Source organism: Equus przewalskii, chromosome 1 (assembly GCF_037783145.1).
Source record: "Equus przewalskii isolate Varuska chromosome 1, EquPr2, whole genome shotgun sequence".
NCBI lineage: Eukaryota > Metazoa > Chordata > Mammalia > Perissodactyla > Equidae > Equus > Equus przewalskii.
In genome coordinates, this window is record NC_091831.1 from 77,211,179 (window position 1) to 77,787,894 (window position 576,716).

The following is a 576,716-nucleotide window of genomic DNA, read 5'->3' on the forward strand; positions in this document are numbered from 1 at the left end:
ATCTTACATAACTATGGACATTTACCAAACTAAGAAACCAACATTGATAATGGTGCTGTTCACTAAACTACAGATCTGGTCTATAGTCATATTTCCTGTTATCCCACTAATCTCTTTTCTGTTCCAGGAGCCAGTCCAGGCCACTACATTGCATTTAGTTATCACGTCTCCTTAGTCTCCTCCAATCCCTGATAGATCCTCAGTCTTTCCTTGTCTTTCATGACCTTGACACTTTTGAAGAGTACTAGTCATAACTATGTCCAGTTGTGGTTTGTCTGGTCTTTTCTCATGATCAGACTGAGGTTATGGGTCTTAAGGAAGGATACTGCAGTGGAGTGCCCTTGTCATCACGTCTCAGCATGACTTACTGCCTCAACCATTTGTTGAAGGCAACGTTTGCTATGTTCTTCTCTGTAAAGTTGCTATTTTTCAGCTTCCACAGTCTGTGTGTTAGGAGTGAGTCACTAAGCCCCGCCTACAATCAAGGGTGGGAAAATAAGCTTCATCTCTTGGGGGGAGGAGTATCAAAGAATTTGGGGGCAACTGTTAAAACTACTACAGTAATTAATAAATATTTTGGGAGAGATGCTTGGAGGCTGTGCCAATATACTGTTTCTCCTGAACGTTTTGCCCACTGATTTTAGCATTCATCAGTGGACATTGCCTGTACCAGTTATTATTGTAGTGTTCCTTTTTTTTTTTAGGAAGATTAGCCCTGAGCTAAATGCTGCCAATCCTCCTCTTTTTTCTGAGGAAGACTGGCCCTGAGCTAACATCCGTGCCCATCTTCCTTTACTTTATATATGGGATGCCTACCACAGCATGGCTTGCCTAGCAGTGCAATGTCGGCACCCGGGATCCAAACCGGCAAACCCCGGGCCGCCGAAGCAGAACGTGTGAATTTAACCACTGCACCACTGTGCCGGCCCTTACTGTAGTGTTCTAGTGGTGATATTCTGTATTTCCCTCGTTTCTTCTACATTCATTACTTGGAATTCTTCTGTGAGGAAGACTTGTCCCTTATTTAGTCATCTGTTTATATCAGTGTGGATGGTTGGCTCTCGTGTCCTTTTGACATGCTTTTTTTTCTGAGCACTTCCTTACTTTCTAGCACTACAGAATGCTCCAGGCTCTTTGGTTTTCTCTACCCCAGTTCTAGAATCAGACATTTCTCCAAGGAGCATTGGTTCCGTTTATTGGAGAATGGCATTAGAAACCAAGATCTGGGTGCTAGATGTGCTTGTTGCTAGTGGGGTATCACTGCAGGCCCTGTCAGGAGGCAGAGCTAGGGAATCTAGGTGTCTTCCAACCCACGTGTATGTATATAAATAGAATGTCTAGCTGTTAACATAAACATCTCTGACACCAATCGAACACCACAGGATTCATTCTAACATTGACCTCTTGCTTATTTTTACCTGCTTTTTTCTGACATAAACCTCGTGCTCATTATTGTGGTTTCAGAATTGCTAAACCATACCCCTGTGAAACTCAGCAATTTGTATAACTCTTTTCCTCTTTAGCCTTACAGTATCCAGTCAGAAGAGCATTTTTCATTTATTGAGGTTAGCCCCCGTCTTACCTACCCCACTGAAAAGTGAGTTTATGTCATATATTTATAATATGGTTAGACTCATTTATGACAATCTGCATTCCAAACTGGAATCCCTCCAAAATTTTGGCTGACCTGATTTTAATGTGCATACCATCAGAGTCACTCTTTGCAGTGTACAGTTTTGTGGGTTTTGACAAGTACATACTCACAGATCCACCCCTGCAGTACCACAGAAAACAGCTTCAGTACCTAAAAATTCCTTTGTGTAACTCCTTCACAGTCAACCACTTCTCCATTCCCAACCACTGATCTGTTCTCTATACTAATTTTGCCTTTTCCACAATCAAATAAATAGCAGCATATAATTTATAGCCTTTTGGGTCCAGTTTCTTTCATGTAGCACAATGTGTATAAGGTTCATCCAAGTTGTTGCCTGAGTCAGAAGTTCACTTCTTCCTATTGCTGAGCCGTATTCCAGTGTATAGACAGACCACAGCTTGTTTATGCATTCCTTTATTTCAGGCATCTGGGTGTTTTCCAGTTTTTGGCAATTATGAATGAAGCTGCTATAAACATTCATATAGGTTTTGTTTTCAGTTTATTTGGTGAACTATGTAGGAATGGGGTTGTTGGGTCATAAGGTAAGCATGTTTATAAGAAACTCCAAACTGTTTTCCAAAGGGGTTTTACCATTTTGCATTCCCACCAGCAGTGGCTGTGAGTTTCTGTTGCTCTGCATCCTCATCAGCACTTGGTACTGTCAACTTTTTTTTAAGCCATTCTAATAGATATGTAGTGATAGATCATCATGGTTTTAATTTGCATTATTCTACTAAGATGGAGCTTCTTTTTATAATATTATTCATAACACTATAAGTAGATATGAGAAAATATCTATTCACATAATTTGCCTACTTTTTAAACTTGGGTGATTTTTAAGTTGTAAGTTCTTTATTCTGGATACAAGTTCTTTATGAGATATGTAATTTGCAAATACTGTCTCCCAGTCTGTAATTTATCTTTTCAGTCTCTTATTGTAGCTTTTACAGAGCAAAAAATTTTAATTTTGATAAAGTCCAACTTAGCATATTTTTTCCTTTTATGGATTGTGCTTTTGATGTTATCTAAAAATTCATTTCCAAACCCCAAATCATGCAGAATTTCTCATTTTCTTGTAGAAGTTTTATAGTTTTATATTTTACATTTAGGTCTAGGATGCATTTTGAGTTGGGTTTTTAATAAGGTATGATGTATACATCCATGTTCATTTTGTGTGTGTGGGTGCATAATTTTTCCAGCACCATTTGTTGCAGATTATTCTTTCTCCATTGAATTGCCTTTGCACCTGTGTCCAAACTCACTTGACTCTATTAGTGTCAGTATATTTGTGGACTCTCTCTTCTGTTCCACTGAACTGTGTGTCTGTCCTTCTGCCAATACTATACTGTTTTGATTACTGTAGCTTTATAGTAAGCCTTGAAATCACGTAATATGAATCCTCCAACTTTATTCTTTTCAGAATTGTTTTAGCTTTTAGGTCCTTTGTCTTTCCCTACAAATTTTAGAATCAGCTTGTCAATAGTGACTATCTACAAAAAATCTTGTTGGAATTTTGATTGGGATTGTGTTGAACCCATAGAACAAACTGGGGAGACTTTTAACAATACCTTAACAATATTTAGTAGTCCAATCCATGAATACAGTATATCTCTCCAATTAATTAGATCTTCTCTGATTTCAAGTGTTTTGTAGTTCTCAGCATATAGCCAATTGCACGTATTGTTAGATTTATACCTAAGTATTCCCTTTATTTTTTATTTTTTTAGTGCTATTGTAAATGGTATATTTAAAAATTTCATTTTAAATTCCAATTATTCATTGCTAGTATACAGGAATATGATTTTCCTTTGTATATTGATTTGTTTCCTGCCACGTAAGATTCACTTATTGGTTCTAGGAGCTTTTTTGTCAATTCTTTGGGATTTTCTACATGGAATAGTAATATTATCTGTGAACAGAGCTAGTTTTATTTCATCCTTCTCAATCTTCTGCTTTCTGTTTCTGTTTTGTCTTAATGAAGTAGCTAGGAACCCAGCACAATGTTGAATAGGAGATGTGAGAGACAACATCTTTACTGTGTTACTGATTTAGGGAAAAAGCATTCATTGTCTCATTATTAAGTATGATATTAACTGTAGGTTTTTTGTAGATGCTCTTTATTATTTTACCTGTATATTTTAAGTTCAAGCTTCTTCCAGTCCTCCTTTTTTGTGCCTGTATAAAAATGCTAAGTCCCAGGACACACAATGACAACCTACTTTTTTCAGTATCTAGTTCGATAATAATATTTGCCTACCACCCATCCTCCACTAAAAGAAAAAAATGTGTTTTTTAATGGGCTTTTTCTTAAAATATAGAATTCTTACAAAATGAAAACTAAGCATATTTCATCCCATTTTATTTCAATTCTTCAGTTTGAATGATGGGATCTTCCGTTTCTTGATCACTTTAATTACTGAGAGTTGTACATATGGAGTAAGTATTGATGTTCACCATGATTCAAACCGCTGTTGGCCCCTAGTCAACGGAGCATTTGTGAATGTCCACAAAGAACAGATTCAACCTTCCTGAAAAGTTCAGGACAGCTTAGGACTCTGCACTTGTTTTTGAAGGCTGGAATTCTCCTGCTTCAAATTTTTCTTTGAATTTTAAGTAGTCTCTTCTTTTATCAAAATATTTTATCTGTGGAGAGAAAAGGGTTTGAAATAAGGGCAAGTTATGCAGCTTACATAAACAAAAGCACAGATTTAAATGTAACAAATGCTTCAATATAAGTTGTATAAGTGGCATAAGTGATTTATATTCTAGAACCACTTTGAATCAATGCATTTGATGTATAAGAGTCTCTAAAGAGGGTGCAGACCAGTGAGTCCTAATCCTCTTTGGGTTACAGCTCCTGTTGAGAACTGGAGTAACCCATGAGTCTTCTCCTTAGGAAACGTACATGTTCTCAGACGTGTGAAACTTGCCTTGCAAGTTCAGACAGTTCTAGAGCTCCCAGGTCCTAAGACTTCATGATTTAAAGACACTATACAAGTTCTTCTTATCAAATGAAAGTTTATTAAATTTTGTAATTCATTAGCTGTGATATTTTTATCAAGTTTATCTCATCTAGAAACATACATTTAAGGAGATAGACACATAGTTAAAAATTATATTTATGAACTATCAGGAAGTAAATTGATGGTAAAACTTCAGTAAATTAAAGACTTCATTTTATTATTTCTATTTATGTCCTCCTCTTGCCATAGAAAATCTGAAGTATCTTAAAGCCCCATACTCTGAAACAGTAAAATCACAGCAGAAAATCAAGGTCAACGCAAAACTGTCACAGTATCTGTATCTGAGCTGCTCTGCAGACAAGGCAAAGGCAGAACACCACACACGTTCACTGTCAGAATAGAAAACACTAGTTCTCTTGTGAAAAGCTTTTCTTAGGATTTAATTCTTAAATTATTCAGAGGAGCCTGAGTAAGTGAAAATTAGAGTAGACCGAGAATATGAAAACCTGCCCTGCCGGGTCTCAAGCTGGAGTGAGACACAGACAAGGCCAGCTGCATAGGGAACACCTCTCCTGAGGACACACCACAGCCATGGGGTGTCCTACCAGACCCCTCTGAGTGCCTACTGCTTCCTTATGAACCAAGAAACCTTATTCTCTGGAATCACAGACTATCAGAAATTTGCTCTTTGAAGTTAGGTCAGTAAGAATGAAACACCCTCCTTTTGCCTGGAGGATCTAAGGCACTTGGACACAGAGAAGCAGCCAGGATTTCCAACCCAGGTGCAGGACTTCAAATGAGGGATTTCTCAACATGACATTCAGCATTTATCTCTGTAGAGAATAGGACCCTGGACCCACTTCTCAGGCCGGAGCTGATGATGACCTGTTTAGACGCAGCCCTGCTTTGCTCTGAGCCTATCAAAGCACCACTTCCCTTCAATTTTACCTAAACTCCACCCTTCCCCCAAATCCTCGGACAACTCCTTTCTTTTGGTTGGTGAGATGCCCACAGTTCCTCTGGAGTGCGGTGTCCCTGGTTACAGCACATTCATAAATCTGACTGTCAGACTACAGACTTCCTCCTGGTTGTCTTAGCTGACTGGGCTGGGGCAGGTGTTATTTATAAAGGATATCAGATGAAGAAGTAGACAATGTCCTTTACATTTTTGTGGCAAATTAACAGATCTTTGCATCTGCTGCCATGTCTCCAACTGCCTAACGGACAATTCTATTTAGAAATCCTCTTGACACTTCAGCCCCAGTTTGTCCAGAACTTAGCTCTTCTCCAAACTTGTTTCTCCTCATCTAGTGCCTGTTTCAATGAGTGCATCACTATCCACCCAAACACTTAGATCTCTTTCACCCTCTTCCTCACTACAGAACAGGCCCTCATCATTTCTCGCTCGGACTGCTGTAATAGGTCTTTAACTGGTTTCTCTACCATTCTTAATCCATCTCTCACACTGCTGCCAAGTATAACCTTTTTGAAACCCAAATCTGATCAAGTCACTTGCTTGTTTAAAGATCTTTCTTGCTTCAAGGTCAACATCTAAACTCCTCGGTAAGACAAACAAGGCCAGTCATGGCTTAATCTCTGCCCATGTCTCTCCTCTCTGAATTTACTACGTTTCTAAAATGCTAGCTGTACAGAGCTCCTCCATTTCCTGAATGTGCTTATTTCATGTGCATCCTGCCTCCATGCCTTTGCATATACCATACTCTGCCTGAAAAGCTCTCCTCCTCAGCCTTCACCTCCTCATTCAATGAACAGTAGAGGATCCTCATATGGTGCACTCTCTAAAAGTCTAATGAATGTCTAAAAAGCTAATGAATCAACAAAGGTTTATTGAGAAGCATTGTGTACATATAACATGAGTGTCCCCTAAGCCATTAAAGGGGATTCAAGATAGTAGTGTGAAGGCCAAAATACTGGAATTTCTGAAACATTTCAAAGGTTTATAGGAAAAAGACAATATCTGAAATTGATATTGGGATCAAATATCTTAGATGTCTGGTTGCTCTATTTGTGGAAGACTTCTGGATGATGCTAGAATGTTAGACCTGATCCCTGCTTCCTAAGTTATGAAACAACAAGAGACTTTAAATAGGACCATTATACAAGTTAGATTGATGAGTGCTATAAAAGATAAGCAAGATGCTAGAGAAGAGTAATTTGTTTTTGTGACAGCTAGCATATTAGTTGTATGGCATATTTATTATGTAACAAATTGTATTTTTAGTGTTTTATGATAGAAGTATCATTGTAAATTTCCATCTGATGGGTTTATTTTTATCTTTATTCTTTGGCTGTGACTTCAGCTAAGTAAAAGAACACAAACTTTCAGATCACAGAGACCTACATTCAAATTCCCTCTCTACTGCTTTACTGGTTAGCTGATCTCGAACAAATTATTTCACCTTTGTGAGCCTTAGTTCCTACTGTGTAAAACAGATACAACAGTACCTCACAAGAGTGAATGAAAATTAAAGCTAATGAACAAAACATCTCACATTCGATGCATTCAAATGATATTTCCATTCTCTCCCCTCCTCTCTACCTCCCTACCTTCTCACACATATCTCTGGAAAAATCTTTAAATTTTTAGTCTATGGCTATTGGGTAAGACTTCAAAAAGGTAATACTTGAGTAGAGAGCACAGGTGAACAGGCAGCAAAGGACTGAGGGAGCAGGCTAAGAAACGGAACTCAATTACCAACTTAGCAGAGTACTGCAGAAGAAAACAGTTTTACACGGGACAGTGGCTATCACTGCCAAATGCTCCAGAAGTCAATTAGAATATTTGGCTATACTACGGACTTCCCTTCTTTGTTGGAGTCATCTATAACTGCAGGTCGCTCTCATTTTCTCCAACAGCACTCATAACTCTTGGGTGATTTTAGTATCCATGTGGTTGACCCTCTAATAACCTGGACTCTCAGTTCCTTGACCTCTCCAATGATCTTGTCTTCCAAACTGTCCTACTCCCAGGAGGAAAACCTAGACCTTGTCCTTACCAACAAATACAGCCCTTCCATAATCCCAATTCTAAGCATCCCATTCTCCAAATACCACCTCTTCACTTGCCGTGTAGGATGCTGATGCCAACAACCCATTGATCCCACCACGTTTGCATTGACAGTCATTCTTCTCATATCCTCACTCATCTCCTTACTCCTGAACTCAAAGCTCTCCAATGGCTTCCTCTATCACTCAGAGTAAAAGTCACCGTCCCTGGCCTCCTATCACCTCTCTGACCCTAACTTCTGCTATTCTCCCCTTGCTGTTTGTTAAACACACTGGGCCTGTCCCCACTGCAGGGCTGCTGTTTGTGTTATCCCGCTTCCCTCCTGAGAACACTCCTTCAGTAATTCCTGCAGTGAAGGTTGGGGCCCTGGCCTCGGAGTGTTGGTGTCTTTCACTGAGGTTGGGAGCACAGAGGAGAGGCCTGCTGGGTACAGGATGGGGAATAGTTCAGTCTTGTAGATGCAGAGGTCAAGGTTGGTCCTTGTGAACAGCTAACTAGAAAGCCTGAGGGGTGCTTCTGGAGTTGGAGAGAAAGCCAGGCTGGAGATGCAAATTTGGGCATCAACACATAAATGATACTTTAAGCCATGGCTATAGACAAGATTGCCTCGGGAGAGTGAGTAGCAGAGAAGGGAACTCTAAAGAGCATTGGCTTAAGAGACACGCAGGAAAGCATTCCAAGAAAGCAGCAGCTGCTGAGATGGAGGAGGAAAATTAGGGGAGTGAATTGTAAAGGGACCCAAGGAGATAGGGCTTTTGTACTGAAATAGACTCGAATCATGACTAAGCTTCTAAAACAACATGAAACATGCAGGCTGTTTTCATGGATCGTGGAGCAGGGAAGAGCATGGGTCTGGACTCAGACCACTGAGCTCAAATCCAGGCTCTGCACTTACGGGTGACTTCACGTCAATGTGCGTGTGTCCTCGTCTGTAAAACTGGGTAACAAAGTTATTGTGAGGAAGAGATGAGATAGATGATGCATTTGAAGTGCTTGGAACATGTCAATAAATGTTAGCTGTGATTAGGACACAGTGACCTGGAGAGAGGGTGAGTCCTCATGGCATGGCACTCAGCCTGTGTAGGAGTAGAAGAGATGTACAATAAACCAGCAACTGGCTGGCTGTAAAAAACCCTTTATGATGCAGACAACAGAAGTTGCCCTGAAGTTAGCGGAGTGGGAAGGTCTATTAGCCACTAGGTTGGATAAAAAGCAGCAGGGGTTTTGGGGAAAGAGAGAGGATAAAAAATAGGACTGAAGTGTGACTTACCAAAGGGGCTAAGACAGTGACTCCCAACTGTGGTTATCCCCAGGATCACCTGTAGAGCCAGAGCCCTTTAAAAGAAGCTTGGGTTCCATTTCCAGAAATTCAGCAGATCTGAGGTGAGGTCTAGGACATAGCTATTTTTTAAAAACTCTTCATATGGTTTTTTTTTTTTTTTCTAAAGATTGGCACCTGGGCTAACAACTGTTGTCAATCTTTTTTTTTTTTCCTGCTTTTTTCTCTCCCCAAACCCCCCCGTACACAGTTGTATATCTTAGTTGCAGGTCCTTGTAGTTGTGGGATGTGGGATGCCGCCTCAACGTGGCCTGACGAGCAGTGCCATGTCCGCGCCCAGCATCCGAACCCTGGGCGGCCGCAGAGGAGCGCGCGAACTTAACCACTCTCAGCCATGGAGCCAGCCGCTCTTCATATGATTCTGACGTGCAGCCTGAGTGAAAAATCATGGCTAAGCTGTCAAAAGACAAGGTCTCATAGTGGCAGAGTTCTCCTGGGAAAATGTAGGAGTGGAACCCGCCAACACTCTGGCCGTGACTTACCTCAAAGGTCTGGCTCTTCGTCTTCATCACCCTCTGCCACCCTCAGAGTCCCAAGTCCTTCCCTGTTCTCAGCCCCACCTTGCTCTCAGTGACATGGGCCAGAGAGCAGAGGGGGAGAAGGGGACGGCAGAGGCAGTAGCGGTTATCAAGGCCTTAAGGGAATCAGGCATGATGTCAGCCCAGACTCCCATGTTTTCTATCTTCTTAAACCAGGAATCACTCTCAATGCGTCTATCTAATGGGAAAACCAGGGATGCATAACATTTTTTGCCTAAATCATTATCTAATCCAATCATAAAGCCCCACGTTTATCAGTTTTCAGTTTAGAGGTCAAGTTAGACATTTGATCTTCATAGTAATCCCGTGAGATGGTTGCATCATGCCAGTTTTACAGACGAAGAGTTCATCGACAGCAGTTTCTATTCACTGCATTCATTCCCAGCTCACTCCTTCAATATGGCCTACACCTTTCTTGTGACCTCCTTCAAGCCACAGGCTCATCTAAAATTTGAGGTTTGAGAGGCTGAAGACCCTAAATCCATGTCATTTCTAAAAGGATCTGTTCTCACACTACTTGTCATACTTTGGAGCAGCATGAAACAGTGAAAAAGCACAGATAAATCCAGGTTGAAATCTCCCATCAGCCAGCTGGGCCTGACTTCGAATTACAGTTCTGCCACTTACCAATACTGAGCAAATTATTCCAATACTCAGCTTCAGCTGCCTCCTCTGGAAATTGAGACCACCACCACTCATCTCAACGGGTACTGATGAAGGAGCGTGGAGCACTTAAGTACGCAGGACCACTGCCTAAGCTCAATGATGCTAGCTCCCTTTCCCAACCCCCTCCCACACTAAGGACAGGCAATACGGAGCACGAACTGTCAGGGAGGCATTTGGGGCAGCTGGTGGCAGAATCCACCATATGAACATTTTCTTCCACTTCCTAAACTCCTTTCTTTATATTTTGGGTATATGTGACTATATGATTTTGGGTGGGCACCTTTATTTCTGTTAGTAGCTCTAGGCCACTGAATTTGCCAACTCTTGCCCAAGATTAAATTTATCCCTTCAGAAGATCCCAGAGAAGTCTACCGATTCAGTAGGTTGGAATTTTTGGATTATTGTTCATATGTTTGTTTTGATTTTCAATGATCTTTAAAGTGTCAGGTGACATTTTCCAAAGGTCTGCCGGATATAAGTACATAAAACAAGCCTGGATCACCAGACAAGGTTTTCTCTGCTGCTCACAGAACTGTTGATGTGACATGCCTTAGACAGCTCTTCACTTCACTGTAAGCTGTGTATTTTAACAGTGAACAGAAACACGTCCAAATGTGACTTACCCACTGTTGGGGACAACTTGATTCAAATGAGCTCCGTAACTTCTTGCATTTAGAAACGTCCTCTGTGTTCTCATCTAAACACTTCCAGTACTCGTCCCGGGCTCCCCAGCAAGCCTGCCTTTCCTTCATAGATGGGGCTGCCATTCCCAGTGGGCTCAAGCTGTTGGCCAAGATAACATTGGACATTAACAAGGAACTTGTAATTTTAGAGAAAGCAAAGCAAGGAAAACACTCTTTCCCTCCAACCCCCTCTTTTTAAAGTTAGTGATGCAACTGAAACTAATCAGTTCTAAATTAACGATGCCATAGGAGCACTCGCTTTTGAAGCTTATCTCCCATACTATGTAATCTGATCCGTCGCTGGGGCGGCAGCGTAGTCTCAGGAAGCCCGCGTTAGAGTTACGACTCTTGCACGTAGTCTGTCACTCAGGGCAGCTCATTTATTCTCTCGAGCCCGTTTCCCCATCGCTAAAACGGCCGTGGCAGTGCCCATTTTATAAGGCTGCTGTTCGAACGAAACTGCGGTACAAATAAACGCACGGGAGCAAAGCTGCCAAGTAGGACGAGGAGCGCTCCCCATTTTGCAGAAGAAGAACCCGAGGTTTGCGGGCACCGCCAGGACCCACCGGCAAGCCGACCTCTCCGCGCGCCCAGAGGCCGGTCCCTTCGGCGCTGGCGGGAGGAAACGGTCACGCAGCCCTACGACCGGGGGAGAAGGGCGCGGTGAGAGTGCTCGTGCACGGGCGCGGGCTTAAGAGGCGGAGAACGCCAGACTCGGAGAACACAACTCACGCGGCGAGCTCCCTGGCCTTGCAATGACCTGTCCGGCCTCCGGTTACTGCTCTGGGGGGCGGGACTTCCGGCTTCGCTCTCCGCCGGTCGGGGTAACTTCCGGGCCCTCGCGGCGAAGGAGGCGGTGCCTGGGGCTGTGCAGGTGCAATTCGAGTAGGATCTGGTCCCTCCTTAGAGCGGCCTGGAGCTTGCTAATTGCTAACGTTCTGGTGCCTGTTTACCCGCCCTTTTTCACAGCTTTGACCAGCGGTGCCCCTTGCGTGAGTGGACATTTCTATGTATGTCTCGCCCGGCGCCGCCCGGAAGGCTCAAGGTGCGAGCCCTTCGGGTCGAGGAGGCGCCTTGTGGGAGTCTGCGCCTGAGGGATGGGGCGGGCGACGCGGGAGAGCGGTGAGGGTCTAACTCCTCGCTCTGAGATTAAAAGAAAAGAACGGAACGGCCCCACGAAGAGGCAGGGGGCGCCCCCGGGACGTGGCAAGTGAGTGACCGAGCTGAGACCCCAGGGCCCTGAGCCCCCTCCCCTGGCTGAGACTTCATCTGGTGCAGCGCCCAGCGTCAGCCCCTTCTCTTCAGCCTGGGCGGCTGTCAGCTGTGGATGGAGAAGGTCCTCTTATTGCCGTTCGGAGACGCCTAGTGAAAGAATAGGAGAGCAGAGTTCCCGTCGGTGAGAGGTGGTAGCTGGCGTGAAAATGTGAGCCCGATGCGAGTTCACAGCTCGGATCTGTGGACGTGCATTGAAATTGGCGGAGGGCAGTGCAGTTGGTCAGGAGAGCGGGGAAAATAAATATTCGTGTTATTGTTTTAATCTCACTTGTGGCTTCTTTACTCCCCAACGCCAAGGCATTTTTAAAAGAGTGAAAAGAGCTGCTGCAGAGGTTTCGAAAGGATGCTATTTTTAATACATAAGTGAGTTAGTATCTCTCAGCAGAATCTTTATTTAAAAGCACGTTTACGATAAAGTTGAGTCAGTTGTCTGGCGTCTGGTTCCCGTCACGGATTCCATCTGCTCCAGCATCTCATCCTGTTGAAGTTCTCAGTGCTTATAAACCTCATAAGCAGTTTACAGCTCTGCACTCAATGCCGGTGTTTGATCTTGTCCACATTCAACAAAGGCGGGTTTTCAAGGTGGCCTTGTGAAGCTAACTCCCACCAAACATATGTTCTACAGTATGGGAAGTATTTCTGTAATAGTTAAGGCATTCTAATAGTGGACTGCTTTAGCTTTACCAGAGCCGCTCATTTCTTTTACACTGTGTCTATCAAGGGCGGCTTATAGAAAGATAGTATTTTTTAAATATGACTGATGAGATATAAAACAGAGGAAAGGAGTCTTGGATTACTTCTGAGTCAAAAAAAGGAATACTTTTTAAATTTAAGTTTATATGTATTTAATGATAAGTATATAAAGTGAAACCTGACAGAATTACAAAGAAAAAAACAGATGGTCATGTTGGGTGATTTTTAACAAGCCTTTCTCAGTGATTGTTAAGATGAGCAAAAGAAAAATCAATGAGGATATAGAAAGTTTGAATAACATGATTTACAAACTTGACCTAATGAATGTACATGGAATAACACAACCAAAATCAGAATGTACGTTTTTTTGAAAGCAAACATGACGCATTACCAAAACTGACCACATCCTTAGCTGTAACGCAACTCTCAACAAATTTTAAAGATTGAAATCACCCAGCACGTTTTTTTTACCAAAATGCAATTAAGCTAGAACTCAATAAAGAACTATAAAAACAAGTCCATATAACCCTTAGTCAGAGTCGTAATGGTAATGAGAAAATATTTTGAGCTGAATAAAATACAATAGCAAGACCTGTGGAATGAAGCTAAAGCAATATTTGGAGGGAAATTGATAGCCTTAAGTAAGTATATTAGAAAAGAGGCTGAAAAGTCTTTAGCTAAACATCCCTTTTCAAGAAGTTAGAAAAAGGAGAGAAAAATTAAAGGAAGTAGAAAGAGGGAAATAATGTTAAGAGCAGAAACTAGTGAAATGGGAAACAAAAGTAGTGGTGTACCAGAGACAACCTGTACTGGCTCAAGAGAGCCAATTGTGCACACCTCTTTCTAACTCCATGGTCAATAACATCAAATTGGTAGCTTGAAATTGCCCATGATAGGCGTATTCACAGACTGGAAATCAGCAAATAAGCTAGTGTTTTGTTGTGTTCAGAGCCAATTCATTATCACCCCACTGCATATAGTAGATTCAAAAAATCCAGAAGTTGATTTTTTTGGAAAAGACTAATAAAATTGACAAATATCTGATAGTATGGAGCAATGAAAGGAGAAATGTACACAACCAATATCAGTAAAGAAAACCATACTTTGGACATCAAAGTTAGAACAACCTATAAACAATTTAATGCAAATAAAATTTAGATGAATGTACAAATTTCAAGAAAAACACAACTAGCTGACTCAAGACGTAAAAAATATGAATAATCCTAAACCATTAAATAATTTGAGTCAGTAGTCAAGAGTCTTCACATGCAAATTCCAGGTGCATGGCTCCACCAGTAAATCCCTCCAAACGTTGAAATAATTCCGTTCTTATTGTATGAGGCTGCCATAACTTTTGTACTAATTACAAAATCCCCAAACCTCTGAAACACCAGACTCTTTAGAACTCATTTGGTGAAAAATGTGACATGAGGCTCTTTATTCATTATTTATTTGTCATTATATATATCACTTATTATTTATATATCACTTAGGTGACTATATATATGTTTTGCTGTAAAAATACCAATATGTTTGATTATAGATGTTGTCAGAGTTCTTGCTGAGAGTATTACATAGTATATGTTGTATGTTCCATAATAGCTTTCCAATATCCAAAAAAGTCTGCATTTCAAAACACATATGGCTCCAAGGATTTCAGATAAATTATGTGAACCTGTATGGAGTAACGTTTTTATGAATTTAAGATTGAGAAGAATTTGTTTTAGCTGTAAAGGAAAAGATCAATAAATTCAACTACATTAAAATTAAGGACTTTTATTTACCAAACAACGCTATAAAGGGAGTGGAAAAGACAAAGCCACAATGTGAGAGAAGTTTGCAAGACTTATAACAAAGAATTAGTACCTAGAATATATAAAGAACAACTACAAATCAATAGACAACATAATTTTTTAAATAGGTAAAAGGCTTAAATAGGCACAGTACCAAAGATGAAATAGAAATGACCAGTGTAAGAAAATATGCACGTCCTTATTAGTAACCACAGAAATGAACATGAAAATCACAATGCAATACTATTAAAAACCCACGTAGACACCCACCCGTCCAAATAATAATTAAAAAGTCTGACATTAACAAATTTTAACAAGGATGAAGCGAAAAGAATCCTCGTACACTGAAGGTAGTATTATGGATACAATCCTTTGAAAACTGTGTGGCATTATCTACTAAAATTGAAGATACACAGTCACTATGACTCAGCAATTCTGTTCTACAGAATCTCTTGTATGTGCATCTTTGTAATAGCTAAAAACAGCATACAACCCAAACTTAGGTCAACAACAGAATGAATAAATTACGGCATAGTCACACTGTGAAATATGATGCAGCAATGAAAAGGAGCAAATTGTAGCCAACCATTTACAATAACATGATGAATCTCAATATTGAGTGAAGGAAGCAAGTCGAACAAAGAATAGACACTGTGTGTTTCCACTTACATAAGGTTCAAAAACTGGTAAAATTCAACTACACTTTAGGATATATACATAAGTAGTAAAACCATTAGGAAAAGAGAAATGGGTTATGATCAGGGAGGGATACACGGGGGGATTCTGAGATGCTGACAATATTCTATTTCTGGACCTGCATGTTTGTTTTATAATTATTCTTTAAATAAACTGTACAAGTATGTCTTAGTCACTCTTCTGGATGAATGATATATGTCACAATTTTTAAACAAAGAAAGAAAATAGAGTAATTGTTTGGCCTGAGAAAGGTTATCTTTAGTACACAGAAAGGTAAAAATAATGGTCATATAGAACATTTATAGTGTGATTACTAAATTGTTAATGGATTTAACGTCTTATGTGCTCTTCTAGGTCCAAAGTTGGTAGTCTTAATGCTAACTGCCACCTGTGCAGCTGGGCAATTCCTACTGGGCAGTGGTGGGCCTAAGGCACAGACAGAGGAAGTATTACCAAAGGGATTCAATGAACTGTAATAATGGTCCAACCCTTACCCCCAAGGAGGTCTGTGGTTCTCCACTTGAGAAACACTGGTTTAGCCAACAGAGTAAAAACATCTAGAAAAGAACTTTTGAGATGTTGATAAGGCAAAAAAAAAGAAAAAAAAAGAAAAAAATTAATGCAGGATAAAAGTTTCAAAAACCAAATTCACCTTATAAAATATTGACTATGGACAAATAAAAGAATGTAGGTGCCATAAGATGATTTCAGATGTGCTGTTTTGACACAAAGGGAGTGAAATCTCCCAGCCTATGTTTGGAGGAGAGAGGAGGCGAAGAGAAGTCAGTGTGAAGAGGTGGAAGACATGTGCTGGCTGTTCCATCCAGAAGAAATTTCCTGTGGGTGTTCTCTAGTCTGATCTAAGTAGAACCCCAAACCACTGGTAGGCAGGGCCAGACAGACCCAGTAGCACTGAAAACGTATGTGTTGTTTTTCTGTTGCTGCCCACAGACTTTTATTTATAATCTGTACTGTTTTACATAGCAGTTATCACAGACACCTACTCAGGGACACAAACAGGAGCAAGTCCTGTGACTTCAGTGTTGCTGCAGAGATCCTTCTGAATTACTTTTCGAGCTCTGCACTGGCTCCTGTCTTTATGCTCCAAGATGCTGTCCTTTTTTTTTCCCTCTTTTCTCTGCGTTCTGTTTTCCTCGGTGAGCTGATTCACTTGCATAGCTTCAGTTATCACTTCCATCAGAAAGACTTGCAGGTCTGTATTTTAGTCCTAAAAGAACCTTTGTGCCAGTTTTCTCTTTGCAGCTCCCTAATGGACGTCTCTACTCGTCTGTCCTTCCATCAAAATCTCATAGCATTCTCTCCAGGAAGCTCCTCTCTCTAAGCTGTTTCTTTTCATCGGTTCTACAACTCCTTTGTCTGCCAGTTAGGAACCCTTGAATCCTCTTCCGTGCTTCTTGCTGTGTGCTTACACAGCCAATCTACTTCATAGACATCAAGCACCTGCCCAGGGCCAGGCCCTGCTCTAGGCCTTAGGGATAGAAAGACAAATAGGGATAGGTCTCGGCCCTTGAGAAGCTCAGTCTAGCAGGGGATGTAGGCCATATTATGCTCTAATAAAGGGTAGTCGGAGCATGACAGAGGTGTGCACCAGCACAGTGGGAACTCGGAGGGGAGCTTGCCCAGAGAAATCAGGAAGGGAAACACAGGCAGCATTAGAGACAGCAGTGTATACGTTCTGGAACCAGACTGGGCTGGAATCCTACCTCCTCCAGGGTCAAGCTGTGTGACCTTGGGCAGCTTACTAAACCTTTGCGCACATTGGTTTCCTCAACTGAGAATGTGGAGGAGAGTAATATCTACATCAGGTTTCTTGTGCAAGTTAAACGAAATAATCCATGCAAAGCACTTAGACCAGTGCCTAGCATACAGAAAGATTTCATTCATTCAACAAATATTTATTGAGAACTTACTATGTGCCAGGCACTGTTTTAAGGACTTGGGAGACGTTAGAGAACAGTGTATGTAGGTGAACATTCCTGCCCTCATGGAACGTGCATTCTAGCAGGGAGACAATAGCCACAAACATAAAAAAATAACTTCTATGTATAGTAGATTAGATAAGTGTTATAGGAAAAAGAACAAGATAAGTGCTAGTTATTAATACTACTATATTTTAGAGATCACTTGATCTTGGACTTAAAGGGAGAGAAATTCTTTAAAGAGAATAATACTATGTTTCATCAAATCTAAGATGCAGTAATTATAATTTTCACCTTTATTTTATGTACCAGTAGGAAAGGAAAAAGCACTGCCAATTAAACTATAGCACAATGCTTTTTTATTACCCAGGATTCCTATCTTAAACTTATTAAAACCTATTTAGACATATTTAGGCATGAAATTTTTTAAATCATGTCACACTTATACATACATAAGAAGGAAAATAAAAGCAGAAACTGATTAAAGTATGCCTAAAACTTCTTATATTTGGAGTTCTAGTCTTAGGATTCAGTCACCAATGTCTTTTTCCATCAATCTTATCATCTATGCCATTAAGCACTTTGAGCCAGTCTTCTTATCTTCTCCCCTCCTCCCCTCCTCTTGTCTTGTCTTTTAGGATGCGCAGAAGAGCTAAAAGCCATTGGTGCTGAGCAGTTCAGCCAACTTTGCAATTAGGTAAGCATCTGTATTCCAGGCACGTTGCTAAACACGCTTACCCTCTCCTCCAGCCCTTCCCTTACTGCTTTGATTCCAAGAGGTTAAGAGTGCCCCCTTCTGATCTCCTAGATTTTCGTCTAGGCAGCTGACACTCTGCAAGTTTGGATGCTTGTCCTTTTGATGTGTAAGCACACACAGGCAGTGATAACTATGTTGTGGTTAGCTTCTGGGCAACACGACTGTTAGACACCATCCTAGTGTCCCACATGTGAAAATGTGGGAACAAAAATGGAGGTGTTAGAGTCAATGAAATACTGCAGTAATAACCACACTATTTTCCTTTTCTGAGTATTTGCTCTTTGTCAGGCACTGGGCTAAACATTTTATACCTACGATCTCATTTACTCTTTAGAACAACCCATTGAGGTAAGCACCCTATTATTCCCATTTTACAGAGCTGCATTATCCAATAGAAATATAAGGTAAGCCACATACGTAGTTTTAAATTTTCTAGTAACTACATTTAAAAAAAGTAAAATAGAAACAGGTGAAATTAATTGTAATAATATATTTCCTTTAACCCAATATATTTAAAATATTATCATTTCATCCTGTAATCAACCTAAAATATTAATATTTCTTTTTTTTCCATACTAAGTCTTCTAAATCCAGTGTGTATTTTAACTTAAAACACATCTTAGTTTGGACTAACACATTTCAAGTGCTCAGTGGCCACATGTGGCTAACAGCGACCATATTGGACAGCACAGTTACAGATGACAGGTTTCGAGAGTTTAAGTTGTCTAAGACACACATTAAGTGTGGGGCAGAGTGGAAACTCCAAGTCAGATCTTAACAAAGGGTTATGCTCTCTAAACTGTACCCTATGGGAGGGAAGAACCTTCTGGACAGAGCAAACAGTAATACAAATATCCAGAGTTGGGGCAGAGCAAGTCTCTTATAAACTGTAAATGACTGACTATGGTTGAAACATAGGCTATGGGATGGGGGTCTGGGGCGGAGGGGATCGTAGGCCTCTGTCACTGGAGCCTACTGTTCCTGGATTGAAAACAGCGCTTAACTCTTTTCTTCTAAATTCTGACCCTTTCATTCACATGTTTAACAGACATCTATTCAGTCCCTACCACCGGTATGGGGCCACTATGGTGATCCAGACAGAGTCCCGGCCTGAAGTTGTTGCCAAGCCCCCCACTCCCTCAGGCCATGTATGATGGATTCTGTGTCGTCCAAGTTCCAGGTCCTTTCCCTCCCATCCATCCTGCCCTACACGGGCAGACGAAGCCTTCGCAAGTGCTGCTTTCATCATGTTCCCCGTTCCTCAAGAACAACAATGAACAGCTATTTGATTTCTCAGTCTTGCTCTCTGGGGTCTCCGTAATCTGACTCCAGCCTTTCCTGACCATGCTGATTCCTCCCTGCTCTCTCAGTCAGGTCCCCTCCTGACCCACGTGTCCACCCACTCATTCCCACATCTATACTAGTTCTTATCTCTGCGTTGCCTTGATGCCCTTCTCCCTGCTCAGCAGCCAAACTCATACACCCTGCCAGACTTAGCCCACCAATATCCTTCCAGAAGACTTCGGTGACAGGAGGCCACGTTCATTTTGTCCTTGCCTAACAGCTTTTGTATTTGTAGGCAGTAAAACATGCTTGTAATTAACCCTGTCCATTTATTTCACATCTGTACGTTTGGTCCCCTCAACTCTATGTAGGGCAGGGGGTTGATAATTATTAATACAGACTACCTTATAACTGCATGTGGAAGACACTTAGGAAACACCTGCATGAAAGACAGGAAACACATGTTGAAACGGAATTGCTTTACTTAATACAGAATCTCTCTCATTTGATCTGCAAACACTTGCAGAGTGTCTTAGGTACCACAGCCTGAAGTAGTGGAAAGCAGAGCTAAGTGAAACCCAGTCCTTGTCTTAGATTTGTGCATGATCTGGTGAGGGGAGTCAGACATGAAAACCAAAAGCCACAATGTAACATATATTAATACTGAGCTATGGGCCAAGCGCTATGAACGTAGAAGACAGAGTAACACATTCTTCCTGGGGGAGCCAGGGACCTTCCCTGAGGAAGTGAACTTTGAGCTCACCTTAAAGGATGAGAGGACGTTTCCCAAATATGATGGGGAAGGAGGCATTTCAGAGACCCACGTGCACAAAGGGACGTGGTACTGTCACGGGGACATATAGGTTGCCTTACTGCTCTTCAAACTCACTAAGCACTTCCCCACTTTAGAGCCTTTGTACTTGCTGGTCCCTGGGGCCCCTCTGCCTGCAATGTTTTCCCCCAACCACCTCTCCTCCTCCAAGTCATTGCTCACCTAGGTCTACCCAAATGTCCCTATTTAAATGGAAACCTGCTCCCACCTCCTTTGATGATCTCAATACCAATTTTGAATATTCCATTCTTTCCCCATTGATTTAAGATGTCAAATTAATCCATGGATGTTTGTAATATTTATAGTCTCTGCTGGGTAAATCAATCCATCTACTATATCTATGTATCTATGTATCTATCTCTCCATATCCATCCATCCATCTATACAGCTAAGCTTGTCTTATTCACTCAAAACCCATACATTTGTTGTTGTTGTTGTTATTATTTGTTGATTACTGAGAGAGGCATATTAAATATGTCACTAAAATTATGTATTTGTTTCTCTTTTTATATTTCTAACAGTTAGAATAGCTCACAGCTATTTGTTAGGATTATATATTCCATCAATATAAAGTCCCTATTTACTCACTTAATATTTCTGGCCTTGAATTTTATTATATTATCTGGTATTAGTATGACCTCATCTACTTTCTTTTTTGTAGCATTTCTTCAGTATATCTTTTCTCAGTCTTTTATTTTCAACCTTTTTTTCTGTCGTTTCATTTTAGTTTTACCTATTATACACAGCGTATAGTGACATTTAAAAAATCTTATCTGAGAATCTTTGTTTTTAAATGGGTGATTGTAACCTATTTTCATTTACAAGGATTACAAATATGTTTCAAATTATTCCAGGCTATCCAAGCCTCTTTCTAGTAATCTGGAGCAAATGGGAGCCCATGTTCCATAGACTTAGTATTTGAAAGTTACGAATCAAGCTAAAATTAATAGGTTCCATTCTTTATCCCGATAAATGTACCTTTGTAATGGCGACATTTAAAAGTATGTTTATAAGTATGATCTTTGTATGACTACAAGTTGCCAAAATGTCAAAGACAGCTGAATTAAATTATTCCATACTGGGTGTCATATTGATGGATGTCTTAGTCTATGCGTGCTGCTGTAACAAGATAGCACAGACTGGGTAGCTTCTAAACTATAAAAATTTTCTCTTGCCATTATGGAGGCTGGCAGTCCGAGATCAGGGTGCCAGCGTGGTCAGATGAGGGTTCCCTTCGGGGTCATAGACTGCTCCTTGTATTGCCACCTGTGGGATCTCTGTTATAAGAGAACTGACGAATCCCATTCGTGAGGGCTCCACCCTCAGAACCTAATCGCCTCCCAAAGGCCCCACGTCCGAAGGGGTTAGAATTTCAACATACGAATTTTAGATGGATACATTCAGACCATAGCAATGGACCCACAATATTTGATTAATTAAATAATTTATACAAAAGTATATATTTATTCTACAAAATGCATTTTTCTTGGCTTCATTTCAGCAAAATTATGATGCTAAATAAAGATTTTCACATAATTTGTGTACAGATCTAAAAGAATTAAAAAGTAAATGTAGCTGTATTCAAAGTACACAAAATTTGAATATACATTCATAAAAAATGTAAATTGAAGTCAATGTAAAGAATTGAAAAATTAAAATTGTTTTTACATACATTCACAGTATGGTTATTCTAAAATATTCAAACTTATCTATTAAAATTTAAAAGGCAAAATAAATGATAACCAATGGCTATGAAACAATAAATCATTATTAAAAGAGAGTTGAATTTTTATTTAATTTTCTGAAAATTTAAATTTTTTTATAAAAAATATAGTGTTTGCAAGTTTAATGTACAAAGTTTATCTGGTTGTCAATTTAACAAGTTGTACCATATTTCATTCATGTTAAATCTAGACCACTATGCATACACCTTTGAATATTATGAATTGCTTAACATTGAAAATATTCTTTATTCACCAAGTGCAACTGTTATGAATATCATACTAATTTGTGAGTATCTTCAGAACCATGAATTGGAACACAAATGGGGGCTTGCCACTCCTGGGAAAAAGGTATTTTGTAATTCAAGAACTGACTGCATTCCTGGTACCTGAGAAGAAGGACTTGACGAGTTAATGTATTTTTTCTCTTACCGAAGTACTTCTGCCATGCAAATCTTCCCTCTACACCGAAGCATCTGCGTGCTGACATCAGCAGTGACACAACACCAAACTTTCGTGATATTGGGATGCAGTCACCATCTGTTTCAAGGACCTAGACCCAGTTATGAGAGCTGATATTTAGAGTTGAGTCCCAGAGCTGAAGGCTGGATCCAGTGACTGAGTAACCTGTTCTTGTTTTATACAATCCTCTGAAAATATTAATCATACCTTATTTTAAAGTCTTATGTTCATTAATTTACTCTTTTTCCTCAGATTGTAGTACTGCTGACTTCTGTGTTTAATAGCTTCATTCATAGTGTTGGTTTTGCTTAAATGCTCGGTGAATCTTGTAGTCTATCTGTTCATACTCATCACTGCTAATTTATGTTTTAGTCAGTATCCTGACTCATTTCATTGAGGGGAATTATAGTTGGGTGGGGTGTGTGGATAGACTGCCTTCTGTGTGTGGGGTCTCTCCCTGGCCCACTTGGAGGGTCTCTTGTGTCATGACTTCCCCTTCGGGAAGTAATCACCGTGTGCCAGAATCAGCTGCATCTTTCCTTTTTCTTCTTCACCTCTACTGGGTTGAGGGGGCCCAGAGTTATCTCATCCTAGTTCTGCTCCCCTCACCATCGCAAACAAATACAGCTCTTCCCAGGCAGGTTAATCCCTTTGGTTAGCAAGCATTCTAGCATTTAACCCTAGGGGCACGTGCCACAACTGCCTGCCTTCGTCCTACCCGGCTGTTTGGATTCGTGAGCGTTGTCAGCGCTGCCCCTTTATGTTTTCATTTTAGTGGGGAGTTTCTCTGGAGCCATGTAGGGGGAAATGGCTCATACTCTTGATAACACTTTCTCCTGTGTATGTTTTAAATGGCAGTTTCATTTGCTTAGTTTCCTTTCCATGAGTAAAATCCCACCTCCTTTCTATCCTCAAGAACTCCTCAACATTCCTGAGCCTCTATTTTCAGGACTTGGGTTGGGAGAGAAAATAGGTACTTCATCTGCCATCTTAATCTAATCTCTTTCCTGACATTTTTTTCCTCCATTTTGAATAAAAGACTTTTTTAAAGAGCAGTTTTAGGTTCACAGCAAAATTGAGAGGAAGGTACAGAGATTTCCCATATGCCCCCTGCCTCCACGCATGCATAGCCTGTTATCAACATCACTAACCAGAGTGGTCTCTTTGTTACAATTGATGAATGTACATTGACACATCATCATCACTCAATGTCCATAGTTTACCTTAGGGTTCACTCTTGGTGTTGGACATTCTATGGGTTTGGACAAATGTTTGATGTGTATCCTTTATTACAGTGTCATCCAGAGTCTTTTCACTGCCCCAACAACAGTGTTCTGCCTATTCGTCTCTCCTCCTCCCCCAACCCCTGGCAACCCCTGATCTTTATACTGCCTTCATAGTTTGCCTTTTCCAGAATGTCATATAGTTGGATCATACAATATGTAGCTTTTTCAAATTGGCTTCTTTCACTTAGTAACATGTATTTAAGTTTCCTCCATGTTTTCATGGCTTGATGGCTCATTTCTTTTTAGCACTGAATAATATTCTAGTGTCTGGATGTAACACAGTTTATTTATTTATTCACCTACTGAAGGACATCTTGGTGCTTCTAACTCTTGGCAATTATGAATAAAGCTGTTATAAACATCCGTGTGCAGGTTTTTGTGTGGACATGAGTTTTCAACTTCTTTGGGAAGAATGGGATTACTGGATCGTATTGTAAAACTATGTTTAGCTTTATAAGAAACTGCCAAACTATGTTCCAAAGTGCCTATACCATTTTGCCTTCCCACCATCAGTGAATGAGAGTTCCTATTGCTCCATATCCTCACTAACGTTTGGTGTTCTCAGTGTTCCAGATTTTGGCCATTCTCATAGGTATACAGTGGTGTCTCATTGTTGTTTTAATTTGCGCTTCCCTGATGACATGTGATGTAGAGCATCTTTTCACATGCCTATTTATCACTATATAACTTCTTTGGCGAGCTGTCTGTGAAGATCTTTGGCCTATTTTTTAATTGTTTTGTTTGTTTTCTTATTGAGTTTTAAGAGTTCTTTGTATATTTTGGATAACAATCCTTTATGAGATGTGTCTTTTGCAAATACTTTTTCTCCCAGTCTGTGGCTTGTCTCCTCATTCTCTTGACACTACTTTTGCAGAGAAGTTTTCAATTTTAGTGATGTCCAAATTATGAATTATTTCTTTCGTAGATCATGCTTTTAGTATTGTATCTAAAAAATCATTACCATACCCAAGGTCATCTAGGTTTTCTCCTGTGTTGTCTTCTAGGAGTTTGACAGTTTTCCATTTTACCTTTAGGTCTATGATGTATTTTGAGTTAATTTTTGGAAAGGTGTAAGATCCGTGTTTAGATTCATGTTTTTGCACGTGGATGTCCAGTTGTTCCTGCACCATTGTGTAAGAGACTATCTTTGCTCCATTGTTTTGCCTTTGATCCTTTGTCAAAGATCAGTTGGCTATATTTATTTCTATAAATAAATCTATTTCTGGGTTCTCGATTCTATTCCATTGATTTGTCTGTTCTTTCACCAATACCACACTGTCTTGATTACTGTAGCTTTACAGCAAGTCTTGAAATCAAGTAGTGTCAGTCCTCCAACTTTGTTCTTCTCCTTCAATATTGGGTTGGCTGTTCTGGGTCTTTTACCTTTCCATATCAACTTTAGAATCATTTTTGTCAATATCTATATCATAACTTGCTGGAATTTTTAATGCAATTAGATTGAATTTATAGATCAAGTTTGGAAGAACTGATGTCTTAATATTGAGTCTTCCTATCTATGAACATGGAATATCTCTACATCTATTTGATTCTTTTATTTTATTCATGTGAGTTTTGTGGTTTTCCTCATATAGATCTTATCCATATTTTGTTAGATTTATGACTGCATATTTCATTTTTGAGAGGTGCTAATGTAAATACTATTGTGTTTTTAATTTCAAATTCCACTTTTTCACCACTGGCTTATAGGAAAGTGATTGCTTTTTGTATATTAACCTTGTATCCTGCAACCTTGCTATAATTCACTTACTAGTTCTAGGAGTTTTTTGTCGATTCTTTTGGATTTTCTGCATAGACGATCATGTCACCTGCAAACAAAGACAGTTTTATGTTTTCCTTCCCAGTCTGGACACCTTTTATTTCTTTTTCTTGTGTTACTGCAATAGCAGAAACTTCCAGTCCTTTGTTGAAAAGGAGTAGTAAGAGGGGACATCCTTGCCTTGTACCTGATCTTAGTGGCAAAGCTTCAAGTTTCTCACCATTAAGTATGATGTTAGCTGTATGGTTTTTGTAGATAGCTTTATCAAGATGAGAAAGTTCCCCTCTATTCCTAGTTTACTGAGTATATTTATCATAAATGGGGGTTGAATTTTGTCAAATATTTTTTTCTGCACCTATTGATGTGATCATATGATCACATGATTTTTCTTTTTTTAGGCTGATTTTTCTTTTCTTTGATGTGATGGATTACATTAATTGATTTTCTAATGCTGAACCAGTCTTGCATATGTGGGATAAATCCTGCTTGGTTGTGATGTATAATCCTTTTCATACATTGTTGGATTCAATTTACTAAGATTTTGTTGAGGATTTTTGCATCTATGTTCATGAGAGGTATATGATTTTGGCATTAGGGTAATGTTGACCTCATAGAATGAGTTAGGGAGTATTCCTTCTGCCTCTACCTTCTGAAAGAGATTGTAGAGCATTGGTATCATTTCCTTCTTAAATTTTTGGTAGAATTCACTAGAGAACCCATCTGAGTCTGTGCTGTTTTGGAAGATTATGATTTATTGATTCAATTTCTTTAATAGGTATAGGCCTATTCAGGGTGTCTAATTCTTCTCTGTGAGTTTTGGCAGATTATGTCTTTCAAGGAATTGATCTATTTCATCTTGGTTATTGAATTTGTGGGCATAGTTATTCATAGTATTCCTTTATTATCTTTGTAATTTCCACAGAATCTGTAGTGATGTGCCCTCTTTTATTTCTGATATTGGTAATTTGTGTCCTCTCTTTTTTCCTTAGTTAGCCTGGCTAGAGGCTTATCAATTTTTTTTTAAGATTTTATTTTTTCTTTTTCCTCCCAAAGCCCCCTGGTACATAGTTGTATATTTTAGTTGTAGGTCCTTCTGGTTGTGGCATGTGGGACGCCGCCTCAACGTGGCCTGATGAGCGGTGCCATGTCTGCACCCAGGATCCGAACCTGTGGGCCACTGCAGCGGAGCGTGAGAACTTAACCACTTGGCCCTGGGGCCACCCTGAGGCTTATCAATTTTATTGATCTTTTTTAAAAACCAGCTTTTGTTTTGTTGATTTTCTCTATTGATTTCTTATTTGTGATTTCATTGATTTCTGTTCAAATTCTGATTATTTTCTTTCTTCTGCTTACTTTGGATTTAATTTGCTTGTCTTTTTCTAGTTTCCTAAGGTGGAAACTTAGATTACTGATTTTGAATCTTTCTCCTTTTCTACTATATGCATGCAATGTTATATTTTCCCTGTAAGTACTGCTTTTCTTGCATCCCACAAATTTTGATAGGTTGTGTTTTCATCTTCATTTAGTTCAAAAATATTTTAAAATTTTCTCTTGAGATTTTTTTTATCCACATGTTATTTAGAAGTATGTTGTTTAATCTCCATGTATTTGGGGATTTTCCAGTTTTTTTTCTGTTGTTGATTTCTAGTCTAATTTCATTGTGGTTCAAGTGCAGAAACTGTATGATTTACATTCCTTTAAATCTGTTAAGGTGTGTTTTATAGCCCAAAATGTGGTCTTTTTTGGTGAATGTTCCACTTGAGCTTGAGAAGAATGTGTGTTCTGCTGTTGTTGGATGAAGTAGTCTATAGATGTCCATTATATCCACTTGATTGAGTTCAATTTTTGTCCTTACTGATTTTCCACCTGTTGGCTTTGTCCATTTCTGAGAGAGGGATGCTCTACTCATGGTGGATCACCAGAACACAAGAATCACTCACACTTACTTAAAAGCAGCAAGAGAAAAACAAGTTGTTACATACAAGGAAACTCCCATAAGAATATCAGCAGATTTTTCAGCAGAAATTTTGAAGACCAGAGGGGAGTGGCATGATATATTCAAAGTGCTGAAAGAAAAGAACTTCCAACCAAGCATACTCTACCCAGCAAAGTTATCATTCAGAATTGAAGGCGAGATACAGGGTTTTCCAGACAAGCAGAACTAAAGGGGTTCATCACCACTAAACTGCCTTCACAAGAAATGCTAAAGGCACTTCTTTAAGCTGAGAAAAAAGGGTGCTAGTCAGTGACAAGAAAATACATGGATGCATAAATCTCACTGGTAAAGGTAAATATATAGTAAAGGTGGTGGATTAATCACTTATAAAACTAGTATGAAGGCTAAAGACAAACATAGTAAAAATAACTGTAATGTAATTACAATAATTAGTTAAGGAAGACACAAGATAAAAAGATGTAAAATGTGACATCAAAAGCATAAAACATGGGAGGTGAGTAAAAATGTAGAACTTTAGAAGGCATTTGAACTTAAGTTGTTATCAACTTAAAATAAACTGTTACAAATGTAAGTCATTATATGTAAGCCTCATGGTAACCAAAAAACCAGATTCTACACAAAAGATAATGAGAAAGGAATCAAAGCATACGTCTAATGAAAGTCATCAAACCACAAAAGAAGAGAGCAAGAGAAGAAGAAAGGAACGGAGGAACAACCAAATAGCCAGAAAACAATTAACAACATGGCAATTAGTACATACCTATCAACAATTACTTTAAATGTAAATGGATTAAATTCTCCAATCAAAAGACACAGAGTGGCTGAATGGATAAAAAAACAAGACCCACCTATACGCTGCCTACAAGAGACTCATTTCAGATGGAAGTACACACACAGACTGAAAACGAAGGAATGGAAAAAGATATTCTATGTGAATGGAAACAAAAAAAAGCTGAGATAGCTTACTTATATTGGACAAAATTGACTTTAAAACAAAGACTGTAATAAGAGACAAAGAAGGACATTACATAATGATAAAGAGGTCAATCAAACAAGAGAATATAATATTTGTAAATATTTCTACACCCAACATAGAAGCACCTAAATATATAAAGCAAATGTTAACAGACGTAAAGGGAGAAATAGAGAGCAATACAATGACAGTAGGGGACTTTAATACTCCACTTATATCAATGGATACGTCATTCAGAAACAAAATCAATTAGGAAACATCAATCTTAACACACTGGGACAGATGGACTTAACAGATATACACAGAACATTCCATCAAAAGCAAAAGTATACAGTTCTTCTCAAGTGCACATGGAACATTCTCCAGAGTAAATCATACGTTAGGCCACAAAACAATTTTAACAAAATTAAGAGGATTCACGTAATATCAAGTATCTTTTCCAACCACAATTGTATGAAACTAGAAATAATTATAAGAATAAAACTGAAAAATTCACGAATATGTGAAGATTAAACAACATGCTACTGAACAATGGGTCAATGAAGAAATTGAAAAAGAAATAAAAAATACCTGAGACAAATGAAAATATAATACCAAAAATTATGGGTTGTATCAAAAGCAGTGCTAAGAGGGAAGTTCATAACAATAAATTCCTACCTCAAGAAATAAGAAAATCTCAAATAACCTAATTTACACCTCAAGGAAATAGAAAAAGAAGAACAAGCAAAGTACAAAGTTAGTAGAAGGAAGAAAATAACAAAGATCAGAGCAGAAATAAACGAAATAGAGACTAAAAAAACAATAGGAAAGATCAATGAAACCCAGAGCTGTTCTTTGAAAAGATAGAGAAAATTGACAAACCTTTAGCTAGACTCACCTAGAAAAAATGAGAGAGGACTCAAATAAATAAAATCAGAAATGAAAGAGGAAATGTTACAATAGATGCCACAGAAATACAAAGGATCATAAGAGATTACTACGAACAATTATAGGTCACCAAATTGGACAACCTAGAAGAAATGGATGAATTCCTGTAAACATACAACCTTCCCAGACTGAATCATGAAAAATAGAAAAACTGAACAGATCAATTACTAGCAAGGAGATTGAATCAGTAATCAAAGTCACCTAATAAATAAAAGTCCAGGGACCAGACAGGTTCATGGGGAATTCTACTAAACATTTAAAGAAGAATTAATACCAATGTTTTTCAAACTCTTCCAAAAAATAGAAGAGGAGAGAACACTTCCAAACTCATTTTATGAGGCCAGCATTACTCTGATACCAAAACCAGACAAGGACATCACAAGAAAATAAAATTACAAGCCAATATTCCTGATGAACATAGATGTAAAAATCATCAACAAAACATTAGCAAACCAAATTCAACAATACATTAAAAGGATCACACACCATGATCAAGTGGAATTTACTCTAGGGACACAAGGATGTTTCAACATCTGCAAATCAATCAATGTGATACACCACGTTAACAAAAAGAAGGATAAAAATCACATGGTCATCTCGATAGATGCAGAAAAAACATTTGACAAAATTCAACATCCATTTATGATAAAAATTCTCAACAGAGTGGATTTAGAGGGAATGCACATCAACATAATAAAGGCCATATATGATAAGCCCACAGTTAACATCATACTCAATGGTGAAAAGCTGAAAGTTTTCCCTCTAAGATTGGGAACAAGACAAGGAAGCCCTTCTCTTGACACTTTTTTTTTTTTCTGAGGAAGATTAGCCCTGAGCTAACTTCTGCCAATCCTCCTCTTTTTGCTGAGGAAGACTGGCCCTGAGCTAACATCTGTGCCCATCTTCCTCTACTTTATATGTGGGACGCCTACCACAGCATGGCTTGCCAAGCAGTGCCATGTCCACACCTGGGATCTGAACCGGCGATCCCCGGGACGCTGAAGCAGAACATGTGGACTTAACCACTGCACCACCAGGCCAACCCCACCACTTTTTATCAACATAGTATTAGAAGTCCTAGCCAGAGCTAATAGGCAAGAAAAATAAGTGAAAGTCATCCAAATTGGAAAGGAAGAAGTAAAACTGTCACTATTTACAGATGACATGATATTATATATAGAAGACCCTAAAGACTCCACCAAAAAACTGTTAGAACTAGTAAATGAATTCAGTAAAGTCACAGGATACAAAATCAATATACAGAAATCTATTGTGTTTCCATACACAAATAACAAACTATCAGAAAGGGAAATTAAGAAAACAAGCCCATTTACAATCGCATCAAAAAGAATAAAATACCTAGGAAAAAAATTCAACCAAGGGGTGGAAGACCTGTACACTAAAAACTAGAAGACATTGATGAAAGAAATTGAAGACAACACAAATTACTGGAAAGATATTCCAGGCTCATGGACTGGAAGAGTTAATATTGTTAAAATGTCCATACTATCCAAAGCAATCTACATATTCAATGCAATCCCGATCAAAATTCCAATGGCGTTTTTCACATAAACACGGTCATGCATCACTTAATGACCAGGATACACTCTGAGAAATGCGTCATTAGGCAATTTCGTCATTGTGTGAACATCATAGGGTGTACTTACACAAACCTAGATGATATAACCTACTATACACCTAGGCTATATGGTACTGTTATAGGACCTCCTTCATATACGTGGCCCATCGTTGACCAAAACATCATTATACAGCTCATGTAGAACAAATAATCCTAAAATTTGTATGGAACCACAAAAGACCCTGAATAGCCAAAGCAATCTTAGGAAAGAAGAACAAATCCGGAGGTATCATGCTGCCTGATTTCAAATTATTTTACAAAACTATAGTAATCAAAACAGTATGATAAGCCACTGGCCCAGTGGCACTGGGGTTAAGTTCACACGTTCCACTTCTCTGTGGCCCAGGGTTCGCCGGTTCGGATCCCGGGTGCGGATGTGGCACCGCTTGGCAAATGCCATGCTGTGGTAGGTGTCCCACGTATAAAGTGGAGGGAGATGGGCATGGATGTTAGCTCAGGGCCAGTCTTCCTCAGCAAAAAGAGCAGGATTGGCAGTAGTTAGCTCAGGGCTAATGTTCCTCAAAAAAAACCCCACAAAAAACAAAAAACAGTATAGTACTGGCATAAAAACAGATACACAGATCAAGGGAATAGAATAGAGTGCCGAGAAATAAACCCACAAATATATGGTCAATTAATTTACAACAAAGGACCCAAGAATATACAAGGAGGAAAGGACAGTCTCTTCAACAAATGGTGTTGGGAAAATTGGACAGCCATGTGTAAAAGAAAGAAACTGGACCACAATCTTACACCATGCATAAAAATTAACTCAAAACGGATTAAAGACTTGAATTTAAGACCTGAAACCATAAAACTTCTAGAAGAAAATACAAGTGATAAGCTCCTTGACATCGGTCTTGGTGATGGTTTTTTGGATTTGGCAACAAAAAGCAAAGACAACAAAAGGAAAAATAATCAAGTGTATGTGCACCCCCATGTTCACTGCAGCATTGTTCACAATAGCTAAGATACGGAAACAACCTAAATGTCCATTGTTGGAGGAATGGATACACAAAATGTGGTGGATATATAAAATATATACAATAAATACAAATATATACAATATGATAATACACAATATATATAATTCCATGTATAATGGAACATTATTCAGCCACAAAAAAGAATGAAATCCTGCCATTGCGACAACATGGATGGAACTTTAGGGCATTATGCTCAGTGAAATCGGTCAAAGAAATATAAATACTGTATGATTTCACTTACATGTGGAATCTAAACCAAAAACACGAGCTCGTAGACACAGAGAAGAGATTGGTGGTTGCCAGAGGTGAGGAGTGAGTGAAATGAGTACAGGGAGTCAAAAGATCCAAATTTCCAGTTATAAAATAAATAAACCATGGGGACGTAATGTACACCCTGGCAACTATACTTAATACTATACTGCATATTTGAAAGTTGCTAAGAGAGTAAATCTTAAAAGTTCTCATCACAAGAAAAAAAGATTCTGTAACTATGTATGGTGATGAATGTTAACTAGACTCATTGTGGTGATCATTTCACAGTATATACAAATATTGAATCATTATGTTAAAAAAAAGGAATCACTCCAAACTGTGCAAGCACATTTGAAGCCTCGCTTACATCAAGCCACTCATTCCATTGGCCAAATAAGACTTGGGGCCAAGCCCAAAGTCAGTGTCATGGGGGAAATATACCTTGCCCCAAGTGGATGGGGGTGGTGAGTGCAATATGCTGAGCAATACGCCAACACATCTCAGTTTTGAGGTGGGAAAGGAGGAAAGAAAGCACTAAAGCATCAATTCTTAACTCACAGAGGGTAGAGGGTTAGACCCACCGTGAAAGAGGACTCGGGGCAGGAGAAGGTCATTTAATGTCACAAGAGGCCTACTCATACTAGGTATGCTCTCTGATTACCTTAAAATGTTGCACAGAAATAAATTTACCCAATACCCACTATTGGATAGAGATACAACTATGACAAAATGAGGCTGTTTTTGTAGCATAAATTGCTCTATTCACAAATGTGGCTTTAAGGAACATTGATAGAGTCAAGATTGCCAAGTGTATACGTCTATCCCCAACCTCTCTCTTACACTCCAAAGCCATGTGTTTAACGGCCTCATAACATCCCCACAAGACAGTACCTCAAACTAATATGTCCAAAACTAAACTCTTGATTTCCCTCTAAATCTATTATTCCCGTACCTTTCCCATCTTAGAAAATGCAACTTTATCCATCGAGCTGCTCAGTCCAAAAACCTTAATGGCAGCAAACAGATTGTTGGCAAATTTAGAGTTTCTTGCACGTTAAGGCAGTATCTACAGCAAGGGATTTCTGAAGATGGCAGGAAAAACTCCTCTGCTAATGGAAGCTTCTTTGAAAACAGGAGAGGGTGAGAGGTGAGGAAAGGGAGGAAGAAAACAGAATTCCATCTTGCACATGGTGGAGGTAAGCTTGAAGGGAAAAAGCACTGGATGCCCTCACCAGACCCCTCCAGCCTGTAACAGCCTTTGATGCTATGATATGAAATATATATTTGCAAAGCTAATGCTCTGTTTAGATGCAGTCCATGCAAACACTGTCTCAATAGGCTACTCTTTGATTCCCGCTTAGAAGAGGCCCCTGTTTGTGAAGATGAAACAGGAAATAAGCTTCTTTCCCATTAAGAGAATGCAAATAATAGACCTTCAGCACTTCTGGGAATTAAATTCTGTGTTATAGAAACCAATGTTGGGGCTGTCCCAGTGGTGCAGCGGTTAAGTTCCCATACTCTGCTTCGGTGGCCAGGGGTTCACCAGTTCGGATCATGGGCACAGACCTACACACCACTTATCAAGCCATGCTGTGGCAGGCATCCCACATATAAAGTAGAGGAAGATGGGCACAGATGTTAGCTCAGGGCCAATCTTCCTCAGCAAAAAGAGGAGAAAGAAAGAAACCAATGTTAATTAAATAGCCAGTTCTAACTCACTGCATACCTTTAAGACCTAACAGTTTGCCTTAAATTTCATTATATACATGGTCATGTGACCTAGACTTTGGTGTTAATTTTGTTCCCAGGCAAGGACATAAATGAGGATATTTTTCAAAAAGAGTTAGTTAGTGAAAGCTTCTTATACCAGCGTAGATGAACGTTGTGAGTTGACCCCTTTCCTATTCTATTTATAGCAGACACAATAGGTGGAAGAGGGAAGCTCACGTTTCATTAAGCCCTATGAATATTTTTCAGTGTTTTACAGTTTATAGAGCACTTTTCACATGTGTTGCCTCATTTGATCCACACAAGAATCCTGTTAGATGCTAATTTAATCTGGCTTTAAAGATGACTTTCCAGAGAGATTAAGCAACTTGCTCAACCTCACAAAGTTGGCACACGGCAGAGTCAAGATGCCAACCCAGGTCTTCAGATTCTATCTCCGCCACCCCACACTGACATTTACCCTGACAGATGGTGGTAGACCTCTGGCCAGGCAGCTTTCCTCAAAGGAACACACTGAGGTGGTCCTCTGTAATCGGAAGGAAAGCAAAAACAACAAAATGTGCTCGGGAGCATCTTCTGGTTTTCCCCTTTTCCAGGAACTTTAAAGAAGAGAGAGGAGAGAAAGTGCCTGCAGAGAGGAGCCTCAGTGAGCAGCGAGTGCCCGGCCCTGTAGGGATCCCAAGGCTCTGTGCTGGGTACCACCAGCTTCAGGACAGAGACGAGAGCAGTGGGGATGGAAGTCCAGTACGGGCCAAGGGGGTGCATTGTCTATAGAGTTTTAAACATGCATCTGTAATAACATATACATATTATGTACTATATGATAATATATGCATAATAACCTGTGTAATGTCAATGAACAAGAGGCATAAACTGTAAGAGAATCAAAAATTTTTATTTGGGGCCTTAGGAATTGCAATTCGGGAGACACAGACTCAAGTGGAAACTCAAATGTGCTCCAAGGAGAACAAAAGAGGCAAGGGTTTATAAAGGCAAAAAGAGAAATTCCAGCCAAGTTGTATAGGTTGTCTTGCAAGACTTGTGGTTGGTGCTGGCAGCAACTGTCACTTCTTGGCTACATGTGACTGGCTGCTAAGGCCATCCCTAAGTCAGGAAGTTCTTATCTATGGGAGTAAGCGTATTTCTTGGAAGCAGGTCAGACTGATGGTGGCGAGGCACAGTTCAAGATCTTACTTTCCACCTGGGTAGAGACGTGGGTAAGCCCCACTTCCCTCATGGCCTCCCAGCTCCATTGTAGGTGCCCTTGGTGTGTGACTCCATTTCGTAATCACCTTCCACAATACACACACACACGTATATGCTTCAAATTAGCACACTTGTATTACTTATTCTTTTGTTTTTAAGGACGATTGGCTCTGAGCTAATGTCTGCTGCCAATCTTTTTGCTTGAGGAAGATTGCCGCTGAGCCAACATCTGTGCCAATCTTCCTCCACTTTATGTGGGGCGCTGCCACAGCATGGCTTGACCAGCGGTGCTAGGTCTGCGCTCGGGATCCAAACCTGTGAAGTGCTGGCTGCCAAAGCAGAGCGTGCAAACTTAACCACTACACCATTGGGCCAGCTGCCTACTTATTTAATAAACATTGTATTCTCCCTGGAATTTAATTCAGAGAACTCCCGGTTATAGTCAGTCTCTGACATACACAGACTCTGCTAGCCTATTCTTCTTGAGTAAGTTTGTATCAGAATTGCTGTCTTTCAACAGAGTTCCTCACCCCAGCCCCTGTGGTCCTGCATAGTCCTACATTTAAAGAAGAGACTTGAACTAAATGATTACATGGTGACTGTAGAGGCAGAGAAACAGATCTTAAGTTACTTCAAGTCTCTCATTCTGTGACTATTTCAACTTCTTGTGTTTAAAATTAAACAGAGGGAAAACTGCCAGGTGCAATATTTTTGTCTGGTAAGTACCAATTTTAGTTTACATATGAGATATTTTACTGATATTTGAATATATTTCATGCTAGAATGTATTCTTTTAATTATTAATTGTCTTAAAAGTGAAGAGGGGATCAAGAAAATAAGATGTTATTTCAGAGATATAATTTAGTAGTTTTTTGGTGTGAACTTTTAGATAGGGTTAATCAGGCGCAAAAATATTTGCAAACAGCCAGATTCAGGCAGAAACAACGGGCAGTAGACAACTACGTTTTAAAATTGCTCCTTGAAGATCTGTGCACAAAATTTGTGGAGAAGGTCAGTAAGTGAGCAACAACATAATGTGAGAAAATTGATATGCGCTTGGAAGAGAAATTCACATTTCAGAGAAGAATGCAAAGAGAAACTACAAAAGCAGCTGGTCAGATATTGCCAGAAGAAATCACAGGGGCGATGTTTGAAAGCCTCGAACATTCTCACCAAGAACTGGGTCCCATTCTAAAGCGATACAATAATGTCAATGTTCAGTATGATTCAGTGATGTTCTCTAATTTTTGCAGAAGAAAACTTTCAGAAGCTTTTACAAGTATAATAAAAATTTATGATAGATTCTCAGATGGAGATAATCTAGTGGAATTCTTTTGACTGCAGAGATATTCGAAAGCTGCTGGAATTGAGCTCCCCAATCCTGAGATAATATGAACAGCACTGCAATTTCCAGAGTTCACTGTGAAATGGGGTTTTTATGAATATCTGCCAAAAATACACTTAAGGCTTTTTCTAAGTATTTATATATCTTCTCTTCATATGAGAAATATTTTAAATAAAATTAATGAGTTTTTAATTAACTGTGATTGAAGATCAATGGACTCATCCGACCATATTGTCTAATGAACATGAACATGTAAAGATAAATTCTGCTTGCTCAAGTTAAAACCTGAAAACGTAAACAGCAATGTTTCATAGTCATTACTGTCCAAGGTCAATATGTAGGAATACATTTGTTTGTTTTTCAAAAAGTATATTTATGTTGTTAAAAACGTTACCCATTCCTTTTTTCCTTTTTTGCGTGTAATATTTATTTTACTTTGATTTTACTGATTATATATATAAAGTTCAATAAAGAAAATGTTCACTGTTTCTTTCCTATTCATTATTATTGTTTCACTTTATAATTATCACTGAAAGTAATTTTGCTATATAGAGGAGGAATGTTTGCAACACGATCAGCTCTGGGTGTAAATATGTTAGGTGTGGCACTGGGTGAGGTGCAGGACTGGAAAGGCATAGATCTGCACATGTGAGAATTAAATGGAAGTCTATCTGCTCAATTGTGTTACCTTGAACCCCATTCTCTAGCCCTGATTCCATAAGGCCAGTATCAGGTGCATATTGCCTATCCCTCGACTACACCTTGGGCAAGACAGTGAAAGATCCCATTGTAGAGAAACCGAGGGGCTCTAGAGAAGAGAATTTGAGGAACTGACATGTGGAGGTTCCTTCAAAAAGCCTAGCTTGCTCCTCGATCAGTGCAGAATGCAGCCCAGCAGTCCGTTGGCTCCACTCACACTAGCCGAATACAAACCAACTCTTCACTGCCTGTCTCCACACACCCAGCCAAGAATTACCCAATCTTTGAGACAGACTTCCAAAGTGAAAAGAGAGACTAGAATAAACAAAGTATAAAGAGCTAGAAGGAAATAGACAACACAGAGAACAGAGGAAAACAACACAAATAACAATTTCTCCCTTCAGAGGGATGAGAGAAAATGTACATCCAAAAAAAGTAGGATAGTTGTTACATATAAAAGGTAACAATCAGGGAATAAGAAAGGATTCTGAGAAACTCAGAACGCGATAAACACTTTTTAAAAGTCAACAGAAAGAGTCTTTACCCACATAACACAAAAGGCATTGACCGAAAAGAAAAAAATAAATAACATGGAATTCACCAAAATTAAAAACTGATTCTCATTAAAAGACATCGATAATAATAAAAGACATCGGAAAGGCAAGCCACAGACTTGGAAAAACATCTGTAGTACATAGGTGTAACAGAGGACTTGTACAAGAATATAAAAAAAGCACTCGTACAAATCACTAAGAAGTAGAGAAAGTATACCATTTTTTTTTAATTGGCAAAAGACTTGAATAGCTACTTTACAAAGAAAGGTGCTACACAAAGGTCTAAAAAAGTACATAAAAAGGAGCTTTCCATGATTAGTCATCAGAAAAAAAAAATGAAACTAAAACTGTAACGAGATACTATTATCCCATCAGAATGGCTAAAATTTAAAAATATTGACAATATCAAGTTTCGATAAAGATGTTAGCCTCTGACACTCTTATTACAAAATGATAAAACTACCTCAGAAAACTTTTAAGCAGTTTCTAATAAGTTAAATATACACCTATTTGTGACCTGGCATTTCACCTCTAGATACACATCAGGGAGAAGTGAATGCATATATCTATAAAAAGGCTTACAAAAGAATGTTCATAGTGGCCTAATTCGTAATAACTAAAAACTGGAAACAACCTACAAGCCCATTAACAATGGAGCAGATAAACATGCTATAGTATATTCATACAATGGAATTTTACTAAGCAATAAAAAAAGAATCAACTACTGACACATGCAACAATGTAAATTTCCTTAAAAAATCATGATGAACAAAAGAAGTCAGACACAAAAAGTACATATTGTATAATTCACTTATATAACAATTGAATAGGCCAAGCTAATCTATGTTGATAGGAGTAAAAATAGTGGTTTTTCTCTTGTGGGAGGAGGTTTTGGTGGGGAAAAGGGCATAAAGCAAATTTCTGGGGGTAATGGATGTGTTTTATATCATGATCTGGGTGATGATCACAGGTAAAGAGTCATTTAGTTGTACATTTATTGTTGTTTTGACTTTAGTATGCGTAAATTATATCTCAATAAAGCACTGCAAGGGACAAATCAACTCGTTTCAGAGCAACCTACTTGTTGGAAACAACCAGAAAAGGCACCAACACAACAAGAAGAGAGAAGAGATGTGCAGAGGGGTAAATCTCACATTTGGCACTTTTTTTCTCAAGGCATTTGCCAGTTTGAAAGCTGTCACTCAAAAGTTGAGAAGATGAGCAGGGCTTGTGACCAATTTTTAGGGCTGGAGGAACAAAAATTAAAATTCAGATTCCATCAATGAGAAGGATTCCTCCTAGAAACTCAGGCTTTCATTTGAGGCCCCAAATGAAAGGTCTACACTCTAGTAATTGGGTAAAAAAACACAAAAACGATCAGTGCTCATCTATTAGTTTCCTGTGGCTGCTGTAACAAATACCACAAACATGGTTTCTTAAAAGAATAGATATTTATTTTCTCAGAGTTCTGGAGGCCACAAGTCCAAAATCAGTATCACTGGGCCAAAATTAAGGTGTCAGCAGGACCACACTCTCTCCCAAGGCTCCAGGGGAGAATTCATTCCTTGCCTCTTCCAGCTTCTGGTAGTTGCCAACATCCCTTAATTTATGGCCACATCACTCCAATCTCTCCATTTGTAGTCACATCGCATCCTTTTTTTCTATGATTGCATTGAGGGCCTACCAGGATAATCTCTCCATCTGAAGATCCTTAACTTAATGACATCTACAAAGTCCTTTTCTGCCTTACAAGGTAACAATCACAGGTCCTGGGGATCAGGATGTGGACATCTTTCGGGACAGGGGTGATGGGTTACTATTCAGCTAACCATATCTCACAAGAATTAAAGTTTAGCCTTGAATAATCTTAATCTCTGATTGGATTAAGGTAACCTGTCCTAGTCTAATTGCTAGACAGAAGCAAAAGTAAGTCCTCTCTGGAGGAAAATAACATCATTCAGAGCTTTAAACTATATCTGTAATTTTTCAAACAAAATATTTGAAATGTCAATCAAAAATAACCAGATATAAAAAAGAATTAGATGAAAATTAAGAAGAGGATATAGACCGTACAAACAGATTCACAGAAGATACAAATTTTGGAGTTACCAGATACAGACTTTAAAATAACTATGATTAGAATATTTAAGAAATTAAATGATAAAGTGGGAATTTTTGGCAATGAAATAGATACTTTAAAGGAGAAACAAACAGAAATACTAAAAGTGAAAAATACTTTCACTAAAATTATATGTTATGAGTATAGTAGATTAGACACAACAGAAGAAAAAATTTAAACTGGAAGATATGTCAGAAGACAAATACTCAGATTAAAGCATGGAAAACAAAAAGATGGAAAATACAGAAACGAGCATGAAAATATATGACACACATTGAAAAGTTTTAACATATGTACAATCAGATCTTGGAAGGAGAGGAAGGAGAGAATGGAATGTGTGCAATATTTAAATAGCTATTGACTGAGAATTTTCCAAAACTAAATACACCAAGCCACAGACTGAGAAAACACTATTAAACCCAAGCACTGTGAACATCAAGCCCAGATTTAAGAATCACTATTAACAACTAAGCACACACTAAAACTAGTGAGAATCAAAGATAAAGAGAAAAATCTTAAGTGCAGACAGAGAGACAAAAAAAGATATTTCATCTTCAAAGGACCAATAATAAGATACACTGTTGGCTTCTTAACAGAAAGAAGACTGAAAAAGTTTATTGTGTAGTGAGAATGGTATCTTCAAAATGATGAGAGGAAAGAACCGGCAACATAGAAATCTATACTTTGCAAAAAATGGCTTCAAAAATTGGGGAGAAATCAATACATCTTACAACAGAAAAGAAGTGAGAGAATTCAAGAGCAACAGACCTCAACTCAAGAAAACACGGGAAGGAGTTCTTCATGCAGAAAGAAAATTAGTCTAGAGAGAAGGATGGAGAGACAGACAAGATATATTGAATATGCCTAATTAAAATGGTAAATCTGTGGGCATACCTAAATAAACATTAATTACATAAAATATTAATTAAAATGTTTTGTTGGGTTTGAAATATATGTAGATACATAAATTATATAACATATTGATAAATCATACATTTAAATATCTTTATATATTTATTAATATATCATTATATATTTAGTGTATATTTATATTTTTGTACATGTTTTTATATAATATATTGAACACATAAATATAGTATGTATATTTAAATAAATACATATTTAAATACATTATATTTAATATTTATTATATTTTGATGTATTTGTATATATTTTATAATATAATATTGTATTTTTTATTACACTGTAAACAATTGTATATTTATTTTATATATATATTTAAATATATATTTTTATAGATATAATTAAAATTTACAACAATAGACCAAAAAGTTAGAGGGAGTTGTATGAAATTAAAGTATTCTAAGGTTTCAGGATTGTCCAGAAAATAGTAAAAGTCTAGGTTATATTAGACTTTAATGAATCAAAGATGAATATTGTTATCTCTAGGGTAAGTGGCTAATAAAAAAAAGGTAAAAGAATGTAACTATACATAATAATGAGGAAATGGCATAAAATCTCTATTAATAAAAAAGAAGACAAAAATAATAGCAACATAGTGTGGGGTTTATAACATATTTAAAAGTAAAACGTATTATAACAATAGCACAAAGACTGTTAGGGAAGAGATGAAAATAGACTATTGTATGCTTCTTATAGTACAAGTGAAGTGGTGTAACATCAGTTAAAGATAGAACGTGATAAATTTAAAATGCATACTATAAACCCTAAGGCAACCACTGTAATTTTTTATAACAGAGATATAGCCAGTAAATCAACAAAGAAGATAAAATTGAATCATGAAAATATTCAATTAATTCAAAATTAGACAGAAAAAGAGGTAAAAATAAAAAAGAACAAACAGGACAAATAAAAACCAAATTTTAAGATGATGGATATAAACCTAACCATATTGATAATCACATAAAGTGTAAATAGCCCAAATATACTCAATTAAAAGACAGAGATTTTCAGATTGGGTTAAAAAAAAAAACCCAACTATACTCTGCCTACAAGAAATGCATTTCAAATAGGCAAGTAGGTTAAAGTGAAAAGACAAAAAAAGATATACTATGGTACACTAATCAAAAGAAAGCTGGAGTGGCTTTATTAATATCAGACAAAATAGATATCAAAGCAAAGAATATTATCACAAATAAAGAAGATCATTTTATAGTGATAAAGGAGTTTATCAATCAAATTAATCAAAAGGATATAATCCTAAACGTTTATGCCCCAATAACTGAGTTTCAAAATACATAAAGCAAAAAATAATAGAACTGCAAAGAGAAATACACTAACACAGAATATAGTCAGAGATTTCAATACCACTCTGTCAATAATTGAGAGAACAAGTAGACAGCAAATCAGCAAAGATGTAGAAGATTTGGACAACACTATCAACCAAATTGACTTGATTGATATTTTTAGAACTTTTCACCCAAGAACAGCAGAATAAACATTCTTCAAGGTGGACATGAAACATTTACTAAGATAGACCATATTCTGAGCTATAAAACAGAATTCAAGCCATTCCACACTTGAATTTAATTAGAAGTCAATAACATAAAGATCTCTGGAGAATCCCTATATATTTGGAAACTAAATAACATATTTCTAAATAACCCATAGATCAAGGAAGGAATCAGAACAGAAATTAAAAGCATTTTAATGGGATGAAAATAAAAAATACAACATATCAAAATTTGAGGGATGTAGCTTAAACATTACTTAGGGAGAAAATTTTAGCACTGAAGGTTTAGCTTAGAAAAGATGACAGATTGAACTCAATGATCATAGCTTCTATTTTAAGAAACTGGGGGGAAAAACAAAAAATTAAACCCAAAATAACAGAATAGGAAAATAATAAAGATCTAAGTGGAAATAAGTAAGATAGAGAACAGAAAAACAATATAGAAAATCTTTGAGAAGGTCAATAAAATTGATAAACCTCTAGCCAGACTGATCAGGAGAAAAGGAAAGATACAAATTACCAACATTAGAAATGAGAAATGTAACATCACTACAGATTTCACAGATATAAAAAAAATGGTAAGAGAATAATATGAACAATTTTCTGTCACAAATTTGACGAGTTAGATGAAATAGACAAATCCCCTGAAGGACACAAAATACAAAACTCACTTAAAAATGAATAGGTAACCTGAATAGCACTTTCTAGTGCTATACCTGAAGAGCACTCTTCCAGAAAATGGAAAAGTAGGAATAATTCCCAACTCATAATGAGGCTAGCATTATCCCAATATCAAGCTAGGCAAAGACATTACAAGAAAAGAACTACAAAACAATATTCCTCAAGAAAGTAGATGCCAAAATTCTAAAGAATATTTTAGCAAATTGAATCCAACAATATTTTTTGTCCACTACAAAATATTTCAATATTTCCCTAGCACCAGTTTCATAATAGTAGGAATAGGATCATCCTTGTCTTGTTTTCTTCTGTCTTTGCATCTTTAAAAGGAAAAAGCAATTTCAAGATCTATCTTTTTTAATTTTAATTTTATTTATTTTAATTAGCTTTTTATTGAGATTGCGATAGTTTACAACCTTGTGAAATTTCAGTTGTACATTATTGTTTGTCAGTCATGTTGTAGGTGCAATCCAACAATATTTTTAAAAGATAATATATCTTGATCAACTGGGGGTTTATCTCAGGAATGCAAGGTTGGTTTAACATTGGGAAAAAAATCAATGTAATTCACTATATTACCAAACGTAAAGAGAAACCATATGATCACTTCAGTAGATACAGAAAAACATTTGAAAAAAACCGACATCTGTTTCTGATAAAAACCTCTCAGAAAAGTAGGAATAGAAGGGATCAACCTAATGAAAGGCATGTACAAGAAACCTACAAGAAACATCACAGTTAATGGTGGAAGACTGAACGCTTTCCACCAAAGATCAAGAACAGTAAGAGGATAACTCTCACCTGATGTCTTACTATTCGACACTGCAATGGAGATTTTAGCCTGCGTCATAAACCAGGAGAAAGAAAAAAACGCAACCAGACTGAAAGAAAGAAGTACAACTGTCTTTACTCTCAGATAACATTATTATCTATGTAGAAAATATGATGGAATCAACAACAAGTGGCACTTCCAATATATATTCTTACCTTCTTCCAAATAATCTTCCTTACAACTTTTTATTAAGCGCCTAGCCACTCAAAATAAAGGCTACACTTTCCAGACTCCTTGTAGCTAGGTATGGCTATATGACTAATTCTTGACCTGTGAGTAAAGGTATGTTTTGTTGACTTCTGAGAACTTTCCTACAAACATAACTGATATGCACCATAAGGCAAACTTGGAGATAGAAAGAATCTGACTGGACCCCTTCCTAGAGTAGAGCTGTCATACCAACAATAGACAGCCTATCTCTGGACATTTGCATAAGAGAGATATATAAACTCCTATCTTGATGAAGGCATGACTTTAGGTCTTTGTTACTTGCAGCTGAAGAAATGGAAAAAATTTGATCATATTTCCCTTAGAGACAAAATTAGTGGATTGGTCCAATAAATCCAACATCCTACCAACAGTTCAAGAAAGAGCGAACAGAGAAAAGGAAGAGGAGGAAATTTCCCAGAGCCAAAGGACACAAGACTCTAGATTGAAAAGGTTCCCCAAATGCCTACCAAAAGGCTTGAAAGAGATTCATATTGAGGTATGTTATTGTGAAATTTCAGAATAACAGAGAAGACACTGGAAGATTCCAGAAAGCTAAATAAAGACTACTTACAAATTATTAGCAATCAGAATGGCTTCATATTTCTCACTAGTGGCATCAGAAGCCAGATGACAATAAGTCAAATGACTTCAAAATTCTGAGGGAAAATTATTTGCAGCTCAGAATTCTAGAGCCAGCTAAACTATCAATCAAAGGTGAGGGCAGGATAAAGACGTTTTCAGATATGCAAGGACCCAGATTCCTCCCATATACTCTTCTGCAAGAAGCTAGGGAATATACCTTCCATGAAAACAAGGAATTAAAACAAGAAAGAAGATGCCACAGGATCCAGGAAAGAGGATTTCTGATACAAAGGGAAATCTCACAATTAGATCTCTGCAGAGAGTAACCAACACATATAGCAGCAGAAGGAAGGAGATTCCAGAAGATAAACACATACACCTGTTAATATGCATACGGCAGAAACGTTGGACCATTTGAGAAAAAAAATTAACGATAGGTAGATAGAAATTCAGAGCCTCAGAAAGGGCTAGTATCAACCCCCACTAAAAAGGAAGGAGAAAAAGGAAAAATATTTGAGTAGTAGATTACTTGGCTCAGTAGCGAACAAGGTTGGTATTACCATAATAATGTAAATACTGACTATTAATTTAACCAAAAGTTGTTTACAAATTAAGTAAGGGGAATGAAGGGAATGTAAGCCGTGATGGGGAGGGAGGTATGCAGAGCGAAGAGAATAATAGCTTCAGGGGTGGATTTTGTGGCCAAGTTGCCTTACTTCAAATCCTAGCTCACTTCTTACTAGCTGTATGATCTTACGTAAGCTACTCAACTTCTGTCCCTGAGTTTCCTCATTTGTAAAATGAGGATAATAATACTACTTATCTCAGTTATTGTAAGGATAGAATGAATATGTGTGCATGTGTATATATATATAAAGTATACAGAAGTATATAAAATGTACTGATAAGAATGCTTGGCACAAAATAAATTACTCAAATATTTATTATGTTATCATATTTTCATTAACATGGTGGAAGTCAATATATATTCCCTAAACTTGATAAGTTAAAAATGCCAGTATAAACATGCTATTTAAAAAGATAGAGATAAGGAAAATAGAAGAGGTGAGGGTAAGGGTAGAGCAGAGGACTGTAGACTTTCGTATAATCCTTTTAGATCTCTTTGATTTAATAAAAAGCGTTGTGCACAGACTACTATGATAAAAGTAAAACTTAGTTCCAAACAAGGTGGCCTTAGTCCCCAAAGCATTCTGCCTATTGGAAGGTCACTGAGTGAGCCTTAATGAGCTCTTCCTGCTATCTTCACGTAATGGCATCCATCTATTTCCCCAACTCACTTCTCCTCCATTAAGTGTAATCATCTTTGCTTACTCGAAGGCCTGTCACTTAAAGCACAGCTAGTTTCCATAGCAAATTGAAGGCCAAACATGAGGGAGAAAACTCCCACCAAGTCAACATGGCCTCTACCCAGAGTCTCATACAAGCTAGTGTCTCCCATTTTCTATAACAGACTTTACTAGCTACGTGATTTTTGGCAAGTCATTCACCTCTCTGTGCTTATTTACTGTGAATTGTAGCAAGTCTGCAGGGAAATCTAGAGTTGACACTGTGGGGACCTGGAATTGGCCACCCCAAGATATGTCTCTTTGGCATCAGGATTATTTGAGGCTCATTGCTTTTGATAAACTGGGACAGGCAAGGAGGCTCTGAGGAATGGAACTTGCCCTTTGTTAGGACACATTTACATTTGTAAGGTAAATCTCTATCTGTAAAAGGCGCCTCCCTCTCTGTACCAGGAAGAAGAAAGGCGATGACCTACTCTCCAAAAACTCTTAATCAATACCAAAGGCAAGGACTTAAAATCTGCATTTTATTGTGCTAGTCTGGTAACCTCCTGTAACTGACTTCCCTCCCCCTCCCAACGTTGGCATCTCCTTAAAGATTAAGCATCTTTCTTTAGGCTGGGAACCGATTGCGGCGCTCATCTGTGACCCCCCCTCCAGCCCGAGGCAACACACCTGCCACCCTGCGGCGCTCACTGAGACAGCAGACCTATCTGCCATTTCCATCAAGCGCTGTGCTGACAGAGCAGCCTCGTGACTATTGTAAAAGGGACTTTTCAATCACATGTGAAACACCCCGTTTGGGGGTATATAACCACTCTGTGCACCCCACTTCTTCGGTGCCCTTTCTTCCTCCGGGAAGAAAGGCCCCGGGCCATGATTCCTCATAAAGCTTTGTTTAACTTTCTCTTGCTATTCTGTCTCATGTGAATTTAATTCGTTCTCCAGCCAGACGAACCCCCATTTGGGGAGAGGACATGTCCTCCTCCCCTACAACACTCTACCCCCTTGTGAACTCGCTTTTAACAAATAGTCATCAAAGCAATGTTAGACAGGCTTTCAGTGAACAGGTGCTCCCTGAACGTCCCCTGAACAGGGAGCAGAACACTGTTCTGAGAACTCTTCCATAACACAGAGAGCATATTCTGAAACAGGCCCCCAGTCCTTCATTACACTCTCTGTCTCATGTACTTTGAAGAAAAATCGTAGGGTGTTAGTCTGGCTATGGACGCATTTACTAATCTCATTGGTAAGAAATTGCTAAGAAAAGTTTTATAACTTAACTCATCACACTTAATTCAAAAATATAACAATTAGAGGGGCTGGCCCCGTGGCCGAGTGGTTAAGTTCGCGCACTCCGCTGCAGGCGGCCCAGTGTTTCATTGGTTCGAATCCTGGGCGCGGACATGGCACTGCTCATCAGACCACGCTGAGGCAGCGTCCCACATGCCACAACTAGAAGGACCCACAACAAAGAGTATACAACTATGTACCGGGAGGCTTTGGGGAGAAAAAGGAAAAAATAAAAAAAAAAAATCTTTAAAAAAAAAATATATATATAACAATTAGAAATTTCTTTCTCTACAATAAAGGTCAAAATACATCTGGGGATTGAAACTCTGGAGGATGGAGGAATGGAGACAGAGGATTAGCTATTACAATTATTTGCATATCTAAAGGTTGTTTTCTGGCAAAACCACCACCACTATTAACAGATATGAGCGTAAAAAGTTAACCATCACCACCAAGAAAGTTTCAACGAGCAATAACTGTTTAGTATTTCCTAGATGATGCTTTCATACTATTAAAATTCAAGATATTTCTTTGACACAGACCCATGCGTTCCCATGGAAACCCACATCATTACTAGACAACTAAGGCCTCAGGCTGGCACTGTTAGATTATTTTAAAATTTTCAGAAAATTCAGATCTACTTAGATAAAAATCATGCTTCTTGGCTAAGTTAAAACTCTATTTCATATTCCCCTCTGCCAGATTTGAAACTTTTCATTTAGCCTCAATAAACACAAACAACAACAGAGTTTCTAATTGATCTTGTGAATTCTACAACTCTATTAGCCAGATAGATACTAAAGGAGTTACAGTTGCCTGAAGGTTTTATGAAGGATCTGTTTGAGAAAATCCATACTTTCTTTGGAGGTTGATTGAAAACCAAGGAATGGAACTGAGATTCAAGCATCTGGAACAGGAAAGAAGTTGCAGTTTAAAGGAATGCACAGTAAATGTCAATAGCCTCATCTCATAGGGTTGGTGAAAGGCTTAAATAAGATAATGAAGGTAAATCATGTGTATTGATATAAGCAATCATTAATATCTGCTATTATTGTTGAGAACTGTGGACTGGATGCTATTATACATGGGTATCATGCTGTTGGATAAGCATAGCCCGGAGAGTTTGAGTAATCATTAACCCGGAGGCAGGTCACTTTTAGGATTATTATTTGGGCTATGACTTTTGTACATTTTGTAGTCAAATTAGAGAAGCATACTCGAAGATGCTTGTCTGACCTACAGGGGGTCTGGGGCCAGAGGAGATAGCTCATAGTTTTAATGACAGACTCAAGATCAACAAGATCTCAACAGACTGGGATGATGGGCTGGAATACACAATATTTAATCATGCTACTTTCCTGTAGTCACTTCTAGTGGCTTTCTATTGCTGACCAACAAATGCCCTGTTGTCTCAGCATGGTACGGAAGACCCTCACCTTGGGACTTAGCCTGTTATCTGATTTTATCTCCTACCCAAACAGCATGTAAAACGTTGATCGGCTTAAACTAGTTTTGCTTCCTTAGAACAGGTTGTTGATTAATCAAACTTTGCTCAATAACAGAGACAGCAATGCACATGTACCAGGCAGGAACCTATAACCCCAGGATGATCCTGGAATGAAGAATCTTCAGAAATGTTGCCACCTGAGTCCTTTATGAAGCAAGAAGCCCTTCAATAAGGAAAATATGGCTTCTAGCTGCTTGATTACCATATGTGGATTGATTTGAGACTTCTGCCCCTAAGTCCTTAAATTTTTCCCTGAACCCTGGATTGGGGAGTCAGATTTGAGAGCCTTGCCTCTTGTCTCCTTGCCAGTCAATGTTGCAATAAAGCCTTTTCTTTGCTGAAAAACTGGTGCCATAGTATTGGCTTCTACGCATGTTGGGCAGTGGACCCTTGCTCACTAACACTACAGATGTCCCTAATACTACAGATTTCCCCTACAGATGTCCATCTCTTTATCTGAGCTATTTCCTGTTCCCACATCTTGCCCCTAACATTCTGCTTCTCTTCCTGCTTTTCCGTTCATCTGAACTACTCTGTCATCCACCTGTTTCCAAAAATCCTATTCATCCTGTTAGGTCCAACTCAAAACGTTATTTCCTTCATGAAGTAATTTCTCATCCCCCCAGATCAAAACAACATAAAGTGTGTACCTGAGTCAACTGAGAGTCAATTGTCTCATGCTGCCTTGTATTAGAGGTTTGGTGACCTCGATCAGCCCTCTTGTTAATTTCTAAGTTTCTCAAAGACAAGAGTTGTTTCAATATGCAGATTCCATTTTAAAAAATATTTAGAGAACAAATAAATGATAAATGTGAAATCTTGTTTGTGTCAAAGATAAAACAATTTCAGGAGAATAGGATGGAATGAACATCTAACTAAATCTTAGGGGTCTAGTTGACCATAAGTAGAATAAATACAAATACTGTAGGCACTAAAAGCTAACACGAATAGGCTACACTGTTCAGATGAGAGAACAACTCTCATGTTATCAGATATGAAGCTCTGATTATTCAATGCTTAGAGAATGCTACAAATTGGGCTTATGATGGTAAGGGGCTTCACCTGTAGGGTGGTGAATTATCATTTACCTTGCCAGTAACAGCACATTCCTCGCTCTGGAACCTGATTAAATCTCTACACATTCTCACACCCATGGGGACTAAGAAGCTTGACTCCTATGTCTCTGGCCACGGCTGGAAAGGGGACACACCAGCCAAAAATGAAAGGGCTCATCTTATGGCGGGAAATCAAAATGCTGGCTGCTGGAAGGGATAGGCTGAGACCCATGAATCAGGATGGAAGCACAAGAGGGGTGACTACTATGGGGGTTAAGCTCAAAATCTGTGGGCCAGGCCAAAAGCCATGAGGGAGGTGGCCACTGGAGGAAGGGGAGGGGCAGCTCTGTCACTGAAGGCTCAGGGTTAACTGGGGGAAGCATCTACGTTTGCACAGTTTCTCTTTTCTGCAATCATTTCTGTTTTTGTGCCACCTCAGTCTTTCTTAAAGTTCTTTTAAAAAGTAAGGTGAGCCCTCTGGTTTCCAGTTCTGCAAGTAACAAGCTTAGAATTCACCATTCCGTCCTAACAACAGATTAAGAGATCAATGACTCTTCTGGGATCTGTAAGAGAGGTAAAGATACAGGGCGAACCACTGCCCCCGAGATTGGAGAGACAGACAGATGAATACAGAGAAAACTTACCACAGCAGAGACAAACGAGCAGAAACTGCCCTGGGAACCAACACCAGGGTAGAAAAACCAGAACTGTAATTGATGGATTCCTGGAGGCTCAGAGTGAATAACTCTGAGAGTTAAAAACTCCATGGGGACCCAGTCATAGAAGGGCCTCCACCAATTGTGGGTTTTACTTCCAGGAGCTTGACCAGGTTTCCACAGTAAATATTGGAAAAACATCCCCTCATGCTTCTGGCAGGAGAAGGGGAAGAGAAACCATTTTGGTTTACACCAGTGCACTCTGGTGTGCTGGGACGCATAGGCTGAGACCCTGAATCGAGATGGAAGCACAAGAGAGGTGCTTCTGTTCTTCTTAACAAGGCCTGTGCTCAGGAGAAACTAGTTAACCAGAGCCTAACCTGCTGGAGTATTATCAGAGTCTAAATGACCTGAGGGAAGGGAAATACCCACCTCTAGTCATCAATAACCTTCCATGTGGGAAAAGAGAAATACCCAACTCCAGCCCATGCTAGCCATCTTCCCCAACCTAAGAGAGGAGAAAAAACTAAGATTCATTTGAGAAGTCTACAGTGCAGAGGCACAGGCACACTAAAAGAGTGAGACCTAATCTTAAGCCTGTAGAGTGGTTCCCCTCCCCCATACTCACCACCACATTGCTAAAGGTGTATTTACAGCAGTTCCTTTTATCTGGTACCTCATGCCTGGCTATCAAGAAAAAATTTACAAGGCATACCAAAAGGAAAAAAACATAACTTGAAGAGACAGAGCAAGCATCAGCACCAGACATGGCAGAAATGTTGGAATTATCAGATTGGGAATTTATAGCAACTATGATTAATATACTAGGGACTCTAATGGGTAAAATAGACAGCCTGAAAGAACAGATGGGCAAGGTAAGCAGAGAGATGGAAGTCCTAAGAAAGAACCAAAAGGAAATGCTTCAGAACACTGTAACAGAAATAAAGAATGCCTTTGATGGGCTGTTAGTAGACTGGACACAGCTGAGGAAAGAATCTCTGAGCTAGAGGACATAGCCAATAGAAACCTCCCAAACTGAAAAGCAATGACAACAAAGACTGAAATAAAACAGAAAAGAATACCCCAGGACTGTGGGATAACTACAGAAGTTGTAACATATGTGTAATGGGAATTCCAGAAGGAGAAGAAAGAGAGAAACGAGTGGAAGAAATACTTGAAACAACAATAACTGAGAATTTCCCCAAATTGATGGCAGACACCAAACCACAGATCCAGGAAGCTCAGAGAACACAAAGCAGGATAAATTAAAAAACAAAACAAAACAAAACAATGACACCTAGGCATAACATTTTCAAACTATAGATAATCAAAGATAAGGGAAAAGATCCTGAAAGAAGCCAGAGGAAAAAAACACCTTACACCTGACTTCTCAGAAACCATGCAAGCAAGAGAAGGAGTGAAACATTTAAAGTGTTGAGAGAAAAAACTCACCAATCTAGAATTCTGTATCCCACAAAATTATCCTTCAAAAATGGAGAAATAAAAAAATATTGAGGAAATCTGTTGCCAGTAGACCTACCTTGCGAGAAATATTAAAAGAAGTTCTTTAGAGAGAAGGAAAAATAAAATAGGTCAGAAACCTGTATCTACATATATAAAGGAAGAGCACTGAAAAAGGAATAAGCAAAGGTAAAATAAAAACTTTTATTTTTCTTATTCCTAATTGATCTAACAAATAACAGTGGGTTCAAAATAATAATAGCAATGATGTATTCAATTATATGTACTTAGGTATACATGTTATGTTTATAAATGTGTCTATATATATATATATCTATGCTTATGCATGCTTATGTATAAATAAAATGAATGACAGCAATGATATAAGGGATGGGGGAGAATTAGGATTATTTTGTTATTATAGGGTACTCATACTACATGTGATGTGGCATAGTGTTATTTGAAAGTACTGTAATTTTTGTAAATGTATATTGCAAACTGTAGGGCAATCACTAAAAAAATTAAAAATAAGTATAACTGATATGCTAAGAAAGGAGAAAAAATGGAATCATATAAAATGCTCAATTACAACCACAAAAGGCAGAGAAAAAGTGGAAGACACAAATAGGAACAAAGAACAAGGGCAGCTTTATCTGTGGAACAGACCTGAATGTCCCCTCTAGGGCAGCCCCACTGTCAGCCTGGACCAAGCCTCAAGTGCAGCAGAGCTGCTCAGCTGAGCCAAGCCTACGTCAGACAAAGTGCAGTCACCAGTGGGCATGAACAAACGCTTGCTGGTTACAAGTCACTGAGTGTGAGGGGGATTATTTTATTTTATTTTACTGAGGTCATAATAGTTTACAACATTGTGAAATTTCAGTTGTGCATTATTTGTCAGTTACCATATAAATGTGCCCTTTACCCCTTATGCCCACCTCCCACCTCCCTTCCCCTCTGGACAACCACCTCTTTGTCCACGTGTTTATCTTCCACATATGAGTGAAATCTTATGGTGTTTGTCTTTCTCTGTCTGGCTTATTTCACTTATAATACTCTCAAGATCCATCCACGTTGTTGTGAATGGGACGATTTTGTCTTTTTTTTATGGCTGGATAGTATTCCATTGTATATATATATACACCATACCTTCTTTATCCACTCGTCAGTTGATGGGCATTTGGGTTGCTTCCACATCTTGGCTATTGTGAACAATGCTTCAATGAACATAGGGGTGCATAAGTCTCTTTGAATTGTTGATGTCAAGTTCTTTGAATAAATACTTAGTAGTGGGATAGCTGGGTCATATACTGTTTCCATTTTAAATTTTTTGAGAAATCTCCATATTGTTTTCCATAGTGGCTGCACCCGTTTGCATTCCCATCAGCATTCCACATCCTCTCCAACATTTGTTATTTTTTGTCTTGGTGATTATAGCCATTCTAACAGGTGTAAGGTGATAGCTCATTGTAGTTTGATTTGATTTCCCTAGTGATTAGTGATGTTGAACACTTTTTCATGTGCCTATTGGCCATCTGTATATCTTCTTTGGGAAAATGTCTGTTCATATCCTCTGCCAATTTTTTGATTGGATTGTTTGTTTTTTTGTTGTTGACTTGTCTGAGTTCTTTATGTATTTTAAAGATTAACCCCTTGTTGGATGTATGATTTGCAAATATTTACTCCAAGTTGGTGGGTTGCTGTTTCATTTTGTTCCTGGTTTCCTTTGCCTTGCAGAAGCTCTTTAGTCTGATGTAGCCCCATTTGTTTTTCTGTTGTTTCCCTTGCCCGAGTGTATGTGGTATTTGAAAAGATGTTTTTAAGGCTAATGTCAAAGAGTGTAGTGCCTATATTTTCTTAAGGGAGTTTTATGGTTTTACATCTTACCTTCAAGTCTTCAATCCATTTTGAGTTAATTTTTATGTGTGGTGTAAGACAATGGTCTACCTTCATTCTTTTGCATGTGGCTGGCCAGTTTTCCTAACATCATTTATTGAAGAGACTTTGCTTTCTCCATTGTATGTTCTTGACTCCTTTGTCAAAGATTAGCTGTCCATAGATGTGTGGTTTTATTTCTGGGCTTTGGATTCTATTCCACTGATCTGTGTGTCTGTTTTTGTACTAGTGCCATGCTATTTTGATTATAGCTCTATAGTATATTTTGAAGTCAGGGATTGTGATGCCTCCAGCTTTGGTCTTTTTTCTTAGGATTGCTTTAGCTATTTGGGGTCTTCTGCGGCCCCATATGAATTTTAGGATTCTTTGTTCTATTTCCATGAAGAATGTCATTGGGTTTCTGATTGGGATTATGCTGAATCCATAGATTGTTTTAGGTAGTATGAACATTTTAACTATGTTTATTCTTCCAACCCATGTGCATGGAATATCATTCCATTTCTTTATGTCATCATCGATTTATTTCAGTAATGTCTTATAGTTTTCATTGTATAGGTCTTTCACCTCCTTGGTTAAATTTATTCCTAGATATTTTATTCTTTTTGTTGTGATTGTAAATGGGATTTTATTCTTGACTTCTCTTTCTGTTAGTTCATTATTAGAGTATAGAAATGCAACTGACTTTTGTAAGTAGATTTTTGTACCTGCCACTTTGCTTTAGTTGTTGATTATTTCTAATAGTTTTCCAATGGATTCTTTAGAGTTTTCTATATATAGAATCATGTTATCTGCAAACAGTGAGAGTTTCACTTCTTCCTTGCCAATTTGGATACTTTTTTCTTTTTTTAAAGATTGACACCTGAGCTAACAGGTGTTGCTAATCTACTTCTTTTCTTCTTCTTCCTCCCAAAGTCCCCCAGTACATAGTTGTATATTCTAGTTGTAGGTCCTTCTGGTTGTGCTATGTGGAACGCATCCTCAGCATGGCTTGCTGAGTGGTGCCATGTCTGCGCCAAGGATCCGCACCTGTGCAACCCTGGCCTGCCAAAGCAGAGTGTGAGAACTTAACCACTTGGCCATGGGGCTGGCCCCCCTGGATACCTTTTATTTCCTTTTTTTGCCTAATTTCTCTGGCCAAAGCCTCCAGTGCCATGTTGAATAAGAGTGGTGAGAGTGGGCACACTTGTCTTGTTCCTGTTCTCAGAGGGATGGCTTTCAATTTTTCCCCATTGAGTGTGATGTTGGCTGTGAGTTTCTCATATATGGCCTTCATTATGTTGAGGTACTTTACTTCTATACCCATTTTATTGAGAGTTTTTCTCATAAATGGGTGTTGGATCTTGTCAGAAGCTTTCTCTACATCTACTGAGATGATCATGAGGTTTTTATTCCTCATTTCGTTAATGTAGTATATCACATTGATTGATATGCGATTGTTGAACCATCCCTGCATCCCTGGTACAAATCCCACTTGATCATGGTGTATGATCTTTTTAATGTATTGCTGTATTTGGTTTTCCAATACTTTGTTGAGGATTTTTGCATCTGTGTTCATCAGTGATATTGGCCTGTAATTTTCCTTCTTTCTGTTGTCCTTGTCTGGCTTTGGGATTAGGGTGATGTTGGCCTCATAGAATGAGTCAGGAAGTGTTCCATCTTCTTCAATTTTTTGGAATAGTTTGAGAAGGATAGGTATTAATCCTTCTTTGAATGTTTGGTAGAATTCTCCTAAGAAGCCATCTGGTCCTGGACTTCTATTTTTGGAAGTTTTTGATTACTGTTTCAATCTCTTTACTTGTGATTGGTCTATTCAGACTTTCTATTTCTTCTTGATTCAGTTTTGGGAGGTCATATGAGTTTAGGAATTCATCCATTTCTTCTAGATTGTCCAATTTGTTGGCATATAGTTTTTCACAGTATTCTCTTACAATCCTTTGCATTTCTGTAATATCTGTTGTAATTTCTCCTCTTTCATTTCTAATTTTACTTATTTGAGTCTTCTCTCTTTTTTTCTTAGTGATTCTGGCTAAGGGTTTGTCAATTTTGTTTATCTTCTCAAAGAACCAGATCTTAGTTTCATTCTTCCACTGTTTTTTTTTGTTTCTATTTCATTTTTATGCTCTAATTTTTATTATTTTCTTCCTTCTGTTGATTTTGGGCTTAGTTTGTTCTTCTTTTTCTGGTTCTGTTAGATGTACTTTAAGATTACTTATTTGAGATTTTTCTTGTTTGTTAAGGTGGGCTTGTATTGCTATGAATTTCCCTCTTAGGTTCACTTTTGCTACATCCCATATCAGTTGGTATGGTGTATTTTCATTTTCACTTATCTCCAAATATTTTTTTATTTCTCCTTTAATTTATTCATTGATCCATTGGTTGTTCAGTAGCATGTTGTTTAGTCTCCACGTATTTGTCACTTTCCCAGCTTTATTCTTGTAGTTGATTTCCAGTTTCATAGCATTATGTTTGGAAAAGATGGTTGATATGATTTCAACGTTCTTAAATTTATTGAGGCTTGCCTTGTTGCCCAACATATGTTCTATTTTGAGAATGTTCCAAGTGCACTTGAGAAGAATGTGTATTCTGGTATTTTTGGATGAAATGTTCTCTATATATCTATTAAGTCCATCTGGTGTAGTTTTTCCTTTAATTCCACTATTTCCTTATTGACTGTCTGGATGATTACTTACTTTGATGTAAGTGGGGTGTTGAAGTCCCCTACTGTTATTGTGTTGCTGTTAATTTCTCCTTTTAGGTCTGTTAATAGTCAGTTTATGTACTTTGGTGCTCCTGTGTTAGGTGCATATATATTTATAAGTGATATGTCCTCTTGGTGGAATGTCCCTTTTATCATTATATACTTCCTCTCTTTGTCTCTCATTGCACTTTTAATCTTGAAGTCTACTTTGTCTGACATAATTATGGCGACCCCTGCTTTCTTTTGCTTGCCATTAGCTTGGAGTATCGTCTTCCATCCCTTCACTTTGAGCCTGTGTTTGTTTTTAGAGCTGAGATGTGTTTCCTGGAGGCAGCATATTGTTGGATCTTGTTTTTTAACCCATCCAGGCACTCTGTGTCTTTTGATTGGTGAATTCAGTCCACTTACATTTAGAGTAATTATTGATATATGAAGGCTTAATGCTGCCATTTTATCACTTGTCTTCTTCTGTATTTCCATTGTTCCTCATCCCATTTGTTTCTAACTGCCAATTCAGTTTGGTGTTTCTCTATGATGGTTTTCTCAGTTTTCTCTTTTTTTATGGTTTGCATCTCTGTTCTGATTTTTTATTTAATGGTTACTGTGAGGTTAATATAAAAGATCTTGTAATTGAGACAGTCCATTTTCTGATAACCTCTTATTTCCTTAGTCTAAGCAGGTTCTATTGCTTTCCTCTTCCCCATCTAAGTTATTGTTGTCACAACTTATTCTGCTTTGTGTCATGAGTTTGTGATTAAAATGAAGTGATTATAGTTACTTTTGATGCTTCCCTTCCCTTTATCTTTAATGTTATAATTATTTGCTAACCTGTTCTGATAGAGAGCTGCAATTTTCTGATTTCGTCTGTTTATCTTCTTGCTCAAGGCTTTGTAAACTCTTTTTATTTCCAGGTATGAGGGCCTTCTTGATCATTTCTCGTAAAAGGGGGTCTTGTGGTGATGAACTCCCTCAGCTTTTGTTTATCTGGGAAAGTTTTTGTCTTGTAGAATTTTGAATGTATCATTCCAATCTCTCCTAGCCCATAAGGTTTCTGCTGAGAAATCTGCTGAAAGCCTGATGGGAGTCCCTTTGTAAGTTGTTTTCTTCTGACTTGCTGCCCTTCATATTTTTTCTTTGTCATTGACTTTCACCAGGTTTACTAATATATGCCTTGGAGAAGGTCTTTTTACATTGATGTAATTAAAAGTTCTATTAGCTTCATTTACATGTAATTCCAGTGCATTCTCCAGGTTTGAGAAGGTCTCAGCTATTATTTCTTTGAACAAGCTCTCTCTTCCTCTTTCTCCCTCTTCTCCCTCTGGAACACCTATAATCCTTATGTTGCATTTCCCAATTGAGTCTGATATTTCTCAGAGAATTTCATTTCATTTTAGTCTTAGTTCTCTCTCCTCCTCCATCTGCAACATTCGTATATTTCTGTCCTTTAAATTACTGATTCTGTCAGCTATGTTGTTTAAGGACTCCAGATTTTTCTTTATCTCATTGATCGTGTTTTTCATCTCCAACACTTCCCATTGGTTTTTTTTTTTTTTTTGTAGTTTCAATCTCCTTTGTGAAGGATTCCCTCTGTTCATTAATTTTATTCTTGAGATATTAAACTGCCTTTTTGAGTTTACTTGTAACTTGTTGAATTTCTTTATGATAGCTATTTTGAATTCTCTGTCATTTAAATTGTAAATTTCTGTAACTTCAAGATTGATTTCTGGGTACTTGTCATTTTCCTTCTGGTCTGGAGTGTTCATATGGCTTTTCAGACTATTTGACAGAATGAATTTGTGCTGTCGCATAGTGGTAGTATCTGGTCACAGATTCCACCTGCCACCACTGCTGAGGGGCAGGAGCTATGTCTTCTGACCCCTCTGGGACCCCTGGCAGATGTGCCTGTCTGTTGGAAGCTGTGCCAACTGGGCTTGCCTGCTTTTGCCTGCTGGCCACTACTGTTTTACACACATACGCGCAGGCACTCTGGCAGGGATCCTCTGTTCTGGCTGACTGGCCAAGCTGGTGTGCCAAGTAGGGGGGCAATTTCTTTTGCATGTGCAATCCCACATGCCTCTGCTCTGCACTCACTCTCTGCCGGCCTGGGCTGCTTGACTTCATGTGGATGCTCCCACGATTGCTTAGCTGCCTTAATGTGTCGTGTTCCCATAGGCTAGGAGGCAATTCTGAGAGCACAAGAGTTCCTGTGGAGTTCCTTTTTCCCCTTCTCCTCTCAGTGTCTTGCACCAGCTGCTGCAAGGTCCTGTGCCCTCATCGCTGCAATTTGAGGAGAGAGAGGAAATCTCCTTACCTCCCTCCACTGCCTCCTGGGTGGGTCCAGCACCCCCACCTTCAGATGTATGGCTGAGTGGATCTTTCAGACACCTATTCTGTTGTGTGAATGTCCTCTGTTGGTTTATGAATGTCCTTTTAGTTGTATCTCAGGGAGAGAGACTAAGGGAAGAGTTTATTCCACCATGATGCTGACATCACTCCAGGAGGTACATTTTTAACGCAGCATTATTGTGGCAATAAGCCTGGCTGCCCTATGTCCCATTTTCTCAGCAGTATATTAGGTGATTTACTGGGAAATCATTGAAATGAATTCTGGTTAAATAAATTAATGGGTTCTATGAGCTCAATGGATGGCTCTTCCCAGAAACTGATTTTGAATTTCAAAAAGACCTTTCTGTGCTATGCCTCAAAAGAATGACTCCATCAGCGGTCATCAGAGTGACCAAGGTGGTAAGCTAATAGCTGTAGACATGTACCCAAAGCAGATCTAAAGAATCTTTTCTACTCCTTATGCAGGGTGGTGCTCAGAAGCCTGGTATTGACTGGACTGAAAGGGCAAGCCAACTGAATCATAGCAAGTGCTACTATTTCTTGTTATTGCTGTAAACTGGAGCTATATTGAATATTGAGTTAAATTATTAAAACCTCAAAAGTTAGGCATTATAGCAAAAGATCATAGATGATGAAGAAGTCATTTTAGTTTCTAGTTTTTAGTATTAAACGTTTAAAGCAATTCCAAGATCATATATGAGAGTGACAGACTAGTTCAGATGAAAGGGTACATATATAGAGTCCTTAATATGCTCATTCATACACACAGAATTTTTAGAATTGATTTCTCATCATAAGTGAAGTATAAAACAACCTGGCAACAACCTAAAAGAGTCTTAGGATTCTCTGTTTGTTGAGTTGTTTGGAAATATGTAGTATTTCCTGCAATCATCTATTATTAATTCTAATGTTAGTAAAATCATCCATATAGTATATACTTCCGAGTTCCCATAAAAGTTAAAAGAGTTTCTATTTTTAGTTTTGACTTTCCTGCTTGCTGACTTTTTATCAGAAATCCCCACTGAACTCTCTCAGCCAGACCTTGGCCTAGGAACTGAAATGCTCTCCTTATTGATTCTTTGCTGCTTGTGTCATTGCTTGCTTGATCGATCTGGTAATGTCTCTGTATTGAAAGGAGCCCACTCTCGATTCCATTAGCCACTTTTATGAGCATGGCAGCCATGTGCAGTCCCAGATGGGATTCTGGGACCAGCCTGCCTCCACCTGACAGTGTGCAAGGCCCCTGGGCTCTGCTCTTTGGAAAGTATTTAGACAGATGCTGGCTGCCTGTTCCCTCCCAGAGTTCTGTTACAGTGCTTTGCGAAGGAGGGAGACCTCCCCAGTGGGATGTTCACCATACGCCCCTTTTAGTCATAGTCAGTTTATGTATCAGTCAGAAAAGGGTGGATATTTGGAAGCATTATTCAAGATTTGGACCCTACCTATTTTTCCAGTCTTATCTTCTTCCATAGATATTGACAGACATACACACATTCTATTTATATATATGTCCATATATGTCTCCATCTGTATCTCCATATGTATCTTATGCACTTGTGCCCCCGAACTCTATATACCATGAATAGTAATCTCAAAGGCCCACAGAGCCCAGGTAAGTAATGCAAAGAGCAAAGGCCAGTGCAAACACACAGCAGATACTTGTGAATGGTCTGGTGAAGAGTGTAGCCACAACTAGGGTTTGCTGATTTTTGCTATGAAATGCAGACCTTACATTGCTGCAAGCTTCTGTCAAGAGAAGTTATTCAAGAGAAATCAGAAATCCATATTTTTATGTGAAATCTCCCAATTTAAAAATGTTGGCTATAATGCCTCTAAAATGCAGTAAATACAAGAAATGTAAATTGGTGCCATCACCATGGGAAACAATGTGGAGGTTCCTCAAGAAATTAGAAATAGGACTAGCATATGATCCAGCAACTCCACTTCTGGATAAATGTCCAAAGAAAACAAAATCACTATCTCAAAGAGATATCTGCATTCACGTGTTCTTGAGGGCATTATGCTAAGTGAAATAAATCAGACAAAGACAAATACTGTATGATATCACTTACACGTGGAATCTAAAAAAGCTGAACTCATAGATACAGAGAACAGACTGGTGGTTGCCAGGGATGGAGGACTGGGGATGGGAAAGACAGGTGAAGGTGGTCAAAAGCTACACACTTCCAGTTATAAGATAAATCCTGGGGATGTAAGTACAGCATGGTGGCTATAGTTAACAATACTGCATTGTATATCTGAAAGTTGACAAGAGAGTAGATCTTAAAAGTTCTCATCACACACACACACAATGCAACTATGTGAGGTGATAGATTTCAACCAAACTTATTGTGTTAATCAATTCACAGTATATACATATTTCAAATCATTATGTTGTATACTTTAAACTGATACAGTGTTATATGTCAATTACATCTCAATAAAACTGGAAAAAATAAACTCCTTTAAATCATATAGGAAAAAATGCAATCAAAACAACCATGTATGTCACCAATGTATATAAAAGACAACTTGCACGTCACCATTTCTCAACTTTTGGCTTCCCATTTCTTACTTTCTCATTTTTGTACAGCTATTTCCTCTGTTTTTAGTCCTCCCCTCCCACTTTATTTCCCTTGAAAATGCCCTCTCACATGGGATCTCGTCTATAAAGTTTTCCTGGTCTCTTTCTTGCTAGGCCGCCAGTCAGTTCTAGCCCCACGTTTATCCTTGTATATATAACCACCATAGTTCTTAGCACGTTCTGTTTTTTTTAAACCTGTCTCCATTCATAGCTCTGGCCCTTAAAAAAATTGTGGTAAAATATATGTAATGTAAAATTTGCAATTTCAACTATTTTTAAGTGTATTATTCAGTGGCATTAATTATGTTCATGCTGTTATGTAACCATTACTACTACCTGTTTCTAAAACTTTTCATCCAAACAAAAACTTGGTACCCACTGAGCAATAACTTCCCATTTCCTCTTCCCCTGGGCCCTGGTAACCACGTCTACTTTCTATCTCTATGACAGAACGTCTGTGGAGTACCTCATATTCTAGGTACATTGCATAAGTGGAGTCATACAGTATTTGTCCTTTTGTGACTGGCTTATTTCACTTACAATGTTTTTAAGATTTATCCATGTTGCAGCATGCTCAGAACTTCATTCCTTTTTAAGGCTGAATAGTATTCCACTGTATGTATATATCATATTTTGTTTATCCATTCATGTTTTAATGGACACTGGGTTACTTCCACCTTTTGGCCATTGCGAATAATATCGCAGTAAACATTGGTGTATGAGTATCTGTTTAAACTCCTGTTTTCAGTTCTTTTGGGTTTATACCTTGGAATGGAACTGCTTGGTCATATGGTAATTCTATGTTTAGCTTTTTGAGGAACTGGGAAATTTTCCATGGCAGCTGTACCATTTTACATTCTCACCAGCAACATATGAGGGTTCCAATTTCTCCACACTCTCACCAACAATTTTTATTTCTGTTTCTTAAAAAAACATATAGGGGCCAGCCTGGTGGTGTAGTGGTTAAGTTCACGTGCTCTGCTTAGGCAGCCCGGGGTTTGTGAGTTTGGATCCTGAGTGCGGACCTACACACTGCTCATCAAGCCATGCTGTGGTGGCGTCCCACATACAAAATGGAGGAAGATTAGCTCACTGACAATCTTTCTCAGGCGAAAGGAGAAAGATTAGCACAGATGTTAGCTCAGGGCCAGTCTTCCTCTGCAGTCACATGATCTTGGGCAAGTGTCTTGAGAAGTACTTAGAGCCATAGGACATTCTGCAGATTGTAAGTTGCTCTCACAAACATACCCGTAACAACCCTGGGGAGCAGGGTTTCAGTGCATTGTATGTACTTTGATTTATCTCAGCAGTTTAAGAAGCAGATGTCCCTCGTTTTGTCTCTGCCCTCAAAATCTTTTCATTCATCTTGTGCTCAGAAGTCCTGGTCAAATGTTTTTAAGTGACCTCTTGGCATCTAAAATTCTAATAACATTTGTCCTGTAGGAGGAAAGATGGCAGAACATGGGTTATTTCTTAACTTCTTGGAAACACCAAGAAAAATACTCTGCAACAGATAAGACCTAGAATTTCATCTTATTAAATGGTCATTAGCAAGAGAGAGAAAAGGATCTGCCAGCGTATTCAGGAAGGTAGTTGAGACTACTAAATAGTAACTTAACACCTGCTCTGAGATTAAAAAAATAAGGAGGAAATTAAATGCTATCAGAAAATATGAGACCATCCAGATAAAAGTAACCTGTAAAAACTTTTGATGCAATAATGCCTTCAGGTGAGCCAGATCTGGGGCAAGTTAAATGTCCAAATGTGCTTTAGACTTTAAATTGGTGCTGATAGTAAGACTTGATTTAAAAAAATTAAGCTTTGGAGAAAAACACCAGGGCCACCGTCAATCGTAATTGCATGCTGTAAGGGTGAAGAAGGTCCCCAGGCTGTAGCTGGATGAGTGTAGGTCTAGTGCCAAATGGTATCATTAAAAAAAAAAATAGTGATTATTATGTAGTGATTAGTTTGCATGGATGATTTATTTGTAAAACGTTAAAAAAAAAAAGAAATAGCCTAATTGGTTGGAAAGATGTGCTACAGAAAATCCCACAGTAAACGTGCCATATGCATGCAGACACACTCACACACAGGGCCCTTGAGGAAATCTAACATCTGGTGCAATAGCTTTCAGCAGGGCTACCTACAAAACAGAGATATTTGCAAAATCTGAGAAAAGTGCTGGATTACCAGCATCCCCTTGAGGCTGCCTGCTGTACACACTCCAGATTATAAAGGAAGGTAGGCCCTAAATGCCATTTTCTCACTCGGGATATGAAGTCAGATAACAGGCAGAGCAAGAGAACAATGGGTGAACAATGACATCTAGTTGGTGTAATTGAGTTTCCAGTTCCCACAAATGGAGGTGCCAGAAAAGGGTGGTCAGGGGATAAAACAATGAAGTCAAACTCTAATCCCTGATAAATACGTAGAAGTGGAAAAAGAACACATACCAAGAGGTTTTCGTTCTTTCTTTCCAAATTTCCCCCTTCTTGGTATGCAGAGACTGGCTGGGGGTTCATCAAACGGATCAATTTCCCGAACTGCGAGCAGAAGTGAGGTGAGCCAGCTCCAGTCTCCTCTCCGGTCTGTCACCACCACCCTGAAGCTGCATGTTGAAGACGAAGGGCTGCACAGAAGGGGTCCGGGTCCGAGTCACTGCTCAGGGGAGAGCTGCCCGATGATCAAGAATATCTGTTTGGACGTGAGCGAGTTTGGGCTATGCCACAGGTGTGTTTGTGCCGGCAGCTCGTGCTCCACATTGCCACTTCCACTCCTCATGCTGCTGCAGGGGGTGAAAACAGGGCCTGCAAGATGGTGGGTTAACTGTTGTCTCTCCCTAGCCTCTGAGATTCCCACAGTGTTGGCATACAACTGAATTCCTGACGAGTTGAACTATTAGGTGGCCAGCTGGTTTTCTATCCCCGATGAGGAATAAACACCCAGGATTCCTGGAATTTCCTTCTGGAGGCCTTTAAGTCTCTCTAATTTTGTTTCTTATGGCAAAGAGCCTCTTCCTTAGGGTGCCTTTCTGTTGCTCTCAGAGAGAAAGAGCCTGGGAGCTCCCTCAAGTCCTTCTCGGAGAGACGGCTGGGCGTGGGGCTCCCTCTGGGCTCCTCTCATGTGTCACAGGCTACGAGGCCAACTGCAGCTATAGCTGGGTTGTGGCTTCATGGGTATTTCTAAATGTTCTCCAGGAAATGTATTCTTTTTTCAACAAGAAAAAATTCACAATTTTTTTGTCATGAGCTAAAATTCACAGTGATACACAGAAAGCAATAGGATATATTGGAGTATATGAAGAAACCATTTGGTTTAAAATTAATTCATCCTGACCTTGTTTTTCCGAAAGGGGCTGACCTGGCCTGTTAAGTATGCATTGGACATCTGCTTTAAACATTCACATGTCCCAAAGCCAAGAATGATGCCCTTAACGACAGGGACGTAGCTTTCCGACCTCCATATCGGCATTTCCTTAAGGATAAGCATCTCTTCCTGGAAACTGAGGATTAATTACCGACCTGCTGTGCTCACCTTGTGACCTCTGACCTGCTGTGCTGTGACTGTTGTAAAAGAGATATTCCTGTGATATGTGATGTCTGCTCTTTGCTTCAAGACGATATATAACCGCTCTGTACACCCCACCTCTTGGGCGTTTTTCCTTATAAATCAAGGATTATGGATTATTTGTGTCGACAATAGTAATTACACTGCAATTACATAAAATTTCATTTCCTATGATTCTACTAACTCAACATTTTTTGGATAATTTAGAGAAGATTTACCTCAGCTGAAGTGTACCACTATTTTAACTCAATAAAAGGATTTTTCTCAAGAATTTGGCAATGCTGAACACATGAAGAAATATGTAAGGGAATATATTATTGTTTAAAATTCCTTTAAAAATATTTTAAGAACTATGAAGAACTTTTAAACCCTCTTTATTTATCACTGTTGTATTTCTTATAAATCATTCTTATCGATTCTTTAAAGCAGTTCCACCAAGAGTCCTGCTACATCATAATGAGCCCAGTTTCAAGAAGTGTCAGGACCAGGAAGGAAAACAAACAAATCCCAAATAAACAAAGCTGTAACTTTTCTTTGAGCATCTCAGTTTTCTCCCACATATTATTCAGATTTCTTGGACTCAAGCAACAGAAATGGCGTCCTGCCATCTTAAACAAAGAATGTATTGGAAGGTTCTTTGGGACTGTGGGAGTCTGAAGGATCTGTCTGGTAATGGGGAGGAGCCATGGATCTCCGTGGTGGGAGGAGGCCAGATCCATGGCAGGGACCTCAGGCGCTGGCTGGTCAGCCCAGCTCTCCTCGGCTATCCTTGGGGTCTGACATCCCTGGTCTCAGAGTTGAAGTCCTGGAGACTGCAGCCCACTGGCTGAGCCCAGATCACACTCTCCTCTCTCCCCCCAGACTGTGGGTGGGTCCCAGATGGAGAATCTGTTCCCTTAGCTTCTGCAACAATAGCAAGGCTCTATTTCCAACAGGGATCAGATGCTACACAGCCAAAGACAAGCCAACAACCCAACAAATGTCCTCTCTACTTGTGAGATTTTGGCAAAGGAATTTTAAATCATTTTTTGAAGCAACCATTTATCTATTCATTAAACTGCTTTGTTAAGACATAATTCACATACCATGAAATTCCCATTTAAAGTGTTCATCGAATTTTAGCATATTTGCAGAATTCCGCAACCACTCCCACATTCTAATTTTAGAATAGATCATTTATTTTAAAATTGAAGATAAAGAACTCCATGTCATGCGTCCTTGGCTAGATTTGCAAACACGCCTGTTCTACAGGGAGGTTAAGTCTCTGACCACGGTTTCCTCTCTCCTGATTCTCTTGATCCTTGTTGGCCCAAGAAAGGCAAGAGCTCAGGGTCCGCACAGGGCGTGTGGTTCCTAGAGACAGCTGTGACTCCGTGTGGCAGACAGCCGGCTGGTCCCATCACGCCCTCTGGCCCCAAATGACCACATTCTGAAGGGGCGGGCTGGAGACTGTGGAGGGCCTTTGCCCCTTCATCAGCACCAGAGGCCCCAGCATCCTCTTTGTACCTCTGTCTTCGCTCTGCTTCACTCCTTAAAGGGATGAACATAGAAAAATCCTTTCATTGCTGTCCAGACTGGTCTCTAGAGGGAGACAATTCCCCAGACAGAGCAGGGGTGGAGACTGTTTCCCAAAGCCACCCCAAGGTTCCATCTGCAGGAACCCCCTTCTGGAATTTTCTGTTCATGCATCCCTTCCAGGTTTGCCAGAGCTCATCCCAGTCCTTGAAACCTGCTTGGGGGTGGGGGGAGGGGTTGTGATTTGTATCTTTCTGGAAAGAAGTCTCTCAAATCTCCCCACCCCCACCCCAACTGATGTTTAGAATGTCCTGAAAAAGAGCATTAAAACTCCTGAGAGTTTTAACCCTTTTATTTCATATACCTCACTCTTCATAGTTTTTTTTATTGTGAAATATACATAACATTCCCATTTTGATGTGTACAGTTCAGTGGTATTAAATACATTCACATTGTTGTGCAAACACCACCACCATCCATCTCTAGAACTTTTTCATGTTATAAAGCTAGAACTCTGTACCCATTACACACTAACTCCTCATTCCCCCCTCCCCAGAGCCCCTGGTAACCACCATTCTATTTTCTGTCTCTATGATTTTGACTCCTCTAGGTACCTTATATAAGCAGAATCATATGTGTCCTTTTGTGTATGGCTTGTTACATTGAGCATAATGTCTTCAAGATTCATCCATGTTGTAGCATGTGTCATAATTTCATTTTTTAAGACTGGATAATATTCCATGGTATGTATGTACCACATTTTGTCTATCCATTCATCTGTTGATGGACACTTGGGTTGCTTCCACCTCTTGGCTATTGTGAATGATGCTCTATGATCAGAGGTGTACAGTATCTCTTTGAGTTTCTGCTTTCAATTCTTTTGGGTCTTCATAGTTTTTTATGCCCAAGGGGAGAATAGGGTAAATCTGCTCTAGCGTAGGGCTTCCCAAATTTTTCATGTTATGGCTTACAAAGGAAAGATTTGTTTGGCTCCCTGCAGCAACTGGAAGGGTTGGGAGCCCAGACAGAGTCGTGGGTGACTGGCCCAGGATCCTGCTGGCCCAGGCTCCACTGTGGGGGCTGAGGGGATCCCCCTCACAGCACACACTGGAACATTGCAAGGAGTTCTGCTCTGAACAGCTAGACTCTCCAGGCCCTGACCCCATGTAGCAAGTGGTGCGTGGTGTGTAGATGCTCTAGCAAGTGGTGGGTGGCGGGATGAGGTGTCCTAAAGAGGCTCATCATCTCCTCTCTGCTCACATCCCCTCTGCGAGAATCTGGCCCTTTGCAGCCACAGAATGAGAGACATTGAACTGCACAGCCTCTGGCCACAGCTGCCTGGAACACATTACTGAAGCTGGGTAAAGCAGATTCTCTGTAGAGCTAGAATTAGGTTAGGACACCCAGGGCAGAAGTTAGGTGTGGGGGCTGAGTTGGAAGACCGTGCTGATTCAGGGACTGAGGCCGCCATTTTGTGGCAGCTATGAGAGACCAGTATAAGCCGAGCTGTGGAACCAGTCTGTAAAGGAAAAGGAGACAGAAGCAACACCCAGGGCTGAGGAGACGGCAGGCACCTGGAGGCAGAAAGAGGACACGAGAAAGGAGGAGGGGAGGGAAACGCTGCCTCAGACTTATTTTCTTCTAGGCCCGGCTGAGCGGTCTGCATTCCACTTTTGTGAAAGTCAAATCTGTCTTCACAATAAGAATTTTCTTCCCCTGAGGGGGGTGGATGGGTTTATAAGCCCTGAAGGTGCAGGAAGGTGGGGCTTGCTGGGGGAACAGCGCAAGGCAAGGAAGAATGCATCTCGTGTAGTGGGAAAGTAACAAAGTGGCCACAGAGACAGCGCTAAATGCTTCTTTTTTAAATAGTTTATTAATCTGGCCAAACAGGTAATGGAAACAGAGAATAATAATTTGCTAAAAAGTTCAGGTCATGAATGCCCTTTCCCCTATGAAACGAAAGACTCCATGGTTACAGAGTGCACCATTGGGTTATGACAACATTTCAAAATAAAGTTTCCATTTCGTATGTAACAATGTAAACTTCAAAAATAGTAAACTCTAGTCCCCTTGTCCCTCTTTACAGATCTATCACAGATAGAATTTTCTGGCAGACCTAAATTGTGTAAGTAAACAGCCTGGTGCTTAAAAGTTTCATAAAAAGGTTTACAGATTCAGTAAATAATTTTTCGGTCTTGGTCATGAAGTAAAAGCAACGAGCAATTCACCACCCCCTGTGGAGCCGACCTGATATGCACACTGCACACCGAGAACCACGTTCCATTATACTGGTCATCAGCTTTGTCATTTTTGTACACACACACACCCATATATATATATAATTTTATTTGTTTCTAAAGATTTCTACGTCTAAATTATAAGACGGCGCCAGTGACTTATAATGTCACCTCGCTTCACAAAGGTAAAGACGAAAATTCTGTAGAAGGCACTGTAATTTCTCTTGCATGATCTTACACAGACACGTGAGAGCAAGCCAGCTGGGCGTGGATTTATCTCCTTTTCTGTTACCCGGCTCAGGCCTGGCCTCTAACTGCCATCCCGAGATTAGCCACAGTCGATGGTGTTTGATGTCCATTACCCTTTCATAGTCCATCCGTCTCTCCGTCCAAATCAACTTACAGTTATCTTTTGGTTCATTGAAATCCCTTAAAATTAAGAGTACAGCTCTGGTATAAAACAAAATATGACCTACCATAGCTGAAAAATAATCACAGTGTGCAATGTAATTTCGGTTGCTAAGATTCAAAACATTTGCCCGGCCTTGTCAAGAACGTGTGACATCCAAAACAATCGAGGCAAGCAGAATTTTCACTTGCTTTACATTCATTTAAAAAGAGCTGAGAGGTTCTTCTTTTCTCTTTCATATTGAATTGGTACCCTTTAGTGAAAGGGCTGATGTGAAAAAGTGCAAGCAAATTGGACATGCCAATAAATACCGTATAACTTACTGCAGATTACCAAAACTGTACAGGTATGTACACCTTACCCAGCTGAGGTTCCCCTGTCGGGAACAGACCTCCAGATCCTTAACAGAGCGGTCACCGTGGAGACCCAGAGAGCGGGCGTCCGTCAGCGGGCGAAGGAAGGGCGGGCCCTCCTGCTCTTGCTCTGAGGTCCCGAGCCCGGGTCCGCGCTGCCCTCAGCCGTCTCCTCCTTCTTCCTCACTTTGAGGCGGGTGAGCAGCTTAATCAACCAGACATCCCACTCCTCCGGCAGGAGCAGAAGGAGGAAGCCCAGGCCGATGATGATGATGGCGATGACCCGGACCCCGTTGAAGACTATCTTACTGGTGTAGTGATCAACCACTGCAGGGGAGAGAGAACTCGGGTTACTGGGCAACAAGCCAGGCCCGGCTCAGGGCGAAGATGCGCGTCCTCGAGATGGGCGGGGCCTCCAGCGTCCCTTTCTGCGGGGACGGGAAGGGGAGAGGTCTCCTCTGACCACTGACTCCTGCTCGCTTTGGTTTTGTTCCAGGTGGCCGGGGCTGTCTCTAGCCAGTCACCCTTCCCTTTATAAAACCTCTCTGGGAAGAGGCCTCGCACTCGTATTTCACTTCCCCACACTGATCTAAGCCCTTAGTGCGAGAGACCAAAGAAAACACGAGGGGCAGTTGGAGAAAGGGACAGACATCAAAGTTTCATCGAGGCCACCTCTGGGTGGCAGGATAATGAAAACATTAGTACTTTCTTTATATTTCTGGTACTGTTTACATTCTCTACAGCAACATATGCTACTTTTACAAATTAAAAGCATTATTTCACAAGACATGCAAATATATGTATATTTTGAAGACCAAACTTGGCCTGGTTCTTTGAAGATGATAAGCATAAATTCTGGTTCTGCCCTAGGGCATCCCACTATTTAATGTTTATAAAGGCCCACCGGGCACAGGGCTCATTCCTGCCTCACATCAGGTGAGGGAAGAAAATGAGCAGCAGGACTCATGTCAGTTAATAAAAACCCAGATCCTCATTCTCTTCTGAGCCAGAAGGTCAAAAGTGTTGTAGATGTTAAGGCTTTTTCCTTCTCTCTTTTTTTTTTTGCTTTCTTTCTCTTTTCTTTTTTTAATTTTTAATTTTTTTTTTTATTTTGAGGAAGATTAGCCCTGAGCTAACATCTACCACCAATCCTCCTCTTTTTGCTGAGGAAGACTGGCCCTGAGCTAACATCTGTGCCCATCTTCCTCTACTTTATATGTGAGATGCCTGCCACAGCATGGTGTGCCCAGTGGTGCCATGTCTACACCCGGGATCCGAGCTGGCGAACCCTGGGTCGCCGAAGAGGAATGTGTGAACTTAACTGCTGGGCCACCAGACCGGCCCCTTCTTTCTCTTTTCTTAACTAAACCAGACAAAGCAAATTTGGAGTCTGCCTTCTAGACAAGAGAGAACCAGATTGCTTTTCTATTATATCATTTTTGGTGAAAAAGAGGGTTTGCTGACTTCAGAGCGTGTGGCTTTAGAAAACGGACTTCCTGGACAGCTGGCCACCAGCTCTCCACATGTAAGGGTTGTTCAGCGGCCCAGTTGGACGCTGGCTCTGTCATTCTCCTCTCGTGTTCCTCCTCTTCCTCTGGCCTCCCCCCTCCCCAGCTCTCACCTGTCTAGAGGGTGGGCGGAGAAGGAGTAAGAAGGATAAAAGTTAAACCTGAAAAAAAACTTTGTTAGTAGCCCTCCTGTGGAATTAAAGTGTCCCTTGTATCCATTCAGAAATACTTTAATTTTTAATATTGGCAAAACATTCTGATAATTCAACGGAAGGGGATAGTCAATTAGCAAGTCACAGGACATGCCCTAGAGACAGACGTCAGGGAGAGTCCAAAGGCCCTCAGTGGCTCCGCTCTGACATGTCCCATAATAGCCCACTCCTCTGCTTCTCTCTTGCAGTAGAGGAGTGAATGGGTTTCCTCCCTCTGACACATTATTACACCTCTTATGTTGCAGGTAAGCGATAAGAGATGATTCTGATTAATCTCTCCAACACCTGGCTGTGTGATACGGTCAAAGTCAGCTTCTATGTAAGAGCTTCCTGAAATATGTCTTCGTGGTAAGAATGCTGTGTGACTATAAAGACTCAATAAGACATAGGGGGAGTAAGTTACTTACTTACTGGTAAGCTATTTTTCAGAAGCCTGCAGCATCTGGAGACTGACAGACTGGACAGCTTTCTACCAGCTCTCCAGGAGCCTGGGGGTTTACTGCTGTTGAAGTGCCATCCCATAGATTATTTCATTTGGTTCTCATATCGACCAAGGTAATGAGGGTCGGTGCAACCTTCACTGTGAGGGGGGACAAGCTAAGGCCCAGGGAGGTGATGAGTTGGGACCACCGTCCTCCAGGTGGGCAGTCCGCTGATGCCCTAGCCAGGCCTCTTTTCACACTGCCACCCTGAGGCCCTTCTAGAAGAGTCGGGGGCCAGGGTAAGGCACATATGGAACCTGTGGGATGGGAGGGGTGAGAAACCAAACCATGGGCAAGGGCTGAGGAAATGGGGCGCTGCACCGCGTCAGAGGCTGCCGTCCTGGGAGGCTCATCCTCCAACGGACCAGAGCGGGAGGGCTCTGGAGATGGCTTCTGAGGAGCTGAGCCAGGGCCGGGCTGAGTGCTCTGGGGAGACATGCTTCACAAACCCTCGCCTGGCTGAGAATTATGCAGGGGGTCAGAGGGGAGGAAGGGGGATTCTGGGGAGAAAATCCAAGATTCATACCAGAATGAGCCGGGAAAAGGAAGGAGATGAGGGGCAGGTGACGACAAGCTTTGGAAGAGCTGCCACCTGAGTGCGTTGGCAGGTACCCAGCGGAAAACAGGCCAGGTGCTGAGGAGCCGGGCAAAGGGCACCCTCTCCTCTGGGGGCGAGGATACTGTTCATGCTTCTTCAGTTTGTCAACACGTCTTCACGTCATACCCGTCAGACCCTGAGCAAATCTCCCCCAGAAAGTCACTTATGAAAATTGAATGTTTTTCCTGCTACATATTTTTCTACATTTACTAGTAATATTAATTATAGTCATCTCTGATCCCCACATCAGTTAGAATCCAGATGGCTTTAGACTTTCTGTATCTTGGTGTGGTAAGTGAAAATCAACCCATTATGGAGAAAATATTGCACATATAACAAACCCACATTTTACCTAAGTGCTTTCTTTCTATACAGGAGGTTAAACATGCATTCTATACCAGGGATGACGAGAATATACGTGAGTATGTGTGCGTGCATGTGTGTATGTGTGCATGTGTGTATGTGTGCATGTGTATTTGCAAGTGTGTGTGCATGTTTGTGTTTGTATGTGTGCATGAATATTTGTGTGTTTGCGGTTTGTGTGCATGTCTGTGTGCATGCATGCATGTTTTTGTATGTGTGCATGTGTATTTGTGTTTGCAAGTGTGTGTGCATGTCTGTGTGTGCGCGTGCGTGTTTATATGTGTGCATGTGTATTTGTGTGTTTGCGAGTGTGTGTGCGTCTGTGTGTGTGTGCATGTTTGTGAGTGTGTGTGTTTGTGTGTGTGCACGTGTGTGCTTACAAGCAGATATAGGAAGCCGTATAAGAAGCCATATACATTTACCTGCATTCACAGGTACACTGAGGACGATTCCAAGAGACATCAGAGTAGGATATGTAACAGCAATTCCAAAATTTAATACAATATTGAATGCTGAAATAAAGAATAAACACACGGGTGTTATTCATGACAGGCCTGGACGCTCAGACTCCAGCTTCTCTGCTGGTGCTGGAGGCAGGAGTGACTGCTGCCCTTTGCTCTGACTCAGTGAACTCGGGGCTCCTGCAAGGGCTCCAGGACTTGGGGAGTAGGGACAAACATCCTGATTACTCAGCTCTCCTCTCTTCCCTGAGCTTTGAAGGAGGGAAAAGAAATTTGGAAAAGGTAACCAGTGAGAAGGCCCCAGAGCAGAGGACTGGAGCCATCCTGCTCATCCTACCGACTCAGCTTTTCTCTGTCGCTGGCAATGGTTCTGGGGTGACCATAAACAGGAGCTGCAGTTTTAGAGGCAACAGGGTGAGGCCCCTCCTTGGTTGCTTCTCTGCTTAAGACCAGCCCTATATTAGGTAATGGTGATGATGATAATAATAATGATAACTGATAATATTTATTGAACATCAACACATATCGGGCAGTGTTCTAAGAGCTTGGCATGCATTAATTTACCAACCCCTTACCAGCCCTATAAGGAATATACTATTACCAGTAGGTAACATATAAAATGCTGGGCTATCGGTTCACTATTCAGAGCAGCAAGGACTGTGGCTACCACTGCAGCGACTGTGGCCCTGGAATTAGAATCCAATGTCTTCATCACCAAGGCTTTCCTTCGTGAAACAGAACGATCTTGGAAAGCACGGGGAACGTAAGGGTAACAATAGACTGTTTTTCTCCTCCCAGCGCGGTTTCCAAAGATGCCCCCGAGCTGCACAGATCCTGCTCCTCAGTCACTGCTCTCTGGGGATCCTGACGGGGTGATCGCCACTTACTCAATAAGAGGACTGAAAATCCACAAAGGTTTCCCCAAGGAATGTCATCGAAAGAGCTCCAGTATTCCACTTTGGTAAAGTAGAGGATGACAGGAATACAGGTGATGAAGAGGATGTTAAACACACCCAAAATGGACAAAAATAAGGCGGCTTCTCCAAACTTAGCGCTGCCCAGGAGGAGCTTGAAGAGAACCTGCCAGAGAGAGAGAGGAGAAGGGGTGAAGGTTCAGACTCCAACTTGCCACTGAAGCGAGTGCACTTGGTAAGGTCGGGGCTGGACCACAGGCCCGACAGCCATATGACAGGTACGTTCTACCCTACCAGGCTGCAGTGACTGTGCTCACTTATGCACACAGCCAAATCTCAGTAACATCACGGTGGACGGTTATGCTCTGGCTACACAGAGAGCATCTTCAGGAACCATGGGTTGTCACACTAGGCTTGATTTGTCTGTGTTGTGTTCATGACACCATATCCCAGCTTCAGAGCATCTGAAGACGAGGAAGCCACCTATTAGAAATATCTGCCGTGATTACACGTGGGACCCCTAAAATTGATCTCTGACCTTGTACAACACAGTTTGCAAACCACTGCCCCTAAGAAAAGGGCTTTGGCTGCACGATATTTTCTATAAATTGAAGGTACAGAGATTATAACACTCAAAGCTCAACCCACCACCCTGGTCCAGAAATGGCATGGCTTTGAGCGGAATGCACCCAACTTTGACTTCTTGCACCTGTTCTTGTTTTACATATTTCAGGTGTGTGAAAGGCCAGAAAGCGAGGGACAAATGCGACTGGACTGGCTGGGAAGCTGAACTTACAGAGGCAGTAGGCCCCAGTCGAGCCCTTGTGTTAAGTGAACTATTGACGGTTACGGAACTGGTGGTCCAGTTTGAATCTCTGCATTGTTGTCTCTCCTACTTTTCCTGCTTGTCCTTTGTCAGCCGTCTCACAGCTCTTTCAGGTCTTTCTGGGCATATGTGCAGAAAGCGTTTAAGGGAAATAAGTCGTTTTCAGTCCTCTACCTACCAGGTCCTTTGGGTAAAGGGATAAAGAGCAGGCAGTGGAGGAGATGGAAATGGAAGTCCAAATCAGAATATTTGTGTTCACTGTAGATTGAATTTCTATATGTTCCCTGCTTCCCATTAGCACAGAGCTAACTGAGTGTAGCAGAGTGTGGCCTTTTAATATTTTCTGCATTTGGAGAGTGGCTTTGGAGTCTCAGAATGGTGCTGAACTATCACGTCCTCTTGGTGAGGTGTGTTTCAGAGAAGGAAGATGGCACGTGTCTCTCTCTGTGGGCAGGGAGGGCAGGGAGCAGAGGAAGGATATCTTAGAAGGCACAGTCATTTCACTTTCCAAAATGATCAAATGCATTACTCACAGAGCTGGGAAAAAAATGCCTTTTCTTATCATTTTCTACACTACTTAATTTTCTCTGTCCTACTGTCTGGATCCACAAAGGGCCAATAAGCTAAAATCTCATTTCTCATTGAATCCTCCAGGTCAGTTTCCCAACTTGGAGACCAAATTTGCATTCTCCACTAGGGACCTAAAGAGAAGGAGAGAGGAAGAAAGGGGAATCCAGAGGAGAGAGCAGCCAGGAGCAGGGATGGAGCAGGGGAGGAAACAGCGAGGGACTCGAGTCAGGGGATAAAAATCGTTTCCTCTAGACCTGCAGTGGGACATGCTTTCCAATGGCTCCCAACATTTTGTCAAAAATATTTTATAATCCCCATCTTAGAGTAGTTGTGCTTTCATTTATTCAGCCTATGGGCAATGCTTGAAATGCACACGGATTCATGCTGGGTACTGGTGGCTGCAGAAAACTCCCGTGATAAAAAGATTTAAATGACAAAGCTGCTCCAGATATTCAAAACTTCATGCCCAATCTGGTGGGAAATTGCCTGAGGAAACAATGAGCCAGCCATTTAGGGACCCTGACCCTTCTCCTGTCCTTGCCCAACAATGAAGTTGCTAATCAGACTCTGTGATCCACTGTTTCCCTCATTTTGTCGCAAATGCTGCAAATGTATGGCCATTGATGCAAAGGTCTAGAAAGCCAAAGCCGAAAGCAGTAGCATGCCTCGGCACTGCAAGTCTCAGTTTGCCTAGTGCACATTGCAAACAACCACTCATCACCATCAAAGGCTGAAGTAATGGGCCAGCCATGCTGGGACCTGCTGCTGTCTCAGAGGAAAGCTCAGAGAGCTTGCTCCCCGTGCACTCACCTTGTAGAGGGCAGACATGGATGCGGAGCCCACCACCAGTGCTATGCCGATGACAGAGTGGCTGTGGAAGCCATCTGCGTAGGTCATCATCACGATCCCAGCGATGGCGAGGATGGCAGCCACAATCTGGATAGAAGGAAGAAGAGGGCGGTCAGGGTAATGGTGGGGAACTGAATGGCCACCTAAGTGCTGATGCAGTAGAAATGTTCACGGGGCTCAATAACATGAGGGGAGAGTGGTGTCTCCTTTCTAGTCCTTCTTTGGAGAACAACAAGCAAAGCCTACTCTCCTGTCTAAATACTGCTCCTGCTTAGAAGCGGACACTTAGCAAAGCTCGGCATGACCAAAGACCCGGAAACAGTCAGAAGCAAGGAGAGGTGCCGTGGCTTAGCGTCCCGTGGTAGTCAGTCACCGTCATTCTTGGACAGCTGAGAGGAGGTGGTCATAATCCCCACCACAGGCACTTTGGTCATGACAACAGTTGGCTGACACCTGGAAATTACCTCCTAGTTCCTTCCCAGCCTTCTGAACGCACCTCACGTGATCTTGCTTTATGTATTTCATCTCAACAGAGAGGGCGCGGTGAAGACCGCAGATCTTGGCCGCATTTCACACTCCAGCACTCCAGAACGTGTGTCACCTGCCAAGCAGGGCTACAGACAGTGTCCCAACCTGGAGGTGCAGTTCCTTTACTTAGCTGCTGCAGAACCCTCCCCCAACGGCCCCCCTGGATCCTGTTCTCGTCTAGATACAGACTTCTCAGGTTGAACGGGAACTCCCGGGGGATGCACACATTTCTGTTGTGCAAGTGAAATCGTCCGAGTCCACAGGAGACACCACTTCCCAGAGCAGAAATGCATTAGAGCGGAGAGTAAGTACAAGTTCTAATGGGAGGTGGTCATGGAGCTACATCAGTACCGTGGGCTGGGAAGCAGGGAGGGGGTGATGTAGGCAGAACACAGGGGAGGGCAGAATGATGGGTGCAATACAGGTTTCAATGGCTGGATTTACTGTGAGTTTTATCCCTCTCATGCATCATTCCAAATTGACCTCAGATATCTATAACAATATCAAATAGCTAACATTTACTGAGGGGTCATGGATAAGTGTTTTCTGTGTATTTTCTCATTGAATCCTCAAAATACATAAATGTTATCATTCATTTCATTTTATAGACATAAAAACTTAGGCTCAGAGAGGGTAACTAACTTGCCCAAAGTCACAGAGCTGCTGTGGCAGAGCAGCGACACAGATTCCAGGTCTGTCCAATTGCAAAGTCAGTGTTTATATATATAAATAGGAAAGTATGAGTCACATAATAAGGCATTGCCAGCCAAACTCTGAGATTTGAACTGAGGTTTCCTTTGTGGTTTAAACAAAATTTTTAGGTTAGTGCAAGTTACTGTGGTTGAATCTCAGAGTTTGTCTGGGTTACAAACTTCTGGTGTATTCCTCAAGCAATGGTTTCATCTAATGATAGATCCATAACACAGAGGCCCTTGAGAGAGCAGGTGATTATCATTTCCTGGAGAAGAGCCAGGCCCTAATTGTCTACTTGTTCCTTCCGGTTTGATAATCCACTTTTAGCCAGTGGCATCATTCTGCATCACGGGGTGCAGACATTTCATATTCAAATGTACTTGTCCTGTATACAACTGTTCATTAAGAAAAGGAAACAGAGACAGCAAGACAATCAGTATAGCCCCCCCCAAGAGAACAAGAAAGGAGCAAGTGAACAAGCAGGCAGGGAGAGGGGATGGCTCCTGCTCCAGGGGACACGCATCATGCAAAGATGCCACTTGGGATGGTTCAGGCTGCCTCAGCATCGGAGGTCAACAGAGAGAAAAATAATTAGAAAAAGAAAGGAGGGAAGAAAATAGCTACATTTCAGATGATTTGGTCCATCTCTAAAGGTGCCTGAGTTTTTCCAAACTTAGGGCTGAAGTTTGAGGAAATGAAGGAGAACAAGGGGTTATTTTTTCCTAAAGACTTAAAGGCAGATTTCCAGCCTCTTCCTCTCTCTTCTCTGTTGAGTAAATAATAAACAGCTAAAAGCTTCTGCCTGTGCTGTGCTGTGCAGTGCGGGGGAGCTGAGGGAAGGGGCTGAGGGGTGAGAAATAGAGAGTGTGGGTGGTCACCGGCCTTCCGGTCAGCATTTGAGGAGCCCAGGGCCCATGAGTTCGTTATGAGAGGCGGCATCAAGGGACAGCGATCCCCTCATTCATGCCTCCAGCTCTTTTCCTCCTGGGGGGTCCCAGCCCCAAGTCATGGGATCGGCCAACCCAGCTGTGGGGCACCTGCTCTCTGGGCATCAGCAGCCCTGCTGGGACACCCCCAGCCCTAAGCCTGGGGCCCGACCAAGGTGCTGGAGGGGAAACTGGCGGCTCTACCCCAATGCAACCCCCCTACAGCGGAGCAGTTGGAACATACCCTACGGGTTTGGGGGGCAGAGCCTGAGAGTCCGTCCTCAAGCCTGAACTCCTTGGAAGGTTCTAGCTCTATCTTTAAAAGTAAGTGTCTATTTTACATTGTACCCCACTACATCTCTGGGTTTCTTGGTTTACACTTGGAAATATTTCCCTGCCTGTTTCCTACACTGAGATGAACTCTCCAGGAAGGCTGGTCATGCTTGGCCTGTGCTTTCCCACGCCCCTCACTTTCCAGATCTGCATGTCCCTGGAGGAGGATGCTGAGTGTGACGACGAAATAAAGACAGGTGAATTCCCCTACTTCCCCGTGCCTCTCCTGTCTCACACTCTCCTGTTGCCCCCTCTCCCCCCGTGTAACCCACTGAACTATCCTAAAACAAGCACTTTGGGATCTAGACTAATGGGTAACAGTGGCCTTGAGACCCAGGGCCGAGAGCCGCCATCTCTACCTTGGCTGGGAAAAATCAGCTGGAGAAAAGGAAGAAACGCAGATGTGGGAGACACTGCGGCCGGCACATTGCCACTTAATCTCTTGCTGGTGGCCTCACCTAGTGTGGTGATCCTATTGTAATCTGTCTGGCCCCGGGGCTCCAGACTCAGTGCCCCAGCAACTCAGTGACATGTCCTGTATCCCTCACGGCCACACTGCTCCTATCCGATGTCAGGCCGAGGGAAGGAGAGCAAAGTGTTGAGCGTGAGGAAGAACGAGGAGGGTGGTGCAGGGCTGGGTGAGTCTGGTCACCTCCCTGCCCAGCGCTCCCCACTCCTGCTAAGAGTGCGATGGGCTGCGTGTCCTCTGCCAGTCAGAGCTGTAATGTGTTGTAGATTTGTACGGTTTGGGCAATTTTGAAGAAGGGAGAGAACAGACTAATTTTTAAATATATTTCCCCCAGCTCTTTCCCTCCCGGCTCCTGGACTGCTCTCATCCCCTCAAAGCAAGAGTTTGGAGGGAATTTAGAGATCCTCCGGTTCATCCCTCTTATTTCGGAGACTGGAAAGGGATGTGGGCTGTGAGCTCCTCTTGCTGTGCTCAGGGGGCAGAGGACAGCCTCCCAAACAGAGGGAGTCAGGGTCAGAGTCGGAGTTCTGTTCAGGGATGGCCCCTGGTGAAACACTGAAAGCATCGTAATTACTGGAAACATCAGCTGCAATCTGACTGAGATGGGGGCTGGTCTGGGAAAAAGGGCAGGATCCCCAGGGATGTTCTGCTGGGGTTTGAGGACCCCCTGGAATGATCTCTTAGCTCGCGTTCTTGCTCCTTCGTCAGTCCCTCCTGGTGTGAAAGCCCTAACTGTAGTGGGCGGTTATTAACAGCCGCTGAACCATCAGAGAACCCCCATCTTCCGTTTCCCTGGAGCTGTGGGCTAGGGATGGTCTCTCTGACCCGGGTGAGTGAGCTTCATCTTTAGGAGGGGCCGTACTTCACGCCCCCTGAGTTCTACTTACTCTCATTCCACCACTGCTTTTGCTACACAAAGCTGCCTCCCTAAATAGTTGCCAGCTTCTGACACTGTCAACAAAAGGACTGGGCTGATCCATGAAATCCCCCTACTTAAAAAGGAATAATAACGACAAGACTGTGAAAGACAATATTTATTGAGTTTTATGTGCCAGACACGCATCATCTTATTTTACTCTCACATCTGTTCTATAAGATGAGCATGAATATTCTGTTTTAAAATGAGGTAAGTAAGGCTCAGAGATGTTAAGTAAGTTGCTCAAGGTTCAACAGCTTCTAAGAGGGAACCACGATCCACATCCTAGTCACTTGACTCTAGACTGGAGCACCCCCTTTTCTGTTAGAAACCTCGAGTCTGGAGAGCCAGGAAACAGATGAAAAGCACATCGAAGCACAGAGTCAGAGGGTGACACAGGGGCCAGCTTGGGCTTCTTTCAACAGCCACCTCTGGTGCCGGAAGTGGCTGGGATGTCCTCAGAATTAGGAGATACATTTGCTTCTTTCTGGTCTATGCGCAGGACTGGGACCTGTTGATGTTTTCCAGGACACAGCCCTTGTGATCTGAGTAATTGTCTTAATAACACAAGTCCTCTGTGCTGTCTGTCCCCAAGCATAATGCTGAGGCTCCATCATGTTCTTTATGTCTGTGTGACTCTCAAGCTTGTATGCTCAGCTGTCCAGGATGGGGAACAGTGTCGGCTCCCTTCAGTCATTGGAAATTACCCAGTGGAAGGTGCTGGATAACCCAGCAGTCAGAGAGAAGTCTAAGAGAACCCATGCACCAGGCAGCTATTATCTTGGGCTTAGATCTCCTCCTGTCTATCAAGGGGGAACTTTCAGTCACTGGCCAGCTGCTGGTCTCTCACAGATTTTCCTGGCTCTCTGAACCCTTGAACACGAGAAGAGGGAAATCCACCACGCCTTAGAGTGGAAAGCTCTCAGGTGACGGGTCATGTACTTCTAAGAGGAGTAGTGATTATCAGAGAGCCCCATGCTGCACGGTGCTTTACAGGTTATAAAATTCCACCACCACCCCGGCTCCTTGGACCTGTGTTTTGGTGCTGGCCTAGAGCCAAAGGCTTCAACACAAAACTCTGTCCCGTCCACAGTGGTCAGCACAGACCAGACGGGTCGAGTGGCCAGGAAGGCTAGACCATATCAGTTCAGGGACGTTGGGGGTACCCTCTTATCCATGTAGAGCAATAAAAAAAAGATCTGGATGTTCCAGATTGTTCTCTATGAGTCTGGGAGGCTTTCCAGTATTTTCACACCTCCTCTTAACCTCAAAAACTTCCTTTTCTCTGTTCAGATGCAGAAGCTTCTTTTCAGTGACTGGGTCTCGCTTGGGATTTGCTTGGGATATCAGAATCAGGCCCAAAAGTCCCACGAATTCCCTTGGCTCTTTGCACCAAAATAAGGTCATGCAGGGCACGCACTCGTGGCGTGGGGCCCCAGGACAGCTGAGTCTGCGGTGTCCAGTCAGGCAGGCCGTTGCACAGATTACTGCCGGAAGTACCTGCATTTCTTGCGGAGAAGCATTAGATCATTTATTTGCTGAAAGCTGTTCTGGGTGGCAGCGCAGGGAGTGAGTTTTTATTCCAAAATTAACACGAAGCCCCAAAACAAATTCTCCCCCTGCTGCAAACTAAAAATACGACCCAGCAGCTGACTCATGTCCCCGCTGCTGTCTGAATAACTGGGTAGGCGTGAATCTGCCGCTGGGGTGATGTCATTGTTCCCAGGGCAGTGAGTGAAGGACACAGTAGAGGGCCTGGGGCTGGCCCCTCACTGGGTGCCAGCATGACTGCTCTCGTGGGACTGCCCATCAGAAGGGCTCTCAGCTTCACGGCCGGCCACATGGTCTGGGGGGCAGGAAGGAGGAAGAGACGCTCTCTGGTGACAAGAGAACTAGCTGCGTGGCTGAATCCTCTTTTTGTCCCTGTTTGTGGAAAGGTGATGATGGGCAGTAGCAGCTCCTGGCCACCAGAGGGAGACAAGCAGAAGCCACCAGGATTCTGTCCACACTATTGTCACCTGTTCCTGTTATTCAGGGCCAGTCCCTTGCTATTTCCACTGACATTTGATAGTGCAGTTATCACATTTCATATGACTGTTATGAAATTTGACTAGATTTTAATGGAATTTACTAAGTCTAGGTTGTAACAACGAGAGGTAATTCAAGGGGTATAATTCACTCCCCGTTCGTCTAGGGTGGGAAGGAAGTAAAACTGTCCCTCCACAGTTTGGATTTAGCGGAAGTGTGTCTGGCCCACTTCAGCTTGTACACGTAGTCCAGACAAGGGGCCTCCCGAGACCACACACCCGTGTGGATGTGAAGGACGCCCTGGCTTTCAGGTACCTCCTAAGCAGAGAGTGGCAGTGTTAGCAGAAAGCTCCAGGCTGCAGGGCACTGCTGCCCATGAGAGAGGGAGTGAGCACGCAGAGAGGGGAGCACATCACCAGCCCCGGGGTGGGGGGGTCCCCGACTGGCACACACTTTAGGGAATGCTTGTTGAAATGCTTGAAATGAAAGGTGCTTTAATGAATGCTTGTATGGTTTGCAAGCAAGAAGGTTTGCAAGGCACACCGAGAACCAGGCCCTCTGCTGGGCTCCTTTTCTGCTGCAGATCAGAAGGAAAGTGGTCAGCAGCTTATGCTTATGGTCCAGCACATGGAGCTAATAAGCAAGCCAATGGGCAGGTTTTGGTGGACATGACTGAGTGAGGGAGGAAGACAGATAATAAGGAACTTACCCTCACTCCCATGAATCTGTCCCTGAGAACGATCCATGAGAGCAAGAACACAAAAGCTTTGTTGCAGCAGAACAACACGGAGACATCCGTAGTGTTTATTTTCTTTATTGCATGTAAGTACAGGTAGTTTGTGAGTGTCCAAAGAACACCAAAGGGTGCTGCCTTGGTAAAAAACACCTTCAAAGTCAAGCCATTGTCTCCAAAAAATCGACAGCACTCCCTAAAACAAGGAAAGAGAGGCAGTGTTATTATATTCTTGGGTTGAGACAGACCATTTTTTTCTTATACCCAGTTTTTGTGTATTTTTTAAGCAAATATAGGAAGGGGTGAAGTCTTTTTATTTATTATTTTCTATAAACATCTTTCTATTAAAGCTCTTCAACCTATTGCTTTAGTCCATTGAAGAAAACGTCGCACAATGATCTGACGTCATGGATTATTCCTTCTGTTCATTTTGGGTTTAGAAGGGATGGCTCTAGACAGAAGGTAATGTTGGGATTATCTGATCTGAAGAAGGCCCAAGGCCATGTTGATGGACTGAGAGATTCTGTCCTTTGCTTAGTAAGAGAAGGAAGCCACTAGCTCTTTTTATTTTTGGGGGGGGGGGTGGTGGTGGTGGAGACTTGAAGAGAACATTGAAACATATTTTTAAAAATCTGCCCCAAACTGAAATTGTCTTTGTTATCAGGCAGGGGCAGTCATTTCTGGGGTGCATCTAAAACATTTTGTCTATGATACAAATGGTGTCACCTATCTATACATTTTCTCCTTGAGGCCGTTCTGAGAGTTTGTTATTCTACCATGAGGAACTTCATGTCCCAACCAGGTTAAAAGACTAGCACAGGAGGAGTGAGCAGATCCGAGGGTTCAGCATCTTAAGAGAGAGTGAGATGAGGAAACACCTGTAGAAGAAAGTTTTTCAATGCCATTCTAGATTCTAGGGGGAAGGACCACTGATATTTAAAAAATGCTGAAGAAAAATAAAGCCAACCATCTATATGCAGAAGAGAGTAGAGGAGGCTGCTGGGGAGAAAGCCTGGAGAGAGCTCTGAGAGGGGCGTGGTCTACAGACAGCCAGCAGCTGCCCTGACTGTCGGGAGCAAAGATCATTGCTCTTCTGGGCTTGACGAGCCACGCTAGGAGACAGATGAGTGAGGGCGTGCTGCTCCCACGGCCGTCACTGTCCAGGCTCACAGACAGGGCCCAGCGTGGCCGATGTACGAGTGAGGAGGACAGGAGTCAGTGAAAGAAAAGGTATAACTAGAATAAGCCAAATACACCAGGGTGGGGGAATAGCTGTGGCCTGTGCCACTTAAAATGCAGCAGTAAAGGAGGAAAATGAAAAACAAGTCAAAGGGGATTTGATGTGATTTAAAATTTAATTTTGTTCTTACCATCATCAATCTAAAATGAAATCTGCCTTTGTTCATTGCTCAACTATGTGGCATATCCATAGAAGAAAGAGAAAACTCATCACCCTTCACTAAACTCGGTCCTATGTTTCTTCTAAACAAACTAGCACCAGGTAACACATCCCAATCACTAAATTTACCATCAAACCAATTCAACTGAATTGATTCCATTTTGGTTTTATAGAGATGAAATTCTCATCTGATAGGTTGATATTCGTTTGCTGTGTAGTTTTCATATAACTGTTCAGCTGCATTTTCTATGAGATTTTCTCAAGCCCCTATTCACAGAAGAGTCTTCTTTCCCCCAGGGATAGTGACCAAGGTTGGCTCCCTTGATTTCTGTGATTATGGGCTATCAAGTGATGCCAGTCCCTTGAGTATGATCAACAGGAAATACAAGTATTCCTTCCTGCCATTAATGTCACTCTATTTTAGCTATATTTAGAGGTTACTCTTCTTAAGGGAACACAATGCAAGTAGGATTTCCAAGTTTCCCCTGAAAGTCAATGGGACACCGTACATCCTCTCTGAGAGTCTGTGTTTGATTCCTCCAAAGTGTGATGGTTATAGAAGTCATGGGGAAGGGGCGGGGTACAGACATGACTGTATATTGATGGCCCAAGTTGCTGACTGGAAGTGGGGAGGGAAGTGGGGATCCATTCTGGAGATGGAAGAGGCAAGATTTCTGGGCCCAGTAGAGCTCTGTTGGCCCTTTGAAGACTAATGGCCTGGGGATTACAGCTCAGGTGGATAGATTTTGGTTTTAATTAGACCAAGTGACTGGCCCCCAAGGCCAGTGATGGTGCTGTTTTAAGACCAAAGACTGTGCACTCATCTTTGTCAGCTGGCTTGTCCATATATACCCTTAATTGCAAGGGGACCCAAGAGAGATGAGGAGTACAAATCCACTTCTTCCAGAGACTTCTTCTTACATACAAAGAATATAGTACAGGAGATGTGTTCTTGACTGATTTCCACGTAACTGACATGATAGTCTAATGCCCTTCATTTCCTGGCAGACTAAAGGCCCCAGTCTGGCAGGTTACTCTCCAGCGTGCTCAAGCCCTTTGCTTCCTACCAATTGAGTCATGTGTTGACTGAGATTTAGATGTGTTTGTTTCCATTCTGCTTGTGCCAGTTGTTCTTGGTTATTTCAACTGGATAATTCAATTAAATATTTCCTAAACCAATGAACTATAAATGAGAAGAGAAAGTTGCGTTTTTCCTATAGAATCTAAGTCGAGAGCTTCAAAGAAGGCTCAATAAAAGCAAGTCACTAAGATATTGCTATTGAATTAGGTGTGAATGAAATACTGTGAAAGACAGGAAAAATGGTAAAAATCTATAAGTTCTGCACTCATACCATTTGACAAATACCTCTGTTCTTGGTACTCTTTAAAGAACCCTGACTGGGATAGCCTGGCTTGGTGGGATTAAGATGGCTTGTCATTTAATTCAAATCAACAAACACTTGTTTGTCTTGTTATAGTCACAGTTCTAAACAAGGTACTGTGACTGATACATAACAAGTAACCAGTCTCGGCTCTTGAGAAGATTATGGTACAATTGGGGAGATAAGACTGATTCCTCAATAGGAAGCAATGCGAGTTTAGATATAATCACCTATTAGGTGTGGAATATAATAACGCCATAGAATTTCTGTTAGTGGAGAGATTTAGACTGATGGGAGAGGTTCTCATAAAAGATATAGATTCTGAATTAAAAAATAATTGGAGACAAATGAAAATGAAAACACAACATACCAACTCTTATGGGATGCAACAAAAGTGGTACTAAAAGGGAAATGAAACTAAGAGCTGGTTCTTTGAGAAGATAAACAAAATTGACAAACCCTTAGCCAGACTCACTAAGAAAAAAAGAGAGAAGGCTCAAATAAGGAAATAAAAGAAATTAAAGTTAAAAAAGAAAGTGGAGAAATTACAATGGATACCACAGAAATACAAAGTATTGTAAGAGAATATTTTGAAAAACTATATGCCAACAAATTGGATAACCTAGAAGAAATGGATACATTCTTAGAATCATACAACCTCCCAAAGGTGAATCAAGAAGAAATAGAGAATCTGAATAGGCCAATCACAAGTAAAGAGATTGAAATAGCAATCAAAAATCTCCCAAAAAACAAAAGTCCAGGACCAGATGACTTCTCTGGAGACTTCTACCAAACATTCAAAAAAATTTAATACCTATCCTTCTCAAACTATTCCGGAAAATTGAAGACAATGGGATGCTTCCTGACTCAATCTGCAAGGCCAACAGTACCCTGATATCAAAACCAGGCAGGGACAACACAAAGAAGGAAAATTACATGCCAATATTGCTGATGAACACAGATGCAAAAATCCTCAACAAAATATTAGCAAATCAAATACAGCAATATATTAAAAAGATCATACACCATGATCAAGTGGGATTTATACCAGAGATGCAGGGATGGTTCAACATTCATAAATCAACCAGCGTGATACACCATATAAACAAAATGAGGAAAGAAATCACATGATCATCTCAATAGATGCAGAAAAAGCATTTGACAAGATCCAATATACATTTATGATAAAGACTCCCAATAAAATGGGTATAGAAAGAAAGTATCTCAACATAATAAACGTGATATATGAGAAACCCACAGCCAACATCATACTCAACGTCAAAAAACTGAAAGTCACTCCTTTGAGAACAGGAACAAGACATGGGTGCTCGCTCTCACAACTCTTATTCAACATAGTGCTGGTGGTTTTGGCCAGAGCAATTAGGCAAGAAAAAGAAATACAAGGTATCCAAACTGGAAAGGAAGAAGTAAAACTTTTGCTGTTTGCAGATGACGTGATTCTATATGTAGAAAACCTTAAAGAATCCACCAAAAAACTACTAGAAATAATCAACAACTATAGGAAAGTTGCAGGGTAGAAAATCATCATACAAAAATCAGTTGCATTTCTATACACTAACAATGAACTAGCAGAAAGAGAAATTAAGAATACAATTCCATTTGCAATTGCAACAAAAAGAACAAAATATCCTGGAATAAATTTAATCAACGAGGTGAAAGACCTATACACTGAAAACTATAAGACATTATTGAAAGAAATCGAAGAAGCCATAAAGAAATGGAACAATATTCCATGCTCATGGAGTCCTAAAATTTACATGGAACAACAGAAGAGCCTGAGTAGCCAAAACAATCCTATGAAAAAAGAACAAGCCTGGAGGCATCACAATCCCTAAATTTAATATACACTACAAAGCTATAGTAGTCAAAATAGCATGGTACTGGCACAAAAACAGACACACAGATCAATGGAACAGTTTGAAAGCCCAGAAATGAACCCACACATCTACAGACAGCTAATATTTGACAAAGGAGCTAAGAACATACGATGGAGAAAGGAAAGTCTCTTCAACAAATGGTGCTGGGAAAACTGGACAGCCACATGCAAAAGAATGAAAGTAGACCATTATCTTACACCATGCACAAAAATGAACTCAAAATGGATTAAAGTCTTGAATGTAAGACATGAAATCATACAACTCCTAAAGTAAATATAGGCAGTATACTCTCCAACATCAGTGTCAGCGATATTTTTTCAAATACCATGTCTATTCAGGCAAGGGAAACAAAAGAAAAAATAAACACTAAATAAACACTAAATAATAATAAAGAAAAAATAAACACTAAATAAACACTAAAAAGCTTCTGCAATGCAAAGGAAACCATCAACAAAATGAAAAGACAACCCACTAACTGGGAGAAAATATTGCAAATCATATATCTGACAGGGGTTAGTTTCCAAAACATGCAAAGAATTCATACAACTAAACAACAAAAAAACCAAAGAACTCAATCAAAAACTGGGCAGAGGAAATGAACAGACATTTTTCCAAAGAAGATATACAGATGTCCAACAGGCACAGGAAAAGGTGTTCAACATCACAAATTATCAGGGAAATGCAAAGCAAAACTACAAATGAGATATCACCTCACTCCCATCAGAATGGTATAATCAACAAGAAAAGAAATAACGAATGTTGGAGAAGATGTGGAGAAAAGAGAACCCTCCTACACTGCTGGTGGGAATGCAAACTGGTGCAGTAACTATGGAAAACAGAATGGAGATTTCTCAAAAAACTAAAAATAGAAATACCATATGACCCAGCTATCCCACTACTGAGTATTTATCCAAAGAACATGAAATCAACAATACAAAGAGATTTATGCACCCCTATGTTCACTGCAGCATTATTCACAATAGCCAAGACATGGAAGCAACCCAAGTGCCCATCAACTGATGAATGGATAAAGAAGATGTGGTGTATATACATAAGTACACACACACACACACACACACACACACACACACACACACACACACAGGAATACTACTCAGCCATAAAAAAGGATGAAATTAGCCCTTTTGCAGAAACATGGATGGACCTTGAGTGTACAATGTTAATTGAAATAAGCCAGACAGTGGAAGACAAACACCATATAATTTCACTCATATGTGGACGATAAACAAACACATGAATAAGGAGAACACATTAGCAGTTAGCCAAGGGGAAGCGGGTGGGGGGGAGGGAGAAAGGGATAATGGGGCACATATGTATGGTGACAGATGAAAACTAGACTACTGGGGGTAAGCAAGATTCATTCTATACAGAAACTGATATATACTAATTTACACCTGAAATTACACAATGTTATAAACCAATATGTCCTCAATAAAATAATTTTTTAAAAAAAGGTGGGTTTGAGCTGAACCTTGAAGGACAGGTAGGATTTATACAGTTGGGGTCAGGGGAGAGAGAATATTCTAGATAAGACAAGAAATTGTATCCATGAAACAAGAACAAATGGCTATAAAAAAGGAAATAATCTTGGAAATGAAATATAGGATAGCCAAATGAAAAAACTCAATAGAAGAGTTGGAATTTAAAGTTAAGATACTCTCCCATGAGAGAGAAAGAGAAAGAGAGAAGGAAAGAAAAGATAAAATTAGAAGGTCAAACCAGAATGTCCAATATTGAACTAAAAGAAACATCAGAAAGAGAAAATGGAAAAAATGAAGCAGGGGGAGATTACAAAAGAAATTATTCAAGAAAATGTTGTAGAACTCTAGGGCATGAATTGTCATAAGGAAAAGGCCTATCAAGTACCAAGCAAACTGAATGAAGAAAAAAAACACAAGGCACATATTTGTCACATAAAGGGACGAAGATAAGAATGAAAAGCTCCCAAGAGAAATAAAACCAAATGGGTTGAAGGGATAGGAAATCATAATAGCACTAGACATCTCAACCAAAAAAATGGAAGCCATACAATAAAGGCCTTAACATTTTTCAAGGAAATGCTTTTCAAGCCAGAATTCTATAACCATCCAACCATCAATCAAATGTGCAGGTAGAATACAGACATTTTCAGTTAGGCAGTACTGGAAAACATTGTCTCCCAAGCCACTGGAGGATAGATTGCATCAACACAGGGTGTAAACCAAGGAAGAGGAAGGCACAGCAGCAGGAGGCAAGGCTCCAACACAGGCAAGAGTGAAACCTCGTTCGAGAGGATGCTCTGCCGTAGACCAGAGAGGCGCAGAGGGTTCTAGGAGGGGAGTCCCCGGGGAAGTCTGTCATCAAGCAAGCACAGGGAAAATATTGATGGATTTTGGAGATGGTGAAACATTTATGAAAAAATAGCAATCATTAATGGAAATCAAGGTAAATGAGACAAAAGAGGCAAATATTACTGGCAGGAGAAATGACAGGTTGTTCACAAAAGGAGACAGAGTTGGTGAGCAAGAATTGCATGCTTATACTAATGAAAACATTATTAACCCAAACTTGGGATAGCATTATACTGGAGGGAACAGAAGCATGGTGGGACAGAAATCAACGGAGGTCTACATTTAAGAAAAACGGAGATAAGAATTTAACTTAGGTAAATTGGCATAAATACCACAAGAACTGGGAGTGGCTGAGAGGGAGCAGGGGTGGAGCAGGAGTTGCTGTTTTTTCATGATAATTCTTTGACTACTGCTCTGCTTTTCCAAAATAAATGCGTGTATTAAAATTGCTCAAAATAAAAATTGTTTAAAAACACACGAGAGAGAGGTCAAGTCACTGTGGTTGAAGGTGACATGTGAGAGCTGAGACAGCCTTGAGGATTGCAGTTTGAAAACCATAGACAGAGAAAAAACTCTACAAGTTGCAGATAAGGATGGTGTAGCCCAGACGGATTAAACGACACAAGTTCAATCAGACATCGGTGAGCCAGCCCCGCAGCTCTGCCCCCTCCTCAAGAACTCTCCCAACGATCCCCTCTCTCTTTTGGATCCTTTCCATCACCATTGAAATATGTCTAAGCCTCGCCAACCTTAAAATACCCCGCAAAGCAAAAGCAGGCATCTCGTCAGCCCCTTTTCCTCTGTCTTGCCCTCTTGCAGAGCCAAACGTTTTCAGAATAGTCACCTGCGCTGATGTCCCCATGACCACCTCTCTCACTCTTCAGCTCACTCTAATCCAGTGGCTGCTCCCACCACCCACCCAAACCTCTAGACTGATGACTAATGACCTTGGAGTTGCAAAATCCAATAGGTACTTTTCCATGTTCATCTTACTCTTGGACGCCTCTGACATTGTTGACTGTTCCTCCTTCAAACACCCTTCTTGACTTCCAACTTAGCACATTCCCCTTGGTTTCCTCCATCCTCTCCACACCCTTCCAAGGCTTCCTCTGCAAGACTTTGGTATTTTCCCAGGGTTCCCTTCTAGTTCCTCCTCTTTTTACCCTGCAGTCACTGAGCAATCTTATCTACTGTCATGGTTTCAAAGCCCAGCTGATGACTCTCCAGTCAAGACACCTCTTCTATCAGATCTGCATCTGCAACCTGGACATCCCAGACACCTCTAATTCAGCCTTCCCAAATGAGCACTTTATCTTCCACTTCAATTCTCAATCATGATATCGCACCACGATTCATATTCCTAACCAGGCTAGATACTTGGGAATCCTTCTTAACTTCTCCTTTTTCTTCTTCACATCTAGTTCATCACCGAGGCCTATAGATTATTTCTCGTAACTATCTTATTCCCATGGTCCCTGTACTGCCTGGCTTAATGCTTCTGTCTCCTCTATCCCCTCTCACTTGGACCACTGCTGCTGGAATCTAATTGAGCTTCTCTCTCCATTGTTGTCTCATCTCCAATTTGATCCATTCCATACTCCAAGATACAGTCAGAGAGGTCCTCCTCTTCGCTCACTTACCCTTAAGATAATGGCCAAACTCCCCACAAGACTCACCAGGTCCTTCCTGACCTGGCCTTCACCCTTCCTTTAGCCTTATCCATCACTCCTACTCTGAATGGAAGCCACCTTGAATCATTTCAGTTCTGTGAATTCAATGCTCTTTCTTCCTCTGCTCTAGATTTCAAAGGATTTTCTGTTTCCTTTTCCTGAAACACGCTTCCTTTTTCCCTCTTCCTTTGTTTAGTTTCTTTCCATCCACTGGGCATCCGCTCATAAATCCTCTTCAGTGAAACGCTCCTGATGTGTGCTCCCCAAATTCCCTGTATTCCTCCTCATACACACAGGACCCTCTACTGTAATTGCACTTCACTATAACTGCGTATTTAATTGACTTCTTCACTAGAACGTAAACTCCATGTGGTCTTTCGACTTTTGCGTCATCTTATATTCTCAGGGTATATACGTTAATATATATGTAACATGTGTTAACAAATTCTCTTTTTTTTTTTTACAGAATGAATGTGCTTATTCCTTTATGGGGGACTACTGATTTTCAAATAATGATGCATAGACCATCAATCTTAAAAATCCCTCCAGGGAGCTTTCGAAAATATGGATTGCATGGATTCAAACCTAGGCATATTCAATCATATTGTCTAGTGAGGGGTCAAGGATTCTGAAGAGAATTGGGCAGTTTATATGAGGGATACCTTCTTAACAACATTCCATAATTCAAAATGTACAAATCTTGATTAGCATTCCCACAGTAGCACCGTATTTCTGTTTGCCAGCTAATGTCAACACCGCCACCTGGCTTACAGTTCACTTGGCCTCCCAGAGTTGATAATGTGATTCATTTAACTTTTAGAATCTCAATGGAGTCACATTATTTGAAATTTTATGCATAAATGAAACATCTGTCATGCTTATATTTTGTTACTGCAAATTTGCATTAAAATGTGACTGCACTGTATTTAAAAACATTTCCAAATGATTCTCAGGTGCAGCTAAGTTTGGATCCAAAATTCATGCTATCTCTCTCTCTTTCACTGTTTTCTTTCTTTTCAAAACATATTTTTAAGTTGTGGTAAAATCCATATAACATAACATTTACCATCTTAGCCATTTTGAAGTGTACAGTTCAGTAGTTTAAGTACATTCATGTTGCTCGGTAACCAATCTCCAGAACTCTTTCATCCTGCAAAACTGAAACTCTGTACTAGTTAAACAACTCCCCAATTCTTCCCTCCCCAGAGCTGACGGCAATTGCCATTCTACTGTCTGTGTCTACGACTTTGACTACTCTAGGTACCCTATCTCAGTGGGATCATACAGTATTTGTCCTTTTGTGATTGGCTTATTTCACTTAGCACAATGTCCTCAAGGTTCATCCATGTTGTGTCATGTGTCAGAATTTCCTTCCTCTTTAAGGCTGAATAATATTTCACTGTATGTACACACCACATTTTGTTTATCCATTCATCTGTTTATGGACACTTGGGCTGCTTCCACCTTGACTATTGTGATAACACTGCTATGAACATGACAAATACCTTTTTGAGACCCATATTTCAATTCTTTGGTATACATACCCAGTAGTGGAATTGCTGGATCATGTGGTAATTCTACTTTTCATTTTTTTTGAGGAAAATGGCTGCACCATTTTACATTCCACCAAAAATATACAAGGGTTCCAATTTCCCCACATCCTGATCAACATTTGTTATTTTCTGTTTTTTAAATTTTTATTTTTTATTGTAGCCATTACAATGGATGTAAGGTGATATCCCGTTGTGGTCATGATTAGTGATTTTGAGCATCTTTTCATGAACTTTCTCCCCATCTGTATATCATCTTTGAAGAAATGTCTATTCAAGTCCTTTGCCCATTTTTCAATTGTTTCTTTTTGTTGTCATTGAGTTGTAGGAGTTCTTTTATATTCTGGCTATTAACTCTTTATCAGATATATGATTTGCAAATATTTTCTCCCATTCCATAGGTTGCCTTTTCACTCTGTTGATTGTGTCCTTTGATACACAAAAGTTTTTAATTTTGATGTAGTCCAATTTATCTGTTATTACTTTTGTTGCCTGTGTGTCTGGTGTCATATCCAAGAAATCATTGCCAAATACAATTCTGTAAAGCTTTCTTCCTTAGTTTTCTTCTAAGATTTTTATAGTATTATCCCTGACATTTGGATCTTTGATCTATTTTGAGTTAATTTTTTCCTATGGTGTAAAGTTAGGATCCAACTTTGCTCACTTGTGTATGGATATTAAGTTTTCTTAGCACTATTTGTTGAAAAGACTGTCCTCTCCCCATTGAATGCTCTTGGCATTTTTGCTGAAAATCATTTGACCATATATATGAGGGTTTATTTCTGGATTTTCTATTCTATTCCATTGGTCTTTATATTCTCTCTTCATGCCATACCACACTTCGTGCCAGTTTTGATTACTGTAGCTTTATAGTAAGTTTTGAAATCAGGAAATGCAAGACTTCCAACTTTGTTCTTCTTTTTCAAGACTGTTTTGGCTATTTGGAGTCCCTTGAGATTCCATATGAATTTTAAGATGGATTTTTCTATTTATGAAAAAAACACTGTTGGGATTTTGATAGGAATTGCATTAAATCTGTAGATTGCTTTGGGTAGTATTGATATCTTATCAATACTAAGTCTTCCAATCCATGAACACTGGATGTCTTTCCATTTCTTTGCGTCTTCTTTAATTTCTTTCAGGAATGTTTTATAGCTTCCCATATACAAGTCTTTCACCTCCTCAGTTAGGTTTATTCCTAAGTATTTTATTCTTTTTGATGATATTGCAAATGGAATTGTTTTATTTTCTTTCTTCTTTAGAAATACTTAAAAAAATTGAAGTATAACATATATTTCCTTAAGTGCAGAAAGATTAGGGTGTATAGTTTAATTTTTACAAGTAAAATCATACATGTAACACCATCTCTATCAAGATAAAGAATATACCAGCACTCCAGAAGCTTCCCCTGTGCCCTCTCCTAGTCATTTCTTATCCCTCTAAATATAATCATTATGGAGAGTTCTGTCTCCATAGTTTAATTTTTCCTTTATAAAGTTGGAATCATACATTATGTACTCTTTGGTGTCTGGTTTCTTTTACTCGATATTATGTCTGAGAGATTTTATCTGTATTGTTGTAGGTAGCAGTAACTCACTTGCTATATAGTATCTAACTTTATGAATATATCACAATTTACCCATTCTCCACAGCTTATGGACATTGAGTGGTTTGGAATATGAATAATGCTGCTATGGACATTCCTGAGTATATCTTTTGATGCACATCTATATGCATTTACGTGGGACATGTACCAAAGAGTGGAAATGCAGGATCAGAGGGTATGTATATGGTTAGCTTTAGAAAATACTGAAATACAGTTTTACAAAGTAGTTTACTAGTTTATACTCCCACCAATCTTTTAATTGAAACTTTAATTTACATTTAATGTAGTTACTCCTATATTTGGGTTTAATTCTGTCACCTTACTATTCCTTTCTATTTGCCACATCTGTTCTTTATTCTTTTTATTTGTCTTCTTTGGCATTATTATGGGTTAATCGAATTAAAAAATGATTCCATCTCTCCAACATCAGCTTGTTAGAAATACATTCTTTTATTATTCTTCCAGTGGTAGATATTACAACATGTATTCTTGACTTATCAGAATATATTTTACTTGATAGTTTTATCACTTCTGGGACAATACAAGGGCCTTATAATGCTTTAATTCCATCTGACACATTTCTTTACCATGTTTTGGGTTTTTATTGCCATGAATTTTTATACTACATATTTTAAAACTCTGTAATGCATTATTACTACTCTTTTAGACAGTCTGTATTCCTTTACATTTTACGACATATTTACTCTTTCTAAAGTTCATCATTCTTGCTTGAGTTGTACTTCCATCTGGGATCATTCCTTCTGCCTCAAGTATCCCTTTAAGTATTTCTTCTCATGTTGGTCTGTTTGCATGAGAATATCCTTATTTTGCCTTCACTATTTAAAGGGTATTTTTACTGGGCTTAGAATTCTAGATTGACGGTCATATTCTTTCAGCCCTTAAGATATCATTCCATTGTCTTCTGGCTTTCAGTTTTTCTGTTGAGAAGTCAATTGTCAGTTCTTAGTTTTGCTCTTTTGATGCCAATGTATCTTCTTTTCCAGCTTCTTTAAAGATTTGTATCAACTTTGGTTTTTAGAAGATTTGCCATGATGTTCATAGGTGTGGTTTTCTTTTATTTTTTTGGCTTGGGATTTGTAAATCTTTTTGAAACTGTAGCTTGATGTCTTTCATCAGTTTTGAGAAATTCTTGGCCAATATACCTCTCCTCTTTATTCCTGAGACTCCAATTATACACATATAGGATCTTTTCACTGTTCCCTATATGTATCTTTTGCTTCTTTTTATATTTCCCATCTATTTTTCAATTTGTGCTTTAATGTAAATATTTGCAATTGACCAACTAAATATTTGCAAAAATATTTTCCATTTTACTAATCCTCTCTATTATTGTGTCTAACCTGTTCTTAAATCCAAGAGTCTTAATTTCTATTATTATGTTTTTCAGTTTTAGGATTTCCATTTGATTATTTTTCACAGATTTTAGTACTCTGGTGAAATACATTCATCTATTTATTCTCTTAAACATAATAATCAGTTATTTTACAGTGTGCATTTGATAATTCCAAAATCTATAACATCTCTGGATTTGTTTCTAATCTTTATTTCTCTTTCTTGAGTTTTGTCATCTGTTCCTGTTTCCTGGTAAGCTTTGTTATTTTTCATTGATGGCAGATTATGTATGAAAAATTGTTGGGCTGTGAATGATGTTATCTTCTTCTAGTGTGGATTTAATTTCTTTCTGCATGAAGATTACCTTGACTAGTTGATGTTGGTCAATTTATGTTTTTTTGCTCTGAAACAGAGAAAATTTCTACTGCCATCAATGGAGGTGGGAATGGGAATATATATTTTCATTGATTAAGTCCAAATGCAGTCTCTGAAGAGGGTGAGGGGGTGGGGTTAAGATGTAGACGGAATATCACTTCTACAGATGCCAAGGCACTCCAGACAACTGCATTCCAAGATGAGAAACCAGACTCTTAACTTGGTTCATGTGCAAGAACTATCCCCAGATACAAATCATTAGGATAGTGCTTGCCGAAACAAAACATGACCAAGATCTCACTTTCTAGAAAAATGACAAAAACGTTGGGCAAACATATGGCCTACTTTTATGCTATCAGGAGGCAGGGGCAACCCAAGCAATTTGGTGCAAACAGCTTAGATAGCTCTGGGAGATAGGGAACATCCCTGGCGCACACAGACTTCTACATTTTGTGGGGACCTCTAGGTCATGAATGACTCAATGCTGGTTTTCAAAGTGCCCACTGTTAAAACCATGGCAATCTGATATGGCTAAGAGGACAAGCAGGACACGCCCAACTGACGGCAGGCAGAGGCCCCCTCCATTAAGCATGGTGTGGTGCCAGGGAGATGGGGCTCAGCTTCAGGGCAAGGAGCTCAGGACAATTTACATATCGGATTGATCAAGATTTCAGAAACTTAAAAAATTTTAATTCATTCTGAAATTCAAAAAAGTTACCTCATCTACTCTAAGTGTGGTCCTTGAACTAAGCCATGTTCATTCATACAAAAATACAGACCACCAGGACAGTGCTTCCTGAAGAAAACATGGACAAGATCTCCCTTTCTAGCTAATTATCAGCGTTTACTTTCAACAAAAAGATTGATCCAAAACCAGCACTGAAGATGCTTCAGCTCCTTGCCAACGCGCTTAAAGGGGACGTCAGTGACCGACGTGACAGACACAGGAGATAGCAAAATAGTAAGAGTGAGGCACTGAGGAAGCTCCCGCGCACCTTTGGGAGCCTTGGGTGTGCCGCCATTTTGTAAGAGTCCAGGACCCTCAAGGGAGGATAGGAGCCCCTTAAATCGAAGATACATGTTGTTTCTCTAAAGTAGGACTTTTGTCTGTCAGTTACTTCTTTTAGCCAAAATGAAGTTCCTGAGGGAAAGAAGCCCTTTTGTCATATTTAGAAAGAAAAACATTGGAGAAGAAAAAAAGAGTTATTAGGGTCTGCAACAAGGGGAGCCAAGCCCTGGGAACAGAAGAGTCTCTCATCGAGAGACTTACAGACAGGCTGGAACCTCGTAAGAACACACAGAAAGGGGAGAGAAGATGCAACCACAGGACAGAAGAACTGGACTGAAACACTGACCTCACCCCCGGGGACGGGAAATGCCAATTAGCAACCTAGTCACGGGGGTTGTGGTTAGAGCTAAGGTAGATCTATGGTCTGACTGTAATGATTGTTTTGCTTTAGTTACTGTTGTTTAACTTCTTCCTTCTAAAACTACATGCATGTGGTAAAAAACTCAGACTACATAAGGGTCCTGAAAATTACCTATCTCCCACTCCCAAGCCCCGTTTCTCCCCCACAGAGTCAATCACCTGGACAGGTTTGTGCCTTCTTCCGGGAAGAGCCTATTCAGATTCAAACGTAAGTGGATAGATCTTTTTTTTTTTTTTAACACACAGATATTTATATATAATTTAATTACACAGTAAATTGATAAGCTTATCCACAGTGTGATTAAGGATGTTAAATAATTCCTTCACCTTTTAAAAGCCCTAATTAAAGAATCCTGGTTAAAGGATGCATACAGGCATTAAGGATGGCCTGGGCCTGTGGTGTGTGCCTGCACCCCAGCCTTCTGGGCAAGAGGAGGAGGAGGCACAGAAAAATATTCAAAGAAGAGAAAAACCCGAGTTCAGGGCCATGAGGAGGCTGCACTTTAATTCCAAGAAGTGATCCAGTTGGATTCCTGCTCTCCACAACGGGCTTTTAAAAATATTAGTTTGGAACATTTTATTTGCTTTCTTAAAGCTATTTTAGGGGCCAGCCCCATGGCTGAGTGGCTAAGTTCGCACACTCCCCTTCGGCAGCCCAGGGTTCCCCGGTTCGGATCCTGGTGTGGACCTACACACTGCTCATCAAGCTGTGCTGTGGCGGCATCCCACATAGAAGAGCTAGAATGATCTACAATTAAGATATACAACTATATAGTGGGTCCTTGTGGAGAAAAAAAAAAGGAGGAAGATTGGCAACAGATGTTAGCTTAGGGTCAATCTTCCTCACCAAAAAGTATACTTTAAAAAACAAAAACCAATTTTAAAAATAGAAAACAATGTCGAAGAAAAATTTGAAAACAGAAAAGAAGTGTTACTCATGACGAAACCATTTCAACACAATCATGATTCTGACATATTTCCATTGGTCTTTCTCCCACACAGATGTGTTTACACAGGTGTAATCAGTGTGTACATGCAAGCCCATATCTTGCTTTTTAACTGATGACGTCTCATAAGAATGTTCCTTTAGTGTCACATTGTTTTCTACTTGCTGACTTGTGTCTCTGCCTGTGTGGAACTGGGGCTGGTGATATGCAGAATGTATAGACATCTGCACAGGTATTCTGCAGAGAATTGGGGCTGGTGGATATATCGTGATAGTCTCAGCTATTCTCCTATTACTGGACACTACAGTACTCCCAATTTTTCCTATTATAATAATAAAAATTATAATAAAAAAGGTGACATATATCTTCATGCTTATCGTTTTCCACAAATTTTAGAATTTTTCCTGAGGAATAACTGCATTCACAGTAGAATGTTGGGGAGTTTATAGATGACCCAACTGCTGTTTATAAAATTCACTGCCAACTCACATTATTAGGGCACATCTGTATAATTAACCATATTATAAAGGAAACAGGTGCCATGGGGAGAATGAGGTTCCAGCCCCCTGGGGTATACTTGGATGCTCATTTTGTGTCCAAGGCGTAGTTCCCCAGACTCCAGCACATATTGATGGATTTTATTGGAAGACAGATGGCAGAATGGCCTAGAAGCACAGCATATTTATAGTCCCATGCCACTTCATAGCTTGATTCAGAGTATCAGTGAGCAGGTTGTAAGGAGGTTGTAAAAGATAGTCACTCCAGCATGAGCAGGAAGGCTGGACTCTAGTAAGTGGTATGTTTTCAACTTTGAGATTCTGAGATTAGACAATAAAACCTTTATAACAGGCAAAAGTCAGATTGGCATCCAGCTACTATTGGGTAGATGTGTATATCCTCTTTTTTTTTTTTTTTTTTTGCATTTGCATTTATTTAGAGCTTGAAGCAAATAAGGAGCAGAGACCAGTTACTAAAGTCATGAATAAGGTTTTTGTTTATTTTGAAAAACTTTAAGACGTCTTTTGGGTATTTTCAAGTAAAATGGTTTTCCCATGTAAGTACCACTGCTCCTAAGTAAGTGAAAGTGTGTCTGCATTTCCCACAGGTACGTTTCAATGTTGCACATCTTCCCTCCCATAGCTGACCCAGGCTTAGCCAAAGTGTCCTTGTACATGCAAATCAAGTTTTAAAAGACTTGTGTAAACAAACAAAGGTTAACTTTTACAGCACAAACAGAAACAAAATACTGAACCCTTTTGTTAGCTTGATTTCCTATACTGCAGGTTTTCTAGGTAACTAGTAGAGTGTTTTGTTAGCAGTGAGTCCAGAAATTATCTGTGTCTGACTAAAATTGCATGCACCTCTCTCTCTCTCTCTCTCTCTCATTCTTGGTCAGTTCTGGAAACATGCCTGAGACATTTACAGACAAAAAAAGATGGGTCTTCTGTGATGTTAGTGGTGTTGTCCTTTCTGGAAAGGGATTCGAGAGAAATGGAGGGCATGCACAGCATACAAAGAATTTTGGGGGCCGGCCCGATGGCGCAGTGGTTAAGTTCGCATGTTCCGCTTCTTGGAGGCCCGGGGTTCGTAGGTTCGGATCCCGGGTGCGGACACGGCACCGCTTGGCAAAAGCCATGCTGTGGTAGTCATCTCACGTATAAAGTAGAGGAAGATGGGCATAGATGTTAGCTCAGGGCCAGTCTTCCTCAGCAAAAAGAGGAGGACTGGCAGTAGTTAGCTCAGGGCTAATCTTCCTCAAAAAAAAAAAAAAAAAGAATTTTGGTCCCTGAGATGTCCCCCCAGGACTAGTCCAGCCTCAACCATGTCTTAGAGAGGGAACATTTAATAAGCACAGATTGCATACATGTCCCACTAACTAGGAATTTCACAGCCTCCTCCACAGGAATCTGTTTTTGTTTGGGGCTCAGCTGGTTATTTTGCATGCACAATCAAACAGCAGAAGTATCTGAAAAGCGCAGAGAGAGGGCCTGCTCCCTGATCGCTGTCCTGTCCACAGGACTCTTGGTTAACCTGCTAATTACAGTGAAGCGATTCTGCATTCCATGCGCAAAGCGGAGATCGAAGCTGCAAAGACAGGGACAACCAACAGCTTCCATTTAGGTATGGAGACTAAAGTGCCAACTGAAGTGGTCTGGCCACTTAGGAAGAAGGATGGCCCACAGAGTTGCAGTGCATTTCCTCCCAATCTGAAACAGCCTCTTGATGTCAGAACCATTCTCCCTGTTCTAGAGAGTTCATTCAGATATCTGCAGCATGGGATACAGCTGCTCTGAGAACCTTTGCTTGTGATAATCCACTTAACCCAGCGAGACTGGACACAGGGTTTTCTGTAGCAGCAAGACGCCACAGGACCATCTGTTGCAATGGGATTTCTCTCCTGTGCAGGCAGGAGATAACAGGCTGGAGATGGGTTCTTAGGAGAGGCGTTAGAGCTGAAATGGAAGCAGTGGCTCAGGAAAGAGTTAACTTTCTGCTTTAATGAAGCACAGTGCCCTGCAAAGCAGAGGGACCCAGCACCGAGCACTCGTTCCACAGGTCCCAGCAAATAACAGCTGCTGGGCTTTTACTTCTCCTTTGCTGCCTTTTCCGCTACTTCCGCTTGAGCAATGAGTCATTTTGAGTTTCACTAAGCTGTCGAGAGTTGAACCAGGAATACATTTTTACAACACATGACCTGACAGCACTTTTATCACAGAGTGGAGAAGGCGTAGCACATCTGTGGATCTTTCCTTGGCCATCTAGAAGAAGTTGGAGTTCAGACTTGGTAAGAATGGTTGGGTGATACAGGATCTGATGGTGCCCACTGGAGTCCCAGAATTGAACCCTACAGCTGTAGCAGATGCCTGCATTTATCTGCTGGCCGGCCTCGCTTTCTTCCCTTTCTGTTCCAGCCTGTTTCCCATCCTTCAGTGGAAAGTTCAAGGCTTGAGGCCTTGGCCTCAGCTAATGACCAGTGTGTTCTCTGCATTTGTCACAGTGAAAGGCAATGGCGTTTTGGTAGCGGTTAGTGGCCAGAAAGGCAATCGTCAAAGCCCAAGCTTTGCAAGGGAGTAACGCAGTGTACAATGAGATATTTCATGCAGCTGTCTCATAGATCCACCCCACAGATATCCAAGAACAGTCTAACGGGATAGTCAAAATATGCTATATGGGTTCCAAAAGACCTTGCCTGACATTAATATCATCTGCTGTCCTTGGCCTTTCTCAGAGAAGCACAAGCAATCTCTTGTCCTAATGACCTGCCTACGAGAGCTGGCTGCAGCAATGCAGAGCTGCTGTCGCAGGGCCCAGCTAGGTGACAGGAGAGCTCAGAGATTGCATCCTGCCTCACTAGGAACCAAGCCATGTCCCCGTACTGGGTTGAACTCAATTCCCTAGGGCCATGCTCCCATGGGCTTCAAAAGTTCAGAGTCACCCCTCCACTGCCATCCCCTTCACACAACCACCAGTCACCCCCTCCTCCAGGGCTTCCTCTTGGGACCTCCAGCTCCCCCAGGTGCCCTGCAAATCTGCCCACATAATACTCTGCACCGCGTTCCCTCACATCTCTGCGGAGTTTTATAATTACTATTTGTATCAATGTCTCTTCCAATCAACCACTGATATCTTTCCAGAAGGAGGAGCTGGTGTCTTAGTCACCTTTGTATCTGCCAGGACCAAAGACAACGTCTGATTCAAAAGTGGTACTCAACAAATATTGGTGAATAAATGAGCAAAACTCAGCTCTTGATATTTAGGCGTATTTTGCCAATGTCGGTCCATTTATTCTTCTAGAAAGTTTAGCAAGTGGATATCCTAAAACTGTGGACTATCCGTGCTGGCAGGGATGTTAGCAACCCAACTTGCTTATTTTGGATGTGGAGAAGCTCAGGGACAGAGGTGATGACTTCTGCCCAGGGTCGGGGAGCTAGTTAGTAGCCTGGCTACGTCTAGGCTAGAGGCTTCTGATTTACTTTCCCAGTCTGTGCATTTATTTTAGTGAAACCTGAGTGGTGGCTGATGCGCCAGGTAAAACAGAATATCGTATCATGAAGAGAGTAGCTGCCCACCGCATCTGCCAGCCAGGACAGAATGAAAAAACAAAGCAGAGCCCGCTACAGTGGTTCCTTTGCCACTTCGGCTCGGCGGCTGTTGAAGGGGCCTGTGTGGGGTGTTGAGCGTAAGGAATCTGCCCCCCGGATTTTGCAGGAATGGGCATGGGACTCAGGGTCTACTCCCTGTGACTAATTAAGCCGATGCGTGGGCAATGCTGTTTGCTATTTTCAGGAGCTGTGTCAAAACTATTTAAAACCATGGGCATAAATTTATCTTTACAAAGAAAAATTCAGGGAAGTTAGCCTGAAGGCTCTCCCTCTGGCTTTATCGACAGATTTCTGCTTTTAAAAATCACCTTCTTTCAAACTGAAGAGATGTAAAGATTTGTGTAATTCTGTCAGATGAATAGGCTGTGTTTTCCTGATCTGAAACCTAGAGAAAAACTAAGATAACACAAACTCAATAGTGGTTGCAAAATCAGGGTTGTTACTAAGGAGAACAATTTTACAAAAGTTGGAATGAAATTCTATTGTATCTCAAGGACAGAAATACTTACACATAGGGTCCATCCCATAATGTGCCATTTTGGATAGAACTGATTTATATTAACTACAACAGCTTTTCAAGGCTGGCACCAGGAGATGGTATGCGGATGTGTGTCCACTTATTTTGAAGGTTTTCCTCTTTGTGTGTCTCTCTCTTTCTCTCTCTCTCTCTCTTGCTCTCCTGCACACACAGAGCCAGAACTGCCTCCACCCAAATGAACAGCTTGGACTTCTTCAGAGTTGGGTGGATTTCCATGGCACACACCAATGGTTCCTTTTCAAAAATAAAATAGATTTGATCTTAGGAACTGACTAAAGTCATATTGCGTGGCCCTGTGCTGTTGACAAGAGACATGCGTTGTTTACTCTCGAAAAGTCACTGGCAATTCCCTGAGATTCAAGGATTCAAAAACAGCTGAGAGAAAGCTGTCCTTGCTTTTGGGTGTTTCTCTAGCTTAGCGAAAACTCCAGGGGACACCTGAGTTCCTACTCTCGCTTCCTCCCATCCTAGACTCAGGCCTCCACCCAAGGGGCTGTTGTTCTCAGGGTCCTGTTTACTCCAGAGCTTCCCAACGCACCTTCCTATTTCCCATTTGTCTGCAAATCCTATTTATAGTTCCTTTCTGTCCACCCAGAGTCTACAAACACCCAGTTCCGTCAGCTCAGGTTGTGAGAGAGGTAATCTACATTATCTAGGAAAGTGGAAGTTTTTAAAGTGGCCCCCATATGCCAGGGCAGAGGTGTCTGGAGGCAGGATCTTGCTCAAGTTCCCCATTTTGGGAACCTGATAACAAGTCTTAGGAGTCTTAAACCTAAAAATGAAATAGCTATATGTCTTGAGGCCTCAGTTTTTTTATCTGTGAAATGCAGGACCAGTTCGAATGACCTCACGGATCCTTGTGCAGTCAATAATCTATGAATAAGTAATTCATATCCTAGCAGCTTCAAAATCTAAAGGTGGAAATAGCTCCCTGGAGCAGAGGCGCAGGCCAAACACCACTGTTCCCGGGGCCCTAGTCTGTGAGCAGCAGGAGGACAGGCCAAGCCTGCACGGCTCCTTCCTCTTTGTTCGCAGGGGCCACCCCAAACAGCAACGAACCTTTACTCTGGGCATATTAAAACCAGAGCAGTGTGGGCCCCAGGCACCATATTGCAAACTTTCAGGGTCCTTTCCCATTTAAGACAGGGCATTTAGGAGTGTCAGCTACCTGTGTCAGGATTTTAACATCTATTCCAGCCTCCCGGAATGCTCCACTAAGCATCACGATTGTTTTCATCATTTCTTGGTAACAGTTCAGGAAGCAGATGATTTAGGGAGCCAAAATCTTCCCTGATCATGTTCTCTACGTGAGACCAGAATCGAGACCCCACCAGTCTGCAGAGGGGTGCAGCTCAGAAGCCAGATGGCTTCCCTGCTGTCCTCAGGCAGACTTGGAAGGAATCAATGGCTTCAACCACTGCTATGCTTGTCGTGGTTCTAAGTGTGCTGAGTGGTCAAAACTCAGCAGAAAAGGCAGCAGACAGGCACTGAGGCAACCTTTACGGGGATGGATGAATCAAGGCCCCACAAATCTCTGCCCGCCTTATCCCGAGACACATAAGCACGAGCCACCAGACCTTCAGCCAAGCTCAGACACATGCAATCTGAGATTGGTGAGTATGCTTTCCCTGGAGCCAAGACACCTGGGTACCGCCCTCTGCCACTTTCTACTTCATGTTCCCCTGTTACTCTCATCCCACCTCAGAGCTGGTGCTCCATTTTTGTCCTCCACACATCAAGGACCTCCACCAGCTTTTTGGTTTTTGCCTTAAAGTATACTTGGAGAGTACCAGGTCCAACTGTAGTCATTTTTACTACCGAGATGCAAGGCCCTGACTGTGGTGAACACAAATTATAGTGGCTTCTCCAATCACAAAAATCCCCTTAGTGGCCAGTTCTGTGCTACGTGCCTCCCCATTATTTTGGGGAACTACTCCTCCTCCTGAGGCACCCCAACGCCCCTCAAGCTCTGGCCGAGGTCCTCATAGTGTGGTCCAGAGACCAGCAGCATCAGCATTGCCCGAGAACTTGTTAGGACAGCGGAATCTCAGGCTCCAACTCAGATCTCCTGCTTGAGATCAGAATATGTATTTTAATGAATTCGCCTGGTTGTCTGTGCAGCATTAGCATTTGAGAAGCTCTCCTCTAATGATCTGGATTGAATGGCAGGTGCTGCCTCTTGCCTTTCTGGCCACAGTGATATATGTGTGTGTGTGTGTGTGTGTGTGTGTAGGATCAGGCACGTGACCCAAACTGGGCTCTACTCTCTCATCCCCAACAGCCATAGTAATCAGCCCTCAGCTTTTTCAAATCTTTGATGGAAAAGACTCTATTCTTCTTTAGTGGCAAATCTGAAGTTTAAGCCACATCTATTGGTGGTCTGTCCCCAATCCCAGTAAGAGAAAATCAGGCCAGGACACAGAGCAGCAGAGTTGAGTGAGACCAAAGGAGGAAGCAAGAGGGGAAGGAATGAGGTTAGTCCTACTAGCTTGAAGTTTCCTGTTCCAGTCCTCCATGTTCTAGAATGTTCTGGCTCATTCCAACCTAAAGCCAGGTGCTCAACTCCTTCATCAAGCCTCTGTAGTATTCTTCCAGTAAATCCCATTTTTTTTTTTTTTTTTTTTTGCCTGTTGATGAGGGTCCCCACCCTTGACATTGGACTCCAGGACATGGGGTAAGTGAAGACATTGCTTCCATTTCAGACTCTCCTGCAAGTGTACAGAGGGCAATCCCTTTCTTGAGACATAGAGGCTGCCCTGCTGTGGGCCCTGTGTTTGCTGGAGTATAATTACAATATGCCTCACTGGGTATATATTTCATGTACGTTTACCTGGGGGTTTGCTGTACTTTTTAATCTGAAGATTTGTATCTTGCACCATTTCTGGAAATCTTTTCTTATTATTCTTTTAAAAATTGCTTCTCCCCATTTTCTGTTTTTGGAGCTCATATTACATGAATGTTGTAGCTTTTTATTTTATTGTTTCTTAACATTCCACTGTCTCTCCTCATTCAATGGCTCTTATCTTTTTTCTCTGTATTTTCCATCTCTTTATGTCTCTATGTTTTATTCTGAGTGATTTCCTCAAAATAATCTTCCAATTCACTAATTCTCTTTTCAGATGTATCTGGTTTACTGTTTAACTCATCAATTTCTAGAACGTTTACATAGTTAGCTTTCAATTTGGTCCCCCATGTACAATGCCCCCTTCTCTTCTTTCTTTGAACATTCTGAACAGACTTTTAATAAACTTTTTTGTTTTCTTCAGTAGTTCCTGGGGTGTGAATTCCACCATTTGTTGCAGTTTGCTAACTTTCTCTCTCATGGTATTTTTTTTTAACTTTGTGATTTGCAGGTTTGACTTTGGGCTCATTTCAAGTGGCAGTTGTTTTCTGTGAAAATATCATGTGTTGTATTATGGAGATGTCCCCATGGGGCAGTTTCACGGTTGCTTCTGCATGGATCCCATGGGTCTCCCTGGACTTGGGCAGCTTTTTTGTTAATTTCTTAGCTCCTGGCTTGGCTCTGCCTGGTTTATGTGAATTTGGCTCCATACCTGCACACAGCATAGGCTTGGGGTCCTAATTTCTAACAGGTAACTTTTTCGTCTCATGTAACAAAGATCTGTGCCACACCCCTGATTTTATAAGCAGGGTTTTTCTAGTCTCCTCTCATAGATGGGAAGGCCCTTCTTGGATTTCCAGCTTTATTTAGAGAGGAATACTCACATTCCAAATCATACATCAGGCTAGTAGGCTCAAACTGGGGCATATAGTTAATTCTGATTTCCTGTGGGTGTTTAATTCTTTGCTACTTCTTAATTTCCGGCACCTGGCCCTGCCCTTTCTTTGATTTCAACAACAGTATGTATTTTCAATAAGCTCCTGTGGATTTTTTATGGTGGAGGTAGGTGGTTCCATGCTGTCATCAGCTTCTTTAAGGCTGTAACTCTTTTTTTTAATAATTATTTCACTGAAGTCATATTGGTTTATAACATTGTGTAATTTCAGGTGTACATTAGTATATATCAGTTTCTGTATAGACTGCATCTTGCTCACCCCTAATAGTCTAGTTTTTATCTATCACCATACCTATGTGTCCCATCCTCCCCCCCTACCCCCTTCCCCTCTGGTAATCACTAATTTGTTCTCCTTCTCCATGGTTTGTCTTCCACACATGAGTGAAATCCTATGGTGTTTGTCTTTCTCTGGCTTATTTTGCTTAACATCATACCCTCAAGGTCCATCCATACTTCTGCAAATGAGATGATTTTGTCTGTTTTTATGGCTGAGTAGTATTCCATTGTATATGTATATATATATATATATATATATATATATATATATACACCACATCTTCTTTATTCATTAATCAGTTGATGGACACTTGGGTTGCTTTCACATCTTGGCTATTGTGAATAATGCTGCAGTGAACATAGGGGTGCATAAATCTCTTTGTATTGTTGATTTCTTGTTCTTTGGAGAAATACCCAGTAGTGGGATAGCTGGATTGTATGGTATTTCTGTTTTTAGTTTTTTGAGAAATCTCCATACTGTTTTCCATAGTGGCTGCACCAGTTTGCATTCCCACCAGCATTGTAGGAGAGTTCCCTTTGCTCCACATCCTCTCCAACGTTTGTTATTTTTTATCTTGTTGATTATAGCCATTCTGACGGGTGTAGGGTGATACCTCATTGTAGTTTTGCTTGGCATTTCCCTGATAATTGGTGATGTTGAACATTTTTTCATGTGCCTATTGGCCATTTGTATATCTTCTTTGGTAAAATGTCTGTTCATATCCTATGCCCATGTTTTGATTGGGTTGTTTGTGTTTTGCTGTTGAGTTCTTTATATATTTTGGAAATTAACCCCTTGCCAGATATATGATTTGCAAATATTTTCTCCCAGTTGGTGGGTTGTCTTTTCGTTTTGTTCATGGTTTCCTTTGCCATAAGCTTTTGTCTGATGTAGGTCCATTTGTTTATTTTTTCTTTTGTTTCCCTTGCATGAGTAGACATGGTATTTGAAAAAATACTGCTAAGACTGATGTCAAAGAGTATATTGCCTATATTTTCTTTTAGGCATATTATGGTTTCAGGTCTTACATTCAAGACTTTAATCCAATTTCAGTTAATTTTTGTGTATGGTGTATTTTCATTCTTTTGCATGTGGCTGTCCAGTTTTCCCAGCACCATTTATTGAAGAGATTTTCCATCTCCATTGTACGTCCTTGGCTCCTCTGTTGAAGATTAGCTGTACAAAGATGCGTGGCTTTATCTCTGGGCTTTCAATTCTGTTCTATTGATCTGTGTGTCTGTTTTTGTGCCAGTACCATGCTGTTTTGATTACTATTGCTTTGTAGTCTATTTTGAATTCAGGTATTGTGATGCCTCCAGCTTTGTTCTTTTTATCAGGATTGTTTTGGTTATTCAGGGTCTTTTGTTGTTCCATATAAATTTTGGGATTCGTTTTTCTATTTCTGAGAAGAATGGCATTGGGATTCTCATATGGATTGCATTGAATCTGTAGATTGCTTTAGATAATTGGACATTTTAACTATTTTTATTTTTCCTATCCATGAGAATGGAATATCTTTCCATTTCTTTATGTTTTCTTTGATTTCATTCAATAATGTCTTATAGTTTTCAGTGTATAGATCTTTCACCTCTTTGGTTAAATTTATTCCTAAACATTTTGTTCTTTTTGTTGTGATTGTAAATGGGATTGTACTCCTGACTTCTCTTTCTGCCAGTTTGTTATTAGGGTGTTGAAATGCAATTGATTATTGTAAGTTGATTTTGTACCCTACAACTTTGCTGTAGTTGTTGCTTATTTCTAATAGTTTTCTCATGGGTTCTTTACGGTTTTCTATATTTAGAATCATGACATCCACAAACAGTGAGAGTTTTACTTCTTCCTTTCCAATTTGGACACTTTTTATTTCTTTTTCTTGCCTAACTTCTCCGGCAAAAACCTTCAGTATTACGTTGAATAAGAGTGGTGAAAGTGGCCACCCTTGTCTTGTTCCTGTTAAAGGGATGGCTTTCAGTTTTTCACCATTAAGTCTGATGTTGGCTGTGGGTTTGTCATATATGGCCTTCACTATGTTGAGGTACTTTCCTTATATATCCATTTTATTGAGAGTTTTTTTTTTTTATCATAGATGGGTGTTGCATCTTGTCAAATGCTTTCTCTGCATCTATTGAGATGACCAGGTGATTTTTATTTCTCATTTTGTTTATGTGGTGTATCACATTGTTTGATTTACAGATGTTGAATCACACCTGCATCCCTGGTATAAATCCCAATTGATCATGGTGTATGATCCTTTTAATGTATTGCTGTATTTGACTTGATAACATTTTGTTGAGGATTTTTGCATCTATGTTCTTTAGTGATACTGCCCTATAATTTTCCTTTTTTGTGTTGTCCTTGTCTGGTTTTGGTATCAGGGTGATGTTGGCCTCATAGAATGAGCTGGGAAGTGTCCCATCTTCTTCAATTTTTCAGAATAGTTTGAGAAGGTATTAAATCTCCTTTGACTGTTTGGTAGAATTCTCCAGAGAAGCCATCTGGTCTTGGACTTTTGTTTTTCGAGAGGTTTTTGATTACTGTTTCAATCTCTTTACTTGTGATTGGTCTACTCAGATTCTTTACTTCTTCTTGTTTTAGGAGCTTGTATGATTCTAAAAATGTGTCCATTTCTTCTAGGTTATGCAAACCTTGGCATATAGTTTTTCATAGTATTCTCTTATAATCCTTTGTATTTCTGTGGTATCTGTTGTAATTTCTCCTCTTTCATTTTAAATTTTATTTATTTGAGCCTTGTGTCTTTTTTTCCTACTGAGTGTGGCTACAGGTTTGTCAATTTTGCTTATCTTTCCAAAGAACTAGCTCTTAGCTTCACTGATCCTTTCTACTGTTTTTGTTTTTTTTTTAGTCTCTATTTCATTTATTTCTCCTCTAATATTATTTCCCTCCTTTTGCTGACTTTGGGCTTTGTTTATTCTTCTTTTTCTTGTTCTGTTAAGTGTAGTTTAAGATTACATATTTGAGATTTTTTTTCTTGTTTGTTCAGGAAGATTGTATTGCTATAAATTTCCCTCTTAGTACTGCTTTTGCTGCATCCCATAAGAGGTGGTATGTTGTGTTTTCATTTTCATTTGTCCCCAGGTATTTTTTGATTTCTCCTTTCATTTCTTCATTGATTCAACGGTTGCTCAGTAGCATGTTGTTTAGCCTCCACATATTTGTGAATTTCCCAGGCTTTTTCTTTCAGTTGATTTCTAGTTTCATAGCATTGTCTTCAGAAACGATGCTTGATAGGATTTCAATCTTCTTAAATTTATTGAGGCTTGCCTGTTTCTCAATATGTGGTCTTTCTTTGAGAACATTCCATGTGCACTTGAGGAGAATGTGTATTCTGCTGGTTTTGGATGAAATGTTGTCTATGTATCTATTATTAGATTTGCTGTTTCATTTAAGGCCACTCTTTCCTGGTTGATTTTCTGTCTGGAAGCTCTATCCATTGATGTAAGTGGGGTGTTGAGGTCCCCTACTATTATTGTGTTGCTGTCAATTTCTCCCCTTATGTCTGTTAATAATTGCTTTATATTGTTTGGTGCTCCTGTATTAGGTGCACATATATTCATAAGAATTATGTTCTCTTGGTGGAATGTCCCTTTTATCATTATATACTGCCCCTCCTTGTCTCTTACTGTCTTTATTTATCTTGAAGTTTGCTTTGTCTCTTATAAGTATGGCAGCACCTGCTTTCTTTTGCTTGCCATTTTCTTGGAGTATCGTCTTCCATCCCTTCACTCTGAGCCTTGTTTGTCTTTAGAGCTGAGATGTGTTTCTTGGAGGCAGCATATTGTTGGGTCTTGTTTTTTAATCCATCTCGCCACTCTGTCTTTTGATTAGAGAATTCAATCCATTTACATTTAGAGTGATTGTTGATATATGAAGGCTTAGTACTGCCATTTTATCTTTTGTTTTCTTATTGTTCTATATTTCCATTATTTCTTTTCTCTTGTATTTCTGACTGCCATTTCAGTTTGGTGGTTTTCTCTTTATCTATGATTCGTGGCTCTGCTTTGATATTTTGTTTAGGGTCACCATGAAGTTTGTATAAAAGATCTCATCAATGAGATCGTCCATTTTCTGATAGCCTGTTATCTCTATTAGCCTAAGCAGACTCCACCCCTTCCGCTTCCCCATCTGAGTTAGTGTTGTGACGAATTATTCCTTTTTGTGTTGAGAATTTGTGACTAAATTGAAGTGTTTATAGTTATTTTTGATGCTTTCCTTCCCTTTATCTTTTATGTCATAATTGTTTGCTAATCTATTCTGATAGAGAGCTGAAAGTTCCTGACTTTTTTCTATTTATCTCCTTGCTCAAAGCTTTGTAAACCTTTATCTTTTTGTTTCAGGTAGGAGGGCTTCCTTCATCGTTTCTTGTAAGGCAAGTCTAGGGGTGATGAATCCCTCGGCTTTTGTTTATCTGGGAAAGCTTTCACTTCTCCATCGTATCTGAAGCATAATTTTGCTTGATAGAGTATTCTTGAAATTCTGAAAGTTTTTGTCTTTCAGTATTTTGAATATATCATTTCCATTCTCTCCTAGCCTGTAAAGTTTCTGCTGAGAAATATGCTGAAAGCCTGATTTGGGTTCCTTTGTAGGCTATTTTATTCTGCCTTGCTGCCCTTAATATTTTTTCTTTGTCATTAACTTTTGACAGTTTTAATATTATACACCTTGAAGAAGGTCTTTTTGCATTGATGTAGTTAGGAGTTCTATTGGCTTCATGTACTTGTAAGTCCAGTTCTTTCCCCAGGTTTGGGAAGTTCTCAGCTCTTATTTCTTTGAACAAGCTCTCTGCTCCTTTCTCCTTCCCTTCTCTCTCTGGAATATCTATAATCCTTATGTTATTTTTCCTGAGTTGGATATTTCTCAAAGAATTTCTTCATTTTTTAAAATCTTAGTTCTCTCTCCTCCTCCACCTGAAGCATTTTTATATTTCTATCTTCTAATTCACTAATTGTGTCCTCCATAAGGTCTGCTCTATTTTTTATCTCATTAATTTTGTTCTTCATATCCAGAATGTCTGTATAGTTTTTCTAAGGGCTTCAATGTCTTTGGTGAAGTATTCCTTCTGTTCATTAATTTTATTCCTGAGTGCAGTGAAGTGTCTTTCTGTGTTTTCTTGTAACTCACTGAGTTTCTTTATGACAACTATTTTGAATTCTCTGTCATTTAGGTTGTAATCTTCCATGACTTCAGGATTGGTTTCTGGAGACTTACCATTTTCCTTCTGCTCTGCAGCGCTACTGTGGTTCTTCATGGTGTTTGGTGAATTGATCCCCTGCTGGTGCACTTGTGGAAGTATCAGGTCACAGATTCCACCTGCCAGTGCTGGGGCAACGGGCAGGAGTTGTGTTTTCTGACCCCATCCTGTGTGCTGGTCATCACGCCAATCAGGCCACTCTGCATTCAAGCAGGCTGGCCACAGCTGCTTGGCAGGTTGAGCTCAGGCAGGCGGGGCCTCTGTGCTTGGTGGGCAGGTCATGGCTTTGTGCTGTGCTGGTGAGTGGGTTATGCTTACTTGGGCAGAGCCTCTGTTCTCAGCCCATGGGTCTAGCTGAGCTTCTGCACTAGGTGGGAGAGGCACTTTCACACAGGTCAGTGCTGTGCTCATGGATGGGTTGACCAAGCTGCTGTGCTTGGTGGGCAGGATGCCTTTGTGTGGGCTGAGCCACCACTGCTCAGTTGGGAGTGTTAGCATAGGCAGGGCAGCCTCGGTAGGTGGGTGCTCCCACGGTGCTTGGCTACTGCTCTGCAAGCTTTCTCATGTGGGCCAGGCTGCCCCTGCCTCCACTCACAGTCACTCTGGCAGTTGTGTGAGGATCTGTGACCTGGATCGCTGCCTCTGGGGAGGGGGCAGAGTCCACTCACCTAGTTCCCCTGTTTCCCAAGGATCCAGTCCACCCATCTTCAGATGTAGAGCTGCATGGATCTCTCAGGCATCCTGTTGTGTTGTGTAGGGAATCCTCTGTTGGTTAATGAATGTCCATTTAGTTGTAACTTAGAGTGTAGAGACAAAGGGAACAGCTCACTCTGCTGTGATGCTGATGTCACTCCAAGCTCTTATGGAATTTTATTCAGTATTTCTATGTGTTGGAGCAGGTTGCAGAGAAAAGAGTTTCTCACGTCAACTTGGTCTGCATATTGCCTGGAAGTTCTGGTGACAAAGGTCCTCCAGGATCCCTGGGAGAGCAGTTGTCTCCTAAGTTGTCTCCTATGGAAGCTTAATATGACAACATCACTGGGCTCAATTAACTAGCTTATCAAGGTTCTGGGAACTACGTCTGACTTACAGATTGTGCTCATGATAGATACACTTTCTCTTCCTCCATTTTTTCTCTGGGTTATTGGAGTATGATGCTTATAATTCTCTGCCAAATGATCAGGGAAGCCGAAGACTTCTGATGACCTCCTGAGATACCAATCCCATTTGAATGGGGCAGCACCACAGCTCCGGTAGCCTGTGGTTCTTTCTTACTGCTTTGATCAGGAGGCAGCACGGGTCAGAGTATAAAACATAATAACTTTTGAGGCCAGAGAGACACAGATTAAACTCGGCTTCACTACATGTCACTTGTGGGGACATAAGCATCTTGTGAAATCTTTGGAATCTTTAATTTCCTCAGCAAGAAAGTGAGCATTTTAATAGGAACCTTAGAGCACCATGGTGGTGGTTGAATGAGATGATATGAGTTAAGCAATTGCCACACTGGCTGATGTGGTAGAAACTCCTCGTATATTATCTTCTCTTCCTTCCCCTTCCTTGCTTTCAAAAACGACAGACTTCAATCTACAAAAAATACTTTGAGGTTTGAGTCTAATCTCTCATGCTGCCCACAGACCAGACAAAATGTCCTTAGCATTTTGTACTAAATCACAGTTCACACAGAGATTAGCATGATGGCATTTCAAAAACTTTTATTAATGGTTGATAAATGCTAAGAGTCATAAGGGTTTTTTTTTGTAAAGTACTAATGTATAATGGTTTATATCTTGAGCATTTACTTAAAGTTCTACCAAATTCTAGATCATATTCAACCACCTCCACTTCCTAATGCTGAGAGCTGTACTACCTTCTTCACTTTCACAGGGGCAGTGCTCACGCTTGGGGGAGGGGGAGTCTATACTGTGGCATAGACCCTGCACTTGAATGTTTGGGTAACATAAAGATTTGTCCTACACCACACTCAACATGGAGGCAACTGTCTTTCAACCCAAAGTCAATGCAAATGAAGGAACTGGAATGTGAGCTTAGAGTCAAAGTGAATGATCCTATTCAGATATTGAAGTCTCACATCCTCGAGCAACAGCTTTCAGTACACTGCAGCAGCCCTTCAGTGATGCTAACGATACAGACAGGCAGCAAAGAAGTGTGGTTAAAGGAACAGGCTCCAGAGCCAGACGGCTTGGGTCCAAATCCTGGGTAGAGTAGTGACTCAGGCCAGCTACTTAATCTCTCTGTGTCTCAATTTCACCATCTATAAAATGGGAATAATAATAATATTCTCCTCATGTGGTTGTTAAATGAATTGCTTTGCATATTAGATTAGTGCCTAGTGCATGGTAAGCATTCAAAAAATGTTAGCTATTATTATTATTATTATTACTGATTGTTTTGGAGGGTTCATAAAGCCCTCCTTAAGAAGGCTCACCAAGCAACATGTCCCAGGACAGCATGGATTTGGGTGTTGGGCAGACCTAGAGTTGAAACTTCCCTCTTCCATTTGTTAGCTGTGTGACTTGTGTGAGTTATTTAACTTCTGTGAATCTGTTTTTTTATGTCCAACATGGGTCTATGGCATAACTTGCAGTTTACTGTGAAGGTAAAGTAAGAGAGTACGTGGGAAAAGGCAGTGTTTGGCTGGTGCTTCCTAAACATTAGTTACTTTTTTTATTGACACAAAACTCACTATTTTTGAGGAAGTCCAGAGCTTTTTGGAGGGCTCTGAGGGAATATTCTCTTTTTATCCTGATTTATGATCCAGCTTCATATAAATACTACATATCGGTCCTAATTCTACCTCTTAAAACCAATCTCATACCTTTTCTATTTAGATAGACGATCAAACATTTGGAGGTGTCTTCTCTCCAGACTGATTACCCCGGTTTCTCTCACATCATGTGGGACTCGACTTCAGGTCTTCTTGCCACCCTCATTGCCACCCAGCCGTGTCTCTCTTAAAATGTGGCCCCACACAACATTACTAGTATAATCTGATCATTAGAAGAAGACAAAACTGTCAATTCCTTAATTCAAATTATTGTACTTTCTTATGTAATCTGGATTAAATAAAAAACTTTGATGGCCTCACCATGCAAATAACTCACGTTAAGGTTATAATCACTTGAAGTCCTTTTCAGCTGTGTGGCTGTTGGGCCGTCCCATCCCCTGCACCCAGCCTGCTCCTGTATTTTGTGGGTCCATGTGGACACTTTACATTTGTTCCTATTAAACGTCTTGTTATATCTGGCTCTGCTTTCTAGCCAGCCAGATCTTATTGGATCCTGATCTTATCATGCAAGACATCATCATCCTGCCTAGATTTTATGTCATTTACAACTTCGACAAATGTAACTTTTATGCTTTTCCCAAAGTTATTGATAAAAATATTGAACAAGACTAGACTGTAGGCTAAGGTCAGTTAGAGGTCCTAAGAAGTCCCCTGAGGTTGACTAGGTAATTGACATGCATCTTTGGGGGCAGCTATTCCAGGCCCTGCCTGTCTTGCTTCCAACCCTTGTTTCTTCACCCAAGTCTCTTATAAGATGAAGTTGAATGGTTTGCAGAAGTTCAGCTATATAGTGTCTACTACATATTCTTGAGCCACCACTCAGGAATCCTCACCAAAAAAGGAAATGGTGCCCAACTGACAAGACAGATCCTTGGAGAATGTGAGTCGCTTCTTAGAGATCACGACTTGTGTTAAAGGCTCCCAAACCGTTCAGCCTAGCATTTTGCCTGGGATCAAATCTGGCGTGCAAGTTGGAATTTGTGGAGTCTTTCTTCTTCCCTTGTCCATCTCTATTCTTCTGCCCTTCTTTCTCCCCAGAGCCCCTCAAAGACCACTAGCTATGAGTCAGTGATCTCACTTGCTAGTTCCATTGATGACTTGGAATGTCACCATTTGGACGAAGTGACCTGGACACGTGCATTTAGAGGAGCCAGGCACTCTCTCACTCCCTCCCCCTCACTCTGGGCCTTAGGTGGCCTCTAATTTTTCCCCTATTCTTTTGAATTCTTTAACACAGGAGACAGAATGACAATTAAAGACTTTCTCCTTCTCTTCTGCATCTTCCTACATTCCCAAAACCACTAGAACAGAGCCAGGCACGCAGAAGCAGCTCAACTGACATTTGTTGGATGTATGAATTATATTTGAAACCAAGCCAACTGTTCCAGTACAAACTCATACAGGGAGGTGAAGAGTTCCGGGTAGACATTTATGTGGGACATCAACAGGAGCGGAGGGAGGAGTGGACATGTGCCATACAGCAAACGCTTGTTTTGTGCACGGATTTAGAAGTCAGACACACCTGGATATGATTTCTGCCCGTATCACTTCCTAGCTGGATAATCTGGGGAAGGTTCATTTTCCTCTCTGAGCCTCAATTTTGTCAACCATAAAATGGGGCTAATAATGCCTATTTTCAAAAGTTATGATCAATATTTCATTAGATACTGTGTCTAAACAGTCCTGATATAGTAAGTGCTCCAAAAGTGGTGTCTGCTGCTGCTAGTGCTCTCAATTATAATCATCATCATCAAAATTAGCATGTCCTTAAACATTCCAGGTATGGAGGTGACCATTCTCATGCTGTAATGCCGGGCGCCACACTTTTGCCACCAGTCAACACGTCTATGGAGAAGGCCTGCACATGATTGCTGGTCAAGAGAGTTGTGAGGACCCATCCTCCAGGCCCGTATTCTCTGTTAGGCTGGATTCTCCTGCCTTCAAAGATTTCTACCCTTTCAAGCATTCTAGAATGCCCGTATTCTCTGTTAGGCTGGATTCTCCTGCCTTCAAAGATTTCTACCCTTTCAAGCATTCTAGAATTCAGCCGTCTTTCAATGGTGGTCCACATTTATGGAATCCATTCAGTCTCACTCTTCTTAGAGTCTGCCTTAGGAACAACTGACCAGTCCAATTTTCTGCAGTGCTATTTTGCATTCCCCAGTATCTTCAATAAAGCATCACATAGACCTAAACTCATGGTTGCTAAGTAGCAGTGAGTTGCACAATTATTTATTCTTAGTTATTTGTGGAGAAAATGACAGTAATTAGGATAAAATACTTGTCCTTTGTGTTTTAAGAATATTTGTTGGGTGAAGCACAGGAGGTGAGTTAGTTTGTTCAAAATAGTTGCTGGAAAATCGAGGTTTGGCTTGTGGTCACATGCTCTTTGATCTGGGCCAGGCTGTTGGGAGATGGAGAGAGTCCCCCACCCGGCAGTGGCCATCAGGCCCCTGGGAAGGCTCTGTTCTTGACCATGGAGAAGAGCTCTCCTCCAAGGTCTAGCTCAGGTCAAGAGCAGGGGTTGGAGGAGACCACCAGGTCCAAGCCCATTTGAATCATAAGTTAAAGGCCAGGAGGGACTGAAGGCTCACATAGGCCTGTTATCAGGCTTGGGGACCAGATGAGCGTTTGAGGCTCTGGTCCCGGCTAGCAATAGGGACTGTGTATCAGTTTGGTGGGTCCTCTGAACATTTATTTATTCCTCTGGAACTGAGCACAGCAGTAACTGTCTGGTGAAGGATTCAGGGCTATTTCCTTCCTGTAGAGCTTGACTAACAGGGGCCTATGTGCATCTCAGCACAACAATGTCAAAAGGTGTTAGAGGGGCCTTCATTCTGCTCAGTAGCTCACTCCACGGGGCTGTGAGGTTAGGATGCTCCTCTCCACTATGTACCAGAGGAAATGTATGCTTCAGAGAATAACTGAGAGCTTAAGCTCAGCCTCAGCCCGGCAGCTACAGCATGCTCCTTGCTCCCGGGCCGGGACTGCAGCTCTGACAGTAATTTGACAGGATGCATAATAGATGAGCAAGTGGTTGGTTGGGCCTTCACAATGCACTATAATCCCGAGACAAAATACACAGAAATCTTCACACGAGCTTGATATGATTGATTCACAGGATCTGACAATGCAGGGCGTCTATTTCCAAGTGAAAGGCTGAGCTATTTCGAAGGTCACCTTGGGAGTGTGGGTTATTTTACCATTTCTCATGGACCCTTTGCCAGTTCTAGAAAAAAACCTGAGGTGCCTACTTTGTTTGCATATACTTATTCCATGATGTGTGTCTAAGGAATCCATTTTCTTGTTGTTCGGAGACTTAAAAAGTCTGTTTTAACACCTCAGTAAATCTCTGGTTTTCCAATGGGGTATCGCAGTTGATGTAGACTGACTTTATGTCCATTCTCTTCTCTGCCAACTGGGAACCAAGAGGAAACATGCCTCAGATCATGCATACTAGTTGGCTCGGGCAGCCATAACAAACTACCACAGGCTGGGGGCTTAGACAACAGAAATTCATTGTGTCACAGTTCTGGAGGCTGGAAGGCCCAGATCAAGGTGTTGGCAGGTTTGGTTTCTTCTGAGGCCTCTGTCCTTGGCTTGTAGATGGCCGTCTTCTCCTTCTGTCCTCACATGATCTTCTCTCTGTGTGTGTCTGTGTCCTAACCTCCTCTTCTTAGTGGTTAGGGCCCACTCTAATGACCTCATTTTAACTTAATCATCTGTTTAAAGGCCCTATCTCCAAATAAAGTCACATTCTGACGTACTAGGAGTTAGAACCTAAACATGAATTTTGGGGGACACAACTGAGCCTGTAACACTCAATGTAAGGACAGAGAAGCCTGGGAAGGCACTCTGCAGTCCCCACCATGACCTCTGCTGACTTTTGCCTCACGGAGGACATTTGGCACTGAAGACAAGTTGCTATGCAGAGTCTGCAGGCACTTCACATTGGTGTCTCAGTGGCCCAGCCCTGCAGACAGAACCTGAGCACTCTAGCTAGGATGAGGATGGTGTAGGGGGTAAGCAAGATAGTGTTGGGGGTCACACATGGGTTCAAATCATGCCCGTGATAACTGACAAGATATTCAACCTGTCTGAGCCTCAGTTCTCCATCTTTAAAAAGGAGATGGTAATGACACTTACCTCCTAGGATGACTGTGCAGGTGAAATGAGATATGCTTAGCACCGTGCTGGCACCTGGCAAGTGCTCATCCCTAGTAACATAAAAGGAAAGGGACTGCCTGTCTTTGGGAGAGTCATCCAAGTCTGTCTAGGGGCCTAGTCCCTCTACTTCCTGTCTGTCCTTAATTCAGCACGCACTACCCAACCATTTACTTGTCCCACCCCACTCCCCTTGGAAAACACACAGTTCTGTTAATACTGTGCTGTGACTTGGTCTCGAGGGCATCCCTCGTTATTCTTCTCTCCATTGGCTTCCCATAAACAGACTGGCAAAGCCTGTTTCAGAGAGAGGGTGAATTCATTCAATGAGGAATCTCAGTAGAAAAGTTAAAACACAGCCATTAGTTATTCGAATTATAGCTCTTTCTCGGTATTGTGAATTTGCTCAGGCATCTGAAAGTAGGTGGTGAACAAGAACTAGTTGAAGATAAAGTGCAGGCTGCGTAGGAGGAAGTCCACTAGTTACTCCAAGTGCTTTGGCGGGCATTCTCATTTTGGGTGAAGCCATGGGCTGAAAACAAGCAGGAACCGTCTCCATTAAGGGTACATTGGATGGAAGCAAATGAGGAAGCTCTGCCCTTGAAATGCTAATAGTTTTCATTCGGCGTTTGTGTCAGGATCAAAGGAGAGAGAAGCAGACCTCTCCAGCCACAGGAACAACAGTGAGCCAGTTAATGAGGCAGGTGCCACTAATGTAGCCACTGTCAAGGGTGATCATTTGTTAAGTGAACAAGGATGAATTGGGTAATGGTGCCTGACATGCCAGCTAATCCAGGAAAGTCTAACTAATGTGCTGTGAAATAAAAACACATTGCTGATTTACATAATGGCACAAAGCCAAGTTCTGATAACACAACTGTAAATGGGACCAATTCACAAATTAGCATTTTTAGTCTTGGTTATTTTAAACTTGAGACAGTCTTTGGCTATATATTTTTTTTCCTGTTCTAGACGGAGCCTGTAAGGGAAGCTGCCTCACTCAGGCCCACTCCACAAACAGCCCACCTATGTCCTGGATGTCTTGTCCACTTCCACTTCTGTGCTGGGCCCTGGCCCTTCACTCTCTCAGGGCCCTTTATTCTCCAACTCCTGCCCTCTGTTGCAGGTCTCTGGGCACTCGACGCCAATGCTGTGCTCTGACCTGCAGACCACGCCTGCCCGCCTGACTCTCAGAACCTCACTCCCTGGCACGGCAGGCCTAGGAGCCATCAGCTTATTGGGGGGGGGGGGGTTGAAAGTTGGAAGCCACATGTTTATCTCCCCTCTGCCTTTCCATCTGTTATTAAAAAACACACGAGTCCAACTGATGCCAGCCCTGATATCAGTTCCCCATAGTAAACCCAGCATATATGAGATTAAAACCAAAGCACTCTTTCCCTACTTACTCCTTGCGTCCCCAGCTCCAGAAACCGATATCTGCCATGGAGACAGACAGCCAAGGGCAACCACCTGGATTCCTTATCATCTCCTCCTCCTTTCTGCAAGCAGCCTCCCAAGGCCGAACACAGGCTGGTGGGAAAGCCCCCACTTCTCCCCCACCCAACTCCACAAGCAGCCACATTCCTCACAAACGGTTAAAACCCCTGCCTCCCATCTTTCGGGAAGATGAGATGAAATGAGACAAATTTGGGGGCTCACTCTTGTCTCCCGGCTGACGTATCTGAAATAAAAACCCTTTCCTTGCCATAAGCCTGGCGTTCCAGTTTTTATTTGGCCCCTCTCGTGCGGTGGGTAAAGAACTCATGTTTGTAGGCACTAACACAACCAAGCCCCACAAAAAGTTCTCCGAGAAAGACTACGAAATGACAACATTCCAGCTTTAGTCTTTCTCTCTCCCAAAGGATGCAGTGTATCCTCCTTGAAGAGTTAATAACTTCTTTCTCAGCCATTCACCTTCTCATTTTGCTTTTGCCTCCCAGAAAACCAATATAAAACCGTAAATCTTATTTGTCGTAATTTCTAGCCACAGGCTACTGCTGTGTCTTTTTGAGGCGTGTCATATTCTCTTGGTTACGATGAAAGAACAAGAGGAATCTCTATGGAAGGTGATATGGGGTAGGATGAAATGGGGGCACCCTTCTTTAGAAAAGAGATTAGCATTTAATAAGACTAGGCTAGAACACAAACCCACTTCCAAAGCTGGTCATTTAGAAGAGTTTTAAAGCAGAAGGCCATGAGCATGGAAACTCTCTTCCCACCTTCTCAGGATGGATGTAAACCTGGCTTTGGGTGGGGGCTGAGAAGGCCCGTGTGTCTGGGTGTAAGGAATACCTCTGCCTGGAGACTCTGGTTATGGCACAAAGTGCTTGCCTCCACATTCAATATCTCATCCCCCTTTGCTTCTCCTCTTCCCCCTCAGAAAATCACAACAGAACAAAACGTGGCTGCTTGGTGAGCTGCCTTCACTCTAAAGCTCCCCAATCAGAAAACAACATCTGAGAAACAGGGATGGAGCAGCCTGCAAAGCACATCGGAATCCCGTGTCCACCTTGCTGATTTCACTGCCCCCAGCCCCTCTCCATGACCATTATCCACAGAGACTGGGAGGACTTCTCCTACAGAGGCCAAGCTCCTGGGAGAGAGGGTCTTTCCTCTTCTGTTTCCTCCTACACCACCCTACCCCACCCCTGCTGCAGTATAGCGACCCACAGTTGGCTATTAAAATGCCGTTGAAACCACTGTGACTTTGAGGGCACCACTATCTGCAAAACAGATAGATTTGAGTTACCATGCGATGCAGGTCAACTTGACTTGGCTAAAAATCTCTTCCAAGCATCCCTAGTTTTATGTCCAAGCTCCTCCTGTGACCAGATCCTACAGAGGGTCTATTCTTCTTGCTGGCTCATCTTTATTGCTATCTACTCAGTACCACATAAGAGGCATTCCTCTTCAATTCCTCTAACCTCAAGAAAGCAGATGGCTTTCTCTTTGGGTACCTGGTCCTGGAAATACAGGGAATACAAATTATTTTCCTATAGCTGTCTGACCTTTGGCTTTATGCTATCTATAGATGTGCCCAAGAAGGCCACAGGAGCTCTTCTGTTAGAGGTGTCCGTGACCTTGCCAGCAATCCTGAATCATTCCTCTGCTCCTCCTCCTCCTCTCACAGACTCTCTGGAACTCTAATCTCTTCTCTGCTGGCATCTGCTCCCTAACTCAGAGAATTCCATCTAGATAGGCCGCCATCTTGTGGCGACTCTCTGCTCTCAGACCCTTTCACCCTTAAGCATCACTGCTCTCAGAGGTCATGTGGGGTGACCAGCCTTTCATTCTGGCCTTTTTCACCTCCCGCAGCCCTGGCTGGAGCTCCACAAGCTCATAGACTCCGCCAGGAGTAGGAAACCACCACTTGAAGGGGAAGGCCATTCTAGTACTGTCCAGCTCCAAGACCAAGACATTCTTCCTTCATCGAGTCTTTGTGTAGCAGCAATGTGGTACTAATAGACACAGCTGACGTTTATGGGGGCCACAGGTCTAAGAAGTGGTGGAGCAGGATTGGAACCCAGGAAATTGGACTCCACTGTCTGCATTCATAACCACCACAAGCAATGTCCAGCCTTCTTGGAGAGTTCTAATTTTGCCCTCTAAAGCAATTTAAAAAATAGCGAAAGTTTGGCCTCCCTTGTACATGATAGTGCCTCAAAATATTCGGAAACACTGACGAGATACCCTTCTCCCAGCCTTTCTCTTCAAGTTAAGCATTTTAAATTCTCCCTCAAGCTGTGCTGTACAATTTGGTAGACACTAGGTATATGTGGCTTTTTACATTTGAATTAACTGAAATGAAATAAAACTAAAAATTCAGTTCCTCAGTCAAACCAGCCGTATTTCAAGTGTGCAATAGTAATGTGTGCCAAGTGGGGGCTTTACTGGACGCCGCAGAGAGACCATCTGCACCATCACAGGAAGTGCTATTGGACAGCACTGCTCCCAGGTCATCCAACTGACAGATTTTCTAGATGGATTACCATTGTGATCATCCTCCTTTGTACGTACTCTTAAGGAATGGAGAATGGATGCCAGCCCACACCGTAAATCTTGTGATCCTAGGGCAGAATTTCAGGTGAATGTGAGCACTGTGTTCTGGACACGTTAGTGTCTACTACACACCAACTGTGGCCCACTCTCTCCGATTCACAGCACAGGTCCCATATGGCCCTGCTAAACACTATGAGCACACCCTTCTAGGTCTGGGGCTTTATCAGAATCACATATTTTGGCTCTAAATATTGAACTTAGTTCCAGGGTGTAATACCTTAGATCAGGGGTTCTGCAAACTATGGCTCATTGCCAAATCCAGCTTGATGCCTGTTTTGAAAATAAAGTCTGATTGACATACAGCCATGCTCATTCATTTATGTATTATTGATGGCTGCATACCCCCTACAATGGCAGAGTTTAGTAGTTGCAACAGAAATTAAAAGTATTCACTATCCGGCCCTTCTCAGAGAAAGTTTGCCAACCCCACCTTAGGTCTCAAGAGCTTTCATTGACTCATTAGACCAATACACTATTATGGGGGAAAATGTGGAGGAGACAGCATCCATCTTTGCAAGAACTGAGGTTCCGCTTGTGCCGAAGACAGTCTGCCAGCGGTGGGACTTCTTTAGCATTCTAATTCCTAACAGAATTCTCACAATCCAGCGCTTTTTTGGTAACAATTCCTAATATATTTAGTTGGGTTAATTATGGTGACTCAGTCAGATTGGACCATTCAACAGCTGAAACCAAGAAGCCTAATTTGGAAATGGGTTGTTTAGATAACATTTTCAAAGTAAGCGATTCCCAGAAATTCTGACTTAGCAAGTCGAAGGGGACCTAGGACCCTGCACTTTAACAAGCTCCCTAAGTGATTCAGATGTAGGAAGACCACTTGTCATATTCTAAGAAACACTCATATTTTTAATTAAATGACAAGCTCCCCCACAGTGGTCCCTTGAAAAGTGGAGGCACCTGTGGGCCTTCCAGGAACACGTGTGCCTGAAGGGGCCTTCCTCTTGCAAATGAAAGCAGGATGGCCACCACTTTTTCAGTTCTCTCTTTTTACCGTGTCACCCCTGGATCCCAGTGACTTTGTCAGCACCTCCAGATTCTGTTGGGAGGGATTCCAGACCCATCTCCTTGGGAAGTAGAGAGGAAGCTACAGCAGCTTGCAGGGAAGGGCAACACCAGAGAACTCTTTGCACCTTAACACCTACCTGGGAGCACATTTTTGCTGGGTGCCTCGGTTTATCCCAGCAGAATGATGGACTAGATGCACCCTGGGTGAACAGCTCTGGGCAGCTGCCGTGTGGGACTCTGGAGCTGGGGAAGCTGGTGGCTGTAGGGGTGGAGGCCACTGAGCCAGGGGAGAAAATACTGGTTGGTGGCTTGAGGAACATGAGGCTGGGGTGAGGAAGAACAAGCAGTTCCCAAGGGAACAGAGAGAGCTGGAGTCAAAAGAATCCTGGTGGGAGATTGGGGGCTGGGTCCCAATTCTGGCCGTGTGGCTGGGGTGATGGCTTAACCTCCTTGGCTTTTATTTCCTCATTATTAAAACCAGGGAACTGGATTAGATATGCTCTCTGAAGTTCCATCCTATGAACGTCTAATAAGTTTGTCCACACGGAGTTCCATAAGTCCTCGTCTTCCTACACCTCATGACGGCTTCCCACTGTAGCTGGAATAAACCTGAGCTTCTGCCCACAGTGGTCAAGGCCTCAGATTGCCCTCACCCCCACCCCTGTGCTCCAGCATGTGGCACTGCTTTTGTCCTTCTAACTTCCAAGCTTGTAACTGCCCCAGAGTCTTATTCAATAACTTGCTTCAGAGGACCCACATCATGTGAAATTGCATGGTTGTATGTACTATAGATGCATGCACATATCTTTATATATGTAATCTACATGTGTATGCATGTACATATGCGCACGTGGATGTGGACTGTGTACGTGCATGTGTGTATGGATGTGTGTGCGCCTAAGCGCACATGTGTGTAGGTCTGCGTTCACTGTCGGCCGCCTTCACGAGAATGAACGCTCGGTGACGGCCGGCGCTTGGTCTGTTTGCTGGGCTATCACCAGAGACTGGAACGTGCTTGGAACATCTGAGACACTCAATCAGTATTCACTGGAAGAATGAATAAGTTATATGTCAACTGTATCTCAATAAAACTGGGGGGAAAAGAACAAATAAGTGATTGACTAAATCAATGAAAAAAAATAAAGCAGAAAAGAAATAAGGGAGGTGTTAAGAATCTCCTTCCATTCTGCACTGGATCAAAGAAGGGATAAGTGATTTGCTCAAGATTATGTAAAAGCCAGCAATAGGTCAGGGGAAAGAAAAACCCCAAATTCGAATTCCTCTGTCTTCCCCTTAAACCATGGTGAGTGGAGCTTACCGAAGCTCGAGGATGCAGGGGTGTTATAAGGCACACTGTGAAATCAGTTACCGCATGGAACATGGGGTTTTATGACAAGAGGTCACTTTTAGGTTCACGCTAAGTGACGTACTCCTTGCCCAGCAGATACTGACAGGGCGCCCGACATTCACATGTGTGCCCCTAATGCTGCAGCTATGCCCCCTAACCTTGACCCTCCTGGCTGCACAGAGTTCTGGCAGCTGGATTTAGTTTTCCCTCCTTGGATTGCGTACGGTGAAGGATTTTGTGACGCCCTCCCTCCCTCCTCTCAGACAGGCTCCTCCTGCTCCTGGTGACGTCAGAGAAGTTGGCATCAAACCGGTAAGAATGGCTCTAGTCTTTCTTCTTTTCCTCTTAAGCAACTGAGAAATTACTATTTTAAGTTACCAGTGTTCAGAGCCCAGCACTGGGGGAGAGAAACACCTGGAAACTGCCCCTGGCAGTTCTGCATGGGTCCCTTTGTGTTTTCCACCTGCCATCACTGTTGATGATAGTAGCAAGGGGCCAGACGTTGGCCTTCGTGGGCACCAAATGTTATTTATAACAAGGATGCCACTATACGCTTGCTGGATTCCACTATCTGTGGTTCTTTTTCCTTTTTTTAAAGCAGATTTTAATGTATATGAATAAATTTTTAACCAAAATATTATGTCCTAGAGTGTGGCCTATTTTGTACACAAACGTTGCTAAGTGGTCTATGATGAGTAAGGGAGGTTCAAAATCACTCTTACCGGTCAGTCTTAACTTTCCTAGACTTGGATGCCTCCAGGAGCTGATTCCTGGCACCCTTGGGCTAGGGGACTTCCCAGACTGTTTGTTTCCCCCATTGCTCCCACTGCTTCAGATGTCATTTTATGAATTTCCCATCATTCACCAAGGCCCCATATGTTCCTTCAAGTCTCTCCCCTACCCCTTCCTACCTTATTCCAGACCCTCACCACTCTGCCTGGATTACTGCAGCAACCCTTCAGAAAGCCTTCCCAGCCAGTCCAGCCTTCACTGTGACCTGTCCCCAAATCCTACACATTTATAGTCTGTATCACATAACTTATGACTCATTCACACCTGTGTCAGGCCTTCTGGGAGTCATGGATAAAGGGCGAGCCATAGGAATCCATCACCGAAACTCTGAGGTCTTGTAAGCAAGAGCCTACGAAAAGGGTAGGAAAAATAAGTAAAGACATAGCTGGAAGTCAAATGTCTGGCTTTGGGAATAATGAGGCAAGTGAAAAATCAATGCACTGATGGAGGAAATTTGTCTACAGAAAAATAGGCAGGGGCAGCTAGAGTGAGCCAATACTGGTAAATCTCTGGAACACAGAGGTATCAGATGATTATGTAATGTCACGTGATTAAATAATGGTTTGAGGACAGAAGAAAGAGGCTGAGGGTAAGCAAGAAAGGCACTGGTAAGTGCTGACCAGACAGTCACTTCAAGGCTTGTGGTCTCAACTCAGCCCCTTCTAGTTAACAAATCCCAGGTGCAGCCATGATCCTATAAGGACTTCAAAGTCCACCTGAAAATTCTGGCACTGTGCTGGCACTGTGCCGTGGCTCACCAGGGGCAGTGTCCCTGCTGTCCCAGCTGGTAGAGAGAAACAGCCAGGCAATCAGGTCCCACAAAGACCAGGAACCATATGGAACCACGCAATGTTTCATTTGGAAAGCAACTCTATACAGGTACATCACCATCATGGACAGGAAAGGAGGGTGGAAAAACACGTGGGATTTAAGAAAGATCTGACATTGCTTTCATGCATCTTTAGAAGGAGCAATAAAGCTTCTCTGATGAAGTCACAGGCCACAGATTCACAGGGGTGGGAGAGATCTTAAGAGCACGGAGGCCAACCCCACATCCATCGCTCGACTTCCTTCCCAACCCATCTGATGGGGGTTGGATGGGCCAATGCTTGCACTCACCCTCACCCCACCCTCCGGCCCACTCTATCTCAGGACAGCTTCATATGTGGGGAAGGACCACGGGTAAAGAGGTCACAGGTAGAACAGCACTCCAACAGAATGTATGCAAAGTGGTGTTGAAGATGTTCTTGATGTGTGACTTCTTAACCTTTCTGATCTTGTAGTCTATGGTGAAAGTGAGTTGTTCTGCTCCTAGAACCCCTTGTGTCTTGTTTCCTGTCTTTGGGAAGTTTCATTGATAGTGATTCACCGCTCTCTTATCATCCTACTTTCCACACTCTGGCAAGCATACACAGTTCTAGAATATTCCATTAGGATTGCCAGCCAATGTTTCTTAAGTACTAAAGAGTTCTATCACTCTCTGCTGGTGGTCCTCACATATTTATTAAGTAGAGCTCAGTCACTGAATTAATTGAAGGTCAGGGCATTATCATTATTCACTGGGATGATGGAATCAGATTGTTTTACCAGGAATATTTTAGTTTTCCTTTGCAAGCAAAGTCTATTAATGCGATGATGGAGCTTGAGACTTAACTCTCTGATGAATGAGACTTTTGCTTTAGGCTAGATTTTATTTTAAATAATATCCATAACAAATAACACTTTAAATTTTATAACATCTTTTCCATTTTCCCTTATGGGTCTCAAAGGACCTCACAAAACGCCTGTAAAATAAAAGATTAAAGAAGGAAGCATTTTTTTCTACTTTGCAAAAGGAAGAAGCTCTGACTCTGAGAAGCTAAGACATTTACTAATAACCCCAGGAATGAATCCATTAATCAACAAGGCCAGACTGTAGATGTTTCCAGTTTCCATACTGATCGTTTTCACAAGATTTCAGTGACAAGCATTTCAAGAACTCTTTTTTTTTACTATCTGAAAAGAATAAAGAATGAGTCATCATACTGTTGGTTCTCTGTACATGGTACAAAACAAGAGTTCCTTTTCTCAGTGCTTGTGTCTGCCCAGGACCTCCTCCCAATAGTAGAGATAAGCCTAGATAGAAATCCTATCCCAGTGGTGACCACTGGAGTCACTCAATGGATTAAATCGACTCATATTTCCCCCGAATCTTTAAATTTACAGCTACTCTCCTACTATTTTAGGAAGCCTATGATTTGGACTTTATCCAATTTTTAATTTTGCAATAAAATTCCACAGGCAATGGTATAAAGAACCCAAGAAGTACACACTTAGGCTACTGCTTACGATAAATCATCCTGCTGTAGGAGCTGTGTTGCTGGAGAGAAGATCCCTTCTTCCCCAGGAATAGGCCATATTTTCCCATTTCACAACCTGCAAGGAATTGGCATTGCTTAATGCTAAACCTTCCATAAGCAGGATGAGGATAACTTTTGAGCAATTTATCAAGCTTCCCTCTTCTGGGCTGCCATGACACCTGGCCCCCATCTTCACAAGACCTTGCATTAGGCAGGCATCACCCCCGTTTGGCCTTGATAGCTGCTACAGAGAACGTCCTTCAAGAACGAAACCTGAAACAAGTGGTTGCCTTTTTCTCTCCGAGAAAGCTCTTCGCTGGCATCAGCTTGGAATGGCTATCCATCACAATCAGCAAGTGTGGGCCAGCACAGGCTCCAGAATGTGCAATGAGCTTTGTGGGCAATTACCAGCTTTCCCATGGACTCTGGAGGGCCAGGGTGAAGTGAATGTCATCTGAACAGCAGGCATTATGGCTTGAAAGCCTCATGCTGCCCTAGATCACCATAGTGCAATGGTGAAGGAAGCCTCAAAATTTTTATTTGTATCACTGGCCATACCTCTCCCACAAACCCTGGCATAGCCCTCAATTTGTAAACAACTTGATAGATTTATTTATTTATTTTTTATCTCTAAGAAGCTGAGATGGCCTATGAACTTAGAATCTCAAGGGATGCCAAATAGCCAAAATAATCTTGGAAAATAACAAAATTGGAGGTCTCACACATTACAAAGGAACAGTAATCAAAACAGTGTGGTACTGGCATAAAGACAGACATATAGAACAATGGAACAGAATAGAAAGCTCAGAAATAAATCCTTGCGTATATGGTCAAATGATTTTCGACAAGGGTGCCAACATCATTCAATGGGGAAATGACAGGCTTTTCAACAAACGGTGTTGGGAAACTACATGCAAAAGAATGAATTTGGATCCTTTCCATACACTATATAGAAAAGTTAACTCAAAATGGATCAAAGACCTAAAAATAAGACCTAACAGTACAACGCAGAGAAGAAAACATAGAGGAAAAGCCTCGGAATATTGTATTTGGCAATGATTTCTTGGATATGACACCAGACACATAGGCAACAAAAGCAAAAATAGAGAAATTGAACTATGTCAAAATTCAAAACTTCTGTGCATCAAAGGACACAATCAACAGAGTGAAAAGGCCACCTAAAGAATGGGAGAAAATATTTGCAAATCGTATTTCTGATAATGGGCTAATGTCCAGAATATATAAAAAAATTCCTGCAAATCAACAGCCACAATGACAAAAAAAAAAAAAAAAAACCCAAATAGCTTGATTAAAAAATGGGCAAAGGATTTGAACTATTTCTCCAAAGATGATATAACAAGCATATGAAAGATGTTCAACATCACTAATCATTAGGTAAATGCAAATCAAAGACATGATGAGATATCCCTTCACACCCACTAGGAGGGATACTATAAAAAAACGCAACGGAAAATAACCATTGTTGATGAGGATGTGGAGAAATTGGAACCCTCTGCACTGTTGGTGGGAATGTAAAATGGTGCAGCCACTATGGAAAACAGTAAGGCAGTTCCTCAAAAATGTAAAAATGGCATAACCGTATGATCCAGCAATTCCATGTATACATTCAAAAGAAATGAAAGCAGGGTCTCACAGAGGTATTTGCACACCCACGTATTTGCACATAGCAGCATTATTCACAATGGCCAAGAGGCAGAAGCCATCCAAGTATCTATTGATGGAAGAATGGATAAGCAAAATGTGATATATATATATATATATATATATATATATATATATATATAACACACACAATCGAATATTAGTCAGCTTTAATAAGGAAGGAAATTCTGACAAAGGATACAACATAGATGAACCTTAAGGACATAAGGTTAGTTATGCATAGGGCTAAGAGGCACAATAAGTGACATGAGAGGCATACTACCAAGGGAAATAAGTCAGTCACACCAATACCGTATGGTTCCATTGGTATGAAATACCTAGAGTAATCAAATACAGAGAAACAGAAAGTAGAATGGTGGTTACCAGAGGCTGGGGGAGGGGTAACGGGAGTTAGTGTTTAATGGGGACAGAGTTTCAGTTTGGGCAGATGAAAAGTTCTGGTGATGGTTGCACAATAGTGTGAAGTACTTAATGCCCTTGAATTGTACAAATAAAAATGGTTAAGATGGTAAACTGTATGCTGTGTCTATTTTACCACAGTTTTAAAAAGCTGAATGCCTGTTCTCTGCCAGGCACTATTCTAGGTTCCGGGATGTGGCAGTGGACAGAGCAAAGTCCCTCCCCTCATCCATCCTGGTAGAGAGAGTAAATAAGCACACCCATCAGTAAAGAGAGTGGACCAGATGCTCCTGAGAGCTACAGAGAAGAGACAGAGTTGGGTGAGGGAGGAAGGGCATGCTGAGCTCGAGGCTCAGGGAAAGCCTCTTTGAGGGGCGACATCTGAGCAGAGACCTGAAGCAAGAGTGGGCTGTGCAGATGCCAGGGGGAGAGACTCTTAGAAAGAGGGAAAACAAAGGGCAGAGACTCGGGGCAGGTACGTCCTTGACAAGTTCAAGATCCAGGAAGGCTGGAGTGTGGGTGGAGCCGAGTAAGCCCAGGAGAGAGAACCAGGGATGAGGTGGGAGAAGGATCAGGCCTCAACCACATGAGAGGCAGACTTTGGCTTTTATTCTGAGTGACGTGGGAGGTCACTGCACGGGTTTGAGTAGAGGAGTGACCGGAGGACTTGTGTTGGGAAGGCTCACCCTGTGCTGTCTTGAGAAAAGACTGCAGGGAGGCAGAGGAAGGAGACGGAGAAGCATTGGGAGGCTAACTCAGAACTCCAGGGGAGAGAGAATCACGTGTTGGTTTGGGGTGGACGTAGTGGGGGTGGTGAGAAGCGGCCAGTTTCCAGACACATTACAGGTGTGCAGTCAACAGGACTCCCTGGTGGGTTGGATAGGGCAGGAGAGAAAGAGAGGCATCAAAAATCAGGCTGAGATTTTATAATAATCTCATAACTTGAGGTAGGGGAAGACTGTGGGAAGAACAGATGGGAGCGGTGATTAAAGGGTTTGATTTTTGACACGTTACATTTGAGATGGCTTTTAGCTATTCAAGGGGAGATGTTGGGTTGGGAGTTGGTTACAGGTGTTGGAATGTCCAGCCTAGGACATACATTTGGGAGTCTCCATCCTGAAGATATGAGACTGGAAGAGCTCCTCCAGTGAGCCAATGTGGATATCGCAGGGGAGAGGACCGAGGATGAGCATGAGGCCCTGGGCTGTTCAGAGGTCAGGGAGGCCGGAGGAACTAGTAAGGCAGTCTGAGAAGGAACAGCCCAGGGTGGAAGCGGGTGACACAGAGAGTGTGGTGTCCCATTAGCCAGGTGAAGACGTGTTTTCAGAAGGGAGGAGAGATCAAGTGATAGGTTAAGTAAGACTAGAACTGAGAATGACCACTGGATTTGGCAACAAATGACTCTGATAAGAGCTTAATTGGTGGTAATAGGGGTTTAAGAGAGAAAGGGAGATGGAGAGTATAGACTACTCTTCAGGTGAGTTTTGCCGTATTCAGAGAGGTGGCACCTGGTCAAGAGTATTTTTTAAATTCTTAGAGTTATCATATTACAATTAGCTGATGGGAATGATTTATGAAGAGGTAACGCTGGTGTGATGTCCGTGAGGAGACAGCAAGCGGAAGGTCCCTAGCATATACCTGGAGGGTGGGCCTGAGATAGGAGCATGGCAAATGGCATTCTGGATAGTAATCCTTTGTCAGTGTTTGCATTGCTAATATTTTCTCCCAAATTATGGTGCCTTTTTATGAAAGGTAGTCTTAACTTTAACGTAGCCAGTCGAGCAACTTCACTTTATGACCCAGGGTGGTCCTTGCGAGCTGTGCAGACCCTGGGTGGGGCACATGTCCCCAGGCTAAGACTGGGTCAAAGGCTTACTGATAGCTCTGGATTTTTGCTTTCACCTCAGTTTTGGTTTCTTCATTTAAAAGGTTTAAAAATGTTTTATCCAGCATCATTTTCAGGTGAAGGTTTTATAGGATCTCAATATTATACTGCCAGAAACTGAACTCATGGCTTCTGTTTTTAAAAAGAAGTTGGAGAGAGAAAGAGTCTCTGATACTCTGATTTGTGAACAGTCGCCTGGCTCCAGGGTATCATGGCAGAGATTCTGGCAGGGACCACAGCTCTCATCCAGCACAAGTAAGCTGGCCAGAGGCTTGGCTTTGAAAGGATGCTTCATCCAGTAGCCATTTCCCAGTGGATCCGGGTGGGTGGCCCTCAAGTTGGACAGTCACCTGGCTGACACAGGGACACTTCCTGAAGGCCATTTCTCTCTGGGCCTTCCTGAAACCCGTTATCTTATGCAAAGAGAGAGTGCCAGTCCTGAGGAACTTCCAGCCTGTAACATTCTACATAAACCCTAAGCATTTTACTTCACCCCTTTTGAAAATAGCATATAGCTGAATTGGAAAAATCTGACTTTAGTCTCTGTGTCTAATAGATCAATTTAATCTCTTTATACATTGACATTTATTGTAATGAGTGGTTTGTTTGAACTGACTTCTACCATCTTATTTTGTGTCTTCTGTGGACCAAGCTTCATGTTTGCTTATTTTTGTTTCTCCTTTCCTAGGTTTCGATGGATTTATTTCCTCTACACAGTTCATGTACATATTATTAATGAGCAGTTATCTTTAAATTTTTAGCATGAAAATTTAATGTTATATTTTTCTTAAAAGTCTAAAGTTAATCAGTATGTCTTGCTTTCTCTTGAATAAGAAAAGGACTTTAGAATATCTAACTTCTCTCTGAAATTCTCACTTTTATTTTGCATGTTATTATAATTCAGCACGTTAGATCCACTTCATTTTGCAGTCAATAATTACTACCAATTTCTTTGTGCCTCATGGGTTCTTTCATCCTATCCTTCTGTGCTGCATTTTTCGTAAATTCTTCAGACTTCCCTTATTTATAGGTTTTTCTTGGTGCTTTTCCAAACCTGTCTTTAAAAAATACATTGTATTGGTTTTCTACTGCTGCTGTAACAAATGAATATAAACATAGAGGCTTAAGTAGCACAAATTCTCTTACAGTTTCGTAGCTCAGAAGTCTTACTCGGCTAAAATTAAGGTGTCTGGAGGGCTGCATCTTTTCTGGAAGTTCTGGGGAAGGACCCATTTGCTTGCTCATTTGGGTTGCTGGCGGAAATCAGTTTCTTGTGTTTGTAGGACTGAGGTTCCCATTTCCCAGCTGGCTGTCAGCTGAGGCTTGTTCCCAGCTTCTAAAGCCGCCCTCCTTCCTTGGGTGTGTCCCTTTCCTTCATCTTCAAAGCCATCAAAGGCAGGTCAAGTCCCTTCGAATCTCTCCTGCCTTTTCTGTCTTCTCATTTCTGACTCATTCCCCACCTTCCTCTTCCACTTTTAAGGACCTTTGTGATTATATTGGACCCACATCCAGGATGTGGATAATCCAAGATGCTCTCCGCATCTCAGGGTTCTTAACATTAATCACATGCGCAAAGTCCCTTTTGCCATGTCATTACTCTGCCTACCACATCTGTTGTTCTTGTTGTATGGGTCATATTTCTTCCTTTATCTCTTTGCTGATGTTAAACATACTTAGGGTGAGATAGCTCTTTCCCTTGCTCAGTTATCTGAAGCTCATGGAGTAGGAGCATCTCCCATCTTCTGCCTTCTTCTCAGAGCAGTGAGCTCATCTTCCTGGAACCGTCTGCCATGGCAGGGAGTTCTGGGTGGTGGAGTTCCTAAAGGGAAGTTTTGCATTTGCCTTTGCCATGGCTCTGCGGTGTTCACAGTTCTGGGTTTTTTTTTTTTTTTAAATGGTTTTGGGTTTTTGCACTGCAGATTTTGACTTTGATTTCTCAACTGAGCATGAAGCAAGCTTGGGTTCTAATTTTTTTGTGGGTGCCTTTTCTTTTAACCCTTCACCCACAGCAGGTGATATTCTTCCATGCCACTTCCCTGGGCCGTTAGCAGTCTTTCTAGTTCCCCAGGAAAGGGCATCTTTATCTCAGCCTGAGCCCCACCTAACTCCTGAGCTTTGCTCATAGCTAATGAGTAGGGAGGAAAGGTGAGGGATAGGATACAGAAAGGGCTGACTTCACGTGCAGGTACCTGCACAGCTGTGCAGGGCCTCAAAATCAGGGGAGTTTCAATGGGTTGATGCTCTGTTGTAACTGTCTTGAAATTCTTAATACTTTTGAACAAGGGGCCCTGTGTTTTCATTTTGCACCAGGCCCAGCAAATTATGCAGATGAATCCCGACCGTAGATCAAGGATGAGGGTAGTGAGGATCATGAAAGGGAGTCAGAGGATGGGAGAGAGGGTCAGGGAAGGAATGACCGATGAGGAGTAAAATGAGGGTGGGTGATTCATCATGTCATACGTTTACTGGAAATAAAAACACAAAAGCAGTGATGGTACACACTGAAGTCGTCAAGTTATCATATAAAAAAAATCCTCTTTGGAATGGACAACCCTATTTTCTCAATAAATAAATTGAAGAGAGAGAAAGAGAGACTATAGACTTATTTAAAAGACTTACAAGGCATATCAATCAGTGACATTCAGCAGACAACTGTAAATTTGAACACTGACTACATATTTGATACTGTTAAGGAATTATTATTAATTATTTTAGGTATGATACTGGTATTATGGTTGTTTTTAATAGAGAGTCCTTATACAGTATGGAAATACTGAAGTATTTATGCATGAAATAATATGACGTCTGGGATTTGTTTCAAAATAATACAGGAGCAAGCAGGGGTAAGGATATAGATGAAACACAACCAGCCACGAATTGATAATTGTTGAAGTTGGATAAATAGCTACATGGAGGGGTCCACTGTACTCTTCTGTATCCTTGTAAATGTTTAAAGTGGTCTATAATAAAAAGTTAAAAAATTTCCTCTGTGCCAAAATCCCTGCCTTTGGGCCACAAGCATCAGGAAAGATAGAACTTACATTCAAATGAATTGTGTAGTGGGAAATGAGGAGCTATATTAAAGGAGCTCAGGTGCTGAAAGCTACGGCCTGCTTAAGGCACTCCTGGGAAGACCCTCCTGGAGATGACGGAGCAGCGGGGCATCTCCCAGTGGAACCCAAGAACACCAGCGAGAACAGACTGAGCAACTGCATCTCCGTTATCAGGCCCTTTTTGCACATTATGAAAGAAGCTGGTTTTCAAACCATTATGATGTATTATTTAGAAACCATATACCAATATCCTGCAGTCATTAAAATGATGGCTACAAAGACTGTAGTGTTACCCAAAAGACACTGCTCAAGGAAAACATCAGGCACCAGATTATATCATCTCAGTTATATCAACATATGCAAATGAGATGTGTAAGGAAACACATCAAAGTGAAAATGATGGCTGAGTCTGAATTATGATTGCTTTTTCCCCCTTTATTCTAGCTTATTATTGTTTGGAATGAAAACAGGCTTTTATAATTCCAAACACAAATTTATTACTTTTTTAACACAAAGCCAAATGTTACACAGTCTATCCAAGGGAGTCTGGCCCTCTGTGGAGAGTGCTCGTTTTGACGTTGGTTCTACATAAACTGCTGGTAGCCTGGCTGCAGGCTCCACCAACACTTGTCTAAAGGCTCCTTGAGATCCACCCCCTGAATTCAAGGTTAAAACTTCTAACCTTCTCTGGAGTCTCTGTTTTCCCTGACACAGAGATAAAGACAATCCCCAGTCATTCCTACCTGAGGCTGCACACAGAAGTCACGTGGAGAGCTGCCTGGTCCCACCCCTGAAGATCCTGCTTTAGTTGTTCTAGGGTGGGGCATCTGGACACTTAAAGCCCCCCTGGTGACTCTAGGGTCAGTCAGGGTTGAGCACAACTGTCCTGCCTTCTGTGGATGGTACTAGTCAATCTCAGGTCTTCCCTGTGTCTAAAGTGTTGCTTCCATCTACGTGCTTCTCAAACTTAAACCTGCATCAGAATCAACCAGACAGCTTGTTAAAACACCAACTGTTGGGCCCCCAAACCAGAGGCTCTGATTCAGTGGGTCCAGGGTGGGGCCTGAGAATCTGCATTCCTAACAAGTTCTCAAGGGGTGCAGATGCTGCTCCTCCAGGGCCCACACTTGGAGACCCACCTGACATTAAATGAAGGCTCAGAACACCGTTGCCTCCTCCCCTGAACAGAGCCCACAACATAGAAGTCAGATAAATTTTACCTAACTTTGCCCAAGAGAGGTGGAACAGAGGGTTTACTTAACATACTAACCATAATCTTAATAAGAAGTAAAATTCTCATTAGAAGTTTCTGTTCTCTTTTGAAATTCTTCCAACTCTTTACTATTCTTCTTCTTTTAAAATTCTTCTTTTCTTTTTCAAGCACTCCCACTCCTCACTCTCGACAGAACCGCAATCTTCCCTAACGGCTAGTCCCGGGCTCCCAGATCTTCCATCTGTGCCTCTTATGTCCCTCCCTTTCTTAGACGGAGCTTACCCAGTCTTGCCCCACCGGCAGCGTCCTGTGCAGTGAGCAGGGTTAACAGGATCAATCATTTGAGTTACTGTACATAGCAACTCTTTTCTTTCACCAGCAATCTTGTGTGTGTGTGTGTTTGATCCCATCAGCAAGGTAACCAAATGCAAAGCCCCATGACCGTGGACACACCTGCTGCAGATATGAACTATAACCCAGAATTGTGACAACCTGGAAATGTAAGCAGCCTGCTCCTGTTCCAAGGCCAAACCCATTAGTCAAATAGCTGTTTGTTTAATGAAAACTCAGCTCTATCTGGTAAGTAAATGTTAGAACACAGTCTTCTTTCCCCAAAGCAGACTGAGTTCTAGTAACCCCGACCTGGTGGTTGGGTGTGGGGAGTGAGAAGAAGGTGGGGACCAGAGCCCATGTCTTGGCACCGCCGAGGGTCTTACCACCTACCCTGAGGCCACAACAAGAACTCTGTTCTGGAAGAAGTACCTGAAGCTGGTGCATGTCACAGCTTACCTGCAGGAAACGGGCTGATGGGATGGGCCAAGAGAGGCTTCATTTGGCACGCTCGGGTCCTGATTCTGCCAAAATCAAATGCCAGGGGACCTCCCGAGGATCGGGAAGGGAAATAATGAGGAGAGCTCCCCTGGAAGGAAGTGGAGCTGTTTCCTTCTGCAAGAAGAGCCAGACCTGAAAGCTGCCTGCCCCCCACCCACCCTCATTTCTAGACTGCCAACCCTGTGCCAGACACTGGGCTAGGACTTTTACATGCACTCTTTACTAATGCATTTATTCTCAAATTATTTCCATAGTCATAACAAACAACCCAGTAAGGTTGGTCTTATCAACCCCATGTCACAGGTGAGTGAACCAAGGCTCAGAAGAATAAATACTTTGCCCCAATACACACTGAGCCAGGACCACAGCAGGTCTGTTCCTGTGCTGGCCCGTTAGAGAATGCCTTGAGAGTTGAGCTTGTGTCTTAGTCATCACTTGCCCTCCAGCACTCAGCACAGAATTTGGCACATTAAGTGCTAAGCAAATATTTGTTGAATATTTACCTAGCCAGGTAATAGTCCTGGCAGGAGCCTTAAAGGCTGGAGAGATGTCAATCTCATGAGGATATAAGGGTCTAGGACTTCTTCCCTGAAAACCCAGATTTGAGCCTCCGACCTGCGGACTACGTGACACTAGTTAAGTTCTTTTATTTTTCTCAGTTTCCCTATCAATGCATATCTTTCAGAGGTGGGGCAGGGTGCAATAGTGTCCCAAACAATAACACCACGATCCTGCTGGCAGGATCAGCATGGGGAGTCCAGGCCTGCCACATTCCTTTTTCCTGCCCAGAAGAGGGTGTGGGAGGCTGGACGGCCTGCCAGCAGCAAGCCCTGGTTGGCATTTTGTTAGTCAAAACTGTACTTAATAAAATTCTTTTCACTTTTAAGAGAAAAAGAATTTCAGTCCATAAACCTTTTCATTTTTCTTGGTTTAGCCTCATGTAGGGAAAAAAAGAAAAGAAAAGAAAAACCCATATTGATGTTTGGATTTCTAACTTCTTCTCTCTAATAGGCACCTTGTTGTGTATACTCGGCAGCTGCAAATGAGGGAGGCAAGCACAGAGAAGTCCAGTCAAGCGTCTTGTTCTTGCTCTTGGATAATTATGATGGAAGGGAAGTGAGGGAGAAATGAGGGACTAACATTTGTGGTGACACGTGCTCACTTGTGAAATGACTTTGCATCTAATCCTCATATTAGCTTTACGACGTTAAGATGATTTGTTTTCCCTTCTCAGTAGGTGAAAAAGACAAGGCTCCACAAGGTTAGGTGAATGGCCCACAGTACTCAGATATTTGAATCCCATATCCCACGCCTGGACGCCGGAATTTTATCCCCCAGCCTAGGCTAGTTAGTCTTCACCATCAAAACCCAAGAAGGAGGATGCTGGAATCAGAGACCAAAACCTCCGTCCAGCAGGCTCTGATTCTGAGCAGAACTCACGTAGCACAAACCTCAAACTCCACAAGACACTTTTATCTAAATTCCAGATGGTTCTCTCTGCACTCACTTCTGAAGTACAAAGGAAAACTTCACGCCTTTGGTCTAAGCTGCTAGATTTTTTTCTTTAAGTGAGAACGTGTTGAAGAACAGAAGGGCAGACTTTTGCTTTTGAGTCCACACAGCAGCCTTCCACAAAGTGTGGAATCCCCTGGGGGCTTGTTATAAATTCAGAGCCCCCGGTCCACAGTCCACTAGTGGCAGAAGGAATCAGAAGGTGTAGCCTCAGAGCCTGGGGATCAGCATTTGAACTGGCTCCCTGGGTGATTCTTCAACACACCAAACTCTGAGAACGGCTGAGACACAGTAACCAGTACTAAAGAGCCTGATGTAGAGAAGAGAGAATATTCAATTATCATGCCAATTAATTTCAAGGAGATGGGTGCTTCAAAAAGATGCAAAGAAAGGTTCATTTTTTTCACAGAGGTTAAACGCTGCCTCCTCCCCCCTTACCTACACTACCCATTGCCTTAGCAAACTTTTTCTTCAGGAGTGGCTCAAAATACTGCAGTTCAATCTCTGCCAAAATTAACTGTCAACGAAAGGGGCCTGAATTAGTATGATTTGGCTATACTGAAGCTGTGAGTTCACTGGCTAAAGGCATCAGCATAGAAACAAAGCTATCACTGACTATAGCCGGCTGACTAATAGATACATAACCACCCAAGAGTAAAAACAGCCCACCTCTGCCAAGACAAGGGTGTCAGCATAAGTCAGGAGGAGCAGCCCTGCCCAGAGGAGCCGGAGCATCTCCAGCTACATCTGGAGAAGCATTCTGAAAGCGCACTTAGCAGCTCAGTTCTGTGTGCTACAGCCCAGATTGAATAAAAACCGTCTTTCATCCTCTCTTATTACTGTTGGTTCCAATTAGTTAATGGGAGGTGGGAAGCGATTAGCTTGTACTGAGCTGCAGCGGTATGCTTTTGTTTAGGGTTTATGCAGGATACTGGAGGAAGAATTAGAATGCACGTGTGACGAGCTCTTTTAAAGCGAAGATTTAACACAACAGCAGGCATCAGAATCTTCCAGGGGGAAGGACTCTTAGAGGTCATCTTGTCCTACAGCAAAATGCTAAAATTCTCCCTTTTCACTTGGAAGGTCTGAAGGCAGCTGTCAGGCTCTCCAAAAGTCTCACTTTGTCCAGGATAAATATTCTCAGTTCTGTCAGTCATTCTTCGAATGAAATGGCTTTCTGTCCCCCCTCTCCTCAATGATCCCATCCTTCCTCTGGACACAATAAGTCATCAAAACCCTTATAAGAGTGTGGAGTTCAGAACAGGACACATTATTCCACATGGTCCTATCAGTGCAGAATGCAGCGTGACTCTTATCTCCACCAGTCAGCATGGCGTACTTTAATTAACCCAGGCAAGAACAACATTACTTCCTGCGGAGCTGTCTGATACCACTGGCTTGCCTTCATCGGGCCACTAAAACCAAGACTTGTCCTGTAAGCACCGGTGCAACAAGCCACAGGTGCAATCTACACTGAACATTTGAAATTAGTATTTTGAACTTAAATAGATACTATATGATAGATAATGTTTGTTAAATCTCGCCTTGCTGGTTTAGGCCGATCATGTCCCTCTTGTCAGTATCTTCTTGAATACCCATAGGGCCATCCACTGTTTGAGCCATTAGTTCAGCTTGGTTTCATTTACGTAGCTGATTTTTAAAATGCATCCTGTTACTCCAAGGCATTCTCACACCTTTAGCACTGCAGTCTCTTCAATTACAAAGTTGCATAGGAAAGCAAAAATCATCCTAATGTGAAATTAGTCCCGAATGAAGCAACTCTAAGGCAATATAAAAGTATTTCCTACTCAAATATCTTTCCCCATGCAACACTAGCATCGATGTCCATCCTTTGATTCAACATCCTTGTCCATCTTCTTTTGCCGAGTCCAAATATAGGGAAATTAGTTGCAAAGTGAATGGCAAATCTTGCCAAAAACCAAAAATGAAACAAACCAGTAATCCATGGCAGTGATGCTAGGGAACAGATCAAGTCATACACAAAGCCACTGACCAATGAGGGTCAGCAGATTTAGAAGATTTAGCAACTAAAGAAGAGACATTTAATAAGGATAATGACTTCAAAGAGAGTTTAAAAGAGAATGGCACAAATATAAAGTATTTAGAGGAGACTTCAAAAAAACTGTTAAAGCTCTTATAAAAATAATACTCTTTAGGATCACGTGGCAAAAGTCAAACATGAAGTGAAGGATGGTATTTTGTGCTATCATACAATTTTGGCATAAAAATTACACTCCAAAGTCACTCACCTCACTTAAAAAAATTAACTTCATTAAGGTATAATTTACACACAATACAATGAAGGTATTTTAAGTTGTAAATATCCATGAGTTTTGATACATTTATACAACCAATATTACTACCACAGTCAAGATACAGAACATTTCCATCACCCCCCAAAAGTTACGTGATTCACTTTTTAGTCACTCTAAGAATTCATTGTTGCATTTATAAAGTGAATTTTAAAAAGGCGTATTTTCATAATTTTTAGTTTTATTTTCAGAGAAGTTTTCAATCAATTATTTTTCCTACTTTTAATTTTGATATTTAAAAAAATAGATTTTATTTTTTAGAGCAGTTTTAAGTTTAGAGAAAAATCCAGCAGAAAGTACAGGAGGTTGCCATATACCCAGCCCCACCCCCACCCCTCCATTATTAAGGTCTTGCATTGGTGATACATTTGTTACAACTGACAAACCAGTATTGATACACTACTATTAACTAAAGTCTATGATTTAAATTAGGATTCACTCTTTGTGTTGTATAGTTTTTGGGGGGAAGTTTTATAAATGTGTAGAGTCATGGACCCACCATCAAGATATCACTGCCTTAAAACTCCCCTGCGCTTCACCTATTTGTCCCCCTCCTCCTGCTCCGCCTCCCCACTGATCACTGATCTGTGTTTTATGGTATCTATAGTTCTGCCTTTTCCAGAATGTCATATAGTTGGAATCACAGTATATAGCCTTTTCAGATTCGTGGTTCTACTGTTGAATTTTTTTCATTCTCTTAACAGTGTCTTTCACAAAGCAGAAGTTTTTAATTAATTATCACATTTGAAAATACACTATATGAACCAAATTATCATGGGCTAACAAAGACTCCTACCACATTTGAACATCTTAGTTACCGCCAAAAGTCCTGAATGGGACAGTTCACAGGTGTTGAATGTTGGATGGCTCCTGATCAACTAAAACATGCTGACAAAGATTTCACGGCTAATTTGCCATTGTTTTATAAATGAACCGTTCTGGCTTCTGGCTATGCCTTTCTTTATTAAGTGCTCACAAACTATTTAATAATTCACTCATGAGTTCTACTATGAGTCCATGCTATGCTTATTTGGTGGACAGTCTTTTTTCCCACCATTTGGAAAACCGAGAAATGATCCTCTAATATCCTTCCTTTTCTTATAACGTCTTTCACTGTCGTGTTTAAAAGCTTCTTCCTTACCCTGGCATGGAATTAACTTGGGCCTGAAGACTTGAAGATACTTAGAGTGGCTAAGTGTACTTCTTTAATCTTAGCTCCTTTCTTGGATTTTAACACCTTCTTAGTAAAGTTTGTGCTTCACTTTCCTTACTCCATTTGAAGATTATCCTTCTTGGATTGGAAAAGATGGTGACACTTCTCCAATGGTTTGGTACCAAAAGGGTGAAACCCAAGCCTGCATCACTAGTGGCCTCTGGAAAGGAGAAGGCGAGGCCTGGCAGAAGCATTCTTGGTTGACTTAGGAGGGCTGGTGCAGCTGGTTGGAGGCTGCAATGAGTTCCAGAATGAGTTTTGAGAACAGGAGAGCATGTGAACACTATTCAAGGATAGAGAAAGTTAGTGTACATTTTGGCTTTGAAGGAGCCAAAAGCAGAAAGGAGACAACCAGCCTATAAGAACACTAGGTCCAACCCACACCTACGGGGAGGAAAACTAAGCTCTACCTCTTGAAGAGAAGAATATCAAAGAATTCTGGTGTATAATTTATTTTTTTACTGAGGTAACATTGGTTTATAACACTGTATAAATTTCAGGTGCACCTTATTATATTTCAGTTTCTCTGTAGATTACATCATGTTCACCATCCAAAGACTAATCGCCATCCGCCACTGCACACATGTTCCTTATCACCCCTTTCACCCTCCTCGCTCCTTCGGGTATATTTTAAAATAACCATGCACCCCATGCTTCCCTGTCTCCACCAGTCCTTTATGTTTTACTCCTGTTTTTTAAAGTAGAAAATCAACTTCTTTTTTTTCAGCTAATTTTTGTTGAGTGAATTTCTTGAGTTACATCAAATAGAATATACCCGGGATGAATCTCTTGGCTATCGTTGTCAGATGAGTTTAACATCCTGGGCATCACATTATCATTACCGGGAAATGAATGTTCTAGACTCTAGTCTGACACACAGAAGATGTGACTGAACTTAAGGTATCAACAGGCTTTGGTGTCTATCTGTAGGGCCCTTCTCTTTGATTGACTGACTGACTAGCCGTTGATATTTCTTTCATTGCTCTAAAATCAGTCATCTGGTGGTTAGAGTAGCTACACAGACTAGCTCACATTGAGGGTAAAGAGACGAGCCCCCTGACAGAAGTAGGCATTCGGACTTGCTTTTTTACTGCCATTCAACATTGACCCAAAAGCCCTGAAGCCAAGCTATAAAACATACAGTGAACATCCTTATATACGCAGGTGTCTGCTGGATAAATTTCTAGAAGCAGAATTGATTGGTTAACGGACATTTAAAACTTGCATAGACATTGTCAACTTGTCCTCCAAAATTATTGTACCAATTCATCCTCCTACCACAGCATATGAGAGTGCCAAATTCTTCTCGCCTTCACTTACACTGGGTATCATCAAACGCTTTGATTTTTGCCATGTAAGACCCACAGCTGTTCCCACCATGCTGGCACACAGAGGAGGGCTAGTATCTGTGAAAACCTTTCAACAAGTGTCAAGTTCATGCAGAATTCGTGATGGTATTCTATTGAATGTATAAGAGTAGAGGATGAGAACTAGGTCAGAAAGGTGGCAGATGGATCAAAAGGGAACGAGAAGTGGCTTTAGCTGACAAGGGCTGTGAGCACCCACACTGTGTACAGCTGAAGAGCATTCCACTGTAAGCCACGGTCCCTTTTTGCTAGTGCCCCACTGATGAATATTTTAGGTTGTTCTAATCTGTAACTAATTACAAACAATGCTGCAATGATACCTTGTTCATACTTCATGATCTGAGCTTACTTGTCCCTCCCCTCATGTAAATTCCGAGAAGCGACTAGGTCAAAGAGGATTCGCATTTGTGATTTTGATACGTACTACTATACAAATTACCCTACGTAAGATTTACTAATTTACACCCCACCAGCAATGTATTAAAGTAATTGTTTCCTCATAGTTTTACCAACATAGCATATTATCAAATCTTCTTTTTATTGATTTACTTGTTAATCTCACAGGTAAAAAAAAAACCTATTTTAATTACCATTTCTCTTATAATGAGTGAGATTAAGCATTTTTTCATACATGTATGAGCCATTTTCTTTTCCTTTCCTATGAATAACCTGTCATATCCTTTGCACATTTTTCTATTGAATTGTTGGTCATTTTTATATTAATTTGTAAAGACTCTATTTATAAGAGAGCTTAACTCTTTGTCTATTACATGAATTGCAAATATTTTCCCCAGTTTGTTAGTTTGTTTCTTTCACTTTGCTTATGGCGATTTTTTTTTTTTTTTTGCCAAGCAGTAGTCTTTAAACTTTTTTTAACGTAGCTTAATTTATAATTTATTAATCTTTTTTTGATGATTTCTAGACTTTGTATCACAGTGAGAAAGGCAATAAGAGAAAGGTAATAAAAAGATTACCTCAGGGGCTGGCCCTATGGCTTAGTGGTTAATTTGGTGCCCTCTGCTTCAGCAGCCCAGGTTCAGTTCTTGGGGGCAAACCTATACCACTTGTCAGCAGGCATGTTGTGGTGGCAACCCACATACAAAATAAAGGAAGACTGGCATAGACGTTAGATCAGGGCATATCTTCCTCAAGCAAAAAGAGGAAGATTGTCAATAGATGTTAGTGAGGCAAATCTTCCTCAGCAAAAAAAAAAAAAAAGAAAGAAAGAAAGAAAAAAAAAGATTACCCCAGGTTTTTATCTAGTCCTCATAAAATTTCAGATTTTACACCTAAACCCCATTTGGAATTTATCTAGGCTTATAGTAGGAGGTATGAGTTAAATTTATTTTTTCCTAGATGACTTCCTGGTTGTCCCAATATCACTTACTAAATAGTTCATCCTTCCTTCACTTATAGGCGATACCACACGGACCATAAACAAAAGTTCTTTATGTATTTAGTTCTCCTCTGGATGTTCTGTTTTGTTTTGATTGGTCTTCTGTCTACACATGTGCCAAGCCCCCACTGCTTAAATTCCTGAGGCTTCCTAGCGTATTTTAACTGCTAGAACAGCTAGTTCCCCTTACTGCTCTTCTTTTCAGGGCTTTCTTGTCTACTTCCTAAAACGAATCTTTTGATACTTTAATCGCGCTCATAAATGAATGTGGGGAGATTGACATTTTTATGTTTGTTGAGTCTCAGGCGAGTTTAAAGTTTTCTTCCTAGAGGTCCCATAAATTTTTATTATGTTTATTACTAGGGATTTCAAATGGTTTTGGTTGAGCTTGCAAATGGGCTCTTTTCTTCCATACAGTTTCTATCTGGTTGTTATTTCCATTATTAGCCTACAGGGCCAAGGGGTCAAACTCAAATGATCTTTTAATTTAAAATCTCTCCATGCCCACCCAACATTTCATGAAGCTCAAGATGATATGGTCACTTTCTCTTGTGTCTATGTAACCTTCATTCACTAAGCTGTTTTTTCCTTATTGGTCAACTAGCCCCATTCCTAGTTATTTCCTTCACCTCTTGAGCAATGAAATTATCCTAAAGAAGGTCAGGGATATATCAGAGGACCAAACTTTAGCTTAATGAGGCATCCAGCAATGGTCAGGACATTGAAATATCCCATTGCTCTCAGGGGTTTCCTGTGGAGTGTGCTGGCACTGCAATCTGTAGTAAGCAGGGCTCATGTCTGGCCTCCCTCTGCTGGGGGACCAGGGCCCAGTTCCCCCTACCCTTCTCTCTGCCTTTGCTTCTGTCCCAACCAAACGCTCTACTCTTTTCTATCGCCAGGCTCACCAATTGCCACATGTTGCATCTCCTTTTAGCTTAGGGTTCCATCCATTACTTCTTCTATTTGAAATAATTATTTAAATATTATCTTGAAAACTGTGCTTCTTAGAATGCTGGGACATGTGTTATCTTCACTAGAAAATGGCCTCTACGATTAACTCTCCTGTTATATGCCACCTGTAAGGTCCCAGTGCTCATCAACACTTCAGAGATTGAGAAGTTCTGCAAGAAAAAACCACACTTCACAAATTGATTTGACAATTACAAATTTGACACAGAAGTCTAATGAACGCTCTGTACCACCCGCGTTCTGTGGAACTCAGTTTGGGGGATGCAGCCTCAAGACAATAAGAACCTAGATCTGCTTGAGTCACTCTGCTGGGGACACCCGGGATATCAATTTTCTGCCTAGGCTGAAGGGTCAAGTTCACCTGTGAACTGTGAACTGGACAGAGCACTCAAATTCAAATTTACCCTCAGGACGACTACATAATTAGCAGGGCCTAGTTTTATTTTCAGTAAAATAAAAATACTGGGTCCTGGCTGGGGGCAGGGCAGTCAACCTCTTCTTCCCACAGGACTGCTGCCCCAACCCATGGTAGATGGGTGACCCCAAGAGATTGCGGCCTCCATGCCAGGATGCACTCGGTACCTGGATGGGTTGGACAAGAGGCCCCCACTGAGACACTGGCCAAATGTGCCACAAGAGGTGAGAACCATAAGGAATCTGTTCAGACCCACAAGGCAAGGGGGAGGCACCCCTCCTGCCTGAGGGGTCCCCAGTGATGTGAGGCAAACACGTGGGCTAGCCTCCCTGCTGGAGGAGAAGGAAAAGGACATGAGGAATTCATTTTTCTCATTTGAAGGGATGGCAGCTTCCATATGGGATGGAAGTGACCATGGCAGTCAGCAATTCCCTGCAGGAATTTGGGAATTTGTGACTTAGACACCAGCTACCGCTTGCTTCCTGGGGCGTGTTTCGTAAGACTCGCTCGCAGCACTAGCAGCTTTCCCCTCCTCCTGGTATAAGTACAAACAAGTGATTCTGTCGGAAGAAAACCAGAATACAGCTCACATGGACCTGCAAGTCCACACTGTAGCTGCACAGGTGATGTTTTCACCTGGCCTTCACACTGAGTGGGGGTCCATGACTCTGGACCGGCAGGCGGTGGGGAAAGACATTTTGTTCACCTAAGCAGCAACAAAGAAAAGAATTTGGTTTATAGGCTGTGAGGTGGTGCTTCTGGTAGGAACAGACTTTCATCCCAGGCCTTAGCATCTGATCAAGAAGAAGAGAAATATGACTGGGAGGAAGATCACTGCCTTCGGAATACAGCCAGGGCAGCTCTTCTTGAACCTTTTATCTATATAGCATTTCCCTGTGTGGCTTTTTTTTAATTAGATGAAAGTACTTCTCTGCTAAAGACCCCCAAACCAAAAACTAGCCAACCAACCAACCAACCCAGTCAACTGACGAACCAAATAACCAACTGACCAAACAACTAACCAAACTAACCAACAATAAAGTTTAAAACCATTGCTACATTTTTCTCTCTCTCTCCTTCTCTCCCTCTCTTTTCTGTTTCAAGCACTCAGCACTCAGTACACCCATGCACCTAGCCTTGGAACTGCTTAGGAGGCCACGCTGGTGCCTGCATGCCACCCCATTTGGTTTCACAACGTGGTTTCCAGCCCCATGAACTGTGCCGGGTCTTGGACTTGGCTGTGGCCTTTGCTCCTTCAAGACCATCACATCCTGCCATGTCCATCGCCTCCCCTGTGCCCTTCCCTGGCTCTGAGGACAGCACCACGGTCTAGCCTCATCCCTCACCTATACCAGCTGACTTGAATGCACATGGCAGCCAACAAAGGCTGCCAGTTCTCAGGGCGCTCCATCCACAGAGCCACAGTAACACTCTCCTCTGCTGTCCCTGCCGCTTCAGGGAGCAATTTCCTCTTCATGCCTTAACTCATCACATGCCTGTTTTTGTCTTATGTGTGGTTTTTATTAATGCTAGATCTTCTGGCAGTTCAGTGCATAAAAGGACGTGACTTGGGTTACAAATTACTGTGTTGTCAGTGGCCTGTAATACTGCAGTCCTTGAACACGATGTGCGTAAAAATAATTTACATCTTTAGAAGGGGAAAAAAATCAGTATGGAAAGAGGTATCAAGGAGTTACCTGGAAAGTAAACACATCATGCTTCTGTTCTCATAATCTGGCAGTTCCAGAGTAGTTTTCCACTCACTGAATCATTTATTATCAGTTCTATTAGCCTTCTCTAGCCAGGTTGATATGATTTTCTGTGCTACTGATAAAGGCCCTGCTTCTCAGAGAAAAGAGATGGCTAAGGCAGTAGCTGAAGTCCAAGGTGGAGCTGGAGCAGACATCTGCTCTAGAGGTCCCCACTGGTGTCTGGATGGGCTTGAAGGCTAGCCAGGCCCACGTCCACCAGCTTCAGGTGAAATCAGCATTCTGACTTCTCCCCCAGGTCAGGATAAAGGCTCCTTGAGGACCTGCTGCTTCCTCGATAGAATCCTCCTCCAGAGCCACGTCTTCTGCCTCCTAAACCCCAACCTTCCAGTGCTGGCCGCCTTTGGTAGCCCAGTAACACCTCTTTCCAACAGAGGCAAGTCCACCACCTCCCCACATGCCACATTTCCTTTCGATGTTGTAACAGATGGTATTTTCTAAACGTGGTAGCAACAATACCTCCCATTTCATGAAGTTTCCCTCCAGAGACCCTGCCACCCTCCAGTTGAAGAGTGGGGTCTATGTCCCCCTTAAAGCTGGGTGGGCCTGTGACTACCTTGACAGGAAGAGGATAGCGGAAATGTCACTGGTGACCTCTGAGGCCAGGTCCTAAAAGGACACCACTGGGGTTCTGAGCCACCATAAGAGTGGTCCCACTACCCTGGGCCACAGGCTGTGAGGAAGCCCAGGCCACCTGAAGAGACCACGTGTAGGGGCTTAGATTGACAGTCCCAGCTGATGTAGCAGGTGACAGCCAGCATCAACCATGAGACATTGAGGAAAGATGCCCCAGATGATTGCAGCCCCCAACTGTTGAGTTACCCATCCAGCAAATGTTCCCACTGGAGGCTCCTGACATCATGGAGCAGAGAAAAGCCATCCCTGATGCCCTGTCAGAGTTCCTGCTCCACAGAGTCCCAAAGTAGAATGAAAGGGGTGTTTGTGCCATCAAGTTTTGGGGTAGCTTGTTAAACAGCAAGAGTAACTGAAATAGATGTAAAAGTCTCAAATCTCACAGCAGATTAAAACGTTTGCAAGACTTTTAAGAACTTAAATGCACAAATCCTCTAAATTCCTCTGTTCTGGGACACAGTCAGGGAATAGTTTTAAGAGAATATGAAACACAAGCCAATATAAACGCCCAACTGAACCTTTATGAGGATGGGTTTTTACTCTGGCTTCGATCAGACAGCGTTAAGGGGCATCTCCTGAGCTGGAGTCTACTAATTTCAAACCTGACTGATTTCTAAAAAATGTCTGATGGTCACACACTTCTTTTCCTAAAAGTGCTTTATAATTAAAGAGCTCTTTCAGAATTGCATCAGTTCATCATCTGGATGGGGGGGGGGCCTCCTGTTGTAAGGACAGTGGGTCACTTCCAGGGCTGCTCCCTTGAGAGTGCCTTCTGAGAGCTGATCTCAGCAAGCTGCTCTGACAGTGAGCATGAGGATGACAATATTGACATTGCCCACGTGACAATTTCTTCTTTCCTTCCCCTCCTTTCCTCCCTTCTTCCAGCAGCCGTTATGTATGTACTCAGTACCAAGCACTGAGCTAGGTGCTGGGGGTATGCAGGTGAGCAAGACAGACACGATCCCTGTCCTTATGTCTAAAGGCTGTCTTTTTTCTGTCCAGATACACTTGAAAATTTTTATTATATTCAGAATACAAATGAAGCGACAGGAAAGATTTTGGGTAGTGAGGATGTCCAAGGGCCTGTGATTGAGGATGCAGGTTTTCAGATGGACTCCAACTCTGTGGGCTGGGTGTAAAGATGGGGACTATATTAATTAGCACCATGCTAGCTGCTGTGTCGAACCCCTAGTTCGGAGGCTTGGCACAACAGAAGTTCAGTTCTGATTCATGTCGTTGGAAGACAGATGGCGTTTCACCACTTGGTGATTCTCCTTCCGTTTGTGGTCTGTCATCCCTTGGAGCCTGGAAATTCTGTGTGTGCAGCCAGCAGAGCAGGAAAGGGGAGGGTGGGAAATGCCCGCCTGCTTCTCATCTGCCTTGGTGGATATGTATCACTTTGGAGAGAAGTCGCTTGGCCCAGTTCCGATGCCGAGGGAGGCCGAGGGATATAGTCCCTGGCTGGACAGCTCCTCCTTGCAACAACCCTTCACTGTGGCAGAAGAAGCAGGGATCTTTGTGGCAGAGTTCCCCATCTCTGCTGCAGGATGATTTCAAAGTCCACTGCAGCGCCAGTGCGCTAAGGAGCACCGGTGGCTTCCTTAGGACTCCTGAGAGCGGGGAGCTTGGCCAAGAGACCTAGCTGGCTCAGTGTCTCCTCTCCAGGGAAGATCTACGAAGCCTCACACGTCCCCAAAGAGGATTCTGCAAAATGCATGTGTACACATGTCCCTCAGTTCACCTTGTCAATTCTCCCTGCTCCCTACATGGGACAAAATATCTTTACCAAGAAACAAGGGCACTCTGTGCTGGGCTTAAACACACCAACTTTCATCCAACTGTAATACAACCAAACACTTAAAAAAATAACCAATAAGCATGTAAAAGACCCAATCCCTCCAACACCATTTCATAATAAAATATTAACAAGCCTGTCCCCACTCTGTTGGTGGAGCATTTAAAGCCTTTCTTTGAAAAAATTCTCTTCCATTTTCCCCCCAGAGAAACGTGGCAAAATAATGCCATATAATGGTTTTAACAATATGTTCGTGCGACAAGGGAGCTTTAGCTTCCAGTGCTTTTCATTTATTTTATGTTATAAATTAATAATGTATGGAAGATTGAGAGTAACTCTTTAGATATAAGTGTCATAAAGTAAGGCACTTGGATAAGAAAAGCGTGAAAGGATCCTGATGTACTCCAAAATGTTACATTAAGTACATAAATCATTCTGTTTTCTCTCTACTTAAAGTAGAAAACAGCCAAGGAGGTAAATGTAATTACTATAATTCTATTTTAAAAGGCCCAGGAAGCACGAGAATAGAATTTGCAAAGATATCAGAAAAGGCAGTTTATTCTGGCCAATCAGATTTTTTATCTTTTGTGACAAACTCAAGTAGCTGATAATGGGGTGTGGCCATCAAGCAAATACGCAGTTTCAATGACTGAGAGCGTTCCAGGACCAGGTCCACTGGCTCTAAGACCCAAGGAACTCACTAACGGCTGGGGTCTCTCTTAGAACTTGATGACCTAGGCTAGGAAACGCATCTGAAGTTTCCCAGGGACCCTCAGCTGGAGAACCCCTCCAACCCGCTTCAGGCCCAGACCTGCAGGGGTTCGGGTGGCGGGGTGGAGGAGAGGGCTGGCCGAGGGTGGCCCAGTCTGCTCTGGCTCCTGCTTGGGGTAGATAAAACTGTTTTGTGAAGGGGGCTGACTCTGAAGCACTCAGCACAGACTCTGGCTATGTAACAGGATTTGGTTTGATTCTACTTTAAAACTGAGGCATAACAATTTTCAGTGTTTCCTTTTCCCATAGGCTCCCAATCCTTCGCTGAGGGAAGCCTATGTTGAATGTAATATGATGAAATTACATACAGAAGATGCAAGAGCCAACAAGTCCCTTTGCTCTGTGGCTCAATTAGAAATGAAACAGCTCAAAGAAACATGGTACGAGCAGTAGGGCTGTTCAGGCAGAGAATGACAATTAAAAACCAATACCACAGTAGTCATCGTTCCAGCAGAGGGGGAGAAGCGACCACCGTTAATTCAGCACCAACCAAAGGCCAAGTCCCAGGCAAGGTGATTTGCATAAAGCACCCCAAATCTTGCAGCCAGCTTGTGGAAATAGGCATTATTGGCCCCATTCTTAACTATGAGAACACTAAAGTGAAAGGAGCACTTACAAATAATTCACCCAAAGTCACGCAGATCCTGAGAGGTGGATCTGAGAAGTTGAACCAGCCTGACTCCAGGGCCTGGGGTCCCTTCCTTCTGCCACATGGCCTCGTTCCTCTCTGTATCCCTGAGGCCTGGCGTGGGTACCATACTAGTATGTATGCACTAGTATGGAGCGGGAATGGGGGCAAGTGCTTTGGAAGCCATTATAATGTCTGTTCCGATGGACAGGGGTGTCCATTCCAATTAAGCTAGGAATTGTGTACAATAAAGGCTAAGGTAGTGCCCATGGAAGAAAAAGAACATGACAACCACGCATCTGCTTTATCATTCTGCACAGTCCCAGCATTTTCCCCATTTTTCTTTTTTAGCTTTCAAAGGAACAAACAGTGTCAAAAGCTTGACAGGACATTGCTTTCTAGACAAATGAATCACCTTGCATTTCCTTCTGGCTTTTAGCTCATGTGCTAGAATGACTTGACAATGGCATATACCACAGGAGTTCTCTGCCCTTTTCCTGTCAAACTTGTCTCAAAGATCACCTCTGCCAAGAAACGCCCCTTCCCCAAAAGCCCAAAATGATGACAGGGCTGATGCTATCCTCTCTGCTGTGGGCCCCACACTGGCTACATGGTTTATCTGAATCTTCATAAGGAGAAAGACTCAGACGTCTGTGGTTGGAACATCCTCCATCATTACCACCACCATCACCATCATCATCACTATCACTATTATCACCATCATCATCATCATCATCACCATCTTCACTATCATCATTACCACCACCATGATCTTACGATTTGTACAAAGCAGGAGCCATGATCTGTATGAGTTTTGGTATTCACATTTAGAGTCAACCAAAGATAGGTAGGAAACCTCTGGACCAAGGGCACTTCAGGGCTTTATATACACTATCACATTTAATTCTGTTCAGCTAGAACACAAGATTTACATAGGAGCTACGAGAGCCCAGAGGATGGGCAACCCCAATTGCAACCCTCAGAGGTAGGATTTGGTCCTCATTTTACAGATAAGGATTGAGGCTTACAGCTTTGGGTGACTGATCCATGGCCATATGGTCAAATAAAGGCAAAGCTGGGTTTCAAACCTGAGCTAATGTCAAGCCCGCATTCTTATTTTATCTCAGTGCCCCACGCTTGGGCTAGTAGCGTTCTTATCCCTGTTGTTCCATACTCCCCAGGCATTGCCTCCATGTTCCTTCCTATGAGGAGAGAATATTGACCCGCTTCTTTCGTGGTAGCATTCCTGGAGAGGTCTGGACTGAAGAGAACAAAGGTCTCGTGCCCCTTCTCTGAGCATGTGTGGCCTCTGACGATTTGGATGAGCTGGATCACAGAATCCTCAAAGTCCCCTTCTGATCTTTTGAGATCTCTACATGGATGATCTTTTTCCTAAATGTGGCGAGATTTTTAAATTTCCATGTGCCTGTGGCTTACTAGTCTTGACTCTATGACTAAGAATCATGTGGAAAGCAAGAAACGGCTCAACATTAGCTGGGTGGGATGGAGGGCAGTCTCTTACTCCTGGTCACATCAGCCATGTGCCCTCTTCCTGCAGCCCATACACACCTGCACCGGCCTCTCTGCACTTCTTGCGTCCCACACACAGGAGCCCTTCTCCATCGTCTGGCTCATACAAATGTTCACTGCTCCTCAAGACCCAGCGGCTGAAGGATCACCCCTCTGGGAAGCCATCTCTCTTGCTCTCCATCATCCATGCCACTGCAACACTGACCTTGCAGGTGTTCACAGGGACCCTGCTGCTGCTGCTTTGTGCTAAAAATGTTACTAAATCTCTCATGGATAAGTCCAGTCGAAGGCATCTTGATTCCCAAAGAGCCATAATCACACAGATATGGCCATTATTTAAATGGCTGCCATTCTTCAAACCCACAAACGTAAGCATTGGATGTGACCTTTTGCAAAATTTCAATGAAACTGCACGGGGAAGCATAACATTGCTGCAGCTGAATCAGACACGCCCTGAAACTTCAAGGTTAAATCGCATAACTTCCTTTAACTGCTGAAACTTCAAAGACAAATCCTTGAATCTGTTCAAGGATTAACAGAGACCTCAGATCACTAGGGGATGAACGTGCCTGAAGCATATGAGAACAGAGGGGATTGGGAGCTAATACTATATTTCCACTTGCCTCAGTAAAGGCTGAAAACCCACTTGTGAAATATTCTGAACTCGTCTATGGGGGTGTCTGGTTGTCCCTGAATTTCACTGAGATGAGGCCAGCAGCTGTGTAACTGAGCTGTGGTGGTGGGGTTGGTGTGTTATCTGAGGGGAAATAAATGAGCTACACTAAGAATACTACAATGATAGGATGGAGGGGAGGACACTGTGGATGGTGGGGACATGGCGTAAATGTACGAGGGCAGTGTCACTATCTGGGGTATGAGGACAATGCTCTGTGCCTCATTTCTCTACTGACATATCCTTGAATATTTCAAATGATATCTTAAATCAGGCAGAGACTATCTAAACGTATGTCAGCTGCCCTCATCTCATTTCTTCCTTTGTTGACACTGGGACCCGTTATGACTTCCTACTTAGACTTGGAGCACTGATTACATGCTATCCTTTGGGTGTACCATACGTCTCCTGCTCAGGTGGCTACATGTGAACATGTGTGTGTGGTGTATGTGCATGTGGTGTGTGTGTGTGTGTGTGTGCAGGGGGGAGGTACTTTGCCTCAGCAGCAAACCTGACCAAAATCTCCTGGCATGAAGCTGTCAGTGCATCATTGCCATTATTTACCACCAAGCAGAAGATACAGGCCAAATTGAAAACTCTGGTTCCCACATATTTTGCCCATTTCTTCTAGACCAATTACAAAAAGAAACAAACAACAACAACAGAAACACCAACTGGGAGGGCTCTGGATGAAGCTTGTTGTTTTTTTGGGTTGATGATTCTTGGAAATAAGACAGGAAATAAGACAGCTACAGATTAGGAGAAAGGGTGAACGCAAAGGGATGTGCTGAGGGTGGCATGTTTCGCTCTGTCCTACCCTCCCCTCCCCTCCCTGGGCTCCCTGAGCTGGTGGCCAGCAAGGGCTCTTGGGTCCCACTGGAGGCCAAGCTGGTCAGGCCTCCTCGCCACTGGACTCCTGTATCCCGGGGCCCAGGGTGGCTTTACCCTTGGGTTATGAACATCTCAAGGGCAGGAACGTGCTTAGAGCTTCTTTTCTGCAGTGCCCCGCAGTCATGGTCAGAGTTGGCAGTCATGAATGCTTACTGTAGGAATGAATGCTTGCAGGAATAAAGAATGAATGAACCAGTGAGTAACCAGGGCTGACCCAGGTGTTTGGGTCTGCATGGGATGGAGAGATGCTGGGGTAACCACAGGCCCCTAGAGACAGACAGGTCCCCAGCCTGACATCAACGCCCTTCACCCAGTATCCCTACCCTCCAGCCTTGCTCCGTCTTTCTCCATAGCACTCAGCACCATTGGACATATTAGATTTTATTTGTTTAATCTTGGTTTCCTCACTAAAAGCAAGCTCCACGAAGGCACAGATTTCCCTTGCTTTGGTCACTGCTGTATCCCCAGCACCTAGACCAGTGCCTGACACATAGAAAACCCTCGACAGATTTTTTGGGATGAATTAAAGAATATCTCTAACCTCCGAGAATGGAGGGTCCTTGCCGCCTTGTTTCCGGTGTGTCCTCCCTCTATAAGGAAGAACTGTTGACGGGAGCAACAGGCCAGAGCATGTCCAGGCAATGAAGCCCATCAGCTTGCGTCCCATGGGAGGCCCGGCAGCGCCAGGAAGGCAGGGACGTGCTGGGCGTCACAGATTAGGGCTGCCTTGGTGGAGCCTTAGCATTCACACGCGCCCCAAAACACATACCAATGTGTCCTGGATGGAAGATTTCTCCCCCATTTACAGAATGCCTGAATTTGGTGACAAAACAACAATTGAAACGCTTTTCACTAACACAAGAGTTTGCTGTAGGTTGAAGAAGAAGTTGACAGTACAAAGAAAGAGACCCGGCTTTGCAATACTTCCAGATTTACACTCAAGGATCTTGCTATTGCTCAGGAACTAGGGGCCCTCCCCCAAAATCAAACAAATAGACAAAAACCCCAAATACCTGAGAGTCATTCTACTTCTGATCCGTAACCAGTTACGTAATGAGCACCTGAATCCTGCTTCTGAAAGCAGCGCTGATTATACCAGTCCTGTATTCAAAAACTTTCCAAGGCTCCCACTGCCTGCAGAGTAGAGCCCTGTCCCTTGATCCAGCCACCAAAGCCCTTTCCATCTGGGCCTCACTCTGATTTTTTAGTCCTAACACCCTCTCTGCCCTGTCCTCGGACCCAAGCTGCAGCCGAGCCAGTCTGCCTGCACTCCCGCCCGCCTCCTCCTTACGTCCCCTGCTGTGTTTTATATGGTCTCTCTCCCACTCGCCTGTGAGCTCCTAAGCTCAGGACATCTGTGTCATCCACACCTGCCCACGTGCCCTGGGCACACAGATATCGAGTAACCGTTCAACCAGACCAACACTCCAGTCTTGCACTCTATTCCCTTCACCACAGAGCTGCGGTAGTGGTCTTTCTAAAGATCCAGACTGATGGCTTCTCTGCTCTGCCCAGGACCCTTCGAAGCCTCCCCCCAACATTCACGCCAGAACTAACCCTCTCTGCATGGCATGGGAGGTTCACTGGGGTCTGCTCCTGCCCGACTCCCTGATCTTCTCTGTCGCCTCACCCCACCTACCTCCTACCCTGAGTCAGCGGCTCCCTCGGGTGCCACGCTCTCTCTGTCCAGCCTCTGTGCTCTTTCCACGCCACTCTGCCTGCCTAGGACTCAGCACCTAGATGACCATCTGCTCATCTTTAAAGGGACTGTTCCGGGCTTACTTCCTCTAAGAAACCTGTCCACTCTGCCCCAGGACCCACACACCTGGGCCTCTCCCCTAAGCTCCCCTGCATATACTCCTACCCCCTTGCTTGGCTATCTGACTCTCTTACAGGGCTGCGGGCTCCTCGAGGACAGGGACCAATCATCATCGCTGGATCCCTAGTGCCTCGCCCAGAGAAGCGGTGCAGTAACCATTTTCAGAATGAACCAACCTCCAGATTGCCATTACTCCACTCAGCTCCTTAGACTCGGAACGCTACAGCTGCAAGGCCCGCTATGGTTCCTGTGTAAGTCTTTGCAGCTACACACACCAGCCGTGTAGGATTTACAATATAAGGCATCAAAACTACCCTTTTCCCTTTCTTGGTTCAGAATGTTTCTCAGCATTTCTGAAACAGAATCAATTGGCTAGCTTACAGGAGGCTGAAACTACAAAAGACAGAGGAAAATATCTGTCACCGCTATATCCTTCACTTTTTTTGGCCGCTGCACATTGGCAGAAGGTCCCAGCATTTGCTTACGAAAAGAGGTCATTACTGGTAGAAATTTCTGGAAGATCTTCTGACAAGATGGCAATGCCTCAGATCTGCTCTGGCCAAGTTCTGCTGGTTGTGGCAGCCTCCGGGATCTGAGAAGCCGTCTTCCTGTCCCAGGGTCAGAGGGGCTGGGAGGTTGTGTGTCGTCACACCTGTCCTCGACAGCCTCTCCAGTGCCATGGGCCAATATGGCCTCTTCCCTGTGGCTCCCCTGGTGCCCAGTGTGCAGGAGTCTCCTGGGAGCTGAGTTCCCATCAGGTCATGCCTGCAGTTTCTGCAGCACCCAGGCAAATCTCTGCTGCCAGAGCCCTCCCTGCATCCTGGGCACTATTATTTCCTCAGGGTGTCCCTGTGGCCAGGTGTCAGCAAGAAAGAGGGAAGACGAGGACAGGGATGTCCATCATCTGGGGGAAGGGAGGAGCTCACTTTACTCCAGAATGTTTTGGGGTGCTTACTGGGGAGACCACAGGCATGAGGTTGAAAACCCAGGACAGTTGGGCTGGGAGGTTTTCACATTCTCACTCGAATTCCTGACAGCAGTGCTGGGTCATGAGAAGCCCTGGTCAGTCCTAGGATGCCCCATGCAGCCAGTGGGGCCACATGCTGATATCTCCAAGGTGTGACCCCACAGGGGTTAGCTCCCCCTTTAAGGTCCATCCTGTAGTTTAAAGAGGCCACCACAAGGCAGCTGATGCACTAGGCATGGGCTGCATCCTTCCATAGAACCCACAGAAGACATACAATACAGTGATGGTGCCTCGCATTTTTATGGCACTTCACACTTTATAGGGCACTTGCAGATATGGTGTCTCATTTGATCACACAACAATCTTTTGGGCAAGTCGGTGCATGTGTCATCACTTTCTGTTTTTGAACAAGCATCTGAGGCTCCCAGAGCTCAGATGACTTGCCCATGAAGCCTTCTGGCCTTGTAAGTGGCAGAGGACCAGGGCTCAAACATCCTTGCGGCCCCAAGCGAGCCCCTTGTCAGTTCCACATGGTACGGTAAGACCTCATTCCTATATTTGGTCAGATAGGCAGTATTTTAAAAAACCTGTAGCTGAGACTCAACAACTCCAGGATCTTTACAGTCAGCGTGCAGCCCGTGGGCCAGCAGTACCAGCATCCCCTGGAAGCTCATTGGGAAAGCAGAATCTCGGATCCACCCAGACCTGCTGAATCAGGTGGGCCCTTCAACAAGGTCCAGGTGACCCACAGAGCGTTGCAGTTTGAGGAGCTCTGTGCCTGGCAATAAGTGCTTTGCTCTATCTGCTTGGGCTGACTTTTCTAGCTTCACATTGGGTAAGTAGCCTAGGTGGGGAGGGCTTGGAGAAAAGAAACTTCCATCTGATTGCTTCCTGCTAACCACAAGCACAGCTGGCTCATCTGTCCAGCTTCCCTCTTTGTGAAACAGCTCTCTACCCTTCTCCTTTTGTCCCCAGCACCCTGTTGAAACACTTTTAGCCAGAGAGACATCTCCGCTGCCAATTCTAGATCTTCTCTCTGCCGTTAATTTTGATGAAAACACAAAAATGGAAGATGTGATTTCAGTTTTCCTTGATTTCCGGGAATCCTAAAGTCTCTCTAAAGAACTCCCAATTTGAGTTGTGACAGAGTTGTGATTTCCTAAGTAAAGTCTGTGATGTTAAAATTTTTCTCTCCCTTTTCGGAGAAAGCCTCTCCCTTCACTCCTCCAGCGGTGTGCATGGCTTAACCTACAAACCCAATAATTGGTTGGTAAGTCAATGGCTCTGCTTAGCTACAGGGCGAGCACAGCTTACAATCAGAAAAATTTTTCTTCAGAGGTGGAGCTAAGTTTTATTACAGAAATTAAGCAAGGTTTTAGCTGGCTTCACTAATCAAGTTATGATTATTCTCCTCTCCCCTCCCCATTGTCCTCCAGTTGACACAGCTGCCACCATAATTCTTTCATGATTCTTCCCAGGTATTTTTATAGGAAGACAATAGGCTGAAATCGAGGTGTTGATGTTTTTCTATGTTTGACTAATCCGCTTCAATGACCCTTCCCTTTTCCCTACCCTGACCTTTTAACCACTACTGAGCTTGGTTCCCTCTGTGTGGTTTCCAGCACAATCACTTACATGGTTCCAGGTTAGCCCTAAGTGACCAGCAGTGCCTGTCCTGTTGTAAGGTAAGCGATGGTCATGTTTAGGACACATGCCCCTTAGGGGAGGCCCTCTTTCAGCCTGCATGGTTGAAGGGGGAAGGGAAAGGGCATTTCATCTTTTCTCCCAGTAATTATCAAGAGAGGGCATATAAGCTCTCAGCCCTTTGTTAGAGGCAGCAGCAGCATGTTCTAGTCCATTTAAAGACAGGCAAACCTCTAACTACAAATTAAATACACTTAGGGCTACTTAACCATGAAATACATCATTTACTGAATATTTGCTTTTCTCTGCAACTAAAAGCAGGCCATTATTTTTCTCTTGCCTTTGGGACAATCTTGGGCCCCATCAAAGTTTCTAAACCGATTGGTTTCAGTCTGCTTTTGGCTGCTGTTCAGAAGAGGTGCATTAAGTGCCTCTTGAGCAATTTCTGGCTTGTCCATGAGCCACTGGTGTAAGTCAACCCTGAGAATGCCCCAGGCCAGGGTTCCAGTTCCGGGCTCCTCGCTCCATGTTCCTGCATGCCTTGTCTCTAGAATTCACTCCCAACCCTTTTCACTCTGGGGATTTGTGAGGCTGGCCCTGTGACTCAGTCCAAGTGCCATCAGAGCGCGTTCCTCTAGCACTAGTGCTCTGATTTACAACTTGGTCTTTTGAAAGAAGCCAGCCCAACTCCCCTCTGAACATTAAAAATTTTGGCACCTCACAGCTCCAACTTTAACTTTCCAGGGACACAACTGTAGATTCCCAGACAGAAATTCTGCTCTGAATCTGGACCTCCATTCCCAACCCTCTTTGCTCCTTGGACCCAATCATGGTTTTAGTTACCTTGTGACTTCTAAGGGCAATTTCAGAACGGGGCTGAAGTTTGAAGCAGGTAGTAAACGGGACCTGGAGATTTTGTGGGGGTGTGTGTTTCGCGGGGTGGGGTGAGGTGGGGAAGAAGGCAGTGGTGATGGTATGAAGAGGCTTCAGCTTTCAAATTTTTTTCCATCTCCGGGACTGACAAAACATAAGTTCCCAGGGCCTACCTGGTTACCTTAGCCAGTACTCTTTCCCGGTTTTTTTTTTCTGAGTAGATCTAATTTGGGCCAGCAGCAAGGCCTAGACACAGCCCATGGGGGGCCTCCACTTCGGGCAACCACGAGAACCAGTGATTGGCCTAGATAAGGGTCAAGGTCAATACCAACAATTTGACCCCTGCGGAGGGCTATGGGGAGCCCTGCTGTATATTGAAGTGGAGGGTTGGGTCAGAATTTCTGGCCTCTTTCTGAAAGGGATATCATACCAAGGGACTCCATATGAGAAAACACGATCCACGAAGTCCAGACCCTGCTTTGACTTTGATAGCACACTGCCAGATATTCAGACCCATGCAATCATGTGAGCAAAGGAGGAAGCGTCTTGGATTGGAAAGTGAATGGGTAACCAATTCTTTGCAGTGAACGTGTATCCTCATGAGGGAAGGTAAGCTACAGGAAGCCACTGAGTCACCTGGCCTGAGGAGGGGTGACAGAGCTAGAGAGTTCTCCCATTTCTACCCTTTTTGGGGACCTACCACAGGCCATCTCTGGAAGATGCTTTCTCTCTGCCTTCTCCAGTTCAAATAAAGGAGCTCCTAGGACTGAGGGGCTGGAGGCCCAGGCAGGAAGCATTCACCACCCTGAGAAAAGAGAGTTCCCATCCTGGCCCCACTGAGACAGCAGGTGAGATGTGACTTCTCACCGCTGTTCCCACTGGCCGTTCCAGTGCCAGACGCCAGGACGGCCCAGCAGCATCAGCGCTTAGGAGAGCAGCCCCAGGGCAGGGCCGGCGGCCGGGAGGCACCTACCTGTATCTCTGCTTCACAGACTGCTTCTCCGCAGACTTGCAGACGTGCCCCGCGTAGTACAACGGAAAGAATAGAAAGTTCCAGTTGGTGGCAAACCACGTGAGAGTGAAAGGCGCATCGAACTTCCTGAAGGTAAGCTTGGCGAGTTGCGTGGAGCCTGCCCAGGAGGAGCACACGCACAGCACCACCGCCACGCCCCAGAAAATCTTCTTGAGCTGTGCCTGGGAGCATCTCCAGCAGCGGCGGCTCCCTCTCCCGCCGGCCTCCGCTCCAGCCGCCGGCGCCTGGGCCTCCGCCGGGCCCGGGGAGTCCCGGGGGCGCTCCTCCCCTGGAGGAAGAGAAGCGCGCGGTTAACCGGGCCTCCAACCCTTCACGTCGCAGCTCGGACCAGGGTGAGGGGCGGGGTCAAGAGGGCACTAGACCCCACTGCCATGGTCAAGGCCAGCCACCTTGGAAGGGGATGCGGAGCGGGGGTAGGGGGCGTGGAGGCAGCTTCCAGAAACAGAACTTAAATAGAAGACAGGTTTCTGCTGGTTTTCTGATCCTTCAGAATCTTGACCCTCAAAGTGTGATCCATGGGCTGGCAGCATCAGCACCGCACCCTACCCCTCCGGGCCCCCCCCCTCCCCCGCAAGCTTGTTGGAAATGCAGAATCTCAGGCCCCACCCCAGAGCCCCAGAATCAGAATCTGCATTTCAACAGGTGACCTGTGTGCCCATCAGCGTTCGGGAAACACTTCTCCTGAAAACACAGAGCGGCTGAAATAGTTTCACTCCAGTTTGTGTCAGCTGACTCGTCCTGCCCTGCTACTGGGTACTGGGCAGTGCTAGGGGCTGGGTCACAGGCCTTGACCTCTAGAAGCTCCCAGTGTATTGACAGCAGCTCCTCCCTGCCTGTTCCTTAAAGGCACATTTGCCGAGATTCTCCTCTTACTTTGCATGTAAAGCAAAAATAGACATTTCCCTCTCATCTCTTTATTGGTTCTGACTGGCTTCCTGCTGATGGCCTTCAGTCTCACTTCGAAGCGCTACTTAAAAACCACAGCCTTGGCAGCTGCTCCTGTGAAAGGGCCCAGACGCTCTGTACTAGAGCCCGCCGTGTGACTTCTGGAAACCAGGCTGCAGCCCAAGGAGCGGCCCTGCAGCAGCGCTGTTCCCACAGACCATGAGAAGGGGGGCAAGGCGTTATTTTCCACTGTTTGGTTTTCATTCATGATTGTGTGCGTGTCAGTCAGCTGGAAATTTCAGCAGAGCTGTAACTCGGGCAGGGTAGAACCGTGGACAGAGGCACATTTCCAGAAGACAGCACACTTGCCTTTTATAGGTTCAGACCGGCACTTCGCTGAATGGGGGCACACAGTGCTAAGCGGTCATCGCCACTATAGGGGTCTAGGAGACGTGTACAAAATGTACTGGGGTCAAATGTACTCTATATATTTCATTTAAGCTTAATAGTAATTCAAGTAGCTTTAGCAACATTAAATCAAGTTTTATATATCATCCTCTCTGAAACATAATAATTTTGAGGCAAAATCTTGATTCAAGGTAGCCTATTATACAGGTGTTAGCTACTCCTATCATTAATTGCCAGGCCTGGCTGCATCTGTTTTAGCCAAAGGTAATCCCAAGCCTTATGTGGCTAGTCAAGGAGAGATAATGTCCTTTACTGGCCCCAATCCTGCTTGACACCATCTATGTTGTGCTTCATTACCTGCTTTATTAATATTTAATCTCCTGCTTCCTCTTACTTTTCACATGTGTATATATCCTGGTCTGAAAGCCCTTGGAAAACCAAATGCTTAACCACACCCTCTGAGCTTCCAACAAGTTGTTTATTTCTGTCCTGGGCTGGGGGGCAGGGAGAAGCAGAGGAGGGCAAAGGCAAGGAGCATCCCCACCTTTTGCATCCTGCCCTCCCACCAGGACATCTTGACTTTTTTCGCAGTGAATCTCCACAATTTGAGGCAAATTCAATTTCAGACAGAAGCATGCACATTTCAGTTTATACTCTTATCACCTGACATTTTGGGTTAGCCTCTGCAACCTTTCATTATTGGGATAATTTTCAAGCAGTATTTGGGGTGAGGGAGATATTTCAACTATCAGCATCACTGTCAAAAACTCAGACTGAAAAAGATAATTATAGAGATGAAAAAAAAGTCCACAAAGAAATAAAATGCAGTTTCAAAGTACCAACTTCCCACTTAAGAATGGACTCTGGAGGAGGTTGAATAAATTTGGGCTTACAGCATGTTTTTTCATTTAGTTTTTCATTATGGAAAATAAAGTTTTAAGACTTAAAGAATTAAGTGGTGACTGATGCTGTGTAGCTGTTACAATGAAAGAGAAAATCACCAAATTATGTAACATTGTATTGTTAAAATGCTCCTAAAGATTTATACTTAAGAGGCTATTCTCTAACTTTGTAACTTCTCTGGATCACTTACTAAGGGAATATTAATAATACACAAGCAAAATAAAGGCATTCAAAACTAAAATCTACACTATTATTTAAAAAGAAGATAGAATAATGTCTCCCAAAGTGTAATGCAGTTAACAAGCATTATAGGAAAAAAGGATTCTGTGATCAGAAAAGTTTGGAAAGCGCTAGGTAGATCAGAGACAGGTTCCTTTGCTGTAGGAATATTCAGGGCTAATGGCCACTCCGAATTTCCAAAAAGCAGCTATAGAATGAGTGCTTCCCATATTATTTAAATGTCACCCCTGTGGTAGGGCTGGTGTCCCTTGGAACACACTTTAGGAAACACTGGAATAGACCCATAAAGAATCGTAAATATCCAAACCTAATTCATTGCAAACTTTCCATTTCACTGTACTGAGCCTCTTATGATAATAATCACTTATCAATTTCATTACCTCTCTCATTCCTAATACTTCTGTTAAACTCGATTGACCTCACATAACCTAAAAATATTCCCTACAAATACTTTATTAAAGTACTGAATAGCATAAATAAAAAGCAATCGATACTAATCTTAACACTCAGAGATATTACTGTTGACATTTTTTGGCATTTTCCCCGTTTTTTTTTTGTCTTTGCACCACACACGCACATGCACGCTTACACAGGAAAAGTGCGATCACATTCTATTTCCATCCAGCATTCATTTAACCTAATGCATAACAGCATAGACTTTATAAACCTCACAGGGCTGCTACCTACAGCATGACATATCCTAGGAGCATTTCAGTTGGCTAGGAAATTGCCATAAGGCATCTGCCCTGTGCCAAGAGCTTTGGGCGGTCAATAAATAAATAAAAAACATGATTACTCTTCTTCAGGAATTTATAGTCTACCTAAGAGTGATAAAATGTACCTATGAAAGAATTACAGAACCATCATGTGCAAAATGGAGAGATTTTGACGGTTAACAGAAATTCTGAAGGGATGGTAGCCAGAGTGGGCTGTGATAATCGTGAAAAGAATCAGAGACGGTGGAAGCTTGGCCTGGGCCTTGAAGATAGAGAAGCAAAGTTCAGGGTCAGGAACACACGTGGTCTGCTGAGGGGCAGTGAGGAAGATGGTAAGATCTAGACCCTCTGCTGTGTTGCCCCCCTGCAACGCCCGATCTTGCTTCGGTCAGACATGGAGCAGGTCAGACGTTCAGCCAGGTTGGCTGAAGTGACTGGAGCAAGTTTGGATGTTAACCCTTCTTTATTAAGGAGGTACATGCCCAACGTCCATACAAACAGATAAAATTAGTTAAAGAGTAAGTATGGAGTGACATAAGAAATCTGAGTAGCAGATGCATTTATTCTCCACTATCTGAAATGCTGCAAATATGACCCTCTCTACACACCATTCTCAGGGTCATTTTCAATGAACTGGTCCAATTTATACTCAGATTTCAGAGGGAAGGAATTACAATGAGGGGGCTAGTATCCCTTCTCAAAAGCCTCTTGAATCTTCAAGTGCAGGAAACTTTTGTTTACTTTCCCTCCCTTCCGAAATTGCAAGTCACGCGATTCCTCTGTCTGATTTCACTCCTTCATTACAGCTGAAAGAGGCAGTGCAGACCGCCTCAAAGAAATCAATGCGGAATCACCCTCACGCTGTTTCCTATCCCAGCTCCTCTGACGCGTATTACATGGCTAGAAATACTATTTATGTCACCCTTGCCCTCTCACTCCAACACACTCTCTCTGCTAACAACTACTCTATGATCTTGCACCTTCCATTCTAACCTTGTGCTTTAGCCAACAGTTCTGGGAGCAAAGCACAGCAGATTACATACTCTGGCTCAATGGTTGTGCTGACAGATGCTGTAACTGTCGAGTCAAGCGTCTCCCTTTGGCTGTGTTGTCTTAAATGCTCTGTTCATGCCATTTAATTCACTCAGAAGCTCCGGGGGACGGGAGGGCTCTTTCCTGTTCTGTTGTCTGAGTTGCTTCCATTGAGCATTTTGGAGAAAGTTGTGTGTATGTGTGTGTATAGGGGGAGTGTTCTCATGTACACGTATGTACTTCATGGCATTGTGAGATGGAACCATCTCACCGTGTGTGTGTGTGAACTTTCACCCTGAGCTCTGTCTCAGAGCCAGGCAACTCAAACCATGCATCAGTCTTCCCACTTACAGAATCAAGCTTGATGCCTGTCTCCTACCAGGGATTTCTAGAACATTCCCACTCTGTGGTCAAGCAGAGCACTACCTAGAAGCAGTGTCTGCTCAGCAGAAGGAAACTCTAGGTCATAATGGGTGAGGTGGAGGTTTAGCTGACAACTCATTCTGGGACCAAGGCAAGTCTTTTGTCTTGTGAACTGTCCACTGCTTTCCCCTAAGAAAATGATGAATTGAGGGCTTTTTATGTTTATGTAGTGAAGATCATTCCTACAATAAGAAAGCAAGAAAAATTGGAAAATCATTCACTCCCAACTTAAAGTTCCCATAAAATGGCTCTTCCAAACTTCCAAGAGAACACAAATGTTTCTTTTTTGAGGTCCCCTGAGAACAGGTGGACCCTCGTTGACTCTCTCTTGAAAAAGTTTTGCACTTAGAAAGTTCCCAAGTCATGTCTTAGGGGTAAAGGACCCAGAGGTGGGATTAAAGACCAACTATTGGCTGGTATGGCCCCAGCCTCTCAAGAGCAAAGGAGATATCATTGCAGAGAGGATGGGAGGAGACACCTGTCAATGACATCTCCATCAACAAGATCTATACAGTTAATTTTTTATAGTTTTTTTGAGGCATCATTTTCATAAACATAAAATTCACCTATTTTAGGAGTACAATTCATGACTGTTCGTAAATTTACAGAACTGTGAAACCATCACCACTATCCAGTCTTAGAACAGTTCCATCACCTCAGAATGAGTCCTCATGCCCATTTGCAGTCACTCTCCATTTCTACCCAACTCCGGGTTACAAATCTGTTTTCTATCTCTACAGATTTGCCTACTCTGGATATCTGACCTCTCTCATTTAGCACAACGTCTTTGACGTTCCTCCATGTTGCAGCATGCGTCATTAGCTCATTCTTTTTATGGCCAGGTTGTATTCCATTGTATGGCTACTGCTTATTTTGTTATCCACTCATCAGTTGGTGGACATGTGTATTGATTCTAGTTTTGGGTTACGGTGAACAATGCTGCTATGAACAATCACATATAAATCTTTGTGTGGATATATTTCCATTTCTCTTGAGGGGGACTAGCTAGGTTTTAAGCTACTCATCCAACAACATTTACTGACACCTACTGTGGGGCACAAGGCAGACACGCCCTTCCCTGAAGAGCTTGCTTAGTCCACGTGGCAGAGCTTAGAGCACCTGCATCTTAGAGGGTTCAGTGGCTCTAACTCCACCAAACAGGACACAGTTGAGAGCTGTTCTGGGAACGAAACCCCCTCCCCCTTTTTTCCTGACAGGGAAAGAGGGCCTGATGAACGATTTCCCATTTGTCGATCACTGATGCATATACCACTTCAGGGCCTGGCAAGTACAATTCATCTCCCAAAAATCTAGTCGGGTTCTGTTTATCTCATCTACTCATTAAACACTTTCCCAGTGAATTTATGTGCGATTGTTTTTTTTTAAGCAGTGGTTTGGAGGAAAGGCAAGAAGAAGCTGTCACATGTTTAAGGCCACCACAGGCCCTGGAGTTCCCAAAGCAATCTTCATTTCACATATCCTGACCCATTATGCCCACCTGCATGGGCCAGACCATCTGTTTGGATTCTTGGACTTGGGGTCAGAAAATACTCCCACTGTTCACACATGACCAAGGCCCCAGCCACACTCCTGACTAGCACTGGTCTCAGGAAAGAACATAATCCACAGATAATTAAAGTTGGATGCTGACCCTGAGTAAAGGAGAAGGAGAGGGCACAGGGAAGTAAAGGGACAAATGACAGTCAAACACCCCATGTCTATGCCACGCGCTCTGCCAGGAGATTTTATATATCTTTTTTAACCTGTCATAATGCTGGTGGTCAGTGTGACTATTCTTGTTTTGCAGACCGGACAGCGGAGGCTCTGGGAGTTACTCCCACAAGGTCACAGATTAGTGACTAGCTGAGATGCAGTTCCAAGCATCTCTCTGACTCCAAAGCATCAACAGGAATGGAGAGCATCCTTGTTCTTCCTTTTGAAAGTCAATTAGGGTCATAGTGCTAAACATCCCAGTCGGAAACGCTGATCACTAAGAGAGACTTGAGGTTTCCAGAAGACAGACCTTGTTTTTAAATTTGGAAAAGCCTGAGTGTGTATGGAACTCTGAACCAAGACTCACCATCCTGAAATGAGGGCTGTTATGACTGAATGTTTGTGAACCCCTGAAATTCATATGCCAAAGCTGTAACCCCCAGTGTGGCTCTATTTGCAGATGGAGTCTCTAAGAAAGTAATTAAAATTAGGTCACAAGGTTGGGGCTCTGATCTGATAGGGTTGGCAGCCTTATAAGAAGAGATGGCAGAAAGCTCATTCTCTCACTCTCTCTGTGTGCACACACGAAGGAAAGGCCATGTGAGGACGTAGCCAGGTGGTGGCCGTCTACAAGCCCAGAAGAGAGTCCTCACCAGAAACCAAATTTGCTGACATCTCGGTCTTGGACTTCCAGCCTCCAGAAAGTGAGAAAATAAATGTCTGTTGTTTAAGTCACCCAGTCGGAGCAGTGTGTAACCTGAGAGTGTTACAGTGGAGAGTGTACTGTGGCTGTGAAGGTATGAGGTAGGGCCTGAGAGCCACCGCTATGCAGGACGTGGTGACAAGTTGTGGATGAGAGTATTTATTCTGATGACCGTTTAGGGGAAGAAACAACTGCACTGCATGACTAGATTAGAAATATTAGGTACTGTCCCCTATTTGTTTGCCTCCTGTGAATTGCTTAAGCCTTGGTTGTGAGGTGATTCTCAGAGGCTGTGTGTAGAGACAGGAGAAAACATGGCGGCAGCAAAGTCATTTTCAAAAACCAAAATTCTTTCCCTGGTGTGGAGACAGAATTGGGAGGTGAATGAAAGCTGCTTTTTTCAGAGCGGAGTGGGGTGGTAGGAGGCTTCTCCGAGGTCCCCCTGAAGCTCCACCCTGCAGCAGTATGAAAGCTGCCCTGGATCGCTTCAATCTGGGCCACTTACTCCACCGTCTCTGAATAGATGTCTGTATTGGCTTTTCCACCCGACTCCACATTTCTTTAGAGGGCCCCACGTAACTCCCAAATTTCCAAAGAACACCACCTCATGCAGTGGATTTAAGACAGTCCTGGAACGTACACAGCCTAAGGCAAACATGACTTGTCAGAAAATGACTGGATATGGGTAAGCTCTAACTAATACCATTTGTGCTTTGGGGGATGGAAGAGTCATGTCTGCGTTGGGAGGGAGCAAGAACCGTGTTTCAATACGTGGTGTGAAAACATTTGAGCTGGAGGGGATCAGTTTTAATCCGCGTGCCCTGCTAGCCCCGGCCTGTGCAGCCTCCTGGAGTCTCACCATTTTCATGGCTGGGCACATCGCACCACTGTATACACAGCGGGTGCTCACTGTTGCAGATCTGGTGATATTTTGGTGCTGCTAATGACCCCCACACAAACAGACAGAAGGGCAGATTCCTCTTTTCTGATGTTTTTCCTTGTCAGATGGTTCCTTCAACTTTTATGTGGACTGGAGCTCAGGCTGTTGGAGCTCAGAGGACAGACAGGGTTTTACCAGAGAGCAGATTATAAGTGGGGCCGGCCCCTCCAGGCAGCTGGTGCCTCTGCGGGTGCCCCGGAGCCTTCTCCCCTGGAGGGGAGCAGGAAAACAGGGCAGTATTTTAACTGATGGCATGGGCCATTACACAATTTACCTTGAAGAACAAAGCACAGTTTTCTAAAATAGACTGCCATTCTCAGCAGAGTCGTTCATCTGTAAGGCAGGACTGCGTTTGCTCAGTCAAGGACCTATGTGGGGTCAGCCTAAGGCCTTAAATGAGTCCTCCCAGGCTTCATCTCCTCCCTGAGGGCAAGCCTTCTGCACCAGTTGAGGGTGACATGGCTGAGCTAATCCCAGGCTGGCAGTAAGGATCTTCTATGAAAACACCTGGGTCAGCTCCAGGCAAAGTTTGGAAGCTGCACACCTTCTCTCTGAGGTCTTTCTATACCTCTATTTGCACCACCTCAACATCTGGGCATCTTGTCTTGAGTCCAGCGGTTTCTTGTTGCTGAAGATTCACAGAGCAAGCTGTCCTCACGTAGCAAGCTGTCCTCACGTAGCTGGGCTGTCCTCCCTCTGCTCAAATCCCAAATCCCACCCCTGAAAGTGATGTGTTTGCTTAACTCCCCCTGCCTGCCCACCGACACACAGAGGCCACATTTCTTATTTGTCCTGGAGCTCATTCCTTCAGAGCTCTGCTCTCTGACTATAGCTAGTGAAGGGTTTTAATCAGATAAACCAATCTCTGCTAATGAGTAAGCTACTTAATAGACTCACACAACGTTTCTGCTGAAAAAAGCCGATGGAAGATCTATCCCAATCCCCTTTCTTTTCAAAAAAGAGAAGCCCAGGCTCCAAGATGTGAGGAGACACGTCCAATATATTCATCAGCTAGTGGGGGAGCAGGAAATGAGAGCTGAGTGTCCTGACCCCACCCAGTGTTCTTCCCTGTACCTGCTTTCCCCAAGTTACCTGACGTCTTAACCAGTGAAAACGTATCACACGCCAAAAAGGCTTTTAAGAATTACATCCCTTCTTGGCTCTCCCAATATAGCTATTCTGAACCCTCTCCCACCTCTGCAAGCCTTCCATCCCTGTCCATCATTTTCAGCAGACGATTCCACTTCCTACTTACAAAGATCAAACTCACCAGCTCAGGTCCTGGGCTTCCCTCCCACGCTCTCCACATTTCTCCAGGTCTTTGCCCATCATCTCTTCCCCAGCTCCTTTCAAGGCTCCCCACCTCTTCTCTCGTCTGTGCTTCCCTCCCATACCCCCTGCCTCCCCCGGGCCATTGCTGCATCAATCCCCTTTCTCTTGGGGCAACCTCAGACCTGTCCTGGAACCAGCCTCCTTCCTCTGGTTTACAGACATGCCTGGATCTCAAAATCTCTCCCCTTCCCCCTAAAGACAGCATAACTTCTCTTACCTCTCTCCCTGCCAAACACCTTGACCGAAGGTCCTGCCCTTGCTCTTCTCCTCCCTCATCAAACACTCACCCTTGCAAAGTGGCTCACAGAGCAGCACCCACTTAAAACCCTTTCTACCAAACCACCCCTCTGGCTGTATCTGATGCCACATCACAGTCCCTCTTTCCTTGGTTTCTTCTTGTCGTTTCCATGATGCCATATGATCTGGGTCCTCTGGTTTAGCCATTCCGACTTCTCTTCTGCCTTGCCTGTCTCCCAAATGTACCTGGCCACTGGGTTTCTGGCCTGTCCATTTGTTCCCACAGAGCCATCTCCCTCTCCCTTGGTTTGTCACTCAGCCCTCACCACCTTTTTCCCCACCTCTTGTCCGCTGCACACCTGCACTTGAAGGCACTGCCAAGGCCTCACACTCAGCTTGTCTGGATTTGACTTCCCCATCCCTCCCTCACAGATGCGTTTCCCCTCCTGCCACTGCAGTGGCTGTGAAGGGCATGGCCATTCCCTGCGCTGTTCAGGCTTAAACTTCAGAGCTGTCTTTGAGGTTCCCTTTCCAGCCCTCCTACTTATACTCTCTCACCACGATCTGTCGATTCCTCCACTGTCCTGTCCCTGTCCTTGGCATGGCTGGCATAGTGGTTAGGATATGGGCACACCATGCAGCAGGTGTCTCACAGAATGAATGCCCCAGTCGCCCTGTACTCGCTTCCTCACCTGTATGGTGGGAATAATGCCAGGAGCCACTGCACAGGGATGTTTGAGCACAGAACCGGGCAACCCAGGTCAGGGGCTCATGGCAAGACCAGAGCAAATGTTCCCAGCACGCTGAGTACCATGAGCTCATGCCCGGCCTGCGGCGATCACTGCCCAACATGGCTCCCTGTCTCCAGAGGATACTTCCAGATGTTTCTCGAAATTTTTTCACTGTGACCTTCAGCGCACACACATACATGCACATGCACACACTGAAACAAAGGCATCACAGATCAACCTTGATGCTTATTGGATGTATACACTTTGGTACTTTTTGAGTCCATCCTAATTTCTTTATTAAAAAATATTTATTGTGGTTGATGAACTAGATTTCCTGACCCATTTGGAACACCACAGCTATAAAGACCGGCTTATTTATTCAGACCTAGATGGCGTCTTTCTCCTCTTCCATGGCGCCCAGTCCTGCCTGTTTCAGTCCTCTCTCCTAAGCCCAGCATTCAGGAGGCCTCCACGTTTGCCCATGGTCAGCCTTAACCTCCACACTTCCCTTCTCCTCTCCCTTCTTTAGACAACTTAAACTCCTGCCCCAGTAAACCACTTGCAAATCTACCCTTTCCTAACTCTGCACCTTTGACTATGGGGCTGCCTTTGCCAGGAATGCCATGTTCTCACCTCCCACTTGTGACAGCAGGGGGCAGAGGGACACCCTCTATCATGGCATCCTGATCATGCTTCCAGGAAGACCAAGGCCAATGAACATGCAGTCATCCCCTGGAGTTTGGAGACAAGACAGATTCTGAGGCCACATCCATGCTCAGCAGGAAAGAGTCTCTTGTCAGATTATACCATCTTGGCAAAGCGGGAGGTAATGGTGGCAAGAGTGCTGCTTAGTGACCATCTGCGTCCCAGCAGAAGTGAGGTCGCCTCCACTGAAACACATCCTTTATTTTACACTCCTTTCATGGAATTTAAAAACAAAATTACATTTCGACACGTAATCATTATTGGTGTGCATTTGTGACATTTTTCATTTGTTTGGAAGCTCCGTTGGGTCAAGGATTATAATTTACTCCTCTTAGCATCCCCAGTCCTACATGGTTCATTCTCTTGAACACATTAGTATGCATTTGATCAACACATGAATGCCTTTTGTGACTGAGGTCTCAGGCCTAGGGCAATGCGACCTGAGAATATTTTTGGGTGTGGGAACCCTTTGGCAGGAGACTTCTCAAGACTCCTCTCAGATTGGGCCAGCAGGGCTGGGTCTCCAAATTCATAATATTGAGCATCCCAGGACGACAGTGGTCTCCAAATTCATAATATTGAGCATCCCAGGACGACAGTCTTGTCCCATTAACAAAAACAAAGCAGCCAGACCTACACTGGGGACAGCTGAGACAGGCCGATTGCCCCGGAGCAGAAGCACTGAGAACGTCAACAGCACTGGACCCTGTGAGCCCCAAGGGGTGGGGGTCCAGACCTCCACGTCATGTTGTGTGGGAGCTTTAGGGAGCAGACACGCACCGAGCACTTACAAAGTGCCAGGAGCAGATGTAATTCTCACTGCTACTCAAACAAAATGCAGTTGCGCAAAGGTTTCACAACATGTTGGAGCCAGGCAGATACGCATGTGAAGCCTGACCCCCTTGCTTTCTAACTGTATGACCTTGCATGAATGGTTGCTCTGAGCCTCCATTTCCCCATCTGTAAACTGGGGTAACACTGCTTACTTTTCCTTTGGGAGAAACAGAGATAAGGTAGGAGTCTCCCCAAGCAAAGTGCCCGCAACAGTGGTAGGCTCATTAACAAATACTATTATTCTCATTATTAGGAGGGATGTATTGTTACCCTCATTTCCACATGAGAGAACTGATGCCCAGAGAGCTTTAACCATTAGCCAGAGTTACTTGGTTCAGCATGAGAGGTGGGCACTTCCTCCTCCTCAGGAAGGCCTCCTCCACAAGAAGGCTTCCTTCTTCTTCAGAAAGGCCTCCTTCCTCCACAGGAAGGCCTCCTCCGCCACAGGAGGCCTCTATCCTCCATGGAAGGCCTCCTTCCTCCTCAGGAAGGCTGCCTCCTCAGGAAGGCCTCCTCAGATTACTTGACTGTCAGTGTCCCTGTGAAACTTTGTTCTTAGCTCTGAACCAGAGCTTACTACCTTTTACTAGATAATTTACCTATCTGTATGTTTCTTTCCCAATAGACTGAAACTTCCTTAAGAGAATGAAGCTAGTGTTATTCATTTTTGCATTTCCAGGGTCTTGTTAACTACAGAAAGGACACAGAGTAGGGTCAAATGAGGTATTTGTTGAGTAAATAAAGTCATCGTGTCCATCTTCCTGTGTTTGAATTCAACCAAGCACTGCATTTTCTATTTTGGTTTTATATGTACCACAAGCTGGTGCCTTCTTGCCTCCTTTTAGAAGACACACTCCACAAGCTAATAAATATTCCTAGCTGGCTGCGTTCCCTCACTGTAGCCTGTCTGCCATCCACACAGAAACAGCCACACTATGGGGACCACCTTGCCCTGTGCATCCAAGGCAAGCGAAATGATTCAGCCCTTCCAAAACAGGCACACGAGATGCAAATGGTTTCAAAAAATAGACTAAAAGCCAAACTGAACAAAAACACCCAGGAAAAAAACCAGGCAGAGAGAAAGAGCTCCATGTAAGCCCAGGCATAGCAAGGGCAGGTTTTATTCGGCCCTGACCTGCAGACTTTCGCTGACACACACCTAGGTATTCTATACAAAAAAGGAACTGGAGACTTTCTGGTGTCACAGGAACTCTCCAGATGCTCCTAGATGCTGTCCTCACACGTGTACCCGTTTAGAGCAGCAAGAAGCTTTGCTGAAGGTGTGAGACGGTCTGTGATTGGAAGCTCGCCAGACATTTATTAAGCATCTACTGTATGCCAGATGCGTGCTGGGGATTGTCACCTACCCTCTCTCACTGCATTCCCAACAGTCTGCTGAGGTAGGTTGTTACTTTGGTTTTACAGTTGAGGAAACTGAGGCTCAGTGCTTAAGATTTATGCAAGTCAAACTGCATAAGGGAATGAGGACAGTCCAGTTCTCAGTTTAATACGCTTCCCGTCAACCACAGTCATTTATGCGCAAATGTTGCTTAAAAGTGGTTTTCTAAGGCTGTCAATGTGAACAGCAGGCTCAAAGCCCCCCGTGGCAGTAGCCCCAAGGGAACGAAGGGACTACGGTATTCCTGTTTTCATTCCTGAAGGCAAACTCCAGGCCTGGCTGGAATGGAGTCCCTGGGCCTGGCACGTCACTCACCGCCTCCCGCAGCACGGCTGAGGTCAGAGCGCCAGCCTGGCAGGCCTCACCATCCATGGCCAGCCTGACTCTGAGTGCGGCTCGGACCTGTCCTGCACAAGGGGGCTGGGGGCTGCCCGAGGGAGACGCCCCGATGCTGGCAGCACAGCCAACCTGCCTCACTTAAAAGGTGACGAGGGGCGACTTGCCATGAGGACCCCGTGAGGGAGCAGACACTTCCAGTCTCCCTAAGGGAAATAAATATCCAACCCTTCCCCTCCCCAATTTGCACACACATCTGGGCAAAGTCCCTGAGAAGGCGTGGAAATGCAACGCCCCCTGGGGGAGGTAGCCCAGGCACTAAATTCACGTGTAGATGTCTGATACCAAGTCTTTCCCAAGACTGGGATGGGGGAATGAGGGAGACAGCTACACCAAGGAAAAAAGTCAACCTCCTAAAGACAGAAAATGACGAGAAATAGGTAAGTAGTTGCATGGTAGTGCAAAAGGATATTCTGAAAAGCATGGATTTGGGCAGACAGCCCCGGATTCCATTCCTGCTTCACCACCCGCTAGCTGTGGGGCTTGGACAAGTCCAGCCACCCTTCTGGGCCTCACAGTTCCCATCTATAGGATGGGGGTAATGGTACCAGGATGGCTCTTGGCAGGCCGCTGTGGATGGGCTGAGTGCGGAGCACACAACTGCCCTGTTGGCCTCCGTCTTGCTCTCACTGTAACCAACAAGCACTCACGAGGGGATACAGGGTCCTCAGAAGCCATCATACAGAGGTCCCAGCTCCAGGCTGCAGTCCCAGGGGCTCAGCAGAAGCTGGGCTCTCTCTCGGAGCCCATGCTCCCTGCCCTGCCTCCCCCCAGCTTGCCCTGGGCTCTGTTAGCTCAGGATAAGTGAGGGCCTGGAGCTGAAGGGGTCTACCTTCCTCTCCCCATCGGCTGGCTGTCCCTTTCCAGCCCTCACCTGGCCAACTTGATCAGCTCTAGGGAGACAGTCATTCCACCTCTGCCTCCGGGGGGTGAGGAGTTAAGGACTCCACTGGTCTCTCTCTGCTCCCCTCTCCCCGACATAGGAAAGCAGGGTCCCTTTTACTCCAGCAGAGTAACAGCTGTGTCTGAGTAAGGCTCGGCTCTCCACGGAGGTTGGTGGGTTCTTTCTCATGGTCTCTGCCTCATGTCCCCTGAGTAGTGGAAAGAACATGTTTGTAGGCTGGTGGTGGCTTTTCTCACCTGCTTGCCCTGACTGTTGCCACAGAGCTGGGTACTTACTTCACTGGTGGGCTGGGGGGTTTCAGAGCCTCAGGGGCGATGTCTCAGCCTGCAGCAGCCCTCTCCTGCCTCCACCAGCTGAGCAACATCTCTGGTCTGCCTGGGAGGAGCAGGATGCTCCAAACACAGGGGGTTCGAGGGTACAGCGTGTGAGGAGGGCACTGGTTCGCGTCTGGACGACTGCCTCCTACCCAGCTAGCAAGTGCCTCAGGACGGGTGGGAAAGGAGCAGAGGCCGCCGCTGCTGCCGCCGCCAGATGTGCTGGGGGCCTCCCGGGAAGGGCTCAGCCCAGTGCTCGCGGCAGCATCGTGGGCAGCCTCGCAGCCCCGCCGCAGCTCAGGGCAGCCCGGGAGCCACCGAGTGGCCACCAGCCGCTGGCAGAGCGGCGCAGCACTGCAGGCGACGCTTCCTGGGAGCACGGAGCCCCCCGGCCAGGCAGCCCCCGCCGCGGTGCAGCGCCCCCGCCTCCGGCCCCCGCCGCCCCCGGGCCGTTACCTTCCACTTTGGTGAGGGTAAGGACCGGACTGTTGCAGGCGCTGAGCGGGGCCACCCGGGCTGAGTGCTTCTTCATGATGAGCCTTCCGCCTGCAGGAGCACCGCCGCCGATCGCCTACATCCTGGGGCCGGCTGGAGCGCGCCTCTCTCGGTTCGGGGGCCTCCTCCGCGGAGGAGCGCGAGCGGTGTCGCTCAGGCCCTGCCTCCCGGGGCTGGGGCTGCCGGTGGGGCTCCTGTCGCCGAGCGGCTCACTGCGGCGGCCGCCCCTCCAAGCACATCTTCCCTGGTCGTGCAGCCACCCGCGACACGCGCGCACAGCCGCCTGCTCGGAGCTTGCTGCAAACTCCAACGTCACGTACAAGTGCACTCCCCGCTCCCACCCCGCCGGCTCACCTGCTCCGCCCCCCGCCCTGGGATGCCCAGCCCCGCAGCCCGAGTCCCCCCCTGAGAGCCTGGTCCTGGCTGCAGCCTCGGGGCTGGACAGCAGCGCTGGCCACCAACTCCCCATCTGCCCTTTAATAAGAGCAGCGCCTGGGGGGAGACCCTGAGAACTCAGCCTCAGTGTCTCCCAAGTTTAAAAAGGCAAGCGTTTGACTTTGTTTTGAGAGGTGACTCCTCCCTGCGCAAAGTCCTGAATTGTTGGATTACAGGATGAGTCAGAAAACAGTAAAGATTCCCACGGCTCGCGTTAACTTCGTTGAAGGAACCTAGGGGCGCATTATCTTGTCTGGCACCAGTGGACAGTTCCTTTTTGGGAAGAAAATGCAAAGTCCACAGAAGCAAAGCAGCCACAAGAAAATAAAGGTTTGAGGCGACTTCTACTCCTGCTCCATCATCCCAGCCCAGAGAATCCAGACTCCCTGGGAAGCAGAGAAAGCTTCATTTCTGCCCAGAGTTTCAGAACTCTCTGCTACAGCAGCAGGTCTGGCCATCGCCTCTGCAGGCACTGGTCTCGCTGCTCCCACTCAGACCCAGCTGTAAGCTACTGGCCAATGATGCTTGTTAAAAAGCAATGACATACCTATTGCATCATTGGCTAGGGCCATCCCTGAGTGACCACTGAGTCCCCAGCAGCGTTTATCCCATGATGGTGCATCATCAAAGGTGCCCTGCCATTGTTCTGCAGGTAGGATGCACAGGGCTTGTGTGGCCCCAGAAGCCGAAGGGCCTTATGGGCATCTCATTCACACATGCCCAGCCATCAGTTTTGGTCCCAGTCTCCATCGGGAATCTGAAGGTTCAGTGGTGATTTAAGGTGGGTTTTGTTGTTATCGTTAAGTCCTTACCCAGAGTTTCAGAACCTCCCACTCTACCTCGTTTCCTGTCTCTAAGATGATATTCTACTGTACGATGTCATTCTTGTCCCTAAGAAGAGTAACTCAGTGGAGGGGTGGAGGCAGAGCAATATGATTTTCCTAGCTTGGCACCTGCCAGCTGGTTCTGGTGATATCGACTGCATACTCCCAGGACTCTGGCAGAAGTGGTTCCTGGAAGTTACTCTTGTAGGGTTCTTGTTATTACTTGCCCTCCTGAACAGCCATGATGAATATAATGACCCCTAGGTCTCCAAAAAGCCGGGGCTTTTCAGGGTTGCTTCCTCATTGCTATATCCAAGAAAAGGTTTTTAGGGTCTCTGCAGAGCACTCCAGCGGAAGCCTCCACACCATATACCTCTCACAAGGAACTTGTCCCAAGACCCCTAGAGATGACACAAGTCACTAAGATGACACCATTCCCTTCTTTGTAAAAATTCAGCACAAAGAAGCTTAAAGCAAAAGAATCTCCTATTATATATTAAAGATGGCCTTTTTATCAAAACACAATGTTCCTATGTTTTGTTTCGTCAGTTAACATTTATTATATCCACAATAACTAAAACAAATATCACATAACAACAGTACCCATTTTTTGAGCACTATGTGTCAAGTACTGTGAGAAGTGTTTTACATAAATCATTTCATTTTCTACTCACAAAAGTTCTGTAAGATTGCTTTTACTTTGTTTTACAGATGGGGAAATAGGCTAAGAGAGCTTAAATAAAATGTCCCAGGTTATAGAGGGAGTAACTGGCTGAGCAGGCATTTAAATCCAAGCCTGAATGAATCAAAAGCCTACGCTTAGAACTGTTATGCTGTTCTCTTATATTATAAGTGTAAAATGCAAAAATTCCACATAACTATTCCAGTTCAGGTGGGAGATACTAGTCAAGTAATCCATAATCTATTTCCTTTCATCTGGATGTGGCTTTGATAGATTTCATCACACTCGTGTACCCCTTGGAGGACCTGAGCTCTGCTGGGGTCTCCCCTAGCACTTCAACATTTAGTGTATGTGCTGCTAAAGTGAACAACCTTTGCCCTTCAAATTGGCCTGTCCACACTCATCCTACTAGGTAGATCACAACAAAAGTGCCCAATAAATATTTGTCTGGTTTTTAGACATCTACTTCCTATTTATTGCAATGTTATATACAAGTCAAATAGATAATTAAATACGGCTGAATACCCTTGTCATTAACTTCACTCATTGAATAACTGTAACCTAAACACTGATACTCCAGGACCTTTGCCATCTGAGGGTCATCACCTCCTCATGTCTGCCAACCTTTGCTTGTCAAAGAGGAGGTACTAATAGTCTTCTCAACTTCCTCCCCTTAATTTTAAGTACTGAGTGCTGTTTCCTTTCTCTATACTCAACTCCATCAGCCTTGTGTTTCCACCAAAAAACCTTACACCCCCAAACCGCCCCCCCCCCCCACCCGCCCGAGCTTCCTATACTACTCCTTTTTAATTCGGAGTTCCTGCTGCTCGACCCTACAAGGACTGCTACTCCTCAGTTCTCACCTGTGTTGGGAATGGGTGTGGTCGGGATGCAATTTACAAACTCACATAGATAAATTATTCTAGAAAGTTAACTGTGTTCTGGTGTGTGCACACACCAGTATTTTGAGAATTCCAACAACTGAAAACTCTATGCTGGAGTTAGGTTATAATGACCTAACGAGAGGACACCTAGAAAGTCACGCAAGCTCCCTGCTTAAAAACCCAAATCTTAAATTAAACACACACACACAAAGGTGCTAACAGTTCTTTCAATAAAGAGAGAGACATGGTCCCCGAAGTATCAATGGGAACAACACGGTATGAATAATACTCAGGCAAGTGGTTCGGTCATTTGACCTCTGACGCCTGTTCGTCTTTGGAGAGTATTACTGTGAGCTAATAATTGAAGAATGTCATTGGGCATCTACCTGTCTTAAATTTAGCATTACAGGAATTTATCGGAAAGGGGAACTGGGGTGACTTTTCTCAGGTCATATTCATTAAGAGATCTTCCTTGTCGTCTTCTAAAATTGTATGGTACAATGGTTTGCTCATCAAAGCCAAGCATTTCCTTAGCTCTATAGGAGATGGCATCTGTTCTGAGAGAAGCCTGTTCTTTGTCACTAACCCCACTCTCTTCTGCTTTTCTCTTTTCAGTGATGAGGCTGGGGAGGTGGGATATTTAATGGCAATGTGTGGCAGTCTGGTATGGTGGGCTCATAAAGAGCAGGTGGGTTTTGTGTTCTTAGGATTACAGTCCAAACATTGAAGGCAGTTCACTGAAGAGATACAGGAGTAACAAGTCTTTGATGCAGAACTTACATACCATGAGCATGAGTTTTACACGCCCTGACCTGCTCCCAGCAGCCTCCCTGCTTACCCTCCGCTTCCCACTTGCAAACCAGAGAAAAGAAGTGAAAGAGAAGTCCCAGATAAGAAAGGAGATGAAACAACCAGTTCCTCCTACCACCGAGTGGCTATATTTAAATTGCAACACACTGGTGGGGGCCCAGCTATGGCCGTTTAGGAAGAGAACAGCAGACAAGCCGGGGTGAATCATCAGGAAGGGGGTAGCTAGGTAGGACCTGGCTGATTCTTCAAATTCTGCAGGCTTACCACTTTTTTTTTCTGGTACTGGTCTCCCAGCTCTGGGCTTATATTCAGGCTTCAGTCTTTCTAAATAACTTGTGTTGCCCAAACAACCTGTTCTGGCCTTCCCAGACTGACTCATACTTCCGCCATCCATGGTGGTCACTGGCCTATTCTTTCCTCTCTTCTAGCAGATGAATATCTACAGCCCCACTGCACTATTCCAAGAAGGGGTCCAATCCCTATGGTGGGGTCAAGGAATACGTATGATTCTCTTCAGGCCAAGAGAGCATGGAAAATGCCTTGAACAACAGCCAACAGCTTGAATTTGAGCTCCAGCCCTGTCAATAAGGGTGGCCAACCTCGAGCTGTCACTCAGCCTACTCTGGTCTCAGTTTCCTAATGTGGGCACGAGAGAGTTGGACCACATTGGCACTTTTCAAATTGTGTTTCCTAGTCTCTGTGCAAAGCAACTCTCCTTTTATCTGTTGGGATTCCATGTTAGATTTGATTTATAAAAAAGTTGTCACTGTGAAAAGAAAATTTTGAAAACCATTGATTGGATAATCTCCAAGGTTCCATTTGGCTTTAAAATTTGGTGTGTATGAAACTATCTTCCTAGATAAAGCAACTGTCCAAAGACCTTAAAAGACTCTTATCCTCCATGAATGTCTCCAGTTAGTTAAGACTTGCTTCAAGAAGTTTTCTCACTTTTTTGACATAGTCAGAAATACATTTACGTTTGTCAAAATATGTAGAGTTGTATATTAAAAAGGATGAATTTTACTGCTTGTAAATTATGTATCAATTTAAAAATTGGGGAAAATACATTTTACACATACATAACTGATTTGAATATTTAATTTATTAATATTATTATATTATCTATAATATATATTATACATTATATTAATGTTAAATATTAATTTAATTAATCACACATCCTTATCCCATGTGAGCACTGCTATTCTATTCTATTCATTTTGTTCTGTTCTTTCATTGAAAAAAAAATATGCTGATTGCGATCAACTAAGTTGGTTTTATTACGATCCACTCATGGGTCATAATCCATGTGGTTTGAAAAATACGGTTAAAAATCACATTCTTTGTAAGTTATGTGAAGACCTTTACTTCATCTGTTAAAATAAGTAATAAAAATTTAAAAATCCAGCTAAGAGGTTCAATAGTCAGAAAACAGACCACTTCAATTAATTCAGTCTGAAATATCAACACTGTTTCATAGTCCTCCACACTATTAAATAGCGGGAATAACAAATTATTTTTGTGGTTACCAGTGTTTAAAAATAATCACTTAAAGTAGTTCCAGGAACCAGAAATGGAGTTTTAACTAAATAAATCAGTCCGCAGCATTCAGAAGCTTTCAGAGTGGAGCAAGCAGTGGTATTTCCAACAGGAGAGAAAGTCTAATGATTGAAAGAAATTGACTCCCAGGCACTGGGCAGCTCATTCCTCTGACCTGGCAGGAATAACTGATAACCTTTTCAACAACTCCAAGTGGAAGTGCAGGGAAACAAGAACCCCTAGACACAACACTTGGTGGCCTTCCTCATCTTCACAGGTCCCTTTTTTTCCTCTGCAATGTGGACCACCAGGACAAACTCAGCCTCATGAGGCTCCCACTGGGATTTCTCCCCTTTCCCTAGGGAGAAATGTCAAGATTGGGTAACTGCAGGCAGGACTTCAAGAGGCAAGACCACTGGATGTCATGATTGAGCTTCCAGACACATCCCCTCCAGGCACCTCTGTGAGTGCTCCATGATGACTAGACAACAGCTAGACCTGGGATCGTGACAAACAAAAGGAAAGGCACAGAGATGAGAAGGGGATGTCTGATTGCTTTCTTTGTGGATCCCAGTCACAGGCTCATCCCATGCTCAGTGGCAGACACCAGCAGGTGGCCCTCTGCTGCATCAAGCCATGGTGTGGTGGGAGCTGAGGAGGGGCCGCTGCCCTGGGACAGCAGCATGGCCAGGAGGGAGCTCATGAACAGACAGCTGGGGAAAGCTGGGGCTCCCTTTCCTGGGACCTTCAGAGTCCCAGCAAGGTGCCAACACAGATAATATAGAGGGCGTAGAGGAACCACATGGTGTCTACTCCCCAGCAGGTACTCAAGAAATGATCATTTTCTTCCATCTTGGGAAACAGACATGCCCGCTTCCACACATTCCTTCTAACACTGTGACTCAGTATGGAAAAGGGCATTGCTTATAAATGGTTTCAGTTGTGCAAGCTGTTTAATCTCTCCACGGTCAGTCATTGCATCTTTAAAATGGAAATGATAAGAGTAGATACCGTATAGTGTTGTTGCGAAGATTAAGGGAATTAATATATGTAAAGTGCTTATAATAGCACCTGGCAAATAGTAAGCACTCAGAACACATCAGTTATTATTTTCAGTCTCTCCCACTAGGTTCCTTAATGGGGAGGGTCCATCTCTGGTTTGTCGTATCTCCTGTGCCTAATATAGTATATGGCTTATGTAGTAGGTACTCAAGCAAGAAGGAAGGAAGGGAGGGAGGAAGGAGAGAAAAAAGAAAGGAAGGAAGTATATCCACAGGTCCCAGAATTCTAGAGTTTTCTAGAATTATCTCTCCACCCTCCTCCCAGATTATCCCATTCTGCCTGCATGGTAACAGGAGTGACAAAGCCATGCTGGCTGACTCCTTTCTGCTCAGGACTCTGTGCATCTCACTGGCTTCATCTCAGAGCAAGTGTTTTGGAGACCAGGACGCTGGACTCAAGGTGAGGAGAGAGATCCGATGCCATTTAGTTCAGAAATAGCTGCGGCTTGTGTTCCGGATGATTCATCGACCACAGCTGGACTCCTGGCTGATTCCTCTGCTCTTCCTCCTTTGTGCAGTGGCAACTAGAATACTGACCTGTATCAGATCTTCATCAATGCCAGGGGCAGACTCTCTTGGCTGGTGTTTGTTTCCAAGGGTGAATCAAGGGGACTGGCCATGAGACTCAGCTTGAAAAGAAGAAAGATGTGTGGGTTTGGGAAGGAGCCTGCCCTACTCTTTAGTTCCTGGGTGCAGGGTGGGCCAGGACCTGCAGGCAAGGATCACGTTCAGTGAGGATGGAGAGGATTGAAGGTGGGCAGACAGAGACTCAGAAGTCCTGCTCCCTGAGACTAAGATGGCCCTCTGCGCTTCTCTGAAGGCAGCAATCATGTCTGCCTTGCCCTGGGGTTATTTGTACACTTGCTTCAGCTTCCTGCTGACTGTCGAGGCCGGAACATGCCCTCAATAAGCATTGTTGAATGAATGAAAAGTCCCTGGGGCAGAAAGAAGCAGGAACTTACCAGTGGTTTAGGTGGAGGAGAAGCAGATTTAGCAGGTCTGCGGGGGCAGGTTCTGTCCAGATCAGCTTCCCGGACCAGCCCTGCAAACAGCCCCTTCGGGAATCAGGACAGTCCTGCATATTCACCAAAGGAGCTCCAGGCAGCACACACCCCCTCTGTGCAGGTGACCTCTGGGCCCCCTGCTCCTCATGCCGTTGTCCCCAGGCCCCGCTGGCTTTCCTCTCCCAGGAACCTGGCTCTCCTGCTAGATTCTCCGCTTGGGCTGATGGATCTAGGAAATAGCTGGGCTTTCCTGATGCCTGGCCTAGCTCTGCCCTTCCATGACAACAGCAGGAGCCTCCAAGAATCATGGAGACTGTGTCATGCGTTTCCTTGTAGGGGCTTTACTGAGTGTTGCACAGACGTGCCTGAAAACCGCTGAACACACCACCGGCTGCCCGACGTGTTCCCTGTCACAGCAGCTGCTACATGCCCCCTCCCCAGCACGACCCCCTCCCCATCCACAAGGTGCCCTCACCCTCTCCTACCCAGCACTGCTCACACACCCCGAGCTCCAGGCCCACCGTCCTCCTCACCAAGCAGAACCTCCTGGGAACTGTCATGCTGACCGGCCAGAAAGGGAGAACCCCCTGGAATTGCAGTGACTAAAATCCTCCTCCTTGCTAGACTTCCCCCAGGAAGTCTTGGTCCAGGTTTGGTTTGCCCATAAGGGGGAACTTTCCTCTGGATATCGGTGCCCTCTGCTCCCCACTCTAGATAACAGCAGTGGCTTTGACTCTTGGCCAAGTTGCTCTCATTAGAATCCCTCAGCCCTGCCCCAGACTTCTGGCTATTTTCTGCCACTCGGCCTGGCTTCAGAGAAAGGTGGGGCCCTGGTGGAGGCCAGCAAGGCCAGGTTCTCGGAGAAGGAGGGCTCAGAGTGTGACTAGCATACCTGGTGCCAGCAGCTCTGTGGCTTTCTGTCGGAGTGATCAGTTGGCTGGAAGCCTTTGATTGAGCGCTTATTCTGTTCCTGAGGGTGTGCTTCCTGCTCAGTGACAACGAAGGTGCCTTCTGACCAGTGACACCCCATGCATGACATGCTGGGACCGTTACCTCAGAGCACAGCTGACCAAGTCCAATGTACCTCTGTGAACTCACTGGGTGCGAGTAAAAATTTTGCACGCCAGAGACTGCCAAATGACCTCACAGGCCAAAAACTATAAAATACTCTGAAGAAATGATTGTGTCTTCCCAAAAATAAGTGTTGAGAATTGACATTTTTCTCTGCTGTATTTTACAAGATATCTATTGACCTATGCTGGGCACGTGGAGGCATGGGTATTCACAAGAAATTGCAGTAGTCACCAGAGGAGTGGGTGCAGGACAAAGGGAGAGAGAAGTTCCACAATTTTATCAGCTAGGAGGAACACAGCTCATTCTTTTGCAAAAGCAAACAAACCAAAATTCTGCTTAAGACAAAGGCTGAAAGAGGAGGTCCCACAAATACTGGAAAAAAGCAAGAAGAGGCCTGAGGTCTAGGGGTACATCGTGCTCCTGACTGAGGCAGTTAGTCAGGTCTTTCTCCCAAAACGATTGGCTAGTGTAGGGCAAGGGGACCAGCCCCAAGATTTCCCTAATGCTCCACCCAGGTCGGTTTGGAGGGTTAAATGTATGAATGGTTTGTTCCTAAAATTATCTCGCTGATGTCAGAGTATTTCTGTCTTGTGGACTCCAAAACTACCTTCCAACAAATAACTCCTCATCACTTTGACAAAGGTGGGCTTGTCGGGGCTCCAGGGGTGCATCTGAGATGAAGTGTTAGTATCCCGATGACAAATGACCAGCCCGCAGCCCTCACTAGGGAGACAACCAGGCTTGGTTCAGGTTGGCCACAGCACACCAGCACAATAATACTTTTCTAGCTCCATGGGAACCTTTGGAAATTACCTAGTCAAACTTTGTTCTTGGATTTTTGTCAACCCTCACTTTGATTTTAAGATGATTATCCTTGGAAATTTCATGTACTGCTGATGGCAGTAAAAGTTGATATACCCTTTCTGAAAGTTGGCAATATATTTTGAAATTCCTAAGAAGTAATGTTTGTGGCCTCTTACCCACTATTTTTATTTTTAGGAATTTTTCCCAAGAAAGAATCTGATGTGAACAAGGATAAATTACAAAGATGCTCATCCAAGTTCTATTACTAGTAAGCAAAAATGTGGAAACAGGTTAAATGTTCAACAACAAGGAAATGGGAAATAAAGCCTAGTGTTTTTACACAGAAGAGTGTAATGTGGCCAATAAAACAAGTTATTCAATACCACAGGGAAAGAGCTAAAGAGAAAGAATAAGGTGCACAGTTTATACCCAATATGACCTTTACACGTATTACATATTCCCTTCACATCTAGACCATATCATTCATGTATATATAGACACGCATATATATCTATTCAGAAAAAGAGAAATAGGCTACCAATTTTTTCTTCCCATTTTTCCTTAGTGCCACAATAAAAATAGTGATTCATTCACTTCTCCTTGAGACTTCTCTAAAAGAAAATGTTGCCTACTTTTAGAAATTCAGTTCAGTAGAGGATGGGGTTGAGACCATTCTTGATGTTTTTTAAAGGGTCTAAAAATGTGTCTCATAAACAGCTACAAATGCTAGTAAAAACAGGAAAAGTCTTCACGTATGAGTGTATAAAATAATGGTGTGTCTGTCTTTTCTTTTAAAATATTTAGATAACCTCTATTCTTTTATATAAAACTCTTTTAGGTCTGTACTTTTAAAGCCAGTGTCCCTCTGTATTTTTAGAATTGTCTATTATAACATCAAAATTAAATATACAGTCCACTTCCCGTATTTTAAATATTTTGTTTTCTCACATCCTTTTTCTATTCTTGCTGTACAAATTTTCAGAACATGCTAGTAATGAGACAAAGAGAGGGGAGAATGAGAAAAGGCTGACCTCTTCCCGCGTGACTGAAGGAACACAGCGTACCTACAGCTCCTGAGATGGTGACACTCATCAGTCCGGTGGAGCTCTCTGCTGGCACAGCAAGGACCAGTCACCTTGCCTTCCGACTGCTTCTTTAGGATGCTCTGTCTTTGCTCCAATCTCCATGAAGTCTTTCCTAGTCCTCTCCCTCATCTCTTCACTCCTGCTTAAACGGAGTTTTAAACTTTGCCCTAGAGTGTACATGACTGAGAAGGCTATTGTGTCTGTTTTACACAAGAGCCTGCCATCTTCTTGTGTCCTGGCCAGACTCTGTGGTGCTCCCAGGCCCTCACAATGGCAGGTGTCCGAAATACAGAGGGCTCCAGCCCATGAGGGAGGCGTGAGCTCTGGCGTGATGGTGGGAAACAGCCCCACAATGCATTGCTTTCATCCCTTTCAGCACATCAACCATAGTTATCAGCTTCAGGGCACAGGTTAGAAATTATTAGACACAGATTTTATTAATGGATTTGTGTACACCCATTACATATTGTTTATTAATGTAGATACTTCTCAGCATGGATTTATTTGGTCTGATATGTTCTCTCTACTTCCTGAAAGCTCAAAAGGACAAACTGTAACACAATCACTTACCCATCTTCTCTCAGGCTTTCTTTCTGTCCTTGCTACTGTCTAAAACATGCCCCTCTCCATCTACACCTTACCCCCTCTCTTGAGCCCACTTTTTGTAAAACTTATAAGAATAAAAACAAAGAACACACCATCCAAAGAAAACCGTCATGCATGTACACATTCAAGATTCGAATTCCCTGCTCACTGCAGTGAGGACCAAACCCGGTAGCAGATCTGTGTGGAGCCCAGCTTACAGGAAATACTCACAAGAGAAGCTCATCGATTTTTGTTTTAACCTTGACTGTTCATTTAAAGTGAGCAGATATCAAATGCTCTATTGATAGCAGGATTCTAATTTGGAATTAGTAGTAACCTAAAACATCTAAGACATGAAGGATAATTGTAGCTTGAAAACCTGTCTCCAGCATTCTCAGAGTTTAAGGCACACTTGACCCAGGGCTCTTGAAGCATTATTTGATTCAGTAAGGAGATGGGAGAAATACACCTCAAAGCATTCAACTCAACAGTCCTTGGAGCTAATGGAAGCTAACAAATATGTAAACCTAAGGTGTCAGCATAAACTGGAAGAAAAAAAATCACTTTCATTGCAAAATATATATCTATAACCCTGCCCAGAAATGATATAGGTAAACATAAGTCCATCTTCCACCAGATATATTAATTCGTAGAAAACTTCTATATGAATTCGAACAGTAGTGACGGAATCCCACTGGCATCTGGAGTGCATGGGCCCAATCCATGCATATTTACGCACTGTGGTGACAGTTCACTCTTGCTTGCTAGTGACTTGGGGTATGGCTTACAGAGGACACCCTGTGCCCATGCAAGGGGCCCTGGACATTGTCTAAGACATTGTTTGTACTCTCCCAAGTACAAAGGGCTTGGAAAATACCTAATACATCACCTTTAGTTTGGGCCAGGAAGGAGCAAGAAGAAGAGGTCAAGAGAGAAACAAAAAACTACGTCTATTCTGGGAACAGTGAATAGAAACAACCTAAATATACCTCCGGAAGTGCACAGCGGCCAAAATGACGAGGTCTGTCTCACAGCTGACAGCATTTCAGATGGACAGGACCTGTCCGCATTTCAGAGACTCTTTTGGAGGTAAAATAAAGAGGCCGCTCTTTCTTGGACTTCAGTTTTAAACTTTAGACAAGATGCAGGAAACTTATAGTGTCTTCAAAGTGACTCCTTGTTTTTGGAAGGAAGTTGTACCTCTAGGAAAAAAACAAAACAAGAAAACCCCTCAATCTTAAGAAATAAAAGACAATGTGAGTGCTTCCAGCTCCAAGTGGAAGTTTTCTGGGAGATGGAGGATTCACATGGGGAGATGGAAGATGAACTGGGGCATCTGGTAAGGCTCTGAGGCAGTTTTGTCAGAAAGTTGAGCATAGGCAAAATAGCATCATATGCTTCTCATCACATGCTTCTTCACCAAGAGAGTGAAAAGACAACAAATAGAATGGGAGAAAATATGTGCAAATCATCTATCTGATTAAAGATGTATCTAAAATATATAAAGAACTCTGATAACTCAATAATAAAAAGACAAATAACCCAATAAAAATAATAGGTAAAGGTGATTAAAAAGTGAGCCAAAGACCTTATGGATACCTCACCAAAGAAGATATACAGAAGGCAAATAAGCATATGAGGAGATGCTCCACATCATATGTCATCAGGGAAATGCAAACTAAAACAACAATGAGATACCGCTACACATCCATTAGAATGGCCAAAATCTGAAACACTGACAACACCAAATGCTGATGAGGATGTACAGCAACACAAACTCTCGTATACTGCTGGTGGGAATGCAAAATGGTATGACCCTTTGGAAGACAGTTTGGCAGTTTCTTACAAAGCTAAACATACTCTTAATCCAGCAATCACGCTCCTTGGTATTTACCCAAAGGAGCTAAAAACTTAGGTCCCACAAAAACCTGTACATGAACGTTTATAGCAGCTCTATTCATAATTGCCAAAACTTGGAACCAACCAAGACGCCCTTCAGTAGGTGAATGGATAAGTAAACCGTGGTGCATCCAGACAATCAAATATTATTTAGTGCTAAAGTGAAACAAGCTACTAAGCCACGACAAGACTTTGAGGAATCACAAATGCATATACTAAGTGAAATAAGCTGATCTGAAAAGGCTACATACTGTATGATTCCAACTATGTGACATTCTGGAAAAGGCAAAGCTATGGAGACAGTAAAAAGATCAGTGGTTGCCAGAGGTGTGGGGGGGGGGAGGGGCAGAGAGGAATAGGCAGAACACAGAGGATTTTCAGGGCAGCAAAAATACTCTGTATGATATTATGATGAAGGATATATGTCATTATATATTTGTCCAAACTCAGAGAATGTTCAACACCAAGAGTGAACTCTAAGGTAAACTGCGGATTTTGGGTGGTTATGATGTGTCAACATAGGTTCATCCTTGGTAAAAAACGTTCTGATGAGTGATGTTGATAATGGTGGAGGCTATGCTTGTGTGGAGGCAGAGGGTACATGGGAAATCTCTGTACCTTCCTCTCAATTTTTTTCTTTTTTTTTAAAAGATTTTATTTTCCCTTTTTCTCCCCAAAGCCCCCTGGTACACAGTTGTATATTTTTAGTTGTGGCTCCTTGTAGTTGTGGCATGTGGGATGCGGCCTCAGCATGGCCTGATGAGCAGTGCCACATCCACACCCAGGATCCGAACCTGCGAAACCTTGGCCGCCAAATTTGGAGCACAGAAACTTAACCACTCGGCCACGGGGCTGGCCCCCTTCCTCTCAATTTTGATGTAAACCTAAAACTTCTCTAAAACAACAGTCTTTTAAAAAATTTTTTAAAAAATGAGCAGAGGCTCTGAATAGGCATTTCTCCAAAGAAGATATACAAATGGCTAATAAGCACATGAAAAGATGCTCAACATCAAAAGACATCAGGGAAATGCAAATCAAACCACAATGAAATACCACTTCATACCCAGTAGGATGGCTAGAACCAAAAAGTCTGACAATAACAAGTGTTGACAAAGATGTGGAGAAATTGAGAAGAAAACCTCATAAACCGCTGGTAGAATTGTAAAATATGCAGCCACTTTGGAAAACAGTTGGGTAGTTCCTCAAAAGGTTAAGCATAGAGTTATTATCTGACCCAGCAATTCTACCTCTAGGTATATACCCAGGAGAAATAAAAACATATGTCCACACAAAAACTTGTACACAAATGTTTATAGTAGCATTATTCATAACAGCCCCAAATGGAAACACCTCAAATGTAGGTCAACTATTGAACAAATACAGAAAACACAGTATATCTGCAGAATGGAATATCACTCCGCAATAAAAAGGAATGAAGTACTGATGCATGTGATAACAGTGATGAGCCTTGAAAAGATGGGAAGTAAAAGAAGCCAGACATAAAAGACAACATCGTATATCATCCCACTTACATGAAATGTCCAGAATAGGCAAATTTCTAGAGACAGAAAAGTCGATTAGTTGGCATAGTAGAAGAGTTGGGGGTGACTGCTCATGGGTATGAGGTTTCCTTTGGGGTGATAAAAACATCCTAAAATTAAAAGTGAGAGTTGCATAATTCTGTGAATATACTAAAAATATTGAATTGCACATTTTAAGTAGGTGAATTGTGCGGTTTGTGAATTATATCTCAATAAAGCTGTTATTACAAAAACACTCATATTCTTCTTAAAACCTGAGATAAAAGTTTATTCTGAACTATGGTTACAACATATCTACTGGTAGCTATTATTAAATAGTGACTTTTTTAACAAAAATATTAATAGCAGTTTACTGTGTTTGGTGGCATTGCAAAGTGACTTTTAAAATTATATTTTGGTTCCCTTTTTTTGACTGATTTTTCTTAAGCAAGTACGTACTAAAAGTGTTATTATAAAAACAAATAAAAAGAAACTGGCCAGGTTTAAAAAAAGACAAAATACAGTCTTCGAGAGATCAATCTACTACCGTGTATGCCTTAGGCCTTTGGCATTCTTACAGTATTTGTCCTCAGAGCCCATTCAGCTACTATCGATGATTATAATCTACATCTAAGTATTTCAGCTCCTGCCTCTGTGAAATGGGCATGGCTCTATCTTCCTTGCCTGGGGGTGGGCAGGATTGAGTGGGACCCTGTATTAATCAGAACTCCACAGGTGCTGCAATGTGGCCCTGGGGCCAACTGTTCCACTCACAGGCTGGACGAGGCTGCCAGGGGCTGGCCTGGCTGCCCACGTGCCTCTTTCAGCTCTGCCCCTCAGCAAAGTACAAGCCCACATCATGGGACGGCACGGTGCTTACAAAGAGCCAAAATGCAAGACTTAAGTCTAGGAATGTCAAGGGCTGCTGTAGATTTCCAAGAAAAGTTCTCTTTTCAACTCTTATCTTTCCGCTTTTCTATGTACATTTTTCCGAAATGCCAAAATAGGGAAAACAATGCAAAAATAGGGACTCAATCTCCCTTTTCCTACAGTGCATGACTTTCTACAGCATAATTACTTCTTTTTCTTTCTAGAGCCTTAGAAGATCTACCACTTTACAAAGATACCTAGAACTGGCAGTCAATCTCAGCAGGACTCATGCTTTCTACCAACTTCTGCTTTGTCACTAAGCAGGAGGGTTCCCAAGGGAACTCTACATCAAGGCCACTTAGGACAAGGTTATAACGACCAAGCATACAAGAAGCATCTTAAAGTGAGTCTTGTACATATATCTTTTTCAAAATCTTCGAAGCCTACACATGGTGCAGTCCAGACGATTTACCATATAACCCAGGAAGTGGCAAACCAGCTCTCTGAAAATAAAGGCCCGGATCTGCATCATTTTCCAACTGCCGTGGTATAAATACTGATGCTACGGTCCATTTCAAGTTTTCAACATGATGTCACTGAACTTGAAATTGGGAGGAGATGTGTACAATTGTCTCTTGTGAGCTGCGATGAGTCAACTTCAGTAACTGGTAGGTGTGTTTAAGGACACATTAATGACAATAAAATTTTAGACCACCCAGTTCAGCGATTGCAGCACCACAGTCCGAGAATACATCAGTGAGGGGGTTGGTGAATGAACTAAAATGCACCTCTTTAATCTTAACTGCCTATTGTGGTCCTCAGAGCTGGATGCCCAGACTATCTCAGTTATCCATCAGGTGTTAAACCACCCTGGGCCGAACAGATTGGAGCAGACTGGGGAAGCTCAATTCTTTTGACACCTACATCGAAATATACTCTAGTGTCGCTTAAACGTTCTTCCTTTCCAAAGAGACTTTTCATTAAATTCTGCTGACTCTCTCGCATGAACATGTTTTAAACTGTCTTGTCTCTCCTCTGTCTCCACTCTAATTCATTTTCCAATGAGCCTTGGCCTGCACCATGCTAGAGTTTCTTGACTGGTCACTTGGCACCAAGTCCTAGCCTCTCTTCCCCACTCGCTGCCACCAGAGGGGTCTTTCTAAAACATAAGCCCTCCCGGCCCAGGTGTTCCAGTCCCTGCTCATCGCCCACCTGGCTCCTCCCTGCAGACACGCTCATCTTCCTTTAGCACCTCTGCCTGGAATACACTTTCCTTCCTATCTGTCTGTTGCTTTCTACTTCTTTTTTCAATCTCAGCTTAAGTGTCTCTTTTCCTAGGATGCCTCCTCTGGCGCTCAGCCCAGGTCAGGTCACTATCTCACACACACTCCCGGTGGCCAGCCTCAGCCCCTTTCTGTAGCATCTGTCACCCTTTCCCTAGATTGGCAGCGATGCCCGTATTCACTTAGTCTTGGGTCCTCCTGCTCTGAGTAAGCTCCAGCAGGACTGGACTCTGGTTTACAGCCTGATCTTTAGTGCTTGCATGATCCAGGGCACACAGCGGGCCGCTCAAAAGTTGGTCTACGGACTGATGGAAGGCGTTAAGCAAGGAGGGAGGAAGGGCTCTGTAACTTGTTCACTTAAACCCCCTGATTTCTCCCCACCATCGAGAGCAGGAGTTTTCGACTCTGGTTGCTCATTAGATCAATTGAAAATACAGATGCTGAGGCTCCATCTCAGATCAACTAAACAATCTCAGGGGGATGAGGTACACCTGGGAATCTGTATTCCTAAAGAGCGTCCCAGGTGTTCTGCTGCAGAGTGAGGACAGAGAATCACTGACCTAGACGATAGACCTATGTGCCTTAGCAAGGCGTATTAGCTTTCCCCCGATGTCTCCAAACTCTCTCCTCCACCTCAACCTTCCACTGCCCTGTCTTCCAGAACCAGCTTTATAACGTTGTAGATGCTCTTCCTCCCCCTCCCACTCCCTTGGCATGGAAAACGCCTCCTCCTCCTCACTTTTGAAGACCCAGATCAGATGCATCCTCCTCTGAGAAGACATTCCTGATTCTCCAAGGCAGAGCTACTCCATTCTATGCTTCCATCAACACTGCGTGCATGCAGAACTTAGGATGGCATGTGCAGTTCCCAAAGTGTGTTCCTTGGAACACTAGCTACTAGGGTTGGGGGCTATGGGAAATGGGAAATGCTGCACAATACATACCCCCCTTGAAGATCCACAATGTACATTAGCTTATTAAAGGCTCTGAGAAGACCTGCAATAAAAACAAAAAACACAAAACAAAAACCTGCTGAAACTGATTTAACGCACTGTCTCTTCCACTTATTTGATCACAGCCCCCAGCCCAACACTTATGAATACCCCCCAGGAGTTGCTGTAATTATTTGTCTAAAAATATTTCTCTCTGGACTAGTCTCTGGGCTCCTGGAAGACAGGGATCACGACTACTTAGCTTTCCTTCTTTGCTACTTGGCAAACTTTTAGCATTAGCACGCATTTTGAACAAATCGCTGAGTACTTACTTTTCTCCCTCTTGTGACTTTTCTCTGAAAAGCTAAATTATGGGGATTTCTGCCATTTGCTTTTTCAATATGTTTGCTCAGAAGGGAGACGTTGAGTTTCTGCTCCATTCCTACAGAGACCAACTCCACAGCAATTTAGACACTGGAGCACGATCCTTGCCTGCCCCACGCAACTGTCACTAGCATTTTATTTCCCCATCTATCACAGTTTCCTGAACAGTTTCATCATTTAAAAGAAATACATAATCCAGGTAATCAACAGGACGATGAGCAAAATGCCTTCATAGGAACTAATTTCTGACTTGAGCAGAAGGTGCTAGTCAATGTAGCTGGACGCCTATGATAGCTGTTCTAGACACCTCCCTTCTTTTTCATCTGAAATCACTTAGCTGCCAGGTTGATATTCACCAGGTTAACCATCTACTAAAAATCTCTCCAGTGCCCCTGGAGTACAAGTTGGTTTCCATATGCCGACAGATCTTCCTATGTTTATATTTATAGCATATGACAGGTGAGAGGAAGACCTGGCAGGGATTTCTAACAGCTAAATGTTAATTATGACCACAGTTTGTGTAGCTTATCAGAGGAATAAATCTATTTGATCTTGTTAAGAATAAAAATTGTGGGTTTCATTCAGCTGCCTCTGTTTTTCTGGTTGGTCTCTCAACACAACAGATGTGTTATTGCTGCAAACACGCTCACATTACAACCTGATGCTGATTCTTTTAAAATTTCTTTTGCTTCAAATCAACGACCTTGAGTCAAGGTCAATGAGGATTCTGAAGCATCTCTGTAAGGGCTCATCGTACAGGACTGCAGTCCTCTGTGGGGGAGTGACAGAAGGCGTGTGGCTAGATTTTACAGCCCGAGGGTCTGCTCAGCTGTCACCCTCTATCCTGGGGTTCTCCATGAGTGACAGAACTCCCTCCACTTCTCCCTGCACCCACCCCCTCACCCACCCTGGGGTGTGGTAATGGAGGGGTTCCTATTGATCTGTTTGTTCATCGATTCAGCCAATGCTTATTGAGCACCTATTATATTCCAGGCACTGTGCTGGTGGCTGGGGATTGACAAAGATTCCTTCTTGGCCAGACTCTAGCCAGGCTCCTCTGAACCCTCTTCTCAATTAGGCCGCAACCTTGGCCTATAAGGACTTGAACAAAACACTAATGTAGTTTCCAACATCTCAAGGCCACATCCCTGGGACGACCCTACCTCCTCTTAAAGTGCCCGTCTGAGAAATTTCAAGGCTGTCAAAAGAATGGACTGTTGGTTCCAGCCAACATCTGATGACAGACCCGTCACCCAGTCTCTGTGGGAGGGTAGGAGCCAAACTTCAACAAGCACCTGCTAACAAACCCAGATGGGTTTCATATGAACCAACCCCTCTTCTTGTTTTTTGTAATGCTTCACTTCTCTGACTCTACTGGTCCCCCGCCATCCCCCCTCCCTACTCCCTGGTTCTCCTTTTAAAGCACAGAGTCATAGAAAACAGAAATCAGAATGGAGTTCAGCACTTTCCCCTACTGTCAGTCGTCACTGAATAAAATTTGTGTTACTGCTTTAACTCCTGTCTGGCTGTGTTTATCTTTCAGGATGGAGCCAATGCTCTCCTGGGGCTTGTATTTCGGTGGGGAGACAAACAATGAGCAAGTAAATGAAGGAAGTGGCGTGATGTGCGGGTGTCAGGGATAGTCGTCTCTTTTAGAGTGTGAAAACTGAGCTGAAACCTGAAGGAAGGATGAGCCAGGCTTTTAAAGACCTGGCACTTGAACACTCCAGCCAGAGGGGACACAAGAAAGGGAGGCTACTGTCACAAGAGTGAAGCACGCAGGAGGAGCCTTGAGAGACGAGGAAAAGCAGGTGGGAACCCAGCCCACATGGACTGGAGGCCTTGATAAATCTGGATTTTAAAATTTTCCTTTATTTGCTTGGCCAGGGTATTGCTTAGGAGCCAAAAGTGGGAGAAGTCAGGTGGAATAAAGTCAAATTTGAATCAAGAAATTGTAATGTGGGAATTAGATGGAAATAAGGCAAGAGATGAATTTGTAATGTGACACTCAGGATCATGCTGAGGCTGGGAGGGGCTGGAGGAAAGGGGTGCCTGAGACGGTCTATGATGTCTTTGACAAAGACTGCCTTGGAAACTGCTCACAAGAGGCTTGGCCTGGAGAGTGAGGGGCAAAGGAAGCGGCAGACAGAGGAAGGGCTCTGACCACATGTGTCCTCGGTTGCTCCTTCCCATGTCTTCACTTGCTTCCAACATGTGGTTGATCTTCCTTGTGCTTCTCAGAGATGTGTGCAGTTTTAAGAGGCGGGGATGCTGAGCCATTGTAGTACCCCCCGCTCAGAAAGAAGCATCTGAGGAGTGCTCACTGGAAGGCTGGCAGAAAGGATGCTGAAAGTCTGGGGCCAAGAGTGGATCCCAGTATATATGCTCTTTCTAAACATGCAGAAACCTGTTGTGTTTCTAACTGCTCCTCTGTAGAACTGGGCATGGGGTGGGAGAACATAAAAAGAAATAGGGAAATGGGTTAAAAATCACCAGAATTGGAACAATCTGAGACCAGGATGTGCTGGAGGAAACAGGCGAGTCATCTTCTATCACAGGGAGTGTCTGGAGATGTCTAGAGAGCCGCTCACATTGGTGCCCACATCTATTCCCAAGCCCTTATGAAGGGGTCTGGCTGACCCTCTGTGTGCCCAGCAGCTGCTTGTTCTCACTTCCTGTGTCTGGGATCCTCTCTTCTACCCCAGCTGAGTCATTTGTTGACAACCCTATACTTGTGTGGGCAAGTCCAAGTGGTTTTCCGTTTACCTGGGAAGTTGGAAACTTTAGGTCCAGCATCTCATTTAAAACCGGTTGACTCCTTGCTTCTTTCACACAGTGTGGGGTCTGCAGGCAATAGCTGGCGCCCCTGCAGGTGCTGATGGAAGGTGACAACAGTGACAAGAGTCTAGAATCAAGAATCCAAGGACCCACCATCAATTTTCCCTTCCCAATCGGGAAGTTGCTGTGTGTGTCAGGCCAATATCCCTGGAGTTCAGAGCCAGGAGGGCTGGCCACCAAGGTGGGTAGGAAAGCTGGAGGACCTTAAGATGAGGAAGGAGGAATGAGAGAGAAGTAGGATCCCGAGCCAGGCCGGAAAGCAGGGTGAGAGCTCACCAGGAGCCAAAGGAAAAGGGAAGATGCTCACAGCCCTGAGCGCTTCTCAAGTTCCAGGCTCATCACCGGATCTCCTGCCATGGTGTCCCATCAATGCGATAATAATACTGCCCTGCAAGAGTGCTGTGAAGATTAGCTGAGCCGGGCTCCTAAAGCACCTAGCACAGCACTTGAATATAGTGAGTCACTTCTATTGCCGCTGTTATTTAAAATAATTGCTGCTATGATTAGACTCATGACTGGACCCAAGTTGTGTCAACAGAACAGAATATTGGAGAACAGGGCGACGGGGAAGAATCATTATCATCACTAGTGATCCTGATGGGATGTCTACCCTCTACACCTGCCACTTGACACTTTTAAGTCTCAGAGCACTGGTCTCTGGGCAAACAGGTGGGAGATTGGGCCATGGGGAGAATTTAGAAAGACTAGGAGGAGACAGCAAGGCTAGAAGAGGGCACCCTGTTGGTCCCAGTCTCAGAGCAGAGGGGCCATGTCAGCTCTCTGCTGGGGGCTTGCGAAGCATCCACTGAGACTTGGGATCTGTCCCCATGCTGATTCTCTGCTTGCTGGCCATGTCTTAAAAAAACAAATGCTGCTCAGGTCAAAGTTCTCTCAGTATCGACAGCCAACCCCAGGAGCACTTGGCCAACACCATCAAGTGATGACTTAGCACAGAGGGCCCGTCACATGCTTGAGCGATGCTTGAGAGCAGGTCAGGAATAGGAATGCAACGTGCCTGCTTGGTCGATCTGCACCCTGCCCGGTGAACCACACACCAAACACCTGCGGGGAGAATGGGAGGGCACTATGTGATGTGCGGATGGAAAAGAAACAAAATGTTGGGCCTTACAGACTTGAGAGATTAAAACTTCCTGCCCATTAAAGATTCACTTCGGACTGGAAGATCCAAGATGGCGGCATGAGCAGACTTCTTTGTCTCTCTCTTTCGAATCTACAACTAATTGGACATTCATCGCTTGACAAAGGATATCTATATAGCATCTCAGGACATCGGAGAGACCCACACTGCTATACATCAGAAGGCGGATGGACTTCCCTCCGGGAGGAGGTGGAGATAGGTGAAAACTCTCCGACCCCGACCCCCGAACAGCCTAGAGCCTGCGGGCGGCTTTTTTCCAGCGGATGCCCCCAGAACATCACCACACGCCAAGGGCAGGAGGGAGCACACGCCAGAGGAGTGACAGTGGAAACAGGTGAACAGAGCCCTACCTAAGCCCCCTGCAATTACACCTAAGCCCAGAGGGAAGCTCCAGAGTTACACACCAGAGGCGGTGGGGAAAACCCCTACCCGCCATTAGCGGAGAGGTCCCGCCCAGCATCCACAACGCCTGGGGGCCCCCGGAGAGAATCCCAAGCGGCGCACCGGCCCGCCAGCTGCCGCCGCCAGCTCCTCTGACTGGGCTTTTGCCAGGGAGGGGATCGGGACTACCGGAGATCTCCTGGGAGAGCTCCGGGACTGGGTGGAGCTCCAGCGGCTGGCTGAGCGGCCTGGGGGAGAAACTCTAGAGTTCAGTCCCGGCAGCAGACAGAGTCTTTCCCTGCCATTATCAGAGAGGCCCCACCCCACACCCACGGCGCCTGGGGGCCCCAGGAGAGAATCCCAGGCGGCTCACCGGCCCGCCAGCTGCCGCCACTGGCTCCTCTGACCGGGCTTTCACCAGGGAGAGGCTCGGGACTACCAGAGATCTCCTGGGAGAGGTCCGGGGCTGGGTGGAGCTCCAGCGGCTGGCTACATGGCCTGGGGGAGAAACTCTGAAGTCCCGTCTGGGCAGCAGGCAGGGTCTTTGCCTGCCATTATCGGAGAGGCCCCGCCCAGCATCCACAATGCCGGGAGGGTCCCAAAGAGGAGAATCCCAGGCAGGGCAGCAACCGACCAGCTGCCACTGAACTCAAGGTATCCGGCTATCCCCCAGACAGGGCAATGGGCTCCCCGAGATCCTAGGGGAGAGGACTGGGGCTGGGTGGAGTTCCAGCGACCTGGCTCTGTGGCCCAGGGGGAAACTCTACAGTCTCACAGAAGCCTCAGCCATAGCCTCTGCACAGCACTAGTAGAGAGCATCCGTCCGGCAACCACAAGGCTGGAAGACCCTGGGACAAAAGTAGCATAGCTAGGCGAGCTAACCACAGACTGTAGAAAATGCCCATAGCTCTGCTGTGACCCATAGTGGACAAGCGAGATTTTGTGGGCACCAACAGTGACAGAGCTGCAAATATAAGTGATCCTGCCCCCGGCCGCTGGGAAAACCCATAAAACCACTGCAGAACCTATGGAGGGAGCACGTCTAGGTGGTCTGCAACAGTAGGCACCAGCAGTCTGAAGCCCCCCTGTGACGGCCTCCACAGCTGAAGAGGGAACCCACAGGATCACTGTGACTGTGAGGAGGGGCCCAGGCCCAGTTAGCAACAGCTGATAGGGTTCCTGGTTGGAGCAGTATAAACAGCTGTTCCCCCACCACACCAGTAGAAACAAGTGGAAGCAGTAACTAAACTCTATCTCTATGCGGAGGCACAAATCTACACCATCAAGCAATATGAAAAACTATATTAAATCTCCAGAACAGAAGGAAAATGACAAACACACAGAAAACAATCCCAAAGACAATGAAATATACAACCTAAATGATGATGACTTCAAAACAGCCCTCATTAAAAAAAATCAATGAGTTAAAAGAGAATTCAGATAGACAACTCAACGAGTTAAGGAGCTATGTCACAAAAGAGTTTGATACTATAAAGAAGAACAAAACAGAAATACCGGAAATGAAGAACACAATAGAGGAGATTAAGAAAAATCTAGATGCACTGAACAGTAGGGCTGATAATATGGAGGAAAGAATTAGCAATTTGGAAGATAGGAATATAGAAATGCTGCAGGCAGAGGAGGAGAGAGAACTAAGACTAAAAAGAAATGAAGAAACTCTCTGAGAATTATCTGACGCAATTAGGAGATGCAACCTAAGGATTATAGGTATACCAGAGGGAGAAGAGAGGGAGAAGGGGGCAGAAAGCCTGTTCAAAGAAATAATGGCTGAGAACTTCCCAAACCTGGGGAGAGAGATGGAACTTCATGTGACGGAAGCCAATAGATCTCCAAACTTTATCAGTGCAAGTAGACCAACCCCAAGACATATAGTAGTGAAGCTAGCAAAAGTCAACGACAAGGAGAGAATACTAAGGGCAGCCAGGCAGAAGAAATTAACCTACAAAGGAACCCCCATCAGGCTTTCAGCAGATTTCTCAGCAGAAACTTTACAGGCTAGAAGAGAGTGGAATGACATATTCAAAAATCTGAAGGACAAAAACCTGCAGCCAAGAATTCTCTACCCAGTGAAAATATCCTTCAAATACGATGGAGAAATAAAAACTTTCCCAGATAAACAAAAATTAAGGGAGTTCATTGCCACCAAACCTCCTCTTCAAGAAATGCTCAGGAAAAACCTCATTCCTGAAAAATCAAAAAAAGGAAAGGGACTACAAAACCAAGAGCAAAGGAGATAAGTAGAAGGACAACAACGGAGAGTAGTAGCTCTCCATCAGAACAGACTAAACCATGGGATGAGAAACAAAGGAAATTGAAGAGAACCGGAAAACAAGGCATAAAATGCCAGCGGTAGGCCCCCACATTTCAATAATCACTCTAAATGTAAATGGATTGAACTCTCCAATCAAAAGACACAGAGTGGCAGGATGGATCAAAGAACAAGACCCAGCAATATGCTGCCTCCAGGAAACACACCTCAGCCTCAAAGACAAACACAGACTCAGAGTGAAGGGATGGAGAACAATACTCCAAGCTAATAATGAACAAAAGAAAGCAGCTGTCGCTATACTAATATCAGACAAAGTAGACTTCAAAGCAAAACAGATAAAGAAAGACAAAGAGGGACAGTATATAATGATAAAAGGGACTCTCCACCAAGAAGACATAACACTTATAAATATATACGCACCCAAAACAGGAGTACCAAAATTTGTAAAGCAACTCTTAACAGAACTAAAAGAAGACATCAACAACAATACTATAATAGTAGGGGACCTCAACACCACATTAACACCAATGGATAGAACATCCAGACAGAAAATCAACAAGGAAATTATAGAATTAAATGAAAAATTAGACCAGATGGACTTAATAGATATATATATAAACTTCATCCAAAAACAGCAGGCTACACATTCTTCTCAAGTGCGCATGGAACATTCTCAAGAATAGACCATATTTTGGGAAACAAAGCTGGCATCAATAAATACAAGAGAGTTGAAATAATATCAAGCATCTTTTCTGATCACAATGCTATGAAACTAGAAATCAACTACAAGAATAAAGCAGAGAAAGGTGCAAAAATGTGGAGACTAAACAACACGCTTCTGAACAAGCAATGGATTATTGAAGAAATTAAAGAAGAAATCAAATATTATCTGGAGACAAATGAAAATGAGAGCATGTCATACCAAATCATTTGGGATGCAGCAAAAGCAGTCCTAAGAGGGAAATTCATCGCAATACAGGCTCACCTCACAAAACAAGAAAAAGCTCACATAAGCAACCTCAAAGGACACCTAACAGAATTAGAAAAAGAAGAACAAACGAAGCCCAGAGTCAGTAGAAGGAGGGAAATAATAAAAATAAGAGCAGAAATAAACGATATTGAAACTAAAAAGACAGTAGAAAGGATCAATGAAACAAAGAGTTGGTTCTTGGAAAAAATTAATGAAATCGACAAACCCTTGGCCAGACTCACCAAGAAAAGAAGAGAGAAATCTCAAATAAATAAAATTAGGAATGAGAGAGGAGAAATCACAACAGATACCAAAGAAATACAAGGGATCATAAGAGAATACTATGAAAAACTATATGCCAACAAACTGAACAACCTAGAAGAAATGGACAAATTCCTGGACTCTTACAACCTCCCCAAACTGAACCAGGAAGAAATGGAGAATCTGAATAGGCCAATCACAAGTAAAGAAATAGAAACAGTAATCAAAAACCTCCCCCAAAATAAGAGTCCAGGACGGGACGGCTTCTCTGGAGAATTCTACCAAACATTCAAAGAAGATTTAATACCTATCCTTCTCAAACTATTCCAGAAAGTTGAGGAAGATGGAGTACTCCCCAACACATTCTATGAAGCCAACATCACTCTGATCCCCAAACCTGACAAGGACCACACAAAGAAGGAGAACTACAGGCCGATATCACTGATGAACATAGATGCAAAAATCCTCAACAAAATTCTGGCAAACCGAATACAGCAATACATCAAAAAGATTATACACCATGATCAAGTGGGATTTATACCAGGGACACAGGGATGGTTCAACATCTGCAAGTCAATCAACGTGATACACTACATTAACAAATGAGAAACAAAAACCTCATGATCATCTCAATAGATGCAGAGAAGGCATTCGACAAGATCCAACACTCATTTATGATAAAAAACCCTCAATAAAATGGGTATAGAAGGAAAGTACCTCAACATAATAAAGGCCATATATGACAAACCCACAGCCAACATCATATTCAATGGACAAAAACTGAAAGCCATCCCTCTGAGGACAGGAACAAGACAAGGGTGCCCACTTTCACCAATCCTATTCAACAGAGTACTAGAGGTGCTGGCCAGAGCAATTCGGCAGGAAAAAGAAATAAAAGGAATCCAAATAGGCAATGAAGAAGTAAAACTCTCGTTGTTTGCAGATGACATGATCTTACATATAGAAAACCCCAAAGAATCCATAGGAAAGCTATTAGAAACAATCAACAGCTACAGCAAAGTTGCAGGGTATAAAATCAACATACATAAATCAGTAGCATTTCTATACACTAACAATGAGCCAACAGAAAAAGAACTCAAGAACTCAATCCCATTTACAATCACAACAAAAAGAATAAAATACCTTGGGATAAATTTAACCAAGGAAGTGAAAGATTTATACAATGAAAACTACAAGACTTTCTTGAAAGAAATTGACGACGACATAAAGAGATGGAAAGACATTCCATGCACATGGATTGGAAGAATAAACATAGTTAAAATGTCCATACTACCTAAAGCAATCTACAGATTCAACGCTATCCCAATCAGAATCCCAAGGACATTCTTTACAGAAATTGAACAAAGAATCCTAAAATTCATTTGGGGCAGCAAAAGACCATGAATTGCTAAAGAAATCCTGAGTAAGCAAAACAAAGCCGGAGGCATCACAATCCCCGATTTCAAAACATACTACAAAGCTACAGTGATCAAAACAGCATGGTACTGGTACAAAAACAGGTCCACAGATCAATGGAACAGAAGTGAAAGCCCAGAGATAAAACCACACATCTATGGACAGCTAATCTTTGACAAAGGAGCTGAGGGCCTACAATGGAGAAAAGAAAGTCTCTTCAACAAATGGTGCTGGGAAAACTGGACAGCCACATGTAAAAGAATGAAAATCGACCATTCTTTTTCACCATTCACAAAAATAAACTCAAAATGGATCAAAGACTTAAAGATTAGCCCTGAAACAATAAGTCTTCTAGAAGAGAATATAGGCAGTACGCTCTTTGACATCAGTTTCAAAAGAATCTTTTCAGACACTATAACTCCTCAGATGAGGGAAACAACAGAAACAATAAACAAATGGGACTTCATCAGACTAAAGAGTTTCTTCAAAGCAAGGGAAAACAGGATTGAAACAAAAAAACAGCCCACTAATTGGGAAAAAATATTTACAAGCTACTTATCCGACAAAGGATTAATATCCATAATATACAAAGAACTCACACAGCTTAACAACAAAAAAACAAACAACCCGATCAAAAAATGGGCAGAGGACATGAACAGACATTTCTCCAAAGAAGATATAAGTATGGCCAAGAGACACATGAAAAGATGTTCATCATCGCTAATCATCAGGGAAATGCAAATCAAAACTACACTAAGATATCACCTTACACCCGTTAGATTGGCAAAAATATCCAAAACCGAAAGAGACAAATGTTGGAGAGGTTGTGGAGAAAAAGGAACCCTCATACACTGTTGGTGGGAATGCAAACTAGTGCAGCCACTATGGAAAACAGTATGGAGATTTCTCAAAAAGTTAAAAATAGAAATACCCTATGACCCAGCTATCCCACCACTGGGTATCTATCCTAAGAACCTGAAATCAGCAATCCCAAGAATCCCATGCACCCCTATGTTCATCGCAGCATTATGTACAATAGCCAAGATGTGGAACCAACCTAAATGCCCAGAAACTGACGACTGGATAAAGAAGATATGGTATATATACACAATGGAATACTACTCAGCCATAAAAAAGGACCAAATTGTTCCATTCGCATCAACATGGATGGACCTTGAGGGTATTATGTTAAGCGAAATAAGCCAGACAGAGAAAGATGAACTCTATATGACCCCACTTATAGGTGGAAGTTAACATATAGACATGGAGAACCGATAGGTGGTTACCAGGGAAGGGGGGGGTGGGGTGGGGGGAGGGCACAAAGGGGGAAGTGGTGTATCCACAACATTACTAACAATAATGTAAAACTGAAATCTCACAAGGTTGTAATCTATCATAATCTTAATAAAAAAAAAAAGATTCACTTCGCAGCTTGTTTTCTCTATCAGTGCTAAAAATTAAAGTCTTAAGTCTGAGAGGCCTACAGGTTCAGTATATGCTCTATTACAGGAACCACTATGTTTCATAGACTTTACAAAGCACGCAAAATAGCTTGAATTCCTAAAACATCAATCTTACATAGAGGAAGAGCATTTTGCTATGAGACAGAATATTTATTTAATAAGACCATTTACCATGGAAAGTAGAAAAAACCAGTAAATTGAATGATAGCAACAAGGAGTGATCATTATGGTTCCTAAATGACCCAATGACTGATGAGAAATGACATAGCAATATGTGCATTTGGTTTTTAAACACTGTGTTCCATGATGGTTGAAAATGGACTAGCAAAAAGCAATGATCTTAAAAACAACTAGGTCTGTTTTTATAACGTCTAACACAAAGGCTGGAAATGAACCAACATAGATTTGGATTGAAAGTCCTTTTTTGTTGCAGCTGATATCTCTTGTGATATGTCAATGAAAGTAGGTTACTAGATAAATAAAAAGAATAAATTATAAACTGCTCTGCCTGTGCCCAGCACATAGTAGGTATTCAACAAAGGAATGCTGCAAAACAACAGATGAACAGATGGATGGACGGAAGCAAGAGCAGGGCACTCTCACAGCTTTGTGAAGGGGCCCACAATGTGGTGTTTTGCACTTAAATTAGAAGTTTCATGAATATGAGACAAAACGTTCACATGGCCACAATCACCATTATTAAATAATGGACCCCACATTGTATCGATACTCCTTACCTGACTAAAGAGAAACTTTGGGTACAGGTATTGCTGACATAAAGACAGGGGCTATCACTGCCCCAGCCAAGACAGTATTGTTTTTATAAAAGTGATTCTGACTGGCCAGGTGTTTATGAATGTATTTCCACCGAAGACTCATGCCATGCCAAGTCCTGGGTGCCTTAGATTTTCACAAGGACAATAAAATGAGAAGATTTCCATTGGTTGTTTTGTTCTTTTTTTGCTGAGGAAGATTAGCCCTGAGCTAACACCTGTTGCCAATCCTCCTCTTTTATCGCATGAGGAATAGTAGCCCCGAGCTAATACCTATACCAATCTTCCTCTATTTCGCATGTGGGTTGCTGCCTCACCGTGGCTGACAAGTAGTGTAGGTCAGCACCCAGGATCCGAACCTATGAACCCAGGCTACCGAAGCGGAGTGTGTCAAACTACACCACTAGGCTGGCCCTGAGAATCCCATTTTTAAAAAATTAAAACATACCACTTTGAAATATTTATGTATATAAAAAAAGCATGTATTTTCTTAAGAGAATTGTTTCCCTCAGAATCCAGACAAAATCAGGGAAAAGACTGACCAATGTGATTCTATGAAAATAAAAATGTTTGCATTATTTTAAAAACAGCTTCAGTGAAGTAGAAAGTCAAATAAATTGGGAACATTTTGGAAATTATAACTCAAAGGGTTAATATTACTAATATAAAAAAGTTCTAAAAATAGCGAAACAAAAGACCAACAATTTTATAGAGAATGGGCTAGAGATACGACCAGACAGTTCATAGATAAAGAAATGTATATAAGATAAATAATTCCTGGGAATATAATGTACAGCATGGTGACTAAGGTTAATAATATTGTATTGTGTGTTTGAAAGTTGCTAAAAAAGTAGATCTTGAACGTTCTTACCACATACACACAAAAACTGTAACTATGTGCAGTGAGAGATGTTAATAACTAGATGTAAACTTTATTGTGGTGAATATTTCACATCATGTACATATATCAAGTCACACTGTACACCTTAAACTAACACAGTGTTATATGTCAACCATATCTCAATAAAACTGAGGGAGGGCTGGCCCAGTTGCCCAGTGGTTAAGTTCACACATTCCACTTTGGTGGCCCAGGGTTCACCGGTTCAGATCCTGGGTGCGGACATGGCACCGCTTGGCAAGCCATGCTGTGGTAGACATCCCACAGATAAAGTAGAGGAAGATGGGCACAGATGTTAGCTCAGGGCCAGTCTTCCTCAGCAAAAAGAGGATGATTGGCAGCAGATGTTAGCTCAGGGCTAATCTTCCTCAAAAAAAAAAAAAAAACTGAGGGAAAAAAGAAATGCAAATGTCACTTAAGCATAACCTCAAGACAAATGTAAATTAAACTGCATGATTTTTCATTTATCAAACTGACAAAAATCCAGAAGTTTGACAACACACTGCAATTGGCAAGGCTGTAGGGAAACAGATACCAATCACTGCTGGTCGGGATGTAAAAGGACACAACCTATGAGGGGACATTTAGTATCATCCAGCAAAATGATGTATGCACTTACCTTTTGCTCCATTCATCCCAGGAGATATACCAAAAGACATCACACAGAGGACGTGCAGCAGCACTATTTCTTACAGCAAAAGACTGGAAAGAGCACACGTGGTCACCAGCCGGGGATGGAGAGTAAAGCAGGACAGGCTCACAGGACAGGGTCTCAGGCAGCTGAAGAAAGCAAGGAGCGCTTTCAGCGCCTTGACTGGGGCCTCCGAATACTGTCTCCCACTAAACCACACGGGGTTCCTTAGAAAAATGACTGATTCTGAGTCTGAAGCAGTAAATGTGCAAGATAATTCTAGAATATATTGTCATACCAGAAAGAAAGGAAGCTATCAAAGAGTCAGGTCAAAAGGACACAAGATCCCTCTGGCCAAAGAAAGGACAACTGGAGTATCAATAAATGTAATAACTGCAACGGATCTGAATACACCGAATATGTCTGAATCCATGAGTTTATAAAAATACTTGGAAAAAAACTTATTGGTCACCTTTGGAGGATGGAAGCCAACTTATTATTTTTAAAACTGGTTAAAAAAAGGGAAAGAATTAATTTATTTCATCATTCCCATATGAACTGCGCTTTAGGGTTATGAAATAGTTGATCAAAGAAAGCTTCTCTTTACAGAAGCTTTCCGGCGAGTAAAATAAAATAGACTATCACTATTTGCAGCCTCTGATGAATTAATGGATTTAAGCAATTCATTAATGGTTACTAATATATAAATAGATAACCAGACAATATGCATCTTGTTATGGAAATACACAGAGCCAGATATAAATTATTCTGGAAAAAAACAAAAACAAAAAGACAGAGAATTAGACCAGAATCCAAGCCAGCTTTTGTCTAACTACATCTAATTATCACTTTACAGGAAATATAGAGGATAAAGGAATATGTTAAATGACACCACAGAGATGCAATCAGCAAAATTCAGACTGTGGAATGCTCTTAAGACGAAAAAATTCTGCTTTCTTCAACAAATAAATTGCAAGAGGCAAAAAATAAAATGGAGAAAGCATATATAGATTAAAAGACATTTTGGAGACATATCAACTAATTGAAATACATGGATCTTATTTGGATCCTGGTTCAAACAAACTGAAAAAAAGGATTTATGTGATAATTTGGGGAATTTGAACACTGGATAATTTATAATAATGGTATTGTAAGGTTTAAAAAAATAAAGTGCTTATTTTTATTTTTTAGAAATACACACATTTAGAAATAATTCAAAAGAAATGATATGAAGTCTGGAATTTTCTTTAATCTGATGGAAGGGAGAGAATGGGTGGGGGTATAGATGAAACAAGATTGGTTATGAATTGCTAATTGTTGAAGCTGGCTAATGGACACATGGAAGGTCATTGAACTATTCTTTCTACTTTGTAAATGTTGCATTTTCCACAATAAAAAGATAAATAAGGGCCAGCCCTGGTGGCCTAGTGGTGAAATTCAGTGGCCTGGCGTGGACCTACACCACTCATCTGTTAGTGGTCATTCTGTGGCAGTGGGTCACATACAAAAAGAGGAAGACTGGCAACAGATGTTAGCTCAGGAAGAATCTTCCTCAGCAAAAAAAAAAAAAAAGAAAGAAAGAAAGAAAGATAAATAATGTAAAATATTAAGAAGGAATAATAGTCTCCTATGTCTGCCCTTCTTCCTTGCTTGGGTGTGATGATTTTTATTTCTGGAACACTTTACTTCAGGACTCTGTGAATTTCACGGAACTTAAATCAGTTCCTAGATGCCTTTGTGGTAGAAGGTGGCAGATGTAAGAACTAAGGAGGAGAGGTGAATGAAATCCCAGGATTAAGACTTCAAATAGACAGCAACCTGGTGATTCTAAATTCAGTGCCCATGAGCCCTCCTAACCAGGCATTTGAAGTGGAATAAAGGGGTGTGTGCATGCATGTGTGTGTGTGCACGCATTTATGTGTCTTCTAAAGTCCTGTGGGACATGAGCCACTAACGAGGCCCTCTCAGCCAGTGCTGTCAGCTGCACTCACCATGCAGAAGTGATGTCTTTCTTCCTCCTGATGCCCTCCTTCTTTAGGGAGGAATTTAAGAAAACTTGAAGGTCAAGGCAGACATCCCTTGGTCCCTAATTCATTAAGCTCTAAACTTGTGCCCAAGCAAAGGCCACAGGATGCACTGACCCCTAGCCCCTGCAGGCATCTTTGAGAAGACCTAGGGCGAAGAGCCAGCCACCTCCTTTCAGGGAAGTCAGAGAAAGCCCCAGAGTGGTGAAGCAACCGTCTGAGGTCCCACGCAGACGGACTCAGAGCTCCAGACTGTCTCTTCTAAACCACGTGCTCTCATTACTCGCCTTCACTTTCTAGAGGCTGACAGGGGATTAGAAAGATTTTATATGGAAATCCAGTCCAAATAATTCTAGGATAGAGCTATACATACCCTACCACTGAATTACTGAAATTTCCTTCTGCAGGGCGCCTCAGTGACGACCCAAGGTTGCAGAGCTTAGGAAGAGGAGCGAGCCAGGGGAAGAAACATCTTTTTCTTTTGCTATTCATTCTAAGGAAGCATTGTGAATTCCACTGCTGAAGTCAGAGGCCTTTGCAATCAGTCTCAGATAAGTGGCCTGCTTCATTCAGCAGCCCGCCCCTCCACTGCCTTTATTCTCTTCTTTAATTGAACCTGAATTGTGAAGTTATTTTTAACATAACTGATAAAATTCAAGAGAGTTAATGCCATGCCCTCGGGCTCATAAAAAAAACCCTTTTTCCCTTGGATGGGCTTCAATTTGGTGCTGATAAGAAAGCCAGGTATTAGCGAAGGACTATCTGAACATGGGAGTTAAGCCTGCTGTCCCGAGACTTAAGGTTTGATTTTAAAACAATGTCTTTTTTTGCCTTAGTTTTAAAATGCTTTCCAGCTCCCATGTATCAGCTTCACTGAGGTGGAATCAAGAAGAGGGACCTTCAGCCTAATGGGAACATTCTCCAAAATTCTTCTACTCACTATCGTCACCTTAGTTCTATCCTAGCCAGGTCTGAAATCATCACAGCTGAGGCAATTCACAGGCAGTGTTCCAGGGGAGCGAGTGTGGCGCCAGGAGGCTGACCGTGTCACACGGAGCCACCACACACCTCTCTGTGCCTCAGTTTCCATGTCCAGTAAAAGGAGATGGTAGTCCGACCACATGACATTCGGAAAAGGCAAAATTATGGAGACAGTAAAAAGATCAGTGGTTGCCACAGGTTGAGGGGAGGGAGGAAGGAACAGGCAGAACAGAGAGGATTTGAGGGCAGTGAAACTAGTCTGTCTGATACTGTAACGCTGGACACATGTCATTATACATTTGTCCAAATGTCCAAATAGAGTGTATGACACACCAAGAGTGAACACTAATGTAAACTATGGATTTTGGGCGATTAAGACGTGTCAGTGTAGGTTCACCAGTTGTAACAAATGTACCCCTCTGGTGGGGGACGTTGACAGTAGGGGAGGCGGTACATGGGGGGTTGGGGGAGGGAGTATACGAGACCTCTGTACTTTCTGCTCAGTCTGGCTGTGAATCTAAAACTGCTCTGAAAAAATAAAGTCTATTAAAAAAAAAAGATGGCAGAAGCTGCCTGAGCTATCTGATAGGATTGGCATGAAGTTCAAAGAGAGAAATGATACAAATGCTGATTAAAAATAGCCAGATAAATATGTGTAGTATGGTTATTATTAAAAGTCACGATAAGAGGTCCTATTCCGATGGACTGGAGACGTCGGGTGCAGCCCGCCCCTGCCACCTGAGCCTCGGCACTTTGTGTGGTAAGCGCATATCCCAAGCACACAGTAGGGCAACAATTATACCCACTGGGAAACGCACAACCAAGTGAGAACAGCATTTCCCAGGAGGCCACTTGGAGGATGGTACTCTCATTACTAAAACACTATCATGGTTCAAACATTTTTGGAATTCCCTTTTAGAACAAGCTTCCAGAATCCTATTTTTGGAATTCTCACGGTATAGATTTAGTTTGTGGAAAGGGTTAAAAGCTCGATGAATAAAGTATGCCCCAAATGAGGTGGGACTGTTAAGCAATCATGAGCTGATTTTCTTGCTCGGTTGTAAGAAATTAAAGAGAAACATACTTGCAAAGCTGTACCACAGCTTGCACAAGAGAAAACCTGTAGCAAATCACGACCTGCCACAGAAACCGTCTAGGCTCATCTGTTCTCAGGAGCTGGTGAGAAAGTGCTTCCTCCTAAGCACTGTTTGTGTTTTAACCTGAAGCCTTAGAAGCCCAAAATGCAAACCAGCACTCCAAGACCAAGACTCCAAGAATAATTCTCCAAAGACAGAATTCCAGCTGTGGAGCCATTTTCCTGAAGGGAAAGATCCGACTTAGAACCTCTGGAACAGCAGTTATCAGAGTTTAGAGAACAGAACAAGAACCTGGAGAGATTTTTTTAGGTAGTTTCCTGGGCTCCACTTGCAGATGCTCTAACTTAATATGTTTGCGGCGGGGCCCAGGAATGTGCTTTTCTCACAACTGCCCAGGTTGAGCCTGGGTGGTTCTGAAGTAGATGGTTCATGATAGAGAAGGCTGGCCCGCTGGCTCCCTGGGTTCGCCGCTGGTGGGCTATCAGAGTGCACAGTGCAGGGGAGGGAGCAGGGGCTTTGAAGAGTGACTGTCTAAAAGGACTGGCCAATAGGTTCTGATGGGGATGCTGTTCTGAAATCAGGAGCGCCTGAGGGACCAGCTTGTTCCACACATTCACGGCCAAGGGGGGATGTGAGGTCTTCACAGCCTCACACGTGGAACCAGCTTCCTGTGGCCAACTCTCTATACAACATCACACTAAAGATTTCACAGATTTTCTCTTTGTCCTTCCTTGGAAACTGGCTTTTCCATAAACAACTGTAGACTCCAGACACTCTCTGGAGACACAGACCAGCTTCCTCTTCTCTTCAAAAATTAACTACCTTAAAACACTTGAAATCTCTAGTAGTCGGCAAGTGCTGTGAAATTTCTCCCCCTCAGCAAAGGCTGCAAACCTGCCATAGGAAGCAGAAGTGTGTACAAAGTCTTCAAGAGCCTCTTGGTAGCACGTGTCTCACGCAGAACTCCAGCACGCGGCTCAGGAAGGAGATTCATCGATGTCCCAGAAAAGCATCACGCTCCGCCTTCTGATCCCCTCCACCCTCTCTGGCAGAAGGGCTTGGGGTGGTGCAGGTGGGCACTGGGCCGTGGCTCTTGGGAAGCACTATTAAGGTGGGGAGCCTTTGAAGGGGAGGGATGGGGTCAGAGCTGTGCTTGAGAGAGAGGCGCTCGGCAGGGCGTGGAGGGAGGGAGAGACGTGCAGCACTACGGAGGCAAGAGCAAGAGTCCTGTGAGAGGTGTTGACTGTGGACCGTGCCCTGGAATGAAAAGAGGGTGCGGTGTGTGTCTGGGTTTGATCCCTGTGTTCTTGGACTCTTGACCTGGCCCTGAATTGTCCTCCCTTCACGCTGACCTGGCTGTCTTACTGGGGACCTCCTGGCCCTGCTGGTATCTCTGGGCTCTGAGACCTGCTGCCCACCTAGCCATTAGTCCTGTGTCTGTCCTCCACAGATAGCTCAGCTCCTGGCCACGGCCCCCTTGCTGTCTAGAAGCCATAGACAAACCATCCAACCTTGCGTCTGTCCTGCACACACAGCTGAGCTCTTGTCCATGGCCTCTTGCTGTCAAGAAACCACGGACAGCCTTTCAGAGCCAGTGGTGTACCCAGACTTCTTTTCTAGCCAGTTGGTATGAAGCCACTGCTTCTTCTGAGACAGTGGATGAGTTAAATAGGTTTGCAGGGTGTTTCTAACTAACCACTCCTCTGGCTCCAGTCTCTTTTTCTTTACCAAAGGCTGAAGAAATGGTTCTTCTTTCCCAATATGCAGTTGCCCACCAGGAGCAATGTTCTTCACCTTAGCCACACCGGAAAAGCTTTCGCTGTCAAGGAGTGTCGGGCAGGGAAATGAGGCAGAGGAGCTGAGACCCTGGGCCCACAAAGCTGGCAGTCCTGATGGAGACTGAAAGGGAGATGGGAGGAATCTTATTGTCTGAGATGCCAGCAGACTTGTAGGTAGCTGGATTTTACTGCTGCTCACCATTCTATGTGTTTTTGAGGTGTTCTGTGAATTTCAGAGTTTTTCGTAGGCTCAGAAACAGGCATACAGTTTCAGTGTCTTGAGTGGGGATGTCACCATAGTTACCTTGTCCAATAAACTTTTTCATTTGTGTGTCTCTCACTTCAATGCATTATTTTATTAAAATCTCTAATCAAGGAAGCTCTGACTGTATCTATCTTGCAAGAAATCCTCTTCATTTTGATCAAAGAGAACAATCTTTATTAACCATTTTTTTCTCTCACTATGTCCAGAAGAAGTAGGACAATTAATTATGTTTCATTCTTAAATGCCTCTGTCCACTGCCGTTCTTCTAGGCGCCTGTAGGTGGGTGCGGGGAGCGTAGGCGCAGCCCTGCGTGTGCTGCACAAAGCTTTAACCTGTGACTGGCCCTTCGCATGGGGAGGGGACGCCGAGGCCTTCCTCACAGGCCAGAGCTGGTGGCAGTGGCTGCAGCTCTGCCCCAGCTCTGCGAGGAACGGCTTTTGATGTCCTTTTGTCTAAACGGAATGAAGTGAGGAACATGAGTGGCCTGGGTTTGTTCAGTAAAAAACCAGACCAGACAAGAGTCTGTGTCATTTTGTTCTCTTGCTCAGCAGTGCTGTCTGCTCTGCAGACATGAGGTAAGTGCCAAAGATTTCCCAGAGATGCAAAGGGGTGGAGAGAGGGCAGAGGAGGCGGGCAGGGAGGGCCCGGTGCCCACCAGGCCAGTGCCTGCACCACCTCACTGTCCTAGCCCTGGGCAGGAGGCAGGGACGATGACGCTCACTCTGGGGACTTTGAGCTGCCCACCCCGCTCCACTCCTCCATCTGGCATTCCCTCAAGCCTGGCCCATTGTTGGGGTTGAACTGTGTCTCCCAAAAGATACATTGAAGTCTGAACTCTCAGAACCTCAAAATGTGACTTGATTTGGAAATAGAGTCATTGCAGACGTAATTAGTTAAGATAAGGTCCTCCTGGAGTAGGGAGGCCCCTAATTTGATACGACTGGCCTCCTTATAAGAGGAGGAGACAGACACAGGAGGAAGATGGCCAAGTGAAGACAGAAACAGAGATAGGAGTTTCATTGCCAGAAGCCAAGGAATGCCTGGAGCCCCGAACCTGGGAGAGGCAAGGAAGGGCCGCCCTGCAGAGACTCTGGAGAGAGCCCGGCCCTGCCGGCACCTTGATCCCTGACTTCTGGCCTCCACAGCCGTGAGAGAATAAATTTCTCTTGTTTTAAGCCACCAAGTTTGTGGTACTTTTTTACAGCAGCCCAAGCAAACAAATAGATCCATGTTCTGTATTCTACGAATAAAAGTGGGCATAAGGGAAGCTGCGTGTTTTGAGCCTGTGTTTCTCGGAGTGAGCCTGGCAGACCATCCACTTCAAACTCACCTGGAGAACGCATTCAGAACTCAGCATCCTGGGACCCAGCCCTGCTGCACAGAATCGGAATCTCCAAGGGTCCAGGCCTGGAACAGACGTTCATCACCGGCCCTCTGGGGGATGTGCACGTACCTCACTGCAGGTTTGGGACCTCAACTTCCACAGATCCTAAAATTCAGGCTTATCAATTCCCTTGGGGGTAATCTGAGCAGGGTAAATTTGTGTGGGCTAACCAAGCTCACGATGGGTTGGGCTCTAACTCAAAAAGCAAACGAATGTACTAATTTATTACAACGGGGAGCTGATGTACATCAAATGCCAGTGCTGCTGGGCACTCTAGCATCTTTGTAGACATAAAGCACTAACTCATCACAAAATGTTAGGACGAGGCTGAAACTAGAAGCCTCATGTTTTGGATGAAGAAAGAGATTCAGAGAAGTTAACCGAGTTGCCTAAGACCACACAGCTAGAAAGTTGATGGAGCTGCATTTGAACCCGCAGCCTCCCAGCTACCACTGCACTATCTTGCCACTTTGGGGAGCTCACGATGGTGCATCCATCGTTACCCACAGCCTCAGCAGTGGAGACTCTGTCACACTGCTTCCCCTGCCCCAGCTCATCAGTTCCTTCTGAAGCGTAAACACGGAGGTTCCTGACTCGGAAGTCAGTGTAGACCCTGAACCCACCCTGTCAACTGGGAACACGGCAAGAGGGGGCTGTTTCCTCTCTCCCTTCTCTCTCCAAGGAGCACACCTCCATTGTCCTGGGTGGAAGACGCCAGGGCCCACACAGTAGCTGTGGTGTTTTCGGTTGTTTGGGTCACTAAGCAGGGCAGTATTTGTTCTTTCCTGAAGGGTGTGGCCATGGTTACTACAGTCACTGCAGTGCCACGCCCTGTTCTCCATGCTGTGGGTGAAACTGGGTGCTGCGCACGCACCTCCCCTCGCATCAGGAATTTACATGTATCTCAACGTGCATCGTTTCATGTCACCCCACTGGCAAAACCCTCAAAAACAACACTTTTCATCCCAGCGGCAGGGTAGCATCACCAGGGGAGCTCTGAAGAGTCCTCCCCAGACCTCTGGGGCTGGGGCCCGAGCATCAGGCCTCTTCAGCTCCCTAGGAGAGGGCCCTGCGCAGCCGAGTTTGTGAGGCAGGCGTCAGAGTCCCCTGGAGCCTCCTGATTCAGGAGGGCTGGCGCGAGGCCTGGGAATGTGCATTTCCAACATGCCTCCAGGTGCTGCCGATGCTGCCAGCTGGGAACCACACACTGAGAAGCACTGGGTTGGGGAAGAGTGGGCAGAATGAAGAGTCTCACGGCTGTGAGACACTCAACCTATTATTACAGGATGTATGGAAACTTCTCTTAAGTGAGCTAAGCATGAGTTTGCAAATTAAATTTCTTAATTGTATTCTTGGCTTCACCCAATAAGGACCATTTTGGCTTGCCAAGATCCTGAGAGGGCGACTGTCCTCATGGCAGGGCCACATCAAAGTGACTTAGGAGGAAAGGAAATGACGCTTTATTGCAACCGTACGTACTTGCTGTAAACGTGGTTGCTGGAACACTCCGCAAATCGGTGGCCAGGCTTGCTGAGGCTCATGGGCTCCCCTCTGCTGCTCCGCTCTCAGCAGCACCAAATGCCTTCAGCTCTGGGCCTCGGCAGCTTTTGATCTCTCTGTGTTGTGGACTCTGTACCTATAAAGCTGAATTCTGAGGCCTGAGGTCTCCTAGGAGCCAGGACACACTAAGGGTGGCAGTGAGAGGGCAGAGGCACCACAGGGCATCTGAGCTTTTGCTCCTATGCCCAGGAGGAAGATGGACTCCCGGAGGGGACCCACCAGCCTCTTGGGGATGGGAATGGGTACTCCATATCCTGGGTTCTGCCTGCCAGCTGGTGACCTAGACACCACGGAGCCCCCTAAGGACATCTGGCCAAAATGTGTGGTTGAATTCCTGCCTTTGTGCCAGCCACTTGACTTCAGCTCCTACTTGGTAGGCGGCAGGGTGAGGTAGAAATAGCTTTGTTTTGGACGTTAGCTAGACATATTAAGCCCGAGCAACTTCCCTTCCCAGCGAGTGACTGAACCTCTGAGAGCCTCAGCATCCACGTCTGTACTGGGAACAGACCACCTGCCTTGTAAGGCTCTGGTGAGGATTAAATGAGATGGGAACACAGGGCAAGTCCGAGCACAATGCCCAGCACATGGGGCTTCATGTCTGTCTACTGCTACGGTTCTGTCTTTTGACCTGTCCTGGGGTAGGAGGATATATTTATTCATCAGAGTTTTCCTGAGAAACAGAACCAATAGGATGTGTCTGTCTGTCCATCTATCTATCGCTCTATGTATCTATCTATCAATCAATCAGTCGATATTTTAAGGAACTGGCTCATGTAGTTGTGGAGGTTGGCAAGTCCGAAATCGCAGGGCAGGCCAACAGGCTGGAGACCCAGGGAGGAGCTGATGTTGCAGACCAAAGGCAGTCTTTTGGCAGAATTCCCTCTTTCTTTGGGGAGGTCAGGTTTTTTTCTTAAGGCCTCCAGTTGATTGGATGGGCCGACCCACATTATGAAGGATAATCTGGTTTATTTCCAAACTACTGATTTAAATGTTAATCTTATCTAAAAAGCACCCTCACAAGAAAGACTGGTGTTTGACCAAGTATCTGGATACCATGCCCAGTCAAACGGTCACATAAAATTAGCCATCATACAGGCAGAGAGAGGGCAGGACTGGAGCAGATCCAAAAGACTTATAATATCCACTCGGGGAGAATGGGCTTCATCTTCACCGCCGGGCATCTGGGAGCTCTGCATGCGCCCGCTGGACCACAGGGAGGCCGGTGTGGACTCCCAATGGAACAGGTGCGTGGCTGCCTCCTGGGGTAGGACTGTGGGCCCCGCGGTTAACACAGTGCCCAGGGGACAGAAGGATGCCCCTGTTCAGGGCATTACTCTTGGGAAGTCATAGCCAGAAAAACTCAGGGACCCAGCAAAGCTTTCAGGCAGAGGCCAGTGTCCCTTCGGCTGCCCATCACTATATGGTCACAGAGTGTCAGAGCCCAGAGGAACTGATGGGAAAACAGAGGCCCAGGGAGGGAATGGCTTGCTCCAGGTCACGTCTCCAGGTGGCTACGGAGCTGGGGTGAAGGCCCAGGCCTCCTGACTATAGCTCCTACACCAGGCTGCAGACACATCTGAGGAGCTACCAATGACAGCCATGCCTCCTGGGGAAGGGACTCCCCAGGGGGCCTGTCTACAGTGCAGTATGTACTGGCTCTAGCTGGTGATCCAGGATAGACACCTCACCAAAGCCAGGCCAAACCTATTCCCTCTCCTGGAACTGGAACACAGGGACGAGATGCAGAGACCGTGAATCCTTGGGACCAAACTTCGTGAAGGCAGCCGTGCCATGACAGCATGCTACTGGTCATGCGTCACAGGTGTCCTGTCCTCCTCTCCCTAGACAGGCTGTCCAATAATTCTGTGGGTTCCGTGAAATACCTCGGGTCCTCTCATAAGATTTCCTTTATGCTTAAGGCTGCCGGGGCCCCAGCCCCAAACTCTCACCCTGCGTTTCCTGGCAGGCAGTCATCAGAGAATCACAGACTGTGCTCCACATGCCAAGAGCCATTAAGAGCCACTGCTGTAAATAACAGTGACCCTCTGGAAAGCTGTCTTGTCCTGTCCTGTCCACTTGGAACGGCTGTTCACAGAGGCTCGCTGCTGCGTGACAACCAGAATGGTAATAACACTTCCAGGATGGTCTGAGCCCCAGTTCTGTGCCTCGTTAATTACAGGGCTCAAGGACAAACGGCACGGGAGGGTAGTGGAGAGGTGACTGCAGGTGACTGGCTGGGCTGTGTGGGGTGATCTGCTGGTCAGCAGGGATGTGGAGGCCCCCATCCTGTGGACTCCTGGGGGAGCATCCCCAGCCATCACAGGTTCTCTGAGAGGCTCAATGACGTGAAGATGCAGTAAATCTGTAACAGACTTTCAGAGATCTCCTGAAAGTCATATTCCATCCCTAAGGTGCAGGGCCCTGCCTTGGTGGCTTCAGTTCAGCCTGAGTGACATAGAGTTAGCTACATCAGAGGTTCTTGACCCAAAGAACTGAGCAGATCAGGGCAGGGGTTGGTAAACTATGACCCGCTGGCCAATTTGGCCGCCATTTTTTCTACAAGTAGAATTGTATCGGCCACAGCTACACCCACTTGCTTATGTGTTGTCCGTGGCTGCTTTGGGCTACAACGGCAGAGCTGAGTAGTTGTGACAGAGCCTAAAATGGCCCACGAAGCCTAAAATATTACCATCTGGCCCTTTCCAGAAAAAGTGTGCTGACCTCTGGACTAGGGGATTGAACATGGGCCGGGCAGCAGGACAGCCACCTAGGAAACCCTAGGCAAGTCAGCCTCACCCGCCCTGGCTGTCTCATCTGTATACGGATCAATGCTATCTCCCTCACCGAGTTGTGGCGGAGATGCGATTTTCCGGCACAAGGGATGTATTCAATGCTAATTTTTCCCTCTGCTTGCTACAAATGGGGCTTGTGATGACTGCCCTGTCTGCTTCAAAAGGTGGTTCTTCTTTTCCAATAGATGTGAAAGTGCTCTGAAAAGTGCAAGGTATTCTACAGCTGTAAGACCTCACTGCAAACAAGTATTATTCTTGAGATGAGAAGTCTGGAGCCACACACCAGGCTGAATCTAAGGGTCCTATACTGGTTGACATGTCACAGAGAAGCCTGCCTGGCCTGGACGCGGATCTGATGCCCCTTTGCGATTACTTGCTCACTTGCACTCTGACTGGGCCTCCTGGAGGCGCCTGCATCCCCAGGGCTCCAGCCCATGTGAGCTGTGGGGCCTGGGGCATTTCCTTTGCCTCTCTAGTCTGTTTCTCACTTGATGCTGCCTGTACTTCTCTCAGTGAAGTGCTGGGGAAATGTAATGAGATTTAATGACATACGAAGAGCTTCCCATAAGAGGCTCTAAAGCGTTAGCTATTGTTTCCATTGTAATTCTGGTCACAGCTGGAGTGAACAGCTGGGAGGCTGTGAGTGATCTGCGCAGAGGGTCCGAGATGGAGCAAGAGGAAAATGAAGAGAATGCAATGGTATGTGGTTCCTAACCTGGCCCCTGCTATAGGTCCGACCACCGAGAGAGGAGTCATCTCTCCATTTCTGGGTGGAACTCCAAGTGACCTGGAACAATGACAAATGGAGAAGATGCTACGTGGATCCTCACACGCCTTAGGGGTGGCCGACACTAACAAGAAGAGGGAAAAAGCCTTTAACATCCTGCCTCGTTTGGGCATAGAATTCAAGTGGTACCCCAGCAGGTGTTAAGTTTTCCCTGGTGGTCTGGGAATATTTCTTAACCCCACGAAACCACTACTGAAGAACCTCCGACTAAGAAAGGAACTGCAAGATGGAGGATTTCCTTTACAAAAGACCTAAAAATGCGTTGATGTGAGCCAAGAGGCTGTCCTTCATCCCAAACGGTTCCAGAGTCCCTAATTTTAGTGCAATCGACACAACTCTCAGTCTGACCAAGGTCAGAGGGGCTTCCCCAGCCCCCTCCCATCCTGATGAACTTCGAAGGGCACAGAAGCTCAGGAGCTGCAGCCCTGGGGCCACCCATTCCCTGCTTCAGATTCCAGGGCTCCTCCAGCCTGTCTCTGCCAGACGCGCCCCCAGACAGAAGCCCCCGCTTGGGACAGGTACACACAGCTCCACACGGGACAGCTGCTGCCCTCCCTGAGAGGGCAAGAGGCGGTAGTGGAGATGGAATGTTCTATTTTCTCTTTTATTAAAATCAAGGCTTTCTTATGATACTATAAAGATGGACACACGTCCTTACACATTTCTCATAACTCTTGGAATATACACACCAAGAGTGAACCCTAAGACAAACCACTGACTTTGGGTGATAATGTTGGGGCGGGGGGATACGGGAACTCTCTGTACTTTCCTCTTAATTTTGCCGTGAACCTAAAACTGCTCTGAAAAATAAGGTCTATTAAGAAAAATCAAGGCTAGAGATAAGCTGACCATGAAATGAAAAGAGCAAGCTCATCACGGAAGCTGTCCCAGCTGCAGGACGTGGGTACCACAGCTCCTCAGGGCAGAGTTCAGTCAACAGCTCAGACACTGTCTCTTTACAGATAATATGATGGAGATGGAGCTCTGGGTCTTTACTCTTTTTTTAATGAGAAGCCCTCTTCGGAAAGACAGTGCTACTTTTTCTATATGTTATTTTTGTAAAATGAAGAAAATTGTTGCCCCCAAATATCACAGTATTATCTCGCAAAATGTCAATAAAATATCTTTCTCAGTGATGGCTGAACACAATCATCCTTGAGAAAAGTACCAGGAATAATCTCGCGATGTTTCTATGGAGTGTGATGATTAATCACCCTCCCTTACCTGATGTTCCATTCAGATGGGAGGATTCCTCCTTCATCCCTGAAGAAAGGGTGGCCAACTGTGATGGGCCGGCAGGAGGTAGGCAGCCCTGCACCATGCTAAACAAGAAGGAAAAGCAACAGCGAAAAAGCCTTGGCATCTGTATTTCAAGTGTAAGCTGTGTAGCCACGATTCTAATTACTGTGCCTGGGGGGAGTAGAGGTGGTGAAGGGCACACTGCTCAGAGGCAACTCACAAGGCTGGGGAGGAGAGAGAGGGGAGGGAAGGGGGAGAGAGAGACAGAGAAAGAGAGGGAGGGAGGAGGCAGACAGTAACAGAGTCAGGGAGAGAGAGGGAAAAATTTCTAGAGTCAAGATCCGTTCCTTATATTCTTCCCTGCACTCTTTTGAAGGGGAGATTTTTTTTTCTCTTTCTTTTTGAGGAGGAATATTACTTTTATCTTTGAAATTGAGAGGCAGAAGCTGACAGTTCCCAATGAACTCTTTCCCTCCCGGGCATTGGGCAAAGGGAAGAAGTTAAATGACTCTCAGGGAACTGCACAGCCAGAGGGGAGCCCTCTCAGGAGAAAGGCATGGCAGAGCTGGAAGAGAATCGAAGTTTGGTTCACCAGGTGGCTCAGGAGAGAGGGCAAGAACCTTGCCAAATTCAGCTGATGAGTTTCAAAACAAGGCCATCTGTGTGATGGGGCACTGAAACATCTGCTCAGTTCACGTTCTCCTCCCCTCCCTACACAGAAAATTTGCTCTTGGAAATCTATCAAGATGAAAGTGTTTCACACCAAAGGGACGGAGGTGGCTGCCCCAGTCTGCCGTTCTTCGGCGCATTGCGAGCTCGTCCAATTTGTTTTCCTTCCCCTTCTGCCTTGATTGTCAACGCAGTATACGTCACCTCCTCACACGCTCTCCCTCCCCCTCTACCTCAGCACAGTACACCTTGACCTACAGGACCTCTCCTCCTGTCTTTGCCTCAGTCTTCCTTTTCCCCACCCTGCCTGCAATTACTCCCCTGTGCCATCCACACACGGCTTTCATCCACTTTCTCCCCAACATCCAGTGTCTGGCAAATAAGTGTGCTGCATTACCAATGTATGTCGGTAGGCAGAAGAGAAGGAATGTATTAATATCAACATCCAATTACGTGAGGCAATTTGTGATAGAAATACCAAATCCTGCAAGAAAAAAAAAAACTGACGAAAGTTCAAAATGTTGTGAGGCTTTAGAAATAAGACAGTCTTTACGGGCAAAGGCATTAAGCAACCTGCAAGGCAGAGATATATTCCCCAGGGAGGAAAGCTGTCTGTGCAGACAGCCAGGACAGCAGTGGTGGAGAGGCCAACATTTACAGACGCGCAGCGTGGGACCTGCATCACTGTTCCTGTTTACCATTCATGTTCTTAGAGGGTCCGCTTGGGACAGAGTTACTACACTCAGCACCATATAGAAAGCCAAGAGAAGTAGTGTGCTGGACCCCTTGCTATTAGGAAGAATACAGCCAGAGACAGGTCACGTCACACCTCGGGTTCCCCAGGGGAATATGCAGAGGGACCCTCAGGAAAACAGACATGGCTTACTACATAGGGCATTGGCCCTCTATCATCTGCCGTCCTCCCAGCAGGCCACACTGAGCCTTCATAATTCCTTTGACTTTCTTGCTCTGACATCCTCGGTTCCTTTTCCTACGGCCTTAAGGTATCAAGGCTTCAGTGGCCTTGTATTAAGGCCTTAAGTTATCAAGGCTTCAACGGACAAGTAAAGAGAAACCCCAAGTGAAATGGTCTTTTCCCCCAAGGTCTAGGGCAGAAGTGGCCTCAGCTGCTCACTCTGAGCTTCAGTTACCCCAGACTCACTTCAGCTCTGCTGGCCTTTGCGGGGAGGAGTGAGTGAGGAGAGCAGAAGTGTGCCAGGCGAGAGAGGCAAGGAGCCTGGCCCTGTCCTGTCACAGAGGGGAGACAGCCTTGCTCCAAAAATGAAAACCTTCAGGAGGAGGTTGGCCCAGGTTCCACTTATGACCCTCTCCTCTTCCCGTGGAAGATTCCCTTTCTTAGCCCAGAGGCCTCACTGTGTTCCTGGAATCCAGGAAGCCCCCTCCTCTCTTGGGGGTATGGTGAGAGTAGGAGTTGGGACGAATGGGGATGCATAGGAGATGGCACTAAGTTGCCAAGAGAGGGAGGACACGAATCCAGCACGCCCAACTCCCTCACTCCGACGCAACACCCCGCCGGGCTGGCACCCCAGAGCCCATCGCAGGAGAGTGAGGGTTCCAGGGCAGCTGCTGAGTGGGGTTTTCAAAGCTTGTCTCCCAGGAATAGTGAACCTTTGCCCACGAAACAAATCCTGTAAAGAGGCAGGTGTGAGCCCCTGACATCCAGGGACGATTAGACAAGGACGGCAGCAAGGACACAGCGGACAGCATACACACAAGTCCAGGGGGCACCTGGGCACAGGGACCGCTGGAGCGGAGGGGTCAGGCTGCCATTACTCCTAGGCAACAAGCGGGTGGGGCAGAGAGGAAGGACACAGCAAAGCCTGGATTCAGCGGCAGGTCCCCAAAGGAGACACAGGGGTGGGAGGCCGGGGGGTTATGTATAAACCGAGGTGTTCCGTTTGAGGAGAGAGCCCCTGAAGGTCACTGTGAGCTCCCAGGAATGGGCATAACTTGCCAAAATGATGGGAAGCAGGGTCACGCAGGGCTGAGAACTCCCCCGCTGGGGAAAGACAGTCTGGAGTAGAGCCCCAGTCCCCAATTTACCGTCTGTTAGATCTTGGGCAGGTTACTTTGCACTACTATGCCTGATTCTTCATTCGTAAAATGCTACCTGCCTCGAAGGGCTGTTGTGAGTTAATGAATGAAACATACTTAGCCCGGTGGCTGGCACAGAGTAAGCAGTAAAGAAACAACTGAACAAAAGCTGGTAATTCTTCCTGTTGAGTGCAGAACAGATGGTAGAAGTGGAAGATGAGTGCTGAGCACGAGATGACAGCTAAGACGCAGCTGCAGTGTCCGGGGCCGGGGCCAGGGCCACTGTCACTGTGGATGCAGAAATGGGGAGAAGCAAGAAAGGCTGGGGCCAAGAGACGGAGGAATAATCTGGACTCTGACAAAGATAGATGTTGATGCATACACAGAGAAAGAACACCCGTTTTTATATATAATAGATGCATTTCAACCTTGATATACAGGAGATATATGTAACACATAAACTTGGGTTAAAGTTGTATCATAGCTGCAGAGAAAGCAGTGAAACATTTTGGTTAACAAGGAGCTAAGTGCTTCTTGATGTTCTGGATTGGCTGGGGCAAGGGGAGAAGATTTTGGGGATCACTATAAGGGGGGGTGACTGTACGCCCTGGTTTGCCTAGCATGGTTCTGTCTATGCCTATTGTCCTGGGAAATATTAATAGAGTCTCTTTTGCTGCCCCTTGGACCCTGGTTTGAATGACCCCTGTTTACCAACTGTAAGGGGAATGTCTACAGGTGAAGTCCCCATGCTCGCTCAGGGTGGGGATGGAGCCATTGGCTTCATCTTTGGAGCTGGGGTACTGGGCTCCAGAGCTTGTGTTGGTCCTCCTGCAAAAGCTTGGAACAGCCGTGCCCCAGCAACGCCACTCAGCAGTGACCGTGGTCAGGTCTCTCTGACTCTCTTGCAAGAATGGCCCTGGGTCCTTTATGGGTTCTGTGTTTATGCTGGTCTGTCTGCTCCAGCACTGGAGGCAGTGGCAGAGGGGTAGGAGTCATATTTTAAAAATTGTCATGTATGGGCCTGTTATATATTTCCACCCTTAAAGATAATCATGCTTGCTTAATGAGGATCCTGAATTTGCACGGCAATTCTCATTAGTCTATACGGTGTGAGGCTGGGCCCTTGATGGGGAAATATGAGGCTTTATATTTGAATCCAACTCCTTGTTGGTAATGATGATCTTAGAATTCCTGAGACCCATCCAGGTCTAAAATTCTAGGAGAAATCAGCCCACACTCAAAGGGGCTGACAACAGGGTCCTCCCTCAGTGCCTCATGCTCATCTCCACATGGCCCTGTACTGCGGGTGCTGTCAATCTCCCCCCTAGACTGTGAGGGCAGACACGTGACTGACGGAAGGAATGAAGGAATGAATGAACCACAGGCCTGCAAGTTAACCTCTAGAAAGAAAATTCTAGAACTGAACCAAAATTCTGAGGATTAGATTGAAAAGAGGGTAATCAAACGGGTGAGTTTGTAAAGCATATTGGAAATTCCTAAGGTCAAGTTATTTTTATGCTTTTTCCCCTTATAAAGCTTTCTTGTCTTCGTAGCTCTCAGGGTTCTCAAGCGTCTGAAGTACAGCAGTTGTTTCTATTGCTTGTTTTCCTCGGCAGAGTGAAGGTTTTTCTCAGATACTGAGACCTGCAGGAACTGGGGTCAAGTCTCAGCCAGTAGATGTTTGTCTCAAATATTCACACATCTTCCCACAAGCACATTCACATTGTGCGAAGACTCTTTTGCTGAGAAATTACTCTAACTTCTATAATATTCCAGGCGTGAGAGGTCCCATGCAGTCCTGGCGTAAAGCAGAACCGGGATGAACCAGCTGTAAATTTGGTTCCATTCCATTCAAAAATAGTGAAAAATCAGGTTCAACTGGTTAACAAAAAACCCTAAATATCTTTATTTTTCCCTTTTGCATAAAAATATGCAATATTACGGGAAAAAATCCTCTCTCTTCATTAGTTTCCCCATCTGTAAAAAATAAATAAAACAAAGGGAGGGTTCCACTCTAATATCTTATAAAGCGGTGATTACACGTATTCCTTATTCACTGTCCTCAGAACTTTCATCCACCACAGGCAATGCGCTTGAGGAAAAGATGAAGCTAATGAACTTTTGGCAAATTGTATTGAAAGTTTTTTATGTGTGCATGCTTTCTGACAACCAATTCCAGGTCTGGGTGTCTAGGAGCTGATGCTAAGAAAATCACAAATGTGTGCAAATACTAAACCACTTGGAGTGTTTATGACAAAGCTTACTCATTGTCATGAAAAACTAGAAGCAATATAAATAGTCAACAATAAGGTTTATAATTAAATAGATTATGTACATCCATATAAACAAATGTTATATACTGAGTAAAAATACCTAACATAAAATATTCAAGATATACTGTTCACTGAAAAAAAGTAGTTACGAAAGATTATAGAAAATATCACCTCAATTTTTAATGTAATTAAAAATACGAATTCCTGGAAAAATATGGAAAGGATAGACAAATACCATATTGTTGGGGAAGAGGGATCTTATCCCTATTTTCTAAAGTTTTTACAATGAACGTGTATTCGTTTTGTAACAAGGAAAACAATAGGAGCTACTTTCAGGTACTTCTGTTAGTAGCAATAAGTACTCAGGTCAGTGAGAAGAAATAAGATGATTTGTGGAAAAAATAAAGATGCTGCCTCACCCATATTACTTTATCTTGGTCCAAATGTAAGAATCTTGCTTGAAAGCTGGACCACGACTTCTCAGCCCAAGAAACGCGGAAGAGATTAAAGAAATCAAGGTTGGGATTTAGGGAGCAATCACACAATGACTGGCCAAATCAATTCTCAAATGACTGTGAAACAAACGCATTCTCATAACAAGCAAGGTTTAAGAGGCCATTTTACTGTGAGCTAGGGAAAATCATAAAATATTGAGGGGTGACCCCGCAAAATGTCAACAACTGTGTTTCCAGAAATAATTTCCTCTTTTTCATTCCCTCAACAGTATTATTTCTGGTAATGATCAGGTCTGAATGTAAAAAAATATAAAATTAAAAGCTAAGTGCCTCAGGGGCTGGCCCCGTGGCCGAGTGGTTAAGTTCGCGCACTCCGCAGCAGGCGGCCCAGTGTTTCGTTGGTTCGAATCCTGGGCGCGGACATGGCACTGCTCATCAGACCACGCTGAGGCAGCGTCCCACATGCCACAACTAGAAGAACCCACAACGAAGAATACACAACTATGTACCGGGGGGCTTTGGGGAGAAAAAGGAAAAAATCAAAAAAAAAATCAAAAAAAAAAAAAAAGCTAAGTGCCTCATACAGTGTCTGGAGGTGAGCGAGCAGCTGATTTGCATATAGGTGCCAGCCGACGAGGCTCGTGATTCAGAAACCCAAACTACAGGGAAAACACGATGTGCAGAGGAAACAGGGCGCATGGGTGCCATGTCAGGACATCAACGTCAAAATCGAACAGTGAATCTTTCCCAAGAGAAAACAACCATGCTTGCGCTGTGTTTTCAGAATCAGGGTTTTCTCATATATACAATGGAATCAGGTCCTTTCCTTCCTTCTTTCTTTTTTTTTTTTTAATAATGGAAAACTGTCAAGCATATACAAAAGTAGATGATGTCAGAGAGGTAACAGCCAGGTCCTCATGCCCGGTGGGCTATTGTGAGCATTTTGGCTTTATTCCGTACGAGATGGTAGACCCAGGACAGTTGTGAGCAGAGAAGGGACATGACCTGACTCCTGTTTAAAAGGACCACTCTGACCTCTGTGTGGAAAGAAGACTGTAGGAGACAAGAATATAAAAAGAAAAACCACTTTGAAGGCCACTGCAATAATTAGGCATGAGATGATGGTGGCTTGGACCAGGTGGGAGCAGAAGAGAAGATAAAACACGTAGATTTCTCCCTATTATAAGCACTATAACCCTGAACATTTTTTTATAATAGCTGTGTTGAGATATGTCACATACCACATAATTCGCCCACTTAGAGTGTACACTTCAGGGGTTTTTAGCATATTTATAGAGGTGTGTAACCATCACCATGATCAATTTTAGAACACTTTCATAATCCTCCCCCAAAGTCTCTGTACCCTTTAGCAGTCACTCTCTATTTCCCACCAGACTCCCCTCCCCTACGTAATCACTACTCTGCTCTCTGTCTCTATAGATTTGCCTGTTCTAGACATTTCACACAAATGGGATGATACAATATGTGGCTCTTTTGTGACAGACTTCTTTCACTTATCATAAAGTTCTCAAGGCTCATCCAGGTTGTAGACGTAACAGTACTTCATTTCTTTTTATTACAAATAATAGTCCATTGTATGGATATACCACATTTTGTTTTCCCCATAGTTGATGGAGTTTTGGGTGGTTTCTACTTTTTGGCTGTTATGAATAATGCTGCTATGAACATTCATGGACAAGACTATTTAGTGGATATATGTTTTAGTTTACCTCGGATATACACCTAGGAGTCGAATTGCTGGGTCATATGGTGAGTCCATATTTAACTTTTTGTTGAACTGCCAGACTGCTTTACAAAGTGGCTGCACCGTTGTATGTTTCCACCAGCAATGCATGACGGTTACAACTTCTCTTCCGTCTCTTCAATATTATCTGTCTTTTAATCCTGAACATGTTTGTATTCTCCTACTGCACCCTTGATTATCTCTTTAGGGTACTTTCTAGAAGTGGTACTGTTGGGTTAGAATGTGTGTACTTTTTAAAGGCTTCAGGCATATATTACAAAACTATCTTCCAGAGAGGTTGTACCAATTCGTAATTACACAGACAGCACATAGTTTGCAATTTCACAACATTCTCACCCACAACGAGCATTACTATTCTTTTTAATCTTTTCCAATCCGATATGGAAAAAATGCTCTCTCTGTTTCTGTTATATTTCTTTGACTGATTGTTAATTTGAAATATATCTAAACGTGTTCCTTTGGGTTGTTCTTTATTTTTTTTAAAGAACTTTTCATATATGAAGGACAGAAACTTGGGGGTTTTTTTGAGGAAGATTGGCCCTGAGCTAACATCTATTGCTAATCCTTCTCTTTCTGCTTGAGGAAGATTGTCGGTGAGCTAACATCTGTGCCAGTCTTCCCCTATTTTATGTGGGATGCTGCCACAGTGTGGCTTGACGAGTGGTGCTAGGTCTGCACCCGGGATCTGAACCTGTGAACACCAGGCCACTGATGCGGAGTGCACGAACTTAACCACTATGCACTGGACTGGGCCCGACAGAAACTTTCTATTGTATAAGTATAGATAACTTTTCCAATTTGTTGTCTAACTTTTATGTTTCCTTACGGCATTCTTCACCAAACAGAAGTTTAAATTTTTAGATAGACATATTTACTAAAATAATTTTTATCATTTCTACATTTGCTGTCATGCTTAGAAAAGTCTTACCGCCCACAAGAATATATGTGTAAAAATATTTTCTTATAGCAATTTTACATTCTCAAATTCACATTTAAATATTACTCTACTCTAATCCTTTTGTGCTTTTTTTCTATACAGAATGAGTAGAGCTCTAACTTTTTCACCTTTGAATAATCTATCCTTTCCCAACCAATTTTTGAGGCAATTGTTAGCATTTCTTTAATTCTTATACGTTCTTGAAACCCTTTCTTTACTTTCTACTCTTTTCCATAAAACTATGTATATTCAGATGGTACTGCAATACTTTAATTGTTTTACTTTAAAAAAGATATTTTAAAACCTGTTGAGGTGAATATTCCCCTAGTTATTTTGCCCTCTTGAAAGTTTCTGGATTATCTTCTGCTTTCATCATCAAATAAATTTTGATTTTTTTCAAGTTCCTCCCTGAAAAAAACCCAACGATAACTTGTAAATTTAATGCAATTTAAATCCTGCTAGCCCAGGTAAATACAGCCATCTTTATAACATGGAATCTTGCAATGCGAGGATGAGAGAACTTTCTATTTATTCACGTTTTCTTTTATAGTTCTTGGCTGTTTTATTTTATTGTCATAGATCTTACACTCCTCAAGTTTACTTTAAATATTTTATATTTTGTGGCTTATTGAAAAGGACTTTAAAATTAATGTATTTCCTATTGGTTATATTTAGTAGGTAGAAAAGCTATTGATTCTTTTCAAATTTCTTATATAATCAGCTATATTACTAAACTGCTTATTATGCTCATAGATTTTAGTTGATTCTCTTGGGTTTTCCAAGCAGAGCATCATGTCATCTGCAAATGGTAATCTTCCAGCTTCTTTTCCAACGTAGACCTCTTATTTCTGTTGTCTTTCTGCATTGGCCAGAATTTTCAGGACAACATTAAGTAAGGACGGTCACAGTGGGCAGTCTTGCCACTTTTTACTTTAGCAGGGATGGGAATGCCTCGACTGTTTTTCATAAGGTCCAGTGCTGGCCTTAGGTCTGAGGTCCTTACATTTTCACTGTATGGAAGAAGCATCTGTTAACTTCTAGTTTACTGAGAACTGTTTTTGCTAAAATCGAGAATCAATTACTATCATATTGAATGCTTTTTGAGCATCTAACAAGGAAATCATATGGATTTTCATTGTGGGTATATTAATAAAATGATCATAAATAGATTTCCTAATATCACATGATTCTGGCATTTTGGGATTATACCTACTCATTCATGCTACATTATCCTTTTTTTGTTCTTGTTTTTTGAGGAAGATTAGCCCTGAGCTCACATCTGCTGCCAATCCTCGTCATTTTTTTCCTGAGGAAGATTGGCCCTTGTAGCTGCCCCTGACGCAGGAAGGGTTAATAATCACTGGAAAAGGCTTGCCAACAAACTGTGACCCGGAGGTGAGAAGGCCGGTTAGCCAATGACGGGTAAGACCTCCAGGGGTAGGCAACCTAAGACAGGCGGTGGCCGACCGGGGGCACAGATGGAGAAACGATATCAATATCGGGAGCAGGAGGGACCGCTGCCTAAGAGACCTTGCCTGCTCCGAGATAAAAATATACGAGCACAGCAATAACATGATAATATCAAAACAGACGCCGAGGGAGGGCTCCTTGAGAAATCACTAAGAATTCTTGGCATTCGCTAATTACTTCATCCAGAACACCTGTGTATGTCTAACAGATGTAAGCTATGTATATATTGAAACGCTGGTTATAATAAACTAAGAGTGGCCATCAGCCCTCTCCGCATCTATCCTGATGTGTACATTGGATCGCGACACCGACAGCCCTGAACTAACATCCATGCCCATCTTCCTCTACTTTATATGTGGGACGCCTGCCACAGCATGGCTTGATAAGCGGTGTGTAGGTCTACGCCCGGGATCCGAACCGGCGAACCCTGGGCCGCTGCCGCTGAACATGAGAACTTAACCGCTGCACCACCAGGCCGGCCCCACATTATCCTCTTTGATATACTGCTGACTTTGCTTGGCTAATCTTTTGTTTAGACTCTCTTCAGCTATCTCTCTAACAGCCTTGTTTTCGGTCTTCTCTCTCAGGCTAGGTGTGTGCAGATCTGGTGGTGGCACTGGTCCTGCAAGCCCTTCTACAGCCTGCTTCACCATAAGCACCTGGGGGACACAGGGACATTTGGTGGTGGCATTGGTGTGTCTAAAGTAACTGTGTTCTTTCCACTTTCCTGGTCTATTCTAACCCTGTCATTGCCTGACTCATGAGAAGAGCCGTTGGTCTAGAGCCCTGCCGTTTGGAGGACAAAAGAAATGATACTGACTACAATTCAGGGTTGTTTAGCAGCACTTGCCACAGTTAGAACCAAGACATACAAGACCCTGTGTGCCCAGAAAAATTGCTTTGGATGAAGCTGGGATTCTAGACTGCCTTGATCACTCCTAACCTGGAGTCTTCCTGTTTATTACCATCACCTTTCTGGCAGTTATTTACCCGACCATAATTATTGCCAAACTCTGCACAATCAGGCACCTCATTTATGTTTACGCGTTGACTGCCAAACAAGAATGTCAACTCCTCAAAGGGTATGAGATGCTCAACTGAACAAATATAAAATGCAGACATGAGGATCTTTAGTATTTTCTCTGAGCATCTTCCGGAGCCATGCAAGCCCCATAAAGAACACGCTACAGACCAGTTAAAAAAGCTCACAGACCTCTTTGTGTTGCCTTTTCTTTGCCATCGAGTGCCTGTTCGGCTGCAATCTTTATGAACCAGAAGCCTGGGTCCACTCAAGGATCTTGCCTGTCACGCTGAAACTTTAATTGGCAGAATTCAATTGAAGAGAGAAGTGCTTTGTCATCACTGTGAGGACCAGTCTTCCAGCACAGGCGTGGGGACCCCACGATGGGTGTGCAAATGGGGGAGTTCATGCCCCTTTGTCGGCTGTGGACTCTTTTGAGAATTTGATGAAAACTATGCCCCCTGCTGCCTAAAAAGCTGTGCACATGCATACACACACATGAACGGTTTAACAGCCGACCTTAAGAGGTTCATGGACCCCTCTATCGCAGTCATGGAACCTGGTAAGGGGTTTGCCTATCAGGCTGTGCCTCGGATTAATTGCCTGGAGAACTTCTAAAAACATGTAATCTTAGGCCTTACTCTAGAGACACTGAATAAAAGTCTCAGGTGGTGAGATGGTGTGCTCTTAAACCTCCTGGTTCTTATGACAACGCAGGCAGCAGAGTAGCATGCAGGACCAATGCCCCATGGGGCACTCATTAATCCCCAGGGTAGGACCCCTTGCTGTAGATGCTAAAAGGATGGAGGGTAAAACTCATCAGACAGCCCAATTCAGAGAATCACGTAAACTTATCTGTTAGGGTCTTCTGGGGCCTTGAAAGAATCTAAGAAATTTTGCTTAAACAATATGCTGGCATCAAAGACGTGGTTAATCAAATATGTGGATATGGAGAGCTGACCTCTGAAAGTAGACGGGAGAATGTGAGCTAGGAGTTGGCACAGCTATTAATACAAAAAAGGAAAATCCTTTAAAACCTGACAACCAAGAATTGGCTCAGGGGACGGCCCTGTGGCCAAGTGGTTAAGTTCACGTGCTCTGCTTCGGCGGTCCAGGGTTCGGATCCTGAGCGCGGACATGGCACTGCTCATCAGGCCATGCTAAGGCGGCATCCCACATGCCACAACTAGAAGGACCCACAACTAAAATATACAACTATGTACTGGGGGGATTTGGGGAGAAAAAGCGAAAAAAAAAAAAAAAAAAAAAAAAAAGATTGACAACAGTTGTTAGCTCAGGTGCCAATCTTTTAAAAAAAAAAGAATTGGCTCAGTTTAAGAAGGAGATTAACAGTTTTCAAACTCTGTTATTATGAGTGACAGAACGTGCTTCCAATTAAGTAACTCCAGTTGAAATTCCGATCACTTGCCTTGGATGTCCTGAGTGAGTATGTGCTTATGACTGATAAAGCATAGGGGTCAACAAACCCCCTGATTCAGCGTACGAAATAATAATCAAGTGAAGAGCAGTTTTCACTTAGGAGAACAGGGAAGTTTATCAAGACCCTTTAAAGGACCGGGACAGGGAACTAGTCCAGAGAGAAACCTTTAACAGACAATCTGTCCCAAAGTAACATTTCTCCCTGAAATAAAGTCGTCTTAAAACAAAATGAAACAAAAACAAGGAAAAAATTGTACCTATACTTGCTTATTTTGCCCCCTGGTGGATTTCTTTGTCATTACAGCAGGCAGGGGCTCCTGCGTTGGATCAGGGCTCTTAGACAGGCTGAAGGAGGATGCATTAAAACCTTTAGAAACACCAAGCGCTAAAAAGCTTGGGGAGGCATCACATCTGTATGTATCAAAATTTGCTGAGATGAAAATAAGCATAAGCATATCTGACAAAGATCTGATTTTTAAAATTTTAATTACAATGGCTGGACTTTTTGGGGAAAGGAGAACGTCAAACACAAAATTTGTTCTCCTTAAATTAGCTTTTGGTGGCCCGGCATGACCCCTGTGGTCTCTGACAGCATCCTCACTATCTGGTATTACAAGAGAGCCCGGGTTCATCTTGTATATTTCCTGCCCAGACCTGGAATCAGCTATTTCTTCAAAAAGCCCTGGTTTCTGTTAATGACTGAAGGATGCTCATTGCTATTGGGTTGGACACTGAACTCAGAAATATTTGTATGCTGACAGATAGATGGACATATACATAAACTGTCTCATGAGTTCACACTGAGACTTCCAATTCAAATCCAAGACTTCAGGGCTTTTATTGAACTTCCCTTGCTATATCTGATTGCCTTTCTTGCACACTAAGAACGTGGGTTTTCAAAGACTACAGAGGATGATAGACTTAAAACACAGCATGTCATAATTACTCATTTGTTTTATCTTATATTGCACACACAGCAGTCTCTGAATAACAATCTTACTCCTCCCACCTACATGATTACTGAAAACATTAACACACCAAACACTCAACATGAAACGACGGGGCACCTCTGTGTTTCCTGTTGGGGTGCTGTGAGAGACACAGAGGTATTGTAAGTGGTAGTTTGTGCTCAGGAAGCTTATAACTTCGCTCAAGAACAGACACGTGATTCAGATTGTACTGGGCCATCTTCCCTGCCATGCTCAGTGGCACCTCTTCAGAATCTCCATCCCTGGGGCACCACAGTCCATCCTTCGCTGCTCATGGAAGGGAGTGGGAACACCTTTTCTCTGGGTGCTCTCTTGGCTGCCTTAGACAGCTGCTGAACTACTCCCAGAGCCCCCCAGGGCACTGCTCATGTCATCTCGTGACCCCTATAAACAAGAGGTTGCTCCATATCAAATACACAACCTTGATCTTTCAATGAGAGTAACACGTTTGGCCATAAGAAACCACGATGAGGTCAGATATCCAGAATCCACAACATGGTAACTACTTTGGTGACCCACTTGGTGGAGAAACGGTCACATTTAATATGCTGGACCACATTGTGTTTGTAAGAGTTCCAGCCACAGGATCCCACTTAGCAAGGCCTCATACTTTCTTTTTCGAGGCTGGCATAAACATTTTATCAAAGGCACAGGAGCTTGGGCTCACTTCCCAAGACCAAACTCTTCTTCACCATGTCCCCGTGGGCAGTAAATGTTCCTTGTTCCATTAAAAAGGGACTCCTTTCCTGGAGCAAACACCATGCCCATTCTAGCATCTGCCTTTGGACCCAGAAACCTTCCTTCGGACGTTTCACTCACCCCTGCAGCCCTCCCCCTCAGTCTGCAGACAGACAACAGCACCTCTGTGTATTCCTATTGCCCCAGGCTGCTCAGTCCCGTAGGGTGAGCTCCTTCCTTGTTCCTAAACACCATTTCACCAGAACCTCTGGGGCCAAGAGGCAAACTTTTGTCCAAAGGCAAGATTCTGCTGATTAGTTCCCTCAACCACACCCCCCTTTTTTTAAGTGCTATTTGTTGTTCTCTCCCAGCCAGCACTTCATGCCCTAAATGAAGCCCAGAAGAACAGAACTGAAAGTGCTATGTCAATTTTGAGGTCCCCAAGGCCCTTTTAAGCACTCAGAACCATGTAATAGATTGTAATCATTGCTTTACTCTGCTTCTAGTAGTGTGAGTTTATTCTTCTGATAATCTACCCTCTGTCATTCAATAAATATAAACTGAGAGGCTACTATGTGCCAGGTTCGGTAGCAGGCAGTAAGGGACAGAGGGGTGAATGAGACAGATGTGGTCTTTGATGTGGCTTAGCTTACATCTAAAGGGGGCAAAAGATAACTGCAACACAGTGACCTAAGTGCTATGATGGAGAGGAGTGGAAGAGGTTTTGGGAGGCCTCACCCTGGAGCGTGAGGGAGGCCACTGCGAGGCTATGATATTGAGCATACGTCTAAAGGATGAGCAGGTGTTATTGCAGCAAAAGAGCTGGGGCTGGGGGCATGAAGGGGGAGGAAGAGAGGAGTGTTTCAGGCAAAAGGCTTACCATGGCAACAGTCTGGGAATTACTGATTTAGCAAGTGGTCCAATGCGTGGAACTTAGATATAAAGGGGAGTTTCTTCAAAGATGAGCTGGAGTGGTGAACCAAGTGAGGTCCTGAGGACCCTTGTGAACTAATTTGGAATTTATCTAAAAGGCAACATGGAGCCACTGAAGACAAATGAAGGTGAGTGAGTTGCTCATCAAGGAGGGGCCCTTGAGGGGCAGTGCTGGGCCTAGGGCCTGGGTCTCCATCTACACCAGATGGAGCAAGAGCCGTATTAAACATCCCAAAAAGCTTTAGGAAAGACGTCACTCATCAGCTTGTAAAACTTCCTAATTATTTCAAGTTTACTTTTTCATTTATTATAGGTCTTCTTATGGTAATATATCATCCAGCAAAAATGCCAGGGAGGACACCATCTGCATATCAACAAGAAGACGCTGACTATCATTCTGCCAGGCCCATCCTCAGGGACTGCTCTGATAAATGGTCTTTGTTATACCCATGGTAGCTCCATAATTAAACTGCCGCCCTGTGCAGAAGGCCCAGTGATAAATTTAATCGAGTCCAATTAACAGCTGCCACAACCCATGTCATTCTCCTCCGTTTGAAATTTCAAGTCCACCCATCAAGGATTCTAAAGAGGTTTCTGTGCAGTAAATTGTTTTGTCAGCCCAAGGAAATGGCGACTCCTTGGTAACTCCAGGCTTAAATCAAACTGCCTTTGGGCAAAAGTTATCAGGGTAAGCCTGTGAGATAGACAGTGTCAATCTTACCATCCTTATTTTTCAGATAAAGCAAGGAGGCTCAGTAATGGTCCCTGAATCTGAATTAGAGATAATGCAAAGGAGGAATGAATAGCCAACACATCGAACTGTTTCCACTGCTGAATTTTTATGATGAACATCTTGGAGGGCTCATCTATCAGTTCTCAACTTTTGGATGATTTACTGGAGCTGAGATCTAGAAAGGATGGGGAGAAGCATATCAGAGGGGGTAGAGAGCCATTTCCTTATAACTTGCGAGTATTTCTGAGGGAGTATCTCACTATTCTTTTTAATTCATTGAAAAGAGGACAAACTGATATAAAGGGATGATATAAAAACTGTATGTCCTATATTACATGTGTGTCCTATATGACCTTTCCATAGAATACTGCAGAATGCCTTTATTTGGTGTCATGTACCTATCTTTTTGGGATAAATGGTCCTGTTTCAGGAAGAGGAATAACTGCCATCTGCGTTCCATTTGAGCCTTCAACATCTTATACAAGAACCCGAACTGGACCCTGAACTGGAAGAAGTATCAGAGGTTACATATTGCATTTCTCAAAAATTGTCCTAATGTCTAAAGAAGGGAAAAATCTGGAACTACATACAGTTTTATGGTAATAGATTTTAGTCTTGTGACCACAAACTTTTAAACAACTTACAAGAAATGGCCCTTTGGGGAATTATATAGGGTTGATATAGGAATATAAAGAGGCCGTCTGATGCTTGCTGTACGGCATGTGCAGAAGAGTTAACACAGCAGGCCTGCTCAGCTGGCTGGCCCTTGGCTGGCATCTGGGAGCTCCAATTTCAGATGAACCACAAACAATGTGATTTATCGTGAACACCTGCTTTCCTTCTTCGAGTCTTGAATCTTGGTACGAGTGAGGCAGAGGATGCCTACAGGACGAGCCCCAAGAAAAACCCTGGGCACTGAGTCTCTAATGAGCTTCCCTGGTAACGACATTTTACACATGTTGTCGCAACTCGTTGCTCCAGGTCTTAAGCCTGTCTTGTGTGACTCCGTGGAGGGAAAACTTCTGGAAGCTTGTGCCTGGTTGCCTCTAGATTTTGCACCATGTGCCTTTTTCCCTTGCTGATTTTGCTTTCCAACCTTTTGCTGTCATACACCTTAGTCCTAAATATGACTATATGGTGAGTCCTCTTAGCAAATCATGGAATCTCGGGGTGGGCTTTGGGACCCCTGATGTGAGATGCCCAGTTAATTTAATCCTCTCCAAACAAGCTTCTCCAACACCATTCCATATAGTGATGCAGTTCATTTGTTTGTTCATCCATTCATTTCATTCATTCATTCATTCACTTCTGCATGCCTACTAAGTGCCAGATGTTGGGCTAGGTGCAGGCAACACAGCTTTCCCAGACATCTGCAGGGCCTACTCCTCCATGCTAGGTCTCTGCTCAGGTAGAGAGGGCTTCCCTGACCGGCCATCTAAATGGCACTGTCCCAATTCTCTGACTCGGTGGCTCTCATTCTGGTGCCCGTTAGAAAATATCAATGCAGGGCCCACTGTAAGGTTTTAATCCCCTTGTTCGCAGTAGGGATCTGGGCATAATTGTTTTCCAGACCTCTCTGGGGTGGTTTCAGCATGCAGGTAGGGGTGAGGCTGAGGACCACAACTCTACCCCATTATCCTGTTTTATTTTCCTTCATCACACTTAGAGTTACCTGATAAATTATATTTATTATTTAAATTTTTTGCCTATCTTCTCCACTAGAAAGTACACTTCCTAAGAGCAGGAAACTGGCCTGCGTTGTTCACGGCTATATCCTTGGTACGTGGAACAGAACCTGCCACATAACGGACGCTCAGTAAATATTTGTTAATTGAAAGGACAAATTATTCCCTCCAGTACGGCATTCGGAGCTCTCTGTGATACGAAAAAGCCAACTTCTCTTGCTGTTCTCATTCCTTCCTCTCACATATACTCCACAGATTATGGACTACTTTGGTTCCACCTCTTTTTTCATATTCATCAGAGTCTCTCTATCCTGGAACCATCTGAGCACACACCCATGCACCTCCTCCTTGAGAAGGCAGACCCTGTGCATGGGGCCTTGCTCCAAGCAGGTGTTCAGCCCGTGAACTGCACTGAATGTCTTCTGGATCCGTAAAATCAATGACATTTCAGAGTAAGGATAATCGAGCCACTAGATTAAGCCGCTGGTTTTAATTAACCCACTGGATGAAGAGCTCATCAGAAGAGAGGGTTATGGCCACTATCTTATTCCTAACTTGGTTAACGTTAGCGGCATCTAGCACTAACCCCATGTCACACTTCTCTGTTGTTCATCTGCTGTGGGGAACTGGATTATGAAGAGCTGGGGACCCTGCAGCCTTTCCTGTGGCGGAGGGTACTTCCTCAGTTACAGCTCCGGCCCCCAGAGAGTGGAAAACCTTCACCCAGCTCTCCAGATGCCTTTCAACACAAGTCAAAGGAAGGTGCCCTTAGTAATTTAAGTGACATTCACTTCTGTGGGGCTCTTAAAAATTCACATTGTTTTTCTTGTTGTAGAAGGGATTTGGGTTTCCCTTTTTATTCTTTTGAAAAAATATAATGTTACTCCAAATTATTCCAGCTATTTTGGGCCGATCTTTTAATAAATAAGAATGGAAGTTGCCGCAATTATTTGAAAAAACACTCCCTCCAAAAAAAAAATTTAAGGAGAGATAATATTATGTGCAGAGTCAGACTTACTACATTAAAATTCCAGCTTCATTACTTACTAACTTTGGACCCTAGACAAGTTACTTAACCAGTCTGTGCCACAGTTTACTCATCCATGAAACTGGCACAACAATAGTAGCCCCCCTCAGATAGTTACTAGGATCAAGTGGGTAAGTACATGCAAAGCGCTTCAAACAGTGCCCAGCATGGAGTTAGCACTCAATGGTGGTTAGTGTCACTGAAAGTTTAGCGTAAAAATTAAAACATAAAAGCTCTAAAGGAAATATGTGTGGAATACTCATATAATACTGGAATGGGAATGCCCTTTCTAAGTATGATACCAGAGGTTGAAATCATAAACCCCCAGGAATAAAATTCACAGATAAATGCAAAATAAACGAAAATTTTTGCAACATAGGATAAAATTCTTAATATGTAAGGAGCTCCAACATATCAACAATAAAAAAACTAACATCACAGCAAAAAATTTGAAAAATGGATTCATAAATGAAAAAATATGGTCAAAACCATGAAAAGGCTTCAAAAAATATAAATATTTAAATCACAATACATAATGTTTCCTTTATCAAATCAAATTGCAAAGGTCAGATGAAATGTTAATACACAATGTTGTCAAGACTGCACGGGAATGAGAGCGCTCACACACCGCTGGCGGGAATTGCAACCTTTGGATGTCAGCTTGACCATATATGCCAAAAACCGGAAATTTTGCATATTCTTAGATTCAGCAAATCCACTTCCGGAAACTATCATAGGATATATGCCAATGCTCATCACAGCATTGCTTGTAGCAATGAAATATTTTAACCTAAATATATAACAAACGCATATAATTTAAATTAGCAATTTATTAGGCATCAATTACCAATGGTGTTCAAGCAGGATATTCTATAATGTGAGAAAATGTTCAAAACATACTTTTCATTGAATAAAGCAACTGAAAGACAGGGTGTACAATAGCAACCTTTTTTAAAAAAGTCTATGTATGCAGGAAGAAATTCTGGAAAAATAAACAGTGGCCATCTCTGACCAATGAGGTGGTAGGTACATTTTCTCTTTTTGATTGTCTTATTTAAATTTTCGCTGGGCATGAATTAATTTTGTGATAAGCAAAGAGTAACAGCACAGACACACTCAAGAGAGATAAAGAGAGAGACAGACAGAGGCAGCGAGGCAGCAGAATCTGACAGCCTGGGCAATGCTCTCTGACTTCCACCTCGTTAGATGAAGTCAGCGCGTGCTCCAGGCGCTCCAAACCCCCTGCTATTATTTCCCTCCGGCCTCTGTGTTTGGGCAATGTTTGCGATGTTCCCCATCAGCTGCTTCTAGAACTGCACAGCCTCTCCTCCGCCCCACTCCCCCCAGTTTATACATAGTCTAGAATAAACAAAGACTTTGTTTTCACAAGAGAACCTTATTATTATTACTTATTATTTACTGAGCATCAACAGATCTTTATAAAAAGAGACGAGTGATCTGTTCTAAATTAGGCTAACTAATAAATGCCTGGCTCCCGGGAACATAGCCACCTGCCAAATGCTTTCTAGTTTTTGGGTCTATTAAAAGCTGTGCTCTCCAGAGTCCTCTCTCCAATCGGGAGAAAGACACTGGGCGGATGGCACTGTTGAATCTGTTACAGATTCTGGTTTGTAGATGAGCTGCCCCCCAACATGGATGACAGAGTTTGGATCCTTTTTCTCTACAACTGTGAACTTAGACCCACGTGATGAATGACACAGTCTTTTTTTTTTTTAAGATTTTATTTTTCCTTTTTTTCCTCAAAGCCCCCCGGTACATAGTTGTATATTTTTAGTTGTGAGTCCTTCTAGTTGTGGCATGTGGGATGCTGCCTCAGCATGGCCTGATGAGCAGTGCCAGGTCTGCGCCCAGAGTTTGAACCAGTGAAACCCTGGGCCGCTGAGGCTGGAGTGCACAAACTTAACCACTCGGCCATGGGGCCAGCCCCTGAATGACACAGTCTTTAACCCTAGTGCCATCTCTGGTTTACTTCTGACTTTGGCTTAAGTTATTCAGTCACACAGTGTATGTAAATACTCCATGAGGTCACCAAGCAACAGAATAGGTGCTGCTGAGACAGGGTTGGGGAGGAAGGGAGTGGGGTGGGGTGGGAATGGCTCACATACTTGGAGCCAGATATGTGGGGGGAGCAGTAAACAGGCTTTCTGAGACCTTCCATATTTTCCATATGCCATATGTTCTAAATCTTAAACACTTCTTAAGGAGATAATAAGATTTTAATCAACTTTTTATTGAAGTATAACATGCAAATAGAAAAACAACAAATGATATGTGTACATCAAGAAAGTGAAGATCGTCAGGACCCCAGAAATGCCCCTCATGTTTCTAATCTCTCTTCCCTCCTGCCTCCCAAAGTTAACCAATATCCTAACTTCTAACACCACAGATTCGTTTTGCCTCTTTTTGAACTACATAAACATGAAATTGCACAATATGTTTTTGTTTGTGAGATTTTTTCCATGTTCCATTTCACAGTGCTTTTTGCTGGAGAGTATTCCAACACATGAATATGGCACAATTCATTTATCCATTCTACTGTTGCTAAACATCTGGGTTGCTTCCACATTCCAGCTATTACAAGTAACGCCTCTTACACATGGTCCACATGAGCCTAAATTTCCAGCGGATTATTCTTCAGAGTGGAGTTGCTGGGTCATTTGGTAGGAGTATATTCAACTTTAATGAAACTGTCAAACATTTTTTACAAAGTGATTGTATCAATTTACATTCCCATCAGCAGTGTATGGGAGTTCCATTTGCTCCACATCTTTGCCAACACTTGGTATTTAGAATCTTTTGTTGTTGTTGTTATTGAGGGCACATTGTTTTATAACACTACATAAGTTTCAGGTGTGCATCATTATATTTCGATTTCTGTGTAGCTTATATCATGTTCACCACCCTGAGACTAATTACAATCCATCACCACACACATGTGCCTAATCACCCCTTTCATCCTCCTGCCTCCCTACTTCCCCTCTGGTAACCACCAATCCAATTTCTGTCTCCATGTGTTTGTTTGTTGTTGTTTTTACCTTCTACTTATGAGTGAGATCATATGGTATTTGACTTTCTCCCTCTGACTTACTTTGCTTAGCATAATACCATTAAGGTCCATCCATATTGTCACAAATGGCAAGAGTTCATCCTTTTTATGTCTGAGTAGTGTTCCACTGTGTATATATACCACACCTTCTTTATCCATTTGTCCCTTGATGGTCACCCAGGTTGCTTCCAGGTCTTGGCTATTGTGAATAATGCTGCAATGAACATAGGGGTGCATATATCTTTACACATTCGTGCTTTCATGTTCTTTGGATAAACACACAGCAGTGGAATAGCTGGATTCTATGGTATTTATATTCTTAATTTTTTGAGGAATCTCCATACTGTTTTCCATAGTGGCTGCACCAGTTTGCATCCCACCAGCAGTGTGTGAGGCTTCCCTTATCTCCACATCCTCTCCAACACTTGTTATTTCTTGTCTTGTTAATTATAGCAATTCTGACGGGCATCAGGTGATATCTCATTGTAGTTTTGATTTGAATTTCCCTAATAATTAGTGATGTTGAACATATTTTCATGTGCCTGTTAGAAGATCTGTATATCTTCTTTGGAAAAATGTCTGTTCAGATCTTTTGCCCATTTTTTAATTGGGTTGTTAGATTTTTGTGTTGTTGAGAAGTATGAGTTCTTTACATATTTTGGATATTAGCCCTTTATCAGATACATAGTTTGCAAATATCTTCTCCCAAATGTCAGGTTGTCTTTGTTTTGTTGATGGTTTCCTTTGCTGTGCAGAAGCTTTTTAGTTTGATGTAGTTCCATTTGTTTATTTTTTCTATTGTTTCCCTTGCCTGGTCAGACATGGTACTTGAGCTGCTAAGACCAATGTCAAACAGCATACTATCTACGTCTTCCATAAGTTTTATGGTTTTAGGTCTATCTTCAAGTCTTTAATCCATTTTGAGTTAATTTTTGTGTACAGTGTAAGATAGTGGTCTAGTTTCAGTCTTGGGCAAGTGGCTGTCCAGTTTTGCCAATACCATTTATTGAAGAGACTTTCCTTTTTCCATTGTATGTTCTTGGCTCCCTTATTGAAAATTAGCTGTCTACAGATGTGTAGGTTTATTTCTGGGGTTTCAATTCTGCTGCATTGTTCTCTGTGTCTGTTTTTGTACAAATGCTGTTTTGATTACTACAGCTCTGTGCTGTATTTTGAAGTCAGGGATTGTGATGCCTCCAGCTTTGTTCTTTTTTCTCAGCATTGCTTTAGCTATTCGGGGTCTTTTGCCCATATGAATTTTAGGATTCTTCGTTGTATTTCTGTCAACAATGTCATTGTGATTCTGATTGGGATTGCACTGAATCTGTAGAATGCTTTAGGTAGTATGGATATTTTAACTCTATTTACTTTTCCAATCCATGTCCATGGGATATCTTTCTGTTTCTTTATGTCTTCTTAAATTCCTTTCAAGAATGTCTTATAGTTTTCATTGTATAGGTCTTTCACCTCTTTGGTTAAATTTATTCTTAGATATTTTATTTTTTGTTGTGATTATAAATGGGATTGTATTCTTGAGTTTTCTTTCTGATACTGTGTTGTTAGAGTATAAAAATGCAACTAACTTTTGTGAGTTGATTTTGTACCCTGCAACTTTGCTGTGGTTGTTGATTATTTCTAATAGTTTTCAAATGGATTCTTTAGGGTTTTCTATGTGGAAAATCATGTCGTCTGCAAACACTGAGAGTTTCACTTCTTCATTGTCTATTTGAACACCTTTTATTTCTTTTTCTTGCCTAATTGCTCTGGCCAAAACCTCCAGTACTATGTGGAATAACAGTGGCGAGTGTGGGCACCCTTGTCTTCTTCCTGTTCTCAGAGGGATGGCTTTCAGTTTTTCCCCATTGAGTATGATGTTGGCTGTGGGTTTGTCATATATGGCCTTTATTATGTTGAGGTATTTTCCTTCTATACCCATTTTATTGAGTGTTTCCATCATAAATGGATGTTGGATCTTGTCAAATGCTTTCTCTGTGTCTAATGAGATGATCATGTGGTTTTTTATTCCTCATTTTTGTTAATGTGGCATATCACATTGATTGATTTGTACATGTTGAACCATCCTTGTGTCCCTGCTATAAATCCCACTTGATCATGGTGTATGATCTTTTTAATGTATTGCTATATTCGGTTTGCCAATATTTTATTGAGGATTTTTGTATCTATGTTCCTCAGTTATATTGGCCTGTAATTTTCCTTCATTGTGTTGTCCTTGTCTGGCTTTGGTATCAGGGTGATGTTGGCCTTGTAGAGTGTGTGAGGAAGTAATCTGTCTTCCTCAATTTTTTGGAATAGTTTGAGAAGGATAGGTATTAAATCTTCTTTGAATGTTTGGTAGAATTCTCCAGAGAAGCTGTCTGCTCCTGGACTTTTATTTTTGGGGAGGTTTTTGATTACTGTTTCAATCTCTTTATTTGTGATTGGTCTATTCAGATTCTCTATTTCTTCTTGATTCAGTTTGGGAGGCTGTATGAGTCTAAGAATTTATCCATTTCTTCTAGATTGTCCAATTTGTTGGCATACAGTTTTTAATAGTATTATCTGTATTTCTGTGGTATCCATTGTAATTTCTCCTCTTTCATTTCTAATTTTATTTATTTGAGCCTTCTCTCTTTTTTCCTGAGTCTGGCTAAGGGTTTGTCAATTTGTTTATCTTCTTAAGGAACAAGCTCTTAGTTTTATTGATCCTTTCTGCTATTTTTTTTGGTTTCAATTTCATTTATTTCTGCTCTAATTTTTAGTATTTCTCTCCTTCTGCTGACTTTGGGCTTTGTTTATTCTCCTTTTTCTAATTCTGTTCATGTAGTTTAAGATTGCTTATTTGAGACTTTTCTTGTTTGTTAAGGTGGACCCATATTGCTATGAATTTCCCTCTGAGGACCACTTTTGTTGCATCCCATATGAGGTGGGTCGTATATTTTCATTTTCCTTTGTTTCCAGATATTTTTTGATTTCTCCTTTAATTTCTTCAGTGATCCATTGGTTTTTCAATAGCATGTTGTTTACTTTCCACATATTTGTCATCTTCCCAGCTTTTTTCTTGTAGCTGATTTCTAGTTTCATAGCATTATAGTCAGAAAAGATGCTTGATATGATTTTAATCTTCTTAAATTTATTGAGGCTTGCCTTGTTTCCCAACATATGGTCTATCCTTGAGAATGTTTCATGTGCACTTGAGAAGAATGTGCATGCTGCTGTTTGGGGATGGAGTGTTCCGTATACATACATACATATATATATATATATATATATATATATATATATATATATAAGTCCATCTGGTCTGGTTGTTTGTTTAAATCCACTATTTCCTTGTTGACTTTCTTTTTGGATGATCATCCATCAATGTAAGTGGGGTGTTAAGGTCCCCTACTATTTTTGTGTTGTTGTTAATATTTCCTTTTAGGTTTGTTAATAGTTGCTTTATGTACTTTGGTGCATATATATTTATAACTGTATGTCTTCTTGGTAGAGTCTTGATTTTATCATTATATATTGCCCCTCTTTGTCTCTCATTACATGTTTTATCTTGAAGTCTACTTTGTCTAAGTATGGCAATATCTGCTTTATTTGGTTTGCCATTAGCTTGGGGTATTGTCTTCCATCCCTTCACTCTGAACCTTTGTTTGTCTTTAGAGCTGAGATGAGTTTCCTGGAGGCAGCATATCGTTGGGTCTTGTTTTTAAATCCATCCAGCCACTCCCTGTCTTTTGATTGGAGAATTCCATCCATTTACACTTAGAGTGATTATTGATATTTGAGGGCTTAATGCTTCCATTTTATCACTTGTTTTCTGGTTCTTCTGCATTTCCCTTGTTTCTCACCCCATGTTTTTCAGACTACCAATTCAGTTTGGTAATTCTCTATGATGGTTTTCTTAGTTTTCTCTTTATTTATCATTTATGTCTGTGTTCTGATTATTTGTTTTTGGTTACCATGAAGTTTGTATGAAAAATCTCATAGATGAGATAGCCCATTTTCTGATAGCCTCTTATTTCCTATGACTAAGCTGATTCCATCCCTTTCCTCTTCCTCTTATAAGCTATTATTGTCACAAGTTATTCCATCTTGTGTTGGGGGCTTGTGATTAAAATAACAAGATTATATTCATTTTTGATGTTTTCCTTCCCTTTATCTTTAATGTTCTAATTAAGTGTTTGCTAATCTGTTCTGATGGTGACCTGCAACTTTCTGATTTTCTCTGCCTATTTATGTCCTTGTTCAAGGTTTTGTAAAACCTTTCTTTTTTTTCAGGTATGAGGGCCTTCTTGAGGATTTCTTGTAGATGGCAATGGGGAGGTCTAGTGGCGATGAACTCCCTTAGCTTTTGTTTATCTGGTAAGTTTTTATTTCTTCATCATATCTGAAGGACATTTTCACTGGATAGAGTATTCTTGGCTGGAAGTTTTCATCTTTCAGAATTTTGAATATATCATTCCACTCTCTCCTAGCCTATAGGGTTTCTGCTGAGAAATCTGCTGAACATCACACAGGGGTTTCTTTGTAAGTTATTTTCTTCTGCCTTGCTGCCCTTAATATTTTTTCTTTGTCATTGACTTTTGCCAGCTTTACTGCTATATGCCTTGGGGGTCTTTTTACATTGATGTAATTAAGAGTTCTATTGGCTTCTTTCACTTGTATTTCCAGTGCCTTCCCCAGGTTTGGGAAATTCTCACTTATTATCTCTTTGAACAAACTTTCTGCTCCTTTCTCCTTCTCCCCTCCCTCTTGAATACCTATAATCCTTATCATTTCCTTATTGAGGCAGATATTTCTCAGAGAATTTCATTTTTTTTCAGTCTTAGTTGTCTCTCCTCTGCCATCGGAAGCACTTCTATATTTCTGTCCTCTAGACTGCTAATTCTCTCCTCCATAATATCAGTTCTGCTATTCAGGGAGTCTAGATTTTTCTTTATCTCATCCTTTGGGTTTTTCATCTCCAACATTTCTGATTATTTTTTCTTTTAGTTTCAATCTCTCTTTTGTGAAGAAGTTCCTGATTTCATTGAACAGTCTAAGTGCATTTTCTTGTAACTTCTTGAGTTTTCTTCTGACTGCTATTTTGAATTCTCTTTCATTTATATTATAAATTTCTGTGCCTTCGTGATTGATTTCTGGGTGCTTGTCATTTTTCTTTTCATCTCAAGTTTTAATACATTTTTTCATAGTCTTTGATGGCATTAATTTGTGCCTCCACATAGTGATAGTATCTGGTTGCAGATTCCACCTGCTGCCACTGAGTGTGGGTCTAGAACTACGTATTCTGAGCCTACCATGAGCCTGGCTCACTTCTCCATAGTGGCTACTTTTCTATTGTATGTGTGGGCACTTGGCCGACTGGCTGAGCTGGAGTACCAGGTGGGGGAAGGGGGGCATTTTTCTGTCTGTGTGATCCCAGGGACATTCTCACTTTGCCCTTGCTATCTGCTTTTCTGGGGTGTGGCTTGATGAAGACATCCCCCACCACCAATAGCTTAGTTACCTCTATCTGGGGCTTTCTCACAGGCTGTGAGTGAATTTGAAGAGTGAAGGTGTTCCCAAGGAGGCCATCCCTCCCCCATCTCCTCTCATAGCTGTGCACAGTCTGTGGCCTGGGTTGCTGCTGTTCTGGGTGGAGAGGAGATCCACTTACCTCTTTCCACTTCCTCTGGGGCGTCCAGCACCTCCACCTTCAGATGTATGGCTGCGTGCATCTCTTGGACATCTTTGTGTTGTGTGAATGTCCTCTGTTAGCATATGAATGTCCATTTCATTGTATCTTAGGGGAGAGAGTCTAAGGGAAGAGCTCACTCTGCCATAATGCTGATGTTACTCTCAAAAGTCCTCAAGGATTTTGATTGAGATTTCACGACCTCTATGGAGCAATTTTGGGGAACTGACGTGTTTATATTGAGTCTTCCAAAACATAAACATGCTGTATCCTTCCATTTATTTAGGTCTTCTCTCACATCTCTCAGCAATGTTTTGTAGTTTTCATGAAAAAAGTCTTCTCCATCTTTTGTTCATTCTATTTACTCCTATGTATTTGGTGTTTTTCAAATCTACTGCATCACAATTTTCTTTTCAATTATAACCATTCTGATGAAGGTATTAGTATGTCATTTTGGTTTCAATTTATATTTTCCTGATGACAAATGAGAAGGTTGGGTACCTTCTCACATGTATTGACCAATGGGTGTCCTCTTTTGTAAAGTGCTTGTTCACATTTTTTAGGTCATGTAAACATAAATGGTCTGCCTTTTTCTTCTTTATTTGTAGGGATTCTTTATTCTATATTCTGGATACAAGCCCCTTTTAGGGTATGTTGTAAATATCTTCTTCTGCTCTGTAGCTTACCTTTTTACTCTCTTAATGATGTCTTAAAGAGCATCAATGCAAACTAACTACTTATTCTTCTGTTCAGCTACAGACACATGAATATCCTCCTGTGCTGGAGGAAAATGTGTTTGTGTTAAATTCACTTCAATGCAAGATGTCTATTTACTGTATTTTACAGACAATTTCAGAGATTTTTCAAGAGCAACTTTGATATATCTAATTTTTATCTTGCACACTGCCTTTAGAGCCATCCCACAAGTTATGAGTCTACTGAGGTGTCCTAGATTTTGTGATCAAGTGAAAGAGTGTGGGATAGAGCTCTTGTTCGCCAGACACTCAAAATTTAGGTAAGGAAACAGGATATGTCTCTTTATTTCTTCCTCCAAAGCATCAAGGAACTATTGTAATTCCCTGAATGTAACACACCTGTTCCATACTCTTGCCTTTTCTTAAGCTCTTTCCTGTCTGGAACCCCCTTTCCCACTTGACCTCTACTTATCTTTCAAAATTAAGCCCAAATATCAGCTCCTCTTCATGTATTTCCCTCAAGGAATTCAGTTCTTAGCTATGTCTCCAATACTGCCATTGTTCAATTCCAGTTTTTCTCAAACACTCTGATCACTCCACCTTGATTCTTATCTCTCACCCTCTGTCCATGGTTCTGACTTTTGGAGGGGGCATCTTTTAACCCAAGGAATCTAAAGATGTGCTTCTCCCCTGACTAGCCTCCTCCTGAACAACTCATCCCACAATAACTGTGGTTTTCAGGGCTGGAATCTTCCTATCATCCTTAGCTAGGTGATATAGAGATAGCAAAGGGAAGAACATGGCCCTGATGTACATGTGCATCAAACAGTTTGAAATCAAATGAAAACACACCCAGACTCACCAGCTCCCTGAAGGATATGTGTCTTGGACCTTCTGTGTTTCTGAAAATATTTCACTCTTGGCCTTATTAGATTTTACTCTTCTTTCTGGTCTTGATACCAGTTCATTTTTTTCCCGTTTTGGTTATTGCCACTTTGAGGACACAGCCAGTGGGCACTTGCTCTCTGGCTCTTCCAACTCCAGACAACCATCTCTCCCCTGTGAGCCCTCACCCTGGGACCCACTGGGATGCCAAGTCTGCAGGGTGTGCCCTTGTCCTCATGAGGGAGCAATGAACAGATGCTTCTCAAACACATTTTGGAAATCACTGGGAATAACTGAGTCGCCCCATGGTAGGACCTTAGCCAATAGACGTGTGTGTCTGCTTGTGTAGGTATATGTGATATTTAAGCAGGATTTATTTAGACACATCCAGTGCATTCTTAAGCAACATATAATCTTTCCAGATTTACACTAAAAAGGAACTCTGCCATGCTTACAAGTCTCTTCTGCTGTAAATCTGTGTGCAATTTATTTCCTTCAAAAACTATCTAGGGCACCATATTTTTAATACTCTGCTTTTATTATGATAATATCTGTATATTGAAACACCGAAAGGTGGCTTTTAAATCGGCCTATGTATGATATTATCTTATCTTTTAAAAAAAATTTCTTTGTTCTACAATTTTTCTTTTACACAGGAACATCTGCCCCTTCAGCTGTGCCAAAATGATAGGATTACTCAGTATGCTTGAATCATGCTCAGGAGATGGCTTTACATAAAAATATGTCTGAAAGGATCTTGCCATCCAGCAGTTACTGGGGCCCACTGTGAGAGAGGCACTGTATTTGATGTTCATACAGCGAGGAGAGGGTACATCTCTATTTCATCAAGATGTGCACAATGACACAAGAGAGATATTTATAAGAAATTCTGTGAAATAATGCATGAAAAAGTACTTTAAAAACCCTGAAGAGATATGTGAACATAAAACATGGTTATTAAATAGCTTTGAACCACAGAAAGTTATTAAACATTGGTAAGTAAGCACAAAAGATTGTGCTCATTTGGGCATCAGGAAGGTGTCATGGAGGACCTTAAAACATGCGTGAGCAGCAAAAGAAAGGAAGAAATTATTAATGCACACAACTTGGATGATTCTCCAGAGAATTATGCTGAGTGAAAAAAGCCAATCCCAGCAGGCTGCATATTGTTTGATTGCATTAATATAATCATTTTTGAAGTGATAAAATTATAGAAATGGAGAGCAAATTAGTGGTTACCAAGGGTTAGGGAAGGGGATCATGTGGTGGGAGGGAGGTAGATGCACTTATGAAAGGGCAAGAATAGACATCCTTGTGATGGAGTTTTTCTCATTCCATATCTTGACTATGGTGGTAGATTCATCAACCTACATATATGATAAAATGATATAGAACTAAATATACACACATGCTTCTGTGCACACACACACACACATACACGCAGAGTACAAGTCAAACGGGTAGCAACTGATTAGGAGAGTGAATTGCATCAATGTCAATCTTCTGGTAGTGATACTGTATTATAGTTTTGAAAAGTGTTACCAAACTGGGTAAAGGAGACATGGATCTCTCTGTGTTATTTCTTACAACTCCATGTAGGTTTACAATTATTTCAATAAAAAATTCAGTTAAAGCCAAGACAAAAGTGACATCAGCATCACAGCAGAGTCAGTTATTCCCTTTGTCTCTCCCCTCTATGTTACAACAAGTCAGACATCCTTTGACCAACAAATGACTCCCTACACAGCACAACAGGATGCCTAAGAGATCCATGCATCTATACCTCTGAAGATGGGTGGACTAGCCCCACTGCAGGCAGTGGAACTAGGGGAGCAGGCCTCTCCCCCTCCTCCAGTAGTGGCAATCCAAGGCATGGATCCTCACACTGGTACACATGAACAAAGGCTGCAGGGGCAGACATGGCACGTATGACTTAGCCTCTGCCATCCTCAGTGGGTCCAGCATGTATGCCTGTGAACAGAGGCTGCAGAAGCAGAGATGACACACATGGCTTAGCCCCTGAAGTCCCCCTCCACCCAGCAGTGGCAAGTGGCATAAACACCCTGAGAATACAGGACACAGAGCAGAGCCAGTGACCAAGCCACCTCTCCCTCTTCCAGCAGTGGCCTGATCTTTCCAGTGGTGAAGACAGTACACAAAACAGATTTTCCTGGCTGAGGTGGGACACTCTAACCTGAGTTTTCAAAACACACTAGCTTGCCCCAGAGACTAGAGCCTGGATGAATGAGCAGCAACAACCATCTCTCCCTGTTTAGCCTCTGCTCCCACAGTGGTGGCAGGTGGAACCTGTGACCAGAGGCTTCAGAAACCACAGCAGAACTGGTGACCCAGTCCCCTGTGGTGGCACCCCTGACACTGGCTCTACCAGTAGTGGGGGCTGCAAAAAATTTCCTGGGGCCCTGGCAGCAGTGCAGCTAGCACCCCCAGACAACCTGGGTGCAGCAGTACAGGTGGTGCATAGGGCAGCAGCATCCAAACCCATGGAAAGCCTGAAGAGAGTCAGTGAGGGAACATGACACCCAGGTGGCCCCAGAAGCAGCAGAAGTGCTCACAGCCTGGTGACCCAGGTGGCAACACCTGAGACTGCAGTGACATCATAAGCAGCAAGGCACCAGCAACCTCAGAGGCACAAGCAGCACAAGGAGGGCACTGATGATGACTCTAGCAGAGACAGTGGAAGATGAAATGTGCAGGCTCTCAAATACAACCAGAAGCAGCTCAGAACCAAAGTAACCAAGGCCATACCCAAAGAAGAAAGGTGGTTACTACCACAAAAGTGATGGCAGAGGATCAATACATCAAACACTGTGAAGAACTAGAGTAACACAGCAGAACAGAAAGAGAATGACAACTCTCCAGAAACCAAACTTGAAGCCACAGAAGATTAGAATCTAACTGAGAAAGAATTCAAAATAGTTGCAATGAAGGAACTCAATAATTTACAAGAAAACTCAGAAAGACTGTTCAATGAGCTCAGGAATAAAATGAATGAACAGAAGGAGTATTTCACCAAATAGATTGAAACTCTAAAAAAAAAAAAAAATGAACAGAAATTCTGGAGATGAAGAACACAATGGAGATGAAAAATAAAGTAGAAACCTTAAAAATAGAGCAGATCATATGGAAGAGAGAATTAGTGACCTTGAAGATAGAAATCTAGAAGTGAGTCAGGTGGAGGAAGAAAGGGAACTAAGATTTTTTAAAAATGAAGAAATTCTATGAGAAATATCTGACTCAACTAGGAAAAGTAACATAAGTATAATAGGTATCCCAGAAGAAGAGAGGGAGAAAGGAGCAGAGAGATTATTCAAAGAGATAATAGCTGAGAACTTCCCAAACCTGGGTGGGGCAGTGGGGGAACTGAACATACAAGTACATGGTAACTCCTAATTATCTTAAAGCAAAAAGACCTTCTCCAAGACATATAATATTAAAACCGTCAAAAGTCAATGACAAAGAAAGAATATTTAGGGCAGCCAGAGAGAAGAAAATAACTTACAAAGGAAACTCCATCAGAGTTTCAGTGCATTTCTCTGCAGAAACTCTATAGGCTAGGAGAGAACGGAATGATATATTCAAAATACCAAAAGACAAAAACTATCAGCCAAGAATAATCTATCCAGCAAAATTATCCTTCAGATATGAAGGAGAAAGAACGGTTTCACAGATAAACAAAAGCTGAAGGAGTTCATTGCCACTAGACCTGTCTTACAAGAAATCTTGAGAGGAGCCCTCATATCTGAAACAAAAATGCAAAGGTTTACAAAGTTTTGAGCAAGGTGATAAAGAGATAAGCAGAAAATTGCAACTCTATATCAGAATAGGTAAGTAAACACTTAGCTATAACATAAAGGATAAAGGGAAAGAAAGTATCAAAAATAACTATAACCAATTCAATTTGGTCAAAACCTCATAACATAAAAAAGAAAAATTTGTGACAACAGGAACATAGAAGGGAAAGAGGAAAAGGATGTAATCTGCACAGACCAATGGAGATAAGATGCTATCAGCAGGAAAAGGACTGTTTTATCTTCAAGACAGTGTATACAAACCTCATGGTAACCACACAACAAAAATTTAGAGTAGACAACAAAACATAAAAAAAGAAGTAACAGAAAAATATCATAGAAAACCACCAAAATAAAATGGCAGCCAGAAACAAGAAAAAAAATGGAGATACAGGACAACAAGAAAACAAAAGATAAAATGGCAATAGTAAGTCCTCATATATCAATAATCACCATAAACGTAAATGGATTGAATTCACCAGTCAAAAGGCACAGATCGGCTGGACAAATTAAAAAACAAGACCCAACAATATACTGCCTCCAGGAGACCCATCTCAGCTCTAAAGACAAACATATGATCAGAGTGAAGAGATAGAAGATGATGCTCCAAGCAAATGGCAACCAAATGAAAGTGAGTGTAGCCATACTTACATCAGACAAAACAGACTAAAAGACAAAAAAAGGATAACAAGAGACAAAGATGGGCATTATATAATGATAAAAGGGAGATTCCACCAAGAATACATAATGTTTATTAATATATATGTACCTAACTAAGGAGCAAGAAAGTATATAAAGCAATTATTACCAGACCTAAAGGGAGAAAGTGACGCAACACAATCATAGTAGGGGACTTATCACCCCACTTATCAATGGACAGATCATCCAGACAGAAAGATAACAAGGAAATAGTAGCCTTAAATGAAACATTAGACTAGATGGACTTAATAGATATATATAGAACATTCCATCCCAAAACAGGAGAGTCACATTCTCCTCAAGCACACAAGGAACACTCTCAAAGATAGACTATATGTTGGGAAACAAAGCAAGCCTCAATAAATTTAAGACTGAAATCATATTAAGCATCTTTTCTAACTATGAAGGCATGAAACTACAAATCAACTACAAGAACAAAGATGGAAAAGTCACAAGTACATAGAGACTAAACAACATGCTACTGAACAATTATTGGATGAATGAAGAAATCAAAAAATTCCTGGGGACAAATAAAATGAAAATACAACACACCAAAACTTACAGGATGCAGCAAAAGTGGTACTAAGAGTGAAGTTTATAGCAATACAGGCCTACATTAAGAAACAAGAAAAATCTCAAATAAACCAATCCCTAAATGAACTAGAAAAAGAAGAGCAAACAAAGCCCAAAGTTAGTAGAAGGAAGGAAATAATAAAAATCAGAGCAGAAATAAGTGAAGTAGAGACTAAGAAAAACAATAGAAAGGATCAATGAAACTAGCAGGTGCTTCTTTGAGAAGACAAATGAAACTGACAAACCTTTAGCCATACTCACAAAGAAAAAAGAGAGAAGACTCAAATAAATAAAATCAGAAATGAAATAGAAGACATTACAACAGATATCACAGACATACAAAGGATTATAAGAGAATACTATGAAAAGCTATACACCAACAAATTAGATAACCTAGAAGAAATGGATAAATTCTTATACTTATACAGCCTCCCAAAACTGAATCAAGACGAAATAGAGAATCTGAATAGACCAATCACAAGTAAAGAGATTGAAACAGTAATCAAAAACCTCCCAAAAAACAAAAGTCCAGGACCAGATGGCTTCTCTGGTGAATTCCACCAAATATTCAAAGACTTAATACCTATCTTTCTCAAACTCTTCCAAGAAATTGAAGAGGATTGGATGCTTCCTAACTCATTTTATGTGGTTAACATTACCCTGATACCAAAAACAGACAAGGACAACACAAAAAGGGAAAATTACAGGTCAATATCACTGATGAACATAGATACAAAAATCCTCAACGAAATATTAGCAAATAGAATACAAAAATATATTAAAAGGATTACACATCACAGTCAGTTGGGATTTATTCCAGGGATGCAGGAATGGTTCAACATCCACAAATCAATGTGATACACCACATTACCAAAATGAAGAATAAAAATCACATGATCATCTCAATAAATGCAGAGAGAGCATTTGACAATATTCAACATCTATTTATTATAAAAACTGTCAATAAAATGGGTATAGAAAGAAAGTACCTCAACATAATAAAGGCCATATATGACAAATCCACAGCCAAAATCATACTCAATGGTAAAAAACTGACAACTATTCCTTCGAGAACAGGAACAAGGGAAGGATGCCTACTCTTGCCACTCTTATTCAGCATAGTATTACAAGTTTTAGCAAGAGCAATTAGGAAAGAAAAAGAAATAAAAGGCATCCAAATTGGAAAGGAAAAAGTAAAACCGTCACTATTTTCAGATAGCTTAATTCTATATAAAGAAAATCCTAAAGAATCCACCAAAAACCTAATTTGTTAATTAGAAATAATTAAAAATTGCAGGGTACAAAATCAATGTACAAAAATAAGTTGCATTACTATACAATAATAACAAACTAGAAGAAAGAGAAATCAAGAACACAATCCCATTTATAATCACAACAAAAAGAATAAAATACCTAGGAATAAATTTAACCAAGGAGGTGAAAGACCAATACACTGAGAACTATAAGACATTATTGAAAGAAATTGGAGAAGACATAAAGAAATGGAAAGATATTCCATGGTCATTGATTGAGAAAACAAAATAGATAAAATGTCCAATTACCTAAGGCAATCTACAGATTCAAGGCAATCCTCATCAGAATCCCAATGATACTCTTCACTTAAATAGAACAAAGAATCTTAAAATTTATATGGAACAAGAAAAGACCCCATATGCCAGGGAAATCCAGAGAAAAAGGAACAAAGCTGGAGGTATCACACTCCCTGACTTCAAAATATACTACAAACCAATAGTAATCAAAACAGCTTGGTACTGGCAGAAACACAGATCAATAGAACAGAATTGAGAGCCCAGAAATAAAACCACAAATCTATGGACAGCTAATCTTTGACAAAGGAGCCAAGAATATACAATGGAGAAAGGAAAGTCTCCTCAATAAGTCGTGCTGGGATAACTGGACAGCCACATGCAAAAGAATGAAAGTAGACCATTATCTTACACCATGCACAAAAATTAACTCAAAATGGATTAAAGAGTTCACTGTAAAAACTGAAACCATAAAACTCCTAGAAGAAAACAGGCAGTATGCTCTTTGACATTGGTCTTAGCAGTATCTTTTTGAATACCATATCTCCTCAGGCAAGGGAGACAAAAGAAAAAATAAACAAGTGGGACTACATCAGACTAAAAAGCTTCTACACAGCTAAGGAAACTATCAATAAAATGAAAAGACAATCCACCAACTGGGAGAAAATATTTGCAAATCATGTATCCAACAGGGGTTAATTTCCAAAGTATACAAAGAATTCATACAACTCAACAACAACAAAAAAACCACCTGATCAAAAAATGGGCAGAGGATATGAACAGATATTTTTCCAAAGAAGACATACAGATGGCCAACAGGCACATGAAAAGATGTTCAACATCACTAATTATTAGGGAAATGCAAATCGAAACTACAATGAGATGTTGCCTCATCCCTGTTAGATGATTATTATTAAAAATTTAAGCAATAACACATGAGGGAAAGGCTTTGGAGAAAAGGGAACCCTCATACACTGCTGGCGGGAATGCAAACTAGTGCACTCACTATGGAAGACGGTATGGAGATTTCTCAAAAAATTAAAAATAGAACTACCATATGATCCACCTACTCCACTTCTGGTTATTTATCCAAAGAACATGAAATCAACAATTCAAAGGGTTTTATGCATCTCTATGTTCATCACAGCATTATTCACAATAGCCAAGATGTGGAACCAACCCAAGTGCCCATCAACAGATGAATGGATAAAGATGATGTGGTATACATATATACAATGGAATACTACTCAGCCCTAAAAAAGAGCCATTTGCGACAACATTGATGGACTTTGAGGATATTATACTAAGTGAAATAAGTCAGAGAGAGGATGACAAATACCAGATGATTTCTCTCATATGTTGAAGATAAACAAACAAACACATAGGTAAGGATAACAGATTGGTGGTTACCAGAAGGAGGGCTGGCCAAAAGGAGTAAAGGGGCACATATGTACGGATAAAAACCAGACTTTTGGTGATGAATACGCAGTCTATACAGAAGCTAAAATATAGTAATGTACAACTGAAATTTACACAATGTTATATACCAATGTGACCTCAATAAAATAATTAAAACCAAAACACAAAAACAAAAAACCAAAAGGACAAGTAGGACTTTAACAGGTAGAGATGTGCTGGGTGTGGGTGGGGTGGGAGGAGAAGCCTCCAACGTGGAGGATGAGATTGGATTGAGAGGCATGAATCTCAAAGATGTGGTCAGGGAATAGTAATAAAACCAGTCACCACGGCAGAAACAATATTTCCCATTTACTGAGCATCACAGATGCCTGTCAGACATTAACTCATTTAATACCACACGACCCCATGAGGTGGATACTATTGTTATCTTCATTCAACAGCTGACTCACAGGGTCACTCCACCTTCCCAGGATCATGCAGCCAGCAAATGGAAGCACGGGGCTTTGAACTCAGAGCCATATAACTCAGAGACCACACTCAACCACATACTTTATGTCCCGGGAGGAGCTAAGTAGTTCTGAGCAATTACAGTAAGAGGTGCCGTGAGTCATGATGCAAGATGGAAAATGGAACGGTAGGTTGCTGCCAGATCTGAGAAGGCTGTGAGTGTCATGCTAAATAACTTAGATTATAATTTGTGAGCAACAAACATGATGAAGCATCTTTCTGAAGAGAAGAGACACGCTCAGGGTTGTTCTCTAGGAAAATAACTTTGTTGGCATCATGGAAGGTGGATTGGGGACAAGAGAAGACAAGAGATCAGGGTTAGGCACATGGAGGTTCTTACAATCACTGATCAGTCAGTTGCTGAGAAAATCTTGAGTGGCGTGCCAGGCACACACTAGCTGCCTCTGCCTGGGATGGGCTATGTCTTCTTGCCCCATGAACAACAGCCCAGCCATGGGACCTAGTGTGCCCCACCAGGAGGAGGAGTATACTCTTGAGTACATGAAGTCAAGAGCAGTCATCTGATTCGCTTTGCACAATGAAATGTGATGGGGGTCCTGCAATAAAGATGACATGGAACAGAGCTGAAGCCCACCCAAAATGGAGGTGTAGCTTAAGTGAGAAACAAACCTACGTTGTCAGCTGTGAGATTGGGGGTCATTTGTCACTGCAGCATAACCTGGGCAATCTTGACTGATACAAGCAGGATAATACGAGGTGAAAAGAAAGCACCTAGGTGGCCAGGTCAGGTGTGAGGCTATAAAAGGCGAGCAGAGCTAGTCTCATCACTTGACACCATATCCAGGATGTGAGGTAGGGTCTGTGTGGCCACATAAAGGACCCACACTAGATTATTTTCTGAGACATGCCCCCATCCAAATTTCAGTAGAACTGATAGATTATAAAAGACAATGCCCAGAATCTGGCAGGGGCACTACCACTTTGAAAATCACCAGGAGTTCACTTATGAATCAAAACAGAGCTGAGAAGAGACGAGTCATCCAGTACCTGTATGTACATACACATGGTCTCCATCACCAGAATTGTGAATTCTTTCTCTAGAATTCTCCCTCAGCTTTGTTTTCATTACTTTCTCTCTGTATATTGTGCTACAAGGTAATAACTTACTTCAACCTCTAGGGGACAACATGTTCTCAGGTTGTTGGGGAAGGGGAAGAAGAAAGCCCAACTTGACTTCTCTATTTACCTTCAAAGGTGTACAAACATGAGCTGTGAGTGAAGCCTAGCAGGAATAATGGTTAGAAGGCATTTGATTAATAACGACAAATTCTGAGTCTTGGACAAAATGCTGTCCTTTGCTGCCCCACCCAGGAGGACTGGATTGCCTAGAAAGCCTTCAGGAACTGGCTAGCAGCTTGCTGCTCCACAGGAGGCTTCTAGCTCACTGACGCTACATTCTTTGTATCCCCAGTGCCTAGCACAGTGGCTGGTATCCAGTAAGCATTCAAAGTTGTTGGTAAGACCATCAGTAGGAGAACTCCACGCCCTCTATTACACTCCACCTCTGCTGCCGGGCTCTGTCACCAAATACCGGAAGTCAGATTCACAGATGGCTACCTGCAGAGAACACGTCTGAGATATCAGCCTAAAGGGACCATCATTAGTGGGACTCAGCTGGTTGCTTAGTTAACTCAAATCACCAAGGTGAATAAACGAAGAGCTGGGTCTTTGGAACCAAATGCTCTCGTAAATCATAGCTGTAGAAGCTGCACGCCAGGGCGCCGGCAGGCTGACCCCCTTCATCCCAGATTTGGAGGCCCACAGGTTGGCCTTCAAGTTCTTCTCTCACATGATCACTTTTTCCTAACTCCCCTCCACAAATGGAGGGAACATCCCTGCAAGAAGCTCTGGACTAGAAATCAATGCTCGATACTGTGTGTGCTAATAGAACTCTCAAAAAAATGCCCAAGTGGTTCAAAATGTGAGGCCATTTGAAGTCAGATTTTCCAAAATCGTTACTAAAATACTGGTACATCCACTTGTCTGCACTTACAATAGCACCTGTCATCTCTGGTGAGCATGATGTGGGGCATACAGACTTATAAAAGAAGAAGGAAGGTAACCGGTCATACGCAAAGGCTCTCTGACACATCATTTCAGCCTTTCACCAGAGATGAGAGGTAAAGTGCAGACAAATGGGTGTACCCGTATTTTACTAATGATTTTGAATGCTTGTGACTAACCTGCAAAATTCTTAATTACTGCAGGGATAATGTTGAAGTCAATATTAAACTACTTTAATTACTAATACTTCTAATTACTATTAAGCTTCACTAAGCATCTGATATTTCCAGGTTTCTCTTTAAAAATACATTTCATTTGCTCTGCATTAAGAAAACCATGTTTCATCCTCATAATTTATGAAAATAAGATGACCAGAAATGAGGGAAAAAAATCACCGTGCGCCTTTTTTCTTACTGAAGAGCTGTCCACAATGGTTAAGTCTCAAAAGTTTTAGTTTCTAAGTTTTTCTCATATATACTACCCTACGCTTGAACCCAAAGGGAGCAAATACTAGAAATTTGCTTGAAAATTATACTAAGATGCACAAAATAAAACATTTTAAGGCATCTGGTAGAATTTATTAGACTTAGCAAATGCTAAATTTAGTAAATGCTTAAAGGACCCTTGATTATGAACAAAGTTGAGAATTTTGAGTAGAGAAATGCAAACAGACTCAAGTTTCCAGCAGTGAGGTGCTCTGCAGAGAACACGGCTGTGATTCACAAAAGCCGTGGGTCCGTCCCAACTCGGCCTCTCTCTGGCTGAGGGGATGGAGGCCAGCAACTGCCCTGAGCTTCAGGCTCCTCCTCTGCAAAATGAGGCTAATAACGGCCACCAAACCAGGTGCTATCTCTTGTCCTTCTGGGCAATGGTAGCTCCAGATGTGCAGAAGAACTTGGTTGCTTTTGGCAAGAACAGGTTCTTGTCTTCTTGGACTTGAGGCTTGGCTGTATTCGGCAACTGAAGGAGAAACTGCATGCGCACTGGAGGCTCGGAGGAACTCAGGTTCTAGGAGGATTCAAATTTATGTATCAACGTGCTAAGCACAGTTCCTGGATTACAGCAGATGCCCAGCAAATGTTAGCTCATCCACTATTATTAGCATTATTCCCAGAACAAGATAAACTACTACAATTTATATTACAGTGCTGTCAGCACTGATTTCAATACTTTAGCTATGCAGAAGATACCGAGAATTTTCCATTCCATAAGAAATGGGAACCCCAACTTCCATTCAGTAGCAATAAGAACACAAGTTGAGAGCCATTAAGCCTTTCTTGTTGCCTCAATTTCATCTCTAAGAAACACAGAGGGGCCACCTGATGTACCCTGCCAGCTGTGGTCCTCCCTGCCCACTGCTGGAAAAATGGAATTCCAGTATTTGCCAGATTTTGTGAGGGAGAGCGTGAGCCGTCCCCTCCGCTGCCTGCCCCTCCAGCACTCCACACCCAGCTACACTGCGGAAGGCGTCCCAAAGCCACAGGGAGGCTTCCGTTTGGCAAAGCCTTCATGAGTTCAAGGCTGGTACTTCTAACAGCGGCAGCCCACCAGTTACAGGCTAGCCCACGGAAGAAAAAAATTGTTTTGCTCTTCAAATTGTTGACGGCTCTTTTGGGAGGTGGGTGCAAAGGGGGAAAATCTGACTGTGCGTGTTGCTGCCTGATGGAAGCTTATTCCTTATATAATAGGCAACTATGCTATTTTCAGCTTCTCATCTGTTACCTTCCAGTTCTTTTAACTATTCTGTTCATATCCTCACCATTACACTAGCTAGTTTAGGGTGTTTTTTTTTTAGATAAAACAGAGTAGAAAGTTGATCACCTAATATAAGGGTCTAAAGGATTACTTCTACCAGGGGTGCATGGAAGACATTATCTAATGATTACACGAAAGGCTCACATAGGAAGTAACAGAGCTTCGTTCTCCCTTCAGCTCAGCATAGGACAGAGAAAGGACTCACCTCCCTACACCAGACCTTTTGTGTTAATAATGGGAAATTTCTACGCAACCGCTAACCTATCACGCTACTCTCAATATTTCCATAACTAAATTGCAGAAAGAACATACGCCCCACCTCCAGTGACTGAGCTGAGCCATGGGTGTGCTGCAGCTGATGTGTGTGGAGAAAACACGTGCCTTGTCCAAGCAGAAACTTCCAGAGGTGTCGTGAGCTCCTCCCAACTCTTGCTTCTGCCCTCTGCAGCAAAGCCAACTAACACAGTATGATTTAGACAATTCACTCAGACTTCCTCAGCTTCGTTTTTATCCTCTTCCTCTAATGAAGGATGAACAATGTTCATTTCTAATTAAAGTAGAAGCAAAGCTCTATATTAAAAGGGCTCTCAGTCAGAAGAGTTAGTTCTAGTTCTCGCTTCTCCAAGAATCAGTGTGTGACCTTGGGCAAGTCATTTAACCTCCCTGAGTCTGTTTCCTCATTTTTAAAATGAGAATAAGAATTCTTCTGCCGCTTACTTCACATAGCTGCTAAGAGGGTCAAATAGAGCCAGGGTTGGCAATCATTTTCTGTAAAGGGTCAGACAGTAAAAATTTCATGCACTGTGAGTTACATCTGGTCTCTGTCACTGCTTCTTCTCCTTCCTCTTCCTCTCTTTCCCGTCTTCTCCTCCTCCCTCTACCACACTTTAAAACTATAAAACCCATCCTTAGTTTGCTGGTCATACAAAACAGGTCTTGGGCCAAATTTGGGCCTCTAGCCATATTTTGCTGACCTTGGAATTTGAAGTGATCATTAACAGGAAAGGTTGGGATTGGGGTAGCTGAGAGTGGGGTGGAAATCAGGGGATAAACTCATTACGTAAAATGTATGCTCCCAATCCTTTCCGGGTGTCAGAGAAATGTGGGGCAAAGAGTGCATTAGGAAGAGAACAGACCGGGATAACACCGACTCAGGGTGACGTTCGGTTACTTAGCCTCCACGGTGTATTAAAGTTTCTGCATAACGACACACGAAGTGATGGCTATGCATTATTACTATTTTATCTTCTGGAAGACTAGATATTCTTTGAGAAAAATAAAACAAAATAAAACCCACAAAAAATGTCAATAGCAATTTCAACAGAGTTTGGGGATCTCATGTTTTATCATACCCCGGCATAGTGAAATGAACTCCGGGTTTACAGGTGGATTAGAGCTCCTTCTGCTCAGCTCACAGTTTTCTGGGGTTTCTTCTCCACTGTATTGAGATGACACATGCCTGAAACTTTTCAAACAAGAGCCATCTGTGATCCACATCTGAATTTAGCACTCAGAGTTGAAAGTCAGGCCCAGTGTCCTGGGAGCAGGGGTGTGCCCAGCAAAGGGCTACTTATTCCCCACATTTTGAGGAACCCAGAAATCCTAGAGCCTGGAAAACACAGATAGAGCCAGGGAGAAATATTACTGAACCTTCTCTTACTGAATTTGTTTTGCTTTTAGTGACAAGAATAAGGATAGGTATTAGGTAAAAAAGCAATCTACCTTGAGATAATTCCAGTAGTTCCTAGATCTCTGTTACCGAAGACCATTATCCTCCACAAAATGAACCAGGACATCTTGGAGAAACGGCTGATTTCAGGGCTGGGGCTGAGAAAGTCCAAGACAAGCCTAGACTTATTTTTGCAACAGAAAGTAAACAATTGATCAAAAAAAGATTGGAACATGTCCAAAGGACACAAGAGCCAGGTTAAACAATGACTCCACTGGCCAAATTTGGGACAACGTGAGCATCAAAAGAAATAACAATAGGGGCCGGCCTGGTGACATAGTGGTTAAGTTTGCGTGCTCTGCTTTGGTGGCCCAGGGTTCGCAAGTTTGGATCCCGACCATGGACCTGGCACTGCTCATCAAGCCATGCTGCAGCAGCATCCCATCTACAAAGCAGAGGAAGATGGGCATGGATGTTACCTCAGGGCCAATCTTCCTTGGGAAAAAAAAGAGAAAAAATAAATAAGAGTAACAGTCTATAGTCCATATAATAAAATAAGAACTCGTGAACCCATATTGACATAAACAAACAAATAAATGAAGGAGAAGGGCAAACTTTTCCTTAAAGTAGAAAGCCAATCAGTAACTGTAGAGGGAATGTAAAAAAATCACCGTTTGGCAAAGATCTTAGTAACACTTGTTTATGACGTGAATCATCAAAGGATGCTAAAACTAGAGGAAAGACTGATGACAAACAGGATACGAACTTAGTCTCCACGATCTTCCCGAAACATATCTACTAATTACAAAGATAAAAAAAGTAACTGTATACTGGAAAGACCTGTGGACACCACCTTAACCAAGGGACTGAAATTAACATCAGCAGTAAAGACATCATGTGCCTCCTGAGACGATGCACTGAGAAGGATACAACATCACTTCTGTTGTATTTCTGACAAAAATGCATAGCCTCCATCTAGTAATGAGGAAATATCAGTCAACCCAAATTGAGAGACATTCTACAAAATAAATGGCCTCTTCAGAAAAGTCAAGGTCATGAAAAACAGACAGAAGAACTGTTTCAAATCAAAGGACATTAAAGACATAGGACAACTAATGCAATATGTGATCTTAGATTAGATCCTGGACCAGACCAAACACTTTGTTTCCTTCCCTATGAAGGACACGAGTAGGACAGTTGGCAAAATTTGAATACGTATGTAGCTTAGAGAAAAGTATTGCCTCAAGGTTCACTGATGTTGATAAAGGTATTATGGTTCCCTAAGAGAGTGTCCTTGTTTTTAAAAAATACACGAGTATTGAGAGAGAAAGGAAAAGGAGCGTTACATTATATCCATAACTTCTCAAATGGTTCAGAAAGGAGAGAGAATAATAAAGCAAATGTGGTAAATTATTAACATTTGGGGAATCTGATTATATATGGAAATCCTTTTACTATTTTTGTAACTTTTTTCTGTCTCAAATTATCTCAAAATAATTTGACAGGTAAAGTGGGGTTAGTGACTAGATCTTCGGTTTACCTTATTCTCCAGCATTTGGACTTCAGAAGTGGTGGTAATTTAGGGCAACAAATTGGGGTCCTAGGCCCTGAGATAAGGCCAAAAGAGAAGTCAAGGGTAAACACGAGAGAGGAATGGTCCCAGGGAAGTGCTTTGGGTTGGCAATCAGACAGCAGCTGGGACTTTTGGTCCTTGGAGGAGCAGCTCATTATGTAAGTGTCTACAGGGACCAGAGAACAGAGAAAGACATAAATTAAAACCACAAATTCCAAAAGCACCACAAGTTGAGACATCTACATAAGCAGATACATGGGCAGCAGTGGGTAAAACGGACAGAGATATGAACGACTTAAAGGTGGGATGGGTAGTCAGAAACGGAGCTACGAAGTCCTCTAAAAAGGCAGAGAGAAATCTTGCACGTCAAGGCTCTTCCAGGAGTGTCTTACACTCTTCCTTACCAGAGCGGAAACCAACCTGAGCAGTTAGGCAGCCCCACGCAAGAGCAGCAAGACGACTGTGCCTCTCTGAAGGACAGGAAGTCAGAGCAACAGAAGCAGAGCCAGCCCAGTGACCTCACATTGCTCTGCTCACTTTACAGACCTGAAGGACAATTTTCTACCATGTTTTTGTACTAACTCAGTACCTAATCCCCTTTAAAGATCCTTAAAAAAAAAAACCCCAATGCACATCACATCTTAAAATTACGCATTACTAAATACTATTTTGAAACAAAGGAAACATGCTTAAAAGATACTCCTTTAGCACCATCTTGTGTCTGCACATTTATATGATGAAAAATTCCTCTTCCCAATTTCCCCCCAAACATCGAATAAAAGACATCCTTTCTCATTCCAACCAAAAATTTTGCTAAGTTTTAAAATCTTTTGTTCTGAGGCTGAAAATTGAACACATTAAAACAATCAGATCTATATTCTCAGCAAAGAAGGACATTATTTTCAATGCCGAATGTATGTGAACCCTACATACAGTTCTGTCCAAAGCAGAGGAATGAAACCAAACCTTCACAACTCACAAACATTTTAACTATCTTATAGTCATTTGCAATTCTTCCATCAAACTAATAGTCCTCCATTAAACGGGAACTTCTTATAAATCTGTCAGTTTATAATCAAAGATAAATCAGTCATATAGAATATGTAGTTTTATTCACTTCCCTTTCTTCACATTTAAAGGAACAAATAAGCAATCTTTTTTGTTTTTTTAAAAAAGAAGGAATTATAAGCCTTTCACAGAAATTCAAGTGTACATTTTTCAGATCTGTTTTCCTTTCCGAACTTAAAGCAAAAACTCAATATATTTCTATCAGCAATACCTACACATGATATAACCTTCTAAAATACAGTAGAAATCTATTAATGGTATGCAGTAGTGTGCTCAAACCAACTCATGCTGGCTCAGTAGCCCACTGCGCGCATCTCTTCCCAAACACACACTCACCGATGTCACATTGGTAGTCTGAAATCAGCTATGGTGGGAGCAACTTCACTATGGAAATTGACAAATGCTACAAACCAGGGCTCCCTCCTCCCCTCCTGGAGAGCTGGCTGTGAAACATTCAGCAGCACATCACTGCACTGGAGGGTAAGAGAACTCCTGCATCAGTTTTCATGCTTTGGTGAGAAGAATCTTACATGTCACCATGTAGCATGAACTAAAGCCATGGAAAAGAGGAAAATTTCCTCTTAGGGTATCCTATAATAGATAAATGTCTTTAATCTCAATTATACTCTCCAACGCTGTATCTACATGTATCAGCTCCTTTCTTGTCTGTTGTCTTTTCTTAAAATTTCTCGTAAATTAAGAGACCATCAATATTGGCCTGTAGCAAGTATATTAAGAGCTTCTCCCCAAAAACAAATTTCCTGGAAACGCAAGGTGAAGGCAAATGCAAGCCCTTTTGTGGAAGGCTCCATGCTAATTCTTTTGTGTCCTGGGTCTAAGGCCAAGTGCTTATTTTGATGACTATGGCAATTTAGTCCGTGGTTGGATGGAGAGGATGGATGCGAGAATCATGAGAGGTTCATAAGACTTGTGCTTCCCTCAGTAACCTTAAGTATGACAGAGAGAGTTTTTCCTGGAACCAGCCATGAAGAAGGCAAGTTCTAAACTTCTCTGAAAGACTGGGTGGAATTCCCAAATGTAACATGGGACTAGTCGTTTGAGATTTCTTTTGGGAATAGGGGGTAGAAGATAAATTGTGATACATGACTTTCATGAGAGACAACGGGGAGCAGGGTACCCTGTGCATTGTTTTAATGGTAGGAATAAATTACTGTGTGTCTAGGCACGCATTTAACCAGACAGCCAGGGCCAGGACGGGAGACGGCTGGAGGGGCCGCAGAAAGGATGGCCAGCGTTTAACTCACCCTGCTCCACCCCAAGGATGAGCTATTCCCACGCCCTCAATTCCCCCAGAATCCTGACGAGGATTCCACAGATATGAAGGGACAAGGTCAGCCTCTCCTTAAATGTCTCACTATGTCCTCAAAGCCCCATCTCATTGTTTCCTCTATTTGTAAAGAGACTTTTTTTTTCCCTTTGGAGTCATTCCTCGCTGTCTCCATTTCTCAGCTCTGAGGCCTTGGTCTGGGAGAGCTCTTCCTGAGATGCTGCTGTGAGAAGCGTGTCCTGGCACCTGGGAGGGACGGGGGCTTCAGCGCCTTCTGGAGCCAGCAGAGGGAGCACGGGTCTCGTGCATGGCTGCTCTGTAGCTCAGCAGACAGAAGCCTTCAGAAAACCGAAGCCTTGTCATCAGCAGATTCAAGCAAGCCCATGTGAACACAGAGGAGGGGCTAAACTCCAAAAGTTAAATCCACTTCTATTAAAAAAATAGTGGTTTTCTTTCCTCTGATTATAAAAGAAATATGTAACTTATTTTCTACCTTACTTGTCTGTTTCTCAAGTTGGCTATAATAATGTTTAAGTGCACATTATCCAGAGATAACCACTATTAACATAATTGAGTTTGAACTAGATTTTCCCCAGAATTATAAAAATGAGTCTTTCCATCTTTTCAAACTTTGATTTAAGGAGTTACATAATTCTCTTATATGAATATAACTTAATGAACTAGATCGGTATCCTATTTAGACTGTTTAAAATTTTTGTTAATATTAGTAAAAGATTGTTCTGTATTCAGGACGATTTTCTCAGGACAAATTGCTAGCAGTAGATTTCCACATTCAAAGATGGATGATCTATATGGATAAAAGCTCTTCGAATGTACATTTCCACCAGCTGTGGATGAAATTGCCTGTGTCATAGTACCCTAGCCAGCATTTTTACTCTAATTGTGTTATTTGTCAAAAAATTGTGTAGGGTTATTGTATTTTGCATTCTTTTGATTACCAGAAAGATGAAATTTATTGTGTATTTTTATGCATTAATTATATATTCAAACACAAGTTCATCTATCTGTCCATTCATCCAGCAAATACTTACCTACTATGTATAAGACTTTGTGCTAAAACCTAACACATTATCCTGAACTAAAACCTCCACAGCTCCTGCCCCAAGGCAGCCCCTCTTTCTGGCTCCGCCATTCCTGTTAGTGCCCCGTCAGCTGACCTGAGCACTCAGTGTGGTTGTCATTGCCTTTTTCAAGCCACTGCCATATTCTATGAAATTCACCTTGGACCTGTCATCCTCCTCTTTCTATTCCCATGGCCATCAACTTTTGTCCAGGCATCCACGAGATCATACAAGGATTATGGGATCTAAAATGATATCCAACTATGTATCCTATCTAGAAGGCATATGCTAGAATATTCTTTTTCCTCTACTCAGAAATTGCCCCCTTTTCTCTACTTTTGATACCGACCCTGATATCAGTTTCCCTATATTAAACCCAGCATATATGGGGTTAAAACCAAAACACTCATTCCTTGCTTACTCTCCGGCTTCCTGGCTCCAGAATCCACTATCCTCCATGGAGACAGACACTATTGAGGACAAACACCTGGATTCATTATCTCCTCCTTGCAAAGAGAAACAGCCTGGTGGGAAAGCTGCTGACCAGCAAGGGCACGGGCTCCCTCCTCTCTGCAAGTAGTCTCAAGGCCAAAGACAGGCTGGTGGGAAAGTAATGACCAGCAAGGCCATATGCTCCCTCTCCCCTACCTAAAACCCCAAATAAAAACTCTTCCTTTTAGCTTTTCAGGGAGTTTGGAATTTCAGCGTTAGCTGCCCTCTCTCCTTGCTCAGCGCTATGCAAAAATAAAATTCCTACTTTCTTCCACCACCCCCGGTGTCAAAGATTGGCTTGCTGCGCAGCAGGTGAGTGAACTCATTTCACGTTCAATATCACTTCCTCCTCAAATTCCCTAACCTGAGGCTCCAAGGCCTTCAACATCTGGAACCACCTTACCCTTCCCGTCTTATTTCTATTCCTTTCCCAGTCATGCCACATGCCTGCCAACCTGATCCAGTTGCTGTTCTCTGAACACTGCTAAGTTTTACGGGGGGTTGGGGGGAGGGCACAACTACAGTCTCTGGCCATACTGTCTCTCCACAGCTCTGCCTACTGAGTCCACATCCCTCTTCAAAGCCCAGCTCGAAGACCTCCTTCATTAGGAAGTTATCCCTGGTCCCGTGGGGCAGATGCCTCCTGACTTTAGAGCCCAGGTAGTGTCCAGAGTGCCCAGAGCAGTGTCCACCCTCCTCAAGGCTCTCTCTTCCTCATCTTCCTCCTCTCTGTGCCACCAGCAAGAGGCCAACAGTGACTGGCTCACTTTTGTATCCTGAAGCTTAGAAGAGTCCTGGCACACAGCTGTCTCTCCAGAAACATTTATTAGAATGAAGAATGAACGAGGAAACATACAGAAAGATAAAGATGCTAGCAGCCACGTGGAGAGGTCAGTCTGTGCCCTGTAAGACAGAAACCAACTGCAGAGAGAAACAGCAATGAGAGGTGGAAGGGGGACCCCAAGGAATGCGCAAGCCCATTCCCAAGGGTCCCTGAGGCCCAGCTGTATGCACACGCATCAGCGGCATGGAGACGAGCTGCACCTGCTTCCATGTTCTTTGATGCGCCACTTCTCTGAGGCTGTCATTTCCAGAAGATGTCAAAGGGTGACAGAGGTTTAACCTGTGAGCTCTAAAGCAAAACTTCCAGAAAGGACATCTATATTCTGTATATTCTGCATTCCTAGGCACTCTCTAAAATTCCCTCCTGCCCTAAGGCTCCACAGAAAGAGATCCTTAACAGGGAGCATCACTTTCTTTCACAAGCCCCTGGGCAATGGGAGAACTTGATCCTGGCCTCAAGCCAAAGCCCTGACTCACTCCTACTGCAAGTAGTGTTCACACAAAGAAGACTGTCACAGCACTTCCCCTTCTGGAAAGCAAAGCACTTCAGTGTGTGCACTGCGTACTGCCCAGCAGTCAGAGCAGAGTAAGCAGGGAATTCTTCCCCCTGAGATTTCTGACAGGCATTTCAAACCCTTCTTGAGTGAGAAGCTCTGCTAGGTCACCTGCTACCCGAAATAAAGTCCATAAACAATAAGAATGACTGTGTCCACACATCTAGCAACTGCTATGGCAATCACTTGTGGGAGATTGCTACCTGGGCTATGAAAGAGAGAGACCTTCAGAGAAATCGAAAAATCAAAAAGCACTGTTACAAAGAGCCACCCAGGGGGCTCACTAGGTTTTTTTCTTTGTTAACAACAACAAAAAAGCAATTGATTTTTCTCGACATAAACACGTGAAATTGTATTGGAAATGATCAATACTTTTAATTAAAGATTAGGAATAACTTTTCAGCAGTTTATTTCAGTGAATGATAGCGAATGACCAGTCTTTTTTCTTAGGGGGCTTCTGATTATCACACTCATCATTCATACCTGGAGGGCAAGAAAGAGAATTACAGACACTGCTGATTGCAAAGAGTGCTGTCAGGCGAGTGTGCAAATAAGCAAGTCAGATTTTCCAAACACTGTACATAGGGAAAGGAAAGGAAGTTGCTCAGTCTAGTCTTATGTATTTATATTTTGTCCTCTGACTGCTTCCATGAATCAAAGAATGGAAGAGAAATCGTTTTCTTGCTTATCTACTACGTGCCAGGGTCTGTGTAAGCTGCCTGCTTATGCATTCTCATTTCATTTGTAAAATCTGTTGTATAACTAGAGAAACTGAGGCTCAGAGAATTAAATAAATTGATGGAGGCCATACAGTTAGAAATGCCCAGAGCTAGGGTTTGACTCTAGGTCTGTATAAATAGAAGGGCTGTGTTCTTTCTCCTCTTCTGTGCTCCACTCACAGTCATACACATGACACAGAATAAATTAAGATGCTCTCCACAGTAGGTAACATACTTGATGTGGAAGACTGGATTATTGGTCCCAATTCTTCACTTCTCACTCCTTGTAGCTTGTAACTTTGCAGTACCCTCCTCACTGTGGGTGGAGTATACTTCTCAGACTCATTAAAATGGTTGGGTTTGGCCACTGACTTGCTTTGCCATAAGAACATGCCTAGGGCGGTCCCTGGTCCAAGGAACATAACCGGTGAATGGAGCCAAGTGGAACTTAACCCACAGCCCAGAGCCAAGCCCAGAGACTTGTAGCTTGAAGAGGAGGTGCTCAGCCAGGCTCAGCGCAGATCTGCCAACCTGCAACCCCATGAGTGTGAGAATAGTGTTTCTGTTGTCGTGAGACACTGAGATTTTGAGGTTGTTTGTTAGATAACATTATTGTGGTAATATTAACCAATGGAACTGATTAGAAGCGGCTTAAACCATTTCACGTGACAGGAAGTACAGAGCTCAGTAGTTCCAGCGTTGGTCTGGTGGATCCATGATGTTACCAAAGACGAATATTCTTTTCCATTCTGCACTTGGCTGTCCTCAGTACCTCAGCAATGTTTCCCCTTATGGGAGCCCAGTGGCTGCAATAGATCCATGCACTGTGTCTTCAAATGACAGAATTTCAAGGAGAAAGGAAAGGGGTGGGTGGTGTGGACAGAATTGTGCTCTCTCCCTCAATGTGACTGTATTTGGAGATAAGACCTTTAAGGAAGTAATTAAGGTTAAATGAGGCCATGAGAGTGGGGCCCTAACCTGACAGGACTAGCGTCCTCATAAGAAGAGGAAGAGACACCACAGCTCTCTCTCCTTCTGAGAGTTGGCACAAGCACAGAGGAAAAGCCATGTGAGGACACAGAGAGGTTACCATCTGCAAGCTGAGGAGAGACGCCTCTCCAGAAGCCAACCCTGCTCATACCTTGATCCTGGGCTTCCAGCCTCCAGAATCATGAGAAAATAAATGTCTCTTATTTAAGCCACACAGTGTGTGGTATCTTGTTATGGCAGCCTCAGCAGACTAAGACAGTACAGTAGAGCAGGCTTCTTTTATATCGTTCTTTCATCACAAAATCCCCAGCAGACTCCTACCCCAGGCCCTTGTCACAGAACTTGTCACATGACCACTGTAGACCAATCACTGGCAAAGGAGAATGGGATTGCTGTGACCGCCTTAGACTAATCATGATGAGTTATCTAGGACTGGGAACACTGCCTCACAAACCAATTTAGGGTATGTATCCTTCAGAATGAGCTACCGTAGTCACAAATTCCAGTGTCTTACAACAACAAAGGTTATTTCATACTCATGTGGTATGTCTACAACAGATTGGCCTCAGCTCTGCTCCAGTTTCTTTGCTCTGACACCCAGGACGACAAAACACCTCTAACTGGAACACAGCTGATCTCATGGTTGAGGGAATAGAGAACAAGATGAACCACAAGCTGGCGCTATGGCTTCTGGCTGGAAGTGACATGCATAATCTCCATTCCTATTCCATTAGCCAGGGCAAATCTCATGGCCAGTCCTGATGGCAATGGGGCAAGGAGGACAATCCTCTCTCAGGGAAAGGAAGCCGATCTTTGCGAACAATAACACAATCTATCAGTTTGCCTTCCTGGTCACAAATATTCCTTTCTCTTCCTACATGCAGAACACCCTCACCCCTCCTCAAGAGACAGCCCCAAAATCTCATTCACTCACTCTCCAGCTCAAAGAGCAGGAGTCTCTGAGTGGTGCCTAGTAGTCTCTTCCAGAAGTGCATATATATCTCTTCTTTATTGGGAAACCATCTCTCACCCCCCACACACCTCAAATCTAATACACAGTGGTAAACATGTGCTGGGAGAAGGATAACATCAATTGGAATCCCTATTTGGAAAAGAAAAGAACTGGATACACAGAATAACTGCTGACCCATAGTGATTCTGAAATCCCACTGAGCAGATGTGCCAGGCAACCCCTGCCCTGGGGACAGAAGGTCTTGATGAAGCCCTGATCTTACATCTTGGGAGCAGTTCCCCAGTATTGTTCTTTTTGGCCACCGACTCCATCCTCCGAGAAGTCCTTTTTTTCCCATTATCTTCCTTGGCCAAATCTGAAAAGAGCATTGGATGATACACCCACTTCAGAAACTGTGCCTCAGCCTGCTTCCTACCCATAAAAGATTGGGGCCCAAGGGTTGTCTTTTTTTCACAGATTTATTGAGATATAATTGACATATAACATTGGGTAAGTTGAAGGTGTACAATGTGTTAAATTGATACACTTATATATTGCAATATGATTACTACTGCAGTGTAAGCTAACACCTCCATCATGTCACGTAACGATTTCTTTTTTGTGGTGAAAACATTTAAGATCTACTCTCTCAGCAGCTTTCAAGTACTTGGCACAGTATTGTTATCTATAATCACAATGCTGTGCGTTAGATCCTCAGAACTTATTCATCTTCTAACCGGAAGTATGTATTCTTCATCAACATCTCCTCAATTCCCCCAGCCGCCTAGTCCCTGGTAACCATCATCCTACTCTGTTTCTATGAGTTTGGCTTTTTTAGAGTCCACATGGAAGTGATATCATACAATATTTGTCTTACTCTATCTGACTTATTTCACTTAGCATAATGCCCTCAAGGTTGATCTCTGTTTTCTTGAATGGCAGGATTTCCTTCTTTCTCATGGCTGAATAGTATTCCATTGTATATATGTACCATATCTTCTTTATCCATTAATCCATTGGTGAACACTCAGGTTGTTTTCATGTCTTGCTACTGTGAATAATGCTGCAATAAACATGGGAGTGCAGATAGCTCTTCAATATCCTGTTTTCATTTCCTTTGGACATATACCCTGAAGTGAATTACTGGATCATATGGTAGTTTTTAAATTTTTTGAGGAACCTCCATACTGTCTTCCATAGTGGCTGCACCAATTTACATTTCCACCAGCAGCATGCAAGGGTTTCCTTTTCTCCACATTCTTGACAACATTTCTTATCTCTTGTCATTTTTATAGTAGCCATTCTAACAGGTGTGAGGTGATATCTCACTGTGATTTGGGTTTGCATTTCTCTGATGACTAGTGATACCTAGCATCTTTTCATGTACCTGTTGGCCATCTGTATGCCTTCTTCAGAAAAATGTCTATTCAGTTTCTCTGTCCATTTTTTAAACAGATTATTTTCTTATTGAGTTATATGAGTTCTTTATATATTTTGGATACTAACCCCTTATCAGATATATGGTTTGCAAAAATTTTCTTCCATTTTGTAGGCTGCCTTTTCATTTTGTTGATTGTTTCTTTTGCTCTGCAGAAGTTCTTTAGTTTGACGTAATTCCACTTACTTATTTTTGCCATTGTTGCTTGTGCTTTTCTGCCAAAAAATTGTTGCCAAGACCGATGTTAAAGAGCTTTTCTCCGATGTTTTCTTCCAGGAGTTTTATGGTTTCAGGGCTTACATTTAAGTCTTTAATCCATTTCAAGTTAATTTTTGTGAGAGGTGTAAGATAGAGATCCAATTTCATCTTTCTGCATGTTGCTGTCCAGTTTTCCCTAAATCATTTATTGAAGAGGCTATCCTTTCCCCATCAGGTATTCTTGGCTCTCTTGTCATATCAGTTGGCCATATATGCATGGGTTTATCTCTGGGATCTTGATACCATTCCATTGGCCTGTTTCTATATTTACGCCAATACCATACTGTTTTGACTACTAGAGCTTTGTAGTATAGTTTGAAATCAGGAAGTGTGATGCCTCCAGCTTTGTTCTTCTTTCTCAGGATTGCTTTAGCAATTCAGAGATTTTTGTAGTTCTATACAAATTTTAGGATGGCTTTTTCTGCTCCTGAGAAAAATGCCATTGGGATTCTGGTAGGGATTGCACTCAGTCTATAGATGGCTTTAGGTAGTATGGATATTTTAACAATATTCATTCTTCTGATCTATGAACATGGAATATCTTTCCATTTATTTGTGGTGTCTTTCTTTCATCAAGGTCTTGTAGTTTTCAGAGCACATATTTTTTACATCATTGGTTAAATTTATTCCTAAATATTTTATTGTTTTTGATACTATTGTGAATGCTATTGTTTTTATTTCTTTTTCAGATGTTTCACTGTTAGAATATAGAAACACACCTCATTTCTATATGTTGATTTTATATCCTGCAACTTCACTGAATTCATTGATTAGTTCCAACAGTTTTGGGTTGAGTCTTTAGGACTTTGTATATATAAGATCATATCATTTGCAAGTAAAGACAATTTTACTCCTTCCTTTCTGATTCAAATGCCTTTTATATCTTTGTCTTGCCTGACTGCTCTGACTAGGACTTCCAGGACTATGTTGAATAAAAGCGGTGAGAGTGGCACTTTTGTCTTGTTCCATCTCAGAGGAAAAGCGTTCAACCTTTCACGGTTGAGTAGATGTTATCTGAAGGCTTGTCGTATATAGCCTTTATCATGTTGAGATACGTCCCGTCTAAACTCAGTTTGTTAAGAGTTTTTATCATAAAAGGACATTATATTTTGTCAAATGCTTTTTCTGCATCTGTTGAGAGGATCATGTGATTTTCACCTTTCATTCTATTAATGTGATGTATCACATTTATTGATTTGTGTATATTGAACCATTCTTACTTCTTAGGGATAAATCTCACTTGGTCATGGTGTAGGATCTTTTTAATGGGCTGTTGAATTTGGTTTGCTAATATTTTGTTGAGAATTTTTGTGTCTATATTCATCAGCAATATTCATCTATAGTTTCCTTTTCTTGTAGTGTCCTTAACTGGCTTTGGTATCAGGGTAATGCTGGCCTCATAAATAAGTTTGGGAGTATTTCCTCCTTTTCAATTTTTGGAAGAGTTTGAGAAAGACTAGTGTTAATTTTTCTTTAAATGTTTGGTAGAATTCACCAATGAAATCATCTGGTCTGGGGCTTTTCTTTGTTAGGAGGTTTTTGATCATTGATTCAATCTCCTTACCCATTATTGATCTGTTTATATTTTCTATTTCTTCATGATTCAGTCTGGGTATATTGTATGTTTCTAGTAATTTATCTATTTCATTTAGGTTATCCAGTTTGTTGGCACATAATTGTTCATAGTAGTCTCTTATGATCCTATGTATTTCCGTAGTTCAGTTGTAATGTCTCCGCTTTCATTTCTGATTATTTATTTGAGTTTCTATTCTTCTTTATTAGTCTAGCTAAAGGTTTGTCAGGTTTGCTTATCTTTTCAAAAAGGCAGCTCTTAGTTTCATTGATCTTTTCTATTGTTTTTATGGTCTCTATTTCATTGATTTCTGCTCTGATCTTTGTTATTTCCTTCCTTCTGCTAATTTTGGGATCAGATTGTTCTTTTTCTAGTTCCTTGAGGTGTAAAGTTAGGTTGTCTATTTGAGATCTTTTTTCTTAATATAGGCATTTACGACTATAAACTTCCCTCTGAGAACCTCTTTTGCAGCATTCCATAGGTTTTGGTATGTTGTGTCTGCATTTTCATTTATTTTGAGATACTTTTTGATTTCCTCTTTGATCCATTGGTTATTCAAGAGTGTGTTGTTAAATTTCCACATATTTCTAGAATTTCCCCCTTTCCTCTTGTTGTCGATTTCTAGTTTCATACCATTGTGGTCAGAAAAGATACTTGGTATGATTTCAGTCTTCTTAAATTTGCTAAGACATGTTTTGTGGCCTAACACATGATCTACCTTGAAGAATGTTCCATTTGCACTTTAAAAAGCATCTGTATTCTAACGCTGTTGGATGGAATGTCCTATATATGTCTGTTAGGTCCATTTAGCCTAAAGTATGGTTCAAGTCCAATGGTTCCTTGCTGATATTCTGTCTGGATGATCTATTGATGGCTGAAATTGGGGTATTGAAGTCCTCTACTATTATTGTATGGTCGTCTAGTTCTCCCTTCAGATCTGTTAGTATTTGTTTAATATATTTATGTGCTCTGATACTGGATGTGTATATATTTACAATTGTTACATCTTCTTGATGAATTGACCCTTTTATCATTATATAATGACCTTCTTTGTCTCTTGTTACTGTTTTTAGCTTAAAGTCTATTTTGTCTGATATAAGTATAGCACTGCTGCCCTCTTTTGGTTTCCACTTGCATAGTGTGTTTTTTCCCATCCCTTCACTTTGAGCCTGTATAGTGTCTCCTTAAAGCTGAAGCGAGTCTATTGTAGGCAGCATATATTTGGGTCTTGTTTTTTTTAATCTATCCAGCCACTCTGTGATTTTTTTTTTTTTGAGGAAGATTAGCCCTGAGCTAACTACTGCCAGTCCTCCTCTTTTTGCTGAGGAAGCCTGGCCCTGAGCTGACATCTGTGCCCATCTTCCTCTGCTTTATATGTGGGACACCTACCACAGCATGGCATGCTAAGTGGTGCCATGTCCACACTCAGGATCCGAACTGGAGAACCCCAGGCCTCCGAGAAGCGGAACGTGCGCACTTAAACACTGTGACACTGGGCCAGCCCCTGTGATTTTTGATTAGAGAATTCAATCTGTTTACATTTAAAATAATTATTGATATGTAAGGACTTACTATTGCCATCTTATTAATTGTTTTCTGGCTGTTTTGTAGTTTCTTTCTTTCTTTTTTACTTTCTCGCTGCATTTCTTTGTGAATTGGTGATTTTCTATGCTGATATGCTCTGATTCTCTTGTCTTTCTATTTTGTGAATTTACTGTAGGTATTTGCTTTGTGGTTACCATGAGACTTACATAAAACATCTTATACATATCACAGTTTATGTTGTGATGACAGCAACTTAACTTTGCATACAAAAAATCTACCCTTTTACTCTCCCTTTTATGTTTTTATTGTCAAAATGTGTCTCTTTTTTATTGTGTATTCATTAACAAATTATAGCAGCTATAGTTATTTTTGATACTCTTGTTCTTTAACCTTTATACTATAGTTAAGTGGTCAACATACCATCATATTGCAGTATTAGTTTTCTGAGTTTGACTACATACTTGACTTTACTAGTTTGTTATATATTTTCATATGTTTTCATGTTACTAGTTAGCATCCTTTCAGTTCAGCTTGAGGATCTCTTTTCAGCATTTCTTGTAAGGCATGTCTAGTGGTAATGAATTCCTTCAGCTTTTGTTTTCTGGGAAAGATGTGATTTCTCCTTCATTCCTGAAGGATAACTTTCCCAGCTAGAGTATTCTTGGCAGATTTTTTTTCTTTCAGCACTTTGACTATATCCTCCTACCCTATCCTGGCATATAAGGTTTCAGCTGAAAAATCCACTGGTAGCCCAATGGGGATTCCTTTGTAGGTTACAATCTTTTTTCTCTGGCTGTCTTTAGGAATCTTTGTCGTTGATTTTCGACACTTTCATTTTACTGTGTCTTGGAGAAATTGTTTTGGATTGAAATAATAGGGTGATCTATTAGCTTCATGAACTTGGGTGTCCAAATCTCTCAGAAGTTCGTGAAGTTCTCAGCCATTATTTTTTTAAATAAGCTTTCTGCCCCCTTCTCTCTCTCTTCTCCTTCTGGAATGATTTGGACTTTTTTTTTTTTATGATGCCCTAGAGATCACACAGGCTTCCTTCACTCTTTCTCATTATTTTTTCTCCTCTGACTGAATTATTTGAAATTTCCTATCCTCTCTCTCATTGATTCTTTTTTCTCTTTGCTCTATTCTGCTATTGATGCTTTCTATTGCATTTTTCATTTCATTCACTGAACTCTTCAGCTCCAGAATTTGTTTGGTTCTTTCTTATGATTTCTATTTCTTTGCTAAATTTTCTCATTTTTATCATGTATTGTTTTCCTTATTTCATTGTATTGCCTTTCTGTGTTTTCTTGTAGCTCATTGAGTTTCCTTAAAACAGCTATTTTGAATTCTTTATTGGGTAAATAATAGGTCTCAATTTCTTTGGGTGTGGATACTGGAAGATTATTGGGATCTTTCAGTGATGTCACATTTCCTTGATTTTTCACGTTCTTCGCAGTTTTTGGTGCTGTTTTCACATTTGAAGTAGCAGCCACCTCCTTCAATTTTTACTAACTGCCTTCAAAGTAAAAATACTGTTTGTCAGTCTTGCTATAGATTTGGAGGCTTTCTCAGACCTTGTATGGATATACTCGCTTCACACTACTTGCTCTCTTGTGGCAGAATTCTTAAGCTTGGGTGTCTTCTCTGATCCTGCAACACACCAGGCCAGCTGTTTATAGCTTTCCTTTTGTTTTCCTGAAGGTAACACTACAGCTCATGTTTGTGCTTTCTCTCTTGATAGCAGACCTTGGCCTGCTTTCTGCATGTGCTCCCTGTCACCAGACCTTACTCTTGCTACTGCCCTTGGGAGCTCACACAGGAAGCCAGCCACAGAGTAGAGGCATGTGTGGTTTGGGCATAAGCGTGCTGGGGATGCCCATTGTCCAGTTGAAGGGATCTATGGGTGAGATTTTCCCCACAGTTCATGACTAGACTTCCTGATGGAGTCCAGAATGCTGTCAGCAGAAACCACGTCCCTTTAACGCTCTTCAGGAATCTTATTTGCTGCTCTGCCAATCTGCTCCTTCTCTCCACTTATGGAGCTCCCAATTTAACATTCTGGATGCTGCAAGAGATAAAAATGAGTCTCTTTGGCAGTGTCCTGCATAGCTGGAAAAGCTGGTGTTGGCTCACCAGCTTTCCCTTCTCCCCACAGGAGAAATCATGGGGGATATCATGGACCGTCTCATTTAGCCTTTAAGATATGCTGCCTTGGGCGAGAGGTGATGCCCGCAAAGTTGAGCTGTTCCTCTTACCCACTCCAATGTGTCCAAACTTATTTCTTTTCTCCAATGGGGTGCTGGAACTTCTTCTCTGGAAACCTGGACTTCCATAAAGGCTCTGTTGTCCATAAGTGACTGCTCCAGTCAGTGTCCTGTAGGAACTCCTGGACCACAGCCAAGAGGGGCTGGAACCACTTCACAGTCTCCTGTAGGTTCCACAGCTGGTCCTAAAGGCCATCTGCCTACTACCTGATGCACCGGTGGGCAAGACTCCTCTTGGTTCCTTGGTCTGTGGTGCTGGGTCCCACAACTCCCATGAGGCACTACTGTTAATGGATGAATGCTGAATTTTTCTTATTGAAAGTGGCGACAGCCCAAGGGATGTCTTAGGTTGCCATCATGCTTACATCACCTGCTACCCAAAGGTTATTTTAAATCTTGAATGACACAATCTCCTTTTATCCAAGCTGGTGGTTCATTTAGCAGTATCACTCTCTCAAAATTTCATCATATTTGTACCAATTTGACTCCAGTCAGCCAGTGCCAGTGACCGTGCCTACATTTTTTGAGATATATCATCTTTCTAGACTTAACTAAATGTAACTTGAGCCTACCCTTGGTACACCACACCTTTAGTCTCTTTTACTTAGACCATTTTTCCCGAAGGAAATATTTGCTAGGGGTCATCTTAATGAATTTAGGTCATTATGGCCAGATCATTGATATGGGCCTCAGCACAAGGTAGACTTTTTAATTGGCTGTTGTCATTTGAAAGGCCCACTCAGTTTGACCTTTTATCTTTTGCATCATTTAATTGTGCAAGTTCCTGAATTTCCACATACTCTCTATTCCCTTTCAATTCTTTTTGCAGACAGAGTAGTTCTTTCTTTTCTCATAATTTCTTTCTTATACCTTGCTAACTACATCCAAGAGCAATCAAATCTTGCTGCAAACATTCTATTTTCCCACCTTTTTGTCTAAAGTTACAGACACATTAGGGACATTATCTGCCCTCCAAGTGATCTCAGCTGACAGTTTTAACTAATTTTTCACCAGCGTATGACACAAGTTGACATCCTTCCAGCCTCTGATAATGTTCCCTCTTTGTCCATTTCCCAGAACCGAAGCCAATGCTGTCCATGTTCAGTATCGATTATGGAGGATAGGTAAGGTTACCACCAATTTAAGTGGCTAACGAAAACAATGTTCTATTTTATCGCTCACATCATCTGTTTGTGGTGGGTCAGCTGTGACTTCGCTCCATGTTTATTTCATTCTGGGACCTAGGCTGATAGAATGTCTCTATTTGGAATGCTGCTAATCTCGTGGCTGAGGGATGGATGACATGCAGGTGTTTAATGCTTCTGCTCAGAAGTGGCATACCTCACTTCCACTCACATTTCATTGGCCAGACCAAGTCCATGGCTAAGCTGACATCAATAAGTGAGGAAGTATAATCCTTTCCCAAGGAAAGACAATGCATGTTTGTAAACAATCATGCAGCCTAATGCAGGGTATTTCTGTTCACGAAGAAGAGGGAACAGCTGTCAGGTAGGACAAGCAGCATCTGTCCCAGATAAGATGGTCTAGTCTAGATAGAGAACTGAACTCGGTATTTCAGCTTGGATTTGAATAATTAGAAGAGCTGTTACTAAAAGTCCCCACAGTGTGAAGTCTGCCACTGCAGTGTTCGATATCCCATGTTGTACCTACATACCTGTGGCCATGCCCAAGCCTGATGATGCTTATGAGTTACTGTCACAGAGGCCCACCACTCAGAAGGCAGGGTCCTTGAGAACTTTTGCTTATGCACAGCTCTGAAGACCAGGTTCCTCTAGGATGCTCGGCCTCTGAGGGTGGCCTTGATGGCCAGATGTAGCTATGATTGGAGGCAGATGCTCAGATACAAAGCATTTCTCTTAATAATGAAACAGAATCGCCAAGGCAACATCAGGGAAGCATTGGGAGAGGGTGGGGGCAAGGAATAATCAAGGCAAATAAATGCACATCCTTTCATTAGTCACCTTTCCATGGAGAGGCAGGCTGAACCTTAACTCACTGCTGTCTCTCTCATGGATAGACCAGAAGGCTGTGTTCCAAATTTTGCCCACAAAGCTGCATTCTTTTTTGCCTTCTCCACCAACTTCCCTCTATTTATAGTGAATCTAATCTTACATGTATATTTTGTGATTTTTTTTCTAAAACACTTGAATGTCTGCATAGAGTGACATATAACTTTGCAGCATGTCGATTTGATAGGCAGATAATACTGACGTCAGTGAATTTTCCCATGCTCTGTCCTGTTCACTTTTACTTCTCTCCCATTTGTTTGGCTTCTCTTTCCGTTACAAGCACATAAATGAGCTTGTTTGGCCATCTGTGTGCGTTTCCTGCCAAATACTTTTTCAGAAGTTCAGACTTGAGCGGCTGTGGTTTGGAATCCTTGCGCGGAAAGCCAACAGCTGCCTGGGCAGCTCGACTCTTGAGCTTGTCTGGTGGGGTCCTCAACTGCAGAAGGACTAAGAGGAAACTGGCGGGAACTGAAGTTATGTCACAGGCAGCAGTCACAGATTGGATGACATTTGGGGTTTCTGAGGCTGTTCCCTCCAGTTTGAGTCTCACCTCCTGGGCAATGAAACATGTCAGAGCACAGGCACACACTCCTTCATCTTTTATCCACCATGGGGAGGAAATAACATTCACAATTTACAAACCAAGAAAGCACTGGTGCTGAAAGGTTAGATCTTGCACAAAACTGGCTCTCCTGGACATGGCTTTGATCTTCTCCCTTACTCAGACAATGCTGGACCCTTTCTCGAATCTTGCTTTTCTGTCCTCCCCTAAACCAGGAATCAGGATTAAAAAACAAACAGCAACAAAAAGCCCTCCCCCACAAACCTTATCCAGATATGAATCTGGTCTGAGATCCTGTTCTCATGTTTTCAAGAGTGCAATGCCAGATCTCGCTTTATAACTCAAACCTTTATCACTCAGAGCGTCCCTTTTCTGAAGAGGACCCAGCAAATGGAAGATATGAGGCTCCTCTCTTTCTCCCATGTGGTACCATCAGTACTGATACTTTCTGAAGGGCTATAAGCCAAATCCAGAAACTTCCACAGCAGTTACGTGTGGCATAGCAGCCCCGTGCTCCTCCTGTTGAAAGTAGTGTGGGAGTCAGAGGCATTCTCCTCTCCATTGAGCAGAATGGGTCTCCTCCAGTCTATGCTTTAGCTTTCGTGAATCTGAAGCAGAAAATGCGTTTGGCCTGTTTTACGTTTATCTGGCTACTGCTACAGCAAAACTCAAATGCTTTGCCCACGTTTAATCGATTCTTAAGGATGACGAGTCTGTTTTAGCTTATCTCGTAGACATTATTTGACCTGTGGGCCTTCCACTCCATTTTCTGTCCTAACGATGTGGAAAGAGAACATTCATGACTTGTTTGCTTCCCTCACCAACCATTGTGTCTGAGAATTCGTCGGCACAAAAAGATCTGGAGGAATGCTATATGGATCTCTCTGGGCTCAGGAAGATAATCAATATTTATTGAGCACTTGTGTACCAAGAACCATTCTAAACATATATTTTCTTACTTAATCCTCACAAAACCCATAGAAACTCAGAGTAGCTTTGCTAAGAACAGAACATATTTGCTAACTTCTTAAAATTAACTTTAATTTGTATTAGACTAAATACGGACATCATTACAGGGAGAGTGGCATGATAGTGACATCAGCCAGGTGGAGGTTCTATTATTCCCTCCTTCTTATTCCAGTTCTCAGGCGTGTCTAGGCCAAGACCATGATGCCATGTTTCTTGTTAAACACAATCAACAGAAAGTATTCATTGAATAAGAATATCTGCTGAGTGAGAAAGGGAGCCTGTCTGTCCACATGAGCTCACAGTATGTATGGAAGGCAGGCACAACTACCTAATGAACGACCACTGCAGTGGGTGCTGGAAAGCACAGCGACTGAGACCATCCCACGGGGTACTGACTGCTTCAGCGGCTCAGGGGTGCCTTCTCTGAGACCTGCAGGATGAGGAGGAGGTAGTTAATTTGGGATAGAAAGGTTAGGCTGGAAAGCATTTCCAGCAGAAGGGAAAGCATGGGTGGAGACCATCTGGTGTGAAGGAGCTCATATTCCAGGGACTAGAAGAAGACCTGAGTGGTTGAAGAGTAGTTGGCGAAATGAAGAGGGATGCGAGAGGAGGCTGATGAGGTAGGTCACACCAAAGAACAGCTCCAGAAAGCACTCTGAGGCTATGTAATGAAGGGCACGAACAACAGAGTGGCTTAGCTGGAATCCCTGCCCCGTCCCGGCACAGCTCTTTCCGGCAGAGTTACATGCTCTGTAGAAGGAAATACACACATAATCCAACTCCTGCATAAGGTACCAATTTTTGGCTCCACAGGGAGACCATGCCTGAGTTCACTGCCTTAAGCCTAGATAGAAGGAGTTCCTCCTTCCCTTTCTTCCTTCTTGTCTCCCTCCCAGAGAGCAGAAATGTGCGTCTGGGGATCCACACTTTTCATCTATTTATTTCCAAATTACATCGCCAAATTATTCCAGGACTGTTTAGATTCATTATAACAACAAACAGATTTAGGGAAGATTCTGTACATTTCCTTGGACAATACATAGAGGAATTGACCAAAATCTCCCAGGGATTCTAAAGGAGGATACTCACCAAGCCTTTTTGATTATCTGTCTACAAGGCAACACCAGCTTCCTGGCCACCTTTCTACTTTTTATAGTGGGTTTCACCCAAAAATATCACTTGAGGAACAGCATAGAGATAGTGAAAGGGTGATATGGGTGCGTATATATAATAATATCCATTATAACTGTTACTGGAGATACTGCAGCAGAGACTGAGGGACCATTTCTTAGGGATGCTGGTTCTTTCTAGAATGGTTTTCTTCAGAATCTTGACCCAAAGGTGGTTTTCGTTTAGGGGAACCAGAGGCATGATGGTGATGATGATGATATTCACTTATTTTCATTTTCTTTCTCTTCTTTTGAGTGTTATTTACCTGTCATGTTTTATGAACACCTAATTTACATTACCTAATTATGAACAAGACCTAATTTACATTTACTTGATTAAGAACTAAGGTTCACACACCTACTCATTCAGAATTGGGTGTTAATGTCCTACTTCTGCTGTGTATTATAGAAAGCAATTGTTATTTAAAGCTCATCGACACTCCAAGCACCTCCTTTGACTGTTAACAGAATTATATGATACTCTGTGAGTGAACTTAGCAAATATTTCTTTAAAAAAATTTTCTTTTTCTCCCCAAAGCCCCAGTACCTACTTGTATATCCTAGTTGTAGGTCATTCTAGTTCTTTATGTGGGGTGCTGCCACAGCAAGTCTTGATGAGTGCTGTGTAGGTCCATGCCCAGGATCTGAACCAGTGAACCCTGGGCCACCAAAGCAGAGCACACGAACGTAACCAATAGGCCACATGGCCAGCCCCAGTACAGATTTCTAAATCAGGCCTGTGAGAAAAACTCACATCAACTCAGAGGTGCAGAATGTTTCCATTTTACATTCTGCAATCTTTCGTTCTTCCCTGTCAGTTCCTTCCCCATTAGGTCATCCCACAGTTAGTGAACAGCAGCTTTGTTCCATACACTGTGCAGGGTGACTCCCATCTGAAGAAGGGACATTTGTGGAGGTAGCCATGTTGGAAAAGAATGCAATTCTGTGCTCTCATTGTATTGCTCTTTGAATCAAGGTACAGTGAAAGCATCTTGGCAAAACTGCTTCAAAGTATGAGTGGTATTTTTAGGTGTCTCAAAGTTTGTCTCAAGAAGAGCCAAACCTTGTCACTGCAAACATTATTACAGTTGCTCTTTGTGGCTTCCCAAAAACCAGTGTTAAGTATACTATGGCACACTCAGTTTTAGCCAGTAGCAGACTTAGACCTCAATTACCGTGTATATGATAAGATTTCTGCCTTCTCTGGTAATATGATTTCCCTCTAAAACAGAAAGTATGAATGGACTATGATGATGACAGCAGTAATTTGTCTCCACTCCTACTGCTGTTGCTTCTATGCAGCTGCTACTACTATCACCACCGCCTCCATCACCATCACCTCCACCACCACCTTCACCTATACCACCACCACCATTGTCATCACCATCACCACTATCAAACCATCACCACCACCCCATCAAACCAGCACTGCCACCACCACCACCACCACCATCACCACTTCACCTACATCACCACCACTACCACTACCACCTATACCACCACCACGACCACTACCACTACGTATACTACCATCACCTCCATCATCATCACCATCACCACTATCAAACCATCACCACCACCACCTTACCTACCCTACCACCACTACCACTACCACCACCACCATCACCAACACCACCACTATGAAACCATCACCACAATCACTACCTTCACCTCCACCACCACCATCATCACCACTTCACCTACCTCACCACCACTACCACCACCTATACCATGATCACCTCCATCATCATCACCATCAGCACTATCAAACCATCGCCACCACCACACCACACTTACCTACACTGCCACTACCACCACCACCACCGCCATCACCACCACCACTATCAAACCACCATCTTCACCTCCGCCACCACCTCCAAAACCACCTTCACCTCTATCTCCACCATCATCACAACCACACAACCACCACCACCATCATCATCACACCTCCATTACTACCCTATAACATCACCCCAAGTACCACCATCACCACCACACCACCTCCAGTTGGCAAGTGTCTTGAATGTGTAGGCACTGACTAGTCTCTTTCATCTCTTTTATATATGCAAAATTATCATTCCACCAAATCTGCACTTTCTACAGTGGCCTATATTTGTAAATCAAATCATTGTTCACCAGTCAGACAAACCCAAACCCCGGGAGTTATCCTAGATTCCTTCTTCTCCTTCATTTCTTCCACTTCAAATCCAATTACTCAGTCCTCTCAGTTCTACCTCCTCCTCTCATTTTCCACAGCCAGTGACTTAGTTCAGGTTCCATAACTTATCTCCCAGCCTGAAGAGGCTATTTGTAGTGGGTAGGATGCCATGGGGAAAAAAGGAGAGGGGCTTTGGCTCAAGTCTGAGCACTGACAGTGTGCTCTCTCCTAATTTCTCTGAGCCCAGGTGCTTTCTCTATAGAATGGGTACAGTGAGACCTGTGGTTCTTGGTTGTTGTTAGGATTGGATGAGGCAATGTTGTATTTAAAGTGCTTAGTACAAGGTAGGTGCTCAATGAATGGAAGAGGTCGTTTCTATCACTGTAACGTTAGATAACTGAAGGAGCTTTGTAATCAGGCTCCCTGCCTCCACCAGGCTTAGCACTTCCAGCTCCATCTACCACACCATGTGGGAACACCCTCTGTAAAGCAGAGAATTGAATCACTTTACATCCCATCATAAAACCCTTCAATGATGCCTATACTTCCAGACTCTGCCTCCGGTGCCCACCAGCCTCTCCAGTCTTGCTTCCCACCACTGCCCCTTGCTTCCCACCAGCCACAAAGAACATTTTGTTGTCCCTCAAACATCCCCAAAATAAATATATTTGTGTTCTGGCTGTGGAGAGAGTCAAACCTATCACAATAGATATGGCGCCATCCCCTCGGTAATTCCACGTGTCACAAAGAGCTGGCTGAGTAAAGACCGACAATGAAATGAACAGAGATGAGGCGCCTTCCGTAGTATGACCAGAGCTATGATCTTAGCTTTCTAATGAATCCCTCTCCGAATGGAGCTTTACAACTGGTTGTCCATCTGTAGTACAGCCGAGGCAGGGACTGGCTGCTTCCCCGGGTGAGGGGAAACATGTTATGGGAAAATAGATGAAGGCATTTTGCTAACATTTTCTGATTCCTTAAGAGACAAGTGAGTTCAGGAAAAACCTGCAGATACTCTGAGTTGTGGAGGGAACATTGGGGAGAAGAAAGGAAATATTTACAGAACACATGGAGTGTCAAAATGTTAGAAAGAAGAAAAGGCGGCGAAGACCTGCTTTTGCAAATATAAGCTGCGTGCTTTGCGTCCAGCCAGCCCCGTTTGGGCTAGAAATGATTTTCTTGCTTAGGTGGACACAAACCTATAACAAAGAAGAAATCTAAGCAGAATCTCCCACCTATGTCAGGATGGAATCAGGACTAAACCCACTCCCATTACATAGCATAAAAGTATCACTGATTACGAGTCATAGCTAATACTTCACGAGTATTTATTGCATGTAAACACATTTCTAAGTGCTTTACATAGTTAACGCCTTCAAATCCTCATCACCTCCTGAGGACAGATATTATTGTTATTCCCATTTTGCAGATGAGAAAACGGAAGCACAGAGAAGCTGAACAACCTGCCAAAGCTCCTCCAAGGACTAAGTGGCAGGACTACGACTTGACCTCAGGCTGGTGGGCTCCAGGATGCCATTATCAACTACAACAATCTGCCGCCCTTCACAATACTGAGTCTCATATTTTTACGCATCAAATCATCTCTTATTTAAATAAAATTTGCCTTTCTAAGAAATTCATATAGTCTCCAAATTACTAGTACTGACTCAACAGTGAGTGCCCTTGAACTGCAGAATAACACACGTCAAGTCACATCCCTTCCCTTGACTTAAGACTCCATCAGTCTAACTACCTTTTTACATCTGCTCCCCTTTCACGTCCACGCTTCCCCTTTATCCAGCCTGGACCACATGGCTGGTCGTTATACACATGTTCTTGGATACATTCCCAGCTCTTTCCCTCCCTTGCCCCTCCCTCCTTCTTACTCATGAGGGAAAACCCCAAATCTAGTTAAATGCAACTCATCACACTAGGCATGCCAACTGAGCCACTTTAAGTGAATAACCATTAACTTCCCGTGGGCCCTTGGGATCCAGCAGTCTTACCAGTGTCCTTGGCCTAGACGATTTGCTCCCTCCTTCTCTGGAGGCAGGTTCAGTTTCAATAGTAAAATTAATCAAACACTACGGCAACCCAAAAAAGGCAGGACCACTGACGATTCAGACTTTTCAGGAATGAAGGTTTAAGACATGCCATCCGATAAAGCACCCCAACCAGCCAGATGTCTGGCTGAGGGTAAAGGTAAAACGTGGTGTGTACCGAGAGATGGAGTTGTAATATCAGCTCTGGCCTCAGGACCAGTTACAAAAATAAGGACTGTAGCAGTAAGGAGGCACATTTTCTTCCCTGCCTGTTATGTGTGTATATGGAGACACGTACATGTCCATATGTATAGATATGTGTATGTAGCTAGATGGAGTGAAAGAGCCATTGATCCATCCTACCATTTTAAGCCATCACTTGCTACTCCCACCCCCTTTAGATAAAAATCTACTTCCACAATTGCCACTAGCGCTATCAGAGCCCCCACAAGCCTCCTTGACGCTTTATCACTCCCTACTCCCATGCCGCCATGAAATTCAAAAACAGCTGAGATAGAGAGGGGTTTGGAAATCAGCAGCCCTCAGTCCTCTGGGGCTCAGGGTCAGATCACAGTTCCCCTAAGGATCAGGAAGCGCTGTCCTGGGAAATGAACCATCAACGTCACGCTGTTTCTATGGAAACCACTAACTAACACAGTCAGTCATCAACGGGGAATTGTCTGTAGCACCCAAAACGGCCTCTCTGCTAAGAGGACATCACTCCTCTGATGTGGAGCTGGCTTAAGAAATTGCCATGAGCACATGGTGCTGCTCTCTGAAGCTCAGCTTCCAATCACTGCATGAAGCATGAAGTCAGAGGATTTAAAAAGCAAATCAATTTCCTACCAGTTCCAGCTGGATTCTGAAGTTGAACATCACTTAGCTGGCCTCCTTCCAGAAATGGAGGCAGAGGAGGAACTAGCATAGACTTCTTCATCTGTCTTCAAAATAAGAGGCTCCCAATACTTCTCTCCAAATTGATGTCGTTGGTGGAAACAGACAGAACCAAGTTCTGGGCAACGACTCGGCCCCTAGAGGCGAAGGCAAGTTCATGCTGCAGGAAGTTAGACATGAGACCCTAGCTTGACCAGTTCTCCAGGAAGTCTGACCTGACACCTGGGTGCACAGCGACTGCAGGCCCTGCGCACCAGGAGCTCCGCTGCCCTGCCGCCTGGGTGGTCTGCTATTGGACAGCGCTGTTGAAGAGCAAGCGCTGGCCTTGGCCAACGTGTTTGCATCTGGCAAAAACATCCTGCAGCTGCAGACTCCCCCTCCAACAGTGTTCCAGTTTTTCTTGCCCTTCTCAGCCCATTTGATCATCTTGTCACCATGTGCATGGAGAAAATGTCAAAATGTAGGGTAACTTGTCTCTCTGTTCCTGCCGAGAGCATATTCAAGAGGCTGGTATTTTACATTCTTTCCTTCTAAGCTGGATTGTTGTACCCTTTGAGCTGGCTGGAAGGTGTCCCGGCAGGGCCCGGGGGCTAGAGGTGGAAGAACAGACTTCCCACCATATTCTCAGAGAAGTGAGCAGCTGAGGCCTTCTCCTGGGGTCCCCCTTCAGGGACTTATTCCATGAAGGAGCTGAGAATCCAGGAGTGTTTGCTGCATGTCCAGTGGGACTTTAAGGAGTTTCAGGGGAGAAATTATAGAAAAGAAAGGCTTGGTCTTTGTCCATGAAATGACTAATAATAAGCACAGAAAAATGCTGGAAAATGATCACCTGAAGGTGGGGTGACAGTGCCCGTGAGCTAGTGGGAGAGGAAGTAAGAAGCAGGTCAGGTTATCATTGCTGACACTTTGTAGGACTTTTCTGGTTACAGGGTGTTTTTCTACATACATTATCTCATCAGAATGGAGTGGAAATAAGTAAAGTTACCCTTGAGTAGATAAGCTCAAAACTGGGTCAGATAAAGCTTTTTGCTCTCAAATACACGTTCTGGCAAAGGGACGGTGTCAGGAAGCATGTTGTGAAGAATTACAGATAAATATAAATACAACTGTCCCATGGTCACCTGAGTTGGTCTTTATAGTTTACAGTGGCTGACGTATACATGATCTCATGCTAACTTCACTTAAAACCCCAAGAAACCTTTCACAATCTAGGAACTGAGGCCCAAAGATGTTAAATGAGTTTCCCACAGTTCAAAAACTCTATGGAGCAAGGCCAGGCCAAGACTCCTGACTTTATCCTCAGGGAAGCAACTCACTGCCTGTGGGGATTAGCCCAGGAGCACAAACGGATGAAACCAGGTCCACTGACGCCAGCGAGTGGTGGAGACCCCAGCCACCGAAGAGCACCCATCTTCAGTGACCAATGTTCATTTTTATTTGCAGTGCTTTGTATTCCAAATAAAACAGGTCTGTAGCCCAGACGTCAGGTCAGATCTCTTCACAAAACCATGCTGAGTCTGACATCACGTTCTACAACAACATAGCCCCCTCAGGTGCTCAGAAATGGCAAGAAACTGGGGTGGCGGGAGGTCCTCAACTTTACAATGGTCTGATTTAAGAGAGTTCCAAAGGGGATGGGAGAGAAAAAGGAGGGGCCCGAGAATAACATTCATGTGGCTCAAGACGTAACTTCACTGCTTTATGAAATCTTACTGATGCTTCTGTACAGGAACTTGCAGATAAAGCAAGGCAGAGACACGCTGACAGAAAGGAAATCCTACGAAGGAAGAGAATGCCCTTAGAACTTAAATCTCAAGGAGGAGCTTCCCTCTGGGTGTGTCGCCTCTGCTCCCAGGGAGGCCGTGAGCTCTCTTCTACCAGGCCTGGTTGCCTTCGCACTCCTGAATGGCTGAGCCCTTCACTGCTGTGGGGCCAGGGGATGCAATGAGAGCTCAGGCTTGGCATTAATGGGCCAGGAACCTTGCTTCTCATAACCAACAAAAGACCAATAAAGCTCACCCTTGGGGCAAGCTCAGTGCCAGCAGCCTGGGAGACAGGATGGGCACTAACGCTGCTCAGGGAAATCTAGGGGTCCATACTAAGTGAGGCCAAGTCAACTATATATGGCCCAGTCATCCCACGGAATACTAATCCAACAGTTTTAGATAGACACAGACAGACATGGAATTCTAAGAGTGAGTGGAAAAGCCAGTTATCAAATACTGCATAAGGAAGAATGCCTCCTAAATATAAACACCCCCCATGGTCCCCCCAAGGATCCACATGTTTCTGGATGTACTTAACTGATGTCGATGTATAGAAAAAGGTCTGGAAGACCACAAACAAAATTAATAACAGTGGTTATTCCTGAATAGGAGTAGAGGTTCCATTAATGGAAACAGAGGAAGGGAACTTTTGCTTTTTATTCCGTATACCTTTGTATAGAGGAATCTTTTACAATGCAAACATATTCATGTATTACTTGTGTAATTAGAAAGCAAAACAAACAAACAAACAAAAAGCTAAAGTGAAGCCATTATTGCACATTGACCTTTCCGGTGCCTGAACAACTCTGTGATATGTCAGGAACCCTCGGAAGAAAATTTCTTCTTGCCCCATTGTGCCGTCGCCGTGCGCATCTCTTTCACTCACTCTAAGATGAAGGCTTGTCTACCTGCCTGCTTCTTCGCTGAACCAAGAGGGCGCTGTGGGCAGAGCACAAGTCCTATGCAAACCTTTATGTCCAGCGCAGAGCACACAGTGCCCGGAATCTAGTAATGCTGATTGAATGAATGAATGGCATGAAGCGATGCTAACCCTTAGCCACTCAAAGAAGACTGAGGGAAAGAGGCAGCCGCCTTGTAAGGCCCTCTGTGATTGACGGCACATTGCTAAACCGTCGGACCAGAGTCTTTGTAGTTTAGCAGCTGCTTCATGTCTACGCTCTTCAGACAAGATTATAGCACTCTACCTTTTCCACCTTTCCATGTACTTAAAAATATATATGATCTATAAAGGAAGACATTCTTTCAAAAGGAATTCTCCCAGTTTCCACGGCCTGAGCATGTGGAGTTATTTCGGGCATACCTTTTTATCTCTCATGCTTTCATATCTAGTAAATCAGTGTATCTCCTCTCCTTCCCTTTATTTCCACAGTCTACACTGTGGCCTCCTACTCTCCGCCCACCTGGTGCCAGGGGAGCCAGGATATCGATCTCCGGACGTTGGGAGCACCAGGCCACCCTCTCCAGTGGCAAGTGGCCTCTTCTCCTACCTAGGGTGCCTGCACATGCTCTCATTTTCTATGTCTTCCCAGAGGCAAAAAATGCCAGGAAGCAATGCCCATACTAAGATTTGATCACCCAAGGCCACACCTGACCTCCTAGCAAGGAGCAGAGGAACCTTCTGAAATGCACCAGCCCACTGCCCTCCCCAAACAGGGTGTGACTGGTGTGATGACAACTCAAGGTCTCATCTTGTGTCCCGTTGGCACTCAACACCCATAATCAGACTGCCTGACTGCCCAACACGGTCATTCCTACTCCGTGGGCTCGGCACGTGCTGTCACCCATCAGGAACCCCCTTGCTTCCCTCTCTGTTTCCAGGAAGACTTCCCTAATCACCTCCTTCCATAGTGAGCTCTGCCTTCTCTCAATCCCTTAGCCCACCCTGACTTCCAGGTGAAGCAAACTCAGACGTCTTCAGGGTCTGACCAGGTAACTTAAGTGAAATGGCCAAGATTTACACAAAAGTGGGAAAGTGCATGCCATGCAGGAGACTTCCAAATTCATATTCTTGTAAAATACTGTGCTGATCAATCAAAACACTCTGCCTGAGGGCCACTAGTTTTCCACATGCACAATTACTTAGAATCTTCACAGACCTATAGCATTCCTTCCAGAACTCATTAAGTTCCTTATGAACACAGACTGTCGTACCTAGTTCTTTGCTAATCCCATGAAATACAAAATACTGCAAAGTACAAAATGCTTGCTCAAAAAATACCAAACTGAAAAAATTTTAATGTATGGCTTCTATATTATTATAGAAAATAAATTACAATAATAAATTCTAAAGAAATCTTAGCATAAGTCCAGCCATTCATTCATTCCAAAATGTTTATTGAGTTCCTTCTGTGCACCAGGCACTGTTGTAGGTGCTAGACATACAATGGTAGATAAGAGATAAAGTCCTTGCATTCAGGGAGCTTACCTTCTACTGGGAGGGGGAAAGAAATCACAAAGAAATAAATATAAAATACATAAAAATGAGGAGACAGAGGTGGAGGTGGGACCCCTGAACAATGAATGAAGAAAGGCCATGTAACTCCCTGGGACAGGCAAAGTCCAGGCAGAAGGACAAATGTGTGTAAAGGCCTTGAGACCGGAGTGACCTCAGGCATGTCCCCGGTCACCAGGGAAGCCCCGTGGTTGTAACCGAGTGGGCAGGGGAGAGCAGAGGGAGATGAGGTGGAGAGGTGGACGAGGGCCAGATCACAGGTAAGGGCTGCAGACTTGCTTCTAGGTGGGTTGAGAAGCCATTGGAGGGTTTTTAACAGAAGAATGATACAATTTCGTTTATACTTTGAAAGGCTCATCAAAGCTGCTGTTTGATAAACAGCATGAAGCATGGCACAGCAGCAGGGTCCTACGGTAAAGACAAGAATCCCTGATGCCAGCCTGGCTTGTTCACTAACTAGCTGGGTGACATTGGAAAGGACACTTGACTCTGGGCAACCCTATGCCTCTCTCTAAGTACAAAGGAGTGACCTGGATTGCTGACCGTCAGGTAATCTCAGCTCCAACATTCTGAATCTGGGTACTGAGCACTTAGTCATTTCTGACAGGTACGTCACCAGCTAAAGCAAGTGTTTAATCATTGTCACAGATGGCTAGGCTGGCATGTGCCATGGGAGACTTCTGGAAGCTCTAAAGATGAGCAAGAAATCCTTATTTTCTATGACTCACTGTTAAAAATGATCCCTCTCCCCACCCCCAGACAACCATGGCACACCTAAAGGCTCGGAGGCAACAGTAGGGGAGGGGAAGTTGGTGGCCAGAAAGACAGGTAGAAAAGGAGAGAAAGTTCCTTTTATTTCTACTTTTGTCAAGCACCTGGCCTGCCCAGAAGTTCAAACACGTCATGTCAGGCTCACAGGTCAGTCTGGAAAAGTTCCCAAAGGACTTGGCATATGAAATGAAATGATCAGATGGAGGGGCAGTTTATTACACCCAGAGAAATCCAATTGCTAATCCTGCCAGGAGTCTATCTCATATTTTGACAATGCTGTGATAATAGGTCAGAAATTACTGCTGAGCAGGAGAAAGCTGCTGAGCACGCAGAGCTAGGGCCATAGCATAAATCTCTAAATGTTGTCCATATAGCCTTTCCACGCTCCAGCAGCTCTAAGTGGTCTCTCCTATAATGTCACCATCCGCCTTAATTGTCATGACATTTAATAAACACCGCTCACCACTCTTCAGCTGAGATAGGTATGTGCAACCTGGGTAAGTCTTTTATTATCTACAAATCCATCCCAGCCAAGAAAACCCAGTGCTCAGGCAATCTGCAATTATTAATCACGTGTAATCAAGCTTATACTGTGTTATGTGAAAGATTTTGAGGGATTGAATGCACAGTAATTATCCCTTTCCTGGAGGTAAGTATGTCTCTCTTTTCAATATTAGCATTCTGTCCAAGTTAAGGAACATTGTTTTCTTTTAAAATGCAGATATGTTTAGCTAACTCCTCTGGTTCACAATCCAGTGATAACTCCCAGTTGGCTATGGACTAAGGTCTAAACTCCTGGGCATGCTTCTCAATGTCCTTCATACTCTCACCCCAACATTCAACCCCCAACTCGTGTCTTCCCAGTCATCAGCACACACTATATGCTTGAATAAACAGGACAGCTTGCCATTTCCGGAACATAGTTCAGGTGTCATGAAAGGTCATCTTCTGACTTTAAGGAGATGGACACAGCATTTAGAGATACATCCAGATCCTGAGTTAGACAAGAGCAATTCCACCGGGGACCAAGATCATTCGTTTGCTCATTCATTCAATCATCCACTTATTTCTCCGATGATTTTACCAGGCACTACACCAGGATGTTGTGATGGAAAGATATGAATGAAAATGAACAAGATACCTCCTGATCTCAAGAAGCTTATACTCTTTTCCATTAAAACATACAAAATTGCTGATATTTGGCTGTTTTTAACCTACAAAACTGGTGTTCCCATGGTTCACTCTAATAGTTATGCTAAACACCAAATACCCCCAAGCGATTTCTCAACTAAGGACCAGAAATTGTCCCTGCTTAGACTCAGACAGCACCTGAAACTCTTCAAAGAGCAGTCAGAATCAAAGTGAGCTTCCAGTGGTTCCCACATCATACACAGACAACCTCCCTATGGGACAGCCCAGACATCATGCTAAAATTGGCATGGGATTTATCAGTACCACAATCACTGACTTTCCTAAGGTATGGGGGAGGGGAGGAGAGCCTCTACTCAAGGGAATGTCATTGACAGGGGTCTAAGGTTTATGACCTTTATAATCTTCCAATAAAAGCAAATCTCTAAAGTGTGAGGACATTGAGGATTGGATACAAGATGGCCTGGAAACAAATTACACCTCAAAATTGATTGCCATATACGCCCAAACTCAAGTCAAAATGGTAATATCCCATTCCAATTAAGACCAGAGGGAAATAGGGGACATGGCACAAGGATTGTTGACTGAATACTTATCTCCAAATATGGCTAGTTAAAAATCCCAATAAGACTCAGAAAACAAAAGCCAGTTATTGAAGGCCCAAGTTGATCATAAAGATCAGGGCACAGGGAATTTCTAATTATCATCGGTAGATGGGGAAGTCTCCACAGGTGCCTCCCACTTTTCCATGCAGCTATATCTCATGGACATAGAAGCACCCTTCTGTCAAAGACTTATGTGGGGAAGCCAACAATCTCTTTGGACACAGCCTGGGAAAACTTTCAGACTTGGCCACAGAACTGGGGCTCTTCTGCAAAACAGTCAGAAACCTGAGGTACTGGTGTTCTATACTCTGCCCTCTGGACCTCCTGCCATACACATACAGGACTTAGGCTGCTTCTAGAATGTCCACTGCTAATGTGGCCCCTGGGTCCCTTTAAGGGTGAAAATCCCCCAAAACAGATCCAAGGAGATACTCTAATCTGAAGATGCTATGATACGTCCAAACAGTATCAAGGATGACCAAATCCTGGTTAGGCAGTATGTTGTTTCTGAAATCCATTTCCCACATAACTTAGAACACCTGAACAACTGGACTTGAGCGGGCGGGGATGAGGCTGGAAGATTGGGGTTCCATTCAGCCATCATGAGGTTCCCTCTGTTCTCTGCTAATTTTCCTGCCATAAACAAACTGACATGTTGTCTAGAACCTTTCACAACACATAATTTCTCTAGAGTGGTTTCTTTAAAGATATACATATGTCTTAGGGTCATGCACTTTAGGCTGCAAAAGTTAGTCAGTTCCAGGCCTTGAAAAATATGTTGGTTTCCACTGTGTAGACGAGGCTTTTGGAATGAGTTGATTCAGCTCAAGATTCTGTGCCTCATATTCACTTGGCATCCTGCACACAATTGAATGGGATCTGGAGGTAGGCCCAACCACACAGGGACATATAACACCTACGAGACAAAAAATTATTTAGGAGCAACCTGCTCTCCCCCTCTACCCACACTTTTTTTTTTTTTTTTTTTGGCTATTCCTTAGCAATAACTGTGACTAACAATTATAGAAAACTGCTCATTAGCGTGATAATCTATTATTTTAAAATGTTGTGTGTACTAGAAAGCTACTTCACCTCCTGCCTCACAATGCTTTTCCCACTCAAAATGTATACCCACAGCAAGCTTAAGTTGTCAGCATTCTGATGACAAGAATGCAGTGTTTCTGGCACAAAGACTTACATGAATGAGAAATTTCTAGGAAGAAGTCCAAAGCTTATTCAGCCCTTCATAAGAAATGATTGGAAATCTGAAGACGGCCCTGCCTTACAAGCTCTCTGGAACAAAGACAAAGAGGTCACAGTAGACGCTGGGACAGAAAGGAGGGAATCAGTCATGACTCAGGTCCTGTGTGTATAATTCTGTGTTGGCGTGGGATGTACATGGGTGCAGGAGAATGGAATGGTCCAACAGAAAGCAAGCCAGGACAAATGCCAGCAAACAACATACCAATAGACGCCAGAAAACAAACGAAAGAAGTCCAAAGTAGAACAAGTGATAGGAAACATGAGCAAGAAAACAGTCACACCAGGGCCCTGCACCATGATCCAGTCTATCGAGGAGCGCTCTGAGAACTAGTACCCCTGCTCTTTCAAACCCGTGAACCCAGGATAACCACTGGGAAGTCAGCGGCCAGTCTAAGTGCTGCTCAGGACAACAGACTTCTGCCCAAGCTGACACGACCAACATGATCATCAGCATGTCTTTATCTTTTCCTGTAGAATTAAGGAAGAAAAGACAAGGAGGAAAGAGAAAAAAGAAAACTGTCTTATCTCTTCTCCTCCTCCCATCCAACAGGTAATTTGAGTAAAACAAACCCTTAGATAAGCTTCCAAAGGCTGTTTGATTGTTCAGGGTCAGGAAACAAATAAGGGTTAAGAGAGGCCAGTGGGCAGCTCCTTTGGGTGCAAATCTCTACGTAAACTAAGATCACTGGAGCATATTTTACAGAAGATGCCAGTCAACTCCATACACAACCCTTATGTAAATGACACGGCAGCACCTTCCATTGGGAAGTAAAACAAAATCAACGCAAAGCTAAACAACAAGCCAGCACTCCTCTTCACATTGCAGTGTCTCAGTTGGGAATTTCTGTGACACAGACAGTTAGTTTGAGCTCCGGGCAGGCAGTGGGTTGAAATCTTAGAATCAAATGCTGCATGAAGTAGTGGCATTTACAGGGATTCTTACCCATATGTGACACCATTTGATAAACGTCCCAAGAAGTTGCCTAGTTCAAAAAATGACAGAAGAAATGGAGGAAAGAACAAGAACTGCAGAAAAGTGAGCTACGATTTACCAGATTTTATAAGGACCCTGCCAGTAGACATGAATCATTATGTGAATCTGTTTTGTATATTAATATAAAAATCAATTCCTCCCCGGCCTCACAGAGCAAAGATAGGGGGCACTGCTTGGAAGGGGTGCCACGTTACCAGCCTCCCCAAGGGGCCAAGACTGGATGGTGTAGAAGATTTGGTGGTGTGTCCTGTTTTATGTGGACGAGAGTAAGGGCAGAAAGCCTGGTTAAAAAGCATCAAGAAGTAGAAGTGGAGAGAACAGCAATGACGGATTAAAGAATTGGTAACTCCAACCAGAGAGAGGGCTCTGTGTTCATAAATGATAAATAAATGAAAAGCAGTAGGGTATATTGGCATATATGAGGAAGCCATTTGGTTTAAAACTAATTTGGCCTGACCTTGTTTTTCCAAAAGGCCCTGATGTGGCCTGTTGAGCATGCATTGTACATATGCTTTAAACATTTACAGTGTCCAAAGAAAAGAAGGATGCCTTTAAAGACAGGTTTGTAGCTTCTCCTATATTGGCATTTCCTTAATGATAAGCAGCTCTTCCTAGAAACTAAGGATTAATTACCAACGTGCTGTGCTCACCCTGTGACCACTGATCTGTTGCCAACAAAGTAATCTCATGACTATTGTAAAAGAGACATTCCTGTCATATATGATGTCTGTTTTTTATTCCAAGACAGTATATAACCACTCTGTATACCCCACTTCTTTTGTGCCCTTGCTTCCCCGGGGAAGGAAGTCCCCGGGCTATAGTCCTTACACCCGGCTCATAATAAACTCACCCCAATTTTGATTTACAGATTGATTATAGATTCTTTGCATTGACATAATCGAAGGATAGTAACCTTATCATAGTGCCTCCCCACAGCCAACTCAACCCTTTTTACCTCCCCCAGACCCTCCCAAGTCCTGACTCTGGACATGGGAACCAACAGCAGCAGCCTGAGCTTGAGTGGGCTTACAAGTTAGAACTATGAGCTTATGTTCCCACAAAAACACTGTTTTGTAATGATTCGGTTCTCCAATACTATTAGAACTAACTTTCAGTTACCTGAAGATTAAACACACTGTAGGAGTTGCTGGGGACCTAACCTCTCCACCTGTAATACGGTTTCTATGGTACAAATGTATTCTGAATTCCAATCAATCATGTTACAGATGGACAGTTGGTCTGAGGCCATTTGTAAATTGGTCACAGCCTGTAATATTCTGACAAGGGCATGGGTTCATGTAGGGTTTAAGAACTTTTGGGGGAAAGTGGTAAAAAAAGGAATTTGGCTGTGAGGTGCTGGATTGGTAGGTGGGAGGCAAGAGGCTGAGGAAGGGGACCAGTTAGGAGGCTAGTATTAAACATGTGGTAGCAGGAATGGGAAGGAAAGGAATTTTGCAAGAAGTTGCAAGAAAGCCTAGGATTGTATGATTGAGTAATTGTAGGGGGTGGGAAGGACAGACAGGTAGAAGCGTTAAATACTGCTCTGAAGGTCTTTTTCTTTTTTTTGTATTTTTTTATTGAGATAAAATTCACATCACATAAAATTCACCATTTTAAAGCATACAATTCAGTGGTTTGCGTATAGTCACAATGTTGTGCAACCCTCACCATTATTTAACTGGAGAATATTTCCACTGCTCCAATAAGAAACCCTCATACCTGTCAGCAGTCTCCCCCAGTTCCCTTTTCCCCCATCCCCTGGCAACCTCTAACCTATTTTCTTTCTATATGGCTTTTCCTATTCTAGACATTTCATATAAATGGACATTTCATACAGTATGTGGCCTTTTGTGCCTGACTTTCCTTCACTTAGCATGATGTTTTCAGGATTCATCCATATTGAAGCACGTGTCAGTACTCCATTCCTTTTAATGGCTGAATGATATTCCACTGTACGGATATACCATATTTTGTTTCTCCATTCATTGGTTCATGGACATCTGGGCTGTTTCCACTTCTTGGCTATTATGAAGAATGCCACTGTGAACATTTGTGTACAGGTTTTTGTGTGAACATATGTTTTAAATTCTCTTGAGTATCTATATCTATAGATCTAGGAGTGGTCTTGAGGGATCATAAGATAACTCTATATTTAACTTTTTGAGGAACTGACAAATTATTTTCCACAGTGGCTGCACATCTTACCTTTTCACTGGCAGTATACGAAGGTTCCAATTTCTCTACATCCTCACCAACACTTGTTATTTTCTGCACATTAAAAAATTCTATTCTAGCCACCCTAAGCTGGTGTGAAATGGTATCTCATTGCGATTTTGATTTACATTTCTCTAATGATGAATGATGTTGAGCATCTTTTCATGTGCTTATTAGAAATCTGCATGTCTTCTCTGGAGAACTGTCTATTCAAATCCTTTGCCCATTTTTTAATTGGGTTGTCTGTCTTTTTATTGTTGTATTGAGAGAGTTCTTTACATATTCTGGATACTAGACCCTTATCAGATATATGATTTGCAAATATTTTTTCCCATTCTCTAGGTTGTGTTTTCACTTTCTTGATAGTGTCTTTTGACACAGAAAATTTTTAATTTTGATCAAATCCAATTTATCTATTTTTCTTTGGTTGTTTGTGCTCTCGTGTCATATTTAAGAAACCAATCCCTCATCCAAGATCATGAAGATTTACTCCTACATTTCCTTCTAGGAGTTCTATAGTTTTAGCTCCGACATCCAATTTGAGTTAATTCTTATATATGTGTGAGATAGGGATCCAATTTCCTTCTTTTGCATGTGGATATCCATTTGTCCCAGCACCATTTGTAGAAGAGATGTCTTTTCCCTATTGAATGGTCTTGGCCTGCTTATTGAGATTCAGTTGAGCATAGATATTTGGGTTTATTTCTGGATTTTCAATTCGATTCCCTTGCTCTATATGTCTGTCCTGATGCTAGCACCACACTGTCTTGATTACTGTTTATGTAAAGTAAGTTATGAAATTGGGACGTGCGAATCCTCCAATTTTGTTCTTCTTTTTCAAGATGATTTAGGCTACACAGGATCCCCCACATTTCCATATGAATTTTAGGATTAGCTTGTGATTTTTTTTCTGTAAAAAAGGTAGCTGGAATTTAAAGCTCTCGTAAGCCCTTTTTATAGATCATAGCATGGGGAGGAGGAAAGGACAATTACACGAGAATGAAGAGACCTCAGTTCTGACCTGTTAAGTCAGTTATAGCCTCTTTCAGGGGGTCTGTTTTCTTGTGTAAAATAACATTTTGGAACAGATGATTTCTAAGCTCCAGATCTGAAGTTCCATCATTCTAAGAAAAATGTAAATTAATTGGCTATAGAAAAAATGTAAATACCTATTTTGAGAGATAGCCAGAGATAGAACACAGAGTAAGAAAAAGCTTAAGCTAGAGTCCCGAGGAGTGCAAATATTTAATGGTCAGATTGAGAATAATGAGCCTGCAAAGGAATCTGAGGAGTAGCTTCTGGAGAGGTAGGAAGAAAACCAGGTTAAGTGTAGACGGAAGCCAACGGAGGAGACTGTTTCAAAATGGAGGAGAGGGTCAAAGGGTTGAATGTTGCTGAGATTGAGTAAATGAAAAATATCTATGGTTACACTCATCGACACAGAGGTCTCTGACGGTCTTGTTGAGAGCACTTCTGGTGGAGTAATAGGGTCGGAAGTCAGATTGGGCAGGCTGAGGAATGAACAGGAGGTGAAGAATGGAGACAGGGAGTGTGTATAACTATTTTGAGAAACTTGGAGATAAACAGAGGTAGCTGAGGGGGAGTAGGAGGAGAAGTCAAGAAAGGCTTTTGCTTTTTAACATGAGGAAGACTTGAGACCTGTTTAAATGCAGCTAATGAACAGAGCCAAAAGGGAAAAGGCTAAGGACTCAGGAGAGAGAGGGGAAGAAGACCATAAGATGTGCTGACAGAGGGAAGGAGATAGGTTCAAGCCACAGGTGACGGGACTGGCCTTAGATGGCGGACACAGTCCTCTGCAGCAGGCGGAGAGGAGGAAATGGTTGGGGAGGATGCAGGTCGGTTTGTAGATTTAATGGTGGGAAGCTGAAATAATTCCTCTCTGACAGCTTTCACATTCCCGGAGGAGAAGCAGGCAATGTCATCTACTGGGAACAGGGAGAGCTGGAGAAAGGGGAGTTTGGCAAGAAAGTTTGACAGAGAGGCTCTGGAGAGCAGGAGCACCAGCTGCATTCCGAAACCTTGGAAAAGTGCCAGGCAGCACTGAGGACCAAGAGTTTATAGTGTCCCCAATCCACTGCATTGGGAAACTTTCTGCAGCTGCGCCCCGCAGCCTGGGTACAGGCTGTGCGAATCCACGCCCTGGCCAAAGCCGACTGGATCTCTGAAGCGTGTCTGATCAATGGATGGCCAACCTACCAGTCAGCTCGAGTTTTCACACCCATCCTCAGTGAGGCTGTGAGAACTCCCCGCTCTGCATCTCTACCACAGGACTTATCTCTGTCAGACTCTCTCCCCTGGGGCAGCACACTGGGTCACAGAAGAGAACTGCTGAGCTGTGACTTTTTCCCCAAGAAAAATCCTTTGTGTCCCAAACTTTCCTGTCAAAGCTAATGATGCTGTCACCTTGATAATACATTTAAAACATAGGTAGATATTGGTACCACTTGGCAACATATGACATACGATTTCAGAGCTTTTTTATTTTGCTTATCAAAGAAAAAAGTCAAGTAGTAAATTATTGAAATCATTACTTTTTCAATCTTCTTTCAACATCTTCCAGATTCTACCCACTGCCATATGCAATGAACTCTATTTCACCTCCTCCTTACTGCTGTACAACGTGGATAGCATGGTCCTCCCTTCTAACACCCTCAGTGTTCCTCAGTGTGGAATGAGGAACTGAAGGTGCTCCCTTGCATTCTATCTGGAATCTTCTAAAGATAACTATTCTTATCATTCTATCACTTTATCAGCACAGCGTGCTCAGCCCACATGCCATTAACTTGCACTGAAGACATGTCTCTGTGCAAATATTCTCATATTTTTGTATGTGTAATAAAGCATGTGTTCTAAGCACAGGCCCTTGGAGACCACTTCTGAGGCTTTCCCTATATTGAGGTGAAGGCTTTGCACCCATGGGGCAGCCAGTGTTGTTGACTAATTGTTTTCTCAGCAGTTTGTCTGTGTTTCTTGGCTGAGATGTTTCTTTATCCAAGTTTCATTTTTAGCTCATCCTTTTGCCTAAATCATCTGCCTCCATTGTTTTAACACGGAGCATACAACTCAGATTTACATCACTAATTTTTCAATTTCTCTCTCTTCATTTAATTTCCATGTTTTAAATAATCTCTCATCTGTGTGTCTCACTGTCACGTAAAATGAAACTTTTCAAATTGAGTTCATTACCTTCTCCTCGATTCCCACAGCCTCCTCACCACTAGTTTCCTCTAGTCTCAGTGTCAACAAACTCAGGTGTCACAGTCTAAGCCCAGGCTCTTGGTCAACATCCTCATTTGGCTTTTCTTTTTTAGTCTCTGCTCCTCCCCAAGATACCCAGATGTGGTGAGAGAAGTTCTCACCCAGTATCATCTGTATTTCCTTTCTTAGACTCCCACGGTGGCTACCAATTGCCCTTCCCACCACAGGAAACTCTATCACGCACTTGAAATGGCTTCGCCCTAAAAGACTCAGTTCCAAGACTTTTTGCTGTACACTCTCCACTTCCATTAGATAAATGGGCATGGCATCCAATTTTGTACTTCGCTTTCTCCACACTCTCTGAACCTTCTCCATTCCTCCCAAAAGGATCACCTCCTACCTCTGAGAAATCACGAGCCTCGACTCCTTCTAAAATTCTACTTGAGCGCCACTCCTCCCTCACCTGCCTTCTCTGACTAGCCCCACTGCGACTCCAGCGCTGACACTAGTCAACCCACCACCAGCCCCCCATCTTGCCACAAATTTGCACGCTCATAACTCATGTGTGCACATCTGCAGAGGTCAAGCTGTCATGGCTATCATTACAGGGTCTGTCATTTGTGTTTCAAGTATATACAGCTATTTGCCTGGTCCCCTCCCTTACAGGACAAACTCCTCTAGGGCAGCTGCTTCCTCTGGCACTGCTTTTGGAAGTACCCGGAGTTCAATCATTGTGATGAAGTCAGAAGAGAAAAGGCGTGCCCTGTGGGAAGACGTAGATCCAGAAGAGATAATAGGGAACAGCGAAAAAAGAACTGGACTCTCAGGTTACAAGCCACCGACCAGCCACGTGAGCTTGTGATCTTGAACTATGTCATAATGAGAAAGCTGAAGGGGGTGTGGGGGGATTTCTTGTAGAGAGCAGGATGACAACTAACACCTGTGGAGGGAGGGTGATTTTTTTTTCAGACCATGAGACAAGAAGGAAGTTTCTTAAATTACAGCATCAAGGATCATAACAGGAAGACAGCAGAAGGCTAGATGGAGAGTTTTGCTAACCAAGAACTCAGCATGGCTTCTAGGCCAGCCAGACTTAGCAGGAAAAGAAACTAAAGCTTGTACGACAATGTGACCAGACACACTACTGAAGCGTACACTTAAAAATGGTGAAGATGATAAATCTTATGTTATATGTGTATTAGGTGAATTAAACACAATGAGAAGAAGAACAAGAAGAAGAAAGCAAAGAAATAATGTCACCAATGGGATTTTTTTCTGACGCACGCATGATGCAAAAGTAAAGGTGAGGGAAAGAACAAACTATAAGTCCAGTGATTTTTCAGTATTTCCTGGATTTTCATTGTCCTCATCTGTAATACGTCCATCTGAAATAAAAGTGGTGTGTAACACGTATTTATCAGACTAGATGAAATGATTTAAATTGATTTGGTTTATGGACTTTTAGAATAATCTTCCAGTATCTTTAAAGGAACCAGGAGCTAGGAGAAGGGATTATGATCCAAAGGCTGGTTTGTTCAGTCTCAAGCAGCTCTGGCATCCCTTCTTGTCATCATCGCTCTTGTGTTGTGTTTATCCCCCATGCCAGGTGCTTACAGAAGGACTGAGGAAACAGCAGTTGGCTTACCTGCCCCTCTGGGATTTGCATGCTGGTAGGGAAAGTACAAACCCATACACACAAAACAGCTAAGTAAATGGAGCCTCTCGTACCCCTCTATGCCCCAACATGGTCTCTACTGGATTATTGCAAGGGGCCCACCAAGTCTCCTGGTGTCCCCTCTTGTCCTCCCACCACCTGTTTGTTCATATAACAACCCAAGTGATTCGTATAGAACTTAAATTAGTTCACGTCATCCTTCTAATCAAAGCCTTTCAGCATCTTCCCATCTCTCCCCACTGGGCCCAAGTCTTTACCACACACTCTGAGGCCCTGCTCCCTCGAGCCTGTGTCCTGCCACTGTTTCCAGATTCACCCTCCTCAGGCACCCTGGTTTCCTTCTGTGCCTCAAACATTTCAAGCACAGCCTTCTCTCAGGGCATGCACTGGCTTTCCCCTCGGCTGGGACACTTTTCTTTCCAATATCCACAGCCCCAGCCTTTTCTTCAGGTCTCTGCTCAATTACCACCCTATCAGCTCACTTTCCTGACCTCCCTACAAAAAATGGTGAGTCCCACCGCAATTCCACATCCTCCCTATACCACTCAACGTGGTTTTCTTTTTCTCCACAGTATTAAAGGCTGCTTACCATATTGCGTATTTAGTTGTATGTTAGCTTCGCGCCTCTCTCCCTCCACTAATGAGGGCAGGGACTTGCTGTTGTTTGCTGCATTATCTCCATCAGTGTCTGATGCGTGCACAGAAAATATTTCTTGAATGAATTAAGGGCCCAAAGGATGGGTGTGGGCATTCCATATGTAAAGAACTTGTTTATTCTCTGTAGTTTTTTTTGTAATGTTATAATTGACATCGTTTTTATGTTATTGCATGACCAATCATTTCATTGTAACAATTTCATGTGATGGCCACTTGAAAAGAGCCTTTAACGCTCTTCTGAGCCTTCTAGATTTGTGTGTAGAGTTACCGTTGGAACTGCTGGGGCTGGGAAGGACCTGAGAGCTCACCTCCAGTTTGGAAGATGAAGAAAGCGATGTAGATGTTACCTGTCCCTCATGAGGCCCTGCCTCCAGGTCACCGACCTCTCATGACTCTACCAGAGAGTCTGTCTTGTTCTGTACACGGTAGATGGACTGTGCCTTCAGGACATCCTTTCAGAGGAGTTGTCAGCCTCTGCCCTAGGGAGCAGGGCCTCGAGAGCAACAGAGAGGGCCTAGGAATTCATCAACATAACAACAACTTGTGAGCACTCCCTAGGTTGCCAGGTGCTGGTCAGATGCTTTGTTCACTCGAACAAATGTTCACTGAGAATCTATGTGTCAGGCTTGGGACATGGTGTAAAATAAAACAGTCAAAAATCTCTTCCCTCCTGGTACTTATTTTAGAATGTTTTCAGAGACGTTGTTCAGGTCAGGGCTTCATGAGAGTGGAGACCACATTCATCTCTCTCTCTGGTGTCCTGTGTGTGCACAGGTGGACGAACTGTCCTTGAATTACCAAATACATGTATTTCCAAATCCTTGCCATTTCTCTTACCTCTAGTAAGAGCAGAGCATTAATGGGACAAATAGAAATGATCAATGTAATAGATCTGGGTCCATGACTTCCACAATCATGGTTGCAATATGTAATATTTCAGAATATTTAACAAGCATCACGTCTTATGCAAAGCCATGGCTGTGCACTTTTTCATTGAATAGGTAAAGGCTTGGGAGGGAAAAAGCAGAATGCTGTAAAAGATTTACAGCTTCTGAATCAAATACATTAGTACCAGCAATAGAATTTTTGAACCTGGTTTCCTCCCAAACGCTGTACCTCCTACTGGTGTTTCTCATTAAGATGTAATTAGTGGCCATGGACCTCCCTTTCTACTCCTAACATTGTAGACTAGTTGTCTAGGTTATGGGAATTAAAAGACTCTACTGTCTCTAGTCAATAAAGTTTCATTATATTCAAAGGGCACAATTTATGACCCTGGGCAGGAAAATGAATCGGGAGGTTAATGAGAGTGTGGTAGCTCACACTGTGAATGAGACAACTATGACAATGTATCTGAGTGGAAAGAAGTGTTTTTAGAGTCAGATTTATGTGATGACTGAAATTAATTCAACACAGGCAGCTTGACTGTTTTGTGTGCTGTTGCTTACTTCAGGGACTTCTAGACTAATAGGACAATCTTACTAGTGCTAGTATATTTGGAATTTTTTTTTCCAGTCTTGTCTAAATAGCTGTACTCTGAGTTTGCGTTTATCTCTGAAGAAAATTGCAGTTAAGGAGCTTGTTGTGGCCATATGCTTGCTTTTGTCTTTTTGTCAGATACCAACATAGAATTTTCATATTTTCATTTCTGATTGAGTTTCAGTTAGCTAAGGCTCCTAACACTTTTAAGCTCATCTGTCTCCCTTCCAATCTCATAATGAGTCGTTAATTATCCTTAAATGCTTAAACATCCCCAGGACAGCCTTAAAATTTTTATAACGTGAGTAAACCTCACTTAGTTTGAGACCTCTCTGTTACCTGAAACCAAGCCCACAATCTGGCGATAAGCAAAGCCCACCTCTGGCAGCCACACAGGCGGTCAAAGGTCTTGCACTAACACGCAGGTACTTTGCAGGTAAATGACACAGGTCATCAGTATCAGTTGTCTATTGCTGTGTATCAAACTACTCCAAAACGTAGTGGCTTAAAACTACAACAATTTTATTTGCTCATGGTTCTGTGGATTAGCAATTTTGGCTGAACTCAGCCAGGCAGTTCTTCTGCTGGTTCTGCCTAGGATCATGCATGTGCCTGCAGTCCCCTGGCAGCTCAGCTGGGGCTGGATGCTCTAAGATGTCCCCACTCACGTGTCGGGCAGTTGGCACTGGCCATTGGCTGGGCCTCTCTCTCCATGAGATTTCTCATCCTCCATCAGGATAGCCCAAGCTTCTCCACATGGAGGTTTCAGGGTTGTGAGAGAGTGAGAGCAGAAGTTGGAAGGCTTCTTGAGGTCTAGGCTCAAAAGCTGCACGAGGTCACTTTTGTCGTATTAGTCTAAGCAAGTCAGCTGATCAAGTCCAGAGTCAGTGTGAGGAAGGCTGCTCATGGGCACACATGCAGGGGACGTGCAGTGGCCCTGTGGCAAACAAAATGTCAGACCCTCATTCAGAGACTACTGACCAGTGTTTAGAGAAAATTCTAGTAAGATTTTTCTTTGGCTTTGCAGCCCATGGTATACTATTCTAACACAGAAAATTAGAATTGTCGGTGGGCACTGTTTGCTAAAGGTGGGTGTGCTGAGAGTAGCAACAGTAGCCAGATGAAAGCTTCGGAGCAAGAAAAATAAACGGGGCGATCATAAAACCTAAACGGAGATTTCAAGTAGCCTTCAAGTCAGTCGTCATTTGTAATATGTATGTCAAGAAATCACAAGTGCCCTTGCAATATCCTCATATCCTTATAAAAAGAGGCTATAATAAATGCTGATCGCAGTGATAAGCCTTGATAACCAAGTTTTAAGAAAGCAGAATAAAACAGCATATATTTTAAAAGATTTCCATTATCAGTTATTTGTAAAACCTCTGATGCTTTAAGGGGCCAACTTTATTTATACAAAAACTAACTCATCTGGAATTACGCATTCCCTAATGATCTGCATGAATGAGGTACAATAAAACCCCGTGATAACGCAAATCTCAATATAATTTGTGTGTGTGTGAGAAGAGAGAGAGATTGGCGTCTGTTCTCTGCCTCCATGCAGCTCCTCTGTAAAAAGTGCAGCAGGGGCTAAACTCTGTATCTTTGTGGGGAGACAGGCCGGAAGTGAAGATGGAGGACGAGGCCAGGAGCATAATCGAAGGCAACCCTATTTCCATAAGTGGAAGGCCTAGGAAGGTGGAATTTCTGCATCCTCAGTGTTCTCCCATCCCTACCTCTGAGGATCATTGAAAAGATCAGACACCAACAAACATGGAGATTCCTAGACTCGCTGCTTTTGTGTGAGGGCCCAGACAGTGAGCCAGGTGGGACCAAGAAACAGCAAGGAGTCAGTGTGGCTAGGACACAGTGAGCAAGGAGAAAGTGGTACCACGTGAGGCCAGAGAAGAAGGGGTAGGGGCAGCAGACCTGAGGGCCTTGGAGTCTTTGCAGGAGTGGGATGGGAGCCTCAGCAGAGGACGGAACTCACCTGATTTCAGCTGCTATGATGAGAAAAGGCTTGGGAAAGAGGTAGTTAGAGATAAAACTATGGTACCAGCAACTCACAGTGTTTCTCTTTATAAGTCCCTAAAAAAAAAATTGTGGAAACTCCAACCTTTTGGGATTAAATTTTATTTTCCAGCCAGCTACAAGACCCAGTTTCACTGATATTTAAGCCAAAGTGGAATAGTGCCACCAGGTACCAAAATGAAGCCAGAATGGGATGGATTTGGCTCCTGACTCAGAGGACCCCTGACCTCTCACCAAAAGCTTGCTGCTTGGGCTGGGGTCACCTCTGTCATTTCATTGACCTCACAATAATGTGGCCTCATGTTTCATACAACCGAAATTTCTGGACCCCACGTAAGGCAAGGTTTTACTATATTAATTTATTGTTTTAATTTTCATTTTCCTTCACTGGATTTTCTTAAACTGAAGCACACTTAGCAAAACTCTTATTTTTCTAGAGAAATGGCCAGTTTTGGTTATGTTCACGTAGAGCTGCAAAAAATGACTCCTGGGTTAAGGGTAGTCAAGCCAAAACCCAGAAATGCTTTATTTTCAAAAGGTCATAATGTACAACTCTTACACCTTTATGTTAATATTCATACGCTCACCGAAGAAGAACACGGTATTTTTTTTCAGAGTTCATAGCAGACTCATATATAATGAAATATAAATCTTAGTCTAAAAACAACGACGAAAGGAGATATATATATATATATATATAAATATATGTTGATTTTCCATTCTCAAGTTCTCAATCTTCCTAGACCTGAAAACATAAATGTCAAACCAGAAGCCAATTTCCTTAAAAAAAAAAGTTTTATCAGCAGATCTCATATCCCTTCTCACATCTTCCCTTTCCACGCCCATGACTGTGAGCACTTTAATTGTATAAAGAAGTCTCTCACAGACCCTACCAACTGTGCCAATATTCTTCCTTTCATTCTAGGCAATTTCTGTATTTTTCTATCTTCAAGTTACTTGAAGCAACTGGCACTATTTTTCACTGTATTCTTTTTAAGTAATTCTCAAATGAAATACAATAAAGGTTTCAGTGCTTTGACACTGAATCTCCTAATGTCCTACTCTGGCCAGCTTTGTGTCTGCTTCCCACACTGACAGGGATAAACGCACCGTGATCCCTTATTAATACGGGTTACTGTGAGAAGAGAAGGAACTTTGGTAACACACAATCCACGTCCCCAGATACTATAATGCCTAAACTATACAAGATTTACCCCAGGAACCTTCTGGATACAGTTTTCTAAGGCAGTTAAATCAAACTATTTTCATGTTTTAACTTGATTTAACAGCACACATTAAAGTCCTATGGAATTAATTATATAAAATGAACACAATTAGGCACAGCACGACTATTATACAGAAAGACATTACATGTAATTAAGTGTGTCAGGGTGAGCCATAGGTCCCTGAAGGGAGTAGCTGCAGTGTATTAAGTGACACACCTGCAGGAGGAAAACAGCCAGGACTTATAATCTTGGAACAGAATCACAATGATTTCACTGAATCATGGAATAAAATTGCTGTAAAATATCTGAAAGGAAGCTTCTAAAACCTTGCTAAGTAAATGAAAATTAAAATAAGAATACCTTTTTTTGATCTATTTAACTTTACATTAACTCCTGAATAAAGTCCTTCTTATTCTAATATTTGGAGATCCAAAGTCCAACAGTCGATTTCCCAGTCAAAAGTCCCACCTAATAACAGCACCAAAATACATGATGCAGAAACCGGCAGAAATGAGGGGAGACACAGACAACTCAACATTAATAGAGACTTCAATACCCTGCTTTCAACAATGGATAGAAAAACTAGGCATAAGATCAACAAGGAAATAGAAGACTTGAACAACACTAAAAATCAGTTACACCTAACAGACATGTATAGGATACTCCATCCAACAGCAATGGAATATACATTCTTCTCAAGTACACATGAACATCTCCAGGATAGACCACATGATAGGCCATAAAACAAACCTTGATAAAGCTTAAAGTGTTGAAATAATACAAAGTATGTTCTCTAACCACAATGGAATGAGATTAGAAATTAGAGGTCAATAGCAAGAAAAAAAGTTGGGAAACTCACAACTATGTAGAAATTAAACAAAACTCTCTTAAATAACCAGTGAATCAAACAAGCAATCAAAAGGGAAATTAAAAAATACTTTGAGATGAACGAAAATGAAGACACAACTTACAAAAACATGTGGGATGCAGCTAAAGCTCTGCTTAGAGGGAAGTTTATGGTTGTAAATGACTATATGGAGAAAGAAGACAGATATCAAATCAGTAAAACCCAATCTTCCACTATACGACACTGGGAAAAGAAGAACAAACTGAACCTAAAACAAGCAGAATGAAGAAAATAATAAAGATTAGAGTGGAATTTAATGATACAGGCAGTAGGAAACAATAGAGAAAAATCAATGAAACCAAAACACATTTCTTTGAAGAGGCCAACAAAACTGACAAACCTTTAGCTAGATTATCCAAGAAGATAAAGAAAGAAAATTCAAACTAATAGAATCAGAAATGAAAAAAGAGACATTACAACTAACCTTATGGGGGGAAAAAAAGGATTATAAAGGAATACTATGAACCACTGCATGTCAATAAATTAGATAACTTAGATGAAACGGAAAAATTTCTAGAAAGACAAAAACTACTGAAACTAAATGAAGAAGAAACAGACCATCTGAATAGAACTATAATTAATATAGAGATTAAATCAGTAAAAACAAACAAAAACCCCAAAAACTGTGCACTAAGAAAAGCTCAGGTCCAGATGGTTTCACAGCTGAATTCTACTAAACATTTAAAGAAGAATCAATATAATTATTCACAAATTCTTCCAAAAACAGAAGAGGAGGAACACTTCCCAACTCATTCTATGAAGCCAGCATCACCCCGATACCAAAACCAGATAAAGATATCACAAGAAGAAAAACCACAGACCAATAATTCTTGTGAAAATGAGTGCAAAAAGATTCAACAAAATATGAGGAAATGAAGCCCAGCAATATATAAAAAAAGCATCATACACCATTGCCAAGAGGGATTTATCCCAGGAATGCAAGGTTAGTTTAACATCCAAAAGTAATTAATATAATACATCATCTCAACAGAATAAAAAACAAAAACCACATGATCATCTCAATAGATGTAAAAAGAGTTCACAAAATATAACATCTTTTCATGATAAAAGCACTCAGTAAATGAGGAATACAAGGAAACTTCATCACCCTGATAAGGGCATCTGTGAAATCTCAAATAACATCATATTTAAAGTGAAACTGGATGCTTTCCTGCTAAGAACAGGAACAAGACACAGATATCCACTCTCAGCACTCATATTTAACATTGTTCTGGAGGTTCTAGCCATGGCAACTAGGCAAGAAAAGGAAATAAAAAGAATCCAGATTGGGAAGGAAGAGGTAAAACTATCTCTATTTATAGATGATATGAGCTTGTACATAGAAAATCTTAAAAAATCCAGTAAAAAAACCCTAGATAAATAATTTAGATAAATAAATTGAGAGATATTCCATGTTCAAGAATAAGAAAACTCAATATTGCCAACACATTAATGCTTTGCAACATGATTTATAGATTCAATGCAATCCAAATCATAATCACAGCAAGTTATTTTGTGGGTATTGACAAACTGATTCTAAAGTTTATATGGAGAGGCGAAATACCCAGTATAGCAAACACAACAATGAAGGAGAAGAACAAAATTGGAGGACTGACATTACACAACTTCAAGACTTACTATAAAGTTATAGTAATCTAAACAGTACAGGATGGGCAAAAGATTAGATAAATAGATCAAGGGAACAGAATAGAGAGCCCAGAAATAGACTCATATAAACATTATCAACTAATTTTCAATAAAGGAGCAAAAGCAATGAAATGGAGCAAAGATAGGTTTTTCGACTGGACATCCACATGCAGAAAAATTAATCTAGACACAGATCTTACACGCTTCACAAAAATTAACTCAAAATGAATTATATACCTAAATGTGAGCTGAAAAACTAGAAAACTCCAAGAGAACATTGGAGAAAACCTATATTACTTGAGTATGGCAATGAATTTTTAGATACGACACCAAAGGCAAGATCCATGAAAGAAATAATAGATAAGATGGACTTCATTAAAATTAAAAACTTCTCGGGGGCTGGCCCCGTGGCCGAGTGGTTAAGTTCGCGCGCTCCGCTGCAGGCGGCCCAGTGTTTCGTTGGTTCGAATCCTGGGCGCGGACATGGCACTGCTCATCAGACCACGCTGAGGCAGCGTCCCACATGCCACAACTAGAAGGACCCACAACGAAGAATACACAACTATGTACTGGGGGGCTTTGGGGAGAAAAAGGAAAAAAAAAAAAAAAAAAAAATCTTTAAAAAAAAAAAAAAAAAAAAAAAAAAAAAAACTTCTCTGTTAAAACAGTGTCAAGAGAACTAGAAAACAAGCCACAGACTGTTGGAAAATATTTGCAAAAGATACATCTGATAAAGGACTGTTAGCTAAATATAAAAAGAACTCTTAAAACTCAACAATAAGAAAACAAGCAACCTGATTAAAAACTGAAGCAAATACCTTAATAGTCACCAAAGTCAATCTAGTCATCAAAGACGATCTACAGATGGCAAATAAGCATGTGAAAAAGTGCTCCACATCATATGTCATCAGGGAAATGTAAATTAAAACAACAATGAGATACCACTATATCCCTACTAGAATGGCCGAAATCTGGAACTCTGACAACACCAAAGGCTGGTGAGGATGTGGAGCAACAGGAACTCTCATTTATCGCTGATGGGAATACAAAATCTGCTGCAAACCTACAACTTCTCTCAAAAAAATAAACTTGGCAAAAAAAAAAAAAAAAAACCCAAATTATTAGAAGCAATAAATGGGGGCCTGCGCTGTGCTGAGTGGTCAAGTTTGTGTGCTCTGCTTCAGTGGCCCAGAGTTCATGGTTCAGACCCTGGGCATGGACCTACACACCACTGATCAGGCCATGCTGTGGCAGCATCCCACATAAAAGAACTAGAATGACCTACAACTAGGATATACAATTATGTACTGGGGCTTTGGGGAGATAAGAAAAAGTAGAGGAAGATTGGTAACATATGTTAGCTCAGGGCCAATCTTCCTCACCAAACAGCATACTTAAAGAAAGAAAAAGAAAAGAAGTAATAAATGGGTTCAGCAAGCTTGCAGGATACAATATCTCTCTAAAAAAATCAATTTTATTTTTATATACTTGCAATAAACAATCTGAAAATGAAATTAAGATAACAATTCCATTTACAATAGCATAAAAAAGAATAAAATACGTAAGAATAAATTTAACAAAATAAATGCAAAAGTTATACTCTGAAACTACAAAACAATGCTGAAAAAAATTTAAAAAGAGCTAAGAAATATTATTAAGAAACAATATTAAGAAAACTTAATATTGTTAAATGGCAGTGCTCCCAAATTGATCTACATATTCAAAGCAATTTCTATCATAATCCATGCTGACTTCTTTATAGAAAATGACAAACTGATTCTAAAATTCATTTGGAATTGCAAGGGACCCAAATGCTCAAAATAATCTTCAGAAAGAAGAGCAAAACAGGAGGAATCACACTCCTGATTTCAAAGGTCACTACAAAGAAACAGTAATCAAGATACTGTGGTATTGGCACAAGGATAGACATATCGATCAAGGAAACAGAATTGAGAGTCCAGACATTACCAATACACCTATGGTTAACTGATTTCAGCAAGTGTGCCAAAACCACCCAGTGGTGAAAGAATAGTCTTTTCAGTAAGAGGTCTGGGAACAACTGGATGTCCACACAACAAAGAGCAGAGTTGGACCCTTACCTCACACCATACACAAAATTTTAACTCAAAATGGATCAAAGATCTCAATATAAGAGCTAAAACTCCAAAACTTTTTAGGAGAGAAAAATCCTCATAATCTTGGATTTGGCAGATTCTTAGTCATGACATCAAAAACATGAGCAACAAAGGCCAGCCCCATGACCGAGCAGTTGAAGTTCCGTGAGCTCCACTTTGGTGGCCTGGGTTCACAGGTTCAGATCCCAAGTGTGGACATGCTCCACCTGTCAGCCATGCTGTGGAGGCGTCCCATATACAAAGTAGAGGAAGACTGGCATAGACATTAGCTCAGGGCTAATCTTCCTCACACACACACGACACACAAAAACATGAACAACAAAAGAAAACATAGATGAATTAGATGAAACTTGAAAATATTATGCTAAGTGAAAGAAGCCAGTCACAAAACATACATGATTCCATTTACATGAAACTTCCACACAGTCAAATCTGTAGAGACAGACAGTAAATTAGTGGTTGCTTAGTGCTGGGAGAAATGGGGGGTAAAGGGTACAATGGTTTTTTTTTTGAAGTCATGAAAATGTTCTAAAATGGACTGTGGTGATGGCTGCACATATCCGTGAATGGGCTAAAAACCACTGAATTGTACACTTTAAATGGCAAGTTGCACGATGGGTGAAATGTATCTCAAAAAGCTATTTAAAAACTGGTTTCAAGAAATATAATTTCAAAAATAAATTGTGATCAATATGCTCAAAGAGATTTAATAAATAAACTCGGAGAGATTCATATATATTATGTCTGTAAAATAAGAATAGTATGTTATAAAAGAGAAATAATGAACAAAAAAGAAGCTTTAAAAATAAATAAAATGAATCACAAAGTGAAGAATTAATATCTAGAATCTTGAGCAAAACTCAAGAGTTTGCACAAAGAAAAATTAAAAAGACATAAATCAATTTCGGAGATCCAGTTTTGAACTAATAGGAGTCAGAAAGCGAAAGAACAGAGAGATTAGAGAGGAGAAAGAAAAAAAGGAGAACATTTTCCCCGGAGCTAAAGTACATAAGTCTTCAGATTAACAAGCCCACTGAAATCCTAGCACAAAGAATTTAAACAAATAAACAAACAAAACAAAACTCAAAAGGACAAAACCTATGAGTCAACATAGGCTTATAAAATGTCAGGATAAGAATTCTAAGATGCTGAAAAGTTTCCAGAGAGGGAAACAAGTTACTTCAGAGGGAGAAAGATCATTCTGGAATCTAGAGTACTGAGTGACAGAAGAAAAAATGGGCAAATTCAAACTTTGAAGAAAAATTATTTTCTAACTTAAATTTTATATCCCAATATCTGTTAAGGTAAGATCAGAAAAAAGATATTTTTAGACAAGGAAAATCTACCTTGTCTTTCTGGCACCTTAGTCCTGATCTTCTGCAGCTTTGCTTTGATTATCTCTGTGTGGATTTGTTCACTATTTACTGTGCATTCCCAATCTGAGAATTGTTCTGTCTTCAATTCTGAATAATTGTCAGCTATCTTCTTTCAATATTACTCCTCTGTTATTCCATTTATTTTATTCTTCTGGAACTCCTGTTAATTGAATGGTGAATTTTCACCTCTTAATCTCTTCTCCTTGTCTCTTAACTACTATCTCTAGCTTTTAAAAATTGCTTTGTCTTCGTATTGTTTTCCAGGTGAATTCCTCAGTACTGTCTTCACGGTACTGAGCATCGTCAACTGCATCTAGTGTAGAGGTTTCCTCATCTACTGAGTTTCTTTATCTTAGTGACAGCACTTTTCTAAGATGTGTAATTACATATCTACCACTTCTTGTTTTATCTCTCTCTATTTTTTCCCCATAATTTCTTGTGGATTTTGAAATGGAAGTTCTGTCTTCATTTATCTCTGAGGATCTTTAAATTTATTTTAAGTCTTCGTCTTTCTGCTCTAGAAAATTAATTTCATCTGGAGTGAATTCATAGTCTTATTGCTGTCTTGCCATCTATTTTACTATTAGATTTCTCCATCTATTTTGCTGTTTTGATTGGCATGCTAATTTTGAAAGGGAGGGGTCTTTCCTTGTTTGTTTTTTTTTTTTAAATTTTTGTAGTATTTTCATTCGCTCTTCTTTCCTGTATTTTAGTGAGATGTTTTGTGGTTGCTATATCTAGCCCTTTGGCATTTAATCCATAATCAGACCTTGTAATAGCATTCTGGAGTTCCTGCTACATTATAATATTGGGATACATCGGATATAGGACAAAGCCAACGGGTGGCTTGATCCAGCTCCTTGTCGAGTTAAGCATGTGGCTGACCACCCTCCTCCCAGATGCCTACCCCTGCAAGTTCTGACATAGCTCCTGGCTGTAAGTTTACTGCCTTGTTTTTCCTTTCATCAGCAATGGGATTGGGGTGGAACCTCCTCACCTCGGTCTCTGGCTTTTTCCTCCCAGCTTTATTGAGATATAATTGACATCTAACATTGTGTAAGTTTAAGGTCTACAACATATTAATTTGATACACTTATATATTGCAATATGATTACCACCATAGCATTAACTAATACCTCCACCACATTACACAATTACCATTTCTCTTTTGTGGTGAGATTTAAGATTTACTCTCTTAGCAACTTTCAAGTGTTTAACACAGTATTCTTAACTATAATCACAATGCTGTGCATTAGACCCCGGAACTTATTCATCTTACAGCTGGAAGTTTGTACTCATTGATCAACATCCCCCATTTTCCCCACTCCCAGCCCCTAGTAACCACCATTCTACTCTTTGTTTTTACAAGTTCAACTTTTTTAGATTCTACATACAACTGATATCATGTAGTATTTCACCTTCTCTGTCTGACTTATTTCACTTAGCATAATGCTCTCAGGACCCAGCCGTGCTGTGGCAAATGGCAAGATTTCCTTCTTTCTTATGGCTAAACAATATTCCAATTATATGTGTGCACTACATCTTCCTTACTCAGGCTCTGGCTTTAAGCAGTAAGCCTTGCTCTTTTCTTCCATATTGAGCAAAACATTTTCCATCTTCATTACCCCGTGGGAGCCGAGATCCCTGCTCTCAGGGCCTGCACTGGGCTCTAAGCCCTGCACGCCTGTGGCTTCAGTAGCGCTCACCACTTTGCGTTCCCATTCCATTTCTAGAACACAGAGATGTTTAGCATATGTAGAGGCCAATCTTCCCATTTTTATCTAGCTCTTTCAAATTTTAATTACCACTGGCATGATTCTGGAGCAGAGGAATGTTCTGTACAGAGGTCTTAATTTATAAAGGTGACTGAACCAGGACACAGAGAGGTTGAGGCCATTGAAAAAAAAACTTAAATGTCACTCACAGTTCCCCTAGAAACAAGAGGCATGGGTTGCCCAGCAGGGCCCCAGGAAGACATCAGATTTTGGTCAGGAAGCAGAAGCAGGGGTGAGCGATTGGTTTAGGCCAGATCCTATTACTGGGGTTTTTGTGGGAAAGGCAAAGCAGGGCAGAGTAAATAGTTTAGGACTGGCCAGTTGGAAGGATTTCAGAAGGCCTTAAGCTATAGGAGTGGTCCCTAGTTGCCTGGTACCTGGCCGTGGGGTGGTTAAGAATACTGCCCCCTGGTGTTGGCACCTGATAGAGGAGGTATGGCTCTGGATGGCTAGTGTGTGCATCAAGCACATGCTGGGGCCGAGCCCTTTGCTGCCTCTAACACTTGGCTGGCCCAGGGAAGGCCAGTCACTCCCCAGCCAGAAAGATATTTTAAGATGTCAAAACATCATAATATACAGAAAACAGAAAACATGATTAATACAGAAGTGTTTCCAAACATGAATGCACAAATTCACCTTGACTAAAATTCTGCTTCTCGATTAACCAACTTTAGATTGTATCTATTGTTCCCTCAATTTGAAAGATAGCTCTCTTTATAGTTCCCCTTTCCTCCCCTTTTTCCTTTCAATGTTTATATATATATACACACACACACAGCCACACATATATATACTTATATATGTATATTAAATAATGATTTGCTTATTAACTTTAAATAATACACTTAAACTTGAACTTTATCCCAACAGTTTTCAGCACCTCTTGATGTCTTGATTCCTACCCTGTAGGAGGAGGACATTAGAATCCTCCCCCTTTGCTCCCTCTTCCACACCCACCTCTGCCAACTCACACTTCCACTATTACAAGGTCAAGTCTAGTGACATTTATATTCTGACCTGCAAGTACAACCATATCTTTCCAGCTCTGTCTACATATTGACACTAACACCTGAGAATAAATAAAGAGAAAAGCACTGTTGCAGCATTGTAAACATTTCATTCATGGCAGAGAATGTATTTGATACACTTTCCTCCTTGGTGGGGCCCAATGTCACGTGGAAGAACGTGTTTCCAGTTTTAGATCAAAAGAATCTACTTTTTCCTTCCTTCCTTCCATTTTACCTTAATTTATTGCTTAAAATTATGCCCTGTTTAGTTTCTTTCTCATTTGGACCATAACCTTATTATATGGTTTTCTTTTGTGTTTTTCCTAAAGTTTCTCATTTATCTTGCTTTTTCTTATGTTAGTTGCCTTTATCCTGGCTTAAATTTTTCCCCAAACCTTCAGACAAACTTTTTCTGACCAGTCAAAGCCCACACACTTCGGAGATGTCTCAGAGACTTTCACCCGCTTCTTCAATCTAGAATGCTGGGTGGTCCCACCACTCTTTCTCTAGCTGTGTTTCCTCCTCACTTTGCTTGACTGAGTTTCTAAGATTGAGGCGATCGATCTATGAGTCACACACTCAATCTCTTCAAGGACTCTTTCCTGTCACTGAACACTCTGGTCTTTCGATCTTTCTAAGACATTAACAAAAGGTTGTATAGCCACTCCTTTGACTTTTCTCTAACACATGATTTCCTGATAGTGAATCTTAATTGCAGCATCTTTTGCCATCTGTATAGGGTGACAATTTCCAAAATCATCAAGTCATGGTTTAATTTTTTTTTTTAACAGCTCTTCTCTAAACCTCTCTCTCTTTCCTCTCAGGTTTTACTATTAGCAGCAAGAAAAAAAACAGGCTGTACCTTCAGTATTTGCTTGGAAATTTCCTCAGCTAAACATCCAAGTTAATTGCTTAAGAATTCTGCTTTCCACACAACAGCAGGACAAAAGTCTTTCTGCCACCATAAAACAAGCATCTTCTTCCCTCCAGTTTCCAATAACTGTTCCAATAACATGCTCCCTGTTCCTTCTGAGCCCGCACCAGCAGCACCTTTACGTTTATATTTCTACTAACAATCTATTCATGATGACTTCAGGGTTCTTTAAAGGTGGTTTAGATTTTCTCTGCCATATTCCTCACTTCCTTCTTCACTACCAGTATCATTAATATTCATAGCTCTGCTAACAGTCTGTTCAAGGCAATCTAGGCTTTTTCAATCAAGTTCCTCAAAATCCTTCTGATGTGGATTAAGGCTGCCCCAGGTAGAGAAGCCCAAGGTGACCTGGCCTACATGCCAAACTATATGACCGGGTGGATTTTTATGGCATGAATTAGGGCTGCCCCAGGGAGAGAAGCCCTGGGCATCCTCACCTACATGCCGATCTATATGACCAGATTCATATCTAAAGTTATATGACCGCACAATAACCAGACCCCATCTGCACTGAAATCATTTAATGACTTTTTACATCATCTTTTCTTTTTCCAGTAAAAATAAGTCACGTACCCATGCCTTATAAAATTAGCCCTAACCCTCAACTCAGGGCAGCAGCAGGAGCTCTGACTGCCCATGGGTCCTGTCCCCATGCTATTCTATACTATTCTCTAAATAAAAAGAGCACTACTGCCAGATCTTGAGAGTCCAAGAAATCTTTCTTTCGACGACTCGGCTCACCGACCCCGCATCATTTCCACCCTCTTTCTACTGCCAGATTTCAAAGCCATTCCCCATTTTTAGGTGTGCTATAGTAGCACCTTATTTCCAGGTACCAAAATCCGCATTAGTTTTCTGTTGCTGCCAAAATACATTACCACAAGCTTAATGGCTTAAAACACTACAAATTTATTATCTTACAGTTTCGTATGTCAGAGTCCAACAGAGGTCTCCCTGGGCTACAATCTCAAGGTATCAGCAGAGCTGTATTCCTTTCTGGAGCCTCATGGGGAAGAATGTTTCTTTTGCCTTTCCCAGCTTTTAGAAGCCTCTCTCCAGTCCTTGCACGCAGCCTCCTACATTTCAGAAGCAGCAACAGGGTGTCAAGTCCTTCTCACGGTGCTGTCTCTCTCTGACGGGCTGGCAAAGATGCTCCACTTTTACTGATACATGTGCTTAGACTGGCCCCCCGGATGATCCAAAGTAATTTTCCCAACTCAACATCCTTAATCTCAATACCATCTGCAAGGACACTTTTGCCATGTAATGTAAATATCCACAGATTTCAGAGATGAGGCCATGCACATTTGAGTGGCCATTATTCTGCCTCACACATCAAGAATATTTGTTATTCCATTTTTTCCATCTGTTAATTTTTTGCTAAATCTTTTGATATTTTTACTTAATGTAACTTCACCCACTATGCAAGAATGCATAATGTAAATGCATCCTTAGCTTACACTGCGTTCCAAACAATGCAAGAATGTGAAAACAGTTCAACTCGATTCCTCCGTTCACCTGTTTTGCTATTGTCACGTATTTTGCTTCCCACATATATATAAAGAACAAGACGGTCATTACATTCCTTTAAAGCGTTAGCAGTCTTTTATGTCTACCCCTTCTTGTGCTGTGTATTCCTGGTGGCATGTCCACGAGTGGCCGTGATTCCATTTATGATCATTTTCCTTCAGCGTGTTTTGTGTAGCGTGGGTCAGTGCAGAAACATTCTTTCGGTTCCTGTTTGTCTGAGAACATCTTATTTCATCTTCATTTTTGAAAGCTGTTTCTTTGGGTATGGATTCTAGGATAGCAGTTATTTTCCTTTAGGTAGTTTAAAGATGTATTCCATTATCTCTGGCTTCCACAGTTCTTCTGAGAAGCCACTTATATTTCCTATGGCAGATCTCCAGGAGGAAATGTGCTTTTTTTTCTCTGGCCACTTTTAAGATTTTCTCCTTAGATTTTATTTCAGCAGTTTTACTGTAAAGTGCCTGAGTGTTGGGTTTTTAAAAAATTTTTCCTGCTTGCGTTCTCTGAGCTTCTTGATTCTGAGAGTGGATGTCTTGCATCAGATCTGGAAAAATGGTGGTGATTACTTCTTCAAATATTGTTTTTGTCTAGTTCTCTCTCTTTTCTTCTTGTGAAATTCCTAATACACATGGTCCCCAACTTATGATCATTTGAGTTAATGATTTTCCAACTTTACAATGGCACAAAAGTGATATACATTCAGTCATGTAACGCATAACGATGTTTCAGTCAACAATGGACCGCATATACAATGGTGGTCCCATAACATTAGTGCCATCTGGCCTGGTGTGTAGTAGGCTATACCATCTAAGTTTGTGTAACTACACTCTATGATGTTCACACAACAATGAAATCGCCTAACAACACATTTCTCAGAACGTATCCCCATCATCAAGTGACACACGACTGTACTTCAGATTTTGAATTTTGATCTTTTCTCAGGCTAGTGATATGTGGTCAACAATCTCTCATGCTGCTGGGCAGCATCAGCAAGCCACTGCTCCCACTCAGCCACACAATCACAAGTAACAAGCTGGTAAACAACCAACACACTACAACACTTTCCGTACCATACTCAATAAATTTCATGAGATATCCAACACTTTATTATAAAACAGACTTTGTGTTAGATGATTTTTCCCTACTGTAAGCTAATGTAAGTGGGCTGACTACATTTAAGGCAGGCTAGGCTATGATGTTTGGTAACTAGGTGTATTAAATGCATTTTGATTTAACGATACTTTCAATTTACAATGGGTTTATGAGGGCATAACTCTATCATAACTCGAGAAAGATCTATACACATACCTTAGACCTTCCAGCCATGCGCCCCATTTCTCTTCTGTTATTTTTTCATGCCTTTCTCTTTTGTGTTTCATTTTGTATATTTCTATTGTCCAGTCCTTGTGTTGCTCTTGAGTGATCGAGCTCTCTGGTTTCTCTTCCTATAAGGACACTAATCCTATTGGTTCAAGCCCTATGCTTATAACCTCATTTAGCCTTAAATACTCTCTTAGAGGCCTCATCTACAAATTCAACCACACTAGGAGTTAGGGCATCACTATATTAACTTGGGGGGGTGCTACAGAAAGTCCATATCATTCTACCTCTGGCCCCCTAAAATTCATATCCTTCTTGTATGCAACATACATTCATTCCATCCCAATAGCCCCAAACTTCGTAACTCATTCCAGGATCAACACTAAAGGCTAAGTCCAAAGTCTCATCTGAATATCTGAATTAGATACGGGTGAGACTTGAGGTCAAATCATCCTGAGGCAAAATTCCTTAAAAGCTGTGAACAGGTGAAACCAGACAGTTATGCAGTTATGTGCATCCAAAACAGAATGGTAGGACAGGCATAGGAAAGACACTCCCATTCCAGAAGGGAGAAATAGGCAAGAAAGGAGTGACGGATCGCAACAAAGTCTAAGACCTGGCAAGGCAAATTCCATTACATCTTAAGGCTCGAGAATAAGCCTCACTGGCTTTATGCCCCACCTTCTGGAGCTCCTTCAATTTCTCTCTCCTCTCATTTTATTATAAATGATAAGAAGAAACTAAGCCACTCCTTTCACACTTTGCTTAGAAATCTCCTCAGCTAAATATATTAGTTCATTGCTTGCAAATTCTATCTTCCACAAAACACTAGAAAACAATTCAGCCAAATTCATTGCCACTTTATAACAAGGATCACCTTTCTTCTAATTTCTAATAATCTATTCCTCATTTCTATCTGAGACTGCACCAGCATGGCCTGTAATCTCAACATTTCTACCAACATTCTATTTGTGATTATTTACATATTTCCCAAGAAGTTAGAGGCTTTCTCTTCTTCTCCTTCTGAGCCCTCACCAGAATCACCTTTAACATCCACATTTCTATTAAAATTGCCTTCATGGAAATCTAGGTTTTTTCTAACATGCACCTCAAAATTCCTCCAGCCTCTATTCGTTACCCAGTTCCAAAGCCATTTCCACATTTTTAGGTATTTGTTACAGCAGCACCCCATTTCTCAGTACCAAAATCTGCCTTAATCTGGGTTCTCCAAAGAAACAATGCTAATAGGATATATCTACATAAAGAGATTCATCATAAGGAATTGGCTCACACAATTATGGAGGCTGACAAGTCTCAAGATGTACAGTCGGCAAGCTGGAGACCCAGGAGAGCCAACGGTGTGCTTCCAGTCTGGGTCTGCAGACCTGAGAAGCAGGTGAGCCGATGGGGTGGCTCCACACCAAAGGCTGGCAGCCTAGAGACTCAGAAAGAGCTGATGTTTCAGTTCAAGTCCTAAGGGAGAAGAAAGCTGATGTCTTAGTCTGAAGGCTGTTACGAAGGAAGATTCCTCTTACTCGGGAGAGGGTCAGCCTTTTTGTTCTATTCAGGCCTTCCACAGACTGGATGAGGCCACCCACGTTGGCGAGGGCAGTCTGCTTCATTCAGTTTGCCAGTTCACATGTTAGTCTCATGCAGAAACACCCACACAGACACACCCAGAATAACGTTTCACCAAAGTCTGGGCACTGCGTAGCCCAGTCAGGTTGACACATAAAATTAAGCATCACAAGGGACATAGAAGAACTGAATACATGGAGAGACATATCATGTTCATGTACTGGGGGATTCACTGTGATAAATCTGTCGACTATTCCCACAAAATAATCTTAAAAATCAAGTTACGTTTAATCAAAATCTCAACAAGGTTTTCGACAGAACTTGACAAGATGACCCTAAAATTAATATAAAAGAACAATGGGCAAGTATACTTGACATTATTAAGAAGAAGATCAGGAGAGAATTTGACCCATTAGCGAGTGAGACCTATAATAAAGCCAGAGGATTTAAGGGCGTGTGGCACCTGATTACAGGGGATCAGTGGATAAGAAAAGAAACAAACCTATGTATTCATGACGAATTGAAAACTGAGAAAGAAGGCCTTACAGCTAATGGGACTATTTAATAAATGGTGCTGGGAGTATCCATACTGAAAAAAAAAATAACTAGATGTGACTTCACACCATACAAAAGATAAATTTCAGCGATTATAAACTAAATGCAAAAAAGAAATGCTCAACATTTTCAAAATATTTAGAAGAATATCTTTATAATCTCAGGGTTGGGAAGTATTTCTTAGACAAGAAATACATATATATAAACCATAAATAAAAGTATTCATAAATATGAACCTATTCAAATAAAAAAAGACTCTAAACAAAGTACAAATAGAAACCACAGCATGGGAGATTTTGCAATGAGGATAACTGACAAAGGATTTATCCAGACTATATAGAGAACTATAATCAATACAGAAAAGACAACTCCAGGGGCCGGCCCCGTGGCCCAGTGGTTAAGTTCGCGCCCTCCGCTTTGGCAGCCCATGGTTTTACCGGTTCAGGTCCTGGGCGCAGACATGGCACCTCTCATCAAGCCATGTTGAGACAGCATCCCACATGCCACAACTAGAAGGACCCACGACTAAAATATACAACCATGTACTGAGGGGATTTGGGGAGAAAAAAGGAAAAATAAAATCTTTAAAAAAAAAAGACAACTCCATTGAAAAGTAGGCAAACACAATGCAAAGCAATTTGCCAAAGAGGCCATTCGAATGGCCAATAAGCATATGACAATATGGTCACCTTCACTAGAGCTAGAATGTCTGGTTGAGAATCCTGGCTCTTGCATTAAGTAGCTGTGTGATCTTAGGCAAGTTAATTAACCTCTCTATTCTTCAGTTTCTTCACCTGTAAAACAAGGATACTAGTAGTACCTACGTCAGAGGACCTTTGTGAACATTACATGAGTTAATAGACTAAAATCACTTAGCCTAGTGACTAGTATATAGTAAGCCCTCAATAAACACTATCTATTATTATGAGGTTTGAAATACATTAAAAACGTTGACTAAAAAACACAAGTTGTAGAATGATCGATATAATCTTACTCTATTTATGCAAGCTTTATTGTTTATAAATGTATACCTTTGAGGTAAATACAGGAAAACAAACTGTGAGGTTACACACCTTTCAGCATATTGGTGACCTCTCTAGAGAAAGAGGAAATGAGATCTAGAAGGATGACAATGAGCACTTCAACCATCTGTAATAGTAGCAAACACATGTAAAATGCTTGCTCTGTGCCAGGCACTATTTAAATGCTTTACATATGTTGACTCATTTAAATCTCACAGCAACTCTGAAGCACAAAGAGGTTAAGCGAATTGCCCACGGTCACTCAGCAGTAAAGATTTTGCAAGGCAGATAATCCACAAATGGATTTAGTATTCAGAATATACAAAGAATTACAAATCAGGATTTGAACCAAGATAGTCTAGCTCCAGAGTGTGCTAAATCTCTATATGCCTCTCCAACAAATAAATGTCTCATTTATAAAAATATTTGATATTTTTCACCCATATAGCCAACAAAGGATTAGAAATCAGAATTATAAAGAATTCTGACAAATTCAGGGGAAAATAATACCCTAAGTGACAAAAATCTGCAAAGAAAATGTACAGAAAATGCAGAGATGAGGAAACAGAAATGACTAATACATATATTAGTAATCTGGGACACGCAAATGAAAACAATAACGAAATATCATATAATATCCATTAAAATGGCCAAAAATGGAAAGTCTGATGATAACAAGTGTCGGTCTTATGAAACAGCAGGAACTCTGTACATCAGGTGAATGTGTGAATTTGCATGGCCACTTTGAAGAGCAATTTGGTAATATCTAGAAAGGTCAAAGGTATATAATCCTTTCAACAGGACAGTTATTCACCAAGCTCCCTTCATTACAAAATCTACAAGAAGACAAGGACACGTATTTCATTGTAACTTTCTTGGTAAGAGGGAAAAACTAAAAACAGTCCAAATATCTCTCAACAAAAGATCAGGAAAACGATGAAATAGTCATAGGATTATGTACTATACAGTTGCTAACACAAATTAATTTAATAAATATAAAAAGCAATGTTGAGAGAATAGAGCAAATTTTGTCATGATATGTACAAAATGATACAAAGTAAAGCTTGAAAAACAATTAAAATAATTTTATGTAGTTTATGGTTCTATTTATCTACTGATGCCACAAAACAGTAGTTCTCAAAGGGTCCCTAAGACCTTTTGACAGCCTCTGTGACGTCAAAACTATTTTCATAATAATACCTGACATTTTTCCACTCTTATTCCATCATGAGTGTACAAAAGAGTTTTCCATGGACACGTGACATGTGACATCACAAGAATTCAAGGTAGAAGCAGATACGAGAATCCAACTGTCTTTTCTTAAGATGGACATAAAGCATTTTTCAAAATATAAAACAATGTTGCTCTTCTTTTACTTTGTAAAATATAGTTATCTTTCACAAAAATGTTATTTATATTAATGTGTAATGAGTTTATCATTTAAAATGAATTAATAAATTTTTCTAAAATTTCTCAGTCTTTGTTTCAAACTCTGTAAATCTTGATAGTTATAATTCAAATAAAGAACTATATCTTGGTTGTCCTCAGTAAATTTTAAGAATGCAAAAGGATTCTGAGACCAAAATGTTTGAGAACTGCTGGTGTAAGAGCGTCCGTGGGAAAGATGAACTTCAAGTTCAAGGTGCCGGTTACTCTGGGGAGCGGAGAGAGAGAGACAAAGTGACGGGATGGTGGCGGTGGGACACGACTGTGGAGGCTCAAAAGACTGAAGCACGGTAGACAGCAAAACAGAATTCACTAGAGCTGCAGGGTGGTTCTGATGAGGATCAAGGCTGCCCCAGGGAGAGAAGCCCAAGGCATCCGGCCTACGTACCGATCTATATCATCCTCCCGGAAGCATAAGGCGTCCTAACTTAATCCGATCTGATTTCTTATCTAAAGTTATAGGACCACCCGATAACCAGACCCCACCTACACTGCTACCACTTTAATGATTTTTTTCATGATCTTTCCTTTGTTTTGTAAAGAAATAACTCACATACTTATGCCTTATAAATTTAGCTCTAACCCTCAACACATTGCAGCTCTTCCTGCCCAGGGGTCCTGTCCCCATGCTATTCCATGCTGTCCTCTGAATAAAAGAGCACTACTGCCAGACCTTGAGAATCCAAGAAATCTTTCTTTCGACTCCTTGTCTCACCGAGCCTGCATCACTTCCACTGCATTTTTGAAGCTTTTGGTGTATTTAAAATAGTTCATAATAAAAAGAAATAAAATCCTAAGCATATTATTTAGACTGATGGAAGTAGTTACCAGAAACAGTAATGCAAAATTGTGAAGAAGTTTCCAACGGGGTGTGAGACTAGAGGTGGGCGAGGAAGGGCGGAAGACGACTGCTCTTGATCGCAGCGCCTCTTTTGTACCATTTTATTTCTTACGCTGCACACCCACCACACTTTCATAAAAATAGACTATTCAAAAAAAACCAAATAAAGAAAAAAGGAAAAAAATTACATCAACTATGCAGAACATGCAGATGAGAATAAAATCTGGAAGGAAATGAAGTAAAATTCAATAACAATTGTGTTAGGATGCTGCGATTCTGGAAGTTTACTTTTCTTTCACTTCCATATATTCTGTAATGTGGTTGGATTGTTTGTACAATGTAAGATTTTTTTAACATTAGCAATGTATCAAAAAAGACAATTATTTTTTTTTCCTAGGTAAGTAATTGATTACGACTGTTACTGGGATTGCTTCTTTTCTTTTGGTTCTTTTGACTTCAGTAGTTGTCAACCTTTTATACCTTAAAGACTATGAACATAGACAGATGCTTTTTTTATCTTGTAGAAGCCTCTTTTTAGAGATGCAACGAGCTTCATGGGGCAATACAAAATTGGTACCATATAGCCAGACTATGTTGACCAGGACACCATTCCTTTCAGTGTTCTCGTACAACCATGCTAAATCAAATACTAACTTTGATGTAAGTGACTTGATAATGATCCACATCCGAGGTCCAAATGGACTACTTATCATACCCTTTGCTATGTACCATTTCCTCTGACTCAGTCAGAGACAGCTGTTTGCTGGATAAAAGCAGAACCCCTAGGACCATAGAGTCCAGAAATGAGAGAGCAGGATTTGCTGGGCAGCTGGCCTGGCTCTATATTCATGGCCTGACTGAAGCAGTCACAGTGGACACGCATATGCATAAAGGTGATGGCTTGAGTTCAGGGGGGATTGACCAGGACCTCTTCCCCTATGTCATGAGAAGCACAAGGATCAAGGAGGTTCCTGTTTTGCTTTGTCTTTAATGTGGAGCATCTAAAGAATGATTCTCAGGATTGGATATAAACTAAGGGAAGGTAGTTTCATAGAAGCCCCCCAAAAAGTTGGATGCAAAGGTTTTATTTGGGAAAAACTTGAAAGGTCCATTCCTATGCTGTGGCCAAGTTAGACTGGAAAAATAAAGAAAAGAATTTCCATATATGGAATTATAAGTAAAAAACTTTTGAGAAAAAAAAGAACATTTCAGTGGGCAATCAAGGAGTATGTTAATTTCCTAGAACAGTCAAAACAAATCACCACAAACCAGATAGCTTAAAACAGCAGAAATTTATTCTCTCACAACTCAAGAGGTGAGAAGTCCAAAATCCAGGCATCAGCAAGGTTCCTTGCTTCTGGAAGTTTTGAGGGAGATTTATTCCATGCCTCTCTCCTAGCTTCTGCTGTTCCCATAATCCTTGGCATTTCTTGCTTGCAGCTGCATCACTTCAACCTCTGCCTCCTTCTTCATATGGCCTTCTCTGTGTCCTCTCCTCTTCTTACAAGGACTCTAGTCATTGGATATACGGTCCACTCTAAATCTCGAATGATTTCATCTTGAGATCCTTAATTAACTACATCTGCGAAGACCATATTTCCAAATAAGGTGACATTCTGAGATTTCAGGTGGACGTGAATTTTGGTACACTATTCAATCCATTATAAGGGGCTAAGCAAAACAAAGCATTAAAAGCACATGTCCACTGAATCCAGTTCTGGTTGCAAGTAAAGGGCAACTGATTAAAGACATCTAGGCCGTTTGAGAGAACTCTATATTAACAACACTGACCACAGAGGAAGTCATTTAACTCTTCCAAAACAACAACCAAAATGATTTCTGATTTCTTCTGTCTACCCATGATCCATCTATCCAAGGATATACTCATCAATATGATTACTGAACACCTGTATGTTTTTGCATTGTGCTGGGTACTATGTATTTAATATGGCCATGGAGGTTTCACAAGAATCATTAAGCATAGCAGAATATAATCTCATTCACCTTCAGATAAGTTATAATGCTGCTTTGCAAACAGAACTTTTGTTATAAAATGGGCAAGGACCAGAAGAGCATTTCTAAGAACAACTGTAAAATATGCCACAGTTTTGCTACTGTCATTTAGATCTGCCCTATGTATGTGTGTGATAGATGATAGACAGACAGACAGACAGATAGATAGACTAGATGGATAGCTGGATGCATGCTCTCAAATCCCATTTTCTCTTCCTGGTCAAGCAAGAAGATTACGCTGCAGACTTCAGTCTTCTTTGCAGTCAGGCTGAGAGCATGTGACCGCATGCTGGCCAGCGGAATTGTGTGGTCGTGATGTATGTCACTTCTAGGTCTGGCAAAAAATTCCTCCATATTCTTTCCCTTCAGTGCAGATCATGATGGCATGTGCTGAACGTAGTTGCAGTTCACGATGGAAGAAGCAGGGATCCTTGAGGAGCACAGAGAAAGAAACACCCAGTAAAGCCACTGGACTCACATGAGACAGGGATGGGAGTAAAACAAACCTTTAATGTAGTAAGCCATTGAGAATTTGGGGTTATTTACCACAGTAGTAGTGTTATTAACCCTGTGTCGCCCCATTAACTGTAGAAGATTAGCTCTTTGGATAATGACATTGATGAGGCCATTACCAAAGAAGGAGATTCTATCTTACAGAGCTGCTAAGATGAAAGGTAAAGATCGATATAGCCCTATATAGATTGCTCGTACATTTCTACCCATCAAAGGTTATTCGTACCTTAAAAGGTCTTACAGTCAGCCAACTCTCCTGGGGGACAAATGATCAATAACAGTATTCTTCTGTTCACAGCTGCAGACTCTGGTTGAATTAATAACTTCTGAGTGCCTTCTAGGTTGCAGGCCCAGACACCATTTCACTCCATCTTTTTTCAGACGAATCCCAGGACAGAGCGCGTTCCCTAGAATCTTCCACGGATGCCTGAGCCTCCTTAGGTCCTGCTAGCTGCCAACCATTCTGCAACTCTCTCCTGCCCCATCCTCAGGAGGTGGCAAAGATCAAAGGGTCATATGCTGCCTGCCACCCAGGTGAGAGCCGCAGTCATGAGCTCTACAGTCCCACCCACAACAGGCAGCATCTGCCACAGTAAAACCACAGAGCCTTGAAGTCAGAGGCCCCCGTGTTAGTGCAGATGCCTGTGTGTCTACCACACTTCCTTCAGGTAAACTGCCCCTTCCACTGGCACTGCAGTCACATGGCTGTGTCACAACTCTCATCACTGCTCCATACTGGCTGCTCCCTCAGGGGCAATGCCCTCCCCCACTTTCTCACTCAGAATTTCTACTCAACACGGAATACAGCCTGATGTCACCTCCGTGAAGCCTCCCCCAGCTTCCCTGGGAGTGTCAGAGCTTCTTCCTTGGGCTCCCACAGCACTGGGTTCACACCCTGTTTTCACATTTATTAACTTATACTTTCATTTATCTCCTTAAAAGCCCATCTTCCCAACCAGACTGTGAACGCCTCAGGAGCAGGAAATATGCTTTAGTTTCCTCTTCAACAAACTTTAATCTGTGACTTCTAGGAACTCTGCTCTCCAGGTTTTCTCTCTATCACTGGTTGCTCCTGTCTGTCCCCAGGGTCAGTCATCAGGACTCTTCTCTTCTCTCTGTAAACTCACTCTGCAGATGATTCCATCCTACCTAGAGCTTCAAATACCTTCTATAAGCTGATGACTCCAAATTGACATCTCTAACGCAGACCTCTTCCCTGACTGTGGGCACCAATATTCATCATATCCACCCATCTCTGCTTAAATGCCTAGTAGATGTCTCAGGACAAACCTGAACTCCTATCAGCGTCCCTTCCTCACAACTGGCTTCTTCCTTAATCTTCCCCATCTCAGAACTGACACTCTCTTCTTCCCATCTTTCCAGACCAAAAACCTGGCTGTTCTTGATGCCAGGCTTTCACATCCCACTTCCAACCCATGAAAACATCCTGCGGGTGTTACCTTCAATTATGTCCAGCATCTAAGCACTCCTCACCCCTCACTAGTTTGAGCCACTGTCACCTCTTGTTTGGCTTCTTTAACAGCTTCAAAACAGAGCTCCAGAAGGCAAACAGAATGGTCCTAGCAAAACTTGAATCTGATTTTGTCACTTTCCTGCTTAATGCCTCAACGGCTTCCCATCACATTTTGAATAAAACACACAGTCCTTACCTGGCTTACACACCCCTGCAAGACCTGACACAGCTGCCTCTGTGCTCTCACCCCTGCCAATATTGCCAGACACAAGGCTTCCTTCCTACTCTTCAAAGAAGCCAAGCACACTCCCACTCTGAGACTTCTGCACAGACAGAATTTTAAATCTCCATAGAGGGGTGGAAAATAAAGCTGAGGACCCTAAAAAGCAGAGTAAACGTACAAACAGATGGAAAATAGAAGAGAAAGGCAAAGATAATTAGAGGACTGGGGCCAGGCTAGGAAACCCAACATTCAAATAATAGATGTCCCAGAAAAGAAAAATGGAAGGCAAGAAATTATCTGATACAATTCAAGAAAATTTACAAGAACAGAAACAAATGAGTTTCTAAGCACTTAATCTGACGGATGAAAATAAACCCACACCAAGGCATATCATTCTGAAATTACAGAAGATACTACAAGCTTCCGGAGAGGGCAAAAAAGAAAAGCTATGTTCAAAGTATTAGGAAGTAAATTGGCTTCAGATCTCCCAATAGCAGCTTTGGAAGCTAAAAGACACAAGAGCAAGATCTTCAAAATTCTCAAAGATCATTATTGCCAAATCTAGGCAAATTATCAATCAAATATAAAAATAGATTAAAGACATGTTCAGATGCGTGAAGTCTCAAAAATTTACTTCCCATGCAACTTCTCTCTGTATGCTTCTAGAAGATCTGCTCCACCAAAAAAGGGAATAATCCAAGAAAGAGGGAGATATAGGAGGCAGGCATCAGAAGGGAGGGGGGAGACTCCTGAAATGAATGTCAGGATGACAGCTGGGCATTAGGCATAGCGAGCAAACTCTGAGAGAGATTTTTCTAAGAAGATAAAATTGTTGGAATGTTTACGTGTCCTGAATTCTTGAGCAAAGCTTACAAAAAATGGTGGAGGATTTGAAGTTAAATTTATAAGTCACAGAAAAATAAGCAAACAGAAAATATAGTAATTAATTTCAAGAAAACCAAAAGGTTGCTCAGAAAAGGAAAAGCAATCATAATTTACTATAAATTCAAGAGTAAATAAGATTTAATTAATATAAACAGGAATAATAATCTTCAAAAATTATGTTACAAATGATTTGAAGAATGGATGGTTGAGAGGGGTGTTTGGGGACAGCAGGAGCACAGAGACAAAAGACAACTAAATTCTTCATTTTTACAGTAGAAAGTCAATAGATAAGGCCAAAAGCAGAACAATTAGGAAGAATGAAAGCAAGTATGGTATTTAGAAATATGGAATTAAACACCAAAAGTCAGCTAAAAGAACTGAAACAGGTGGCCTTTAGAGATGGGAAAATAGATAGGATGGGCTCAATGGGCTGCTGTTTTGGTCTACAAAGCTTGTAAAACTATTTGACTCATGAGCATTCATCCGTGAAACGAATTTTAAAAAGCAGGAATAGGCAAGTGGCTTATTCTGGGTAGAGCAGAAGTTTCAGTGATAGAAAAGGCAAGGGGTCATTCTGGCAGTTGCTCACTCGGAACTCTTCCAAGTGGCCATTCTACGGCATCAGCAGTCATGCCCTCCTTTACTGATACCCAGCCTGGAAGTGAAAAGGGGGCTCAAGAGGTCCAGAGGAGACCTGGGTTCTCTCTGAGTTCACACATGGGTGGTGACGTCTCTTCTCCAAAGAACCAACAAAACACACAATATGGAGTGAGAACCATGGTCCTCTGAACACAGTAGGTTTTGAAGGAGTACTTGCTGTATGATTGAGAGCATGGATGGGATCCTGTGGGAAAGACCATCTGCACCAAGAAAGTGGGTGGGTTTGTAGGAAGGAGAAAGAGAGGGCGTTTGGAACAAGAGAGGGGGCCAGCACAAGAGGCCATCTGGCTGTGGATCTTTTGGGTGTAAATGGCACAAATTACCAGCAAATTCTTGCACACAACTTTGGCTTTTCTTCTCTCTTCCTGCCTCCATTGACATAAAGGATGGCAACGGACTGGGAAAGTAACACATTGATATAATCTATACCTTTCCATATAGGCAAAAAACTGGCAGAGTAATAAGATTTAGTTTGTCCTGTTCTCCATCGGCACTCAGAACTAAAAACGACACCAACTTCAAAAGCAAAGTCTGTTAAAAGAGTAACTGTTGGAATTCATCTTTTCACTTGGTCTCTCCCAACTTTTCCTCTTATTTATTTATTTATTTATTTCAGTGAGGAAGATTGACTATGATCTAACATCTGTTACCAGTCTTCCTCTTTTTGCCTGAGGAAGATTATTGCTGAGCTAACATCCATGCCAATCTTCCTCTATTTTGTATCTGAGACACCTCCACCACATGGCTTGATGAGCAGTGTGTAGGTCCACGCCTAGGATCTGAACCCATGAATCCCAGGCCGCTGAAGCTTATTTTACTGTCTCCCAGCCTTAGTATGCAAGTTCTGAGTGTGGGAATGTTATCTTTTTCTTCACTGCTAAATAGCCAGTGCTAAAACATGGTAGGTTCCCAAGGAACTTTTGTTAAATGAATGAATAAATGAATAAACAAAATTTCTTTCTCTTTTATCAATTTTATTTCTGAAATATCTCTTACATCTGTTCCTGTCTCTCCATTATCTGTGGCCATTTTAGTTCAGGCCCTCATTTTCTCTTGCTTAGATTAAGAACAGCCTTCTAGGGGCCAGCCTGGTGGCGCAGCAGTTAAGTGCGCATGTTCCGCTTCTCGGTGGCCCGGGGTTCGCCGGTTCGTATCCCGGGTGCGGACATGGCACCGCTTGGTGTAAAGTAGAAGAAGATGGGCACACATGTCAGCTCAGGGCCAGGCTTCCTCAGCAAAAAGAGGAGGACTGGCAGTAGTTAGCTCAGGGCTAATCTTCCTCAAAAAAAAGAAAAGTACAGCCTTCTAGTCTACCTGTCACTAGTCTAATACCCTACACTCCATTCTTCACACCACCACCCAGATGGACTGGAAGATAATATGAACCGTGCTCTGCATAGAACTTTTCCACAGCTCCCCATCATCTATACTGGGTAAGTCTGATGCCCTGAAATTGGTATATAAGGCCCTCCATGATCTGGGCCCACTCTTATTCAGCATCCTCCCTCATCACTTCCCACCTCACTCCCTCTGCTCCAGCTAAATCGAGCTATCTACAGTTCCCCTAATGCTGCACGCTTTTTTTTTTAAAACAAACTTTATTTTATAGTAGTTTTGATTTACAGAAAAGTTGAAAAGATAGTCAGAGGGTTCCCATATATCCTTCACCTAGTTTCTCCAATTATGGCCATCTTACATTACTTTGATACATCTGTCACAACTAATGCATCAGTATTGATACATTATTATTATTAACTAAGATTCATACACTATTTAGGTTTCCTTAGTTTTACCTAATGTCCTTTTTCTGTTCCAGGATCTCCTCCAGGATACCATATGACATTTAGTTGTCATGTCTCCTTCAACTCCTCTTGGCTGTGATAGCTTCTCAGGCTTTCCTAGATTTTGATGACCTGGACAGTTTTGAGAAGTACTGGTCAGGTACCATATAGAACATCCCTCGGTTGGGATCTACCTGATGTTTTTCTCATGATTTTGCTGGGGTTGTGAGTTTGGGGAGGGAAGACCACAGAGGTAAAGTTCCCTTCTCATCACCTGATATCAAGGGCACATGCTACCAACAAGATGTACCACAGTGATGCTGATGCTGAAGACTTGGCTCAGGCAGCGTCTGTCAGTTCCTCCGCTGTAAAGTCACTATTCCACTCCCCTCTCCCCAGTTCTATACTCTCCTCTCTAAAAGGACGTCACTCTGTGCAGCCCTCACTCAAGAGTGAGGAGCTATGCTCCACCTCCTTGAGGTCAGAGTGACTACATAAATTATTTGGGATCCTTCCACAAATTTGTCTCTTCTCCCCATTTATTAATTTATTCAATTATTTATTTATATCAGTATGGACTCATGCACATTTATTTTATACTTCGTTATTATCAAATGCTACTTTATTTATTTCCTTGTTCAAATTGTTCTAACTTTGTCCATTGGAAGCTCTTTCAGTTGGCTCCGGTGCCCCTAAGACATACCCCCATCAATGTTTGCTTTTGAGCACTTCCTTATCCTGGAGTGACAGGCATTCCAGGCTCATTTGCATATTTCAGCCCCAGCCCTACAATCAGCATGTCTCCAAGGAGCCCTGGTTCCTCTTCTTGGAGAAGGTAATAGAAACCAAGACTTGGGCACTGGCTGTGCCCATCGTCTTTTACCTCTGTGCTTCCTCCAGGGGCTGCCTCTCTTGAAACCCCCCTCTTCTCCTCCATTCCTCTTCCTTGCTGAAATAAGTCCTCACTGCCTTCAGAATTCAGCACAGACACCTCCTTTTCCAAGGAAACCTCTCTGACTTCCCTCCAAGGCCGAGTGTTCGGTCCTACTCTGGGGTCCCACAGCCCCTTGTTGCACTGCATTGTCCCAATGTGTTCATTTGTTTGACTCCTTCACTGGACTGAGCTACCTCTGGGCAGGGGCAGTGTTTTCAGCTTCTAAGAGTCAGACACAGAACGGCCCACTACAGGATAATAACTCACTAAAGATTTCTTTTGTTAAATGCATTAATAAATGTGTAACTAAATATCTCATGAGCAAAATCTTTTCATGTTCTCCAATGACCTTTTTGAGAACAGTGAACACCATCATCCCTGGAAGCACAGCTCAAAAATGCCTGAGCTCAGAGCCAGTGGACAAGCTCAATGTAAAGCTCAAGGCTGCGTCCACTGGGGCGCTGCCTTATAGGTGCAAAGTTGGGCACAAAACACACTCTTAGGACATTATAGATCTAAGGCTAGTCACATTCCATGTCACCAGCAACATCTTTCAATTTTTTTTTTAGTAAATAAAAGCTTGAGAAAATGAACATTACCAGTGGCCCTAAGATGGGAGAGACCTAACCACGAATAAAAGCCTGAATGGTGTGCGTGGAAGGGCAAGGCCAATGGTGACAAAAGGGAGGTCCCAGACCCAAAAGATACCCAAAGGCAGCATTAGAGTCTTCAAGATCTTCCCCATAGTTTCAACAGCCTGACAGACATCATGGCCCAATTACAGCAACAAATGTCTGCATCCAGCTGGGCTATATCACCCTGGGTGGCAGGCCTGTTTATCATGCTGGTCCAGAGCGGTAACACGCACTTATGCATGACTTTGATGAACAAATAATGAGGCAATGACCAATCACTCAATAAATCAAGTTGGTAGATAAAATACTTCAAAATATTTCAAAATTTAAAGAAATTCTACTTTTTCATTTCAAAGAAGGGATGATACGTGGGGTTAGGAGTTTTGCATGAGTGATGGGGGTGAGCCTGTCCAGAGGACGATGAACTAATTTCAGAATCCAACAGCAGAATCTCTTCATTCGCCCTGCTGTGTGCTTCCTTCCATGACTCTCCCAACCCAGGAACACATCTGCCCAGAGCATCAGCATGTGTGATGTGCCAGCCTCCGTGGTGACCTTGATGTCCAAAGTCCTGAGGTCACTGTGGATGGGGCAGTGTCTTGTAGGGTCACAAGCTCTATTTCGGCATCAGAAGGTCTGTGTACAAGACCCGTTCTGCCTTGCAGGCCAGGTGGCCTGGTGCATCCCAGGGGCTCCCCAAGCCTCAACTTCCTCACTGCAAAAGGAGAGGCTGAATAGAGTTTCTTTCTAAAATCTAAAATTTCCATGGCTATGCTTTTCCCAGGCTTTCTGAGACCCAGCTACTCATTTACCACAGCAATCTTGCATTTGTAGGATCCTGAAGTAGCAACTGTATGCTCTGGGCCATTTGCTAAATGGTACCTTTAAAGAGTGAACTATGAAATGCCTTTATTCAGCAGGACAAGCCTAGGAACAGTGTGGTAAATTTCCAGGGCTCGGGGAGGAGTGGCCGCTGGAGACCTGTGCTCAGCTTTTGAAGCCATTTCCCAGCCTACAATCTTGGGCTCTTATTCTCTTCAAAAGAAAAAAAATAATAATTCAGTTAAAAAAATTCTGTAGCACTGAAAGAATTGCTGCTAATTAGAATCTTCTAAAACCTAACGTTTCTAGGAGTTACTGAAAGAGAAAGAATAAACTTCTAACGAGTAGTCTGAATTCAAGCAAACTTTTAGCAAGCTAATCTTCCAACAGCCAGTTTAGAATACAGGACAAAGCACAATTTCTAAAGGAGAGAAGGAAAAAAGGGAAGAAGGGAAGGAGGGAGGGGAAAAGGAAAGGAGTAGGTAGCTTACTACCTGAATATCTGATTTTTCATTTCAGGAAGAGCAAGGACTTTATAATAATAGTCTGTCTCTGCCCATGGTTTTATGTAGCTTTCTAAGTACAAAAACAGCACTTTGTTACATGGAAATGGAAATATATTATACTAGAGAGAATTCATTCAAGAATAAATAACTAACTACAGAGGAACATGAAATCTTTGAAAGCTAATAAATAACGAATAGGAATAAAAAAAATTAAAGATTAGGTTAGAATGACTAAAACTACAACACAGTGAAATCCTCCAAGATAACAATGAAGTAAATACTCTCTCAAACTGGGATTTTAAACTTCTCTACAAGAAAGAAAGGATGGAATGGCATGCAAGAGTTGACCCATGAGGCCGCAGGAATGCCCTAGCAACACAGAATCTCATTCTCAACCCTGTCGTCTACCTCGCTCTCACCATGCTAAACATGCATGCTCTTGCTCATGAGCTTCTTGGAGCAGCAGTTATCAGGTCACACTCCAACTCAACTCGCCCTTGAAGGGACCATAAGAATATATCAACTGATTAACGCCTGGCTCTTCACATTTAAAGATTTCAAGTTTGTAATTTTAACCAGCCAACCCAACCCGGACCCTAATGCATAAGACAGCGGAAATGTGTGTTTTTTTCTGAGGGCTGACTGTTCATCGCTTATGCTGAGCTATATATATATATATATATATATATATATATATATTATGCTGAGGTATTGAGTCTGAGGAAGTCTCGTGAGGGAGGGAGTATGACGGTCGTCTGCTTGCCTAGGCTATGGTGCCCAGCTGTTTAGTCAAACACCAGTCTAGATGTTGCTGTGAAGTATTTTTTGGATGTGATTAACATTTAAATCTGTAGACTTTGAGTACAGCAGATTGTCCTCCAGAATGTGGTTGGGTCTCATCCAATCAGTTGAAGGCCTTAATAGAAAGAACACTTACCTCCCCAGAGCAGGAAGGGATTCTGCCAGCAGACGGCCTTTGGACTTGAACTACGCATCTTCTCTGGGTCTCCAGCCTGCCCTGCAGCTTTTGGAATTGCCAGCCTCCCACTATCTCATAAGCCAGTTCCTTAAAATAAATGTCTCTCTCTCCCTCTCTCTCTGTCCTTATATACATATACATATGTGTACATATACATATATACACACACATATACATACATACAAATTCCTATTGGTTTTCTCTGGAGAACGCTAATACAGGGAGTGACCGAGACCTCACCCCCTCAATCTTGTAATTAAAGAGTTTAGAAGACTGCTTCCTTCTTGACATGTGACTATCTTGACCTCTGCCAGAAAAACTGAGAGGTCACCACCTTGCAAAGGCAGCAGGAACTGTCTGAAAGTTTCCTCTTAGACTTGGCTGAAATACGCCCCTCTGCTATTTGGCCCCAATTCCGGACCTGGCAGACGCATGCTGGGCAGATCCTCTGGGCCAAATCAAAGCCCGATTCCACCTGGTCAGGTTGGAACACATGCCAGATGGCAGTTAATTTTGGTCTTCTTTCATTTTCTAATATCTAGCTGCTATTTCTCGAATTATCAATGCAAGTGATGGTGCAGTTGATTCCTCTCCGGAACAACAGCATGTAACCAGTGCAGAAAACCAATGAGGAAATTACATTAGAGAGAAAAAAATAGAAGCTTAAAGATATTTACAGGCAAATTAAAGAGTTCCCCAAATGACACCCTGGACCATATTGCCAAGGTAAGCTCTGTGTCAAGGAAATGTAATTTGAAACGAATTTGGGGAGAGATGCTTGAATTGCTACTTCTTATGAATGATCTTATTAACAAGCACTGGAAGGCAGGTTAGTAGGTTGTGTCTGGAGATCTCTGACCAGATTCGGCTGCTGGCATTTTGTGATATAAATGTTTGTCTAACTTCCCAGTACCCGGTGCTCTTTGCATCCATTCTTACGCTAAGCTGACGCTTGTGCATGGTAAGAAGCGGAAGGAAAGAAAGAAGGGAAGCAAAGAGGAGTACATATGGGTAGGATAGACGTGGGACCGTCAGCAAAGAGAAATCTGGAGAACTCTCTTCCCCTACTGCTTCCTGTTTCTCCTCAGAGCCAGTGAAGGAGGAGGTGGGGCAGAGCTGTGTCCTGGGAGATCAAAATAAGGAGCGCCATAGTAACAGCAAACATTTTCCAGAAATTGTTCTGTCAGGTACAGTTGACCCTCGTTATTCACAGATTCCATACTTGCAAGTTCCCCTCCTTGCTAAAATTTATTTGTAGCTCCTAAATCAATACTCAAAGTGCTTTCACAGTCATTTGCAGACATGCACAGAGAAGTGAAATATTTGAGTACCCAACACTCATGTTCCCAGCCAAGGTCAATCAAAGGCAACAGTGGTCTTGTTGGAGCTTTCATACTATAAGGAAATATCCTTTTGTGCTCTATGTAGTGCCATGTTTTTTGCATTTTTGTGCTTTTTGCTGGTGATTTTGCTGTTTCACATGACCCCCAAGCATAGTCCTGAAATGCTGTCTACTGATCCTAAGGGCAAGAAGGCTGTGATGTGTGTTAGACAAGCTTCGCTCAGACATGAGTTACAGCACTGTTAGCCATGAGCTCAGCGTTCATGAAGCAACAATACATATTTTAAAAGAAGTCTTTAAGTAGAAACTCACATAAATCTGGGTTATCTATTGATCCATTGATGAAAGTGTTGTGACCAGAGGCCGGCAGGAATCTAACCTGTATTTCTCTCAGGAGTGATGCTTCACTACAGTGGTCCCCCCTTATCCATTGGGGGACACGTTCCAAGACCCCTAGTGGATGCCCGAAACCATGGATAGCACCAAATCCTAGATATACTATGTTGTTTCCTACGCATACATACCTATGATAAAGTTTAATTTGTAAATTAGACATGATAACTTCTCTTTGGAATATCTGGATTGCTAGCATCCCTACTCTTGCACTTTGGGCCACATTATTAAGTAAAATAAGGGTGACTTGAACACAAGCACTGCGACACCAGGAGAGTCGGTCTGATAACCGAGATGGCTACTAAGTGACTAACGGGTGAGTAGGGTATACAGAGTGGATACGCTGGACAAAGGGGTGATTCACGTCCTGGGTGGGACAGAGTGGGACAGGGCAAGGTTTCCTCACGCCGCTCAGAATGGTGCACTATTTAAAACTTATAAATTATTTCTGGAATTTTCCATTTAATATTTTCACACTGCTGTTGACCGATGATAACTGAAACTGTAGAAAGTAAAACCATGGATAAGAGGGGACTGCTGTAGTCCCTGACTCAGTGTTTGCAGTGACTTTACAGAGCATAACTGTTACAAATAATGAGAACTGACTGTATTATTTTATTTTTGATTCCTGAGTTTTTCCCACCCCCATCCTGGCCCCTGGTGCTGGGAGGCCAATGGGGCAACAGTTCAGTATTCACTAACTCAGTGCCTGCGGTGACTATGGAGCATGACTATGGCAAATAATGAGAACTGCCTGTGCTCCACAGTTAGTATTTTATATAACCCACATTGGTAACTCTGTAAGATATGGACTATTATTACTAAGGCTTGCGAGTTGAGGAAATGAGGTTTAGTGGGGTGAAATGACTTGCCCAAGGTAATCACAGAGCCACTCATTGTTGGCACCAGGATTCAAACCCAGGTAGTCTGACTCCAGAGCCCATCCGTGTACCCTCTGAGCTATAGCACCTGTCATCCATCCACCTTCCCATTCCTCCTGGGTGGAGTGATGGACATGATGGGGACGAAGGCTGGTGAGCGGCTGCAGTGACACCAGACCAGGGCTTCTTAACTTCTTTGTGCCACAGATTCCTTTGGCAGGCTGGTAAAGCCTGTGGCCTCCTTGGCAGAACAACGTTTTTAATCTCTTAATATAAAGCACTTAGGGTTACAAAAGAAATCAACTTTATTGAAATACATCTATCAGATACTAAAATGTTCTGTGGCATAATAATATATGTGCTTATTTATTAACGCATTCAATAATAAGATCTTGCAGAGGTCCTAATAAGTACTCTAATTGTGAAGTATTGATTAGTGTAACCAATATCTTCAACTACTGTAATGTGATACGAAGATGTTGTTTCTCCTGGTGACAAAGTCACAGTTCCCGTGCATACCCCACTGCGGCGTTTGTAAACACCCAAGTGAAGGAAATGCTAAATTTCAGTTACAGGTTTGCAAAACAGATCCTGTGCTCCATCCTCCCACCAACGCACATTCCTTTCCCTGAGAATTCTTCCCACGCGTGCCTTGGTTAAGGACCCTTGCACCAGCCAGCGTCACGCCTGACTGAGGAGGCTAAGGGGTGGGGGATGCATGTGAAGTTTTTCGGCTTAGGAATCATTGTTTCTATCTTAACTAGTCCATCAGGGGATAGAATGGTTTTAGGCTAGGGTGCTCTCATTCCTCTACTCCTTAATTTACACCGTAGAGTGTGAAAGACTAGAGTGGATTAGGAGTGAGCGGGCTGGGAGGGATTTCCTACCTATTTAACACTTAGGATCTGAGAAGGATTTCCAGAATAACATCAAGTGTTAGCAGGAGGAGAAGCGAGAAGGCCAAAGGTTGCTAAATCCTTCTTTCCTGGATGTGAGGTGAGAAAACCACCTCAGACTATACACACACAATTCGCAGGGATGACTGTGTCTGCAAGCAAACTCTTTAACAAAAAACAAACACCTGTGCCAATGGTCTCGGCTCACTATTGTAACTCCAGGTTCTTACAGATTGCTCACAATGAAGATTGTTTTTGTTGTTGTTGTTTTTAAAGATTTTTTTTCCTTTTTCTCCCCAAAGCCCCCCAGTACCTAGTTGTGTATTTTTAGTTGTGGGTCCTTCTAGTTGTGGCATGTGGGACGCCGCCTCAGCATGGCTTGGTAAGCGGTGCCATGTCTGCGCCCAGGATTCGAACCAGCGAAACGCTGGGCCGCTGAAGCGGAGCGCGCGAACTTAACCACTTGGCCACGGGGCCTGCCCCTGAAGACTGGTTTTTAAAGGGCAGCAATTTTCATGGAGTGCTGACAAATACAAAATTAATATAACTCTTAAAGAGTAACATGGATTCCTCATGTATCTGAACCCCTAACAGTGAAGACTGTTGAGTAAACTGCACAATTCTGGTGTTTGGCTGGATGTCACGATTCAAGAAAGCTGAGGAAGGTGGTCAGGATGTATGTTACACTCCCCTGAGGCCGGGCCGGGGAGTGAGTGCTGAATTCTTGGCCCTGATCAAAAAGGCAGAACAGAATCTTAGATCGGGATAAGCAAATTAAAAGAAAATTCTGGTTTAGAGGAGCCCAGTAGGATTGCATGTCATCTTTCTAGCCGATGTGAGAAGAGTCACGAATTTAATGGAATTACGAGCTCTGCACTTGAGTTAACTCGAACGTGAAATAAATTGATAGCAAGTATCCAAGAAAATTGAATTCCCTGAGCATCTGCAAACACAGAGTTGCCAGTGGCATCTAGCTTGGAAGGCTGGAGTGTTTTGCAAACCACATCTAAAAAGCAGAGGAGAGACAACCTATCTCCATTTCCTACTCAAATGCCTCTCTTTTCTCAAAAAATTAAATCGAACAGTTCTGGTCTGCTTTTGTTCAAGAGATAGGAATTTGGGAGATCATAGAGAAATAGATCCATGTTTAAGTGATTTTTAGCACCACGCAAAACAATGGTGAAGATAAAACTAAAATATATACTTTTAAACTATTTACTTTACGTAAACTGTGTAGGCAAGCGATATGATATCCAAAAAAATGAACTTTTACCTTTTACCTCCATTAAAAAAAGAAAGAGAAAAATGGGAAGCAGTCTGAGAAGTAAATGAAGGTTTTGCTCCTCTCCCAGCCCTCCTTGTCCGTAAGACTGGGAGGAGGAGTCCACCAGGCAGCCTTCCAGGAGTGTGGAGTCACGGTTTGGAGCTGACGGAGCACAGATGTGACAGGAGGTCTCCTGAGGGTGCTGGGTGACAGCCAGCAGCAGTTGCAGAAGCAAGTGCCATCCTCGGGAACACAAACAGGACTGAGCCAGGACAGCACCGCCAGCTACTCCTCCAGGGTATGCTGCACTGGAAACTCTTCCTAAGCAAGCATCTTTGTTTAATTACGAGTAATGTGGGGGCCTGAGCAAGGACAGGAGTAGAGGACAGCAGCAGAGACGAATATACACTTCAACACGGAGCTAGGAAAGGACAGACTTTCCAAAGCCAAGAGAAAAGGGGACTTTACAGCAGTCTTCATAAACAAATGGCTTTAATCCAGAGGATGAAGAGGAGAACAGAAGCAAGAGTGAACAACTTGTACACCCCAGACCAGAGAAGAGCCCACTTCTGGCTGGGAAAAAATGCTCTCTTTTGCTCAGAGCATATCCTAAAGTAGGGGAACACCTCCAGGGAAAACCCAGTTGCTGGGGCTTCATGAACAAGGGCCTGAAACAATACTTTGACTTCAAGACATCAGCTTCTGACAGTGTGTTTCATCCTCCCTGACTGTGACACCTGCAATCCTGCCATCCTCTGCTGGTGGTTCCTGAATGACCACCAGAATAGGACTCTCGGAGGCTGAAAGCTGCTTCTGGGGAAGAACAGAATAGGTGAGTGAGAAGGGGCAAGGAAGAAGAGAAGAAGGAGTGTCCCCAGGCATTTTCCAGTTCAAAAGTGACCACAGAGCCCCCAGGGCAACTCTAGAACTCTGGAATCTGGGATACAGAGAAAATAAATTTATCAATTTTCGTTGTTGTTGTTGTGAGGAAGATTGGCCCTGAGCTAACATCTGTGCCACTCTTCATCTATTTTGTATGTGGGATGCCGCCACCGCATGGCTTGATGAGCGGTATGTAGGTCCACACCCGGGATCCGAACCTACAAAACCCAGGCCCCCAAAGTGTAGCATGTGAACTTAACCATCAGACCATGGGGCCAGCCCCTAAATTTATCAGTTTTTAATTATTAAACCGGATCTTTCCTTAAATACATTTATGTGTTTAGTCCTAATCTGGGAATGGCCCTCGATGCTCCCTGTCCCCAACCTGAATTCCTCATAAAGGCACATGTGAGAAGGTGTGTTACAGGGCAATGCCAGTCCAATGACACATTCCTGGGGAATCTGGGAATGCCCTGTGACAGACTTTAACCGTGTTTATATTTTCACTTTTATGATAATCTTAAAGATGTTAATGAAAATGTATTTGGAGAATCTCAATGGCGACCCATTAACCCCAAATGTCAAAATGCAGCATTTGCCTCTGGGTTTACCATCCTCTGAGTGCCAAGCTGTGCTGCTCCTTCCATAGCTGCTTTAAGTTTGCTAAGAGCAAAAGAACCCAAGCAAGCAAAATACCCAGGTGAAGAGTCATAGCAGCAAAGATTAAATGTCACAACAGCAGCTGCCCATCTCAGTCAGAGTAAAAGCCAAGTCCTTCCCAGCCCTCCTTTCCTCGCCATCAGTTCTCCCTCTCGGACCTCAACTCCCACTCCTCCCTGCTTCATTCTGCTACAGCCACGCTGGCCCTCAGTCAAAACCAAGGACTCTTCCACAGCCGGACTTTGCCGGTGTTCCCTCTGCCTGCAACACGCTTCCCTCAGAACACAGGGCTCCCTCGCCTTCTTCAAAACTTTGCTCAGATATCACCTCCTGGTTTAGTTAAAACTGCAGCCCTCAACCCACCAGCACTTCCATTCACCCTTCCCCTGCTCAATGTTTCCTTTCCATAGCACTGACATTCTAACTATAATATAATTTACTCTTGTTGTTAGGTTTATTGTTTACTCTCTAGAACAGAGGTCAGCAAACTATAGCCCTCCAAGCAAATCTGGCCCCCAACTTGTTATTGCAAACAAAATTTTACTGGAACACGGCCACACTCATTCATTCATCTATGGCTATATCTGTGGCTGTTTTGACACTACAATGGCAGAGCTGAGTAGTTGTGACAGAGAACGTATGGCACACAAAGAAGAAAAGATTTACTCTCTGGACTTTTCCAGAAAAAGTTTGCCAACCCCTGGTCTAGAATATAAATTCTACAAGGACAGGAAATTGATCTGTTCATTGATGTATCCAAAGCACCCATCACATAGTAAGTACTCAATAAATATTTGTAGAAGAAATGAACGACTGGTGTCTTCGAGGTACAAGTGTTTTGCTTTTGTGTATGTTTTGTTTTGGTAGCTTAAGTAGAGAAAAGTGGGAAAAACTGAGTCACCACACCACACACTTCAGATCGCACATGGAAAGCAAACAGCTCTGTGAGTACCTTTTAGGTTTATAAAGATTAAGAAAACACTGGGTATTTATGAAAACCTCTTTCCCCATTCAAAGGGGTCTGTATACCCCTCAAGTCTGAGAAGCACAGGGATAAGGAGCTGGATCTGTGGAACAGGTCAACAAAGATTGCTCTTGGTGACTATGACAGTGGTGAAGACAAATCACAATATCGCCTAGATTTCCAGGAGTCTTCTCATTTGTCCCCTTGTTCCCATAAGTACAGCTGCACTTCTAAGGTTCTGTGTCTTAATGCCTGGTTCACAGAAAATGTTTCCCAGGGGAAAAGAGAGTCTCCAGAAGAGGGAAACTCCTGGTCCCAGTCTCAAGACTGGAGGAGAGAAGGGGCTGGTGCTAGTAGATTCCAACCTCTCCTGTATCTTGAATCCAGGAGAAGAATCAGGAAAATGCTTCAGTTTCATTTCTTCTGAAGTACTGAGGATATGTCTTCAAGTCTCACAGAACCAAGGAATTATTCTAGAACATAGCAGCAGGAAGGAACCACAGATATCGTGTAAACCAACATGTTCATCTCCCAGAAAAAGTGTGGTTCAAAAACTTGCCCAAAGTTAAATTGCCTTTGTGACAGTCAGGCCTAGTGTCCCAAACTTCTGTCTCCTGACCAGCGCTCTGCCTGCGATGCTCCCCCATCTTCTCAGAGGAACCAGAGAGCCTTATTCAGTGACTAGTGCCTCCATCCCACTTTTCTGGCACAGGGCTTTACAGCTTGGGGCTGCAATTCCCATAACTCCAGTTCAAGAAGCAGGCTAGGAGGCCACCTCCTGCCCACTGAGATCTTGCAGTGTCTGGTAGCAGCTTAGCTATGCATCCAAGTTAGCCTACGCCTACAGACAAACATTCATATCACCAAACAGTCACAAAGGGGCTTTTAAAAAAACTCCTATCCGCTTTATAGGTCACCACTGCTGCCATCAGCATTGTCATAGCAGCAGCAGCAGCAGCAGCATCCACTGCTTTAGAGGAGGGTTATTTTCATTTCACCTGATGAATAAATAAGAATTACATCTGCAGGAGGCGGGGAACATCCTCCAGGTACATGGTGATCTATCAGTAAGAAAACTCAGGAGTCAAACAGCTCTGCATCTGACCGACTGCCAGGTCACTGAGGCTCTGTGCACGTCAGGGGTTGGCGTGGAAATCTCTTAAGGGCCCTTCAAATGCCTCCTGGCCTAGGAAATACACCATAGGAGGCAGAACTCCAGAAGACGGTTTCACCATGAGACTAGAATTAAGGAAAAACTTGCTTCATTAGTATTAGTCCTTTTTTGTCTTAGAACATGCTGATGACCTAAGCCTTCACTCCTAGAGATCTGCACAATGTCATATGTGGTTTGAGTCTAGTTTTCACAGAAGCCGAAGTGACTGACCTCTTGAGACTGCACTCCAGGTCTGGAGGAAGCAATGAGCAATTCCAATTTGCCTTTAAACTATTTTTGAAAGTTCCCAAGGATTGTCATTTTTCTGATTTTATTCTTTTAATCAAGACTAAAAAATTTTTTAAGCTGCTGCAAAGGATTCCTTCCTTAAAGTCCTCTTAAATAAATTCCTTTTATCTAAAGATTATTGCTTGTATGATTAATGAATTTCCATCTTAATGCATATTGAACAAGTGGTAAATCTGCAAGTGAGAGAATAATTCAGGAACTATAAGATAGAAAAGTCACTTGAAAATAAGGAAGAAAGGGAGTTATAGTGACTCATGTACTATGGGCATGAAACAGGTGCGTGTATTAGAAAATTACCTGGTTTCTAACCAAGAAAGCTGTTTTCCCTTCGGCAATAAATGGAACCTTTTGGTACTTTGGCAAAGACATTTAGAAAAAAATACATTTCCATTCATTAAGAGCTAAAATTTGTGGGTTTTTTCTTGTCCGTAATTTCTCTCTGTGTATCTTTTTCTTTTCAAAATCAATTTTTAGTTTCACCACTAATACAGAAATCCATTCTCTTTGCTCAAAATTAGACCATCACGATATATTTTGCTCCACACTCAAACCAACTCCCTTTCATTATTCCCAATGATAACTAATATTATGATATTTTGAGCATTATTACCCAACTTTTAAAAATACTTTTACATCCACATGGATATACACATAGAAAATATATTGCATTCTTCTGTGTGTTTTATGACATTTATAGTTACTATCATGTTTCATTCTGCCACATGTTTTTTTAACTGAGAAATATTTTTGAGATATAGACATTTTGAAATGCAGATAGAAAATAGATAAAAAGATAGATCTCAGGTAGTCTTCTGAGTGCTGTTTACTTGTCCATTATAAGCAAATTCTACATTTTATTTATCCATCCTCTACGGATGGACATTAGGCTGTTTCTAAGTTTTTGCTGTTATAATGATATAGAGAACATTCTTATTCATCATATCTATGTGACTCCATGTTTCTACTTCTCTAGAAAAGACATTTAGAAGCTGAGTTTGTAGGTCATAGGGAAAGTTACAGTGTTATTAGGGCCCATTGAATTGCCCTCCCCAGTAGCTGAAGCCATTTCTCCTCCCATCAGTAGTGTGTGAGCTCTCCTTCCCTGACCTCGCCAGCTCTTCGTGCTCTCACACTGTTCAGTTCTTCGATGATCTGATGGATGGGAAATCATACTTCATTAGCGTTTTCATTTGCATTCCCCTAGTTATTAGTGAGACTGAGCATCATTTCAATTATTGACCCATTCTGATGTTCATCTTCTGTGGACTGAATGCTTACACTTCTCCTTTTTCCATTTCTTAGTTTGTCTTTTTATTATTGATGGGTAGGAGTTCTTTACATATTCTTCCATTACACCTTCTCCCAGAATTTAACTGGTTTCATGTTGTCTTTGTGACCCAGAAGTTTTAAATGCTGGTATCATTATTTTTAACAATATTTGCCCTTTATAGCCCTTTTGTGTGTATTTTGTTGAAGGAACTGTCTCTACTCCAAGGTTATGCAGATATCCTTTGACATTTTTTAATTAATAATTTTAATTAATAAATTTAAAGTTTCTTTTTTCATGTTTGGGTCTTTAATTCATGGGATATGTATATTGGTTATGGACGAACTCTAATTTTACTCTGTTTCGTAAGGCTCACCCCTTGGAAAATCCCATTTATTGACTCATCTATTCTTTCCCAACTGTTGGAAAAGCCATCAATCACATACTCTATTTTCTTCCACAGCAAAAAAAGTCTTCTGCTCTTCCACTGGCTGTGGGAGCTATAACCCTCCTGACCTCAGGTTCTAAAGTGAGGAACAGCTGGACTGCATTAAACATTCTCCCTTGAAGCTTAAACAGACTATAAAGGCAAATGTCACAATATTTCATATGCCTTACTTTTCATTCCCCATAAATATTTTATTGTTAAAAATGGAGACTCACCTTGGTTTCTAATACTGTTCTCCAATAAAAGCACCTAGGGCTCCTTGGAGAAATGGCTGACTCTAGGACTAGAGCAGGAAACAACAAAATGCGCCTAGAGCACCTTATAGCACCAGGAAGTAAGGAAATGCTCAAAACAACCACCACAACAAAAATCCCACACACATGATGGAGATAAGTCAAAGTGACACCAGGGGCTAACTGAAAGAGCTCCCAGTGGACAAAGCCAGGACAATTTGAGCAAGCAAATAAATAGTGCTGCATTGTAACCCAAAGTATAAAATAAATATATGAGTCCATACTGACATACATAAATGATTGAATAAATCAATAAATGGGGGAGGAGAGACAATTCTCCCTTGCAGAAGAAATCCAAATGATTTATGTAAATACCCCACCTTCAAGGAGGTGGGGCACAACTCCCCATTCCTTATGCGAGGGCTGCGCACAGTGACATCTTTCTCAAGGACAGTATGGAAATGGGGGAAAAGGGTTACTTTATGGTGGGGAGACCTGATAAACACTCCCTCAGCCAGGTGATCAAGGCCAACATCAACAGTGGTAAGTCACGCTGGCAGCATGTACTCTTGATATGACGTGATGAAAAGGGCCTATGTGGTTTTCCTCTCCAAACCCATAACCCCTAACATGAGAAAAACATCAGACAAATCCCAACCGAGGGACATTCTACAAAATACCTGCTCAGCACTCCTCAAAACTGTCCAGGTCATCAAAAGCAAGGAAAGTCTGAGGAACTGTCATGGCCAAGAGGAGCTAAGGAGACACAACATCTGAAGGTGATGTGGTGTCCTGGATGGGATCCTGGAGAAGAAAAAGGACCTTAGGGAATAACTAAGGAAATGTGAATACAGTACGCACTAATATTAATAATAATGCATCTATATTGGTCCATCAATTGTGACCAAGGTAATGTATGATGTTGATAGTAGGGGAACTGGGTGTGGGGTGTTTGGGAACTCTGTTATACTACACCATTTTCCCGTAAATCTAAAACTATTCTAAAATAAAGAGCTTATTTAAGCAAAATGGAGAGATGTAAGACTATCTTTTCATGCCATGACATCACTGAGAGACAGGCTGAGAATCCCATGGCCAGGAGCACACCTGGTCCCCAGGCAGAGGCTGGCCCTCCTGCAGGACGAGGCGATGTGTGCTTCTCAGCATGTGGAACAAACACATTTACTTGAACCAGTTGGCCACTCTTTCGCCGCTCTTCCAAGCCTTCAGAAATTTAGGACAGCTAGACGATGAGAGCCAGCACGGTAGATGATGGATACACCAAAATAATAACAATCCAGTACTTATTTCCTCCAAGATGGGGGATCAGAAGGTTCATGCAAGAGATTTTAAATACATACAGCAGTATGTAGAGTGTAATGAATCTATAGTTCTGCCATCTTGCTTGCTAAACTGTTTTCTTTTCCACTACATGAGAGAAAGACCTCTTAAACCTTAGGACCTACAAAAAATTGACTACCAACGGTAACCCTGTGCCTACTACATCAGTCATACTCCTGACGGCCTCTGTAAGCCTCAGTTTTCTTGAGCATAAAATAGGAACAGTACCCACCCTGTCTACCTGCCAGGGTGTTTGTGAGGAAACAGAAGGACTATTTAGGTAAAAACTCTTGGATTCTTACAAAGCACAATACAAATGAAAACCTTCAATAGCAGGACTGGCAACAACTATGACAAAAGCCATTCATTTAATATTGGAAATCCAATTTCCAACATTTGAGGCATGAATAAATGAACAGAATGTACTACTGCCTGTTCTATGTTTTCCAGAGCTTATTCAGTAAGTATTGCTTGTTTATCAAGTGGTGTTCGAGAACAGAGATGCCACCTGCATTACTAGCCTTCCCTTCTACATTAAGAAAAATGTTCCCGAACTCACATAAGGTCTTGACATGTCACAAAGCATGATTAAGTCTCTGAAAGTGCAAACACTTTGAGGTTGGCAGATTTCTCCCTTGCTGCTCATCTTGATCCCGCAGGCCAACCGCAGGCAACATCTTCAAAAGAAAGTGGTTTTATCCAGGGCTTTGTCACGTGGCCACACAGATTTTAGGGCCCAACTCGCCAGTCTGGGCTCTATTTTCAAGAAGGGAACTTCTGCAAGGATCGAGTTCTCTGGGCTCCCGTCTCCTGGCTTACGAATTGTTCCTTCTCTTTGTGTCTTCCTAAATGAAAGCATCAGCCCTGGAGGGGAATGTCATCCTCACTGTCAAATAGTAGCAGCCATCCTCCCTTGATGCCAATTACAGCATCAACAGCCGGAGGAAGCAGAGCTCACCGTGAATAAAGAAATTAGCATCCCTGACAAGTCCTCAGCCACTCTGGCCCGTCCCCCACAGGCTCGGACAAAGGTCCAACTTCGAAGCTTCATTTATAAGCTAGATAATGTGCTACTTCACTTTTCCACGATAAAACTCAGAAACAGTTGGATTTTTAAATTTCCATTTGCAGTGAATTCAGACCCTTCTCAGCTTCTGTTCCATTACCATTTTTGGTCACAGAGGGGCACTCAACAGTTGCTTTTGCAGTTTAATCCAGAAATCAATAGCATTCCTCAGACACAGCAATGGCTTACAGAAGCATCTCCTGTTTGATGTGATGGGTGTTCCCACGTCTTTCTTAATAATTGTTTATGACATCAGGATGTCAATAAGTACACTGCCAATTTCAGATAGCCCTGCTAACCAGCAATATGGCTCCTGCCATTGCCTAAAATTGGGAACAAAGGTAGGCTGTTTTCATATTAATAACACACCAAACCTAAATCTAAAGGAAATCAAAGGGAAAGGCAAAGACTTAAATTGCATCTTTACCTTCTGAGTTGGACTGCAATCCTAATTAACTATATATCTGCTTATTAAATCAAGAATAGGAAGCTGTTTTTCACCAAAGAAATGGAAAGCAGCCCATGATCTCTCCTATTTACATACATGGATTTTTTGCTGAGTTAGAACCTCTGCCATTCACTGTGAGCATTCATATTCACTTTTAAATCTTTAAATATCCTAGTTACCTAGAGACGAGAGTTTTTGTGATTAAGAGGATATATTTTGTGCTTTTATAAACAAAGGGCTTTGCTAGGAAAACTGTCACATTGTGTGTGAGTATATAGGGGTTATTCTCATTATAAAAGGACTCTTATTTAAAAGAGGAATCATATCCTAAATGTTGAAATATTTTCATTAATTTATTCATCCATTTCAACTAATCTTTAGCATCTGCCAGTGTCTGGTATAGAGATGCTGTGAGGGACACAGAGAGATAAAGACACTAACCTTGTCTGCGTGGATTTTAAAGTCTGGAAAGGAAAGGTATGTAAATAAAAACACTGTGAGGCAGTACACACACGAATGGAGATAAGAACAGCACAGGAGAAGAGCACAGGAGGTCTCGGGCACCTGCAGGGCAGAGGCAGCCTCTGAGCTGGGTGCTGGCGGACAGGGTCTCAGTAGGCAGGAGTGATGGGAGACGTGGCAGCCTCAGCAGAGCAGACGCTGCAGACAAGAAGCAGAACAAGCCAAGACACAATGCAGGAACACTAAGGCTGTGCTGAGAGGTCAGCAAACTGACTTGCTGAGCTAGAGAGCAGAATCCGCATACGGAATAGCAGAGACAAGCGTTGGGATGGCACCAAGCACCAGTGTAAGGAACCTAGGCTCCGGGCTCTAAGAAGGAAGGAGCTCCTGGAGGGTGAGGTGTAGTGAAAGAACATGATCATAGCTGCTCTGGGGAAAGTGCTCCCGAATTATGCTTAATGGACGGATGGGGGCAGGCGAGAGATGAACACAGGGTGACGAGTCCTGAAATCTTTGAAAAAGAAGGCCAAGAAGAGTAAGAGTGTTCAGAATCTGTGTCATGAATGATCATCCAGAATTGGTGCTAAAATATCCTGCAGTTCACACCCTAAGTCAGTGGGTAAACAGGACTCAGAGTGGAAAAAGTGGAATCACCCCAACTTGTCTAGGAACACAGTTCAGATAAAGGGGGTCCCGTGGGTTGCATCCACCCCCTCTGTCTTCTCTCCCCAGACTTGAGGCCAGGAACTGTAAGGCATACCCAAATCTCTACTGCCTACTATGTGGTAATAATGGAACAATGAGAAGACTGATAGCTGCCATCTTTAGTGAGCACCAGGCTAAAAGGCTTTGCCTAATTATCTTACTTAACTGTATCCATAATCCTAGAAAGCAGACACCACAGGGGCCCATTCTCTAGATGAAGAAACTGTCTGGCACCCAGTAGGCTCATACTTGCTAAATATTTGTTCAATTGCTCATCATTCATAAGTAGCAAAATGGTCATTTAAGGACACCCCAACAAGAAGCACTGTATTTTCCACTATCAGCAGATACTAGGCGTTTCTTTTTCATTTTATTTATTTATTTTTCCAGCTTTACTGAGATATAATTGACAAATAAAAATTGTATATATTTAAGATGTAGAATGTGACATTCTTTTGTATGCATACATTGTGAAATGATTATCACAACCAAGTTAATTACCATTTTCATCATCTCGTATAGTTACCACCTTTTTGTGTGTGTCATGAGAACCCTTAAGACCTACTCTCAGCAAATTTCAAGTATACAATACAGTATTATTAACTATAGTCACCATGCTGTATATCAGATTTCAGAACTTATTTGTCCTGCTGGACTGACACTTTGCACCCTTTGACCAACGTCTCCCCAACCACTCTCTGCTTTTATGAGTTCAATATTTTTAGATTCCACACATAAAAGATACCGTGTAGTATTTGCCTTTCTGTGATTAGATGTTCCTCTAAATCCTGTCTCTAAAACTGTTGGATACAGTAGACACTAGCCATGTGTAGCTATTTAAATTAAAATTAAATGCAACTTAAAATTCAGTTTCTCAGTAAAACTAGCCACATCTTAAGTGCCCAGTAGTCACGTGTGACTCCTGGTTGCGGACCTGGACAGTAAAGATATGGAACACTTTCATCACCGCAGAAAGTTCCTTTAGACAGCACTGCTCTATATTTCCTGGGGAAATACTTTCCTAAGTAGAAAGTCACTGCTCTAGTCAGGCATAGCATCTCCTCCGAAGATTCCTCCACATTCCACCCCAGTTACGTTCCACTATTTCAGCAAATGGCTGTTTTGCATCTGTTCTCCATCAGGTATGAGACTAAGTGTGGGGGACACAAAGCAAAGTCAAACATCATTTTTGCCCTGAAGGAGTTTACAGCCTGGTAGAGGAAGAAGAGCTATATTAATTATAATTAGATGTTTCATATTTGCAACACATATGACAAAACATAGTTATCCAAAATCTACAAGGCACGGGAAACTACTGCAGTGGGAGGATAACTGAATGTGGGGTATTCATAGCACAGAATACTACAGAGCAGCTTAAATGACGGGACCAGAACTACACATGTCAACATGGGTAAATCACAAAGTCAAAATATGGAGGGAAAAATAAGATTGCAAAACAATGTTTATACTGGGATATATTAAAATTTAAAGACAGAATAACAGTATATGTTGTTTATGGATATGCATATCTATCCATAAAGCATTAGTTTTTTAATTAAAAACTGACTTAAAGCAAATATGAGCATGTCAGCAGTTATCCATCCCCAACTCAAACTATTATATTTCTCAAAATAAAAGAAGGAAGTGAAGGAGCACAGAAAAAGAGAAAAGAAAAGAATGTGGATGATGGTGGAAGAAGGAATCGTGCGCACACAGGACAGAAAGGAGGGGGAGCTTCGTGGTGAGGGTAGGAGGATCAAGCAAGGCTTAAAGTGGGGGAGAGGAGACACTAACATGAATCATGAAAGACAAATCAAGTGGCAACAAACAGCAAGACAAAGATTAGAAGTGTGAAGCAGCACGGTGTTCTGGGAAACCCCAAAGCAGTGAGTTGGCCTTGAGGCAAAGCAGAGGTGGGTGTGCTGCAAGCTACCGCAGAGGTAGCTGGCGGCTGAGTCACTGGTGATCTTAAATACTCCCCTACACATCTGGCCCCTTACCCTGTGGGGCCCACTGAAGCATATTAGGCTGTAGGACGGCAGGACAATTACATTAGAGACCGTCCACTGCAGGGTCTGCAAAGGCCACAGAGACAGTGCAGCTCTCTGCCCTTCTGCAGCAATCACACAACTCAGAGTGGAGATGGTTGAAAGTCGGAAAGGAGAGCAGACCAGGCAAGGAAAGCAAAGGTGAAGAGGACTGGAGAATGCGCCCAGTGAATTCTTCAAGGTTCCACTCCAATGTCACTGCACAGCTATCCCTGGAATTAACCTGCAGAGAGCTATGCCAGTTATTGTCTCTCAGCTCCAAATTGAGCTCCTTCACTTGGCTCTGTGACAATGGACAGGATGAATTCATTTAAATATTTCTCTGGTGCAGTGAGCACAAGGTTAAGCTTTCTCAGTAGAGGGTGCTAAGAGACCCCGCAGGAAGAAAGGACTTCTCTCCCTGATTCCAGGGCTGCACTGTTGGTCAGCAGTGTGGCCGTGAGGACATGGAGGGGCGAGGTGCCCTGTCGTCCCAGGCATACCCCAGAACACGAGGTCTGTCTGCAACCTGGTGGCCCTGGCCCAGCCTGGTGATTTCCTTCCTGCAGACCTTTCTGCACAGACCTGCCTGCACCAGTGCCCAGACTTCCTGTGCCTGTCTGCCTCCATCCAGGAGGTCTGTCTCCTGAGGCTCTCCCAGCACACATACTGGGTATTCCCGCCTTCCGCCCAACCTGGTACCTTCACTTCCTCTGCACACCCGTGCAAGCTCTAGCTTGCCTGTGCCCTGGAGGGTTGCTTCTTGCTCGGCCAACGACTGTGGACCACCCCTAGCCCTGGCAAACCAGCAAGCTTCTCTGCCACCAGGGGGCTGCAGCCAAACCTTCTCTGATGAGGTATGCCCTTCAGGCTTGGGGAGGGGATCTCTATCCTAGTTCATCCTTCCTTGGATTCTCCCCCTCAGCCCTCGGGTACCCTGTGCAGTTTTCTTACATCTTACAGTTCCATTTGCATCACAGCTTAATAATTTCTATATTAAACTGCCCTGTTTAAATCCCTGTGTGGTTTCTGTCTCCTGATAGGACCAGACTGATATCGGAGCTTTTAAATTATAGTTCTATGTAACAATTGCTATTTTGATGCCATTTGTCTGCCCACTAGACTGTGAGCCCCTTGAAGGCAGGGACCATCTTTTATTCCAGGAATATAACAAAAGGGAGGGGGGCTGGTGGGTCTCAGATGCCAGTCACAAGAGGCATTGGAAGGACACGGGTCTTGGCAAAAGTCATCCCCATGTAGAAGTCAGGAGAGAGGCTATAAACACGTTCCTCTGCCCTGGCAGCACTTTACCCCGCTATGCCATTATCTGTCTCATCTTCGGATGCAGTGTGCCTCACTCAGCACCTCATTCACAGCAAATGCTTAACAGAACTTTGCAGCAAATGGTCAGAGCGCTTTACATAGGGTGGCATCCCGTCCTTCCTCAGTGGCAAAAATAGAGAATCACAAAAAATGTGCCCTGGTTCTTTATACAACCCCCCAGGCTTCCCTAGGAATGGAATCACTGAGAAGCTAAGTAACCAAACAGAAGTATTGGTCTTATTCTGTGTAAGCCTAACTTTATACAGTGTTCCGTAAGTTTATATGTTAAAATGTACAGCCTTTAAATTTCACTGAACAAAAGAATCCTGAAGCCCCAAAAGTTTAGGCAACAATCACGACCAGGAACAGCAGAACCACAACCCGGGAAGGCAGTGGCGCTTAGACCGGTGAGCCGGGGGTGCAGGGTTGCCCCATACTGGGTCAAACCCCATTCCAAAAGCCTTGTGGTGGCACATGTCTGCACAACCAGCATGAGTGTGGCAGGAGCCCACAAATTCCCCCAAGTCCTTATCTTCCCTGAGGATCTCTCTTGGCTCACCCTTCCTCACTGAATTGACTATCCTTCCAAATTGACACTAGATGGGCTGAGTACTAGAGTGTGCGTGTGTGTGCACGTGTGTGTGTGTGTGTGTGTGTGTGTGTACACATTGATAAAAAGCTCCATCTGCTCAACGATGACAATTAAATGCCCACAGGTGAAGACAATTCGATTTAGTCCGGCTGAAAACTCTGTGCAGGCATTCAGAATGGAGCGCGGGTAAGGAAAACTTCGTTTGCCTTCCTCTTCTCTCAGGCTATGCTATTCCTAAAGCACCCAGAAAGAAATGCCAGAAAAATGTGCAGCAATGGGGGTTTACCAGGAGGCTGCAGATGCTGGACTCAGCGGAGGCACCAGTCCCGTCCGCCAGCGCTGGCCCCTGCATTACAGCCTTGCTCCTTGCTACGGGAGGGATGCAGTCACAGACAAGGCCCGTCCCACGACTCATGGACTTCGGAACCTGGTGACCTCGTGAGCAGAGGGCTGCAGTTCCCTGCTGTTACACATGTGCTGTTTACCAGGGCTCAGCAGGGAAGCTTTATCTTCCCCTTCTCTTCGGTTGTTGGTACCCTGAGACTCGTCAAAGAAAAGCCTCCACCCTCAGGGCATCAGAAAGTATTTAAGAGCAACTCAGATGGTGACTGCCTGGCTGATTTTATCACAGACCAAAGCAGCATCCCCATCAAAGGTCCACAATCAGTCTCAACACAAGTGGCGAATCCAGGCACACTTGACACTTCATTTAAAATAAATGGCCCTCCCATGTATACGCAGGCTGCTGCGCCAGCCAGGCCCGGGTTCATCCAGCTCATCAGGGGCTCCCACCCTCCTGTTCCCACAGCTTTACCGCGCACTGTTACTCCCTGCCTGATTCCCTCGTCTCCTCACCAGATCATTCTCCACTCTTAGAAACACTGGTTGCAAATCCTTACTCCCTGAACCCCTGTATCTCTATATCTGGCTTTGTCCAAGGTGAAAAAAAACGTGTATATGGGTACGTTTTAGATATATTCTTAGTATTGAGTTCTAGACTAATTTTTATCCCATATCACCCATTAATAATGATGATGATAGTGATGATGATAATGGCTAATATTTATTGGGCATTTGCCATGTGGCTGATACTGTGCTAACTAAGCATTTTACACACATTAGCTTGTTTAATCCTCTCAATGACTCTGAGGTAGACCATTCTATTTTTAGAAATATGACATCTGAGGTTTGTAGAGAGTAAGGAATTTGCACAAGAACACACCACTAGAAAGTGAAGGTGCAGGGACTCAGACCCAGGTGAGCTCTCTCCAGAGCCTGCCTTCTTCCCAATAGCGCAGAACATACTTTTATATTTGAGGGATTTTTTTTTTTTTTAAAGATTGACACCTGAGCTAACATCTGTTGCCAATCTTCTTTTTTTCCTTCTTCTTCTTCTTCTCCCCAAAGCCCCCCAATACATAGCTGTATATTCTAATTGTAGGTCCCTCTAGTTGCGGCATGTGAGACACTGCCTCAGCATGGCTGGATGAGCAGTGCTAGATCTGCACCCGGGATCTGAACCAGCGAAATCCGGGGCCGCCGAAGCAGAGCATGCAAACTTAACCACTCAGCCACAGGCCAGCCGCAATTTGGGGGATTTTTTTTTAAGAGTTAGAAGAACCTTAGAAACCACCTCTTCCAAAGTCTTCCATTTTACAGATGAGGAAATTGAGGCCCAGGACACTGCCTTCCCGAGTCACACAGGGGTTAGAGGTTGAACCTGGGCTCCAACCACATCATTTAATTCCCCTAAAGTGCTGGATGGCATTGTGGGAGGAGAAGAAAGAAGGATAAAGAAGCCTGATGAATTCCCTTCGGCTGAGCAGGCTCTTCAAATGAAAGCCAAGAAGGAGAAAGGCAGATCGCTTCCATTCTGGATCCCAAATTAACCAGGGCGCAGTGGTTTCAGAAACCGGCCATGTGCTTCTCCAGGAGGAGTAACTGATACACCACATTCTGCTATATTTGTAGAGAGGCTGAAGAGTGCTGTGGTTAAGAGCTTGCACTCTGGAGTCACAGCAACCTGAGTATAAACCCTTACTCTACTTCTTATGAGGTCTGCCACCTTGGATAACCTTCCTCATTCTCAGTTTTCTCATCTGCAAAGTGGGGATGGTAAGAGTACATGCCTCAAAATGTTCTTAAAAAGTGTCAAAGATCATGCACTTAGCACCATGCCTGGTTCCTAGAAAGGGCTCATAAAAGTCTGTCTATCGTTATTAGCAATATTATTACTACTAACTTCTCCACTGGCTGTCTCTGCATGGTGGTGTGGACAGGGGCTGACACTGTGGCAAGACAAATCCACTGAAAGTAACAAATGTTTCACATCTGTGAGGGACGTGGCCTTTGACTCCACTTCTCAGACTTCACGGTGACAATTAAATACCCTTCCCCCACGGCCACACGGAGGCACAATTACTTTCTATTTGTCACTCTGGTAACCAGGCAACTGACAGTCTTTCACACAATGAAAATGTTCCAAATGCTTCACTCTGAATCACTTTAGCAGGCGGCAGGTCGGGCAGCTGAGTCATCTATGCTTCCTGAGAGGTACAATTAGGGACCACGGGTTTCGGCAGAACCACTAATCATTCCTCAGGTATCAGCTAAGCTGAGAGCAGATGCAGAATCCCCAGTGCAGACGAACTCCACGCTGACTCAGGGCCCAGGAGCAGAGCTGGGCAGGAGGCAATGTGTTGTTGAGAATAAACCCTGGACTAGACTTCAAAAGGCTGGCTCTGCTCTCCACTCTGCCCCAGCTGAGCCGTGCAATCCTAGACAAGTCATTTAACGGTACCTGTAAAATGACGGAATTAGAGTAGAGAACCTCTCAAAGGGCCTCTTAGTCTTAATCTCTATGATTAAGTCAGAATGGCGATTTGCATGGGAAAAATCCATTACAGTCTGCCTTTCAGATTTAGAAGAGATTTTTGATCAATCTACTATAAACAAACCCAGGCCTTAGAGCTAGTGGGCTGGGGCTTCAAAGCAAGTCCTCACAAGGTTAAAGACAGAAGATCTTCAAATTCAACACATTTATTCCTCTTCCAAGGGTGAGTCTGCCTTCTCCCACTGGTCCGGAAAGACTGATCAAGTTGTGCTCACCGAGAGTTATAGAAACACATTTGGTGGGTTTGGTGATATGATCAATTGTACCCTTTGGATTTTCTTTTTCTTTCAGTTGAAGTTTGTTGCAGGCTTTGATGAGCTAAGAGCTCCCCATGTGAATAGCAAATGACGCATCAGACAAGGCACAGGCATGTCAACTGCATTCGAATGACAAAATGTATTAGTGGAAGCTTCTACAGTACAGAGAGCAAGCACCTGCGGGACATGGCTCTCAGGGATTTCCACGGGGCCCTGGAGAAGCCACGCTCTCACTTTCCCTTTCTGTCTTCTCTCCCCTGCCCTCCGTCCCACTCCTGATGCCCTGTTTTCTAAGATGCTCTTGTAATCCGCGGCCCCGCTATGGCATCCACCTAGATGAACTCTTGTAAGAAGAGGTGCATAACTAGGTTGTCAAAATGGGCTCCTAGACCAAATAAACTATTCTTTACTGATTTGACTGTGATGGAGCAAACAATCTTGAGGGAAGTGAGTGAAGGAGCGGTCCCTTCTGCCCTCTGCCCCCAGATCAGTCCTCTCACATTCCTATCCAAAGAGCACCCTGGCCGCCTGTGTCGGGATGGTCACTCACCATCATGCGGCTCAAGTATCCACTTCTGTTCTCCCACCGTCTTTACAAATCCCTTCATTTACTCTCCACAAAATTCCGAGTTCTTATCAGCACAATGGAAGCTTTAGCAATTAGCCATTAAACACTTAAAAGGAAGAGAAGTCATATTTCTTTATGTTGGGAGAATTACCAGGTTTACATTTTTATTTTATTCAACCTGGTTCCAAAAAAAATTTTGAGATACTTCATAAAAATACATAATACAGTAATATAAAATTAAATAAATAAAGGAATTAGGGCAAAGGGAAAATAAATAATAATAATTTTTTTCAAGTAGCTGCAGGCAAGATTCAGTCTTCCAAATGCACTGCAGAAAGGTTCCTGTAGGGTTGTAAAATATAGCTTACATTAGTTGTTGAGCTTCCTGGTAGCCAGAGCAAAGAAGAAAAGTATAATTAGTTAAAAGATTCATAAACTCTATAAGCAAAAAACAAATCAGCACAACTTTTCCTTAAAGATAGTCTATTTATGAGGAGGCTGAATGGTGTGGCAAAGTCCACAGCCTTCTGATGGGAGACAGCAACCCAAGAAGGAAGGAGGAACTGAACACTCCTTGGGTCAGAGTTGGCAACCAGGTTCCAACTCATAAGATCACTATAGTGACTCCCTGGAGATTCTAAGGCCATGACAGGGTTCTGTTCACAAGAAAGCAGGACACAGTAACCCATGAGGGTGCACGCATGAAAGGCAGACTCAATCCAGTGTTTGCCATCTCTCTGTAGGAGATCCACAGAATTTACCACAACTCCGCTTTTGATAAAAGAGGGGCATCAGGGAGTTCCAGATACTAGCTCTGGAAAGGACCTGGAATAGAGATGTTCAGTTTTACCACACACGGGCAAGTCCACATGCCATATCATCATCGCTACAAACCTCATCACCATCATCATTTCATAATTATTAGTAGATGCCAGTTATTGAGCAGTTACTATTTTCTAGGCATTTAATTAAACACTGCAATATCTTGTGCATATATTGTTTTGGTTAAGGAAACAGAAAACTGGATGTTAATTTCCCGATGTTCACATGGCTAATAAGTAGCAGAGTTGAGATTTGAATCCACGTCAGTTTCCTCTAAATCCTTGGCTTTAAGCTCACTTTTTTATTTAGTCTTCATTTTTTATTTAGTTTAAACACCCCTAACACTAAAAATAAAATTTGAGCGTATACTCTCAGTATATGTATATCACTTTTAAAAAAATTATCTACATTAAAGAATGAATACTATGATGTCCATTATAAAACTGATAAAATACACATATTTTATTTTTTAACTTATTTTCATTTTTTATTGAAGTATAATTGACAAACAATATCCTATTAGTCTCAGGTGTATACCATAGTTATTCGATATTTATATACATTACAAAAGGATCACCATGGTAAGTCCAGTCACCATCTGTCACCATACAAAGTTATTACAATATTATTGACTACATTTTCTAAAGGCTGAGAGAGCTGAAGATGAAATAAACTATATTTGAATTTTTTACTTTATTTACTATAAGTAGAATCTTTTACTGTCATTAACATTGTGAATATACCATTATTTTTTTTAAATCTTAGTTTACTACTTTATGACACAGTGATCCAAGATCTGATCACAAGTTAAATTTACTTTGACACTTAGGCACTCACAACCAAAAAACATATTATACAAAGATATGGTGATAAAAATGCAGCATATTTTTGGTCTTATTAAATAATGATATTCACTTTTCAATCTTACCCACCAATTAGGGAAATATTTTGTTACAATCCAGCCAGAAAATTTCTATTTTCCTTGAACTCAGTTGCAAACTAATCGAAAGGTAAGATATTTTTATATTTTTCACAAATGGGCCCAAAACCTACTGAAACTCTTCATTTGGAATATCTTTAAACTGGTTAGAGAATTTGTTTCCAAGGTTGTTTTTTAAAGTATGTAGGTATGAGTTTAATATGCAACACAACGTTTTCAACAAAAATATTTACAGAATACCAGAAACATTTAGAAACATTTAGTTTCAAAATGCTTGCTATAGACCATCAGTTCCATTTTAAAATATATTATTTTCTCACTCATTGTTAAAACATCATCTTTGCCTTAATTAGATAGTGTGTGTTTGTAATATTTGGTCTCAGTCCTTGCTGTCACAGAGAAAGTCACGATTGATAGAGCTTGCCTTTTTGTAAAAGAAAAACACAAACATAGAACATCCTTAAGTTCAACAACCTTCCTAAGTACTTTGTTAGAAGATAACCAGAGAATCTCAGTGTGGAACAAGACGTTTTCAAAGAAATTCTCTATCTCATTAATAAGGTGAAGGAAACATGCTATTTCAGTCTTGTTTTTATAAAATTAGCCAGATCCATAACTTTTAGCACTACCAAAGGGAAAAGGGAATGAATGAGGCCCCAGTGTCCACCTTGCCATGCTGTGGATGGACCTGCCCCACACTCCTCTGTGTACCCTGTGCAATCCATGATCATCTTGGCATTGCATCAAACCAATATCAAGCATGAAGTTTATAATATTAACAGCATTAGTTAAGCTTAAATTCTTTTTACGTTATAGATTAAAAATATAAACGGAAATCTAATATCTCCCTAATGCCAGTGGGTCATCTCCTTCACGCCCTGGGATAGGATTTCCATTCTTGGAGACCACTGCCCCAGACCACCATGTCCTACTGCCTCCCCATCAACCCTACTGCCCTGCTTTGCAATCACCAGGCAAACAGCCAAGTTGAAATTCTCCTTGAAAATTAAGGAGAAACTTTTGATAAGGCTTGGCAGAGTAAACCCATTTTTACCTCAATTTCTCTGGAAATTTCACTGAAATGATAGTAAAGAGATAAAAAGGGCAAAACTCCACAAGGACAGAGAGAATAGGAGAGAAATCCATAACACTCAAGAGAGTCCACATAATTTTAGAAGCAGAAAGAGAGATGGATAAATGACTTAGGAGACCAAAGAAAGCTGAATGCCTGCCTGAGGTGGAGGATGGAGAGAGTGTGTGTAGGGAGGGAAGTAAGCCAGCAAGCAAGTTTGAGTGACATGACCCCTGGAGAGTTCAGTCATTATTAGCACCAGGTGCTTCTGAAGGCAAGGGTGCAGATGGGGTAGAAAACAAAGGAATTGGTAGAAAGTCTGTATAAGACGCAGTTAGACTCCAGAGCATTGTGTAGCCAGGCAAGAACTCCGGGATGCCATGTACAGTGTGCTTAACTGAAAGTGAGGAATTAAATTCAAGTTTACATACCCAATGGTAAGACCCTGTTCGGCCTCCTTCTCCACTCATTTCCCTGAAAAAGTAGCAGCCAGATCCATATTTTTCAGGGAAAGAACTGGATGACTGCTTTCTGGAGAAACTCACTCGAACAAGAGATAGCATTTCCAGTTACTAACAGTTCGGAGTCCTTCAATGAACCACCAGATCCCCAGCCAGTGACCTTAAAGTGCAGCTTGCCATTTGATAAATCCAACCCACTCATTCGGAGCTCCCACATAGCCTTTTTACACCTTTGTCTTAAATATGAATGAAGGCAAAAATCATCAGACATTAGATGAAAAATTCTAACATTAAAGACACAGACCAAATCAAAGCAACAAAGAAAGGAATTTGGAAGAAATAGGACCAATGCAGGGAGCAGAAAAAACCCTTAAAAATGACTTTTATAATTATTAACCTTCGAGACTTTGAGAGATGGGAGGAAACTGAAAGAACAATATAAAAGTGCTCTTTAAAATTAAAATATGATACCAGGAGGAAAGAAATTAATGGAAATGTTAAAAGATAAATTTGGAGAAATCTCCCCAAAAGATAGTCATTTGGAAAATAAGAGATAAAGTGTGAGACAATTACAAGATTCATCCAGGAAATCCCACATCTGAGGAATGGGTAGCCCAAAAAGAGGAAAGCGGGAAAACTGAAGGGGAAGAAATTATCAAAGAAAGACTATTAAAGTATTTCCCAAATGTGAAAGAACACGAGTTTTCAGATTGTAAGATTCCACCAGGTAGCCATCAAAAATAACTTTAAAAGTCTCACAAGCAAGTCATAATATCAGACAAAAGTTACATCCTAAAAGCTTCCAGAGAGAAAAGGGAGATGAAAATGGAAAGATGGGTGGTCAGAAGAGCTTCAGACTTCTCGACAGCAACACTATAATCCAACTGCAATACAATGGAGAATGCCTTCAGCATTCAGAGGGAAAATGGTTTTCTACTTAGAATTCCATAGTTAGCAAATCTTTTAGTCAAGAAGAGGTTCGTAGAAAGGCAGTCTTCATACATACAAGTTCACAAAAATTCCAGCAACCTTACAGGATTTCTCAAGAAGCCACTGAAGGATGAGGTTCAACAAAAGAAGGGAGAAAACAAAGAAAGACAAAAATGAGATCAGGAAACCAGGATCTAATACAGAAGAGAAATAAAGGGAATTCTTGGGAGGAGGATGATGATGATGACAACGATGAAGACAGTGATGACAGCAATGATGATGAAGGAAAATCCCAAGAGGCCTAGAGAGTATCAGTTCAGATTGGAGCAACAGAGGGCTCCAGGAAAAAAGTAAAACAAATAGATGCTCTAGATGTTTGAACGCATAAAGAGGAGATTTTCACATCTGTTGGAGAGTGTGACTTTGCTGATAATATGTACATAAAAAATAAGCACCTGTTAAAGTGATTCAATGATAAACTTCAAGGGAAACAAGTTAAACAAGAAAGGAAATATACCCATATTACCCAAGATGGCTCGGACATACATATATTACAGCCAAGCTAATACAAAGTCTAGATATTGACCGAATATCTAGGGAAGGTAGAGAGTGTATGAGAGTTAATCCTCACTTTCTATATTTGGAAATTAAACAGTCATTTTAAAAACTGGAAAAATATTCAGAATAGAAGTAATTAACAGGAAAAAGATAAGAGCTGAAAGTGGCAGCCTCTCATAAGTGGGAAATTGGGGAAGAGAGAAGTTGGGTAAAACATTATAATCCCCAAAGAACGACTTAAATTTTTAAAAAGATACATGTATTCTTTTGATAAAAATAAAAACCAAATTAAAAGAAAAACAAAAAGAACATTAAGGCCAGAATGAAAGAATAATAGCTCACATATACCGCACATATATTGTGTTTAAAGCACTTTACATAAATTAACTCATTTTCTACCCCCAAAACGCTATTAGATAAGCACTATTATTGTACCAGCCACTTTTAAGCCAGGATACTAAGGTTTAGAGATCCTAAGGAACTTGCTGAAGGTTGCACAGTTAGGAAGCAGTGAAAGCAGAATTTTAACTGCACGGTCTGGCTCCAGAACTGCATCCTTAACCACTGGGTATACTGAAAAGGAAGAGATTTAAAAGGCATACCAAGAACATTTGTCTGATTAAAAGTCCATCCACCCCTGCGAGGAGTTTCTGAAAGGCCGGATCAAGCACCTTCTCAGAGGACAGCTCTGGGTCTGCGCCCACACATGGATTGGTGGGCAGCTGTGGTTCCAATATTCTCTACCTTATATTTTTATATATGAGTTTAGCTTAGAGAATTATCCAACATGACCATTTAAAAAGTCTCCATAAAGCACCCCAGAATGTCTAAAGGGAGGCAGATTGATGAAAGGCTGTGCTGAAAAGATATCCTCCTTAACTTACACGGGGTACCAAGTGATTGTAATAAGAACTAGAGGAGAAGGACCCGTGTGGGTCTCAAGAGAGTCCAAGAATCAAAGTGGAATTTTTCTTAATGGTCACAGAAGTGTTGCACACCCACATGAAATATTAAAAAAAAAAAAAAGACAAATCAATCCTCCATCTTTCTAAGTTTGGAAGTAGCTGACGGATTCTTCCAATACAGATTCGATCATTGTAGGAAGATCAGATAAAAGCAAACACAACTGCATAATTTATGCAATAGTGAACTTGCATAATAGAAAGAATCCCCAGGGAGCACAAATAGCTAGAAATGCATGAAAAGTCTCCTCAGGTCAGTGTTTCTCTGTAAGTCATACTGTGTGCTGTTTGGCAAATGGTATTGTTTCCGAGAGGGAGAGGCTCATCTGGAATCAGAAGACATGATGTACTATGTCATTGAGGGGTCTCATTGATTTCCTAGGAAGGGAGCTTTGATGAATTGACAGTGAACTCTTCTTACCCTTCAAGTTCCATGGAGGGGACCTCACACCAGGAGCATCAGCATCATTAATAGTCTTTCATATGGCATTTTACACTTTTCAAAATATGTGCTGCTCTTCTTACGTTTTCGGACCAAATCAACAGAGAGGGAGCGGTGACATAGATAGGACTGTCCACAGTGTGGTGAGCTGAGGGGCACAAGAGGAAAGAGTCATGTAGCTTTTCAAACCCTCAATGACAGGAAAAAACAATATGTCACTGCCACCAAGGACCCCTGACCCTGATCCTGCTGTAACTTCTCTTGATGACAGCAGAGAGGGGTAAATAGCCCGAGCAAAGGTAGAGGAAGGACAACACAGGGTGCACTGGGGCAACAGTGAGGAGCAAGCCACACTCTTTGAGTAGGGTCACCCTACTTCCTGAACTTTCTGTCATAGTCGTGATTATGCCGTGCCCTGGGTCAGGCCACATGGTCTTATTTCAGTTCAGGAAGCACTAATTCCAAATCTAAAGCCAACCCACACACGCTTAGATATTCCAGTTCCTGGGGGTCTTTTATTTGCTTCTAAAATTTCAACTGAGAGAAATGGGCCTGTATATTGCTTATCACAGTGAAGAAACCAGTGGGGGTTTTCACTTTCATTTGAAGCTACGTATGCTGCATGTAGACTCTCTTCAATTCTGTTGATGAACTGGTTTTGAAAGGAGGTAGTTGGTGAGGATTGCTAGCAAGGGCAGTACGAAGTCAGCAACCTTGGATGTTGTACGTAAATAAGGAGGCAGATAAGAGAGGACAAGCTGGGAGTAATTCTATCTGTAAGAGAAGGGACAAAAGTTAAACAGAGCACATCGAAGTCAAAGTTTTTCAAATGTTATACTCTTGAAGCTTGCTATGCTTCTACAGAGGGAGTGAACAAACAATTAGATTGTAGATGTTTGTTGAAACTACTCAATTTTCAAACATTAAATTTGTATGAGGGATATCATGCATAAATCCAATTCTGTTCTAAATGAAATTATCACCTTACCCCTGTAACAGGACACTTGTTCCCAAGTGCATTTAAGGATTAGGTGATACAAGAAAGAAACAGTACTTCTTTTGGCTTGACTATGCTTCTGCCAAATTTTTTATCTTAATATAACACGTCTTATCATGGCTAAAAATTTGAAATGCACTTTCTGATTGCTGAGCAGTAGAGATAAAGTTGGGGGGGGGGGATTTGATTTCAGAGGTGAAGAAAAACACAGTTCTGTGGTTTCCTTCTTGCTTTTTATGTATTTCCTTACCAGGGAATAAAAATCAGCCTCCAGCAGGAGCAGGGGAAGATGCAAAGCCACCTGGAGGGCTGCAGGAAGCCCCACCCCAGCCCCAGCTGCTCCACTCACACCTGTTCCTGGTCATCACCTGCTCTCTCAGATCTTGGTTCGGCTCCGGGATTGCCCGGTTCCCAGGTCGGGTGAAGACCCTCTCGCCACAATCTGGTCTCTTGGCACCACAGTTCTCCCTCACGGCCCTTCTCGACCACAGCGAAAATCTCTAACAGAGTGAATAGTTGTTAAGGTCCCCCTCCTCACCAGACTCTAAGTGACATTTGTTCATTGCTGAATCACCAGGTCCTGGGTCAGTGCCTCGCACACAGTTCTCAATAAAAATGCATGCGGGTATCTGACAAAGGACTCATATCTAGAATATATAAAGAACTCTCAAATGGAACAGTAAAGAATAATCAAGGAATCCAATTAGAAAATGGACAAAAGAGATGAACATATACTTCATCAAAGAGGATATAAGAATGGCAAATAAGCGTATGAAGAGATGTTCAACATCGTCTGCCATTAGGAAAATGCAAAGTAAAACCATGATGAGGTATTACCACATACCTATTAGAGTATCTTTAAAAAATGGCGACAACATCAAATGCTGATAAGGATGCAAACAAACAAGATCACTCATACCTTGCTGTTGGCAATGTCTGGCAGTTTCTTAATTAAATATACACTTGCCATATAACCCAGCAACTGCATTTCTGAGCATTTATTCCAGACAAGAGAGAAAAATCTGTCCACACAAAAGTCTGTATATGAATGTTCACAGCAGCTTTATTGATAATAGCCCCAAACTGAAAACAACCCAAATGTTCTTGAATGGGTGAATGGTCAAACAACTGTGCTAACAGCCACACCGTGTACTTCTGCTCAGTGAGAAATAGGAGGAAGCATGTAACACACAACAACTTTGCTGGATCTCTGGGGCATTCTGCTAAGTGAAAGAAGCCAATCTCAAAAGGTTATGTACTGTATGATTCCATCTGTATAGCATTCTTGAAATGACAAAATTACAGAGACAGAGAAGAGATCGGTGATCGCCAGGGGTTAGGGATGGCGGGAGGTAGGGGTGAGTATGACTATGAAGGGGTAGCATGAGGGAGACCTTCGTGGCAAAGGGTCAGTTCTGTATCTTGATTGTGGTGGTGGTTACACAATTGTACACACACACAAGAGTACATGTAATAAAACTGGTGAAATGTGAATAAGCACTCTGGATTGTACCCATATCCATTTCCTGGTTGTGATATTGTGCTATAGTCACATATGATGTTATCAGCAGGGGAAACTGGGTGAAGGGAGCATGGGATCTCTGTGCTCCTTCTGCATCTTCCTGTCCCTCTTTAATTATTTCAAAATAAAAAGGTAAAAACAGCCAAGCAGAATGAATGTGGGGAGGAAAGCTTTGGGCACAGAGGGAAAGCAGGGTCACTGGTGAGCAACTGGGGCCTGCATGCAAGGGTGCACAAAAACAGGGCTGTGGAGGACCAGGATGAAGAGGAAAATTAGCAGGGCTGTGGATGGGGACAAGGACACAGGCTTTGTATCAGAATAAGCATGCTCCTAGGGGTTTGCTGAGCTTGGGCTCCACCAGCACAGGCACCCGTACCCGGAGGTGGTCAGAGCCCCAGTGCTCGGGTGGAGGTAAGGTGACCTCACACCTCATTGCATCTCAGCTTACATCCAGGGAAAACCAATTAACAGCTGTAATTATTGTTAGCAAGATCTTTCACACTCAGGAGGGCCCTACGTGGCATGGTAAAATGGACACTCTTAGAGGCGACCCCATCCTGGTTTTCTAGGCATAAACAAACTTGAAAGCTGGACGAGGGTGGGGACATGATGAAGACCCTGGAAAGGAGGGCCTGGAGGGACTCAGGAGATGGCCAGGGGCAGAGTCAGCAGGAGCCTCAGGAGCCACACTGGAGTCTGGGGCAAGGGGAAACTCAGGCATGCTAACTTTCTCTTTACTTAAAGGTTTTTATTTTGTTCATCATGGATTTTTTGGCATTAATTTTGACTTTTTTAAATATTGCATTAAAATATAGTCAGTCTTCATTATTTGCAGATTATGTATTTGTGAATTCATCTACTTACTAAAACTTACTTGTAAATTTCAAAATCAGTACCTGCAGGTTTCATGGTCATTTGTGGCAAAAAATTTGAGTCACTAACATTCACATTCCCAGCTGGGGGAGAACAAGGTGACGTGCCTTCTCCTTTTAGCTCTCACGTCCTTCCTGCCATCTACTTAGTGCCAGATTTTTCACATTTTTGTGCTTTTTTTTTTCTTGGTGATTTTGCTGTTCAACATGGCCCCCAAGCACGGGGCTGAAATGCTGTCCAGTGTTTCTAAGTGCAAGAGGCTGTGACATGCCTTATGGAGAAAATAAATCTGTGAGTTCAATAAGCTTCACGCGGAATAAGTTATAGAGCTGTTGGTTGTGACCTCAGTGTTAATGAATCAGCAATATATTCAACAAGGTGTCTTTAAACAAACACAAACAAAACAAGGTTGTGTACTGACTGACGGACTGACGAAAATGTTGTGACCGGAGGCTCCCAGGAGCCTAACCCTGATTGTCCCTAGGAACAATGGTTCAATAATCACTAATTCAGTGTCCACTGCGACTTTATGGAACATAACTACTGTGAGTAACAAGAATTGACTGTATTATTTATTTTGGTCATCAGCACTAGCCCTGGTGACAGAGGCCCATGGCTTGGGTTTCCCAGACCAAATTTCTCCCAAAATGTTGGAAGTCAACACACGCTCTCCATCATTTCATTCTGCCAAGTAAGGCATTCAAAACACCCACTACTGTCAACAACGACTATATGTTAATAAAAGAAAAAACTTTTAACACCAATAATGTAGCAAGGACAGAATCTCAGAATAAAGGACAGCACTTCTTCAAAACAGACAGGTAACAATTTTACACTGTTTTAAAGGATATGTTTTTAAAGTTTTTAAATGCACGCAAAATAAATTTTTATTTTAGAATATTACTTTGCACATAACTATTTTTCTTGACTTTCTTTTGTCAACTTAAGTATTTAGAGTGAGGCAATGTATATTCTTAAATTTATCTTCAGCCATATCTAAAAGGAGACAAGATAGCAAATGGTTAAAAATACGGATTCTCCAGGCAGACTGCCTGGGTTCAAATCCTCTCTCTGCCACTTTCCAGCTGCATGAGCTTAGGAGGGAGAAAAATTAACTGATCTATGCTCTAGTTTCTTCACTTTTAAAATGGGGGAAATAATAATACCTAGTAGATTTGTCATGAAGATTAAATTTGTTAATGCATAAAAAAATGCTAAGACAATGCTTGGCATAAACAAAGTGCCCAAAGAATGCCAGCTACTATCATTTGATTAAAATAATGCCTATCAGGGGCTGGCCCCGTGGCCGAGTGGTTAAGTTCGTGCGCTCCGCTGCAGGCGGCCCAGTGTTTCGTTGGTTGGAATCCTGGGTGCGGACATGGCACTGCTCATCAGACCACGCTGAGGCAGCGTCCCACATGCCACAACTAGAAGGACCCACAACGAAATATACAACTATGTACCGGGGGGCTTTGGGGAGAAAAATAAAATCTTTAAAAAAAAAATAATAATGCCTATCATTGTTATAGTTGACAGCACAATGTGACGGGAGCTCAGATTTCCAACTTGTTTCAATTCACCACCTAAAATCACAATCAAGATAAAAAAAATTCAGTTTCACATTGGTACGATGATGAAAACACAATTTCGCTCCATTTGGAAATTCTGGCTGAAAGAAGCTGAGAGTCCACTGCCTGCCCTCAGTCTTCAGTCACGTTCCTTGTCTTCTCCCAGGAGGGCCAGAAGGAAAGCCAGTTCTGGCAAGGTAGACTTCTAGAAAACAATGATCCCCAGCACAGTCAACATAGAGTGGTGAAAAGAATCTGCAAGGGAAGCGGGTGGGAACCACGGGGCCTGCAGGGGGCAGCGTGATGTGCAGAAAAGAGACCAGGCCATGCAGTTGGCCCTGGACTCATTCTGCCTCTTAAGGCGGTCCTGGGTTACTCCGGGCCGTCATGCCCACTGTATCACAAGGCTTTTGAGGCCAGGCTGCTCACTCTTGAATCCCTAGAAGTCACCAGAGGGCCTGGCATGTAGTGCACAATAAATATCTGCTGAATTGAGACTCTAATGTTCTCCATAGCCAGCCCTCGCTGGTCCGGCAGTTAAGAGTCAGCGCTCTCATCGCTGTGACCCGGGTTCATTTCCTGGTCGAAACTCACCACGTGTCTGTCTGTCAGTTGTCATGCTGTGGCGGCTGTGTTGCTGTGGTGCTGAGAGCTATGCCACTGGTATTTCAAATACCAGCAAGGTCACCCACAGCAGACAGGTTTCAGTGGAGCTTCCAGACTAAGACAGACTCAGACAGACTCAGAAGAAGGACCTGGCCACCCACTTCTGAAAAAATTGGCCATGAAAACCCTGTGAATAGCAGTGGAGCATGTCTGATATAGTGCCGGAAAGGGAGAGGATGGAGCACAAAGACCGGGCAGGGTCTGCTCTGCTGTACGTGGGGTTGCTAGGAGTCGGAATCAACCTCACAGCGCTAACAACAAAATGCCCTCCACGCTTCTTCCAACCACAAAGTCCTGGCCATCATTTAAGCACACATCAATCCCGTGTTCCTCATGAGGCTCTTGTGAGGGCTAAACAAAATGTGTGTGAAGGCACAGCTGACACAGACAGGAACTCAAATACTCCAGCCCTCCCCCTCCCTGCCAGGAAGCCCAGTTGCGCAATAGAAGGCACAGGTGGTGGGGATCAGGAGGGGAGGTGACAGTTCTGTCTGCTCTGTGAGCCCAACTCAGCCTGACCAGGTGAGCTGAAGTTGATGGTGACAAGACAATTACTGCTGCCACTAGTTTCTTCATCACTCACACTATAGAACAAGATACTGTCCATGAGATTCCTTCAATTTCCACATTACCCTCCCACGTCAGAAGATGCAGCCCATGCAGGACCCATGACCACCCGTCTAGAGGAGCCGCTGGTGCAGGTGCATTACCCCCACAGGCAAAGAGCGAAAGTCTCCGTGTGAACAGCAGCCTCCAAACGCTAAAACGTTACACATGGTGCATCGAGCCAAGCAGCTCCTTTGTTACGTGACCTTGCCCTAGCTCAGCCAATGACAAGATGATGTGTCTAACCACACAGCACAGCGATTTAACATCTGTCCACCTTGGTAAGGTCCCCACAAGACGAACGAGCGAGCCCGCTGCTGTCGCTCGTAGAAGTGAGGGAACAAAGAGAGGCTGCCAGACTCAGGACAAAACGTCCTTTCTCTTCAAATCACGCTGCCTGACAGGCTTGGGCTCTGTGTGGCCTGAATAATTCACCATATGCTTGCTTTTATTATTCCTGTGGGCTTTTATACTCAAATCACTCTTCTAGTCATTTGGGCAAGTTAAAAATCTCCTAATGTGAAGGGAGACTTGAAGTCCATTTGGAATTACTTCCCTCATTTTACAGATGAGAAAACCGAGGCCGAGACGTCAGGCGTCCCGCTGAAGCGCACAGAGGGGAGCAGGATGAGTCAGGACTCAAATTCAAGTCTTCCAGGACCATTTTCTATGATCTTTGCCATGAATCACACCATTTACCTCCTTCAATTCTTAGTAACCACGCAAGACAGATCGGCCTTCTTCCCCTACCTTCTGGAGGAAGTAAACAGAGGTGGTGTTCCATAAACATCACGAATGCCACAGTGAATCATGGACAGGACAAGAAGGCAAGCCCTCAGTCGCTGAGCTGGGTGACGTAAAATAATTTACAAACCCATGCTCGGGAGCACCCGGTCCCCCATGGGGACCCTGAGTGCAGCCACGGTGCCACGTCACTGAGGTTTGTTAGGAAGACTAGTTGTTTACAGAGCCGTTATCTGTTTCATTGCCTTGCTCTTGGGGACAACTTTAGGTAATAACCAGGCTCTTTGAAGACTAATCTATTCTACACACAATCTGTGCAGAAGAGGACCACCAACTGCCCCCCTTACACAGTTCTTTAGGAAGGCTTCTTTGCAAAATAAGAAGGCTGCAGTTTCTGCATTGATAAATGAAGCAGTGGTTCCAAATACAAAAGCTACCTGGGATCTCAGTGGAGATGGAGAGTGGCCAAGAAGGAGTGAAGTGTGTTAGACACCTCTGACCAGCCATCAGACACCCAGTTTTTCTGCTTTGTCCTGGCCCCTTCCTTCTCCACTTCTTGCCTTCCTCGGAGGTTTGTCCTGTTGAGCGGCAGACACTTGCTAGCCTCCGGCCACTGTGATCCACCACCCGTGCCCCCGGAGTCTAGCACATGAGACATCGCAGCTGCCTGCAGAAACAGTTCACTGGACGCGTGGATATCCTACACTATGCCTGACCGCACAGCTGAGAAGGAAACCTCTAGGATGCTACCACTTCTTCTCTCTGAACCTGCATAAAGCACACAGGACAGCCCCTTCTGACTTCCTGTCTACTGAGGTCATCAGAGTCCCTCTCATCTTCAAAGCCAAATGGAAAGCATTCACTGACGGAGCCTAAACATCCTGGCTTGACAATTGCATAGCTCGCCCCGTTCTATAAGATTGTACCCGCATCCAGAGCTTAGAGCAGTGCCTGCAATTCAGTGCGTACTTAATGATGGAGGAACCAAACTGCTATCGAGGCCTGAAGGCACAGGACACGCTTGGTGCTGTAATTTATGCAAGCAATTGGCCAAAAATGCTTCATGAATGATGATGATATCAGTGTGATTTATCAGCACATAGCAACAGTGCCTGAAATATACAGTACAGAGCAGCCCTCAGTAAACAGGATGAATGCAAGCACTTCATCATTGCAGCGGAAAAAGATAATCCAACAGCAGGGCCCTCCTCTGTCAGCTGACAACAAGAACCAGGTGCTCTGTATGTCAGGGGGTGAGAGGGCTCCAGAAGCCTTCAATCTGAGGGCTGTGACCACACAGGTCTGCCTTCACTGTGAATCTTCTCCTCTAAAAACCAAAGCCGCAACTCCGTGGAAACAGGCGTACGGAGGTGGATCAGCTGTTCAACCCTCCAGTCAAGTTACTTGCATGAAACCTACTGTGGGAAGAGAAGAGAACCCTCACAACTGCTTAAGGAAAGTGCCCCAAGAGAAGCGGGCAGTGGGGGAATGGAAGCCCAACTCTCAGACCTGCAGGGTGGGAGGTGGACTGGACACAGCTGGGCTAACCACAGGCTACGTGCAGAGTCAACATGTCACCAGGTGACATCTTAATGTAGCCCCTTTGCCCTCACCAAGGATGCTTCGAGAAAGGTCTCAGAAAGCTGGCTGCTGTATTTGCTGTAAACCCACTGTCAGATCAATTGTCAAAATGTTACCAGTATCACATCAGGACGATAACATCTCTTTAAAATCTAATGCCAACCATAACATGAAATAATGCATAATATTCCATATTACATTAAAAAAATTTTCCAGTGACATAGGAGTAAAAATAAACTCACAATAGGAGATTAATTGAGAAAACAAGAAGTGTATCTTGATAGGTAGTCTGAAGCTTCAAAAGCTGTCAGACACAGCAGAACACTGGTAATTGCTCCGCGTCAGATACATGAGAAATTGCTACTCTGCTCCCTACTTTGTGTTAAATCTGAAATTTTCCATAATAAAAAGTTGAAAAGAAAAGAATGAAAAGTCGTTAAATGCAATAAAATGTTAATTATGTTTAATATTGGGTAGTAAGATTAGTGATGATTTCTATTTTTCCTTATTTATCTTTATAGGCAGTTTCCAATTTTTCTACAAGACTACATTTATAATAAAAAGCCAGGCTACTTAAAAAATTTGTGCCATAAAAATTGAGATGTTCTTGAAGAATAGTTATATTTCCTTCTTCCTCCCCCTCCTGGTCCCTCTCCCTTTCTTCTTCCTTTTTTTTTAGGTAAGAAAAATTATATAACCCAATGTATTTTCTTTTTTGCTCTGGCTCATTTACGGTAATGACATTAGCTCTTACGGTTATCTTATTTCTTTCTCTTTCTCATGACTCTGACGCTTCATCTCTATTAGCTCACACACATATAAAACACACAGAGGCACATCCGTGTCATTTGCTGATGCACACCTCAAACCCTTTTTGGAATGAGATGAACCATACGTGGGGCATAAGCTGGTATACACAAGTAGAAAAAGATGCCATAGTCCCCTCCCCACTAGCAACCTGAAACTCCAAATTGAACACGTGAGCTCGTCAGTGACAGTGCCACCCCCTCCATCCCTCCTGAATCTGCTCTACCTCCCGGTTTGTGCTGCCATCCTGAGCATTGGTGCCTGACCAGCTCGTGATGGTCGGCTTGTTGCTCACCTTTCAACCATCACCCTGGCCATGGCAGCTCAGAAGGAAGAGCCTGGGGTCCTTCTCCTGACACTAGGCTCTTTCTAAGTCCCATTACTCATATCATGTCTCTCACTAAGGGACGGCAATCATGGCCCTTTCTGGCACTACCATTTCCTCATTGGTCAAATGCAGAGAGAGAGAGAAATTTTTGTCTTCATTCCCTCCCAATACACAATTCTCCAAACTCATGGGACTGTGATTGGCAAAGGTTATTTTAGCTTATTAGAGACAGGTATTTCACAGATATTACATAATGAAATTATTTTCACAAGATCCCAGCTCACACAAGCTGGAGGGTTCCATCAGCAAGCACCTTCCACGAAGACAGAGGCACAGGCCACCACAATGCCAGGCATCTAGGATTTTTCAGAAGAGTGCTTTGCCTTTAACATCAAAATGCCTTCTTTTATCTTCTTCATTTATAGAAGCATTTTAACTACCTTTTAAGGCAGTATTTCTCAAAACATGGTCTATGGACCACCTGTATCAGAAGCATGTGGTGCAAATGTTAAAATGCAGATTCCTAGGCCCCAGCCCCGACTTCCTGGCTCCCCGTCTCTGGGAATGGGGCCTGGAAATCTTCGTTTCAGCTTCTCTATAGGTGATGTTCCTCACAGACGTTCAAACCCTCTGCTCTGCAGCCTGGCTCACCCTCCGTGCCTCTGTGACCCTCCACAACGACGCCAGCCCATCTTGCTGTCTTCTGTCTGAATTCTCTGGTGTTTGCACCTTGTAGCACACAGATTAGGATCTGATGACATATACTTCTCTAAGCATTCATCATTTTATATGGTACCTCTCCGCAAATATTTTCATCTCAAAATGATGAAGGCCTACCTCTCTTGTGCACAGTAAATTCCGAAACCCACGCTACCACGCTTATCTAAGAGACAAAATGAACTAAACTTGGCTCCTGAGAAAACTCAATGTCTCTGCTGGATGTTTCATCTATTAAAGTCACCGATACGTGTGTGGAGAGAGTAAAGTCACCACTCAAAAGATACAGAAATTAATTCCAAGAGTCCATGAGCATAAATAAAGAAACAGCAAGTGCTGCCATCGCTCACACACACACACACACACACACACACACACTCTCACATTAGCTTTATTAGAAACCAAACAGAAACATATCCTGCAAAATTACAATCACCTGCCCAAGAGTGGGCTTAGCTTTTTCCTGAAACCCTAACTTTCTAAGAGAACACTTTCATCAGAGAAAGTTTCTACATTGAGCAAACTCACTGAGTCATAAGCAAGGATTTAAGTTTAGCCAGAGGCTCAGAAAAAAATTAAAAATCAGTACGAGGGTGTCCAAGGGATTAAAATGTTTCTTCTGAGTCAACTGTCTAGCCAAGTCTGTAATCAGACTTTTGAAAAATTTTGCACCAGCCATATCATAAAAGGACAGTCTGCACCGTTGTTTTTTTTATTTTAAAAAGGGACAAAAACAAAAACTGCCCCAGCTCTGTCCCCAAGCCAGCATGCCCACGTGCATTTGATCGCATCCTCCTTGCCTAGCCCAGGGAAAGAGGGTGTCCACCTTGCCTCCCCAGCCATGTGGCCACTGTGACCTGGGCTCATCCCTCTTAGCTCTCGTGTTTGTATTACATAACTCATAAGCTTCTCAAGAGACAACAGGGACCACACATTATAGGACTTTGCATCCCCAATTTCTCACAAGAGCCTGGGCTGTAATACCAGAATTATAAATGTCTGGGTATTTCTGAAGGTTCGTCTGCAGTCAGTCAACGCTGGCAGGCCCTGTTCTGCAGTGTCAGACTTGATCCCCACAATGTTCAAGCTGGCAGGATCGGTCGTCCACCTCACATGCACAGACAGTGTCCCCCTCCCTGCCAGATCACCACTCTAGAGGACCCAGAGCATCTGTCACCTCTCCTGAGAACCGCTCAGTTCTCCACAGCACCTTCCCTCAGCTGGAGGTGCATAGACTGTGACCCCAAGTCCCACGGCTCTGCTTCCCAACCCGGGACTCTTACAGACTATCAACTTCAGCACCAAAATATGCTATTATTCTAGACTCTACAGATGACGTGGGGTCACATTTCTCTGATGACTAATGGGCCTGCAGATGTGGCCCCTGAACCACGCAACTGCATTTTAACACAAGGTGGCAATGTCTTTAGGCCCTAAGGCACATTCACTCCTTGCCAGGGACAAAGGTCGTGAGACTCGGACGTGAAGTCATGATGAGACCGAGGTTCCTCTTTCCGTCACAGTGGAGACCAAGGTGGCAGGGGCAGTGCAGGGAGCAGCGGCTCAGAGCACTCTGTGGTTGATTGCAGCTCTGTCCCTTCGTGCCAGGGCTAAACGGCTCCACTGCCTGAATCTGACTTTTCTCATCTCTAAAATAAGGTAGTAAGAGCTAACCATCAGAGTTTAGTGATAATTAAATTACATCATGTATGTAAGTCACTGGGCCATCTCATTCAATAACTCAGCCCACCTAAGTGATGTGTTTGAACAGGGAAATGAGAAGAAAAAATCTTTACTGCTCATCTTGATCCCTCTTCTTACTCTGTTGTGAAGAAGATGACGATGATGATGACGATGATGATGACGATGATGATGATGATGATGACGACCTTGGCGATGATGATAAGCGCTATTTATTGAGCTCACCATGCCGGGCATGTTTGGCTCATTTAGTCCTCTCAACAACCACAGGAGGTTGCTAGTAGTACTATGCACATTTTCAAGATGAAGAAACCGAGGCATAGAGGAAGTCACACAGCTACAGGCGGCAGAGCTGGGACTCAACCCTGACTGTGCCCTTGATCACTACTCTTTACTTTTCATACCCACCTTGGGAAAAGGAGGAAATAAAACAAAATCAAGAGCTCACAATGACTGTTTATAATGAGTCAGGCATTATGTAAAATGCTTTTTAGCATATTATCCAGTTTAATACTCAGACAAGTCCCTTAATGTAGATGGCACAATTCACCTGTGTAATCCTGCGGAAGCTGAGGTAGGATTTGAAGCCAGCAGCCTGATGCCAAAGCTCATGGGCTTAACCACCCCACCACAGTGCCTCCATTTCAAGCACTCAGTCCACATTTAGAGCAGCAATGTTGGCTGGTAATGGCCAAAGAGCTTTCTACACTGCTTCAAATACATATGTCAGCGAGCTGGGAAAGGAGTGACAGCTGCCGGGAGCGCCTCCTACTCAGGGTTACTGCTCCATATCCACTACCGACTCAGGATGAGGCTGTGTGTGGCCAACAGGCCCCAGCCAAGCTCCTGGGGCAGTGGGAACTGTCCCTTCCCATCCAGGTGACAGGCCTGGGTGTAAGAGGAATTGTCGATCCTTTCCAGTACACTCCTGGGCTTCATCTCACCCAGCCAGTGCCCAAGCTCACGAGGCCCGGTCCAAGACTGACTGTGGCCCCCTTTTTTACAACAAGGGAACCAGAAGAAGGGACTGGGACATTTTTTTGATGACTCTACTTATTATCATAGGATTTGACCTGAATAACGATTTTTTCCTCCTCTCTTTTACTGCTGTCACCAGATGTTACACTAGAATTTTTTTTTTTTTGCCAACAGCTCTTGGAAACGGTTCTTCCCCTTTGTAATGATGTTCGGTCTCAGTCAGAAAGAAGCGGGATGTGGTGGTGTGGGAAAGCGGCATCTCTTCTCTCCAGGTACCCAGTCCTTCTCCGCATGGCTGATACGTCTGTAACTGGAGGAGAAGGGGCCGTAGATATCAGCGATATTTGGATGTGCTAAGCAGTCACGTTCTGTGCATAAGCTCCTAGCACCCCGTATCGAGAAGCTGGGCACAGGAAGTGCCCTGGATTTAGACATTCTGCCTCTGAACGAGGGTCTAAACACAAGTGAAGAGGACAGCCACACACATGAAGATAATAACAAAACAACTCTGCATTTTCAGTGTCACTGAGTGAGCCCACCTAAAGATTACTGTGCAAGTTTAGGAATCCAACAGAGCCCCAAATCTGCATTAGCTTGCTGGGGCTTCCATAACAAAATATCACTGAGTGGGTGGCTTAAACAACACAAATTTATTTTCTCTCGGTTCTGAGGTTAGAAGTCTGTGATCCCTAAGACGTCAGAAGGGTTGGCTTCCTCTGAGGCTCTCTCCTTGGCTCGCAGATGGCCGTCTTCTCCCTGTGTGCTCACAGGGTCCTCTCTCTGTGCCTCTATGTGCAAATTTCCTGTTCTTAGAAGCAGACCAGTCACACTGGATAAGGGCCCACTATAACGACATCAATTTAACTTAATCACCTTTTTAAAGACGTCATCTCCAAATACAGTCACATCCTGAGGTACAGGGGGTTAGGACTTCAGCATGTCAATTTTGGGGTCGCAATTCAGCCCAAAACACTCTGCCCTCTGTCTCCCCCAAAATTCATGTCTTTCTCCCATGCAAAACCCATTCAATCCCATCCCAAAAGCCCCCAAAGTCTTAACCCATTCCAGCATCAACTCCAAAATCTCATCTCTATTAGGTATGGGTGAGACTTGAGGCGTGATTCATCCTGAGGCCACAGGAAGTCCCATCTTTCTTTGGGCTGTAGACCTCTGAAGTGGGCAGCTTCTTTGAAAGAGCTCACTGAGCACCCCCACCACTGTTCCCTTTCCCAACACCAACGGAAAGTGGATAGGCATTAACTATGATGTCCACTCAGCAGACAGGAGGAGACAGAGAATCTGTGGTGCACCAACAGATCCCCCGTGTCACTGCAAGGCTGGCCAGACTGTGGCAGGGGTCACCAGCGTCTGCCCATCATCTCCTCTCCTCCTTCCTAACAGGGCCCCCGTGTTGTTGAGTGGTAGGAAACCACTCCACTACAAATATATTTCTAAGCCTCCTTAGAGAGAGGGGGTCCAGTGAGATGTAAGCAGAAGCCACTGGGAGAAGTCCAGGAGAGCTCTGTAAGGGAGTCCACCTCAGTGAGGGGACTGTCACCTTCCTCCTTCCCCGACTCATTCCTCCTGCCTCGAGTGCAGATGCAATGACTGGAGAATAGAAGTCAGCACCAGAGATGGTGGAGGAAGACAGGACGAGCCTATGGCCATCAAGAGTCTGATGATATCACGGTACTACATTACTAGCCCCGAACTGTGTATTTCTGGAACTCACATTAAGCAAGAGAAAAACAGACACCCATCTTTTTAAGTGACTGTTCCAGGCCTCTGTTAACAGAGCTGTTAAAGAGAGTCATGCCTTCCGACACTAGGCCCAAGGCAGTGTGCTGCAGTCTACATTCACACTTAATTAGTTGTGGCTTTTATGTGTCAATTTTTCTTTGAAGAAGCAGGGGAGCGGCACAGAGAGACCTCACACAGTTAATCTTCCTCCCACTGTCAAAGAGAGGGTGTAGGGACACCAGGAGAGAGGACAGGAGGTGGCCACAGACAGGCAGGAAGGGCACCAGGGAGAAGAAAGGAAGGAGGAAGGCAAGCCAGAGAGCAACGCTGAGGTTAGGAGGGCCCGTCTGTGCCAGCCCCTCCAGCCATGCCTCCTGGTGGAAACCATGGCAGCTCTCCACAGGCAGTGTCAATTACAAGGCGTACGTGGCCGCCACAAGGAACTCTCTCTGTTCTAGCGCATTAGAGAGCGGCCCACAGAAAACCAGCCTCCCTCCAACTCCTCTGAATGGCACAGTGTTCACGGAAGGGAAAACATTCCATGAGAAATCTATCAAAACAGGCATGGTAGAGCCACATACAAAGTCATCTGAAGACCGAGTCTAAGTGCACAAAGGCGGGGGCGGGGGGCGGGAATTAGACAACACTTTGTAAGTTCCGTTTGGCTGCAATGTGCCCACTCTGTTTTATGGGTTGACTTGCGTCCCCAAGAAAGATATACTGAGGTCCTAAACCCTATTACTTCAGAATGCGCCTTTATTTGGAAATAGGGTCATTGCATGTAATTAGTCAAGATGAGGTCATACTGGAGAAGAGTGGGCCCCTAATCCAACATGACTCTTGTCCTTATAAGAAGGCAGCCACGTGAAGACACAGACACACAGGCAGGACGCCACGTGAAGAGGAAGGCAGAACCAGAGTGACAGAACAGCAAAGGTTGCTGGCAACCAGCAGAAGCTAGGAGAGAGGCCTGGAACAGATTTGCCCTCAGAGTCTTGAGGAACTAACCCTGCTGACACCTCCAGTCTCCAGACGAACGAGACAATCAGCTTCTGCTATTTGAAGCCACCTAGTTTGTTGCACCGTGTTACGGCAGCCCTATAGGGTGTGAAAACAACAGACCCTATATTTCTAAAACTTTCAATTTGGAGGCAAGATCTTCTTTTTTGTTGCCGAAGTCAAAAAACACAATTTAAAATGAAAACATCAAAGAACTTACTGTTTTCAATAGCAATTAAAGCTATCTCGGGCTTCAGAATAAATAAATGCCTTTCAACACTTCAGAGTGGAAAAATTTATTGAGGCACAGGCTGTCGTTTTTCAGACTAAACTGAATCTGATTTAAAAAGATTCTTTAAATGAAAAGTCACCCTACATGTAATTTCTGGTGTAAAATTTCTTCTCACTGGGTTCCATATTGATCTCAACTCATAAAATGCTATTGTATTGACTGATTAGCATAAACACAATCATTAGAACAAGGTTACCACATTGAATAGAAGTGGCAAAAGAATGCTGAAGTTCAATGTCAAATTTCACATTTCCTTCTGATGCAAACAGAGATTGACGAACAGGTGCCATGAGACCCCCCACCCTGTGTACATTTGATACTCCACTGGTCAGATAATCTATCTAAAATGGAATTCTCATTTAATAAAATAAAAGCAAAACTACATGTGGATGCACAAAATTCCTCACCAATGTTCCTGTTTTCTTTTTTAAAGCCCTCAAAATGGAATGATATTCCTAAAAGAGTGCTTAAAATACATGTCTGGGGCAGGGGCTCCAATTCTCAATTGAAATGCCTCTACAATAGGATTGCCAGATAAAATATACAATGCTGAATTAAATGTGAATTTCAGATCAACAACGAACTTTAGAATAAGTCTGTCTCATGCAATATTTCAAATATAATAAGACATTATTCATTGTTGATCTGAAATTCAAATGTCACTGGGTGTCCTGTATTGTTATTCACTAAATCTAGCAACCCTACTCTGAAAGTAGAGAGGGAAAGCTGAGTCATTGCCATAAGTATGTTCCACAGATGCTCAGGGGCTTTTGATTCAGGAAAAGGCAACGCCAGGACTATGCCAAGCAGAGCTGAAGGTTTGTGGATACTTGTCCATTCAGGGCCAGCATTGATGCTTTTCTCCAAAGAACACAAAGGAACTGAAGAACAATCATGAATTTCCTTTTCTTTTCTATCAAATTCCTATAAAACTATATTTGACCCTTAGCAAAATTAGCTTGTGAGAGGAGGAAGCCTTTCTATGACCTAGGAAATTCTACACTCGTTCTTTGAATAGATGAGTTCTGGTTGTCTTCTAAGAGTCCTGGAGACTGTTTCCCTATTTTAATTATCTTTTTAAAGAATCTTTAGAAATCCTTGGAGTGGCCATTCTTGAGGCTATTTAGCTGGTCAAGAAGTAGAAGTGGGTATCCCCATCCAGATTAAATCTGACTGAGTCCAGATCTATTTCCGTTTATTGAAAACCTTCCCATCTTTCCTGCTGCTGCAGAACAAATTTCCACACACTTAGGGATTTACAACAGCACACGTTTATTGTCCCAGTTTCTGGAGGTTAGGAATCTGGGTGCAGCTTAACAGAGTCCTCTGCTGCACTCAAGGTGCTGGCCAGGGCTGTGTTCTCATCTGGAGGCTTGAGTGGGGAAGAAATCTACTCCTACGCTCACTCAGGTTATTGGAACATGATTTTCACCCTTTAACGAAATGAACGAGTTCAAAGTGGTCCAAGTGTGGTCCAAGGCAGATCCCTCAGCTCACTGGGCTGGAGCCCAGGCTTTACAGATGTAAAAGGGGGCAATTCCACAGAACGTTAGGAGGTTTCAATGGCACAGATGTGTCCAGGGGCCTTTTGAAAAGTTCTCACTGCCATATTTAAACTGAGAGTGGCATTAGTTTGTGTTGAGCTCTTTAGAAATGACAGCTAAATTTCTTCAAGCTGCTCTAAGTGGGAAAACCCCTGATCATAGTAGAGAGTCCAGGTCTGGACCATGGGCCCACAATGGGTATCAGCCAATCTGATAACAGAAGAAACAAGGTTCCAAACCCAGAGTGTCTCCAGCTAACCTGGAGAACAAACTTTAAGTGCAAATGTGGGGTGGCAATCAGGTTTACGGTAAATGACTGACTTACAGCTATGCAGAAAGATGCTCTGACACAGGTCTAGATTGGTCACCAGCATGAGGCAAAATATGACCTTCACTTCCCAAATCTGCAAGCCAGATAGCTTGCAGGTGCCTGTGTTAGCCTGTGAAACTCTGTCCTTACTCCAGCAAGCTTATAGGAGCTGACCTGCACTAAACGGTGTGTTAGTCACTGGCAGGAGGCCCCATCTTCCCACAAGGCTCTCTACACACTGGGGAGAGACTGACCGGGTGAAGTGATTCAGATATGTGAAAGGCATCACCATGAGTGGCCCATCACTTAAGATGTAGAAAGAGAAGTCCTAATGAGACCAGTGCAAGTTCGCAAGAGCAAAAATAGAGATGGCCACAAAGTGCTGGAAAGAGCCATCTGGCTAATGTCTGCCTCTGTGCTCTAGGAGGGATCCACAGCTGTGGATTTAGACAACATCCCCGTCACTTTTGAAAGAGATGGCAGCTACGCACAAAATTCACTGTAGCTCTTCCAAAATGCTAAGCTCTTTTGCTATGCAAGTCACAGCTCTTATTGTTATGAGGCCTGTGCAAGGAGTAGGGATTAATTCATCACTGCCATGCCAAAAAATGCAATATTCCTATCCAGGCCCCTCTTTGTCAAAAGGCTCAAGTATGAAAAGGGATGCACTGTAGAGGTTTGAGAACATCTTGAAAATGTAATGTTTGGGTTCTGTCTGAAATGTTAACCATTCTATCTTCTATTATGAATTATCAGTTTCACCTACTTTAGCAATCAAGGACTGTGTCACCTGTGAAATGTCAAAAGAAGCAACTCCTCAAGGTAGAAATATACAAGAAAATTGCACAGGATAAAGTACTAACATACCAACTCTGACCTTTTGTAGAAATTACCAAAGAGCTTGATTTATTTTACTTTGAACTCTCTCAGTATAAGCCCCTATGAAGACCAAGATGCCCTTCAGCTTAATTTTGCCTGACTAGCAATTAACAGCATTAAGCACAATAGGAGCTCAATAAATGTGACAGGTGTGCCCAAAGATTCATGGACACAAATGTTTAACACAGTGCTAATATATGGGAGAAGAATTAGAAATAAAAAACACTAAATTTCAAGAAATAAGAACATAGATAAGCACATTTTGATACAGGTATATAATGCAGCCATTTAAAATCACATTCTTGAAGAATAGTTAAGGATAAATAGAAATTGCTCTGAATACTATGTTAAAATTTTAAAAACAGATAAGCCCATATTATACAAATTGTAGGCTTTTCCTAGAAAAATATCTGCAAGGATATGCACCAAAATAAAGTGTTAACAATGGTTTTCTGTATGGTGGAAATATAGATGATTTTAATTTTCTGACACATACACTTTTGTATTTAACAAGGTTGCTACAATGATCATATTTACTCTTATAATGAATGAATGAATGAATGAACGAATGCACAACCCCATGAGAATTTCATGAATGATCCCTCTGTGGCCTCATCTCTATGGATTTTGGTTGGAACATGCCAGAAGGTTCTTCTGTCCCCAATACCACCTGCTTCCTTGTCACACCGTTAGCATCACTGCCCTGGGTTAAGACACTATGCCCATTCCAGTTAAAATGCACCTAACCTTCACAGAAAGGTAAGACACTAACACATTAGCATAACAAGCTGGAGAGCTGTCACCTGACAAAGCAGGTCCCTAAGAAAGCTGAGATGAGGACATGTATATCAGAACTTGGGAGGTGAAAGGTCAGGTGTCGTGAAAGATCTCACAGCAGTGCTTCTCAAAGTGTAAACTAGGAATCTTAAAACACAGATTCGAATTCAGTAGGTCTGTCCCGGGTGGGGCCCAAGATTGTGTCTTTCTAACAAGCTCCTAGGTGATGCCCGGGCTGCTGGTCTGAATAGGATACCACGCTGGGTAGGAAGGCACCTAGAGTGAGCTCAGTAAAGCTTGGACAGTCAGGGCGACGTGAAGACACTGGTCCCTGGAATGGGTGTGAATGGGTTGGGAGAGGAAGGCGGTTTCAGAGACAGCAACCAAAATGCAGGTGGGAGATAGTAAAAGGGAGAGACAGAGTTTTAGAAGTCAAATTCCACTTCCTCACAGTTTTTCTCAGATCTACGACTGTTCCAGCATTTAACAAATACTTGTAGGCTATATCTGTTTTCCTTCTGGAGCCTCATTCACTGTTGAGGCAAAATCAGAAACCACTGCCAGCATTTAGTTGCTTTTTGAAGGATTCAATCCAATTTTCTGGGGGATGGAGAACTCAGGGATGGACAGTTAGTCTTCGGAACTGTCCCACCTGCAAGACACGCAGTCTCCTGGAGAAGCATGCACACCTCTCCAGGCGGTTGCTCTGGTCTGGGCGAGGACTTCAGCAGGTGGTGCAGGTGTGTGGAGCCCCCAAGAGACACAGAGCTGACTCTAATAACCTAAGAACCCTGCCCTTGCACAGGAAGCAGTTGTTGCTCCCAGGCGGATGGAGAAAATGAGTTACCCAAGGTCAAGGTCAAAGGAACTTACAGCTTGTCAAGCATTTAGACGTGCCTTTTATGCCACTCTTTCCAAGGGGATGTTAGCAGTGGGTCTCTGTTCTGGCCATTCTTCTAAACCTGTCTTTCCCAGTGAAGCAGAGAGTGAACTAGGACCTGAGGGTGGAGTTTATAAGGAAGGAACTCTGCTAGGGTAATGTAAGAAATGATCTAACATAAGACGGAACGCTAATAACGAGCATCATCCAAAAGCTCAATGGGCTGGGGTGGGAAGAAATGGCTCCTCTCACCGTGGGTATCCAAGTCCAAACTGGGAAGCCATCTGCCAGGCAAGGAGAGAAAGGATTTCTTCCCAGCGAGACACGTGGCCAGATGATCTTTAATGTCCTTTCCAACTCTAAATTCTGTGTTTTAAAGTGACACAGCGTCACCTGCCTGGGGAGAAAAGTGGTCCTTTGTATTGGAGGATAAAGAAAAAAGAGACAGGTGTTTAACTGCCTCGCCCGAAGGCCAAGGAGAAGCTTTCTTACTTTGTCATCTCCTGGCAGGGTCACGGGTGAGGGGAAGCAAGGGCACCTGCTCAGGAAGGCAGTGACGAAAGTATAGGTGTTGACTTAGGTGAAGGAAGGAGAACTGGAGGGCATGTGAACAGCAAAGTACCAACTAGCACATCATGCCAAGACACGCTATACAATCTTATATGAGAACAGGACCCACGCCCAGAAAGACGGGCTGTGATCAAGATTCTGACAGTCTCTTTCAGGTCCCAGATGCAGAGATGACTCTGTAGGAGGCAAGAACGGGATAAGAAAGCATATGTGCACTGGAGAGGAAACATTCTGTGGCAGGTATGTCTATGTCCTGCCACCCACCAAATGCTGCACAAAACGCATGATGCGGTGGACAAGAAACTGCCACGGAAGTTTGGTGATCAGGGTTCTCAACGTCCAGGTCACCCTTGACCAATTAAATCAGAATATGTGGGGTGGACCCAGGCATCAGCATTTGAAACCCCCAGGTGACTTCAAGGCACAGGCACAGCTGAGAAGCATGGATCTAGTCCCAGCCCTACCACCCACTAAAAGTCCTGGTCAAGCCACTCAACCTCTTTGGAAATCATCAGAAACTTAGCACATGAGAAAGATCCATCTCTAAGGTCTCCTCCCGCAACAACAGTTCTATTGTTCCATGAAATTTTTACAGCTTGTAGTTATTTCTACCCATTTAGTCTTAAAACTTGACCGACATTCACAGAACTTACAGGGATCAAAGCACAGAATTCCATTAGTTTCCTAGTGTGACTTGTTCCTGAAAAAAATTATATCTTTTTTCCCCCCGTTTAATAGTGTTTGCTGCTAATCCTCCTTATTCCCACTCTCCAATGAAATGCTCTCCCCTGGGCCTAGAGGAAATGGAAAGGCCATTGGGGAGAGATTTCCATTATGTCTACTTATTGCTTTTTTTTCTTTTCTGCAGCAGCTGCAGTTAAGGGCCAGAAGTCTTTAAGTATTTTGAAATATCTGGCTGTCAAACTATTCAATGCTGGAATTGCAGATAAGACTAAGGCTGCCTTCTTTAAAAAAATACCTACATCGGTGATAAGTAACTTTAATGCATGGCTACTGTATACTACTTTATATCTGGGAATAAATTAGGTGATCAGAAAATAAGAATACGCGTTAGAGTTAGTCACACACGCAAATGCCATTAAAAACTATTTCATCAGCTACTCAAACGTGTATTATTTTATAAAAGTCTCTAGAGATGACTGGCAAATGGAAAGTAAATCATTCTCCTTCAGGAAGCAAAGAGTTTTTTTCCTTATTTTTGCTCATTTCAGAGGTACCTGATCACAGCCATAGTTCAAAAATGAAAAAATAATATAAACAGTGGTCTGAAATGTTTTTCTATTTTCTGCCATGGAAAAAAGGGTAAGGCTTAGGGCAGCAGCTCATGTGTTTGTTTAGTATTCAAAGGTCAAAGGAAAACTTGAGCAAGGTTGAAAGTACTTGCTTGTATTTTTCTTAATTTATATTCTGTAACTTGGAACTAATCTTTAACTCTCTCTGCTCCCAAAATTCTGGCATAACCTTGGATTTAAGTCCTGTGGTATAGCAATCAATTGGTATATTGAAATCGACAGTCTAACAACATTTTGCGCTTATATTTTATAATTTTAAAAATACTTCCTCATGCATTCTCATGTATTATATTCTCTCCCCTCTCTTGACCAAGATTCATAAAATCTTTGAGTTGGAAAGGATCTCAAATGTCACCCGGTTGAACTCGTAGGAGTATGTCCTACGAAAATCCTTATGATGGTCAATGGCCCCTACTGGACCAGGCCTCATGGAATGGGTTCATTCATTCAATTGTTCATTCATCAACAAACACGTACTACATGCCTACTGTGTGTCCAGCAGTCCCCCTTGCTAGCACTAAAGAAACAAGAGGAGAAAGTCATGACCATTTGGAAGATCACAGTCTAGCCAGGGAGAAAGTGGCACCTGAACCAAAACCTATAACAGGGTACATAGAAGAAAATGATCAGACCTACGTTGAGTCAATAAGAGCTATTCAGAGAAGGCTTAGGGACCAGGTAGGATGCATCAGTCAGGAGGATCATTATACACAAAAAATCAGAAACATAAAATAGTACAGAGTCCTTAGTGTGAGGAAGTCAGCAATAGCGACACTATTCCCATTCCTGGCCTGGACTCTCAGAGCCAGCTTCTACTCCCTCCCCTTGGCATACTGGAGTAACCATGTGGAGAAGCGATAAAAAGAGGCCATGCAGAGTGAGAAGTCCTAAAGCTTAGAAAAGAGACCCAGTCTTCTCAGCATCCAAGTTGAGCTTCCAGATGGGTCCAGTCCCAGCCACCACCTGACCACAACCACAGGACAGACCCAAGAACTACCAGCAGAAGAACCACCCAGCCGAGCCCAGTCAACCAAAAAGCCGTGAGTAATAATCAAATGGCTGTCATTTTTATGTCACTAAGTTCTGATGTGGTTTGTTACAAGGCAATGGATAACTGAAACATTCAGAAAACTTCACATGATGTAGTAAGGCTAGAATATTCTAGGTATTCCGAAAGGAGGGAAAGAAATAAAGCCGGAGAGGTGACAGAGACCATAGCCACAGCTGGCAGGACTTGGAACACCAGCTGGTGCCACAGTCATAGCCGGGGGGACTTAGAACACCAGTTGGTGGAATGAAGATGGAGTGGTATCACCTCTTCCAGACACTCCTGTGTTGTGGTTAATTTTCCTTTACCACTCAGCCTCCTTTAATTAGTAAACTAGTCTAGTCTAAAACTCCAATTTCATTTCCAATACAAAACAGTCTCCTCCCACTCAGCAAGATGGACAAGGACTGGATGTCTTGGAGCTGGGATGGGGGCTCTTTTACTCTCCCCCCACCTGCCTTTCTGGGCATCTTGGTCCTCCAGGGCAAGAAGAGGACAGCAGGACAGGGGACCAGGCAAAGGCGTCTTCACTTAACTGGGAGCAGCTGTCATCCATTCCTGGTTAGTCATTATGGCTAAGAGACATGGTCGATGCCCTCCAAGCGCTAACTCTGCTGTGGGGCACCTGGGTGGGTTCCCCAGGGAGCCCCGCAAGCTTCCCCACTACACGGATTCCTGATGGGGAAGTTTAGACTTCTGCTCCACATCTTCCACCCTCCACCTCCCAGGCATTGCACCCACAGCTGCTTGCTGCTGGCGTCCCTCACTGGCAGGCAGTCTCCTTGGTGGTACACTGGCATGACATCTCAAGTCTAGTTCCCTTCCACGGAAAACTCACACATCACCAACCACTCTAATGGCACATGTGGGCTGCCCCCTGCTGCCCTCTCTCTCTGCCCTGCCACATCTTTCCAATTCTCTTTCTCCTGCTCAGATGGCCCGGTGCCCAAGCAGATGTCTACTCTCCTCTTCTGGTAGTGCTACTCTCCCCTCCTTTGGCTTAGGGAGGAAGGAGAGGGAAAGCCTCAGCACAAACAGCGACCCTCCCTCAGGCAATAACAACTGCTCTACAAGGCACACCTGGGCCTCTCCCTGCATAAACTGAAGTGGTAGGTGACTAGAGCAGGGCCAGCCAGGTTGCTTCCTAGTGACATTTGGAGGGGTGCATGTGGAGAGGGCGGGGTGTTCTGGTCCCAATGTTTACTGAATTTCTATAAAATACAGACTCTCATCAATTCCAGGGTAATAATGAAAGTCACACTCAACTTTTAACTTTTAAACAAAGTTTATAGTTTGGGTGGTGAAGAGACATTTTGTGGGATTTTTAAGTAGAGAAGTAACAGGAACGGATGTGCATTTAGAAGGATTCCTTAACATTAATGTGAAGGACTAGAGGGTGGGAGACCAGCTAGAAATGCCCTTTAGTCATACACGTAAGAGACGGTAAGAGCCTGGACCAAGGCAGCGAGAAGGGGCAGGGGGTGGGGATGACATGAAAAGAAGATCACACAGTTCACACACGGCATCATCATTTGTATACTTGTCATCATAACCCCACCCATGTTACAGAGATAGCACCGACCTCAGTTGTCCATCAATTACATGCACAGGCTGTAGGAGGATGAAGCAAGTTCGACTCCCAGCTTCTGGCCTGGGTGACCAGACAGCTGGTGGGGACATTCATCAAATGGGGACATCAAGTGATGCTACAGGGAGAAAGAGCTGTTCCAGAGAAAAAGATAAAAGAAGTCTGTTCTATTGCAGAACAACTCCAATCAATAGAAAGGTCTTCTTGACTTAACTTAAATCTTTCTTCCTGCAACTCAGAATAGTATAGCTGTAGTTAATGATTTCTGCTGCAAATAACAGAAAGCCAGTCAACGCTGGCTGAAACAGATACGGTTGGTTTTCCTCATGTAATAAGCAGACTGGAGATACACGGTCCCAGGCTGAAGCGGCTGTTTATGGATGTCAGCAAAGACCCAGACAGCTTCTGCCTTCCTGGTCTATCATCCCTATCAGGGAGGGAGCTTGCATCCTCATGGTTGCAAAAGGGCTATTGCACTGTGCCTGAATCTCAGCAGGGGTGTGGGGAGGGCGAAGGAAGCAGCCTCTTAGGGAGGCTTCTCCTTCTATTCAGTAAAGGACTCCTTTCCCAGGTACTCTCCTGTGTATTTCATTGCCACCATGGCACACGGCCACCCCCAGCTACAAAGGATGCTCAGAGACTGAATTGCTTGCCAGTATAGCCTCCACGGTACAGGTGGAAGGGAGAGAGGTCAGCCACAAAGGCCCTTCAGTGTTCTGAGGCTCCTTGTAACACCTTCTCCTCGGTGCTCTCTTTCCCCGGCCTAACTTCCGCATGAGGCAGGGCACAGCTTACCATCTGCCCCCTGCTTCCACCCCTTTCCAGTACACTCCATTTTGTCAGAATCTCAGCTTCCTTCTTTAAAAGAGGTTCTAGTTTTGGAGCTGTGTTCAGATGGAGCCTAACACAGCAAAGTGCAATGGGCCTCTGACCTGTCATGACTGTCTGGAGGCACTATCTTCAGTAATGCAGCCTGCGGCTGCCTGAGCTTCCTCAGCAGCCACGGCTTACTGTTGCCTCACATTGCTGGAACTTTTTTCTCTTCTTGGTGTTGCACCTTTCCAATATTCTTCCTGCCTCTCTGATTCGTTCTGATCCAGGTCTTCTTCCTCCTGCCACTCTGTAAATATCATTGCTCCTAAAGGCTCTATCCTTAGAGTCTGATTTTCTCTCCCATTCTATCCCGTGAAACTTCGTGGATTACCTACCACCTGTATTTGTGCAGGTGACACCTCTCCCTCAAGTCTCATTCCTGCTGAGAGACAACTGCCTGCTAGACAGATGCCATCAGCCAAGGCAGCGTGGGGCATGCACCTCCTCCACAGAGATGGCTGTGCCAACAGAGCTATGATGGATGGATGGACAGCCAAGACTCCACTCCTCTGGAATGTGATTTGAAGGATATTTGCAACACCTCACACCGTGTCTCTCCAGTCTATCATTTTAAGGTAATTGTACAGATCCACTACAATTACTTTTGTGTTGACTTTTAAGTTCTCTCTCAGAGGTAATCTTATTTCTCTTTTACCAAAAGTATTAAGCCTCAGCGAAATCCCAGCTATCATTTCACAGTCTCATTTATTCTATGTCTCACTTAGTTTCAAACTTTTAGTCATTAACTCCTCTTCCCCCATCAAATCTAATATACCTTCAAGTATTATTGATTTTTCCTTCTTAATGTTTCCTGTACTTTTTCTTTCCTTGGCAATCCTAACATTGTTAGCTCATTTCAGGCCATTATTGTCTCATACTTGGATGTTACCTCTGGTTTGAGGATTATCTCCCAGACTCTAGTGTTTTCTTATTTTGAACTGATCCTTCACGAAACAACCACAATATTAATCCTCAAGCTTTTTCTTCATTTTGTTTCACTATTCAAAGCCTTTTAATGCTAACCCATCACTCATAGGCTAAAGGTCAAAGCTCTCCATTTGGGAGGACCACTATTTTAGGTAGCATAAAGTCAACATTTTCCAAAAGCAGCAAAAAAGAATGAGGAAAACACTACATTTTTGGCGAAATGAAGAGTTAAAATGCCCAATTCCAAAAACTGCTGGGAAACCTACCCAAATCAATGGCAAATGAACCGGGGAGCATGTGGGAAGAAGAGAAGAATCAGAGCATGGGGATTAAAAAGAGCTGACAAGGCATTTTTCTCAAAGTTGAGAGGCATTTCCTGAGGTGCAAAACCCAAATGCTTCGTGTGCCACAGCAGCAGTGTGGCGTGTGGCAGACGGCGGGCCAGGTGTGACTGCAGGAAGGAAATGAGGCAGGGCCAAAGGAGAAAACACAGGAAGGGGTCTGGAGGCAGGATGCAGTCCATCTGCAGCAACGGTGGGGAAGAGCGATGTTTCACTGTGAAAAACCACACAGCTTAGCCCCATTGGATAGGGAGAAATAAAATCTAAGTGAATTACAACATATATCCCTGGGGCATGATGACTTCCCAGCTATCTGGAACACAGCCCATCGCCACCTCCCCCCCAGCTTCCCACAAATAACTGTGCTAGAAAGTCACCTGCTTCAGTGATAAGTAATCAAAAACGGAGGAAAGGCATAGGAAAACCCAGTGGCAGATAAAGAACAGCTACAGAAAAGCGTTGCCATGGAGCAGACGGAAAATGTTACCATTTTTCCACGCATTTCAAAGAACATAACGAAGTAACAACATCTCTGAAGAAATTACATCTTTGAGATCAGGAAAGAAGTAGAAGAAAAGAACAAAACCATCACAGAAATACATGTAAAACTAAGAAAAACAAGGAAGGATAACTACAGCTGAAAGCACACGTAAGAGAGGGCAGAAAGGAAAAATCCAGCAAAATGGAAAGAAAATACAGGAAGAGTTAATTGGATTAGAGAGAAAATGATAGATGTGAAACACGGCAAAGGAGAGCCAAGATATGTAGATTTGAAGTCCCAGAAGATGAACATGGAAACAAGGGGCAGAGTAAACATTTAAAGATACGTCCGACATGAAGGAAGACCTAAATCTACATGCTGAAAGGTTACAATATGTCTCAGGAGAAACTGACACAAAAGAGTCAACTCTAAGGCATGCTAGGAAAATCAGTTTGAAAGAGGGGAGGAAAAACAGTCAGGCAAAACATATCAAGCCACTTATAACAGAGAAACAAAACTGAGGCTGGCCTCAGACTTCCCCAGAGCAACATTCAATGCTGGAACACAGTGGACCACGACACAGTCCTCAGGGAAAGAAGGGATGACCCAACCCAACTTTGAGTTAAACTCCCATCAGCCCCTCTTGAGGACAATAGTAGAGGACAAACTTCCAACAACAGGGGATGAAAGAACTGGCACAATGACTGGCAGTGAGCCTCAAATTCATTCAACTATATGAGCAGATGAAAACAAACGTGGGGAGTTAAGGAAATGGAACAGATTGCAAATGTCATAGGCCAGGACAATGCAGAAAATGGAAAAATTCCTAATTTAATTCCTAATAATTCCTAAATAAATGAATAGAAGAAAACATAGGCCCATGCTTTTTAAAACATTGAATGAAAGAAGTCTTTCTAATGAACACACAAAACCCAGAAACCAAAAAACAAAAACCAAAAAAGGATGCATAAATTTGACTATTAAAAATTTTCTCTATGGCCAAAGCACCAAAAGATAGTCAAAAGACAAATGACCAACTGAGAAAATTATTAGTGATTTTTATTTGTTTATTCATTTATTTATTTTTTTTAAAGAGTTTATTTTTCCTTTTTCTCCCCAAAGTCCCCTGGTGCACAGTTGCATATTCTTTTAGTTGTGGGTCCTTCTAGTTGTGGCACGTGGGATGCCAGCGCAGCATGGCTTGATGAGTGGTGCCGTGTCCGCACCCAGGATCCGAACCAGCAAAACCCTGGGCCGCCGCAGTGGAGGGCATGAACTTAACCATTTGGCTACGGGGCCGGCCCCAGTAATTTTTATTACAAACGAATAATTTCCTTTTTGTTTCACTTAGCCATTTCTGGGGAAAAAAAAAAAAAAGGTCACAAATCAATGGCTTAAAACAACATGTATTCGCTAGCATTCCCTGAGTTGGCAATTCAGGCTGGGCTCAGCTAAGCAGTTCTTCTGCTGGTCTCCTCTGGGTACACTCATACTGGTGGCTGGAATGGCTGGATGGCCCAGGTTGACCTCACTCACATGTCTGATAGTTGGCAGTACCTTGTAATCTCTCATCCTTGAAGAGGCTAGCTTGACTCCTCTACGTGGCTCTCTCAAAGCAGCAAGGGGCTGAGAGAAGAAGTAAAAGGGGCCTTGCTCAGTAGTCACACAACACCACTTTCTCCACAGCCTATTGGTCAAAGCAAGTCACAAAACCAGCTCCATTTCAAGGCATGGAGAAACAGACTCCACCACTTGTGGGAAGAGCTGCATGGAATCTGGGGGCATTTTTAATCCCATCACACATTTACTGTACTTTTTAATAGTGGCTGTAAATCAATTTTTAAAAAAGACTATCAACTGAAAGAGGAATGAATACAAAGAAAGAACTCACAGAAAAGGAAATTCAAATAGCTCTTAAGCATATGAAAAAAATACTTAAACTCACTCATAAAAGGAGAAATGCAGATTACAAGGGCCCCAAAGCAGTCTGCTTTTCACCAATTAGATTGGCAAAGATCAGTTAGATGGGACCATTTTGATCATGTAATGGGGGAGTACCAATGGATGCAACTTCTATCAAGGACAATTTGGCAATATGTACCAATATTAGAAATGGATATTCTTTAACCAGCAATTTCACTTCTAGGAATACACTTAGAGATCTAAACATGGGCACAGAGCGTGTACTGGCTATTCTTTGCAGCACTGTTTGTGATAACAAAAGACTGGAATCAGTCTAACGGTGCATCAGCAAGGGCTGGTTAAATAGATTATGGTTCTGCTATACAGTAAAATATTATGCAGCTATAAAAATGAATGAGAAGATTACATATGGATGTATGTACCACTGTGTGTGTGTGTGTGTGTGTGTGTGTGCGCGCGCGCACATGAGACACAAACACAATATATCTCTCTGGTAGGATAAATAAGAACCATATAATACTGAAATTACTGTATGCTGTCGTATTCTTTTAGAATTTTGAGCTATGTGAATGTATTACTTACGCAATCAATAAATAGTTTTCCAAGTGCTCAATCTGAAATTCAGAGCCCCCTCCACTCTGCCCACAGATGACCTGCCCAGGGTTACTTCCCCCACTCTCCTTCACACCGCACTCACGTTCATCAGGCTGGTCTAAGCACTGTCCTCTTAACTCACGCAGAATCTGGCTTCTAAGCTTATGCGCATCTTACTCTAACCTGAAATTCCCTCTTCTTTGTCTACCTGAGTCTACTCAGCCTTCCAGATTCATCTTAATGGTCCTTGAAGCTTTCTTTGACCACCTCAGGTGGTGGAGCTCTCTCCTTTACGAACTCCTGAAGTACCGTCTGCTCTATTCTCACACTCATCATTTACAATCAGGTTTTCACTCTGTCCTCCCCATTGGTAATGTCCTCCACTCATACCCGTCTTTGCTCCCCATCTAAACTGTGTCTTCCTTGAGGATATGACGGCATTTATATAACTTGGTTTCTCCATTAAACCTAGCACAGTGTCTTGAATGTAGCAGGACATCAACAAATGTTTCCTAGTTTGAAATTGAGGTCATCCTAGTGTGGTGGGCTAACAATGGCTCCCAAGGATATGTCACTGTCCTACTTCCTGGAACCTATGAATGTCCTCTTTTATACTTAAGTCTCACGGATGTGATTAAATTAAGGATTTTGGGATGAAGAGGTTGTCCTGGATTATCTGCATGAGCCCTACATGTCATCACAAGCGTCCTTATAGAGAGATGGAAGGAGATTAGACACCATGCGGAAGAGGAGAAGGCAATGTGACTGCAGAAGCAGAGACTGGCGTGATGCAGCCACGAGTCAAGGACTGCCAGCAGCCGCCAGAAGCTGGAAGAGGCAAAGAATGCATCTTCCCCTGGAGCCTCCACGGTGAGCACTGCTCTACCGACATCTCGACTTCAGCCCAGGGAAACTAACACTGACCTTCTGGCCTCCAGAATTAGGAGAGAATAAATTTCTGTTGTTTTATACCACCAAGTTTGTGATAATGTGTTATGGCAACCCCAGGAAACTAATACACATAGCAACAAACTGTGGTGCAGTTGAGGGACAACTGTGGGACAGTTAAGGTAATGGAGACAGTTAAGTCAGGTGACTTGCTCCAGGTCACACACCGAATCAGCACAGACAGGATCAGAACCCAGGTCTCCTGACACCCAGTCCACAGGCTTTTCCATGATCCTATTTGCCTCATCACCTCAAACTCTGATGGTATCTAACCCTAGAACCCTATGATGTTTAAAGATTGAAGCAAGGCCAATTTTTCTGATGTGATTGAGCTGTTTCCTCTTGATTGCCAACTCACTAGAAAATAATGACCTTAAAAACCCATATTTTTCTATGCAACCATGCACCACATAATGTTTTGGTCAACAATGGGCCGCAGATATGACAGTGGTCCCATATAGCCTAGATGTGTGTAAGCTATACCAGCTAAGTTTGTGTAAGTCCACTCTATGATGTTTGCACAAAGAAATCACCTAACAATGCATTTCTCAGAACGTATCCCCATCATTAAGCAACACATACTTTGAGAGCTTACTGTTTCTATGAAACAGGGGATCCCAACCATTCACAATGTGGCATTTTCCTGAGAACAGCAACCCTCCTAAAGTCTCTGCTCAGATACCTGGGGCATGCTGCAGCATGCAATACCACATCTTTCATGCTTTAAGCTAATTAATGCATTGTCTTTGAGAATTGTATTCTTTCAAAACCCTGATCTACCATAGCAAGATACACTTGATCTAAGAGACATGGCATTGTATATTGTAGAGGACGAAGAGGCATATGAAAAGCATTTCTCTCCAAAAAATCTGCCCCACTTCCCCTTTCCTCTCCCACCTCACACTGTCCTGGGAGAAAGGTGTCTATTAGAAATCTTTCCCAATTCCTTATTTTTGGTTACCACCATTAGAGCTTGTTACCCTAAAAGCTGGGTTCGTTCAATACATCCTTCAAGTCAGACAATATTCCAGATACTGGAGACAGTGCAAGGAACAAACCAAAGCTTCCATTCTGGGGAGGGAAGACAGACAGCACACAGATAAACAAATAACATTATATAATGTCGAGGGAGTGGAAAGTCCAACGAGGAAACATAACACAAGGCAAAGGGATAGAGCATAATAGGAGATGCTCTTTTGGATAATTTTCAAGAGATGCCTCGCTGTTTTCTGTGACATTTTTGGTTTGAGGTGCCATTTAAGGAAGGAAGGGAGGGAGGGAAACTTTCCTTGACTGATAATTGTTTTCTTCCTTGTTTTCTTTTTTCTCTGTGGAGCTTTCCCTCTGAGAACTGATCAATACAATGAAAACAGATGGCTGTCCTTTGTTCTCAAAAATAGTGATGCTCACAGCCTTTCTCACCTTGTGTGCAGGGGTGCCTGAGGAAGCCAACTGGGGACGAACAGCCTGTTCCCCCCTCAGGTCTGACCAGAGGCTGCCTTTGCTGGTGAGGAACGTCTGTGCCCTTTGCAGGACCCCGGGCCTCTCTGCTGGGGACTGCTGTGTGCCCTGTGGGTGCCTCCCAGTGGATTCCTGCATCTGGGGTGGGGCTGCCCCACCGAGAGCAGTGGCTTGGGTTCCTGGATGTACATTCTCGGTACCAGTTTAATTTAGTGATGCAGCAGATGGTCTAAATATCCAGATGTACTTGTCAACACCCTCCCCCGGCTGCTAGAGACACTAACTAAAGGGCGCAAGGATTCCAAGGTGACAAGCCCCAGTGAGCGCCATCAGAGGACCCCGAGGTTCTCTCCTGGCCTCGCTCTACAGTGCTCTTCTCAAGGGCTCTGCAGGCATCACGGTCCTGGGGGACTTCTCTCTCACCAGCCAGTTCATCCGCCCACCAGCCACAGTGATCTCAGGGTCAAAGGCAGAACCACTTCCCCCTAAATAACCTCTGTCCTTGGGTGATGACAGTTCCTTCAGATCGGCCCTCTTCTGTAACAACATTGCCCCACCTCGCTTACCTGAACAAAAGTCAGTCTCCATTGGTCTTCCTCCGGCCCTGACCACTGCATTCATAGAACACCGTCCCAAAACATCAACGTTTCTAAAGTACCCGCCACACTGATCACCAGCCCCAGGGCCCCCCGCACACCATGGGAAGCCGTGGGAGTTGGTGCCTCACCTTCTCCCGGCTGCTGTGGATGCTCGGGGATCTCACTGAGCCAGCTCAGGGGAGCACGGAGACAGAATAGCGAGGGACCCCACCAGGAGAAAAGGGAGGGAAAATTAAGCCCTTGAGGAAAAGTTAGGGAATCCGAAGGAAGGCAGACACCTGTCCTCCAACGTCTGAATGGGAGATTATGAGAAAACAAGCCCAGCAACCCATGGGTCTACATGACACAATGGGGTGGAGGAAAGAATTTTTGGACAAGAATCTGCACTAACTGCTGATGGAAGGGGCTCTGAGTGGGAGGTTGAGGGCTCCAGCGCTGGTTCCCCTACCAGCTGTGTATCCTCAGGCTGGCACAGCTGGCTTCTCACAGTCCCCCTGGAAGGGGAGAAACAGCCTCCCATCTTAGAAGATGTTTAAGCTGGGGCTGTGCTTGTATTCACGCAAGCATGCCTATCACCACAGCACCTTAACTAACTTTGCGCCTCTTCCTAGCCTCACCTGTAATACTTGGTCTTAAGTTTCTAGCCTTTACAGTTTAACGATTATGGTGCCCATCTGAGCCCTGACTTTGCAAAACACTGACCCCAGATGCAAGCCACAGAGATGAACATGGAAACCAGCCTCCTCTGGGCAGGGTAGGGGGGTCCAAACAGAACCAAAGACTGTACTGGAGGAAAAACAAACTCAGATAATGACCAACCAAGACTTCTCTGTTCAGCTCTCAGCCCTGAGAATAAATCATCTTGCTACTTGTTTGCACTTGTTTTCAAGTGGCAGGTTCTTTATATTCTTGTATTTGTTTACTGCTTCAAGGAGCAGGAACACACACTGTGGGATACTTGTTAAAATTCAGATCATTCTGGCTCCCACAGGAGGCATAGCTAACTAATAAGATACATTTTCATGGAATACATATTTTTTGAGTTAGAATACATTTTTTAAGATTACTTATCAAAAATCAGTAGTTGGTAGATCTCGAGTAGCATTCAGCCCACAGAAGTTTGGAAAATATTTTTTAAAAACTTTAACTAGTTGAAAATATTAAAGTTTAAGAGTTTTTACCCATAAATCCTAATTTTATGCTTCTCTTGCAAATCCCAAGGTCTGGCCATGGTAACAGATGGCAGGAGGCAGTAGTGGCTGTCCCCATTAAAAGGGCATGCCCACTCCAGGTTACCCCAGTCGCCACCATGCCTTACTATGGTCCCCTTACTAAATCTGAGGCCATATTTCAGTTTCTATTTATCCTTGTGCCTCCACTGCTGTTTTTATTAGGATAGGGTTAAGAGCAAAACTGACTATTTCCTGAATCTATGTGTACATCAAAAGTAGTAACACAATGGATACAGAGAGTCTCCAGATTCAATAAAAGTGGGGGAAAAGTGATTATTGGTAGAATTAAAAATTATTCTTGCAGATGATTCACTTTAGTCATTTATTTTGCCTGTTTATCTCAATTACACTTGAATATTTTGCCCCAAATTTAATCCAACTCTTCCATTTCACAGATGGTAAAATTAAGCCAAGAAGAGATGTGACATATCCTAGGTCACACAGTCAGGCAACAGCAGAGCCTGTGTGACTAGTACACAGGCTCTCCTGCTCTATTTCTTCAGTCACTTCAACAGGAACTCGCACTTTCTAATGCACTGCCCATTTTAGCCATCATTTTGGGCACACACAGAGCTGGTTCAGTGGTTACCATTGTCTAATGCACTTTTAGCAACCCTCTCCATAAGTCCCTTAGAACAGTGCTTTCCAAATTCTTAACATCCACTGACTGTTAATGGGTGTTGGCACATGGGCCACTGGTCTTAGGTAAATTGTTTTAAAAGCTTCATCCAAAGATTTTCAGCAAGAAAACACTGTAAATGACAATGAAAACTGATCACAACAATGACAGAAATACTGTTTGCAACTATTCATGAACAATCCGGCTCCAAGACAGACAGCTTGAACCACATTTATCTGGTATCTTTTCTCAATTTTTATTTGTATTATAATCAAAAGTCCAAACTAAATTACAGGCCATTTTGAATATCAAGAAGAGTAGGCTGGCTCTGTTAGATGGTTCTGGGTATTCAAATTGAAGATACATCCTGAATTTTACGGAGAGATGTCTCACTGAAGAAATCTTTGCTTCAAAAGACACCACACCAACAGAACAGCCAGTATCCTTCAACAGCTGAAGTTTGGGAGTTGTGGCACATAGACTCCCACGCCATTCTCTCCTGCACTGGAACGATGTGGTTCCATCCGGTATTTCTTCTGTTGCAGCATTTGTACAGTCATCAATTTCTTACTTCAACTGTTAACGAAAACCAGTGACTGTTGAGAAACAGTCCAACATTCAGCAATCAGATTCTATGCAGCACGGTTTGGTCTCCTTAAGAAATTCTGAAAACCCATCTTCAACATTAAAAGCTATCATATCTTAGGCCCAAAGTGGTACATCCAGGCTATTCAAAATGTTGACTACATTCCCTGAGATATGCAACCTGAGCAATCTATTTGAAATCACAGGAATCTTTTTCCAAGCACTACTGGTGTCATGAAGAAGCATTTGACGCTGTCCTCATTTCAAAAGCCAAACTCAAAGAAACAGAGAGTAGGATGGTGATTGCCAGGAGCAGGGGGTGGGGGAAAAAGGGAGATGTTGGTCAAAGGCTACAGACTTCCAGTTATAAGATGAATGAGGTCGAGATCTAATATTCAGCATGATGACTACAGTTACCAATACTGTATCACATACTCGAAAGTTGCTAAGAGAGTAGATCTTAAATATTCTCCCCACACACAAAAAAGTTGTAATTATGGAGGTGATGGATGTGCTAACTAACCTTATTGTGGAAATCATTTCATAATACCTACGTGTATCATATCCTCCCCTTGTACATCTTAAATTTACACAATGTTATATGTCTATATCTCAATAAAGCTGGGGAAAAAATAAAGTATCATGTCAAAAAGTGGAAGAAAAAAAAAAAACGACTTCTTTCTTTCAATAGCCAGAGAGACACTGCAGAAAAACGGTCTTGTACTTGCTGCCTATTTCTTCTCAAACATCCTCTGAAAAAGAAGTGTATTTATTGTCTATAACGTAACTGACTTAGTAATTTTCATTATTTCCTCCATGCCGAATCACAGTCCGGAGGCACACTGTGGACCACGATCTGTGCTCTGGAAATAAGGCTGCGTGCAGCCTGGCCGTTCAGGGGCGAAGGCTTGTATTGCAGTAGCCATGCGCTTTCTGCTTGCACATTTCACTGGTACTCCATTGGTATTGCCTCTGAGTCAGTTTTTCTGGTCTGCATCAGAGTTTACAACATAAGCCTTAACCAAATGAAAACTCTCTTCTACTTGCATGGATTTTCAATTACGAACAAAACAACAACAAAAACCCACCGAGCCTTTGTCCCTCCTATACCTGTGCAGGTGTACTAATTCAGACTTCGCACATTGGTGGTTTCATCTCAGTCAAAGCAACATACCTCCAAGGACGCACGACCGATAGCAACTGTTCTTCTAATTGTATGCTACTAATATCGTGCAAATTTCAAGTCTCCTTTAACCAAGGAATTTTGCCATAGTTCCTTCTGTTCCCTCTACAATAGTAAAAATATAATTTATCATTAACTTTGCAGTTGGTTTTGCAAGCTTCTCTCAATGGCACAACTCATACCTGTTTCTGCAACAAGGAGGGCACCGAGGATGCTTCCAGAGCTTTGATCTCTGCTCTGCCACTAGCAACAACATTCAACCCTCTCACACGGGAAAAATGTATCCTGTGTTTCTCTGGAAATGGCTGGTTTACGACAGGTCAGTGCACTTTGTTTGAAACTCATAGACACCAGACTCCGGTTGCCTGCCCCAGACTGTGGGTGATAAAAAGAGTCAGCCCTGAGGCTCTGGAACCCCTAAGCTACACTTTCGGGGGTATGAGGCTCAAGTTGTCAGACTCCCTGCTAGATGTGGAAGCCCTGACCCAGAGACTAAAGTGGAAACTGGAAACCACAATGGAAATTAGGAAAGATTTAGAATTGAACGCCAATATAAGCATCACATATCAAAACATGAATGTAATCAGACTGGTACTCAGAGCCTTACATACCTACATTAAAACATAACAGAATTTAGAAATAGAGGAAGCTAGTCTTCAATTCAGCAAGCTAAAAAAAAATACTATGGAGGAAACCCCAAAGAAAAATACAGGAAAAAATAAAAATTGAAACTGAATTAAAAATATATATATTTCTCAATATTTGTAAAGTTTCTCCACAATATACTTGTGCCTAGAGGCGAATGGATTAATTATGCAACAAATTTCAATTTTTAGCTGTTCACTGAGGTTCATCTTTTTGCACTTTTCCTTTCATTTGCTTACGCAAAGTTATCACATTAACAAACATACATGGCCCAGTCCATACAGATTTAGTCTATGTCTACACTGGATTTTTTTATATCAGGAATATAATACTACCCACTGAAACAATGAAAACTTAGTGGAAATAATAACCGGAAAACGACACGTACACATATTGATCAAATCTACTTGCATTTTATTAACTAAACATGATTTGCGTCCTGGCTAACTGAGCTTTAAAGAACAAAATAAATAAGAATTTATTGAGACTACGGAAAAATCACATGGAATCTTTTCAACTTGGGGAAATATCTGTGAACAAGCTTATTTCACTACTTTTCACTCAGAAAACTATCAAATTCCCTTTGAACTACTAATAATTGATGGAGATCTATAGACCACTCTTTGAATCAGTTTATGAGCCAAATGAGATAAAGTCTTTTTGCTTTATAGGCAAGGTTTGTTTCAAATGTCACAGAGCATTATCCATTATAGTTTCTCCTTTTCATCACCAGAATTACCTCAGAATGTTGTTTGTCTATTTTCTAAAACAAAATCTAGCCTCCATTCACTTGCCAAAGGACATTTGGGTTGTTTCCCTCTCTGGGCTGTGGTGAACAACAGCAAATCCTGCCATTTGCGACAACACGGATGAACCCGGAGGACAGTGCGCTAAGTGAAATAAGCCAGTCACAGAAGGTCCAAAACTGAATGATTCCGCTTACATGAGGTATCTAAAATAGTCAAACTCATAGAAGAAGAGAATAGAATGCTGGTTTCCTGGAACCGGGGGAAGAGAGAAACGGGGAGCTGCTGTTCACTGGGTATAAAGCTTCAGTTGCACAAGATGATAAGTTCTGGAGATCTGCTGCACAGCATTGTGCCTAGAGTTAACAAAACTGTAGTGTGCGCTTGAAAATTTAAGAAAGTCGATCTGATGTCAAGCGTTCTTACCACAAAACAGAGGCACAAGAATGATGGTTTCACAGGTCTATGCAGGTGTCCAAACTCATCAAATTGTAGACATCAAATGTGCGCACTTTTTTGTATGTCAACTATACCTCAAAAAAGCTGTCAAGCAAAATCTAGCCTCAAAGGTTAATGATTTACCACCCGGAGGACAATCAAAAGAAAAGTATTCTTCTGATGCCGTTTATAAAGGAAATTCCCCCAAACGGGTTCTAAAAATAGTCTGAGCGATGGCAGCACTGTTGTAACTAGGGATGGCTCTCAACTTGACCACCGTGTAAGTATGACAATCATCTGAGTGTCCTAGTTGCAGTCTAATTGGTTTTTAAAATCCCACAAAGCTTTAATTAATTGATTGATTCCACAAATATGTTGTGAGCAGAGACCATGTGTTAAGCTTGGTTCCAGATGCCTGGAAAATGCGCAGCGTGATGATCCCTGTCTTTCTAAAGGTTCCTCGAACAGGGCTGGTCTAATGGGAGGGATTCACATTAAATAATCACTCAGTGACATTTTATATAGTAGCTTTAAAGGTACCTCTCTTAGCTCTTTCCAGCAAATTTAGTTATGAGCTTTTAAATCTGTACACTTATTGCAGTAACAAAGTTATAATGCAAGATCACAATGGCTCACATAAAATGGGTTTCTAGAAAAAGGTCCTAATGTGCTATGAAGAATAAATGAAATCACAGTAGAATCACAGAGGGGCAGAAACACCATAGTTACAAAAATGAGAGAAAGGCATGCTCACAGGGACTCAGCACCTTAGCTACAACCATATAAGGTGCATGGAAAGAGAACAGTTCGTTTCCCTAACGGTTCCAACTGCCTACGCTCAGCACAAGCACAATGCAGCAGCTAGTCAAAGGATTCTCAGTGGTGGCAATTGGAGAAAAATAATGAAAAACACGTTTATGGCCTGTCCAGTACATGAGGATCTAGGCATCCTCAAGCACAGTTGGTGAAAGTGTTGGAAATCAGTACACGCTTTCTGCAAGGCGTTTTGTAGCAATGGTATCTTATCAGTATTATTAATGTGCATTCCCTTTGACCCAGTAGTGGCACTTCTAAGTATCTGTCTCACCGAATAACCAAAGACAAATCCATCCACAAGATAAATGTGCGAGGATGGTTACTGCAGAAATTGTAATGACAACAATAAAAAACTGGAAACAACCTTAACAGGGAAAGGCTTAAATAAATGACAGTACATTGCAAACACATCTTATGTAGGAGTTAGGTTTGCTTTACTCAAAATTATATCTGATTGCTGTTTCTTCAGATGAGAGTCAAATGAAGGAGTTGGCTGAAGCTTAGGAATCCATCTTTGAAGGGGAGAATCAAGCTCAGTGCAGCAAAGTGCGCAGCCTTTGCAAGTATGTGGGGATGGAGATCCAGCAAAGGAAGAGGAGATGGAGCAGAATGGCAAGAGCCTCAGCAGAACCACTTAAACCACGCTTCATTCCTTTTCTCTGAGTACGCATCTCTGTGTCTCTTTGCCTTTTTCTGTGTCTCCTTTTCTCCAGCTCAAACAGTCAAATGGAAATAAGTTCAGCATTCATTTACTAAGATTTCACTGGCATTGAATGATATCAACAATGCTGTGTGTGTGTGTGCATGTGTGTATTATTAAGTGAAAAATAGCAAGATGCAGAACAATGTGCAAATTATGATCCCATTCTAGTAAAAACACGTGTGAGTGTATACATTCAAGTGGATGCTTGTAATGAAATCACTTAGGCTCACACCAATATATAAACAGTGGTTACCTCTAGGGAGTATTTTCAGAAAGTTGGGCAGGCGTATTTTATGTTGTCTTTTGTGTGCATTGCTTGAATTTAACATAATACTTTGACGATTTCAAAAAAATATTTTAAAAGATGGAAAAAAAAAGAGCCACTGTGACTTTTGACCTCTGTGCTGTTCAGGGTTTCCATAGCTCCCAGGCTCCTTCTTCCTCCCTGAGTTTATCACGCTCTGCCTTGCTTCAGAAAATGTTCAGTCCCGAGAGAGCTTAAGTGAACCATTCTTCTGAAGAGGATTCACACTGATTTCTGTAAGTGGTTCTCCCGCAAGTGAACGCCTAAGTGTCAGGAGCAGAAGTGAGCAATGACTGTGATTACGCACTCTGACATCTCTCAGCTGTGGCGATGACTCTCCTCAACTCTCTGTGACACACACGCTTCATTATTCCATGTTAGGAAGACATTTCTAACACGAGCTGACTTCACCTCTTCTTTGAACAGGGGTTCACAAAGTTCCCAACAGTGCTTAATTATACCAGTGCCCAAGCCAATTAGACACGAAATAGTATTTATTTACTTAGCTTGATGTTCTAAATGAACACTTCTGGATCCTAGTAACTTGAAAGAAATTGAAACATCGTAACAAAGACTAGGAAGAATGGATATATTTTCCATTCCAAATTCTACAGTGGATAATGGAGAGTGGGTGCTCAGAGATCCAATAACCTACTAATAAACCAAAAAGATGCTCTTTATTCCTCATCTTCCTTAACTGCTATGTTGCATTTAATGTTAAGCAGTCCTGCCTTTTTATCACTTTTTCCTTTCCTTGCTTCTGTGACCCTATATTCTTTTATCTGTTCTCCTTTTATCTTTTTGACTCTTTTTTACTTTCCTACACTAGTTTCTTTATATTCTGTATGTCTGTACATCAGTCTGTCCAACCCTCCATCCATTTCTTTAGCGTTTTTTTCCTCATCGACCACACCTTCCTTACATATAATGACCCTTCTGCTGTTTTCTAGCATCCACCCCCTCTATTAATATCCCAAAATCCATTTGGGGGGAAATTCCCACTACATATAATCTTGACAGAAGGCAATATTCTGTACTTGCCTCTCACAGCAGCTTCCAACCACCTAAGTCGGGGCACAAGATTCTTCAACACCCTCTCCTGGTGCAGCCAGAGGAAGATCACCCAGATTCAGCCAATCAGATGCCTGTAAATCTTAAGCAAGTGAAGCAAAGACAGAAGAACCAACTAGAGATCAGACTGATCAGTTGTAGGCCTTCGTCTTAGGTATGAACCTTGCCATGGTCTCTGCTTCCTAGCATTTGGGGCCCCAGCATCATGGCCATTTTTCAGGCCTGGCTATTTGGTCTCTCATAGTTTATCTGAGTCTTTGGTGCTCTTCCAGAAATTACCTTTTTGCATATGATTAACAGATTGGATATCTGTTGCTTGTGACCAAGAACTCCAACTAATCAATGGGCACGATGGCAGTGATTCATGGCTTCCTTTAGCTTTAGTTTAATAACTGTAATCAACCCAAACCTCTCCTGAATTCTGGAAACTACCTCCAACTAATTAACAGATGTTACTACCTGAAGATCACCCAGTTACCCAAGTCAGAAATTTGACCATCATCCTCTCCTCAGCCTTCTCCTGCACTCGCCATATACTATCAATCTCTAAGTCCATCACTTCTACGCCCGTTATCCTCACTTCTATCCCACCACCTGCATCCTCACTGACCTAGCCTTGGTTGTGATCTTTATTTTCTCCTGCCTAGATTATAGCACTTAGCTTCCTAATCAGGCAACGTTTTCAGTCTGGTCTCCAGTCTGTTTCAGAGTGGATTTTCCAAAATGAAAATTTGATCCCATCACATCTCTTCTCCAAACACTTCAAAAGCTCTTCTCTGCCTACATGAGAGAATCTCAGACTTGCTCTTCCAAAACATCAAACAACTACAGTGGGGCACTTTTAATATAAAATAACTGATGTCTTTGAATTCATAGGAGAAGTCAATCTTCCTAATATTGGACAAGCATAAACACAGAGCTATCAGGTAGGCTAGGATTATCTTTACTGCTTACTCGGCAGTGGCAGAGATATACAGACAGACAAGCTTGGGCAATTTTTCTCCTTACTGTTTTTTTTAATCAAAAAGGTATATCACATCTTGAATTTTAACAAAGTGGATATCCTAAACCCTCCACATCCATTTGGTTCGCATTCAGCTACTGTTTGCATCCTGGCTAAAGCCTTTATCAAAGATATCACTTTCTAAATGCCCTTCATCTCATTCTCCAAGACAAAGTCCTCACTCACAGGTGTGGCATGCTAATTCAGTGGAAGGCTTTTTTCTGTATCCTACTATAAGGTAGGGTTCTCTATCTTTTCTCCTTTCTAGGAAACAGGGGAGTGTCTCCTTTTGATGTGGGGGAAGGTATTTGGTGACTAATGTTGTGAAGTGCTGGATTCACCGGAGTAGATGGGAGTAGACATAGAGACTGTTAAGTGCTAATTGGCAGGTATTGTCATCACAAAATGCCGGAGTCTATGAGACAGAGGCACTGGATGGGACTCAAGAAGGGAAGCAGGGAATGCTCCCCAGGCCCCTCGTCTCTCGTTCTGAAATGTGGCTTTTTATGAGGACAGGCGTGGACACTGAGCAAAGATACTATGATTCAGACAGGACAGTAACCTACAAAACCTTACTTAACCAGTAAAGCTTACTCCTTCAAACTAAGCTGGATGTCAATTTGTCTGCTCCCCTTTTACAAACTATTATCAGAAGATAGATAACGTTTCCTAAGACAGTGTCTCTGTCTTCACCAGGCTAAGCTGGGATCCCAAAGAGGCCCCAGCACCAAGGTCGCAGGATTTCAACATGTCGGAATACTTAGCACCTCTCACCCCTTGGCAAGTTGGTAATATCTGCCAACACCACAAACCAATACATAATTGACATTAATTCAAAACTTAGAACCAAGTTCTACTGCTTCTTAGGATGCAGAAAGACTCAAGAGAGCATTATCCAAACAAGAAAGAGCTGAATCATTTACAAAATTACAATATTTATTGAGCCCATCAGAGAGCAGAGGTCACAGACAAACAAGCAAATTGAATTCCAAAGAGTGACAAGAGCCTCCAAATTGAGATGAAACACATCATCTGTTTCACCTTTAGCAGAGCACGGAAGAAAGAAGATGCTTCCATACCAGTGGGTAAGAAGAAAGCAGCTAAATTTTTAATGAGTTCTTAAAGGCAAAGTGTAGACTAGTGTATCAATTCGGAAGAGCTGGACACAAGGGGAGTCTGCACCCACTCACAAGCTCTTTTCCCTGAACCTCCACCAAGCAGCTCACTAGAAGGACTGGGGGCTGGGCAGGGGACAGAAGAGCCTGGCAGGGTAGCATAGGCTGTGGGAGGTGATCAGGGGCTGTCAGGAGACAGGACGAAGCCCGGTCCACTTCCCCAATCCTTCTCTCTACAAAGCACAGGTCTTCAGCCACTGGGCAGCAAAGTCTCCCACCCCAGGGCCAAGGAAAAAAGTCTATGGCTGCTGGGGTAGGAGTAGGAGCAAAGCCAGCTCACTCTGGAGTGAAGTAGGAAATCCTCTTGCCCCCAGGACACAAGCAAAGATCTATTGCTGCTGGGAAAGGTTTAAAAAGGAACCGAAAAAACCCCAAACCCACGTCCATTCCCAGCCAGACTCACTCAACCTCCCGCACTAACGGCCTGACACAAGAAGATGTGTGTCCAACTCTGGGCGTTAACAATATATAATTCAGTCTCTTCTCTTCTTGTGCACACAACATCCAGTATTCAATCAAACGCTACGAGATACACAAAAAAGCAAGAGAAAAACAATCCACTGTCAAGAAATAAAGCAATCAACAGAACCAGATACAGAGACTACCAGACATCAGTTCTATCAGACACAAACTTTAAAATAACTATGATTAAAATGTTGAGGCATCTGACAGAACAGGTAGACAAAAACGCGTAAACAGATGGGAATTTCAGCACAGAGATCTTCCTGGAAGACAGTTCTTTCAGAGGAAGATTAAAATTATCAAGTAAACCTAAAGCTTCCTAGAAGCAGAATGCGATCCCATTTTTCACATGATGCCCATATTGGAATGTCTGAAAGATATCTTGATCATTGCAACAAAATACCAGTGCTAGACACAGCTTGCTTATAAAGGGCAGGAGACAGCTAGATTTTCACCGAAACATCTTTCACCTCTATGGGAAGCTACCTTTGCAGCCGAGTAAAAGCGTATGGCTTTTTTGATCACTTTAAAATTAAGTACGGACAGCTCCCATATAGGTGTCAAAAATAAAGAGCTTACATGCCTGTAATATTCTGTTTCTTGATTTGGATGCAGGAAACACGTGTATATTCATTTTGTAAAAGTTTATCAAACTGTACACTCAGAACTCACACTCACTTCATTATGGCTATTTTATCTCAATGAGAATGGATTTTTAAAACAGTTCATTAAAAGACTTCGGGTAAAAATTTATGTTTTTCTTGTCTAATAGCAGTTTTTTTAAGCAAGTTAAATGCATATGGGTTATATAAGTCAACAGTATAACCTGTTTAGCTGACTAGTTATTATCAGGGAAATTATTTAGATTGGATTACCTGAGTGGATTAGTGAAGACTTCTTTTAGGAATAAGGAACTCAAGTGCACAGAAAAGATCTAGTAGCAAATGTAATGGAAACATAAGCAGCAAAAAAGTCTTGGAAAACGAGGAAGTGGATATAGATGCCTGGGGCATTCACTTTTCTCTAAAACCTTACTTAGGGAAGCTCAAGTGGACAGAGACCCTTTTTAATTTGAATGATAAAATATGCATCCATTTTATAGCCTGGACATATCTGAACCTAAAGGCAAACTCTGAAACCAGATGAATAATCAACATCCTATTCCATCCTTCTCGGTAGCATGTGAAGAATGGTGACCAGCTTATACAATAGTGCTCCAAATGGAATAAAGCACTTCATCCTGAACTCTAGACTATTTGTGCTAATAGAGTCAGAGAAAACAAAGGAGTGAATAGTATCAAAACCAGAGGTGATCTCTATGTGCTTTGGAAATGAAGTCAGACCCCCACCCTACCTGGGACACCATTGTCTTCAGTCCAGCCCTGGCCTGCTTCCGCTCCTCACCTCCTTCTTCCTTCCAGCCCCTGACATGCCCTCCTTCTCCAGTTCTAGAGTCCTCAGATCAGCATGCCTCTTAGTCAACAGGTTCAGGAAGCAAGTCCTCTATTTTACCCATTCTATTAAAAGTATGCTTCTAACTATTGAGTCTACATTGCGTTTAAAAAAAATTTTTTTTAATATTACAAGCTGATAGACTATATTTTTTCAAACAAATTTCCACCTTGCACCTGCAATTTTCTAAAGACCAAAAGCCACAGAGAGAACGGTATCCAAAACGACAGCCAACAATGAGTTGGTTGGATTACTTGGAATTAATCAAAGCACGGAAATTTAAATAAAGAGAAACCCTCAAGCCTTAGTTTTGACTGCTGCTTTCATAAAAACTTGCAATTAACAGGGATAAAGCTTTTAAGGGAACCAATTTGTACTTCACCATCCTTCTATCTCTTTTGTCACATCTTCTGGGGGAAAACTAATAAGTAGTAAAATGATGGCAAGTTATGGTACCTCTGGCATACACAAAGGGTCATACACAAAGTCCTAGTTATTTTCATTATGACCTTAGTGTCCTCGTCATCACTTACATAGCCAAAACCTGCAGTTTTCTTCAAGCACACACTTCTTCAGAACTTCTATTGCAAGAAGGAGCACCTAAATCAGTGAGTTTAATTTGCAAAAAGAGAAGAATGGCAGCATTCCTTTAAAATGGGAAAATGCCATGTACTTCTATTTATAAACATCTAGATGTCCAAAACAAGTGGGACTGTTTAAGAGTGATCCTGCTACTCATGACTTCGATGGAACAACAATGACAATGACAACAAAGGAAGCAGAGTGCTAATTTTAAGTTCTGATTTCCATAGGACCTAGATGGTCACCGTCCTCCACAAACAACCTGATCCACCCAGGGACCAAAGTCTCCTTATGGAGTAGCCCCCTCCACCCAATGACCGCCTTTCTAAAAAAAGAGATTCTTAAATTGAGGTATAACATATATAGCAAAGCACTTGATAAGTTTTTACATGCATACGCACCCTTTTATATACATATACCCTGCAACCCAGACTACCATACAGAATATTTCCACCACCCCAGAAAGAAGGCTCCCTCATGCCCCTTCCCAGTCTGTACACCCTAGGAATGACCACTCTTCTGACCTTCCCCAGCACAGATTAGTTATGCCAAATTTGAACTTTATGTAGATGGAATCATACAGTGTATTGGGATAACATCTTTTGCAAAGCTCACAGGACTCTGAGAACCACATAAAAATACAAGGGTTCTACGAATGGGGGGTTTAATAGTCCTCGTTCCAGCCTTCTAACATCCACAGCTCGCCAAGTGGGAAATTATAAAACCTCTTTGCAGTGAGAAAGAAAATCAAAAGACAAACCATAGTTGGCTTTTGCCTCAAGAAATCAAAGGAAACTCCTGCTGCAATAGCAGAGAGGGATGAAGACCAAAGGCAGCGAGTCCTTCCCAGTCTGACACTTGATAAGCTGCTCCCAGAGATGATGGCAGAACAAAGCACCCTGTCTGGGGATGCAGAAGCTTCCTTCATCAATCACTCTCAAAGGGGAAACTCCCAAAAGCTACTCCTCTCAACAGCCTTTCAAAGATTCTCCATTTCTGTTATCTCTCTCACCTCCAGGAATAGCTCCCTGCCAGATTTCTTTTGTCGGCACCATCTCTGCAGAGCTGCTCACGACTAAGACCCGCTGAGCTTTCAAGTGGCTCGACAGTGGTGCAACTTCTTCTTCAAGGAATTTATGCAAAGCTCTATAATTGTCTTCTGAAAACAACGCAGTGAAAGCCAGTGTTAAGACTCCTGGTTGCCCCTTCTGCTCCTTAAAATGTGTAACCCCAGGACCAGGTGCCCCTGTGGCCCAACAGAAATCCTCATTTCCTTTAAAAGTTGCAATAGAAACCTAAAATGTCATTTCTTGCATTTTTCAAAGCTTTGAAAAGCAAACATGAAATATATCATGTTTTAGTGTTCAACATAATTAATCAAGAAATACTTAGTCAATACATTTTTGATCAATGTACCAAAAGAAATAAGAGAAAACGAGTGGTGGGATAAAAAGGAACTCTTCTATCCACGTGTTTCCCTTTCCAGTAACTTAGTATCAGAAAGCCAAATCGTGGGCTTTGCTGTCTACAAACTGAAGAGGTGGCTCAGATTGGGCTAATTTTCTAGATAGGACACACATTTGTTTAGCCTCTTAAATTTTTTTTTTACCTCTACACTCTCATTTATAGGATAGATTATTTCCTTGAATATTGTACATGAATCTTAGACTCATTAAAATTTTCTGCTGTTGGGGATTCAGGATATAATCTTGCCAAATCCCTTCGTTGAACATAAAAGGTAAGGGATGGCCAGGCTGGATCAACGATGCCCAGTTAGTAAATGGCAGAACAGGACCAGACCTGAGGTACGCCCTAATGCCTGCTTCCGTTTCTTGACCCTTGCGGTAGATTGTATCCTCAGCCTATTCTTTACTCCCCTCTATACAGAAGGCTGAAATCAAGATGTCGGCCAGGGCTGGTTCTCAACCTGAGAAGGATTTGCTTTTTCCATTTGCACGATTGTTGGGCAGCCTCTCAGTTCAGGACTGAGAGCTTCAGGTTTTTGCTGGCTGCTGGCCAGAGGCCACCCTCAACTATTAAAGGCCACCTGCAGGTCTTTGCCATATATGCCTCCCAATACAGCCAACAGTTTCATCAGGGCTGGCAAGGGAGAGAGAAGATCTTACGCGAGTTTGCTGGTAAGATGGAATCTCACATAACATAACATAATCACAGAGATGATAGCCCACCATGAGCCACATTCTATCATTTAGAAGCAAGTCACACGTCCCCCCCACACTCCAGGGGAGGGAATGACTCGAGGGCTGAATACCAGAGGTGGGGATCATCAGAAATCATCTTGGAGTTTGTCCACCACAACACTACAACCCTGAAATTCTACTCTTGGATGTATATCCAACAGAAATGAGCTCTAATATTCGCAGAGACAACTACAGAAATGTTCAGAGCAGCTTTAGAAAGTAGTTGTCTTCTCTCCTCCCTCAGCTTTAGCACCTTCACACACGCTTCTCACGAAACTGTTTGAAATTCAAACCCCACGCCTGCCTTCCACTCAATACCCTTTCTCCGACCTTGTGCATACTTTATTCTGAGACCAATCAATTGTTCCCACTCGCAGCTCAATGAATACTTGCTCTTTAATACACTGTAGCGTTTCTGCTTCCTCTCTTCCACTGTGGATTCCAAAAGGGTCTCCCTTTTTCTTATTCTCTTCCCTATTTTAACAGATCTTCCCTATTTTAACAAGGGTACCCCCATATCTTAAAATATTGCCTCCAATTCTCACGTATTCACCTTGAGGTAAAAATAATCCCTGTGTGCTCTCTTCATTACTCTGTGCCTCATTTCTCTGTTCACAAAGAGTAATAATAATGTCTGTCTAGGGACCCCATGAGCTGAATTCTGCCAAGGGTTCTGAGCTGCTAAAGGTAAATGGAGATTTTGATAGTCTGGCCCACACGCAGGGTGCAGAAGGAGTTCTGGAAGCCTTATGGATTCTTTCCCTCTTGCCCCCAGCGCCATCCTTCCCCGGGTAGCAGTTGATAAAGCAATTTCCTTGGGAGCAGCTCTCAAAAGAAAGTGGCCTTCCCTGTCTGGCCCTGCCCTGATCCTTGGGAGCCAGGAGGAAAGACAGTGCTCAAGCGTAAATGACAGTTGGTCAGGAGAGACGTAAAACATAACAGGAGATGTGACACTAGTATTCCAGAGACTCAGCACTTGAAATGCAATCTGCACCACAGGCCAATGAATCCTTTAAAAACAGCCTCTTTTGCAGACTAAGATGCTATGCTCTCTGTTCACTCTCAGGGTAAGGCAAATCATCCCCAAATACAAGCATATTTTTATTCTATAAAGTACAAAGTTAAACCATTTAGAGAAATGGACCAGAAATCTAAATCCCTGAAAAACAGGTTTTTTCATCAAAAGAATCCTGGAGCCTGACACATGTCCTACAAGGAAAGCAGCATGTCTTTTTTTAAAATTAAAAACCACTTTATTGAAGTATAATTGACATACAAAAAGCTGTACATATTAAACGTATATAACTTGATAAGTTTGGAGATAAGTATACACCCGTGAAACCATCGCCACAATCTATGCCATTAACACATCCAGGTGAGGAGCACGTTTGAGAGACACTGAGGTGGCCAGAGGTAAGGGAGGGAAACTGAGGCAGATGCTACCTTGATGTCTTAGTCAGTTTGGGCTGCTGTCACAGAATGCCACAGACTGGGTGGCTGATAAACAACAGACGTTTATTTCTCACAGTCTGGAGGCCGGAAGTCCGAGATCCGGGTGCCAGCACGGTCGGGTTCTGCTGAGGGCCCTCTTCCAGCTGTGGACAGCCAGCTTCTCGTTGTGTCCTCACACGGAATAAACAGAAGGACCTAGCTCTCTGGCCTCTTCTTATAAGGGCACTAATCCTACCAAGAGGGCTCAACTTCATGACCTACCTTCCTCCCAAAGGCCCCATCTCCTAGGGTCTCAACAGCTGAATTTTGGGGGAATGCAAACATTCAGACCACAACACTTAGGCTCTAATCCTACCTAGAAGATGACACTGAAAGCTGAGTGTGGCTGGAAGCCAGTGCCAATGCTGCCACTGAAGTAAAGGACCTCCACCTTCCCTGAGACAACTTGTCAGAGGTCACACAATTCTCCCTGCTTTTTGGCTAAATTCTGATGCAATAACTCTGAATCAAATATACAGTATTTTCCTTTCAGGCCTGGGCTATGCTGTGCCATTGGCCGCAACAATGACATATTTTATTTTGAAATTGTTCACATTTACAGAAAGATGGGGGAAACAGTCCAAAAAATGCACACATATGTATATTATTTAGAGTCCCTAAATATTAAAATTTTGCCCCATTTTGTTTGTCAATCTATCTATCTATCTATCTATACTTGTTTTTGCTGAACTACTTCAAAGTACATTGCTGGGGCTGGCCCCGTGGCCGAGTGGTTAAGCTCGCACCCTCTGCTTCGGCGGCCCAGGGTTTCGCCAGTTTGAATCCTGGGTGCAGACATGGCACCGCTCATCAAGCCATGCTGAGGCGGCGTCCCACATGCCACAACTAGAAGGACCCACAATTAAAAATACACAACTATGTACCAGGGGGCTTTGGGAGAAAAAGGAAAAATAAAATCTTAAAAAAACAAATAAAAGTACATTGCAGATATAATGACACTTTATCCCTGAATACTTCATTATCTCAAGAATAACCACACTCTCCTCACAGCCACGCTAATATTAAGCCCAAGAAAAACAACAATATTCCATAAAATAATTTAATAAACAGCAGGCATTCAAATTTCTCCAACTGCCTCGAAAATGTCTTTTATATCTGTGTGTGAGACTGTGATTTATAATAAGAAATATATATTTGTTTTTCATCCTGATTTCTGGCACAGAGCTCCTAAAACCCTGAGAATTTCCTAAGTGATAAGAGCAATAAAAGTGAAAGGGGTGTCTTCTGTTGTTCATGATGAGCCCCTTTCAACCACACCTGAGTTTATATTATCGGGGTGATTTTTAGAAAGCCCCGAAGGATGGGGGCTGGTTGCCAGGGGAACCGACTGTGATTAAAGGCTGGAACTTTCAGTCTCCGCCCCGTCCAGACAGGGGAGAAGGACTAGAGATTGAATCAATCACCAATGGCCAATTATTTAATCGATCGCACCTACGTAATGGAGGTTCCATAAAAACTCAAAAAGTGGGGGTTCCAAGAGCTTCCAGGTCCGTGGACACATGGAGGTGCTGGGAGGGTGGCACACCCAGAGAGGGCACAGAAGCTCCCTGCCCCTTCCCACATACCTTGTCCTTTGCACCTTTCCACCGAGCTTTTGAGTTAGATCCTTGCATGATAAACTGACAATCTAGTAAGTAAAGTTTTTTCCTAAATTCTATAAGCCACTCTGGCAAATTAATTGAACTCAAGGAGGGAGCTGTGGGAACCTCCAATTTATAGCCAGTTGGTCAGAAGTACAGATGACAACATGGGCTTGTGATTGGCATCTGAATGGGGGGAGCAGTCTTGCAGGACTGAGCCCTCAGCCTATGCAATCTGACGCTATCTCCAGGTAGATAGTATCAATTGAGTTAAACCATAGGACACCCGGCTGGTGTCACAGAATTGTTTGGTGTGGGAAAACTACCACACCTTTTGTGACCAGCCACGGCAGAAGTGAACTACTATTCAGAGAGTACCGTGTGTAATGTAAAGGAAAATGACAGTGTGTTTTTTCTTTACAGTATGTTTCCGCCAAAGCAACACAGACCCCTCTACAGAGAAAATGAGGCAGTTCCCAGCGCACTGCTGAGGCTTTGGGACAAGAGATCCAGGCCACTAGAAGGTAACTATCATCACCTCCTGGCCTCTTAACAGGTACAGGTGGCAAGGGGACCCCGGCTGCCTCCCCTAAAAGAGCCACATCAACCAGAAAACAAGAGAGGACTCCGCATTGATTCGAGGGACTCTAGGTCACTTGCTGTCCATTAGGGACCATCAGTCCCAAAGACGCACGGCCTTCTCTGGGTGCTCAGACTTCCATGTGCTCAGCACAGAGACAAGCCGGGGGCAAGGAAAGAGGCGAGCAAGACAGGAAGGGAGGGAGTAAGACACAGTCCTCCAACAACACAGCCTTACCCTATATGTCAGCTCAGCCACATTCCTGAGGCTTGGAGTCACCCACACAGGGGAGGTGGCTCCAGGATCAACTAATGCAAGAAAATGCTGAACAGAACTCCAGATTGTACCATTCTCGACATTAAAGAAAGTGACGGTCCCGTTAATCAGGACGTTTTGATTGTTATTAATGTACAAAAGTAAAAATGCCCCTTAGGAACATCATTCCCGTCACACCCATATGAATTAAAAAGTGTTATGACTCTTAAGCTGAACAGCCAAGACAATAGCTTTCAAAGAGCATTTCTATGGACGTGGGAATTTTCTCCTGAAGGAACTGGAGACACTGCACAAACAAGGTGCAGAAGTGCAGGACAGAACGGGCAGTGCAGGAAATCCCAACTCCTCTGACTTCCGGTCCACTCTATTTCTGCCGGGCCCCTAGTTAGAGGACGGAAAATGTCTCAGGTCTCAGCCTGGCTTTCTTCAGAGCTGGAAAGAAACAGAATGCCTGCAGCATAAAACATTAGGGAAGAAATGTGCTGGTTTAGTAGCTTAATCTTATCAAGACAGTCAAAAATCTTTGTTTTTGCATGATTTCATTAAAAGGAAAAAGTGTTTAATGTCTGGGATACATCAAATGAACAAATTAGAATTCTGATTACAGTAAGAGAGCTCAAGTTTCCAAAGGAAGAGAAAAAGAAGTTCCCTGAGGCTCAATAATCTATCCTGTACTAACTAGCTGTCTATGGTGCTCGACAATAAAAAAATTGTGCACAATACTGTTTACACAATACAGACTTTAGGGTAAGGCTGTTCAATGATCATCCAAAAGACCCCAAGGTATCTAGTCATGGAAGCACCAAAAAGAAACACGTGAGATGCTTCTGGGAGATAGCCCCAAGACAAGGCAAGTATGAGACCTGACAGATTGATATGTGTCTGTTTTGTCTCCCCACTACATAATTTTCTAGGAAATAGTAACTATACCATATATTTAGTATATGTTTATATTAGAAGTGAGTATATTTACTGCCCTTTAGAAGCAGTGAACTATTTGACATTTGAATGAATGAATGAGTGACTGGATGGATGGATGGATAGACAGAAGGAGGGATTAATGGATAAATGAATATTCATTCGCAGTACGTTCCACTGTTTGATCTGTTTCCAAACCATTCACAAATGAGCCCCTTCACGAGTAGTGTTTGAAATTTCACACAGCAATTTTCTGAACCCCAGCCTGGCCCACTGGCTTCTCAAGAGGGATCATGGTGGCAGTGGGGTCTAGTTTGAAAGGGTTCCTTCCTCCACCTTCCAGCCACCACATTGAAACTCCTCACTGTATTCTGGGAGAATCACAAGATACAAGTAGGTTACAGACAGAACATACACAGTTACACATGCACCAGTACCAAGATTTCCCAGTGTTTTTACAATAAATTCTAATTGTATAAATTGTATTTACATGTAACTTTGAAAATATACCCATTGCATAAACTCAAATAAACTTATAAAAGAGTTTTATGTTACATATTTAATAAAACAAAATGGTGACAAAGTGAAAGTTTGGATAAAACCTTAAAATCTGCTGTTCTGGGTTACGGCATTTAAATGGTCTTCAAACTATTTCATTGGCCAATTTATTTTAAAAAAATGTACACGGGGCTGGCCCCATGGCCAAGGGGTTAAGTTCACGTGCTCTGCTTCAGTGGCCCAAGGTTCACTGGTTTCGATCCTGTGCGTGGACCTAAGCACCGCTCATCAAGCCATGCTGAGGCTGCATCTCACATAGCATGACCTACAACTAGGATATACAACTGCGTACTGGGGCTTTGAGGAGAAAAAAAAAAACAAGAGGAAGATTGGCAACAGATGTTAACTCAGGGCTTATCTTCCTCACAAACACAAACAAACAAACAAAACCACTGCTGTTCTTTAAAAAAGAAATGTACAGAGGAGGGGAATTCAAGTCCCTCTCAGGTATCTTATGCCAGCGTGATACACTTCTCTTAGTTTACTGTATATCTATTATAGGGTTCTGGTTTGTGATTACCATGAGGTTTGTATATGATAACCTACGTATATAGCAATCTATATTAAGTTGATGGTCTCTTTAGTTTGACCTCTTGCTAAAAGCTCTACTCTTTTATACCCCTCCTCCCACATTTTATGTTTCTGATGTTGTGTTTAACCTCTTTTTTTGTGCTTGTGTATCCAATACCCTCTTACCATGGAAATAGATAATTTTAGTACTTTTGTCTTTTGACCTTCATATTAGCTTCATAGGTGGTTGATCTGCTACCTTTATTGTATATTTGCCTCTACCAGTGATTTTATTGCTTTTTTTAATTGCAATTTTCTTATTCATATTGCAGTCTTTTCTTTTCCACTTAAATAAGCCCCTTTAGTATTTCTTGTAAAGCTGGTTGCTTGGTGATAAAACTCCTTTAGTTTTTGGTTGTCTGGAAAGCTCTTTTTCTCTCCTTACATTCTGAACAATAACCTTGCCAGGTAGAGTATTCTTGTCTGTAGGTTTTTTCCTTTCAGCACTTTAAATATATCGTTCCACTCTCTTCTAGCCTGTAAGGTTTCTGCTGAGAAGTCAGCTGATAGCCTCATGGAGTTTCCTTTGTATGTAACTTGTTGCCTTTCTCTTGCCACTTTTAGGATTCTCTCTTTATCTTTAATTCTTAAGAGTTTACTTATAACATGTCTTGGTGTGGGCCTCTTTGGGTTTTTCTTGTTTGGTGCTCTCTGTGCTTCATGTACCCAAATGTCTGTTTTCTTTCTTGGATTAGAAGCGTTTTCAGCTATTATTTCTTCAAATAGATTCTCCGTCCCTTTGTCTCTCTCTTCTCCTTCTGAGGCACCTATAATATGTTAGTGCACTTGATGTTGTCGCAGAGTTCCGTTAGGCTGTTCTCATTCTTTTTAATTCTTTTTTCTTTTATCTGTCCAGCTTTGGTGATTTCCTCTAGTCTTTCGTCCAGCTCCCTGATCCATTCTTCTGTATCATCTATTCTGCTATTGAGTCCTTGTAGTGAATTTTTCATTTCCAGTATTGTATTCTTCATTTCTGATTGGTTCTTTTTTATACTTTCCAATTCTTTGTTGACATTCTCTCTGAGTTCATCCATTCTTCTCCCAAGATCAGAGGGCGTCCTTATGACTATTTGTTTTAACTCTTTGTCAGGTAGATTGTTTATTTCCGTTTCTTTTAGTTCTTTTTCTGGTGTTTCGTCCTGTTTCTTACTTGGAATGTATTCCTTTGTCTCCTCATTTTGCCTCTTTCTCTGTGCTTATATCTATGTAATAGGTAGGTCAGCTACATCTCCCAAACTTGGAGAAGTGGCCTTATGTAAGAGATGCCTTATGAGGTCCAGCAGTGTGCTTCCTTCTTGTCACCAATTCCAAATGTTCCAGGAGTGTCCCCTCTGGGCTACACGTGTCCTTCGGTTGTGGCAGGGTTGCTCTTGCTGCAGGTGCCCAGGGAGGCTAGGCTGTCCCCCTGGTTGGCTAGTTGTAACACTCAGCTGCATGTGGCTGCTATGGTCCTTTCAGTCACTTTCTTGGGCATGGGGAGTCCCAGCATAGGTGGCCACAAGGTCTAATAGCACATTTCTGGTGGAGTTTTTCTGTTAAGTGAGTAGGCCGCCAGTGTGGCTGGTTGCTAAGCTCAGGGGCTTACAATTGCTGTAGGCCTCTGGCCTGCAAGGCTCTTGTCAGCTTTCTCAGGGTTGCATCTGAGTGAGCTGGCCCAAGGCATGGGAGCACCCAATTGTTTCAGGCTTTGGAAAGTGGAGCCAATTCCCTATGTGGCTGTTTGAGAAGCACAAGTCTGCTGCAGCTGTCAGGCCCAACTGCCCACAGGGCCACACACTCAGTCAACACAATCCTGCCCCATGTGTGCACCCTGGCCCACTGAAGTGGACCCCGTCTCCCCACTGCAGAGGCCCCACACACTCCACCAAGGCGGGCCCACCCCTTGCACACAGCCTGCCCCACAGAGGCAGACCCATGCCCAGTTGAGGAGGTTCCAGGCACCCACCCTGCCTATGCAGGCCCACAAGTTGCCCAAGGGTTTGCTGTTGCATGGGGTCAGTCCCTAGGGCAGCTGCCTGCCCTGGCTGAGCTGGATTAAATTGGTGCTCTCATGGGTGTGGCAGACCCTGGGCTAACAGGCCAGGGGGAAGAACTCCAACGGCGTCTGCCAACGTCTGTGTCAGCACACCTGTGGTAGGTCACAATAATAGCTGCCACCAATGTCTCAGTTCCTGGAGAGGTCGCACCTATCACCAAGATGCACCCGGAGCTTATCTGGTGAATCTCTTTTCACCAAAGGACTGTGCACCTTTCTTTTTGGTGAGTTTAGGTTGCTTTCCAAAATGAGTGAATTTGTGTGTGGGCCCTTTAAGAGCAGACTTTTTTTCCTTTATGTCCAATAGCTTTTCTGGGGGATTCCTTGTTGTAGTTAATAGCCAGCAAAGCCAGATATTAAGACCCTTGCTCAGCTGTGCTGAGTCCAAAAGCTGCTTATTGTGGTAATGCTCCCCTGCTCAGATCCCCCACTCCTCCAGGGAAGCCTGTGCACCCGAGGATTGCTCCTGGCCGGCCGTGAAGCACTGAGGCTCAAAGGTGGCTTTTCCTCTCCAGAAAGGAATTTCTGTTTCTTCCACCTCAGTCAGCACTGTCCCTGTTGTCGGGATTTTATCCAGTTTTTAGTTCTCTCTTAGGGGCACCTGTTCCAAGAGTAGTTGTAAATTCGTTGTGTCTGTGGCAGGAGGTGAGTTCAGAGTCCACCTACACTGCCATCTTGACAGTGGCTCCCACTTCAGACCCTTTTGAATAAAACCTTAAGGACATACCCAAATTTTTATAACTCTCCATTGTTACAAAGTAGATGGTGAAGGATAAAAATAATGTCCTAAAAAAAAAAGAAAAAAAGGGCCAGCCTGGTGGCACAGTTAAGTGCACACATTCTGCTTCGGCAGCCTGGGTTCACCAGTTCAGATCCTGGGTGCGGACATGGCACCACTTGGCAAGCCATGCTGTGGCAGGTGTCCCACGTACAAAGTGGAAGAAGATGGGCAGAGATGTTAGCTCAGGGCCAGTCTTCCTCCGCAAAAAGAGGAGGATTGGCAGAAGATGTTGGCTCAGGGCTGATCTTCCTCAAAAAATAGAAAATAATAATAATTTCCTAATAGATTCTTATCCAGTCACGTACTGCAGAGGATACATAGCAGACTGACAGAGAAAACCTGAATGTCGCGGAAAACATCTGTCAAAACTAGAAAACCGTTCTGAGAAATTACATGGACTATCTCTGTCTCAGGAGTCCAAAATAGCCTCTAGCCTTCTACACTGCAAATCACCTGAGAGGAGCAATTTATTTCCTACAATCTCAAACACTGTCCTAAATTAAGGTTACCTCAAGCTGCATGAGAGAAAAATGTGTGCCCACGTCCTAGGCAATTGTTCAAGGGCTTGTCACCATATTAACCAAAAGAATTTATCAGGCACCTGCTTGTACAAGTCCCTTTCCAGGCTCTGAGATAAGATAAAGAAATGAAACTAGTTTATCACTCTATTGATCAATGGACACTCACCACTGAATTGAACCAAATGGCATCATGTAAAAAAAAATCTGCTTCGTGTCCCTAACAGAGGACAAGTAAATACTTAATCCAGCCTGAGTTACTGGATGTCCACCTCTTTCTGAATCTCTCGGTGACAGAAGCTCCTTCTTTATCTCAGCAGTCAAGAAGTGATTTCTTCTTTCCAATGGAAAATTCTTTGGTTTGTATATCCCTGTTTTGTCCTACATGAGCCTGAGTAGAAGTGGCTCAGAAATCTTATTCAGATAGGCGTCTACAGTAGGATGGAACAATACCCAGCTTCTGCTCACTTATTAGGAAAGGGCTGTGGTATTGCCACAGTGGCATCTCCTGGAGCCTGGAGGAGGAGCTGTGGCAAGACCTTGACCCAGGAGGGAAATAGGACGCAGCATGGAGTCCTGGAAATTGCCAAGGCTCGCTCTGGGCTGCTCTGCACACCTGCCTGACTCTTCTCTCTATGTAGACCAGCTTTCCCTGCCTCTCCATCCACATAGAAGCCAGAACAGCTCCCCCACAGCGTTTCCACTCAAGACCACCCCACACCAGACCACAATCTCCTGGTTTTAATCGCAAATTCTAGGAGGGAAATACTGATTGCGTTGGTGTGGGTCAAGAGTCCACCCCGATCCGATCTAAGGTGCCCAGGAGGAAGATGACGTGATTCTGGCTGCTAAAGTCCCACCCTGACGGCATGGTGCAGGGCAGTTAAGGGGGTCATGGTGAGCTGGGAAGACATTCCCAAAGGTGTCCGCCCCAACTGTTCTCCAAATGAAAAGTCATATGCCTGTTTTCCCTCTCCCTCCTCCAATACTTTAATCTTGCCTGTAGAACACATTTTCAATTACCACTGATCCATTGTCTCTTCTTCCCTGGGCCCTGCTCATTTTTGCATATCATTTTTAAAGTGAGGTTATCAAAACTAGACAAACACTCTTATATGAGACCGGCTGAGGTATAAGCTCTAGGAGTGACAGTGCTTGCCCCTGTTTTGGGCTGAGTTAAGGAGACTGAGCTCAGGAGACTGACCCATGGGAGTTCCATTTCTTGACTGAGAAAGGCAATCAGAAGTGTTTACGCAGGATAATCCTGGAAGACCCCACAGAAATGTAGATGCTTAGCAGCCACTCTGTGTGTGTGTGTGTGTAAGTGGCCTTTCATTAATATATTTAACAACTGTTTACTGATTTAGGTGCCAGAGATAGTGTATGAGCTGGGGACAGATTCATTACAGTTCTAAGTGCGGAGAGCCACACTGAGGGCTGGAGACACAGTCATGAGCCCTGCCTTTACAGAGCTTTTCATTTGTAAGTTTCAGCCACACACTTCAACTGGCCAGGACAATATTATAAGTGACAGCACTGTGGGAGCCTCTGGCAAGGACACCTCACCAGATCTAATACGGTCAGGGAGGTTCCTTGGAAGAAGTGACACTTAGACTGGGACCGGATGAGTAAGGTGACATGCATCAGTGGCCCTCCTGATGACACACATCAGAGGACTAGAGCATAACACACTAGAGTCAGTTTCTGCTCACGGTCCCACTTCGTCTTTTACACTCCGGTGCCACTATGCTCCAGTCAAGCTGAATTACCTTCTAGGAACGGTATGTGCACAGAAATGTGCACATACTGTTCCTCTGCCTGGAACGCAAACCTCACCTCCACCCACTTCCTGCAGCTTATTACTCCTCCAGCTTCGGAACTGCACTCACCACTGTGACAAAGGGCTCTCGAAGCACCCAAGCCAATCTTTATCACACCCTATCATCACTTCAGATTTCACTTTCTCACCCTCTAGTCTGCAAAATTTGAAGGCAAGGTCTGTGTCTCCCACCACTTGTCTCTATATTCAGGCACATAGTAAACGCCCAAAAAGTTTGCTAAATGAATGAAGGCAAATGAAGGAGCATTTATAGATGCCAAGGAAGGGCCGGATGCTGCATATACATTATTTCATTTAATCCGCTTGAGAACCCTGAATAGTAGTTACATTATCCTCCATTTTATAGATAAGAAAACAGAAGCTCACAGAGGTGAGTAACTTGCCAACAGTGATATTGCTACAAAGGTGCAAAGCTGGGATGTGAACGCCACTCCTCCTGATTCCATTTCCTCTGATTCTCCTGACAACATAAAAGAAACTGAGGTTGTCCCCTCTTTCACTGAGGGCTACAATACAAATGAGCATCCTTAGCAACACTCAGAGTTCAATGGCTTATACACATATGGATTAATTCTTCAATGCAACTAACCTGAAATTTTTCCAACTCCTTAAGGAAAGGACCGGCGCTCACTGGGGGTGTGTTTTAGACTAGACACTTCGTAAAGAGACCCAGGAGAGACTCCTAAGGACCAGGAGAAATTTCCTTGCCCAAGACTCTTTTAAAGCTGAGAACTTTGCTTCCCTGGAGATGAGAGCATGGACCATATGCCCTTCACAACCAGATGCAGAGGTTTATAACCCCCTGTCAATGATCTGAGTGTGCGTGGGAGGACTGTGTTTCCTTAAAAAATAGCAGTTTGGCATTTTAACTCTTTCAAATCTCAGAAAACTATTTACTAAATTGTTAGCATGTATTCATATTCAGGAATAAAATCTACTCTCTGAGATATTAGAAAATGTCATGCTCTAAACTCACCTCGCCCCACTCCCACCATGCTCGGACATTTTTTTCTTTTAAAATCTTTTCTATCTAGTATTTCATACGCCAAGCTCCATTCTAGAATAAACTTTTACAACCAAATTATAAATCTCTTACAAGTGGGTCATTTTTGAATTGTTGACCTGACCTTTACTATTTTGGGAGGATCAAAGGGAAGCTGCTCACCATGAATGCAATTACACTATGAGCCACTGTTCCAGTTACCACTGCTAACGACGTCAGCAACCTACGCCCGCAGTGGAGTCTGGAATGGCACAGAGAGTAGAAAGATGGTCTTTCCCCACAAACCCCTTCCCCTCACCTCATGCAAACCCTTTCGAACATGGTAACCCTGGAGAATCCTGAAACATGAGATTTCCTTGTCACCAGGTGAGCTATTCAGTGACCTACATTATCTGACCCTGAACTATAAAACCTCCAAGCAGACAAACTGGGTTATGCTCAGTAATCCACATGCTCCTGGCCGAGGTTCAAGTCCCCAACGGCAGGCTGGAGTGGGCTAGAGATGGGGTGGTCATTTGGGACTAGCACCCTCCACTTAAAACTAAACCCATCAGCATTTTTAAAAAATCATTTTTATCTGAACATCCCAGCACCACCTAGTATTAATAAATCCACTCAAAAGGCAGTTGTACCTCATTTTAAGCAATAAACATGACCCCCTAAAAGCTATTCCTAAAAACTTTCTTTACTAGAGAAATGTTTGTGAGCTCACCCTTTGAAAGCACCCTTTAAGGAAACTTTCTGCGAAGGAAAACACCTCTGCTAAATGTAAACAATGCGTCTATTATCCAGATGCAGGTATTTCTTGACAAGACACACCTGTGTAGTGAGCCTCATTTTCCCCCATCCCTTATCTCTGTAATCTGGCATCTAGTAAATGATCCAAAAAGTTTGCTAAATGAATAAGTGAAAATCAGTGAGCATTTTTCAATGCTCCTTCATCCTGCATAAGGGCCTCCATCTGGGATCTCCAAGATACGCGACTTCCATCATCCCTGTGCCAAAATGCCACCAGTCCCCACTGCGTCAGACGCCTGGGCCTGGCTCTCCACCATATGGCTGACTTATTCCTGATCTCTGCCCCTCCTCCTCCCTTCTACGGCCATCTCCTCCCCAGCGGATGTCTATACCGGAGAGATAAGAAAGCAAAGGGGAAGCAGAAGATATTCCAGCCATTTCTCTTCTGCTGTGGTACAAGGTGGGAGGGGAAAGGAAGTCATTAGATAAACTATGTAAATTGCTATGAATTCTAAAGCACTTCCCACAGGGTATCAATTTACAGGGAGTGAGTGAGGAACCACATAAGCTGCAGGCACAAGAGGCCTGTTCAGAAGGTGGTTTATTCTAACCTGGCCCGCCATGAAAACCTGAGAAGCGGTCTGGGAAGAATGAAGGGAGAGGGTCAGGAATTTGGAAGGCAGGCAGGCCTGCTGGGTTAGCACTACCGGTCAAGAGAAAAAAGTTCAGTTGGAGCATGAATTTGGAGTGAGGCTAAATGAGGGATTCTGATCCAAAGAGACACTGCCAGAAGTCATCTGGCATTGTCTGAAATCATTTTTGATTGTCACATGGGGGGTTGGAAGCGTGCTAGAGGCCAGGGATGCTGTTAAACACCCTAACGCACAGGATAGCCCCTGACAATAAAGAATTATTCAGCACAAATGTCAACAGTTTCTCAACCCTGGGCTAAACCAAAACTTGCCGTCAAGAATTCTGGTCTAGTCTATGGTTCAGAAAGCCAAGGATGGCAGTGACACTTATGATAGAAGAACAAGGAAGGAGTGAAGCAATTCCAAACAAACAGGAAGTCAGCATAAAGACTTAAAATATACAAACCACCACAGAGGTACTCTCCAAGGTTCTCCCCCAGAAGTCAGTATTTCAGGCAGCATCCACTCGCTTATTCAACAATATTTACTGAGCATCTACCATGGGCCACGTGCTTTCTGGGTTCTGGGTACGCTCCCAGCTGGGAATCCAAGGAATGCCTGAGAACACTGCCCAGGAGTTTGGTTCAGAAACATGAATGTTGCTCAAAGGACTTTAGCCACTGAGAAGAGGAGCTCGACCCTTCCTACCTGCTGGCTTATGGTTTAATTTCAGTTGAATGTTCCACACAAACCACCCCTCTCAGACCCAGGGGCCTTTAGGATTCAAGAAAAAAAAAATCCTTACAAAACATCCCTTGTGCACAGTGAAACTTGTTCATCTCACTGACCGGGTTGAGAACACTGAGCAAAGATCATTTCTGCACTGTTCACATTTACCTCGTTTGTCTTAACCGCCCAAAATAAAGTCTAAACATTGAGGATAAGAATGAACAAGTGGTCCAAATAATTTCTGTTGCTACAATGGCAGCTGACTTTTCCCTCTCGAATAGTCTAGAAACTCTCAGTGGCAACTCCTTCAGAGGAGACACAGATAAGTCACTTTGAAAGATGACTGAAAGGTGACATAAGAATGTCAAGCATGAGGCTTGGAGCATCCCATAGCTTGCTCTGGAGCCCATGAGAATACTTCTTTTGTAATCACCATCTCTCCCAGTCTTTTGAGCGTGATTATTAACCGACCAACAAAATAACTGATACTGGCATATGGATAAGCCTCCTTATTATTTTTTTCTACTCGGGTAGAAATGGCAAGCAGCAAAAGTACTCTCTAAAACTTCTTTGGCTATATTAATACAACATTAGCTTCTCTAAATTTAAACTTAAAATCCAATTAATTCATCAAAATGTCAGTTGTCATCTAAAGCATTTCAGTAAAAAGGAAATACCTTAGAATAAAGAGGAATCTTCTCAGGAATGAAGGAGTGAGTAGATGTTATTCATATGATAACGATCACCACAGCCTTGTCTGCTAATATTTACTCCTTCAGTGAAGCCGGAGAGAGAGGATATTTGCAAATACCACCGGTGGTACAAGGGACTCATTTTCCATATGGCCTTTCCCCTGCCTTAATTATAAAGGGTATTTGTACCAAACACAGTCATCTCTGCTGTAAGCTCCCGCTGACCCCCAAAGTCACAAACCTTGGTAACAATTTCTACAAAACACCTGGGGCAGTCACAAGCAGAATTACAAAGACAAAGCTTAGCATGACTTCAGGAGCTAAAGAGACCACTCCAGGAAGGCCATAATTTTTACCACTGTCTTTAGTTATTAAGAAAGCAGAGAACAGAAATAAAAAACAGAAAATTCCTACCATAAATTTAGAAAGCAGAAATAGAAATTGAGTGTCTTATCCTCATCCATAAGAGAAGTGGTTTCCAATGGGTTTTCAGTCTGGTTATTTTATGCCCAGTGCTTTTCAGCTGAAAGGAGAACTTGGTCCCTTGTCTTCCTTCTATGACCCAAAGCCAATTTATCAGCTACAATTTTAGCAGTAGAAGATTTGAGGAGAGACAGATAAGCTTTAAAAGGCTTACACAAAGTTAAATGCAATCACCACAGTCCTTTAAAAACAAGTAAAGGCATGCAAACAAAACATTAAAATCCTATCTTTCTTCCTGAAAATAAAAGTAAGCAGCTAACTGGCAGCATACTGCTGACCTTTGCCTTGGAATCAAGGGTTTTAGGAAACAACTAAAGACAGACATATTTTTAGAGCTGAATACGATTAAATTACAAAAGCCTGATTTTCTTTTCCTAAGGACCAATAAAGTATGTTCCAATTTCAGGCAACGATGGGTAAAACATATCTCAAAATCATTAAGCTGTTAGTCTTCATTACAAATGGAATGAAGCAGTACCCATTTTTTATACTGACGGAGATGGTAAATGGCAATCTCTTTTTGCTATGTCAAACAACAGTGATGGAAGCATCTAATTATGGTTACAGTTACAGCTATCTGGAGTCTGCTGTAGCCAACTTTTCCCTTCCAACGAGACGGAAAGAAATATCCAGCAAATTAGTCCTGGTCACACAGGTAATGTCTGTACAATGGATCACAGCCCTGCCAAAGCCATCCGCTGGGGCCCACTGGCAAAGAAAAGTTTCAGCTGCTCCACCTGGCACCAGCCATTTATGGCTCAGGAACCAAATGCCAGTATCTAGAAGGATCCATATAGAACCTCTGCGCTGAGGGCAGATAAATACCTGGGGCCAGGAGTGAATGAGATCTAAAATGAAGGCCCCAAGAACTGTCCTCCACCATCAGGGCCTGAGAGACACATTGAAGAGTTAAAATCCAGGCCAGCCAAGCCTGCGGTTTCTGACTGAGCCAGCTGAGCCCGACCCGACTTGGGGCGAGTAACACTTTCAGATCCGCAGGGAAGCCACACCGTGCCGGGTACAGAGTTTCCAATGTGTCTCCCACACTGTGACACTTCAAGAGCAAGCAGAAGTGGATAGAGAGGTGTGTGTGGGAGGGGGAGGGGGTGTAAGAGAAGGGATCAGAAATTCCCAAAGGTCCTAGAGAACTCCGTCGCCAAGCCTCTTCCTAAAAGTTGCAAACCTGGGTCTGTATCTGCGGGCAGGGCGGTAAGGGGGGGCGGACGCTTGGCAGCGTGCGCTCCGGCTCCCCGAGGCTGCCGTGACAATGGTAGGGGCGACCGACCGGCGGACGCAGGAAATAAGGCGATGGAGAGGTCTTACTTTTGTAGCTCGCTGCCCAGGGCTGGTAGCCATAGTAGCCGGTGATGCGCAGGATCCGCTCCTCGATGGACGTGAGCCCCACGGGCCCGCTCGTAAGGTCCTCCACCGAGCGCGACCATTTCAGATCCTCCTTAATCGCCTCGTCCACCACCAAGTATTTGAGCTGCCGGAGCTGGGGGCTGATGTCCGACAGTCTCCGGGGGCTGACGTCCGGTGACCTCCTCATGCCACTGAGGGCGCGGGCAGGTGGACGGGGAGAGGGAGCCAGGACAGAGAAGGGGGGATTTCGGTGAAGAGCAGATCCCAGGGCCAGCAAGGGCGCAGCCCGGGCCCTCCAGGGGCAGGTGCCGCCGCAGGGCGGGCGCTTCCCCCTCCCACCGCCTGCCGCCCACCCCAGCTCCCCCGGCAGCCTCGGCGTCGGGTCCCGTCTCCGGTGCCCGCCCTGGGCGCCTCGGGGCAGGGCAGGCTGGGGCAAGCGGCGAGGCAGAGGACGCCTTAAACTTCCCGAGCAGCTCCGCCGCGCGCCGCGCGCCGCGCCTTCCCGAGCCCCAGACTACCCGGTGTCCTGGCAGCAAAAGGGCCATCCCGACGCTCCGGTCACCCGCTCGCCCGCTCGCGCACCCACCCCAGGGTGCTACTCACATGGCGATGCTTTTGCCCCTGGATGCGCCGCCGGGAAACTCTCGGATCCCCATAGGCGACAGCAGAGTGGGGCCGGGAGCTCCCAGACTTGAGGCGGAGGGGCCACGGGCCGAGCTGCCTGCAGCCACCGACCCGGGGGAGTTGGGGCGCTGCCCGCTGAGGGTCCGCGCCGCGCCGGCCGCCCCACGCCGCCTGTGCGCGCCCGCGCCGGCCGTCCCCGAGCTCCACCGCGGCGTGCGGCGCGACGCGGGCGCGGTGGCTCAGCCCGGCTCCAGCCGGTCCGCGCGCTCGCTGCAGCCAGCAGGCAGCAGAAGCAGTGCGGGGCCGCGCCCCTCGCCCGTCGCCGTCGCCGCCGCCCTAGCACACCGCGGACGCGGGAGCCACGGAACCACGGGGAGCGCTGGGAGCCGTGTGCGCTCTCGAGGCACCTGGGCGGGCGCGATGTGCCCGGGCCGGGAGCGCAGGAGCCAGGCGGGGGCGCTGCTGTCTCCTTCCCGCCGCCGGGGCGTGCGCTCGGCTCCGGAGCCGGCACTGGGCGGCCGCGCTCCGCCGGGCAACCTGGGGACTTGGGGCGCTCCTCCTCCCTTCTCATGACCTGTCAGGTCACGGTGCTCCCGGTTCAGTAGTTCGGTTCAGTAACTCACTTCAGTTTCAACGGCTCAATAGCTCGCCATCACTCGCTCCCTAGTCTAAAATAATGAGCAAAACTACGCGGAAAGACAGAAACCTGGTTGCATATCCACAAAAACCATGCTCAGAATGCTAAGTAAATACATGGCATTTGATAGGCAAAGCTGAGGCAGCGGTGACTGACTCATTACGCTGCGGGGGTCGCTCAGTCAGGCCTGGCCCTCAGAGAGCTTGCATTCTTGTTGATGACGCAATTCCTAAGTCAGTTTGGTCGTCTTAGATTCCCAGTATATTTAGCCTCTAATCGTTTTTTTCTATCCGAAAGCCGCTCTTTCCAGAACGTTTAATCACTTTGCATAATGTTATTTTTCTGTTATGAAAAAGTACACATTGTTTCATTGGGGCAAATTTAGAAAATACCCATTTCCAGCCAAAGTGACAACTTTGCATTACAAGTGTATTCCCTTACACTCTTTTTTCCAATACGAAATACATTTTTCACCAAGTCAAAATCAAATTGTACACACTACTTTATGCTTGCTTTTTTATATTAAAATTATATTGTGTCTCAGCAAACTAGGAATGAAGGGTCACTTCCTCAAATTAGTAAAGGAGATCTATGAACACCTACAGCTGACATCACATTTACTGGTAAGAAACTAGTAGAAGCTTCCCCACTAAGATCATGAGCAAAGCGAGGACCTCTCTTCTCACTACTCCTTAATATTGTACTGCAAGTCCTGGCTGATACAATAAGATAAGAAAAAGAAATTAGAAGTATGCCTATTTGGAAGGAAGAAATAATACTGTCTGTGTTAAGAAATGACATGGTCATCTACGTGAAAAACCTCAAAGAAATGACCAAAAATTAATCTGGAACAAATATCGACTATAGCAAGCTTGCAGGATACACGGTTAATGTTCAAAAGTCAATCAACTTCCTATGCACCACCAATGAACGAAGGGAATTTGAAATTTAAAACATAATACCACCTACATTAGCACAAAAAAAGAAACATATAAATATAGCAAAATATGTGCAAGATCCATATGAAGATACAAAACTGATGAAAAAACTCAGAATAAATAATAAAATAAAATAAATAATAAATAAATCTGAATAAACAAATCAAAGATCTAAAGAAATGGAGAGATATTCCATGTTCGCTGGTAGGACGAAGCAATATTGCTGGGAGCCGTGGCTACATCATTTGATCGGCTGTTTGACAGGGTCCAGCCGATTAACGCTGAGGGGTGCAGGGTCGCCCCTTAGTGAAGAATAACCGGCCGGCCCCTCACATAGTTCTGAAACCTGTGCTGCTTCTAATTGCCCTTCATTCCTTTTCCTATCTTAACCTCCAGTTTTCACTCCTTTGGGTGGCTGCTTGGGAGGCACTACCTCCCGGGAAAATTAGATATAGTAAGAGAATGTGACCACCTGCAGGTAACTTTCAAGATATTTTTCAGTTAATTAATGGAGGAGCACACAGTCCCATTTGAGACAATCAGAAAGGAATCCTGCCCAGATAAGATGTCGAATTAGGTTTATGGCCTCCATCTGGTTAATGTTTCCTTCTCCCTCCAGTTCTTTGTCTAAATATACATATGCATCGTCCTTCTAAGTTTGTTGGTTAATTGGTTGATCAAGAAGTATCTATATATTATTCTTGACCTTCTGCTTTCTGTTAAAATGTTATAGAGGTTTTCTCCTAAAAGCAAAAAATAATAAATAATTGATGAGTAGAAGGGCCGAGGGGTGCAAGAATGCCCCTCGGTGAAGGATGGCCGGCCAACACCCCCGATATTTTCTGAATTATATGCATGCTTTCTATCAAGGTTATGTGTATACTTATTTCTCTTTTTTATTCTTGAAGATATATAGTTTAGTTTAGCTTTTCAGCCCTTTACTTTACTAACAATATGATACTTTCTCCGGCAGTGTACTTAAGGGACCGTTAGCCCTACAATCTAAAAGACAAAGGAATGCTTCCACCCCCTAAAGGGTGCGAAAAAGTAAAGATGTTTAACTGCCCGCTGAGAATGCAGATAGCCCTGGGGATAAGACACCCTGGAGTCGCCTTTTGTTCCCATTAACCATCTACACTAATGGCGTAAATGATTGAGGGAGGCAGGGATGGCTCCACCAGGATGTAACCAGACGGGCTGCTGTCCTGTCTGGAGGCCTGGACCTTCTCTCTTTGATTTAACTTTACCATGAATTACAACAGATGCCTAGGTACCTATCTCCTTTAGCTTAGAGACAACAAACACTAGTTAATTGCAGAGAAGACGATCATTAACCTTATGCTCTATAGAATGGAATGCTAATAAATATTCTTGTGCTCGTTTCTTACTTCCTTATCTCTCTGAGAATATTTGTAAAACTATTTCTGTACTAATCCTGAAAAATATATAAACGACACTTGTGCACAGTAAAGTCGGACTTGCTAACACCAACCCAAGTCTCACATCCCCTTTATTTTCCCCCTCCCTCATCGCGCCGACGCCGACCATCCCTCAGGAACCTGGACTCCGCCGGGGCGGGACCCCGGCACAATATTGTTAAGATGTCAGTTCTTCCAACTTGATATATAGATTCAGTGTAATCCCAGTCAAAATCTCAACAAGTTATTTTGTGGATATCAACAAACTGACTCTAGAGTTTATATGGAGTGGCAAAAACCCCAGAATAGCCAAGAAAATATTAGAGAGGAACAAAGTTGGAGGACTGACACTACCCAACTTCAAGACTTAGTATAAAGCTACAGTAAACAATACAGTGTGCTGTTGGTGAAAGAATAGACAGATAGATAAATGGAATGAAATAAAAAGCCTAGAAATAGACTCATACAAATATAGTCAAGTGGTCTTTGACAAAGGAGTAAAGTTGATTCAATGGAGAAAAGATAGTGTTTTCAACAAATGGTGCTGGGACAACTAGACATCCACATGCAAAAAAGTGATCATAGGCCTAAATATAAGATGCAAAACTGTAAAACTCTTAGAAGATAATGCAGGAGACAAGTTAGACAAACTTGGGTTTGTGATGACTTTTTAGAGACAACGTCAAAGGCATGATACATGAAAGAAAATATTGATAAGTTGGACTTTATTAATATTAAAAACTTCTGCTCTGCAAAAGACCCTGTCAAGAGAATGAGATGACAAGCCACAGACTAATGGAAAATATATGCACAAGACATATCTGATAAAGGACTATTATCCAAAATAAGAATGCTTAAAACTCAACAATAAGAAAATGGACAACCCAACTTACAAATTGGCAAAATATCTGAACAGACATGTCACCAAAGATGATATACAGATCACCAATAAGCATATGAAACAATGCTCAATATCATATGTCACTAGGGAATTAGAAATTAAAACAATGAGTGGCATACCACTACACACCTACTAGAATGGATTCAACCAAAACACTGAGAACACCAAATGCTGATGAGGATGTGGAGCAACAGGAACTCTCATTCATTACTGGTGGAAATGCCAAATGGTACAGCCACTTTGGAAGACAGCTGTGTAGTTTCTTGTGAAACCAAATATACTCTTAAGAATCCAGCAATTGCACACTTTGGTATTTGTCTAAATTGAGTTGAAAACTTACATCCACCCAAAAACTTGCACACAAATACTTATAGCAGCTTTATTCGTAATTGCCAAAACATGGAATCAACCAAGATATCCTTCAAAAGGTGAATGGATAAATAAACTGTGGTACATCCGTACAATGATACATTTTTCAGTGGTAAAAATTAGTAAACTATCAAGTCATGAAAAACCATGGAAGAACCTTAAATGTATATTGCAAAGTGAAAGAAGCCAATCTGAAAAGCTATATACTATATGGTTCCAACTATATGATGGTGTGGAAGAGGCAAGCTGTGGAGACAGGAAAACGATCAGTGGTTCTGGGGATTCCTGGTGGGGGTGGTGAGTGATAGGGAGGGTGGTGGATGAGTGAGCACAGGAGATTTTTAGCATAGGATAACTATTCTGGATGATACTGTACTGGTGGATACATGTCATTACACACTTGTCAAAATCCATAGATTGTAAAACACCAAGAGTGAACCTTAATGTAAACTATGGCCTTTGGTTGATAATAATGTGTCAGTGTTGGTTCATTGTTCATAACAAACGTGCCATGCTAATGCAAGATGTCGATACTGGTGGGGAGGTTGTGTGTGTATGTGGGGGTGGGAGGTATTTGCAAACTGTCCGTACTTCTCAATTTTGCTGTGAACCTAAAATTGCTCTAAAAAAAATAAAGTCTCTTAGTTTAAAAAATTATATTATACGGTTTTCCAGTGTCACAACATTCTTCTAAAATGTCTTTTTTACTGGATGTATTATTATTTTTACAGCTGTTATAATTACAAAAGCAGCAAAACAATTGTAAAAAGAAAAGTAACAAGTAATATCTAGGTGTATAAATAAAAAATTAATATCCTCCATAATTGTACATAACTTTTTTTTTGGTGAGGAAGACTGGCCGTGAGCTAACATCTATGCCAGTCTTCCTCCATTTTGTATGTGGGACATCGCCACAGCATGGCTTGATGAGTGGTATAGGTCTGCACCCAGGATCCAAACCCGCGATCCAGGCCGCCAAAGTGGAGCAAGTAAACTTAACCACTACGCCACCAGGCTGGTCCCTCCATAATTGTACATAATTTTTAACCCTTCTTTTGTGAGAGCCTTAGGAAAAAAGGTGATTCTCTCTTTCTCTTTCTGAAAGGTTTCTTCTTAATCCCTTCTTCTGAGACTTTGGGACAAGTCTTCTTTTTCCCTTGTACCAAAAATATCTCCTCTTAAGCCGATCCTGATCTGCCATGAAGAACGCTTCAACTGGTGTCTCTAGAGCATCCTCAGAGGAGAAGCTGACATCAGAATCACTCAAGACAGTTGTTTAAAATGCTGCTTCTGAATCATCACCTCTGAGTACGGGCATGGGAGCTCTCCATTTCATTGAACTTCCCAGGTGGAATCTGTGCACGCTGCTTGAGAACCACTCATGTAAATAATGCCTGAAGTTTTGTGAACTTAGAATCCTCCACCTTGCTTTTACAGATACATTTCCTGAACCCAAAGGAAGGTCAAGGCGTAGCCAGAAGAGGACAGAGGCATCTCCCCATTTAATCACCTTGTTCTGGTTGCTGTAACCCTGGGCAAGGTCTTTAACCTGCCTGAGTCTCAGTTCCCTCTTCCATATGAAGGGATGACCTTGAAAGACTGTTGTGAAGATAACACGAGTTAACACACATAAAGTACTTAGACTAGGGTCTGGCACGTGGCCAGGACCAGTACTTAATAGATATGAGCCATTATTATAAGCAACACAGCTAAAAGTTGAATTCATTTTGCTTTGGGTTTTTTTGACAGCTACCTCAAACTGTGGACTCATACCCAGGTTCGTGCTGCCGAAAATCTCTACAAAATTTTTACACGTGCATTTGCTAAGCCACATCACTGTCCTCTTTTTTCACCTTTTTAAAAATAAATAAATAAATAAATAACATGAGATTTAGAGACAGATAAAATGCCATAAACTGGCTTCTCCACTCACCAGCTAGATAATCTTGGGAAACCTCCAAGTCTCATTTTTTTCACATCACCCTCAAATAGTTATTATAAAATTTGAGTAAGTTCAAGTATATTAAGAATTTAGCACCCTGCCGAGCCTGGGTTTAATGCTCAAGAAATATTAGTGATAACATTTGTTGTCACTTCTATAATGTTTCCACTTGTCAGATGTAGTCATTGTTGTAACACCTTGGGTTGTTTTTGGACAGTGACTTTGTCAGCCATTGCAATCACTGCCCCCACCTTACCACGTGCTGTGGGCACCCCTTTTATCTCCTTACCCCTCAGTGCTCTCACCCTATAAGCAGTCCTCTTTGAATCTTGTTCTGATGTCTGTAACTCACATTAAGTCCTTCATCCCATGCTGTGTGATGCTGCATGTGCATTCCCTCATGGATGCTAGGACCAGCAATCAGGTGTGGTCAGCCAGCGTTATAGCATAAGGGCCACACACAGAGGCAGCCACTACAGGCTGTCCTGTTCCCCAGACATCAGTCAACACCTGAAGCTTTGCTTTTTGGCACAGTGAATATCAGAAGTGTGTTATTATTGGTGAAATTATTTGCTTGTTTAATGGCATGATAAGAGTTAGGAGTGGGCTCCCATGGAGGAATTACAGGAATTCAAGATATTGGATACTGTATTTCAGAGATCCTCTCCACCTTTGCATAAACAGGTTATACAGGATTTGTAACCTTTATCCTTAGAGCTGATATCCAAGTTTTGCCATCCTTTCCCCAGCTAATAGGTATAAGGATTTATACTTGCCCAATAGCATCTATAAGAGTAATGAAATATTGCTCTAAAGAATTATCCTTCTACCTGGAGTAGGTTTTAGATGTGATCGGAATGCTGAAACTTCATGTAGCTTAGAGAACAGGCCATAGAAACTTTTTTCTGCACACATGCTGATAAATGCTGTTTGTTTAATAACTGTGTGCATGTGTGGTGCAATCTAGTGTAACTTGCTTTTATTATAACCTGATAGCTAGGTTATGGGTTACTACTTTTCCATGTACTTATGTAAAAATTTTCCTTGGCTAACACTATGCACCCAAAGAGCCTAACTTATTGGCGTAGATCAGTTTGCAATACATCATTACAAAGCAGTGAATGTAGGAACCACCCCAAGCATAAAAGAGATCCTGATGTAAGTTCTTTCTGGGATATTGCAGAACACCCAGAATCACAAAGAGAATAGTGGAAATATTTTTTAAAAACCCTCTATACTGGTGGTTCTTAAACTTCATAATTTTTCAGAATCACTCCAGATGCTAACAAATTAAAGACTTAAACGCAAGGCCTGAAACCATAAAACTCCTAGAAGAAAACATAGGGGAAAAGCTCCTTGACATGGTTCTTAGCAATGATTTTTTGGATATTACACCTAAAGCACAGCAACAAAATAAAAAATAAACAAGTGGGCATCAAGCTGAAAAGCTTCTGCACAGCAAAAGAAACCATCAACAAAATGAAAAGGCAATCAGAATGGAAGAAAACATTTGCAAATTATGTATCTGAGAGGGCTTATGATCCAAAATATGTAAAGAACTCATACAGCTCAATAGCAAAAAAACAAACAATCCAATTGAAAAATGGGCACAGAACCTGAATAGACATTTTTTTCAAAGAAGATATTCAGTTGGCCAAACAGGTAGATGAACAGGTGCTCAACATCACTAATCATCAGGGAAATGCAAATCAAAACCACAATGAGATATCACTTCACGCCTGTTAGAATTACTACCATCAAAAAGACAAGAGATAGCAAATGCTGGCAAGGATGTGGAGAAAAGAGAACTCTTGTGCTTCTTGGTGGAAATGTAAACTGGTACAGCCACTGTGGAAAACAGTATGGAAGCTTCCCCTAAAATTAAAAGTAGAACTACAATATGACCCAGCAATTCCACTTCTGGCTATATATCTGAAGGAAATGAAATCACAATGTCAAAGAGATATCTGCACCCCCATGTTCATTGCAGCATTATTTACAATAGCTAACACATGGAAACAAACTAAGTGTTCATCAACAGATGAATGAATAAAGAAAATGTTGTGTATATATATACAGTTGAATACTATTCAGCCATTAAAAAGAAGGAAATCCTGTCATTTGCAACAATATGGATGGCCCTTGAGGGCATTATGCTAAGTGAAATAAGTCAGACAGAGAAAGGAAAATCTGTATACCACTGATATGTGAAATCCGAAAAAACAAAACTCAAAGAAAAAAAGATCAGATTGGCGATTGCTAGATGCCAGTGGGGGAGGGGGAATTGGGTGAAGGTGTTCAAAAGGTACAAGCTCCCAGTTATAAGATCAATAAGTTCTGGGGATGTAATGTACAACATGATGACTATAGTTAACACTGATGTGTGGTATATTTGCAAGATGCTAAGACAGTAAATCCTAAAAGTTCTCATCACATGGAAAAAAAATTGTATTTGTAATTATATGAGGTAATGGATGTTAACTAAACTTATTCTGGTAATCATTTCATAATACATATGTATTTCAGTCATTATGTGGCATACCTTAAACTTACACAGTGTTGTATTATATCTATTATATCTAAAAAAACTGGAAGAAAAACATAAAACTCAGGCTTTTATATTCTATTCACAGTGAGGTGTTTTCTCTCCAGTAAGCCTGAGAGCCTGCATTTTCATGAGCGCTCTTGATGAGGCTGATGCAGATGATCAGTGAACTAAATGCCTTAAAGACAGGTATGCCTCAAAACCATGTGGAAGTATTCTAAAAATATTAATTTCCAGACTTCTATACAGACCCCTCAATAAGAAATTCCTTTGTATGTACTGCATACAAATATTTTTCAAAGAGCCTCTCTGGTGATTCTTTAACAAATTAATCATAGTTTTTTTAAAGTCCTGGTTGGTTAGCTCCAGTATTGCAGGTCCTCTACAGATATGTTTCTGTTTTATCTCTTGATTGTCAGTCATATGTTTTTGCTTACGTGCACGTCTGGTAATTTCTATTGTATTCCAGATACTGTGATTTGAAACATTATAGGGCCTCCAGATGATTATATCTCTCATCAGAGAAGTTTTTCCTTCTCCTACGAGGAAGAGAGAATGAAGAATTGATCACCATAATCCAATCAGGGATTAAACTGATTTGGGACTAGGTTGCAATAGTAGTAAAATTCTACATTGATTTGCCCTTTTTCCTTGGGCATAGTCTTCCCAGGCTTTTGATTGAAAGCTTGGCAGGCATTGATCACCTGAGTTCTAAAAGTCTGCAGGAAATCCACCTCTGCCCTTCAGAGGTTCCCAACCCAGGTCTCCAGCCTCCCACCATGCAGTTTTAAGAACTGCTAAATATCTTAAGAGAGAGACTATTGGTGTTCTTTAGACAGGCTCTTTCTCATAGTGGGTCTTTGTTGCTTAATCCTCAAGAGACTCTTAGGGCTCCTTCCACCTTTAGAAGCTTTTGACCTAGCTCCCCAGTTTCCTACGCAAACCTAGAACTCAGCAAGTATTCCACGGGGAAACTTGGGGCTCTTCGAGTCTCCAGTTTGTCCCCCAGCTCTGCTCACTGATTTCACCGATCCTTGGTAGAGGCCCTCTTCCTAGGCCATTTTCAGTCTTCAGCTTGTGGCCAGAATTGGCATATGCCCCAAGGGGGAGAAAAACAGCTGGCAACCATCAGCTCACCTTAGAACAGTTTTGCTTCTCAGGAATATAAATTCACCTAATCATTGTTCCTTCCACAGCTCTCTGATGCCCTTACAAATATTATTTACGTAGCTTTTCAAGTTGTCACAGTGAAAGTGTTGATCTGCCAAGATCAACTTTACTATACCACCTGCTACATCCTACCTGAATGTTGATGTCTTCTTATATGTATTTTTATAGACATTTATTCAATTTTCTTTTTTAAAGTAATCATATACTTCATCAAAGCTAACACATTTATCAAGCTGCCCTCAGAAATTTGCTATGTGAAGGTTTGTTTTCTCTTCTGGCTTCCGTTTGTTTCCTGGGTTAATTTGAAGGAAAGGGGTCAGGGATGGAAATGATCATGCACTGGCTTCATTTTGAGTAGTTAGCATTTTATTCATTTTTGAATGATTTTAGTTCTGAGACTAGGATAACAATAGCAGTGGCCTGTATATCTGCATGCCATGGCAGAAACAACTCTACTCATTGCCTGGATGAGGTTGTGCATTTTTCATTTCCTGCCCATAATAAAATCTCAGTCATTAAGTTTATCAAAATGGGTACCGTGTTGCAAGCCAACCTAGTCAACTGCTACTTCTTAATAAGGAATATGTTCTGCATATGTGTTTCTATAGTTTACCTTTAAAATCAGTAAGTGAAGCTTAACTCATTAACTTTTAATTATTACTTTACTACTAACAAGTTTTTTGACATAGGAATGATGTATTCTTCACAAAAGGTCCATGTACCTTGAAATATTTAGGACATTAAGGCATGTGTCTATTTTACAATTAAGTTAAACATTTATTGAGTGCATACCATGTGTTAGGTTCTGTAACGGAAGCTAGTAATACAGCAAATAAGACAGACATTATTGCCCTTAAAACTCACAGTATAATAAAAAAAACAAACAAATAAGTAACTAAGCAACAATTGCAGTGTAGTGCAATGCGGGCCATGACTGATGTATGCAAACGATTCTATAGAAGCATGTATAAGGGATTTCTGAGTCAGTACTGGGGGAAGAGTGGAGAAGGAGATGGAGCATCAGGAGATGTCAGATAATGCTTCTTAGATTAGATAAAACACAAATTGGTTTTGGAAAATGAATAGAAATTAGCTAGGGGAAGAAGAAGGACGAGGAGGAGAGGGGGAGCGGGGGAGAAGAAGAGGAAGAAGGAGAGGAGGAGGAGGAGGAGGAGAAATAGTTGTTACAGAAGGGAGAAGAAATGGGTAACGGATCCAAAGGCCTGGAGGTGTGAAACAGCAACCTGTTTGGAGGGCACAATGTGAATGGAGAAGCTGTAAGAGTGTAAGTAAGAATGGAGGTATAGACACAGTCAGATCAGAAAAGAATTCCCGGAATACTGAAGCAACATCCTAACTGGTTTCCCCACATCCAGCCCTTTCCACCTCCTTTGCCAACAACCTGTTCAAAGGCCGAATTGACCATGTGACTCTCCTATGTAAAACACTTTCAATGGTATCTCGGTTCTTTCAGCTGGAGACACAGATCCTGAACCTTGCCCCACCCGAGCTGCTTCTTGTCGTGCACTCTGTATCTGCTCTCCTTCCACATCAGCCTCTTAGAGTCCATGGAATGTGCTTGACTTGCTCTTGCCTCCAGGATATGGCACAAGACCCCCTCTCTGCCTGGAAAGCCTTATCCACCTCCTACCTCCATTAACCTTGTCATTTCCTTCAACAGCAACACATCTATTGACTCTCCCTCCAGGAAGCCTTTTCGGACCCTCCCCAAACTGGATTAGGTCCAGCCCATACAACCCTATAGCTGCCTTATAACCCTTATCAGAGCTTTCTTATGGATTAATTTATACGATTCTTTGATTAAAACCTGTCTCCCCACCAGGCTAAAAGTTACATGAGGCAGAGATGGTCTTCTCTCATTGTGACCCTCGTATCCAACGTTATGCCTGGGTAGGTAGGTTCTGCTAAAAGAAGATTTGTTAAATGAATGAGAAAATGGGGAAAATGAAGGACTAAGACTCTAATTGGACAACAAGATATGTGAGAAATGTATCGCACACAATTTGCAAAATGTATTTTCACTTCTTATTTCTGTCAGTTCCCGTTTCTAGGTTAAGACTAGATTATAAGGTTGCCAAAGTGATTGTACAACTAATTCCCTCCCAGTCTCTCTCTTCTGGGGCTCTAACTTTCAGCCTTTCTATAATTCTAATTTTTTAATCCACATAGTATGTGCAGCAAGAAAATGTCTCTGATATTCTGAGTTAGTCTTTTTTTGAATACTGTTTCACTGTTCTCAAAAGTATGCTCCTTTTGTCAGAGAATATGTCCTAATGTTTTGTTCAGAAGATTTAGTCACTGTGATATATGTCTTTGATATGCTTATGGAAGATATATGGGTTACTTTTGATAGATGGATAGATAGATAGATAGATAAGATAATGAATGGATGGGTGGATGGCTAGACAGACAGGCACCCACACATACTGCATTTGTTTTATCTTATCTCAATAAATGGTAACCTTTTTAAATTTAGAGGCCATGTCTTCCATTTCTTTTCTAACTCCTCTAGTATTCAGCAAATGACTAAGTAAACACTGTTATCGGATTAACCAATAGCAGGAAGAGAGAAAAGTAGATTTCTAACGTTGTTCAATGTGCAATAGGAAAGGAGGCCTTTGCTCTGATCCTGCAGACATGTGATCAGACCAGCTAAGACGAATATCCTCAGCCCGAATTATGATATTTTGACAATAGCAAAGACAATGCTATATTCCAAAGTATTCCTCTATATTAGCTACTATCATCTGTGTTTGGCAAGACATTATAAGAAAGAAATGATCTCAAGAAAAAAATGTTGATTTGTAAGAGGAAAAGAAATAAAACAGATACAGTTTAGAAATTTGGAGCCTTGCAGGATTGGGAAAGCCAATTGCTTCTAAATGCCAAAGAGTAATAAATGGGACTTTAAAGCCCCTGAAAAAGGAAGATCAACTGAATCTTCTCAGATTAACATATGTGGTATTCCCAACCCAATAGCCTCAGGGTAGTTGCCATTAAATTGAGAGAGAGAAGGATGTGGATGAGGAAGCAAAGAATTAAGGGAGACATGAAAACTATGTTTAGGAGAGAATTCTCGACATAGTTAATGGTACATAGTACCAACTAGAAGCCAACAGATCAATTTTTAAGACAAAGATAACTCAGAGAAAGTGTTAAGTCCCAACTAAAAATGCGTTTGGCTCTTCAACGCTTCCTACAACCTTTGGGACTAGACTCAAGAACAGGAAACAGACTGCAGAAGCTTCGCAGATCTCAAGAAGAGCATCCTCCTCAACAATGATTCCAGCTGTAGCCAGGGAGGACATATGAAAAGGGTGAACTTCCCCAGGGGCTGAACCCAGGGCCCTGGGGAACAATGGACAAGGAATGCCCTGTTGAAGAGCAGAATCAGCATTTTGCCAAAGAATTTCCCTTACCCCCCAGGTAGGAGCCATTCCAAGGCCTATGCTCCAGGATTTCATCATTGCTATGGACTGACAATTTCTGTGTGTTCCTCATTCTTCACCTTTCTCCAGGAAGTATTTGTTGCTGTTGTCCTGTCCTTATTCCACTATTGTATCTCAAGTTTGTGTAGTGAGCCAGATAACTTGTGTTTTTTAGTCAAAGGTTTGCTTTCAATGGTCACATTTGAATTTAAGGAAGAGGAAAGTTGAAAAATTAACACATCGCTGGAAGATCCTGGATTTTGAGTGCAATGCAGTGACTTGATGGGACTTTGAGTTGTTTTCTTGAGGGAAGGGGTGAGCATATTCTGTACACTCATACGCTGATAAAATGTATACCTGGTCACTATGACAGAGCCGGTGCTTTGCGTTCACCATACCTGTTTCACCTATCCTGTATGCCCTAACCTCGGCATATGGTAAGACTACATATCTCAGCCTCCCTTTAATGGAGGCCATCTGATGCATTCTTCCCAATGAAATGTGGGTAGAAGTTATGTGTGCTACTGCCAGACGTGACCCCTAAAACTTCTTGAGAAATACTTCACACGTGCTCCTTTTGCTTTGGTGCTGGGGAACGATGATGTCACCAGGTAGGAGCCTGGGTCCCTGACTGTCCCCTTGGAGGAGAGCTGTCTTGGAGACCCACCCACCCAGGAACATCCTCTTTGGATGTCTCATGAGCAAAAAGCAAGACTTTAATTATATTAAAATAAAAATAAGCTTTTTATGTGCACTAAGCCACCGACATTTCGGTTTCTTTGTTACGGCAGCATAGAAACATTATCTTGACTTGCTTACCTTGACTGATACAGTGTACTGGCACAAAATTTTGATGATTCTCCTCTCACCTTTTGCTTGGCTGTGTATTTGCTCTTAGCTATATGGTTCCTGTATTTGGCATCTTTGTTTAATCACAGAAAACAGAAAAGGAAAAAATTAGTTGCAGGAGAAATATAACCCACTTGTATCTTTTCAAGATTTTTAGGCACTTTGAGTGACATAAAGCTGAAAGCTTTGCCCTCAAGGAATTGCAAAGTGATAGGAGACAAGACATATACACAAATGATTAAAATAGAAGGTAAAAAGCACGGGGTGCTTACATTAGACACACATAGTTCTGTAAGAATTTAGAGCAGGAAGTGATTACTTCCTGTATTGCGTGTTAAATGCAAATTAAAAAAATCTGAATATGCCCTGCCTTCCATTCCTAATAGATTATTTATCACCTGGACATGCACTTTATCTGCTTCGTAAAATATCCACTTCAGATTTTAAATTCTAGGCTGATTCTTGCCTGCCACCCAGCATATATCATAATTGTCAGCTCCTGTCAGTGTAGGTGGGCTCTGGGAATTAAACCAATTCCAGTTTTAACCAAAACAGATATTAGGAGGGGCAGAAAACCAATTTCAAAAACAAAACTCGCAAACAAATATAAGTTCTGTAAGTATTGTATACTTTGTGACTTTGCCCTCTACACGCACAGGTAATGAGCATAGATGCCTAACAACTGAACACATTTAAGTTTTCTAGGAAGACTTGAGTAGTCAGCTACTCTTACTGCTTCTACAGTGAGAAATCTCTTCCGTGGCATCTCAGGGGGAGAAATCTCATCTCTGCTTAAACCCTCCCAGTGTCCAGGATCTCGTGCCTTCCAAAGAAGCCTTTTCTACTGATGGACAACTCAAAAGCTAGCTCTGTTTTTGTCGATTTAAGCAGAAACATCACTTTCATTTTGAACTCTATTCAACTCGTCTTTTGTTTGTTTTTCTAATAATTCTTCCCTGATTCTCTGAGGAAGGGTTGTTATATGGCGTCAAGAGAAAGAGGTCCCTCCATTAAACTACAGGAAGGAGAGAAGCCACATGCATGGTCCACAGCCTCTCTGCTCAAGAACACGGGGGGCTGACCCATGCCTCCTGCTCTTGGCCTTGCTGGTGTTTTTTGTTTGCTTTGTTATCCAGCTGGTCCTGGAGAATCACATCCCCCCCATCACGATCCCTTGGAGCCATTTCTTTCTCTTCAGTGATGCCGACCCTTCCGTTTGGAGCATTTCCAGTTTCTATCTGCTCAGGCCCACGTGTCCCTCAGGCCCTCGAGAGAGGTCAGGATTTCAGGGGAATTAGTGATAAATGTGCTCCACACAGCACAGTTTTTTTCTCTGTTACACTAGTCCTTTAACCCCTTTGAAATTCTGATGCTCAAAACTGAAATATCTCCCCCAAGGTTGCTGGGGAGCATGTATGAGTGCACAAACACACATACTATAATTTTGAGCATCATTTCAAGAAATTCAGACCTTCTGAAGATGACCTATGATCCTCAAGTTAAGAATGAGAGTCTCACTACAAAACTGAGTGACTGACTCCTTTCATTCAGTTTAAGTATCAAGCATGCACTGAGCAGGGACTCTGGTCAAACACAACATCAGTCATTAGTCAGACATGAATGAAGCACAGCCCTTACACACAAGGACACACCATCTAGGGGGAAAATAGACATACACTTAATTTCAACAGAGCAGTCCCTTATGTGTAGTCATTGGTAAAAAGTGCCAAGAGTGAGACGGGATGGATTGCCACTTAGATGACTCAGTTGTATCCACTGTAGCATACATGACAACGTCCTGCAATAACGAGTCTATTACATTCAGTCTTTCATCGTCATGCCCTTGCCACCCTTCACATGATGAAGTTAATGAGATTTATACATGGTAAGCGCGGAAATGTTGGTGATAAATAGCTATAGAATCTTAGGTGATAATTCCATTAACTTCCAAAATGCATCAATGTCTTCTTAAACAAAAAGGTGCATTATACTAGAGGATTTTAAGATCTAATCTAATTTTCATAAAAGAGTCTACGCAAAGTGATTTGAATCTTGCATTTGTTTTCCGTTTGCTTATTCAAAGTTTCTGGGTAGTTAGGAGTCTCGCAAGAATGTTTGAAGTGTTTTTCACTGGAGAGAGTTTGTCACTGCAGGGGCGCTTGGCTCTATAATTTTTTCACTCTACCAGTTGCAAGAGGGCAGGTAGGCTGTCCAGCTGGCATGGCATGGGAAGGACACTCTTGTTCTTGCACATGTGTGGGTGGATGAAAGCAAAGTCATGCCCAGAGTGAAGAGGTTCTGAGTGTCAGAGTTGGAGAAGAGGGCCATAATGAAGCTTCTGATGAAGAGGACTGAAGGAGGTTTCAGAAGTCAGAATACACAACAATAAGGTCAGAGATTCAAATGACAATGGGTTCAAACAGAAAAGCAGGGGGGTGTTTGGGTAAATAACGGGAATTATGAGCGTTGCCAAGACAAGGTTTTCCTGTGTCCCAGCAGCGAGTTCTCAGTGGGCTGAATCCACTTAAAGGCCAGGGACTGGGTCAGCATAAGCACCCTTCTTTCTCCACATCTGCTTCCACTTCCTTGCTACCATTATTGATGAGTCATCTTCCAGGTACTAGGCTCCCAAGGATATATTTTAATCATGATTTATTTAAAATAGCAATTATAACCAACCCTTGGTGATCCAGAGGAGAAGAAAGAGACAATGTGTGTACAATGGGATTCTCACATTATTTAAACTTTATTTAAACCAACAGTTTTCGTTAACGGTCCATCAAATCATTCAATAGAACTTCTGGTAAATAAGCAAACTGAACATTTTGGATCTTAGCTCTTGTACTCTTCCCTTGTCCATCTGATAGAGACCTGATGTAGTAAAGATTGACCTTTAATAATTTTAACTCATGTGTTTGCATTCCTCTCCTCTATAAACGACTATCTCTGGCCGCCATTCTGCTAGAGTTCTAAGGAAGGAGCAAGGGCTGATGTCACCTTGGGAAGTAGGAGGAGAGTATGCTGTCCAGGAAGTCTTGTCTAAATAGAAAGAAGAGTGGAACTTTCCATCTGGATCGTGGGAGGCTAGAGAGAGACAAGAGTAGACCAAAGAAGTTGAGGGTCAAGCTTTCCATTTCTTCTCAGATTCGAGGCTACCTCTCTAAGGTTGGGGTCAAGCTGCTGTAGAAACTTCCTGGTAAGTATAGGGGACCCCAAGCGCATCTGGGTTGGTGGCATGTTTCCCTGGGCATAAGATAAAAAGGCTGTGGATTTCTAATATAGGAGACGACACGCCTTTGGTACTTCTGGCTGCCAATGAGAATGTAGGTAGAAGTTATGTGTGCTACTTCTAGACGTGGAGGCTACTTCCAGATAAAGGTACGTGAGAGAGAGAGAGAGAATTAGCGCCTTCCTGCCCAATGCTGGCCACAAGCCCTATTGCTGAGAAGACCATGGGATTGGCAGAGTCCTAAGGTCTGCAAGAGGAGGACACTGTGGGTGGGCCTCTCAATGACTAGACGCAAGGCAAGGTCACTGGTCAGTGGCAACGGATGTCATCACACTCCAAAAGGCTAGATGGGGCCAGTTGCACTTCAGAAGATGCTGTTCCCAGCTCACCCCACTATTCTGCAGTGAGACCAGAAGGGATCCAGAGAACCTTGCATCGATCAAGGATACTGTCAACTGTCAACTCTGTCTGAGATAGAGAGTAGTAGAGAAGGAAAAAGTATAGAATTCTGAAACCAATTGTTTTAACCCAAAAGGAGACTGTTTAAACTGAAAAAGACAGGTATATTGTTAATGGGCAGGTTTAAGCTTCCCCACTAACCAGTGAGTTGGAAAGGAGGGGAGATAATAACAAAAGTCAATTTTCTTTGCACAACTGAGGACAGAGTGGAAAATCCATGCCCTGCTCTACTAATCATCAGGGAAAAGGCTGCCAGAGATAGGCAGCCAAGAGGAAGAATAACCAAGATATTGCAGAGGCAGAATAATTAGCTTCTGAATAATTAAGATCTTTTGATAAACAGGGCAACCCATTATCCTTATAGAGAAAAAGACTCATTTCCGGAGGGTAAAAACTTGGCTGTGGTCAATCTCACCTTAACAGCAGAGCTAGTGGCAGAATTCACAGACATTGAGTCCACTCTTTAATCTCACTAAATGTCTTCGCAAACATTAACTGATTTTTATGTAATGTGTCTTTATATCCACGGTCTGGATGGAAAGGCTGAAGATCAGAAACCAACTGACGTGAACTGTGGGAACTGGCACCGGTTAGAATGCAGGAGAGCTCAGCACTGGGTTTGCCTTTCATCCTGGCTTGCGCAGACCCTCAGCTCTGTGGAACCCATACTTGATGGTCTTTCTCAAAGGAGCTTTCTTCTAACAATGACATGGCCTTTGAGTGACTCTTCGGCCATAGAACTGATACTGCAAGCAGTGTCTTATTTTCAGAATTAAGAAAAAGTCAAGGAACTTTGGTTAAGTTGCTTGGAGTTGCACAGAACTGGCAAGAGTAGAATTCATCCTGCCAAGGGGCAGGTGTAGAGGAAGCTGTGCACATCATTTTGTTAGAGAGCAAACATAGAAAGGTGGAGGAGAGGATCAGGTTCCGGAAAGGAAGATAACCTTGAAAAGGGTTTACAGTTAGACCTGTCCCAGAGAATTTTCTTAAAGTTGCTTCACGAGCATCATCCAAGCAGGGTAGCATCTATTCAAAGCCACTGAGGTCCTGTAATTCTTGGCTCTGATTTATGAAAAAGGAAAAGATAAAAGAGAACTGCAAGGAAGGCAACTTAGTCCTCATGTCCGGCTCCCATTGGCTCTAGCTGCTGTAGCACGTCTGAGAATCCTGAGGTCCCAGCTGGATGGAACGTGAGCCCATAGCAGTGCAGCATGTGGCCCTCTTCTTGTGCTTAGGCACTTCACCACAAGGGGAGCTGCTCACTCAGCCACCTCCATTCTCCTGCCATTGCCGCTTGGGCCCACCTGGATCTGGAACATCTAATAATAGCAAAAGGGATTCTTGTTATTCTAGACATTAAAAGGCAAGGAAAAGAAGGATAACTTGAGAATGGCATAACACAGTTAATTTAAGGATATAAATACTCATCAATATATATTTATACCGGTGCAACAAATTAAAATATTATAAGCTATAACCCTGTGTCATGTGTTATCAGGCACTGATGAAACCCTCAGACAAGAGTGTCCAGGGAAATGACCCCTCTCCAGCCTCCTCCTTTTTGTCATCTGGTTCCAGAATCCTTTTCTGCACCCCACTCCAGTCCGTCTTTCCTGCTAATCCCCACCAGCCCACTCTATCTCATCACTCGCGTCATCGCCAACACACTAATTAATTACCAAGATTCCTGGGAGGCTTGGGCACTTGCTAAACGTTTAGACTTTCAGTACTGAGCCTCTGGTTCTTAACCGCATTATTAGATCCTCCTCTCTTTCTTTTCCTATATCTGACCCAGTTCTCTGCAACAAGGCTTTCTCTTTCTCTGTGGGAAGCAATCTAGACGTCCCATTGCTGTCAATGGAAAGAGAGGAGCGTACAACTTGGGGGGCACCTGAAAAAGTGTTCTTCATTACTTAGAGGCCATTTACACCTCATTACAAGATTAAATGTCCCATCCCAGGGCACTGGGACGCTGAGGCTGGATTTCACATACTGCCTCGCTGGGATTTTGCTGTTTCATGCCCACCAAGATGAAAATTGTACAAACATCCTATCTACTTTCTTTCTGCCCATGGTTCTAGAGCCTCAGGTCTGATTTCTCTGCAAAACAGCTGTGACAATGAGAGCATAAATGACCTCAGGCCATATAGAGAGAGGCTATATGCATATATACATTCATTAGATGTGGACATAGATATAAATATAGATGTAGACATAGATATAGACATTTGATACCAAAATAAGTGCTATTTTTCTTCAGTTTCAGCCCCTGGAATTATTCCCTCAATTCAGTCCTACCGCTATTACTCAAAAGATTTCCAGAACTCTGCTTTTAAAATGGTCTGTAGAATTTATAGCACAAACTTTTCAATATCTTTTGCGGTGATAATCTTTATTCATGGAGGGTGGCTTTTGGTTTGGAAAATAGTCAGAAATCATTTAAAGCAAACTCTGGCTAAAATGGGGTTGATTAAACTGAAGTCAACTCAATTTAAGTTTTGTGAGATTTTTTTTTTTTGCCAAATGTTCACTCATTTGGAAAATTGTCAGGAGACAGAAGCAAATCAATGGGCTATGGCACAGTCTTTTTTCTTTGCACAGAATCTCTCGATGCTTCAGTTTTTATGTAATAATTCTGGACTGTTCAATGATCGAGGGTAAAATCTACATAAGTAATGCATTATGTTAAAGAGATAAATCAATATTTAATCATTTAACAATTTTGCCACATATATTTCCCAGAATCTCCAAGACATTGTCATATTTCTATTGTTCATTTATTTTTAGCTATCAGATTGTATTCAAAATAATAAAACAAACCCAAAATCCTCTTGCTTCATCTCTGGGCATTTCCTCAAGAGTTTGACACTTATAAGGAATGGCTCATGCAATTGTAGAGCTGCTAAGTCTAAAATTTGCAGAGCTGATGTTCCAGTTTGAGTCCAAAGGCTGGCAGGCTGAGGAATTCTCCCTTACTAGGGGAAGGGTCAGCCTTTTGTTCTACTCAGGTCTTCAACTGATTGGATGAGGCCCACCCATCTTATGGAGGGCAATCGTTTCTACTCAGTCTACAATTTAAATGTTGAACTCATCCAAAAATACTCTCACAGAAACACTCAGAATAATGTTTAGCCAAATATCTGGGCATCCCATGTCCAGTCAGGTTGACGCATAAATTAACCATAACAACACTCTATCTTCACATTTTCTCACCATTACCCAAAAGAAGGGCAGTCTTTACAGGTATTGTCCCTAGAGAACCGTAGAATGTTCGAGCTTTATATACTTACCTCATGCTACTCATTATTTCGTAGATGGCACTAGAGAAGACCCAAGTTTCTCAGCGATTTAGAAGGAGAACTTAGTTCTAGAAAGAAGTTTTTGAACTCCTAAGACAATATTTTTTCCACAACTCATTCTGGTATACTTTCCATACCATTAACGTTTTCCTGTGTAATGGGGTCTGCATTTTTATTTACTTTTATTGCTTTGAGCATCATTATTAAAGTTCATAGGATGTTTGAACCAATCAAAGTTTTGACATTTGTTACAGTGTAGGAATGAAGACATGTGGTTACTTCAAGCAGCAGTGTCATCAAAGCATCTTTCCAAATGTCTTCAAATCTCTTTGTGCCCATCAAAAACATCCACTTAACATTTTTTATTCCTATGCCTATTTTAACATGCCAGCTGTCCACTTGGCAAGTTGACTTAGATTTGTTCAAAATTTGATGTGAATTCCTTGTTCTGATGAACAGTCACTCATTTGTACCCTGACGTGCAGCAACATGCACTCAAGCTTACCCTAACCAAAAGCACAAACACTGTTGTGCATGCTGAAATTTTCCATCTGAAGTTGGAGACGGAGCATTGAACTGAAAATCAGGAGATGTTGACCCTGAAATGTCACTATAACTAAATAGCTTTGAGACCTTGATCCAGTCATTTTATTTCTTAGAATATCAGTAAAAGGAGTTGAATCTTAAGACATGTATTATTCTTCACATTTGCACAATAGTTTACAAGAAATGCTCATGTATATTTTCTCATTCAACCCTCATACGTTCACTGTGAAGTGGATATTATTTCCTATGCTGTAAAGTCAATGTTTCCATCAGCAGATTTACAGTTAAATGTGGCCATGTCTTTATTATCCTTCCTTGCCTCCTTCTCAAGCCACAAAGGAAAAGTCTGTAGTTACTGCTGATGCAAATGACATAACTATTTAAGGATCCATCCATACATGGTACACACCTGGAAAGGTCCTGATTAGATGTTCATACTGGGTGCAGGAAATGGAGAATACCCATTACTTAGGGCGGACAAAGATGATATCATAACATAAAACTTGCTAACACTTCTTAATTATAGAAAATATGAGCTTTAAACCTGGGGATGTCCCTGGTGGTGGGGAAGGGGATTGGAGCATGGTGTGTAGATTTAAGAATTTAAGGAAAGGAAAACCATAATTTCCCTTCAGAAAGGAGTGGGTATAGGGTAGAGATAACGTTCTCACCCATCTCACATTCCAACATGTTTATCTCCAGCCCAAACTTCTCCAATGGCCATCTTTACATGAGTCTTTAATGGGTATCTCAAGCTTGACATGTCCCTGCAAAAATATCAAACTCCCAAATTTCCTCTGCCACAATAAAACCTACTCTTCCTAGAATCTCTCTCTCTCAAGTAACAGCCACGTCATCCTCCCAGTGGCTCATGCCAAAACCCTGGAAATCATTCGTGAATCCCCTCGTTCCTTCATACCCCACATCCAGACCATCACTGAGTCATATTAGCTCTACTTTCTTATGACTCCTGCTACCACCCCGTCCACTCCGAGCCACTATTGCCTCTTTCCTGGGTTATTACATAATCCCCTAATTACTCTCTCTGATTTCTCTCTGGCCCTCACTCCTTAAGAGTCTGTTCCCAACTCAGCATTCAGAGTAATCCTAGCATAATACTAGTTATTACCTTGCTTGGAACTCTCCAGTGGGTTTTGCCTCACTCAGAGTAAAAACCAAAGACGTAACAATAGCCCCAAAGGCCTCTGCTCTCTCTGATCTTGTTATCTACTCTCCTTAGCTAGGTTCACTGATCTGTAGCTATCCCGGCCTCCTTGCTGCTCTTCAAAAGCTCTGACATCCTCTAAGCACAAGGCTGATTTATATACTTTGTTTAGCCACTGGAATGTAAGCTCCGTGAAAGCAAGGATCTTGTGTATTGTGTTCACTGGCATATCCCAATGTTTCACATCATAGCTGGTACAGGAGAGGCACTTAATAAATATTTACCAAACTAAATAATGGACAGCCCAGCCCCAGACCACGCCCTCACCTCCGGAGGGACAGAAACCTCAATCCTTGCGTGAAAGGCACTTCCATGACTAGAGTCCTCCCAGTGCTCAGAGTTCTGCTCCTGGACCTGGTGTCTTGCCTGCTTTAGCACAAGTCAAGGCTCAGCCACGAATGAATGTTGCTGGGCATCCTATGCATTTAATGAAAATGTAATTAAAAAGGGATTCAGTTGAAAACAGCTTGACACCGGCCTCAGGCACCCACAGAAATGCTTCTTTGTGCTGTGCTGTGTTTCCTTCTTGTATCCGGCCCGTCCCTTGCAAACATTGAACAAAACTGGTGCTTCTTTTCCAAGGCTGCATTCAGATGACAATCTCTTTACCTTCCCGCCACCCCAGACGAATCAAGGAAGATCCCAGTTGAAATCTGACCAAATCCTGCCAGACAATTTATGGAAGAGAAAGTTATTGTGGGCCTTAGTCTAGTACTTGCAATAAAAGCAGTTCCAGCAGGACAACAAAAGCATTGTTCATCTGAAGAGCTCATTTAAATTGGTGCACAGATGTGGACTTAGGTTTCTTCAGTTGTATAGGTTATTGGGAAAGTATTTGAGGGCAGAAAGCTTCCGCTGTGGCCAGAGGCAGGGAGTGGAGTGTGGGCAGGGGAGGGAGACGCCCAGATGCTCTGCCTTTGGTTTAGGAGCACAGGGAGCAGAGGTCGCAGCCTGCTCCCACGTCATCATGCCTTTTACATGTGGTTTGAATGACAGAATGAAAGCAGTGTCCTCCTATGCAGCCAGCATGACTATACACATCGCACCTCCTCACCAGATTTAAACACATTGGCTTGACCAAATTCATTGTTCCAATGATCTATCTTCTATGACTTGGTGATGCTCAGAATGATAACTTCAAGGCAGCAATTAGCCTGAGAAAGGAAGATAATGAAATGATTTCAGCATGATCTCTTTCCTTGGATGAAGATTAGGAAATTCCTTCTTCTCTTTCTTCCTATGGAGATCTCCATGAGAGTGGGGCACCACACAGCTTAATGCTCACTGGTATCTCTTAGGAAAATGCTTCCATTGCACCATGAAAATCCCAAATTTTGTAGTAAGATATTTATGTATATTTTAACACTATAAAACAGGGGTTAAGACAAAAGCAGAGAGTTTAAAGCAGTTCGTGAAATGAGGGAATTGAAATAAATCGAAGAAAATTTAACTGGTATGCAAAAACCTGAACTTTTATTATAGAAAGTCAATTGAATTTTTCATTAAAATATATGTTAATTATTGTGGAATAGTTGATATCTTACTAAATCATATTCTAAGTATTCTGCTTCAGTAAAAAATTTTTGTTTTCCAGAAAATAGTTCTTAAGATTGGATAAAAATGGCAGGCTGAGATACGCACATGGCACCTGTACCATCTGAATTCTTTAAAATGACAAAAGAGATACATAGAAAAAAATCAAAAACCATTAACAGGGGTGATAAAAAAGGAAAGCGTACCGTGAGTAAACCAAAATTACTGAGCATGTTCACAGCTCACACAAAGTTTACTAACCCCAGCAAATCATGTGAGCTCTGCTTCAAATGTATCCAGACTCTGTTCACGTACAACCTCCACCTCTGTCATGAAAATCGAAACCACCATCATTTCCCACCTGCAGTAACCTCATAATTATTTCATGCTTCCACTCTGCCCATTCAGTAGTACCGAATACAGTCAGTTCTCTACACAGACGACCGAATGTTTTAGCTTTTTAAAATTAGATTACGTCATTTCCCTGCTCACTAGCTCCCTTCTGCCCCCATGACTTCCCGTTATGCTCATGTTAACATTTAAACTCTTCACTATGGCTTATAAGCCCTTAATGATCCGACCTCTGGTCACCTTTCCAACATCTCCTACCACCTTCTCCCCCTCCTCTTTGCTCAGATCACACTCATTCTTTTTTTCTTCCTTGAACATACAATGTGATTCCATTAATTAGACCTTGCTAGTTACTCTACTGAGACCACTCTTTGCAGACATGACTTTTCTGAAATGACTCATTCTCAGGTCACTGGGGTCTCTACTTAAATGTCACCTCTTAGGAGAGGTCTTCTCTGACCACCCAAGTAGTAACATCCCTCCCCCAGTCAAAATCTATTTTCCTGCCTTGCTTTATTTCAAGTCACAGCACTTATGAACACCTGAAACTATATTATATGTATTTTACTATATATTTATTTGTGTATTGTCTCTCCATGAGGATGGGGACTTTGTTATAGTCACTGCTCTATCCTAGCACATTATAAAACTACCTGGCACATAGTGTTTAATAAAAACTTGTTTGATGACTAGGAATGAATGAATCATGAGAATGAAAACCCTCATGAAGTTCTAGCTGGATAGAAGAAAGATATCTAATCATTATGTGGTGGTATTTCATAACACTAAAAATAGAGAGAGACTTCTAAAACTTCCAGGAAGAAGAAAACAAGTTACTTTCTTGAAACATACTGTTCACTTTATTTACCAAAAATTAATAGAAAACACAACTCAAACAGGCTTAAGGAATAAAGGGCATGCATTGGTACTTATGAGTAAAGTCCAGTAATGGGATAACTTTCAAGGGCTGGTTTATTTGGTAGCTCAATGATGTCACCAAAGGGCCATTTTCTTTCTATCTCTGTTCTGCTGTACACAGAATTAGTTTTTTTCTAAGACTGGCTTACATACTGACTGCCAGTCTCAGTGGGAGCTACATTCTTCTTTGTTTATAAAAAGAGAGCAAGCTTTTGTTTTAGCACTCTAACCGCGAATCCTGACATTGGTCCTGGTACAATTCGTTAAGACACATGTCTACACCTGGACCAACGAAGGGGCCTTCAGGAATGCATTGTGCTCATTGGCTTAAGCCAATCTAGGACCCTGAGTCTGTGATGGTGCTTAGAATTGGGAGAGAGATCCAGCTTTCTCCAAAGGACATGGCATATGAGGGAAAGAGTTAGATACTCCAAGGAAATGTGGGTGATGTGAAGAAGGGAGGGTAGAAGGATGCTGACAGGCAGTTAATGAGGTATATCACATGTACCACAGAAGGATAACAATCAGATCAACACCTGACTTCGTTGGCAACACTCTGTGACAGGGGAAATTAATTCAGAGATTTGAAGAAAAAGACTGTGAACCTAGAATTCGATAACCAGCTAAATTATTAGTCAAATGCAAATAATGATTAAAAAAAGATGATATCGCATGTGGAAAGAATAAAATTTACTAACCACAAATTCTCTCTGAAAGTTATTGAAAAATGTTCTCTAGCCAAATGAATATTTTCAAGAAAGAGGAAGGTGTGGGATACAAGAAATAGCAATAAACAGCCAAAGTTGAGTCAACATAAATATCACTCATTAGGTAAAAACAAGCTAATCACAATCTGATATTATAGTCACAGATGATATCATAGAAGAATTAGCAGAAGAGAGGGATGAGCTAAGTTAAATCATGGTACAATGTTTCTCTTTTCATATTAGTAGGCAGGATGTGGTTAATGATTTATTTCACTACTGAAAAAACATTATATCTGAATACATGTGCTTAAAAGGGAAGAAGATTAGATATAGAAAACAGATCTTTCAAACTATTTGGAAGGGTGGAGGATATGAAACAATGAAACCACTATTAAATGAAAAACTTCTAAAAGATAAGAAAGGAATAAAAAGGAGATAATAGGTAAGAAAATAGAAATAAATAAAATGAGAAGAGTAAGTTAAAGCATATCAGTAAGGAAAACATATATGAAGAAATTAAATTTTCATATTAAAAACTGGGTTAAAAAGTCAAACAAAGACTAAGTATACCCTATTTATAAGAGATCAAACAAAATCTCAGAGAAAAATCTGTATCAAAGAAAAATCTATAAAGACAGAGTTGTTGAAATACAGGAATGGGGAAAAAAACTATCCCATGAAAAGTGTAAAAGACCAGTATCTATAATAATAAACAAAATGTAATTAACAGAGAGAACGCATTAAATGGGACCAAAAAACTGTTTGAGAGAAGTTTCACTCAATGAAGATGTAAGAGTTATGATCCTGGATCACTGAATAACACAGCATGGAAATACAGCAACAAAAATGGATAGGAATGGAAACCAAACTGGCAAATTTACCATAGTAACAGGAGTTTTTAACTATCTGTCTAAGAAATTGGATTAACGGGGCTAAAAATAAGTAAGGACATAATTCAATTAGCGAGTTCTAATACATACCCACAACCATCAGCTTTAAACATACACACACACACACACATACACACACACTATTTGACTGTGCTTACCTAAAAAACAAAAATTACACAATTTTCTCAAATAACCATGGATCACTAACAAAAACTGCCCATGTATTGACATAAAAATATGACATATTTCAAAAACGAGATAATAGAAGAGATCACACGAGACACATTTTCTGATCATAATATGATAATATAAATTAACAACAAGAGGATAACCAAAAACTATCTACCCCTTGGAAGAATTTTAAATGTTCTTCTAACTCACTCCTGTTTTAAGATAAAAATCAAAACTGAAATTACAATAAAAAATGAGTGATAATGAGAGCACTATATGACAAAACTGGTGTCTAATCCAAAGTGATACACAGAGGAGATTTCCTAGGTATTAGCATTTATTAAAATACAAGATATATTAAGAATAAAGTAACCAAACATATGACTCAAAGAACGAGAGAAAGGACAACAAAAATAAACCAAAGAGTAAAGGGATAGAACCAATAAAGATTAAAAACAAATTAATCAAATAAATAAAATGAACACACAAAGGGGAGAATTAATTGAGAGAACCAAAAGCTGGTTCTCTAAAAGACCAATAAAATAGACAAATTTTTGGCACAACTGATCACGAAAAATAATGTAAAAGGTACAAATAATATTAAGAACAAAAAAGGATACAAAACTAGAGAGAAAGTAAATTAAACTGTTAAGATAATGTTATGTATAAATTTGAAAATTTGGACAAAATAGGTGATTTTCTCAATGTGTATAAATTGGCAAAATTAGACTTAAATGTCAAACACAAAACTATACAACTCCTAGAAGATAACGTAGGAGAAAACATAGACGACGTTGGATGTGGTGATGACTCTTTAGATACAACACCAAAAGCATGACCCATGAAAGAAAGAACTGATATGCTGGACTTCATTAAAATTTAAAACTCTGCTCTGTGAAAGACACTGTCAAAAGGATGAAAAGATAAGCCACAGACTGGGAGAAAAATCTTTGCAAAACACATATCTGATCACAGACTGGTATCCAAAATATACAAAGAACTCTTAAAAGTCAACTATAAGAAAACAAACAATGCAATTAAAAAGTGAGCCAGGGAGCCTGCCCGGTGGTGCAGCAGTTAAGTTCGCACACTGCTTCAGTGGTCCGGGGTTTGCAGGTTCGGATCCCCAGCGCAGACCTACGCACTGATGTCAAGCCATGCTGAGGCAGCATCCCACATATAAAGTAGAGGAAGATGGGCACAGATGTTAGCTCAGGGCCAATCCTCCTCAGTAAAGAAAGAGGAGGATTGGTGGCAGATGTTAGCTCAAGGCTAATCTTCCTCAATAAATAACTAACTGACTAAATAAATAAAAAGTCGGCCAAAGATCTGAAAAGACACCTCACCAAAGAAGTTATACAGATGGCAAACAAGCATATGAAAAGATGCTCCATGTCACATGTCATTAGGTAACTGCGCATTAAAACAGCAATGAGATACCACTATTCAACTACTGGAAGGGCTGTCATCTAGACCACTGGCAACACCAAATGCTAGAGAGGGTGTGGAGGGACTGGAACTCTCATTCCTTGCTGGTGGGAATGTAAAATGGTACAATCGCTTTGGAAGGCAGCTTGGCAGTTTCTTACAAAACTAAATATACTCTCACAATACAACCGCAAATGCTCTCCTTGGTATTTATCCAAAGGAATTGAAAACTTAGCTCCACACAAAAACGTGCAAATGAATGTTTATAGCAGCTTTATTCATAATTGCCAAAACATGGAAACAGCCAAGATGTCCTTCAGTAGAGGGGGGAAGGGATAAGTGGATTGTATAAATAAATAAATACTTACATGTATAAATAAGTCCATCCAGACAATGCCATATTATTCACCACTAAAAAGAAATGAACTATCAAACCATGAAAAGACATGGAGGAAACTTAAGTGCATGATGCTAAGTGAAAAAAGCCAATCTGAAACACCAACTGTATGTCAGACATTCTGTAAAAGGTAAAACTACGGAGACAGCAAAAGGATCATTTGTTGCCAGAGTTTTGGAGTGGCTGGAGGGAGACATGAATAAGTTGAGAACAGGGAATTTTTAGGGCAGTGAAACCATTCTGAATGGTACTGTAATAGTCGATCCATGTCATTATACATTTGACCAGACCTACAGAATGTACAACGCCAAGAGTGAACCCTAATGTAAACGTGGGACCTCAGTTAATAATAAGGTATTGATATTGGCTGGTCAATTGTGAAAAATGTACCACAGGAATGCAAGATGCTAGGTAAGAGGGGGAACTAGGAGAGGAGGGCTGAGGAAGTATATGGAAACCTTCTTCACTCTCTGCTCAATGTTTATGTAAGCCTAAAACTGCTCTAAAACATAAAGTCTATTGATTTTTTAAAAATTAGGTTAATAAGCAGTATAAAACCTAAATTGACTAATTACAAAACGGAAATAAAGAAGATAAGCAAAGAACCATCCCTAAACAAAGTATAAGTCTAAAGAGCTCCAGAGCTGACACACGGCAGCCACGCAGGGGATGTGTGGACGAGTGGGGAGGGTGGAAGGGACACAGTGAGATGGGGGTGGGGAATAGAATACCAAAGCTAGCCCTCACCTCCAGAAGGAGGACACCTTATCCTGGATGGGCTAAGAAAGAACTCCAAATGGCAGTGTAGGACAATGGTGGGAAGCCCTAAGCTCATTCTACCACCCAGTAATGACAGCAAAGCACAAGCAGAAACTTTCAAGGAAGAGATTGACCAATTAGACCAGATAAGAATTAAAAACCTCTTTTGATAAATATACATACACAAATTAAAATACAAAGACAGAGAAAAGTATTTGTCACACCTATAGCAATTGATTTATATAGAATAAACCATTTTCTTTGGTTGCTGGCATGAGTGTAGTAAGAAGGATGCCCCACAGTGGAGAGCGGAAAGTGGCATTAATAGTAGGGATCAAACTCCCTCCAAAAAGAAATTATCCTTATTAAAATAGCTCCAAGGTTTCTCCAAGGTCAGACCTCCCAGTTCTGGCCCACGTCAACCACATCAAATCCATTCTCTTCCCTTTTGCCCAGTCACCTCCAGGAGCTTTTCTTATCTTGGCCCTGGGACAACTTTTATCTTCCCTGCTTGGCCAATCCCCTTGCTTCCATCATCAGATGAGATCCCAAAAAAGTCAGCAAAAAATCACTTTCTTTTACTTGAAGAAACATAAATATCAGGAATAAGTTGGAAAGAGCTGAAAATAAGATTAAAGATAAGAGAGAAAGCCACCAAATGGCTTTTAAACTACAGATCACTTTAATCGTTGCTCTAATGCATCACTTCTAAATATAATGTCGAAAAATCTGCTGTGGTGATGCATTTTTATTAAAAGAAAAGGAGAGAAAAATGGTTGCTTATCTTGATGTCAATCAAACATCCTTAGAGTTTAGGCTTTCTGCTTTAACCCCAGTGAAAGGAACCACTTCATGGGGCAGCTACTGACATGAGTAGTGAACGAACCTCCATTACAGGTTGGGTTCTTGATTCTCAGGTATGGAGACAACAGACATTTGACAATCTAACACAGGGGAAAGGAGAAATTGTAACCCAAGTCATATGATGCTTGGGGTTGTAGTTCAAACAGGCATGGCCATCTTTAAAGAATGTCTGCTTAGAGCCCCATGGGCTGCGACCCTTTCTCCCTGTTAGCTGTGATAGATCTCAGGGCACTTTCTAGAACAAAATGGCGCTGTTCTCCTGGCACAGTGGGGCACCCAATGCCAACTGGCCAAACAAGAGTTTCTCTCGAAGAGGCTTGAATTTGAGAAAACAGTCAGTCTCTGCAGGTAACGGGACTTGCTTGGAAACTGTAGGCTGGACCTCCCTTGCCCATTGTGAGGACACGCAGTGGAAGGAACTGGTCAGCAGGGATGGAACTGTGTGAGGCAGAGATAAGAGAGGGAGAGTGGACAGTTCTCCAGTTCCTAGACTCAGTTTCTCTCCCTGGGAGACTCATTTGCATTTTTACCATTTGCTTCAGTGATATATTCAACCTCTGTGGTGAATTCCTCTTTTCTGCGTAGACTGTCTCCAATTTGTTTAAGGTACTTTGAAACAAAATTCCTAATTAGTAGAATGAGTGTGTGGCCCATCTTGCCAACTCCGTTGTAAGACCTCGAGAGCAGGAAACACGTCATTTTCATTCATTCACTCATTCCTTCAACTGATGTTTATCAAGCACCTATTGTGTACCAAATAGTGGTGCAGGAACTTAGAACACAATAGTGAACTAGCTATTGAAAATGCTTATATCAGGATCTGATGCTCTAGGTAGCATGGTCAGGGAAGGCATCTCTGAACAAAACCAGTAATAAATGCAAAGGCTCTCAGATGGGAAAGTGTTTGGCATTTGAGGACTAGAAGCTGGAGTGGTTTGGGTGGAGTGAGCAAGGAAAAGTGTGGTAGGCAGTGGGAGTGGAAAGCAATTTGGAATTTAGTGTGATGAGAAGCCTCTGGAGGGCTTGGAGAAGCTTCGGGCCATTGTCTGATAATGTTCTAAAATGATCATTCTGCCTGGGTGTAGAGAATTAACTGGAGTGGGAGTGGGCAGGGGGCAAGCAAGATGGAAAAAAGACCAGAGTGGTTGCTCTTGCAGGATCCAGGCGACATAAAGGGGCTCTCACCAAGGCAATAGTGGTGGAGGAAGTGAGAAGTGGGCACATTCAGAATGGGTTCCAAAGATAGAGCTCACAGGATTTGCCATGGGTTAGATGTGACATTTGAGGGAAAAAAAAGAGGATTTGAGAATGGCTCCAAGAATTCTGGCCCAAGTAACTGGCAGAATGCAACTGCCATTTACTGAGACAGGAAAGACGTGGAGAGAAGCAGTTTGCTAAGCAATACGAAGCATTATATTTTTCACTTTGTAATATTAAATTAGACATCCACGTGGAGATGTCAAGGAGGCTGTTGGATACACAAACGGGAGCTCAGAGGAGGCTATATTCAGGGTTATCAGCATGTGAATGGTTTTTACAGTATTGGACTGATCAAGGTCAGCTGGGGAGTGAGTTTAGCTAGAGAAGAGGTGTGAGGTGTGAGTTCCAGGTATTCCAATATGTAGAGTACAGGAAGAGGAGAAGCATCCAAGAAAGCGAACTGAGAAGGACCACACGTGAGGTGGGGGAAAGACCAGGTATGAAATAGGAGAAAATATATAGACTGATCTCTGCCCCCGTCCTAGCACAGAGCTCCTAGAACCCTTGTAAATTCCCAAGCGATAATAGCGTTAGGAGCCATCTTTTGTTCCAATAAGGTGACACCGGGTGGGCTCCTAGATGGTTCCTGGATGGGGAGTGGTCACCACAGGGACCAAGACATGATTAGAAGCTTGGAATTTTCAGTCCTGTTCCCCCTTCTCCAGAGAGGGGAGAGGGGTTGGAAATGGACTTAATAATTCATCATGTCTACGTGAGGAAGCCTCCACGAAATCCTAACAGTACGGGGCTCAGGGAGCTTCCAGATGGTGAACAGGTGGGGGTGTGGGGAAGGTGGCACCTAGAGAGGGCATGGTAGCGCCACACCCCTTCCAACATACTTTGCCCCACGCATCTCTGCCACCTGGGTCTTCATCTGTATCTTCTATCATATCCTTTTATAATGAATCGGTAAACATAAGTGAACTGTTTTCCTGAGTTCTGTCAGTCACTCTAGCAAATTAATTGGACGTGAGGAGGAGGTCATGGTAACCTCTGATTTATAACTGACGGATCAGAAGCACAGGTGACAACCTGGACTTGTGATTGGCATCTGAAGTGAGGGGAGGTCTTTGGGGACTGAGCCCTTAACCTGTGGGATTTGATGCTACCTCCAGGTATAGTGTCAAAATTGAGTTAAACTGTAGGACAGCCAGCTGGTATCACAGAGAATTGCTTGGTATGGGGAAAAACCTCCACCTATTCGGTGACCAAAAGTGTCAAAAGTAAAGTGTTCTGGGTGAGTAGTAAAAGAGATGCATAGTAGGGAAGAACTGGGTTTTTCCCAGACAGAAAGTAGAAAACTGGGTTGTTTTTCTAACTCACCGGGAAAGCACGCATCTTATGTTTTCAAGGGGAGCGAACTCAAGGGTGCCCGTGGGAGCTGGGAGGCTGATGGTGAAGACTAGAGGGTTAGTCTTGGACTTGGCAGTCGGTGCTGGAATGAAAGCCTGACTAGAGGAGGTTAGAGAGAAGCTTGGGGAAAGTGCAAAAGCATGCTAAACTAAACATTGCTGGAGGATACGACTCATACAATTACTATGGAAAGCGAGTGAATGCCGAATACGAAATGCAACAGAGCATTTGTCTGGGATGGGGGAAGCAGGTGGGACGCAGAGTCCCAGAGGGGCGTCAACCGACTGGGAATGTCATATTACTCACGTAGTGTACATGGACGTTCCCTTTCTTGTTATTTTTATATCTTTTTCCCTGTTACCAATAATATAGACAATCTTTTGTACCTAGTCAACTTCTTTAAAAGTAATTAAAAACAAACAAGAGTGAAAGGGAGGCAAACATGGCGTAGTAATATTAGAATCTTAAATTTGACAGCGGGATCACAGATATTTGTTTTATTATGGGGCTTCATAAATCATACATGTGTTGCATCTGTTTTTTTAGCAGGGGAAAATATATCATAACAAAAATGGAGAGAGAGACGGGGAGGTAAATATGTGTAAACCTCAAGTGCAGGGGACTCGAACTTTGATCTAAGAGGCAACAGAGAACTTGGGCAGTGGTTGAAGTTGGATGTGGCTCAGGAGAGACTATTGGACACGCGGCTTTGTTATCAGCATGCTTGCATGTAGGTGGAATGGTCAAGAGAGAAAATGTGATGATATAAGAGAGTGGGGATAGCTTCATGTCAATGTAGGGAGGGGCTGGAGCCCACGGCACATTGTTGCAATTGGCCTTAGCACTGAGCAGAGGCTATTTTCCTCCATCTCAGGACACAAGGGCAAGACGATGGCACAGATGAGGCACACTGAGCAGGTTGGTAGTCCCTCCTCAGCACCCAGGATGGATCTGCACACATTCTGAGGAGTTCTCAGCTGTGGCCGCAAGTCAGAAGAAAATGGAAGCTTCTAAAAAGTGCCTAATGCCTGGACCTCACACCAATTAAATCACAACCCCTAGGAAAGAGGCATCGACATTGGCATTATTTAAAAGCTTCCTAGGAATTTGTAATGTGGATCCAGGCTTGAGAAACAGAGTCACAGCTCTTGAAAATGTATTGAAAGAATAAAACAAGAAAGAAAATTTTGGCAGTCAATGACTCTTTCATATTTTGGGATAGCAAAGCATTTAATAACCTGGACACAGAAATGCTGTTTAGAAAATTGCCTTAGTCTCTGGTTAAGCTCTATCCTGGGATGCTTGTAAATTCTCCTCTCTCTGTCCAGCTTCTACCCTCAAATCTGCTACCCATAAAACCTCGTTAGCATTCCCAGAGCACTTTCTTTAGGCAGAATATTTCACTGTGTGGAAGGGAAACACATCCTATTATACCCACAGGAGGAAAATAAACTTCATGGAAAAGAGAAGCAAATAAGGTTTCGTTGGCAGAATTTGATGGTCAAAGTCAACATAGGCTTAATTTCCTGAGTTTTGCTCAGACGTGGAGCCTCACTCCTCTTTTTTCTCTGCAGGGTCCCTTAAAGACTTTTGTAACATTTACAACTGGAAAATCCTTGCATATGTCTACTGTGATTTTTTATTTTGAAATCTAAGCCCCCAAACACTCTATTCAAGCGGTATCGAATGCTGACCTGGGAGCCCAATATGTAGGTTCCCAGGTTGAAGCAGAGGAAGGGCCGGGAGCTCAGCCCTCTGCGCTCATCTCCTTCCCTCCAGGGCTCTAGAGAGCGTGGTGTGGAAACTTAGGGCCCTAAAGAGAAGCCAGAAAACAGCACAAGCCCCTAATTTGTAGTTGAAGAAATGGGGGCTGAGACAGCTGATGCATCTTATCCAATGACAATTAACCAGTGAGTGACGTGAGCTAGCCGAGCTCCCAGGTCCCAGCCTCGAACCTTCTATGCACCCAGCTGCCTTCCTCCTTCATGGGATCGCTCACACCTCTTTGGCTAGAAGAAAATAGTTTAAAAACTGTGATGAAAAGACTCATCTAGGTCTAATTTATAGCTTACTAAATAAGGGCCTGAAGTTAGGTTTCCAGAGACAGCAAATCAAGATACAGGGTACCTAGTTAAATTTAAATTTTAAAAACCCAGTTAAATTTAAATTTCTAATAAACAATAAATATTTTGTAGTATAAGTATGTCCCTTGCAGAATTTGGGGTAGGTTTTTACTAAAAAAATTATTCCCTGTTTTATCTGAACTTCGAATTTAACTGGGCGTCCAGTGTTTTATCCGGCAACCCTACCTGGAGGTAATCTGGAGAACATTGCTAATGGTATCATATTCTGATTAACTGAGTGAGGGTAAAAATCGTTTCAACATTCCTTTTGTTTTCTTTAGTAAAGAAATTGTTAAGGAGAAACTTCAATAAGCACTGGTCAAGAAAAACTTACACTACTTACAAACAGCAAGGTCATGTATATCAGGGTGGAGAAAGAGAGTTCTGGCTCCTTAAAATGTATTCAACAAATAAAACAACATAGAAAGTTTCCGTAGTGAATGAGTCTGTCACATTTTGGAGTAGCAAAGCATTCAGTCATTCCATTGACCCTAAAAGCTTAAGGTCTTTGCGCCTTCTCAAGGAGGAAAAGTAAATTTTAAAAGTTGTGGGTTTTTTCCAGGATATGGTTCATTCTATTCTTTCTTACTCCAACACTAAAAGGCTGATTCTTCTTTAGATGGTGACTTGCTGTCAGCTTCAAGTTGAAGCTGTTCAAGATTCTTATTTTACCCTCCTAATCCATCAGCCCATGACACTGGCCAGTTAAGAAGAATGGGATTTTAGGCCACAGATTGGAGAAAATGAATCCCCTTTGTTTGGCACTTTGGGAAATTCAAAATGTCTTCAGCATCGTGATAGTATTATCAAGAATTCAGATCCAGTTCACCTTTGCCAAGAGCTAGGAAGATTAATTTTTTATTTACTTTTGTGTCTATGAGGAAGATCTGGCCTTGAGCTAACATCTGTTGCCAATCTTCCTCTGTTTTATGTGGGATGCCTCCACAGCATGGCTTGACCAGCAGTACCAGGTCCCCTCCCAGGACCAAACCTGTGAACCTCAGGCCACCAAAGTGAAGTGTGCAAACTTAACCACTAGTCACCAGGCTGGTCCCCAGAAATTTTTTTAAAAGTCCATTTTGTTTCTGGTCAGATTTAGCCCCATGCACCATAACTTGCCACCTACACATACATCACTCTCTCAGAGTTTGCTGAACCTGGAACCCCCAGGAAAGTATCACAAAAAGGATCTAGAAAGACACCTCTCTAAGAAAGAAAGAAAGGGTGAGAAATTAACCATCCTATTTATAAGATAATGGAGGTCATGCCTACACATGACATGACAACATCCACAGATAACCTCAAACACTACTTACTAGTAGCTTTAACTTGCCCTTTTCCACAATTGTTTTTAAATCAAAGATACAAAAGGGTCATAAAATGAATCCATTTTTACTCTTTCCCTCTTGTCCTTTATCCCCTAGTGTATGAATGGCCAACAATGGTCAGGTCATCAGACGAGGAGATGGTAAAGCAAGAGGCCTGTATAACTCACATCCTTCATGTTTTTTCCTTTAAAAATTAGAGTTGACTGTATGCCTTTAGGGAGGGAAAAAGAGAAAAGAAGATAGAAAGCAGCGTAAGAAGGAAATTACAGAGAAGGAACAGAAAATCTCATTGAGTTGCTACCTTGATTTAAAATATTTAACAGAAAGTGTAGGTGTGTACAAAAGAACTGGCAGAATATTACAATGTGAGCAAGCAAGAAGGTACTCTAGTCCTTCATTTCAGCCCAGGGGGCCCTGACTGCGTGTCAGGCTGGGAGCTGAAGCAAGACAAGCCTCTATGAGCTCCTGCTTAGAACAAACCTGACAGAACAGGCAACAAATCGGCCGTCCTCGGCACCTGACTTCCTGCTCGGAGGCCACTGGGGCTTCGGCAGTACCTGAGCTGGCTTTGCACTGAGTCCTCCTAGGATTCCTTCCATAAGCAGCGCGCAGAGTGAGCCCTAGCACAGCAGAGGTGGTTTCCAGAAAATGGTGCGTCCTTTGACGTGGCGGAGCTAAGGGCACAGGTATGACCCTGTGCCTGGAGCGGTGATTTCCATCCTCAGGGATGAAAGCCCGTAGGGCCTGGTCTTACGTGACACAACCCCAAGCTGCATTCTAGAGTGACACGATGTTATAGCCAGTTAATCCTGAACCACCGTATCAGCAGGCACTCACTGGAGGGATGCTGCTGGCAAATGATGTGCTTGTGTCAGAGACCCACCGGGCCCATCGTGGAGGGAGGTGTGTCGTGTGATCAGTTATTTTCTATACGTTTTCATTGTCTGGATGATTCTTTCTTTGTGTGTCTCTCCCTTTAGACTATCAGCTGATCAGATGCAGGGACCCTGATGTCTGGTATATACTGAGAACCCAGTGAAGGGGAACTCTCTGGGTCCCCTTCTTTAAGATGCCACCTTCCCCAGAGCAGTAGAAGATTCAGGTATCAACATCGATCCTGCACCTGGACATACTTCTGGAAATACCAGGACATAAAGTTCATCCCACTTTGTAGAGATACTGTAGAGAAAGCAATGTTAACAGATGGGAAAAAGATTTTTCAGTCTCCAATAACTTACAAAGGATTCACGCATGGCATGTTTAAGAAACTCATGAAAATAAATAGTGCAAATCAAGAAACCCTTTAAATACTGGCATAGGATATGAATAAGCAATTCATAGAATTGAAAAGCTGAATAGCTAACGAGCATTTAAAGAGGCTAATATTCACTAGAAATTAGAGATGCAGAAATTAAACCAACAATGCAATACCGCTAGACTCAATTTTTTTAAAGGTCGCTAATATCAAGTTCTAGAGACCATCAGAGGACACAGGAATCTGCATTCACTACTGGACAGAATGTAAATGGATACAGCCTTAATAGAGAATAATTATTAGTACATAATGAAGTCAGTCACATACACCACTCTATTTAGCAGTTCCATCCTGGGACATACCTCAAAAATTAGCACACAGCTCCATAAAGATATAGTAGGACATTCTTGACTACATTGGTGATGATGATGGCAGTGAAGAGCAGGTGGTAACCTCCGTGTCTGCTTAGAGGGGTGGATAAGTAAAATGTTGTGTGTATACAATGGAACATTTTGTAGCAGTCAGATAAAATGAAGGCAATGTGGATGGTTTGCAAAAAGAAAGTACAATGAAGAAAAAATGAGAAAGATATATATTTTCTGATATTATTAATATAAATTAAAAACGCTTTTAAATAAGTATTATGTATTTTTCAAGGCTGTACACAAGGACTATATTCAAAATAGTTAAAAATAGATGTGGCATGGACACTAACCCATCAGAATTGGCTCCTTCTGAGACACTGTGCCCATGTGTGCCAACTGTATGTCGAGGCAGACACACATACCAATGAACACCTAAAATGTGTATAGTGAGAACATATGTTAAATGCAGTTGAGTGGGTCTGGCTAAGGAGGGAATGAGAGCTGAACAGGTAATAAAGAAGGAAGTGAGAGCCTTACATGGAATAAGGGGTATAAACAACTCAATTCTGCAAGGTAAGTTCATGAAAAGGAGGAGAAGGTAAACTCTGGGAAGAAGCCAGAATGTAACATTGTTGAATGATATACACACACTATATAGCTTTACTGCCCAATCACTAAACCAAGAATGGAATGGTCGTCAAAAGAAATTGTGTTGATGGAGCCAAGTCAGGGGCGTAGTGGTTAAGTTTGCGGGTTCCACTTCAGCCTCCTGGGGTTTGCGGGTTTGCATCCCAGGCACAGACCTATACACGGCTCATCAAGCCATGCTGTGGTGGTGTCCCACATACAAAACAGAGGAAGATTGGCACAGATGTTCACTCAGGGACGATCCTCCTCAGCAAATAAAAAGAAGAAGAAGAAGAAGAAGAAGAAATTGTGTTGCTCTTCTGGTGCAGGAGCTAAATGTTTCTATAATTGCACCTCTCTAATCCTCATGTGTTCCTCAACTCAAAAATCCATTCATTCATTTCATTGGACAAACGTTTATTGGGTAGTTACCACATGCCAGGAGCTGTTCTAGGCACCGGAGATACAGCAGTGAAACAAGGACAAAGCCCCTGCTGTTGTTGTGGAGCTGATGTTCTAACAGAGTGTCCTGCCACTGCCAGTGTCCTGGTTTAGGGTGAATACCAGAGGGAACATCACCTGGTGCAGGTCTGTGGGGGGGCTTCACCATGCAGTTAGGACTTTGTGACAGTCTCCCCTCCTTGTTCATGGTGAACTCAAACTCCCCAACACCCAATTCAAGAACAGGCTAGGTACACTTGCCCCTCTCAGACATTTGTGAGGGAATCCAAGTGCTTTTGGCCTTTAGTGGTCCATGAACCCCCTTGCCAGTTCCCCCACTCTGGGGCTTCATTGGCCTTTGGCATAGAGGCAACTTCACTTCACGAGCAGCTCCTCTGAGATCAGGTAACCATGGACTCCTGGTCATCAAATGACCTCTTCACTCCCAGGCTCTCGTGGCCCATAGAAACCACATCACCATGCTTAGTCAGGAGAGCCTGTGGACATGGGTAATGAGATCCCCCCTCCCATAACTGGCCTTCCCAGGGACCTCCTCTCACTGCCAATGTGATATCTTCTATCTCAAGGTGGCCCAGTCGGTCTTCCACCAGGCTCCAGGGGGCACAGTGGCCTCTGCCCCACTTAAGCAACCTCTCTGCTTACAGTGACTTGGGCCATCACTTAGTGCCGCCTGGAACTCACAGGGAGAAAGGACACAGGCACACCTGTCCCTCATCCTCACAGCATCCTACAGACAAGTATGTTTGGGCAGATTACAGCTGATGCACTATGGGGCTGTGTTCCAGCAGAGACACACTGGCCTTTGTTGGTTTCCTTTTTATTGGGTAGAAATGAGAGTAACTTTGCACAAGAGAATAAACATCTGTGGTTCAGGCACCAGGCAGTCTGAGCTTAGATACCACCTATTTAGGTGAGGACTAGATAACACCAGCTACTCTGCACTTCGAGATCTTGGACCCCTTGTCCCCTGGGGAGCTGAGTTCATAGGTAGTCCCTCCAACTGAGGGAACAAGTAGCCCCTGGTCCCAGCTTGCTTGTTACCAGGCCATGCAGAGCTAGCTCACTTAGTCATTCACTGGACAGTTCTGCTAGACTCCAAAGAGGGACAGGCAATAAACAAAATAAATAAGAAGGCATACAGTGTGCTAGAAGGTGACAAATGCTATAAGGAAAAGTACATCTTGCTAGGCTGTATAGGTTGCTCCTGAATTTAGTGGGAGGGTGAGGAGCTGGATTCTGTACTTGACTCCTTTAAAATTGTTCTGGTCATGGTAGCCAACAATCTTCTGATCGTCAGTGATGACCTTGACTCTTCAGCCCTTTTATATGTTTTTCTCTCGGCAGCATTCAACACTGTGGAACACTCCCTCCTTCTTTACATTCCCATACCTGTCTCAAATTCATTATCTTTTCCTCATTCTTTCTGTCCTTATTCTACACTTTCTATTCGTCAAAGTCGTCGCCATCCAATTCGGCTCCCAAGCAGAAACTTGGGAGTCATGCTGGACACTCACTTTACTCATCTTCCACAAATGTTTACTGAGTGCCCGCTTTGTGCCAGACAGAGGGCCAGGCTCTGGGTACATATTTGTCAGTAAAGAGACCTAGTCCTTTGCATCATAGAGTTCACAAAGCATCAAGCTGGCCATGAGCATTATGGGAATGCCTTGTAGGAGAACCTATAAAAAACGAATGTTTTCATGAATACTTAAATTATTTTCTAGGTTACTCTGCATTTTAGTCAATAATGATTTAATGCGGGACTTTCGAGCATGTGTCACTGATACTTAATATTCAAAGTATGCACATCTGAATTTTTATGTTATACATTTCATAGTAGTGGTTGTCTGTGAGGAAGTCTGGGGATCAGAAGTACATGGTAAGCTTTGTTCAATACTACACATTTACACATGCGTGTGTGTACACACGTGTCTGTCCAAAGCCATTTTGAAGACTACAAATTTGGGGGAAATTCTGAAGTATCTGGAAAGCCAAGCACACGTTTACTGTTTTCTTATTTATAATTGATCACAATTCTGAACAAAGACAATACTGACTCTGAAACTGCCTCTGTTTTATGATCCAAAGCTTTATCAGTCAATCATGAAATAAAGAGCACTCTAATTGTGAGGATGAAGGAAAGGAGTTTGGAGGGTTTTTTTTTAAATTTAATTTGCATTAAGTTAGTGATACCCTGTATGCCTTTTCAATGTGCCTTTCCTGTTCTGAGTTTCAGGCAGAACTTGAAAAACTACCTGTGAAAATCTCATGACCCTAGGGGACGAACGTTCTTTTCTGCCAGATGTACAACTTATCAATATTTCAATATTTTTTTCAGTAGCTGTCAGCAAAAATCACAAAGAGATATGGACCAGAAGTCAATGAGTTTCACCAATTTATCTCTAGATGACGGCATTTTTAATGAGCACAAACTGGGCAGTAAAACAGTGACATAGACTGCAGAAAACTGCAGTTGCTATTGAAGATAATGAAGAACCAGAAAGAGCAATGGGTTGGTAGGTAAAATCACTTTTGCCCAGTGTTTGAATTCAAGATACAATTTCTCTGCCACTATGGGCTTATTACGTCCAAGCAATTTTAACAGGGCTTTGAACTCAGAGGGAAAGAAATAAGCTAAATCATTTAATTTGAGTCAGTGCCAGGTCAAGTGTAGGTATTAAAACGTTCAATGAGCAAGATAAATGAGAATATTGCCTTTGATGGTCTTTATAAATGATCATAATATGATAGAAGGATGAAAAGCAAGCTTTTAAAATTCATCTCCCAAGGAATCATTTAATATCTGCCAGGAACACCTGGCTTTATTTTCATGACCAGAGTACTAACGTCAGAAGAGAAAGATGTCCAGCTTTGAGTTTTAAAATCTATTTATAAAATGCAGACATAATTTGCACATGATGTAAATTGCTAGATGACTAAAAATTACGGAATGCAAAGCATTACTTAAGATACATAGACAAGAGATCAAGGACAGAGTTCTAACACGTGGCTTGGGGTGGGGTATTTATATTTACAAAGATCTTTTGACTTTTAAAAATCATTTAAAAAGTCATTAAAATCATTACTAACACCCTTTACTCCTCTCCTCCAAATCTCATGACTTTATTTCAATGTGAATTTTTCTAGAGCCTATGAAACTTGTGCTGGACCTTGCTGCACCCGAGCATTCTTTTTTTAATTAAAATGTTTATTTTGAAATAAGTGTAGATTCACTTGCAGTTGTAAAACAATACACAGAGATACCACATAACCTTTATGCAGTTTCCCTAACGGTAGCATCTTACCGAACTATAGCACATTATCGCACCAAGATATTGACATGGGTCCAGTCAAAATACAGAACATTTCCATCAAGACAAGGATCCTTCATGTTGCCCGTTTATAGACACATACACTTCCTTCCTTCCTTCACATCCTCCTTATTCCTCAGCAGCTACAAATCTCTTCTCCATTTCTATAATTTTGTCATTTCATAAATGTTATAAGAATGGAACCATATAGTATATAATCTTCTGGAATTGACCTTTTTTTTTTCACTCAGTAAAATTCTCTGGAGGTTCATCCAGGTGCTCGTGTGTATTGATTGTTCATTATTCTTTATTTCTGAGTAGAATTCCACAAGATGGATGTACTATAGTTCGTTCAAGAGGACACCCATTGAAGGACATCTGGGTTGTTTCCAGTTTTTTGTTATTACAAATTAAACCGCTATAAACATTTGTGTACAGGTTATTATGTGAACATGTCTTCTTTTGTCTGGGATGAATTCCCAGGAAAGCAATTAGCAGGTTGTATACAGTTGCATGTTTTTTAAGAAGCTGTCGAACAGTTTTCCAGAGGGGCTATACCATTTTATGTTCCCACCAACAATGTATGAGGGATCCAGTTTCTCTACATTCTTGCCAACATTTGACATTTTTTCTATTTTTACCCATTTAAGTTGGTGTGTAATCATATCTCATGTGATTTTAACCACAGTTACTGCCAATGGCTAATGAGGTTAAACATCTTTTCATGTGCTTATTTGCCATCTCCTCAGTGAAATATCTTTTTGAGACTTTTGCCCATTTTCTAATTGGATTGTTTGTTTTGGGATTGTTTGATTTTTGAAAGCTCTTTATATATTCTAGATGTAGTGCTTTGTTGAACATAACGGTTTGCAAATATTTTCTCCTAGTCTATAGCCTATCTTTTCATCCTACTAGTAGGATGCTTGAAAAGAATGCGAATTCTGCTGGAGTATTCTATGAACGTCAATCAGGTCCGGTTGGTTGAGTGTGTTATTGAGTTCTTCTATATCCTGGCTGACTTTCTTCTAGCTGTTCTGTCAATTGTTGAGAGAGAGGGGTTGAAGTCCACAAGAATAATTATGGATTTGTCTATTTCTCCTTGCAGTTTCTACCAATTTTCACTTCCCATATTTTGCAGCTTGGTAGTTTGGTGCATACACATTTAGGAATGTTATATTTTCATGGTGGATTGACCCTCTTACCATTTCATAATGACCTCTCTGTCTCTGGTAATTTTCTTTGCTCTGAAGTCGACTTTATATGATATTAGCATAGCCACTCCCGCTTGCCTTGGTTCATGTTTGTGTGATACATCTTTTTCCTGTTCTTTTACTTTCAACTTGCCTGTCCTGAGACGTTTGAAGTGAGTTTCTTATAGATAGCCGATAACTGGGTTATGTTTTCTAAATCCACTCTACCAATCTCTGTCTCCTAATTGGTGTCTTTTTTCATTTAGTTTAAGATCTTACTGGCTCTTGGTATGATGAGAGATTTTCTATTGAAACCCAGACATTTTGTATAATGCTCTGAGACTCTGAATCTTATTTAAACCCCTGTTTTAGCTGTTTTTTTCTGATACCGCTCCAGTAGGGAAAAGGTGTGGTGCCACCTCGTTACTGTGAGCACATGTGAAAACAACAAATTCCACTGCTAGTAGGATTTGTGTATGGGTAAGCCGGGGAGGGGTGGCCGTCTAATTCCATATAGAAGCTACACATTTCAGTTCATATTAGCAATGATATTTATACTGGCAAGTGTGAAATAATTTTACGTCTTCATCTTCTAGAATTACTGAACAGACTTAGAGATGGTCTCCAACAGGGGTCCTGAGACCATCAGATCCAGCATTTTATGGTCACAGTTGGGATTTAAAAATCAGATCAGTTGACTTACTGTTTTTCATTTTTATGAAGCAGAAAACTTTGTCATTTTGATTAGACGTATTACATAATTGTAATTAAAACCATAGCTTAAAATATAGAAAGTAACATTTTCTCAGAAATGCAAGGACAAATTGGAAAGAGAACATGCAAAATTGTTAACATACCACCCTAGTACTCTTTTAGACCTGGGGTAGAGGGCTTCTTGCCCCAGCATCCTCCTCTAAGTGGACCTGCTCTTGTCTTCCACTATTGGGACCTTCCTACCCCTGTCCCTCCAGTCCTGGGTGAAGAGATGAGCTGACCAAGCGGCTTATCTACCTGGAGCCCAGACCTATCGCACTCTGGACTTAGGATCCAGTAATTCCCTGCTTAATTGGTTCCAAGCATATTTTCAGGACCTGTATAGGCCTCTCCCTCAGGTCTGTTCTCCTGAGAGTGGGCTCGACCCTCCAGTGTGTGCATCCCAGGTCTGAGGGGTGGCCAAGGGGAAGCTGCCTGAGAAGTTGTGAAGGACATTTAGACATGTGGAGGGGGTGCCTATATGCCTGTGTGCTTGTGAGTTTCTCTGTGGTGCAGGACAGAGCCACAGGTGGGAAGGGATGGGGGATGGACCTTCCAACATCACCATGTTCCAATGTGGACCTCTGTTTGGGTTCTCCTTGGCCTTTCAAGTCATTAGAAAGGTATATTTGTCCATGCAAAAGAATAAAACATATATATTTGACAGTTGCTTGCTTGATTTGTGACATTTCAAATACTTAGAAGGGTCTGAGTCCTGGGTGGGCCTCGCCTTTGAGCAGTGTACAAGCTTGCATTGTGGTTTGGTCTCAGCTTAAAACATTTAAGGGCAGGCTTTACCGTCATCAGTCTTTGACAACTCTAGTTGAACAAGGGGATGAGAAAATGGAGGATCTGAAATAATTACTAACGCATACTTTCAAATGCTTAGGCTTATAAACCCCGTATATACCTTCTCTAGAGTAATCTTTATAAAACTGTTTAACGCATCCTCCCTTTTATTAATATATATTGGTTGCCTTTCAATGTCTTAAAAGCAGAAAGCAATAGGAAGCTGGCTTTCAGCCTCTTCATAACATGAAAAATGTCTCAAGCCTGCACGTCCAATCCCTCCCCATCAGAGGGAGGCTGGCCGCATTCTCTGTCCCATGGGGCCCAAACAGCTCTCATCTGACACTATGATGTGTGGAGCAGCAGAAGCCTATAAGTCAGACCTAGAGAAGGGAAGACCCGTAAATCAGAGGGACATGTCCAGAGAGAATATGAGAGCAAAGGCTGCAGCAAGAGGGAGACGGCAAAGCCAAGTCCAAGATGGTCTCAGCAGACAGGAAGGGGACAGTGAGAATGACTCTTGGGCCACAAGACATAGCTGTGGCCAAGACTGGGGCTTGGGTCTCCTAGATCCCCTGTGTGAAAGATCTGCATCTATTTTTAAGGGTCCAGGAAGGAGTGGGCAATACATAGACTCTCTTCCCTTGCCTCTAATTTTGTGTGAATGCTGTGCAGTTAGTACAATGCCTAATTCAGCTCTTTCTTTTCAGTTCTGGAATATTTACAGTGACTTAGACCCTTAATAAAATAACCAACATTTGCTGTTTTTACATGTGCCAGGCATCATTCTCAGCACTTACAGATGGCTCTTAAGAAGGTATTTAGGGTCTTTGTAAGCACTCAACCCTCACAACAACTCTATGAAATTGCCATTATTATTATCATCCCCATTTTGAGTTTTTAAAATATCACTGAGGCAGAGGGAAATGAAATAACTTGTCCAAGGTCATGCAACTGATCCATAGCAGAGCTGAGGTTCAAACCCAGGTAGGCTGACTCCAAAGTCTCCTGCTTTTTACGCCGGCATTATACTATCTTCTGATAGGAGCCTCATCTTAGTCACACTCCTGCCTTTAGCTCCAGGTAAATAGGCAGGCACAATAAGTGCTTAGATACTGGCTCATACCCCTCAAAGTGCCCAGAATCTTCTCTGGGAAAAGCTGTTCCAGTGTTCAATAGCACTTTGTTCTGTGGTCACCTTGCTGGATAATTGGGGGATATGACAGCCACCCTGTGAAAGGATCACAAGGGTGAGAGTCTGAGTCCTGGGCCGCGTAGGCCTTTGAATGGCAGTCTTGGAGCTACACTAGACCTTTAACACCTTCTCCTTGAGCCTCTTTCCTCTTGGCCAGGCCAGTACTCTAAAGTGTGTTTGCCCACTTCTCTGGGCTGGGTTAGCTTTCATGAGGAAGTGGCCCCAAACAGCTTCAAGGCTTTTGAGGGCTGGTTACCACCGTGGTTTCAAATCATGGGGTCACCACATATCCATTCATACAAAATCAACCCTTGCTGATAAAATTATGGCACTTTCTGCCCCGTCCTGTAAATCTGACAAATGTGCACTGCTGACTGCATGCGGACTGCTGAACCACGACTTCATCCCGCCATCCGTCTGGGGCCTTAATTAAGCTGCAATGCTCTTTAGGTGGTTGCAGGCGTCAGTCCAGATTTACTGAGAGAGCTTTTGTCTGCGTGAGATGCTCTCACCTGTGAAAGGGTGTAATTCCCTCACCCGTCATGGGCCTGCACCATCTTCACAGGGGCCGAATGTGGCCAGATCTTTCCAGTGTGGCGCGAGGGCCCTCTCCTACCATGACCAGCTGGCTGTCACTGCAGTAGAGGGTGGCAGGCAGCCCAGCTGGCTGCTGCGCCTTGGGAAATGGGGAAGAGGAGGGAGCAGGAGCGGAGGGTAGAGAGGGAGTATTCTGAGACCCTTTCAGAGCTCTAGACCTGCCAGCCCCTCGTGTGTCTACCGGCCTCTCTGCATGCACTTACCCACGAAGCTGCTTCCCTGGCTGTGTCTCTGGTCCACTGCCTTTCCCTGGGCTCCTCGCTTCAGGCCCCTGGCTTTAGGCACTTGGATGGTTACGATGGCCGCCTGACTAATCTCCCCACGTTCAGCCTCTCCTCTTTCCTGTCTGCGTAGCCAAATTAATCTCTCCTGAATAGAGTTTACATGAGGCCATTCTTTAAAAAATATCTTGCCTTTACTTGCATTCGTTCATTCATTCATTTATTCATTAAGACCTATTAAGCACCTATCACGTGTCAGGCACTTTTGTATGTGTTGGGAATACAACAGTAGACTGCAAATGTCCTTGTCCCATGGAGCTTAGCTCCCAGCATGGGGAGAAAGAGAAGGAGCAAATGACTATGCACAGTAATGTCAAGTAGTGACTAGTAAGTACTATGCAGAAAAAACAGATGAGGGGACGTAGGAATGGGAGTGGAAGGGGGCGAAGTAATAAGAGAACACTTTTCCGAGAAGGAAACCAGCAGATAGGCACAAAGGTGACCCTTAAGGATCTCACCTTCTGGTGTTCACACCCTTGAAAAATCCTCTTTCCTTGCGTGTGGGTGGAGCCTGTGACTTGCTTCTAACTACTAAGGGAATGCAGCAAAGGTAATGGGATGGCGCTCCCTTGACTGCGTTACGTTACAGAAGCCTTGGTCTACCTGTCAGTCTTGCACGCTCTCCCTCTCCATCACTGTCCTTGAAGAAGCTGCTAAGAACATTTGTGTGTAAGTCTTCGTATGAATATATGTTTTCATTTCTCTTGGATGGATACCTAAGAACTGCTTGACCACATGATAAATTTACGGTTAAATATTAAGAAACGGCCAAACTGGAGCAACACCATTTTACATTACCACAGTGATGTATGAGAGTTCCAAGTTCTCCACAGCCTAGTCGACACTTATTTTTATTTTATTTTATTTTATTTTATTGTATTTTAGTCATCGTAGTGGGCAGGAAGTGGTTTCTCTTTCTGTTGTTGAGTTTTAAGAGTTTTTTTATACAGTCTGGAAACTAGATCCTTACTAGATAGATGACGCGCAAATATTCCTTCCATTCTGTGGGCTGTTTTTACTTTCTTGATACTGTCCTTTGATGCACAAAGGTTTGTAATTTGCACGAAATCCAATTTATCTACTTTTTTCTTTTGTGGCTTGCGCTTTTGGTATCATTTCTAAAAATCTATTGCCAAATCCAAGGTCATAAAATGTTTACCCTTATGCTTTCTTGTAAGAGTTCTGTGGTTTTAGCCCTTACGTTTGGGTCTTTCATCCATTTTGAGTTGATCTTTGTATATGGCATGAGTTAAGAGACAAACTTTATTCTTTTGTATGTGGATATTCAGTTGTCTGAGCCCTTTGTGGAAAAAGACAGCATATTCTTTCCCCATTGTATGGTCTTGGCACCTTTGTGGAAAATCAATTGACCATAGAGGGATGGGCTTATTTCAGGATTCTCAATTCTGTTACATTGGTCTATATATCTATCCTTGTGCCAGTGCCACACTATCTTAATTATAGTAACTTTATAGCAGGTTTTGAAATTGGGACCTGTGAGTCCTCCAACTTTGTTTGTTTTCAAGATTGTTTTGGCTATTTGGGGTCACTTGCAGTTCCATATGAATTTTAGGATTAGCTTTCACATTTATGCAAAAAAGGCCATGAGGATTTTGGTTGAGATTGCATTGAACCTGTAGATCACATTGGATAGCATGGCCATTCTTAACAATATTGTGTCTTCCAATTCTTGTCTTCCAATTCGGGATGTTTTTCCATTTATTTAGGTCTTACTAATTTCTTCCAAGAATAGTTTGTGGTTTTCAGTGTATAAGTCTTGAACTTCTTGGTTAAATTTACTCCTAAGTATTTTATTCTTTTGATGCTATTGTGAATGGAATTTTTTTCTTAGTTTCGTCTTCAGATTGTTCTTTGCTAAGTGTATAGAAATGCAGGGGATTTTTGTGTGTTGATCTTCTATCTTGCAATTTTGCCAAATTCATGCATTAGCTGTAATAGGTTCTTTGTGGATTCTTTAGGATTTTTTATACATTTTAAATTATTACATTTTTATGATTGATTGATCCCTTTATCATTATGAAATTTTTATCTCTGCTAATACTCCTTTTCTTGAACACTATTTTATTTGATTGTTAATATAGTCATCTCAGATTTCTTCTGGCTGGTACCTGTATGGTATATTTTCTTCCATCTTTTACTTTCCATTTGCCTATGTCCTTATATTTAAAGCACATCTCTTGTAGATAGTATATAGTTGTGTCGTACATTGTTATCCAGCAAATCCAAGGATTTATATTCAATAAATCCTCCTCTTAGTTTGAGTATTTATTCCATTTATGCATAGTGCAATTATCAATATGTTGTGTTTAGGTGTACCATTTTATTATTTTTTTTCCTAGTTTTCCCTCTTTTTTGTCATGCTTTTTTGGGGGATAATCAAGTCCCCTCTAGTTTTCCATTTTATCTCATCTATTAGTATTTTTTTCCATAACTCTTCGTATCATTTTTTATGGCTCTAGTGATTATAATTTTTACCCTTAACTTATCACAGTTCAACTTGAATAATATTAAACCACTTCACATATATTGTAAGAACCTCATGCAAAATTTTTATTTAGCCTCTTCCGTTCTCTGTGCTACTGTTGTCATATATTTTATTTCTGTTTATCTACATATGTGTCCTCCATCACCACTGTTTTCTATTTTAATGGTCGATTGTCTTTGAAAGAAGTTAAGTAAAGGGGAAAAAGCCTTTTACATTCATTCACATATTATTTTCTATATACAGCAATTTTATTCTTCTCTTCGATCTGTTTTCTATCTGAGTTCCCACAAGATAGCGTTTCCCTTTAGTCTGAAGTACTATTTCCTTTCGCATTTGCTCCAACGTGGATCTGGTGGGAAAGACTTCCTTCAGGTTTTGTTTAGAGAATTTTTTATTTCACCTTCATTTTTGCAAAATATTTCCACTGTATATAGAATTTTAGGTTGACCCTTGATTTTGAGCACTCTAAGGATGCCATTCACTCATTTGTTGTCTCTCCCTTTTTGCTTCTGATGAGAATTTTATTTATGAGAATGTGGCTATTATTTTCATCTTTGATCTGTGTATGCAATGTGTGATTTTCCTCTTGATCCTCTTGCTGCTTTTCATAATTCTCCTCATTTCTATCTGTGGAGATTGGGCCCAATGTCAACCATTTGTATCCTTAGACATATTTTTGAATCTGTAAATTACATCTGTTTCAGTGTCGTGGAAAAAGAAATTTGTGTGACTTTTTTTTCTCCTTGTTGCTTTTGTATGGATTACAAGAGGACAAAGGGAAAGATACTACTCAGACAACCGTTTTATCATTATCTATACTTAGTTGAAGACATCCCAAAATATTATTTATAATTTCTTTTTTTCCCCATATTGCTATTTTGTTTAAGGGCGGGCAAGTCATTTACTTGACTTGTGCCTCAATCTTCTTAATATCATTAGAATGAGCATCACCTAAATAAGGTTCAGTGGAGCTGAATGTCTGTAATATTTAAAGTGATGTTGTATAAGTGAATAGAAATTTTACATAGAATTGAAAAATACTTTAGCAATTTTGGTCTGCCTATAGATGGAATGAGTCATTTTATATTCCAGCCTAAACACACCAAATGAGGGAAACGTGAGTAGCCATATGTACTAAATACCAGTCATTATGAATCTCATCTCTCCAGGCCTCAGGCAGGAAGATGTTGCATGCTCTTTATGGGCTAGTTCTCAATCCCTTGTCCACACACGCTTACCCTTTAAGGGTAAAACACAGATGTAATAGATAGCTGTCTGCTTAACTTTGGGCTCTTCCTGAAAAGACCTCATGGCAGCATACCGCCTACAAAAATATAGAAATAAAGCTTTACAAGGCTATGTTTTGCTAAAAATTCTCCACTAGTTTTTCTGTCATATCTGTAATGGTGGCCCATGGGAGAGGGAAACATCATGAGCAGCATGGAGAAATTCAGTCCTTCAGCAGCAACGCTCGTGAATGTGTTTGGAAAGACTGAATCAGACTTTTAGAGTGACAATACACCTAGACCGACTAGAATAGTTCAGAAAGGATTAATTAGGAATAATTTATCATACTTTTAGTACATACGCTATGACTACATTCCTTGCGGGCTGCCAACTCTTCAAAGGTTTTTATGTTGATACAATTTCGGTATTTTTTTCACAACACTTTAATAAATTTATTAAAGATTTTTGATCAGATATTTTTATAGTGTACTTATAGTGAAACATGTTGGCTGTTTCTTCATTGTTTTCTTATGCACAACGTGCATGTTTAATAGTCTTAAAGCTAATTCCCCCAGTTTTATTGTCTTTTCATTTTACGTGTATTTATTTTTCAGTTCTTTGACAGATTAGAGCCATCTTTACAATTCCCAACTTCATTTTAGTAGACTATAAACATTTAAAAAGTTTATAATATGATTCTTAGGTAGAAGTGTTACATGCTCATTTAAAAAACTTACACAGACAAGCATAAAGAATAAAATTAAAATAATATAACTTAAACCTCATGTCCTGTCTTGTTTAAAGAGTTAACATTTTAATCATACATACAATTTTTGAAAAAGTTCCAGTTTACATATTACTTATATATATGGTTTGACATAGCAATTTTTATTTTAATTCTGTTATTAATTTCCATTTCCATTGATAGTCTCTAAAAACCTAATTCTAATGACTGTACAATATTTCATTTTTGCATGTACCTCAGCTTATTGTATAATTTCTCCATTGTGGTATATTCAGTTGGTTCCAGTTTACCCTGTCATAAATATTACAGTTAAAACTTTGCACACAACTCTTTGGCTTCCTCCCTCATATTTTTTTAGGATAGATTGCTAGAAGTGGTATTATTGATCAAAGGTTAGGAACATTTTGAAGGTTCTTAACTTATATTGCCAGATCCTTTTCTGAGAAATTGTCCCAATTTATAGTTCCACCAGCAGTATGATAGAATGCTGCTCTTACTTTATCTCCACCAATATTGAGCATTATGATTTAAATTATCTAAACTTCTAGCAATGTGACAGGCACTGTGTTTTCATTTTGATTTTTTCTGATTAATAGGTTAAACGTTTTTGTTATGTTTATTGACCTTTTGTATTTCTTTGGTGAATTCTTTTTTTTATGGCTTTTTCCCAGTTTTTCTTCTGGAGTATGAATGTTTTTCTTATTGATTTACAAAAGCTTTTTATACATAAAGGAGAGAAATTACTCAAAATTTCTTTGATAGCTTTCAGGATTTTTTTTTCTTGAGATAGAATTGACATATAACATTATATTCGTTTCAGATGTACAATATAATGATTCACTATTTGTATGTATTGTGACATTATCATCACAATAAGTCGAGTTAACATCCATCACCACAGATAGTTATACATTTTTTTCTTCCAATGAGAACTTTTAAGATCCACTCTCTCAGTAACTTTCATATATACAAAACAGTATTCTTAACTATAGTCGCCATGCTGTGCATTACACCCCCAGGGCTTACTTACTTTATAACTGGAAGTTTGTATCTTTTGACCTCATTCCCCTCTTTCAACTAACTCATTTAATGCTTATAAGCAATTTTCAATTAACTTTCTGTTTTTCAGATATATCATCACATAAACTGTAAGAAAATTAAATTTTTCTTCTTTCTTTTCAGAGTTACTCATTTCTATTTCATACACAATTTCACTGGCCAGAACTTCTCAAACAGTATTAAATGATGATGGTCCTAGAAAGTATTTGTAACTCACTCTTGATCTTAATGGAAATGATTCTAGTATTTCACTATTAAATATGATGTTGATGATTGGATTAAGATAAAGATCTTTATCACAGGAAAAATATGTCATAATAGTCCTAATTTTCCAAAAACTTTAAAAAGACCTTGAGTAAGTGTTATACTTTACTCACTTTTAGACTACATTGAGATTACCATATGATGATTTTTTTAATTTAATTTTTTTTCCTGAGGAAGATTAGCCCTGAGCTAACATCTGTGCCAGTCTTCCTCTATTTTATATGTGGGTTGCCACCACAGGATGGCTGATTAGTGGTACAAGGTCTGCCCACATGCCCACAGGATCCAAACCCGTGAACCGGAGTCGCTGAAGTGGAGCATGCTGAACTTAATCATTACCCCTATCATATGATTTTTTGTTGGACCAATTGAAGTGATGACTTAATAGATTACCTAATATTAAACTACCCTTGAATTCTTTTAATGTACTACTGAATTGAATTTCCTAGCATTTTATTTGTGGTCACTCTATCTATATTCATAGCAAAATTTATCTACAGCAGAATTTTCCAAACTGTTTCATGAACACAGTTGCCACAATGGATCCCTGAAATCAAATTAAGCGTGTGAATTCTGTGTGCTGAACCAACCATGGAGACTCAATAGTATACATAACGCATTAGACGTAGTGAAGTCCAACATCAAAAAGGCCAGCAGAGGGGGCCAGCCTGCTGGTGTACTGGTTAAGTTCAGTGAGCTCTGCTTCAGCGGCATGGGTTCATGGGTTCAGATCCTGGGTGTGGAGCTACACCACTCATCAAACCATGCTGTGGTGGCATCCTACATAGAGGAAGATGGGCCCTGATGTTAGCTCACGGCCACTCTTCCTCAAGTAAAATGAGGAGGATTGGCAACAGGCATGAGCTCAGGGCCAATTTTCCACACCAAAAAAAAGGGGGGGCTGGTCCCATGGCTGAGTGGTTAAATTTGCACTCTCTGCTTCAGCAGCCCAGGGTTTTGCCAGTTCGAATCCTGGGCGCAGACATGGCACCACTCATCAAGCCATGCTGAGGCGGCATCCCACATGCCACAACTAGAAAGACCCACAACTAAAAATATACAACTATGTACCAGGGGGCTTTGGGAGAAAAAGGAAAAATAAAATCTTTAAAAAAAAAAAAAAGAAAAAGTAAATTTACTTAGCTATTTCCTCAAATCTTTCATAGATTTTTCTCTGCTTAGGTTTTCAGCTTTATTTTGAGTCAATTTTACTAATTCATATTTTGAAGAGTATATTCATTTCCTTGAAAGTTTTTAATTTATTAGAACAAATAATAAATTCTTAAACATTTTTAATGATCATACTCACAGTTACATCTTATTATTTTTAGTTCTGTTAAATTATCTTTTTCTACAGTTAAAATTAAATTTTTTCTGAAATATTGATTTTTTTACCCAAAGTACCAGTTCCTGAATTTAGTTTTCAATTTGGCTGCTTTTGTTTGCAAATGAATTGATTTCTCATCATACGTTTATTGACAAGGTTTTTTTTTAACTACCATCCTCATGTTTATATTCTTTGCCTGTTATTTTGGAAAGAACGAGTAGTTCACTCATTCTGTCATTATCACTCATTCTTTGCTTTTTACATAATGAAAGCATTTAAGGTTATGAAATTTATCTTTGAGTACAGGCACTGGTTGCATCAAATACAATGGCAATAGCTTGAGTATAAGTGTTAAATTTCAGGATTAACAAAAATGCTCTCTCTTTCTCTATTTTTACAACATTTTGGTGTGTTTATGAGAGAGGTTGCAGAGGGCTCATCAGTTAGATGCCATTTTAAAGTGAAAGTTCTCTGCATTCACAGTTCATATTGCCTGTTCTTTGAATGGTTTTCACAATGGCAAGGACATTGCAGTCATCATTCAGTGTTTCACACTCTCTGAGTGCAGGCTGGTGGAAGAAGTCAACACAAAAGAAATGCAAGGTTTTATTCCCTCAAGAAATTCAGTATCATTAAAAATACCCACAACTACATATTTCACTCATCTACAATATTAAAGACAAGAACAGGGGTCGCCATGCTGAGGTGGCATCCCACCCACATGCCACAACTAGAAGGATCCACAACTAAAATATACAACTATGTACCTGGGGGACTTTGGGGAGAAAAAGGAAAAAAAAAAAGACATGAGCAATGTACTACCAAAGTCTCCAGATAAATCTCAAAATATAATTGTTTTGGTTATTTTTTTTTTTTACATAAAATGAAATCAGCATAGTGTTGCTGTTTTCACAGGCAATTGTGATAATTAGTCTTGCGTGTCAACTTGGCTGGGCCATGGTGCCCAGGTATTTGGTCAAACATTATTCTGGGTGTTTCTGGGAGGGTGTTTCTGGATGAGATTAACATTTAGGTTGGTAGTGGGACTAAAGCAGATTGTCCTCCATCATGGTGAGTAGGCTTTATCCAATCAGTTAAACATTTGAATAGAAGAAAAGACTGACATCCCTGAGCAAGAAGGAATTCTGGCAGCAGGTGGCCTTCTGACTTGAACTAGAGTATCACCTCTTCTTTGGGTCTCCAGCCTGCTGGCCCACCCTGCAAATTTTGGACATGCTAGCATCCACAATCCCATGAGCCAATTCCTTAAAATAAATCTCTTTATTTATCTATCATCTATCAATATCTATATCTATCATCTATCTATAGATATCTATATACTTTATTTCTCTATATCTATTTCTATCAATCAATATCTATATCTATCTACTTTTATCTATCTAGATTATCTATCTATATCTATTTCTATCAATCAATATCTATATCTATCTACTGTTATCTATCTATATCTATCTCTATCATCTCTATCTATCTATCTATCATCTATCTATCTCTCCTATTGGTTCTGTTTTTCTGGAGAACCCTGACTAATACTTACAGAATTTCAGAGCTGAAGGGCACCTTAGAGATCGTCTAGTTCCAGAAGTAAGCATCAAAGGATAATAATAAAGCACACATCAGTGCTTGACACTGTACTGCATCCTGTATAAATCAAGCCACACATATCCAGCTCCTCCCGTCAAGTGATTTAAGCTGTAATGCAGGCAGCACTAAAGTACATAAACAACACCAGGAAAACATAAGAGAACCATGACATTGTCACACAAGTCTAAGTTGATCACTTTCTGCTTTAAAAATACTTAAGTGGTATGTATTTGTTTACAGAAAATAACAAATTCCTTAATAGGAAGTTTAAGCCACTCAGAAATGTAACTGTCATGTAGTTTGCCTGCCTTCCCTCCTGGCCCTTCACTCCTGTGTATCCCTCTGTACTATCCAATGCCCTGGGAGTCCATGTCCAGCCCCAGGTCCTTCCCTTTGTCCCAAATTCCTCTTCATTCTTCATGGCCAAGCTCAGTCTCCCCTTCCCTAAATTATGACGCTGTCCCTGCCACTCTGAAGCAAAGGATGACTGTGCTACTCTGGACGTGAAAAACGGTACAGACAGCGTCGAGATGGCATTCCCCTCTTTGGATTGGGAGCAACCTGAATGACAGACCACATCTCATTCATCTTCCTCCCCTTACTGCACAGCACCAAAGCAGGCTTGATAAGTGTTTATTTAATGAGTGAACAAAGAGAAGCAATACACATAAACAAAATGCTTATATAAGCATTTGACCCTTATTGGCTGCTGTTTTTGTGGTAGTGGTCCTGTTGTTGTTTCCTATGCACCCAATTTGCACAAAATTCGCTTTACTCTCTCATTGCAGAAGGAGAAACCTGGTGATCAATGAAGGTGACAACCCTGCCAGTCATTGGAGGCTGGAGAATACTATTTCACGTAAGAATGCCCCTCTTTCTTGTGAGCAGGCCCAAAATGAAGACGGTGGGTCAAAGTCATCGATTCCCGATCAATAGCTAACAGGATGGGTAGTATTGAAGAGAGCTGGGTTATGTCTTCAGGTGACATGGTAATCTTTGCTGCTTTTGGGTATAGTGGCCTTTTTAACAAAGTAAAAAACAGGCAATGATTCTTGATTTTAATTCAAGTAACAATACATGGGAGGTGAGCTCTACAGAGATTCCTTACAATAAAGGGAGAAGTATGGCCTCATGGACAAGACCTGTCTCCCTTGAATGATTCCCTGAGTCACAAAGGATCAGAGAAGCACAGACAGTAGCGCTATGATCCCAGGCAGAAGCCAGCAGAGCAGTCTATTAGGCCACAGGAATACTGAGCATCTTTGAGAAAGGAATCAAGGTGAAGTGATGGGGATTTCAGAGTAGCAAATGGGAGCTTAGAATGGAATTCTCCTGATGCTTTAACTGTTCCTTTGGGGTATATACACAAGACCAGTAGCAGACCACATGAGTACAGAAAAGGGAAATAATGAAGTAAATGTTGGCCCCCAAGGACGGAGGAGGCAGTGGGCATATTGTTTGTGGGTTTATAGATTGTATGCACCATCACTGGGACTATGAGCTCTTAGATGATCTTGCAAGAGGAGAGGCACCAGACTGTGTGGTACAATGGATTGTCCACATGACTGGGTGGATGCTCGAAATAAGAGAAGCATCATGAAGCATCACAAGGAAGCCAGCTCCTTTAAGCCGCAGGTGCACTGGCAGAAGGGCTATTCTTAAATGAATAAAAGCAACATGAATATTATTTGCAAGAAAGAGAGATTAAATTAAATTCACATCTTTCAGATGGAAGGAATTAGAATAGCCTTGGTTTGAAAAGAAAATTCTAAGGCTGGTGCCACTCCATATTAACTATATGGAGATCCTATTATTCTCTAGTCAATTTTTTCTTCTGTTCTCCACCAAAAAACAAAACAAAACAGAAACCTCAAAGCTTTTGCATTCTCGTCATACATTCATCCCCATTCTCACTCTCAGCAAATTACCTCACCTTCTACTTTAGAGAGAATAGAAGCTATCAAGAAAAAAAAATCATGAACTTCTTACTCCCAAACCAACAATCTTAGCTCCACCTTCTCCTCTGCTTTCCTCCTTGCCTCCTGCCACAGAAGACTCTCGACCTCCGCCAACACTGTCCACCACCTTGATCCTAGACGGCCATCTTGTCGCAGAACAGGTAACAAACATCAGTCCACAGGCTTTCATCTAGGAGAGCCTTTTCCATGAAAAGATGGCTCAGTCTCTGAACTAAACTGAGGAAACACAACTTTGATGGGCAATGAGGGTGTCACTATGAGCCACTGGGATCTTACAAAATCTCTGGATTGACCATATGTTTTATAGAAATGGTGACTGTTATTGTACTATTGTCTCTGGCTTAAAAAGAAATAGGATTTTATTTCACTGACAGGTTATTTTGGAAGAGTAGGTAATTGCTATCATTATTATTTATTATTATTTTGGAAGCAAAGAAAACTTTGCTTTGTGTATGACCGTCTGCGTTTTTTAAACTATCTTCTATATTGTTCCGTCAACTGGGCTTTTGGAAAAGTCCTCTCTGGCTTAGAAATCAAAGATGTTTATTTCTTTCTCTTTCCTGCAGAAAACCACTATCTATATACGTATCTATTCATAAAGGTCAGGACTGACCTCTGATGTTTTTGTTTGGGGGCAATCACAACTCCAAGTTTTTTTCTTCACAGTCCCTGAATAGTCTTTATCCTGGTTTCCTACTCCTGGCTCCTCCTACTTTTCTGGATTTGTGGACATCCACTTGTCCCTTACATGGATGTTTCTCAGGGCACAGTTCTAGTCTTTCTGCTCCGCTTTCTCCACTCTTCTTCACTGTACCCGGACAGAAGCCTTCACTAAGAGATTTCAATGACCATTTCTGTGTACTGACTCCCAAATTTATATTTCCAGCTCAAACCTTTCTCCTGAACCCCACTTAGATGTCTGATAGGCACCTCCAATTCACCACGTCCAAGGTTGTCCTTATCTCCCACTCCCCACCACCTTTGACCACTATTCCCTCAGACGACACCATGATGGCTCAGCTAGAAACCCTCGCTCTCACCCACACCATCCGAACCTCTCTCTACTTGACAATCACTTCTTCACGTGGGAACTTTACTGCGCACAAATTCGGTTTACTTGAATCTATCAACATAGCCTGCTCTTGTGCTCAGATCCAACTACCTTACAAGGATGAGGTAATATTATATTATTTGGTAATCTTTGATGAATGATTCATGCACCGTAGAACAAAATTTTAAGAAACATGTGGCTAATCCTTGAAAGTAAAGAAGACAGGAACAGTGATACTATTAACACTCTCTTTAATATTCCCAAATCGCCAAGCTTTTTCTTGTGGTGTCCTCATACTGACTAAGGGATTCCTTCAGTGAATGTCAAACAAGTCCCTGCTCTGTGCAGGGCAGTGATGGGTGCTGGGGATTCAGAGACACGAGGTAGTCCTGGCCCTCAAGTTGCTCCCAGAGCAAAGGAGGGGAGTGACGGGGATGTCAACACCATTCACCAGGCAGGCCTTTCATACGAGGTATGGGAGCCAACAGGAGCATGGAGCACCGTCACACCAGGGCTGTGTGGCAAACTTCCGGGAGGCAGTGAAATCTAAGATGGGCTTTTAACTTGATCATTTATTCAGTTTGTTTTTCAGTCAGTCATTTATTAAGTGAATCTTCAAATCAATCACTTTGCAATTGAGCTTTAATAGCTATCTGATCAGACTACTCAATCTCTAGCACCAAGAGAATCTTTGCTTTGATTTTTCAAAAACTTGGAATCCCACAGTTTGACATGGAAGGGAGAAGAGGTAGGCCGGATTAAATTAAGAAATAAAGAAGAAATACAGTATGCCCAGCTCGCTGTCTTATTTTCAGGGTGTTGGACTGTTGGGCTAACCTCATGGCAATGGAAAGGAAGACTGGGAGCCACATTTAACATGCTCACGGTCTGCAGATATTTTTCAAATGCTTCTGCCTGGCATTGTGAGCACACAGTGCCCTCTTTCTGAACAAATTACAGAGCAGTTAGAGCCCAAGGGAGAGCTGTGCCCTCTCTACTTTGCTGAGCACTACAGTGGCTCAGAGGCTACCCGGGCCACAATCTGAAAGTGCGGTTCAGACAGGACAGCCCCCTGTCACCCAACATCACCAGCTGTCACCCGGGATGGGGGAGTCAGTGGGAGGGCTTGATCCCACTCCTCAAGCCTCAATCCCACTTTGATTGGTGACACATCAGGTGATGTCAATTGGCGAATAATCCAGCTTAAGCTCTGTGCCTTCAGAAATTTTAGCTCTCTCTGCTGCTGGCTTTAGGGCCAAGTTCTACCTCCAGCTTCTTGCAGCATTGTTGAGGGACTGGATGTACAAATGGATAACGGCCAGACCGTGAACAAAAAATAAAACTCTGCCCCACAACCTGCCCAACCTGCCCGGGAAACCAACCCCTATGTACAATAAACAGCTTAGGCAGCCAGCCTGCTGTAAGTCAGACTTGTAGGAAGTCAGACTGCAGTCTTTAGCGACAATCCAGGGAGCCAAATAACAACTCCTATAACAATCAGCCCCAAATGGCCTGGACTTGATTAACAACTGACAGCATCCTTAATTTTTGCTCCGGCTTCCAACTTAAGACCAAGCAGAGAAAGCCACATATGTTCCCTTATCCACCACATAGGATGCCCCTCTCTTAGCCCACGTGCAGCTTCCCCAGACCAACAGCCTCCAACAGAGCATACCTGGAAGCTTCCTTTTTCCCACTACAAAGCTTTCCCCCTCCTCTGCCTGCTTCTGAGTCTCTGCCAAAACCCAGGTGATAGTGGCGGATGCTCTCGCTGCAACCAGCTCTGAATAAATAGTCTTTGCTTTTCTCCTCTGGCGTGTCTTCCTTTACTCCCACACTGCTGTTCAGACCTATCAACTTTAATCCATAGCCTCAAGCTCTCGGCTCCTGGTTTTCCCTTCTTAGTTCTTTGCTGGGCATGCTCTTGAGAATGAATAATAAAAAGTCAAATTTTTTGAAAGGGGTGAGGTAGGGCAAGATTATTGGTTTGGGATAATTTCTTAGAAATATGAGAAGGCAAAAGTAGCATTCTCACCTTTGGAAAAAAGTTATCATTGTGAGGCATAGGAGCAAGAATAGATATAGATATGGATATGGGGTAGGTACAGGTATAGGTACAGATTTAGGCCTAGATATATATACATTTTATTCTTCTTTTTGGCATAAAGGATGAGGTGGGGGGTGGAATATCCCATTGAGGAGAAAGGGTTTTATCCAGGTTGACAGTAAGTGAATAAAAAAGTACAAAAAAAGGCAAATCAGTAACAGAGAAGTCCAACCATAGAAATAAAATCTTTCCTTGAAAATTGGCCACACATCAGCTGACTTGTGTATTTACAAACTACACGTGCACATGCGCACACATACACACATCCTTTACTTTTTTTCTTCCTTACCCACAGGCAATCCCATGATTCTTTCTAATTGCATCTAAAAATGCAATGAAATGTGAATGCTATCAATCACTTTATCAATACTTGAAATATTCTAGATTAGAATATGGAAAAGGAAGCAAAGACTGACAAAAATTATCTAAATCAATACTCCATTTTTATTCTATTCATAAAGTAGTAATTGTATCCATATGGCGCTAACACTAAAATTCTAGAGAGTCAGGAGGAAGCTTGAAGGCAGCTTACGGTAATACTGAGTTTCTAAATGGGCCATATGGCCTCACCATACTCTTCTCCCCACAGCACCCACCACCCTCAGCAATCTTCCACTCTCTTCCACCTCTGTTATTTGCATCTTAAACATTATGCCTTTTTCAAATTCTTGTCTTGAAATCCGGAAGATTAAGAATTCAGCAGTTACATACCAGGGCAAGGAAGTGTCTATATCCTTCTTAGATGAAATAAACAGGTAATATGTTTAATTTAGAAGGTCCCTTGATGCTGGAATGGACCTAGAAAGAGTTATCAAAAGTCCCTCCTGCAATGTCTCTCCATTTGTCCCTGTACCTGATTGTTTTTGTTTGCCTCCGGTGACGCTGTCAGCTCCAGGAGCAGGTGTGAATGCTCAGCAGTCCCCGTGGAATCCTCTTAATGATCGTCTCCCTGCGCCTGCTGCATGTCAGTCATCCTGTGAGGTGCGGAGATTTCACATCAGGTGTCCCTGTGAGGGAGGCATCTATCCTGAAGCCTGCTTCTTCCTCTTTCCTTAAGAACACGACCTTGCTTTCTTTGAAATACTGATCAAAACACGCCTCCACGAAGATGTCTCGAATGAATCCCAACAGGCCCTTATTAAGGGTCCCTCCAGCACCCAGCTGCACTCAGACTGCCATATGGAACACCACGTTCTCTCAGTTCCTTACCTCAACTCTGGCCTAGCAGCTGTAAACATTGTTCTCATCTCCCGTGTGACATTATCCGTTCCATTTATCAAGGAATGCTGTCTCTGATGCCTCTGTGCCTGTTTACATCCCTGTGGAAAGCAGAATGGAAGGAGTTTGGAGGGTCCCTCTCTCAACCAAAACACTTAATTACACCCTTTGTCCGCAGGAAATGTGCGAGGCAGAAAGCAAGCTGAGAGCTGCTGAGTGCGCCAGTGCTTGGGAAGCTGTCTTTCACGAGTCAGGGAAATGTTATTTCTCAGCAGCTAAACACAGCTGGAGAGACTGAGAGCCCACAGGGAAGAAAAGCTTGGAGCCTTTTTACAAGCCCTCAACTGGGCCTCTGAAGCACAGTTTAACTCAGCGTGACCAGGATAGAAATGCTGATCATTTGCCATCATCCCCCTCTCCCCACCTGGCCTTTCAAAGGAGAGTCAACGGTTTCCCTGCTCACCCCGGGGCTTGTTTTCCCTGATGGTGTCAGAGGTGGAGATACACGCTTGGAGAAAATAAGACAGACCGAATTGGTCCGCAAAAGGAAGGTCCTCAAGCAGATCCCTGATACAAATATCGAATCGTTATGTTGTACACCTGAAACTAACATAATGTTCTATGTCACTTATGTCTCAATTAAAAACACAGATTCCTGGAACAAATAATAATAATAACAACTTGAAGGGGTAGAAGTCTGGGAGAAGGTTGGCCAAAGTCAGAGGGGAGTGAGAAGACAGTAAAACGACTTGGGAATGTCTGGAGGCACAAAACAGTAGAAGTTGGGGACAGTCTTTATAAGTGATACTTGGGGAAAGAGAGATGTCGAAAATGGATTTTCCCTAAGTCTATCCATGTGTTGTATGATGTTAACTCCACCTTACCCTCATGCCTTCCACACGTCCCAAAGAAACTTTCAGAAAAGCCCTACGTTGTTGTTCAGTGCTTTTCTGGTGCTGGACTTTGTGTCTTCTGGATACTGTGCCATCCTGAGACTTCCTTCAAGGCAGGAGCAAAAGGGCCTGTTGGTTTTGTCTGTTTGATGGACTGTCACCAGGAATTGGAGCCTGAGTAGCCAGCCATACCTTGGTTTGAACCCCAACCTAAAACTGAGTCAAGAGAGTAGTATGGGGGACTGGAATTGGCCACCCCAAGATATATCTCTTTGGCATGAGGACTATTTGGGGCTGGTTACTTTTAAAAACTGCAGACAGGAAAGAAACTCTGTTAAGAGACATTTACATTTGTAAAGGAAACCTCCACCTGTAAAGGTGTCTCCCTCTCTGTACCAGGAAGAAGGGGGGATGACCTTATCTCTAGAAATTCTTATCAATGCAGAAGGCAAGGACTTAAATCTGCATAATAACCTTAGCCTTGTTTACTGTGCTTTTCTGGTAACCTCCCATGACTGGCTCCCCTTACGCCCAACATCCTCCTTTGTCTTTAGCTGAAGATGATATTTAAGGTGGTGGCTTCAGCCATTTTGGTGAGTTTCTCAGTTTGCCTGAGCCTCTCCCATGTATACATGTCACAAAGCTTTGTTTAATTTTTTCCTGTTATTCTGTCTCATGTGAATTTAATTCATTTTCCAGCCAGAAGGACCCAGAGTGGGTAGAGGAAATGTCTTCCTCCCCTATAGTAGTTTCACCACAACTGCCAAGGTACTAGACTGGTGGTGTGGGGGCTTGGGGTTACATATTTCATAGGGAGGGGAGAGGTATTTGATTCCCTTTGGGAGCCTTGCCCAGTATCCTGGCTGAGACCTCTGAGCTGCCCTGGTGGTCACAGGAACACGTAAGTTTAGAACCCAAGTAGAAGATTAGACATGGCTGCATCATATCACTGCAGGAGCAATTTGTAGCTGGACTTACTTAAAAAACTTAGACTTCTCTGAAAGCTGTGTGAATTCTAGATACTGAAAGAACTAATTTAGATGAAGATGACAATGCCTGTTCAGAAAACAAGAAGCCAGGGTTGTTTTGTAAACTTAATATATGCTTGTTTTATGTGAAAATTGTTTGGTGATCTTGGATGGGGATGGAATGTGCCATACTTTGTGTTATGGATATTTAGGATTTTAAAAAAGAATTCAACAGCTTCCCACTTAAGTAGTGGCGTTGCTGAGAACAGATTAATTATTTTAAGAGAGGGACAGTTTCCCAAGGTTTCTTTCAAAAGAGGAATTCCATACTCCTAATTTGCTGATGCTGAAGCACGTAAGCCCATTGAGAGAGCTGGCTCTATGCTGGGTGGCATCTACCCCAGCCCCAGCCACAGAGTGACGCGAACGTTTGGGGAAGACAAATGCTTCTGTGAGGAAGAGAACGTGGGGAGAGGGAGAGAAGTCTAAAGTGGATTTCCTGGAAGTCTTGTTGGGAGATGGGCAACATAAACACTATCTTCACTCCTCCCAAAGCGATCTTAGGTAAAGGTTAGTTCTCAGTTATCTTCTCAAGTCTGGTTTGTGTTCCTTCTGGTGCTACACCATAGGGAGCCCAGCCTCAAGGCTGGAGCCAGAAAGCCCAGTTTGATGCCACTTACATACGGCTTATGATATCTAAGAATATCAAACCCATACATTCAAATGTAAAGACAAAGTAAGCTTCTTGTTTGTCACAGAGGTGCTTATGGAGACTACATTTAGATTCAAACATGACAGTAGCCAAAAGACATCTCTTTTTTAATTTTCAAGTTTTGGCATTAAAAGTCTTGTCAAGATGAGGGTCATCCACAAGTTCCCATTGGCAGAGGTGAGACCCGGAGAGGAAACATGCCAGTCCTTGGCCTGACTCCCTTCCATGAGGGTTTCTTCATGAGCGCTGTGGAGAAAGGGGAGCAGGCAGTCAAGGAGTCTTTGTGGGGTGCTTGGTGGAACCAGGGACAAAGGCCAGATGGTCCATACAGGGGCCAGGAAGACTCTCTCCACTTTGGAACATCTCCTTGCAGGCGGCAGTGAATGTGGCCTTGTCTTGACACTGTGAGGGTTTGCCGTTGGTGGTCTCAGAGCACTGGCCCTTGCCTGGTGAGTCAGCACTGCCTCTACGAATGGCCCCCATAGCAGTGTAATGGGACGCGGCTCTCAAGGGTTTCATCCATGTGGGCATCAGCAAGGGGCATGAAGGGAGGCAGCAGTGCAGGTCTCTCTTTAGAGACCTCAAGCAGTGCCTCATGGGACTTTGAGAAAAGAAGGGATGTCTACCGTACGTGAGTAGGGGCAGGATGTATTAAAATTTTAATGAAGAATTTATACATAGGCTGGGGAATCCTGAGGAACCTGGGATCACTCAGACTTAGAAGACATTGTTTGATGTTTAAGTAAATAATGCAACTTGATGTTCTGCTTCCATAAAGATGGCACTATTGATCTGTCATTAGGAGGACATTCACTTTGCATTTTTGTTGCTGTCATTGTTATTAAGTTTTGTGGTGGTTGTTGTCTGCTTGTTGTTGACGTTTTTTAGCAGTGATGATAAATTCTCAGTAAAAGACCCACAATTTCTTATGAATGATGACTTGCACACTGGTAAGGTAAGGACTTGGTGGCTAAGGTAATTGACTAAGATAAGGAATGTGACTAGGGTTAGAAGCTTAGTCTATAACTGAGGACTAGAGAAACAAGAACTGGTCATAAGAGGATAAAGTCTGTTACCTAAGTACTAAGAATAATTTGTACTATTTCATTCCTTAATTTAAGCCTTTTAGTGAGGTTCTACTTGTGTCAAGCTGGTAGGGCCATAAAGATGAACAATATATTGTCTTTGCTTTTGAAGGGGAGCAACTTGAACACAAATGATTTCAATGCAATATTAAAGGAGCTAGAACAGAGCTGCATTTGAGAACACAGGCGTAAAATAATTCTTTGCTGGGGCCGGCCCCGTGGCCAAGCAGTTAAGTTCTCATGCTCCGCTGCAGCAGCCCAGGGTTTCGCTGGTTCGGATCCTGGGCGCGGACATGGTACCGCTCGTCAGGCCACGTTGAGGCCACAACTAGAAGGACCTGCAACTAAGATATACAACTATGTACCAGGGGGGATTTGGGGAGATAAAGCAGAAAACAAAAAAGATTGGCAACAGTTGTTAGCTCAGGTGCCAATCTTTAAAAAAAAAAAATTCTTTGCTTGGGGATCTAGGGAGGTTTCGCAGAGAGAAGGTGACAGCTGAACTGCATTTTGAAGGATAGGTGGAAGATTTCCTTAAGGGGAACAGAAAAAAGGGGAACACTGTGTATGACCTAGCAACTCTCTTAATGCTCCATCTTCAGCTTCACCGTCATATTCTCTCTTTGAAGCAGATAATTAAGACGTGGCTTTAAGACTGAATGATAGTACTAGTTGATCAAGAATATGTCCACATGTGCTTGTGCCAGATGCTTTAGTGAACATGTTAGAAGCACTGACAAGGTTCTTATTCAGGAATTGTACTGATCATATCTTTGGATTTAAAACAATTAAGAATAAAGCTGTATGCATTAAGTCCTCAAATCAGATGGAACAGAAATAAGTTCAGTAGAACTTTAAAGAATCATGAGCTACACTCTACAAGTTATGTTTATTTGTTCCTTTGCAAACATTTAAATTTTCTCTGTTTTCTCTATTATCCATTGCCGTATAGTTATAATATTTTGAAGAGCAAGATTTTTCTTGACAGTTCTATTTGCATTAATGGGAAAATAGTACAATTTTTGCATAGAATGTTCACTTCCTAAGTGATTGATTGACTTCTCGCTTCATCATTTTAGATAACAAATTTCTCCAATTTACATCTCTGTGGTGATGAGAAACCCAATCTATTATCTTCAGCTCTAAGGGAAGGAAAAGCAAGGGCAAAAAACCCAAATGAAACCTCAAAACTGAGTCTCCTCTCTTGAAAGAGACTTTACAAAAAGAATCTCAACCTTTTTTCAGCTGTAAGATCTAGTCATTTCAAGAATGATTTTTAATAAAGAATCCTCTATAGGCAGCAGAGAAAAGGAAGTTAGGCATTAATTTATTAATTACTGAAGGACATCTTGGTTGCTGTCAAGTTTTGGCAATTATGAATACAACTGCTATACACATTTGTGTGCATATTTTTTGCGATGACCTAAGTTTTCAACTCTTGTGGGGAAATACTGAGGAGCACAATTGCTGGATCGTGTATGTTAAGGTTATGCTTAGTTTTGTAAGAAACTGCTAAACTGTCTTCCAATGTGAAGCCTTTCAACAAACTTTCAAGAAGTTTTTAATTTTAATAAAATCCAGCTTATTAATGATTTCTTTCATGTACTGTGTTTTTGGTGTTGTATCTAAAAAGTCATCACCAAACCCAACATCACTGAGATTTTCTCCTATGTTATCTTCTAGGAGTTTTATGGGTTTTCATTTTACATTCAAGTCTGTGATCCACTTGGACTTAATTTTTGGGAACGGTATAGGTCTGTATCTATATTCATTTTTCGCATGTGGATATCCAATTGTTCCAGCACCATTTGCTAAAAAATACTATCCCTTCTCCACTGGAGATCCTATACTCCTTTGTCAAAGATCTTTTGGTTATATTTGTGTGACTCTAGCTTGCTATCCAAGCCTTGAAATCTAGGAGTGTCAGTCTTCCAACTTTGTTCATTTTCTTCAATATTATGCAGGCTATTCTGGATCTTTTGCCTTTCCATATAAACCTCAGAATGAGTTTGTCCATATCTGCAGAATAATTTCCTGGGGTTTTGATTGGAATTGCATTGAATCTATAGATCAAGGTGAGGAAATCTGACATCTTGACTATATTGTGTCTTCCCATCCAAGTATGTGGGATTTCATTTATTTAGCTCTTCTTTGATTTCTTTCATAAGAGTTTTCCTTATATAGATCTATATTTTTTTAGATTTATATCTAAGTATTTCATTTTTTAGTGCTTATGTAAGTAGTATTATGTTTTTAATTTCAAATTCTAATTGCTCATTGTCAGTATATAAGAAAGAATTTGACTTCTGTATATTAATCTTTTATCCTGAAACCTTCCTATAAGCACTTATTGCTTCTTGAAGCCTTTTTGTTAATTCTTTGGGATTTTTTATCTAGACAATCATGTCATCTGTGAGCAAATATAGCTTTATTTTACCTTCCCAATCTATATACCTTTGCTTTCCTTTTCTTGTCTTATTGCCTGAGCAAGGACTTTTTGTATGATATTGAAAAGGAGTGCTGGGAGAGGAAATCTTTGACCAGTTTCTGACCTTAGTGGGAAAGCATCTAGCTCCTCACCATTGACTATGATGTTAACCATAGAGTTTTTTCTGTAGATGTTCTTTATCAATTTGAGGAAGCTTCCCTCTATTCCTAGTCTTCTGAGAGATTTTATGATGAATAGGTGCTGGATTTTGTGAAATGCCTTTTCTGCATCTATTGATATGATAATGTGATTTTTCTTCTTTAGCCTGTTGATGTGATTGATAACATTAATTGCTTTTCAAATGTTGAACTAGCCTTGCATTCCTGGGATAAATTCCACTTGGTCATGTTGTATAACCCTTTCGATAAATTGTTGGATTTGATTTGCTAAGATTTTACTATATTAATATTGAGGATTTTGAATCTACATTCATGAGATATATTGGTCTGTAGTTTTTTTTCCTGTAATGTCTTTGTCTAGTTTTGTCATTAGGCTGGCCTCATAGAGTGAATTGAATTTTTCCTGTGCTTCTATTTTATGGAATAGATTGTAGAGAACTGGTATAATTTCTTCCTTAAGTGTTTGGTAGAATTCATCAGTGAATCCATCTGAGCTTGGTGTTTTCTCTTTTGGAAAGTTATTGATTATTTATTCAATTTATTTAATAGATATAGGCATATTCAGATGATCTAATTATCCTTGTGTGAATTTTAATAGATTGTGCCTTTCAAGGAATTGATCCATTTCATCTACATTATTAAAATTGTAGAATAGAGTTGTTCAGAATGTTCCTTTATTATCCTTTTAATGCACATGGGATCAGTAGCTTTGGCCCACCTTTCATTTTTAAGATTAGTAACTTGTGTCTTCTCCTTTTTTTCTCAGATAAACCTAGTTAGAAGCTGATACATTTTATTGATCTTTTCAAAGACCCAGCTTTTGATTTTGTTGATTTTCTCTCTTGAGTTCCCATTTTCAATCCAACTCTTTCCAAACTGTCCTTAATTCTTATCTTCAACAAAAGAGGTGAAAAGGCAACTTACTTACTTTGATGAAACCACTGTCACTACTTACCCTAATCGCACAGATGCTAGAGTCATGTTAAGACACAATAATTGACAATACAAGGAATGGGGCAATCATAACTGTCAAAAGTACAAACTTTTTCCCCAGTGATCAGGAATCACTTCAGCTCATCCTCAGGTGATTCTCACCCTCTCTTTCTCCCCCTCTCCCAGTGGGTGAAAGTGATGACTAAGCACTCTTTGATATGAGATGCTGTTGGACACTGGGTATTTCAGTGACCTCTGTTTCATGCTTATTGTTTTCCATGCCCAGGTGAAACTCAGCATGCTGAGTCTTCATCATTCACAGTCCAAGACTGGACCATCAGACCTGGGAAGTGGTACTGCTCTGCCAGAGTACCCAGATTCAACTTTTCTAGAATCATGTGGAAGATCGCAGAAAGAAGAGCAGCTCTTCTACTGAGCAGTCAGCAAAGTAACTGTGAGAACATATATGATTTATCTTGCAGGTGTGGGTGTTGGAGGAAGAGATGAGTCTCAAAGAGAGCCAAGCAGTTCTCATTACCAACCAAGTGCTATGTCCCAGATTTCTTACCTAAACTGGAAAACAAAAATCTCAGAGAGCATCTTTGTGAGAGGAATGTTCTCTGGAAGAAGAGAAAAAACTCTAGTAGAACGTGGACTCCCATAGGATGTACACGATCCAGGAAACAGGAATACTAAGGAAATCTGCTGCAAATAATTTAGCAAAGGGGCAAGCAGTCCCTGTTCTCTCAAGAAATATTTGATGATGATGTTGGTGCCTGGAGAAATAAGCTCTGCTTTATCTGAAGCAAGAACTGGAATGGAATGAACTGGCCCCTTCATAGGTTTTTGGCAATACCAGTGGATGTGAGACCGGGAAGATCCCATGGACAGTTCATTCATCACGGCAGCTGCATCATCAGTGTGGGTCCACACAGGAGAGGTGGGGCATGAGACGGCTTTCAAAGATGCTTTGACTATCAGGTTTGCCAGACTGTGGTCCCTTTTGTCTTAGACGCACAGAGCCCGTTTATCAACCACTGCTCTGATCTGAACTTCCGTGGAGGAAAATGACAATGGGCTGCTTCAATAAATATCTGCTCGTGTTCCCCTCCAGGTGATGATTATTGCACTTTTAAGGCAAAAGAGCCTCAGTGCTCAAAATGATAGTTGTTATCCTAACTTACTTCACTGAAACATTCCCCAAAGACGGAAACCATTTCAGTTCTCCTTACATTTTTTTCCTCAAAGACATTCATGAATAAAGATTAAATTCTCTTTTCTCTCAGCTCCCTTAGGAGCTCCAGCCGGCACAGGATCGTCTGCCCTGAGGCAGCTTCTTCTCTCTCAGGGAGACAAATGTTTGTTTTCCCAACCATTATCTATAATTAATCAGCACTTTCATAGATTAATATAATCTTCTGATACCAGATACACTGTATAAGTTTTTTTTAATTACATTTTTTTCTTGGCAATCATAGACTGTTTTTCCTATTTTACAAATGAGAATTAAAGATACTTGGGGGGGAAACAGGAATCCCAAAGGCTGAGAAGAGGCTTAAGACACCTTCAAAATTAGTAGAGGTCAAGGGTTCAAAGAGGCATCACCTGTTGGTTAGGTCCTGCGTGAGGCCCTCTTGTCAATAGTATCTAAGGATTAAATTGAGGAGCATCTGAGCAAGATAGAAAAGGCCAGTGAGAAGCTGTGAGAATTTGAATTCCACATCATTTTCAACCAAAGTTTTCTTCCGCATATCTATAATATCAGGAGCTTTCGACTCATTAGGTTACTGAACCTGTTTTAATAAAGGTGTAATTCACACAGTCTTGTTTTTATGGGAATGTGAATCACTGACATGTAAAAAAATATGTTCTCAGTTTATCCTTGCCCATCAAGATCTGACTGACTTCCTTAAAGTCGTATGGGATAAGGCCAGCCTCAGTCTGGCTGAATTATCCTGCAATTCCAGTTTAGAGGATATGAATTAGTGAAGATTTAGGATGATTTGCAAAAATCGGTGGACTAATAAACTTGTGTTAGTCCCAGTCACAGGGCGATCACATTCCCACTTCTCCAAGCTGCTCCTATGACCACGGAGAGCTCCAGGGACAACAGCAGATCTGCTCCCAGAAACTCGATGCAGTGCCTCAGACCTCTCCCATTCCCATCACTTGTCACCAGCTCCGTAAGAATGATGGCCCTCTCATCACTAGGGCACTAGACTCTTCTTTATACAGCTGACTTCTAAAAAGTCTCTACACTCTTTCCTCTTTTTATTCTCCCCATTCCTTAGTCATTTTTCCCCATAAAATGGGGAAAATAATATTTTCTCCAAGTGTCTGACAAGACTGTTGCAAGGACTAAAGGAGATAATGAAAGTGTGAAGTGGTACACGTGTAAGGGATTCTTTTTGTTGGTCTTTATCTAGCTATGATAGCTGGGAAGTCACGTTTTCCATCCATTGTACCTGCCTTGTTGACAGTGGTGTGCCTGGAAAAACTGTATTTCCAGGAAAAAAGGCCTTGATTTGTAGCTTTTGCTGATTTCCTGGTATAAGTAAGTACTCCAACTGCGGTCGATTTTAAGTTAGTGATATGAAGTGTGCAAGCTGGCGAAATTCCTGAAAATTTTTAGCAATCAGCACTCGAGAGCCATATGAGTCAGCCCTAGCTCACCCCTGGACATGGCCCAGATTGCAGGCTTATGAGCCCCCAACAGTTCTATTGCCAAAATCCCGACCTGTACCAGCTTCCTCATCCCAGAACCACTGTGCTGCCTCCTCTGATAATGACCCTCATGAAGGGCTGCTCCTGTGGACACACCTGTGCCCTGTCTACACCCCTGCTGTGTCTACTATGGCCTGGACGAAGAGGGGTGGGAGGTCAGGAGGAGGTGAACCTTCTCAGCTTGTGCTGCTCACAAGGACACATTGCTAACTAATGAGGAATTTTGAAGCCATATGGTCAACCATTGGTAGCTTGAAATAGGCCATGGTGGTGGAGTATTCACACCAGAGAAATGGGCAAATGCTACAATTCAGAGCTTTTTGGGTTTTTTCCCCCAAGAGAGCCAGTTTCCCAGCACGCCACAGGACTAAGGTCTTCTCTTTCATTCACCGTGGCTGTCAGACATAAGGCTTTAACCTCTAAGAAAAATTGACTGAGGGGAAGGACAATACAAAGACAAGTCTACAATTGCTACAAAGGACCACGGGTTCAGGTCCCCTCTCGGATGGCCCTCCTGCTCTGCGTTCACCTGCCTTCACACGGCTGGTGGAGGCTCACTCTTTCATCGCTGGAAAGTCTCCGAGTATCTGCATGACTTGGATTGCTTGCAAAACCAACTCCAGCTGCCACATAAAGGAGGATTTTTTTCCTTTCCTTTGGTCCAAGACTGGCTTCCTGGGTCCTCATTTCCTAGCACAACAGTGACCTCTTTCCAGAGTGACTGGTGATGTGAAACCATTCCCTTTAGGAAAACTGAACCCATTCCCAAGGGCTGTGGAAGTCTTACTGTTCTAACAAAATAATCGTGCAATAACCAAACCTTGACACATGCCCCCAAGGCAGAAATAGCCTTAGCAGCCCCACTCTGGGTACAGATTGGGCTACACCCAGTTTAATACAATTCTTTTTGAGTCTTTCTTTATTAAAGGTGTGAAAAAGTCTCCTTACCTAGTGTGACCCGATTACGTAGAGCTATTCAAGGCTATTAAACCCATGGCTGTTGTAGTTTTATGATGCCGCAGCAGACAACAAGAGTTTTAACCAGAGTATGAGGTTTGGTGTCAAATGTCACAGGTTCTGAGGAGCCCATGGACCATGGGGAAAGGTGTGGCAAGCACTGATCTGGAGCCAAGAATTGGTTTTCACCATTCCTGGGAGGTAATCCAGCCTCAGAAGACTCACGAATTGCCCCCGTGATGGGATTCTGTGCATCTCCCAACGCCTCTCCACATCACTTGACGTGCAGGTGATTTAAGACACTGCAGCACGTGCTCCTCTGGGAGCAGCCACCACCGATGGTGGCCCTAAGGAGAGATACATGGAAGAGAGATGTGGCAGGAAGGGGCAACAGAACTCTGAGAAGTACTACGTAGGCGTCTTATTCTGGATTTTAATGATTTTGTGGAGCCCCCTCCAAATCTTATTGGCCTTGGGGCTGTGGGCCAGTTTAAATTTGCATAGTTAAAATAAATTCTCCAAAATCATAAACGCTTGTGTTGAAAGAGCACCAGGCACATTTCCCTAATGCAGACAGAGGTATTTTGCAAGTAGCACCTCTCTAACATTCCTTGAGACACAGAGAAGCAAGCTGGGGCAATTATTATTTTCAATTTTTCAGTGTGGAAACTGGTGTCCTGTGAGTTTGGTGTATTGTGGAGGTGGGAGGAATCAGGAATCTTAACTTACTGATCACTCCTTCTAGAACTGCTCACAGTGTTTCCTCCATACCAACCATGGGCCTCATCACCATGCTCTGTCTTGTGACAACGGACCATATTGGGAAGGAAGCCAGAAAGGACTTGCACTTTCTAACGGCAGCAGCAGCCTTTGAAGCTAGCCCATCAGAGCAGGCAGCACGTGGTCATCAGAAAGAGTCTTCCAGCCAACAAAAGGTTCTGGTGGGGGTGGAGCTGGAGGGCTGTGAGGCAGAGTAAAAACTGGCCAGCAGAAACCCTCCATCCCTTCACTGGCCAGGGTGCAAGCATGGCCCTGGTAGGCCACTTCTACAACGTGCCTTTTAGTGTCCTTGTTGGGAAAGCTGTCCAGTAGACGCTCAAAAAAAGTTTTCATCTCTTCGGTAACTAAGCTCTTGCCCAAACCAGGAGCCTGTGTGGCATTCAGAAAGACACGAACTGGAACACCTGCCTTTGGCCTCTCTGTAAGGACTGTGAACCCACAGCTAGGCTGGTGAGTCCTTGTGCATAAGTCACCCTTTCAGTAGGAAAGATCGTCTCTGACTGCTCCCGTACAGGCTCTATTAACTCCTGGCAGGTGCAGGTGGCCTGGGGAAAATGACACCAAAGAAGAGGAGGAAGAAATGTGAATGTAACCATCATCTATTGACTGTACCCTATTTTTGCCAGGCTCTTGTATTGATCACGTCATTCATTCATTCATTCATGCATTTATTCCTTCCACAAATATTCACTGAGTACCTCCTGTGTGTGAGGCCTGGGCTATGTATGGGGCAACTATGGGCGCAGCAGCGCATGGCCCAGAGGAAACTCAGAGAAGTTAGCAGGTTTTGCTGGCATCACCTACTTATGTAAATGGAAGAGCTGGAATGTGGAACAAGGACTGACTAACTTCACAGCCCTCCTCACTCTCTCCGCTGCCTCTCTCTCGGCGAGCACGTCTACTAGAGCTCTTTTCTCCACAGGGAAAGGCAATGAACCAAGCCTGCACGCACCCTATTTGGTAGCGTGCGGGCTGGATGGCGTTTACACGCATCTGGAAGGTGAGAGCTCTGATTGAGAGGGGATGTCTCAGTCCTCTGGACAACATGACCTGTGCAAGCATTTAAACAACTGTATGCTCCATGACATAACTATGGCTCTTTCCTACATATGGAAAAAGAGACATAATTGAGTTAAAAACGCTTTAAGATTATCCCAATACCAACATCCAGAAGAGAAATTACAGGAGCCCATCTTATGGGGGTCAGTAAAACAAGATTTGACAATATAGGGAGCAAACTGAAAGTGATAATTCCTGCCCTGGTCTCTAAGATGGTGGGCTAGATGCCCTCACGGCACCACAGTCAGTGACTTTTGCCCTGTCCTGTGAGAGGTCGTGGGGCAGGGGTGAGGAGGGGTTCAGAGCACAGGGTCTGGCATCAGACAGCCTATATTCAGAAAGCCAAGATCTCCACCCGTGTGACCTTGAGGCTAAACTCTCCACGTTTCGGGTTCACCGTTGTGAGATGGATGACAGTAACAGCACCAGCTCATGGGCCTGTTAACTAAGTCAGTTAAGGCACTGAGTGGAGTGGCTGGGAGACTGTAAGCACTCAATAAATGCTAATACCATTGTTACCCATGTGAGCTTTTGTTCTAATTAGCCCTGTCCTTTCACACGGGCATTTGAATACGAGAGCACTGACACCACCATTCCCAGCGAGTCTTGGAACATAACCGAGTGTGTCTAAAACTTTCTCTTCAACAAAGTGACACCAACCTTTTCCAAAAGGCTTAGACTAAGTTACTAAAGTCACTGCCATCTTCTAAAGCAAAGCTTTTAACAAATCTTATAATACTTTCATATACTTAGAACACCCCAGGCCATGACTGGGCTCTCTCAGTCCCTGGTGTCCCCACTGAGTCCACAGAAAAAACAGCACTCACGTCGGAGGTGAGTGTTGGAGGAGAGAGGAAGCCAGTGGAGAACGAAATGATGATGGTGATGAGTAGTTAGATGAAACGACTCTCACTGTCTACTGTTCCGCCCTAATTTCAGTTCCTGTTTCATAAATGGGCTGAGAGTATGAGAGTCACGAGGCGAGGAAGGGGACATTACTCGAGCATTCAGAACTTATGGAGACAGGTCCCCTCACCTCAATCTCCAAGGTCTTTTTACCTGCCCTGAACTGTCCCAGGTCCAATTTCTCAAAACCCCAGTTGTTGTTATTGGGATTTTTGCTGGATTTTAATGGATGCTTTTTGGTAAATTGGCCATATAGCCCAATGCCTTTGCTCAATTACGTGATTCAGTTTCTTTTTTGTGTGTGTGAGGAAGATTGGCCTTGAGCTAACATCTGTTGCCAATCTTCCTCTTTTTGCTTGAAGAAGATTGTTGCTGAGCTAACATCTGTGCCAATCTTCCTCTACTTATGTGCGATGCTGCCACAGCATGGCTTGACAAGCAGTGTTAGGTCCGTGCCCGGGATCGGAACCTACAAACCCTGGGCCACCAAAGTGGAGCATGTGAACTTAACTGCTATGCCACCAGGCCAGTCCATGATTCAGTTTCTTAGAAAGTACCCTAAAGACTGACCCCAACACAAGGCATTTAAAGAATGACTCAGGACATAAGGAAAACATGGATGTTGGAATATCTATTAGTCAGTGTTCTCCAGAGAAATGGAACGAATAAGATATATAGAGATATAAATATAAGAGGACATTTATTATGGGAATTGGTTCACACCATCACAGAGGCTGAGAATGCCCATCATCTGCTGTTGGAACACTGGAGGCCCAGGGAAGCAGTGGTGCAATTCAGTGGGAATCCAAAGGCCTGAGAACTGAGAGTACTGACTTCTGAGGGCAGGAGAAGTGATGTCTCAGTTCAAGGAGAGAGAATTCACCATTGGTCCGCCTTCTCACTCTCCTTGGGCCCTCAAGGGATTGGTGAGGGCGATCTTTACTCAGTCTGCCCATGCAAACGCTGACCTCTTCCCGAAACACCCTCACAGACACACCCAGAAATGATGTTTTACCAGCTTTCTGGGCATCTCTTAGCCCAGTCAAGTTAACACACAAAATTAGCCCACACACAGGTCATAGGAGCAGTGCTTAAACTCCGCCAAAGGAGGCATGGCTGGCTCAGCCAGCTGTGTAGGGGCAAATGGCTTGGGGAAGAGTTTATTTATTTCCAGACCTCTGCTAAGTAATAAAAGGAGCCAGTAGCACACAGTACATGGAGCTGGATAAATCACACTGCAGTGAGGAGAGCAGAGCCCATAAAGTATGCACCTTACGGTGCAGGGGCTGTGCTGGCCTTGCTGGTTTATTACTGTCTGTGCCAGGGGGCATCGAAGATGCAGGGCTGGGCTACGTTTAAGGCATAGAGATTCTGCTGCATGTGCTGTGAGGAGAAACACGAAACACACTAAGAGCAGAGCTTCAGTGCAGCTCTGAGCGAGCACAGACTTCACTTCTCTGTGCCGATCTGACGCGCACACAGTTTGTAATGCTGAAAATTACAGCTCCCTCCCACCTTGTCACACTTTATTCAAAAGCAGACTATATAAGGATGTTATACTCTACTTTATTCTGGATCAACTGGAAATTCAAATAAAAGGGTATGAATTAAAATTTTGCATTCCTATTTGCATGATGTTCAAAGTGTAACTTTTTTAAAAGTGAAATCGTTTTTTAAAAGATACAAGAAGTAAGTTTAAATGCCAAATTTGACTACTCGTTAATGTTAAATTACGGGGTAAGGGTTTCCTACTATTGTTCCTAAAATTTGAAATAAATGACATTTTAAAACACGCCCACCTCTAACTCTTAAGAAAAACAAAGCGCAAGACTGGTAACTCCTGTCATCTAATTTCTCTGTCGGAACATCCATGTTGTGTTCTGTCAAAGCCACTAGAGGGAGCACAAGCTAATTCGCAGGTCCTGTCCCCAAGGCCCCCGCACCACTGAGGATGCTCCCAGTTAGATTTAGGAGGACGTAACACGCTTCCATTTTGGTATCTATTCTGCAAAAGTACTGAGCGATCTGGAAATGAACTCACTCATAAGACCAGGAGATCAGCATTTCACTCAGAGTGCCCTTTTCTCCTGGAAACTCCTTGTGTACCAAGTGCAGGCAGGAAGATACGGGACTTGATCCTGGTTAAGGAGCTTTACAGAAAGAACATCCAGAAATGCACAGCCTCGAGAAGGCTTCAGCCTGTTTCCAACACTCCTTCCCTGGGCTGGAGAACGGCTGTGAGAGTTCTCTGATGTGAATCCAGGCAAGCCCCCATGGAAAGAGGGGTGGTACAGAAAGGGGTGTGTGTGTGTCTAGGGCAAGAGACAGACTCTCTGATTGTTCAAATTCTTTCCAATGTCTCCCACCAGATCAGGAGCTGGGAAACCTCTCCTGAATCCTAACAGCCAGAAAGAGTTTTTCCACTGAGGGCAGCAGCAAGAAAGCCTTTTTTATTTCATTTTAACGAGGTTCCTGGGAAATACTGTCTACACTCATTTGGTGAAATTGATCAGTAATTTATTTCTCCCAGGAAGAAAACAGAATGTCAAGTTAGATGATCACTTTCTCATCTGTTTTCTGATAAGGAAGATCCTTCTTTAGGCTCAAATTAGACTGCAGAGTACTTTAGAATTCCCCAAAAGGATTTTGATGGCTTAAGAAAGGAGCACAGAAGGTAAAATTTAAGGGCTGCATACGTATTGGAAGGCATTTCTTCATTTAGTCATTATTTATTGAGTTCTCACTCTATGCCGGTTGGGTACCATGCCCTCCAGGAGCAAGTGGACTGATAATTCAATGGTGTAGGAAGTGTTTGGCACATGGGAGCCACTGGATAAGTGTTTATTAAATGAATGAATGAATGAATGAATGAGTGATGAATGAATGTTATGATAGGAGAAAGTACAGGGTACTGAGGAATCATAAAAGAGGGGCACCTAACCCAGATGGGGGTGTGAGGGTGGGGAAAGGAGTCGCTGAGGGGATTTGGAGAAAGCTTCACAGAGAAGGTGAGACCTGAGCTGAGTCCTGAAGGATGGCTGGAAGGCAGGGGGTCAGGGAAGGTGGCAGAGAGGTGGGCACGGGGTGGGGGGCATTCTAGGCAAGGGGAGGAGCCTGCCCAAGGATGCTGAGATATGAAAGAATAAGCACATTGAGAAATTGCAGGTAACTTAGTATGATGAGAACATAGAGTTGAGCAAGAGATTACAAAGGCCTTAAGTATAACAATTAATTTATAGGTAGTTCTGAAATTTGATAAGCATATTCATAATAACTGCTAACAACCAGGCCCAGTACTAAATGCTTTCTGCATATTAACACATTTAGTCCTCACAACAGTATAAGGTAGGTATTATTTCTTATTATCCTCATTTTACAACTAAAGAAACTGAGGGGCAGAGAATTTAAGAAACAAGCACCAAGTCACGTGGATCTAATGTGTTATTAGCAGGTCCTGAAACATATTTCAAGAAACCCAATAACTTGGAAAGACTATATAATAAAGAGACGTTCTTATAGTCTTTCATAAGCCATCCCTTGGAAAGACTTTCAAAGATGAGATGAACGGGCCACTGTTTTGACCAAGCCTGGCTTTATTGGTATTTAGTTGGAGAAAAATGATACGAGTTATTCCAAACAAAAAAGACCTCCACATCTTAGGTTCAACCATTTTCTGGAAATTGAGTCTTAAATCGGAGAGATATAACATTAAATCTGACTCAATATACTTAATTATAACTACTAATAGCCAATTCAAAGGTAATATAACTAAAAATCTTGGAAATTGAAAAAACAGAGTTGGGAAAGAGAGAATTAATATTCAAACTTAGAGGAACTGCTTAATTCTTAGGGAAAGTATATGCCTTAATATAATGGAGAATTAGACCCCAGCTCATACAATTTAAAAAATTAATTTCTAAATAAGTCAATATTTAAGTTAAAAAAATAAAAATATGAAAAAAGTAAATGTAAATATTTATATATTCTTAGAGTAAAGAAAGTGTAGGGGTAAAGATTAATAAAATTAATGAGAAGTAACTAAATTCTCTAGGTTAAAAAAGTGGTCATTTTTCCAAAGAAGACATAGAGATGGCTAACAGGTGCATGCAAAGGTGTTCAACATCACTCATCATCAGGGAAATGCAAATCAAAACCACAATGAGTTATCTCCTCACACCTGTTAGAATGGCTATTATCAAAAAGACAAGAGATAACAAGTGTTGGCGAGGATGTGGAGAGAAGGGAACCTTCGTGCACTGTTGGTGGGAATATAAATTCATGCAGTCACTGTGGGAAACAGTATGGAGGTTCCTCAAAAACTTAAAAGTAGAACTACCATATGATCCAGCAATCCCACCTCTGGGTCTATCCAAAGAAATGAAATCATTACTTTGAAGAGATGTCTGTACTCCCGTGTTCATGGTAACATTATTCACAATAGCCAAGATATGGAAACAACCTAAATGTTTGTTGATGGATGACCCGGTAAAGAACATGTGGTATATATATACACACACAAAGTAATATTATTCAACCTTAAAAAAGAAGGAAATCCTACCATTTGTGACAACATGGATGAGCCTGGAAGGCATTATGCTAAGTGAACTCAGCAAGGCACAGAAGGCAAATACTGCATGATCTCGCTTATATGTGACATTTATATATATGTAAAAGCTGAATTCATAGTAACGAGAGTAGAATGGTGGTCAACAGGGGCTGAGGAAAAGGGAGATGGGAAGTTATTGTTTAATGGGTACAAAGTTTCAATTTTGCGAGATGCAAAGAGTTCTGGAGATGGATGATGGTGATGGTTGCACAACGATATGAATATACTTAATACCACGGAACTGTACATTTAAACATGGTTAAGATCATAAATTTTATGTTATGTATATTTACCACAATAAGAAGAAATTGATCAAACTTTAAATGTATGCAAAAAACTGAGAAAGACCATTTGCAACCTATTTGACAGTTTTACAAATTAATAAGAAAAAGAAAGGTATCCAAATGCAAAAAGAAATGGGGCCCTAACAAGAATAGAGCATTTGTTTAAACAAAAAGTAATATAAGGAATTAATGACCTGAAAAAGTGTTTGAACTCACTAGGAATAAAAGAAGCTCCAGGTGAAATATGATACCCAGTAAAATATTCACTTGAATACATTAGTAGTAAGACAGTAAATTGGTTTTAAGTCTTTGGAGGAAAATTTGGAATATTTAAAATATATGCACTAAAATATGGAAGGACGCAAACTATACCGTCAATATGGATAATCTGGGATAGGGAGAACGGAGAGAAGAGGACTGTTGAGGAAGGGGAGAGAAAATAAGTAAAAAGAAGAAAAAGGCTGAACTGAAATTTGTGTGTGTATGTGTGTGTGTATACATACGTGTGTATGTGTGTATACAAACTTACATGCACATATGCACTTACATACACATTTATCCATGGACATATATACATATACATATACGTGTGTGTGTCAGTGTAGGGGAATGGGCAAGGAGGATTGGAACAGTTGGCTAAAAACTTTGAAAGAATAAACTTTGATTTCTATCTCATATCAAAGACATTTTTAAAAACCCATCTATATCTTTTTGAGCTAATAATTCTATTTCTAAGGAAATACTCAGAAACATAAACAAATACTTATTTGCAAAGATATTTATTTTAGCATTATGTATCCTACTAAAAAAGCAGGCAAAAAATAAATGTACAGCATGATGGCTTACAGTTAAATAAAATATTGTACCTCTAGATGACAGATTACCATGTAGCCACCAAAAAAATCTTGACTTAAAATTATTTAAATCCATGGGGAAATGCTTACTATGCAATTGTTTAAAATAGAGTAAAAAATTCCACATTATATTATCTTAGTTTTAGAAAAAATACCTACACATCAAAATATAAGAAAGAAGAGGGAAGTAAATCTAACAAAATCTTCATAGTAGTTATGTATAAAAGTCAGTTCAAGATTATTTTTGTTTTGTCTATATAATATTCTTTTATCACAAGCCACAGAGGCTGTGTGCTCTTTTTCTAATTTGCAAAGAAAACTGAAGATTAATTATGAAAAAAGAAAATAAAAAGAAATGAAGCAGAGTTCCTTTAGTCTGCAGAGAAAAACTCCCCTGGCTGAGGTTTCTCAGCTTCAAGTCTCCGAGTCCTCACGTCCAGGAACTTTGGGACTAACTTACGTCTTGGACTTCACATGGCCCAGAAGCCCCATTTGTTTCTTCTTGGGGTTAGATAAGTCCAACTCAAATGTCCTCTATTACAAGTGTCTTGGGATTTCTATTAAGGAATGATTTCTCATCTTATTCTTGCCTTTGACTTTACAGAATTTCAGGCTAAGGCTTTGAATCCTCTTGCCCTATTAGTTGTACACGTCATTCCAACTTTCTCTATAAAATGGCATTGCCATTTAAGATTTTTATTTTTGTGTTATGCTCTTTCGAAGTCCCAGAACATTTTGTATAGAAGCAATTAAAAAATGAAGGGTCCGCATTCCCCCTGGGTAATAAATCACTCACAGACCAATGGTTCCTTCGTAATGAGCCCATTGGCTAAGTCATCATCTCAAATTCAGCCTCTCCTCTGTGAAAACTTACCACATCTATGTTATAAACGGCATTGATAATTTATACTGACGTTATTTCTGGAAAAATTTAGAATGGCTTACAATAAAATACATGGGTATTTATTTATTTATACACACACACATACACACACACTAAATAGAACACACATTCTCAATGGGGTGCTATCACCAAGGGAATGAAAACTGGTTCTTGCGGGGGGGTGGATAAAACATTTTAGATGTTGTAATATCCATGGCCCTCCAAAGCTCGACTCTACCCAAAAAAAACTTATTCTTTAATATTTAATTTATTTCATTATATGGAAATTAAGTGACATTAATAAAGATGTAATTAAATTTAAGTTTAGTGTGATTTTTCTCTTTAGTGGGGGCAATAATAGAAAAAGGTTGAGAAATACTGCAATAGAATGATAACATGAGAAGAGAAAAATGGCGGCTAGATGAGACAGGTGGTGATAAAGTAGCAGCCATAACAGTCAGTCAGTGGGACAGTAAAAATGCAGGGTGGCTGTCACGGGTGGGAGTAGAATGCTGCAGTCCCGGCCTGGAGTTCTGTCTTATTATTGGTCCACATACAAACACGTTCCTCCCCGATTACCTGCCCACGACATCCGCTTGCTGTTCTGCCTCTATAGCGTTTCAGCCATTAATTACATGGAAGTGTGAATACCAAGCTGTGAGATATTAATCAAGCTGTGCTCACAGGACAGTAGCCCTCACGTACAAACCTTCTCACAGTATTGCCCCAGATCAAAGTATGTTGGGGAGCATCTCTTCTGTCACTGCCAGTTTGTCAACACATTCACATCTTGAGCGACTCTCTTAATAATGGAACTGCCTTCTTGGCAACACTGCCCACAGAACTATCACACATTCTGTCTCCAAGGAGCCCTTCCTGACCTGACCCCTCCACTCACCCTATTTTCTGACCATAGCAGACGACGTGGCGTCCCCAAACCCAGCCTGCACACAACTGCACCCACACCTGTGTTCTGTCTTCCCTTTTATTTTTCCAACACATCCTCTTCCTCATCACTCTCTGATGAAATTCTACCCAATCTCTGAGAGCCAACTCAAATGTCACCTCTTGTGGGAATCCTTACTCACCACCGTGACCCAGTCACCAATTTGCAATTAATCTGTTTCCTGTGCCCCTCTAGCTCCATCGTAGCACCGATCACATTCTGCTCACCTCGGCCTTGTGTCAGTACAGCGCTCCCTCTCGCTTATTCCAACTTCTTGGCAAGGAGCACTGGGCCTTGTGAATAGTTCCATCCCTTTGAATTTCTAATATAGAGTCAGGGACTGAAAAAACACTTGTTACACTGATCAACTGCCATATTTTCTTTAAAAGGATGCATAAAGCTTTTAAAATTTTTTGAATACTTTTAAAAAAATAGTTCCAGAAAAAAAGTTTGTAAAAAGAATGCCCTAAATCAAAGTGGTTCCTCTGGGTCTTGAGATAATGAGCAATTTGACATGTGCTTTTCTATAAATTTCCATGTATGCAACTACAAATCTGTATTTTTTTTAAATCAAAAATGAATAAAATTGGGTTTTCTTTCAAAAATAAAAGGATGGTAGATTTTATACTAAGGTGGAAAACTCCTGGTCAGACCAGGAACACACTAGGCTTCATCTCCAGGATCACCTCTGCACCACTGATGGCGTCTGTGTAGTGTGGGCTTTGAGAAGCCTAGGGGAGCGGATGGGCTCAGTTGGACAGTGGTGGCTTGATTCCACATGGCTGTCACGGGGCAGAAGCAGCCTGAGCATGGCTTGTTCGTCCACCCTGAAGCAGCAAAGGAGCTCCATGCACTGCTGAGCCCATAGGGCATCTGTGGTGGGCTTCATGGTGGAGGCAACAGCCTTAGCTGGAGATCCAGTGTATAATCTACAACTGGCCTGCCAGGATGTGAAGGGGTTCAGAACAGGCCTCCCCAAGATGTGCCACTTTGGCATGTGGATTTCTTTTGAGATGAAGGTAATCAAGACACTGAGGGCTCAAGAGAAACTTTAAAGAATTTAAGTTGGGGGCCTTGCCCATAGTGAGAGTTATTACCAGAAATAACTTTTTATGACCTATCTGTATGGCAGGACAAACCTCTGATTACTGAACATCTGCTCTTCCTATCATCCTGTGAATTATCCTTCTCCCCTCTGGAGCTCCAGGCTTTTATCCCCCTCCCTGGCTCAAGATGGCATCAATACCTCACTTTATTTTCTGTTTTTGGACCTCTCCTGTACGTGAGGGTCTCTAACTCTCTCAGGTGTGTGGGGTTCTGTACGTCCGTAATTAAATTTGATTTTCTCCTGTTAATTTATCTCATGTCAATTTAATTCTTAGACCTGCCAGAAGAACCTAGAAGGACAGAGGAAAATTTCTTCCCCACAGATGCAAACTGCTGATGCGTGGCCTGTGGAGTGGTAGGTTCATGTCAATTCTTTTAACGCTCATAATAATCCTATGAGATGATGTTTTTATTACTACTTTACAGAGGAGAAAAGCGAGGAATTAAATAACTTTCTCAAGGTCACATAGAGATAAAACTGCAAAGCTTCGTCTAAAACCCAGATCTGTCGGACTCTCAAGGGCTGTGCTTAGTGTCCCAGCAAACCTCATCCTCAGGGGGCTGTGGAGCGGGCTGAGCAGACGTAATAACTACTTCAAGCAGTCAAGAATCCCATGGGCTACATTATTGTGGCTTCAAAATACCTTGGGAAAGTTCGACTTCAGGCACTGCAAATAAACCTGGACATCCACACACAATAGCCAAACCCTGGCTCTCTGGCATTTAATGTTTATTTTCTCAAAGAAATCTCAAGTGTAAAGATGTGATCTTTCCTTTCTCCTTGGCAAGACTGGTAAATAATAGTGTCCCTAGCCTCCAGCAGTGGAGGTCTATGGTTTCATTTTAACCTTAACATGGATTAATGCTGAGTGGTTATCTTGTCTCTCAACAACAGAGGGAAGTAAGAGGCATGAGGGATGATGGAAATGTTCTGTACTTGGATTGTGGTGGTTATTACACAACTCTGTATGTTATCTAAACTCACGGAACTCAACGCCTAAAGTAGGTGAATTTTACTGCATGTAAATCATGCCTCATTAAAGCTGCTAAAAATAAAAGTAGAGAAAGTTTGGACTGCTCATCACAGCTGTGTATCACAGAGAGCCGGTCACAGTGAGCTGAGGAGCATCAGCCCAGTAAATTAACTGTGCATGTGTCTTCCACGGTTGGCACGCGGAAGCCTGTTTCCTGGCGGTTTGGTAGAACTTGACGTGTTTTATAAGATTCCCAATCAATGTTGATTGCCTAGGTTCCGGCAGTTATTTTTAAATTCCTGTTGATGAGATTCTACATATTGAAAGGAGTAGCAATTATTTGCGTTTTTACATTCTGGGATATTAACTAGAAAATCACTTATATGTCCACCCTTTCAGGAAAATAACAAGCTATTCTTGAGATGTTGAGAAGGAGCCAGTCACAGGTGTGGGCTGGGCAAGGAAAGACGGAGATTCTGAACCCCAGGGGAGAAATCAGCATCTTTATGTTCATGAGACCATATTTAACCTCCTTTGTGGTCTCACTTTTCTTTTCTTGAGATATAGTTGACATATAACAATATGTTAGTTTCAGGTGTATGACATAATTATTCAGTATTTGTAAAGATTGCAAAATGATCGCCACAAGTCTAATTAACATCTCATAGTTACAAAATTTTTTTCTTATGATGAGAACTTTTAAGATCTACTCTCTTAGCAACTTTCAAATATTCAGTACAGTATTATTAACTATTGTCACCATGCTGTGCATCACATCCCCAGGACTTACTCATTTATAACTGGAAGTCTGTAACCTTTTGACCCCCTTCATCCACTTCACTGGTCCCCCAACCCCTACCTCTGGCAACCACCCATCTCTTCTCTGTACCTGTGAGTTCAGTTTTTTTTTAGTCTCACTTTTATGAACAATAAATAAAAGAGATTATAATGTCTTTATGATATTGTAAATCTAAAGGTCAATGGAATGTTTTGCCAGCCTCCAAAAGCTACTTCAGTGGTAAACAGGCATCAGTACACTCCTAGACGGGGTCGGATTATTTACGTCTGATCTCTATCAGTCATGGAGACAGAAACATTTTACAGCAAACTTGGCTCCCAGAGGTGATATGGCTCTTTGTGGATAATTACTCTTTTCTTTCAAGCAACATGGCCATATATCAGCCTCTGTGGATTTGTAAATAAAGCCTGCAGGATCCTCCTTAAATTGCTCGATTTGCTCAAGCAAGAATAATCCTTTAAAACATTTAAAAATAAGCACAAATGTATCTATGTTAAGAGGGTTGAATATGCAGTTAGAACATGAATTCTTGAAACCACTTCCATTTACATGATGAGAATGATTGAAAAATTGTGGACAAGAAATGTGCGCTGTGAATGGCACGCTCTCTGAGCAGGGGTAATGGAAGCACACAAGGATTTTTGGGTGGATCCTCACATGCTCTGCCTACTGTTGTGTGAAACTTCACACTAATGGAGTGGCCCCCCTGGGCTGGGAGTCAGGAAAGTTGAACGCCAATTTCCAGTTCGCCATGGATCTGGCTCCCTTGTTTATCCAGACGTTGATCTGCTCGTTTTTGTGGAAGTAGTCATTGCGGACTAATGTGCTGGGCATAACTGAGGCAAGAAAAGACACATAAGAAACCTAAAAATTAAGCTGAGAGGCAAGATATGCACATGGGACATGTCAGTATTGCTACGATCAAGTGTAACTTTCAGAAGTCACTCGGGCTTGTCCCAAAACTTGCAGGGCCCAGGACAAGGCACAAAGAGAGGCTACAGGCCAAATGACTGGAATGTTCAAAAGTTAGAACCAAGTCAGCAAACTTACCTAAAATATGTTTTCTCATCCTACTTCCCTACATATACCTTCATGATGATCTGAAGACCAGGTTGGTATTGAGAATGCCCAGAGTCCTGAGTTGGAAGGTGATGGGGGCAGAGAAAACTTACTGCTGTCCACCTCTGTCTCTTCCCACTTTTGGTTCCATCTTGCCCTGCAAGATCGTTACGCGCATGTGTGGATCCCCTGCTCCAGCAACACAACTGTGTCCCACCAACACCCCCCTTGCAGATACTTGCCCCTTGGGCCTGGGTGTACATGAGGGCGCACACCATCAATGCAGTGCACCTTCGGGAGGACTGACCCAGGATAGAGGCCCATACGGGTCCCATCATCCCTATAGGGTTGGGCACATCTGGGAAGGGAATTCCTAGGTTTTAAATACGTGCAGCACAGTCTATCGGGGATGGCATGGGTCCCAGAGGGCATGCTCCATTGCCCCTGCAGACTCCTCATTCCATGGAAGAGGCACAGCCAGAGGAGGGCAGAGTGAAAGGCCTCTATACTTTGGAGGCCAGGTTAGGGGCTTCTCTTACCTGGACCTAAAGGTGGTCGCAGAGTAACTGACACCAATGCTGTAACCTACCCTACATAGACATTGGAAACACAGGGACAAAAGACAAATGGGAAGTTGTACCTATTTCATCAAAGGATTCCAGAAGACAGAAAGACTAGCAATCAGAGTGCTAAGAGGTGATAACAATCTCATGCATAGAGGCTGTCTTAAAATGCTGCAGAACGGCTTCTTCCAGAGGATCAGGAATGAAATCGGGTCCAAATCCACACTTCTAGAAAGAGGAGATAGATTCCAGCATCAGCAGAGTTTTTCTACAAAAGCTGGAAGATACTGAAACCAAAGATTATGCATTCATTCACTTACTGATTTGAGAGATATTTACCGAGAACCTTCTACGTGCCAAGCACTGTTCTACATGTAGATGATACAACGGTCAATCAGACAGGCAAGATCCCTGCCCTCATGGTGTCTGAATTCCACTGGGGAGATAGGCAAGAGCCCAGGAGTAACCAAATCCATTTCAGTGTGTGGCAGATTCCCTGAAGAAAATAAAACAGGGAGGAAATAGAGAATGAGGAGGGCTGGCGTGTGCGTGTGTGTGGAGGGGGGCTGCTTCCGCTAAGGGTCAGGGATGGCCTCAACAAGGAGGTTCAAGTGCTCAGTGACCATGGATGACACATCCTGCTGATGGAGTGGTCAGGCTCGGTGGTGGATCAGGTCTCCTATGGGGTGATCCTGAGAGCTGAGGAGCAAAGAGGTTCCATTCTCGATGGAAATCTCAGCTGCCCCTTAACTAGTTGCACATCTTGGAGTAAGTCACTCCACCTGTCCACACCTCATTAAGGAAGTTACGGATGGAGAGAAGGGTGTGAATGGTGTGGAATTACGGTTGTGAACTCTAAAGGAGATGACACATATAGAGTGATAAGCCCAGTGCCAGCCATGTTGAAGGCAGCTCTCAATAATAAGTTATAATAACTACTGGTAGTTCAAATAAACCTTAATTGCCCATTTTTTTTCTTATATGGAGTATGGTGAGGCTCAATTTCCTGGAAAAGTGGGCACAGCTGTAAAATACAGCACACCTGTCTTTCAAGTGGAGAATGTCCACTGAGGCCCTCAGATGACAAGGACGAGTGATGACAACTGGGGGACACAAAGACCATAGCCCTGCAGCTCACGGAGGATTTTGCATGAAAAAAGTGCTGGAGGGGCGCTGAGTCCCGAGGTTGAGCTCCAGGCTCAGGCAGTTCTCCTTGTTTTCCTGGGCAGTGTTTTTATCACCTTTAGAATAAAAGAATAAATGGATCAGGGGTTTTCACATTTGAGTAGCACAAAGATCAAAGGGGCTTGCTGAAAGTTGGGTTCCAGGTCCCTGCCACTCGGAGAGTCTAACTTGGTAGGTCTGGGGTGGAGACAAGGAAAGCGCATTTTTACTAAGCTCCCAGGTAATTCTGCATAGGTGGTCCCCTGAGCCCACGCTGAGTGACACTGAGCTGGATGAGGACCGTATGTCTCGGGGAACACTTCTGTGAAGACTTAACTCACTTTGGCTGAAGAATCTGCTCGTAATGAAAGATCAGATGACCCCCAAATCGGAGCAGGCATGGGCACCTACCTTCCCTTCAGCTTCTCGAACTCCCACAAGTGCCACCATGGAGGACTGGCTGGTTTAATACAAGCACACTGCTTTGGGCGCTTCCAAAGAGGGCCATTGTGTCCACATGGCAATAGAGGAGTGGATACTTCTTGCCAGCTCTGAGGTCCCCAGAGGACAGAGGAGCTGTGGAAATGCAGATCAGTGTTGCGTCCTGTATTACAATTTTCAGCAGCTCTGAGAAAAGCAAACCTTAATGCTTCGGTTGGGCTCCTGGGAATCTGATCTTTCCAGTCAGGGTAAGAATACAATTTCCATCAAGCTTGTGCTCTCAAAAGTGTTAAATATTGGCTCTGGGAGCAATAATTTTGGAGAACATTATTACTCTGCCTCTAATTCAAATGGTCCTTTCTGTGTAATGATAAAATAAAACAAAATAATGAAATAACATAAAATAAAACAACAAAAACAAAAGATATAACACAAGCCACCAGCGTACCTGGTGTTTCTCGGTTCTGATCTGTTGCTAAGCAGTCACGTGACTTTGGGCTTTGTGAGACCTACTTTCTTCATTTACAGCAGCATCATCCCCTTCTAATTTGTGGGTCAAGTGAGATAAAGGCTATGGAACCATTCTGGATATGGTGGAGCATTTCACTTCCTTTTTATCATCCTGAAAACAGCATCTCTCAAAATTGTAACTGTGAGGTTCCTCCAGAATCTGTCAAGCCTAAGGTTTGAGGATGCTGGGAGAATTTAGCACGACTGCAGGCTCATCAGAGGAAGAAACCATGGCCCGAGGCAGTTGTGTGAGCAAAGGGGAGCAGAGATTGTGATTATTCTGCCTACAGCTGAGGGTATCATCGGACCAGAGTTTCCGAATCCACTCGAACCACAGGGCATAAAGGAGAAAAGAAACACTGGAGGCAGACCATCTGTGAAATCTCATCAGATGCTGGGCAGGGAAGGAGAGACAAAGATTAGACGTGTCCAAAAGGCAGAAGAAATGTAGCTACCACTGCTATTCATACTCACAAAGTCATTTCCTCAGTCCAGCTCCTTTCCCTGTTGATCTTGTTGCCTCTCCCTCCGTTTGGTTTGCTTTGATTTATTTCTTGTTTATACTGCAGTTGCCACAGTGGTTTCTCCAAATGAGTCCCTTGCCCTTCAAGCTCCCAGCATCAACTTTGCCTCTAAGCTGATGGTTTCCATTTGCAATTTTCTAAATCACTAAAATAAACTGATGCGGGCACCCTGTGTGGTCTCCTTTCCACCAGCATCTCCTCTGTTATAAACACCCTGGCTTCTATTTGAATCTGGCCTTTGTGCCTGCCTTCAGCATCACATTCTCACCATTGGGCCTTTTCCCCATCACTACACTATAAGTTATCTTTTCTCTCCCTTCCAATCTCCTCTGCTTCTCCTCTGTATCTACAGCCTGGAGCTGTCTTCCCCGAGTTCCAAAACTAGGTTGCCACCTAGGCATCACACATGATGGGCCAACATCTCCTCACACTCTCACCCTGAGCTCATCCATCATCTCTCCTGCCCTCAAAAAAAAAACCCCGTAGGTTCTCCTAGACGTCTTTCTTCATTTCCTTTTATCATCCAGACTTCAGATTTCAGAAGCACCTTTGACAACTTGCTATCGTCCTCACATCTGAAAGACCAATATTAGGATCTTTGTTTTAAAGTCTTATCCAGCTGTGACTTAAGAGAGTTACACCTCAGATACTAAACAGGCTCAAAAAGAAGGAGAATTTAGGTCTAACCATGGGACTCACCTTCTGCCCAAACTGCAGCTGTCCTGGGGCTGGCTCTTCTGCCCACGGCGATGATTTTCTGCTTGCCACAGAAAAGCGCAGGGGCTGCCATCATGTGTCCCCACTGTATACTGGTGTCAGGCTGGTATAGCTGCTGTCCTGCGACAACAGGGTGGCTGTGCACCTCCCAGTGCAGTGTCAGCGAGCGCAATGGTCTTGTGGACAAAGCTCTCCCCAACCTCCTTCTGTGCTCCTGGAAGTTTCTCCCTCAGGTCTGCATTAACACGCCTGTTGTTTCTGTCATCTTCAGGGTGTTGAGATCCGGGAAAGCCAGCAAACTTTAGTTTCCCATTAAATGACTAAGAAAGTAGAAGAATAAATAAAATTTTAAAAAAGAAGTCTTCTAAATTGCCAAAATGAATAAAATTTAAAATAAATATTATCTAAATAAGAAAAATTTTAAATAAATATTTTACATAAATTTAAAATGGATATTACTTATATAAATAAAATTTAAAAATAAAGAAGACAGGTAAAATCTCAGCAGAATAGAAAAAAAGGAAATAATGAAATAAGACAAGAAAGAAATTTAAGATTTACAAATAACTTTAAATGTGTAAAAGGACAAAAACAGAGAATGATAATTTAAAAGGTGAACATTCTTTTAAAATAGGAATCCTGAAGATGAGAAAGACAGATGATGAAGTTGGATGAGAACAGAACGCACCAACCCAAACCCAAGGCGGGAGAAGATTTAGTCAACAGAAAATGCTTAGTGAAACAAGCAGAAAATTCATAAAAATACAAAACCGTTGGAAACGAGTCCTTCAAAACGTCTTCTTAAACTAGAACTAAGTACCACAAGGCGTGATACCGGAAGTGGAATGCCTCAGGAAGAGAGCATGGGGCGGAGCCACGTAGCACAGCGCCCACATCCGGGCTCTCTGCCGCTGTGTCCTGGGTCTGTGCCCAAGGAGAGAGGGGCTTGTCTACCAGGCGGCAGAAGACCTCAGGCTCTGGAGCCAGAATGCCGAGATGCCAGAATGCCGAGATTCCAGTCTCTGCTCTTCCACTTAATAACTATGTTGCCTTGGGCAAATTATTTAACTTTCTGTGCCTCCAGTTCCCCAAATATAAAATGGGGTTAATAACAGTATTTATCTCACCTGCGTTCCTATAAGTATTAAATAGATAAAATGCTTAGAATAGTGCTTTATACGTTAGGTCTTACAAGTTATGGGTCTCAAAGAAAATACTTAAAAAAAATTGTTATTATGGAAAATTTAAATTTAAGCAAAAGTAAGAAAACGGTATAGTGAACCCTGGTGTATACATCTCTCGGCTTCGACAATTATCAACTCATGGCCAATCTTATTTTCTTCGTTCCCCTGTCTATTCTGTCTGCTCTCCCCTTCAGATTATTTTGAAGCAAATCTCGGATGTTGTATTAATTCATCTTTCAACATTTCAGTGTATATCTCTAAAAAATAAGATTTTTTTAAAAAAAAAGAGTTAATAACAATGCCATTTTCACACCTAAAACATATTAACAATTTCCAAGAAAATATTTGATAGGTCTTAAAATACTCAGTGCATGTACCAAAGTGCTTCTATGAAGGTCAAAACTTTATTATGATTCCCTTTAGACTTTAGCACGTAAAGCGTGTACTCAACAGTATTCATGAACTGAAACTAATTGAATTTAAACTTTTTCTTGTGTGGCAAATTTGTTGAGATTCATATTATACAGTGAGAGGTAATTCTGTTCCTTTGAAAGTGAAAAAGAACCAAAGCTTTTTTCTAAATGCTCAATACATTCTGAGAGGTGTACCTTAAGGGACCGTTAACAACAACTATACTTATTTTCTTCATTCATTCTGTTCTAAGAGAGTTTTATTGATATTACCAATTGAATTCTTGAGGATACCGTAATACATCGTGTATTCTACAAGGAGATTCTTTCTTTTCTTTTTATTCATATGAAAGATACATTTCAGTTCTAGAAATGTTTTCATTATCTATTCCAGATCCTTAAAAACATATTATTACTATGACTCTTGAAATGCTTGTATTACCAAAAGAAAGGAGAGCAGAATGAAAAATGCTGAACATTCCATAGCACCAACATGGTATCATCTGCAAAAGTCTGACCTACCAGAAGACTTCAGTTGTATTTGGCTAAAATAGCCTGCTGCAAGTGAACGTCTTGTTAAGAACCACAGTGGTCTTTTCAGGCCCAAATGAAATGATTTACTGCTCTGCTCTTCGACAATGGCTGTGTTGTCTAACCACGCACACACACAAATGTGCCTCCACAGGCATCAGTAGTTTATAAACCACCCAGGCTTCCGTTGTGCAACAGATGTGAATAAATTCAAGGTCTGAGTGTCTTACTATACACAGTGGCTTTGTTTTGTTCTCTTTTCCAGCTGAAGGCTGCTTCTGAGTTCAGGGCGTTACCCCATGAGTCACAGAAGAGATGAAGTGGAAAAGAGTGAGTGGGCCAGAGCAACCAGAAAAATGAAGAGAACACTTCCATTTTGGGTGTTTAGAGAAGGGTACTTTGAGTGCTTGCTATTAAAAAAACACAAGGTGGTGTTGGACAAAATGTGTATTTCTGATTAATTAAACAATGAAGGTGGTTAATAATCTGGAACTAAAAGTGTCATTTCTTGGGAACATAATAAGGGGGAACTTGTAGGGAAGTTTTTTTTTCTTAAGAAGAAATTTTGTATCAAAATATTAATAGGACAAATTATTACTGAACTAGCCCCTTATTTTGTGTCAACTTCCTTCTTTATGATTCTTCACTGCCTTAGTTCAAAGAGGTAAAAGGTACTAGCCCACAGCCAAGTACAACATAAGTTAGAGAATTAACCTATTAATGTCTATAGAACACTTTTACTGCCTCAAAATGATATGATAGGCAAGATAATCTAACAATTTTTTTCTTTTGATTATAAACTCACTGTAAACACACACAAAGCAATAACTTTCAGGAACTAAATGCAGAAATCATAAATAAAAACAGATTTTTCAGACTGCTTTCACCTTGTGTGTCTTAGACAATCAATCAGATTCTTGAAGAGGCTGTACAGTTACAGACATAGTGAGAATCAAAATTGGTTTGGGTTCAGTTAGTAAGGAGTTAAACAGTCTGAATTTTAGGAAAGCTCTTTAAGAGCACTTCCGTATAATTGGAGAACTTATTTCCATCATTTATGTCATGAAGGACTTTTGCCTTGCATTTTACAAGTATCATAATCACCTTTTCAACAGGAATATAATTCAACTGTATTTTAAAACTCTTAAAGACAAACTAGCTTTGAAGAAAGGTAAGTAAAGATGGCCATGACTTACAAGTCAATGATATCAAATTGGACATGGTAGTTCTTGTTATATAATCCTGTTAATGCAATTGTTCTGCTTTTTGTCTTGTATAAAATAGTACGGTTGTAAAGAAAACATAGAATATCCAGAAAAACATAAAGCAAAAATGTAAATGATCCATAATTGAGAAAAAGTAATGCTAACATTTTGGTGCATTTCCTTGAAAAATAAAGATAGTGGTATAACATAGCAAAATTGAGATCATAGTCTATTTTAAGTTTTGTATCTGATTTTTCATATTTAATGTTATATTTGTTAAGGATTTTCTCATTATGAAACATCTTCTTAAGCAGCTTGATTTTTCTTTTTTTTGAGGAAGATTAGCCCTGAGCTAACATCTGCTGCCAATCTTCCTCTTTTTGCTGAGGAAGACTGGCCCTGAGCTAATATCCATGCCCATCTTCCTCTACTTTGCATGTGGGATGCCTACCACAGCATGGCTTGCTGAGTGGTGCCGTGTCTACACCCGGGATCCAAACCAGTGAACCCCGGGCTGCCGAAGTGGAACGTGCAAACTTACCCACTGTACCACCAGGCGTGCCCCCTAAGCAGCTTGAGTTTTAATTACTGAATAACACACCATCATAAGAATGAACTATAATTTATTTAGAGCATCTCATTTTTGAAGAGGTAGGTTATCTCCATTCTTTTGATTTTATAAGTGACAACAAAATTAATGTTATATATTAAAATAAGTGACTAAATCTTATCAACTATAGCTGTTAATTATATGTTAAAACCATCCATTTTTCTCCATTCCCATTGTTACTTCCATATTTCTCTCATTTATGATAATAACTCTCTAAATAATTTCTTTGCCCTCAGGCTGCCTTCCCTCAAACTTATTTTCCACAATTCAGCCAAAGTAATTTTTATCTTTAATTTTTCTTTAAATTATAAAGTTTGATAACATACTGTGTTAGCAAGGATATGGGAAGACAGACACTCTCATTTATTGCTAGTAAGATCTGAATTGGTATATCTTCTGTGAAGGGCAATTTAGCATATCTGTAGATATTATGAATTACAATATAAATTCAATATATACAATATAAACAATTTATACAATATAAATTCAAGGTGTACATACCTTTTAAGTGGAAGATTCCACAATTAGAAATTTACTATGCAGATATACACACATACGTACACACACACACAATAGATGAAATGAGTTTGTATAAAGTTTTTCATTGCAACTTTTTTTTTTTGAGGAAGATTAGCCCTGAGCTAACTGCTGCCAATCCTCCTCTTTTCACTGAGAAAGACTGGCCCTGAGCTAACATCCATGCCCACCTTCCTCTACTTTATATGTGGGATGCCTACCACAGTATGGTTTGCCAAGCAGTGCCATGTCCGCACCCGGGATCCGAACCGGTGAACCTGGGGCCACCAAAGCGAACGTGTGCACTTAACCACTGTGCCACCGGGCCGGCCTCTCATTACTTTTTTTGTAATAGCACAAGATTGGCATCAGTCTAAAATCGTATCATTAAAATTAAATAAATTAATCTTAATTAAGATTAAATGAATTATTGTGCATTATTCAATTGAATACTATGCAGCTAATAAAAAGGGTAAGGAAGTTCCTTAAATACAAATATGTAATAAACTCTAAGATGTATTTTAAGTGAAAAAAAAGTACCAAAATAATGTGTACAGGGGCCAGTCCAGTGGCACAGCGGTTAAGTTCACATGTTCCACTTCAGTGGCCCAGAGTTTGTAGGTTTGGATCCCAGGCACTGACATGACACCACTCATTAGGCCATGCTGTGGCAGGCATCTCACATATAAAGTAGAGGAAGATGGTCATGGATGTTAGCTCAGGGCCAATCTGCTTCAGCAAAAAGAGGAGGATTAGGGGGCCGGCCCCGTGGCTGAGTGGTTGAGTTTGCATGCTCTGCTTCGCCGGCCCAGGGCTTTGCCGATTTGGATCCTGGGCACGGGCATGGCACTGCTCATCAAGTCATGCTGAGGCGGCATCCCACATGCCACAACTAGAAGGACCCACAACTAAAACTATGCAACTATGTACTAGGGGGCTTTGGGGAGGAAAAGGAGAAAATAAAATCTTTAAAAAAAAATTATTAAAAAAAAACCCAGGAGGATTGGCAGCGGATGTTAGCTCAGGACTAGTTTTCCTTAAAAAAAAAAATAATAATAATGGGTACAACATGCTACACATTGCGTAAATGGTTGAATGAGAGAGAGTATATAATATCCTTGAATATGCATAGAATAACTCTGTAAAGATACATAAGAAACTGGTAAAATTGGCTGCCTTCAGGGAAGGAAATGTGTTGCCAGAGGATAGGATTGGAAAATAAAATTTTTACCATATAACTTATTGCATCTTTTGAATTTTGAGCCATAAAAATATATTATTAAAAAATTAAATTTTTTAAAAACTTAAATAAAGAACATTTAAAACATGAGGAAAGAGAATAGCACAACCAGCACTCATGTATTCGACACTTATCTTTGCCAGTCTGCACATTTTGCTGTGGACACAGTTGAATGCTTCTGTCTTTCCTCCTTGATCTCATGCCCTCTCTACCTTGTTAGAGGTGACTATGTTCTTGAATTGGTATTTATCATTCCTTAGACAGATTTTTGTTATAAATACACACAGGCATATAAACATACACACATATCCTTAAACCATAGTAGTTCTTTAAAACGTATACAAATATTAGTAGTATTCTGCAACTTGCTTTTCTCCCAACTTTGCATTTTTAAGATTTATTCTTGCTTAGGCAATATAGTTCTAGTTCACTGTTTTTAACTGCTGTATACTGTACTGAACCACAATTTATATATTCGTTCTCCTGTTACTTTAACGGGTTTTTTTGTTTTGTTTTGTTTGTTTGAGGAAGATTAGCCCTGAGCTAACATCCACCGCCAACTGTCCACTTTTTGCTGAGGAAGACTGGCCTCAAGCCAACATCTTCGCCCATCTTCCTCTACTTCACATGCGGGATACCCACCACAGCATGGCCCGCCAAGAGGTGCCATGTCCACACCCAGGATCCGAACTGGCAAATCCCGGGCCGCCAAAGCAGAACATGCGCACTTAACCGCTGCTCCACCGGGCTGGCCCCTGCTTTCGTGTTTTTGCCATCAAACAAAAGTGCATTAAACATGCGTTCACTCCTTCATCCCATCCAGTGTTGAGCGCTGGTGCTGCTCTGAGAGCCGGGCATACAGCGGAGAAGAAAAACAATAAAGATCTCTGCCCAACGTTGAGCTTCTGTTTGGGAGGAGACAATAAATTTAATTTTAGAAAATATTATCTGTTAAAAGGTGTTAAATCTGTAGAAAACATAGAGCATAGTGAGGATGACTGGAAACGACAGGAGGAGGAGTACACTAGTAAATGGTTGGTCAAGGAGCATGCTCTGGTCATCTATTTCCGTGATAAAGCTGCATAGAAAACGCTCCCCAAATCTCAATTGTTTGCAGCTACAAAACTAGGTTTACGGGTCAGCTGGGATGGCTCTGCTTCAGAATCTGGGTCATCTGGATTTGGCCTGGGCGAGGGGTTATGTCCAGGTCAGCCTCATGAGCTCTGCTCATGCCCTTTGGACAAAGATGTGTTTTTCAAATGGTAAATGTCAGAAGCGCAGGAGACCAAGCCAAATCCTGTAAACATAGTCAAGGCCTCCATTTGTGTCTTGTCTGCTAACATTCCAAAGCTCAAACAAGTCACACGAAATAAGCCCAGGTAGGAGGAAAAGCAGACTCCACCTACACAGGGGCAGGGACTGAAAAGTCACGGAGTGAAGATGTCAATGTATAATTCTATAGCAGAGAGGCAGTGAAGAACTGGAGACTGTAATCCAGTCTCCCTCAGAGGGCCTCGCTGGGAAGCAGACAATCGAGCAAGAACTGGCATAAGGTTATGAGGTCAACTGTGACGATGTCTTGGAGAAGAATATTCCAGGTAGAATCAACAGCCAGTGCAAAGTCCCTGAACCCAGAGCAAGGCCGCAATGCTCAAGGAATAATAGAAAGCCAGGGTGGCTGAAGTGGAACGAGTAATGGAGGAGGGTAGTGAGAGGGATGGAGGGGAAATGGGGACCAGACCTTGGAGAGCCCTGTTGGATATTGTAGCATTTTAGATTTTGTTCAACTGAAATGGGAACCATTACAGGATTTCAAGCAGGGGAGTGACACAGTCTGGCTTCTGTTTTAAAAGGACTAAGGGGAATGGATAGTAGGAGAGCAATGGCAAAAGGAAGGAATCCTGTTCAGAGGCTAATGTGATAGTGTTGAAAGGACATCTCAGTGACTCAGACCATAGCAGTAGAGGTGGTGAGAAGCCGTCAGATTCTAGAGCTATATCGTGGAATAATTCAAACATATACAAAAGTATACATAATAGTATAATGAACCCTCCCCATGTACCTTTCATCCATCTTCAACAATTCACCTGCTGAATGACTCCCCAAACTTGAACATATTCATAATAGCTACTTTAATGTCTTGATTGCTATTTCCACCAAATGTGTTATCTCTGGATCTGTTTCTATTGTTTTATTCTCCTTATTATTAGCCACATTTTCTTGCTCTGTTGCTAGTAATTTTCTTGTTGACTTACAGGAATTCTTGATTTTGGAGAGTAATTTTTAAAATTAGAAGATAATTTTTAAAATTAAAAGACCATAAGACAGTCTTCTATAATTTTCTTCTGAAATTTCAATGTCTTGCTGTTCATATTTAGAACTTTATCAAATGGATTCTTTTCTTTGTATGATGTAAAGTTGAAAAAAATTTTATTTTAAATATAAGGATAACCACTTTCACGTGCATGGGACTATTTTTCGCCTTTCCATTGTGCTCCATCATCTATTTTTTTATCTCCACGCCAGTGACGCATTGTATTAGTTACTTTAGCTTTATACTCAATTGTGATGTCTGATAGGACAGGTTTTATCATGGGATATTTTTTTCAAAATTGTCTTGACTTCTTAAACATTTGCTCTTTCGAATATACTTTGAATCACTTGCCACGGTCCACGCACATGGAGTCTGTTGGGGATTGGCACTGGAATTTCATGGAACTCATAAATTAGTTTGGGAATAATTAACCTTCTTGATTTTTGCTTTTCATCCATGAACATAATTTTTGTGTGTGCATGTGAGGAAGATTGGCCCTGAGCTAACATCTGTTGCCAATCTTCCTCTGTCTGCTTGAGGCAGATTGTGGCTGAGCTAACATCTGTGCCGATCTTCCTCTGTTTTATGTGGGATGCTGCCACAGCGTGGCTTGACAACTGAGGCTAGGTCTATGCGTGGGATCTGAACCTTCGAACCCTGGGCCGCCACAGCAGAGTACGTGAACTTAACCACTACACCACCCGGCCAGCCCCATGAACATAATATTTTTATTTATTTAGGTTGCCTTCACTATCTCTTAATAAATTTTTATCATTTTCTTGATGATTTCTTGTAACTTTCCTGTTAGGCTTATTCCTCAATGTCATATATTTTTATTTCTATTGCAGATTATAACTTTTGAAAAGTTATTTTTGATTGATTGTCACTGGTGTATGGCAAGCGATTTCTTTGTATATTGATCCAGCATTAAGTAACATTGCCTGCCATTTATTTAACCTACTGATTTGTCTATGTAGGCATTTAGACTTTTGTATGGAAAAAGTCACTTTATCTGTGAATAATGATAATTGTGCTCCTTCTATTCCAATTATTTTACCATTATAACTTTTTATTATGTTATTGTACTGCCTAACATCTCTAATTCAATGTTGGATTCAAGTGGTGATGATTGGAATTTTTGTCTAATTAATAATTTTCAAAGGGAATGCACTTATTTTGCAGTAATTTACAGAACAAATGAACAGAATATTGGCAAGGATACAGAAGGCCCGAGCAACACTACAACCTTTCAATCTAATTGACAATTATAGAACACTCAAGCCAACAACAGCAAAACATTCTTTTCGAGTACACATGGAACATTTGCAAAAATAGACCATATTCTTGGCAGTAAAATAAATCAACAAATTTAACAGAATTGAAGTCATACAAAGTATCTTTTCTGACCATATGACATTAAAATAGAAATTAATAACTGAAAGATTTCTGGAAAATATCCAAATATTTGAAAGTTAAACAATGAACTCCTAAATTTACTCGTAGGTCAAAGAGAAATTGTCAAGGAAAATTAGAAAACATTGTGATTTGAATGATAATGAAAACACAGCATGTCAAAATTTGTAGAATACTGCTGAAACAGTGCTTAGAGAAGAAGTTATAGCAGAATGCTTATATTAGAAAAGGAAAAAGGTCTCAAATGAATGAAAGAGCAGAGATCAATAAAATTGAAAACACAAAAGCAAGACAGAAAATCAGTGAAACCAAAAGACGGTTATTTGAAGAAATCAATATAATTGATAAACCTCTAGCCAGACTGACCAACACAAAATAACACACCAATTACCAATATCAGGAAGGAAAAAAAGGACAGCACTACAGATCCTAGAGACATTAAAACGCTAATAAAGGAATCCTATGGACAACCACATGCTCGGGAATTCGAAAACTTAAAGGAACTGGAAATCAGTCAACCACACTCAGTCAATTATGCTAGTTATGTCATCAGTGATACAGTAATTGCTAGAAGAATGTATTTTTTAATAGAATAATAGATTTTTTTATAGAATGCTAGAAGAATGATTTTATTATATCACTGTTCAGGTATTACTTAACTCTATAAATTTGTGGAAGAATCGAGATGTTCTATGCAGTACTGGTAAGGATCTAGAGTTAAAAAGGACTATAAATTATAGGAAAATCTAGGATTCTGTATTCCAAAAATAAGTACTCCAATGAGACGAATGCTTGATTATATTTTTCCCACCCTCCAGTCTTGGGGGTGAGGGTGGGAGCAGGGGTGGGGAGTGTAAATTGTTGACATAGTAGGTGGCATCAGCCAGGCCTTTAATTTCTGCTACTCTAACACATGCCCATATTCCTCCCCAGCTTTCTGCTACCGCCTTAGAAGGCTAGCCTAATAAATGGAAAAATTGTCGTTCAGCTTTTATTGCTAAGGCACACCCGATATTGAAGTCTGAACAGCACGTGGCTCTGTCTTGCCTTATCGTTTTTCAGACAGAATTCATTTTGTCCCTGCCTTCTCTACAGTTCCCAATGTGCTCCGGAGAGAAAAAAAAATGAACAGATACGTTTCAGGAGAGATGTATAACATGGAAAATGATTAAGGTTTTACTTCATAATAATGAGTTCTTTCCTCTAAATTAGACTTCCTTTGATTTGGACTGAAAGTACAGTTTGCAAATTAAACAGTGATTTAATCAATTCTCCTGAGAGTTAAGCCAGCATTATTCATGTAGAGTTACAAGTGGAGAAATTGAGATGCAGCCTGCCTGCTAAGGGCATATTGGCACCCTGTACTTCTTCACTCACAGTAAATAAAATCTGAGAGGATCAGTAGTTCACGAGCCCTGGTTAATAATACTAGCGACATACTCACTAAAGAAAAACCCAACTCAGTACTACTAGCACAGAATTAGAGCATAGATGTTTCTAAAAAGCTGTCCAAGTGCACGTTATAAAAACTCATAACAGGAGAACACTAACTAAGTTCAAGTCTTCGAAGACTTGGACTACATCTGATTATAAGCTGTGATGCATTTCCTGGCTGAACTTTTGCATAATTGCTCTTAATTTCTCCGAAGGAAACTGTGGAAATAGAGAATCATATTGTGAAACTGAAAAAATAAAACCTTCAAAAATGATCACCTTGCAATTCAATTCATCTGGTCATGAGTTTTAAGGAGAAGATAATCAGAAATGTTTGACAATGGGGAAGCGCATGGCTACTGGACAGGCAGGCAGCCACACTCACATGGAAGGTTGATGTACATGTGGGGCTCCAAAGGACCTCCTAGGGGTCCACAGATGATCTTCTGGGAAATCTGTGCAATTATGTCCATAATATATAAGATTCAAAATGTCATATCTGTGTGAAAAGTTTAACTTTCATCAAAGTCTCACATGATACATGTATTCCCGGGCGCGAACATTCCACAATGGTACTGATAGGAATGATCAAGTCTGGAGCAGAGGTGGGGGCAGGGGGTCTGTGCAGACAGAGGTTCAACTCAACCCTGCTTAGGACTGGGGTGCAGAGATCAGAGCAGTTCCCTGCTCTCACTGTCACCACTGAAGCCTGGGACACTTTCCAGTGACTATGCTGAGGAGCACCGCCACTGCAGCCCTGTCTGTGCCCTGCCCTTGTCCCTCACCCCAGTTCCACGCGCTCCAGCCAGCTTGCAACTGCCAGGATTGGCGTGCCTGAGCCATTTTCTGGATCACAGGGCCCGCCCTGCACTCCTGCATGGTGAGCCCAAACTACTAAGGAATTTACCTCTCTGGGAGCAGCCCTTGACCAGAGACTCTTGGGAGTTAGTATATAAATGCTCCAGCTTCCTCACCCCTCAGTTGGGATGATTCTGCGATGTATGTTTTATCCCACTTCCCAGAGCTCCCCTCATGGGATTAAGCCCCCTAAGCCCACTATGGTAGCTGGTTTATAATGCACTGTTATGGGCCATCTTCCCGTCCCTACATCACTTCCCCACTCCCCTACTGGTCCTCTCTGCATCTCCCAAGAAAGCTACTTGCACTTGAATCCTTGTCTCAGGGGTTCCCTTGTGGGAGAAACTGGACTAAGACCAGTGAACCCCTGACCTCAGCTCCTCAGCACTAGTTCTTTAACAACCGTCGTATTTTGTGACCAGTCTCCTTGAGGAATAAATTTACTACAGGAGTTTCCAGGGGTCTCCACTGGGGCAGGGCGGCAACTAAAACTAAGACAAGAAGCTACAGAAGCACATTCGATCTCCTCAGAGGTCCCTTAATTGTGAGCATCATTGAAGCCCAGCCTCATCCTATACCCTAACTTCTGGAACGTGAGCAATCCCTTTTGGTGTCTTCACTTCCTCAGAGGGGTCCTTTCCTGAAGGGCTTTGGCTCCCTAGGAGGTTGTCTATGTTCTCCAGAATGTGCTGGCATTGCTTTCTGGCTCAGGTCAATGGATGCCATATCTGAGGTCTCCCGGGTCAAAGAGTAGCACTATGGTTGACCCCAGATCTCAAAAGACTGCTACTATCTCAGAAGGTTGGTTACTAAAAAGTAACCCATTTCTCTCTTTCATAGCCTTATCTTTCCAGAGGCATCTAGACTTTCCTTCCAGCAAGAACCAAAATCTACTGCTCCTTGGGCCATAGCTACTTTACCCACCAAGACAACTGTGGTTTTGTGGAAAGAGAATGCATTTGGGTGCAGAACATGTGGGTTTGTGTTCTAATTCTAGCTGTGTGATGTTCTGCAAATCACTTAACCTCGCTAAGTTCAGTTTTCTCATCAGTAAAATGGGCAAAATTAACAAAATTATACCTAACAGGGAAGTGATATGGATTAAAAGAGATGGATGGTTATAACAGTGTCTTGTAAATGCAAATTAAACCTATTGAGATCTCGTTAGTCACCTATCAGGTTAGCAAAGATAAAAATGTCCGATACTACACTGTGCTGGTGAGAATGGGGCAAAAAGGAACTCTCACCTGTTGCCAGTGGCCACGTAGATTGTTATCACTTCCCTGAAGGGACGTTTGGCAAAAGCTTTGAAAATTCCCATCACATACCCTTTAACCTGGTGATTTCACTCACCAGAATGTGTTCTCAGAGATATTCACGCAGGTGCAAAATGACTTCACACACATGCGCATGTGTGGAAGATGTGAATATTAACCACAGCATTGTTTATGACAGAAATATACTTGAAACAACCTAAATAGCCATCAACAGATTAAAGGAGTCACAGTTCAGCGACCCAGTAGAATTCCAAGCAATTGTTAAAAAGAGTAAACCAGCTCCACGTATCCTGATACGGAGTCATCTGTGAAACATATTGGTAAATGTAAAGAAGCCAGGTGAAGAACAGGGTGTGTAGTTTGCAATGATTTGTGTAGCAACACTCACACATTTGTGCAAACAATACCTCTGGGAAAATGCACAGAGCACTGTCACATAGGAGACTCATAGGAGGGCCAGAGAGTTGAGGGGTCGCGTCTTCTTCTGTGCACCCTTTTGAACCTTTTGAATCTCATGCCATGCAGAAGTATTACCTATCCGAACACAGTTAATAAAAGAAACTAGAAAATACATGTGCAATATGTAATATAATTAGATCTAATAATCAATTTGAGTAAAATCTGATAATAATACTTTAAAAGCAAAACCCTGCAGCATATGATCCTTGTGCAACTTGTGCAAAAGGCTGCCTGGCACCTGGAACAACTTGGCCTCCATCCCTAGGTGGCACCACGATGCTCGTGAGGTCCTGAGATTCACTTCAGTTTCCTCCCACTGGGTCACAGCTGCAGGGTAGGAGCGACCTGGTTTCCTCTCATACTGTGGAAGTTGGTGCGAGGCCAGCTGGCTGGCATAATAAGGTCAATCATTTCCCAAATTTCCTTACCTGTGACCATCTACACACGCAGACACTAGCCTGCTGCCCAGACACATTTGTAGTGACATGGTCATGAGTCCACAACCAGAGGTGTTTTATTTACTCCTGGCCTGCATTGCACATGCTTGTTTTCCTCATACTTGATCTCGTTAGGCTGTCTGGGAATTGGGTGCTGTGTGTGCAGGCCCAGCATTTTATTGCCTTCTTTTAGAGGTGTTATCATCTTAGGCCCCAGCTCTCAAAGGGACACTGAATGCTGCTGAAATGCACCTGATTGGGCTTCCTTTTAGATGAAGAGCACCTTCGGAGGCTGCCACACAGGTGTCACTGGATCTAAGCCCACTTAGGCCACTGGGGATGCTAGAAAAAGTTACCATAGACAGGATGGCAAGCAATTTATTTGTCACAGTTATGGAGGCTGGATGTCCAAGATGAAGGTGCTGGCAGATCCCGCGTCTGGTGAGGCCTTGCTTCCTGGTTCACAGATGGCTGTCTTCTTGCTGTGTCCTCACATGGTAGAGAGAGAGGAAGCAAACTCTTCTTGTGAGGACCCTAATCCCATCCATGAGGACTCCACCCCCATGACCTAAACACCTCCCAAAGACCCCACCTCCTAATACCATCCCACTGGGGGTTAAGGTTTCAGCATATGAATTTGAGGGGAGGACACAAACATGCAGTCCATAATATTCACCCAGCAGTGGAGCAGGAGGCTCAAAGGAATCCTCAGAGAAAGATCAGTGGTGACCTTGAGTGCGTGAACTGGTGAAGTGATGGCCTCGAGGCCTGAGACGTGTGGTGTGCTAAGACGTTCCAGGGGCATAGAGGCCAGGGTTTTTCAATCCTATCAGATCAGTGAATTTTTACAAATAAATTGCAGCATCCTTACTGTTCAGAAATGAAATCTATAAATGGTATTACCACCTACACAGAGAATTTCAATAAAATAAATCATTCTAATTGCAATATAAATTAAACTACAAGGAAAGCCACTTGTGACAAAATATGTCTTTCCACATGTGAATGCTCAGGTCTGATCACAATAGAGGATGTAGGTAGATGTTTGTACGTATGAGCTGAGTCACCAGGAACGCAATAGCTGCAAACATGGCGCAATGGAGTGGGTTATATTAGTGACTCATATGTCAAGAGGGCAATGACAGAAGCAATAGAATGTTCTAAAACGAGAAATTACTCCTTATTATGTTCTAGACAAAACAAGATACAATCTCACAGTAGCATTCTTGGAAAATTTAAATCATGCAAAAAATAGTTTTGGTTTATATGTAAAAGGAAGGTTTACATATAAAATGGACTTAAATATAAATCGGGTTTTCACTGAGATGAAATTGGGATGCTTGAAAATCACACAGGATGTGTGAGACAATTCTTTATTGGGCCTGACTGTCCCACGGGCTGAAGGATATCCAGCATTCCTGCCCAATCTAAATGCTGATATCCACTTGACTCCCCAATAATTGTGACAAACAAGAAATGCTCACACAAATTTCTAAAACACACTGACAGAGCAAGTCTTTTTTGGGCTCTGACTGCCCCAAATGATCTCCCCAACTGGCTTCCAAGATCCCTTAAATTTCTACCCTTAGAATCATTGGTTTGGGTTAATACATTTTTTCAGACCATTACTGCAAAACATTCTTAACCTGGAAAGGTTCGTAGAACCAAGAGCCTAGCGTGAACTCATATACTGCAGACATTAACTGCTAACCTAGAGCATGCCTCCCTGAGGTAATAGCAATTGGGCAGAAATGTCCAGACTTGGGGTGGGAAGGAGGAGGGGTGTGAAACCCGCTAAGCATGAAATTCTGCAGAGAGGCAGCAGGTCCAGGTACCACGCTGCAGCGCACACCTGGCCTCAGGGGTTATTAGTGCGCTTGTCTTCAAACTTCTTTTCCCGTGCACCCCTGAAAGATTTGTAAAATCTATCATCTAGATGTTGTGAGGTTGACAACAAAATTCTATATCTTAAATTGATACGGCTGCAAAGATTATAATTTCTGGAGTAAAGTACAATTGTACATATTGTCATTTTAAGATGTAATTGTTACATTTGTCTTTTATATCCTGTGGAATCTAAATACAGAAGTGGCGTGATACCATCGCCTGAAGTCTTCTATGCTATTATAAGAATTTTCAAACAAACAGAGAAGTTGAAATAACTTTACACTGAACACCCACATACCTACCACTTGATTCAATAGTTAAAGTTTCTGCACTTGATTTATTATGTATCTGTCCATATCTTCATCACTCTGGTCAACCACCAATCCATTTTATTTTTGTGCATTTCAAAGTAAGTTGAAGATATCAGACATGCCTCCTCAAAAAATTTCTGCATGTGCATCATTAACTAGAATTCCATATTTGCTTACAGGTTTTTTTCTTTTGAGTTAAATTGATATAAATAAAATGCACAAATCTTTTAAGTGTATCACTTGAACCTCAAACCGCCATCAAGATACAGCACATTAGCTTCACCTCAGAAAAATCCCTTGTACCCCTTCCCAGTGACTCTCATTCCCATTTTCTCAACGTTCTGAGTTTCTTCTTATCACACACTAGTTTTGCCTATTCCAGAACGTCATAGAAATGGAATCATACAGGAAGTACGCTTTCACTCAGCGGCTTTCTGACATTCATCTATATGGTTGCAGGTATCAGTAATCCATTCTATTTTACGGCTGAGTAGTATTCCATAGTATGAATTTCCAGCAATTCTGTGATGGACACTGAAGCTGTTTCTCGTTTGGGCCTATTATAAATAAAGCTGCTATGAACACTCTTCTACAAGACGTTTTGTGGACATACATTTTCGCTTGCCTTGGATGAAAGCTAGGGGTAGAACTTTTATAAGAACCCAAAGGGTTTGTACCTTTTCACACGCCAACAGCAATGTTTGAGAGTCCTGCGTAGTATTGTTAGGTTTTCCTTGGTGGCGTTTTATGTTAGCCATTTTGGTGGGTGTAAGCTGGCATCTCATTGGTGTTTTATTTTGCAGTTCTCTAATGACTAAGGATGTCGAGCACACTCTCTGCATTGCTGGACCTTTATAGTAAGTCTTGAAATCAGGTAATGCAATTCATCTAACTATTCTTTTTCAAAATTGTTTTGCTATTTTAAGTCCTTCACATTCCTATATAAATTTTAGAACTCAACTTGTAAATTTTTACTCAAAATATCTGCTCAGATTTTGATTGGGATTGCACTGAATCTATAGATCAATTTGAGAATAATGGATATCCATTATGATATTAATAAGTCTTCTAATTTATAAACATGTTATACTTTTCATTAGTTTAGCTCTTTCTTTCATTTCTTGCAACAATTCTTTGTAGTCTTCAGTGCAATGGCTTTTCATATCTTTTGTTAAATTTATTCCTAAGTTATTTAATTTTTAATGTTTTTGAAAATAGAATTTTTCAATTGTGTTTCTCACTTGATTGCTATTAGTATATAAAAATACCTTTAACCTTGGATCCTGCAACTTGCTAAATTCATTTATTGGTTCCAGTGGTTGCTTTGCAAATTTCTTAGATTCTTCCATGTAAACAATGATGCCATATGCAAGTAGAGACGGCTTTAATTCTTCCTTTCTAAGCTTCATGTCTTTTTGTTTTTTCTTATATTATCACACTGGCTGAACCTATACTACAGTAATGAATAGAAGTGATCAGAGTAGGCATTCTTTTTCTTTTTTATTACTGAGGAAGATTTGCCCTGAGCTAACGTTAGCTGCCAATCTTTCTCTTTTTGTATGTGAGCTGCCACCAGAGCATGGTGACTGACAGATGAGTGGTGTAGGTCTGTGCCTGGGAACCAAACTCAGGCCACCAAAGCAGAGCAAACCAAACTTAACCACTAGGCCACCAGGGGTGGCCCCAGAGTGGATGGGCTTTCTTGCTTCATCTCTGATCTTAGGGGAAAGAGTTCAATGTTTCACCATTAAGTATGATGTTGGCTGTACATTTTTATAGATATTTTTAGTACATTGAGAAAGTTCTCTGGCATTCCTAGTTTGTGGGGCACTTATATCATGAAAGAATGTTGAATTTTGCTCATTATTTTTATTGTATCCATTGAAATGATGATAAGTTTTTTATCCTTTATTCTATTAGTAGGAGAATTATATTGATTAAATTTGGACTGTTTAACTCTCTGTTCCTGAGATGAACCTTACATGGTAATCATGTAGTATCCTTTTTATGTTCCGATTTGATTTGCTATTTTTTTTCTTTAGGGAGTTTTCTATCTCTGTTCCTGAGTGATATTGCTCTTTAATTTTCTTTTTCTTTTCTACTTTTCTCTGTGATGTCTTTGTCAGGTTTTAGTATCTGGTACTTTGTATTTAGTATTTTTGTGTTCATATGCTGGTCTCATAAAATGAGTTGGAAAATGCTCCTTCCTCTATTTGCTGAAAGAAGTTCTATAAGATTGTTGTTATTTCCTCCCTAAATGTTTGGTAGACTTTACTAGTGAAAGCCTCTTGGCCTGGAGTTCTCTTTGTGGGAAAGTCTTTAATAATTCAATTTCTCTAGTAGATATATACTATGTAAATTGTCTCTCTTATTTTGGTAAATTTTAGTTTTTAAAGATTTTGTCCATTTCATCTAATTTGTCACATTGTTGACTTAAAACCGTTTATAATATTCCTTTAACCTCCTTTTAATGTTTGTAGGATCTGTGGTGATGACTCCTCTTTCACTCCTGATACTGGTGATTTGTGTTCTCTCTCTTCCCTGCTCCGTTTTTTTTTTTAAATCAATCTTGTTTGGAGTTTATAAGTTTTGCTGATCTTTTCAAAGAAGCATCTTTTGGCTCTGTTGATTTTTTTATCTTCTGTTATGTTGATTCCTGCTCTTATCTTTATTATTGCTTTCCTTGCACATACTCTTGGTTTACATTGCTCTTCTTTTTCTAGCTTGTTAAGTTGGAACTTAAAAAAAAATCTGCATCAAACATTCCATGTTTAGGGGCCGGACCCATGGCTGAGTGGTTAAGTTTGTGTGGTCTGCTTCAGTGGCCCAAGGTTTTGCTGGTTTGGATCCTGAGTGCAGACATGGCACCACTCGTCAGGCCACGCTGAGGCAGCGTCCCACGTGCCACAAGTAGAAGGACCCACAACTAAAAAATATATACATACAACTATATACTGGGGGGATTTGGGAAGAAAAAAAGCAGAAAAAAAAAGATTGGCAACAGATGTTAGCTCAGGTGTCAATCTTTAAAAAAAAAAATTCCATGTTTCAAAAACTTAAGAAATCAGACATCATTAGCATGAGAGTAGATTTATAAACACAAGTGTAATCTACAACTTTGAACTTTGACTAGTTTGCGGATTTGGCTATGATGTGTATAGGAATTTGTCAAAAGAAGTATGTTTAAAAGAATAACACTGAACTACATTTTTCACATGGCTTTTTATGATTTTCAATCCCTTTTATAGCTTTTACTCTGCAAAATTGATCCTCTAGCAAGCACAAGAGTAGTCAAGCCTCTCTTTTAAATTTTTCTCTAGGCTATTATCATTTATTACTTTACAGAGTCAAAGACATCAAAATGTGCCTTCTCTGGGAGAATTTGCTTTTCCTACAGACACAGAGCTGTAGTCAGACAGCTGCTGCTACTTCTTCTAGTTCCTAAAACTATGATGTTCTGATTTATATTTTACTTTCATCTCCTCCCCTCTTGGACTACATGCAAAATGGAAGTAATTAATAGTACAATTAATGAAAACCTGCAGTATGCCTCATTTTTGAGCCTTGCCTGATATGTGAATACAGGTTAATTCTTAAAACTCTGCACCAGGCTTGGACCTAACTCTCTTGGAAATGGCCAATTTCATCCAGGTAAATAAAGGGTGAAGTAAGGTCACAAAAGAGATTGCTGTAGAACAGTGCCCAGAGGCCAGAAACTTGAAATATCTGATTGGAATTGGACTGTTTTCTTCTCTTAGCTGATGTTGTTTCAGTGAAAGACCTTAATTCTTTTCCTATCTTGGAGGGCTTTGGTGCACACAGACATAAATGCCAGGACTCTTGCTTTGTGATTGTTTCTGGATCCCTCACAGGGATAGATTCTGTGGATACAAAATTTGGGTCACATTTTGCAAAATTGTTGCATCATACTTTTTCTAGATTACAGGGATGCATCTAAGTTTTTCTATGAAAACTTCAAGGAAGAGTGAATAGCTGGCTTTGAGAGTGATCCTAATGATATCGTTTTTAGAAGAGACAGACAGTTTCTGCTATTACAGAAAATGCATTTCTGACGACTTCATCTTAAAGCAAACCCCTATAAGCACAGGTTCTGCAAACCTATGCAAGTGCAGAGCTGCACAAAGCATGGCTGTGCTCATGGTTTCTGTTTGTCTCCTAGTCTGGCTTCCAATTAAATACATCACACGGCCAGCTCTCCAATGATGGTCCATTACTCCTCATGTACGCACCTCACCACTCCAGACAGAATGAGCTGGGATAGACAGGACAGAGAGAGCAGATGGTACGTAGAATATGCCTGAGTCTGTGGCTTGTCTCTCCCAGGGTGCGTGTGCATGTGCACCGGCATTCACGTATTCCTTTCTCGATCTCCTCATTTCCTGCTGACCTCAATCCTCTCCTTGTTACTTCATGGACAGTGCAGTACGGTTTCTCTCTGGCTGTTCAACCTCCACCTCCTTTCACTACAGCACTCCATCTAGGTTTGACCGAGCCGCACTGCACCTTTATACAATGTGTTAGGAAAACAATCTAATTAAACCCCATTGTTACACTATCCTGAAAATGTACTTGTTTTTAAATTTTGTGACTCCAGAGATCCTTTCCTTTTTTATTCATCCTCCTAGTTGATGATTCCTTTGAAGCATAGGTTATCTGTGATCACAGTAAGTTCTAGAAGAAGATTTGTTAAGAGGAGGTAAGGATGGAGAGGCACCTGCTTATTTCCCCGATTTCCTGAGCCTGGCTTATTCTATTTCCAAGTACTGAGAATTACAAGATGATTCACTGGCCCATCACTCAAGCTCCATGCCAATGCTTCATATTTTAGATTTTTATTACGGCAGCAACCCACTTTTAGGTACCAAGATTCACATCAGCAAGTTATTTCTATGTAACAAACCACCACCAAAATTAGTGGAGTGAAGAGTCAACATTTATTGCGTTCATGAGTCTGTGTGGTGACTGGGCAGTTCTGATGATCTGGGCCAGGCTCCGCTGGTCTCAGCCGGACTTGCTCCTGTATCTCTGGTCAGCCGCGGGTTCAGCTAGGGATGGCTAGTCAAGGCTCAGTTGGAAAGGCTCATCTGTTCTCCGTGTGCTCTCATCCTCCAATGGGCCAGCCCAAACTTTCCACATGGCAGCTGGGCAGAGTTGTGAGAGAGCACAGAAGCACACAGGCCTTTTAAGATCTAACTTGGAAATGGCATATCACTTCTGCTGCATTTTTGTTGGTCAAAGCGAGAAATGATCCCAGCTCAGAGTCAGGGGGTGGAGAAAGAAGCTCTTGATAGAAAGAGCTGCAAAGTCACATGGCAATAGGATAAGGATATAGAGAAGGTAACAATTTACAGCAACTGCAAGAAGTGAAAAGATGGCAAATTATCTGCCAATTTCCCAGAGACCTAGCTTATTCTAAGGGGATTTTTTGAAGGTCTTTCATTTCCAAGTATTTAAAATTACAGCAAGTTAACCATGACATTTTAGAGTCAGTGTGGCTTAAGGAAAAGCAGAAGCACATCTTCTTTAAGTTCAGACTGTTGGAAATGGGAGACACAGAGCAGCAACCACTCTTTATCGAGTGACAAGAGATGTTCACATATTGAGGTGTATGGGGTAACTATTCGGGTTCAAAACAGATTTGGCTTCAACTAAAAAGCCTGACTTATGGCCAGTCAAACGTACATAGTACATCTGCGTAACCTTTAACGTAAAGAATGCACTCTCTTAAGATAAGAATGTGTACTTCCCCTCCTCCATCCTAATTGGTAACACCCTATCAGTAACGAGGTATTAACCCCTTTCCTGACATCAGGCTCCTGTGGACCTACTCATTTGCAACTGGATGCCTTTTTGAATCTTTGATGATTGGGCGTGTTTAATCAACGTTCTGTGTTCTAAAAAAGTATAAGACTGTACTAAAAACCATGCTTCTCTGGAACATTTTCTTCCTTTATGGAAAATGCCTTCCCAGATTATAATCCTCACCCTGGCTCAAGTAAAACTCACCTTGTTTCTCTTATCTATAGAATGGTTATTGGTTATTTTGTGTCAACAAGTTCAAAGTAGCAATAAGAAGGGACTGACCTAAATTTGTGTTATAATAACAAGACAATCAGAAGGAGAGAAGATTCTGAAACAAAAATATCAGTTTCATGGATTAGACATAAAAAGAGAGATCTGGTAGTAGATTTGATTCTGTTATTAATTTTTTTATTTTATTTTTTTTTGTTTTGAGGAAGATTAGTCCTGAGCTAACATCTGCTGCCAATCCTCCTCTTTTTGCTGAGGAAGACTGGCCCTGAGCTAACATCCGTGCCCATCTTCCTCTACTTTATATGTGGGACGCCTACCACAGCATGACTTTTGCCAATCAGTGCCATGTCTGCACCTGGGATCCAAACTGGTGAACCCTGGGCCTCCGGAGCAGAATGTGCAAAAGTAACTGCTGCACCACTGGGCCAGCCCTGTTATTAATTTTTTATATGACTCAGGAAAATTAACATTTTTCCAAATATTAGGACATGGCTATGCAGGAATTTGTAATGGAAGATAGTGGTGAAGATGTGAAATGAGACCAACTCCTAAACTGGAAACTATTGCTTTACGTATACAAGTAATTACATGGTCTTATGTCTGCACTGAGCTTCACACTTCTGTTACTTCACAGTCCTCTTACACTGTTGTTTCACTTTTTCCTCCCATACATCTTATAAGAAGTTCTTTTGTATTCATTGATTTCTATTATCAGTCCTGAGGTCACTACAGATGACACCACAGATGACTTTATTACACTACATAATGAAAGATGATCGAGAGCAAACCAAACAGAAGTTGATTGACATGTATACCTCATGTATACATAGGAGACACCCAGGGAAAAATGAGTACCTCCTGGAGGGGGCTGAGAATTCAGGCTTAACTACCATCTTAATAGGGCAAAGGGAGGGGAAACGTAGGCCTCTTGGGGGTGAGTAAATTAATTTTAGGAAAAATGAATGGGCGCTTAGAAGACCGCATGAGAGGTGTGATAGTTGGTGACAGTTCATCTGTGTGTGGTGCTGGCTTCTAGTTTCGTCTCCTGTGACGTTAGTCAGTCTTCCCGGGTTGATGAAACTCTGGGGAAGGGGGTCTGGGACAACTGAGTTCCTTTAGGAGGATCTGTCTTTGGCAGATAAAGGGAGTCCAGAGAAATCCTCTCTCTGCATTTGCTATTTTTCAAGTGTCTACAGCTCAAAATAATCAATATACCAAAGGAGCATACTTTGGGTGGCATGTCCTGAGCTCCCACAATCATATTTTGGGCTGGCATCTTCTGCTACCCTTCACATGCTACCTCATTAGTGTATTTTGTTGTCTTATCTGACTAGATTTGGAACTTGCTTTCATTAGTGTGGTGATTCATTGCTCTTAAATTTAGTTCAAAAGGAAAAAGTGCTTGTTTGGAGATGAAGGGAAACAGTGTTTGCCACTCCAAAATACGCCTTTAGGGATATTGATTATTTCAGGTTGACTATTTTTAAGAAAAGGAAGCCTCAGGATGTTTTTCTTTTACCTCCCCCTTAACTGCCTAAGGTGTTTAGATAAATGGCTGTAACAGGAACAGAACTATCACCAGAAATATCTGCAAAGAAAGTGGGCTGGGTGTGGTGGGGGAGACCAGCAGGGCCCAGAGATCAGAGTCCTCTCCATGTCCCTTTGTCTCTGCATGGCATGACAAACATTTGTTTTTCAAACATTTGCATTCCATCTCCCGGTGAGTTGCCTTCCTCTCCTTTGAAGTCCCAAAGCACTACCCACAACATCCTCTTTTGTCTTTAGCTGAGGATGGTATTTAAGGTGCTTTGGACATTTTGGTGAGTTACTCAGTTTTCCTGGGTCTCTCCCACATATACATTTTATTAAACTTTTGTTCATTTTTCTCCTGTTAATCTGTCTCTAGTCAATTTAACTCTTAGACCAGCCAGAAGATCCTAGAAGGGTAGAGGAAAATTTCTTCCTTCCCTACAGAGGTAAAAATAACAACTCCCAATTTGGCAGTGAGATAATAGAGTTCAAAAACATTACCTTGATGCTATTTTAAAAAGTAAAGGAGGCAGAAAAAATATGATGATTCCTTTATTTCTGGCATATTTCTTCCATATTTCTGGTTGTTTATAAACTGTCAGCTTGGAAGATTTTTTAATATGCATTTTGAGGAGACAAGCACGTTAAATATGCTTTCAGTTGAAAAGTAGATTCTAAGATTTCAGGGGAAAAAGATCTATAAAACAAATCATTGAACTATCTACATCATTAATAAGAGCTCCGTTGGCATGAAAAGTATATACACAATATCATTTATCTCAAGTGCAATATGCTGGAATAGAAACTAGCAAAAGCTATAGAATTTAATACGACCCTAATTAACTGGAATCACATTCTGGAATTCAGTCAAAGAGAAGTAGCTAAAGAAACAGCATTTTGTGTTCACAATGGAAAAACAAGGGGTCTCCAAATAGATATTGGCTAATACTTATTGAACACCAGAATTAGATGCTGTTCTAAGAGCTTTACATGTGTTAACTCATTTCATTCTCAGAACAACCTTGTGACTCAGGAACTATTATCACCTTCACTTTACAGGTGACAATACTGGAGCACAGAAAGATTGGCCAAGACCCCATAGCTAAATGTGACAGGGCCAGGATGCAAATCAGGCGATCTGGATGAAGATTCCACACGTGGTGTCTACAATCCATTCATGTTTTAGATTAAACCACAGGTTTGGACTTCCAGTAATGGTGGAATACCTTATATTTGACTACCTTTCTGTAAACAATTATAAACGCTGGGTAAAATACTGGAAACAATTGCTTAAATGCACTGATGAGCAGAGAATGCAAACTGACAATGGAGAGGATGCAATTGAAGAAGGGAGCTCCACTTTGAGATGCACCTTCATATGGCTTCTCCCCTGAGGACACTTCCGTGTCCACAGCGGTTAACAGAGCTCAAGTAGAAAGATCCAGTCGTATTGGCCTGAGTAGACAGGAGATGGCAATTGACGGGGAAAACCCTGGAATAGAAAAAAAACTATAGAAAGGGAGCCCCAAATCTTTGGCTGTACCTAACTGCACATGTATGGGGTGAATCAAAGAATTAGCTCTGAAGGGCTGCGACAGCTGAATAGAGACTTCGGCAGTGTCCCATACTGAGGAGACTAAGTTTGGGTTTGTGTCCAGCTGTTAGAAAAGCAGGGAAAACACGTCTCGTTTTTCAGTGGACACCAGAAGGGCAGTGCTTTAGGAGTACAGATCATATCTCAGGAGTAGTTTTCCCCACCGTAACATTAAAGGCAAGAAAAAAAGAGAACGACTCTAACGAAGCTTAAAACCAGGAGCCTACACAAGGTCAAGGGTCTCTGTGAGTCTGCCACTGAGACGGACCCTATGCTGGCTTATAAAACAAATAAGTCCCCGTAAAAGTCAAAAGACTGAAATTATATAGAGTATACTCTCTGACTGTAACAGAATTAAATTAGAAATCAACAACATGAGGATAACTAACATATCCCTAAATATTTGGAAATTAAGCTGCATCTTTCTAAAAAGGCCGTGGTTCAAAGAAGAAATCACAAGGGAAATTTTAAAAATATACCACGCAAACACTATGCATAAGAAAGCTGTTATAGCTATATTAATACCTAACATTGCAAGTTCAAGACAGTGAGGGGCTTTTAATAATGACAAAAGGTTGAATTCATTAAGAAGATACAAAAATCCAATGTGCATATGTATCTAATAAGAGAACTACAAAGCAGAAATTAGCAGAACTAAAGGGAGAAAGAAATAATTACACAGCTATGATTGTATATTTTAAACCTCTTCTGTCTCAGTAACTGATAGAAGCCTTAGACAGAAAAACCAGCAAGAATATAGAAGATTTTAATAGCACTAATAACCAACCTGATCTAGTTGATATTTATAGGGCATTATACCTAATAACTGGAGAATACACATTCTTTTCAAATATACTTGAAATATTCCCCAAGACAGACTGCAGGCTGGCTCGTAAAGTAAGTCTCAAAAAATTTCAAAAGATCCAGATAACACAGAGTGTGCTCTCTACTCATGATAGTATTAAATTAGGAAGAAATAATGAAAGATATCTAGAAAATGGAAGAATATTTAGAAATTGAGTAAGACATTTCTAAATAACCCACATAGGTCAAAGAAGAAATCACAAGAGAAATTAGAAAATAATTCGAAATGAATGAAAATGAAAATACAATATATCAAAATTTTCTGGGACACCATTAAAGCAGTGCTTGGAATGAAAACTATAGCATTAAATGCCCACATTTTTAAAAAGGTAAAAATTTAATGATATAAGTTTTCATCTTAAAAAAGTTAAGGAAAGAGAGAATAGAAGAAACTCAAAGTTAGTAGAAGAAAGAAAACAATTAAAAATAAGAGCAGAAATCAATGAAACAGAAAATGGGACTAACAAAAGAGAAAATCATTTCAACTAAAAGCTAGTCTTTGAAAAGACCAAGAAAATTTAAAATCTTTAGCTAGATGATCAAGAAAAAAACAACATAGACACAATTACCAATAGCAGGAATGAAAGAGGGGACATCACTATGATCCAGTCTACTGGCCTTAAAAGAATAACAAAGGAGGGGCCAGCCTGGTAGCATAGTAATTAAGTTCACGTGCTCTGCTTTGTGGACCCAGGGTTCACCAGTTTGGATCCTGGGTGAGGACGTGCACATGGCTCATCACACCATGCTGTGGCAGCATCCCACATAGAAGAACTAGAAGGACTTACAACTAGGATATACAACTATATACTGGGGCTTTGGGGAGAAAAACAAAGAGGAAGATTGGCAACAGAGGTTAGCTCGGGGCCAATCTTCCTCACCAAAAAAAAAAAAAGCATAGTTAAAAGAAAAGAATGAACTTTAAAAAAAGAATAGCAAAAGATATAATTTGAAACTTTATGCCAATAAATTTGACATTTTGGATGAATTGGACCAGTTCCTCAAAAAAACACAACTTGCCAAGATGACTCAGAAGAAATAGAAAACCAGAATAGACCTGTATCTAACAAAGAAACTGAATGTGTAATCAAAATTAATCAAATAAAGCCTTTCCTCAAAGAAACACTTTAGACCCAAATGGCATTACTGGTGAATTAATAGCAGTGTTACACAAAATCTTTTAGAAAATTAAAGAGGACGGAACAGTACCCAACTCAATTTTTGAAGTCAGCACAGCCCTGATACCAAAACTTGACAAGGACATTACAAGAAAAGATACAAAAATGCACAACAAAATATTAGCAAATTGCCTCCAGAAATATTTTTAAAAGATCATCATTATGTGGTTTATCTGAAAAATGCAAGATTGATTCAACATTCAAAAATCACAAAAATAAAGGAAAAATCATAGGATCACCTCAAAAGATACCAAAAAAATTTGGAAAAAGTACATTCTCATAGAGGATAATGAAATTCCTAGCAAATAGGAATAGTAGGACTTCCTGAGTCTTGTAAAGGACCTCTATGACGATCTACCACATCATAACAAAATGGTGGAGAAGAGGAAAAATAGAGCAGAATGAGTTCAGGGGTGGGAACCTGGAAACCTGAGTTCCGGTGTTAGCTGTGTCATGCGGTAGTGATTTGGGGCCAAGTTACAACCTATTTGCATCTCGATTTCTATGAAGGTAACATATGAAGGGATCGGACTAAATATTCTCTGAGGATTTTTCCCCTCAGTAAAACCTTTGGTGAATGTGTAATCCCTGAAGGGGAATTATTTTATTTCAACTCTTACAGCTAGGAAATCTTACAAAGGTTTCAACGGGTAGGGGAGGAGAGGAACGTAGGGATGGCAGGGGGCAGAGAAGTGCTGGGCTGCTCCTGGGATCCTGCTCAGTTATCGCCGCTGTCACTCTGTGAGGGGTGGGATCTGTTTTGCCCACTACCGTACCCCCAGGACTTAAACCCATGCCTGGTACCAAGTAAACACTCAACACTCACCTGAATGAACTGTAATTTATTAAATATTTACCTGAATGTGGCAAGAAGCCTGTCCCTCAGGTCAGGCACCCTATCGGTCGTGTTCATTGCTGTACCCTGTTGCCTGGAACATGCGTGGTATAGAGCAGATGTCCAATTAATATGCATGGGAAAAATAAATGAAAACACTCTCATTCTCACAGAAGTGTCAGTCAGAGAGCGAGGATTGAAATTCAAAACCCCCATATCTTCCTGGAATGGTCTTAATATACAGATTACATATGTAAGAAGGAAAACATATAGATATCGATAATATATTTACATATATAACATATTTACATATCTACTAAACTTGCAAAAAAGGAAAACACATATTGCTTTAGTTTTCGTATGATGTTAGAACATATCCTTTTAAGCCTCTTGAAGAAGATAGGGCTTTACTATCTGTTAGTTGACCAACATCAGACAGGCCTGTGGCATTTCATTGTATTGTCACTGAGTATTTGCTTGTCACTTCACAGGTAAGAGGCACTGCTTACAGTCAGTTGGGAAAAGATAAGCTATATGTTAATAGTGTTAGAGAGGTTACTCCTCCCCTCCCCCACCTCCCAACCCCCCCACCCCCGTACCAGCCCCAGATTTTAAAACTTTGTATCTAATTTAGCAATCTCATTTAGGCATTCTTTTCTCAACCGAATATACAATTTCCTGCTTCTCGAATATTCTCCTAAACAGCTCTTTTGTCCTCCTCTTTGTTCACCCATTGGTCAGCTAGATCAAATGTCGTACTTTCTATCAAATCTATTTGTAAATGGAAAGCACATACATTTTCTGACCTAGATGGAAACAGTGACCTTGGCAAAACGGCACTCTGACCCTCCCTTCCCTCTTCTGAGAGAGGAATGCTGCCCAGTACAGGAATGGGCATCTTTCCACCACAACCACTTCTCCTTTAATGGAGGGTTGCTTGTGTCCAGGAAGCCGTGGAGACAAGGGTATGGGGACAAGAAGGGCCAGGGGTGGGGAGCACCTATTCAGAGAGCCTCCGGGCAGTTGACTGATATTTTGAAATGTGACCTGAGAGCATTTTCCATTCCTGGCACTTTGGCTGCCCTGAGGCTGTCCACACACTGAGACTGAGACAGCCTCCCTTGCTTCAGGGGGAACAAGATCCAGACAGGAACGAAGGGATTAATGGTCACCTTGTGACTCCTAAAAACACTCTGGAAGTCCTTCTCAGAGACAACAGTTGCAAAAAGCTGGAATTGGACTTTTCTGAACAAAAAAGATTTGCAAATGTCAGTGAGCCTAGGCTTCTTGGAGCCTAGGTTTATAAACTAAACCATAGGTAACAAGGATGAGGTTAGAATGTAGGAGAACTTCCCTGACTCGGAGGAAGACATGGACACCCTTCTGGCCTGCAGAAGGACGCAGGAGCGATTCAGAGCTGAGACCGGGTGCCTTACCCGCCTGGCCCTTGTATATGTGCAGGTGTGTGTGGAAGGGGGCAGGGCAGATGAGAGATAAGGAAGACTTGATGGGACTTGCCTCCTATTTCCTGTTTGAAACTCTTGGAAGGAAACCACCTCAAAAGGTGCCCCAACCTTGTGATGTGTTGAGACAGTGGCATAGAAATGGCTGCAGGGCCAACTGCAGAGAGAAAAGGCCAAAGAGAGCATGCTCCCTGGACCCCGTGGTCTGCCTTGGGGGAGACACAGATTTTCCTGCATGTCCAATAGGGATCACAGGACTGTAGAGGGGGCTGGGCAGTGGAAAGACCCTAGGGCTGGCAAGAGGACATTGCAGGGTGTGGCAGGGACAGGGACAGGGACCTGAGCAGCAGGCGCTGGCATCTGCCTAGGCTGGGTAGGACCAGGGAGATTGCAGCACATGCAGCAGGACTAGACACCACGTTACAAAGATCAAGAGGGATAATCCAGCCAGTGGGGCCAGTAAGACCCAGATGATGGCACCAAGACAGGAACCCTGTGCACGCAGACGCCACCCTGGGAGATCGGGGGAAGACAGACGGAAGTCACAGAGTGTGAACTTCAATCTGATTGAGTTTAAACCCTAGATGGAGAGAAAAGGGGGTGGACTTCTTGCAAGAAACCAAATCTCCTTAAACAGGCAGGATTGAGTGGGGACTTCAGAGCTAAGTAGAGTTCACGTTCAGAAAAGAAAGTTACATCTCTATGTATCTAATAATGCACATGGTAATGCACTACCAGATTCACTAGCAGAATCCTAAGATATTGGAAACCTCTGTCCCTGTCATTCTTATCAACATCAAGTCTAATCTATGTACAGATACCCTAAAACATCTTCTAATTTTCGTTTTTTAGTATGTTTATTTTTTTATTGTGGTAACATTGGTTTATAACATTATATAAATTTCAGGTGTATACCAGTATATTTTGATTTCTGTGCAGATTACATCATATTCACCAGCCAAAGACTAATCATCTTCTAATTTTCAAGACAGCTTTTAGCCAAGGGCAAACTGTCTTATTTAGAAGACTCCCTTCAGATAAACAAAGCTTATTTAGTCCTAGATATCTCTATTCACTCACTAAGCAGTTTATATTTGATTTGTTGCAGTTTCGAGGCACACCATTAACTCCCAGAGCTCTCATTCCTTGAAAATGTAGGCAATAAGTTTTAAAATATTTGTCTCCTATGGTGGAGCATGACTATTTTCCTTCTGTGATTTTTTGAATTCTAGACCTTCTCTTAACCTCTAAGAAGAGGTGTGAGCTCTATCCCCACAGGCCTGAGTGGGAGGGGTGACAGGAAGCCGGGAGTGATGACCAGACAGAACTGAGTATACGGCTCGGCAGGATGAAATGTCACTGACATCGCTTTTATCAACCACGTGAGCTTAGCAGAGGAGAAACAAGGGACATGCTCCCCTCTGCACCTGGCAGTTTCAGACTGGGCCAGGTTTGATCCAGTGGGGAGATGAATAACTCAGTTCAGTGTCACTCTCACTGGGCCACCTTCCCGGGCACCTCTCAGGCTGGCTGAGGGCCCTTCTCCCCGCTGTGCCGTCCTATTCTGATGTCATATTATGATTGCCCGTTTCTTTGTCTAACCCTCGAATAGGGACAGTCATTTTTCGTTTAACAACCTTTGGTAATAATACTGGGGGCTTGCACAAAATACAGCCAGACCTTAATAAATGAGAACTGAACAGAAGGAAGGAAGGAGAAAAAGGAAGAACAAAAGAAGAGAACAATAATGGAAGACAAATAAAAGATAAGGATAGGAGGTAGAAAAGCCAGAGAGGGCACTTTAGGGCATTTTGCCAAAGACTCTCATTCTGAGACTTCATTCTGGCCTGATGTTGATTGGGAATTCTCTTACCATGAAGAGCCAGGACCTCTATGCATGGACCTTGCTAAAATGCTCTTCTGCTTCTGCACTTTGCCGCAGTTGAACGGAACAGCATCCGTTTTTCGCAGTTGTCCCCCAGTGCAGCGTTTTTGTTTGCATGGCAGAACTGTTCTGGGTCGCGCAGGCAGCAGAATCACGGTCTGCCCAATCTGCACGGCCTTGCATGTGAAGGTGAGCTTTCCTAGGTGGTGCAAGCACAAAGGGAGAGGGAGCCATGGGCAATTCGGCTGCTAAATTTAGAGTGGCACTTTTAAAAATGCAATCTCGCTGCTCCAAGTGTCTGAAAAGAACTGCCAGTCACTGGCAAGGGCAAAGGATCAGCTTTTTCTGGACTTCATGAGGATTCAAGGGCCTATCTGGAAATAAAACAGATCATTTGCAGCATGTCTATGGAAAATTACCACTGTTAATTGCGGACATGTTGCCTCCTGGTATAGCTTCCCAGCAGACGGCCATATAACCATTTTTATCACGGTTTCCCAGCAGCCCTGGAAGCAGGGCTTATAACAAAACCCTGGGAGCCAGTGTCACAGCCCTAGGGCACCATCACAGAGGAAAGCGTCTCAAGGGAGGAGCATCCGCTATGAGAAGAGAAAGGGTCACATGAAATAAGGACTCTGTCACAAAATGATAGACCACAGCGAAGAAAGGGCAGATTGTTCTTAATGGCGCTAAATTGCCTGGAAGCCTGTAAAGCTAATTCTTCACTGGCTGAAGCTGCTCCAGGCCATCAAGCAATGCTCCGTGGTCCCTCCAGGTAATGGCAGAAACTGAAAATTGACATGACTTATTTCTCTACAATTTACAGCTCTTACCTCCTAGCCTGCCATATCACTACTGCCACAAAAGCCAGGGAAAACCAGTTCCTGAGTCTAAGCCAAGGGTGGGGAGTTTCCTCAGAGATCTCAACAGGCCAGTTGGGCCCGAGGATAAAGAGAACAACCTGAACGGGACTTTACAGTGTCCAAGCATCTTTACCAAGATAGACAAAGCTTGCTTCTCATAAAAATAAAAAACGTATGCTACGTGCTTTGATGCTTGCATCTCTGTATTAAGTTATGTACAAAGAAATTTACACAGATATGATCTGTGCGTCAGATAAAAACCCAGCTACGAAAGGCAAGATTTCACTGTGTCCTGAGTTCTAGTGTCCAGAGGTCTCAGTTCAAATCCATCTCCATCACTCATTATTGAGGTGACATTAGGCAAGTTACTTAACTTCTGTACCTCATCTGGAAAAGAGAGGCAATAATAGCACTCATCCCTAGGGTTGTTCTGAAGATTAAGTGAATTCACAATATGCAAAGTGCTCAGGCATGTATCCAGCACACAGTAAGTGGTTGATAAACAGCTGTTGTTACTCTAGGAGAGGAAGACATTTCCTCTACCCACTCTGAGTCCTTCTGGCTGGACAATGAGTTAAATTTGCCTGAGACAGAATAACAGGAGAAAATTAAACAAAGCTTTATAACATGCATATGTGGGAGAGGCTCAGGCAAACTGAGCAACTCGCCAAAATGGCGGAAGCTCCCACCTTAAATACCACCCTCAGCTAGAGACAAAGGAGGATGTTGTGGGTGGGGGAGTCAGTTGTGGGAGATTACCAGAAAAGCACAGTAAACAAGAATGAGGTTATTTTGCAGACTTGAGTCCTTGCCTTCTGCATTGATAAGAGTTTCTAGAGATAAGATCATCCCCCCTTCTTCCTGATACAGAGAAGAAGACACCTTTACAGATGGAGATTTCCCTTACAAATGTAAACATCTCTTACAAAGGGTAACTTCTGCCTCTCAGAGTTTTTTTGTGTGTGTCTACAGTTTTTAAAAGTAACCAGCCCAAAATAATCCTCATACCAAAGAGACATTATCTTGGGGTGGCCAATTTCAGTCCTCCACAGTACGAATGCAGAGAGCATGGGGTAAAGACCTTGGTTGGGAAGCGTCATAGAGACAGGGACCAGCACAGAGAGAAATAGCATTTCCTGCAGTCACCCATGACCAGAGGCCACGGCCAGCTGTCCAGAAGTGCCCTGGCTTCCCTCAGGCAAGCACAACCAGATTCTGAAGGCGCTGGTGTACTGGGTGTGCTTGGCAAATTGTTCCTCCTCTTCACAGGAGCAGAACAGGCTGTCTCATGTACTGAACCATAAACCGCTATTACCTGGTTCCTTCCCTTTAGAGAACTTCTAGGAGCTGGATGTGGGCAAGCTGGAGGATGCCAACACTCAGGCGGTTAGGACGCCCAGAAGGGATGGGGGCAGGTACTTGTGCCTGGTGTCAGACTATGGACCAAGTGTCAAAAATTTTGAGCAGTTTTCCTAAGCATGTCCCAAGTGCTTCCCCTGAGGCATCAGGCTCCTGATGGCAGCAGTGCTGGAGGTCGGAGTGGCCCTCAGAAGGTGCTGTCTGGCTGTGCACAAGAGGCCTTACCACAGCGCAGCTGATGTGTCCCCATAGGCACTGCAGGGTGGACAGTGCTGAAGGCATCCATGTTCCATGCAAGGGGGAGCTAGTTGTTTGTCCTTAACACTGAGCCTTCCAGAAGGAAAATCAAATCCAACAAGGGAGTTAATGATCCCTCCTGGCAAAGAGGCTCCTTTCATTGAGGAAATGGTGTCTGCAAAGGCAGGATAAGGAGCCTGAATAGAATTGCAAATACATGAACCCTAAGGACATTCATTGTTCACACACAAATCCTTATTCTGAGCTGAGTATTCAATAGGCCTTGGGATAGGTATTGAGGTGGTTCAAATTTTCCTTGGCGAGGTATAGAACATCTAAAAACAGTCACCAATCCAGGCACGGCCAGCAGCCAGGCTGTCCTGGAGCAACTCCTAGTCACAAATGGAAGGGACCTGCCCCCTTCTCTGGTGATGGTATCTTTGGGAAAGGCTTCTTAGAAGTCATTCTTTGGGACACAGAATTTCCATTTTGTAAGTCTGTTTGCTTGGAGATAAGCATCTACACTGAAGCATGGTAGGCATCCCGGCCAGACTGAGTGATCTACTAACAGATTTCAAACTCCACTCAACGAAATCCTCTTGACGAGGCAATTTCTCCTGCCACATCTCTGAAGCTTGCTGAGTTCTCCCTTGGGGGTCGATCATAAAAAAGAGGGGAGGGGTCATCGATGTTGTCTGAGAACTGAATGATCACTAACTTCTCCCAGGGTACAGGATCTTGACTCTCCAGAAAGCTCAAAGATTAAGGGAATGTGGCAGCTATGCTAAGGAGCCAGCCTTGTTGCCATTGGGCCCACCAGTCATGGTAGCAAGATACTTGATTTTAAAAATTAAATTGTGCTTGTCTTCCCTGGGTTGCCGCCTCCTCCCTTATCAAGTAAGCAGACAGGCTCTGGAATTTCTTGCCTCAGAGTCTTGGGCACATAGTGAAGCAGGGCAGCCTGAAGTCAACACTCCTCCTGCGTTGCTGGGTGCGCCTGGGGAGAGGAGAGGACGAGAGTGCTTTTGAGGAGCAAAATAAGAGGCAATAGACAGAGAATTGCAGGTCCCTTCGCCAAGTTCCCTGGTAATGGCTCTGAAAGGGGACATGCCTCTGGGGACAGTGACTGAATGGTCCCCGGGGAAATGAGATCCAGTCCTGAAGCTCGCTTTTTTGCCAAAGACTCTGCTTCCTTGACTCTGACCTGGAAGAGGCAAAGGCTCTGGAGAAAAAGGGACCATGTAGAGTAGGCCAAGGGTGGGGCCAGACCCGATCTCCTCAGTGTGGCCTGAGGGATGACCAGAGGAATGACAGGGTAAGCACACCTGTGGGGGCACCGGGACCAGCATGGGTGCAGCACCAATAATTCCTGAGATTGAATTTCCCTCCTGGGATTGGGGGTGGCAGTGGGACATGGCAGTCCTAGAAGTCAAAATGTACCTGATTTTAAGAAAATAAAAGAGTTTCCTGCACACCTGACGTATGCATATAATGGCCACGTGGGCTAGTGCCTATTGGCGGTGCCCTGCTGGGGTTCCCACCAGGCTGAGGTGTCCTGCTACTGTCAACACCTCCGGCACCTCCTCGCCACTGTGGGCACTCATGTTTCCTTTACCAGGTGAATGCCTTTAACATGTTTTCTGCCCCCCCACCTTTTTAAAAATTTGTTTTTAAATTTTGGTTAAAAATGTACCATCTTAACCATATTTCTTTTGTGTTTTTTTTTTCTGGAGAGGAGGAGTGTCGCTGAGCTACCGTCTGTGCCAATCTTCCTCTGTTTTATGGGGGATGCCGCCAAAGTGCGGCTTGACCCCCAGTGCTAGGTCTGCTCCTGGGATGCGAACCTGTGAATCCCAGGCCGCTGAAGCAGAGTGCACAAAATTAACCACTACACACCAGGTCAGCCCCTGACCATTTTTAACTGTCCTGTTCAGTGGCATTAAATACACTCATATTGCTGTGCAACCATCAGCACCATCCATCCCTAGAAGTCTTCATCTTGCAAAATTGAAACCCTGTCCCCATCGATCAACTCCCCATTCTCCCCTCCCCTCCAGCCCTTGGCAACCACCAGTCTACTTTCTATCACTATTAAGTTGATTATCCTAGGTACCTCATATAAGTGTAATCATACACTTTTTGTCCTTTTGTGACTGGCTTATTTCACTTAGCATGATGTCTTCAAGGTTCATCCATGTTGTAGCATGTGTCAGCATTTCCTTCCTTCTTAAGGCTGAATAATAGTCCACTGTATGGACATACCACATATTGTTTATCCATACATCTGTTGATAGACAGACATTTGAGCCATTTTTACCTTTGGGCTATTGTGAATGCGGCTAAGAACATGGGTGTACAAATATCGTTTAGAGACCCTGCTTTCAATTCTCTTGGACATATACCCAGAAGTGGGATTGCAGGATCATATGGTAATTCTATATTTAAATTGTTTTTCTTTTTTTTGTGAGGAAGACTGGCCCTGAGCTAACATCTGTTGACAATCTTCCTCTATTTCACATGGGATTCCGCCACAGTGTGACTTGACGAGCGGTGCTAAGTCCGTGCCAAGGATCCGAACCTGTGAACCCAGGCCACCGAAGTGGAGCATGCAAGCTTAACCACTACATCACCGGGTCAGTCCCTATATTTAGTTTTTTGAGGAACCACCATATTGTTTTCCATGGCAGCTGCACCATTTTGCATTCCCATCAGCGATTCCCAATGGTTCTAGTTTCTCCACATCTTTCCAATACTTGTTTTCTGTTTTCTTGATAGTAGCCATCGTAATGAGTGTGAGATATCTTATTGTGGTTTTTATTTGCATTTCCCTAATGATTAGTGATATTGAGCATGTTTTCCTGTGTTTATTGGCCATTCATGTGTCTTCTTTGGAGAAATGCCTGTTGAAGTTCTTTGCCCATTTTTTTATGTGGTTCTTTTTGTTGCTGCTGTTGAGTAACACGTTTTCTTTTGATAGCTGTCTTCTGCTTAGATTCTGCTTATCCAAGAGTCAGATGGCAAACATGACACTATTCTCAAAATTGTCCCTCCTTCAAAGGCTTCCTTTTGCCCTGGAAAAAGCTTCAACACCTTGGCCTTCCTGTGCCATAACATGGCTCATCTTCTCAAGCAGTTTCTTTATGTAAAGAAACTCCTTCGGGGCCACAATCACTAGCCCTTTAGATCTGACGTCCTGCAATCTTCAGAGGGATACAGTTTAGGATTAAATGGTAACCCTGTTACAACTACTTTTTTCCCCAGAAAGCAGTAAAAACAACACAAATTTTAAAGAATGAGTTTCTCCCACTTCAAGTAGTGCCAGTGTGTAAGTATTGGTGCCCACCCAGCTAAAGGGCAGCGCTGATGACCAAGGATGCCATGGCCTTCCGTCTTCCCCCACATCCATGGCACCCATGGGCTGACCTGGGCTCTATCTGCCACCATCATCCTTGGTTTTCCATCAGAGGGCCTTTCAGAGGCCTCTCTGGGAAAGAATTGCTGCAGCAGCAAACCACGGCCTGGTATTCAGCTTTATCCTTTCCTGAAAGCCAGACACAAATAAATAAATAAACAAAATACCTGCTGGGTACAAAGCTGGAGAGGTGAGAGTTCAGTAGCTCCATCCTACCTCAGCCTTAAGAAGACAAAGCACCTTGTACTCAGGAGTTCTATTCCTTTAACCAAGTTCACTGTAATTCTTATGGATTCCATACAAAGTGAAAAAGAATTATTTTTGTGATAGAGACATACCACTCAAATATTGTGATTTGGGAGTCGTCCCAAATTCCCCATCTCCCTGAAATATCTACTCAGCTTACCTATCTTGTTGCCTGATGATTCCCCCATGAGTGTCGCCTCCATGAAATAAAAAGCATCATAACTTCAGAAAGTAGTAGCCTTACTTCCTCTGGGCAGCTTTCCCTGCCTCCCCAAGCTAGTTTCGGTGCTCATCTCTCTGGTCTCCTAATTCCCTGTGGATACCTCCATCAGGATGCACTGTAGGTGTCGCCTCTCCCACACTAGACTCTGTGTTCCTTCAGGGCAGTAAGTAGGTTTTATTCATCTTCTATTCAGAGTGCCTGGTTCATAGCAGAACCAAAAGAGGTGCCCAAAAGTATTCATCCTATGAATGAATGAATGCATGAATGAATGAAAGCAACACTCATCCACAAATATCCATTATTATGTCAGCACGTAGTTAACACGTGTACCAATCAGGGGGCTTCTGTTGAGGGATGGGGAGCTCTGGGGACTGAGACATCAGATCAGGTTGGCCAGGTGCTCAGGGTGACACAGAACCTAGTAGTCATTGCTAAGTCCATGCATGGAGGAACCCATCCTTTCATTTGCAGTGGATGTTGCTATCCACTTGGGGGGCCTTCTCCCTGGCAATGCTTTGGTTAAGCTGCTGTGTGTTTTCAGTGTGACCTTGTTCCTGCTCCATTAGCACATGTCCTGTTAAACTGAGATAAATGACTCTGGAACCCGTGGAGCAGTGGGATCAGTTCTGCTGGCAGAGAGATGAAAGCACGTGGAGGGAAATGTTCCCTTTGACAGCCACTCAAAGTAATTAGCAGCAGCAGTAGACGGAGATGCGTCAAACAACCAAATGCGCAGGACAAGTGTGCCCTTTTTTCAGGTGATTTTGAGGAGTTTTTGCCCAAGCACAGGATATGAGGAATAAAATGTATTTGTATTAAAAATAGTTTTAGATCAAGCCAGCCCTGATGGTGTGGTGTTAAAGTTCTGTGCAGTCCACTTCAGCAGCCCAGGTTCAGTTCCAGGGTGTGGAACCACACTACTCATCTGTCAGTAGCCATGCTGTGGTGGCAGCTCACAAAGAAGAACTAGAAGGAACTACAACTAGAATACACAACTATGTCCTGGAGCTTTAGGGAGAAAAAAAAGTTGTGGATCAAATCTTTGAGCAGCTAACAATGATAAAATAACTGTTCTATGGCAGCTCATTTTAAACAAGGGAGCCAAGAGCATAGAATGGAGAAAGGAAATCTCTTCAATAAATGGTGTTGGGAAAACTGGACAGCCACATGCGGAAGAATGAAAGTAGACTGTAATCTTACACCATGCACAAAAATCAACTCAAAATGTATTAAAGATTTGAATGTAAGGCCTGAAACCATGAAACTTCTAGAAGAAAACATAGGCAGTACGCTCTTTGACATCAGTCTTAGCAGCATTTTTTCAAATACTATATCTGACCAGGCAGGGGAAACAATAGAAAAAATAAACAAATGGGACTAATCAAACTAAAAAGCTTCTGCGCAGCAAAGGAAACCATCAACAAAACGCAAAGACAACTTACCAACTGGGAGAAGATATTTGCAAACCGTCTATCAGATATGGGATTAATATCCAAAATACACAATGAACTCATACATCTCAATAACAAAAAAACTAACAACCAAATTAAAAAATGGGTGAAAGATCTGACCAGAGATTTCTCCAAACAAAATATACAGATGGCCAACAGGCACATGAAAAGGTGTTCAACATCATTAACCATCAGGGAAATGCAAATCAAAACTACAATGAGATATCATCTCACTCTGGTAAGAATGGCTATAATTAACAAGACAGGAAACAAGTGTTGGGGAGGATGTGGAAAGAAGGAAACCCTCGTACACTGCTGGTAGGAATGCAAACTGGTGCAGCCACTATGGAAAAGAATATAAAGTTTCCTCAGAATATTAAGAATAGATCTACCATATGATCCAGCTATTCCACTGCTGGCTATTTATCCAAAGAACGTGAAAACACAAATGCATAAAGATATATGCACCCCTATGTTCATTTCAACCTTATTCACAATAGCCAAGACTTGGAAGAAACCTAGGTGCCCATCAAGGGACAAATGGGTAAAGAAGATGTGGTATATATACACAATGGAATACTACTCACCCATAAGAAATGATGAAATCCGGCCATTTGTGACAACATGGATGGGACTTGAGGGTATTATGCTGAGTGAAATAAGTCAAAGGGAGAAAGTCAAATACCATATGATCTCACTCATAAGTAGAAGATTAAAACAATGACAAACAATCACATAGAGACAGAGACTGGACTGGCTATTACCAGAGGGGAAGGGAGGAGGAGGGTGAAAGCAGTGATTAGGTATATGTGTTTGGGGATGGATTGTAATTAGTCTTTGGGTGGTAAACATGATGTAATCTACACAGAAATTGAAATATATTATGAGGTACACCTGAAAGTAATATGTTATAATATAATGTTATTGCAATAAAAAATGTAATAAGAAAGAAAAAAAGGAATAGTTAACCTTCTGCTGAATGTACAGCATATGAGACTAGGATGTGGGGTAGGAAGGGTCCATTCTCAGAATCTCTAAGGGTGGCTATAGGAATTGCGTATAGTCATTAAATGAAGTATTATAGAAATGTCTCTATATCTGAGAGTTGGCAAATGATATCAGACATTAAGTACATAACTAAAATTCTAACACCTGTGCAAATTCAGGGAGCTTTTTCTCCCACCTCTAGTATCATTTCAATTCCCAATTATGTTGAGGCCATCTCGGAACAGTGCTCCTGTTATACTGTCAGTGTGGTAATTTACTTAAGAAATTCTTTAGAATAAAAACATGATATGTATGCAAATTAGCTTTCATCTGGACCTGAAAGGTGCTAAGTTAGCATGCAAATTACCCTAACCATGATTGACACTGAGTCGTTCATGCATCCAAACGTCAAATATGTACGGATGTTTGCATGAAATCATTTAGGCACCGGTCTAGGAACTGAGCATAGAGCAAGGCACAAAACAGGTTAAAACACTCACCTTGATAAAGCTCAGAATCTGGTCACAATTGATGATGACTCCAGGTGCTTACTTAGGTACTTCTAATATGGCTATAGGAATCATCTTCAAGGGGTTTGATCATTCAAAGAAGAGATTCTAGAAATAATTTTGCTATGGATAAATAGGTGGTGCTGGAAATACTTGGTGAACTTAAAAAGATTCTCCAGCCTCTGCTTATACGCAAAAAACAAGGTCAGAACAAGAGTCAGGCCCAGCAGCCTAATGTGTTCAAAACAGGGACTGAAGTCTTAGTTCCTGTTGGTCAGCGCCCCCCACTTGTTGGAGGACTCTGTCACCTGATCTGAGCATAAGGCTGGGTGATCCTGCCCTCAGAATATTGCCTCCACCTCAGAGCAAACAGTTTATGCAAGATGCCTACTGGGGTGCCCGAAAACAGAGTAGGGCTTTGCAGAGCATACAAGAAATGTTGTCAGATGTTTCCGTGACTGCTTGCTTACAAAGTGTTTGTACTTTTGGCATAACTTGGCTAAATATTTGCTGTCACCGTAACCTACTGCCCAAAAACAACTTTGTCAGGGAAGGGATGTTTAAACCCTAACTTTCTCTCCTGGCTAGAGGATACTCATATTTCCCAGAGGGACCCGCCACCTCTTGATGGAGCGGTTCCTGACAGTGCCATGCTTTCTTCCTCTGCAGACCTTTGGTCTTCAAAGTGGTTCTGCCTGCGACCTCACGCCCTTCCCTCTGGTGGACATCAAGGGCTTAGTTAGATTGGCTGGTCATTATCCACTCACACTTTAACAATCTGAGTCAGTTGGGACCAAGCTCTTTGGAGTAGATGTGAGGCCCAGAGGAGCTGATGATCAGAGCTAGAACTGACTGGGCAGCTGAGTTTTTTGATTTCTCTCAAAATACACAATCTAGGAAGCTGTCTACTCTCTTAAGTCATTCTAAAACTTTGTCCAGAGCTGTTCAGGGAAGACTCACTTCTCCTCCGGTGTGTCTCTTTTACTCTAGCACTACTACCGCATTGACATCTGATATGTGTGGGTTTTCCCCCACTAAGCAATTCTATGATACCAGCTTGGTGTCCTACAATTTAATTCCATTCTACACTATCTACTCGGAGATAGCACCAGTTCCCACAGGTTAAGGGCTCAGTCCCACAAAACTGCCCCCCGCCCCCACTTCAGATGTGGTTGCAAGTTCAGGTTGTCACCTATGCTTCTGACCTATCCGCTATAAATTAGAGGTCCCCACACCCCTCTTTGGGTTCGACTAATTTGCTAGAGGGTCTCACATAACTCAGGGAAACAGTTTACTTACTGTTTACCAGTTTATTATAGAAGGATATGATAAAGGATACGGATGAACATCCAGATGGGAAGGATGTGTAGGGCAAGGGGAGGGGCTCGGAGCTCCCATCCCCCATTTGGGCACGCCACTCTCCCTGTACCTCCATGTGTTCCCCAACTTAGAAGTTTTCCAAATTCTGTACTTTTGAGATTCTTATGGAAGCTTCATCAAGTAGGCATAATCAATCATTAGCTCTGTTTTCAGCCCTTCTCTGTTCTCAAGAGAAGAGAGAAAAGGCTGAAAAGTCTAAGCTTCTAACCATGGCTTGGTCTTTCCGGGGGACAGTGCTCATCCAGGAACCCACCCAGGGTCACCTCATTAGAACAAAAGACATTGCTGTCACCCAGGAAATTCCAAGAGATTTAGGAGCCCTGTGTCAGGAACCAGGGTCAAAGACCAAATATTAGAACAAAAGATGCCCTGGTGCTCTTATTACTTAGGGAATTAAGAGCTCTGTGCTGGGAACCAGGGGCAGAGACCAACATACATAATCACTATTGTTTCCCAAGTACCATGCACTCACTACATGGAAAATGGTTCTCTTGGTTCAGGAAAATGGTTCCTGTCAAAGAGACAGAGAGCTCTGAGACCCAAGGCTGACGGAACCCAATTGATAGAAACATGCACACCCTGACATAATCATTGAGGGGTGGGGATGTAGTTCTGGAAATGGGAACCTTATGGCCCAGTGCTAAACAGACTCATGAGACACTTGTAAATGTGAATACACATTGACAGCATTTCATAATGTGGTCTATGCAACGTCAATACCATTGAAGTGTCATCGGCTGATATCTGTATCTTCTCTGCCTTCTTTAGAATTGTTGGAGTGATGAATCTCATTAAGCTTAGAGCGTGATCCATATCACCTAGGCACTCAGGGTGAACAGAGTGTGGGGCCCTCACAGGTGGGAGGGGTGGGCAGTGGAACTAACGTTTGCTCTAGAGTGACACCCACAGCTCTGTCCTGAATCAGTGTGGCATGCAGCCTCTTGGATATGGCAGGCCCGTGCTAACAAGAAAGAATGGGTGGGTCAGAAGGAGTCAGTTAGCAGTGGAATCACAGAAAAAGGAGAATCTCAGAGTTGGTAGTGTTCATCCAACCTGTCTGTGAGGAGATTCATCTTGCAGCTCTTCCAGCTGAGGAAGAGGACATCTCAGGCTACCAGAGCCTGATGACACAGAATATTCATACCGTGTAGCTGACATCTTTGCTTCATTCTTTCCTCTCTAGGCAATCTGTTGATTATTTGGATTCTATTGACATTGAAACAAAATTTGATATTCTTTAAAATACTCTTTCTGTCTTCTGGCTGGACTGAAGTCTCTGAAGCTGCAAAACGGAATGAGCCAAATCTTTAGTTACTGTGTGGAAAGCCACACACTCCACAGACATTGGATTGTTACATCAGTAAAAATGAAATTCTATTGTGGTAAACCTCTGGTACTTTGGGTTTGTTTGTACACAGCTTGCATTATCTGAATTGATGCAGGAGCCTAGCAAACTCCTTGTCTTCTTAAGCTTCATGACTTTTTACTCCTCTTCCCCACATCTGATAATTAGGTTGAGGAGGCTGGTGGGCCAGGAGAAAATGAAAGGATTCTATTATTTCAAATGACACTGTTGCAAAACAACTCAGACCTTCTGGATGTGGATGCGGCTTTCCTGCATGTACAGTAGCTTCTCTCCGCAGCACACTGTATGTTCAGCCAGCACACAGAGAGTAGAAGGCTCTCTCACAATTGGTCTGTTACATTTGAAAACACATTGATGTACAAGCCAAAAAATAATTATGTTGAGCAATTTCACCCTATGTAATATCCTTCATAAATCAAGGGTAATTTCCAAGATAACATAGTTATAGGATTGGTAGATTTTATTTTGCTAGTAGCATATGAATTATTGACTAAGCAGGCAATAGAATTTCTATTCAATACAGTCCACTGCATGAAAATAACAGAGAGTAACCTCTGCAGAGGAATTCAGGAATAGGAGGAGATAATCAATGGTGATATGACCTATGCTATGAGTTAATAATGAATGCAATCAAGCATAATTTTGATACTTTGAAGAAAAGGTATTTGATAGCCAAAATTGTTAATAATGCACCTTAAAAATAGCATTCAAGTGCTTGAGCAAAACAGAATGACAATGTTATTGAAAAGAATATATGATTGCTGGGGCAAATATGGAAAATGAAGAACATCGGAATAGACTGATTGACACTTGGCCTGTTTTCTTTTGTCTTCCTTGACTTTTTTATAGGAACAGGGACCTGGCATGTCGGAGTATCAGTTAGGAAATAGGGAGGATTTTGGCCAAGGACAAGCATTCTGAACACAGGCAGCCTTGGTTTCCATCACTTACTATAGGTAACCTTGAGCAGCTTAACTCTCTCCTTGCTAAATTTCATTTTCCTCATCTATAAAATGAGACCAAAAAGAGCATCTACTTCTTGACCAAGAGAAAGTAATGAAAGAAATTCCACAGCACATTGCCTAGCACAAAGTAAGCAGCTGCTAATCCTAGCTATATGTAAATTCAGAAAGAAATTAATACAAATACAAATAGTAGAGAGTTGCAATGTCCTGAGATCCATCACAATGAGTCAACACTAGATTAATCTGAATACCAAAGATGAAGGTTGTAGTGACGAGGACATTTTAACCTTTCAAAGCACTTTCCCACTCCTCCATCTTGTTCTTCAGTTCTCACTGTATTAACTCCCTTTATTGTGAATGAGAAAACTAAGGCTTAGGCGAGTTAAGTAACTTCTACAGGTCACAAGTCTTGTTAATAGCAGAAGCCTAGAGATGGCTCTGCTGCTTCCCATTGTACTTAGTAACACTAACAGGAAGCGTTAAAGATTGTGTCATGGCAGAAATTTAATAAAGCACCCATATTAAACACCCCAGGAATAAGACAAAGCTTACACGCTCATGATTTTTGGGCCTTTGCTTTGGAGGGTGTGTGGGCATAGGTCCTCAATGTCCAGAGTTTTTATTGGGATTTCCTTATATAGGCAGGATTGATTAAATCATTGGTCATGTGAGTGAGCTCAATCTCCTAGAGGTCAGGCTGGCCCAAACTTTCAACACTCCAGTGATGTGGTTGATCTTTCTGGTAATCAGATCCCATCATGAACCTACCTAGGGGCCCCCTCCAGTCTTAGCATAAAGAGGACAGTCCTGTCCCTCAGAAAATTCCAGGGTTTTTGAAGCTGTGTCAGGAATCAGGGACAAAGACCAGATATATTCTTGGTTATACCACAATGGATTTCTTTGACTAACAGGTGATTGCTCTTCCATATACTTCCTACTCCAAGGCCAACACCTCAAGTACTCTGGAGGAAATTAATTACTGATTGAACCAAAGGAATAATCACTCCTGATAAGCCTTTTCAAAACATCTGTTGGTGTTTGGCACTTATATGATCTGGACTGAATTCAGAGGTGCTGTGTCAGTTCAGAGGCCCATCTGAGCCCTTAAGAAGGGCTCTCAGTGAGATTTCTCTTTCCTCAAGGCTGGACAACTGGTCTTCTTGGAGACAGCTTTCCACGGGGCAGCCCTGTCAGGTAGTCTAAAGTGTATGTACACCACGGTAGCTGGATTCATTTCCTTCATCATTCTTGCTTGTGCTTTCCAAATTTTCAATAATGAACATAAACGATTTCAGCAAACAGGAAAAAAAAACCTAATAAAAAAAGAGTAGTAGCCCAAATTATGATCTATTCCTACCATGATACTATGTAGCAATTATGAAGAATGGGAAGAAGTCTCAAATATAGTTCTGGATGAAGACATCAAGGTTATATAATAATAATTATTAACTTTAAAATATACATCTATCATCATAAACACATATGTAAATCTGTATCTATATCTATAACTATTTATGTATGTACACACAAATGAAATCTACCCTTACATATACACATATATATGCACACAAATATATATCTAATCCTTACATATAATATACATATATGTACATATGTACACACATACATATAAAATACATATTTTTTAAAGTTAATAATGGTATTTCTGATAAATGCTATTGAGAGAGTCAGGGGACATGGAGATAGACTTGGGTTTTTCCACTGTATACCCTTCTATAGGTTTAGTTTTTAATATATATAGAGACACACCTTTTCATAGTTTTCTGTTGATCAATGGCAGACAGTAGGCAAAATTATGAAGAGGACAAAATTTAACTTGCTTACTTTGAGGAGCTTAAAGGAGCTTAGGAAAATCATATTTGGTAATAAAAACTAGGATGGAAAGGAAAAAGAACAAGCAGGGAAGAGAGGGTGAGAAGGGGAGAGGAACTGAGGGAGGGAGGGTGGGAGGAGGCAGTGGAAAGTCCATCACCGAGTGTATAAAGCATGCTGTCCTGACTTGACACTTACAACTATAACCGGTTCCTCTACAGAACACAGCAAACTCGTCATCCTCCCGTGACATCAGACAGGTAGCAATAAGATCATTTTTGCAACACTATTTTGTAGTCAAAGGATTAGCACCATGAACTCTGTAGTCAGGGAGACCAAGAAGTTATTAATCATTTTATAATACTTTTCCCCTTTTCCCTCTCTCTCTTCTAAAATCCTTAAATCCATTGGCATAGTGACATGGATTTAATCCCAACACAATGGAGAAGTCTGGGCTTGCAGAATGAAAGGTGGCTTACTATTGCCTTCTGGACAGAGAATTTTTGTCTTGACTAAAAGCTAGTGATTTTAGGGTTAGTTTTAAAGTTATAGGATTATTATTATTATAAAGCTCTAGAACAAATAAATTTTCTTTTCAACATTAAATGTTTGAAAACATTATACTAAATCACAATTTAGAAGACTGAACTTTGTATCTATCACCAATAAAGAGAAAATCTTTAGAGCTCCCCAAAAGCAATTTTTTCCTTCCAAGATAATTTGAAGACAATTTCATTTGATAGTAAAAAAGAATTCGGAGAAGATATCAGAATGTTTCAGTCAAACTCTATGTCATATGAAGTTCTTACCACATTAATCTGATTTTAAGACAATTTTAGGAGAAAGATTAATATTTGGTACAACTCTAATAAAATCATTTTTTTTTTAGAAAAGCAGAACAAATCCACAAAAGATGCTTGAAAGAAGACAAAATGAGTTGACATAAAGGAATAAAGTAACTATGAGAACCATAAAGTCATAAATCTAAGGAAATATGATAAGCAAATTATATATCAAATGAATACCACAGTTTATTGGACTTTTTTACCCTCAAGGCGATGGCTGGAATAAAACCAGTGAACGATAAAGTGCTAAACTGAACTGGAGGCCCCAGTGATCCTGCCAGCTCTGACTGAAGAATGAAAAGCTACCATTAAGGCTCTGACACAAAGTTGCTGGTTGACTCTGCTCCACATCTCACCATATCTTGCCCACAGGAAGAGCTCTTTCTTGTTCCCATTAGGGCCGAGGCGTGGTGCTCATTGCTGGGGCTGCAGAAATGAAAGCACTGTCCTTGTCTTTAAGGAACTCAATCGTGAAGCGCAGAAGACAGATGACTATGAAATTTCAATATGGTGTTGCTTTGGTCAGTGTTCAGCAGCAGACAATAGAATTCACTACTGCTACCTTGCGTGGGAAAAGATTTATTTCAGGGCATTACATGGTTTACAAAACCACTGGCTTAAGAGTAGAATCTAGCTGAGATTCTGTGAAGAGGGTCCACTGACACCATATGAGACTGTAGAACCAGGAAGTTGTCTGGGGAATTGGGAGCCGCTGCCTTCAGACGCACACTGCCT

General features: G+C 42.2%; 2 protein-coding genes and 2 long non-coding RNA genes across 9 annotated transcripts; 2 read left to right on the top strand and 2 right to left on the bottom strand.

Annotated features, from left to right (window-relative positions):
• Positions 1-3,996: 3,996 nt before the first annotated feature.
• COA6 (cytochrome c oxidase assembly factor 6) lies at positions 3,997-11,701 on the bottom strand. Of its 4 annotated transcripts, none has more exons than XM_008534243.2 (3): positions 11,605-11,701; positions 10,813-10,972; positions 3,997-4,297 (listed from the first exon to the last, which is right to left on the bottom strand). In XM_008534243.2, exons 2-3 carry the CDS (start codon positions 10,954-10,956, stop codon positions 4,202-4,204), a joined length of 240 nt encoding a protein of 79 aa, XP_008532465.1. In that variant the 5' UTR covers positions 10,957-10,972; positions 11,605-11,701; the 3' UTR covers positions 3,997-4,201. The 4 variants fall into 4 exon arrangements, with proteins under 4 accessions (XP_008532465.1, XP_008532463.1, XP_070470811.1 ...); XM_008534241.2 differs by having other exon boundaries at positions 11,439-11,673; XM_070614710.1 differs by having other exon boundaries at positions 11,154-11,657.
• A 4-nt stretch (positions 11,702-11,705) lies between these two features.
• Positions 11,706-23,980, top strand: LOC103560240 (uncharacterized). Of its 2 annotated transcripts, XR_011538698.1 has the most exons (4): positions 11,706-11,864; positions 17,908-17,966; positions 18,404-18,430; positions 19,075-22,638. It is a non-coding gene; the product is annotated as an uncharacterized lncRNA (long non-coding RNA). The 2 variants fall into 2 exon arrangements; XR_547147.2 differs by lacking the exon at positions 18,404-18,430 and having other exon boundaries at positions 11,714-11,864; positions 22,301-23,980.
• Positions 23,981-68,239: 44,259 nt separating this feature from the next.
• Positions 68,240-437,239, bottom strand: SLC35F3 (solute carrier family 35 member F3). Of its 2 annotated transcripts, XM_070614927.1 has the most exons (8): positions 436,770-437,239; positions 436,128-436,357; positions 162,450-162,777; positions 82,773-82,992; positions 76,132-76,257; positions 73,899-74,091; positions 72,973-73,062; positions 68,240-69,714 (listed from the first exon to the last, which is right to left on the bottom strand). In XM_070614927.1, exons 1-8 carry the CDS (start codon positions 436,820-436,822, stop codon positions 69,479-69,481), a joined length of 1,476 nt encoding a protein of 491 aa, XP_070471028.1. In that variant the 5' UTR covers positions 436,823-437,239; the 3' UTR covers positions 68,240-69,478. The 2 variants fall into 2 exon arrangements, with proteins under 2 accessions (XP_070471028.1, XP_070471039.1); XM_070614938.1 differs by lacking the exons at positions 436,128-436,357; positions 436,770-437,239 and adding an exon at positions 177,781-178,690.
• LOC139082585 (uncharacterized) lies at positions 363,541-364,625 on the top strand. Its single transcript, XR_011538746.1, has 2 exons — positions 363,541-364,118; positions 364,247-364,625. It is a non-coding gene; the product is annotated as an uncharacterized lncRNA (long non-coding RNA).
• Positions 437,240-576,716: the final 139,477 nt, after the last annotated feature.

Coding starts and splice junctions, on each gene's coding strand:
- COA6 (XM_008534243.2), bottom strand. CDS start 10,956: ATGGCAGCCCCATCTATGAAGGAAAGGCAGGCTTGCTGGGGAGCCCGG. Junction 4,298..10,812: donor CAAGTTGTCCCCAACAGTGG/GTAAGTCACATT, acceptor TTCTCTCCACAG/ATAAAATATTTTGATAAAAG.
- SLC35F3 (XM_070614927.1), bottom strand. CDS start 436,822: ATGGGGATCCGAGAGTTTCCCGGCGGCGCATCCAGGGGCAAAAGCATC. Junction 436,358..436,769: donor AGGGGCAAAAGCATCGCCAT/GTGAGTAGCACC, acceptor CCGCGCCCTCAG/TGGCATGAGGAGGTCACCGG. Junction 162,778..436,127: donor CTGGGCAGCGAGCTACAAAA/GTAAGACCTCTC, acceptor CTCTTCCTCCAG/GGGAGGAGCGCCCCCGGGAC.